The sequence below is a fragment of the Drosophila gunungcola genome, assembly GCF_025200985.1.
Source record: "Drosophila gunungcola strain Sukarami chromosome 2L unlocalized genomic scaffold, Dgunungcola_SK_2 000037F, whole genome shotgun sequence".
NCBI lineage: Eukaryota > Metazoa > Arthropoda > Insecta > Diptera > Drosophilidae > Drosophila > Drosophila gunungcola.
Window position 1 is genome coordinate 18,258 of NW_026453164.1, and position 575,980 is coordinate 594,237.

Sequence of the window (575,980 nt, forward strand, 5' to 3'; positions counted from 1 at the left end):
ATGCAAACTGAACTCGAATTTTTCTGAGTCTCAGCTAGACTGCATGCGAAAAAAGCGAAAAATATATAAATTCCGATCGAAAACATTTTGAAAGCGCACAACTGCGAAAGGCGAACGTTGAAAGTGGACTGATTTAAATTTATTCGCTGGCACCCTTTATAGGTTTAAAAACGCTTCAACGTTTAAATATATATTATTTAATTAGCCAGAGAATTCAAAGGTCACGAAACATGCGTTAAAAGAGGGAACTAGCGCATATTTTGGAAATCAAACAGCAAATTATAACAAACCGATTTGTATACGTTTGTTAAATGCGCTGCAAAATAGCTTTTTTTCTATTTTTCCCTTTTTTATTAAGCAAGCAAAAAAGATTCTATAAATAAAAGATGTTCTGTTAAAAAATTGAAGATGGCAATGTAGGGAATAAAGAAAAATTAAATAATAATCTAAACAACAAATATTTGTATATATTTCTTTTGTTAGCCTAAAAAAATAAAAACTTTTGATAGATGTATCATTAAATATTCATCTAACTAATTAGAACATAATTTCCTTATATAAATACTGTTAGGTATGGTTAAATTATTTTAAATATTTTTGTTTTTGGATCTTAACAAATATACAAAGTTACTTACATATTTATTAATTAAAGAAGTGATTACTTTTGTTGATTTTTTTTTTGTTTAAGTTTTTTTATATTATTAATGTATACACTTTTTTCCCGCTGTGCAGAAGAGTTAGTCCTGGAGATTTCGTGAGGTTAGCGCCATTGACCGGAAATGTAAAATGCACTTAGCACACATTTCCAGCCCCCGAATCCCCGCATCCTCTAAAGAAATATCGCTATCAATAAATTCGCACGTAGCCATGAATTTCGGGTGGCGGTGAGTTTTCCGAGAGGTGGGTGTTTGGGGGATTTTCCGGGCGCATTCGGTGCGCTGGATAATTGCGAAAAGTCAGTGCCAGAGTCAGCTGTAATTCCTTTTCTTTGGCCTTTGGCCTTTGGTCGGGATTTTGTTCCTGGCACTACTCGCAATTTGAGCTTTTTGAAACAAACACGCGCCGAAGTAACTAAAAATGTTGAAAACGAATCCCCACATACTTCTAGTTGGGGTTGGAAAAGTGAAAAGCGAGGGGGGGAAATGAGAAGAAAAGCTGCTGTGGTGACTGCTTTTAACGAAAATTGCTTCATTAGAACTGCGCAACGGCTTGACTTGGAGCACTCGACCACCGACTGATTGAGTTGCACTTATGCCCCGAAATGCAATAGCAACAATGTTTGATAAAACCACCTTGTTATCCTGTAATTTGTTTATTTTTGTTGATCATTTATTTCTAAATTGAAAATTAAGTATAAATTACTCATGCCCTTTTTGTTTAAATTTTAACCATTCCTTATTATCCATAATTTAGTTAGTTTCCTAAAAAAATAATTATTGAAAAGCATTTTGGTCCAATAAATAAAAATTTTTACATATTCCCATCTAGAAAAACCAAATTAATTTTTAAAAATATTTTTAAGATTTCTTTTAACCATAATATAATGTAACTTGAAATTACTTACTATTTAAAATTTAAGAAACTGCTTTAATTAAACATTTTTAAAGCCAACTTATTTAAACCAACTTTACCAATTTCCCATTTTACATTTCCAGGGTATTTTTTCCAGCGAGCTGGGTCGAGTTTTCATTGATTTTTTTTTGTTATTGCCTGGGTCTAATGAAATTAAAGGTAGAACACTTTTAGACTAATTGCTTTAAGTGCGTGTGGCGGCCGAATGATTTCTATTTCAATAGATGGAAATGAATGATTTTTTTGTTCGTTGATTGTGTTGTTTTTATTGGTGTTCTGTAGCTCGTTTGCATTCATAAATCAAAAGAGCATGTGTCTATCATGGTCCCAGGCCCCTTTCCCCTCGCAGGCTCCTTTTTCCCCCCAAAAAGCAAACAATAGAAGACCGTAGAGATTATATAGAAATAGCCACACAATAAATAGGCGAAAAATGTGAAAGTAAAGCAACAAGAGAGGCGGCCAACAAATGGAGCATAAATTACACATGGCCCATAGAAAAATGATACGCCGTGAACATAACGCAGATGCCTGGAATTTTTCGGTAGAGAATATCAGCTAGAGAATGAGGGGCAAGGCATTGTACACCGAAAAAAAAATGTTTTCAAAGGTGTAAAACTAAGTATTAAAAATAGCAACTTCGATTCCCTACTCTTTTTAATACTAAAATATTAACACATATATAAGATAAATAATTTTCTTTTTACATGTTTTAAAAGTGCAGCGAATCTTGATCTCCTCCATCGGTGGACCGTTCCTTTAAAACGTAGCCATATTTAAGGGTCTTTTGGTATTTACTGTCAAATTTTGTTGTGATTACTTTATTTCGACTGTACTCATCATTTATAAAATCCCTGGCGTGGGGATTGCTCTGCTGCTTTTGGCATTTATGGTCATCAGCGTTTTCGGTCCGAAAAATGAAGTTAGCCTCGCGCTGTCTCATATCCGTTTCCAGTCCCCTGCAAACTAATCGCGTTACAATGAAAATTGATGATGCCTTGCTAAAAAAAAAAAGAAAACAGAGCAGCGAACCTAAATCCAAAATACGAGAAATACGAGGCCAAAAGCGTTAGTTGAGTTGGCCAATAACTATGCAACATATTTGAGGACCGCAAAAGTGGCCGGGCGATGTCATTGACTTCGTTGCCGTTGCAGCCACTTAAATTCAATTGACTCGATCCCCCAGCAGCAACAACAAATGTTTTGGCAAATATTGTCAACCGAGTCGAGTGGGTGAACGGGGGGAAAGAGTGGGCGGTGGGTATAGTAGGAGGACCAGACAAATACGGGCGTGGGGGCGGACTCAGTCCAAAGTTAACAAAGTTTTCGCAACGAACCAAACCAGAAAACCAAACAACAACGACGACAGCAGCTGCAATAGTAGAGACACACTGTTAAACACTGGAAAAAACAATTATCATTACTCCTTTCTCGATAAATAAATTAAATTAAATAAACTAAACGAATCAATATTAGTTGAATATTTTGAGTTAATGTATAGTGCCTTATGTAAATATTCGCATTTTATATTATATCAATGAATTTATATATATATACTCCATTGCAGCATGCGATACATGTTCGATGAACTAAGCAACTTATATATTTCGATAAGTCATAAAGTGTCATATTTTCGATGAATTCGATAAGCAATCGAAATCATATCAAGACCATCGATTAATTGAAAAGTTGGAAGAATATGTATAGTCATATGTAAATATTGGCGTAAGATCAATTATATGTATGCTATCGATATATTTCCATAAGTCATTAAGTTTTTTCCTGTGTATTGCCGTTTCGTGTTCATCGCTATGGCTACTTAACTATGCAGTTGACCGGGCCCAAAAGTGTGGGCAACGAAAATGGAACGAGACCCGCGAATTTTCTGTGGCCAGTGTATACAACAATTGAGCCCAAAATGTGGAACGCATTTAATTGAATTGAAAAACTAAACAGACAAATTGAACGAAGCGAATTGAAATGCAGTGCATATACCCTAGAAATTTGGAAGCTTTGGAAAATACAAGCAGATAATTCTTTTTGACATAATGATCTTCTGTATTTTACATCCTTATGGTCATCAAATTTTCATATTATTATATTTTCTATTTATTTAAGTATTTGTGTAAACTTATTTTTAATTAAATTCGTTAATGTAAAATTTTTCTTAAAATGAAAACTTTAATAAGCTATGAGGTAAAAAGAAAACCTTAATTTAATTGTTGTTCCTGTGTTTACTAGCGTTAAAACGCAAATGTGTGTGTGTAGATGGGCGGTTGGGTTTCGTTAATATGATGACGCTTAAACATGGATAAAAAGCATTAAAGCAGGCAAAGTCAATTAGAAAGCAGGCGACAGGACAATGATCCATCCCTCCCCTGCTCAATCCCCGATAATGGAACCCCCTTTTCTAAGCCCCTGGCAGCCAATTTGTGGGTGGGCATTGCCTGTATAGTAAGTGAATCCAATCCATATTTGTTGGAAATTGCGTTTGGCTCTGGTATTTCGCTTCACCTTAAACGCTTTCCCCAAAACACAAGCATTTGATGAAACTGATTTTGGTTGCACTCACAAAAAAAAAGTATGTTAAAATGTGTGTTTAAGAAATTCAATACTTAGCTTACAATAAAATAAAAAAATAAAGCAAGGAATAGGTGACATATATTTAAAATCAATTTTTAACAAGTATGCTTAAGAAGCTCTGATTTCAAGTTTGATTCAAAGATTATTTAACTGTGAAGAAAAATCCACTTTCTGCGAGTTGTTTAGTCATAGGCAGTAAAAATCTTTACATATTTTTTTGTACACGTATTTTCAGTTACATAAAAATTAGTCGATAGATTTTTTGTTGATATAAAACTATGCTTAAACTTTTTAAATTAAAACTATTTGGGTATTCGCCTCAAAATACATGTTTTTTAACATAGACCTGAAGATATTTTTCCTTATATATAAGTGATAAAAATTATATACACATGTGTGACACCATAATTATTTGGTTTAACATTTAAGTTGAATTTATTAAAATGAATATTTTGTTTTTAATTGTTAAAGAACTAGGTATGTTGTTTTTTTTTAACAATTTACACATTTGTGCAAACAACGCGATAATTCAAGTTTAATTTATTATAAACACTTAAATATTATCAAAGGTGTTTTAGAATTAAGTATATATATTTTCCCATGTGCAGTTAAGCGAAGGGTTTTTGTTTGTCAATTTGGTTGAAGTTAAGAACGTGCCTGGCAAGCAATTGGGACGATGCCTACACGGTGATCCCTTCGGCTTTCAATCCTTTACCTCATCCAAAATCCTTCGACTGGGGGAAACGCCCCAGAAGCCAAAGCATAAGTTTATTTCTAAACGGATTTTTCGATGTCACAAAGCTTGAGACGCTTCCCTTTGGGGGTAAGGCTTAAAAAAAATATTTAGAGCGCATTAGAGGAAAGGCTTCAAATACGGATAGAGAGGCATTTATCGTAAACATCAACTGCCAGAGCGGCATGTCAAGGATTTCCTGGTCCCCGGGCATTTAAGCCAACATGACACCTCAAGCAAAACGTGGGGGTTGGGCTTAAATAATACCCATAGACCATATCAATATTGGCCTAATGGCCACGACAACGACCACGTTAGCTAGACATAAAAAGCAACGACAACTCTCTCTTTCCCAAAAGAAACAAAAGAAACCCAGACAGACAACATTGCGAAATGGTAAATGCGAAATTCTAATCCAATTGAGTGGCACAGACTGCAATAATCATAAACAGATATTAGTTATTTACGGTCCTCACTCGAGTATTAATCCCTGCCCCCCGAATACCAAATTTGGTAATTGCCTCAATGGGCCATGACCGAAATTCTGGCCAAGATTTTGGGCCTCACCTAATTGCAGTAGTAACCGCTTGGTCGGATATTCTCGTAATGGCTCGCAACGAGTTCAAAGCCGACTTGGCCCTGGCTCCAATAGTTTTTCATTAGCCCGGGCAAAAGTATAAGCCCCCTTTTAAGTCTAATTAACTGCTAATAGGCAATGAATCATTATTACTCAAATTCGGGGGCGGAACGGCTGACGAGCGACGAAAGTGGAATGGTTAGTCCCTCGAAATTGTCGTGTGCTCACCACCGAAACACATCGGAATAAACTTATAGGCGGGGTGAAAAAGGGTTCAAAGGAAGTACGACAGAAAATACTCTGCACTCGAGCTGAAAAAAATATTCCAAACTGTTACTGACTACTGATTTCAACATTTTGCATTTACGCCTTAATTAATTTTTGAAAAATAGCATCACAGAAATGTGACCAGAAACTTTTCTTTCAAGCATCCAATTTCAAAGCGGTGTATCCTTAAAGTCCTGAATCTTAGCGTTTAAAACTTGGTTTGTAATTTCAGGCCGATTTTTTGAAAAAATGTGTGATGTAACACATCTAATCTCCGAAAAAATCGTCTTTGCAGAAAAGTGACCAAAAACGTGCAGTCCTAAATCCATAACTTTGCTTTTAGTCATTTGATTTCAAAGTGGTAAATCCTTAAAATCTGGTAGCTTAGGTCTCTAAAATTCTGCATTTAAATTTTGTTTTGAAAGTTTGAATTGTTTTTTTTACAATATAACTCCTTAATCAATTTCCCAAAAATAGAATTCCAGAAAAGTGACCAAAACCTACACTGTTAATTCTATAACTTTTCTTTCAAGCATCAGATTTCGAAGTGGCATGTCTTAAAATTCTTGTGGCTTAGTGCTCTAAAAAACTGCATTTAAAACTTGGTTTTTAATTTCGGGTCGATTTTTTGCAATTTTTGTGATGTAACCCCTTTCTTAATTGCCAAAAAAATCGACTTTGCAGAAAAATGACCAAAAACCTGCAGTTCTAAATCCATAACTTTTCTTTCCGGCCTCCGATTTTAAAGTGGTATACCTTTAAAGTCTTGTAGCTTAGGTCTCTAAAGCGTTGTATTTAAATTTAGTTTTGAAATTTTGAGTTGTAATTTTTTACGATATAACTTTTTAATCAATTTCCGAAAAATAGAATTCCTGAAAAGTGATCAAAAACCTACATTGTTAATTCTATAACTTTTCTTTCAAGCATCCGATTTCGAAGTGCTATGACTTTAAAGTCTTGTGGCTTTGTGATCTAAAAATCTGCGTTTAAAACTTGGTTTGTAATTTCGGGTCGATTTTTTGCAATTTTTATGATGAAACCCCTTTCTTAATTTCCGAAAAATTCGTCTTTGCAGAAAAGTGACCAAAAACTTGCAGTTCTAAATCCATAACTTTGCTTTTAGGCCTCCGATATCTAAGTTGTATGTCTTTAAAGTTTTGTGGCTTAAGCCTCTAAAACTGTGCATTTAAGTTTGATAATTTTGGGTTGTTATTTTTTCGCACGTTAATTAGTTTCTGTAAATAATTTCAATTCTAAAAATTGTCAAATGAACAAATTTTAAAATATTTTAATATTTTTAGTATATTTAAATAAAATAAACCGCAATTAATGAAAGCCAAAGAGACAAAAATATCTAAATTGAGAAAAGAAATATTTAAATTTGCTACGTTTTTTTTACCAGTGTAACATAATTTTATTGCTCAAATATTTCCCAGAAAATTTTATAAAGAACTAAACATAGTGTACAATTAAAATGTAATTCATAACATTACAAGTTTTAACAAGTGAATTATTCACACTTAAGAGCATTTAAGGGAAGACGCTTTTGGCCTGATCAGCATTACTGCACGCCTAAGGAAATCTGTATACCATTTAAGTGTTGATGTATTTCGATCGCCATATTTGCCACACAAATTGCTAAAAGGAAACAAACCAATTATATTAAAAATACTTAAAAAGATTTGAGATAAATGAAAATAAATGAGCGGCTTAATGTTTTCATTAGAAGATCGTGCTGGTGTCAATATCCAAAAGTTTCTTAGGACATATTGACATACCTTAACTTTCTTAATACAATATATGTTAATCGGGACAACTATTCTATGATTTTATATTGGTGTCATAGGACTGTTCTGGAAAAATTGGTTTGAAAGAAATTTCTTCAGAATTACATTATTGTGCTAAAAGCTTCCAATGACAGAAATATTTATCTTTCTTTATGCATAATGAAATCAATAATTAATGAAATTGATGATCAAAAAAATTAAAGCTTTAATTACCTATAATAGCATTCATTGTACCACCAAGCACCTTCATGTTTTGTAGCACAGTTTATGTCGGATAAATCATTTTTCCGATCCTTAGTGCTAAACTGCATGCCCAGATGATAAGTGAGACGATCTGTGGCGTTTCCAGAAGCTAAGCCCAAAGATTGCAATGTGTAATTGGTACTCTCGGGGCCAACTTTAAAATCGTCATATAGTTCGTAAGATTGCTTGCTGCCCAAGGGAGTCACGAGTACTAGCAGTTCATGGGGCTCTGATGAGGTCATAGCATGAATTTTATCTAGGCCCAAAAAGAATTCATTGTTTAGCTGGCCAAAGCCGTGTTTGTAGTCCTTCCATTCGCGGTAAAAGTTCTCGCTTCCATCGTTTCGCCTCAGAATAATCGTCCAGCCTCCATCGTAACTCCGTTGATCGCAGGCCACCTGAAAGGGGGTTTCACTGTACTCGGGCACACGGATCCAGAGTTTGGTGCTCTTCAATGACTCGGAACAGCTGGTAGGCAACGAATTGGCCACACAAAAATCTTTTCTTTCTTGTTCACCACTATAAAGACACATTATTAAATAAATTTTGTTATTAGAAAAACATTGCTATTATATATAAATACAAATTTTTTTAAACATAAATACTTACCGCACAGCAGCATCGTTAGTTATTTTTTCAGCCGAATTACTATCTTGGCTGGCCAAAGTTATTGAAAATAAAAGGAAAAATAATATTCCCAAACGCAACATTTTTCTAACAGGGTTCTGACAAGACTGCACTAAATTGTCAACGAAATTCACGCATTTATAGTGTTAACAATTATTACAAATTTCTAAGAAACGTTTCTGTTTATATAAAAAGATAAGATTTATATTTCCCTGGTATATATTGATAATTTAAAATATATTTATTTATTGGCGTTAATCAAAGAAGACTCTTAACTGATAACTTCAATTAGAATTACTTTTTAAGATAGGAACTTTTTAAGATTAAAAAGTGAGGCAGGCGCTTGTCAATTTTTAAACCCATTATTAGTTTATACAGATAGAGAAAAGCCCCATAGTAATATTCAACATTGAAATATTTGAGTGTAACATTTTTTTTCAAAATAAAAGCTTACTTAAAATAAAACTAAAAACATGATAATGTAATTATTAATATATTTAATTTGTTTATCCAATAGAAAAATAAAAGATTTCAATTTATTTAAATTTATAACTCAATTATTTCATACTTAAAAATAAAAAACAAAAGTGTTACGCACCCCCAAAATATGTAAAACAAAGTGAAAATATTTGGATTTACCATCATTTTTCTCTGAGTGTAAAATAAGGAATATTATCGTACCCCGATTTAAAAAAACCCTCTGATGATTATCGTTAATAAACTGTATTTTAATCTTATTTATTTCCTACTAATTTCGAATGACTATGGCCAATCTCTTGAGTAATTCAATATGCCGGCCTCAAGCCGTTTAACCCGAAAAGCGTATCATAATTTATAAATAAAGTGTGACTAATGCCAATGAAAGAGGACCCAGAGTAGAACTTCAACTCCGCCGAGTGTAACTGCAATCCATTAAGCAATAAAATTCATTCATTTATTATTTATTATGATTACAGCCCCATTGTTCTTCCTTATTTTTCTGCTTTTGTGGGTGGCAGACTTTAAGTGGTAATTACAGGGAGCCACGCCCACACATGAAATGGAAATGGAAATGGAAATCATAAACATAAAGCTAAGAGGCGGCTGGCAAATGAGCCAGATCCGAAAGGAGTGTATATAGAAGGGGGCGGAGCCGGTCAGGCTAAGCAGATCATAAGCGTAAAGTGCTCTCAATGGGTGGAGAAAGCAGTAAGGAGAGAGGAGAAAGCCAGGAAAAAGGGGAGGGGGTCTATCCTGCGTAACAAATGCAATAAATGCGAAAAAGGACTCGCCAACAAATGGCGACAAGGAAATCAAAGAAAGGCACCGAGATGAAGAAAACTTGAAGAGCGGGAAATTATAAAAGTGAGGGAAATCAACTCATAAATACCCATTATTAATTATTTATGTACAAATTATTATTATTTAATTTGAGAGCTAAAGAAACAACAAGATTATATGTTGAAAATATACATAGGAATACAAAATATTTAATCCTTAAAAATGTATAGATTAATTTTTGTTCAAGCTGAGTTTAAACTTTGCTTATTTACTTCACTTTAAAAGTCTGGAAGAATAACTACAAAGTATTGGCTTGCATTTTTAAATAACATGTTATATCATTATATATCATATACATGTCTAAATTATATAAATTTGAATTAAATATCATTATTATATATTATATATATATTATATTAAAATCTGTATATATTTATGAAAACTAATAAAATAAAAAAATTGTTAATTAAATAATCATAATCAGCTAAAGGATTCAAGTCCAGTTTAGTTATTAAACCTCCCCAAAAACATCTAACCATTACAAGAAATGGGTATCGAAAAACTTTCCTTGCACTGGACCACAAAGAACTTTCCAAGGCATAATAATAATTCGTAAATTGATTGTGTTTAGTGAAGTTTGAATAAATCCAGCGAATGAATGGGAGGAGAAAGCAGCAGACGGAATCGGCAGGATAATCCACTAAAATTTACAACAAACGGAAACAGCAACAGGAAAAAGTCAAGCTGCCAAGGCATCTAACAAATAAAAATAAATTTCTTACTCGATGAGTGCAAAGGACTGTGGATACCAAAAAAACAAGAAAGGAAAAAAAAGAATTCAGAAAACCGAACATATGCGCGTTGATGAGTTACTGGGTGGGAGTATCTGTAGAATGAAATAAAAATGGGGAAGCAAAGCAAAACTTATGACTGTCAGCAGATAAAGCGAGAAAGCGAGGACGAAGTCTGCGGAAAACCCCTCGATTTTCCTGCCCTCTTTCCCTCCAGCACAAGGACTATCAAAGTGAAATGCTAAAGCAGCCAAAAATCCACGAAATAATGGCAGACACAACACGGAAACAACTGCGACGACAACGCATGAGATGGCGTAGGATCAAGATGGGATATAGCAAGGCAAGAGGAAAAAAACCGGAAAAAAGTGACGACACTGAAAAAATCATAGTTCAATAAATAAATAATTTCCGTTTAAAAAATATAAATTTTAAAAAAGCCAGTTGTTGATTAATTCCTTGAGACTTAAATATGTATTTATAAAATATTTATTTCCCTTAAAACTTTTGTATTAAATTTGTTTGATAGTAATGGACTAAGAAGTTAGTTGCATACTTTTTTTTAGATAAACAAATTTTGTACTCAACTAATTTATTCTTTTGAAAGTTTCGAATGTTAAGGTAACAAGTAAATTAGGTAATAAAATGTATAAGATATATCAAGCATTTTATAAATACAATTTATTTTAATTTTAAACAAAAATTGTTGAGAACCTATTTAATATACTTTTTTATATCAACGACTTGTAGCTGTAAGTTTTATTTAATAAATTTATTAAATACAAATTTTGAGAAAACCATTTTATATATATTTTATGATCAACAACTATTAGCTGTAAGTTTTTTCCGTGCTCGTTGAGTTGGTCACCATGCAAGTGATAGTGAAAATCCTAGCTGGAAGCCACGGTGTCATTGTCTTGCCCACCATTGCCATTTGGTGTCATTTGGCATCATCATCAATATGGCTAAAAGGACAATGCGTTAAATGCCAAGCTGCAAGCTGGAGATGTGCCACGCCCCCGTTTCCTACCCGCCCCCATATCCATAGGTGACATCTGGACAATGAGTGCGCATATTGCGCTGTGTGTGTTCGGTAAGCTCTCGCAATTGCTTTCGGTTTTTTGGACCTCACATGGGGGAAAAAACGAAAGAAAAGATGCTGAAAAAAGAAAGGAGCCATTAAAAGTGCTTCGAAAAATGCCTATGGAATGTTTTCCTATACATTTCCTCCTTGCTCCTTCTGCTTATCATCGTCTTTGATTTATTTTTTGCATAAAATTGATTTGGTGTGGCAGATGATTCCACAGTTCCACAGAACAAAGACCTGTGCATTTAAAATAAAAAATCAGATATCAACCAAACGTTTTTAAAACCGAAATAAATAAACTTCCTTTATATTTTTTTTTTAAATACATTTTTATTAAATTATTAATTAAGGTATTTTCAGGCATATTATCGAAAGAATTGGTAAAGTATAAAGCAGTATCTTAACTTTTATGTATTTTACATTTGATTTACATGGTTCCTTACAGAGCTACACTTAGTCTAGGTTCATATCCCATATGTACCATATATACCCCATCCTCTAAACGACCGGTTATGTTCAGATGGCCCTGAACGATTCCGGCGACAATAATAATAAAAAAAAAAAAAAAAAAAAAACAGAGCTACACGTAAAAAAAACAATGCATACTTTTAAGGGCAAGTAAAAAAAACATTTTTCAGAATAATCCATACTTTGATCTAAAACTAATAAGAAAAAATAATGAGCTTTTCATTTTTAAGTTTTTATTTGTTTTTAAAGAGCGAATTAAGAAAACCTTTTTCGGCGGCTTAGCAATGTATATTTAGCTATCAAGGGGTTACAATTTATCAAGTAACAAAATTAGAAATTGTTTTGTATTTGTAAATTTATTAAGTAATAAAGTTTATAAATGGTGACCATACATTAGGTGAATTCAATTTACGTTTTTTGTGCTACTAAATATCGAGTCAGCTTCAGATTTTTTATGATTATACATAGCTCACTGGCCACTCCTTAACCCCTCACAGCCTTAACCCCTTACATACTTCGCTTTTGGCCAGAAGACTATCTATCGACAGTTTGCACAAATGGGGCCATAAATATGCATTGTGTCACATTAGAGTGTGTGCGTCTGTGATCGAGTGTGAGTGCGTACGGGAGTATCTGTGTGAATATCTGTGTGAGTTGGCTATATGTCACTGGAGGTTAATAGATTTTCCTTTAGCGTGTCAGCGGGGTCATGGCAAACGCCAGGATGGAAATGGGAAAACAGATACAGGGGGAGATGCTCCTAGAATAGGGAAATCTTAAGGGGCAGTAGGGGTAAATGGACAGGCCCTTCCGGCCAGAAAGAAAACACCGCTATGAACGTTAACTTTTTCATTCGCAAATGCTGCTACACGATGGGAGGTAAAGTTATTCCCTGAGACTTATGTTTGGTTTTATGGCTAATAAAGTTATATGTAAAGATCTGAAAAAGGCAAACTAATACTGAAAAATATTTATAACAACAAAGTACAAAGCTAATGTTTTAAAACACCAAAGAAATTTTTGCTTCCAGTTTAAACCTATAAGTCTATCAAAGACGAAAATATATCAAAAACGATTTTGAAAATATGGTATACAAAATGCGTATTAAAATATACAACAAAAGTATATTTGAATATATAATAAACATATTAATAGCAATTGATTTCAATTTCTTAAAATAAATAATAATACAAACAAACCATCTATAAGCTAATAAAAAATAAACTAAGCTAAACGGGCACTTAATCTTAGGCGGAATCCCCACACAAATCACATGATTAAATCCCATAAATTCTATTTCGAGTGGATAACCAAAAGTTGATCAATGGCCAACCGAAATTTAAGCTAAAGGGGGCCAGGTAGTGGGCACAAATCTGATGAAATTTAATTGCCAGACGCCCAAATTCCCAAATTCAACTCCTTTAACAAAGACATTCGAGATTTGGGCATTGCGTGAGCGAAGTTTTTCCCGAGTTTTCTTTTTACGTATTTTTCCCTCTAAGAGGCTGTGTGGAGTTTTTATTACGAAAAAAAAAAAATAAAGGGATGAAGGGGGGCAGCAGCTAATGGATTCTATTTAACTTCCACTGACTGCTAATGGATTTTTCTTGACCCCAAATGAAAACGCGCATCGAAATGCGATTGAAAAATGCTTATAAAAAATAGAAAGAGGAAGTACCATAGAGTGTATAATGGAACAAAAAAAGAAAAATACCAGCAACAAACGAAGCTAAATGAATTGAAAATGGAAGTGAAATGCAATGCAGAACATGGAGGCGGAAATGCTCCACCTGCAAGTAAGCCAAGTTATTCTGTGCTAACTTAACTCGAGCTCTTTTTAAAGTTATCTGGCTATCTAACTTTTAAGTGCAAAGTATCATGGGACCCGCCTAATTATTACAAATAATTCTTAATTTTCATGACCTCAACGAAAGGAGCTGCTGAAACACCTGAAAAGGGGCCCAGAAATAATGTCCAAAATAAAGTTATGCTTCAACAATTTTTACTTTACGACTCTTCTTCTTCTTCTTCTGCGGTGTAGGTGGGAGACAATGCAACACTTTTCTGAAAATTCTCCCACCGAAAAGCCAAACTGAAGAAGCGAACAGTCGGCTGAAATAAATCAACTTCCGCTTGGCTAGCCGCTGGGTCCAAAGAACCCAAAAAAATTTGAAGAAAATGGATACCGTATTTAAATATACCCTCAAACATTTTTGTACATGTCTCATTGATTTGAAAAACCTTTAACAAACTGTTTTGACTAAAAAAATTTAAAAAATAAGTTTATTCTCATAGATAAATAAATTAAAATCTTTTTACAAATAATTCATTGCAAGATTTCATGGGAAATTCAAGTATTTAAAGCTTGAAACTATTTTTTAGCGTTTTCGAACAGAACACTATTAATACTTAGTTTCTTTAATGATAATGATGATAATATAGTGATTAATTTTAATTGTATTTACAATAGTAAGTTTTGATTTGATTATATAATATATATTATTAGATAAACACATTTTATTAAGATGCTATAAAATCAATTTGGTATTCTCAAAATAATAGTTCATACCTTGGTTTATGGTTTTAAATGATTTTAAAAATCATCAACATACCATACAAATTCAGAAAATGGCATTATTCAGAATTAATGTTCGATAAATGCTCATATTTTTAGCAATTTGCAAAATACATGCCAAACCGAGCATACCCGCAAAAGATGGCCCATAAAGGGCGTTTGAAACAAAAGTGAGAAGCCAAGAAGGCCTTTCGGCGACCCTCTGACATAACTCCGAGTCAGTCACTCATCAGTGGCAAGGAACCTGGCCACCTGTGGCCAGCGAAAGAGATGGCACTAGGCCGCGTGATAGAGACGGCAAGCGAAGAGGTGGGAGAGAGAGGTGCATCGGCGTTCCGCTTGAGATGCACTTACAAATGGTATAGGTATAGTATGCTTTGCATATAAGACAGGCATCCGAAAGACAACAAAAACCTGACCTAACCAACGGCAACTTCCGGTTTCTCGAAGCGCGTTGAAAGTCAGTCCGTTTCTCTGTCGCCATCTCTTTCGCCTCTTCTATCGCCCTCTCTTTCACCATTGTTGAGCACTTCACACACATACGATAATCATTTCACATTACGGTAAGATAATGATTTCATTATGTATTTTTCATGTTATTAATTATATATTTTACCCTCGCCTCGCGGAGCGTTGGAAAATAGTGGGAAAATAATTATCGGTCTACAATAATTTTCCTCCTTAAGACAATATCTCATGCTGGTAATTGTATGAGTGCCCCCTTGTGAAAAGGAAGTTGAAGTGGCTCGAAAAGAAAATACATGGCATCTCCTAACGACAGTTGCGTGTCTCTTGATCTTGGACCAAAACTTGTATCATCTTTCAGTTTGCCGGTGTAGGATGCTAAGATGGGTTTTTAATAGCATTAGAAAATGTACTGCGTTGTCTTCGGTTGATGAAGAAAATCGGTGATGCGATCAGTGACCCTGAACTTCAACTGTGTAGTAAATCAAAATTAAAATTGGGGTTAAGTAACAAAGAAATTCATTGCATGTGCTTGGCATAAATGAATTTTATTTTATTATCTTCAAATGAAGAAAAAATATCAAAAAAGGCGATGAATAAATTTTAAATAAACATAAAATATAAATGTTTGACTTTTTACTCTAAATTTGTCTTTTCGCCACAAGTTTTATTGGCAACTCAAATGAAAAATAAAACGGGGGTTACAAATGTCCGGAGTTCATAGTATTTTATCTTACCACATTTTTTATTGACAATCCATTAAAAAAAGAAATTAGGTAAAATAAAACAATTTTATAACTTTAGCTCTAAGCTTTCCAACTAGGTTAAATACTTTTATCTGGTTTTCGATCAATCAAAGATAGAACTTTCCACCTTCAGGCATATTAATCTAAAACAAAGCAAACCTTAATGCCTGAACCCAAATAAAGGCCAGCTCATTTTTATTTCGAACATTTTCTTTGATCTTCAGATGGTATTTTCATTGGCGCCAGATTTAAGTGGATTATGGGCGTGGCAATTTGCCACCAGCATAAGATGATAATCAATCAAAAATAAGATTGAAGGCGTTACAACAAGAATAATTGACGACCAATTACTTTATATTAATTTAATATCTGCTAAACCAAATGTCTATTTAAATATTGCTATTTTTTGTTGTGTACTTATTTTAAGAACCATTCTATTAACACTTCCATCTATTTCAGTAGCCAAATGTCCCGACAAATCGAAATGGTAATTGTGGTCAGTAAACTTCATTTGTTTTCATTGACCGAAATCAAATGTTTCGATTTGTTTGTTGCTCTTCTTGACTTTACTATTGAACCGCAAATGAAGTCACTCCTGCACAAAAGGAAATGCACATGCACATGCACATCGTAATAAGTCACGCACAATTGCACAACCACTCGACCACCCCTCGCCCGCCTTAACCCCCGACTGCCCGACTGCCGGCAATTGTTGTCTGTCCCCGAGGTGAAGAGAAGCCAACAAGAGCAATTATTAACCATAAACAATTGAGAAGTTCCCACAGTTTCGTTTCGAGAGGGTTTCCCTTGAGCAAAGAGCAGCTGAACAAGCGGGAGGGGGTTCCGCCTTTAGGGGGTGGGACCTGTAGCAGGTGCACACGGGGGGTGTTGGAGGGTTAAAGGTTCTGGATGAGGGTGAAATGAAATGAAACCCAAGGAAAACTTGTTGAGCTGGACGACGTTTTCGTACCGCTTCGTTGACTTCTCACAAGCAGTGGTTGTGGGTTAAGGAAAAGGAAAACAAAAAGCATGGGGGGTTAAGGAAGACGATCAGGGTGCGAGGGTCGAAAGACATATTACTTAACCCAGGGGAGTCGCCGGGAATGGTCCTCATCATCATCGCCAGCCATCAACAATGCTGAAACAAAATATCTGTTAACACAACACAAGGTGGAAAACTGATGGGGGCAGCGGTGGGTTAACTACGGGTGACAGGGGGTTAAAGAGGGTGGTTGGCGGACAGCAGGAGGTCGTCACACGGTCACAAATAAATCACATAAAATATCAATTTCACAATGAATGGTGAGAACAACATTCGCCACCTAAAAATAGTTTTGAACAAATGGCAAGAATTTATATTGATATTAATTTTCTAATAGTAAAATAGTTTTCTTCTGTTTTCTAATCACTATTCTCATAAGATATCAATTTCACATTAAATGGAGAGAACTTAATTCGCCACTTAGAAGTGGTATTGAATATAAGACGGAATATCATGTTGATATTAATTTTATATAGTAAGAGGGTTTGTTTTGTTTTATAATCACTAATAACATAACATTTTAATGTTACATTAAATGCTAAGGACTTAATTCGCCACTTATAAACCGTATACAATATATAACAAAAATTTCTAAAAATTAAATTCGATTTCTTTTGTTTTCTAATCACGCGCAATTAATATAAATAATTGTTATGTTAATTTTTAAAACAGTAAAATAGCTTTCGTTTTCTGTTAACAATATTTTATATTAGGTATACAATTTAGTTACCGTAAAAGAAATTTTAAAACTAATATCAATTCAATTATAATTCAAGAAATAGTCACTTTAAAGTCAATTTTAGCTGTCAGAAACGAAAATAATACTTTCCCTTGATCCCAGATAAGTGCTCTAATTATTCGCAGTGCAGCAACTATTTCAATTGAGTTTTCTGTTGGTTTGGCTTCTCCTTCGCCCCCGACAATAAACAAAATCAAATTTCTATAAACAAAAACAGTTGGCTGCAATTGCCAAATGCCAAAAAGGGTCATCAGGTGAGCAAACAGAGGCAAAAATAACACAAAAAGGAAGGGGCTTGGCGTTGGCTCAAGGGGTTGTCCTGGCAACCTGGAGACCAATTAATTGCAACCATGAAAAAACAGTTGACGGTCTTCCTTAAGTAAGCAACTGATGGTTGTGGGTGGCAAGAAAGTGGAAAATGTGGGGTTGGTGAATCGGGTTTTCCACTTCAAAAGGAGTCATTGACTCAAAGAGGGTGCGGTGAAAAAAAAAATATATATATTGAGTGTAGTGGAGTGGATGATGAAGATGATAAGAACGAATGCTACAAAGTAGTATCAAAGGCCTGGGAAGACGAGCACTTTTTAAAAGCCTCTAATGGAACCTACAAGTTAAGCGGTTTAGCCAAAGGCAACATAATGGTAAGAATAAGGAAAAATAATACATAACAATAAACATACTGAGTAATACAAATTTAAAGTTTAAATGGCTTTTAAAAAATGCAAGACTTATTCTCTATTTATAATCAAATGTTTTTTTTCCAACTTCTAAATTACTTTAATTAATTTTTTACTTAAATATTTATATCTATATAACGATAGTATTGAATGGAAAAGTTGGACATAAATGAAATTCTTCTTCCTGAAACTCCTGTTTAAAATTGCACAGCCTTCCCTAAAATGCATTTCTTGCTTTGTTTGCTACTGTTTGGCAGCATTTAGGCATCACTTATCGGCGAAAATACCACTTTTCAGTCCCTTCTACCACTTTCGCGTGCGATCTGCGATATTGCGACTTTTGGCTGGCAATTTGGCGAACTTTTGATGTTTTAATAACCAGTCAACGTATCAGTCTGTAATCCCCGCACTTTTCCAGTTGTCCACATATGAGGTCAGCTAACGGGAACCCGGTTTTCCCCCGATTTCCCCCCACATCTGTTCTGCACCTCAATTGGCTGCATTTTCGTTCGTCTGCGTTGGCCAAAAACGAGTCTTCTTCTTAGTTGCATGCGTCTCATAACGGTAACCGGTGGCATGAATCTGCTCGTACACTTGGAAAAAATATTATCAGACCTTTTATTAAATCATACTTACTTGCTGGGTAATGGAAATAAATGTCGATTGTCAACATGACTATAAAATATTTTTAAAACAATGATATATTAATATAAATAAATTCACAAGTAACTATAGATTTCCTCCTTAATTTCCATATTGGGAAAATATTTCATGGCTGTTTTTTTGTTATTAAACACATTAATATTTTAACATTAATATTTAAAAATGTAATATTATAAATAATATATATTATAACGGAAAAATATTTCATGTCGCTTTTTTGTTAGGAAACACAATATTAAAACCATTAAAGCGGCATAAAAAGAAAGTTGAATAAATGATGACACATTTTGACACAAACTCAGTTGAGCTCTCACACACTGGCTTACAACGGCCTATAGAAGAGTTGGCCAAAAGTTCGACAATGTATGAACAATACGATTATTAGCCAGTGTAAACCTAATATTGCGATTTTCAAAAGTAGAGAAGATAGGTTTTTCGATGAAAATGAATTTCTGTGATTCCCTGTAATTATTTTTTACCATTTGTATTGAAGTCTACTGATACTTTAAGACAATTTTATAATTTATAGCTTATTTCAGTAAACAAAGGTTCACCAGATGTTTTATATTTATTTGTCCCAAGAAAGTATACAAATAAATAAAATAAAATGTGTATTTTAATAAAATATTTCATTTGAAATAAATTACATGTATTTTTAAAAAAACCTGATTGTGAACAATTCATTAGAATATGCCTAAGAACTTCTTAATGTAATTTTAATCGCATACAGTTATTTATTTAATTATTATTGCATGCACCGAGTGAAGTAAATGAATATTGTAGTTCCTGGCGCTTTTGAAAGTGCTAAATAAACCTATTTAGGATTTGTGATGGGTGCAAAATCAACAATCACAAGTTTCCAGGATGCCAGGATGCAGTCATTTGGGTGTGAAGAGCATTTCTCGGGAGAATCCGAGTATACGATGCACAAACTCTTCACAGAAATTAGACGATTTTTGGGGCTTTTGTAGGCTAAATAGGTAGGTACTTTGCGATGGCAAGGGACAGAGGGGAAAATTGGGAAAATCGAGATACACAAAGTTGTTGATACATTGGCCCGAAAATTCTGGGTATTGTGGCACTTGCTCCTAATTGAGCGCCAGTTGCAGTCTGCAGTAGCCAATCCAATTATGCAGGCACACTAAACGGAAAAGCTCTGACCAAGGCATTTTCCTCATCTCCATTTCCCCCCATATCCATTTCCCCATTTCCATTTCATTTGCCTTGAGTTGGACGGCCGCAATTGTTTGCTCAGCTGTTTGGGCATTTCGTACACGTAAAGTGTGCAGAATTAAGCCACCAACGAAAATTATTAATTTCGTGCTTAGCCCATGTTCCTTACCTTGCGGATCACTTACGTTTTCCTTCTTGCAATTAGCAAAATGTTGGGCCGAAAAACTGATATGAACACGCCCCCTTCTGCTGGCCACCAATTTTCCTCCGCCCTCCCCGCCTTTTGGCATTTGGATAATTGTGAACGTCGATTTTGAGGTGGCAGTGTCGGTTTTTGGCCAGCTCACTTCCTTTTTTTTCGGCGGTCGAGGGGCGCAATTAGCAACTCGAAGCGGTCCAATTTGCACAAGGCCAATAGCAGTTGAATCCCACTGACCATCGCCCACTTTTCCTCTGTTTTTCCTCCGCTTTTCAGCTCTGTGTGGCTGTGTGTGTGTGTGTGTGGAAATGAGCAATTTTTGCATGTGAGTGGGCGTTGTGAGAAAGGTTTCCTGTGAAACTTCTTCGGTGTTTTACACTGTAATTCTAAGCGGGCATTTTGGGAAAAGTGAGGTGGGGGCATTTAAAATGCAGTTTAAGTGGTTCGAAAAACACTACTGCCGGTTTGTGGTAAATTTTGTTAAGTAAAAGACCAATCCCCTTTGGTTTAGTTGGGAAAAATCGTAATATTTCTTAATTCTTAGTGCGCCTTGAAGACTTTCCCGAAAATATATTAACTCTATTTATTTACTGAAAAAATATATTTATTTAAATATGTAAAGAGTTAAAAGACAAACAAATTTTATATTAAAAACTGATGTTGTAGAATATCAAGTTTAAAGTGAACTCAGTTATTATTCCTCTTTGAAATGGTTAACTAGTTACACCCCTGAACTTATTTATGTTTTTATTTTAATAAGAAACTCAGATTTTATTTAAAAGTGAGCTTAAACTTTCCATATGACTGTCCCATAACTTTTAATAATATGCTACAAAATTGTGCAACCTTATTGTAAAAGTAATTGATTTTAAGCCATATTCAAAATTAGTTTGCAGAAGTTTCAGCCGACTCTATCCTTGAACTAAGTTTAGCTTCTATCTAATAATACAACTATTTTGTGGCTGCAAATACACACTCCCTTCTAGCCCATTTTCCACCCATTTTTCACCCATTTTCCACCTTCTTCCATCCATTTTCCAAACCCAATGCCTTGGAGCAGCTGACTCCAAGTAGAAATTGCCTGGCAAATTGTGTTTCGCAAATGTCAAATGAAATATGCAATGCATCTAATGGATTAACTGGCTATGAGAGCCATCAATGCATCAAACTCGCTCCAAGGGAAATGTCAGGGGGTTATATATTTGGGGGGGGGGGGAAGGGTGGTTGGGGGTAAGGATGTCTGATATTTGGCCAGTAGCTGAAAAGTTACCAATTACTTTCCAGTACGTCCAGCAAAGTTAGTGGAAGTTTTTATTTAATTTGTACTTTCCCAGTGAACAATGCAACCAAAATCAAGTTAAAAGATGACTAGTAAATGGATTGGAAAATGTTTTAAAAATAATACGATTGGCATTGGTTTTATAAATTATAAAGAACAGTCTTTCGAGAAATTTTTAATAATATAAGACAATTTTGTGGCACAAGTATAGTTATCAAAAACTTGTTTAAAATAAATTAACTTTATTTAGTGCTTTTTTTTTAACTTTTACGGTGCATAAAAAATTATTTTTTTGGTTATATTGATAGTTTAAAAAGTAAATAAAAAAATTTAATTGAAATTACAAGTTTTTTTTTTACAAAAACGTAGTTTCTGTCATTGGCATTTTCTTTTCAAATATTTTCTTTACTTTGCACAGAATTACTTTCTTTGAACAAAGAAATACTGCCTGAAATCTTAGACAATGAAATAGAAAAATTCCATCCCAAGTTCTCTTTATATCCTTTTTTCCCCTGACAATTACAGAATTTTTCCCATTATGTTCTACGTTGTTTTTTTTTTTATTATTTACGCATCAAATTTTACGACAAATGCTAGAAAGGCCCAAAACGGATTATGTGCAATTGGAAATTAAATTAGAGAACTGGTTGGAGCAACAGAAATTCGAGGGGTGACGAGTGGTTGTATTTTTGGATTTGAAGCAAATCAAAGCGAGAACTCAAGTGGCGGTCACAGTGGGCCCCAAAAGAATTCGTGCGCCACTGTATATATGTGTTGTTTGTTATTGTTCCGCCTGCTTCTTTTTCTTCGATTTTCTGCTTGAAAAAGAAAACAAACATTTTAATTCCCATTGAGTTCCTTATGGAGCAATTTTGAATCGTTCCAAGCAGCGGCAGCAGCAAAAGCAAAAAAAATATAAAAGCTGGAGGAGGTAGCAGGAAAATTGCGTTCTAATCGAAGCGAATGAGCAGCCCCTCCCACTTTATCCCCCCGCCCCCGTTCCCTTCCCCAGCAGCCATTAAAATGCATCCCTCAAGTGCTTCTTCTTTTTTTCCTGAATGTTTCACGAATCGAATTACAACAAAAGAAACAAAAGGCAACAGCAACACACACAAAGCAATTATATAGAACTTGATTCCTGGTCGGAGGTCTCTCGTATGTGTTACAGTGAGTACTGCACAGAGGGAACTCTTTGCTATTAGAGTAAAAATAAATTAGCATAGTAGCAGAATATATATCATTATTTAGAGCACAAGAATTATTTCATTTAAAAAAAAATTCTAAATTATTATTATTCCAAAAACTGTTCTATTAAAAAAAATTTATATATTTAATTTTTTTTTAAATATTACTATATAATTTTTATTTTAATTTTATTTTTTTTGTGCCTTTACTGTACTTTTATATGGACAATGGCATATGGTTTCGACCCCCGACCGCAGGCTGAACCAATTTTCTTAGAGATTGCAATTTAGCCTCCAACCTTAACCTCGCTGCCCCTCTCTTTCTACCCCCAAAACTCTCCGTCTCTGTCTTTCGCATTTTCTTCTTCTTTTGGCAGCTGCTGATGGAGTTGGGTTCGAAAACCTCAACCCATAATTAACTTGGCCAAAGAAAAAATGGCCAAGGCAGACGACAGGCTGCACTTCGGAAGACAAAAGACTGGAGAAGATTGCGGACTGGAGACAGCAGACTGGAGACTTAAGAGGGGAGAAGACTGCAGATTGAAGACCAGGTAAAACTCAACAGACTTCAAAACAAGGATGTTCTTCATATATCAAAAACTGATTAAAATATATACTACAAGCGATGGTCAGAAAATTATTTTAATCTAAGCTTTCGGTTTTTGTTTTAAAAAATGTTGTTAACGTTACACCAAAAACCTTGCGTTCATAGATAAACAAATAAACTTTAGAAAGAAATATCAAACGGAAAAATATTGTTTTCTTTTAACACCTTTTTGACCTTGACCATTTGTAGTGTCGGTTTGACCCATCCTACCCTACAATTTACTACAAACCATAATCAAAAAAAAAAATGTTTGATTATAATTGACATTTTTATATCTTTTACAAACCAAAACTCATTTTTTTACATTATCGTTTACAATATTATTTTTAAAATAATTTGTTCCGTTTTTTGCTAGTTATTTTCTAATATTTCTTGTCCTTTGCTGCATCTATGTGTTAATTTGTAACTGTGTGTTTTGAGCCATGTTTGCCTCCACAATTTTTTTTCATTTAACTTCTTGAACTTGACTGACAGGCAAAGTTGTTGTTGCTGACGGGGGTCTTCGGTCTCCCTCGGTCTCCTTATCTGCCACTCTTTCTATCTCACCTGGCACACCTGTACCCCTCACACCCCCTCCCCGTAAATTGTCTTACCAATCTTCGGTTACATTGCGTGAGTAGCAACAAAAAGTGGTTAAAAAAAAGAGGGGAATAAAAAAGGGTAGGAAAGAAGAAGTGGCTTAGGTAGAAGAGTAACTCCTTTTTCTTTCGATCCTCCACTTCATTTCTTTTCCTACATATTCCTATTGTAATTTTTCAGTGGCATTTTCCTACATTTTGATTGTTGTCTCACTTTTGTACCTGTATTTGGTTTTTAGTCAAAAAAAATGGTTAAAAAGCTACCCTTTTCAAGGGCGTGAAAACGAAACTATTTTTGCTGATCAACACACTTTTATTTGAAATACTAATTTTTCACATTTTTCAATTCACAATTATTCTAAAGAAGTGTATATATTAAACAACTCAACAATCTAATGTATTATTTTAATGTTTCAAAACAGATTTATGCAAATTGGCAACAATACAAAACTATCAATTTCCATTTTAGTGTTTTTCTTTGGTATTGGTATATCCTTTTTTTTCTGGCTATACCTCCTAACGCCTACACCTTTTTTTATTTTAAGTTTTTTTGTCATATTAATTTTTTGGTTTCCCTCTTAACTCCTCCAGTTTTTTTTTATTTTTCTGCTTTATGTTTACCTTAATGTACTTGTAATTCAAGTAGTACCCAAAACGGGTACTACGGATCATGTTTTGTTTTCTTAATTTTGCCTTATTCTTGGCCCTTTTCTTTTGATTCTTCAGGTTCTCCACCTTTCAAATCGGGTTCTTCTTCAACCCCAACTCTTTATTCTTGATCTTCTTCTTTTATGTTGCTTTTATTTTCTTTTAGTTTTTGAGTTTGTTGTTATTTTGGTTTACTTTCTGACTGACCTTTTTGGACCGTTAATGTTTGATTTTCAAACAGAAGATCAAGGGATCAAAAGATCAACAAAAGGGGAAAGTAATTGCATATACTAATATTAAAAATAAAGAGTCAAAACCGAAATAGTTTTATAGAAGAAAACAAATAATAAAATAACTACGTCTTCTTAGTTTTTAAGATACTTTATCTTTAAGTTACAAAAAAAGATAAGAAACGTTATTTTATTGTCGGTTTAAGCCCTTCTTTACTTTGTTTTTTTTATTTTTCTTTGACTTCTTTTTTAATATCTAAATAAAATACAACTGATTAAATACGTATACCAACTACAAAATTGTAAAATTAAGGCAATTACTGAGGCCCAGGGAAAATAAACAGCAATAACCAAGGGATCGAGATAATTAAGCTGGATTTCGCGTGTATTTCGGGCGGGAAAAATTAAAAGTCGAGGGAGGCGGGGGGCGTGTCTAGTCGGGTGTTCACCTGAGGGAAATGAAAATCATCCCAGAGGTCATTTGTATGCGTCTTTAGTAGCGGGACATGTCCGGAGTTTTATTATGAGTAGAAATCGCCTCAAGGCCTAAATCAAAAATTCAATAAACATTGAGGAACACGACGAAGAGGCAGAACGAGCAGAAAATCTGTTTTAAAATTATTTACCATTCTTGGGCTGTTGGTAAATTTTATGCATTCATTATGCAAAGCGCGTGGTTTGACTCTTAAGAGAAAAATATTGAAAATGTGAAGGAGGCACCTCGATAATTCAGAACTCTGAAAGCGGCATAAAATAAAACGGAAAATATCAATCATTCGTGACAAAATGCATTTTTTATACTTAAGTTGGTGAAGTTTTATTAAATACACAAGACAGCAAATTCTTAGATTAAGCGTTCTTTATTGTTAAAAAAAATTACGGCATACAAGAATTTAGAATTTCAAAACATAAATATAACTAAATATATGAGGAATTAATAAATGCTTATTTTTCTCTTTAAAATATTTTTTGATAGACATATGTTCTTAATCTTAAATTAATTCGACTCAAATATGTTTGAGCAACAATTTCTGAATTTTTACAAAAATATTAAATATATAATATAAGTTATTTTTTGAGCTCTTTTAAAAATAAAAGGCTTATAAAATATAAATCGAAAATGGATAGGCAACTCCGTTAGAGTTTTAAAAAACTTTAATTAAGACTAATTTTATAAACATTTTTAGATGCCATTTTTAGATGTCATTTATTTGTATACCGTGTTTTGAGTTTATATTTTTATTAAAGAATTTAACAAATTCTACAGTTTTGGTTTTTAAGTCTCTCGTGGGTGTGGTCGAATATAAAAGTCTAAGAAAAGGTTTATGCTGATAAGTTTTATACCAACCAGGTATTTGTCTTGAAAATAACGTGTTTTAGTGAAGAAAAACAAGTTTACATGAGGACAGCGAGAGGACAAGAAGAGGGGAGTGGAGAGGAAGAAAAAGACAAGGAGAAGAGAAGAGACAGCAGGCAAAGCAAACGTGAACTCGGGCGACAAAAAACGCAAAAAGAAAAATAAACTTTGAAAACTTGAACCTCTACACAAACAAAATCTTAGTTTTGTTGTATTTATGTTAAAACTTTTAAAAGGCTAAATTTGTATAAACGTTTTTATTAAGTCAGATATTAAAGTAGTTGGTATTATTATTTTTTGCTGTCCATGGTGCATTAGTGGTATATGTATATTGGTATTGCATTAGAAATTTACGACTTTCAGTTTGATTTTAATTTTACTAAACCTAAACAAAACATTGCATTAACTGCACATTTTTAAGAAATACCATGACTTTTTTCTCTGTGTACAACCTCTTTTTCTCTTTCATATTTTTCTTGAATAAAAAACTGGTTAAAAGTAGATCGTTAACAGCGATCTTCAGGGGGTGCAAAAGGGATGGCCATAGAAGCGAACTCAACGAAGTTTTTTGCCTTCAAACTTGTTGCAAGTCTACTATCTCGTTCTCTTTCACACCTTCTTTGCATCATCTCTTCTCTTTTGCACTTAACTTGTTGCTGGCTTTTCTTATTTTTCTTGGCTAATTTTTCCGACTGGATTTTCTTGTTGGCCATAAAAACAAGTTTTTTGTTTGAAAGATGAAAAAACAAACATGTTGATAAGGCCCAGCGTTGCTTATAGTTATATTTCTCCCATTTGATTTTTATTTAGTAAACTAAAAAATGTTTACTTAACCTATTTGATATATTTCATAAATGTGTATTTCTTACCTTTTACTTTAAACTTTAAATACATATTTTATTGTTTTCAAACACACAACTGTTAACATTGATTTCTCTTTTTCGAAGTCGACAACGAGCCAAGTGGGCTCTCTTATTTTCTGGTTTCTCTTCAGCTGTTGTTAAGCGAATTTTACATTTCGAACATTTGACATAACACAATGTTAATTAAAGTCTGCAAACCCATCAAATTAAACCAAAACTTTTAATTTAAAATTTGAAATTAATATTTATTTATTTGCTAAATTGTATATTATACTTCTGAATTAACATGAGATTTTTTAATTAGTTACACTTTTTACGTAGCTTTTTAAAATGTTTCCGAAATCACGCCTCTAAATATTAAATAAATTTGTAAAATTTCTGTAGTGTGGCTTACAGATTTATTTATATGCAATTTTAAATTATGTTTTTGTTTGTATATTTTAATGTAGTTTGCATATATTATGTATGTTTTGTATATATTAAGCTTTGCTTTTTAAAGATAATGTAGTACCAAATATTTAAATTTACTACGTTTTTTTAACAGTGTTTTTTTTCTTTTTTACTTTTTCACTAATCGTCCAACTGGCAAATGTAGTTTATAGGATATTCACAAGTACTGCCATTTATAAACCCTTCGTAGAGGGAAACGCATTCCGCAGAGCCGACGCTTGTTATTGTCAAATTAAAATATTTTGGTACTTTTCCGGAGGAAATGGATATGTAATCGCCAATTTTGTTTCGGGAAATGCCCAGCCAGCAGGGAAGACGTCCCGTGAGTTTCCCTCCGATGGCTAAAAACTCCTCTTGGCTTTCGAAAGTGGCGAGATGTCCTCCTTTTCCGCGGCAGGCGATTTCCGCGTCCACCCAGTTTTTCCTATTGTTTTCGTTTTGTTCAATGTAAAAATATCTTGATCCAATTTGCTCAAATTCTGGTGGTATCGCTTTTGTTTCTTTACTTTTTTTGCTCTCCCTGAAGTTTTAAAATTACGGACAGAATTTCCGTTGTATTTAATTTTTCCTTTTGAAATTTGCGGAGTGACCTCAGAATTTTGTTTTGATTCGGTTCTATATTTTTTAGACTTTCAGAGGTGCTGTTGATCCATTCCTCGATAGCGCCAATGCCCTTAAATAAAGGCCCAAGTGCCGAAACGCAGAAGGCTCCACATTGTACTGGAGCATCAGTAAGTACACAACTTCTGTGGGTTTGATTTTGGTGCACAACATTTAGCAGCATTTTTTCTATATTTTCCATCTTAGTTTTCACTTGTTGCTCTTCTAAATACTTTTGTCTACAGAAATCGTGATATTCGTAATTATAGGCATTATCCTGGGATCTAACGATCCCGTAATTGATAAAGGCAAAGGCGTAGACTAAATAAATTCCGATCTTAAACATTTTGCGAAAGTAGAACCACGAACCGAGAATGTTGCCAATAAACTAATTTGGGATTTACACGCTGACTTTCGAAGGCAGCTCAAGTGTTTTGTTTAATCTAATATATGAATATGTTTCGCCAAATATACATTTACTAAAGTATTCCGTCATCTATAATGTTTTGATAAGCCACATGAGCCAAAAAACCAAAAGCTTCTATTCTGGGAATTCAAGCAGCTTAAGTTTATGTAGAAATATGCATATACAGCAGCGGTTAAAAAATTGGGTTTTCTAGCTTATCTTAACTAAATTTGAAGCCACTTTTGAAATTGCTTTTATAATTTCATAGAGCGTACTATAAAAATTCACATTGATCAAAAGTCTTTCTAAATATTTTTTAAAAATTTTGACAAAATAAGTCGTTAAGTCGCTATATTGTAAATTAAATCTTTGAATCTTTTTAATCACTGTCAGAAGCTTAATTGAAAGCCAATCGAAAGGTTCCTGACTTTTTCTATCAAATGGCAACTTTTACGCGCCAAAAACCAAACAACAACAAAAAAGGCGTGCCAAGCTTATAATCAAAACAAACCAAGCAAAAACAATAGAATTAGCGCGCAAGTTATCAGTCGATCTATTACTTGCACTGCCAAAAACAACGTCTCTCATAGAAATAGCAAAGGAAAATGACCACAAGTTACACTGCGATTCATAAGAAGAAGTCCACCATAGATCATTAAACAAAACATTCAAAGCAGGTGTCCTAAAAAATGTAATCAACGTTAAAACTCCTTAGTTGATTTCCGAAAATGATCATTCAAGAAATGTGACCAAAACCTACACTCTTAACTCTATAACTTTTCTTTCAAGCATCCGATCTCGAAGTGGTATGTCTTTAAAGACTTGTGGCTTTGTGATCTACAAATCTGCGTTTAAAACTTAGTTTGCAATTTCGGGTCGATTTTTTGCAGTTTTTACGATGTAACCCCTTTCTTAATTTCCGAAAAAATCGACTTTGCAGAAAAGTGACCAGAAACCTGCAGTTCTAAATCCATAACTTTTCATTCCGGAATCCGATTTCAAAGGGGTATATCTTTAAAGTATAGTAGTTTAGGCCTCTAAGAATCTGCATTTAAATTTTGTTTTGAAATATTGAGTTATTTTTAAGAAATTAATTTCCAAAATATATCATTCCAAAAAATCACCAAAAACCTGCAGTTCTAAATCTGTAACTTTTTTTTTAAGAATCCGAGCTCGAAGTGGAATGTCTTAAAATTCTTGTGGCTTAGTGCTCTAAAATTCTGCATTTAAATTTTGTTTTGAAATTTCGGGTCGATTTTTTGCAATTTTTATGATGTAACCCCTTTCTTAATTTTCGAAAAAATTTACTTTGCTGAAAAGTTATTATAAAAATAAAAAATAAAAAAAGATTTTAAGCATGAAATTAAAATTTATGATTTATGGAACGTTATTAATTGTTTTATGTTCTTTGCTCATAAAGAGTTTTTTTGATTTTTACGCGACTAAAGAGATGTTTCTAAGAGAGTTCCTTGAAAGAAAAGACTATTTCTAGTGAAACGGCATTCGAACCTTAAATCGGTTCGAACCTCTGTTAACCGATAAATTGGTTTGCTCGCACATGCTAGCTCCATACAAAGCCACTGTTAACCGATTGACTGCGGTTACAGCCCAGGCTAACATCGCTGTTAACCGCTTTTGTTGCTCAGAAGCATGTTCGAGTCGAACATCCACGTCGAGCCGCGTTTCTCTTTCCGTTGAGTGTTTGAATCGAACATCCACGTCGAACCGCGTGGCTTGTGGCTTGAAACTTCGTTTCTCTTTCCGTTGTCTGTTTGAATCGAACATCCACGTCGAACCGCGTGGTTTGAGGCTTGAAATTTCGTTTCTCTTCCCGTTGAGTTTGAAAAAAACCTCGACGAAAACGGACGTTAAAAAGTGAGTGCGCGTCGTCGCTGCGTTTTTCACCGATTTTCCGCGTTTTCCGCCGATTTTCGTGTGTGTGCGAGCAACAACAACAACAACTACGAAATACTGGCACAAAGCAAACCGAAAATACTAAGTTTAAGGTAAAAATTAAACAAATTTTAATGTGCAAAGTGAGTGTGGCTTAAATTTGCACATAAAACAAAGCAAATCAATCAAGAAAGAAACAAAAACAAATATGTTCAAGAATATAAACTACAAATAAAAAGTTATCTTAAACAAATAACAGTTAAAACTTGATTAAAATACGGAGAAGCTGGAATAAATAAGAAAAAAAAACGCAGCATCTGCGTCATCTCTCTCTCACTCGCTCTTCCTCTCCTCTTCCATCCTCGATCTTTCCTCGATCTTTTGCGATCGCTCTGTCCAGCTCGCACTTGCACACCTCTACCTATTTACCTGGAAAACAGGTTTACTTCCATCTCTGCGTGTGTTAGTGTTAATGTGTGTTCGTGTAGGTTTCTTGGAAACCTTTTAAGTGATTTTCTTACCTGCTCAAAAATACAACAGCAACAATAAAGTCCGTGTTGCAACTCTAAAGTAAAACAACAACTACGAAATAGTGTGAAGTACAAATGCAATTACAGCTGTGAAAAAGGAGAGGTGGAAAAGGTGAAGCAAAGATAAAGATAAACAAGTGGCAAAAAGGAGTTGAAAGAAATCAACAAGAAGTTGTAATTAAAAGTTAAAGAAACAAATTAATATTATCAAGTTTCGAAGGCTTGATATTGACATAAATCTTTACAAACCCAAAATAAAGTGCCAAATAAAACAAAAACCTTTTTTTATTTGCCGAACCATAAGTAACAGTGAAAAAACCAAACACTTTACTAAAGAAAACAAAATCTGTGCTAGATCTAAAAAAAAATTCTAATCATCTACAACATTCTTAACCTTTTTCAGTTATTCTTCTTCGTTTTTGGATACCCGTTAAAAATCTCATGTGCAATAAATAATAAATATTATATTATTATAAATAAAAAACATTTACCAACGCAATGGAGCGTTGCAACAACAACAACTGCAGAAGCTAGAAGAAGCTAGAAGAGGAAGAAACCTATTGTTTTGCTTCAAAACAACGGATAACCAAAAAAATAAAAAGAAAATCAAGCATAAACACATATAAAACTTTAAGATATAAACAATATGAGGCGAAAGACGGCCATGAAAGGGACGGCGATAGTCGGTAGCGGGAGTGCGAGGAAAGCGGCGCTAAATATTTGGCACTTTTTTCTTATCGGTAAGTTTACTTTGTTTTGCTTGTAGTTTTTATAATGTTATCCCGAAATTCTATTTTTAGTTTCGAATAAAAAAAACAAATGTTATAAGCATTTCATCACATATTCATAAAGATACAAATTTTATGGAAATATTTATTTGATTTTTTATTTAAATTGTCAAATAGCAAACACAATTTGTAGTCTTTTATGGACATTTAGGTCTAATAATCTATGTACCCTATCCCTTGTTTCTCCTTTATTTTTGGCACACGCATATCACAAATCAATTAAAACTTTCGCTTCCTCCTTTGACTTTTCCTGCTTATGACAGCTCCCCGCTTTTCCACCCATTTTCCCCAGCACTTTGCTGTTGTCACCTTGCGACGTCACTTTAGTTTTTTGTTGATCTTTGTTGTTGCAGCTTAACGTCAGCATAAAGTTTTTTATCTGGTACTCAAGCCTCCCCAATTTTCCGCCCGATTTTCCACACCCTCTTCTTTGTTTCACTTACTTTGGCTCCTGTCAATGGGCAGCATTTACTGTTAGCAAGAGCCCCCGATATTGAATCAGAACTTAAAGTACAGTCACTATTCCATAAATTGAACTAGGGATTAAAGTTTTTATTACTAAAATATTAACATATATATTTATATATTTATCACAATGAAGCACCAATTATAAATATCAAATTTTGTTGAGATTTTTGCACTGTAACTCTCATAACTAGAATATCTATAAAGGAAGATAAACCTTTGTGTTGTGTTCACTGTCCCCAAGAAAAGTGGCACAAATGAAAGGTGGAAAGCGGGGAGACATCGTTGGATATAAGGAAACTTTAGTTTGGCACGCTTCAACAAAGTTTTTCCCCTCTCACATATAATACTTTGCTTACAAAATGCTTTTTAATACTTAAAGAACCCCAGTGGAGAAAAATTCAGGGGCTGGGGCTAAATTTAAATGTGAATTATATCCACTCAATCGGCTAAATCGGTCAAGGGAACTAAAAAAAAAAAGGGAAGCAACCTTTATTAATTTGTCTGTGATTAGTTGGGGGTAGTTCCTCTGAGTTTTCCACCCCACCCCCTTGAAAGATATATTGCGCCATTAACTTTATGGCGCTTCCCGCATTTTCTGTTTGTGTTCTGTGTGTGTGCGTAATCATTTAATAAATAAAACGTGTTGATTTGACATCTTAATTGGGCCTTTGACACGCGTTCTTTTTACGCTTTTATAGGAACTACTCGTAAAAGTTAAGTTCGCCCGACTCAAAAAAGTCGCCAGAATCAGAAATCAATGAACTCTCTGTGGAGGTTTTTTGGCCTCAAGCTTCTGGGGAATTGCTCAACTCGGGGGCATTATTAGATTTGATGACAGTGGCCGAGAGGGAATACTTACGGGGGTCAGGGGTTAACTGTTGGCAGTGGCATTAAAAAGACATTTAAAGATTAGCAACGAGAAATGATAAAACTGATGAACTTTTGCGGCTTAGGATGCAAAATTGGGGGGTAATGCGAAACAAGGCAAAATATTAATTTCTATTTGTGATTTTGATATCCAAATTAAGCATATTACCACTCTTCAAAAAACCCTCAGCTATTTAAATAATATATTATATATATCTTTATCAAACCGCGTTTTTCAAACCGCCATTTTCCCCTACCCAATTTCAATTCTTTATTTTTGGGCAGCATTTTTGTTTTTCCCCCCCGAGTCCTTGAATTTCTCAACATTTTTCCTGTTGATCCTTGAAGTGCCTTTCAATTTGGCTGAGTTTTCCTTGGAAAATTCAGTGTATGTGTGTGCAATCAAATGCTTAGGGAGAAAGGCAGGATATTGCTTAAGAAGTGCTCGAACGGTTGTTTGCAACAATTTGTGTGCGTTTTCAGGGGTTTTTCATGTTTATTTCCTTTGCCTTTGGTTTTTATTTTCGTTTGTCTACCTGCTAACTGTCGCCCTTTTCGTTTTTCTCTTTGTTCCATGCCGTTTTGCCTTTGAGTTTTTCCACATTCATTTCATTTCCTGGCTTTTCCAAGTGCCTGGCTCCTAAAACTTCTTGTTCCCCGTCCATTTTCCCGCTTTACTGTACTGTTGGTGTTTTTAGCGCATGAATTATGATTGTGGCTTAGTTTTCTCACTTTTCCGGAGTTGTTATTGTCGTTGTTTTATTTTTCACTGTGCTGTATCCTTTGCCACACACACGCTTTTTCTCCTTTTCTGCGCTGCCCAAAAATATCTGCAACTGCTGCAACTTTGAAATTAAAATAAATTAAACAAATATTTTGTTTGTTTCAAACACTTTTTACGTGCAAAATTCAGCGACGTGTGCGGAAGTGTGTTGCCTCAAAAAAAAGGGGGAAAAGGGGTTGTCGACAAAAAAAGAGACAGGTAAAGTGGAGCAGAAAGAGACGGAGGTTTGCAACAGATGCAGTGGAAATGAGAAGCGCTTTTCCTGCAGAGCAAAATTTATATATTCACAATTTGCATTTGCAAAATCAAAGTTGGATTGCACGGAAAACTGGAAAAGAGATGGCCAGAGGCTTTGGATTCAAAGGGGATTTTGTATACAATAAATTAGTTTGGGTGGCTGGAATTTCAGTGTCTTTTGTGGAAATATTGATGAGCAAAATGTGTGAGGTAAAATAAACAAAAGAAAGGGAAGACTAAAGTTGAAAAATGTCAAGCAATGTCAGCAATTATTGGGAATATTCTTCAAAAGCTGCTACAATGTTTTTCAAAAAGGGTAATTTTCAAAAGGCTATTTAAATTGAGACAAAATGTGTAGAGTTTTTGAAACAAATTGTAGAAAAAGAAACAGAATCAAGAAATAATATAAAGGCCTTGTATCATAAAATAAGAAGAGCACCCAACTAAAGATTTTTATATATGTAAGTTCATCACTCGGTTGAGTGACTTTAAAGAGTTCCTAAAACTTCGTATATGTTCCCTGAAATATCTATCTAACCCCTTTAATCAACTGCAGCCCTGCGAAATCCCTCAAAGTTTTATTTTTGTAGAGTAAAACTAACAAAAATGCAGTACGCATTTTTGTTTTGATGCTTTGGCATATGGAATTTATAACTCGCATGCGGAGAATTTATATCTCTCGGTTCTCGTATATTTGTAGTCATGTTTATGCACTCTTTTTTTGTACTTTGAGGTGGGTGGCGGATTTAAACTCGCAGCTGTTTAAACAACTTCCACATACACGGTCGAAATGCAGCCAGAATTCCTCAACATTTAAATGATGTGGCTCAAACGGCTAACGCGCGCGAGTCGAAACACAGTAAAATAACAAATAAAAATAATAAAAATTCAATAACATTTGCTGACTGATGACGAAGCTAGCGCTCTTTTTTGTTTAGCTGCCAAACGACCTCGTCATTGGATTTAGTTACAGAAAAATTTTCGCCAACATTTGCAGAAAATAAAATATTTTTCTATAGTTTTGTTGGGTCTCACTCTTTTTCTTTTGCTTGCCGTTTTTATCGGTGGTATGTCAATGGTTTTTATAGTTTTTTGTCACACCCCAGAACAGAAGCCAATTAATTTCTTTGCTTTGACGACTCGCAGTGTATGTGAAAAATTAATTTTTATAAATTTATGCATGAGTCGTTGAACGAAAATCGCTTTTGAATATCAATAATTGTTGATTAACACTGCATTTGCATTTCATCTACTGCAGGCTTGCTAAGACTGGCTAGAAGCTTCTGACTCAACAGCTTGTGAATATTAATTGACTAGCATATTATTTTGTATTTTCTATTATTTTTTTGCATTCCAAATGCTTTGTGCGCGATTGAAGTAGCTGGAAAAAACGGCAGGGGTTCGCGCTTGACGTGATGGCATTTCTTGACCAACTCGTCGGCGATTGTCACGCCTGAATTGCTGGGCGAACCTCACCTGAAAATCCCCTCCACCTTTTTCACCTTTGGCTAATTGCGTCGGCTACTGGAATTTGGGTTGGACATTTGGAATTTGTCTTGAAGACATTTTGGATCATTAGCATGGATTGTGTTGTGGGTACTTGATGATGCCAATAGTTTTTGCCAAGCTCTGCTGGATTTCTTTTCGAATTTCTTGATTGAAGAGAAGCTTTTTGCATGTTTTATTGCCTTCAAGCCAGGTTTTTAATGCTCTTCTATTATCCACCGAACATTAAACGTTAATTGTTTTGAATAAAATAAATCTGCGGTTTGAAATGAATTTTGGTTGCTGTACATTTATATAAGCTTCTTTTAGAAGCTTAGTATTTGTTTTTGAATAACTAATAAAATAAAATGTCACAAAAATGTAATATTTAAACTAACTTTTTGCTTTTTAATAAATAAATAGAACACACTAAATTATTATTATTATATCAGTTTAGTACATTTTATTCATTATTCTGTGCTACTGTCTTTAAGACACTTTTTTTGATCGTCCAAGTAGTGGGTTCTTTTGTATGTTTATTTTTTTCGTGTTTTGCGTTACTTATGCTCCCCCTTTTCAGCACTTTTTTTCCATTCGGGTCTTTTTTTTGCCCATGCTGTTTTTATTTATATATATAATTCTTTCTTTAACTGCTTCAACTTTTCTTTGGCTTCTGTTTGTCGATTTCTGCTTTCGGTTCTCCTTTTTTGCCTTTTGTTGGCTTCTTTATTGGGGATTGCTTTTTTGCTTTTTCGCTTTCAAATGAGCCAAAGAGGAAAACATGAAGGGGCAGACTGCTCTAATTTGTATGCGTAACATGTCAAAAATCGTTGTGGTCAATACACTGATTGCTTTTGCATGTATCTTTATCTGGATCCGTATCTGTATCTGTTTTGGGTATCGCTATCCGAGTATCTCAGACTGAACAAACGTATCTGTATCTGCATTTGAGTATCTTTTTTTCCACTCCACTCGCACGTTTCATGTTTCGCTGATAAATTTATGGCTGACTGTTTTTCGCCACTGGTTTTTTTCGTTGATTGGAGTTAGCGGGTTAACTGGACATGGGGCTTTAGGGTGTTAAGGAGAGATTAGGGTTCAGGTTGAAGAAGGTTTGGTGGGAGTTTCTATGCACAAGTTGGTCAAGTCTAGATCAACAGAGATGAGTCTGAATTGAAGAGGGTTTATTTAAGACCTTTTTTTTCTTTTGGAGTTGTAAGGAACTTAAGAAATTAGTGGGATTATATTTCAGCACTCTAAAAAACGAATGTATATTACTAAAATGTAGAAAATTTTGTAATTTTTTAGAAGCTATCAGTTTTTATAGTTCAATTATAATTCTCTTCATTTATAATTTATAAAAATGTTCAATTATAGCTCTATTTTCATTGTTAAATGAGATATAATATTCCAAACTCCTTTTCAAATGCACAATTCATCCGCCTAAATAAATAGATTAATTAGACCTCATCCGAACGTTTCAATTTCGCAGTCAAATCCTAAAGGCACAATCCTTAACCCTCTGCAACCCCCAGACTGGTTAAAACCTCATAATGATCGTTTAGCACCCGAATTTGTTCGAATGGCAGTTGAGCAGGGAAAAGAACAACAACGGCGGCGGTGGAAATGTGTAAAGTTTTCCCAGTGGTTCGGTGGTTCAGTGGCTGCCTGCGGCCCAGCCCTTGCTGGAAAATTGAAGACACCGAAATCAGTGCATCCCTTAACCCACTCTACCACCTAAAAAATATAAAAAAGTAAAATGCAATCCCCCTTTGGTACAATCCAATCCAATCCTATGCTTTTGTTACTTTCGCCGTGTTTCTCAAGCATATCAATTCCCCTTTTTAGGGTTGCGCATCTGTGTGAAAGGAGAAGGGGTGGCAGCAGGGGGTTAAGGTGGATTAGGGGGCTAAGGGGGTGTCGCTTTTCTGTTTCTGTCTGAGAGAAATGCAAAGCAACATTGTAGAAATTACACAAAATGAACTGTGAAAACCTTTTTTTTTGTAAAACGCATTTCGTTTTCAACGTTTAAGTCGTCACACGGGGGTTAAAACCCCCCGCCACCCGCCCCCCGTTTGACACGCCCATTACGAACGAGAAAAGGAATATAAAATTTTACGCTATGCAAAACATTTTTCTAATCAAACATTCCATTTCATTTGTTCAATCGAGGCGAAGAGGGGTAGGATTTATCCTAAGGGTGGCTGTGTTTTAAGGGTTTTTGTCTTTGGCCACAGTTGAAGTTTTAATTTCGTCTCAAGTGTAAAAAACTCATTTGCAATCCGCCTGCCGACTGTCATCGAAATACAAAAAAATATAAAAAACACCCCTCGTAATGCTCATTTGCCCGACAGAAATTAAGATACGATGAAAATATTTGAACAAATAATAAATTCTTAAACTGGAAATTAAAAAAAAAAAATCGGGATATAAATTGCAACCCTTACGAATCGATCAGGCAACCCCCAAACGTGTTTTATTAATTTCACTTTGGACTCGGAATATTTTTATTTTTTTACGCATTGCACAAAATTGATTTCACTACGGAATCAAACAGAAAACACAAACGGAAAGCGGCAAATAAAAAACGGGAATGGAGGAAAAAACCTGCGGGTAAAGTGTAAAAAATTGCATTTGCTTATTTCCATTTTTAATCATTTTGCCAATATTTTTTCTATCCATTGTTTGTCGCTTGCATTTATTGTATAACACTCATTGCACTCTCTGAATCGTTCATCCCAAGCCTCTATTTATTTAAACCTTTTTTTTTTATTATTAAACTTTTTCTATGGGCTTTCGGTTTCGTTGGGGGAAAAATGTGTATTTTTATTGAGTTTCATTGAAGCGCATGAAATGGCAATAAAAGTCTATGAATGGTATAAAAACCCAGCCTACCGCCGCACTTTTCACTTGATAATTTTTGAATTATAAATGGAAATAAAGAGCAATGTGCTTTTAATTAAAAACTTTAAAGTTGTCTTAATCGCCGGGAGGGGAGAGTTCAAGTCGAGGGTTAAATTAATCCACAAGATGCGGAAGAACAGTAAGAAGATGAGCATTTTGGGTGGAGAAAAGTTGCTCCCATAAATTAAAAATGAATTATGAATGCGTTTAATAATTGTTGTTAAGCTGGGTTTAAAGATCAAAATGATTAATGTAAATTATGAGCCGGATAAAATATTAATTGATGTTTATAATAGAAAAGGAAAATAAAAGGCAAGCTTAGATGGCAAATAGACAAGCACATAAATCAAAGGGAATTTATTTACCTCATTTACTAAATTCATCACTAATGCGTAAATTATCTATGCTTATTTTGAAATTTCAAAAATAGTAAAGAATGTTCTTAAATGGATTTGTGCATATTTATTAACATTTTATTTTATTTAAATTTTGATCTTTATATATTTATCATACTTTTTTTTTGAGTCCTTTAAATTTAATTTGCAAAATATTTCTCAACTACCTCAACTGAAGGAATAAGCTTTAAGTATTTATTTCTCTTCGCTAATCACCTGCCAAAAGTGGAAAAGACTTTGACAAATGATGGCCAAACACCCCTCTTTATTTTTATTTCCTTACTTTGCTTGAGTGTGAGGTTCTTAAAAAAAATGAATACCAGAAAAATTACAAATACTATAAAGAAAGCAAATAAAACGCCATGAATTAAATTGACAACGCTGAAGAGGGCGAAAAAAATCAATTTCCAGTGAGATTGTATGCGAAACATTTTTCGGCGCCAATTTGACTTGGTTTTTCCCTCCCCAAAAAATGCCCTCTTTCTTTGTCTGGCAATGAAAATGTGCTTGTAATAATAAGCTAAGGGGGAGTTGGCTTTGCGGCTATAGAAAGCTAAATTCAAGGACAAACAAACAAAAAGTGAAGTCAAACAGTTTCGCTTCTTGTTCTTTACTATAACCTCTGTTCTTGGCTGACTTTCTTTTGCTTTTCGGGCTGGCAAACATTTTTCCCTTCAGGCTCGAACGCGGGCATAACTCGGCTTAGATGTTCTAGGTTGTATTTCCATGCCCTCTTGTTTCGTTTAAGTAATTTTCATTACACTTACCTCAAGGCTGAAAGAAAAACACTCAAAATAAAAAAAATTGCTATTAAATACAAATTTTATAAAAAGCTAAAAAAAAATATATATATATATATATTTGAATATATTTGCCTGTCTTTTTTTAATGTGCATAATAATATGGCCTTGGTTTTCCAAGTGTATGGCAACCCAAAACCCTGCAAAATGTTCTAGCAGTCTGAATAAATTTCGTAATGGTTTGGGATAGGGAATTTCAGTTTCTCCAAAGGCAGCAATAAATTTTAAAGACGCCTCCAGGGCAATTTTAAAGCCTAATTTCCATTTTTGAGAGGGGAAAGGTAGGAAAAGAAGGTAAAGGCAGGTGAAATTGCAGGGAAACGAGAGTAGGTGTTGTGCGGCAGGTCTAATCTAAGTTGAAAAACTTTTGCCTACCTTGGGGTAGTCAAAGTCTCAGAAATGGAGAGGAACTACTTTGCGTAATTATGTCAATTGCCATTAGGGAAATGTGTGTGTGGGGGGAAAATACCCTTAAACCACCCATTTAAGCACCCTACTCTGGCAGTCATCGATACATGTTGGCCCCTTTTCATTTTCCCGCCCTTCGGCACTTTCCTGTCTGTGTGTTTGTCCTTTGATTTCCCTCTACCCGAGACATTTGTCTTTGTCCGCTTTTTGGAATGGAAAAGCGGAAGGGGGGTTAAATGTGCCTGCTAACCAGCATAATCCTTAACACTTCAAGGACGAAGAGAGTGAGGCGAAATCGCTGTTGCGTGCCCCAAAGACATTCCAGGCAAAATACGCTTAAATAGTGCCACAAAATCAATCAAAAGTCAGTTTACGATAGCAGAGGGTTAAATGGCAAGAGGGTTGCCTTTGCCGGCTGCCAATGGTGGTGGCTTAAACAGGAGGGAGAAACATGCCACCAAAACGTTTGTCATTAATTTTGCACATAATTGAAAATTGATTACACAAGCGCTCAAAAAATATCAAAAAAGATGGCGCGAAAATATCCACTAAATTAAAAAATTAAATCTACCTTTAAGCATAACACTTTTTTCTGGCCGCAAAAGCTTATTAAATATGAATTAATTTCAATTAATTTGTCATTTGTGAAAGGTGGTGTGGCTTCACTATCTACTTGTATAAGCACCTTAATGGTATAATGATTGTAAAAGGGTATTTAACTTAAAAGTTATAAAATCCTTGTATTTAGCTGTACCAAAACTATTAAATATCTTAAAATCATATTATAAAATTAATATTATTTGTATATTATTGTTGTTACCATGTAAACCCATTTTGAAATATTTCTACGGTATTAAACTTGTCGACTTTGCCCCTAGGGCACATCTTCTGTTAACTTTCATAAATGAAATGCATTTTAATTAATTTTGCAGAATTTGATGTGTTTGTCAGAGTCTGTGAATGTCCTTCAACTCACCCATTCAGCCCACTTTGTTGTGTTTGTCAATGTTTACATAAATATTTAATAGACCAGATAAATTTCAATGAATTGACTTTGCAACAGACACTTTAGCCTTTTTAATGCCAGACATAAGCAAATTAATTTATTTATTTGCCAAGATAAAAGTTTTACCTTGTTTGTTGGCAAATTATTTATAAATTAAACATGTTACAGTGATATTTTGCCTTTTATTTGCGTTCAATGTGTGTTTATCTTGTTTGTTTAATTAGAACTAAAAGTATATTGAAAGTGCGTCCGTTTTTTGCGAGCACAGAGAATAATTTAATTATGCCAGCTGAAAATGGCTAAATGAAAATATTTCGAAATTATTCATACAAATTTCCTTTACGGTGTTTGAATCTTTATTTTTTTGCGCAAATTTAAACTGGCAAAGCCAAAAATTATCCGCACTTTGTATCCACAAAATAATTGGCAAAAGCTTTAAAATTTGTGTGAATAATTAATGAACATTCAATGCACATCCAATAAAAATGGTGAAAGTATTCATAAAATGAAAAATTTAAATGGCAATTGGATTTTTTTTTAACTTTAACTAACAAAACTAATGAATTGTTTCATAATGCTTAAATAATTTGCTTAAAATATTTAGTTCTTAATTAAATTTTGTAAGAATTCAACAGCCATAAAGCCGTCTTCCTCGTAAATTTGCAAGTTCTCAGCCACAAACAAAAAACTGGAAACAATTTGGAGGTTTTATTATTTTTTCATTTGTCCTTTTTACAGCAATGCGTAAAAAAATATTGCAGTAGAATGCTAATTAATTCATTGTTGGTAGATTTTTATGCCCCCAGCGACAAGAGGGACATAAAAAGCGCAAAAACTTTACACTCTTGGCCAGTGAAATAATAAATAAACTGCGATATTTGGTATTCTTTACTATTGTTGATTAGCGGAATGTATAAATGCTTAAACAATTTAGCTCTCCAAGCAATTGCGTTGACGTGCCTCACCTTCTAATTATACATGTGGCCCACATTTCAGCTATTTCAGCCTGTCTTAGTTCGTTACAAATTTCAAATGAACCCGAACTCTGGGAGAGAAAGCAAACAATAAACAAAAGCATAAAATTGTCGGTGTAAATGGGGTTTATTACAGCACACAAGCACGAAGGGGGAGAACCTGTATAGAAGTGCAGCTGTCCAAGCAGAAAAGCGGGAAAAGGTGTGAAAATTAAGGGCAGCACCTGGAGAAAATATTGTAAATGATTAATAAACGAGCACAAAAGTTGATATGATATGATCAAGATTTTGAGTATAATTTAGGATAAAATAACAATAAGAAACGAAAGAAATCGAACATGTTTAGTATTTTTATTGTTTCTTTAATCACTTTTGAGTATAGTTATAAAATCTTGTCACTTTGGCTTGGTCCCTAAACTTACTAAGCTGACTTGGCAACTTGAAAATTTAAGTTTATTTCAATTTTAATGATTTCTTTATAAACTCTGCAAATAATTTAACCAATAAAGTACCAATTCATTGGCCACATGTTGCCCCACTTAAAAAGGCAAGTACAGTCTTAACAGTATTCTTGCTTTAGCAGCAACACACACACTGTAATCTTCAAAGGTAACGAACACTGTACGTGACTTGCGCTTAATTTATAACTGTAAAAAGAATGTCACAAGCAGAGAAATAAATAAAATAAAAGAACATACAAGAAGTGTTGTAAGAAGTGGCTCAGAATCAGTGGGAAAACGGTAGTTGTTGCTGGTTTTGCTTAGTCAGTTTATGTTTATCACCGAAGCATTGCGGGAAGATTGAGAAGAACGAGAAGACTGAAGACTGGAAGACTGGAAGACTCTCTTTTCCGCCCTGTGACACTTAAAAACTCATTAGCAAACGAAAAAATAAGCGCAAGAATTGGGAAAACAGAAAAACAAACAATAATAAGGAAACAGAATTCAGCAAAATTGTCAACTTGTTGCGCCAGCCACGCCCACACAAACACAAATGGGGAAACATATCCAATCAAAACGCCTATAAACCGCAAAAAAGCAACAAAAAAACGAGAAGTGGGAAAAAGAAAACTAAACACAAAGTGGCAAAAAGCCTTCCAGCAGCTGCCTAAAACAGTTGGCCAACAGTTTAGTAAGCTTAGTTCTCTACCTCTTGATTTTAGTACACTTTTTCAGGGGTATATTAGAAAAAAAGGAATTTTAAGTAACAAATCCTTAAAACTAAAACGTCGTTATGTTTTGTTTGCTTTCGTAAATGTCTTTTACCTGATGATATAAATATATAAACAGGGTGTTTTTGTATAATCTTTAAAATCGTAATTCGATATCTAAAATATCGCTATAAATTTGTGACATTCGTAAATGTCTTATTTCTGATAATAAATCTTAAATCATAAAAATCATAAAAACTTACAAAACAGATTTATGATTTAATGCAATCTTAGACTTTAAAGGGTATTAAAAAATTCGCTTATAATTTCCAATGGAATTGTGTGTCAGTCTCTGCTGTTTGAGTGCCACCCATGCTAAATCCACTTGTCAAATGCAGGCGCACAAACAGCGAGGGGAAAATTTGGGGGGTTGGGATGAGGGTGGAAATTCTGTGGGCTCCAGCTGGGAAACTGGACAGAGAAGATCAGAGAATTGAGTGCGGAGAAAGGAGCCGGAGATGGAGATGCGCCGCTGACATCTCCGCCTTAAGAGTGTCAAAACAAAACTATTTATTTCCCTCACTCGCTGCGACAAAGACAAAGAGAGCCGCTGTCCCTTTCCCCCATCCCCCCACCACTTTCTTCCCCTCGTTGCATTTCTTTTTAAATTGCGGCGACATTGAAATTAAATTGTCTGTGTGCAGTCACGAAAAAAAAATGAGGGGGAAGTTGAGCATTAACAAATGGCAGTGCGGCAATGAAGAATTATTTAAAGACTCGGCCAGATCTTATCTAAATTGTCAACTTTGCTATTTTTGTGTACTTTAAAAAATGCGGATTTCGGCAATAAAATGTGTTGCCATGTTGTGAAATTTATTGTGTAATATTTATTTATTAAATTTTTTTGGTAGCCCAAGTCATAAAATAAAGGGTATTCTAATTTTGGTAGTACCTTTTTAAGTCTTTTTTAAGAAGACGTTTTTTTTTCAAATGCAAAAGTAGAAAATCCAGAAAAAAGTCAACCAGCACCAACTTGCAACTAGCAACATGCAACTTGTGTTGCTGCCGCTTACTTTAAGTGGCTTTTCTGCTGCTGTGGCAAAATAACTGGAAAAACCATCTGTGGGCGGTGGCTGGTGGGTGGTTATATTAGCAGGGGGATTCACATGCGAGGGTGAGAGAGAGAAAGAGAGAAAGGGAGAAGAAGCATGAATGAGAAACAGCAAAATTGACAAGCGCAACATTGAAATTGCTACAATGACAAACTGCAATGTGGCACAGGCGGTGCGAAAGAGAGAGGGGCTGTGATGCAAGGGGGGAAAAGAAAGGGGAGATGCACTGCCACTTGACAGAGACGAATGGCGAAAGGGAGAGGGGAATAGTGGGTGCGAGGGAGAGGCAAGAAGTGCTCCACGTGCGTCTCTGCTACACAGACATTTAAATATAAACCGGAGATTGCCGCAGATGCTACTGGTGCACTTCAAAAAAAAATCGAAACATTTCATTTTATACATTTTTCTTAAAACCAAACTTGAATTTTAAGTAATATAAATTATTTTAAATTTATATTTACGTTATATAATCATAGAAAAGTAAAACAGTTAGTGCATATTTTGATATTCAAATGATATTCAATTATAATATTATTTAATTCTTCATAAGTAACAAATTTTAAAATTTTTAAAAATTTGTCCAGTGTTTACAAAGGGAATTGAAAAATCTACACCAAGTTGATGAGTTGGGTGGGGGCGGAAGAAAAGGGCGGGGCATCTCTCTGAGTAGGTGGCAGGGCATGTTTAATTAATGCAATGTAAATAAGAAAAGCGGGGGGAAGACGCCAGAGGAAACCAACTAAATTGATTGAGGAATGTACCGCAGAGCGAAGGGAAAATGCATCCACACCCCCATGCCTTCCTGTTGCATTGTTTTCCTGGCTATTTATAAAGTTCCGCCCGTAGATCGAGCTAAAATTGCTGGTAAATTGTTTTTCGGTGTTTTACGTTCGAAAATTTACGGGGCCTGAAAGACAGTTCCCATAATTGATGTGGGTTCCATACTCAAGATTAAGCTTTAGTCTAAGATACACATACATATCTGGTCTAAACGTGTGTGATTATAATTAATGCAGAAACATCGATTATTTCTAGAGAGATAATTGCGCTGACATCATAATTATTCATTCAGTCTTGGCATTTCGAATAAACTTAATACGAAGTAAGGGAAATAAATCAGAAATTCAATGATGATGTATAGGATAAATTGGCAATAAATACTAGCATACAAATGCCACGTATGCTTATATATTCAAAAGGTCAAACTTAACAAAATGTTTTCAGATGTTTATACCCTTGCAGAGGGTATTATAATTTCAGTCAGAAGTTTGCAACGCAGTGAAGGAGACGTTTCCGACCCTATAAAGTATATATATTCTTGATCAGCATCACTAGGAGAGTCGATCTAGCCATGTCCGTCTGTCCGTCTGTCCGTCTGTCCGTCTGTCCGTCTGTCCGTCTGTCCGTCCGTTTATATGCAAACTAGTCTCTCAGTTTTAAAGCTATCTGCATGAAACTTTCCCAAAAGTTGTCTTTCTATTGCAGGTAGTATATAAGTCGGAACGAGCCGGATCGGACGACTATAGCATATAGCTCCCATAGGAACAATCGGAAAAATAAATGAAAAAAAATTATAACTTTGCTGTTTTTTAATTTTTTGTTTAGTTCTTCGACATATAGTAATGGTAAAATATTTCCGATTTACGGTTTAAATTTCATCAAAATCGGACGACTATAGCATATAGCTCCCATAGGAACAATCGGAAAAATAAATGAAAAAAAATTATAACTTTGCTGATTTTTAATTTTTTGTTTAGTTCTTCGAGATATAGTAATGGTTTAATATTTCAGAATAACGGTTTTAATTTCATCAAAATCGGACGACTATAGCATATAGCTCCAATAGGAACAATCGGAAAAATAAATGAAAAAAAATTATAACTTTTCTGTTTTTTAATTTTTTGTTTAGTTCTTCGACATATAGCAATGTTTAATTATTTCAGAATTATGGTATAAATTTTATCAAAATCGGACGTCTATAGCATATAGCTCCCATAGAAATAATAAAAATATATAAAATAACTATCTAATAATTGAGCTGCAAATCATCATAGTTTCATTGTTTTTTTTTAGCACATACTCAAGTAAATCATAATTTAAATGTTTTCAAAAGTATTTAATTAATGCAATAGCTGCAAGGGTATATGAACTTCGGCTTGCCGAAGTTTGCTTTCCTTCTTGTTTTACTTAATATTGTTTCGTATTTTATATAATAATATACATTTTTAATGACCTTTTTTCAAGCTTCATTTTGTCACCCTTCACTTTCCTTATTTATATAAATATACTTTTTATTCGCAACTAATTAAGGATTAAATAATCGTATTTCTCACATGCATTAACTAATTATTTATTATTTTCTATCTCTTTTTAGGTAAGTTCACTGAATGATGTGAAATGAACATAAAAAGCAAAAAAGACTTTTTCGTTGTAAGTTTTTCCATTTCATTTTGTTTAATTAACAATACTTTTTCAAGATTTATGAATTATTTTCACAAACAAAAAAAAGAAAGTGCCAACTAAAATAACTGAATAGGAGCACAGAAATAACTAAACAACTAAAAATATTTCTCACAAAAGCGAAAAAGTAAAAGTTGTCTCTTTTTCTCTTAGCTAAGTAGCTTTCAGCAGCTGCTCCAAATGTAATTGTAATTGGCAGAAAAAAAAGAGACAGAAAAACATAAATAAATCCTAATCAAGTGTAACCAAAAGAGGAAAAGAGGAGTAAATCAGATTATGGCGTAGCAAAAAAATTAGTTTCTTTTTTTCTCGCTCGCCTGCTTTATAAACGAAGGCAACCAGACATCAATCTCCTCATCTTCGTCACATGCGTAAAGCTCATTTCATTCATGACAAAAAACCCCCCTTTTGCTCTACTTCTCCCTTGAAAACAAGCTATCTTCGAGTTCAAATTTCGAAATTCGAAACGCTGCAAAAGGAGAGCTGTAAAAGAGATAGAGCTGAAGTTTGGTATCGGTTTCATCTCAGTACAGTGGCCATCATTGATATGAGTCTGGACCCCCCTTTGCGACCCCTTTTAACCCTCCTCATCCCTGCCCTCGAATCAATGATGCGCAATAATTAGCGCAGCTATCGTTCGTTTCTGGAAGTTTACACGATCTTCTCTCTGGGTTTTTCCTTTTTGCAACCCCACCACCACTATCCCCCTGAATTTCCCCCTTTGACGTCTTTCAAATCACAAACAGATGCATCCAGTGCGTTTTCCCCCCTGCTGCTGCATTCGGAAAATAAGCAATGATTTTTTCTGCTTTTCTCTGTTTCGTAGAATATTTGCAAATGTGCCAAGCTGGGAAAATTCTTTTAGCTAATTAATTAATGGTTAAAAAAAGAAAATTAGTTTATAAACAAAATAATACAAAGAAAATAACCAAACTAACTGTACGTATTATGTTAATTAAAATAAATTTAAACGCCTTTTCAGTTGGTTGTATTTTTTCGTTAGGCATATTGTTATGACCAAGTAAAATATACATTTTATATAATATAAATAATTCCTTATATTGTAACTTTGCTGTCTTTAAGACTCCAGCGATTTTTATTGTTTGTTTACGTAGTTAAATTTAATGAAACATACTTGATGTGGGTAAACAAATTTATTTTTTAAGTGATATGAACCTATTTTGACAATACGTTTCAACGATTTTGTCTACCCAAAAAAGTCCTTAGAAATCTAATTTAATTTTCCATTCGAATTTCAATCAGAAGTTTAGCCCCCAGAAACTGCTCTGCAAATCACAAAATGGCAATGCACTCTGCTCAATGCCCCATTACCACCCCCATGTTTTCTCTTCTGTTTTGCAACACGCACCAAATTCGCGCATAAACAATTGACCCCCCCACCCTCTATTGGAAAATTCGCCCATCCCCGCCCATGTGTGTTTTCCCTTTTGGGCGACCAACTAACCGCAAATGTACAGGCAATAAAATGGCTCATCTGTCGGCCATCCGGTGCCATGGCTGGCATTTCGCGATGTCCTTGCTGTGCCACGCCCATTGCAGTCCCTCAACCCCCCTTTCTAACGCCCCTTTTTGCGCCTTTCGTTGCATGTTTGCCAAAAGCCAAGCATCATCATAATAATTATGGGAAAAATCGTCGCTGTGAATGGACAGGACACATGTAGATTTTAGGGTGGTGGGTGATAAAAGGAGGGGGTGGTGGTGCGTGGGTGTTAAGTGGGCCAAAAGGATGTCCCTTCAAAATGGCTGCCAAAATTCGATGCTCTCTCGAAGCAAAGTGGGTGGTTTTGTTGGAGGAGCTAGCTGATGAGAGGGCCCCCGCCAACCACATACAAAACCACAATTTCATACGAATTTTCACAAGAACCACGCCCACTCCGCTTCACCACCCACTTTTTAGCCCTTTCACTTTTATTTGTCGGCCCCATTTTTGCATTTTTCGGAATGCGTGTCGCGTAAAATTTTCTTTCTGCTGCTGCACATTTAGTTTTTTTTGGATGTCGTGTTTTCGGTGACTGCCAATTTTGCCTACCACGCCCCCTTTTCCCGCACTTTCCCAAGCAAACACAACAAATGTGACATGCATGCTTTGGCCATCCGAAAATTGAGTGGAAAAAGAGGGTGACGCGCAATAAAAAGTGCATCACGTTTTCTTTTACCTTCCATTTTTTTTAATGGACTTTGTTTTGGTCGTTTATTATTTTTGCAACATATCCTTGATAGTTTACAATTTGTTCAAAAAAATGTTTATACGGTTACATTTTTAAAGGAATGTATTTTTAAAAAAATCTAAACATTCAAATTTACAAGTCTTGACATTTAAAAGTCATTACTTAAATATCGTGTCTTATCATTTTTCTTATCACCTTTTTAGTTGCATTTTTTGCTGCAGTGCATTTGTCAAAAGATTTCACTTCACCTGCATTGTTGGTTTAAGATAAGAAAATGCTTTTAAAATGTTGTTTTCCCACACGCACTAAAAAAAAAGAGGTGAACCCAAAAGACTGTGGAAATAAAGAAGTCGAGCCAAAAGTTGATAGAAATCTTTTGACTGTGTGTTTTTTTCTCTTTCACACGATGTTTCCTCTTATTGTGTACAAATGTCATTTGGTCTTTTCCTCTCTATCTGGATATTTGTCTCTCTTTCTAAATATTTTCCTATCTCTTCTACCTCACAAACAATGCAACAATGCTGAGTAGAATTTTCCTTCTAAGCTGCTAAAGTTTTTCCTACTTTTCTAATCTTGGGGCCAAGTGCATTTTGTGTGACGCCATCTCTTTTATTCCCCATCTACCCGTCTCTTTCGGCGTGTGAGTAACTGCCAGCAGTTTGGCACACAAACACAATTACAACGATCACGACACACAATTTTATAAATAAAAAACCTCAAAAATCCAAGAAAAAAAAAATAAAAAAAAATAAAAATCAAGAGATACGATTTCTGTTTGCAACCAGCAAAAATTGAGTTTTGAGCTCAGTTTATCAAATTGCAACCATAAAGAACTGAATGCAATAAGCACAGATTGTAAGAAAACAACATTAAATAAAGTGGAAATAAAGTGGCGATCAAAATAATCAAACTTGCAATAGCAGCTGCTTTAATTTTGATTTATTTTGTGAATAAATGTATAGTATCTTAAGTGTCTGACTTGTTGGTTTTTTAAAAACATCAACATATCTATATAGTTTTAGAAGATGATTTTTTGATAAATTACATTTATTTTTACAATTGAAAATGTCACACCTTTTTGTTACTACTCAAGTAAGCCCAAAAAACTTTATTTTTAATCATCCATATTCTTTGGCTTAGTCAAGCGTTTCTCTTGACTCCACCCAAGAAACTACTTACAATCTTACGGAAGCTACCGAAAAATAATAAAAATGAAACAAAAAAATATTTGGTGGCTTAGTCAGCCGCCTATTTTGACCAACTTTAGATGGCACACATAATAATATTATAGTTTATAATTATAAAACCAAACGAGCCGACATTTCCGCTTATTGTGAGTCACAAAATTGCGAAATGACCAGAAAGAAACTTTCTGTTTAAACAGTTGGCTTTAAAGACGCTCTTAATGAGTCACGTTTGTTGTGAAACGAAAAAAACCCTTTTGAGTATTATTTAACTTTTGATTAAATCAAAAAAAAAGTGTGTTAAAAATTGCTAGAACTTATTAGAGCTCTTTAAGATGATGGCGCGGGTGCTGGAAAAATCATGTCAAGTCGGAAAATTCGTTCAGGTGGGCGTTCGAAGTGTTCGTCTGCCAAAGAAAAGAAAAAAACTTTTTCACGCTTTTCACGTCGTGCATAATAAGAGGAAAATGGGATGTTGAATTGGGGGAGGTGGTGGGCGTGGAAAATCTGGAAGAGGAAACCCATCTGCGTGTGTGTGCAGGAGAGAATGAGATAGGGAGAGTCGACACGAGTGCATTCAAATATTAAAAAACACCTCAGGATAGCGCATGCTGAAGAGATGGGAGATGGTGGGGTAAATGGGCGGAAAAGCGGGGGGTTTGTCAACTCGAACGCGTGAAAAACAGGCGTGGCACTTAGCCAAAATTAACTAAAGTTAAGTTCGCCACTTTTGTTGCTGAAAAACAGCAACTGATGACAGTTGAAAGGCGGCAAAAGCTACAAAAGCGCTGCTGGACACAGGGAAAATGCGGAGAAAAACCCCTGTAAGCAAACTCTACCTCTACCCTACTCATTTTCCACTATTTTCCCTGGACACTTTTGCCCCCAACACTCTCTGTCACCATTTCCATTTGCCAAAGTGAAAAATAATTAAAAAGGCGTTAAAAATGGCAACAAACTAAGCGGTGGGAAAGCGAAGGAAAATCCGGGCGAGAAAAACGGACCAAGGACCAAGACATCCTGCGAAAGGAAACCCTTTCTGGCCCCAGCCGTTTAGGGATGACACTTTAAATCATTTTGGTGTTGGCCCAGGATATTTTAATTATTAAATGCAAAGGATCCGCAGGATTTGCCAGGATGCCACACGAGAAAATGGTGCAACAAACACAACAACAACCAGAGAGGAAAACGGACGCCACGCGTGGAAACTGCCTGCGGTGCCTCCATCCATCTCATCCAAAGGAAAAGCAAAATTAGAGCAAAGGCAGGTGGAGAAAAGGAAAAGCGTGAGTAGATAGTAGAAAACTCTCCTGCTGCGAAATCACAGGTGCAGAGAGATTGTTTGCCATTCAGACCATTCAGGAAGTATTTAGAGCAGCCAAATGCAAAGCTAGAAGAAGGCAAAAATAAAGCAGCAAAGTTCGGAAAGATATACGAAGATGATGAATAAACCGAATATAAATAGCAAAATATTATTAACTTAATATTTTAACACTTATTAAAAAAGAAAATTAAGGGCTATAATATGTCGTTACAAAAAACAGCAATAATCTTATCATATTGTTGAATTTGGTTTTTAATAGTAACACTCTGTTAGAAAATTAGAAGGTAAAAATAAAGCAGAAAAGGTTAAAAAACTAAAGAATATGAATTAACCAAATTTAACCACAAATTTGTATTTATTTTATATAACGTTGTTGATTTTTATTTTAAATAGTAAAAGGTTACTTTAAAATGTAAATGGTTTGTTTTACGTATAAAAATCTTAAATTAAATTCATTAGCATGGCTTCTTGAGCGTATACCTTTTCTACCATCTCTTCAAAAAGTGTCTATGGATAAAATAGTACCCTTTTCCCCCCCAATTACCGGGAAGAAAAACTGAAAAGCAAGCGTAGTGAAAGCGAGAAAATCTAAGCGCAAATGGAGCGACAAGGATGTTGAGCCAAGGATAAGCAGCAAGATGAAGCCTGGGGCCTCAAAACTGAAGAACAAGATGGGGAAAAGCTGGGGAAAATCGTGGGGGAAAATTCCAGGTAGCCCAAGGATTTGTTGGGTGCCATAACAAAGTGTCTGCCTCTCACTCAAGTATCCCCTTCGCTTTGCCTTGGCTTTTCCTTGTTTTTTTTTTTGTTTTCCTTGTGGGAAACTGATGGACACGAGACAACGGAGGACACAGCCACATCATTTTCTAATTTGTCACTAATTCCCCGGGCAAGTCGCCGCTTCAAAATAAATTCTCCCATAAATTATATATTTATATTTTCATTTCTTTCGGGGGACTTTAAGGCGCAATTAGCATTAGCCTCGCACTGGGAATTCTTGGATATTCTTTTTTGGCCTTTTGTCTCTGTGTGACCCATCAAATGCCTATCAGCAGCAGGTCAGAATCGGAATTGCCTGAATTTACATAATTCTATAAAATTCCCATTAGAGTCAGTCGATGACCAAAAATATCTCGTGGAGCCATAAAATGACTAATTAACTTTAAGCGTCTATGAGCTCTTTTTTTTCCTTTTTCTTTTTCTTTTTCCATTTTTCTCTTTTTGGTTGCCTCGTTCGACTTCTTTTGTTAATGATGATTTCGGTTACACCTGCTCTTTGGTTTGCATATATGAGATGTGAGCCGTAAATATCAAATTTGAGACATTGGCTTATTATCTGGCGGTTTCATAATCGCTGAAAACCCGTCCCCCAAACAAAACAAAAGGCAAGCTTTGTGTCTATAACAGAAATATCAAACACGACGAAGATTTTAATGCCCTAGACAATAAAAACTTCAACACAATATAACAACAGAAAATATGACATAAGAAAATCAAAACAAGATGACACAAGAAGGTATTTTAAACATATACTAAAAAGTTGTTGAACTTAATATTTTTCCAAACAATACATATACATGTTTTTATAAAATCTTGCAACTAAACAGCTGTTCAATGACTTTAAACCTCTTTCAAATTTTATACTACCCCTCGTATTGAAGTACCATTAAAATATAAAATATCATCTTTGAGTTTAAGCCACACACATACGACTACTTCTCATGCATTTTTCCGGTTATTTTTTCGTGTGTGTAAGATGAAACGTCATAAAAAAGACATAGTAAAAAAAATAAAGAAAAAAATACAAAAAGTGGAGAAATAATAACGCTGAGTGAGGCAATGGGTTGCCATGAGTTGTGACGGCTTTCAGACATCTTCTCTGATGGTTTTTGATGGTGGCATACGGAATATCAGGCACCGAGCGACCAAATAAAACCGCACACACATACCCATAAGAAACAAATTAGAAACGGGCTATTAAAAGTGGAGTGGGATGCAGGAGCCTGGGGGCAAAATTATAGAAGATGATTATGATGGATTAATCGATGGATGAATTTTCAATTGAATGGCCAAGTTAAAAGTAGCAAGCATTTGGGCAACATGTGGAAAAATGTCAAGCATTACACTTAAGATTTAAATTTAACTTTATGGAGACTTTTATATAAATCATGAAATCCATAAATTCCTTTTTATTTAAGAATAAATCTAAAATAGTTAGTAAAACTTTTTTACCCCAGTCGGTATTCCTTCCTTTAGAAAGTTTGTATTTACCCTTTTAAGTTTATTTGTTTTTTTATTTTTCTCCAATTTCAACTATCCCAATTTTTGATTAAATTTGATTGTTGCTGGCTTTTGTGTTGCCCGGTTCCTCTGTATTTTTTTAACTTCTAATTTGATTTTCGAAAGGTTATCGTGCTCTTTCGGCCTTCTTTTAGTTATTTTTTTTTGTTTTTTTTTTGATTATTTTTCTTTATTTGTTGTAGGTGTGGAGAGATGCTGGTTCTTCTTCAGCTTCTATATTTTCGTTGCTGTTGTTGTTGAACTATGCAAATGACTTTATCGCTTCCTATCATGCTCTTCTCTTTTTCTCGCTTTTTGGTCGTTCCTTTACCTCTTGGCTTTCAGTTCTATAGTATTCTCCAAGAGATTTATAGACGACCAAAAGACAAAAAGGAGCAATAAAAACAACAACAATGGGTTCAACAACAGATACAACAACAGCAACACACTAAGAAAAAAGTTTTTATGATAATTCCATTTTCCTTTGAAATATGGAACTGATATAAGTTTATACATATGTCAAAGCTTGCATAAATATATATTTAAAATAATTTGTAATTTAATAATCGGTTGTCATATTAATTTTTTCACAATTATTTTACAATTATTTTTGGTACATATAATTTTTCTCTGTGTACCACAAACATGCTTCATGACATGACTTTTTGTTAGGTCTTCCTCTTTTACCTACCTGTTTCCAGCTGCCTCTGCTTCTTGAACCCCAAACTCTCTTTTTTTATTTATGTTTGCTCGCATCGTGATCTTCCTCTTCTCCAGCTGCTGCTTCTGCTGCTGCTGCTGCTTCTTCCTCATCTGTTGGCATTTCGTTGACCTAAAAAACGTTCAAGCCAAAGAAAAAAACGAATACAAACCAACAAATTGTTAAAAAAAATGCCAGCGAAGGAGACAAACATAAATTGTTGTTGCTGCTGTTGCTGCTGCTGCTGCTGCTTGTCGCCGGCGTTTATTAAGATTCGTTGATGATGCAGCACAGCAGCAGCAACACTACAACATTGCAGCCCAGCAGCAATACTAAAAAACTCAGCAGCAACATCTGAGGCAGTTGCATTTTTCGTTGCAGCTTTCTTACCTGTTTTTTTTTTTTTTTTGTTATTTCGTAATTTAACATAAAAAGGAGCAGCTGCTTCCCTTAAAGTTATTTAAAGTGTGGTACGTACCCACTTTTATATATCTCCTTTTTGTTCCCGTTTCGGCCTTCAATCTCAGCTTTAAAGTGCCAATCTTAAGTGTAATTAAGTTTTTTTTTATATATGCTGCTCTGGCAAAAACATCTGCCTGTGGAATTTTTCGCTTCAGTTTTAGGATGGGGCTCATAAGTGGTGAAGTAGGGGAAGACAAGGGGTAATGAAGGAGGGGATAGGTGGTGAAGAAGGGGTGGCGAAGGGTATGAAACCGATGAAGAAGGGCTTAAACAAGAAAAAAACGGGCAGTATAGGATACACCCTTCCAGGAACTCTTTTAATCATCTTCATCGTCAGCATCATTATTTGTTTGTGTTTTTAAAAACTTAGCTGGGTGCTGCCAAATATTTGCGTGCTGCATTGTTATTGGGGCTTTCGCGACTTCCGAGTATCGGTATCTGAGGAAAAAAATATGATAAATAACCATAGAAGACAAGGAAACCAAGAAACTGGAAAGAAAAGTATATCTTAAAGACTTTAAAAGGGTTATAAGAAATGTGAAGGATGTAATGTAAGTTTAATTGGTATTTTAAACTTCGAAATGATATTAAAAATTTAACAATTGATAATCTCATTTAATGTTATGTATATTTTGTTGACTAATTTAATTAATTAATTAATTAATAATAATATGGAATAATACTCTTGTTGACTTATAAATTCCAGGGTATTTAAATCTACTTAGTTGACCAATTATATAGTTGCTCTTGATGGGTTTTAAGTTTTCCGTTTATTTTGGAACCTTTACAACCTATGCCCAATTTACTTTAATTAATTCAACATATCCAAAAACCTGTTCAAACAATTTCCACTGCCCTTCCTCTCTCTTTTTTCTTCTCAGCTGCCTGAAGAAAAAAAACATCTGCCCCTTTTTGTAGTTATTGTTGTTCTTTATTGCCGCTTCTGTTTGGGATTCCTCATTTCGTTTTAGGCTCTCCAAAATTTAGCTAGGCCATCCATCCCATCCCAAACATTTCCCATCCCACCTTTCCCAAAATCTCTCTGTCGTGTTTCTCGAAAACGTGTGCTGCCGCTGCCCTTTTTTCGAAATTTAATTTTGATTTTAATTTGATTTCGGCTCCTCTTTCTTGATTGGGTTTGTTTTGTTCTTTCCTCTATCTGCCGGAAATTGTTTTTTAATTGCCAGGCGAGAGGGGATAGGGTGAAAATCTGAAATGATTTGTGGTCTAGAGTTGCATATAAATATTTATTGCGACTAGGAGGGATAGGATCGTCATCGTTATCAACAATTTGCACTTGCTGTTGCAGTTAGCAGTTTTCTCTGTGGACTCCCTCCTTCTGTTGATTTCTTTGTTCCAGTTTATCAACTTTTGTCATCGCCAAACAGACACCGCAGTCCAAAAGAATATGTGCGCAGATGCTTCTCTTTTTCTTTTTTTTTTATATACTTGAGTCGGTTCCCTATTCTTTTTGTTGAGTTTTCCCTGGGGTTCGCATCGAACATTCTATGGTCTTAGGTGACTGGTAATCTTTTTGTTCTCTATACAGAGAGAGAAAAAGTGAAAAAAAAATTTGAATAATTAAAAAAAAAACCTGAGGTTGTTTAAAATTTAAAAAAAAGAATTTAAATACAAATAATTGTTTTTTAACAACTTAACTTTAATTTTTCTCCAAGTCTCCGGCTTCTTACTTAAAAATATATAACAACTTCTAAACAAAAAAGTTTCAAAAAGTTATGAAAAATTGTGGGCAAGCCATTAAATAAATTATTGAATACAAACAGTAAACTAACAGTAAGTTAACTACTTTAAGTTTTCTCCAAGTGCCTTATTTGCATCGAAAATTTCTTTTGTGGCTTGGGATTTTCTGTTTTGTGTTCTCACTGCATTATGGTGCATATTCATATTTCTTTTGCACTTTTTTCATCCTGTTGCTTGCTTGTCTGTCACAAGTAAATGTTATTATAAGCCCTGGTCTCGTTTCCCGCCGTTTTCTTTGGCCCTCATTCTACCCTAGTTGCCACACCTCCTAATTTTTCATGTAGTCTCCCATTACATTTTTTCTGCTGCTTTCTGCCTGCATCTGGGGTTTTGAAATCCGAGCTTCCTGTTCAATGTCAGCTAAGCAAAATCACACACAGACCTGCTGTATTGCCGTCCCTTTCGTTTGCCCTCGTGCCGTCTTACTCTAAAACCACTAAGCACTTGGGGTATTTTTATGTAATTAAACAACGATGTTGTTCTCCTATTATCCTTATTTTTGGCTGCCCATCTATTTTCAAGGTAATCTTTTAATTAAATGCAAATTTCAAAAAGTAGGAAAAATAACTTTACACTTAATCTGATACAATTTACTTACATACTTTTTATTTTATTTTCTTTGCAGGTAAGCATTGATTCCTTTTTATTGGACACAAGAGGAGTAAAAAGATTAGGGTTACACATTTATATAAGTGGGACGGCTTAAGCGAAATCAATTTTGTTTATTGCTTTGAGTGAAACTTAAATTGAATCAACAATGGAAGGAGGACGCTTAGTGTGCTCTTTTTTCCTTCTTAATATCAAAGCAGCTTGAAGTGCCTCGTCGTGGAGCCTTGACTATCCTTTTTCCCCCTTCTTTTTCCCTCGCCTCCTGTCACGCATCACTTACATGGGGCCCACAACTCACTATACTTCTCTAGCACGTTGCTGCCATTTTCAATTTTGCATTTTAATAATAAAATTTTGTACAGCAGCAGGGCAAAAAAAAAGAAAAAGCACAAGAAAGTTGAAAAAAAAGGAAGAAAAACAAAGGATGGTTCGTTCGGTACGAAAAAAATGGCAGCTGGGCAAACTTTTTTACGCCAGACGACGATGCATGATTACTTTGTTGATGATGACAACCCTGGCACAAGCAGTAGGTCACTGGAAAAATTTCTTAGGAGTTAGAAACCCTTTCTTAAATATTTGAATTTCGAAAAAAATTGTGTTTTCTTATAGAAATTCGAAAATCAGTATTTAACTTAGCTTTTACATAAAATATAAAAGTATGAAAACTAAGAGATCTGAAAACCAAGGGCAAGGCTTAAATATAAAGAGGCTTAATAAAAACAACATGTTTCTTGATAAATAATGTAAATTGTGCTAATTTAGAAAATCGTATTAGTATGCATTTTAGAATTAATTTATGTCCTATACTTGTAAGTTGCACGTCCCTAATAATTTTGTAAGTGCACTTGACGTGCCAGTTCATGAGTGATGGGCGTTGGGGGCGTGGCAACATGCTGTTGTCTGCGCCACAAAGTATGCAATACATTTTGGCACGTGGCTTGCTCTTTGTCTCAACTTTTTCGGGAGTCGAGTCTGGCCTGCAGTTTAGAGTTTTGCACTTTCTCCCTGTTGTTTATCATTTCGCTGCGTGCTGCCTTCAATTTGCTGCAACATTTTCCCCTCACTAAAATGCTCCTCACGTTTCCCGGTTCTCGTGTTTATTTCTTTTTTTCGGGTCTTTTTAATTACGCTTCACTTTGACGTAGACTTTTTTCTAGTTGCTCAGCACAAAATGTTGCTGGCCGACTTCAAACCCGATGTTTACATTCGTTTTACTTATCAAGAGCACGGGACTTTTTGTTTATTTAAAATTTCCGTTCTTATTCAGCGTATTCCGGACTTTGATTGTTGATACAGATACAGCTTCTTGTTTTCTTTGTCGTCTTGCAAAAAACATTTCGGTTGGATAAATTTCATAGCCTTATATGTAATATGCATAAATTTCGCGCTGTTCATTTTATTTTGTATCTTGAAACACATGTTTCAAATTTTTTTTAGGCCATTCTGCAAACAAAAAAAAAAAAACAAACCCGAAGCATTTTAAATTTTACACTAAATTGACTTTTGGGCGCACAAATTTTGCATGCACAATTTCACAACTGCCGTTTCGCGTAGTAATTGTTGAAATATTTCACAAATTAAATTATGCAAGAATGAAATTTTTGAATCATTTTTCATTTTAACTGTCACTTCTCGTGCGAACTGTTTGCGGTCAAATGGTGGTCCTGTTTCAATAGCTAATCGTTTTATTTTATGGTTTTTCAGTTTAAATATAAAAACTTTATGTTAAAGCTCAAATTCTAAGTTGTTTAAATCCTTTTTCACACCTTTTTGCAATGTATTTAGTATTTAAACATGATTAACGTTAGTATTAAATAAACTATATGAATTGGCCAATAATTTGTAAATTTGCGGCAACAACCCATTCTAATTGTTGCTTTTCAAAGCACTCTAGAGCCTAGAGTGCATTTAAAAGGAGTTTCCAAATTATTAGGTAAAATCCCTTATTAGCAGTGCAAATAATTTGTGAAAGTGGCTTAATATTTGACCATTGAAAACAAGATGGTAATTGTAATTTGTTGAGCAAATTATGTGAGCTTAAGTCCGAGGGTTCACTTTCGGTTTTCCAGCTGCTCAGCTGGCCATGAAGATAATTTGCAGAGAAAAGGGGAGTCACATGTGTGGCAAACGCAGGTGAATGGGATGTAAAGCGAATATCGTGTAAACTTCATGCACAATGAGCAGATTTCCATGGTCAGTCGCTTTGCCCCTTCCTCCTCTTTCCCCCTTTTCCACCTCTTTTCCATCACTTTTCTTCACTTGTCTGGTTGTTCATAATGCGCTTAGCAAAGTTTTTGATTGCATTACAACGGATATTTAGATGGAGAGTCTGCCCGTCTCTTACGCAATTTATTTAAACACAAACGCGCACACGTATATAAATTGCTTCGATTATGGGATTACATCTTCACTAAACTCACAAATGCGATATGTTTTGCTGTCTTACACAACCACAAAACAATTTGCTCAATGTGCGTAAAACATTTTTGACTAATTTGTGCAGCAGGACCTTCAGCATTTCCTGCTGGACAAGGACAACAAAAAAGATTAAAGTTTCATAATTCCTGCTTCAGAAGGAAAGATAAAGTTGTCATTCATCTGCAGCAGCAGCAGCAGCAGCAGCACTTTGTTTTAATTTATGCAAATTTTCCAAGATTTTTTGTCTTTGCTTTTGGGTTTTTATCTTATGCATCATTTACAAATTGTTTTGCTTGGGAAAATCCACATAATTGCCGGCTTAAATGTAAATGAATTTCAATTAAAGTTGAGCAAAGCAATATGTAAATTTAAATGTCTGCGTGTGTCGTGTCGTCTCCATTTTATTTCAATTTATTTATGCCCAAAAGTTTCCCAAGCTTTGAGATCCAGATTCACACATAATTCTTTGTCGAATCAGCTGATTAAGCTTCTTCATTTTGTCAACTTGACTCTATAAATATTTTATTTAAATCGCTTTTAACAAAGTTCGAAGCTAGAAGCCTGTGTGAATTTCCTAAATTAACTTAAATATTCAGAATAGTCTAGGAAATGGCAAAATAAATAGTTAAATAAAGGTATGCACGAAAAGTGGAACTTTGCGGGTTTTTGTTTTAAAGCGATAAAGCCATTTAAAAGTTGTACTATATTTTCTCACAAAAAAAGTTGATTTAAAACAACTGCTAGATGTGGAAAAGTGTTTTATCTTTTACTTTGAGATTAAAGCGTAAGCGTTAAATAGTTTAACATTTTAATGACAGGGAGAAGAGTTTTACAGGGGTTGAGGCTTCTGCCACATACTTTTTCGCCTCATTTCGTATTGATTAATTAGAGTGAATCCATCATTGTCAGTCTCATTAGACTTTTTGTCCATTAAAGGGGGTATAAACAGGAGAAAATCAGCAGCATTAAAAACCAGAAGAGGTTTTCCGCCCAGGAAAAAAAACGGGCAACAAAACCATTAGATGCCGCAACCAGATGAAAAAGGACTAGGAAAATGTGGGCAGATGAAGGGGACTTTGACCAGGTGAGAACGTGCGAACAACGGTGGTCAAAAGGGGATCCCCTCTTTGCATAAACTTGACTTAATTAGCTGCACAACTAACTTGGCTATTTAAACAGGTGCAAAAGGGGCCAAGAAATAAAAAAACGAAATAAAAAAAGAAAAGAAACACAGCAGGAGGAGCATGAGTAAGTGCAACAGGAATGGAGAGCAAAAAAAAAGAACAAAATCCGACCCGACAAATGCCATTTCCCCATTTGCTTTTGGGCTTTTAAGAGCCGCAAATGGCTATTAAAATGCAAAAAAAATCCAGTGACTTTAAGCTCCCCATTTGGATTGTGATTGTGAGTGCGAAAAACACAAAGCCAAAAGCTCATATATGCAAGGGCAATGTAAATGGGGCTTAAAAACCGACTTGGTCTTGGCCAAATGATAACCAAATTCAATTCTGGTACCAGCAATTAATAGAAGAGTAAAAGGGTCTTAAATTTAAGAAAAGCGACAGAGATTTTAGACAAAAGTTTTGGTGAATGAAATATTGCTTTCCATTTTTCGTAAACTAAAACTTCAAGTTAAATTTAGATAATGAGATTTAAAGTTAATGCAACAGGAAATATTTTAAAATATTTCATGAGTCATAAAAGTACAATAATTTATCCGTTGTTTCCCTTTTCTAACCTAATAAAATCGATGGAGGTTTTGCTGAATTTATAGAACAATGAGGCTTTAAGGCACACAAAAATGTTGTATTTTTACCTATCTGATTCTTCATAGGAAAAATAAGGAATAAGGATAAAATATTTGTTTTTAATCATAAAAGTATTTTATCCGATTATACACCTTTATGTCGCGCAATATACCTAATCACGTGCTTCACAAAATCATTCGAAATAAAAGCTAGTATAGTCAAAAAAACTTTCTCAAGAGTCCCAACACAATCATCGATAAGCTCTCACCTACTGAATGATAAAAACTTTATTCCCCCACCAGATCCAAGAAATTATCTGGCCAACAAATTGAGCTTAACCCCGGGCCAAGTTGGAATAAAAGAAATAAGTTTCGAAAACAGGAGAATGCAATGTTGGTTGATTTTTGTTACAATTTTGGTCGTGATCTTTTTTATTATACTTGTTGTTGCTGCTGCGGTTGTTGTCATTGTGCTTTAACCCTTGTCAAATCCCTGTCCAGTGCATGGACATACAAATACTGCTAAAAAAAAAAACAAAAAAAAAGAACGAATACGGAGAACCGAAAAATAATGTGGGTCAGTTGACGCACAACAACAAGAAGAACATGACGGGAAAAACAGTTGGAAAATTTATTGTCGCCGGTAGTTTTTTTTTTGTTTGTTTTTTTTTTTGTGTCGGTGGAAAGAGCTGCTGCAAAAGCTGCCAAAAAAGAGCGACACCAACAATTGAAAATGTTGTTATGCATTTGCTCCACTTTTCTCTCCCTATCTCGCTCACTTTAACCCATGGCTATCTCTTTCTATTGAACCCATAGCTATCTCCCTCTACTGGCATGTCTATCGCTGGTTTATTGAGTGTCGCAACAGCGGGACTTCCACAGAAATTGGGGATTTTAGCCCCGGATGGAGGGATTGAATTTTTGTTTTTCATGGCTCGGTTTTTGGGTCTCGTTTTCGAGGAGTTCTAATTTCTCGGCTGGGTATTTTGTTTTTAATTTATTGTGGCACTTTTGGTTTGGCGTGCCGTAGAGATAATATTAATAGCCGGGCCGCCCAAGAGTGGTCAGCCGAGGAAATCCGAAAGGTAAGCGGCTCTTAATGGCTGGGAAAATGGAGATAGCCCTGCCAGCATTTGCGTGAAAAGATGTCACGCCATAAAGTTGCTTTATTGAACCATTTCGGGCCAATAGATGGGTTTTAAGCTCGGCTAGTGAATGTTTTTCCGAGTGGTTTTCGTTGATAAAAGCGACTTGACAAATGTCCGGCAGTAAAAGAAATGTTGCCTTATTTCGAAAAGGGTGTAAAAAAAGTTGGCAGGAATTTGAGACGTTTGCCAAGCAATAAAATGTGTTTTTAAATAATTTATTTTATATATTTTAATTTATTGATAATAAAAAAATATTTTACTTAATAAAAAAAAAAACTACGCAGAAGGCTATATTATAAACATCCTTTCAAACAATATTAGAAACAAGAGCTTGATAATTTCAATGCCTGCCTTTGTAACTTTTTCAATAACACGCTGCTTATGTAAAGTGCATATAATTTAAAACCCACATATACTTGGAAAACTAGTTTTGCCAACTTTTCTATGTAACCACATATTTCAAAAGCAGTTTCCTTACTTATAGTTGTAAACTTGAAGCAGTTTGAATTTATGCCTTTACTATACAGCTTGTTACCTTCGAACCCTTGGTTATGTTTCACCAACTAATTACTTGATGCTCTCAAGGAGAAGTTTTTCCGTTGAAAAAGCTTTGCACATTGCGTATACGCCATGTTGCCATGCTTTGTTTTTCGCTATTCCATCATTTCACCCATTTTTAGCATAGTTTGTTGCTGCATTTTTATGATGATTTTTAGTATTATTGCATTGCAATTTTAAATGGCAAACATTTTGTTGCTGTCAGCGCAACTCTTGAAGTTTTCTTCTGCTGCTGTCTTTTCACTTTTATCTTGCCTTTTTTCTTCTGCATTCTTTGCTCCCTTTGACTTTTATTATATGTATATTTTAATGCTAAATGGGAAAAATTACTTTCATTTTCCTCGGAATTGGTTTTACAAGCAGCAGTAGCAACAGCAAAGCAAAAGTTGAGCAAAACAAGCGGCAAAAACAGCGCGAGCCAAACTTTTGTTGAGTGAAAAATGCACTAGAGAAGGGCACTGGAGCCGGTTTTTCCCCCGATTTCCTTCTCGTTTCCCGCGAGCTTTTCCCAGCTGCATTTCTGGGACTACGACTCTGATCCTCTCGTGCAATATATGTAATGCAAAAGTTTTTAATTTAGCGCCAACTTAACGCCGAGACTCGCAAAACGCAAAGCAACTGGAAGGGAAATGCCAAAAAAAAAGAGCAGGAAAAAAAAACAAAAAAGAAGGAAAACTGAGGAGATTTTTTGAAATATGCTTTAAAAAATAATCAACTTGCCAAGATTGCCAAAGCGAGCATGCAGAGTTGGGAAAAGTGGAGAAAATCTCAGGGAAAAATGGTCTTTGAGCCAAGAAATCTTATTCTGTAGTCTTGCCAGAAGTTTTCCATTTCTCTTCATTTTTTTGTTTCACATTTTTAGCCAATGTTTCTGGTTTATTATGGCTTGGGAATAAAGGATTAGTCTGCCTTTATAACTTTCACTTTAATTGCAAGTTTTGTCTCTGCAAATTGAATTAATTTGGGAAATTAACATTTAAACCGTCAAGTTTTTCAACAATAATAATTTAATTTTAATGAATTGGACTTTGACCACTTTGAAATAAAATTATTAATTACAATTTTAGAAATTTTACAACAATTTCCTGCCTTAAAATACCTTTTCCTAAAATTGAGTTTTTCGGTTATGCAATTTGCAATCCGAAAGGCGCTTGGCCAAATGAACTGCTGTGGTTTTCGCCAGCTGTTGGCTCCGCCCTCGCACCGATTTTTCCGGCTTTTTCTGGCGCAGCTGGGCTGCTCCACAATTCTTTTGTCAGCCAGCAGCAGCAGCATTCGGAATCAAAAACACGAGGTGAATGGCGGGCCGTGGCCAAAAACCAAGTTGCATGAGTAACAAGCGTGGAAAAGCTTGTCGAGTGGTCAGTAACCAAACTACAGGGCAAAAAAATAAAAAAAATGTATATAAAAATAAATGCGGGTTAAAAACAACATAGGGAGTTCAAAAGAGGCGGCGGCGGAGTGTGTGTGTGGGCGTGTCAGCCAGCATGGTTGAAAATTAAATTTGCACCAGGCAAAAAACAGGGAAAGTTGGGGCAGCAAAAATTGAGATACAGATACAGATAGAGAGACAACGCGGAGAACTTAGCACTAAGCTTCAGTCGAGAGCCGCAGGACAAATGAATGAAATGCCATGGAATGGACACAGGACATGGTTTACTTTATAAGGCGAAAGCGAGGTACAATGCAAGGGATGAGCCGAGCTTTACAGACATATTTCCAGTGTCATTTCCCAGGATCCTCCAGGATGCCAACGGGAAAAAGAGGAGAAGATTCAAGAAGAAGGCAGTATAAAACAGCTGTTATGGGTGCACAAATTCCCCCACTTTTTTTTCTAAAGCCAAAGCTGCTAAGTCCTTGTCCCGACCCAAATCAACACGGAATGTTGAGAATTCAAACTGCGACTCAATCTGGTTTTCTATTAAGGATAACAGCTTTTGAAGAAATGGTACAAAAAATAGTTTTTAGAACAATATTTTTTGCATTTAAAATTATTTTTAAATAATGGAAAAGATAAATGTTTTTTAATTATGTAACTAATGTAGTATTTGTTAAATTTATCATTTATAACTTTTATTATTATTTTAAAGTAGAAGCTTATAGTATTTATTTATTTAATACTATAAATTTAAATCTTTGATGAACCCACTTTCAATTTTCCCGTAGCAGTTCTCCATGAAACATTATTTTCGGTTGAGCTTGGTTTTCTGCTCTTGCCTGTGTGGATATATTTTTATGGCATACTTTGCGGCATTTCTTTTGGAGTCTGGCTCCCCTTTTGTGTCTCAACTTCACTTTGGCGGCACAAATTTGAATACAAACATTGTTGTTGTTGTTGATGTTGTTGTTCTTATTCTTGTTGCTCCTCACTTGTTTCCACATGAAATATGATAATTCATTACACGAGCTTTAAGATATTGCAAAAGGCAAGCAGCGGCGGAAAAAAAGGAAGCGGCAGGAAAGGACAAAAAATGGAGAAGGAAAATATAAAGAAACGACACTCACTCAATTGTATCTTATGCAAATTGCCAGTGATTTTTCCTCCACTTTTTTTTTCTTTTCGTTTTCCTTTCCTGCCTTTCCTGTTTCCTGTGTGCTTAGAATGATGCTTCCTTTGTGGGAAAAAGGGAAAATATTTTGCATGTGAGGAGATACGACAGGATTTTGCTTTCACTCATCTCTTGTTGATTTTTACGTGTTTAAGCAGAAGCAAAACATTTAGAAATATTTATGACGTGCAAGGCTGATTTTTAATTGAACCAAAAAGCGTGTGGCATATAACTAAAGGAAAGATAAATATAAATACATTTTTGAATGTAATTTATTTGTTTATGATTAGGCCAATGATAATTAGAATTTTCATTTCCGCTTTTGATGTTTTTTTTTTCCGTTAGCACATGCTCGTGTGGATTTTAAATTAAAATTTGGTATACGTTTCTGTTTTTTTTAATATGAATTACTTTAAATTAATCATGTTGTCTTCTTTTTGCATCTTGCTCAAAATTTCAAGTTGTTAGCAGAAAAGAAGGTAAATAAAATCTCAAATTGCTTTCTTGAGGGCAGCGACATAAACTCTGCTTCGAGAAATCAATCAAAAATAATGGGAAAAAACAGTTGAATTATTTTAATTAGCTTAGGAGGAAAGTGTCCACGTGTTTGAGTGGCAATCAAATGCTGGATTCCCGACGGTAATGAGAAAATCTTGCCACCCTTTAGAAATATTCCCCAATCCCCACTCCACACTCACCAATCCCCACTCGATTGTCAACAACTTGAAGTTGGTCAAGCAATGGGATTTCCTGTCATTCCTTAGCTGACTTTTTATCGTTTTTTTCTCGACTGCCCGGAGATAGAAGCTCTATGATGCACCCACCAACTCTGCGGGTTGTTACCGCCTGCACTTGGGTAAACAAAAGTTTCTGTTGGCCGCTCTGGTGGTTTATTTGTTTGGCCAGCAAACTTTGCTACCTTGTGCACTCTCGTACTCGCAATCGTATTCGTATTCGTGTTCGTATCTATCTAGCCGATACTTTCGGCTGTATTTGTGTGCGGACTGCAATCGATGAAGCGTAAATGTTCAAATATTGCCAGAGATATTTCTACCCGTTCTATACCCTTCGCCGCCCCGGAAAACAAAACGTGCTCTGGTCATTACCAGCGGACAACCGCAATCCCAGTGCACTGGCAAGCACAAAAGATACAAAAGTATCTTGCAGATTGCCTTTGGGTATTTTCCAGTTCAACCGAAACTACTTCTTCGACTTGTTCTATTTCTTCGCCCAGCTGCTGTTCTTTTTTACACTTTGTGTGTGTGGGTCTATCTGGGGAGTGCCAAGTGATAAAGTGGTCACCAAAGCTGGAGGCAATTTATGAAGTCCAGTGAAAGAAAAATAGGGGCCCTTTTTTACTCTAAAAACTGATTTTAAAATTTATATTTAATCGCATTCAAGAAGAACAAGCATTTATAGGTATTTAGCACTCCAAATTCAGGCAATTACCTAAACAAACTCATTCATTGACAAATTATTTTGCGGTAAAGAAATAAAAACTAAAAGTGCAAATGTTTGGCAAAACTTTTTATTTAAAGTTTTGGCTATTTAAATACAACAAAATTTAAAAAAAAATAAAGAAAACAAAGTATTATATTTTCTTTATCTGTACCCTTTGCCACCATCTCTTTTTTTCCCTGCCAGTTTTTCCCTTCATTTTCGAATGCATTTTTAATGAACTCCACCTGCTAAAGTGTTGAACTTTGCAATGCCAAAAGTTTGCGCGAATATGATAAGTGCCACTCCCCCGGGGGATCCGCCGCCGCCTGCATATGGGCAAGTGAAATTGAATTTTCGCCAGTGTTGATAAAGTGATACGCAGAGCGGAGAGGGTAAAACTCTGACCCAAAAGTCAACAGCAAAAAAGGAAAATTCTTGGTGTACTTTTCCCTGTACTCCTTTTGCTTTTTTCCCCATTTCTTCGGCTTCGTTTCTGGGCTTTTTCGAGTGCAAAAGTTTGGCGCACTTGGCCCGCTTTTGATTTGGTCGGCAGCAGTGAAGATGAAGGGTGTTTTCCATGCATGTGCAACTTTTTGTGGCAGCAAGAAAAAATTCGGCTGCTTTTGGCCCGGGGTTTTGGCTGCGTGCGGCTTGTCAAGTGGGGGTGGCAACCCTAGAGCTAGCTGGCGAAAATTGCCAAAGTTGCCTGGCTTATTTATTAATATTTCAACACCAGTTCGGCATTCAGCACCCCCCTTTGGCTGCAAATCAACAAGTGTTTGCTTTGCTTTTAAAAATTGCATTTTCATTCGACTTTTTCTTGCACAAATGTATGCCAAAAAAAAAAAAAAGGAAAAAGTGGAGGAGGAGCAGGTCACTTGTAAACAAGAAAAAAGGCAACAAGGAATAAAGAGCTACGAAAACATTTCAGTTCTTGTGGAACTTTCGAAAGTTGCAACTTATCTGTTGTTGCTTATATTTCTTTTTTGGGGGCACAAAAGTTTCTTAAGCCATGTTAACCGCACACTCACATTCGCACCAGAGGGTTAAGAGCGGGGGTTAAGGGGTTTTTACACTCTCATGTGTGGGTATCTTGCAGCCAAAGTTGCAACTCGAACTGGTTTTTCCACTTTGGCCAAAGCAATTTGGGCCCGCTGCACGAAAACGCATAAATGCCGCCGCAGCCGCTGCAAAAGAAAAAAAGTATACACACATATATAAATATATATATACATACATATAATATTCTTTCTGTGAAATACAACTTGTATATCTCCTCGACTTTGGATGCGAATCTTGTGCCCCTTTTTTTCTCCATAGAGAGTTTCTCGTTTGCAGCTTCTTATAGTTTGTTCTCCCACTTTTCCGCATTGTCATGCAAAAGTTGAAATGAAATAACAGTAGGTAGATATATGGTGTCCCCATCTGCCGATGTCTTAACCCCTGCTGCCCCCTTTTCCCCTTTTGCCACCTTTCGATATTTGCCTTGGAACAGCTGCGACATGCGATTTTCTCTTTGCTTCACCCCATTGCCGACTTAATTTATTCTTGTGCATTTTTTGTGGTACAACTTTACCTGTCGTGAGGGAAAAAATGTAATTCTTAAATGATATATTGGAGGTGGTTTTTCTATTGACCAAATCTTGCTAATTATCTAGCAATTAGTATCATAGAAAGACTTTAGCTACTTTATTTGTAATTTAAAATCATACTAAGAAAAACTTAAAAATGATTTAAAAAAAATGTTTTGAAATGGCACTGAACTTTTTTCATTTGGTTTAAATTTGTATTTAAGCTAAAGAATTTGCGTTTGACATAAAGGAAAACCTAAATTATGTTTTGAAATGGTACTTAACTTATTTCTGTGATTTAAATCTTTGGTAATGCTTAAAACAAAAACTAAAGTATGCTTATAAAAACAGTTATGAAGTGGTACTAAACTTATTCGGCTTAATTATTTTGCAAATTTTATATGTCTTTGGGTATTAACCTTTAAAAGGGTTAAGTGTGCCACTTAAATGTTGTCACGTTTCTCCAGCCATTACCTTTAAACATTTCTGAATTTATGCAACTTTTGGCTTCTTCTTTTTGTATTTTTTGTTATTATTCTTGGCCCAAGAAGCCTGCAACTTGGCCATCAATATTTCTCTGTATTCCCCATGCAGACACAGAAAAAACCAGTTTGCCGCACCTTAACCCACCAAAGCCCCCGACACAACCCGTTTTGCGCCGCCTTTAAATTGCAATCTTCTTCCGTTTCGTTGACTTTTGCTGTCTCAGACTTTTGGCTTTTGCTTTTATTTTGGGCTTGTGTTTTTCCTTTTTGGTAGCCAGGATAAGCGGGAGTGCCGTTTAAAACAGATAACATTCATTGTAGCAGTGGCGAATTCAAAGCCCTCTACCCCCTTAACACCTTTAGCCCCCTCTCACTTTTTTGTTGCAATCGTTTGGTTTGATTTTTTGCTTGCAGCTATTTTTTCTGCTTTTTGTCTATCTGTGTGAGTCATAAGAAAATTATGTTGCATTTTATGGGCCAGAAGCGCAGGAGCATTTGCAGTTTTTATCGACTCTACTTTTGGCCAAAAGGATTCAGAAGTTGGCAAGGTCCAAAGAAAAGAACAAGGATTCTATTGCAGAGAAAGAAATATTCAAGATTTTATGCAATCAAAAATTTTCAATTTTTCTTTTTGCTATTTGTTTTATTCAATTTAGCCTTAAATACAATCCAAAAAAATGTCCTTGTTATTTTTGTACCACAATCTACTCATTAAGGACACATTTTAAAGATAATTTTTTTCTGTGTAAGGAATTCACTAGACCAGCCAACATTTGGCTTAAGCATAAAGACATTAAAGACAATTCAGGGAGTGGGTCAGAGGGAATAAAAGGCGTTGAGATTGCGACTTTGGTGCAGTGCCAGCACAACAACCGAGAGTCCTCCTTTTCGTCCTGGCTCTGTGATTTGCCATTGTTCTTGGCCTCGTCCACAGGCTACAGGCAAAATCATAAGACATAATTCCTATGCTTCTGTTAGTCCTGGTCCTGGGTCTGGTACTGGTCTTGGCTCTTCATCCTTTGGCATCTCCTCGCTGTGCTGTGTCCACATTATGCATAACTTTACAGCACTCTCTGTGTCTATTTATCCCTGTGGTTGCAATCAGGGTATTACTAACCTTAAAAATACTCAGCCCATGGGGAATATAAAGAAAGGATGCAAAAAATAATGGAATATATTGATATTGATTGGATTTTAAGAAACTTGTTGACTTTAAAAACTACAAATGTACAATTCATTACCTAAAAAAATTGATTTTATAATTCTTTTTTATCAAAGTACTAAAATTATGTTATCTTTTATACAGCTTAAACTCCAGTTGAAATTTGATTAATAACCACAACAAAACACGTAAACAAATCTGTATATCCAATTTCCAACTATAGCATACCCTACCTCGAAGCAAAATGTTCCACCAACTTTTGTTTCCAATTAAAATCAAAAATCTATGCCAACTTACATTGTAATTAAGTGTGTGAGAGAGATGGTTAGAGGAGCTATAGAAAGAGACAGGGAGAGAGAGCGTAGGTATTTCTTACATTTTATGGCCAAATTCAATGCTGGTAATTAACTCTGAAAATCCAATTATGGCAAACTTTTCCCAAACTCTGCGTAGCTTCCATCCATATAGCCATCTCTCTCGTTTGCCATTTTGCCGTCTCTTTCTTCTTCTGGCATGTAAGGTGTCTGTGTAAGTGCGAAGTTGACTGTCTGTGATTGTGTGTGTGTGTGTGTGTGTGTGTGTGTGGGTGCATTTATAAGTGATATGCAGAACATGCAATTAACAAGGGCAAAATTCACTGCCGTAGTCTTGGTCTTCTACACAGTAAAAACAAATTGATAAAGAATTCTTTCAATAGTTTTTATATCAATTCGATTCAGATAGCTTTCAATTTATGTTGCAGAATCTCACTATGTGCTTGTAAAATATAAATTATTTTTGTAATGTAATATTAATCAAATTAATATCCAGCTGTTTTTTTATCTGTGTAGATTCTCGGCACTACGTTCTCTGGGTTCTCGAGTTTCCTCAAAGGCAGCCACAAAAGAGCTCACAGCTTGGTGTGTGTCCACCCCCCCGCTTCGGTCCCTTTGCCTTCGTCATTGTTTCCATTTTAATATAATTCCCACGTCATAATTGCGTATTGTAGCAGCAGCAGCAGCAACAGAAGCTTCACTGTACAGAAAGGTGTTGGCCTGAGAATTCTCGGCCCGAAGAGACAACAATGCCCAATGCAAAGGCCGTTGACCAAATGTTCTAGAAAATTTTCCAGCTCTTGCCGTTCAGGTGGAATCGAATTATTTCTTTTGAATTGCTTTATAAATTTCTTGGAAAATGTTTATACCTTTTTCAGTTTAGAAGAAAATTCATGAAAATACGAATTAACTAAATTATGCGAAAAGCTGTTGTACTAGAAAATTTTCTAGACCAATTGTTTTTCAACATGTAAGAAGCTTGTGTGCGAGGATTTTACAAGACTTAAAGAGCAAATTAAACTTCTAGTCTAGAAAAGCATAGAAAGTAATGTAGTTATAATTTTACAAGTTTTCTTAAACTTACAGTTTCGTATTCTTATTTGTTCAATTTATTTAAGTCTTCTTTACTTAAGCATATTTAAATATCAGTAAATTTTCCTTTAACAATGCAGCGTGTTATTTCTTATTTAGTAATGGTATAAATATGCAACCTTTGCTGTTTAACATTTAAAAACTTGGCTCTTTGGTTCTTAGAGCAAAGTTCTTCAATCTCTGAGTTAATGTCCACATTTTCATTAATACATAAATAAAAACTTGGGTGCTTCTGTTGCGTTAGTCCTTTTGGCTCCTTTAGCTCTTAGTTGGGATAGAAATGTAAAGTCTTGACCATGCCCTGAGCGGAAATTGAATTTTTTAGCCTTTCACTGTGCTGCCTTTGCACTCGCCGCTCCTTTTGCATATTATTTTTAATTTCCAACAATTATAAGAAATTTTTCTTTCAGCTTTTCCTCCGTGTGCCTTCTTTAACGATAATTTAATTAGTTGCAAGTTGCTGCCGTCGGTTGGCCGTTTCGCCTTTTTACCACTTTTGCGTTCGCCCCATTAATTGCACTTAACATTTCGTGAATTCTTAATGTCCTACAATAAAAAAGGCGAAATCGGAAATATAAGAAACCGTGGACATTCCTTTTTTAAACGTCCCGATTAATCAGTAATTGATAGGATCAAAATGGCGCCGCTTCGTTTTCTATTAAGTATATTACTATATTTACAACAAGTATTTGATCCAGTTTAGCTAAAACGACAAAAAGCAAAACATAACTATTTCAACGATCCACAATTGCATTGCAACTAATAAAGTACAACAAAGGAGTTTTTTTTTGACAATAACAAAGTTAATATTCAAGCTGGCTTGTGTTAAGTGTTGCAATCAATCTGCTTTTGATTGGTTCAAGTAATCATTTTTTTGTATTCCCCATGGAAATGCACATTTCATACCTATTTAAATGTTAACTTTAAGTATTCAGCAGGATAATTCAGTGGAACAGGACAACATCTGGCAATTTGCCTAAGTGCAGAAGGCTGAACTTCTTCGTCCTTTACACTGTCGCTCTCTCTATGCAAAGTTTTTAATTAGAAACGCATCCTGCGAAAATGGACAGCGCTAACTCTGCCCCTTTCTCTTACCACTGATTTTCCCTTGATTTTCCCCTGGCTTCCCCATATTTTCCTCCCGTTAAGCAGTCAAGTGAAATGAGCAAAGAAATGCGTTGACAACCAGGCCAAAAGCTCCACAAAAGTAACTTTAATGGCAGGCAGAAAGAGGCGGACAGAATAAATGAATGAAATGGGCACAGCGCCCAGGACTTGGAATAAAAATAACAAGAAACGAAACTTTTGACATAAATTCCTGGGCCAAAAAAGATAGAAAACTCGGTTGCGTAAAATGAGAAGTGAAGGCTTTTTTGGCCGCTAGAGTTGCCACCTTGACGTGTGATGCCATTATCCGGCGGATTAGATGCGGATATTTAAGGGCTTTCAGACGAGTGCCAAATTAATTTTAATGCGATTTTCATGGCCTGTGCGTAACTTGAGCATTTTAACGACTATATTGGCCCTAATGCAAATGCAAATGCGAATTCTGGGGCAGACAGAGCGAAACAATCTTTAAATTTAGCACAGACTAAAAACAGTCTGGAGCTGCAGCTTCAAAATACAAAAATTTATTGCCCCTTGAACACTCTTTTTTGCGACTTAAACGCTGCCTCATGCATATTTGATGCCAAATATAAAGCGGCTATAAATTCCACTTGAAATTTACGCACCAAAGTAAGAGTAATGCGCCAGGGGTCCACAGACAAAAAGCAAAAGAAAAAGAGGCAGAACAAATCCTTGGGATACGCATGTGTTCGAGGTGCGCTTAAAGGTAGGCAATGTATCTCAAACTTTGTCGTCTAAGCATATGAAAAAGTTTCTCAAAATTGTTTTCATTTTTTTTACCAAGCAATCCCTTTTTATTTTCTTCTCCTCCTTTTTTGTGGCCCGACAAGTTTTAAGTTGAGTTGTTGAGGTATAATGCATTATTAAGAATTAAACAAAAATTGTTGTCCTTTGTTTTTCTTATGGGTTCTTTAATTTTAAACCGATTTTTCTCTTTTGTTTCGACGAAGAATGAGCAACAGCTGATAAAAATTTCATGAACACTGAAAAGGTTCTTATGTAGTCGGTTTTTTTTTTGGGGCTGGTGTGGGATTGGAGCGAAAAGTTATGATTCTTTTTGGTTTAGGCCTTATGAAAATAAGATAAAGTTGTTTCGTGTGGTGGTCAAAAATGTAAATTATTTATGGCAGTGGGAAACCAAATATTTTTTGGGTCAGGGTGAGATGTTTTCTTTAGCAAAAGCGTTTTAACCATAATTCCCTAATTCGATTTTTAAAGTACTTTATGCAAATGTAATCGATTTAGAAATATTAATTAAAGCTATGAATCATTATTAATCATAATAATAATTATATTTTATTTATACTTTTTTCAGTTCTTGTAGCGCTGAGCTCCACGATATTGGCCGACGAATCGATTGACACACGTGAGAATGCCGACTTAACTCTGAAGTGCCGGTTTAACGACAAATATGAGGCGAATGACTTTTCGTTTTTCTGGACCCGCTGGACAGCGAATCCTGCCCAATTCGATAATGTGGCTATCGGCGACGTGCAGTTAAGTTCCGGTTATAGGTGAGTAATCGATAGTATTATTGTGGCTCATCAATAAATTTAATATAAAATTACCGATAATGCAATAATAATACATTATATAAATATTAGATTTAGGTTAGATTTTATTTAGATTGCCATTTTATATTTCTTGATTTTGAATACTTTTCGATGGTATCGATACTATCGTTGCTGATAATCGATGTTTTTGCGTGCCTAGGGCATAATGGACATTAAATCGCGACCTAGCAACGAGGATGATAATTGCGAGAATGGCTGGCTTTGAGGGATGTTAAATGCTGTCCATAAAGCTGATGTCCATTATGGATGTGTGTGTGTGTGTGCGAGGGGTCGTAAAGTGAAATGGGGAGGCGAAAAACAGAAGCCTCTGTCCTTCTGGAGCATTAACGGTTATCCTTTCGCCGTCCGAGAAGTACAGTTTATCCTCGCAGCAGCAGTTGGCAGCCATTTGTTAAGTTAATTAAATGTTTCACACTCCCCTTTCTGCCCGTGTCCGACCTGGATAATGCGATTTATGCATGTGAATGACTGGGCTGGCAACTTAATTAAAATCAAGTTCTTGGCAATTTAAACAAATGCCGGCTGACTGAAACAGTTAAGTCCGAACTTGGCCACAACCCTGGATTTTACAAGTGGCTTAAAGTGGATGCCAAAAAGGGTTTATGAATATTTATGAATTTAAGTAGTTTTCCAATGAAATGTGATTATTTTTGATTGAAAAAGCCAAAGCGATTTTAAACCAGCAGTGATTTTTTCGGTATTATTATGTTATTTATGTAAATCATTATTAACATAAGATTTTATTTAAATCATTCAGCAAAAACCCTATAGCTTGTTTTTATCTGGAATTTAAGTTTTGGCTTTAGTTGTTATTAGAACTATAATGCACAGTTGGTAAGTGTTATGTTTGTCAATAATCACTTTTATTGAATAGGCAATACTAGTTTTAAAATGTTTTAAATATATTTTACGATTAATTACCAGCCGTGAGTCACGACTTCCGTAGGGTCTTCCATCGCTGGTGTCCATGTCCTAACCTAATCCTTAATGCCAACGCCGCGTGTTGCATGTTGCGACATTCATACTCACCCACATGGCCTTCCGCCTATTGGTGCTTCTGTTTGTGTTTATGTTTCATTTTCATTGCCTCTTTTCCACCCAACCCCCAGATTTCAATTGTATTTTTATTTGCCTGGTGCCTGCGACTTCCGTTTCCTGTTAGCCGCCTGCTTTTTAATGTTCGGTTTGGTTTCTTTATGTGGCAACGCATAAATTTTAAGTGCCAACTGCGCCGCACGGACCTCCATCTTCTCTTGTTCTTCTTGCGGGGAAATGCAATCCTCCGTCCGTTCCATTCCTTTCCGTGTCGTTGCGTTTCCGGACCATCCCGTTCCGTTTCATTCCGCTCACAGCTTGCCAAATAAAATGGCCACAAGCCAGATTTTGTATTACACCATGTACATTTTATGGATGCACTGCGGAAAACGGAAAAGCAAACTTAACACACAGTCTAAAAAAGAGTTTAGTTCAACAACTGTAATACTTAAATAAAATTTATTGAATTATTAGATATTATTTTAAAAAATAAATAAAATAATTATAATAATAAAAAATAATTCTTTAGACAAAAAATTCATTAGGAAATTAAATATTATCGACAATCAAACCACAGAGGAAAATTTAGAGGACAATTTTAATAAACATTTATTAAAAAATAGCAAAATTATATATTGTTTTGCTTGCAATTTGTATTTTCTATACCACACAAAAAATAAACACAACTTTTTTTCTTTAACTTCATGAGCATTACTGTGAGCGTAATAAAAGAAAATCAACAAATAGAAAAGCAGCATAAAGAGGCGTTGAGGGGCCAAAGAAATCGCGCTCCGGGCCCAAGCAAATTGTAAAATATATTTTTACTGCAATTTGTGCCGAAAGCTAACAAGGGCCCCAAAAACAAGCAGGCAACAAGGACAAATATCAGGACACGAGTACACGGCTCAAGGAGACTAAAACTGGCCACATAATGAAGGCTAAGTAGTAACCAAACCCAAAAACCCCCCTGAAAAATTCCTATCTGTGCAAAAGTGAAATTACTGCAAATTTGCTGTCAATGCCAAACAACACACACACAACACACAAAAAGAAAAAATACCGAAAAAAAGAAATTACAGCATTTTCTTCGCTGGGCCAAAATGTCGCGACAGGTCGAAGGGAAAAAGTAAAAGCTCTGGGCTAATATTTCGCTGAACATTTAATTTAACGAGACATCAGGGGAATGCTCTTCTCACAGAGATTGAGAAACAATGAATGCGGCATTTAGGAGTCAACGCAATTGCGCCAGGAGACAAAGGGAAAACGTTCTTTCGAATGCGAAATTTCACTTGTAGAGGGATTTTGGCGAACACAAAATTGCCATTGTATACTTGGGCAGGGAAATCTGGGTAAAATCTGTGAGGTTATCTGAAATCTGAATAAATTGCTGGAAATAAACTGGATTCCTGCAATATGTTTTCGATTTTATGTATCAATTTACAAATTGGATACCGCAATCAGTGATAGATTTACAAATAAAGACGTTAAAGTTAAGTAAATGAAAATAAATGATTATTATTAAAAGGAAACTCTTAATTAGATTTTTGAACAAATGTAAATCAAGGGTCTTTAAAAATAAATACATTTTTTCACTTCTTCATTAAAAAAAAAAACAACATTAAAAGAATCGTTTGTAAATCATAATTTTTCAATGTTGATACTTTTTATTCACTAACTTAAAGAACTTTTCTATAATTTTGTGAGCATTCCTTATTTTTTCCTTCTCAGCCAAATAATTGGCGGACGTTTAAGGACACCCGCTGTCCTTGCATAATAATAATAATAAAAAAATAAAAACTTTTTGCTTTTGCCCAGAGGGAACGACAAAAGTACAAAAAAAATTGTGAATCGAGGACAAAACTGCGGTAGCAACAAGAAATCACAAATTGCAATACGGGAATATAAATAAAACTAGGACTTGCTGGGAATAAACTTGAAAATTGCAACAAGAACAAGGTAGCCGGGAGCCTTTCGCTTATCTCCCTGGAGTCTTTTTTTTTTTTTTTTTTATGCTCAAGGACGTGCGTCCTTTTCCCTATTTTCGCTGGTCGCTTAAAGCGCTTTTCATTTGTCGATAGGAGGTTGTTATATCAAGGGGATTCCCCAGAGCGACGATGACGATGACTGCGCTTTGCCAGCAGTTTTTATAATTTGCACTTTTTTTATTTTCACCGAGCACGTGTCCTGAGAATTCTCTCTATCCCAGCTGCAAATGAGCAAGTCGCCAGAGACTCGGCCCCAAAAAGTATAGCTAAATGAGAGGGGGAAAGGGGAGGAGAAAGTGGAGAAGGGCAGGAGCAGCAGCTGCAAATAGAAAAATTCTGGTAGTAATAAAAAAAAACTCAACTAGGCAAGGACACGCGGTTTTTGGGCGCAAAAATGAGATGAGCGGCTCAGTCTGTGGAGAATTCAGTCTATTTGCTGTCTGCTGCAGGCGGAAAAATGTAGATATATAGACTAAAAATTAGTCAAAGGAAAGTCTATAATTTAAGATTTAACAAATTGTAAAAAATTGAATTTTCTTTTCAAAAAAATCTAAAAGTTTTGTTTTAATAAGTGTATCATAAAAATAAACTACAGGCAGTATTAAAGTAAAAGTATTTATTCAATACTAAATAATATAACCCCAATACTTGGTAGTTTCATTTATAAACCAATTCTAAAATTGTAGTCTAAGGTCTTATTTTTAAACAACTTAAGATATTTATTTGTATGCTTTCGTGGTGTTCACTAAATATTCATCTTATAAAAAAATGTATGTAAAAGTAATTTAGATTGTATGACAATTTTTTTTGGTAGTATATAATTACAAACTTTACTCGTCATTAAATTTTTTTTCGAGTACATTTTATGCACTCCCTTAGATTCTCTTTGCGAGTACTTGTCCCTTTTCCCCTACATTTTTTGGCTCGTCTGCGCATTCTATTTAGGGATTTCAAGAGCAAGGGTCCAGGGCAGTTTCAGCTGTTTTTTTTTTCGTCCTGCTGCGGTTTGCTGCTTGGCAAATTAAATTTTCACACAGACGCGTGTTTCATTTTCCTTTTTTTATTTTCCGTAGTGCCACTGCGGTTTTTGCCAGCAATTAGCACACGAGTAAAATGAGTGAGTAAATAAAATGAGCATTTGACCAGGCGGCTAATCAGTCTTAGCCCTAAGCCTGTCCAATTAGAAACGCAAAAGTGTCTAGACTAAAAGTGCACAAAGTGCTGAAATCTCGAAGATGTCTCGGAAAAGCTGAAAATTCTCACAGAAAACTCTCAAGATGAGAACCAATTTTAGTGTCAGTCAAAAGTCCACTTGCAGCTTGACAAATGAACTCGGAAATGTCTCGGGGAAATGGAAAATGAAAATCGTATCTGCTGGGGGATGGGAGTGGGACCATGAGCATCTTGTTTGCCAATCTAATAAACTGCTGACTGACCAGCGAGTAAAAGCCAAGTGTTCAGCGAAGCGAAATCGGGCGGCATCAATTTTCAGTAGTTGCCCAGGAAACAACGAGGATGACGACCAAATAATCATCATCAGCAGCATCATCATCTCATCTTCTATTGAAAAATTGTGAAAAATCCCAGCGCCAAATAAAAAAAAAATCTGGCAAAGAGAACACTGAAGTGGCCTTGAAATATTAAGACATTGACAAAATGAAAACAGGAAAACTGAAGGAGGGGAAAATGAATGTTTGACAAGAACCGAAAACAGAAAATTGACAAACTTGTCTCATTCCTTTCTCTTTTTTTTTCCATTTTGATAGATGAAAGAGGAATGAAATTTCGATGTATTGGAAATCAAACTACAGACATAATTGGACTTTGAGATTGAGGAGAACAAATGGGGCAAATGAAAAGAATTAAATTAAAAACTTTTAATAAAAATAATAATTTTAAAAAATTTAATTTAAACGAAATTTTTTTGAGAGCTTATAAATTGTAAAATCAACAACAATTTATCGATATTGTCACATACGAATTATGTATAAATAATACAAATGTACTGTTTCCCTTGTTTAAATAAACTGCACTTGATTGCATGCGTTGCCTTCTATATTTATTTATTTGAGCGGCAAACAAAATTTCCTTGAACTACAATTTTTCACACAATCTTTCGATTTTCCAATTTTACAATTTTTGCTATTAATTTGGTTTACGGCGCTACAAAGCAATTACGCTATAAGAACCCCTCAGAGCTTAATAGTCCGGCACATAACAATAACAATAATGTAAACATCAGGAAAATTTCAAAAGCTGTGTGAAAATTATTTTACGTTTTTTGCTTGTTTACCTTTCACTTGGGTTGCCAAGCGTCTGAGAGACTTAGGCTCTTATTGGAAATTGTCTAGGAAAAATATGCAAACATTTATTCGAACGTTGATTTTATTTATGTTGGCTCTTGGTTCCTTTCCCTTCGTCCTCCGCAGAAATTCCTCGTCCTGTCGCCTCCTTCGTCAAATATTACCATTTCGTATTTATTTATATTACGAGCGTTTAAAGTTTGGCCACCTGCGGGCAGAAAACAGGAAGCGAATCAAGGACAAGAGTGAGAAAATCCAATATTAGCACAATTAGTGATGGGCTACTGAAGAGCGGAAAGCGAGCGGAAGGGGGGTCGAGGGTCCTGGAAGTTTTCAAATAAAAATAAATTGATTTTGAGGCAAATGGAAATTGATTGACTGGATTTTGGCATTTAAGCTTTGAAGTTTGTTTCTTTTTTTACTTTATAGGAAGTTGCACAAAGTAAGTGGCTTATAGGTTAAATTTTTATGAGCTTAAGGTTGAAATATTTTTAGCAAACACAATAACATAAATAAATAGAACATTTTGAGCAAAAAAGGAATGATTTTTAATGTAAATGTAAAAATAGGTTAAACCTATACATTCTATTTATTTACAAAACTATTTTATATTTAATTTTCCAGACTCGACTTCCAACCGGAGCGTGGCATTTACGATCTGCAGATCAAGAATGTGTCCTACAATCGGGATAATGGACGCTTCGAGTGCCGAATTAAGGCAAAGGGAACGGGTGCGGATGTCCATCAGGAGTTCCACAATCTCACTGTCCTCACACCACCTCATCCACCTGTGATCTCGCCCGGAAATATAGCTGTGGCCACCGAGGATAAACCCATGGAGCTCACATGCAGCAGCATCGGCGGTTCCCCCGATCCCACCATAACGTATGTTTTGCATATTAATTAATTACATTTATTTTTACTCACATTTAACCGTTCAGTTGGTATCGCGAGGGTTCCAATTCTCCCCTGCCAGCGACTGTTTTAAAGGGCGGCACCAAGGATCAGCCCACCAATGCAACACTATCCATTATCCCAAGACGGGAAGATGATGGTGCCAAGTATAAGTGTGTAGTGAGAAATCGTGCCATGAACGAGGGAAAACGATTGGAGGCGATTGCCACTTTGAATGTTAACTGTGAGTAGTCCTTTGTTTATACTTTTTTTTTTAAAGCATTATGACATAATCAGGCCTATATAAACACATATAGCTTGAAGTAAACCCCGTACACTTAACTTATTAAATCTTTAATAACAGGATTGCGTTGAACGATTAACCACTCTGGTTAAAAAATGTAGTAAATCTAATTATTTTGTACTTCATTTAAAATTTTCCGCTTTCAATTTTAGTTCAGTTCGGTTTTTAGATATTTTAAATAAGAATAATTTTAATTTTGTAAAATTTTGTTTTTGATTAATCTTGAAATTTATTTTAATATCTGAAAATTTAATTTAAATTAAAAAAAATTATAAATTTGTTGAAAGGCATTTTAATAAAAACAGGAAATATTTCAAATCTAATATTTTCCACATTAATTAAATCATGCTATTATTAAATATGCATTGATTTAATATTTAATTTATATAACATTTTGAATTCAAGAGTCAGATATTTATTTTTTACTGTTCAATTTTTTTTTATCGTTGGAGAGTTCATAAAGCGTTAACTCTCATATTTCCATTCCCCTGATAATCTTTGCTATTACTCACACCCAAGCCACTTGAGCATCATTAATAATTTCCACACTCTGACATGGAAAATATTTCCCATAAATTGCGACGCTTGACCATTGCTAATTAGAAACTTTGGGGAGAGTCTTCTCGGCTATTAATATTTTTTGTAAAGCGATTCCAGGCGGAGTCATCCATCCGCCAAGTCGACCTTCTCTTAATTTGCATGCTATGCGGCAATTACAATTACCAGCTTGCTTGTATGTGTAACACCATCTGAATTTTATGTACATTAGCATAATGAAGGAAGGAGACAATGAAGAGCCAGCCCCAGACGTTTAACCCTATGTTTTTCGCATTTTCCCTCCGAATGCACATGACACATTTCGTTTAAAGTATTTAGATGCAACCAGCAATGCCACAAAACGCAAAACACACACCAGCAACTAGCAACACGACCGACCAGCAATCGCATAATCGCATATATCTTTTTTAAAAGGCCAACAAAGCCAGGCACATAAATTACCAATGCTGACCTGAACCGACGACCTGCTGCTGACTGAACGCAAGTAATTAGAATACAAATTTATGTGCCACTCGTCGCAGTTGTTGTTAAATTGTTGTTCCTACTGTTGTTGATGTTGTTGTTATTGCAACAAGTGGCGGTGTATTAGTTGATGTGCAAGAGTGTGTGTTGTGTGTGTGTGTGACCTGCTGGCTGTTAACGCTGGCTATTAGGGCTAATCAAAAGGCAAATAAAGTGAAATATTGCCCCGGCCGCCATGGCGTGGCAATCGAGTGTTTGGGCCTACACCTGTGCACTGAAACTTAATAATGTGGGCATTAAAATTAGGAGTTTATTTGGAGTTCCAAAATCCCTAAGGTTTTTAAATCATATATGTATCAATATTGTATTTTATATATATTTTTATAATTGATTAAAGATTGTGCATAAGTAAAGTACATTTGTTTTCAAAGAGTTTATTTTTTTCATCACTAATACAAATGAAATATGTTTTGGTCAATTTCACGACTCTAAACTGACATTCTATGCATATACTCTATACACTGCTGTAAAGCAATTTTGAGCACCCCTTTTAATATATTTAAATTAGCAACTTTATTTTTCTTTCTCTGTACCATTGGTTTTATAGCCGTACTCTTACCTATAGCCATGGCTATCAACTGTGTAATTAATTCAAAAACAACACACACATGCAAAAGCGGCTGTAATGGCCCTAGAATCAGTGTTAGTGTTCGTATTAGTAAGAGTGGTAGAGGGAGGACAAAACACAAGTGGGCAGGAGACTGCGCTAATTGCGGAAAAAGATAACGATAAATTCCAAAGTTAAATAGTAAGAAGAAGTAGGATATTTAATATACAATTAGTGATTATGTTTAAGGACTAACAGCATGAATTCATGGAAAATATATAAAGAAATTTTTAGTAAATTCTCCACTCTATTGCATAAAAATAGAACTAAGACATCTCTATATCCAAATTTCCATTTCTCTTATTATCTAAATTAATTTTCACATTTAAAATTTGTAAAACCGCATTCTCTAAACAGATTAAAGCACACACAACTCCACAAAACTAATAATTGTGTTTTTTACACAACAAACAGCGGCTGGAATTGCATTAAAGCCAACCGCCAACGTCGTCACACATGTCGTATGAGTAATGCCCACCTGATTGAGCCATAGCAACGCCTTTATATATATATATATACATACATTTTGACCATAGCAACGCTAATTAACCGCCTCTTCAAACGGCCACGCCCACTTAATATAGATTGCAACCAATCGAGAGGGATTTATAAAACTAAAAAAATAGCTACACATATAAGAATGTGCGTGGAATATACAGGTCGCTTGCGGTTTAATTAGTTTGCCTCAGGGCCACGCCCACATCCACCCACATTTGCATAAGCCACGTTAAATAAATGCCCATAGATACAGGCATCAATTTCATTATGTTTATCTAAAATGTTTAGTCAATCGGCGCAAACAAAATGGTTTAATTACGAAAATATTTAAAAAGGGCAATGAGAAAAACCATAGAACCGCAAAGTAAATTTCGATGGATATGCAATTGTAAATGTTTATAAATTGCCAGCGTTTAGATTAATTGCTTACACCAGTTTTTTAATACAATTTTAGAAACAACAGGACGTTCAGTAATTGCAGAAAAAATAAGGAATAAAAAAGGAAGCACAAACAAATCGAGACGGTAAAGGATATATGTGAACTCTGATTGTGGCTAAGGATTTTCCACTTGCGGTCACCTCCGGTTTTCACTGGAATTTCCTTTGTCATTTTCCCCACTTTCCCTTCCAGTAATGCGTTTTTAAGCAAGCAGAGAACAGGACCCGAAGTAGATCAAACAGGGAAATGATGTCCTGTCTGTGTCCTGTCCTTCTCTTCCTTTTTTGCCAACCCTCAGGCATTTTGCGGTTGCTGCGGGCCAGAAATCCAAAGGGAGTAGATTCAGAGAAAAAAGTTGGGGACTTGAAAATGTTAGATGTAGGCTGTATACTGAGAAAATGTATTCAAATTTTTAGTGCAAAATAATAGTAATTTAAGATTATCTAATTTAATGTTTTTTAATCAAAACACATTTTATGATTTTAAGATCGTTTATAATCTATACCTGAAAATTTTACTTTATTCATTAAACATTCGTTTACAAAAAAAAACACTTCAAACATTTCATAATCAGAGACTTTTTAACAAACTATTTCTAAGACTTCAATATTTCTTTTAACTAAATCATGAATTTTCAGTGATAACTCTTTTTCCTCGGTGCACAAAATTTAAACCCAAACATTTAGACTCTCTGGTTTTGTTTGCTTAGCCAACAGTTTGAGCTTTGAAATTAAATCAAAAGCAATTTAATTGAAATCAACAGGGGGAAAGGGCAGAATAAAGGCTGTTATCCTTTTTCACTGTGTTTTACGCTGGGCAATAAAAATTCACTTTTCTCTGGTTTTCTGTCTGTGGCCCATTGACACCTACAAATTAATCAGAAAATGAGCCACGTTCTTCTTGGCCTAATCTCCGGTAATAACTCATTGCCAAATGGCCGGCCATAAATCGCAGAAAAGCAGTGGAAATTGTCGCGCTAATAACCGCAAAATGACAAAATTGCCACGAAAAATCAACGATGGCAATAATTTCAAATTTCAGAGAGTGTCCTGGCCGGGATAAAATGGAAGTGAAGCAAAAGTCAAGTTTAATCTGGCCGGCGGGGCTCAAATGTATTGCCTATTGCCCAAAGGGTCGCTTCTCCCTTTGCCTCTTCCATTCCTGATGATGAAGCCAATCGGATCTGAAGTGAGAGATGTTTCCCATTTTCCACCTGCAAAAAGTAGGCAAGCAACAGACAGCTGCTTTACACAGGGATATATGGAAGTATGGGGCTTTTGTTTTTGATTCTAAGCTGACAAGGCAGGGGGCTTTATATTCCGTTTTTTTTTTGTGTTTTTTTTTAGCCGCTGTCAAATCTTTGTCCTCAGCATGAAAACCGCTTAAGTTTGTTGGCGACTTAGCGCCAGCTAAAAAAAAACCACTAAAATCCGTAAATAGAGCGGAATTTTTAGAAAATTTTCACAGAAAGGGGTAAATGGTTTGGAAAAAAGAAGCCTATTAGATGTGCAAGTCCATCGGAATATCTATCTCATAGAACTGAATTAAGTCAATTTAAATTCCCAAAAAAGGAGTTTAAGGGTAAGGAAAAAGGAAGACTGTTAGATGTTAGCACCTAGCATAAAATCAAGGCAATTTAAAGTTTGCAAAATTAGTTTAAATATGTTTTTAGCATTTTATTTTAACAGTTTTATAGTAGAATGAAGTAAATTTAAGTTGGAAAAACAGATTGTTGCCAAACTTTGTCATCAATGTAATTTTATTTGAGACAGCTGTTACAGTTCGTAAAGCGTTTAAAGTAACTTGAGTAGGAAATTATTTTTAAAATTCATAATTAAGAGATACTTGCTGTAGGCTTTTGCAACCTCAGGAAACTCAATTTTCCCAACGCCAACTCCTTTCCCAGGGGTCCATCATTTACCATAGTTTAATGTCAGGCAATTAACTTTTGTCTGGCCCCCCGAGATGAAAGAAAAGCGAGAAAAGCGAGAAAAGCGAGAAAAGTGGGAAAAGCGGGGTTCAAAGAGGAGTGTAGGCCTGTCACATGACCTGCCAGTCAGCGATGAGATCATGCATAAAAAAGCCAAAAGGAAAAGCCGGGAGGAAAACTGAACGGAACCGAGCCCAAGCCAAAACCAAAACCAAAAGCAAAGCGAACCGAACCGAACCGAAGCACGTCCTCAAATGGAAATGGAAATGTTAAATGTAAATGCGGCATATGGAAAAACGGGAAACGACCTTGCTCTGTGTTTGGGCCTTAACACCCCGATTGCGGGGTGGTGCCGGGTGGAAAATTGGGGGGCAGATTGGTAGATTGTCACAGGCAAATAGGCGGGACAACATGAAAATCAACCAAGCAAATGCCAATACACATGCAACGCCGGAAAGAAGCTGGCACGCACTCAGAAAAATAATTATAGACAGGAAGGAATATTTTCTTATTTAAAAAAAAACGTAGAAACCTTTCGGACCTACCGAAAAATATACATTTCAATGTAATTTACTAATATAATAGGTATAAAACTAAAGCATTTAAAATAACTGACAATCAGAGTGGACTGCTCTAATTATCAACCAAAATGTTTTTTATATGTTGTTTGCATGTAAAGAAAAGTTTAAATAAGTTCAGAATTGAGTTTTAATTACATTTATGTCACGAAAATAATTTAAGCCACTTGTATGGCCCTCTGATTTCCAATTAAAATGTTTATTTTTATATATTGATCTAGATTAGAGAGTGCTCAACTATTTAGCACTAAATTAAATTAGTTTGGAGAAACAATTTTTATCTGCGTGTAAAAATAGAAATGGTCGAGGTTGTTGCGGCTGTGGCATTCAAGGATTCGAGGCTTAACATGGCGTAAACACAAAAGCCTCTAAAGGCATCAACTGCGGCATATAAAGTGGCATTACATTAGAGTACGGACCAGAAAAAAGAGCGAACCGGAAAAAAACCATACCCAGAAAATAAACGCAAACATGTCCTTTGGCAGGAAGTGCCGCAAAGACAAAAAGAGATTGTCGAGTGGCATCGTCGACGCATTAAGTTGAAGATGATGATGATAATGCGGCAGATAAGTCCGTAGTCTGGAGTCTGGAGAATCTAAGGTCTGAGGTCCATGGGGTCATAGGTAACAGCCAACTTAACGTCAATAAACGGGAGTTGAGGGGCGGAAAGGTCGCCCTTCAGTCCGCAACAACCCATGAAAAGGAGGAAAAGCTCGGAAAACTCGGAAAAACACAGCCACAGGATAGCATCTGCCATTTGCGGCCGGGGCGAAAGATGAAACAATGCGGCAGGAAAGTGCGGGGATAACGAGAGGACATGTGGATGTTGGGTACTATTTACTTGGCATTAAGCAAACTTCAAATAAAAAGGATAACGAGCGCATTGCGAGACACGCAGGCAACTCAAAATGCCACTGGAACTGGCTCAACAATAATAACGCAACGAAAAAAAAAAGAAAGCAATCAGGGGGTGGGGTGAAAGAAAACGAGGGGGGAAAAACAAAAGCTGAGTGACATTCCCCAAGTTGAGGAAATTGTGGATACTTCGAGGGACACGAAAACAAAAGAAAAATACTGCCATGAAAGGCACGACAATTGCACACAATTTTCATTTATTGTTTGGCTACACATTTGGCCACATAATGTCAGACTTTTTGCCCCTCCCCCCTTTTGCCACCACCACCACCCCTTCAATGAGCAGAAACAAAAAAGGCGTCTCCACAAAATAATCGTGCATTGCTCTGCCCCTTAAAAAAAAAAATAAAAAGGGAAATGTCTAAGAAGGATATGTGCGTATGCGAGTTTTCGAAGAAATATATATATCTTTAACCAGACAACCCCCCGAAAAGGAAACCAAAAATGCCGCCTCACATTTTGACGCTTCATTTCCATTTCCCTCGATTTTGCGTGTTGAGGTCACTTTGGGTATTTGGGCAAGGTTAGGGTTCTGAAATCGGTTTCGGTTTCAAATTTTGGGCGTTGGGGGTTAGGATTTGGGGTTGGCTTAGGCCTAAAAAGTTGGCTAAGGTTGCATGAAATGTTTTCTTTGTTTAACATTTGAAGCGATTGAAATTAGAGGCTCAAAAATGTTAAAGAGAAATCGAGGTATTTTTGGTAAGGTATTTTCAAATGGTTAAAGCATATTTAACTACTTGGTATACAAATTCCGAAAAGTATAAATTTAATTGAATGAATGATACCTGCCTTAATAAATTACCATATCGTAACTCCCCCATGAAAACATATATGACCATATAGCTCTGACAACAACTGAACAAATAGCAAAACGCATGAAGTCCCTTTATGGAATGGGGAAAACATTTGCTGCGGGCCTCTGTTTTATTTCTCCACTCGCTTCTGTTCTTCTGTTCGATGATATGCCATACGACCAAAACAAACTTTGCATTGTTAGTCATGATGATGGCGATATATATCCCCCGTATCAGGTCCTATTGTTGATATGATGATGATGATGATGATGATGAACATGATGATGATGAGGATATGTGTGTATGATGTCAACAGTGCAAACAGCACGCGTCGCTTGTCGCAGATTCTAGGGTTTAGAGGGGTTTTTCAGAGTTTCAGGGGTTTTCAGTGGGTTAATGGCAGTAGGGGTTAAAGGGTGAACAATGAGTCGGCATTGTTTTGGATAGACTGCAAAACAAACGCCACTGCCAAAATGATGATGACAGGAGTGACAATGATCATTACATATCTGCTGCTAATTAAAGTAAATTTTGCGATTCAATAAAAGCGGTTGAGAGAACTACGGAAATATGGCATCACCGACCAGCAAACCACCCACTCTCAAAAACACTACTCTATATCCCCAAAACACACACACACACACACAGACACACGCACACTCATGGCCGCCCACTCGTAAACATGTCAATAATATTCAAAATTGAAATGTCAAAATGCTAATTTTGCACATTTGTTTGACTTTTGCAGAACAGACAGGCACACACAGAAAAAGTTATGTAGCTTTTTTTTAATAGTTTAAGTATGGACTAAAATTAAAGAATTTTTTAGACCAAAAAAATGAAAAAATTAAACTCAAAATCTTATATAGACAATAATATTAAAGCTAGTTTCAGATATTTTTCTTTAGAGTTTAATGTTTTTTTTATTCATTTGTTTCTATTCTAGTCATACTAAAACTTGTGTCCATCATACTTCGATTTATTCTGAAAAGTTGAGTAAACTGAGACATTTATAATTTCAACTTTGTTTTATTGTTGTTAACATTTTTTTATGTGTCTCCACCTCATTGCCCCACCCATATTTTCTCTGCCACCCAGCTCATCTCCTTTTTGAAAGAGAGAATGCAATGCAATTTGCGCAATGTGTGCAAATTTGCACAAGCCGCACCAAAAATTTTGTTTACAAAATTTTCGTGCCAAATTTGACTTTTGCTTACGCACTAGAGCAGCTCCACAGAATGATGGTAAAATTCGGTGAGCAAAAAAAAAAATGGAATAGGAATGCGAATGCCTGGTATTTCTGCCCATCTCCAGCTGCAGCTACCGTCCAAAATATTTTTCCACTGACTGACTAATGAATTGAGCAGTGGGACCCCAAAAACCGAATGCAACTGATGATCAGCTTGCGCTGAAAAAATGTTGAATTTGATCACCTTTTTTTCGGTGGTCCTTTAACGAACCTAGAAAAATGGAATATTCGAAGAGGAGCCTCATTTGGGGACATGTGAACTCTCATTCTTGTACACAAATCATTAGGTTGACTAGCTAAGCTCTTAATGCAGTTTTGGTCAGAATAACAAAGAAAAATCAGAAAAGGGAAGCGTAACATCTTTATAATGAAGCAGAAAGGGCAATAATAAACATTATATATGTTGAAAAGTAATTTTATTTAATTTATAACTGACACAAAAAAAATAAATAAGAATTCAACAAGACCAACTCACTAAAAAGCACAAATCAGCAGCAAAACCTTCATTTTTGATTAACCTCTATAAAGTGAGATTTTTCTTTATGACGATTACAATCCCGATAGCTTAGGCTGACAAATTTAAAGCTCATTTTTATAAAAGTCTTTTCACCGCGAGCACCTATCAACGGGACATTGAAAAACCCTTTTTAAGCCGCCTTCTATAGGATTTCCACTGGCTGGGAAAAGTTTCCAGTGAAAATGTCAGCACAAAACCAAAAATAAATCAGAGATATTTCCGTTTTCAATTGAAAACTATGCAGATTTAGTTGTTCGGTGACTCCATTGTGTACTTTTGCCAGTTTCCGTCCACAGAAACTTGATTTCCATCAATTGCATGGCGCACTTTGTCTAAAACTGGCCCCGGGATTTGTCCATTTTTCGTGTAAATTAAATTGTAAATCTAACCAGAAATATGAATTGCATTGGTTTTACGAAATGAATTGCGTTATTATTACATTTTTGCACATATTCAGTCTCTCCATTCGCCTCAAACATTTTGTTAGCTAATTAAAAGTTTTTTTTGCGGTTTTTTTCCACTGTTTCTACATATAAAACTATTTAGTCAAACAGTAAATTCTTTATATTCCCTGCAGACTGAAATCCAATTTTAAATTAAATACATTTTTTACATTGTTTTGGGTTTTTTTGGTAGCTGCAAAATATTTACAACCATATCAAGGCGCACATATAAATTTATTATGCCTGTAAAAGAGTTGCAAACAAGGAATTTTCGATGAGGCGGGAGAAGCTGCAGAATGTGGCATAACATAGGAGCAGTAAAGTTTTTAGGGCACACATGTTGCTTTGGGGCATGTGGTATGAATATTCGGAAGAATATTGTTCAAAGTTTTAGTACTCTGTTGTTACCAGAATTTTTGCATTAAAATTGAAAATAAATATAGTTAATTTTGAATTTTTTAATTTGTTTTGTTTGCTTAAAATCGTTTATGGAAACCTTTTAATTTATATGTTTAACTGTAAAAACTTCCATATAATGATCAGAAAAATATTTACAATAGTTCGGAAAGAGTTCAGCTTAAGTAGGTCTGCAAATATCCGTAATATATTCTTCTTTTCTGACATTTGCTGCCAATTTTCTAAGCTTCCCAATCGAATTACGGAAAAAAAACATAAAAATGTGCACTCCTACAAGTTCCCTCAAAGATCCCTTGAGTTAGAAAGGTCATAAATCATCATTATCATGTGTGGTAACTCCAAGGATAATACCCCGCTAAAGTTAGTAGAATGCATAACAATTGACAGCCAACTGGCTGGAGGTTTCTCTACTCTAGTTCAGTGGTCGCGTGTGTTTCGCACATATAAGACATTTCAGTGGGGGGCAAATGGAGCCAAAGTAGTAAGCGAAAGTATGAAAAATCTGCAGGCAAATAAAGCCGGCAAATGTGGCAGAACGAACTGCAAAACTATCGAGGTTGCAGGGTGGAGAAAAGCCAAAAAGAAAAAGTATATGGAATACAAAAACAAAAAAATAGAAAATGAAAAAACGCACAAGAAGAAAACTACGCAGAGTGCTGAACAAATGGTACAACTTACAAAAGCTAAAATGGCAAACAACCAACAGCAGCAGTTGAACAACAACAACAACGACAACTGGCAGCAATATGAACAACAATCTTGAATATTGCACGTTTACATATGTAGATACATTTCCTGCAGCAAATGCGGCAGTTGCAGATGCTTCTGAACCAGAGTTCAACTCAACTGAAGCTGAAACTGAACTGAACGGAAAGAAATTGCTGGAAAAATGCGAAAGAGGTGCACTGGAAAAAAAGGGGAATAAAATTTATTAAATTGTTATTGTACATAAAATAAATGGAATGTGAAAAAATTTACCTATACATGTTTAAAAATGAATTTATTAATAAAAAGTCAGCAAACGAAAAATATAACATGGTGAAATGGTGATAAACTATTAAAGAAACGTATAATTTATACATTTTGCAACTATATTCCACAATTAACTTAGCAATTCAAAATCAGCCATACATGTATTTGTATAATAATTTAGCTTTGCTTGAATAAAATATTTTAGTCTAACAATTTTTTTCAGTTTGATAATGCTTTAATGCCCTTGCAAAGGTTATTATAATTTTAAAAGGATCCCTTGGCTATGCAAAAACTGCCAAACAAATAATATAACATTTACAATTCACACATGAATTAAAGTTGGCTTTGTTTACCAAAACCATTCAGTCTTCAACAATTTCGTTTGTATATATTTATTGAGCTTAGCACCAATTTTAAAATTTTTGGTACTGAAAAAATAAATATATATAATTTATAATTTACACATTAAGTAATTTTGACTTTGTTGACCTTAACTATTCAAGTCTAAAAATAATTTCGTTTGTATATTTTTATTGAGCTAAGCACTTTTTTTTTTATATTCTTTCAATGCATGCACACGTGGCTGCCACTGCTAGTTAATTTAAAAATTTTATTTACATTTCGCCTGCTGTTGCTGCAGCCGGAGGAGAAATAGAAGGCTTTTGGGCGGGGGGTAACCGAAGCTTTGTTTACATTTAGTGCAGCTTCTACTTGACTTGCAGCAACAAATACGGTCGAGCAAGAACTATAGAACCCTCCCTTCTTGAAAAGGGAGGCAAATGGCAGCTGACGCTGCCGGGGGGCATCCGAAAGGCAGAAACGGTGGCGACTTTGGCTCCGACTTTGCCCGCTGGCCTCTGATAACAAAAACAGTGCAACGGCAACATCGGCAACAGCAACATCAGGAATAGAGGAGCAACGCAATACAACACACACCAACTGAAACAGCACAATAACATTCTGTGCTGTGTGTGTTTTTTGTAGCCAGCCGGCATTTTGTCCCCACAGGGTTAAGTTCTTGCCAACACACACACACTCACCGATGATGAAGAGCCCCCAGCTATGCAACAGCTGCTGTTGCAATCATGACTGACTGAAAACCCAAAAAAAGCAATGGCAAAATAAGAAAGGAATTCAGCAAATACGTGTGTAACAAAACATAGATGCTCTTTTTGGAAAAAAAAAGTGTGGGACAGGCAAGGAAATTGCAAATATCGTACAGTGGTTTTTGATATGCTGTTCCTGGCATTTGCTGAAAAATGGTCAAAAGTTATAGAACTTGTCAACTGAACATATAAAAATCTATATTTAAAAGAAAACATTTGTTATGATATGCGTTTTAAACTTGTGCTTTTATTTTATATTAATTGTTGCCTTTTAAAGATTTAATTGAAAATAATATTTTCCATTACATAAATCTTATTAACTAATCATACAAAAATCTGTATGGTTTTTAAAGGGGATTGAAAAATGTTTTAAATAAATATATATTTTATATGTTATGACATGCTTTTTAAACTTATGTAGATATGTTTTTAATTGTTGCCCATTTAAGGTTTATATAAAAATAATATTTTCCATTGTATAAAAGCAGTAAAACATTCCTTTTTTTGCATTTGAAAATCATAGTTTGGTGATCATACAAAAATCGTTATGATTTTTGAAAGGCTTAAAAGTGTTTTAAATAAATTTATATTTTGTAAATATTTATATGATTTTAATTTATTGCCTATTAAATGGTTTATAATGTTTATAAGTCCTTAACGTTCATAGGCTCCAACGGTTGGATAATCGTTTTACGGATGCCAAAATCCAAAAACAATAGAACACACGCATTTTCCATGCTAGCCAACCCACGTGCCCCAATTAAGCCATAATCTCTTCTTTGTTTTCAGTCCGTAGTCCAAGCAAAAGCCCTACTTATATACATATACCCTCGTTTAGTGACTAGAAGAGCAAAATCCATTCAGGATTGTCCTGGCAACCAGACGACGGTAACCTCTTATATCTCAATCTGCAGACACCAAACCATCCTTCCTGTCAGACGAAAACTTTTCCATCAGTGGGCGTGCACCCACACCTTTCAGATACCTCTCAAGAAAATTAAAGTAAATGTGTCACTGGCAGATACAGATACAGTTTCGCACTGCAGATTTCCATTTCCGCCCTAATGCAATTTGCTGCGCTGGACTGACAAAAGAACCAGAAATCTCTTCAAATTAACTAAATATTTACAAAAGCGATGAAATTCTGTCTGGAGTTGCTTGCAGCAAATTAATTTAACATAAAATTAAATGAAACGAAATGAAATGAAATGAATAAAATGCAAGGCGGCTACTTGCAGCAAAAGGCAATAAAAGCTAAGTTTTTCTCACCCATTTTCTTGGAGTTTTCCTTGTCTTCGCTTTTTTGTCGCCCCCAAATGAATTTAATTATTTAGGTCAAAAGACAGGACAATGCCACTTTGCCTTCCCCATTTTTGCATTAGCAAATAAAAAAGAAGCAAGGGAATTGAGTTTATTACAGGGCAAGGTTATCATTTGATGGGGTACCCTGAATTTTCTTTTTCGTTTCCTGCACGATTTGCTGGAAAACTTTTGCTTTCCTTTTCCCATTTCCCATTTCCCCATCCCTTATTTGCTTTACTTTTCGCAAATAATTCCGTCTTGCGCCCAATTCTCGGCTACAATTTTCCGCAGTCTTTTCATGTTGGCCGAACAACAATTTCACTCGAAAGTTAAACAAAGCAGCCTGCTGCAATTGCTCAACTGTTTTATCACTGAGATCATGATCATCATTATCTTCATCATCGCCCTCTTCTTTTAGCTGTAAAATTACGCTATTCAAAAATTTGCTCTTCCTTTTTTATTTCCACGGGTTGTGCCAATCGCTTGCCCCATTTAATTGAAATACTCCAAAGGGATAAAGAGTAAAAGTTGCTAGGCATAGAGATTAAAGCAGATAAAATTAAATATAAATATATAATAGTACACCATAAACTACTCTTCATTTGCTCATAAAATATTTAGAGTTTTAAATGAAATATTTAATTAGGTTTGTGGTCAAAGTTGAACCAAATTGAATTTGTGTATGTAGTCTTTGAAATAAATTTCCCTCCCCCAAGGGTATATAACATTCTCTACTCCCCTTATAGCATCTAAATTTTTTCACCAGCCTATCCAGAACTTTTGTTTACCTACTTTTTTTCGCCCTCGTTACAGAACCTATTTTTTTTTTTGAGTCTGTGTTTCGTTGCGCGTCAAGTAAATAAATAAAAGCAAAAGTTTTTGGCCCACGACTCTAACTGTTACTTTTTGGCCCGGCTACTCACATTTTCCCCCCAGTTTCCCTCAGCAATTTTCCCAACACTAATGACATCGTTTGCGGACTCTCCTATTCCCTTTCCCTTCGTTTTTTTCCAACCAGATCTCCATGTGTGCGCCTGGAAAAACTTTGTCAATAATTTTGCTGCCTATTTAAAGCAGCCTCCCGGATTTTCCCATTTTCCATTTGCCAGCTCCCTTTTTTGTTGTTGTTTACCATTAAAATTCCAACCAGACAATTTACAAAAATTTGTGTTGTTTAAATAGCAAGGCAGAAACTTTTTTTTGTATTTTTTTTTTTTTTTGCCTTTTAAATTAATTTGGGGCAGCTTTGATTGCGTCTGTTTTTCTCTCAGAGGTGAAGATTCGAAATTGTTTACGCCTAAAAACATGTGGAGGCCCATAAAATTAGAGGAACTTTTCATTGATTTGCCACAAATTGTGTGCCATAAAAATAAACTGGACAGATGGGAATGTGTGTGAGTTTGCTGGACTGCCTCCCAATTATGTGTTGTGTTGTATTGTACAGTGTTGTGTTGTTTGCTCATTTGATTCTCGCCGATGCACAGAAGATACAAATGTTTGTTTACACGTTCATTTGCAGCAGCTTCTATTTGTCTGTAGTTTATCAATATGTTTTTTGCTCCGGGGAAATTGAGGAGGAGTCCATAAAGTCGTACAACATTTAATAAATCTTTGGCCGGATTTTTCTCCGGTCTCTGTGTTTTTTTTTTTGACCAAACATTTGCTTTGGTCGGCACAATTTGATTCCATTTTATGGCCAGCCATTGTTAGATATATATACTATATATGAATCTTTTGAGCTGCTGTATCCGTATTTGGCATCTGCATATGTGTAGCCAATAAAATTTTTAGTACAATAAACATTTCTCCGTTTATCAGTTGGTTTTGCTGCTGCTCTCTTATTGCTTTTCACCAAAAGCTTTTTGCACATTTCATCGCTAAGAGGAGAGGAGGAGAGTCGAAGAATTTTGAAGATATTTTCCATAGAAAATGACACAGAAACCTGAAACAACAAAAGCCTTAAATTTTGCCCGGAAAATGAATGTATTTTTGTATCTTTATATCTTCAGTATGCTGTGTGCTTCTCTTTGATCCGTTTCGTGATCGCTTTAGAAGTAAAAACACTTTGGTCAAAATCATGAGAGTATTTTTTATGTGTTCTGCTTTTTCAAGCACGTTTTTCCGTTTGTGGTTTATGTGCTGAAATATATATGTTTGGTTTGGGCACGTTCGCATGGATTAGATCCATTTTGTACTTTTAAAGATACATGTTGAGGCTTTGAAAGCCTAAAATTTGTATATAATTACCAAAGTCTTTACTTAAATCTTTCTTCTCAACAATAATACGTTTTTTGCCCTGTTGTACCTTGAATTTCTTATAAAATTACCAACTTATATCCTTTTATAGCCATCTCTCCCCACTTAATCAATATTCTGTACTAATTGTCATTGGCTTTAACGACGGCTAAAGCGTTTTGCCATGTATATTCACAGCTTCTGAGTATCTCCGCCTGTTTCCTCTGAAACTCTTTATCGCCAACTGGTTTGAGCTGTTCAATTAAATGATTTTCTTGTTACCCGACTTAATGTGCTGGCTAAATACTGTCCACCAACTGGGGATGTTGTTTATTTGTCTCCGTTGAATATGTCTTCCTGTAATTTATGAGCATTGGCCAACGAGTTTCCTTCTGCCATTGCTACTGCTATTTGCTATTCTTGTTGCTGGGCTCTCTGTGTGTTTTTTTGTTTTTTTTTTTTGTGCCCGTCCCTCAGTTGTTTTAGTTTATGCGCTCAATTTAGTAACTAGTTAGCCAGAAATGGCAGTGCCGGTCACTCTGCTGCTCACACACGAGGCCCAAAAACCACTCGCAGGGAGGGGAAAAGGTGGAAAACCAAACAAGAAACTAATAAAAAGCCAAAGAAGAAACCACAAGAGCTCATAGCTCAAATGCGCTGACAGCAGGCACGAGTTATGCGTACGTATCTCAAGTTGAAGAAGGCGGCGCGGGGGAAAATGGGGAAAGGGGCCCCATATGGATACGGAGTAGGTAGAAGTATGTGCAGCTTTCCAACTAAATGCTATAAAAATTCTTGACTTAATAGCAAAACAAGACAGGGAACAAGCGGTTTCCATGCGAGTGCGAGAAGTGTGTTTGCGAAGCTACATATGCGGTTGAAATAATAGGATTTTAGGGAGTTAAATATGAATTTAATCGTTAAAAAACTAAAATTTAATATTTAATTATGGTAAAAAAACTAACAATATCTAGATAAATATATTAAAAACGATTGAAACAGAAATTTTCATTTTTAAAAAATACAATTTAATTTCAAGAGATGGTTATTAAACACACGAGGTATATTTATTTAAAAAGATTAAAGAATATGCCTTATTTGCTATAGAAATTTAGTTTGGTTTTTACAGAAAGAATAAACCAAGATTTAAAAACTAATTTTATATATTAAGATATGGTATATAAACAGACGAGGAAAATGTGTGTACAAAATATTTAAGAAAATCCCCGAAACCGAAATATTTTGTGGTTTTAATAAATCACTTTCTTATTAATTGACTATAATTTCACAAAAAAAGGTTCAAAAACTATATTATTGTTATAAAATTTAGTTAAAATAAGTTAAAATCGAGGTTGTACTATTAGTTCACCCTGCGCTTGTATTTTGACCGCAGCTGTTTGGCTTGTCTGTGTCTCTGATGGAGCAACCCGTGTAGGGCCACTAAAGAAAACTAACAAGTTACAAAAGCAAACCATCTGGTAGAGATGGCAAAGATGCGAATGGCAAGAGTCCAAGTCCAGCAGGGGAATCGGCAGCTGGAGAAGAAGATGCTGAAAGAAGTTGGAGGAGCTGCTCGTGGATCCACATCCATATGTAGCAGCGGCAGCTTGGAAACAAGAAAAACTTGAAAGGCCAAAGAAAAACATTTAGTAGATGATGAAAATCATGGCAACATCAACTTGAAGATGCCACACAACTGGCCACCAAGCGATGGAGAATGTATGTGGATGTGTGGATGTGGATGGAATAAAGGAGAATGGTAGAGAGATTCTTGTTGATAAGACTGTGATTGGAAGAGGAAGCTCTGCCAGCTCTCGATGGGTCAATAACATTTTAAGACACTTGTCTACTTCAATTTAAGCGTTAATTGTTTGTCTAGGTGGCCAGGTTTTAAGGCAGAGTAAAAGCAAAAGAATATAGTTTACAGAAGAAGCTTAAGCATTTAATAATCTTTTCTCTTCAATGCACTGTTTTTAATAAATTAAAGTCATAAATCAAGAAAAACTTAAAAGTAATTGAACATTTTTAACTATATTTAAGCTCATTATAATCTTTTCTCATTAAATTGAAAAACATTTTTTAAATATACGAAAGTCATAAATTTTAGTTTGCACGATGAAAGCGAAACAACTTCTTGACTTGCACTCATTTCGCAACTTAAATTCAAGTAGTAATTGTTGCTGTGGGGAGTTTTAAAATACATTGCCCATGGCTCGGCTCTTCTTAAATTTATGGTATTGGTCGGAAAATTTGTGTATCTTTTAAAACTTAACATTCATTAGTTTACGAATAGAAAGGCCCGAGGAGAAAGCAAGAAAAAGAGAGGAGGAAAAACTGGGGGATAAGTCGTAGTCGCCTTATCATTTATCTTGGACCTCGGGCCAAATGTTTTCTGGCCTGCCAATTTCGCGTGTCTTGAATGGATTGTGGATGGGAAATTGTGGGTTAAAAGGGGGCGGGATTTTGGGTGATTTGGCGGAGCAAGGACGAGTTTGGTTTGGTTTTGCGCTTGTTGGTCATATCAAATCGCTTTTGCCTTGGCTGTCTTGGCTTTTGTGGCCTGTGGCTCAGCGCGTGCCTTCCTCAATTTTCCCGCTTTTCCTCCCGCTTTTCCTCTCGCCTTTTCCCCGTCATTCCACCCGCAGCCCACACATCAAAATTGGATTTGGCCAAGTTAAGCAACGGCCATTGAGGGAGTTAAAGCTTTGTCGATTATTTTTAATGGAACCATTCTCTTTTTTTCCTTTCCTCTTGGTAATTAAAATTAATATTAGCTGGCTGCTGTTTGCTCTAATTTTACTGCTCTTTTAATGGCTATTTTCAAAGCTTTATTTGCCATATAATATATATTTGTAAATTTCAACTGTGCTGTAAAAAATATGTGAAGTTTAAAACTTTTAAGCACTTTAATCTAATATTTCAAGCCTATCTTGCCTTAATTTATTTGTCCACTTAATTCTTTCAGTAGGCCAAGTTAACCTTATAACTAATTGCTAATTCCTAAGAAGAGCCCTAGATAAATTGCATTAGGCCCTGTCGCATTGCGAAATCGAGTTAGGTGAATGTGAAAATTCTCAATTCAATTAGTTTATATTTCTTTTCCCTTTTAGGATTAGTCATATAAATTGTTGTACGTTTTTAGATCTAAACTAATTGTTGCTGTTGTTGTTATTTTTGCTACGTGGGCTGTCGGCTTAAAAGATGGTTTTCCTTTTTCTCTTCATCTGTTATTTTGGCGAGGGACCTTTGTGTTTGTTAATAGTATTTTCCAACTGAATGGTTGGGTCGCTCGGTACTTGGGGAAAAAAGGCAGAAACCTGGCAACAATTTGGCAATTGATTGGAAAAATATTTCTAACACGATTTTCAGGGGTCCTCTCATTTTTTTCGCTTCTTTCTTTTTTTTTTTTACATTTTTTTGAGTCTGTAAACTAATTCAATTATTTGCGTACATAATTTAAGGACCATGTCCGAGAGCGTTGAGCAAGAAATTTATATGCAAAACACGCATAAAATTGCTTGCCCCCGTCTCTTTCATTTCCCTTCTGCCCGTCTCTTTCACTGTGGTTGATTATTTATGAACACGAAGCGCTGGCTATGGAAATAATTGAAGGAACTTCACTTCACTCGACGACTGTGTTTGCCGGGGTCCATTTTAAAGTAATCAAGGGAATGAAAGGCCTATTTTCAGGTCACTACCCCGCCATTTTCCCCTCCCGGAAAAGGGTCCGGAAAATCCGGGGAATGCAGTGCAGAAAACGACCTGGTCTCTGGCCCAAATGTGTAAAACATGTTCGCAAAGTGACAATTAAGCCAATTTGAAGCCATTTAGCGGGCAAGAATGCAAACAAAAACAGCGGCAAACTCTGAAACTGAAACCAGACCAAACAGAACTGGAGTGTTCGTTCTATATAAATATATATATATATATATATATATATACCCTTTATATAAAGAACAGAGTGGTACAAAATGGAACAGAAACAGAAGCAGGTCTTGATTTCTAACAAAACAATGCTTTAATGGTCGGCAGGCGGGCGAACAAAGCCAGACAATCAAACGTAATTACACGCACATAAACACGCAAAAGACGCTGAGACTTAAGCTTGGTTTAAATGTGCACTGGGAGAAAACGGTAATTGATTGCTTGAAAAATAAATGAAAATAAACGAAAGCCAACAATCCTCATTTTTAAATCGAAATGATTAAATGACAACAGAAAAATAAATTTCCTAAGTAATTTTTTTTTTAACTAAACAAAGAAATCTCCTAAGTAATTTTATTTGAACTTAACAAAGTTAAAAAAAAAATCAAAGAATTCTTAAACATATCTTAATTGGTTTTAAAATTTCTTTATATAAACCACAAAGGAAGCAACTACATGTTGTAAGTACAACTTAATTTGGTTTTTTCTCTGTGAGGCTGAGACACCTGAACCCGCTTTTCAGACCTTTCATAAAAGGTAGCCAAGATGGAATCACGCAATTTACTATAATTTGCCGGAGGAGATTGCGCATGGATGGACGGATGAAAAGGGGGAAAGGGTTTTGTGTCCAAGACCGTGAGTCGCCTGCTCCAGTTTCTCGAGATTGCGGCAAACTAAAGTTCTCCAGACTGCCGCCACTTTTTGCCAACTGTCAATTGGATGCGGAGTGCTGAGAGTGCGGAGTGCGAAGTGCGGGTTTATGGGCAAAGTCATTAGGCAGCTGGCGACACTTATCCAGGGGGCAGTTAATTACAAAGTGGTTGCGCTGGTCCTGGTCCCCCCACATAATTTCACGCCATTTGCGGTGCATAAGAGGCCGCTAATGTTGGACTATGACTTGCAGTAGTCCGCTCCGCGAACTTAGACTTGGGCCAACTCTTAGACGGATTCCTCCAAGTGCAGGGACGGAGTTTTTCGAGGGAGCCAGGAAAACGGGAAAGTAAATTACCTGCAGAAGAGTTAAATTCCTTTGGTTGAGTGCTTATAAACTTGTTTTTTTTTTCACTCTTAAAACAAAAGAAAATGTTGGGAAATTATTTTACGACAGAAAGAATTGAGTTCATCAAAGTTGAATAACTTGTTATAATAAGAAAATTATTTACCATTTTTGCATTCAACATTTTAAGGACAAAAAGAGTGTAAAAACATTTAAATTTCTAAAACCAATTATATAAGTAACAATAAGCAAAATAGATTTGTTGGAGTTTAAATGTTTAGTATAATTTAAAATGATTTGACCCTGTTTTTGCACCCAAAACTTTGGCTCGTTGTCTCTGCCCATTCTTCAGTCTGTAAAAAAGGGGGAAAATCTTTGAAATTAGCTTACGGAGAAAAAAAAACGAAATTTTACTCCAAACTAATAACACAATTTCCAAAAATATCAATTAAACTCATAAAATGACCCCTTCCAACTCAGTTACTACTTCTTTTAAGAACAAATTATCTCAATATACCTTCATCACTTCTCTTTGGAACTCTGCTAATGACCCTCTGCCAGTATTTTTGGCATTGGCCGACCTTCAGACACTTCATTAGTTGAATTAATAATTGACAAATTTCGTGTCTAATCAGCAGACTAATCATGACTAGAGCTCCCGCTCGCTCTCATTACCCCTGATTAATTCAATTAGAAGTTTTGGATTATGGCGCCTGATTATGCCAAAAATGCTGCGTGTTTATTAATTTTCATCCAGCTTCGGTTTGCTTTGATTTGCTGGATTTTGCCTGTGTGACTTGACTAATTTTCGCTGTTTTTCCTTTTTTTTCTCCCCCATTCAGATTACCCCAGAGTTGAGGTTGGACCCGACAATCCTTTGCAGGTCGAACGTGACCGGACTGCCAAACTGGAGTGTAACGTGGATGCCAAGCCAAAGGTTCCCAATGTCCGTTGGAATCGCAATGGACGCTTCATCAGCTCCTCATTAGTTCACACGATCCATCGCGTGAGTGTTCAAGACGCTGGCAAATACACCTGCATTGCGGACAATGGTCTGGGTAAAACTGGAGAACAGGAGCTAATACTGGATATTCTATATCCCCCCATGGTGGTCATCGAATCCAAAACCCGGGAAGCTGAAGAGGGTGATACGGTGACAATTCGTTGCAATGTCACCGCCAATCCAGCTCCAGTGACCATTGAATGGCTGAAGGAAAATAGTCCCGATTTCCGCTATAATGGTGACGTACTAACCCTGACTTCGGTGCGAGCCGATCATGCTGGCAACTATATCTGTCGAGCTGTGAACATAATGCAAAGTCAAGGGATGGAGCGTAGCGAAAGAGTGGGCAATTCCACGGTAGCCCTGCTGGTGCGTCATCGACCAGGACAGGCCTATATAACGCCCAATAAACCGGTGGTTCATGTGGGCAATGGAGTGACCCTGACCTGCTCGGCAAATCCACCGGGATGGCCTGTGCCCCAGTACAGATGGTTCCGCGACATGGACGGCGAGTTCTCCAGCACGCAGAAAATCCTGGCTCAAGGTCCCCAATATTCCATACCGAAGGCACATTTGGGCAATGAGGGAAAGTATCATTGTCATGCGGTGAATGAGTTGGGCATAGGAATGATGGCCACCATATCGCTGGAGATTCATCAGCCACCGCAGTTTTTGGCCAAGCTTCAGCAGCACATGACAAGAAGAGTGGCCGACACTGACTATACGGTGACGTGCAGTGCCAAGGGTAAGCCAGCGCCCAGTGTTAAGTGGCTCAAGGATGCCGTGGAAATACTGCCCGAAGAGAATCTATATGAAGTCCAAACCAATCCCGATCAGGGCCTCAATGGCATGGTCACGGTGCAAAGTCAGCTGAAATTCAGGGGCAAGGCCAGGCCGAATGGAAATGCTTTGGTGCCGGGGGATCGTGGTTTGTACACCTGTTTGTATCAAAACGAAGTAAACTCTGCCAACTCTTCCATGCAATTGAGAATAGAACATGAACCCATAGTCTTGCATCAGTACAACAAAGTGGCCTTTGATATAAGAGAAACCGCTGAGGTTGTGTGCAAAGTACAGGCCTATCCCAAACCCGAATTTCAATGGCAATTTGGCAATAATCCCTCGCCCTTGACCATGTCATCAGATGGTCATTACGAAATAAGCACAACCACCGATAACAATGATATCTATACTTCGGTGTTGAAGATCAATTCGCTTACTCATTCGGATTATGGAGAGTATACCTGTCGTGTGGCCAATACTTTGGACACAATTCGTGCACCCATTCGATTGCAGCAGAAAGGACCGCCGGAGAAGCCCACCAATTTGAGGGCCAACGATGTAGGTCACAATTATGTTTCCCTCAGCTGGGATCCCGGATTCGATGGTGGCTTGAGCAAAACGAAATTCTTTGTGAGCTATCGCCGTGTGGCCATGCCCAGGGAAGAGCAACTGATACCGGATTGTGCCAATTTGGCCAACTTGAATTCAGATTGGGTAGAAGTTGACTGCCAGCGGGATATTCCCTGCAAAGTGACGTCGCTGGAGCAGCATCAGAGTTATGCCTTCAAGGTGAAGGCGCTGAATCCCAAGAGTAACTCACCCTACTCGAGTGAAATCCTGGTGACGACAAAGGTCAGCAGAATACCGCCACCGTTGCAGGTGACCTATGAACCCAGCACTCGAACTCTGGGCATCGATGTGGGTGCCACCTGTTTGTCCCTGGTGGCCGTTGTCGAGTCCATGGTCAATGGCGATACCGCAATGGCCGCCTGGGAGGTGGTGGCCACTGTGGATAATCTCCAGTTGTCCGGCAATGGACCCACCCACAAGGAAAAGATCATCGACCGCATAATCGGAGGCCGAAGAATTGGAGGAGGTCGTGCCCTGGGTCACACCATCAGCGAGGACGAGGATGACAATAGCCTGAACTCACTGGCCCTCGAGGATGACAATAGTCCCACTGTCCGAGTCAAATTGTGCCTGAGGACCAATCCACAGCACTGCGGCGATTACACGGATGCTGAAAGTAAGTACAAATTACCATTTAAATAAATATTTTATACCCGTAAAGTGGATGGTAAATGTATGGTGTACTTTGAAGGAAAATAGAAAAGATTGCCTGGCTGGCTACGCCTGCCAATGCTGATGATTTCCATTATATGCAAAGCCATTACGAGCAATTGCAGTATTTGAATGACCGGCAGCCGGCGGACAATCAATCACTCATCCCGCAGTGGTCTCCTCCCCTCTCCACCCTCCTTCTTGCCACCCATCTTTCAAACTGCGAACAATCTATCCAACCATCCACCAACCAACCAACCATCCATCCATCCATCCATCCATCCATCCATCCATCCATCCGACCATTCAGCAAGCCATTCATCCATCCACTTCAACTCCTTGCGTTGCATTTTTCATGGCTTCATTTCATCTCGTTCTCGGTTACAGAGTCAAAAACAAGAATTAAATTAAGATCCTCGATTGGAAAAGATTCGAGAAGACCGAGTTTTAATTTAATAAATTGTAAAAGGTGTCGAAAAGTATTCTATACGTTTAAATCATTATTTCGTTAAATTCATTCGGAAGATGAAGTTGCTATTTTTATTGCATATTCTTAGACACTTTTATAAATTATTTTAAATTATTTAGACAGAAATTTAAATTAGTAAATGTTAAAATATTAATTAATAAACAAACCTAGTAAGGTAAATCGCTGGCTTTTTAAAATCAATTAAAAAGGTTTTGAAAAGTATGCAGTTGTAAATTTTTTTAAATCCCTAATTTCAATATATTAATTGGAAAGCCGACGTTTCTATTTATCATTGCATACTTAAAGAGACTTTAATATTTTAATTTTAAAAGGGAGAATTATACTATACTATTTATACTATTAAAATCGGATAGCTACTTAGTTAGTCCCCAAAGTTGAACTAATAATTCAAGAAAGAAATTTTTTTTCGTGGTCAAGAGAATTATAGCTGTTATAAATACATGATTTAATATAAGCTTTTATATTATTATATCATTAATCTTTTTTTTTCTCTCCCTGTGCGAATAGTTGGCAGACCGTATATCGCGGAGGCTAGTGCCCTGGCCACGCCCACTCTGATTGCGATAATTGTGTCCTGCGTGGTCTTCGCCCTCTTCGCTGGCTTGATCCTGATGTTCTGTCGCTGCAAGCGGAATCAATCGAAGAAAAGCGCCGCTGCCAAGGATTACGAGATGGACTCGGTGCGACCTTCGATTGTGGCCGCCCAGCAGAATCAGGCCCCGCCCCCATATTATCCCGCCTCCGGGCTGGACAACAAGGCCTTGGAGCATTCGATGGATCTGGCGTTGAGCATGGAGGATCAGAAAACAGCCCTGTATGCCACCCAAAACGGATATAGCTACCACCCCGGAAGTGGGGTGGTGGGCGTTGGCCTTGGGGGCGGCGTCGTGGGCGTGGGCGTAGGCGGCAGCGTGGTCAGCGGCATGGGCGGCGGAGTGGTGGGCGTGGGCGGAATGGGAGGCGGCGGCGTCGGCGTGAATGGCATACCTGGTCTCAACGCACACACCATGTCCGGAAATGAATGTAAGTATTAGAAAAATAAATATAGCTATATTTCAATTTTAGGCGAAAGAATAGCTTTACATGTAAAAAAATGGGATAGCTACTTTATAGCAAATCTAACGTTAATTGTTTGTTTGGAGGATGTAAATTCTTTTAAAAAACGTTTTGTTTGGAATTGCGCATTTGAAGTAGCGTTAAAATTGTTTTATTTAAAAAAACAATCATTTTATTTTTTAAAAAATTAATTCATAGAATTTTTTATAGAAACTACATATAACTATATAGAATTTATTTCTGTGAATTGTCAATTTTTTTAAGAGTATTAGTATTTTGTTTTAATGTTATGTAATGCAGTATCGTGTTACAAGATATTTGTCATTATAGATTTAGCCATGTACAAACATTTTATACCTTTTTGTAACTTTAAGTGTTACCCACCTAAAGGTGCTAAAAGGAAAACTAAAAGATCGAAAACCAAAGTGAGAAATACTTCCGGTTGGGACATGTCCTTACAGTCCCTTTTTTTTGTGCCCAGAAAATACAAAAGTTTTCGGGGTGCTCACCTCAGTTTGGGTCGCGGTGATTTTTCATTGTCCACACAAAATACGTACACTTCCGCACAAAATGAAATCCGTGCTGACGTTTAAAAGGAAAATATGTGTTTTTTTTTTAGTCCGAAATTATGCTGCCCCTGAAAATGGGAAAAGTGCAAAATGGAGTTGAGTGCAAATCGATGGCGTCGAGAGCATTCATCAAGCGCGCGGTTTGTGCTCTGACACATCGCCCCCCTTCCCTCCCCCTCTACGCACCTGGAAAAAGCACTTTCCACTTCCGTTGTAAATTTGTTGAAACAGCAATTTTTTCTAAACGTTCCAACATTTGCTGCTACGGTTTTTTTCCCCTCTTACTGTTTGTTGTTGGTCTGTAGCGTTTTGTAATACACTTTCCATTTTGCAATTGTTGCTGTCGTCCATTCATCGTTACGTCCACTCCGCCCACTTGTCCTCCCATTTTTCTGGAGTCCCTTCAAGTGGGGGATTCCCCCCGTTTTCTTTACACCATGACTCTTGTTCTCTGTTTGAATGCGTAAAACTGGACTGAAGTTTGCTCTTCAAACCTACCCAGTTGTTCCTCAGCGGTTTTACACAATTCATTATTAATTGTTCAGGGTTTCGTTTATTTTTTTGCCCACTCAACCACACACATTTGTTTCTTTTGGAAGGTTTTAACCTTTCAACAACTTGGGTAGGAAAATAAGAAAGGTTGCGCAAATTAGAAATGCCTTTTTTTTAACCACGACAAGATATGAGAAATTATCCTATAATTGGACATTTTACAATTAAATTTAGTTTTTGAAGTTGTTAAGCCTCTAAATAGAAGCAATTTGCTTTGCCAATTTCGTGTTTCAATTGTTTTCGAAGGCCAATTAAAATTTTAAGGCGCTTAGTCTGGCAAGGACCACGTTGCATTAAGGGGTTAAGAGAAGAGGGGAGCCGGGTGGGGTGGTTTTGCCACTTAATTGCATTTAAAAACGATTGTGGAAGGAGAAAAAGAAGGAGTTGCAGTAACAGCTAATTTGCCAAGTGAAAGTGGCATGAATAATAAAGGGTTGCAAGTGCACGAAACGTAAAAGGAAGCAGAGTGTTGGGAAAACTCCCTTTTCCCCATTTTCCTGCCCCTCCTCGGTTGCATTGTGAGCGCTAATTGCCGCTTAAGGAGCAGAGCAGCCACAGGCGAAGAGCCCAAACACACGGCGCCCAAACAAAATGTCCTTTGGCAGATGCTCTACCAAAAGCCCAAACTCCCCACTTATTTGGCACTGAGAAAAATGTATGTGTCTAATTTATTTTTATCGGTTTTTATATCCAATTGCTTGATATTAACTGCAGCTTAAACATATATTTCCATTGTTCATAACACTTTCACGAAGGAATTTATTCAAAAGATTCATATTTTTTACTTATTCTTCTTATTAGAACAAAATACATATTATTAACTTTAAATTACTAATTTACTATTACTAGTCCAAATTTTGAAATTAATTGACCTATGTATATTTGCAATATTTTTTCTGTGTAAAAACCACTTCATTTTATACTTTGTCTGCGACTGAGAGTTCTGGTGGTTCGTTTTCGTAGTTGCCTGCACTTTTCGGGCTCGTTAACGGCCACCCAATTCAGGTCCTTTGGCGTGCCACCCCTTGAGTTTGCCCCCCTGTGATACCCCTTCTCCCACTGAGCCATAGCCACAATTGCTTTCGACCTAGGCCAAAAACATAATGAACTTTGCATGTAAACCGGCAACGACAATAAAAATAATCAAGTGAAAGTGCAGCCAATAAAAGGAGTGAGGACAGGAGTGTGGCGTTTGGAAAAGCACTAAAAAATTAAGCTAATTGTGTGCAGAGTTATAAAAAGGAATTTTTAAAATAATATGTCAAAAGTATTAGTACATAAATGGATTAGGTTTTTCAAACCGAAATAACTAAAATCACATATCTAAATAAAAATATTTCTTAAATATTATTGAATAGTAGACCAGCACTTTAAAAGCCTCAACCTTAAAGTTATCCTGCTCTGACTTGTTGAAAAGTTTCTTGCACTCTCCTGGCGCAGAATCAAAAGTAGGGTTCTGGTGCTCATGGAATACATATAGAATTCGCCCACGGCTAGACGACGACTAGGACATGTTCCCGCAAATAAATGCACAGCAAAACAAGCAGCTGGAATTTGGAAAACCAAATAAATGCAAACAAATGTCGTCGTCGCACACACACAGCAGAGGCAACCAACCATCGAATACGGAGTGGAAAAAAAATAAAAATATAGAAATAAAATAGCTGGGGCCAAAAAAAAAAAGAAGAAAAAAAAGAACAGAAGGAATCTCGCGCTTGGTAAATTTATGCGCTAAATAAATAAAGCCATGAACCGACGCGTCGGGCCAACAAATGTCTGCCATGTTTTAGTTGGCTTTGGTTTAGTTCGGTTTTGGTTTGTTTGGGATTCCTCTGGTCGCGGGTGCTTTCAATGCGATTCTGAGGGTACTGTGTGCCATTCAGTTCAGTTTCAGTACAGTTCTGTTCTGGGCTTAAAATGCAGCCCCGCAAAGCAAATAGCCGCAAAATAGTTTGGCGTGCCCCTAAAAACGAAGCCCAAAAGAGGGTTGGCAAAGCAATATGTAAAAGTGGGCGAAAAATCGAAAAAAAAAATATTTTTTTTTCCAAACATATATGAAAACTGTAGAATTTTATCAAAAAATATGGTTTTAAACAGTTTTAAATAATAAATTTTATTAAATACCAATTACTTCTTACTCTTGTAATAATGTATTTATCATGTTTACCTTTTAGCATTGTTTGGTTTAAAAGCCAATATAAATTTTGCAAGAATTTTTCTAAGAAATTTCAGGCAAAAAAATGAACTATAAATTAATAGGAATCTTAAGTTCAATAATTCAAACCAGAACATAATTAGATATTTGGGACAAGAAATAAAACTATCTGAGAAATCCTTTTTATTGTTTTTAAAAGTTTTTCCATTTTTTTTATTTTAAACTATTTTCAAAATCTAGTTACTAATTTTGTTTAGTGTTTTGGTTCTTTGTTCGACTCAATTATCTTTTTTTTTGCAGTGATTGCCTCTCGAACATGTTTGTCTTGTATTCAGTTGTAAGTGAAAGGGGGGTGGGGGCTAACACGATGGGTTCAAGGGGGTCATCGGCAGCCTTGGCACAGCTGACTGAGTGGCCAACCAACTGACCCAAACTAAACCAAAAACAAACCAAAACCCCACAGCGCACACAAACAACATTTTGAAGACACCATCTCTGAGTTCCAATTTGCGGGCTTTTGTTTTTTGCAGCTGGCCCAACTAATTGGCTTAAATGTAGAAATAGCAGGGAAAAAATGGCGAATCGCTGGTAAATTCTACTCGTAGAGGCAGGTGCCTTGAGTTATTATTCTAAAAACCATCAATACCCTTGACCTGTCGCTGCATTTTGCCCAACACACTTTCTTGGGCCAAAAATTCAGTCATGCCCAGCTGATCAGGAACAACAAAGCAAAATTCCGGAGAGAGTTTCGCTAACAAAGTTACTTCACTTTCCCTGCCACGCCCCCACAGGCTTTTCATTCATTACCCCCTCCAAAAAAAAAAAAAAAACAAAAAAAGAAGAAAAATCTGAGAACCTGAAGCTGTTGCAGCGCGCGAGTCAAAGTTTTGGGCCAACTTGGACGCACACAAAAGAAGCTGGATGCAGGCAAAGCGGATGGAGCGGCGGAAAAGTGCAACACGGCAAGTGCAGGAACTCGGCACTAGTGCGTCTATCCCATTTTCACCATTTCCCACCCCCCGCTTTTCCCATGCTACCATTTCCTGCAAAATACAGGCCGTGTTGTGCCTGCTAAATTTAAGCGCATTTAGGGCAAATGCCAAGCAGCCTCCGACTCTCAACTCTCGAAGTCTCTGAGTCGCGTCGCTAATTAAAAGTGCAACAAGGAAAAGGTCATCCGGGAAAGGGGAAAATCGTAAAGAAAATCCAAGGGAAAATCCTAGGGCAAATCATTGCTACATGGCTAGAAAAAAAAGAATAACATTGGCCAACATATGGTTCATAGATATTAATTTTTTCATTTTTTGAGTTTTAAAGAAGTTGCAAAAACTTCTTTTAGCTTGAAGTGAAAACTAAATTAAATGTATCTGCAATAATATCATTTTTTCTGACTAAAGTTAATGGAACCAAAAAAAAATGTTGCCAAATATTAAAGACATTTAAATATCTCAGCAAATGTTAAACATTTAAATGCTAGCTTTAAAATGTATTAAACAAAACCATTTTACGATATCTTAAATAGATATAATTAGTATTTTTTACCAAGTACAATTGTAATATTTATATAAACTAAAAGAAAGTACATAAAATAATAATTATGACAAACAAAGGGCTACACTAATGTAATTGATTTAGTAACGGATCTTTAAATTTAGTTAGCGTTTATTTAAAAAGCTAAAGAAGCATTTTGGCATTTTAATTTAACAATCTGCTGTTTTTAATGTAAAGCTCACTGACTAATTTTCTCTGTGTGCAGTAAGAAACCCAGATAGGGAGCGAACTGCTGCCATTAACACCCCGAACACCCTGAAAATCCCGAACTGGGCTTGAGTTCAGTTCGGATGAGTTCAGTTGGAGAAGCCGGGTAACTGGCAGCAAAAGTTGGCCACCATCCTTAACCCTTTGGTGCCAGAGCCACGGCCTGCTATTTAGTTAACCGTTAATGGCATTTGAAACTGTTTTTATTGTGCGTCTTCTGCTGCTGCTGTTGCTGTTGCTGTGTTGCTGCTGCACAAAAATGTTGCATAATTGTAAGCGCTTCCGGTTGAAAAGTTTGTCGAGTGAATTAGAGGGAGAACTTTCCTCCAGCCCAAGCACTTTTACATGAAAAGATTTTCCAAGTGGAGAGAGAGGGGGCAGGGCTTAATAATAAGCTGTTGGGGCTTGGGGGCGAAAAACTGGGGAAAATGGAGGCGTGACTGGGCCAGAACTATGCCGCAACTGTTGTTGTTATTTGCTCAAATCAATGCACAAAACTTTGACAAACTTTAATTGCTAAGAAAATAAAAAATAAGGAGTATGCAAAATGTTGTTTCCCTCCAGACAATGGAAATGCATTAAAATATTTTCATCAGCCAGAGGGAGAGGGAAATTTTGTTATTTCGGTCAAATATTTTTGGCAAACTTGAGCAATCAAAAGTTGCGCGCCGACAAAAGATTTGATGCTTATCAAATTGAAAAGTTTTGGTCCTTGTTTTTTTTTTCCCCTGCCCCTCCCCCTAATTGCAATTGGAAAATGTATATGAAGCAGAATGTTGAGGCATAAAATTACCCAAGCAAATATGCAAATTGGCTGAGCAAATAAAGAGCCAAGAACAAAAGTTGGCCGCATGAAATGTAAATGAAGTTAATATTATTACTGTTTTAGTTTTATGGCTAATCATAAAAATTATCACGCCCACCAAAACGAGGCATAAAATCGGGAGCCCTAAAACCGAGTCGCAGTTCCAGCTGAGGACACGCGAAAAGAGCGCAAACTTGCCATAAAAACGGTCGCCGAAAAAAGGCACACGCAACGTGCCCGGGTTAAGGATATTTTCCAAATCACTAGCTATTTTAGACCCTCAAAAATATGACACTTAATCTGTGGAAAATCAGTGAAGTCAAACGTTTTTATTGCAGACTTTTTGAGCCCACTCAAAAAGAAAATGCATCTTGGGACGCAATGAAGAAATTTTGAAAATAATAAAGTCCTTAAATAAATTTCAAAATAGGTAAAATGAAGTAAATTAGTATGCTCACAAAGAAAAATTGATAGAAGACCCAAAAACTGATTCTCTAAAAACTCAAGAACAAACAAAAATGAAAAGCCCTGCGAATCCGTTCAACTGTGACAAATCCCCTAAAATTCCAAGGATTGTATACTTTTGGGAACACACACTATGTTTTCGCAGCCACCTAAAAATTCAAAAAAGTTTTTGTTTGTCGGCAAGCGTGCGTTTAATATTTATGAGTGATTTATCACGATATAAAAATAATAATAAATGCGCCCAGGCAGCAAGCACGCACCAGCAAGCATAGGGAACAATGAATGAAAATGGAAAAGTCTTCATTGGCAGGAGTGGGAAAGTGGAAAAGTGGGAAAATGGAAACACCAGCTGCTCCTTGTCGAAGGACACAAAGGCTCCTCCATCCGGTTACCCCATAAAAATTTGTCAAACTGGGAAAATTTCGGGGCTCTTCAAGGGTTTACGATGCTCGAATAGATTTTAAGTGGCGCACGCGGCGTATGCGCAATGTGATGAACTATTAATTACGCCTTGTCTGCAAGTCGAAGTTAATAAATTTTATGCCCCTGTCATTTTTATGTGTTAATCAATAAAAATCCAGCCCAAAAGTTTTCCCCCCAAAAAGAGAACTTTAACTTTGTTTTGGCGACCAAACTTTTGCTTAATTTTAATTAAATTTTATTTTACTGCCAACGTGCAAAAGTTTTTCTTGGCACAGAGCCAAATAGTAAAATCTTTTACATGCGTGTACGATTGAGATTAAAATAATAGGATCTCAATGGTGAATTACTAACTAATTAATTTGATTATGTATGTTTTTGGAAGAAAAAACTACTTGGTTGGTGCCTTTTTTTTTTAAATGATAAAAATTATAATTAAAATTTAATTATAAGATAAATCATAACAAAATAGTAAAACATTAAAATACTAAATAATGAGGTTTCAGTTAAAGGAATTCAATGGCAAATTATTCATTATTTGTATTGTTTATGTATGTTTTTGAGTAAATAAATAATGAAATGTTTTTAAATGAATTTATAAAAAATTCCTAAATTAAATGGTTCAAAACTGAAAAACCTTTAAATTTCTTTAAAATTTTACTTAATTGGAAGATGATGCATTGCAATTTTATATCAAATTTTTATTTGTCACCTAAAAGTTTTCCTTATTTTTTAACTAACTCTGTGAAAGGATAGCCAACATGCTGCATCTCATTCATCATTTTTTTCCGATTTTTTCCAGGGGTGAACATGGGCTACATGGAGAACAACTACTCCAATTCGAACAACGGCGGCAGTGTCAACTCGCAGGATTCGCTGTGGCAGGTGAAGATGTCGGCTGCGGCGGTGGGCAACCAACAGGGTTTGGTCCAGGCCCCCCTCAATCAGTATGTGGAGCAGCAGCCCGCCTATGGATACGATCCGTTGACCCACGGAGGTTACGGGGCGGTCGATGATTACGCCCCCTATCCGCACCTGACGGCCACGCCCAGCCAAGTGGGCGATGAGTACCACAATTTGCGCAATAGCCAAAATCCGTCCCGGCAGGACTACTGCAGCGATCCCTACGCATCCGTGCAGAAGCCCAAGAAGCGAGTCGATCAGCATTTAGGTGAGTAAACTTGAATATATATTAATTAAATATATAAAAATGGGGTATTCTAAATGTAAATTAATTGAAACAATTGTCAGTGTTTGTTTAAAGCGACAAATAAATCAAACTGTCAGCAAATCGGTACATGAGAAATATTAAGAGATATTACTAGACTAAATGATAGCCTACTTTAAAGGACACTGAACATCTGAATGTCAGAACGAACGTTCAGTCGAAAAGCATATACAATTGGAGAAGTCGGCCCAAAAAATCAAAATAAATGGGGTATTCTTAATGTAAATTACATGAAAGTCATTATGAAAATATTTTGTATAAATATCGGATCGAAAGACTTGAGATGAAATTACTTTTGAAAATAGACATGGGATAACGAAACTTATTAGTAGAAATTTCACTCATTCATCAAAACTAAGTGAACAAGAAGTGAATAAATTCCGATGAAATAATGAGAGCAAAGCAAACAGCAGAAAATTACACATAGATTGCGAAGAGATTTGTTGGAGCAACTTTTCCCCAATTTTGATTGATAAACTTTGCCGAGCCAAAGCTAAGAACCTAACCACCTAACCACCCAACGAGCCAAAGTTTCTATTTTCTGACACATTAAGCTGCTAGCATTTTAGGCAGTCCTAGTCCGAAAAGAGTAAGGTCCTGGCTTCCACATTCTGTCAGTTGGTTTGTTTGGCCTATGTCAAAAAGTGTGGACCCAAGAAAGTGAAAGGGGCAAACATTTCTGTTGGCATTTTGGGCTTTGGCTCGCTTTCAGTTATGACAAGTTAAGCACTGGCAGTCTAAAATGTTTTGCGCCCCTTTTCCATGCTAATTATGAAAGGTCAAAGGGGGCGGGACATCGAGACATCGGGACATGTTTGCAAATAAGTAATATTCGGCAATATGCTGTTCGAACATTTGGACTTGGCTTAAAGTCTTTGCCAAGTTTACTTTAAGTTCAGTCGGGCACAGAACACCAACCGCAGCAAAAGCATCAAAATCAACAAGGGCCAGAACTGGGCGGCAGGATGTTGGGGGGCGTGGTTGGGGTTGGGGCTGGCGATGCCCTTTGGCTCCCACACAGCTTGTTTTTTGGGATTGTCTATGGGTGTGCGAGTGTGTATGTGCTCAAATTTTTGCGGAATCCATTTCGGCCGCATGGCCCATGTTGTTATGCGTGTTTTATTACTTGTATACTCTACAAGAAAGTTACAATCTTATTGAGAAAGCATCCTTTTGTAACTCAGGCTATGAAATTAGTGTTCCACAAATTGTTTGATAACATTACTTAAAAAAAATAAAATAAAAACTGCATCTTAAAAAATAATAAAAACTGTGGGCATAATTTGAGGTAGTAAATTTAGCTCAAAAATGTTGGTTTATCATTTTGAAAAATAATATGTTTAAAAAATAAGTTGTTTTTATATTCTACAAGAAAGTTGATTTTTTTGACAACACAGGATTTTTTTACTAACACAGACTAAGAAAAAAATAAACACCCTATTTTAAAAGTCAATAAAACCTGAGGGTTTTGTTTTCGGTCGAAAACTAATTCAGAAACGTTGGTTTTTCTTGGAAAACAATATATAATATTCTTTAAAACTCCTAATAAATATCCAACAAGTTGACATTTAAATCTAAATAAGTTTTGTTTTTGTTCCCTAAGCAAAATAACACAAGGGTATGCAAAAATTGTCCTTTTCAACACGTTTTATTTAATTTTGTTTTTGTTTTTGTTGTTTGTGGTTTGTGTTATTGTGATGCCAATAACACCGCAAGTGTTTTAAAATATTAAATAATAAAAAGCGAACCGAACCGAAACGAACCAAACCGAATGAAAGCCCAAGATGAACAGCCATAGTGGGAGTTTTTGAGTTGGATCAGCAGAGCAGCGGTGACTGTAAAGCGCCAGCGGGTCGTATGCGTAATATTCCCCCACATTTTTGTTGTGCTGGATTGTGAGTATGTGTGTGAGTGTGTGTGTTGGCCACAACTATGAGCGGAGTGTTTGTGTGTTATCTTTACGCTTTATGAGCACCAAAGCCCGAAAGAAAAAAATACATTTTTTGGTAGCAGCTTCTTGTTGTTCTTGGGCGGTTTTTATTGCCCAAAACTCACAGGACGTTATTATTGCTGTTGTTGTTTCTGGTTGCTGTTGAATATTGTTAGTCTTTTTTTTCTGTCCTTCTTTCACTCACTCTTTGCACATAAAATGCAATAAAAAAAGAAGGCGAAAAGAAAGCACTGGAGGCTTCTCTCCTCTATGTCCTCTTTATTCATTTTTTTTTGTTTACTGAGGTTAAACGCAAGGCAACAAACACGAAAAAATGCAAGTTCACACAGGGAAAACTGGTGCTGTTTTTTGTCGACCAAGAAATGCACAACGCAGAGAAACAATAAAACAAAATATAAAACAAAAAAATAAATGTAAAGAAAGCCAAACTATTCGTGCATGTCAATAAAATGCAACAGCACTATCGAAGAAAGAGGAAAATATCAGAAGCAAGATACTAGCTACCAGATAGTGGATATATCCCCCATAAGAGCCATCAAAAGCAAAGCAAACTTAGGGGGGAAATGACTTTGAAGAGGGTTAATGTAGAAGGTTAAGAGCACAAGAGGCACGAGGAGGGTTAAAGGCAGCCAGCAGATTGACAGTGCTACAATATGCAAATACATCTTCATTACATTGATGTCAGCTTATGCACAGCTTGCAAATGCAGCTGAATGTCGCCCTGTATGTGTAAGTGTGTGTGTGTTTGTGTGTGAGTGTGTGGCTCTGTCTGTGTTTGTATGTTTAAAAGCTTTTACACTTGCCAAACTCACATTTGAGACCCCTCATCGCTCATTCTACCACCAGCTTTCCCTTCCTCAGGCATCTGACTTTTGTGCCATCCAAATGCAGTCATGTGCACTGAAAAATAATATATTGCTTAATAAATATATTCTGATTTATGATTGAAAAAGAAAATTAACAACCCTTTACTCAGTATAATTTAATTTGTTAAGTGAGCTTAGCAAACTTCAAGTAAAAATGAACTTGCAATATTGTTTAAAAAATATATTCAGAATTGGAATTTACAAATAAAATAATATATAAAAAGTTCCAAATTTTGTATGTTTTAAGACTTAAAAAAAAATAATTCTCAATAAATTTTTTAATCTCTATCTCTATCTTTGGAGAGCCACAATCTTAGTCGTCTACAAATATTAAGGTTGTTTGCTTAAAGATATTGAGTTCCAGTGATTTTGCCAAAGCTTAAATAAACATACATGTTGGTTGCAAGTAAATAAAGACATGCTATATATATTATTTGTTCAGAGAGTTAAGCAAACTTCAAGGAAAATTCAAATAGCAATATTTTCTTGCTGTGTAAGTGAGTGATCAGAGGATGCATGTGATGTGGTGGAGGGGAAAGGGAAGGGGAAGGGCAAAGAGGTGCTGGCCATGGCCGGAAGGAAGTCTGCGGCAGGCGCCAAAAAGCTGCGTAAGCAAATTTTTTGCTCATCTGTTAACATGCAAAGAAGGCTGAGCAGAGAATAAAGATTGGGACATATATGAGCACACATAGGAGGAGGAGAGGGGGGGAAATATTCGGGGGACAGACGGACACAACGACTGACTGACTGATTGATTATGCAGACTTTTGTGTCAGTTGGTTGAGCGCCTTTGTTTGGGCTTTTGTCAAACAGACGCTCGCACACACAGTGACACACACAGCAACACACAGTTACCCACAGGAAATGGCTTTAATTCATCATTAGGGAAAGGAGGAGTGAAACCACAAGATGAAGAACAAGACGATGATTATTCCGAGCTTTTAGCAGATTATTCAAATTGCTACTTCATGAATATACATAAACGATTTTGATTAATATCGGAATACTTTTGGGCAAATATGTATTGTACAATGCATATGTTTGACATATTTTTTTGGCTAATGTAATTAGGGGGAAGTCTATGATAAGGATAATTATTAATTTGATTTAATAATGTATACAAAAATTTGATTTTGAAATCAACACTTGGAAATGCAAGAGAGTGGATAGGCAAATGAAATAATAATCGAAATCGAAAACAAATAATCCCCATTATATTTGTCGTAGATTTGTCTTTGCCAACTGTCTGATGATTTAAATCCGAACAAATCTGTTTTCGCCATTTTGAAGAAGTATCCTCTTTTGCCTTCTTATCTCTTTCGCTGAAAAGCCCATAATGCAGTTTGCTTTTGGGCTGAGAAATAAATGCCAGGAAAACTTATTCAAAGTGCCATAAGAATCTTGTCCTGGCCTTGCTTTTTCACTTTTTCTCCATTCTTCTGGATGGCTTCCAAAATAGTAGAAGTAGTTGCAAGGATGTGGGAAAAGGGAATCACATAAATCACATGAGTCAGGATTTAAGCAACAAAAGTGGAAAAAACATGAAACACAACTCCACAGCACTAAACACACACTAAGTGGATTTGTGAGATGAGAAGAGGGGCCACAATATTTCAGGGGAGAGAGGGGGAGAGGGGGAGAGGGGTGGAAGACAGGAAAAAGCTACTGGGCAAAAGGCAACAAATGATAAGCGTTTTAGCCCCTTGTTTCTATGCATGAGAACGTGTTGCCGGCCAGCCAGTTTGTTTGTGTGTCGGTGGGATGAACTCATCTGCAATTTGTTTACTTTCGACGTTTCTGAAAATTTACTAAAAACGAATGGGTTATTACGAGCTTAGCATAGCAAAAAACTTGGCCAAAAGAGAAAGAGTCTAGAAACAACATACATAGAGATGCACACACACACATTTGCATGCAAAGACAGCTGGGCAAAAAAGGCAACAGTGCGTATGCTTAACGCAGAAACGATTAAGTTGTTGAGCGAGAGAATGGAAAGGACTGAATGGAAATTGAAAAACAGCAGGAAAAACCACTAGTCAGAAGGTGGGCGTTTTTGGGCTACATGGGCGTGGCACAATAAAGTTATGCGCATAATATCCACAGCTCACGTATTGGCCATAAAAATGTGTGGACGCTAGAGAAGGAAAGGAGAACCCACTACAGGAGCCAAATCTTCGAACAGTTGAAAATCTACGAAAAGGAAATAGTTGGGCAAAAAGGATTCGCTCGCTCGCTGGCTTTCCCTTTTTTCCCTTCACGTTTTTGGGTCAAGTTTATGCAGATGCCAAAGTGGAGTGCAAAAAAAAAAAATGGAGAAAAATCCTAGGCGATGGGGCGATGGCGACAAACGCGCTTAGGAATTTTCACACGACCAAGAAGCCAGGGAAAACGGGGAGGGGTGGTGCGGTTGGTTGTTGGGCAAAAAGCCAGTCGGACGAGACGGAATATGTTAAAGAGCAGTTGTTAGAAAGGATTTACGTTTTACATTCGCAAGCACAGAGAGAAAAATGCAGCGTTTACGCCTAAAAACATAGGCAGTAGATTATGGAACAAATATAATTAGGAAAAGGGCTTCTTGAAATTCTGCTTATTGGTCTACAATCTTGAGATACATCAACTGAATTTGGACCTCTATCTTGGCCAAAACACTTTCTGTTGTCCTTGAACTCCTTTCCATTTCGCCTACGAACTTCTGAGTTATTCCATTTGCTGAAATATTGAAAGATTCCGTAAAAAATTACAACAAATCATCGGGTTTGAACATATTGACAATTGAATTTTTAAAAAATATTTTTAACAAAATATCGTAGTTCGCTTTGTGTTTAATTCCTTTCCAATTAACTTTGCTAAAAATAAATCTAGTACAATGAATATAACTCAGCAAACATATCTTTACTATATATGAAATTTATTTCAACAGACAAGCATTCCAAACTGTAAAATTTGTTTTTTTCCTGTGCAGAAACGGGTGAACAGAAAAAAGAGCCCAGGAGTGAGACATTCACACATTGGTATTTGGCCAAAAAAGCATTTCGATGCGGCGATTTCGTTCTCGCTCCTCTTTTTTCTTTTTTCCTTATTTTGAAATTCAAATTCCAATAAATTTTCCAGCGATTTGGCACACAAAGCAATCCAAAGCAGAGCAGCCAGCAAAAGCAAAAGCAAAAGCAAAAAAATATATAAAAGGGGGCTTAAGTGTGGGAATGCGTGGTGGGGGTTGTTAGTGCTGAACCCTTTGCCGGATTTGCATGGCCAAAAGAGCTGCGGATGCGCTTAAATATGCAACAATTTGTAGCAGACAAAGATGTTTGCCAAAGCGTTTCGGCAGCCAAGTCCTTTGATTATAAATTAATGTCCTGTTTACCGGGGACAGAGAGCCAGAGAGCCATAGACCACCCCCATCGAATGCCTCTAATTCGTTTGCAATTTCGATGGGGGCGACAAATGCTGCAATCTGTGCTGCAATTAAATGTCGTTAGTGGGGGCAATCAGCTGGTAAATTAAAACAATTGCTTTTTTGGTGGACCGAAAAGTTGCTGACAATTTAAAGCTTCGATAAAGTAAACTAGGCATTTAAACTTTATTTATATATATAGGTTTTCGTTCATTTTAAGCTAGACCTAAGCATTAGTGTTTATTGATTTATCCCTAACATGGCTATTTTTATCTACTACTCTCACACATGTCTTGCCCACTCATAAATCAAACAAAAAACAAATCAAACCAAAAAACATAAATACCGAAATCAAATCTATAGCGGACATTATACAGGATGTTACGCTCTAACGGAGCGCGCAGGCTGAAGTAAGTTAAACTCGGCAAGGACATCATATGAAAACAGCAAAAAAAAGAAGAACAAATTTAATTTCCATTACTGTGATGATGCGGAATTTTTAAGTTGCCTGGACTTCATTTTATGTTTGCTATGATTTTGTCGAGCCTATGCCAGCACAGAGTGTTTGTTTTGATTAGCATTTTGTTTTTAATTGTTTGAGCATGACTTTGTTGCTTTTCCGCCCGTTTTGGTAAACTAATTTAAACAATTTTCCCTTTCTCCACTCCTCCATTCTCTTCCCCCAGATTCACCATATCACGACGTAAGCGGCCTGCCCAATCCCTACAACATGGAGCATTTGGAACAGGACGAGGTCCTGCCGCCGCAGCAGCACATGTCCCTCAGCTACGACGACAGCTTCGAGGGCGAATATTCGACAACGCCGAATGCCAGAAATCGTCGCGTCATACGCGAGATTATTGTCTAGGAAATTCTAGTTCGAAGCTTCGAAGAAATCAAATCAGCACTTCAAATATTCTCTAAACACCACACTTACACACACACACACACACACACACACACGCGCTAAATTCCATTATCATCCAAACTCCAAACCAATCATTTTTTTTTGTATGCTCATTTTAACTTCCTGCTCGACTGCCAGCAGCAGATCTTTTGAAAAGTGGCCATTTTGAATACTTCTTTTTAATAATATTACTTCGATGTAAGCTTAGTTTTTGAGAGGGAAACGATACGACGACGAACGTGTGTTGAGTTTTATTGGCAACGAAAAACATATATACCATAGCCTAGGCATTAGAGTTCCGGTCTATCATTGCTCTAGTTCAGCACTTTGTTGTCACAACACTGAAAACACTGAGAGAAATACAACCCAAAATACACACACACACACGGATTAAAAAAAACCATCACTGGACAAGCACTAAATGTTACGATTTACCAGGTAACGTAGAGCTAAGTAGTAGTTAATATTAATATGGTCATCTAGGTCCCAGTTGCAACAAACGAACTTTAAACAGTAAGGCGGAATTTCGGAATTTCGAAGGGCAGGCGATCGATCGAAAACAAAATCTCACTTTTCACCTAGGCTTAGGCTAATTAACTCGTAAGTGATTCTTGTTGGTTCTGTGCAATATTCGCGAGCACAGATCCACGAAAAAAAACGTAATATAAATACATTAACAGTACGACCTGCCACAAAATCAGAAAAAAATACAAGAAAAAAATAAGAAAAAAATCGAAACAAAAGGAAACAAAACTTACCTTAAAATAATTTTAAATTTTTAAATAAATCTGAGAAAAACGAAAAACGTTGCTTTAAGTAAGTTATATGATACAAACAAAAAAAAAAAAAAAACATACGAAAGTACAGAGAACTTTAAAAAAATTATTGAAAATAATTGAAAAAGAGTAAGGTAAAAACGAAAAACAACAAAAATAATCCAAATCCTCCAATCATAAAACTTTAATTTAATTTACAATATGTAGCAATTAGCAAAACCCATCTGTTCTGTTTTCCATTTGTTCAAGCTTTGTGTTGAAATTCAAAATTTTAATTGTAATTATCGTTAAGCCAACTAGAAAACGATTAATTAAGTTATGTTAACCACGCAGACCTATTGAGTTAAATATGAATGTTTTGTTTGTGCATTTCGTTGCGTTGCGTTGTGTTTTTAATCCCCCTTAACATGTGTTTTTGCAACTTTTTGACAATGGCACACACACACACACAAAATGAGACGCGAGAGGAAAACATTTTTTGTAGCTAAGACTTAAATGTAAATACATATGTAATTTGTATATATTTACTTGACTTGCAAAGTAAATAAGCAGCAGCGGCAACTTAAATTAAATTGTAGTTAATTTTAAACAATTTCGAAATGAATTTAACTAGTAAGCAAGTGTTTAAGAGCAAATGCCACAAAATAAAGCGAATAAAACGAATTAAGAAACTTCAAACAAACAAGAAAGAAGGAAAAATCTCGTTTATTGAACAAAACAAAACAAACTATAAACAATGCGAGCAAAAACGAGAATCTTTATTATATAAATTATACACTCTAAAACAGATAAGCGGATATACATTATATATATATATATACATATACACGTACATTTACATATACTTATTATTTGTAAATAAGTAAAGCATAATTTTTCATTTAAAAGCCCCAAAAGAACCGGAATCCATTAAAAATATATTTCCAAACACTACAAAAAAGCGAGAACAAAAATCAAACCAGATTTTTTTGTTTTTGTTTAGCAAAAATATTTATAAATATATATATATTTTGCGATTTGACTGACAGCAGTGAATGGTGGTGGCACACGTAAACACAAGCGATAAAAACATAAACGAAAAAGTAGAGACAGAATTGGCAGTCCTCGGGCTGTTCAAACAATAAAACACTTTGTTAACTATTTTGTATGCATTTCTGATTTCATTCAATTCAACAAATTGCCACCCCACAAAACGGAAAAGAAAACATTACCTAAAATATTTATGCATACACACAAACACTCTCATGCAGTCACACACGTAAAAACAAAACATATAATATTTTTTTATTCAGTTTTAAAACGAAAGGTAAAAATAAAGCAAAACATCAAAAAACGAAGAATTTAAATTAAATGCTCTGCGTTTTGATTGGTTGGTTTTCCGAATCTTTTCAGCTGCAGATATTCGTTTTAATTGGCAATAGATTCGAAATGGCTTATGTAATTTGGAAAGAAATATAACTGTACGCTAGTGTAATCCATTCTGAGGGCCGGGAAAATTTGGTAGCACCCCCAAAAATGGGAGCTGCAGACATCAGCATTAATAACAAAGAAGCGGCACCAGCTGCAGCTGCAGGCGTTGCATAATGTGCCATGTTTAAGTTGATTGGCACCAAATTTATAGCATGCAATTTGACTTAAGTGGCTGTGCAGCACTCCCGGCACTCTGGCAATCCTGGCGGGCAATCCTGGCGCCGGAAGTAACACGACACTGACATTTTAATTTAGTGCCAAGCGCAGGACCTTCAAAACCTCCTCCCTTTCTTCGTTTTCCCTTCCTGGTCGTGTCACTTCGGCAGTTTTGCGTAGGAACTGTAAGTCAGCCCACATCGACCACCGCTGACAGCCGAAAAAAACTGAGGGAAATTACCAGCTATTAGCTCGAAATATAATGTTGGCGATGCGGAATATTATAGGTATATAACTTTATTAATAATCGCTTTATTTTCTTCCTTTTCATTCATCAGTTCAATCATCATCGTTTTCTACTGCATGTTCCTGCTGTATATCATCTGCAACAAGGCGCACTACGCTTCCAGGAAGGTCGGCGTAGATTTCCAGACGAAGCTGTTCAACATCAACCGGACCGCCGTGGCTGCAAATCATCATGTTGCAGTTCCAGATCACCGAGCAGGGGCAGATCAACCAGCAATTGTATTAGACAAAGCGAATTATGAAATATAATAAGTTATCGCAATTAAGAAACTTAAATAAAAATGTAATTAAGTTCCCAATTTTGGGTAAAATGTGGACTTTTCTTCAGGCTTGTGGGTTATCCGGATTATTAAAATTTTTCTCAAATCAAAGCATTTTTGTGGCTCCAAAAATATGGCATACTTTTAGGCAGCAAGCAATTATTGCAAATAATTAATTCAAAAAATATATTTTTTATTTTGTAGCATACCTTTAGGGTATGAAAAGGTAGTTGGCAACGCGACTTTTGCGACGATCATCTGATGGTTGGCAACGCGGAAAATATCCGCTTTAAAGATCAACATTATCGCATGCGATTTTTAGCTATTTTTTTTCTCGCATTTTAGCTATTTTTTCCCTCGCAATTTTAGCTATTTTTTCCTCGCAATTTTAGCTATTTTTTTCTCGCAATTTTAGCAATTTTTTTTCTCGCAATTTTAGTTTTTTTTTTTTCTCGCAATTCTAGCTATTTTTTTTCTCACAATGCTAGCTATTTTTTGACTATTTTTAGCTATTTTTTTTCGCAATTTCAGCTATTTTATAGTAAAAATTAAATTGCTATTCTTGGTTATTTTTAGCTAATTTTTTTCTCGCAATGCTAGCTATTTTTTCTTACAATTCTTGTTATTTTGTAGTCTATTTTAGCTATTTTTAAGCAAAATTATAAATATTTATCGAATGCGATTTTTAGCTTATACATTTGTATAAGGCGGTCATTTGCATTTTCCCCCAGATTAAAAAACGACTATACAAGCAACTTCAATCTTTTATAAGTCAATCAAACAAATGTATAAAAGTAACTTATTTAAATTAAAGCCTCATTCGACGTCGCACTTCTTGAAGTTTCCCTCAATCACGAAAGGATTTAAGACGGGTTGGAGTTTCTCGTTCACCGGTCGCGTAACAAACTGAATTTTCCTTCAATTGCCGAGCAACATTTTATAGAAAATCTGTGCGAAAGAAATTAAGATACTTTATTTAATATGATTTTTAATAAATTAAGTTCCATACCCTACCATTTGCCAAACGCGTCACATCCACTTGACCGCCCTTTTTCCCTGGAAAGCATGTCCTTGGCCACAAACTTGTAGAATTCATACAAATGGTCATTTCCATTTCGGAGTCGTCATCGCCAGAATCGTGTCCATTAAAGGCCTGATGGCAGCAGCATCCTGAAAAATTTAATTTTTTGTATTATCTTTCTTAGTTATAAGTTATAATTCATTTACCTTCAAATAAATATAAACCCCTTCAAGTGTTCGTACACTTACAAGTACCATGCATTATCTGCAAGTAAAGGAACAAGAGAGAAATATTTAAAAATGTAATGCATGTACTTAAAATTGAGCAATAAAAGTTGTACAAACGAAATTAATTATTTTCCTTACAAATATGTTGATGGTTATGTTTTAGTTTATTTGTTTAAAAGTGAGTGTCTAAAAATAGTAACTGATAACTTCGTTGCAATTATCTGTATAGGACCCAATCGAAGAGTGAAACATTTTTCTATTAATTAGTTAATTTCTATAAAATGAATGAATTTATAAAACAAAAATTACAATAATAGTTGTACCTAAAGTTTTTTTGCAGTGCGTGCGAGCTTTAGAAATGGAACATAAACTAATTCCATCTATTTCTCGCTGTGTAGATCACTGCAATTCGTAAAATGTGGGCCAAAGAACAGGAACAGCTGTCCTATATAAGCCCACGCAGAGCCAGGGAACCACACTGAACTGAACTGAAGCGAACCGCAGTCATTCATTCATTCATTCATATCTCGGTGGCTAAAACAAAAGCGGCATATGGAAATTCATTTACTCTGCTCCACTCGGCTCCAACCTTAACTCCTGTCCCCCTTAACCGCCCGTGACCAAGGGTGGCTCATCCAGCACGTAGGCGGCAACCGCCGTCAATTAAAGCGCTGCCGGTGGCGCCTAATTGGATTTATGCCACATTTATGTGTGTAGGCACCTACAAGTTCGCGGACTTGCGGGGCTGTCGGAAAAGTCGAGCTAAAAATCAGCGGCATAATGAGGGAGCAACTGCTGCCATTAGGAGCGAGAAAAACAGTCAGTCTGTCAGTCAGAACCACAAACTTAATGCCCCTTCCGCCTCGTCCGCAGCAACAATTGCAACTTTCGAGGACTTTAAATGAAATTACGCGAAAACTTTCGGACTGCCATCAGAAATGGCAACTTTTTCAAGAGATTGCCGGTCGGCGTAGAAACCGAATCCCACGATTGCAGCCAAAAGCACGCCCGCGAACATAATGAGTTTCATAAATTACCGCAAATTAAAGACCCGATGAGTAGTCATCCTGGTACATAAGTGGATGCTACCTGGAGTCCTCACGAAGAGCAGTGTTAAAATGGAATATTCGAATTATACTTTAAAATAGTTAAACAATCATATTTTTCTAGTTTTTATATTATTTTAAGCTTAACCCTTTTTTATTGAGCTAGATAAAATGCACAATATCAATTTTTTTTTTGTTTTGATGTGTTATGATACTCTAATGCCTCTACTGCAAATATATTTTTGTTTAATATAGCATAGCAGTCGCACTATGATGTTTTATAATTTACCAATCAATTGTTGTTTTTTTTTTTTTAATTTTTACGGTTTAGTTTAAGCTACAAAGCATTTATTAAATTTTGTAGGACTATGCTATTACCTTATAAGTAGACTTCTTTTTAAATACCAAGCTCCACCTCTGTAATTCGGAAGTGTATCCCAGAAGGTAATACCCCATTCCCCCATCTGCCATTCTGTTTGTGTGTGTTCTGCGGTCATTGGTTTGTAATTAATGCGACCAGAAGCTGACCAAAGAGCGACTTGGCACGCCTGCGGCAGCGTAATGTTGCACGGCTCTAAAAGCCGGACCCAAATCGCCCGAGTCGAAGGCAAAACGCCCGAATCTGCGGTCGCACTTCCAGGATAAGTAGGGCTTGGAGGGCACAGACAGCTCGTTGAGTGCTTTTGTGTTTAATTTTATTAATTATCGACGTAATCTTTCAAGTTTGCCATCCCAACTCATGGGGAACTTTCACTTTTGGGGCCTTGCATCAAAAACAAGGCGCCTCCATTAATCGCGTTAACTCGAACGTGTGTGCCAGTTTTTGGCGCGAAATTCGCCTACACAACTTGGGGCAAAAGTTCCGATGAAACACAATTACGTTTTCGCATATGTTAAAGGGGATGAGCAAGTTCAAATCTGCTTTAACTTAATAACTCATTTACTTATTTAGAGCCGTAAACTGACAAATTTCAGATTTTTTAAACTAAAAGTTAACTTGTTAAATATTTTAAAAATGCACTTGTAACAGTTAAACTCTTTTTAAATTTCCGAAAAAATCGTCTTTGCAGATATATAATATAATATAAAATATAATTCCAGAAAAGTGACCAAAACCTACACTCTTAATTCTATAACTTTTCCTTTAAGCATCCGATCTCGAAGTGGTATGTCTTTAAAGTCTTGTGGCATAGTGCTCTAAAAATCTGCGTTTAAAACTTAGTTTGTAATTTCGGGTCGATTTTTTGCAGTTTTTACGATGTAACCCCTTTCTTAATTTCCGAAAAAATCGACTTTGCAGAAAAGTGACCAAAAACCTGCAGTTCTAAATCCATAACTTTTCCTTCCGGTATCCGATTTCAAAGTGGTATATCTTTAAAGTTTTGTGGCTTTGGTCTCTTAAACTCTGCATTTAAATTTTGTTTTGAAATTTTGAATTGTTATTTTTACAATATAACTCCTTAATCAATTTCCCAAAAATAGAATTCCAGAAAAGTGACCAAAACCTACACTCTTAATTCTATAACTTTTCTTTTAAGCATCCGATCTCGAAGTGGTATGTCTTTAAAGTCTTGTGGCTAAGTGCTCTAAGAATCTGCGTTTAAAACTTAGTTTGTAATTTCGGGTCGATTTTTTGCAGTTTTTACGATGTAACCCCTTTCTTAATTTCCGAAAAAATCGACTTTGCAGAAAAGTGACCAAAAACCTGCAGTTCTAAATCCATACCTTTTCATTCCGGTATCCGATTTCAAAGTGGTATATCTTAAAAGTTTTGTGGCTTAGGTCTCTAAAACTCTGCATTTAAATTTTGTTTTGAAATTTTAATTGTTATTTTTACAATATAACTCCTTATTCAATTTCCCAAAAATAGAATTCCAGAAAAGTGACCAAAACCTACAGTGTTAATTCTATAACTTTTCTTTTAAGCATCCGATCTCGAAGTGGTATGTCTTTAAAGTCTTGTGGCTTAGTGCTCTAAAAATCTGCGTTTAAAACTTAGTTTGTAATTTCGGGTCGATTTTTTGCAGTTTTTACGATGTAACCCCTTTCTTAATTTCCGAAAAAATGGACTTTGCAGAAAAGTGACCAAAAACCTGCAGTTCTAAATCCATACCTTTTCATTCCGGTATCCGATTTCAAAGTGGTATATCTTAAAAGTTTTGTGGCTTAGGTCTCTAAAACTCTGCATTTAAATTTTGTTTTGAAATTTAGAATTGTTATTTTTACAATATAACTCCTTAATCAATTTCCCAAAAATAGAATTCCAGAAAAGTGACCAAGACCTACACTCTTAATTCTATAACTTTTCTTTTAAGCAGCCGATCTCGAAGTGGGATGTCTTTAAGTCTTGTGGCTTAGTGCTCTAAAAATCTGCGTTTAAATCTTAGTTTGTAATTTCGGGTCGATTTTTTGCAGTTTTTACGATGTAACCCCTTTCTTAATTTCCGAAAAAATCGACTTTGCAGAAAAGTGACCAAAAACCTGCAGTTCTAAATCCATAACTTTTCCTTCCGGTATCCGATTTCAAAGTGGTATATCTTTAAAGTTTTGTGGCTTTGGTCTCTTAAACTCTGCATTTAAATTTTGTTTTGAAATTTTGAATTGTTATTTTTACAATATAACTCCTTAATCAATTTCCCAAAAATAGAATTCCAGAAAAGTGACCAAAACCTACACTCTTAATTCTATAACTTTTCTTTTAAGCATCCGATCTCGAAGTGGTATGTCTTTAAAGTCTTGTGGCTTAGTGCTCTAAAAATCTGCGTTTAAAACTTAGTTTGTAATTTCGGGTCGATTTTTTGCAATTTTTACGATGTAACCCCTTTCTTAATTTCCGAAAAAATCGACTTTGCAGAAAAGTGACCAAAAACCTGCAGTTCTAAATCCATAACTTTTCATTCCGGTATCCGATTTAAAAGTGGTATATCTTTAAAGTTTTGTGGCTTAGGTCTCTAAAACTCTGCATTTAAATTTTGTTTTGAAATTTAGAATTGTTATTTTTACAATATAACTCCTTAATCAATTTCCCAAAAATAGAATTCCAGAAAAGTGACCAAGACCTACACTCTTAATTCTATAACTTTTCTTTTAAGCAGCCGATCTCGAAGTGGGATGTCTTTAAAGTCTTGTGGCTTAGTGCTCTAAAAATCTGCGTTTAAATCTTAGTTTGTAATTTCGGGTCGATTTTTTGCAGTTTTTACGATGTAACCCCTTTCTTAATTTCCGAAAAAATCGACTTTGCAGAAAAGTGACCAAAAACCTGCAGTTTTAAATCCATAACTTTTCCTTCCGGTATCCGATTTCAAAGTGGTATATCTTTAAAGTTTTGTGGCTTTGGTCTCTTAAACTCTGCATTTAAATTTTGTTTTGAAATTTTGAATTGTTATTTTTACAATATAACTCCTTAATCAATTTCCCAAAAATAGAATTCCAGAAAAGTGACCAAAACCTACACTCTTAATTCTATAACTTTTCTTTTAAGAATCCGATCTCGAAGTGGTATGTCTTTAAAGTCTTGTGGCTAAGTGCTCTAAAAATCTGCGTTCAAAACTTAGTTTGTAATTTCGGGTCGATTTTTTGCAGTTTTTACGATGTAACCCCTTTCTTAATTTCCGAAAAAATGGACTTTGCAGAAAAGTGACCAAAAACCTGCAGTTCTAAATCCATAACTTTTCATTCCGGTATCCGATTTCAAAGTGGTATATCTTAAAAGTTTTGTGGCTTAGGTCTCTAAAACTCTGCATTTAAATTTTGTTTTGAAATTTAGAATTGTTATTTTTACAATATAACTCCCTAATCAATTTCCCGAAAATAGAATTCCAGAAAAGTGACCAAAACCTACACTCTTAATTCTATAACTTTTCTTTTAAGCATCCGATCTCGAAGTGGTATGTCTTTAAAGTCTTGTGGCTTAGTGCTCTAAAAATCTGCGTTTAAAACTTAGTTTGTAATTTCGGGTCGATTTTTTGCAGTTTTTACGATGTAACCCCTTTCTTAATTTCCGAAAAAATGGACTTTGCAGAAAAGTGACCAAAAACCTGCAGTTCTAAATCCATAACTTTTCCTTCAGGTATCCGATTTCAAAGTGGTATATCTTTAAAGTTTTGTGGCTTAGGTCTCTAAAACTCTGCATTTAAATTTTGTTTTGAAATTTAAAATTGTTATTTTTACAATATAACTCCTTAATCAATTTCCCAAAAATAGAATTCCAGAAAAGTGACCAAGACCTACACTCTTAATTCTATAACTTTTCTTTTAAGCATCCGATCTCGAAGTGGGATGTCTTTAAAGTCTTGTGGCTTAGTGCTCTAAAAATCTGCGTTTAAAACTTAGTTTGTAATTTCGGGTCGATTTTTTGCAATTTTTACGATGTAACCCCTTTCTTAATTTCCGAAAAAATCGACTTTGCAGAAAAGTGACCAAAAACCTGCAGTTCTAAATCCATAACTTTTCATTCCGGTATCCGATTTAAAAGTGGTATATCTTTAAAGTTTTGTGGCTTAGGTCTCTAAAACTCTGCATATTAATTTTGTTTTGAAATTTAGAATTGTTATTTTTACAATATAACTCCCTAATCAATTTCCCGAAAATAGAGTTCCAGAAAAGTGACCAAAACCTACACTCTTAATTCTATAACTTTTCTTTTAAGCATCCGATCTCGAAGTGGTATGTCTTTAAAGTCTTGTGGCTTAGTGCTCTAAAAATCTGCGTTTAAAACTTAGTTTGTAATTTCGGGTCGATTTTTTGCAGTTTTTACGATGTAACCCCTTTCTTAATTTCCGAAAAAATGGACTTTGCAGAAAAGTGACCAAAAACCTGCAGTTCTAAATCCATAACTTTTCCTTCAGGTATCCGATTTCAAAGTGGTATATCTTTAAAGTTTTGTGGCTTAGGTCTCTAAAACTCTGCATTTAAATTTTGTTTTGAAATTTAAAATTGTTATTTTTACAATATAACTCCTTAATCAATTTCCCAAAAATAGAATTCCAGAAAAGTGACCAAGACCTACACTCTTAATTCTATAACTTTTCTTTTAAGCAGCCGATCTCGAAGTGGGATGTCTTTAAAGTATTGTGGCTTAGTGCTCTAAAAATCTGCGTTTAAAACTTAGTTTGTAATTTCGGGTCGATTTTTTGCAGTTTTTACGATGTAACCCCTTTCTTAATTTCCGAAAAAATCGACTTTGCAGAAAAGTGACCAAAAACCTGCAGTTCTAAATCCATAACTTTTCCTTCCGGTATCCGATTTCAAAGTGGTATATCTTTAAAGTTTTGTGGCTTTGGTCTCTTAAACTCTGCATTTAAATTTTGTTTTGGAATTTTGAATTGTTATTTTTACAATATAACTCCTTAATCAATTTACCGAAAATAGAATTCCAGAAAATTGACCAAAACCTTCACTCTTAATTCTATAACTTTTCTTTTAAGCATCCGATCTCGAAGTGGTATGTCTTTAAAGTCTTGTGGCTAAGTGCTCTAAAAATCTGCGTTCAAAACTTAGTTTGTAATTTCGGGTCGATTTTTTGCAGTTTTTACGATGTAACCCCTTTCTTAATTTCCGAAAAAATGGACTTTGCAGAAAAGTGACCAAAAACCTGCAGTTCTAAATCCATAACTCTTCATTCCGGTATCCGATTTAAAAGTGGTATATCTTTAAAGTTTTGTGGCTTAGGTCTCTAAAACTCTGCATTTAAATTTTGTTTTGAAATTTAGAATTGTTATTTTTACAATATAACTCCCTAATCAATTTCCCGAAAATAGAATTCCAGAAAAGTGACCAAAACCTACACTCTTAATTCTATAACTTTTCTTTTAAGCATCCGATCTCGAAGTGGTATGTCTTTAAAGTCTTGTGGCTTAGTGCTCTAAAAATCTGCGTTTAAAACTTAGTTTGTAATTTCGGGTCGATTTTTTGCAGTTTTTACGATGTAACCCCTTTCTTAATTTCCGAAAAAATGGACTTTGCAGAAAAGTGACCAAAAACCTGCAGTTCTAAATCCATAACTTTTCCTTCAGGTATCCGATTTCAAAGTGGTATATCTTTAAAGTTTTGTGGCTTAGGTCTCTAAAACTCTGCATTTAAATTTTGTTTTGAAATTTAAATTGTTATTTTTACAATATAACTCCTTAATCAATTTCCCAAAAATAGAATTCCAGAAAAGTGACCAAGACCTACACTCTTAATTCTATAACTTTTCTTTTAAGCAGCCGATCTCGAAGTGGGATGTCTTTAAAGTCTTGTGGCTTAGTGCTCTAAAAATCTGCGTTTAAACTTAGTTTGTAATTTCGGGTCGATTTTTTGCAGTTTTTACGATGTAACCCCTTTCTTAATTTCCGAAAAAATCGACTTTGCAGAAAAGTGACCAAAAACCTGCAGTTCTAAATCCATAACTTTTCCTTCCGGTATCCGATTTCAAAGTGGTATATCTTTAAAGTTTTGTGGCTTTGGTCTCTTAAACTCTGCATTTAAATTTTGTTTTGAAATTTTGAATTGTTATTTTTACAATATAACTCCTTAATCAATTTACCGAAAATAGAATTCCAGAAAATTGACCAAAACCTTCACTCTTAATTCTATAACTTTTCTTTTAAGCATCCGATCTCGAAGTGGTATGTCTTTAAAGTCTTGTGGCTAAGTGCTCTAAAAATCTGCGTTTAAAACTTAGTTTGTAATTTCGGGTCGATTTTTTGCAGTTTTTACGATGTAACCCCTTTCTTAATTTCCGAAAAAATGGACTTTGCAGAAAAGTGACCAAAAACCTGCAGTTCTAAATCCATAACTTTTCATTCCGGTATCCGATTTAAAAGTGGTATATCTTTAAAGTTTTGTGGCTTAGGTCTCTAAACTTCTGCATTTAAATTTTGTTTTGAAATTTAGAATTGTTATTTTTACAATATAACTCCTTAATCAATTTCCCAAAAATAGAATTCCAGAAAAGTGACCAAGACCTACACTCTTAATTCTATAACTTTTCTTTTAAGCAGCCGATCTCGAAGTGGGATGTCTTTAAAGTCTTGTGGCTTAGTGCTCTAAAAATCTGCGTTTAAAACTTAGTTTGTAATTTCGGGTCGATTTTTTGCAGTTTTTACGATGTAACCCCTTTCTTAATTTCCGAAAAAATGGACTTTGCAGAAAAGTGACCAAAAACCTGCAGTTCTAAATCCATAACTTTTCCTTCCGGTATCCGATTTCAAAGTGGTATATCTTTAAAGTTTTGTGGCTTTGGTCTCTTAAAGCTCTGCATTTAAATTTTGTTTTGGAATTTTGAATTGTTATTTTTACAATATAACTCCTTAATCAATTGCCCGAAAATAGAATTCCAGAAAAGTGACCAAAACCTACACTCTTAATTCTATAACTTTTCTTTTAAGCAGCCGATCTCGAAGTGGGATGTCTTTAAAGTCTTGTGGCTAAGTGCTCTAAAAATCTGCGTTTAAAACTTAGTTTGTAATTTCGGGTCGATTTTTTGCAGTTTTTACGATGTAACCCCTTTCTTAATTTCCGAAAAAATGGACTTTGCAGAAAAGTGACCAAAAACCTGCAGTTCTAAATCCATAACTTTTCATTCCGGTATCCGATTTCAAAGTGGTATATCTTAAAAGTTTTGTGGCTTAGGTCTCTAAAACTCTGCATTTAAATTTTGTTTTGAAATTTAGAATTGTTATTTTTACAATATAACTCCCTAATCAATTTCCCGAAAATAGAATTCCAGAAAAGTGACCAAAACCTACACTCTTAATTCTATAACTTTTCTTTTAAGCATCCGATCTCGAAGTGGTATGTCTTTAAAGTCTTGTGGCTTAGTGCTCTAAAAATCTGCGTTTAAAACTTAGTTTGTAATTTCGGGTCGATTTTTTGCAATTTTTACGATGTAACCCCTTTCTTAATTTCCGAAAAAATCGACTTTGCAGAAAAGTGACCAAAAACCTGCAGTTCTAAATCCATAACTTTTCATTCCGGTATCCGATTTAAAAGTGGTATATCTTTAAAGTTTTGTGGCTTAGGTCTCTAAAACTCTGCATTTAAATTTTGTTTTGAAATTTAGAATTGTTATTTTTACAATATAACTCCTTAATCAATTTCCCAAAAATAGAATTCCAGAAAAGTGACCAAGACCTACACTCTTAATTCTATAACTTTTCTTTTAAGCAGCCGATCTCGAAGTGGGATGTCTTTAAAGTCTTGTGGCTTAGTGCTCTAAAAATCTGCGTTTAAATCTTAGTTTGTAATTTCGGGTCGATTTTTTGCAGTTTTTACGATGTAACCCCTTTCTTAATTTCCGAAAAAATCGACTTTGCAGAAAAGTGACCAAAAACCTGCAGTTCTAAATCCATAACTTTTCCTTCCGGTATCCGATTTCAAAGTGGTATATCTTTAAAGTTTTGTGGCTTTGGTCTCTTAAACTCTGCATTTAAATTTTGTTTTGAAATTTTGAATTGTTATTTTTACAATATAACTCCTTAATCAATTTCCCAAAAATAGAATTCCAGAAAAGTGACCAAAACCTACACTCTTAATTCTATAACTTTTCTTTTAAGCATCCGATCTCGAAGTGGTATGTCTCTAAAGTCTTGTGGCTAAGTGCTCTAAAAATCTGCGTTTAAAACTTAGTTTGTAATTTCGGGTCGATTTTTTGCAGTTTTTACGATGTAACCCCTTTCTTAATTTCCGAAAAAATCGACTTTGCAGAAAAGTGACCAAAAACCTGCAGTTCTAAATCCATAACTTTTCATTCCGGTATCCGATTTAAAAGTGGTATATCTTTAAAGTTTTGTGGCTTAGGTCTCTAAAACTCTGCATTTAAATTTTGTTTTGAAATTTAGAATTGTTATTTTTACAATATAACTCCCTAATCAATTTCCCGAAAATAGAATTCCAGAAAAGTGACCAAAACCTACACTCTTAATTCTATAACTTTTCTTTTAAGCATCCGATCTCGAAGTGGTATGTCTTTAAAGTCTTGTGGCTAGTGCTCTAAAAATCTGCGTTTAAAACTTAGTTTGTAATTTCGGGTCGATTTTTTGCAGTTTTTACGATGTAACCCCTTTCTTAATTTCCGAAAAAATCGACTTTGCAGAAAAGTGACCAAAAACCTGCAGTTCTAAATCCATAACTTTTCATTCCGGTATCCGATTTCAAAGTGGTATATCTTTAAAGTTTTGTGGCTTAGGTCTCTAAACTCTGCATTTAAATTTTGTTTTGAAATTTTGAATTGTTATTTTTACAATATAACTCCTTAATCAATTTCCCAAAAATAGAATTCCAGAAAAGTGACCAAAACCTACACTCTTAATTCTATAACTTTTCTTTTAAGCATCCGATCTCGAAGTGGTATGTCTTTAAAGTCTTGTGGCTTAGTGCTCTAAAAATCTGCGTTTAAATCTTAGTTTGTAATTTCGGGTCGATTTTTTGCAGTTTTTACGATGTAACCCCTTTCTTAATTTCCGAAAAAATCGACTTTGCAGAAAAGTGACCAAAAACCTGCAGTTCTAAATCCATAACTTTTCCTTCCGGTATCCGATTTCAAAGTGGTATATCTTTAAAGTTTTGTGGCTTAGGTCTCTAAAACTCTGCATTTAAATTTTGTTTTGAAATTTGAATTGTTATTTTTACAATATAACTCCTTAATCAATTTCCCAAAAATAGAATTCCAGAAAAGTGACCAAAACCTACACTCTTAATTCTATAACTTTTCTTTTAAGCATCCGATCTCGAAGTGGTATGTCTTAAAGTCTTGTGGCTAAGTGCTCTAAAAATCTGCGTTTAAAACTTAGTTTGTAATTTCGGGTCGATTTTTTGCAGTTTTTACGATGTAACCCCTTTCTTAATTTCCGAAAAAATCGACTTTGCAGAAAAGTGACCAAAAACCTGCAGTTCTAAATCCATAACTTTTCATTCCGGTATCCGATTTAAAGTGGTATATCTTTAAAGTTTTGTGGCTTAGGTCTCTAAAACTCTGCATTTAAATTTTGTTTTGAAATTTAGAATTGTTATTTTTACAATATAACTCCCTAATCAATTTCCCGAAAATAGAATTCCAGAAAAGTGACCAAAACCTACACTCTTAATTCTATAACTTTTCTTTTAAGCATCCGATCTCGAAGTGGTATGTCTCTAAAGTCTTGTGGCTAAGTGCTCTAAAAATCTGCGTTTAAAACTTAGTTTGTAATTTCGGGTCGATTTTTTGCAGTTTTTACGATGTAACCCCTTTCTTAATTTCCGAAAAAATCGACTTTGCAGAAAAGTGACCAAAAACCTGCAGTTCTAAATCCATAACTTTTCATTCCGGTATCCGATTTAAAAGTGGTATATCTTTAAAGTTTTGTGGCTTAGGTCTCTAAAACTTTGCATTTAAATTTTGTTTTGAAATATTGATTTGTTATTTTTACAATATAACTCCTTAATCAATTTCCCAAAAATAGAATTCCAGTAAAGTGACCAAAACCTACACTCTTAATTCTATAACTTTGCTTTTAAGCATCCGATCTCGAAGTGGTATGTCTTTAAAGTCTTGTGGCTTAGTGCTCTAAAAATCTGCGTTTAAAACTTAGTTTGTAATTTCGGGTCGATTTTTTGCAATTTTTACGATGTAACCCCTTTCTTAATTTCCGAAAAAATCGACTGTGCAGAAAATTGACCAAAAACCTGCAGTTCTAAATCCATAACTTTTCATTCCGGTATCCGATTTAAAAGTGGTATATCTTAAAAGTTTTGTGGATTAGGTCTCTAAAACTTTGCATTTAAATTTTGTTTTGAAATTTTGATTTGTTATTTTTACAATATAACTCCTTAATCAATTTCCCAAAAATAGAATTCCAGTAAAGTGACCAAAACCTACACTCTTAATTCTATAACTTTTCTTTTAAGCATCCGATCTCGAAGTGGTATGTCTTTAAAGTCTTGTGGCTTAGTGCTCTAAAAATCTGCGTTTAAAACTTAGTTTGTAATTTCGGGTCGATTTTTTGCAATTTTTACGATGTAACCCCTTTCTTAATTTCCGAAAAAATCGACTTTGCAGAAAAGTGACCAAAAACCTGCAGTTCTAAATCCATAACTTTTCATTCCGGTATCCGATTTCAAAGTGGTATATCTTTAAAGTTTTGTGGCTTAGGTCTCTAAAACTCTGCATTTAAATTTTGTTTTGAAATTTTTAATTGTTATTTTTACAATATAACTCCTTAATCAATTTCCCAAAAATAGAATTCCAGTAAAGTGACCAAAACCTACACTCTTAATTCTATAACTTTTCTTTTAAACATCCGATCTCGAAGTGATATGTCTTTAAAGTCTTGTGGCTTAGTGCTCTAAAAATCTGCGTTTAAAACTTAGTTTGTAATTTCGGGTCGATTTTTTGCAGTTTTTACGATGTAACCCCTTTCTTAATTTCCGAAAAAATCGACTTTGCAGAAAAGTGACCAAAAACCTGCAGTTCTAAATCCATAACTTTTCCTTCCGGTATCCGATTTAAAAGTGGTATATCTTAAAAGTTTTGTGGCTTAGGTCTCTAAAACTCTGCATTTAAATTTTGTTTTGAAATTTGAATTGTTATTTTTACAATATAACTCCCTAATCAATTTCCCGAAAATAGAATTCCAGAAAAGTGACCAAGACCTACACTCTTAATTCTATAACTTTTCTTTTAAGCAGCCGATCTCGAAGTGGTATATCTTTAAAGTCTTGTGGCTAAGTGCTCTAAAAATCTGCGTTTAAAACTTAGTTTGTAATTTCGGGTCGATTTTTTGCAGTTTTTACGATGTAACCCCTTTCTTAATTTCCGAAAAAATCGACTTTGCAGAAAAGTGACCAAAAACCTGCAGTTCTAAATCCATAACTTTTCCTTCCGGTATCCGATTTCAAAGTGGTATATCTTGTGGCTTAGGTCTCTAAAACTCTGCATTTAAATTTTGTTTTGAAATTTTTAATTGTTATTTTTATAATATAACTCCTTATTCAATTTCCCAAAAATAGAATTCCAGAAAAGTGACCAAAACCTACACTCTTAATTCTATAACTTTTCTTTTAAGCATCCGATCTCGAAGTGGTATATCTTTAAAGTCTTGTGGCTTAGTGCTCTAAAAATCTGCGTTTAAAACTTAGTTTGTAATTTCGGGTCGATTTTTTGCAGTTTTTACGATGTAACCCCTTTCTTAATTTCCGAAAAAATCGACTTTGCAGAAAAGTGACCAAAAACCTGCAGTTCTAAATCCATAACTTTTCATTCCGGTATCCGATTTCATAGTGGTATATCTTGTGGCTTAGGTCTCTAAAACTCTGCATTTAAATTTTGTTTTGAAATTTTTAATTGTTATTTTTATAATATAACTCCTTATTCAATTTCCCAAAAATAGAATTCCAGAAAAGTGACCAAAACCTACACTCTTAATTCTATAACTTTTCTTTTAAGCATCCGATCTCGAAGTGGTATGTCTTTAAAGTCTTGTGGCTTAGTGCTCTAAAAATCTGCGTTTAAAACTTAGTTTGTAATTTCGGGTCGACTTTTTGCAATTTTTATGATGTAACCCCTTTCTTAATTTCCGAAAAAATCGACTTTGCAGAAAAGTGACCAAAAACCTGCAGTTCTAAATCCATAACTTTTCATTCCGGTATCCGATTTCATAGTGGTATATCTTGTGGCTTAGGTCTCTAAAACTCTGCATTTAAATTTTGTTTAGAAATTTTTAATTGTTATTTTTATAATATAACTCCTTATTCAATTTCCCAAAAATAGAATTCCAGAAAAGTGACCAAAACCTACACTCTTAATTCTATAACTTTTCTTTTAAGCATCCGATCTCGAAGTGGTATGTCTTTAAAGTCTTGTGGCTTAGTGCTCTAAAAATCTGCGTTTAAAATTTAGTTTGTAATTTCGGGTCGACTTTTTGCAATTTTTATGATGTAACCCCTTTCTTAATTTCCGAAAAAATCGTATTTGCGGAAAAGTGACTAAAAACTGCAGTCCCAAGTCCCTAACATTATTATGTTAAAGCATATTCTGCTTACTCTAATAGCATACCAGAAACACCCAATATATGAAACAGTTCTACTCTTAAAAAATAATAAAAAAATGAATGTTTTAATTAATTCATTTATTAATAACCGAAGAACACAACTTTTTTACAAAATCAACAGGAACAAGAACTAGTAAAACAGACGAGAGCCCCGTTTTATGTCGCCTAAGTACCTGGATTTCTATAAGATATAAAATAACACCCGAAATTCATTTAGAATAAAAAATCGTTAGCTGTGGCTTGGATAAGCCATTAATTCGTTAGCTAAAAATATCCCAATGTGATTTGATTATCTGTATTGCCATGGCATAACTTAACCATTTGTAGACTGCTTCTTGGACCCAACGACCTTTCCTGGCAACAGCTGCTCATTTGCTGCCAGTTCTGGTCACCGAGTTTGCTCCTTGGACTTCTGAAAGGGATTCCCATTTCATTGCCTGGCAACTAGACAGCCAACTGGTCGGTCGCTGGCTGGGTTCCGTAATTTGAGCGCAAATATTGGAGTTTTAAAACCACCGGCAAGGCAACAGTGGCTAAATCCGCAAATAAGAGAATAATAATAATAATGAGCAAATATTTAAGCAGCCGGGAACTTATCAGAGGAACAACAAACACTAAGAGGGCTGAAACTCACGATCTAGCTACATGGAGAAAAATTAATAATACTTATTTTAACTAAAACAAAATATTAATAAATTAATAAATTAAATTCATATGAAGTTATATAAATATTGTATAAATAAATGCCGATATTTATAAATTCAAGTTTAAAATTATTTTAATTTTAAATAAATTAATTTTATTTTGCTTGATACATTTTGGCTTTAAGAATTTGAAATTGACCAGTTGACAACTTTATTAAAATTATAAATGTTGATAAAATTTAAAAATAATTCTAAAATACTTTATTTATTTGTGACAGCTAAAATTTGTCATCACATTTTCGACCTGTTACATTATACTAAAGAAAGGGAAGCATTAAGAAGTACAGCTACGCTAATTATTTAGATATTAAATTAATTATGTTGAAAAACAATATTAAGTAAACACATTCCCTGCTTTTTGTGTGGCAATTTTGTCTCACTATAATCTAGGTGATATTTTCTCCATGTGTCCCGGAGTTACCCTTCGATGATAAGAGTCGGATGGCTTGAAACCTCCCTTAGATTCCACCACCCTCCACCACATTCCCGTTTCGCTGATTGTAATTATGAATGAAATTTGAATTGCTGATGGAGTGCGGAGAATCGGGGAAACGGAGAACGGGAATTCAGTACACTTTCCGTTGCATTTTGCCGGACACGTGGCCGTTCAGTTCCTGATCCCCGGTCACGTGGCCTTCGCCACCCCATTCCGCCCCATTCCGCGCTCATCGGAAGTGCCAATAAGTAGTTGTCAATATTGACTGATTATCTCGACACGGCGAAAGTGGGGGAGATTTTGGAGAGAGATGCGGAGAAAGCGAGCGTCGTGATTGCGAGTTGTTTGAGACTTAAGCGGAAGTAAACATAAATCACAGCAAAGATCCCATCCCCCTGGCAATTATTTTCCAGGAGATGGCCATAATTTAGACTGCCAGGCGACAGGAAGAAGCTGCTACCATTTAGTTCCATCTCCCTGCAATACGTTCCGTTCCGACAGGAGATGCGCATAATTGCATTTGAATGGCGACCCAAGATGAAACTGCAATCGCAGTTTAGTGGTGTAATATGGAGATAAGCTAAACGATGATTTTATCAGTCTGACTTGGATTTCACCAAGTCCAAAGATCGTTAAACAAGGGAGATCCAAATTTACACATCTAAAAAGTGAATTTCGGAATTTCATTTTGTTCTACTTAAATATCCAAATCAGCATAAGAAAATTCTAGAATTTGTTGCTCTTTTTTGACAAACTATTGACACATACTAATCAGAACTTTTTTTAAAAACATCAAAAACCTAAGGCGGTGAAGATAAATCATAGTTACTAGAATGTTTCAATATTTCTTGACCAATTTGAGATAAAAGATACAAAAGCAACACATTATGCAAATATTTTATAATTTAAAAAAATATTTGTATACATTAGCGTTAGGAAGATTAAATTAAATAAATACAAATATGAATATAACAATGAGAATAAGAAACAAAAATATAAAATTCTTTGACAATTATTATAGCAGGCAAAATGAAGTAATACTGAGAATAATGAATAAACGATAAAGTGGTTATCTGCGGTTGCTGTTATCACAGTTCAGGCGTTGAGTGGCGACTGCAATTGTTCCTCGAGTCGGGATTTCGAAGTCTCGAAGATATAGCTTAGTGAATCGAAAGGCAGTCGAGCATTGAACGCCGCTCAGTCATCAGTCAACTTTTTGGATATAAACATCAACTGCAGAACTAATGGAATTTCTCAGGACTCTTTCACTGCTTTTGATTTTGAGTATAGACCAGTCATATGGCCGATGTGAAAGATCTGTATCATTGGAAAATGGCCTGGTCATGTTTCGAGGCAGAAGTCTTGTGAGATTTCGGTGCAATCGCGGCTATTCTCTGCAAGGAAGTATGTTGCAAAATTGCGAACGAGATGGCCGCCTTCGGGGAGAAAAGCCTTTTTGTGCCAGTGAGTGAAAAAAAATTTATTTACAAAATTGGCCCATTGACCAAATAAAAAAAAACAAGGTATAAGAACACTTTCCAATTGTTAAAGTTTTTTAAGAAAAATTAAAACTGTTCATTTGGTAATCCAAAAGCGTATTTTAAATTTCAATTTAATGTAGTTATCAATTTTGTAATAGTTAATAGCCAAAAATGAATAAATCCATTAATCATATTTTTAGAAAGTTTCTACTTTCTTAAGCTATTATAAAAATGCTCATAAATTAAGGTTTTTCTAAGCTTTCAAAAAAAAAAATCCCTAAGTTTGAAAAAAATACAATAAATTTCTATTGAACTCTTTTTACACTTGCTCGTGGCACCTATCAATATTTTTGAGAAACATGATTAAAATAAGTATTTCAAAAGCAATGGTGAATTGATTGGCCAAATGCGAATAGAGTAGTTTCTTGTTTACTGACATCCCTCTTTTGTTCCAACTTTTAGGGAGGGGTTGCGAGGAGAATAAGGATCCTGAGAATGGACGTGTTCTGAGTGATCCTTTGAAGGCGGAAATCGTGTGCCTGGATGGCTTTGTGTTGGTGGGCAGTCGCACTGCCTACTGCAATGGCGAAGAGTGGAACACCCAGTTGGGTACCTGCCGCAGGAGCAATCACACTGACGACCATTCCTGTGACTTTGAGAGCGAGGATCAGTGCGGTTGGGAGGCGGAGGTCACCTACCGGCAACCTTGGAGACGCGTCAGTGCGGTCTATGACCATCACTCGCTGCGAACAGGACCCCATCACGATCACACCTTCCAGAGCCACGCCGGCGGACACTATATGCGCATGGAGACCCAGATGGGCGCCTATGGCAGCTACCACTTAATGTCGCCAATCTATCCCAGATCCCTGAGTCTGAAGACGGCCTGCTGCTTCCGGTTTCACTATTTCATGTTCGGAGTGGGCGTGGATAGTCTGGTGGTGTCCGTGAAACCCGTCTCCATGCGAATGGCCGACATGTGGAACCTTTTCAGGGCCAAGTAAGTTCATTCGCAGCGGAAGCCCAGTTCGATAAGGCAAAGGCAAAGCATTCAAAATGATAAAAAGGGGAATCTTATTTACGTAACAGTTTGTAGCAAGAAAAAGTTTAGCTGGAAAGTTCTTAGATATGACATGTTTTCGAATTTTTAATTTGAACTTTTTCTTAGTCAGCAAGACGGGGAGATAAAACATTTTGGACCACAAAACTTAGATAATGTATTTATTTTTTAATACATACATTTCAAGATAACGCAAACTGTAAATTTAAGAACTTTATGTCAACGGAATGGGTTTACTTTAAAAACAAGAATATTTTCTCACATTTAAAACGTAAATTTTTGTATAAAAAATTTACTATCTGGTCCCCCAGTTCCAGCAAATTCGAGATGTCAGGCCAACAGGGACCACGCTGGCTAGAGCACACTATAACCATAGATGAGATGCAGGAGGACTTTCAGGTGATCTTCACGGCCACCGATGCGAGATCGGAATTCGGGGACATCGCCATCGATGACGTCAAGCTGATGACGGGCAGTGAGTGCGGAGTGGATGGATACACCACCACCACCGAACCACCACCACCACCGACGGCCAGCAGCGAAATGCCTTTGGTTTCGGATATGATGAGCTGTAGGGGTCGTTGCGGTTCCGAAAATCCCGGTCCCTCCTTCACCAAAGGGGGTTTCATTTTGGGTTGTGGGTGTGATGATTCTTGTCTCATATTTGACAACTGTTGCCTAAACTATATCGACGAGTGTGCTAAGGGGCTCGATACAACGACCGAAGAAGAAACGAGCTCTACAACAACCACTAGCACTACAAAGAAACCTACAACAACCACAAGAAGAGCAACAACATCGACAAAAAGAGCAACTACAACGACATCTACGACAACAACAACAACCAGAAGGACAACAACACCAACTACTACTTCAACCACTACAACACCAAGGCCCACAACAACAACAACGAAGGTAGCTACCACAAGAAGGACAACAACCACCAAAAAGCCGACAACAACAACGCGGAAAACATCAACAACAACTAAAACTTCTGCGACACCAAAGACAACAACAACAACTACTTCAACCACTCCAAAGACAACAACTACAAAAAAAGTGTTGACAACACAGAAAACCACAACAACAACAACGACAGGAAAAACTACCACAGCTAAAAAGATTGATGCAACAACAACAAAAGCGCCTTCAACATCCAGTACCCAAAAAATTGCAGGAAAGAATATTTATTTTTCTTCTTACACTTTTATAACAATATTTCGGTCTGGTATTAATAACTCGGACAAAAAGACAACTACTCAGATCCAATACAAAGAATTTACTTTTGTGAGATGTAAACAAACTATAAAAATTGGTTTTTATAGACATATTTAACCACTATAAAATTTTTCAATACTAACAATCTATATACTAAGGAAGATAAGGCAACAACAAAGCTAAACTTCAAATACAATGTTAAACAATTTATAAAGATAAAATAGGGACACCATAAAAGTTTTTAATATAAAACATTTGCATTGGTGGATTAAATGTCTATGTCCTTCTTTAGAAATTGTGTTGTTTTTGCATGTTTTTAATCAGTAGCTAATTAAAAAAAAAACATCATAAAGTCAATTAAAAATAATATTTTTGAAATCCAACAGGACTCGGCACAACTGAACAGACGAGAAAGCGTATCACTTGGAAGATTGATCCGCAGGACATCGCAGGACACATGGGCACTGACGAAAGTACATCCAACCCAGCCTTAATAGTGTTGTATATGCTTGTCGGCCTTGTGCTTGTGGTTGTTCTGGCCAATATCACACATCGCTGGATATTCCCAGTCAGTGGTTCCAGAACCAACAACGAGAAGGCCGTAACTTTCAGAAAGGCTTTTGAAAGTCTGAAGAAACCAATAAGATTTCTGCGGAGACGGGGAACATCAAGCATGGATCAGCCGTTGTGCGATACAGATAACGAGGACGGAGATTATTTCGAGGAAATGGGAGTGGACATACGCAATGGGTCCGGTCTATGAGGGTGCGGATCTACAAATAATCCATAGGCCCCTATATAAATTACTTATGCCTATTGTATAGGAAGTTAAAAATGTATGAAATTCAAAGAAATCAGCTTGAACGTACAGTCTATGAGGGTGCGGACTTCAAAATAAGCCAAAAGTATGAGGATTGATGTGCCCTATCTAATAATTGCTTATGCCTATTGTGTAGGATGATATAAATAAAAGAAAATCTTAAACAAATATATTTGTAAAACGTTGATAATTATTTGTTTAATTGTATACAAATTTAGTGATTTTATAATGGAATATATTAACTCTATAAAAATAAATTAAAAGCAGGGGAGTCAGTCTGTTGTTCATTTTTGACAATCAAAAATAACACAATTATTATGAGTTTCGAAAGTAGAGACAAACAAGTGGGCAAGTGCCAAGAGCGCAGACTGTTATCATTATTTTCCAAGAAAATTAGGATAAGGATCTTTCAAGATAGTATTGAACATTACCTTTTACATTTCTTGGTAAGTGCAAATAACAATCCCCCAAAGGGTTGCACCCCTTTTATCAGACACCCCTCCAAAAATAACTGTGAATAACCCAATCAAATTAGGTTATATTGTATTTATGAAAGGGGCAGGAAAATTGAATTGGCAAAACGCAGGTGGGAAGTAGCTGAAGCTGAGTATATATTATGGACTCGAAAAGTTAACCCTCGGGAATAAAACATTTTTGGTCGCATTTAACGAGATTCGAAGAAGCAGAGCAGCATAATCAAATCTTGTGGGGAGTGTCAGTTGCTAAGGAATAGCCCCCGGTTGTGAATTCCATCCGGTTCCTGTTCTCCTGAAGATTCTGATGCTGCCGTCAGTCAGTCAGTCAACCCCATAACCTCTATGTTCACTGCCCTCTCTTCATGGAATCTGGGTGTTGCACGTGTCCTGCCAGCGGCTGTTGCAACCACCGACTGCTGCCAAACGATAGAAAAAAGAAGAACCCAATAACCTAACCCAAAAACCCAAGCCAAAGCAACCACCAACCGAGTTTTCCGAGTTTTTCGGGGGCAGGCTCGTGTTTTAACAGCGGCTTTCGGTTGTGATTTAGTGGCAGCTTAGCGTCTGGCACGGGACCAGTTACCAGTAACCAGACAACCAGTATTCCCCTTCCTCTACACAGTAAGAAATGAAATACCTTTAAGACGAATCCATAAAGTTTTACAGAGGCAACCTTAATTAGTTTTAAGCAAACTAAACATTTTGTTAGGAATTGGAAAAGGTGATACAAATTTTTAATTCTGATTATTCAGACAACCTCCAACACCTATATTTCCCTACACAGTAAGAAATAAATTAAATTAAAGTCACAATTTTAAAGTTTTACAAGAAAAAGCTTAAATACTTTTAAACAAACTAAACATTTCGTTAGGAATTGGAGAAAGATGTCACAAAAAATCAAAAGTAATATCATTTATTTTTTTTCAATATTTAAATTTTAAATTCAGAACTTTCAGACAACCACCATCGCTCACAGTAAGATATAAATTAATTTTAAAATTTAATTTTCAACATTTGAATTTCCAATTCCGAATTTAAATTAATTAAACTTTTCCAAAGTGTATCAACCTTTTGTGCCGCCCTCAGCTGAAATATTTTCTGGGCATTTCATGCAATTATTGCCCCTCAACCAGACGAATCCCAGACCGAGAAGCCCATCGCAAACCAACAAAATACCAAGTTTGCACGCTCAACAAATTTTCACACAAGATTTTCCAGCCTTGAGTTTTCCGCAGCGTTTTGCATGCACCACCCTTGCCGGTTTTCGGGAGTTCTCGTTCTCGTTCTTTTTTATTTTTATTTTTTTGTTTTTTCCTGACTTCCTGTTTGCCATTGTGATTTAACGCCTGCCGTCGCTCTCTATCGACTTCTCACACATCATTTGGCGGCTAGAATTTTACTGGGTTTTTTTTCTCTTTGGGTTTTTGGTTTTAATTAAAAAGGCATTTTGATGGGCCAGACAGGAGGCGTGCCTTAAGTTGCTTCTGGCGCATTTTTAGCCTAATGCTCATTCAGGCTCTAATTAAATGGTAAGTAAGTCGGCTTATCAGCGAACTGGAGGGGTTAAAGATGGTTTAGGCATCGAGGGGTTGGGCTCTATGGATGTATATATACAATTTTATTTGACTGCATCGCATGTGGAGCATCGTAAATTTCCAGGGGACAAATTTTGCATGGAAAATTGCGTGGGGCGGGTTAAGGGGTGTCCCTTATCTATCGCATTCCGGACAAGCCCACACACGGTGCTGAAAAACAAGGGACGCACCCTTGACACCCTGTTGTACTCCCTTCCAAGTCCCTAGGCCTCTTACTGTCCCCTTCTTATCGCGGCAATAAATCGCATTAATTTATTGTTGTCGCCGCATATTTGGCGGCACGGTGGAAAACCCACACTCACTCAAAATGGGGGCTATTTTCCTTTAATGGGCTTGTCCACTAAGTGGTGAAAACGAGGGGGTTAAAGGACAAAAAGCGACAGCAACTGCACTTTTAAGCTAGCAATTTTTGTTGGTATATGAATAACCCACCTGAAAATATTCTACAAGCTTGGGGTTCTAAAATATAGAAAACCATAGTTTCTTTAAGACATTCTAAAACACTTAAATTAATAAAAAAAAACATTTTTGTTTCTTTTAAATTTAAAACAAACGCATTTGAGCCTTATGAACATTTAATAATATTAATTAATTTTCTCTTTCCCAAACCCATACATATACTCTTTTATAAAAAAAAAAAAAAAATTTAATTGACACTTTAAAATATATTTTGAAAAATTTAAACGTATTCTTACATTTGTAATAAATAAATTAGAAGTCTCAAAAAAATATATATATTTAAAGAGCATTTAGAAATTTATAACGCAATTTATGTTTTATTTTTAAAAGGTTAAATAATTCTAGAAACTAATATTTTATTAATATTTACAGCAACAAGGAAGTTACAATGCACTTTTAGTGTAGGTGTTTTCCTCAATGGTAGAGTATATATCATTCCTCAATATCCCCCTCGACATAAAAATGTCTCTGCATTACGTTTTTATTGTTTTCTTATTTCTATCAGCTGCGTCAGCATTTCAGTTTTGTCCTTTTAATCTCCATGTGCAAAATGCCTTCCTAAGATCCCAATCGAGAATCGAGGGGGGAATATGGGAGCCGGGACTCGAGGGCCTCCGAATATTTATAACACTACGGCTGCAATTTATTATGCAGTGTCTGGACATTGGTCAGTGGTCAGTGGAAATGGAAGTAGAAGTAGAAGTAAAAGTGGAGTGGAGTTGAGATTTGGCTACTTTAATGTGCCAGTCACCAAAGATGTCACCTTGTGCTGGGCTTCAGGGGGTCAAAAGTGGGGGTTGAACTGGTCTGCAGGGGTGCGTCAGGCCATACACAAAACCTGGCCAAGATTTATGCACTCAAGTTATGGCGGACCAGACTGCAACTTTATCGTTGGCACTGGGATTTTACACGCTGAGAAAAAAAATCAAAACTCGTATGAAAATAAAACAGATTCGCCAGATTTTTTCTTAACAAAAATCAAAATCAATTTTCCGATTCTCAAATATTTTTTATATAAAAAGAGTATCCTAAAATAACTTGATTAATTGGTAAATTTTTAATTTAATTCTTTTTTACACAAGTTCTATCTAAGGCTACAACTGTAAATTAATATTTATTAAAGAAAAGATTATTGTTTTGAGACTAAAGTAAATAAATGCAGACATTTTAACAAAAGCAAAATATATAAAAAATCGTTTCTTTCGCTGTATATTGCTGGATTTCCTTTTGCCAGCTTGACCAGAGTTTCTACTTTTCTCCCCCTCCCACCTCCCCCGATTTCCCACTTCCCCTTTTAACTGCAGTTGTTGTTGCCTGGTCTCGACATTTCCTGTTGCCGTCCGTTATCAGTTTTCTAAAGTTGTTGTCGACTGCAGATCTTTTTGCACTTCTTGTGTGTGTCAGGCAGTATTTTTGCCCAAGACTGTGACTACATTTAAATAAACACACAAAGGGAAAACTAGAAAAAAGATGCCCTTTTTAAGTTGTTAAAAGAATCTATGGAAAAGCTTAACTATATACTGGTTAAAGTTATTTTTATTCATATGCATGACACAACTTATTAAAGCAAATTATTTAATAGTTAATATAACCAGTGCAGTGGGTATTAAAAATTCTGTTAAAATTTGTCTTGAAATGATTAAGTAGTTATTTCCTAAAACAATTCATAACCAATTCAATTTCCAGGGCAAATAAACTTCGAGTTTCTTTTTGTTTTCTTGTTATATGATGTGTTCTCCGCCGTTTTGTTAAATTATATATAAAGCTTTATGGCATGACTCGCCCTACAAATAATAATAGTTCGCTGATTGTTTTTAATTGCTTCTTATATTTGATTTCTGATAGCGATAAGAGTTAAATTATTTTGTAGATAAGCATTTACTATTAAAAGGCGGTCTAGGTAAAGAAAATTCACATTTCGCACAATAAGATGATCAAAGTTAGTTGTTTGACTGTGGCTCTAGCTGCCATTTTTCTGTTGGCTTTTGCCAATTCGGAGGAGTTTGGTAAGTTAAAATGACCTCTTTTTCAATTTGGTATAAATGTACATGTCCATGTACCCACAGACACCGAGCACACTTGGGTAGCTGGACATCTATCGCTGCCATTTCCCAGAAACGCTGTACTGGGAGGCGTCTCAACCGAAGGCCATTACGTATACGTAGGACGCGTAAAATATTTTGGAGCTTTTCCAGTTCAGGTGAAGGCAGAAACGGGAGAGATCACTTGGAACAACGGCACGTATGCCTATGTAGGCACGAAAAACTATGAGATATTGGTGTCGTCGGATCACTACTCCTTCGAGTGGGTAAGCAGCCATGATGGCAAATACGAGCGGGGCTTAGTGGCCTCTGGAACCTCTAGTATCAATGAGCGGATCTTCGTTTGTCGCGCAATTACGCCTAGTGGTCAGCTTCCTGGAACCCTCATTCTCAGCCTGAAGGGGTGCCGCGTTGCTGGAAGTACTGTCAAGTATGACAAATACGAGGTTCTAGTGGCCCGATAAATTTATAAAATTAATTATGCAAAAACTAACAAATAAAAAACACCAAATAAAAAAAAATATAAGTAGAGTAGAGTTAAATGTACAAATACTTTATTAAATTGTGAAGTAAATTTCAAGGAATCGTGTAAAGTTTTAACCTTAAAACAATAAGTGTATGCTTTTGGACACGTAACAATTACTTAACTCTTTTCACCGCAGCTGTTTTCTGGTTCCTCAAAAATCCGTCAAAATTTTTTACCCATTTTCACAGAGTTGGTTTTGAAATCCTCCAAGCTGATGTAAAAGAAATTAGATAATTTTAAGGGCCATGAAAGAAATTGTTCTGAATAAAGAGGTACATTTAAAATCAATCAAAATTCTTTACTGATTTTCATACAATTTGTTTGAAATCCGCTTACAGGCCAAGGCAAATGAAACAAACTCGGGAAAACTAAGCTTCTCTTTACCGCCTTCCTCCTCGACTTCCCATTTTCATCGCCGTCATTACTGGGGTCAGGATCATCATCGTAATCACCAGCAAGCAGCATAAAAACTAATTAAGCATCACATTTCACATCCAATTCGACCTCTTCGACTCCCCTGAGTATCCGCAAATGGCAGCAAAAATAATATTGCAAAAAAAGATGTAAGCAGAGGAAAAAAGAAAATCCAAATCGAAATATAAGCCAAATAAATTTCCCGTTCACCAAATGCGCTTTCATAATTAATATGAAAAACAAGAGGAGAAACGAGGGAAAGCAAAGTCATAGCTGCCATGACAACAACTGGAAATGAAAGAGGAAAATTAACGGCAATAGGGGAGAAGGCAGAAGAAAACTTCAATATTTTCAGGGTCTGGCTTCTGGATTGATGTGCATTACACAAGGACTAATCCGCAGCCGAATTAAAAGTGCAGTCAAGGCAGAATTTCTGAAAATTTCCCCTACACCAAAAGAAATACTTATTTGAGCTTAAAAACAATTTTTTTTATGGAAAGTATTAATTCAAATTTAGGTACGAATATTTTAATATACTAAAAACTATGCATGAGTTTATTAAAGTGATTGTAAAATTTAAAATATGAATAGGTATTGTGGGTGTTTGTAAGCTTTGCTTGCTTTTAAGAATAATATATATAGTTTTTAAGACACTTTAGTTAGTACTGAAAACGTTTTAGCACAAATGTAGAATTATAAAAAGTATTTCACCAGAATTCTTAAATTTGTTAATCTTTTTAAAGCAATATAATGCTGGTACTCTTATTTGCTCAGTGCAACTTGTTAAAAACATATCGCAAATCAAACAATTGTCTTGCCTGCAATGGCCCACCACATTCATTGATGTGTTGTTCTTCCACCAACCACCAGCTGCTGCTGGAGAAGTTGGAAAAGCCGAAGGAAAATCTGACGCAAGGGAAAGGCGAAGCCAAAAGAAGCTGCAGCATTGCATGGTTTAATCAGCAGCTTACAAGGGTAAACAAAAAGAAAGGAAAAGCCAAAAAGTGCACCATGAAAAGTGGGTGGATCGAATGCCATCCATCAAAATGAAATTGAAATCTTTTGCTCATTTTTGAGCTTTGCAAATGTGGAGTGTGGCGGGGTGGAGGGGGATAGGGTAGCCAGATACAAAAATTGGAATTGAAACTCACATTTGGCATTGCAGTTTGTCTTTGGCTTGACTTGGCTACCAGCTTCCTTGATTCAGATCCTGCAGGATGCTGCCTGCTCCGCTGCACAACCTCCTTTAACCATTTTTACCTCCCCACCCCACTCCCTGCCATGTCAATCAATGTCAATAAAACAATTACTGTCACTTGCAGCTGGGCAAAAGGCAAGGCAAAGTGGGAGTGGCAGCGGGATGAAAAGGATGAACAGCCAACGACTTTGGACTTGGTGTCATGTTCGAGTAGCTGGAAAAGGGAGTCAAAAGAAGAGGCAAAGGACGAAGGACGCAGGAAGAAGGACTCCCCTGCAGTTGTCGCAGCTGGAGTTTTGAAATCGAAGCGGGCTGGCCACTCAACAAAAACCCGCCCACTTGCTGTGCAGGGTACACTAATAAAAAATGGCAGAGGAGGGAATTTTAAAATGAAACTATAATACACAGAAACAACTAGCAAAGGTTTAAAGTGCAAAGGCAGGATCCAAACATTGTAAAAAGTACATTTATTTATACAAACTTATTTCTACTTATTGTTACTAAAATGTTTTGATTTTTTTAATATTTGTTCCACTTTTCAAGCCAAAACTTCGAATTTTAGAGCTCTTTTTTCTCTGTTTAATGTTAAAAATTAAATTGCTTAGTTTTACTGGCAATATGCTGTTTGTCTGAATTCCAAAAAGGAGTTTTAGAACTTTTAACTTTTTGTCTTGATGATACAAGTTTGTTGGTCTGTCAACATAAAATCCTCAAGCTTTATGTTAGAAAATCATTATCAGCACTTTAAAAAAATTATTTAAAGAAATTATATTTTAATAAATTTATCGTTTAGGCATCAGCTTTGTTTTTAGTGATTACTGGGAAAAATATTTTATGTTAATATAAAGAAATAAAATGTAGTAATAAGGATTTGCCTAAGTTAAAAGGCAAAACAAATAATGGGTACAGAATTGGGCCAAGTGGCAGTGCTTTAATACGAAGATTAACTATAAATCGTGTATAAAATGATACAAAATTTTGGATTTTTCTGATTTTAAAATTTAGTCGTTCTCCCCAAGTGTAAGCTCCCTTCGCTGCCATTCAGGGCATAAGAAGAAACATCTCCCTCTACCGCATTTTGGGGTAAAGTGTTTGCGGTTCTGCTTGCCCCCCACTTTACGCCCCACATCAACCCCTGTTATTGGCAATAAAGCCGGCCGCCCCTCAACTCCCAATTTCCCCCCGAAAAACGGAACTGAACTGCGCCGGAGAACTCGACTCAACTCCATTGGCACTGTGACAAATCGTTTGCTTTAGACATGGCCTGCCATTGGCATAATCGTTCAGTCATTGCAGTTTCTGTTGCACAACTCGACGGATTGGGTGTGTTGTTGTTACAGGACCTCCACCCCCCTTTACCCACCTTTTACCCGCCCCTGGAGCTCGGCAACATTGTGTCTAGCTTCGAGTTACATTGTCTCCGCATCGAAGTTGCGTTGCGTTCCGTTGACAGCCATCGACAATTGCTGGAGGTTTTTGGTCCTTCTGCAGCCACATGCATTATACATGAGCCTCAAAAACCCCCCCAAAAGAACCCTGGAAGTTCAGATGATGCGGAGGTGGCAAAGGAAGGAGGAGGTTCAGGAAGATGAAGCCTTTCGGCAAGCCATGACAAACTTTGTGTTTAGCCAACATTCGAAATTAAAAGTAAGAGCGGCAACTTTGGCAAAACCAAGGCGACACAGTGAAATGATGTGTACACCTAAAAAAATAGGGTTTTAGTTGGTAGGGTAGTAGTTGAATTTTTTATAACTTTAAAATAAATTATATTTTAAAATTCAGTTTGTTGTTTGCAAAAATTGAAAAGGAGGTAATATAATTTCTATTTTTATTTTCATAAAGTTATTATTTGATCAAATATGTTTTTATGTTCTACATTTTGGTATTAAATAAATTTGTAGTAAATGCAAAAAAACAAGGTTTTAATAAAAAATATATGTTTATTTTATAACTTTAAACTTATTGATATATTTAAAAACTGCTTGTTTTTTGTGATATTAAATACATTTGTTCTTAATCTTATATCTGCAAAAATTGTCAAATAAGTCTATAAGTATAATGTATATCATCTTTTTAACCCAATTTTCTTTAACTTTTTTTTAGTGTTAAATATTAGTAGCAAGATGGAAAGGTTTTGGGAGAAGGCTATTGAAGGCAGGATGCAAATCTGCAAAGGGGCTTTTTTCGGTTCGTTCCGATTTTAAGAGTCTGGGATTGTGCATCTGCCACTGTGATTGGCTCAGAAATCACAGATGTGTATTGCACTATGCAATAATCCGAGCCTTATTGAATGATGCTGTTTCTTCCTTAATATTGTAGAAAGGTCTAAAAAAGGCCTAAGCACGGCTTTTTTTTTGTGGCCATGCTCGTCTAATGGATTGAACTGGTTTTTGCTATTGCTCAATGACTGAATAAAGAAGCCGAAAAAGCGAAGCACTACAACTTTGTTAATTAAGTTATCACCTAAAGAATATAACGAGATTTTGGAATATTTCAAACGTGTTTGACTATTTTAGTAACTTATGTAAATGTGAATAAAACTAATCTCTACTCTACTTTATATTGTTAATGGTTAAGTCCCCTAAAAACCCGAACTTATTTCTTTTTATACGAAAGTTAACTATCTTTAAATATTTTACTTCAAAAACAATTCTCAACTAATTAACGCACGGTCAAACCCTATCAGAAATTTAGCACTATAGATTCTCCATTCTTCAATCAATGAATTCAATCTTAATTAATTGATAGATTATGAATGGCTAATACCTGACCCCCGACCCCCCAACCCCCTCCCCATCGACCCTAATGAATACAATTACAATTAGTCAATTAGCTAATCGTCTTTGCTTCTTGCCGGTGAATAAACCGAGTCAATTCAAATGTATCTGACGGATGCATAAGTATGCATATGTTCGGAGTTCAGTGGGCGAGAATCTGGGAGTATCTGTGACAGATTCCGCCCACAGATCGGATCACTGCATTATTCATGCAGTGCTGCATGCGGACCTCAGGCGGGAGAAAGGGCGGGAAAACGGGGAAAATGGGGAAAAGTGGGAGATACGAGGTGGGAAAGTGACAAACGAGCTGTAAAAATTGTTCCACACGAAACCAAATGAAATATTCACGAAATTGTTGAAGGAACTGCAAATGAATTATAAAACGAGCACGCTTACTGAAGGCGACAGATGAATAGAGATGGATTTGGGGACGGGGATCTACGGAATAGATGTCAATAATGATGGTGATGATGATGACATTCAACGGTGATGGATTTTGGCATGTGTTCGAGCAGAGAAAACGCGCTGATGTCAATAGAAACGGAAATACATCGAAAAATGGGACATCAAGTGCAAATGGGGAAGCCATATTTTAAGAGTTGGCAGTATCTAAAACGTAAAAAATGTAACAATTTATTCAATCGATAACAATAAAACTAAGCAAAACAAAAATGCGCACAGGTTTTCAGTTCATTGTCCTTCATAAACCTTCATCTCGGTCGTTTTCTTTTAAACTTTGGTGTTTTTACCTTCAGTTTGGTGATAAATTTGTCTACAATAAAAACGCAGGTTCTCCGCAGACACACTGCCTGACCCTGCGATCCAGATTTTTCAGAAGGTTAATCAATTCCTGGCACAGATTCTCCCGATTCGGGCATCCTGCGCAGGCTTCACCACCGGGACCACATGGCTTGCATCCACCCGAAGGTTTCTTAGTGGTTGTTGCCGGTTTCTTTGTGGTTGTTTTGGGTTTCTTGGTTGTTGTTGCCGGTTTCTTGGTGGTTGTGGCTGGTTTTTTAGTGGTGGTGGCTTTCTTCGTTGTGGTTGTTGTTGGCTTCTTTGTTGTGGTTGTTGTTGGCTTCTTGGTTGTGGTTGTTGTTGGCTTCTTTGTTGTGGTTGTTGTTGGCTTCTTGGTTGTGGTTGTTGTTGGCTTCCTGGTTGTGGTTGTTGTTGGCTTCTTGGTTGTGGTTGTTGTTGGCTTCTTGGTTGTGGTTGTTGTTGGCTTCTTGGTTGTGGTTGTTGTTGGCTTCTTGGTTGTGGTTGTTGTTGGCTTCTTGGTTGTTGTTGTTGTTGTTGTTGTGGCGCATGAGGTTGTTGTTGGCTTAGGAGTTGTTGTTGTCGTGGTTGTTGTTGGCTTACAAGTGGTTGTTGTTGTTGTGGTTGTTGTTGGCTTACAAGTGGTTGTTGTTGTTGTGGTTGTTGTTGGTCTAGGAGTTGTTGTTGTTGTTGTCGTGGTTGTTGTTGGCTTCTTGGTTGTGGTTGTTGTTGGCTTCTTGGTTGTTGTCCTGGTTGTTGGCGGGGTTGTACAAGGGGGTGTTGTGGTCTCCGTGCATTCACAAGTTGGAACTGCCGAGCCCGAACAGCCGATCAGTAGAGCGCTCGCTTTTTTTTGTAAAAAAAAATATATTAAGTTTTCTTATGTTTGGGTAAAAGTGGTTCCCAATTAAATATTACCAATCAAAATGCAAAGAGTTAGCTTCATGATGATTCCTTTTTTCCGTTGGTAATGTAATCTTTACTTGAGAATGCTGAGCCGCTGACTGATGCCTTTCTTTGGCTCTTCAATCCCATTTTATAGTCGGTTTCATTCCCCTAAATTGTAGTTAAAAATAAATAGGCACTGTTGGTTCCGATCGCATTCACCTGCGCTGTTTATAAATAGCGTCCAGAGTTTGCTCAAGTTCAAGGTTGAGTATACGCCCCGTGTTTGTTTTGGTGTAGCGTTCACAGCACTTACTTTTGTGATGGGTTTTTGTTTGAAGAGTTGTTCGCAGGCGGTCGTATTTTAAATATTGTAAACTATTTTTAAATTACCAAAATTGGCTATGTTGGCTAAATTTGTTATATCAATATAAGAAAAGTTCTTGGATTTACAATTCACTTTCATTCAATATAAAAAGAACCATTCTTAAACAGAATTATTTTAAGCTACATTAAAGTAGCCACAAAAGTAGACAAAGTATTATCAATCCCTTCGATAAAACTTTGTCTGCCAAAGACAAATGCCGCATAAAGTAAAACTAATCAAATAATCATAAGCTGCCATTTCAGTTCAACAACTGTGCAACAAAGTGCCTTACGCCTTCGATTTTGTGGACACAACAAAGTCGGGCCCTAAAGAGTTTTCGATCTGGGCGTTCGAGTACTTGGCATTCGAACTTGCATTTGCATGCTGGGTGGAGGGAAAATTGCCGTGTGGACACAATGCCGAGATGACTAGAAACGGGCAACAAAATGCCATAAAGTAGTGGGATTGCGATTGGGATGCATCTGCCACGGGCAGAGCGAGCCGCAATGACACAACATCGCGATGCACCACCAGAAATTTCTAAATCGCCAGGCCACCAAACCACCCAAACCACCGAAGCCAACCCATCGAGAACTCTTGTCGCCACTGACACGTAAACTATTTGGCACGCAATGCACTTGGCGACTTGCTGATGTTGACGCACATAAAATGCCAAATGCTGTGAAGGATGTCGATGGCGTTGGTGGCGGTGCTCCACCTACTTTAGATACTGCCCCTCGTTGCCAGACGAGCATTTCCCCAGAATGCTCCCCGCACCACTGTCCCTACCACCGCCTGAAAAGCCAGCAAGCAATTTTCCTCAGGACGCTCCCTTCTGGCAGCGGCATAATGCGATTTGGGAATTGATTGCGCCAGGCACTCGACAAATGCGTGCAGGGAAGTGCACCGCAAAAAAGCGAAATAAAGGGCAACTGGTTGCATTCAAAGATTAAAAGACTGATTTAAGCACATGCAGTAAAAAAGCAATTTAATAAATAAATAAATAAATAAAAGTTTCAAGAAGCACAGTCGCATAAACATAGCTAAAACCCAAGGCCAAAATAAATAATAGATTGTTAAAAAATTGTGTATAATAAAATATCATTTTTATTATATCAAAATTGAAGTCTTTTTTATTTTTAAATGATTAACTAGTGGAGGTTCTTCATTCATTATAAACTGAAATATTTTAAAATCGGGGTCTGTAAGATGATTATTTTCTAGCAGTGTATAGCACTCGGTTGGAACGAGAAAGCTACTCCTTCACCTCAAACACTACACATCAACTAGCTAAGCTCGCTCCCACAGAATTCCATACTCATTTTACGCAAATTACATTTTGCGTTTCGCTGGTCGGTCAACCCCGAAAAAACCCTTGCGGTGAAAACCACAAAAGGCAGTAAACCATTTGCTCTAGAGTTTTTAATATGCCATTCATCAAGGAATGTGATTTGGGACGGAGATGAGGGATGCGGAACGAGGGGAGTGGCCACTTGTAGACTGTTTGTAGGCCTGTCATTCACTCCGATTTTATTGACGGGGCGTCCGCCCGGTCACGTGTTGGTAACAATTCAATTTGAAACTCGTAACCCACTTGCACACCACACACACACCCACACACACACCCACACACACACCCACACACACACCCACACACACACCCACACACACACACGTAGCCATATTCGGTCAGCATGACGCAATCGTTCATCTACTACGTACAGAGCTCCAGAGCTCCTCCTTCGATGAGGAATACTATCCTCTGTCCACTTGTGCCCATTCTGTTCCGTTCTGTTCTGTTCAGTTCTGTTCTGCAACAACTAACACAAGGGGCGAACAACATGATTAGCAACAACTGTGCGGGCTGCTGATTGCGTTGACAACATTGTGCCATTGTGTGACAGCTCATAACGCAAATAGAGATGGGCCAATCACATCGCACAGGACCCATTAGAACCAGCCGGTTTTCAAATATAATCATATTTATGCTAAATATAATTAAGCAATGATTCTAGCTGTATTTTATATCAAACCAAAACACATCTTAACTAGGTAAAAAGTCTTGATAGTCTTCTGATATTAAATAAAACAATAAAACTACACTTTTAAAATGTTCCCATTCGGACCGCTACAACCAGATAATTAAACCTTTTGCCTACGCAGGCATTTGCTTTCGTTTTTCGTGCTGTTCTACCCAAACTTTGAAGCATTCTTTTCAAACACAAGCTTCAAAGGTGGTTTATTATTATAAGATGAATATGAATTGCTTAAAGCCATTACAGATGACTGATAACACTCCTTTATTTCAAAGTACTTTCCCTTTTTAATCAGCTCATGTCACGTCGTATGTTCCATTCGATTTGGTCAGCTTTCTTTGATCCCGGAGTTTGGTCAGAGTCATTGCCGTCGTCATCGTCATCGTCATCGTCATCTCCAACCGATCCGTCGGCCTATATGAGACAGCTCGTAAATCACGCAAATGTATGCACCCCTTGGCACGCCCCTCCTCCTCCCACAATTCAGGGGGTGTGGGGGTTTGCGACCCCCTCATATTTACCGTAGCAACAACTGGCAGCGAACGGCACTTTTATGCCATTGCCAGTGGTTCTACAAACACACAGCACAAAAATCTTTAGCAATAGCAGTTTCATTTAAAAATTCACATACATATTGGAACTAATAGCATTCGAACTTGGTAAGTAAGATAAGAAAACAATTTAATTGACAAATTCAATAGTTACCATTTAAATTTTGGTTCAACATTATTTAATTTCAAGCAGTTAATATATATTTCACTTTTATAAAACATTCAAACTAGAGAAGTAAGATAAGATAACGTCTTAATCTTAATTAAAGTATTTTTACTTTAAATAACATTCAGACTCATTAATTAATTCTAAAGTAGGTAAAATGTATAAGCTCCTTAATGAAAACTTACTAATAGATTGTTGAGTTCCAACTAGCACCTTTGGCATTTTAAGTAAAAATATTGATAGTTTTTTTTCGAGTGCAGAGAGACTCTTTGACAAGAGTGCTTCTTTCGAACCCCTGGGCGATTCCAATTTGAATGGTCGGAGGGCATCATTTTGGCATTGTGTTTATGGAAATTCCGGGCAGCTTCTCTTTTTCCCTCGGCTGTCATGTTTTCCCTTACGCTTTTCATTTTCGTTTTCCACTCATTGTTGGTTGCTTACTACGACGTAATTGCAACAATTTTCAGTTGACGCAGTCTGTCTGTGCGTGTGTGTGCGTCTGTCGGTTCCGCCCCCTTTTCCATAGAACCGCCCCCTTTTGGGGCTTTGGATTTGCTTGATTTACTTGTTTGGGTTTTGATTTCCGTTTGATTTGTTCGCAGAGTTTTGCAGCTCTTTGCCGGAGGAGGAATGCCGTCTTTCGTTAATCGCCTCCATTTCGGCCGGAGACTGGCTAATGGTTTAATGAATTCACTCTGTCTGGCCTCCCATTCCCGATTCGCAGGAATTCTCCATTTCGGATCCCCATTTTGAAGCTTTTACGACCGAAACACTTAAATGCAATGGCCAAGTATATTTCACAATGGAGTGCGATTCCCGCTTAATTATGCGCAGGCAGAAGCCAGACCAAGGCCCAAACTCAAGCCCCAAAACAGGGATCAAAAAAGGGGAGTACCCTTCCCCAAACAGACACACCAAATATGGAGTGAAGGACACGATTCGGCGTTTCAAAAATGTTATGCACGAGAGCTCAAAGACAAGTTAATGCCCTAACTAGCAACAAACATTAATTAGTGGAAAAAGGATTGTGAGCGAACTATTAACATACCCTTGAAAAAATTAATGTCAACAAACAAAATATCAACAAACTTGTAGCATGCTGTATACGATACTATATACGTACAGGCAAACTAAAAATAAACTATAGCTGTTTTCTTCTCCAACAGTATGAATACATGCTGTATAACTTATATATGGATAAAAAAAAACATATTTTCATTGATCATTACGAGCTGTTTTTCTCTCCATAAACTCGAATACCTTTTGTTTAACTGCAATTATGTTTACTGGGTATCAAAGTGAAGGGTTGGATGTCCGTTCGACATCACTCCCCAGATATTTATCATTGACGTCTGTTGCTTTCCTCTCATCTATTCAATGTTTGTAGCCATGGCAGAAACAGAAGCAGCAACAGAAGCAGCAACAGAAACAAAAGGGGAACTCGATGGCAAAGCCAAGGCAATAACAGAAACAGAAGTGAAAAAGTGGAAAAGGCAGTGGAAACAGAAGTGAAAGCTTAAACAGAAGCTTTGACCATCTTGGCTGGCATTTTCCATAAGGACTTTATTACTTTTTCATCTCGTTTCATTTCGTTTTAATTTTATTATGAGCAAAAATGGCAATGGCACTCGACTCGACTCGACTGGACTGGACAAACTTCATCGTTCTGTGTGGCAAACAAAAACCAAGGGGGAAAAACAAGTGTAAGGAAGTGTCCAAAAACAAAGGGAATTATGCCAATGAAAATGGAGATGGGAGATGGTAGATGGTAGATGATTCCCCTTTCGGTTGAGGCAAAACAATTTTTAATTAAATTCTGTTTGTATTTTATACAAATATGAATAATTATTTATGGCAGACACAGACAGCAAAAACAGATACTGCTGGCTTACGAATATGCGTAGGCAGTTAATGCTAACAGGCGGCCATATATATTATCTGTCTTAAAATAGAAAATGAACATAAGGCGCACATTTGGCATATTTTATGAAGAGATATAATGGGGCAAGTGGTCGAGGGGTGGAGGGGGGTGGAGTTTTAACGATTAATTGTCGGGGCTAGGCACAAAGTGTTGTTGTGCATTTAAATTGCAGATGATTATTTAAATTTCGCATACAATTTACATAATGAAGGTCGCTCCCCAACTCCCTTGGCCCGTTGTTCAAATTAATCAAACAAATTGCTTCTGCCATGGATCTCTGACTCTTCTATTTTGCCAGTTTGCCAGCCAAATGAGAATTTGGTTATTGGAGCCGCCGCGTCTTTTCCGGTTCAGCCTTCAAAATGTAATTTGCAAAAATATTTGCTTTCAATAAAATCTAAAGGCGAACGGGGATGTTTGCAAAATAGCGCTGGCTGAAAGAAAATGGCTTTCTTTTCCTGCTGAGCTTTGCTCGATTCATGCCATACATGTTTTTTCCACACGGGGAGTTCCCTTAATCATTTTTCTAGGTAATTCGCCAATATTTTGAAGATTTTGACCATTATTCGAACTTCACTTTAAAACTTTAATAACATTATTTTTAAAAGTACTTATTTTGTTATTAGTACAATTTCTTAAAACAAAGTTGACTTAGAGTACATGAATATAAAACTTTTTAAAGAATCATATATACATTAATTTAGTGCATTTCCTTATCACTTTCTTTTACACACAATCTTTAAAATATATGAACCTCTATTTAATTTATAGACAGTTTTTAAGGGGAATTTCTTTGCAGAACAGCTTCTTCGACCCATAAATATGGCAAAATTTGGCCATTACCGAATTTCAATCAGTTTTCAATCAGTTTGCCCATTTCATTTGATTCATTCGCATTGGCATTTTGTGCTTCGGCCCGGGGCAAGCGGCTTTTCTATGGCAATTAGCTTAATTCTATTAAAATTCGATGCGGCCGAAAGTGGCCAACGTTGGAAAAGCTTTGGCTTTGAATGGAAAATGTAGCTGTTGTAGCTCGATGCTTTTGTAATATGCTTTTGAGCGTATTATATTCATCGGTACCATTGTCCTGACTGGTGCATAATACTGCATTATGGACCACATAATGGTAATGATTAAAAAACAAGCACAAACAAGTGTAATCATTGCCATGCTGAATATCAATTTACATTTAGCATATTAATTGCATTTTTGCTTTTGTCATATTGTCTATTTTGGATGATGATTTGTGTACACTTCGCATGTGCCCTTTTGTGTAATTTCGAACCGTAATTGAAATATTTATATTTCATCCCGTGTTTTGCAATCGGCAAACCGCAGTGAGAAAACCAGCATTTCCAATCCAAACCCCTTTGCCCACGTTTATTGCCATCGGCAATCGCACAAAGGTAATTGTCATTCATTTGGCTTGTCTGTCTTCGACAGCCGAAATGTCCTTGCTGTCCTGTTTGCCAATTTGTCCAAGTTCTGTGTTAATTATGAGCCAAAATCAACGCGCGGCAAAAATCTTTTGTCTCCGCAAATGCATCATGCATAAACAGATGCGGTCAGAATAATAGCAGAGCTAGCAATTATTTGCAAAACAATTTGAAACCATTTAAAAAGAGGAAAAATGTTTGATTTTATGATAGCAATAGCTATTTGTGACTGCTTAAAAAAACAATTGTTTATGTGTTTAATTTATAAAATAAAACTGCAGCTATGTAATAGAATTTAAACATTTTTTTGAACTAAAGAATTAATTCCATTTTAAACTACCCTTACTTGTGTTGTCACGATTAGCTGCAAGCGACAAAGTCAACAAATCAATGCAACTCAAATAGTGACAGGAAAATGGATGCCACTGAGCTATTTTTGAAGGGGTAAAAGTGTGGAATCGGGATATCCATCTACATGTGCATCCACAAACGCCCAGAGGGCCCTTACATTGGGTGCTCTAAATTTCATTTACTTTGTTACTGAGAACCGAAAATATCAGTCGGAAAATGCAACCTATCATCAACAGCAATTTTACCCCCTCAATTTCCATTTCCACCCCTTCTTGGGCACGCCCCTGTGGGCATAATGGATACAAAGTTGCAATTAGCGTTGCAAATCGAACGTTTTGCAATTAATTATAAAGCATGGCAAAGAAATCATTTTCAGTTTAAACAAAGGATGAATAATCTATGAGAGCAGCAAAATAAATGGAGTCAGAAAGGGATAGAAAGATGCAAGGGCAGTAAATTATGGGAAAATGCTTTACATTTGAATATAGAATAATTTAATTTGGCACAGGTTAAAGTTGGTGAAGAAAATACAATCTATGTAAATTTAATTTCTCTTTTTTCTGAGCTTCAATGAGCAAATAGCTTTATTTTAAATTAAACTTTATAGTAACAAAGTTTTTGTAAAATTTTCTTTGGGATTTTAAAATTTAATTCTAGCTTTAAAAAATATTTAATTAAATACTATTAGTAGCAGAGTAAATGAAAGTGAAGTTTTTAAAGAGCTCTATTTATTTTTTCCTCTCTATACCACAAGCTTAAATTACTTTTGATTTTACTTTTGTTTAACTATTTTCGATCCATAAACACCTTATTCAAGGATTATCTTAACTCATTATCCCACTGAATGCATTCGTAAAGACTCGAGATATTATCCGTGAATTCCCAGAGAGCCATTTTCCATTTAAGCCAACCTCGGGCATGTTCTCGAAATGATTTCCCCAGATGGCACTTAAGACACTTAAGCGGGGGAAAAGCAGAGAAAAGAAATCTGGCACATAAATAAGGGGAACCACGCAAACACACACAGCTAACGTATAAATAAAAATGTCATCAAAAGCATTTAAAATTTGCAAAATGCGAAATACAAAATGGGCGAATAATTCAATTTTGGTCCGGACCGCAAGTCATATAAGTAGGCTAAGGCCACTCCCCCTTATCTCCCAGGAAAACATATACACATATATATTCGCATTTTCTTGCAGAGATTTTCCGGCAAAATAGGAATTACGACGATTAGATTATTACGCATACTTGACGATTTATGCGATTAAGAATACGAGTAATATGAGAAATAAAAGCAGAGGGTTGCAGAATGCATTTCAGGGGGGTTGAAACTTAAGCCAGACCAGAAACTGTTATTGTTGAACATCAAATGGGGGACGAACGAAAAGCGGGAAAAACCCAAGAAAGAGATGAGCTCAGCTGTCGTCGTCTGATTTTTTATATACCCGAACCCAGCAGCTGAAATACCAGCAGAATCATATTAAAAAATGCCAAATGCCGAGGCAGCCGTCAAATCATCTGCGGAATTGTCATCAAATTTGAAAGCTCTAGTTCCCATCTTATTTTTTTTTTGTAGCCAGCTTAGCTGCAACGCGTGGCTGCCTGGTATATTTTCCTTTTTATTGTCATCATTTATGGCTTTTCAAGGGGGTTGAGGGGTGAGGACTTTAAATAACCCCTTTTCCCCTTGCCTAAAAACTGAAAAATCAATCGCTGCGGCTTCAACATTTGGGTCAAGTCCTGGTAGCTGCTCTCTTGTAATTAGCACAGATAAGAGCCAAGCCATTAAGGCTTTAAACTCGAATTCAATTCCAACAGCTGCTTGGATATTTTTGATCCCTTATTGTGGCCTTCGGGTTCTTTAATGCCCCAGTAAGCCAGAATAAGTGACCGTGGAAAGGAGGAATTTATCAAAACAGAATTGTGAACAGGTCTCGCTTCAAGTTTCAGCTTTTTTTTCTGGTACAAATCCTTTTATGCGATTCATTCAAAGAGATTTTAAGCCAAGGGATAGGAATGGTTTTTTGTTGGTTTCTGTTTCTTTAGAAAAACTGTCTGATAAATCAGAAAACCTTCGATGATTATTATAACAAGAAGTCAAAAATTTTTCTGCGATCAGTTTTCTATTCAAATTCCCTACTTATTTTAAGCTATTCAAGTGGCACAAAAGGACATTGCACTTATTGTCGGCTGATGTTTGGCCACATCTTTTATTTTTTAGCATTTTGCGAGCACTTCTTTGGCCGCATTTACGTCGCGACAGTTTTTGTCTGGCCTGTGGCTGTTAAATGATTGTAAAATGGACTGCAGAGGGCTTCTTGTGATCCCTGACCTCTGAGCCAACACTTTGCAAACACCATCTTTTGTGGCTTTTGTTTATTGGGCTTTTAAATTGAACAAGTTGGCAATCGATTGGCGTTGTTGCTGTTGTTGTTAGTGTTGTTGTTGGAGCAGCACGTTGCTCGGGGCGTGTTAATAAATTGAGTGACTCTCATGTGTCGATAATTATGCCATTGATTGCTTAATTGCAATGCATATGCATTTCCCGCACTTTGCCTCCTTCGAAAGTCCCCGTGCGACTCGTCCTGCAATTTAATTGCAAGCTTAAAGTACACACTCAGGACCCTCGACTACAAGGAAAAAAAATGCATATACTAGCAAAAAAAACGTAGTAAATCCAAGTACTTCTTGAACAATTTTAACATTTTTCGCTTTGATTTTTATTCCACTTTTCAGTTTTTTTAAGTTTGGAAATATGAAATAAAATCACTGATATAAGAACATATATACTTAAGTCATTCACAACTATCACATACTCCTGTTTTGTAGAGTAAACATGGTTTTTCTCAGTGTATACAAAAACGACAAACGCCACACAGCTGCTTTCATTTCTCATCCCTTTTTTTGTCGCTGTCGCCGTGGCACTTTGCATGCATTTCATTTTAATTTAATTTCAGCCGCCTTTTGCTTTCATCTTGCGTCTGCCAAAGGACACTTGGCATCCTGGCAGCGCAGGACTCGAAACTGGAAGCTCGGGACTCTCGAGTGTCCCGCGTGTGTGGCATGTGCAACAACTTGAATTATGCACATGAGACTTGGCTGCCAGCCCACAGCCCACAGGACACTCCCGCCACTTTTCGCCACGCCTCATGCGACCTTCAACGATTTACCCAAAACGCAACACTCGTTGTACTCAGGCCTCAGGAATGAGAATAATGAAGGATCCCACTGCAATCGAAAAGCTCGAGGAGATGCAGATAATGGAATGCCAATCAGGGGATGCATTTCCGAAATCGGAGAAAGAGGAATCGAAATTACATTATCCTTTGGAGGAAAAAGATGTTCACTCGCATCAAAATACATTCAATATATTTACTTTTAATTGCAAGTACAAGGATATGACGAGAGCTTTAAAATATTTAAATTACCTCGTTGTTGGAAAATATGCCTTCTTCATGTATTTATTATAATTATTGTAAGCACCTTTAATCAAAATAAAAGTACAGTTGTTAGGCAATTTTTTTAAAAACTGCTTGTGAACTAAGCAATATACCTGTTTTATAATCCTTTCAACAATTAAACAAAACTTAAAGTAATTCCTTTGTAATCAAAGTATTTATTTGAGTCTTAAGAAAGGGAAAGCACGAATGCTTTAAAGTAAATAATTTTAATTTTTTTATTCAACATTTGGTTATGAAAAAGATGCCATTAACACCAATTTATATAATTGGTTTTTTTACCAACTGAAATCATATTAAAGTACAGAAGTTAAAACTTTTTTTAACATGTGTCATACAATTTTGTTATCCTCTCAAATATTTAACATAATTTCAAACTAATTAACACAGCTAAAGTGTGATTGAAATGCAAAAATGTTTTACATATGAAAAGCTGGGAATGAACATATATATTTTTCTGGCTGGTTTCCATGTGAAGGACGAAGTCTAACCTACTTAATACAGGCACACAAGCTTTCAATCCAAATGAGAGCCATTTCCGGAGCTTCGTAGACAGGATATTTTGTCATTTAGTCACACATTAGGACGCATTCAGTCACATTTACCGATTTGCCAAGTGCTCCTCACATCCCATTCAAACTATTCGACCGAAATGCTTGCAGTTCGATTCATTGAATAGCCAACACTCGACAAAAGCCACATGCACACACATTTGGTTTATTAAATAATTACGCTCTAATTGCAAAAGTGACTGCGGTTGGGTGAGTTCTGGGCTCTCCAAAAAATAATGCCAAAATCTTGTAAAGCCGAATGTGTGAATAGTGTGGGATCTGAAATTCGAATCCGGGTTTTAAAATGAAGGGTTTTAGAATTAAGTTCCTCATTTATGGCGAAAATGGGAAATATTCAACCGCTTAGCTAAATCAAGTTTTTTTTTTCAATAGCCTTATTGACCACAAACAGTGCTAGCGTATACACAGCATAAAAATTTATATAAAGAAACTGAGTTGCGTAGTTTCTACGATATATTCAATGTTCAATGTCAATATCCGACTGCAGCATAGCATAAAGAATTTTCACGTGTATTTACACATCTGCTCGGCTCTATATTTTTCGTATTTTTTTCATGTTTTTTGCCCCAGCGGAAAAGCAAATTTTAGGCAAGCGAAACATTGTTAATTGAATATAAAACTGCAATTTGTTGAGCAGCGAAGTATGTAGAAGCATTCCGCTGGGGATTTATGATTGAATATCAAAATGAAATAAATGAAATTTATTTTAGACGAGCTCGTTTGTTTTTGGTTGGGAAAAGCTTAAATACTGTTTGGAATAAAAGATTTTTCAAATGAATTTTATAGAAGCGATTCCTTTAGTTAAGAATAAACAAAGGAAATATACCAGCAAGCTATTAATAATTTTATTACTTTTATGAGCTTTTAATTTTAAGTAATTTGGTTTAATTACAATTTATATATTTTATAACACATAATAAAGTTCAAAACAAAATTATAAAATAAATGGGTTTTACCTATTGTTTAATATTTAACTTTCAAATATTTGATATGAAAATTTCTAATTCAAAATAGCAATTTGGTTTCATTTAAATTTTAGCAAAACAAAAATAATGCATAAGATGATAGAAATTAATAACATAAAAAAAGGGTTTTAGCAAATCGTTTATTTCTTAACTTTTAAGAATTGTAAGACTGTGGCAAAATTGGTCAAAAATAACCTAATTATTTTTGTAATTTTACACGCATTGGTGTCCTATACTCAATTAAAATAAAATTAGAAAAAATGTTAAAAGATGATTTTATTCAACGTTTAAAAATATTGCGAAGTAATAACTACTTATTGGCTTAATTAATTAATTAATTTTCTTCGCTTTCTTTAAATCCTTTTAAATATTTTAAAGTCATCCATAAGCATACTCCTCATAAGTTCACATTATATTCAATCCCTTAAATTGATATTTCTAATATAGCCAGTTCCTACTGTACTTGCCACAGACCCCCTGTGTGTGTGCGTGCCCTTGCCCTGGTTGTGTGGGTAATGTGTACGTGAACGTGTGTGCAGCGTTTGCAACACTCCGCGGACAGTACGTGGCCATAATTAAATGTCGACATGCAACGCAGCGCTGGAAAGTATACTATATAATATGTAGCACGGATTTCTTTTCGGTGGAAAGTGAGGAATGCATGGAAAAGAGAACTAGGACAGCTAGAAAAAAGGGGTTCCAAAAGGGAAATGGGCAGGAGATTTCCAAGCCATGGCTCTCCCTGCACGTAATGATGTAATAAAATCATTTCACACCTCATGAAATGCCTGCAATTTCCGTTGAAATTCGATTGAACTTCCTGCCTTCTATCAAAAAACGGGGCGGGAAAAGAGGAAAGGGGGGGCGGGGCTGGGCAATAGTGGACTAGGCACGACCCTCGATTGCATACGTGGCATGTATATCATTATACACCGCTCACTGACTCACACAGAGGAAATACATTCCCAATCTCGAACGAACGCCGCTGACGTTTTAATTTTATTCAATTCCCTCAACTGTTCCGGATCGAGAGAGCTGCGAAAAAGAAATTCTTGACTCAAAATTGATTGAAATGATATGGCAAAGGCGTGATATGGCCATGCCCGAGGCATGACGTCTGAACACATTGAAAGAAACTTAATTATTGTACATAAAAATGTTGTTTCCTTATATAAATTGCTTAAAAAAATACGCTATGCACCTTAAGTCCCTGCCTGATATTTTTGAAAAAAAACTATACTTTAAAATATACTATATTATATTATCAAAATGTTGGTATATTCGAATATTTTGCTAAATACAATTATGTTATATATAAGGAAGTAGCTATAAAAAAATCATTTTAAATTTATGTTATGTTTATGAAACTTTGTTTATGAAAAAAGTTTTTACATTTTGTTATTTTTAATTTTATTATTCTTCAGGGCTTATTTAATCATAAAATACATTAAAATGTAAATTTTTTGAATGTAAAACTATTTGTCTGTCATTTATATTGCTCTCTGTAAAAGCGTTGGCGTTTTGAGGCTGAGCGATTTCTTTCATTCAGCTCTTTGCCATGCCATTCCAGTTCTATTACGCCCTGCTGGAATCGTAAAAAACACAGGAAATCATTTCGTCATTCCATAAATTGTTATGTCGTAAATCTCCGCAATCAAATGGGCTGCACACGTACGCACACATACGCAGCTGATTTGGCCTTATCAATGTGTGGGTGTGAATGTCCTTGGGGCTGTCTTATGTCTCCAGTCTCATGTGTCGTGTTTCATGTTGTTTCTTTCCGTTGTCTGTGGCCAAATTGTTGCCTTGGTTTTTGCCTGTGGTTGTGTGAGTTTTGGCCAGAAGTGATTTGGCCAACTAGGCCAAAAACCTGTGGGCTACCCAGAATGAGCTTTAGCCCTAGAACTCCTTGTCCATAATTTTAGCCAAACAAACACATTTTAATTAATAACTCGAGTTTTGCAATAATAATCAAAATTTAACAAGCAAAAAATAATATATTTTTTAAGACATGAATTTAGGGAATATAACTTTTAAATATACTGTATTAAATTATTTAAGAATTATTTAGGAGAACAACTATAAATTCTCGGTCATCTAGACATCTATCAATCTATTTCTTATGTTATTTATATTTTAAAATATTATACATATGATAATTGTGTATTTTAATATTACTCACATTTCGTTTAATTGGTTAAAAAAAGTACAACAAAAATTAAAAACTTTGAATGCTATTTTCATAAGTTGACAAACTACTATTGTTTTGACCGCAGCTGTGTATAACATTCATTTATTCAGGTGTCGGGATATGCCTCGTTTACCATTTGTCGCACGTGCTTAGTTTCCCTAAAAAAAACTAGTAACACAAAAAAAAAACACTGAGAAGACCAAGCTAAAGTCGAAGTTAAGGCCACAACGGATATTGTAGCCAAGTAAACAGAAAAAGGAACAGCAAAACGGATGTGTAGTTCATAAATTTCGTCAACTGCCATAATAACAAAGTGGGGAGTCACCAGAAATTGACTTGTCGCCTGCTCACAGATTACACAACACTGCAGAAAAACCGTTTCCATACCAAAACTCAGAAGTTGGAGACTTCTAATGGCTAACCAGAAAAATCAATGAATTCCAAGGAGCAGCCAAACAAAGTAGAGTCATCTTGTGGCTAAAATCATAAATATCAGAGGGATTGGCAGGTGAATTTGTCAGGTTGGCCCCAAACCCCCTATTCCTGGGCCATATGTGCACATCCACTTGCTTGGTCATTAGTCAAAAGAGTGATGAACGAGGTTGTAATACAAAAATCCAGAGCAGACAGACGATAAAAGAAATGCATTGGGAGAAAGTAGACAAGTGTTATATATGGCCTAATATCTATAGATTTTAAATTTAAAGAGTCAAAAGATGTTTTTTACTAATAATCGAATAATTGAAATATTGTTTACCACAGTTTACAATTCCAAATACCCACACCTCCTTCTTAGCAGTCCCTGATCTGGAAGATTCTCAATATATCGGAACTATTAGGGCAGTTAAATGATAAATTATGCGCCACAATAAGCAGTTGGCGCAATTCAGGAGCCGTGAAAGCTCTTTATGATGACGCACTTCCGTCCGGTCGGTCGCTTTCCTCATCCCTTCTCTTCGGATACAGTTGCCAATCCCTGTCTGTCTACGGCTCTGTCCCCCCTTGTCTCTTCGTCGGACTTCCCTGACTTTCGCCCACTTTTCCAGCTGATGGTCAACCGAAGCCGTTCACTGCGGGCGTGCGACTCAATTGCGACTTTTATGGCACATCAATCGTAGTCATCGTCCGGCGACGTCCGGAGCCGTTAAGTTTTATTGATTTCAATGGCCGGGATTTGTTCAGTGATTGTCCACAGTCCACAGTCCATAGTCCGAGGTCCACGAAGTCCATGGCAACTGACCAGGATTCGGCTTTCAGGATGTGGCAGCCAGGACTCCAGACTGCCGGCTCATAAAGTGCCTTCAACGCCTTTTGACTTAACCACTCGCTTTGTCTTCCCTTTTCTCCCCCTTTTTTTCTTATTTTCCCTGCACTATCGACCCTTTCTTTTCCCTCAGTGAAGGTCATTAAGTCAAGCTGTGGACATAAATAACCCGGAGGACATGGCAAAAGTTTCAGGGATCGCTTTAAGGATTGCCAGCTAAAGACTCCTCAGCAGGTGTTGAGCCTTCGGCTTTCGCAGCTGGTTTGCGATAATGTTCCTGCCCCTGTTCCGAGTTCATCCAAATGTGGTTAAAACTCCCATAAACGAGCCAATAAACTTGGCAATCAAAGCAGGGGATTGCCATTGATAACAGGGATTTTGAAGTATCAAAAAATCGGGAAGATAGAATATACTATAGGTATAAAAAAGGCATTGTAGGATGCCGGAAAAAAAAATTATGGATTTAGAACTGCAGGTTTTTGGTCACTTTTCTGCAAAGTTTTAAACGCAGATTTTTAGAGCACTAAGCCACAAGACTTTAAAGACATACCACTTCGAGATCGGATGCTTAAAAGAAAAGTTATAGAGTTAAGAGTGTAGGTTTTGGTCACTTTTCTGGAATTTTATTTTTGGGAAATTGATTAAGGAGTTATATTGTAAAAATAAGAATTCAAAATTTCAAAACAAAATTTAAATGCAGAGTTTTAGAGACCTAAGCCACAAAACTTTTAAGATATACCACTTTGAAATCGGATACCGGAAAGAAAAGTTATGGATTTAGAACTGCAGGTTTTTGGTCACTTTTCTGCAAAGTCGATTTTTTCGGAAATTAAGAAAGGGGTTACATCGTAAAAACTGCAAAAAATCGACCCGAAATTACAAACTAAGATTTAAACGCAGATTTTTAGAGCACTAAGCCACAAGACTTTAAAGACATCCCACTTCGAGATCGGATGCTTAAAAGAAAAGTTATAGAATTAAGAGTGTAGGTTTTGGTCACTTTTCTGGAATTTTATTTTTGGGAAATTGATTAAGGAGTTATATTGTAAAAATAAGAATTCAAAATTTCAAAACAAAATTTAAATGCAGAGTTTTAGAGACCTAAGCCACAAAACTTTTAAGATATACCACTTTGAAATCGGATACCGGAAAGAAAGTTATGGATTTAGAACTGCAGGTTATTGGTCACTTTTCTGCAAAGTCGATTTTTCGGAAATTAAGAAAGGGGTTACATCGTAAAAACTGCAAAAAATCGACCCGAAATTACAAACTAAGATTTAAACGCAGATTTTTAGAGCACTAAGCCACAAGACTTTAAAGACATACCACTTCGAGATCGGATGCTTAAAAGAAAAGTTATAGAATTAAGAGTGTAGGTTTTGGTCACTTTTCTGGAATTTTATTTTTGGGAAATTGATTAAGGAGTTATATTGTAAAAATAAGAATTCAAAATTTCAAAACAAAATTTAAATGCAGAGTTTTAGAGACCTGAGCCACAAAACTTTTAAGATATACCACTTTGAAATCGGATACCGGAAAGAAAAGTTATGGATTTAGAACTGCAGGTTATTGGTCACTTTTCTGCAAAGTCGATTTTTTCGGAAATTAAGAAAGGGGTTACATCGTAAAAACTGCAAAAAATCGACCCGAAATTACAAACTAAGATTTAAACGCAGATTTTTAGAGCACTAAGCCACAAGACTTTAAAGACATACCACTTCGAGATCGGATGCTTAAAAGAAAAGTTATAGAATTAAGAGTGTAGGTTTTGGTCACTTTTCTGGAATTTATTTTTGGGAAATTGATTAAGGAGTTATATTGTAAAAATAAGAATTCAAAATTTCAAAACAAAATTTAAATGCAGAGTTTTAGAGACCTGAGCCACAAAACTTTTAAGATATACCACTTTGAAATCGGATACCGGAAAGAAAAGTTATGGATTTAGAACTGCAGGTTTTTGGTCACTTTTCTGCAAAGTCGATTTTTTCGGAAATTAAGAAAGGGGTTACATCGTAAAAACTGCAAAAAATCGACCCGAAATTACAAACTAAGATTTAAACGCAGATTTTTAGAGCACTAAGCCACAAGACTTTAAAGACATACCACTTCGAGATCGGATGCTTAAAAGAAAAGTTATAGAATTAAGAGTGTAGGTTTTGGTCACTTTTCTGGAATTTTATTTTTGGGAAATTGATTAAGGAGTTATATTGTAAAAATAAGAATTCAAAATTTCAAAACAAAATTTAAATGCAGAGTTTTAGAGACCTAAGCCACAAAACTTTTAAGATATACCACTTTGAAATCGGATACCGGAAAGAAAAGTTATGGATTTAGAACTGCAGGTTTTTGGTCACTTTTCTGCAAAGTCGATTTTTTCGGAAATTAAGAAAGGGGTTACATCGTAAAAACTGCAAAAAATCGACCCGAAATTACAAACTAAGTTTAAACGCAGATTTTTAGAGCACTAAGCCACAAGACTTTAAAGACATGCCACTTCGAGATCGGATGCTTAAAAGAAAAGTTATAGAATTAAGAGTGTAGGTTTTGGTCACTTTTCTGGAATTTTATTTTTGGGAAATTGATTAAGGAGTTATATTGTAAAAATAAGAATTCAAAATTTCAAAACAAAATTTAAATGCAGAGTTTTAGAGACCTGAGCCACAAAACTTTTAAGATATACCACTTTGAAATCGGATACCGGAAAGAAAAGTTATGGATTTAGAACTGCAGGTTTTTGGTCACTTTTCTGCAAAGTCGATTTTTTCGGAAATTAAGAAAGGGGTTACATCGTAAAAACTGCAAAAAATCGACCCGAAATTACAAACTTAGATTTAAACGCAGATTTTTAGAGCACTAAGCCACAAGACTTTAGAGACATACCACTTCGAGATCGGATGCTTAAAAGAAAAGTTATAGAATTAAGAGTGTATGTTTTGGTCACTTTTCTGGAATTCTATTTTTGGGAAATTGATTAAGGAGTTATATTGTAAAAATAACAATTCAAAATTTCAAAACAAAATTTAAATGCAGAGTTTTAGAGACCTAAGCCACAAAACTTTAAAGATATACCACTTTGAAATCGGATACCGGAATGAAAAGTTATGGATTTAGAACTGCAGGTTTTTGGTCACTTTTCTGCAAAGTCGATTTTTTCGGAAATTAAGAAAGGGGTTACATCGTAAAAACTGCAAAAAATCGACCCGAAATTACAAACTAAGTTTTAAACGCAGATTTTTAGAGCACTTAGCCACAAGACTTTAAAGATATACCACTTCGAGATCGGATGCTTAAAAGAAAAGTTATAGAATTAAGAGTGTAGGTTTTGGTCACTTTTCTGGAATTTTATTTTTGGGAAATTGATTAAGGAGTTATATTGTAAAAATAAGAATTCAAAATTTCAAAACAAAATTTAAATGCAGAGTTTTAGAGACCTGAGCCACAAAACTTTTAAGATATACCACTTTGAAATCGGATACCGGAAAGAAAAGTTATGGATTTAGAACTGCAGGTTTTTGGTCACTTTTCTGCAAAGTCGATTTTTTCGGAAATTAAGAAAGGGGTTACATCGTAAAAACTGCAAAAAATCGACCCGAAATTACAAACTAAGATTTAAACGCAGATTTTTAGAGCACTAAGCCACAAGACTTTAAAGACATACCACTTCGAGATCGGATGCTTAAAAGAAAAGTTATAGAATTAAGAGTGTAGGTTTTGGTCACTTTTCTGGAATTTTATTTTTGGGAAATTGATTAAGGAGTTATATTGTAAAAATAAGAATTCAAAATTTCAAAACAAAATTTAAATGCAGAGCTTTAGAGACCTAAGCCACAAAACTTTTAAGATATACCACTTTGAAATCGGATACCGGAAAGAAAAGTTATGGATTTAGAACTGCAGGTTTTTGGTCACTTTTCGGCAAAGTCGATTTTTTCGGAAATTAAGAAAGGGGTTACATCGTAAAAACTGCAAAAAATCGACCCGAAATTACAAACTAAGTTTTAAACGCAGATTTTTAGAGCACTAAGCCACAAGACTTTAAAGACATACCACTCCGAGATCGGATGCTTAAAAGAAAAGTTATAGAATTAAGAGTGTAATTAATTAGCTAATTAAATAGCCCCGATTAAATTTGTTCCAAAACATAAACTCACAAGTGTTCCCTTGAACTTTCATTTAATCTAAGGTAAACCAAAGAAAGCTTGGTAACTAAACATGTTGGCCTTGCCCCTTATCCTCAGACTTTCCCCGAAAGTACTTGAATTGTAACCCATGTTGTTGGGAGTGTTTAAGAAGCTCCGAACATTATTGCGAGTGCTGGCTTCGCAATTCTCGGTTCTCAGTTCTCGGATATGTTAGAACTGTCTGTGGATATGTGGTCAAGTGCATTGTGTTTCCGCTTAGTGGTAGACTAATGCAGAAGCTTAAACTCCAGACCCAAGTTGTATTGCAACTCGAACGCTCAACTGGTATCCACTAAGCGAAAAAATAGTGTATATTAACAAAGCAAAGTTATAAGAAATTATATATATAAATATCAAATAGCTCAATTTAAGTAAAGATATTCAAAAAAAATAACTTAACATTTGTGTTTTAAAATGTATGATTTTTGCTTTTTCATTTATTGTTTTTCTAAAATACTTATCACTACATACTTTCTCCAGTGTCAAGCTCAACCTTTTGCCCGAGTTCAGTTGCCTAGTGTTTTGTAATTAACATGGCATTCAAAGCCAAATTCCTACACTCCCCCTTCTCCTTCGATGTGTCTGTGGTTGCCAAACAGATTTGAAATTGAAATGCTAAGAAATGTTTAAATACATTTACGAGTCTCGCCATTCGACGCCTTTTCACTACTTTTCACTTGGAGTTACGGAATGCATGCAACATGTCAATTAGTCAGGGTTTTGCAGCAGCTGCCAAATTTAATTTTCCCAGAGCCCATACCCATACCTCTGGCTTTTCCGCTCTTTCCTGTCTGTCCTGTCTGTCTGTCTGTCTGCCTGCTGCTGAATGGATTCAAAGCATTTTCATGTCGCACACACAAATAAAATGGAAAAATGGGAAAACGAAGCTAAAACTTTTCAACATGTGTTGGCAGCTTTTTGGTCGAAAGGCGAGAGAAAAATGTCGAAGAAAACTCCTTCAAAGTTGTAGAAAAAAAAAAAAGGTGCCAAGTGGCAAGTGGCAGGTAATAATCTATGCATGTGTGGGTGGTCCAGGGCCGTTAAAGGGGGGTAAAAAGGGTGGACAAGGGGGGAAAAGGGGACTGTGGACTCTGCCGACACTTGGCAGCACTTTACATTTATTGTGGCAGTCGAGGATGCGAGATCTGAAGGCGGAGGAATGCATCCGAAAGTGCCTGTCACGGGCGAAGGCAAAAAAAGCCAAAGTAGAACCAAAAGCATTTGAACAGCAGAGGGCAAGCATATACAACCAAAAATTAACAGCACTTATAAATAAGTGGAATAATACAAATTAAAAAATGGCTTTTGTATGCACAATATTACATTCTTATTTAGTTAAAAGATTAAATCAGAATATTAAATACAATACATGTTACATTTTTTTAAAACAACGATAAATCTCTTTATATATATATACTAAATTTTTAGATACTAAAATCAACTTCTAAAACAGTAAATTAAATGTTAAAAAACTTAATTCGATTTATTAAACAGTTAAATATAAAGTTAAGCTAAAAAAATGTAATATAGTCATAATTAAAGACCGCAACCAATGAAAATCAATTTGTTATTTAGGATTTGTGATGTGACTTCTTTTTGCATACATAAGCAAATTAAAGAATTAAATCTTTCGTTTTTTAGTTGATATTATAAACAACATTTTTTATCAGCAAGACATTATGAACATAAAAGAGAAATTACTTTTCTTTTCGTTTCATAATACCTGTTGACACAACTACAAGTTTGGCCCTATCTGTTATAAGTCAAGGGGGTCGCATTGGGCTGTATGCTGTGTGATGTAAGAGCAGGACATGGCCACAGTTCTAAGCTGTCTTAGTTGCTTATTATGCAACCCCCTCATCTCAGCTTTCCAGTGCCTAGTCATCGTTGCTGAGCGTGCGGAAATGAGCAGCTGTCTTGGCCTGCTTTCTCGCCTTTCTCCGCTTTCTCCCCCTGACTTTCTACCAATGTCTATCCTCGATGGCATGGAGAAAAACCCTGTTTAAGTTTAAGCCAGGTCCACAACCCTATACCCTATACCCCCCTTCAAAATTCCAGATGCCTTCGGGGGCTCACTTGTGCTAAGTAGTCACAGCAGTCGAGTGCAATGAAATTTTAGCTGGTGCCTCAGCTGGCATTTCGAGCACAGCTACTAAGTCAAACCCTTTAGAACACTTAGAAAAATAGCATTCAGAATCATAGTTTTATATAAAAAAATATTTAATATCATAGTTATATAATTTAAATAGATAAATTAGCATAATATTATTATTATTTTAAAGATAGTAATATTTGATTATCTTTCTATATAATGTGATATAATTACTTAAATTATGTTAGTTAAATACAGAACCAAATATATATTTTTTTAAAGGTTAAGTAAAACCTGTTTGAGTCTGGACATTCTCTGAATACCTAAACAATTTCATGACTAATTTTCGCAATATTTTTTTCTCTGCATACACAATGACACCTTACACACACACACACACAAGTCATAAACACACTTGGAGTAAGAGAGAGAAAAATAGAGAGTGCTGAACAGCAGATGCAGCTGCAGCAACCATTTTTTATCATCATTTCCGAAACTCGTTGACAAACGGAAGCGACGAGCCGAGTGAAAAGGGGTCGACGATTGTACAGGGGCGGGGTTGGTGGTGTTTTGGCCCAAAAGGGGGGCCAGAAACACATTAAGCGAGGGATGGTGAGCGGGGGGAGGAAGCGGATATGACCGAAATGGCAGAGCCATTGCTTATAATTTTACATTTCAAAAACTACACTTTGAACTACTTTCCCATGTAAGTATGTGCTTACTTATACGACCATCGAACGAGCGATTATCCCCCAGAAATACCCTTCTGAGACTGTTCAGTGGCTTTTCAGCTGGTGCACTTGGCACTAAGTTTAACGCGGAACTGAAGTAAAATTTACCAAATTAAAGTGTCCTTGAAAGATTTTTAGAAAGCCCAGCTTAATGTTAGAAATTTAACAGTATTAAATATTTTTCTAAATAATAATAAACATTAAATATAGAATACCATTGGAGCAGCTAGTCGCAAAAAAGTAATTTGGCAAAATAAATGTTTATAAGTTGTACCAGCGATAATAATAGCTTATGCTTGTTATTACATACTTTAATGATACATAATACTATGTTATTTATGTTTACTATTAATGGTAAGAAAATATATATATTTATATTCAATTCCTTGGCAAATACCGCACCCACATCATTTCGATAGTGACAACTTTTTATGCCCCTCTACTGGCCATAAAAAAGTCATAAAACATCGATATCAATGAGCACATATTTGCCCATCCCTTCGAAGCACTCGAGTCGAAATCTCCGGCTAATTTCTTGGCCCAAGCAGCGCATTCGCATGGTCAACCATGGGTGCGCTCAACACTTGGCCAAATCCCGTCCCCCATTCTCTTTGTACCCCCTTTTTGGGGTCCCATTTCTTTTGGCTACTTTCAGCAGTAACTGCCATTTACTCCATATCAGCAAATCCAAGCCCATACCACTCCGAAAACCACGCCCTGCTCGTTGGGCTCGTTCGACAGAATTCACTCTTTATGTATGTATGTACACCGCGAATAACGAGGGATGTTAAACAAAAATGTTCTATTTAAAATATAATTTTGTTGGTATTCCAAACAATATAGAGCCATTTACAAAGATTATGAGTTAGGAATTTTAAATAATAATAGTTATGAACAAGATATTTTCATAAAAAATTTTTATAACAAATTTATAGCTCCTTTTTATAAATTTTTAAAATAAATGGTATTATTAAATATTTATATTTTAATTTTTTTTTAGTTAAATCGTCTAACGATTTAATTAGAATTTAATCAATCAAAATACTATATATAGCACAAAAATTGTAATCTCTTAAATATAAAAAAATGGTTTTGAAGTTTGAACTAAATCGAATAAAATCCTCTTATTTTCTGGCAGTGCATAAGATGTATGTGTGTACTTTTGTAGAGTGTTTTTTTCGCATTGACAGCAAATTCGAAATATATTTGCCCACTGGCCGACTGGTTTCCTTTCCAGCCACGTTATACACCACATTTTCGGGGCTTTCAACGGGCCGAGCTTCAGTTTGGAATGTTTTTACTGCTGAATGGGTAATTTAGTATTTGGCAATTAGCTCTTGCTTTCGGCTCTTACTTCTTTCTTTCCCTAGCCGACTTCATTTTCTATTTTCGTCTATTTTCCTCGGCTTTTTTCCGAGCATTTTTCTTCTACTCATTGGCACATGCATTCTGCCGAGTCGTCGCTTCGTTTGCCTGCTTGTTTATCTGTTAAATTATGCAGTCGTCTATTAAGTGGCTGAGATTTATGTGACCGCCGCCAGCAGGAGTGAAAATATGGCCACGAGTCAGGAAAATCCTTTTAATTTCCATGAGCCAGTATACGAAAACGAGTTCTTCCGATTGTTCGAGTGTTTTCATTTCAGATTTTCATTTAATTTTAATTTTCTGTATTTGTGGAATTAATTTCTGTCTCAAGATTAAAAGCCAAGCAAAAAGCATTCCATTTCACGTACAGCTATAGCTGTGATTTGCAGATAACATTAATTTGTATTTAAACACAAAGATCTTAATAAACATTGTTAAGATTCTTTCAATTGGACATATTCAAAACTAATTTAATATTTAAGCTGAACAATTATTAGATAATAATATATACAAAGTAATATCTAAGGCCGCTTAGATTAAAAATCATTTAAATATTTATAATACATAATCAACGAAATTTTAAAACTTTCCAAAATCCTGAAAATAAAGTTAATCCCACAAAATCCACGTATAAGCTGAGCATTTAATAGGCATTTAATTGTATAATTTAAAGATTCTCTTCGCATACAAATTTTACGCTCTGAGCATATAATAATTTTGCAGATGATATAATAAGCAAAATACATAAATTCTAGGCTCCATTTAAATAATTGTGTATACAAAATATTACGCACGTTCGCCTATCTATGGTATACATAAAGTAATATGTGAAATTTGTTTTCCACTTTTGTCATTTGCAATTATTTTGCCATGTAGTCCCTGACTTTGTACCGCTGTCATTTAATTTTGTTTACGCTTCATTAAATATTATTGAAATGCTGCAATTAATTGCGTAATTGTTATTTTATGTCGCAGCGCAACTGTTTCGGGCACTTTAAGCACTTGACACAACAGCCAACGGCCAGTAACTGTTGCCCTTTGGCTTAATTCTTCCTTTTCCCAACTCATTGCCACCCCTTTCCATCCATTTCCACCCATTTTCCTCTCAAATTTCACTCTCATTTTCCTCCGCCTTCTTTTCCTGTGAGAGCCCCGAGCGCCATTTGCCCGCCAACAAATTGCACATTAAATTAAACACAAATAACTCGTAAAATTATAAAATTGTTGAATGTAAAAAACGTAAAGTGCAACAACTATGTAATTAGCTGCCAAATCAACAAGCGCGCAAATTATCAGTGAAAATAGTGCAAAAAAAAATATAATATAACTGCCGGGAAATGCAACAAAAAAATTAAAAAAAAAAAATAAACACGCAAGGAAAGCAAATTGAGCAATCATGCAAATACCCTTCATGAATTTTTAAAAAGTACATATTATAGAGACGATATGTATGTTTAAGTATTCAATAGTGGAAAACAAAGCGATCTTAAAAATTTATTTAGAAAGCGATCTGTGTAAATATAATTTGCATTAAAATGAGAGGTTTATCTATTAAATTAAAGCATAAGCCAAAATAACTAAAGTTAAACGAAATTTTAGTATAAATTAATTTATTACAATAGTTTTGAGCAAGATAGAGGGTATATATTGTTATAAAATGTAGACTATAGCAAAAATAACAGGCGGTAATAACACACATAACTCGTCCATCGCATGCAATTTTGGAACAGTTTGAGGTTTTCGTTTGGACGTTGAACAATTGCCTGACATTTCACTTAGCCAACCTCAACACATTTCACTTTTTTACATCCATTTCGCTCTGAATTAGTCTAATTTCGCTCACGCTGCTTTGCAAACAAAGGGAAAAAATATATGTGTATACAAAATGTGGCAGTAAATCAAAAGAAGAAATAAGGGGCAAAATCCCCACCCAAAGCCATTTGTCAAGCGTCAACAAGAGCGCTGACAAGTGAGAAGCGGATGGGGTTAGCTTCCCTTCGGATTGGGGTTCAGTTTCTAGCCTTCAAACCCATTCACAGGAAAAAAAACACAGGACAAGGGTGCTATTCTTATATTAATGTTCTCCAAATTTTAAATTTTAAAATGTACTTTGTTCTTAAATGTTAAATTATTGATGCAGTTTTCCAAAGTATGCAAAAAGCAAATCCAAATTGTACAAAATCAAATAAATAACGAGCTCTGAAAGAAATGGCAATGGCTTTCAAAATAGTATTATAGTGAATATGCACAAATATACAGAATTTGGAATAAAATTACATTTTAGATTCACATATTTCATAGTAAATAAGGTAATTATAATTCAAACATTTCACTAACAATATCCATTTCTTCTAATTTCTTTCAGTACTAATTCATTTATTTTGCTCAGTTTACTATTATTTTTTATGTGTAGAATTTGTCGGCCAAAACGATTTAATTTCATTATTAAACAATGGGCGACAAAGTGGCAGCAGATTTCATTTATGGCCCGTCTGCTCACAACACGCGATGTAATGTGCCCCAACCAACCAACCTCAACCCCAATCTTATGTGAAGAGACTGAGGTTGAAGTGACCTGCCGCAACTAATTTTACATTGGAGCTTGCCATCTAGCACGCAAGTACAAGGGGGCGGTAAAATCTAGTGGGCGGGGGGCGTGTCAGCGGTCAGGTCAACGTTGACGCATTGCACAGGAACCAGATAATTAACCATAATGACAGAAATATTATACAGCACTTGCAGCACTTGCTTGATAGATGACCCCACACGAACTGGGGCGAAGTGAAGTGAACTGAAGGCTGCCTGAAATATGGCCAGATGACACAGGAACAACCAATTTGGTGCCAGCACTAATCAGATCTAAAACGTTGGCCAGAGGGGCTTGAGATGTGGATTAGGGGTGGTAACTTGATATATTGGCTACACCCAAAAAAAAATGTAATAGACTAGATAAGAAAATTAAATTGTTTTACATGATTTAAATACTATTGGGTGTGCAAAATTTCACATCAAGATGAGTATTAAATAAATATCACAAAAGTATCAAAATAAAACTAATGTGGTTTAAAAATAAGGTTAAGCTATAGTTTTAGACTGTTAGGAATGAAACTAAACAGTGTAGGGCTTATATTATTTAGTCTTGAATTAATCGAAAATAAAACTATATTATTTTAACTTTGAAATGGAAATGTATACATATTTAAAATGACAAAAAAATTGTATTTAAGTTAATAGGCCATTCAAAAATAAGAAATAATTTAACTTTAAGATACAATCACGATAGTATATTCTTTATTGAGATAGTGTGTTTAATCTAATGGAAGTTATCTTAAAGACGTGATTTGTAATCAAGATCAGACCTTAAGAACTGAAATAAATAAATAAGACAAAAACTTTAAACAAAATTTTACATCAGAGCGGCCAAGGAATCCTAAAAGTCAAGCTTTTTTTTGAAAAATATTTCATTTAGCCAGATACTTTCTACACATCCCAAAAACCAAAACTATTTTTTAAGTCATCATGATCCGAATGCAAAACTTATGTCACACGGGAAACGGAAAAAAACTCGCGAAAAATTTCTTCAGATAGCGAGATCCTTGTTTGGGTGAATAAAAGCCTTGATGTGAATATCAAACAGTTGGAGGACCTCTGCTCCGGTGCGGAATACTGCAAGCTGTTGCACAAGCTCTGTCCTTGGGCCATTAATCTTAAAAAAGTTCTAATGACCTCGAAGACTCAGGCTGGCATCATCCACAATATGAAATTGCTGCAAAAGTGCCTTAAGAATCAAGGCGTTGAAAAGCAAATACCCATTCATCGAATGGTTGATAATGGCTATCGCGAAAATCTGGAGTTTGCTCAGTGGTTCAAAACCTTCTATGAACACAACCATATGGTGCGGAAGGATGAATTTGCCCAAGAAAATGGGAAAAGTGCTATAGTCTTGGTCAAGCCACGTAACATTTCTTTCACTAGTAATTCCTCAAAGGATGGAGAATGACAGGGAAAGAAGCATTCATCTAAAGATATGAATGTGTCTATTTCCTCCACTAGTATTTCCTCTAATGATGAATGATTAAGTGCTAAAAAAGATGTGAATTACAATAGTTTCAAAAACGCAGTACAACCCACGCAAGATACCAAGGCGATTTTAGGAATTATGTTCAAGAATATCAATAAACACTTCTTAGGGAATCAAGATTTTACTGAAAACTCCGTGAAAACCGAAACCATGATCAGTGGGATTTTGAATATACCGAGGGACCAGTTCTATCGCAACAAGTTCAAGCGTTTTTAGATTTATGTGTGTTTCAGTCCTCAAAACAAACATTTTGCGAGAAGGGATGAAAATCTTGCCTTAGTTCGAGTTAAACACATATGTTTTCCCTTAGTTCACAAGGAACCAAAAAAATCAAATCTGTTCAGTTCTTAAATTAAGCTTAAAAAGCTCACCAAAAAATAAATTTAAAAGTCCACCCCCAATGGCTCTGCTGAACTAAAATAATATTTGACCAACTAAAGATTTCCCCAGTTGTTGTTTTAGCCGCAGCAGTCAAATTGAGTTGAGTTGAGTTGAGTCGAGTTCAAATTTGCCTACACTTGTTGGGTAATTGCTGTGAAGTGGAGTGTCTGGTTTTGGTTTCGTTGCTTCCTTCTGTCCCTCGGCCATTCAGTCGGTCAGTCAGTCAGCCATTCAGTCAGTCAGTCAAACAACCAACGGAACCGCATTCATTTGCCAAATTAATGGCATTTCATTTGGGGCTGCTGGCTGCCGCCTCAGCTCGATTTCATTCATGCAAGGATGTCGTCCTTCCTCATCGTTGTCTTTTTCGTTGTTCCTGTCGTTGTCGTTGTCGTCGTTTTCTGTCCCGAATTTACGTGTCTGGTTTGGCTGCTTCTGGCGAAAAGACACCGCTCCTAAACCAACTCCTACACACATTACAAAATTTCTCAAGAAATATGGCAAACAAATTTTTGATTAGGAATATAAATAAAACATATCTTAAAACTTATTTACAATTTATTTTTGTTTCTTTATTACATTTACATCTAAAGAAGCTATTGCTTCGTCTAATATAAAATGTTTTTATTTAATTTATTAAGGTTCAAAGTCCAAATATTTTAAACTTTACTATATTTTAACTCTTTTCACGTAAACTATAACTTTTATACTAAATACACAGATGCTTGTTTCTGGATAATTTTATTTTATAAAATAAAACTAGAAAGTTTTTTCTAACTTATTTATGTCACAAGCAATATTTTCTTTATTCTGATAGCAGTATGTAAGAATGATTTTTTTTCTAGTGTACTAACTCCTTTCTTTCAAAAGCGGCTTCATTTTGCCAACTGGCGGATGGCCAGGAAAGTTCCTCTCTTTGGATTGTCCCCTAGGGGGCTAAGGGACTTAGGGGTTAAGGGATCAGATTGAGGGGAGCATATTTCCAAGCGAACGATTTTGGCAACCAGTTGTTTGTCAACGGCGTGTGATTATTCAAAAGTGCAACATGCAAATTTATTTTGTGCATAAAATGTTATGAGCTCGCATGAAAATGTCTGACAACAATTGGGACTGGCAATCGCTGTCACCCCGCCGAAAAACTGGTTGGCAAAACAATTTGAGGGGTTTTGAGATTAACCCTTTGCGAAGCAAGTCCGGATTTGATACCATTCAGCGGTAAAGCTGTTGAAAACTTTATTAGAACGCGGTGCATTAAATGAAACAATTAAAAATAAGACTATAAGCTATAACGTAAGATAAGTTAATCCGAAGAAGAACTCACTTTTGATCTACAGGCGGGTTTTGAAGTAGACGATTGTACAAATTAATATTAATAATTGATAATTTTCTTGAAATTATGGTTTTACAAATAAAAAAAATTATATCACCAACATTTAAAAACAAACTTTGATTAAATTTACCTAAAAGTTTGTGACTTCCCAAGTTACAAACTGACTTTCTGTGTGTTATTCTGGCCTTCTCTCTTGTTTTACTTTGTGGCTCAGTTGTTGTGTCTTAATTGGACGGTGGAGTGTTGAATGGGTTTACCACTTCTTCTTCCATCCAATATGCACTCCACACTCTGTGACATTGAATTGATTTCAACCGCTGCCGCATTTCAATTAATATGTATATATTGTACATGAGGCTTTATATATATTGCCACCATATTCATTTCCCCCAACTTGCGGGAAAAGCCGCCAGTGATTTGCACTTTTCCAGCTCATTAAAATCGCATAATTTGTTAAATATTTACGAGTTTGTTAAGCGCGTCCCGGCCGCTGGATCCGCTTTATATTTTCACAGCGGCTTCATTTACCTAATAAAATTACTGTCAATTAACGCCTGGTATCGCGCTCACCTACATTTCCCAGTCATCCCAGTCGGTTTTGTACCCTCGAGTTTCTCGAAACCTTCCTCGGGCGGGATTATTATTTACTTTGAGGGGTTCAGGTACAACATCAGCAACACGGTCAATAAATTATGTAAACGGCTTAAGCTGCTGGGCATTTTTCTAAGCCCTGCGCATAAATTAGCAACTGGCAGTTAAGAGCGCTACAAATTATAAATGTCTAGAAATTAGATTAAAAAGTTGGTAGTGAACAAAATTTGTGAGCATTTTTTTTATATTTTATGTTAATTTCGGCATTGCTTGATATTATCAGCATAATCAATGATTTTATAACGAAACAATACATTTCCTGTGTTTTTAAAGATCTTTAATGTAAGACCAACTATCAAGTAGCTTATTAGCTATACCTGTTTATACAAAGGTAGAAAACTTTTAGAAAGTTGCCTTATCATTTTCAAAGCACATTAAATAACACATTAAATGTTCCCATAAAATTTTTAGATCTAGCCACGAGCAAAAAAACAGATTTATTATAACTTGTCAATTTATTTAAGTAAATAAGCCCCACCGTAATATTATAGTTTTAAAAATAAATGTATTTTGTTAGGGAACCAATGTTATAAGTAGAAAATCTTCAGAATAGTTATCTAATCATACGTTTATGACGACCATAAGTACAATGAAAACTCTTACATAGATTTAGTATCAACTTCAATGTTGTTGCTATTATTTAAAAATTTTTAAATGATAATTTATTTTTACCAAAACACGATCAAAGCGTTCTTGTCTACTGCCCTAGACTTATTGTTATTTATTAAACCTTTAATAGACTTTTCATAATGCATTTTTAAAGATGCAAATTCGTAAACCTTTTTTATAGCTGGTTAAAATACACCCATTACTCAAGGCTCTTCCCTAAAAGTTTACGACTTTTCATTGATCCCAACCGAAATTCCGATGGACTCAAAAAGTGAAATTAATTTTTCCGCTGACGCAGAGAAGAAAGCTGAAAAATAAGTAAAAGAAAAAATTGCAGCATAGTCAAAGAAAGCTGAAATCCAGAAATAAAATAAAAAAAAGCCAAAACCAGGAAGCGAGCGGCAAACTTTCGGCACACATAAAATGTTAAACGAAAGAAAAAACATTAAGCTTATGGAACTGCGAACAGAACACAATCCGTTTTAAAGGGGTTGAAAGTAGGAAAGTGGAAAACTCGGTGGTTTGGTGGCTGTCTAAGAGCATGCCACCAAATAATAATAGTTTTTCACTTGTTCAGTTTGACCGCTAGCAGCCAAGCGCCGAGTTTATGTGACAAACGTGACTCAAGCGACAATTGCTCGGCTTTCACCCGAGAAAATCCGGGAAATTGTGGGTGGCGGGAATGTGGAAATTCGGAGAGGCATGTGAAGGGGGACTGCCTTTTTATGGCCACACAATAAAGCGAGCAATTGAGCGCCTTAAAGTGTCGCACAAGTGCATTTAAATCACACACTTTGCGACCATTTGCCGTAATTTGACTTTAAATGTTATGGCCAAGAGTTGATTCGCCTTCATCGTCACGCCCACTTTCGCCCAAACGCCTCTTCTCTGGTTAGTTTTCTAGCTGGAGGACATTTTATGGCCAATGTCTGGTGCCCACAAAATATAAGAAAAACATAAATTTTACGTACATGTCGATTATGTGCCAAAAATGAGCAAGAACCAGAAATTTTCAAGTTAACGCCACTACCATGGCCAAATGAGGTCATCAGATGAAATGACAAAATTTAAAATGAGTCACAAAATTTACTACTATCTTGTTTATTAATTAGATTTCGTAAGAATTACTAATTTTTTAAGAATTTATTTTTAGGATTAACGTTTAAAATGAACATGTATAATGTTAAATACTCTTTAAGAACTTAACGTATACTATTATTTAAAAAATTGATTTCCGATTGCAAACAAAAGCGAAAAACTGAGGCAAAAATTTGCTGACATTTTTGTTTACCGATTTCACTATCCAGATGAATTACATATTGCAATCGCGGGCTTAATATGCTAGTTATAAACTCTCACAGTACCACCAAGTTGATCCAAAAAACGTTTAATTCCAGCGAAATCTGGCAAAAATTAAAATTCAAGCTTGGATAAATACAAATAATTTACAAAAATTAAAACGGATAAAAAAATGTACATGTTGTGCATGGATGGTAAATGAATTTAATGGAAATGAATAAAAACAAGTGAGAGCTGAGAGGTGCTAAATATTATTTTCGAAGATCCTTGCTGCGTTTTTTACCCCTCATGATTGAAACCCATTTTTTGTGGTTTTTTTTTTAACGATGCAAAGCGCTAGCGGCGCAATCAAGTTGCTTAATTGGCAAGTTCCCAATAATGGAAGCGGATTAAAAAAGCAAAAAATATTTATTTTTGTGTATTTCAGTTTTATAAAATGAACTTATATTTTGGTAATGGGGACAACTGGATATTTTTGGGCTGTTTTATTTTAATGAAAAATGTTTTCTATAATTTAGTTTTTTATATATTTTCTTTCATGCTTTTCATAAGCCAAAAGAAGTTATATCAAAAAAAAATCTTCAAATCATTATAACTATTTGTCTTTATATTTGAATAGTTGTGACATCTGAATTTTTTGCCCTGCTTTATTTGAATGAAAATAAATAAATATTTTTTTCGGTGTACTTAGGACGTTTCTTTCATGCTTTATACAGTATAAATGAAGTTATTTCGAAAGCAAATCTTCCAACCATTAAAAATCATTTAATTTTCCTTAAAAATCGCTAGAACAAAAATGCCGAAAGATTCATTTCCATAGCACAGAAGTTCCCTTATAGTTCAATTAATTTTTAACTGCCAATAAAATAATGTTTACTTTCATAGACGACCATCAAGATAATGTGGCGCTCTCTATCTATGGCTAATTTGAGTGCCTTTTAAAGGCGGTAGACAGTCGGTGGTCGGTAGAAAAGCGGAAAAGTCTCGCGGAGAAAAGCGCTGGACTCTCGATTGCAGCATGCGACCGCTTAAGTGCCTCTGCCAGAGTCATAACAATACACTATATAGCAACAAAAGCCGCCGCTGACATGCCGCTTATTATTTATGTATTTTAATAACAGGCAGACGACGACGTCGCGACAGAGCTGAAAAGAGATGGTCAGAGCAGCAGCGAAAGAGATGGCTAGAGCTAAAGAGGAAGAGAGGGGAGATGGGTCTACTGGAAAATGAAGTACAATGGCCGACGGGGCTACAAAATGGACATTGGTTAATGCGACAGCTGTTGGTGAGATCGAAAAAACCAGCACAGCGAAAAAAATGGAGAGGGAAAATTGCGGCTGTTAAAAACAATCAACATGCTTAAATATATATACATATATATATATATATATATATATATACATGCCGAAGCCCTCTTGGCGTATACTTTATGCCAAACGAGACTTGAACTTTAAACCACACTTTCAACTTAATTGAAAGGTTATCCTCAGATTCTATGACCATTTGTATATAATATTTAATTAATAAAATGTGCACAGCGAGAAAGGTTTAGAAATGATTAGAAAGGAAATAGGTAAGGTTTTATTCAAATTAAAAAAATAAAGTCTTTAAAATTTCTTAAAGTGAATGAATAATTCAGGAATGTAGATAGTAGAAATAGTAATATAGAACAACAGTAATCTTTTTAAATTTGTTTACAAACTAGAACTTTAATATATTAAAATGAGATCCCTGATTACCTTTTGGGTACCTAATTTAAGACATTACACACCAACTACTCTATAATTTTCCTCCATGTGGACTCATTCATTGCATAATTAATGCTCTGTGTTTTAAATAACATACACAATGCCCTTACAACGCTGCTCTCTGATGCTGATGCGCATTAAGCGTGTGCGTGTGTATCTGTGTGTGGCAAAAGGCAGGTGAAACCACAATCAGTCGCACATAAATACCAGTCACATTAATACTTACATGCATCCACATATGAAAGAAAGGCCGCATTTCTGCAAAGTTTTTAACATATCCCAGCGTACTCAAAACGAAAGCTGAAGGCTTAATGAAATTATCGTTTTCATTTCATTCCAGCTTCTTTGTCTTGCGGCCAAGTGAAATTGCCAGAAAATTGCCAACAATTTTAAGCCGAATAAGAACATATCTGAAAAGAGAACAAAGTTATACTTGAATTGGTTGTTATAAGAATATGAGAGTTACTTATTAATTTTAATTTAGGAATATATTTTAATATTAATATATGTATTTTTTTAAAATTAAAAACTTATCACAGCTACAAAATAACATGATTGGTTATAAATACTTAATTTTACTTAAGTAAATGAACAGCAACATAATCTTCACTTCCAAGGTTATGCAACCCAGTTTCATAAAAAAAAAGATAAGAAATTAAGCCTTTGCCGTATAAGGTTCCAGAAATGCTTTTGTTTTTTTTTCAAGGACTCATTTTGATATCATTTGCACAAACTCATTAAATGCGCCAAGAAAAGTACACAAGAAAATTTATTTATGAGCATTACAAATATTCTAATATAAGTCAGATCGACTTAGATATGCTTATAAATGTTCTTACTAGAAAAAATAACGTATTTATTCACAAATATTAAAGATTGCTTAAAGAGTTGTAGCTTAAACCTATTTTTTAATTCTTGCAGATGTATAATATCGTACAAAAGCACCTCTTAACGTGGTAATAAAGTCGTGACGATCACACCTTCAACGTAAAAAAAAATTATATTTAATTTTGTGCCGTATTTATATTCCCAATATTTGGTTTTTCAGTGTATGCAACGATTTTTCTCTTTTCTCGTCCCTATTGTATTTTCTTTTTTTTAGCATCCATCTCAGTGTCAGCAGATGTTGAGAAAAATAAATGAGCAACATACGCACAATATTCAGTTGGTTATTGTGTGCCACGCCCCCTTTAGCACCCAACCACCGCCTCTCTCATTAACATCCCGCAGATGCAGCAGCTGAGCAACGAACAAAAAAAAAACGGAAAAAGCATAGAAATTACGCATACGCAGCGTGTGACGACGTTGAAGTTGTTCGCTGCTGTTGCAGTTGTATTTTTGTTGTTGTTGTATTTTAAGTTGTTTTTGCTGTTGCTTTTGGGCGTTTTTAATGAGCATAGGCAACAAGCAGGATCTCGCAAATTTCTTTCGCCATAGTCGATATTCATGCATAAACATTCGCAGCTGCCTAACAGTGTGAGTTTTTGCATAGTATATTCATGTTTTGGTTACCATTGCTGCTGAAGGTGGATTTTGAACGTATACACAGGAAACAATATTTGATATTCACCAATGTTAGTTAATTTAAAAAATATTGCCGTAATTAAAATTCAAATTATCTTTGTATAAGATTTTAGGAAGAAGAAGGTTTGTTATTAAATCAACTTACTAAAACCAGCTATGTCATTGGCAAACTATTTCTTTCAGTGCTTTTTCTTGCGTTGCCATAACATTAATTTTGTTAATTAAAAGTTTCTCACAGCTTTAAAGTTTACTGCCAGCTGCTGGTTGTTGTTGTGGCTGATGTTACTGTCAGTCAGCGGCCTTGTAACACTATTCTATGCATGTGTGCCACACACACACACCCCCACACACAAGCACAAACTGACACATTCATTCACAGAAACCTGTCCTAGAATCCAGACTTTGATTTGTTTGCCCAGGCCAAAGAGACTTTTACTTGAAAACGTGTCATATTTCACCTTGACTCAATTGTTTCTTTTATTGTGATCATTAGGTAGAAATTTAAAGTAATGTAAAGTAATTTTATGCGACGTGCATTGGTCTTAAAATTAAATATTGCGGAAAAACAAGTAAGTTTTGCAAGAAAAACATCTAAGCTTTTATGCCTCGGAGCATTAAAAATGCCCAAATTAAATTTACGGAATTTTACGAAGAACAACAAAAGGTTAATTGCCTTAGGGAACAATTCGGTGATACTTTGTGGGTGGTTTAAAGAGTGTACGTATAGATTTCCGTGAAGTTGGGATTGCAAATTGGCGTAGCTTAACAGATTACTAAAATATTAATTTCTAGAAATGTCCTGCGGCATTTTACGGCATGTTGTTAAAGATAAGGTAACGTAACAACGTAAGATAAATTCTAAAATTAGACACAAGAAATTAATAGAACATCTTTTTTGATTTAAGTAAATGTCAACTCATAAAATTTTAACATAACCAAGTAGTTCTTAACTTATATTTAAATTAAACATTTCTTGCTTTTGTCTGAAATGTCACGTTTGTCACGTTACATAAAACTCATTTGTCGCTCTAAATGGTTTCACTTCATTGTCATGTAATTTGATATTTTTATAAACGTAAGGTCATCAATAAAATTTTGAATTAACTAGAATTTTATTAAAACAATTTAATGGCTTGAATTAATTTAATTTCGTATTTATTTTTATCTTTGCTCGAGTTTATTTATATATTATACTCTGTACAATAAAAGGCTTTGGCCAGTTTCTAAGGAAACAATTTATAAATATCCTAATTGCTTCAAATTTGTTGTCATTAAATGTAATCCGTTGATTATCAAAAGGGGACCATCTAATTCTGACGTAGAATCTTTTTTTTTTTATGTTCATACTTTACCAGAAATATAATCTTTAGAAAATTAAGGTCTTTAAAGAAAATGTGTGGCGTTTTTTGGGCCATCTTATCCATGGTTGCGATTACTGTTTCTAGATGCGTTATTGCCTTTGACAATGTCACAATGGCATCGACAACGACAGCTTCCGCAATAATTTTTTGCTCGCTTTTGGCAGCCGACTGAAATAATTTCTTGTTTTTTTTTTTTTTGTTGCGCGCTTTTGGCGACACTTTGTTGTCAAATTGAAAGTGCTGGGAGTCGTATGACGGGGATATTTTATGAGCTCCTTTGGCACTCTCTGATGGCCCAGTCATTTGCACAAGTCGTGACATACTAACACGCTTCGAATGAAGGCTAAAAATGGTCCGGGGAGGGGGGGGCGTGGCAGTCGCCAGCTTGCCGCTTTGCCGCCTGAGTTTTTTTTTTTTTTTGCTTTTATTTTTATATGTGTATATGCAAAGCGGCCATAAAATTTGCAAAAAACTTTTAATGGTTCATAAAATATTTAACGTAATGGCGGCGGCAATGGCGGCAACGGCAGCAAACCGGTTAAAGAGGCAAAAGACCAAGAGGTCACCCGGCAGCAGGCCCAGAAAGTGAAGGAGCCACAGGCCAAGGGTTCAGGGAAAAGGGCAGGATCAGGAGAACCCAGAACCGAGAGCCGAGGACCAAAGACCACGCCAAAAAAGATTTGTTGGCTGCCAACAGGCCGCAAACGATGCAACAAGAACAACAAAACACTGCACATGCTTGCCACAAAAGACACCGGGAGAAAAAAGGGTCATATCAGCATTAAAAATGAGCAAATTATTTAAGTCCCTAAGCAATTTCAATAGTTCATTAAAAGAACAAGGGCTTCCCCATAAAAACATTATATTTGAAATCCTTACTTATATATTGGAATTTAAAATTTGTATCACATGCATTTGGATGTTACACATTTATTTTAAAAATATTTATAAATACCTTTAAAAATGTTGTATTGAATTATATGAAACTTTAGTAATCCTTTAAAACCAACACGCAGATCCTTTTTTTAATATAAATTAATACTCTGAAAAATGATGTATATGAAAAATAAAGGACAATGTGTATGCCTTTCAAAATTAATCGCTTTTGAATAAAATATTAAGGTAAATAGTCCTATTAAACAGTTAATAATAACTAATGTTAGAGTGATAAACTTTAAAATCAACAGCCAGCTCATATTTTAATTTTCCCTTAATATTTTTTGTTATAAAGAATTTGTTTAAATTAATTTTTCCAAGTGCATGTGCACTGCTCCTTTTTTTAACCACCCACTACTGCTGTGATCTCTGCTCTGCTGCAATTTATTTAAACCACTTTTCCACTTGTTGTTTTTCCTCTCCTTCCAGCTTCATCTTTTTTTTTTGGGGGTAACCTCCCCACATAATTGCAAATTATCGCTTCAGCCATCGTGTCGTGGCCATTTTTGGTTAGCTGACCGCTCGTCTTTTTCCCCTCCACCGATTCTCTGGGGGATTTATGTTCGAGTGAGCTGCCCTCAGGTGTCGCATCCTCTAAATTAATGCCATGTGCATGTTTTAATTGCAATTGCTGAGCTGCTTTTCCACCCAAGCCCCTGGAATTTCCCTCCATTTCGGGGCCAATAAATTGCTCGCTTTCATTTTCCCCATCTCCCACGCATTTTCCCCTGTGGGCTTCATAACTCGCTGGGGTGTTGAAAAGTCGAATTCGATTATCAGCTGTGTATATGACAGGATATGGCGGAATAGGAAAGCAATTGTCGAGGGTAAGAGAAGGGAGAATTTATGATATGCCAATGGATTTACTGAGCGTTGATAGCACAGATTTGCTAGTGCTACATTTGCTACATTTTATTAACGGTAAACATAATTTAAATAGACTTTAACTGATTACAAAGTGTTATCTAATATAAAGCATAAAGGAAACAAGTCAACTAATTTACCAGGTAATCTGTTTAGTCAGATTTTTAGCTTAAAATTGTAGATGTATATTATTTTAATTTGTTTAAGTTATATTTTTAATCAATTTATTTATTTTACAAGATTTTTAATTTATAAATGCGCTTTTTTAAAAACTGGAACAAAATCTAGCTACATACCTAAGTAATGTTCCTTTCAATCTTAAGCAGAACCTGTTTGAATTTCAAATATTTTCTCCGATATTCACCTTCTCAATCACCGCCATAATCGGCGCTCCATCCGCAAATTTATCATTCCCGCCCACATTTGTAAAACAGTAATTACCGCCTCGAGTCGCAGCCATAATTTTGTGGCTGCAACAAATTCGAGAACTACCTGGATTTGAGCCTTGCGGCGGAAGTAAGCGAACCAGTGGCCGGAAACGGAAATGCGCAAATGCCAAGGCAGCAAATGAAAATGGCTCCCCGAGCGGCATTTATCAAGAAAAGACAGAAAGCGCAGACAAAGAGTTTCCCCCAAACAGTTGCGAAAATATGACACAAATTGTAAGGCTTACGTGTTTTAGTTGACAATTGATTTTGACATTTTGACAAAAAAAAGATACAACAAAAATTACCACTCCTCCCGTTTTTTGATGCGGTCGTGATGCTCCAAAGAAGAAAGTGAAAATGCCAATAAAAAAACATTTGCATGCAAATGCAAAACATAGTCAACCCCCTCGGACGAATTTTCCGGACTTACCATCACGTACGAAGCCAAAGTGGAAATTGGGGCGGGCAAATGGAGGCGTGCCCGCCTCGCTTTTAATTTTAATGCGTGCAACACGCTCGCGCTTTCCAAAAATTAAACGTCGGTTTACTTGCCTCGCCCGTTCTTTGCCGCTCATTTTCTTGGGAAAACTTTAGCCTTCCCGAATATTCAGAGTTTTTTCATTGCGTTTTGTTTTCTTTTTCTGTTTTTTGGTACAAACAAATAGGCGTCGATTAGGCAAATCAACGCATTTGTATGCAGATTATGTGCTGCTGTAAGGGAAAACAGCAAGAAACGGAGAGACTTGTCGAAAGAGATGGGGATAGAGGAGCAGATAGAGAGGGGTAGAGAGCCGCTTGTTGTCTCTAATTGTGCCTCAGTCTCTTAGGCGCTCAACTAGGCGTATGCGTGATAAAAACTGTGAGCAAAACATTTTAGACTACTAATATAGGTAGATAACAAGAAAACTCAGGAAAGTAGAATGATAGGAAAAAATTATTGTTGTGACAAATTAAAAATATAACAACCAAAACTAAATAAATCTAAAATGTGGTGTAAAATGTAAAATGTAATTTTGTATTCAAAGCAATAAAAAAGAAATTACAATAAATATATTAAGGTTCTTTTCTTAACGCGCTTTGAAGAAAATTACTATGATATATATGGACATTTGATAAATTTCTACTTCCTAAACAAAATGTGTCTTAAATCCCAAATTCAACTTATCTAAAAGGCAAAATTTCGGGAGAAATAAAAATAACCACGAAAATGTTTCACATTTAAGGCAATTTCATTGACACTTTTCCAAGAGCACCCCGAACATCAAAAGCGAAAGATTACCAGTCCTCCCATTTTCATTCATGTCCCTATCTGCAAAACATTGTCATGTATCATTACCATTTCAATTCACTTGACTTGCCACCCCCCAACTTATTCCACTTTACAGCATCTGTAATTTCCTGATGTCTCCTCGCACGCTTCCAGCTTTAAACAGCAAGGATCTGGTGCTAATTTCGAGCGTGTCGGAATACCACACGCCTAAAATCATCAAACCCCCCAACGAAACCCCCCTCAAAACATTTTGTCCTACCCCTCTTTAGCCACCAACCAACGTTTTTTGGTGTCCCTTGCCGCGTGTTGAATTTCAATGCATACTTTTAGGCCGTGCATCAAAAAAATATTTGTTTGCCATTTCACATATCACACAAGGACGAAGCCACGATGTTGTATATGTGCATGAGTGCACTGCGAAAAATATTTAATGTTAAAAAAAAAAACTGAAAATTAAAACGTCAAACGTAAAAAAGCAGCATCCAATTTTTTTTGGAAAACAAGCTAATAATATTTTTTTTATAAATTGAAGTAAATTATAAAATACAATCATTTTATGTTTTAATCATTTAAATATTTATGTTTTTGATAATACATTTTTCTATAATGCTGAAGTATATTTTTCCCCAAGTTCCAAAGTGTTGGAAAAACCTGTTGTTTTTGTTGTTTTGTATATTCTAGGGTTGCAGGAATCACATGCGTTTGGCATTTGATGCCGATGAAGAAAAAAACGCTGACGATGACGAGTTTTATGCCTCTTATTTTTGCCTTTCACAACGGCGATTTCTTCGCCTTCTCGACTGAGTGCTGCTGTTGTTGTTGTGTTTTATACCACTTGCAAGTGGATTTATTTTGCAATGCCCCAACGGAATTTTAATGGATCCCTCCTCACTCGCGATTTTTTTTTGTTCCCCCCAACGAACGTGTCTTGTCCTCTTCGTACAGAGAAAATGGCCCAACGACTTTTGCGCCTGCTTAAAATTTTACTCATGTGGCAATGCTGGCGCATTCCTTCATAGTCCCAATGCTTTTCTCCCCGGATTTTCCATCTCTTCGCGCCCCGGAAAATTTTGCGATTGCGTTGGGGTCACCAGTTTACAGTTGGTCGTGTTTGTTTTTGTTAATTCGCTGCCTTGCTCCTTGTTTTATGTACATTTCACTTGGGCTGTCGAGCACATAAAATTCGAAATTTAATTAGTCGTGTAGGTAAAAATGACATTTAAAATTATTGCGCCCTCGTTGACAACAATAACAAAAAGATTAAATGTTATAGGTTTAAAAAGATCCAATACATATCTAAATATATTTCAAAATAAAAATAAATTTAAGTATAAATTAAATACTCAAAATTTACTTTAAAATCAAATTACATTTAAGAATACATTTTGTTGGAGAACTCTTCACCTTGATTAAGCTATAATTTAACATTATAAGACTATTTTGAGATTTTCAATATATTTTATGTGAATTGACTATTATAAAAAGCTTGCGAACAATGAAATTTTAATGAAAAAATGATTACATTTTTTAAATTCGAGATCAAACTGTATTCAATAAATAGTACTAAATTGAATTCAATTATATTAAAACGGTTAAGATAGAAAGTCTAAAGCATGAAACATTTAATAGTTTAAATCAAGTCAAATCTGGACTCTTTCAATAGGTAATAACAACTTAAATTAAATGTGTTTTATGTCCGAACAGTCGTATTTTTAAGAGCATTTATATGCTTTAATTGAAATTTATGTGGACGCGGTTTTTTTTTTATTATTTTTACTTGTCGCTGAATTATACATATTTGCCACATTTAATTATGCACATATGTATATATCCTCATTTGTTGGCCCCAGTGTCCGTATGTATATTAATGTATTTATAATATGGCTTACATGCCTGCCATAACGAACTATTTGGCTTCCTTAATCCGCGTGTGCACATTTTTGCCTGCGATATAATTGTTGAAGGCCAAAAGCAATGTATTTGCAATAATCCACAGAGAACGAGCTGAAGTATTTATTTAACTTTCTCCTTTTTGGAGTAACGATGAGGATGTGACCCCCAGTCACCCACTGGTGACCTTAGCCACCCCATTTCCATTTCCCTAACCATTTCCCAAACCATTTCCATCGCTCACACACATCCACATGTAGTTAAGCTCACCTAAATACATTTTTGCTAGAATAAACAAGCAACCTTGGGTGTTTACCATAAAAAGTAGGTAAACTTGAGTGCAAAAATTGCGTACCAAATGCGGATGTATGAGTTGAGTTCACCACACACACTCACACACACGAAATGCACATAAAAATGTGAAAACGAACAACATTAACAAGCGACAGAATGGGTGGGTGGAGAAGGTCGAAGGGTTTGGGGTTGTGGTTTGGGCGAAAACAAGTTGTGAGCTCTGACTGAATGGAACCGAAATAAAAATAACAAGCAGCAAACCAGCTACCAAATATCATGCAGAATACAAGAAAAGGCAAAATTAACTCAGTGCAGAAGAACCTCAAAAATTCGCAAAGTTTCGGTCAAAGAACGCAACTAAAAAGTTATGTCTAGTTTCACTTTAACAAAAAAATATTAGAAAATAAAACTTACTTTACCATACGGAATTTTGAGTTCTAAAATATCAAAATTGCCAAATACCAATATCTTACGGTTAAAAATTTTGGTTTTGTTTTTTTTTTTTATTTTGATTTTTATAATATACTGCGTTTATACACTCAGTTTTTTATTTTCTATTTTCTATTTTAAAATTAATATATTTATTCCATTCCAGTTTTAAAACGAAAGTTGTGATATTAAAAGCGCATTAAATATTTTTTTTGTAAATCGAATACCTTGTAAAAACCAAAGGGCTGGCGCTGGCGACAAAGAAAGGCTTAAGAATCTGAGGTTATAGTGGTAAGAACTGGTACAAAAAAAAAAAGAACGAAGAAGAAAGGGGTTTCATTTCTGACGTCGAACACATTACAAGCAAAAGCACTTTTGACAAAAAGAGGCGCCAGCGAAAATAAACAAACAAATGGCAAAAGAAACAAAGACGACCAGACAGACATTCAGAGGGAGAGGGTGAGAGACGGCTAGAGAGGTGAGAAAGGGACAGCAGATAGGCCCGCTCATGTGCGTGTAAAGGATTTCAAGGACCATACAACATTAAGGGGGAAAAGTATGGAAAGAATTTGTGCATGAACAATGGCGAGATACAAAAAAAAACAGACAGAAAAAAAAACACAAAAAGCAGCCGAGAGGAACACCAAAAAAAACGCACACACACAACATCCACTCATTGAAGACGTTGTCTTCAAAGGGGGAAAGGGGGGAAATCAACAACTGCGGCTCGGATATGAAGTACCCAATCCACACACAAACGCAGACCGGATGTCATTAAGGTGCGCGTGGGTGTGGGCACTGGAAAAACTATTACTTATAACTTTCATTAATTTAATTTTAAGAAAAATACAAGCAATGCAAAATCAATATAGTCGAAAAATTAATTGGTAAAACTTATATTAGTTTTTAATTATTAGTTTTTATTTTTATATAGTTTTTTTTATATTAGTTTTTAATTTTTAAAACACTTCAATTCAAATCAGATCAATAGACATAAACATTGCATTCATGTGTTTTTTGATTTTTCACAAGTCACAAAAAATTTCAGAGTTCCTAAGGATTTCCTATTGTAAAATACTAAACAAAAAAATATAACTAACAAATTATATCAAGTCTTTCCAACTAAAATGAAAGCATAAATATTGGTTTTCCCATCTTAGCATACAGAACTAAAATTTGTTTTCTGTGCACGTGGTATGGAAATGAACTGCAGTTGGCAGAGTGTGCAACTGAAAATGGCCAAGTGGAATGGCCAAGAGAAAAGTGCCAAACAGGAAGGTCGTTGAAGAAGAAGGGTGGGGCTGTGGTGAAGGGGGAACATGATGAGCAACGCAAAGAAAGCAATTTGCAGAAGCAGCTGAAAAGCAGAAGGATAGTCAAGAAAATGTTTAACAACAGTGCAGCTTTAATTTGACAACAACTATCGGGGGTCAATGGAAAAGGAAAATTAAAATGAAAATGTAAAGAAACCCGAAATTGGTGTAAAAGATATTCGAATTAATGCACACACGGCCAGAAAGACTACGGATAAACATTAAGCCAGGAAATGGAATTCAGGAGCAGCAAAGGTTGCCAATTAAGGAAGGAAATGTATATTGCACCTTTGATGAAATATTACATTAAACAGGCGTTTAAGTAATACCATTTAAGAAAGGGAACAAAAATCTATGAAATCATTTATATAACTGACTTTGCCAAAGCTATAAGTGATCCCGTAAAGCGTAAGATCTGCAAGATAAAGCCAAAAAAAGGTTAGGTTTTATAATCAAACAAATTAAAATACAAAAACTAACCGAAGTCAGTGTCTCCAAAGAAGGAGAAAAGAATGGAATTTTTATGGTGAGAACTTTCTGAGCACGAGCCACCATCAATAGAGCCATCTTTTGAACTCGAACACTATGTCCATACCAGTGACTGGAAAATGTAGAACTCGCTAGATCAGAGCACTACAAAAATTACGAACAATTAATGCATTATTTTTAGTGATTCTTACAATAATTACCGCTTCCATGATATAAGAGCCGCCTAGGCAATATAACAATATTTCCGTGCCCACGGCACACGTGTAGACCACGTAAACAATAATTCCCAGGCCAGAAAACTAAGAGATACAAATATTTTTAAGAATTTTATATTAGAGAATTTTGACCACCCACCAATAAAATATCAACCACACTAGTGCCAATAATCAAACTCGAAGTGACAAAATGGGCCAGTGTTATTTCCACCATAACACCCGACAATCTCTGTGTTAGTTCGGCCACCTCATTATGTCGATCCACCAGTTTTTCCATTTCCCGAACTATCCGAGCTTCCTGCTGCTCCGAGGGACTCACTTCGATATTTTGAACCTCTAATAAATCACCAACATCGTCCCGCAGGCAGAGCAACAAAACAGTGAAGTATAAACAGAAGCCCAGGAAGAAACCATCTGCACCCACAAAGCAAACCACTGTGATGTAGCCATGCCAATGCACTAGGATATAAGTGATGGGATATAGCGGCAGCCGTAACAAAATATCGGGGAATCTACGAAAAGGATTATTAAATACACATTTAGAAAACTTCATTTAAAGTTCATTTTCTGTAAGGTAATATTAGTTACGGCAACTTTGATCAAAAACTTTTAGACTAGATACATAATTAAGAATTATGAATTAACAAATGTACTAAGTTATTGAATTATTCTTAGTAAAAAGTTAAGTATTTAATACTTAAATTAAATACTTTTCGCTTTCATTTTCATCCATTGCGGGTTATTAATATTTGCAAAATAAAACATCTGATTTGTTTGCAATATTTTATTTGAGTACTTTTCAAAACGAATAACAATACGAAAATTGATTTTAAATTGAAAATAAAGAATGCTTTTAGACGAAAATCACCCTTTTCAAATGTATCAATACTAATTAATTATTTATTATTAATTTACTTTCACTATGCCATTTTTTATCAGTGCACTTACATCATTTTAAATGGGGTCTCGTAGATCCACTCCTTTCCATGGGCTCGCCTCAGAATATTTTCCAACAAATGTCTAACAGAATAGGAAGTGCTGGTGCAAAATCCACAGCATAATAGCAAAAAGGTCAATCGAGTGGCCAGTGTGTAAAATCGTTTCTTATAGCCAAGTTTTCGCTTCGACCTTTGTTGCTCTGTTAAAAATCTCACGCGCTGAATCAAACTCTTCAGTTCATCCTGGTACCACCAAATCGAGACCATTTTAACCAGGGACAAAATACTTGAGGCCACTGGACAAAGGGCATCCAATGCAGTGGCTATGTTAATCGTTACATAGTGGATGCCATAATAAGCTTCTGCATAGCAGCCGTAAGTCAGGATGAAAAAGTTGAAGAAACTCCAGAGTTTCATTAATAAAGTTCGCTTCTGTTCCGGATAAAAACCAATCAGCGATAATGCAAACTTTGGCACCACAAAATAATGGCGCTCCATGGGATACGACGTAGTCAAGAATCGAGGTAACATCTTTCTCCCATAGGACACTAAACACTTTTCAGCTCATAATCCTTTGACCCTCGGCCTTTTATACCCTTAGAAACTGTATGTGTGTATATACTATACATAAAGAGAAACACACAAGGCACTTGAGCAGCATAATTGATGAGCTGTGTGGGCGTTATCCTTGCTCATAGTTCGATAAGTTTTACAATTTGGTAACCCCCAATTAGGCAAGGTTTTTGGAAAAAGAGGGCGTTAGTTAGTTGGTTTTCGTTAAACGATTTTTAATGACCTATCCATGAATTTTATGTGCGTTTACCAGGGGCGTTTGGCAGGGGCGTAGGCACGAAAGGGTTTAAATGTAAACTTATATTTAATTTATTTATTGATACTTTTGTATGTTGATTTCAATTAAAATCAACTTAAGCTTTAAATCAATTATTTTAAATCAATAAGCTATTTAAATAAAATTATATATATTTTTAATATTTCAAATTTTAAATAAAATTAGCTCTAGAGATTTACCTTTTTCTAAAAATCAAACCCTATGTTCGCTGTCCAAAAAACAAATCGGTGGTTAAACCAATTGACTCTCCATCCAAAGGATCTGCAGTTCAGACTTTAGCAAGTGTTGCCTGCCAACTTGCAGTTTGAATAAATATTTTATAAGCTGTCGAACTCCATGCGAGAGTGTGTGCGATGATTATGCAAACTGCAGCTATTTGGTCTATGCGAGGAAGGCCAATAAATTAATTTAGCTAGATGGCCGACTGGCTGACTTGCTGGTTGAATGGTTGAATGAAAATTTGGGTCGGGGCAAAGAGGCTATACAAACGATGGCGTTGAAAGTCCCGCCTACCTGACGGCTAAATGCACAAAGAGAAAATATTGGTACTACGTGTAGGAAGTATTTGAAAGTAAGACAAACTTTATAAAACTTATAATGGTCAAAAAATTATATTAAAATTAGCACAAGGTTAAAAATATAAATATTATACAAAAAAAAATAACATACTTAAAACATGAGTTATTTGCTGCGGACTATTTAAGATTTAAGATCAATCTTAAAATTGCAGTTCAAGTTATTATTAGCTTTCACTCATATTCTTCTTTTTAGTTAGTTCTTTGTGGAAAACATATTTAGTAAATTTTTTCAGTGTGTAAATCTTCATCTGGATGGCCCCAAGCCAATATCCAAAGCCGAAGCCGTAGACCAGGCCGTAAACGTAGCTGGAGACGCCTCTGACGATTCTGACCTGGCAACGGATGGACGGAATGGAGAGCTGGACGGACCGAGGGAACTGGCTCTTTGCATAATTGATGGCTGCAGGTGTATTTACGCTCAAATGAGGCATGCTAAACACATGCCTTTGACACTTATAGACACGCCCTGGCCGGGAACACACACGATATCCTGCCGGGCAGCAAAAATCAAGACTAAAACTTAAGCCCTCGGTTGGCGAGGACACAAACAAAATTAAAACAAAGGAATTTGCAAAATTTTAATAAAGAGTGTATTTTAAATATTTAAAAGCTGATGGCTTTTTATTGTTTTGAATATGTAAATAATACATATTAATTTTATACCTTCAATTATAAAATTACAATTAAGTGTTGAACGTATGTTTTCTTTCTATGGTGTATATAATTTAATCGAATTTGAAAAGTGAATAGTGCCTTGATGCCCTTCAATAATTAGAACTAAAATCATAAATGGAGTACAAAGCCATTTAACAATCAATTTAAATAGGAAAACATGATCTTAACTGTATTATTTTTTGTTTAATTCATAATGCCTCCATTTAATTGATTAGCATTTATACTTGACAGGCTCTTGCTTTGTTAATATTATAAATTCATAAATCTGAGCCCAGAATCTCCTTGTATAGCTTTAACTTAGTGTTCAGTATCCAACGACACCTAAGGCACGTTTAAATGTTAACCCTTTTAGACCGATACGATACGATCTGCCACACGGTGATAACTTTATTCAGCTTTAAATTTTGTTTAACATCTCCCAACAATATCCCACCTAACACAAAAGGCCTATGGACAGGACCCTCGACCAAAAGGATCGAAAGCGTCCATTGAAATTGAAAAATTTACGTGAAAAACATGCAAATTTATGCCATAAACACAATGAGTGTAATGTGCGAGCAGGAGGACACCGAAAAAAAAAAAAAAGAAAACGAGAAAGAGAAAGAGAAAGCACACCTCAACCTGTGTAAACTTATGGCCTGACAGTTTTAACCGCATTCAGGGGACGATTTGTAGGCCGCACTACCAGGCCCGAAAAAAAGTACGCAAAAGAGAAATATACATAAAACAGTCCATTTTTTGCGGCAAACACAGTGGCCACCTACTTTTTTTCGTGCCTGCTCTGACATTTTATTGACAAAATTATTGAACACGTTTTGACCGTGGCACACAAATCTAGCCATACACAGGAAAAAATAATAATCATTTGATAATTTTTGTGATGGCTTTTCATAACATTTTGGACTAGATAAATTTATATGCTTTTGGAATTATCATTATAATTATATACATATTTTAAGAAATTTGACATTGTCCTCGAATTGCGATACAGACTATTTTTTAGGTTTGCGTTTATCAATTTGAATTCTAGTTGCTATTTTTCTGTGTGGCAGCTGTGGCAACATAATGGCGATACCTCTATTACGGCGTCCATTGTCAAACGCCCCAGGTCATGGGTCACGGCGGCAGAAAGGCGGAGGGGCGTGGCTGAGTGGTATAATGGCCACGGAGAGTTGAGGCGCCGCGCGTCGACCATTGAATTTATATGAATTTATAATTGAAAATTAAACAACTTGCCAAACATGTTTGTTAATTACCGGATGTTTAAATGCTCTTTTTTTAAACTTAAATTTAAATTTCACTTTAAAAAATATTAAAACGCAGGCTTACTTAAAATAAAATAATGTTGTTGAGCCAAATATGGTCAAAAAATATTTTCAAGAGGAAATGTTTTTTTATTTAATTATATAAATTATATTATTTATTCAACATAATTTTTATTTACAAAAATTTTATTTTTCCAATAAGATTTTTAATATTTTGAATTGTTTAATGAGGATAAAATTAATAGGCTTCAAACTAATTTCTTAGGCTGCAAGCCAGCACTTACTCAGCCTCCAGATTAATATATTTTTGTTTCAATTATTAGCACCTGTCCATAATTTGCTTAATAATGAATGGCCAATTTAATTTACCCCGAAATGAGAGTAAGAGTGAGTCAAGCACGTTGAGTGCAGGTCGGCCACGTTGCATTTATAATGACAAATGCATTTTTGATAAAACCTGCTGAGCGTCAAAATTCGCATTTGTGTGTGTGCTCTGGCAAGTGTGTGCGTGTATTCCGGCTAATTTGTTTGCTCGCATTCAAAATGGAGTGTATGGTGAGTATGTGTTTGTGTGAAAGCGATATGTCAATTTGGAACACACCCGCGCGACATACCTATCAAATTTATTATACAACACATCCACGCTCCCGTTGAGCAGGATAAGCCACCCGACCACTCAACATTTCATTTCATCGGAGCCACCCACCGTGAGCTGCTGCCTTTTGTTCGCCGATAAACTTAATTTGAATAATAAATTACGTTGATATTTAATCAGCGTTGTCCTGCGATAAAATCCAATGGCCCCCGAGAAAAGCAGGAGCCAATGTACAAACGGGTTGGGGGTCAAAGTGACTGTCGTGCAGCTGATAATGGTTAAGCCGAGGGTCCTGCCCGCGAATCCTTTGCACGCACTGGCCATAAACTGCATGAAGCCATTATCGTTAAGCGGAATTTGTGTTAATCTGATAACAAAATTATGAACAATTAAGTCATTGCATGCGAATTGAAAATTTAAACAGCCACAGTTCAACAAAAAGTGCGATCTGAAGTGAATTCAAAGCGACATTAATGCGCACACTTTAAAAATAATTGACAACTTGATATAGAAACCAATGAAAACATACAAAGCAACAAATAAACATTGGTTTACTAAGAAACCATTACAAAAACTACAAAGACCATATTATGTTTGCAAAGCAAAATCCGATGAACTTAAGGATGTAGGAAACAAATTTTTCAGTGCACACTTACACGGTTGACAAAAAATGTTCATGTATAAATGTGTGTTTATGTTATGTACACAAATATGGGTGTAATAATCATGGACCGTGGGGCCAATGCACTCGGGAAAAACCCAGACATCGCACAATGAGAGACAAATGCAAATTAAGCCAGTAAACAATGCCGCATATTCATATGCCACTGGCGGCGGCACAAATAAATTGGCCTAAAATATAAAAAGACTAAAGCCAACAACGCCACTACAACAATAAAAGTTGTACATTTCGCTTACATGGCAATTATGTTAAAATATTCAGACAGAAATGCGATGCGAGAAATGTGAACAGGTGAGACATAATGACTGCCAGATGACCTTTATGGGAGGAACAGGATGATGGCTTTGTTATGAATATTATACGTATGTATCAAGAAGTCTTTAAATGTTTCCTGTTTTCTAGATAAAAATGTTTAAAGCGTTTTAAGCCCTATAACCCTAATTATATAAAGGTGATGTCTAAAATATTTATGTCACATTCATAATTGCCGTTTTTATACATTTGGCTTATTTACAAATTTTTATAGTATTCTTGAAGTAAGAAATAAATAAAAAGATTTAATCAATATATTTTATAAGATCACAAAGACTTATGAACATTTGTTTTTAAATAAATGCTTCTAGCTTAGTTTTTTTTCTGATGAATAAATTAAGATTTTGGGAATTTTAAATAAAAAGCTTAATAATATTATCATAGTAAATGAAGTAGTCTTTATTATCTTTTAAAAAATAAAATAAGCTTACTGATTAAAAAAACCCAGCAGCTTTATCAAATGTTTGAACAATTCTTACGACACCATATTGTTAATATACAACACAAAAATCCTCAACACGGAACCCAAACCATAGCCAAGGGCTAGCAGCCAACAGAAATAGCTGAAATTGGCAAACAAATGCGCAATAGAGTCATTAGAAGTCAAGTGCAGCTCACAGCTGGAAAGTATGCTACGATGTATAGCATTGCCCCTGTTTTTGAATTCGTGTGCGTGTGTGGGTGTGCAACATATGTTTCGCATGCAATTTCATTAAATAAATACAAAACAAAATGGCAACACATTCATTGCATCCCCTTCAATTATGGCAGATGCTGGGGGACGGGGGTTATTTTGCGGCTTTCCGCCGGAAATGGCACACTAAAAATGGGAGCAAGCGCAAAGTTGTCAGTTTCAGAACAAACAACCAAAACAGGCAACAAAAAAAAAAACAAAAAACCTAGAGGACCTGAAACCATTAAAAACTAATGAGATTTAAATGCAAATTCTAGTTTCTAGAGTTAGCCCAGGAGGCGTGGCCACTGGCCACTTGTGTGTGTGTGAATGTTGTGGCAAATGACTAAATTTACATAAAACCATTGCGCCGGAAAACGGCGTGAGAAGCGGTTTATCCACCAAACTCTCACCTGTCCGCAAAATTAAGGGGTATTACTTTAATTTTTAAATCAGTTAAACCAAATGGTTGACTGTTAAAAGGGTAATAAATTTTGAAACTAAGCGAGTCAGTGATTTAAAAATGGTATGTTTTCTTTATTGTTTATACATGTGTATTTTGTATTAATTTTAGTTGTAAGTTATGTAAATTGTCAATTTTAAGATTACAATTAAACCCTTTTGAATTTTGTTATATTTTTTCCATTGTTATTTAGTTTTTATTTAGTCGGTACAATCTGCAATCCGGTTGTCTGTCTCGTTTTAAATAAAAGACATTTTAATTTTTTTTGTTTGGTTTCGCCTTCATTTTGCGGTCATTTCGACAAATGTTTGCCAACGACAAGTGGTCATTGTCATTGTTGGTTAAACCCCCCTCCTCATCCCTCTTCACCAACACGCTGCTGGAAATTTAATTCAGCCAAAATGAAAAGTGCGAAAATTGCTGAAAGTGGCTATCAAATTTGCATTGCTGTAAATATGTATTTTATTTAAATGACAATGGGCACTAACTTCTTCTACCCACTTTCCGTTTCGTTTTTTATGTAACCCAGCTAATTGCTTCTAATGAGCAATCTTAAAAAGATGACAAACAAAATAAAAACAACTTTTTCTCGTTTGCTGTTTGTCATGTGTCGGCAAAATGTTGACAATGAAAATGATTATGACTGACTGCATGCTGGGGTTGTAAGTTGTATCAAAGCGGAGGAAAGCTATAGGGGTTTTCGGGGGAGTGGGGGAAAGGGAATGAGCCCTGACGGCTGCTGTTTGAAATTGCTGCGACGTGTAAATGTCGCTAATGTGCCGAGGACACCTACAACGACAACGACAATGTAGCTGTGGAAATAGCAATGGAATGCACAGAGAGAAATTTATGAAAAACCTATTTTTTAGGCCAAAATATAAGGTCTAGACTTAAATAGTAAGTCTGTTTATTAGCTGCTATTCATTCTAATTATATAAGGAAAATGAAACATAAATAAGTCGACTTATTTTTATTGATTTTAAGCGGTTATTTCAAATTTAATAATTAAATGCCCAATTCCGATAAATGTTCGAAACATTGAATAATAATCATGAATAACATTGTTTATTAAACACATTTAAAGTTCCACTCTGTCACAAATACATTTCAAATGCAATCCAAAACACATTTGTTAAGCCCCAAATTTCTTAATAGATAAGCATAAGCCATCTTAGGAAATTTGGTTTGATTGAAAACGCTTTATTTGAAAATTATGCACACAGACTCAGAAAACGTTGAAAATAATCCGGTTTAAGTTGAATAATCTATTTTTCAGACAATATTATTATTGATACAAAAAAGTTCATTATTTTTTGCAGTGTCTGGATGAGGATATGCCGCAGTTCCGAGGATGTGAGGAACGTTGGCCATCATGACCAGCTGCAGGTAGGTGTTTTGGTAAGCTTTTGGCCTTGTCTAAGCCAATGTCAGAAAGCGCTGCCGCTGACAGAGAATCAGAGAATCGGGGAAACGGAGAACGGGAGAATGGGAGAAAGGGAGAGTGAGAGGGAGGGGGAGGGGGCGGGGAGAATAGGGCTAGAGGGGAAAACATTATGGCACACATCGTTGGCCATAAGGTTAAGCTGTTTTCATCACACTCCCACTGAATGAAGCGGCAGCTGTCGCCATCAAAGTCAAAGTGCTGCAAATTAGATTTTTATGTTAATTAAAAAGGTACGCACACATTCTACAAAACATTTTCCCAGGCACCCATATACCATATACCCACATGCCCTACAAGCTCTTGGGCAAATCAATTGGTTGGAAATGATCTTAATTCGCTTAAGAAAATTCGCCAAGCAGCAAACAAATCGATGATTGAGTGAGTGATGCAATGAATGATTGAGCCATTGACGGAACGAATGAGCTGAGCTCGAGAGCAAGTCATCGAAAGGTGAAAGGTGAGCGATTAAATGACAGAGATACCCAACAGCTTATTGAGAAATTAACCCTTGAGTAAACCTGAAAAGGTTGGCGCAAAATTAATAGTTTGCAAAGGAATAAGGGGAGCACTTATTTCGTTTAATTACCCAAGTCAGTTAGTCTTATACAGTTGAAGACAAATAGATACTGCTCTTCTGCGAAAAATATGTAAAAAATTAAAGTTTCTTTTATAATAATTAAAAGCGAATATATAGTCTTCTAAATGCTTAAAAATATGAACTATTTTTAATGGAGAATACTCAAAAGAAGAAAAATGTGTTGTGATGATTGCTTTCAATCACTGCATGTTTCCTCATATATATTACCATTGTAAAAAACTTTAAGCCGCTAAAAAATTAATTTATTATTTCAAATTTAAGAGTTTAAGGCAAACTAATATTGAGGAAATAATATATTTTCAGTCGATTTAAAATGAATGACCATAATTGCAAGTGTTTATTTGGGCACTCTGTCGAACTTTTGCAAGGTTAGCTTAAATGGTGTATCTCATCACCCAGTTTTCCATTTAAATTGGTTTCTTGAAAATGCAATGCAATTATTAATTGGATAAATTTTTGCTTGCATTGAATTGAAGCACTCTTCAGAATATAATCTGACTCTATATTGCCCTGGGACTAAAATATTTTATTCAGGCTGCAGGCAAAAATAACACATACAAAAAATAGGTTTGAATTATAAGAGCCTAAAACCACAAAAGGCGAATATTAACACTGAATTTTTTTTAAATATAAAAGTTAGTTCGATATATTTATATAAATATAAAATTATCTAAATGTTTTTCTAAAGTTTCTCTTATTAGAAAAAACTCAAATTACTCTCTGACTAAAATAAAATTAAATTTCGAAATTCAAAATCCAAACTCAAACGCACTTTAGGCAAGAACATGCAGTAGACAGTAGACAGTAGACAGTAGACAGTCAGACACATACATCTAGCCCCCACCCAAAACCGAATCAAAGAGTTGTCAACTTGCAATTCAAACCTGCCCCTAAGACCGAGCCACTTGTAAAGTCAAAGTCATTCAAAATATATGCATACTTCATTTCATAAATTACGCTGGCATTAAAAGCGCAGATAGACATTACCCGGTAAGCACTCGCCATCACCATCACCATCCCACCCACATTTCCAACCCAAAACGAAGTTCTCAAAGCAATTGATGCGCAACATAAATCTTCAAGTATGTGAAGAGTGTGCCCCTCAGTTCCACAAAGTCAACCTGAGAAGTGGGGATGTGAAATGGCAGGGAGTTTCGGATTTCAGTATTTCAGAAGAGGGAAGGACCTATCAGTCGCTGCTATTTATCATTTGGCTACTCTCCTCCGCCGGTTAGTCATTTTTTTCTGCGGCACTTTCCATTCGGTGTGAGTTATTGCAATTCTGCAACAATTTTTCTTTTAGCTGCCGTTGGCCACTTCAAGACTTTCATATCAAGTTCAGTTCCGTGGGAAAAGGATTTGAAAAGCGGAACGACGGCAGGTGGTCCATCTACTATATATTTCCCTGCCTCGTGCACTGCGGTGAAAAATGGATCTCATTGATATGGAAATTTAGTTACCTACGGCCTCAGACTTAATCAATTTTAATAAATAGGTGCGCCAGTTTTTGATGGTTTTAAGGGGGGTGTCTTTAATGTCAATTTCTTGGATGTTTATATTTGGTTTAGGATGTTCTTAGTTAAAACCTTTGCTTGGCTTATAATTCTTTTAATATTTTCACTGTACCTTAAAAATATATCTTTGCCATTTTGTGTTTTTTAAATCCTTCACTTATTTAAAAATTTAGTAATTTCTAAATATATTGAAATATATTTATATATATATATATATATTAAAATATATATTTACTAATTTAATATTGTATTTGGGATGTTCCCAGCTACTGGAATTTTGGCCTTAAAATAATTTCCATTAATATTTAATAGCTAGCAACTAATATAATTTGGAAAGGTCGCCAAAAACTAACTACATAATTTTCATTTCTTATTATCATCTTTGGTGCTTCTAAAAACCTTTTTATATTTATTCGCTTTAATTACTTTTAAAACCCAAAATCGAATATTAGTACTCTTTATTTACCGTGTAGCCTGTCACCTCTTCACACGGCTGTTTTGTGATTTTAATGCCGATTGACAAGGAGTAGAAAACGGGGGCAAGGACCCATGGAACGGAAACTGAGACTGAGGACTTGGTTAAGTCAGTGTCAGGCTGTGTTATCCTCGCTGTCCGTCCGTTTGTCAGCTCTCTCCGGACGGACAAACGGACGGACGGACGGACAGTGTCTTGGTAATGGACTTGGCACTTTGCAACTTGCCCATTCAAAATGTGTGTGTAAGAAGTTTAAATCTCAACCAGCGGCTGTGCTGTGGAGGAGCAGAGAAGGGTCTGCTGCGATGCTCACACTTGAGTAAATACCAGGACGAGCCGGATGACGATGGCGCGCTGTCATTGCAATTGCAAATAAATAAGAAGGATCCAGAAGGAATTCAGCAGGATGGGCGACAAAGTTGCCCAGGAGCAAAATGTGGGGGGGTGGCAAAAAACTGATGAGAATGGGATGGCAAAGTAGTAGTAGTAGGAAGGACCAGGGTTTTAAGTTGCTTGTAATAAAATTGCTGCAAGGACTTGAGAAAAGTGCAAAAATGAAGTGCACAGATGCTTATCAACTCGCTGCTGCCACACCCTCTTATCTGCCCACATTGCTCGGCTCTGCTTTTCTCCAACTGCAATCGCTGCTTTTCCTCAGTCAAGTTGCAGATACTTTTGCTATGATTTAACCGACACCTTCACTGGGGAAAAATTGAGGAGGGAAGGCTGTGAGGCATCGAGATAGAGCCGCCGACTGTGTGGGTGCCAGAAATGAGAAATAGCTTCGGACCCAAGGCGGAGATGCACTGCAAGAAAACTAACAAATATGTTTAGAATGACAAATTTCAGAAAAAAGTACTAGCAATACAAATATTGCAACTTCTTCGGAGTTTTTTTTACTACTTTTTGAACAGGTCTATTTTTACTCCTTTATTTAAAATAAAAAACTTTTAAACTCTAAAACTGATCAGTTTTTCGCTCAGTATTCTCACCTGATTTCATTTCGGGTATAAAGAAATGCTAAGTAGTCTGTCCGTAAGTCATATGCCCAGCAGAATAGAGCGATGGAGATAGGAGGAGTTTTTCTTTTTCGAGAAGCAACAGGGATGAGGGCGTGTCAAAGCTCATTACTTGTTGTCATGTTGCGATTACGTTGGCAAAGCTTACGTTACGTAAATGTAATTCATAGCCATGTGGGATGTGACAGAGGGCGGTGAGGTGGCACGGGTACAGACAGATATATATTCAAGGACTTGTCGGGAAATCGCACTGAGGAAAGAGACAAGAACTCAGGTATCCAACAACTTCGGTGTCATTATGAAGTGTCTGCTGTTCCTGTTCCATGGCAGAGTACAGGATACTCGTCCCTCCATTCCATTCCATTCCATGCACTGTGATGTATGGCTGTCATTTCACACATGCGAGCAGGAGAAAGATTGTCTGACTGATTGTGTATGGGTTTGTATCTGTGTGTGTGTATGTGTGTGTGTTTTCTGAGTCTGTGTGATAAGCCTTTGCTAACTAGCTGCCTGCTCGCAGATTTGTAGCAGTTACTAAAAGTTCACTTACGCCAAGAAGTCTCAGCCGGGATAAAGCCAAGAAAAAAAATCCAAGAGAAAAATCCAATGCAGTTAATAGAAGAAGGGGGAGAAAAACAGGAGTCAATCCATAAGGCAGCCAACAATGTGACTTTCACCTAACAAGCTCGCTTGTAATTTCTGTTTACCCATTGGTAAGCGATGGAAATTATTTGCCCCTCTCTATTTTTCCATTTGTAAGCCAATAAGTATACTACATGTGGGCGGAGGACTCGCTCTCCCATTTCCACAATTATCGGTTAATTAAAATGAGCTTTCCGACGGAAATAAAAAGGGAAGTTTTGCACTCAGCTTTGATACCCAGCAAATAGGATTTAATCGAATTTTAAGATGTGGTTAAAATATAAATATTAAAGTATTACCAAAAAATTGATAAATGTTTAGAATTTTGAAAAGACAATCTTTTAGTGACCAAAAATGTTGTTATAAATGTTGTTAAATAAAAAATAAAGCCAAAACTGTAAAGAAGGTTTCAACTATATATTTTATGATAATATAACTTCCATGCAAATAAACTACAATAAATATTCATTATATTTTAAACTACATTTTTAAGCAACTAATTGAGTTTCTATTCAAACATTTATAAAATGTAAGCATTAATTTTATTTATAAGAAAAATTAAGATTTATATGCATGATGCGTTTATCTATAATTATTAAAAAATAAAATAATGTTATATTTGTAAATAATTCATAATGAGTGCCTTTAGTTTTTTTTACAACTTTTTAATATTATAGTCTTGATATTAAGCATGTTCAAATTCTAAAATAAATAGGAAATTACACAACCAAAACTAAAACTTTTTAAACAACCCATAAAAAGCACTCCAAATACAAAGTTAATTAAGCGCATGCTGCTAAACTCTAGCTAGTGAAGCCCCGATCTGATCGCAAGTTTTGTGAGTTTAATATCCTCCAGACAGTATCTCTATGGTTTATCAATTTCCCAGTTTTTCCCCCTCACCCAAGGCATTACCATATACCGAGAAAAAAAAAACTTTGCCAAAGCGAAAATTGTTACTAAATGGTTTATGCACACATGGAAGCCGGCTGGAAGCAAAAAAAAAAAAACGACGAATAAATAACAGAAATGAGCGGAGAAAAACAACAAGTTAGAGGAGAGGAACACTGAGCTGCTGGAAAGAGAAAATAAATGCAACATGTAATGATTGCAAAAGTTATAAAACGTAAATTAAGTTGAACGAATGAAGAGTTACCGACCGAGCGTCAGCATAATGAATGAAAATGGGAAAAAATGCCACGATGGAAATTCTGTACAGCCAAACACAGAAGCCAACATGTTGGCCATGTTGTTTTTCCCAACTTTTAATGCGGGAAAGCTGCCGGCGAGAAAAACTGTTGGGCAAAACTATGAAATTAACTGCTTATTAAGGCCAGCCGGAGAAGCCTGTGATGAATTCCGCTTTCTGTGCCAACTACTTCAAGTTTGTCAAGTGAAACTTTCTGCCAAATGGCATGGAAAATGTTACCACAAGCAGGAAAAACATACGCCGACGACGACGACGACGGAGGAACATCATTAATTATTCTGCTCATTAGCGTGTGTAAGAGACATTACTAACCAAGCAAAATTCAACCAAAATAACATCCAAGCGCAACACAAATGCCGCGTGCATAAGAAAATTCTTGAAATTTCTTGAAATTTTCTTAGTTAAGATTTCGGTTTCCTTTGCGCATCAGAGACTTCCTTTTCCTTTTCGTCCTGCGTATCTGTGTCATGTCAAATGCAGCAAATGCTGCAAAAAATTGCAATTGAAAATGGCACACAGAATATAGATGAAACGATGAATACGTAAAGTGTGCTTACGATGGTTAAGTTTTTGGAGTTCGAATGACCTGTATCGATTGTTTAGAAAGGGTATATTGGGTTTTGTGAAAGTTTAAAGCTTAAAGTTGACTTAGTAAGTAATAAGAGTTATTTAATTATAACTTCATTTCGAACTAGTAAATAAATTGAAATAAAATCTGGCTCAAAAACTTTAAAATCTTTTAAGGTATGGACTATTCGAGTTTCAAGAGATCTTTCGAGTTTGGAAAAGCGATTGCAGAAGGGGCAACAACTAAAACTGAAGCAGTTGCAGTGGCAGCATCAAGATGTCTTTGCTGTCGTCATCGTTGTCTGTTGCGTCACGTAAAAGGGAAAGGGGGGAAAAAGAGGGGAAAAGGGGTTAAGAGGGCCAAAAAGCTAGAGCAGAGCATTCAAAGTCAAATCTACACAATGGATTCAAAATGTGTGCTTAAACATTTTATTTATCACGCCAAATGTATGCATATGTGAGCAGGAAATGGACGAACGTGTGCGAGCAAGAAAAATATGCGAACTTTCTGCATCACGTTGCGGGAATTCAATGATTTTTCAAACACTTTTCCCCCCATCGCATTTATCGCAATTGTCTGCTTTTCACATTGTGTTTTTTTTTTAGAGAACGAAAGCGTTGCTCTTTTTATCTATACATATATGGTCTTTGTTTTTCTTGGGAAAAAGCTGAATCAAGTTTTGAAAGGGGTTCGTTGGTATCTCTTAATGCTGCGATAATACTTTCTCAAACTTTTACTCTTCGGTTACGTGAGAGATTATATGAAGCCATCAAAACAGTTTGAAAATTTGAGCGTTTTGTCAGAAATGCCAAGCATGAAAGCAAATTAATTTTGTTTGTAAGGATAAGAAGGTTAAGAATAATACCTTGACTTGAATATTTGAATAAAATAGTTTTAAAATTTTAAAATGACATGTTTCCATTTTTAAATTCATGTAATTATTATTGTTTAAAACAAAATATTAAAATATATATTAAACCTATTTTAAGTTTTCCCCTTTTGGAAACGAAGGTTTTAGTGCCCTAAAACAAAAAATTATAATTTGGTCAACCTTTTTCGATCCAATTAAATTCTTTCTTTTTATTATCTTTTGGACTTTCGGCTACCCAAACCTTTTATTTCACATAACGACCTGTGAAAATCTCAACTAAAATTAAAAGCACAAAAAAATTAAATGAAATGCAGCGAACCATTAAACAGGCACATAATCATTGATCTTTTAATCAATTTGGGCGGGCCAATAAAACGGAGGAGAAAGCGAAACGAGCCAAAAGTCATAAAACACTGTCTATATACCTATATAGTATAGAAGTTAACCTTTCGCTGCTCAGATTAGGGAAACTTTTAAATGGCTTTAATGGGTTTTTTTTTATGGACAGAGGCGCCAGATCCCAACCTTCACGGCATATGAGTAATGAGAGTTTTAGTGGCCTGCATTGATTTTCAATTTTTCCCATTTTTGCTTAAAACTCTACCCTAATTACAGGAGCAGGTTGTATAGCAGCTTTTGGCCTGTCACAAGATTAGAGGAGGGCAAAGTTTCCACTTCTCGGATTTTTCGTTGCTTTTTTTGGGAAGCAAAAACTTCCTTTACTCTGGAGGCTGTGTTATGACATTGTAAGCGTCCGATAAGCAAATGTCACAGAGGGCGAGTCCAAAACGGAGGTCAAAAAATGGGGCCAGGGAAAGGGTCAAAGTTGCAGTCGCCTTCTGCCATTTGTCATTTTAATTTCTGTGAAAGGACAAGAAAAATAAAAGTGGTTGTTCAACCAAAAATGAAATAGATTTTACACTGACCAAAAAGCTAAAAGAAAGCATTAAAAATCAATGTAGTTTATGATTAAAAAACAAAATTAATTAAAACATCTTAATTTGAACAAACAGAAAGTACTACTAGTTTACTACACTTCAAAGGAAAAATAACTACATGGAAACATCAAAAAATATATAATATATTTATCAGCATTTACTGAATGCTTCAATGCTAATGCTTCAATGCTAAAATTGAACTTCATGCTAAATTTTTACCTTAAAATAAGCGAACTCTTTATAAATCTGGAGGAGTTTGCTTTAAACGACTACCAACTTTCGCAATTTTTTTCTTTTTTTTCGATATAAAAAGCGAGAAGCGTAATATTTTTAAAATCTTTTTCAGAGTGCAGCCCAATTTGCATCTCTTTTTGTAACTTCACCAGCACCCTTGCAACCTCTCCTTCAGTTCAGTTTTGGTTTTATCTTCGCGACTCGTTTCAGCTCCTTGAAACGAATAAAAAAAGTTGAAGTGAAAAAGTTAAGCAATTAACAAGCTGATAACTTTTTCGGGCCGACTTGCAGCTTTCGCTTCTCGTCTCATCTCAGTTTTTACCGAAATTCCCTTGACTTTTCTGGCGTATAACCCACAAAAAGTACATATAGCCTCCCTATTTTCACGACTTTTCATTTACTGTTTGCATACGATTCGGTGTCATTTTCGAGGTCAACCCTAAAGTCTGGGGACCCCAAAGCCACGATGATAACCCCTAAGGGCTAAGAGTTTTATGGCCCAAGGGTCGGCGACTCCGGCATAAAACGGCGTAGCCAGCGTATCCGGTTTTTATGTGCTCATACGGCATAATTGCGGCCCGTAATTGGCCTGACAATTGCGCCGAATGCCAACGAAAAAGGCAAATGCCTCGCTGCCCGCTTAAGTAGGATATCAGAAGTCCTTTGTGCGAGTTTGTTAATATATGCGCAAAGATATTGCTTTATCGGGCTTTATGCAGCGAGATGTCAGACAATGAACGTGCAAATGGTTCTGCAGCTCTTAAAAAGGGCAATTAAAACGCAAACCAATTAAATGCCTTAAAAACTTTTAAAGGTCAGATTTAAAGCAGAGAAAATTGATATAAGCAAATGTAATTTAACTAACTAAAATTGTTTTTATACTTTAGAAAAGTGATATAAGTTTTGGTCATATTGTTTTACTGCTGATAATGATATACTGTTTTACAGAGTATAAATATTATTGATACAAATCTGAACTTATCAGAACTACTATATTTTATATTTTTTTAGAAAGTCTGCAATAACAAAAACAAAAGTAAAGTAACTGCTCCTTCTTAAAAATTAAATCTTATTATTACTTATAATAAAATGCTTATTTTATGTTTTTCCTCAATAAAAAAGACACAAATATGCACTTAATTTTTATAGAGAATCAATCGAGTCAAAAGATAAGTTACGAGTAATAACTATTTAACTGTTTGCCAAATATTTCCTTCAAAATAACAAACTTTTTAACAAAATTTTGAATACCATCTGAAATGGAATTTCAATTGAATTCGTAATCTATATCCAAATGCAAACATTAAATAAAGCATTTCAAATCGCTTTATAGAATACCAAAACCTTTTTTTTGGGTATATGCTTTTAAGGAATATACACGCCATTTGACACATTCCCCAGCAAATGCTAATGCACAATTCTTGGGAGTTTATAAACCAGATATAAAACAGCAGAACGGCAAGATAGCGAAAAAGACAGTGGCAAAGAGATGGCCATCTTTATGCTGGGCCAAAAACTGACAGAAATAAAGTGAAGTTGGTCATAAATTTGCTTTTACGCCAAGATGACTTCATAAAGCGACAAATACGCAAAGCATAATGCCGAGTGCAGCCAACCCAAAAGTGAGGATAAAAAGGGGTTTGGATGGTCGGGGTACTACTATATATACGAAAATTCTGGAGGCGCCGCAATGCAGGCAACAAAAATTGTTGTGTTTTGTGTCTGGCCTGGCATTGTGAAAGAAAATGGGTGGAAAATGGGAGCTGAATAGGGGGCTGAACAATTGGGCAAGGAAGAAAAACGCCTGTCGCCTTTCCCAGACGTCGCTGATTTATAAGCATGGCTCAGACTTTACCAAAGAAAGCGATCACAGAAAAAAAAATTCAGGAAATTAAAAACCTTTTTTTTTTAATTTTTTACAAAAAAAAATGTTTGACTAATTTTACAATTTATAATACAACATTTTGCAAACCCTTTTTCATCATATCATAAATATTTTTTAAAATATTTAGGTAAAATGGTTTTTAGAAACAAAGTCAAATAAAATTATTTCTGGAATGAAAAAAGGGCAAAAATATCATTCTATATTTAGCTTCTTCTGCAACTAAACATTTTCTTTCAGTGCACAGTGGGGCAAGGAAAACAGGGGAATGTAGGGGATCCTGGCAGATAAGAGAGATGCAGCCTGGGCTGGGGGCTTGATGCTAAAGCCGAAAGTTGAAAGCTGAAAGCTGAGGTGCTGCCACGCGCATTTTTCCGATTTTGCATTGCATACATTTGGCTGAACGCGTCGGAGAAAGTGGGGAAATAGCGGAAAGACCAGGCAACGTCTCGATTTTTTACTTTGAACACAAATATTGAACGTTCACATTACTCCCTCCCCAACTCCCCTGCTTTTACCCCCTTTACCCCCTCTACTCCATTGAATGCTACGCATGAAAGCGTTGCAAGTCAGCAATGCGAACGAAGAGAAATGGCCAAAACGAGCAAAGCACAACGAAAATGGCAACAAAAATAATAAAAGACTGGAGTAAGGGTGCCAACCGAAAGATAGCAATGCACTGAGCGAAAACATTGAAATACCAAAACAAACCTAAATAATTAATATATATTTCTTATGAAATATGGTAACTTAAAAGAAAGACGTTAATGAAGGAGGTACACCTCTATAAATTTAATATTTTAAGTAAAACATGATTTTGTTTTTTTGGTTATCATTAAAAAGTTGTTAAATTATATATATATATTTTATTTTGGAGATAAAATTTTAGTTTCTTACTTCAGTTTATTTGTATTTGAAAAAAACATTTTTCAAGTGTAGAATTGGAGTGCGGAAAGCAAGAACGAAATTGCAAGAGAAAGCGGGAAGGGAAAAGAGAAAGCGAAAAAGACAGGAACAGGGACAGCGAGAGAGACAACAACAGAGCAGCTTACAAGCGCATTTCGATTATTGTTGATGTAATCATAATTTTTCATTTCCAAAGTAAACGATACCATACCACGCCCCCACGCCTTCTCGTCTTCTTTCTCCAGCCCGCTTCACCATTTCCTTGTTCAACGCATAAAGAATCGACGAGAATTAAACGAACTTTTCATTTATTTACACGAAAAGCATGAGAAACGCGTTTTAAACGCGCACCGCGTCGATGATTTAAGTAAACAAACAGCAGGCGAAATTGCAAAAGCATACTTGAACGAAGATGGAAATGCTCTAAGTTAATCAAACAATAGGGTATAGCTCTTTGAAATATTTAAAAAAGGCATCACAAAAAATCTACGATCACAAACAAGATCAGTGCCTAACTGGCTTACTAGACTGGCTTCATACTAAGAATGTGATTTAAATACCTTAGTTCTTTGTATAGCACTGGTAAATATATTTATTTTTGAAGTATTGACTATGAATCAAATAGAAGGGATCGCAAAGATGAAAACCCCCCTATTTACAGGGTAGAATAAAACCAACAGCCAGGGGAGGCGGAAGCCACACAGTGGGCGGGGCAGGATGACAAGGCCAGGCAGAGATTTTCGGTTTGGATCCGACTGCGGCCGCAAGGGGGAATTTGTGGGGGATCTGGGTGTGAAAGGGGACGAGGCTGCCGGCTGTCTTGCATCATTAATTACAATTTGAGCTGCACACGCAGAGCGGAGATTCGCGAAGCGAGGGAATTCGCAACGGGAGTGGAGAAAGAAAAAAACCGAGACAAGCTGCGAATAAAAAAAAAGGACAGTAGAGAGCGTTACATAACCCAATCCTGGACAGTTTGCCCAGGAGCCTATATATATATTGCTATATATATCTCCGACACTCTGTGGCTGCGCTGACATTTTAATTGCACTGCATGACTCCCGTAATTCGCTTAATTAATCAACATTTTTGCGCTTATCAATATCGGAAAGAGTTTCCGTTGAGAAATTGTTGTGGAAAATTGGCAGCATACACTCCATAATTAATCCTCTAAGAGCAGTAAGTTGTTAGCTCTTTGCTGCTAAAATCTGATAAATACTTTGAAAGAAATTTATTTTAGTTAACTAGAAAAACACACGATTTAACCTGGCATACGGTGCGTATGAGTGATATTTTCTCGAATGTCTGTATTTTGACTTAAATTTTGGTTTTAAAAAAGCAAAATAAGTATAAAGTGTATCAAATAAAATCCAAATCTTTATTAACCTACACGTCGTATAAGTAATATTTTTTTGAAGATATTAGCGAAAGTATTTTTGAATGAGAATTTAGATTTTTATTTAAGTATATAACAAAAATATATCTTAAAACCCTGATGTAAGAAGAATTCGTAATTTTTGGTAGTTTAGGAACTTCCCTTACCTAATATCGTCTTTAAAATATGAATCGATTTTACCAGGATTACTTGGCTTATGGGTTTCATTCTTCGATTTTCCATTGTTTGACTTTTATTTTCTTGATATTACACTACGAAATTAAGCTTGATTTTGGGCCATTGTGATGGTGCTGGTTAACTAAATGCGTAAATTAGCATCGTTGCATCAGCTGAGCCATAAAATCCGCACACAAAGGCATTTGTGGATTGGATGTGGGTCAAAGTTGGGAAGGCGAAGGCGGTGAAGACGAAGGTGACGCGGGTCGGTAATTTTGCAGTAATTGAAACCATCAAAGCATGGGCACTGCCATTTCGTGGGAGTGTGAGAGGGACGGGCAATTACAGGCACTACGATAATATTAATGTGGAGGCGGTCACCATTGTTAGGGGTCTCGGTCTTATCGCAAATGCGGCGAATATTATCTGCGATAATGAGAAAACTAATTGTGAGCTATGCAAATGTGGCAGCACCAGATGCACATGCTCGTGTGAGTGTGAGTGTGCCTATGTGTGTGTGTGTGTGTCACAGGTGGGTGTGTGGCTGGAATTACCAACACTGTTCAAGAGTAAAACCAATTAGATTTAATGGTTTATCGGGATTCATTTGAATAATCGGAAATTGAAACCGCACCAAACATAAAAGACTTAATTTACAAAAAACTATGTAGTTTTTTTTAAGATTTTTTATTATAAGGCTTAAAATTCTTGGATATTTCTAAAACTTAAAAATAGAAAGCGCAGAAATAATTTAATACGTTTTAAAGACCGGCAAGCTTATAATAAGCAAATTGTCCAAAGACATACATACATGTGCTAAACATAGTTTGAATTTTCCGAATTTGAATTTTCATCGCGATGCTGAAATGGCGACCGATAATGAGAAGGATGCAACTCGAACTTTTAATTGTCCTGTCTCTCTAACAATCCGCCGTCTTTTCTACACTTCACTACATTTCACTCATTTTAACTTTAAACGATCAATATATTTTTATAAAATTAAAAAAACACTAGCACTTTTTCATTCTTTTAAAAAATAAATTTTGGTTTGGTAGATTAAGTATTAAAAAAATATAATGAACTGGGGTAGTCAAAAGTATTTACTCACTTTACAACCATATTTTCATGTGATTAGGGTACATTACTGTATATCTGTAAAAAAAAATGCAATTCTTAAAATAGGGATCTGAAATAAAAATTTATAGGTACGCTTTCTCTACATATTTTTCTTAGTGTTTCTTCTCAAATTGCATTCGTGCTGCAAGCTGCATGAGTTTTGAGTTTTCGTGTCAACTGATTTTGCTTCCCCATGAAACTTTAAGACTACTCCCCACTTTATCTTTCTGCCACCAAATTACTCCTCAAATTTAAAATTCAAATTGTTAGCTGTTGTTCTTATTGTTTAATTCTTTATCGATTTTTTAGTCTGCTATCCATCAAATGGAAATTTCTGGGTTGGGTTAACCATAGATTAAATATATTCATAGATATATATATTCAACAATGTCTTAAAATATTTCAATGGTTAAAGGGCTATTTTACGACCAACTAATTGTATTTTTGGTTGGCTTTAATAAAATATTAATAACAAATAAAGTTTGCTTACCCTTTTTGGATGCTTGAACTTAATAGAGCTCCACTAAATACACAAAAATCACTCATATTAATTTTTTTCACGTTGCTTAGCTCTTTTAACCAACAAAAACTGCTGCCATTTACCGTATTAAATTAAGTGACGTTGTTGCTTTGTCTGAAAAAAACTGCAATTTTGATTAAATCTTGGAGAGCAAGCAATAATAAAATCGGAACTGCCCTAGTTGCCATGACTTTTCTTGGATTTTCAGCTTCAGCTTTTCTTGGTTGGCACCTCCGTATTTTTTTATCTTGCATTCACGTTTTATTGAACCATTTTCTTTCGGAGACGTAATTTTGACAGCTTATTACCTGACGCTCAATCTCCCTTTATCTATTTTTTTCACCTCTCTATCACTCTCTCGCAGAATCTCCGTTTTTTGTGTAATTTGCAGTTCAATTACCTCTCTTATATTAGATGTCGATATTGTCGCACTTCTCTCCTTCTCTCTCCTCTCTGTTCTCAAGCCATGTATATATGTATGTACCCCTCCATTTACAGCTTGTAACTCGAATTCGTTAATTATTTTGACAGTCGAACAACTTGACACACGCAAAGCCAAAGGAATGAGTGAAATGGAGAGAGAGAGAGTGAGAGATTAACCGTTTAAGAAAGTCGAAGAGCGATTACACTAACAGTAAAATATACAAAACACAGTGAGCGGTCAATAAATTGGAAACATGTACAATATAAGTATTAAATGTCGCTTCATATTTTTAAAGTTAAATTAAATATAAATATTAATATTGTATTCCTTTTCTAAACATTGAGTGTTATTGTTAGAGTATAGCGAAGATAAAAAATGGAATACGCTTTAAATGTAAGGAAAGTAAATAACAATGTTATAGGGTACCTAATTAAGAAATACGACACAAAGTAAGGCTTACAAAATCTTAACTTTAAAAAATATAAATAAATAATTAAGAATGGCTTTCTAAAGCCAAATTGTTTTCAAATTCTTCGCATCTATACTTTCTTTTGGTAAACTAAGATTTTTCGGTACGTACCTGTTGGGTAAGTTGAGTGCCCCTCGTCAACATGAAGAACACAGAGGTAACGACTTGAGAGGTCCTGTTGTGGCAACATGAAACTTGCATGAGTCCTGTCTGTGCTTGCGTCATCGTCCTTCGTCCTCTCATTCCGTTATTTGTATGGCAGCCACATCCATTTTGGTCAACCGCTGATTATGCCACATCCGAAATGGACATGTCAATTTAGCCTGGACATACACATAAACAAGAAGATATGCAGTCAAACATATCAGCTTTAGTTTTTCCAAGACGAATTCTCAACTATACGAATACGTCCTAAGAATGAATAAAAATAAAAATATTAAACCTATTGTAAATAACTAAAAACGTCTTTAATAAATGTGAAATTCAAAACCTCAACTGTACTATTTAGTATTGGCTATAACACTTTCTTTTTATGAAATTCGTGGTAAATTGCAAAAATTTAGAACGTGATCTGTAACATTTCAAACTAATAATCATTTTAAGTATTTTGTAAGAAATTATAGTAAATTCATGTGAAACTGAAAATGAAAAACAAACCAAGAACAAATTCATTTGAAACAGGAAATGAAAAAGGCAAACAATTTAAATAAAGGCCTTTGTAGCAATAAAATGTGACATTTGCTTGGTTCTTCGATACAATGGTTATTTATTCAACACGCTTAAAGCTATTTACACAGATCGCCGATTATTAGTGCCATTAGCAGCATTTTCCAGAGCCACTAAATGATGGAGGCATCCTTGACCACATTATCACCCTGCTTATGTCCAATATTGTGGTTATTGGCGATGAAATCCCGCCGCCAGGCATTCCAGTTCGGATCGGGATGGTCTTTAATGAGACTCCAGTTGGGCGAATGGACATCGGGCGACAGCCAGTTGAAGTCTGCCACATCCGTGTAGTTGTTCTGTGACTTATTGAGTCCCGAGGCTAGGTAATCGGCCTCCAGTTCCGGATAATCGTAGTTAAACTCCCCGATCTCGATGTCCTTGCAATCCTCGATGATGGCGCGACAGGTGACATGCAGATAGATACGAATAGCCCCGGATGAATGCAATCTCAGCTGCTGGCAAGCAATGGACAGGGTGCACTCATCCAGATTCTCGGCGAAGAAGGATCTGGAGATGGGACCACACAGCAAAGTGCAATGCGAGGCTTTGGAAACCTGCACAGAACCGGGATGTCCCTGCAGTTCCACCAGACAGTGGCTTATATTCGAAATGGTGATATCCTGACCATTAACTTGACTGGAATCTAGGACTACATGCTCGTTGTTGCGATTCTCAATGGTCCAGCTAAAGTTGGAGCCCAGTTTTTCGGCGGTTTTACTGAGCTTTGAATCAACAATATCCTTATTTGCAATTGATTTCTGTTTGGTAGCTGTTTTTTTGCCACTAAAACCGAACTTTTTCTTGGGCATCAGACGCTGGCGGGTTTCATCGCTGACTGCAGTTAGGGTATTCAGAATGTTTTGACAGGATTTGATCTTAAAGTCCGACAGAAACATGGTGGATGTGGTGAGGTATCGCTGCAAATCCTGAATCTCTAACGTTATATCCGCAAAATTCCTGGCCAAATCCGGGGACGGGGCATCGCCACATTGCAGATCCTTCAATCGCTGCTCTATATCGATCGTTCTCTGCCGGAAAGTCTGCGAAAAGTAATCAACGCCCTCGTTTTGCACCGATTCCTTGGAACGCTGCTCGGATTGCACATCCAAATAGTTTTGCCTGTCCTTGTTCCGTTTGTTCAGTCGCTCAAGGACTTGATCCTTGCGATTTTCCGCATCGCCCTCCATGTTCAGGTGTATCGATAAATCAATCTATAAATATAAATCTGGTTAAAAATCAATTTAGCAAGAGGAAACTTCAATTGTTTTTTTTTTTTTTTTTTGGGTTGGGGGCTCTCTGAATCACAGTTGTTGTTGTTTTTGCTTGGCAAGTTGCGCAGCTGCAGGAAAATTAAGGGAAACTGTCGCCTTTCCTCTTGGCAAATCTCTTTTGCCTGTTGGTCAAGTTGTCTGCTAAGCGAAAATCTGTTAATTTTTATTTGTTTATTAACCTTTTTATTTAATTTTGTATTTATTTATCAAATCAACACAACGGTTTGCAGGAAACAGTGTGACCGCGCAGCTATTGAGAATTTATACCGTCCGGTAAATCAACAATCACAACGAAACGTAGGTTTGGGTTGAATTCTGTGTGAATGCCACCTCATTGAACAATTTAAAACAGTCTGGCAGCGCCAAAGTTAAAAAAAGGGCGCGAAAATTAAAAATTCAAATTGTTAACCTTTTAGTTTTGTTAAACAAAAACAGTTTTCTCCTTTCGGTTGCATGTTGCAAATGTTTGTGCCCTAAAATATACGTCTGCAATTGTTTATAAGAATCCATATTGAGCATTTCTAATAATTTATTTATAAGCTCTATAAGAATATACATATATTGTGTTGTTTTCTTAATATTTCCATTTATTAGGGCAGTTCTGTAGATAAATACTCTTATGTTATTATTACTTTTAATCTATATTAATGCTTTTATTATATAAGACGGGGGTTTTAAGAGTCATAAACATTTTCTCAACAAAGATACGGTCTAAAAGTAATGTCATTCAGCATTCCTGATTATTATACATATGCGACTTTTATATTATGAATACTGGGTTCTTATCAACTACAGAGCTCTTCGAAATTCAGAAAATAAGTCCAGAATCAGTACGTTTAAAACTCTCTCGTCTCGTGGTTGTCGAATTCGCAATGCTTCGGATCCAAACCTATTTTCTTTGTGCATTGCTTGCCTTTCATTTGCATGGATGCCAATCGGATGGCCAGGATAAAGCCCGATCTGTATGCCTACTGCAAGATCCGCCGAATCAGTGCGGAGATTTCTGCCTTTCGGTACTGGAACCCCTCCTCAATCACATTGCCAAGCACCAGGAGCAATGGAACACCTCCGATGCCCTTAAACTACAGGACACCCAAGCTAAGCTGGACAAAATACAAACCACGTTAGTAGGTCAAACCACATCCTTCGACGACTTGAAGGGAAGACTGGAGAGAACGGAAACAAATCAAAAAGACTTGCACAACGAGAGTCAGATAAAAATTGAAGGTTTGCAAAGTTCACTACAAGAAATGGGCAAGAATTTTGAAGAGAGACTCCTCAAGATAGAAGTCCAGCAGAATGCCATCCAGACAAAGATGGAAACCGAAAGAGCCGCACTGCAGACAACACTGACCAGAATTTATCACACAATTGAATTTCCCAAATTCAAGCTCATTGGTTCCAGATACTTCTACATTGATGATACGGAGAACAGTTGGCCTGAAGCCAAGGAAAGCTGTCGCGAAATGGGTGCCCATTTGGCCGCCATCAAAGATGCAGAGGAGCTGGCTGCCATTAAAGTTAAGCTGACAAAAAAACGATACTGGCTGGGTATCAACGATCGGGAATTTAGTGGAGTATACATGTCCGTGGCTTCCGGCAAACGAGCTCCATTCTTGAAATGGGGATCTGGAGAGCCAAACCACGCGGGAAACGCAGAGCGCTGCGTTGAACTACTTGGTGGAATCGAAATGAACGACAACAAGTGCTCCGATAAATATGGTTTCATTTGCCAGTCGGACACTGAATTTTAGCTAATGGAAAACTACGAAACTATTTTAAATACTTGACTTTGCAAGTAAATAAATTAATTTTATATTAAACTTAAAAATACGAGAAAAAACTTTCCTGTTTTCTTTCACTTTTTATTTTCGATCAAAACTACAGGCAAACATTGTTAAGAAGCGGTATTTCAGTGGTGGCGGTGTGTGTTTGTTGTGTTGGTTGTGTGTTTGTATTGCTTAGTTGGCTTACAATTATCCACTTAAACATATTTACAATTGAATTTAGTTAAATACATAAACGTAGTATGTAAAGTATATATATAGTTAAGTGTGTGATTGATGTGTGCCCTATTGCGTGCAAATGTCCTAAAAAGCATTTGTACTTCTTACTTTTATCCTCCGTTAGAAACATTTCAACACTTAAGTACTAGAAAAATATTAAAGACATCTTTATCTGTTTGGTTTTTTCGCTCCGATTTTTGGTTGATCTAAGTTACTTTTTTTTTTTTTGGGGCTCTGCATCCTGATTCTCTTTTCGTTTTCCGTTTCCGCTTCTCGTTTAAGGCACATGACACATTCCTGAATATGATGTGCGTTTTATATAGCAGCTATTATTAGATATATGTATATATAACACGTTAAAACTATTGACTACACAATGTTTTGAAATTCACTCGCAAGTTCGCGTTGGAATTTGTGCTCCATATTCGGGGGAAATCTTCGTGGGTTCGAACAAATTCCAATTCTACAATGCATATGACCAGCAAATGACTAAAATTCAAACCACAAGCCACAAGTAGATCGTGGCCAACAATAAATTGTACACCAAATAAAAGTAAATTTCTCGGAAATGTTTTCGCGCATCTTGAAAATAGATCGTTAGATCCTACTTATATAGATCATGAGAGCTCGCCGATGGGAGCATTCTGCAGCCACAGATCGTGAATAAAGTTGTACAGATTATCGCTGACGGCCACCTGGAAAAGGATTATGGGATTTAAGATTTCATTTACGAAAAATCCTCTCATTTTTAGCAATGTTTCGTTTCTTTTTTATGATGCTGATAAGAATGAGGCAAGCCAAACAACAATAACATTCAATTTGTTTTTCATCTCCAATTTGGTTTTGCCCTTTGTGTTAAGTAAGTTTTTCTCCATAGCTAATGTGTTTGTGTTGGTAAATGCAGTCTAATCCTGATCTAAGCAATTTTCAACTATTAACAACTATGGTACCATGGCACTCACCTTATAGGGCGTTGGGTTGAGCGTACGCTTGTGATCATTCCGCAGCGTCTTCAGTGAGATTTGTACCTTCTCGCGCACCTGCTCCAAGGTGGGCAACTGCTGGCAGATCTTGCCCGACTTCCAGTACACCTTGTACAGCGATTCCACGTGCGAGGGTATCACGTAGGCGCGTTTCGACTCCTGGAAAGGATGGCGGCACAGGACCTTCTGGCCCACTGCCGGCGGTGGCTCCGATACCTTCTGCAGCAGATCGATCAATGCATGGCCATCGGCACTATATAGCCGGTAGGCATTCTTGTTGCCCGGCATCGTCACCTTCTCCACGTCCTGGCTCAGTTTAATTCGCGGCTGGCCGTTGATCTCCACCAATTTGTACACACATCCCAGGGCTGGCTGACGCTGGCAGGTTACTGGAGATTTAATTCGGAAATCGATATCAGTAAGTTTCAAATGTACGTAGTTATATCGCATAATTCAAGCAGAATGCTGCTAAAGAAGTTTATAGCGCAGTAAGTAAGACATTTGGGACTCTTTAAAGTCAATATATATTTGATCACCATTTGTCCGTTTGTCTTGTCCGTTTGTTGTCCGTTTCTTCGTAAGCTAGTCTCTCTGTTTTAAAACTATATTTAATATATCGGAATGAACCGTATACGACGATTATATCATATAGCTCTCATTGAAACATACTAGTTTAATATTCTATTGTAGAAATTCTAGAACGATATGAAATAGCTACAAAATGCTTCGTTAAATCGGCACAGTTACGTTTTACTTAAACATATATGTACTCAAATCGAATTACAGGTATTTAATTCTTTGTAATACAAGGTTTTATAAACTTCTTGCTAAATTTCTTATTAAATTAGTCACTATTTATGTTGCTCACCCAAATGCGTGCCAATGCCAAAGCAATCGATCTTATGTCCCTGTTCGTTAAGGCTCAGAATTGTGTCCTCGTTGATGTCATTAGATGCCACAATGGTCAGCTTGTTGAACCACGGAACCTTGAATCGCTCAGCCACCTTCTCGAAGGTTTCCCGCGCCAAGCACGATAAATAGGCCAGATCCCCGGAATCGATCCTTATGCCTAGAGCATGATAGCCCAAGTCGTTTAGGGCCAAAGCCACGGCACTGAAATTCAGCAGACCACTCCTAAAGTAAACAAAAATAGCAACAAATAGTCAGTAATCATATCTACACTACCCATCAAGTGCTGCTCAGTTTTTGGTTTTCAATTTAACAAACATATTTCTCTCATTTTGCTATTTTGCAATAGTTTTGCCACTAAATTTAAAGCGAGAATTACACAAAAACAAATGTTTTGAAAGTGGGGTGGAGCAAAAAACGTGTTTGAGGACCCAAATTGGTTCCTTTCGATTTGCAAGTGCGGCTCTTGGTGTTGAAATATTCAGCCTGGTTAAATTTTATCATTTATTGTAATAGGGAGCAGCACAAAATGTCGAAGATTTTCGGTTTTTGTTTTAAAGCCATGCAGTGTGCTCTCTCGGACGCTTTTTTTTAACTATTTACAGGTTATAGAACTAACAAAAAATATATTTTGAAAATTTTTCAAAGAGGATTTGTTGGTTACAAAAAATTTTTAAGAAATCTATTCCAAAATAATCTATTTTGGAAAAAAGATATACCAATTCAGAAAGGGGGACATTCAAACAAGGAAATTGAAAAAAATAATAAAACTTTAACCAAATCGCTTTTGAACTGGAGACAAGGACAATTGAAACGGGGTTAAGACTATGACATTAGGGTGAATCAGTGCGTGTTTCGGTTTTTAGTTTTTAGTTTTTGGTTTCATTTGTTTGCTTAAAACAATGTTGAACAATTTAAACATTTAGAAACGAATGGGTAAAGTTAATATTGTACTTTACTTTACTAGAAGTTTATCGAAAAAATTTGATGAGTTTTGTAGTTTATGAGTATATAACATTTTCTTTAAGTCTGTAGACTAAATAATGTTGAAAATAAGTTGTAAGTAATAAATAACAGTAATAAAAACTTTCTTTGTCTTTAGATTGTAATATTTTTTTGTAAATTCTCTAAATAATTTGCAATAAGTTGTAAGTAATATTTTCAATCATTTAAATTTTCATAGCACTTTCAAGTCAACTATTTTAATTGTTTTATGCACCTTGTTATGTGTGAGACATAGGATCGTTTATCATTTATGCAGGAACTTTTGCTTTTTGTTGTCGTAATTTTTGCTTTCGAGTGTGTGAGTATATGCCATATGATATTTTAGTGTTTGTTTTTATCATGTTGTTGATTGTTCGAATTGTTTTGGGATTGTTGTAACTTGAATACGTGTGTTGTTTTACATACCTCTGCCAAAATAGTGCCGGAAGTCATTTGTTTACTATGTTAGATTCGTAAATTCTTTTCATTTTCGGTTTTTCATGGGTTTCTGATTCGGTTTCGATTAATGATTTCTGTTTTATTTGTTTCACATTCACATTTAAGACGAGAAAATAAAAAAGCATAATAAACAAAATTGAGTTAGAAGAGAGTAAATGCCAAACGAAAAAATGTAATATGATAAACGAGCGTGTTAGTAGGAAAAGTGATGGACAAAAATAACCAGAAGAAAGTTAGAAAAGCAAGAGGGAGAAAGCAAATAAATAAATTCACTTCACCTTTCTTTTTTTTTTTGCCAGAATTCTTCCTATTTATAAGGACTGACTTGGGGACCAATTTCATAACACTAAAGCAGAGGACACATACATAGACATATAGTCATATATTAGCTTAAATATACACATATATATGCATGTATATGATGGTTATAATTTTAAATTTGGTTGCTAAATTTTAGTTATATATATTTTTACGATAACATGCAGGCTTACATTAAGAAAACTTAAAAATTTGGTAGTAGAGCTAGCATAAAATTCTATTATTTTGTTCATTTTATTATCACATAAAATTAAACAGTTATTAAAGTTTTTGCCAGCTCTAATTAGTAATATTTGAGATAAAATTATAGCTTAAATGAGCGGTAAGGTTAGAGGAAAAGCTTCCAAGTAGCCAAAGAAAAATGTTAATAAAAATGCGAATGTAGAAAATGATGAGAATAGTTAAGATGAAAATGGAAAGGAAAACTCTATTTAATTTATTTTTCTCCTATTTTAGTTTTTGGTTTTTCTATGACTCATTAGTTTGGTCTTTTTTGCGATAACGACATTTACCTGAATGACTTCTCGACATATTTTGGTAGGTATGCCGTCCCATTGGACACTGTTGTTGCTGTTGTTGTCTTTAAAGCGGTTGTTGCTGTTGTTGTTGCAGCTGTTGTTGTCGTAGTTGTTGTTGTTGTGCTGGTTTTAGTATCTTGTATCTTAGTATCTTTCGGCGATCTACTGCCACCATTCTGAGCAATGCCATTCTGATGGCCATTGGTCTTATGCCCATTTATATGACCATTACTTTGACCATTTTTATGGCCATTGGTCGATGGCTTTTGCTTTGGCGGACTGCTCTCAGTTTTTAGTTCATTGATAAGCTTGGGTTCTGTGTTGGCCTGTTCTGTTTCTCGGCTGTTGGATAATACTTTGGATTATTACTCAAACGAAAAACAAAACAAAAAATAAAAGCTCACAGTTAAAAAATGGAAGGAACCAAAATTAAACTTAAAAAACATATAATCAATGTATGGGTTGGTTTTTCTATGGGTAAAGTTGACTGGTTAGCTTGTTAAATAGTTACTCTGGTTTTTTGTTATGTTTTATATCTGGCTGGTGCACGTCTCGAGAGTCTCAAATACAATACAAAAACAGATCAATTAAAATCCATACTCAAAAAATAACAAGGGGTAAAATATGGGTCGAGTTACGACGGGATAATACAACACAAACAAAAGGAAAAACCGAAAACTAAAACTGTTCCGAGAGAATCTGCCTAGAAGCGAAATACCTCTTAACATCGTACGTATCGACAAGGGCCATGAATCCGTCAGGGAATGCGATGGCATAGGACACCATTGCGGCCAGTTCACCCTCACTGGACTCCTCGGTGGACACGTCCAACAGATGGGACAACATTGCCCGATGTCTAACCGCATGCTCCAGTAGATCCTCCATGATGCCTGCAATATATTCGAATATCAAACTGGTTTTCCATTGCTTTAATTTATAATATTTACTTACCGGTTTGCTTGTGCTTTAGCAGACGTGTCTTAAGTTCTCCAATGCTGCTGAAACTAGTGATATAGGCATGTGCATGGGTTCCCTTCACGGGGATATTGAAAAGCTTTCCAGCCAACACATTGGAGGTGCCATCAAAACCGCCTAAAAATAAGAGTTAAATATATTGTAATAGTTGTAAGATAATTTAAAAGAAAAGAGAGAATGGGAAGAATCAAATTGGAGAATCAAATATTGAGTTCGTGTATGTACCTTTTACCAGCAGACAGAAAAATATTTTTTTTTAATTTTGGTAAGGGTCTAGCTATAGTTTTTGTTATAACAAGATCCAAAAATTTAAGTATTCCATATAACAAATTTAAGTCATAATTTATTTTTTTTCGCTATCTAGAAAACTAGGTATAAAAAACAATTTCCATTTTTAAAATCCTTTCCAAACTTTCAAGCTAAAAAAATACCAAATCTAAAGTATTCCTTAAACAAATTTTCGTAAGTCATTATTTTTCCTTTTTGTCAGAACCCTAGGCTTAAATTACAATTTCCACGAAATCGTTTAAAAGCACAGCAAAGCAACCTTTTTAAATAACCCTTTAATGGTCCCATATCATTATATTCTCCCATTAAGCAAGGAAATTCCTACTATAAACATATCAATTCAGCAGCCTTTCCTTTCAGTTCTTCAGCCTGCCCAAAAATTGAAGCCTTGGTAAAAACCTTGACGCGAAATGGACGGCGTGAGTCACGCGCACGCGAAGTTATCCATTGATTTGGGGGTGATACTATATAGGGGATATATGTATATCCCAAACCCAACGCATTCAAAACTTTGAGCGTTGAGTTTGCCAAAACAAACGGAACCGAAAAAAGTTACGATGTGTGAGCGCCAATTGAAAGGCAGCGATTCCTGGCTGGGAATTCGGATTCGGTTGGCACCTGGCACCGATTGATATTCCATATACATGGACACCCTACGTGGGCGTTGCGTGTGCCACCCACTTTAGGGATTTTTACTGCTTTTACTGCCATCGGGGCGCATTTAGTTTAACACATAGACAAGAGTTCTTGAACTTTGCCGCAGCAAGGGGCAAAAGGTGGAGAAACACAAAGGAGAAACGGAAGCCTTGATGAAGGCGGAGAATTAGTCATGGTTCGAGGGGGCGGGAGGGCCTTGAGAAATGGGAAAAATCGGAAATCGGAGTCAGCGAAGCCTCAGCTCCTGACAGTGACACGTGCTTTGCATGCATGCACATCATAAAAAGTCAGTCACAAAACAATATGAAAAGCTCCTATTTACTGCCTTCATGCCTAACCCCCTTTCGGAACGATCAATGCATAAGATGATAAGGTGACGAATAAGCTACTTAAATGCCCTGTAAAATAATTAGTATAGTAATAATGATAGCACTTAAAATTTACCTACAAGCTATGAAACTGATTTTTTTGCTTTTAGTCAATTTAATCTTTTAAATTTCTTACAAACTTTAAAACTTATTTAGATGCTTTGTTTTTATTATAAAATTGCATTTTTTATTCAATCTTATCTTACAAAGGTTTTTAAATGAAGTCTTGGGAAAAGCCCCAAATGCTTTGTAGATCAATAACAATGATAGTAATTATAATAATAATTACCTACAGGTTTATAACAAACATGCAATACATTTTCTTTTGTATACTATGGAACTGATTTACATTTTAATAATTTAACATTTACATTGCTATTCTAGTCAATCTAATCTACCACAAATTCTAATATCTAGTTCTAGGAAATTTGCTTTAAATTATAGTCTAATGCAAATCAATTGTGTTGCCTATAGTACAAAATTATTGGCAACGATTTCTTCGTTGCAAATATTTTATATATCTCACTTCCCAAAAAAAAGCGTGTCAAAAAAGGTGACTGTGATTAAGCATTGCCCAAATCCGGCCTACTCTATCCCCTATTATTTTTAATTGATAATGAGCTGTCTGCATGCAATTTGGCAATAGCGAAAAAATGTTTATATCGCGCACACGGTTGACCTTACTTGTCAGGTCTTTTTTTTTACAGAGCTCCATGTTTCTAAGAGTGTGGGGCGTGTGAAAGTTCATTTTTTATGGTGGTGCTCAGTACCTGTGTAGGAATATTTCGATGCGGATAGACCGCCATCTGGTCCCTGGGCACGACGCAGTCCAAATTCCAATAGTTTGACATGTTTGCCAGCTACCATGCGATAGCGGGCTGCATTGGTGGCCATTAAACTGTTTTTTTGGGTGGCAAAAAGAAGGAACTATTAGGAAATTTCCATGTAACAGGGAAAAATATATGCAATACATACCTGGCATAATTCACCAGGGTGAGAAGAGTCGTTTCCAACAGCTGCACTATGATCAAAGGTCCCTCGATCTTAATAATGGGAACTCTGAAAATAAAAGGTATTTATAAAAAAAGGTATAAACAGGCTTAACTTATCTAAGTTGTTCAACAGTTACAATGAAAGCATAATAATAGCATTTATGATAAGCATGAACATCTTTCAACTTATCAGCTGCCATACAGACATTAATTATAGAAGTCTACACATTGTAACCATTACAGAATTCAGAGATAAAATACGTGCTGACTGTTGTGATGACTGCTCTAAATATATCTTCCAGAATTAATAATACATTTTAAAATAGATTGCGTTTAAAGTGCATGTACATATATTCCTGACACATAAATATTTATTAAATATAAATAGCATAATTACTAAGCATTTTTAAATGAGTAATCGATAAGAAAACAAATTACTTGCTTAAAAATAATAAACATACGATCATGCTTTTCATAGCGACACAAAAATGTAATTTTAGCTTAGACTTGGTTTACTTTAATGTAAAAACTAACTAGCACTGGTCAATATAGCAGATTCCTAGGGATTCCATGAAAATTGATTACATTTATACCTTTAAAAAACATAAACATTAAGCATTTTAGAATGAACATAAGTAATAGAACTGTGTAACTCAATCTTAATATACATCTATGAAAAAACAATGGCTCCCATGCAAACCCACCGTGGAAATGCTACCGTGCCCTCATCAATGGCATACAAGGTGACATCCCGCGCCGTCAGATTACCGAGGTACTCAAAAAACTCGTGCTCAATGCCCTCGGGCAATGTTTGCTTAAGGTATTCGATATCTGAAATAGGTCCAATCAAATTGATTAACTAATTTGTATCAAAATATACATAGATGTTTAACTTACCGCTCTGGGAATAGTGAAAGCTATCCAGGAATTTGAGGCACTCCTCTAGACCGGCGAAAATTGTGAATTCACCGTGGAATGGATTGTTGCGAAAGAACAGATCGAACACAGCCGTATCGTCGGTCTTATCGGACTTCCAATATGCATAGGCCATCGTAATTTGATACAAATCTGTAATATTATGGGTAAGTCCAAACCATATTAATAAATGGTAATAACACGAATCTAAACAGGTACAGTAAATCAAATTCTAACTGGCTAAATACATACTTCGATTTACCCACAAACTGTGAAACATAATTTTCTAAAAAATAAAATTGTATAAATTCTAATAAAATTATGGTTATGATGGTAACCTATCATATTATATATTATGAATTTTAAATAATATTTGTAAGAACTTGATATAAGTTCAGGTTAATTGAGTTCCCCTGTACACAGTAGCAACCATTTCAGCCTAGAATCGTGGCAGATAAGATAACCTGGAAAGTCTATAGCTGATGGGGGCAATTAACGCTACCCAAATACAAAAACACGAGCCCGCAAATGAAATGCAAATTCTTATCTAAGTGCAAAGACCTAAAGATCGTTTTTTTTTTTTTATTTATTTGCGCTCGTGTCTGCATTGCAATGCCTAAAAATATGCTGGGTATATATAGAAAGGTATACAAAAGCATCGCATAGCGCGCCAAATTGTCTCTGCCTAAATGTCAGCCGGTTTGAGAGCTTTGGAAAACGAAATAAAAACCACTTTTTTATTGAAGGGATTTAAATAAATTTAAAGGAATTGAAATTTTCAAATTTAAAGAGCAAATAGAAAGAAAAGAAATTGCTTTTTGAATTGAATGTTACTGTTATTGTAAGGATACAATTCGATCCATTAATTGAGTCCAATTCAATATAACCTACTCTCTTAAATTCTACAAATCCCAGAAAATTGCCTACACGCAGCTTTTTCTCTCCATTTTCTTAAGTAATTATTACAACCATGTGTTGGCAATATACATTTTTGTTAATTACCAGTTAGCAAAGGCTGGACAACTCCATTCTGGTTCATCCGTCCGCGATCCATAAACTGGCCGCCCGCACTGCAGCTCAATTCACGGTGGTTCATTTTGTCGCCGATCTGTGGAATCTTGCGCTATATGTATGTCTTTAGATTTTCAATGTGCCAGTCAGGGAGCAATTTTATTTAACTCGTTCACACGCGACTCGTTTTGAAGCAATTAATGTGCCAAATAAACAAATTAATTTATTGTTTTTGCTTGGCTGGGCTTATTTATAATCGAGCGAAAGGCGTTGAACTTTTGTGTCTGTAATCTGTAAAGGCAGAAAATTGTTTTGCAATTGATGCTTAACAACAATTGTTAATTGTTTCAGCCCAAATGACGTAAGAAACGCGAAACGTGAGCTCGTGTTCAAATAGTTTAGCATAAGAATGCAATAGAAACAATTAGGAATATTTGACTTATTTGTACACACTGTAAGATACCCAGTAGTTTTGTACGTTGATTTCTACATTGAGTGGCTTGATATTGGTAGTTTTAAGTTATTAATCTTTTTTTTGCTTGTGTTTTACCACATTTTACTAAAATAATAACACAGCAAATGCCTATATACTATTTAAACAGCATTTAAATATTTATATGATTTAATTATTAATTGTTATTTGCTTTGAATTTTATTCATATGCAAGAAATTGCAATCTCATGATTATAATTATATTAATCAAGGGGGAGTTTTGTAGTTTTAGTTAAAATTTGTAAAAAGTTATGTGATAAGTTAAAATTATGTTTAAAGGGTAAAGTCAACTAAAAAGTACACTTTTTATAGGGTAATCACATGTTTATTTAAATTTTCGTGAGTTTAAAAACCTTAACTATTTATTTCACAATCACCGGGTAACCGAAACTGAAACGCAAATTAACCCAAAACTGAGGCAAGTTTTGAAATGTTAATGAAATTCGAGTCAAATTAGCATAGGGTAATATAAAACTGACTTTAATGTAGGCTACGTTATCAATTAAAATAACACGATTTTAGGTGCTGTTTTGATAACGCGACTTTAGTTATTTGTTTTACTCATATGAAGATCACTTTTTGCGGGGCGAACTTTTCCGCTCAGCTTTTGAAGTTGAATTGAATTCGAAAATCGCAAAAAGGAACGGGTTAAACGAAAGAGAGCTAACATATCAGAGAGAGAGAGAGAGTGTGAGAGAGTGAGAGCGAGAGCTTTGTTTTTTGTTTGCTGGGAGAATTTGTTGATTTTTGTTTTTGTGTTGCCATTGGCAGCCGGTTGGTTTGATTTTTTTGTTTTTGCATTTTTTTACTAGCTTTTTTTTTCTATTCAAAGTTTGTTGTTTTAGATTATTGGCAAAAATGTAAGATTACACACAACGTGTTGCTGCATGTTGAAGGTTGCGTGAAGGTCGCGCAACACAGGCGCACACCACGCACACACACACAAACACACATAAAAAAGTGAGAAAGGGGCGTTACTGCCACCCCCCAAGAAAGGAGGCGTGGACGTTGACGTGGGCGGGAGAATTCTGTATGCACTTTCACTTTTTTTGCGCACACTTCAATTCATCATTTTTAATTACACGGCTGGGCAGTTGTTTTTTTGGTTTTGCCACATTCAATTTATTATATTGCATTGATCCTTACAGGTTTACATTGGGTTTTTCTATAATCACCGGCTAATCACTTTGTTTGGTACATTTATTTGCTTTTTTTTTAATAACTGTCCGCCAAATACACGAAAAAAGTGAATTACTTTCAATTCATTCAGCGAACGCTCGCGCACGTTCTTCTTCTTCTGTTGCGAACAGCTGATTGCGCTGTTATGTCGGCTGCTGTGCTGCGAAATCAGCCATTTACCGTCATTTTTAGCTTTTTTATCCCAACTCATGGAAAAAGCTAAAATCGGAAAAGCTTTTTTTATTTTATCTTGCTTCAAATACAAAACGCCCGAATATTATAGCTCTAACATTTATTAAGAACAAAATTTAACTAAGTAATAAAGAATTGGAAAATTCCATTCACTCTTCACATTCATAATAGAAATACCGAGAAAATCAATTTATGTTTTTATTTTTTTAATTTTAAAAGTAACAAGAAGCCTCTTGGTTTTTTTCAATCCACAATAAAAAAACATTGTTTTATATTCATAAATTTAGATAGTTTTCTAGCAATGACACGTTTTGAAAAACATCGCAAAGAACTTTATGGGTTTTTACTGAGCGCCCTTTGGTAACTCTAAAAATAATTATTTGGCGCCAATGGGTTCCACAAAAAAAAATTTAAATTAATAAGATTTGGGTGGTATAAGTGATTTAAAACCCAACGTAGAACACAATTTATTTATATTAATAAAATATAATACATATTTGGAAAGCCAAAGTTTATATAACTTTTCAGCTATAATACAATTTTAATATTCTACAAAACGACTATATATTATATATAATCTTTTTTGGCGTATTTTAATGAGCTCAAAATGTTACCAAGTTTCGAAAATGTATAAATCGACATAGTGATTTTTTTATCGAGTCGATACATAATTGTTTTTGTATTTTAGAGACAAAAATTTGTTTTTGCTTTTGTTTTATTTATCAAAGAATATATTCCGCGAACAAATGGAACAATTAATGAGATGATGAATCATCATCAGAAAGATAACAATTTAAAGCCATTTTAAAATCGTGCTTGGGATTATTTTGAAACGTCTTTATTATATTTCAGATGGTGATGCGCTTTTTTATTTGGAAACTTTCAAATAAATTTAAATTAAATTTCAAATGATTTTAAATCTAAATCGACATTTTGACAGATCAAAAGTAGCAGGTTTTACCAGGTTTTTTTTTCGTTCGTATTTATTGTCTGGAATTTATATGGATCGCAGGCAAACATCATGGACGCTGAAGATGTTGAACGTGAATTGCAGGATACGTCGAATCCATTTTTAACCAAAATTTTGCAGTTGCAAAGTAAGATTAAAATCTAGTATTCAACCTTGCAATTTTTTTTGTAAATAAATCTCTTTTCAGAAAACAACGAGAAAAGAATAAGCAGGCTTGAGACCCAGGTAAAGGCACAGGAAGCTCTTATTATTGGAATGTCTGGGATACCTTTTCGGCGATCCAATCAACATTATTCCGAATATTTTCAAAAAGAAACACGAAAGTTCGAGCAAATCGGCGCTAGACGTTTCTATATATCTGACAAACACTTTCCAGATTCTTTGCCAGTGGCCGAAGGAATATGTCGCCAAATGGGTGGCTCATTAGTCGCCATTAAAGACCAAGACGAACTGGACGCCATTAATGCAAAAGTCAATAATAATACCCGTTTCTGGCTGGGCATCAACGATCGTAAGAATAATGGAACTTACGTATCGCAGGCCACCGGAAAGGTAGCTCCATTCTTGAAGTGGCGATCGGGCGAACCCAACAACAAGGGAGGCGATGAGCACTGCGTCGAACTTCTTGACGGCGAAATGAATGATGTTCCGTGTTCCATGCATCTTTTTACAATTTGCCAAGAGGGCAATGGTGTTTAGCTTCACAGAAACACAAAAACAATTCTTCAAAATAAAAATTCTGAGAATATTCGTTTATGTTGTTTCGAAGCATTTGCTTATAGAAAAAAAAAGAATTAGGTTATTGTTCCAATAAAAAATAATCTCTCTCTCAAATGAAGTAAGAAAAATAAATGTAACATTTTTCAAAGAAAAACTAATAAAAAAGTCAAAAGATGTGTCATGGTTAATATGTATTTAATAACATTTTACTACGAATTAAAAATACAAACTTACATACATATACACGGTTTTTTTATTAGGCTACATCTAAAGGAATGCGAAGTATCTCTGAAATTAATTGTCTATGACTACAACTAAGGCATTTAGGGGATGTTGGCGAGATTGTCAATAAATTAGAACAATGTTAAAATGTACTTAAATGGCGATCAAAATTCAATACATAGGCGTTGCTGAAGTTATCTTAATATAGCACTCGGGGAAATCATTTACACAAGTACAGAAATCAGATCAGCAATTAATGGGTTTGTTAATGTACGGAAGTATCAGTCGTTACAGTTTCGCTATCGAACCCTTTAACGGAAGTGCACTTAGGATGGTTCGTACCTTGATACAAGGCGTTTAGTTAAGATTAAAGGCTTATTATCCTAAAAAATGCTTGATTCTACGCTTTCTTTAACTTACTAGCTATTCTCGTTACGTTTTCGTTGTACATTGCGAAATAAAATGGCATTACTTAACATCTACTATGAAAGGATGCAACTTTACACAAAATTTACATATATGTTTTATCCGGAATATCCCTTGTTTTTTTCACCAAAACGGAAATACTTGTAGGAAATAGGCGCAATCGAATGTGATATATTATTATATATACTACACATACTCCTCTGGAGCCGCCGGTCCATTTGATGATGGCATTCTTAGCGTGGACACCACTTGTGTTTGCTGCTGTTGTTGCTGCTGTGCGGCAGGTCCATTTGTGTCGGGAAGTTCGGCGATATCCTTAAAGACACCCATCAGGTTTTCGTAGCTGGGACCCCAGTTGAGTAGATATTCCCAACCAAGTGTGGTGGCCGATGGCGATGCGGCACCATTGGCCTTGCGATAGATTCCACTCAGATGATTGGCTATATCATCATCGCTGGCCACCAGAGTACTCAGTGATCCGCGAAACGATGACTCAAATCCATCGTAGGCATGCGGCGGAATGGGCGGGGTCTTGACCACACTCGTCGGTGGATTCCTACTAGCATCACCTCCACTGAGGGCTCTTGAAACCGGACTACGTCCATCCAGCAGACTCTTACTGGTCGAATACTTGCCATCGCCACTCAGGCTGTTATTATCATACTCAATCTCTGAGCAGGTGAAGCTATCGTTGCCACTCTCATCGGTGGAAGTGGAACTGTGAGCATCCACGTCCATGTGGAGGGCACTACTCGACACTCGAGGTGCCTCACTACTCGAGGAGACGGCATCCAGGGTGGATATTAAACTACAAGTTCTTGGTCTGCCATTCAATCGCTCAATCTCCTCGGCAGTCAAACCCATGGAAGTTTGTTGCGTTGGCTGCTGTGGAACCCCGGGCTTCTGCCTGCTGGCACTGGAACTTTGACCCGACAGTTGCGACATCACCGGACTGTTTAGGCTGCGTTCACTGTTGCTGTGGACATCCTTGCCCACACCACCGGAACTTGATGTGGTGGCCAGTAAAGCACTCTGCAGTGGCTTTCCAGATATATCGTGTAGGGTTAGGATACGCGGCTGTTGGGAACTCAACTCGGAACTGGGTGAAAGCCTGGCCAGCGGAGTGCTCTGATGAGTTCGCGATGCACTGGTGGGCGGTGGCGGTGGTTGTCCACCTTGATTCCGGCTCACAAATGGCGCAGCATGACGGTGCTGCGGCTGCTGCTGCTGCTGGGGACCAGAACTCTGGTGTTTGTGATGCGTATAGGCAGAAACTGGTGGAGCAGTGGCCTTGTATTTGCGCAAACCACCCGCTTCCCTATAGCCCTTGTAGTGATACACAATGTCAATGTCCGAGGGCGCAATGGAGCTGGCATTCTCCAGGTCATAGTGCTCGGGGTACTCGGAACCCATGTCCACAGAGCCGGGGTGCTCAAGCGGCAGAGGATGGAGTGGAGGAATGGCCAAATGGTGATCCTCCCGTATCAATGGACTCTCCCGTTCGATGATATCTGGACGCTGAGGACGTTGCTGTTGTTGTGGTTGAGGTAATTCCGCCGTGGGCTCCTTAAATTTCTTGGTGAGCAGTTCGGGACCCACCAAGTGATGACCACCAACAACTGGTGGTCGCATATGATCGCCAGCTCCCACGGGCGGCGTCGGTGCCTCACTGGCATGGAGGTTACGCACCAAGACATGATCCACTTGACTCTGCGCCACTGGACCACCGGGATGTTTGATCTTAAAACCGGGCACACCGCAACTCAAACTGCCGATCTTCTCCTGCTTGCCACGGAAACGATAGATCACATAGGAGCCGAGTATGGCCACCACTAGGATGACGAAAAAGACAATCACCAAAGTGATGCCAATGCTTAGGGGATCGGCCACTTGGGCGGCATCTTGACCCATGTCGCCACTGCAGCCCGACTCGATTTTTCCATGATGTCGAACTTCGGCAAAGATGCTGCCTGAACCATTCAGCGGTTGCAGTTCGTTGTTAACGGTGACATTTGCCAGGCAGCCAACGAAGGCTTCTCCACCCACATTGAAGGTGGTCAAATAGGGATCCAAAAAGTCATGTACTCCGGCTATGTCCAGCTCATCGCCCACTTGACGGCCATCGATCAGTAGCCTCAGACTTCGACTTTCGCTAAACAAACTAACATTGTGCCATTTGCCATCGTTGAGCGCAGAAGGTTCCTGCACTGTCATGTTGATGGAAAGATGCTGCCTGGAGTAGTAAACCAAACGGCCTTCTTGTAGCGATAGCGAGGTGAACATTTGATTGGTGGCCATGTAAAGGATTTGTCCGTTATCCTTAAAAGTGCGGAAGAGTAAGCTCAGCATTTTGGGGGCCTCGTAGATCTGGGAAGCGGTACTTAGGTTGCCTGCAGCACTCACTTGACGACGCTCCCTTACTGACGACTGACTATTATCCAGCCAGGCACTTTTGCTACTATAAAGATTGTCCAGCAGCTGCATCCGGCGATAAATCTCAGAGATCCTAAACTCCACGTAGGCCCCACCACTCAGGGTAATGGGTTCCAGCGAGTCCGAGCAATCGGGCGACTGCAAATAGCCGCCACACTGACATAGCGAACTGGACCATCGATCTATGCATTGTCCCGCAAATCCTCCACATCGTTCGGCGGCCAAAGCTGGTTGACACGCCTGTCGATTGCAACCCGGCAAAATGCCCCTCTGCTGAAGCGGTGAGCTCAGGTTCAGAGCACGTCCTCCAATGTGCACACTGTGCAGACAGCCAACAAGATCATCACTGTGGACTTGGCCAGGACGTTCCAGAATTGGGTCAGCCGATGACAAGCCGCCAATCATCAGTGGCTGCTTATTGAAGTTGAGAGTTCTGTGGGAGATGTACAAATTAGTAAAACAAAATTTTTTTTCTTAACTAGCTAAAAAAAAATTTTTTTAAACAAAAGTATTTCTTTTAAAGGAGTTTCCGTGCCGAAAATTTTATATGGAATTTATTGTACACCACAAAAAAAAAAAATTGTATTTAACTACATTTTTTAATTTTTTTTAACAAAATCTCTCCCAAACCAAAAGTTTTCCTTATAAAAATTTCCGTTTGTCCATATTTTATGCGGAAATTCTTGTTTGAAAAGCCATTTTGGTATCTTGAATAGTACTCCTCAAATAAGACACTTACCCCACGGGTCCCACTTCATCCGCATAGCAGCTGGAATCTCCGGGTGTGCATTCCGTGCACAATTCCCCGGAATCCGCACATTTGGCCACACTGAGCGACATAACACGGCCATTTCGAGTGGCCGTGACCTTGTGCCATCCGCCATCGGCCAAATTCCGTCCGGCAATCACTGTGCTAATGGCAGTACGTGCTCCTCCAGAAGAGAAGTAAGCTTTGCCGTGCACCAGTTCAATGGCCAGAAAGTCGGATCTTCCGCCGCTCTGCATTCCGTAGTTGTAGAGCAACAAGGAGTTGGGTTTGGTGGTGGCGAAAACAATCGATATGTCATTGGTGGTGACATCCAGGGCCGGAAAAGTCATATAGGACAGCGGTTGGAATCCATAGCTAAAGCGCTCACAATGCCTTCCATAACGTCCTGGCGTGCAGTTGCACTTGTATCCCGGCTTGAAACTGACACACAATCCGCCATGTAAACAGGGATTGGGACGACACGAGTCGGCAATATTCTCGCACTGATTGCCGCGGAATCCAGAGCGACAAATGCAGAAGTAGGACGATCCATCCGAGCTTCGTTGACAACTTCCCCCATTGCGACATGGCTTGCTGTAGCACACATCACTGCGCTCCTTTTCGCACTGTTTGCCATCCCGATTGGCAGGACACATGCACTGGAAGTCGGCACCTAAGCGACGGCATTGGACTTGCAAATGGCAAGGATTCGGCAGGCAAGGATCTTGTCTACGGCTGCATTGATCTCCGGAGAATCCGCTGGTGCACTGGCAACTATAATCGTGAACGATTCGGGGTCCACTTAGCACCAAAGAAGGACTGTCCTGGATAACAAAGTTGTGGCCATCCAGAAGTCGAATGGTGGCACTGCAGACTCCTCCATTTTCGCACACATCCGGTTCGCTACATGGTTCGTAGCCGACAATCACCTCCTTTTGAAGGAGTTCCGAGAATGCAGATCGCTTCTCCCGCATGCGTTCAATCAAATGCTTGGGCGGTTCGTACATACTCTTTGCCGACTTAACGGCCAATATCACTTGAAGACTTGTGGAGTTGCCTTCTCCACTCTCGAGCAGACTGTACAAAAGGATTTCATCGTCGTTGCCCATTCTGGACTTGATCATCTCCAGCATTGGTTTAAAGTGATTGGCCAAGAAATGGTTGGCTGTCATGTTGCGCACCATTATGGACACTGAATTGGCCATGGTCTCGTTGTTGAAACTCTGGAAAGCCACACTCACTTTAGAGCTAACATCTCCGTGCTTTCCATCGTTACCCGTATAGCTGAAGACCGAAGCTATTGGTGTGGTGTGCGATGTGGTAACCAGATCACAGGCTCGTGGAATGGCCAACTGCAACTGTGGATTCTGGGCTGGATTCTTCTGAAGGCGACAACGGTAGTCACCCACAATGTCAATGTCGTTGGGACGGACATCAGCCAGCTTACATTCGGTGGTAGATCGCCATTAAATAGACTGACTGCCAAAGTGCATACTCCTTGCTGTTGAAGGATTATCGTTTTGATCCAAAACTGTGATTGTGAGTAGGTGCTGCGATTTCTGTTTTGGCTTTCCGCTGTCCTCCACCTCGATAATGGCCTCCAGCACGGGTGTGATCTCCCGATCGAAACTGGTTGTGGACTTGACCAGACCAGTGTTTCTATCCACACTCAGCCAGGATTTATGTTTACCAGCAACCAATTGATAAGTAAAGGGTCCACCATTTCGGGGTAGATCCGGATCACTAGCCATTAGAGTCATGATGGAAGTTCCAGCTGGTTCGTTCTCCGTAATGTATCCACTTAAGGCTTCGGGTGTGAAGGTCGGACCATTGTCATTCACATCTTCGAGTTCTATGTGAACCGTGGCACTTCCCGTTTGCGGTGGCAAGCCAGTGTCTATAGCTCCAATCACCAAATTAAGGTGGCAATCTCCTCGCGGTCTAAGTGACTTGACGTACTAATCTCACCCGTCTGCACATCGATCTTAAAGCTCTGCTTGAGATTGCCATTGATGATTGAATAGCTAAACTGATTGTTTTGCGGCCTCACATCCTTGTCAATAGCCTTGACAGTCGTAACCTTTGTGCCGATCGGAGCTGCTTCGGAAATGGTCGAGGTGTAGTAGTGTTTAATGAACTCCGGAGGATCATTGCCATCTTGAATCGAGATGATAACCTGAGCCTCATCCGTGTCGTTGCCTCGAATGCTGCCGTAGTTCTTGGCCATCACCGTGAGCACCACACGGTTTTGGGTTTCACGATCCAAGTGCCGAGCTACATAAATCAAGCCAGTGTTTGTATCGATTCCGAATCCCTTGTCGTTACTGGAACCCACTAACAAGTAGTAGACGCGTCCATCTTCTCCGCTATCTTTGTCCGTGGCCTGAACAGCACCCACTCGGGTGCCAACGGCGGATGTTTCCGAGACATCAAAGTGAAAAACTGGCTGTAGGAATTGCGGGTAAAACTCATTTACGCCTAGCACATGCACATACAGATTGGCATAGCTCTCCATACTGGAATCCGGATTCTTTGCCTTAAGTTGGAGTGTGTAGACGCGACGTTCCTCGTAATCGAAAGAAACTGCCGACGAAATGCTGCCATTGCTTTGGTTCATCATAAAGAAGTGACGATCCGTTCCGCTGGGCAGGAATGAATAATGGATAATGGCATTCTTAGGCGAGTCCTTATCCGTGGCATGAGCCTGGAACACAAAAGTGCCCGCTGGCTTGTTTTCGGGTATATAGCCATGGTATTCCTTCTGATTGAACACAGGTGGATTGTCGTTAACATCCGTCAAGATAATGGTAAGCATTGCAACGGCGGATAGTGGTTGATAGCCCAGATCCTGAACCGTAATGTTCAAATGGTATTCCTGTATCACATCGTAATCCAGTTGCTGTTGTATCACAATTCCGCCCGTGCGTTCGTCCACACTGAAGTCATGACGCTCGTTGCCACCAGAAATCGCATATCGTAGCATGCCATTTGGACCGACATCATTGTCCGTGGCACCCACTGTTAGGATGGTGGAACCAACGGGTTCGTTCTCGGGCACAATCACTTGATAGCTGTTTACCGAGAATCTCGGAGTGTCTAGATTGTCTCCGGTTACTACGATAATGACGCGAGTCTCGTCAGACTGTGGAGGAACACCTCGATCTGTTGCCCTTACAAACAGTTCATATCGAGTGTTGGGTGGCACTTGTAATGGCCTGACCAGAGTGATCCAACCATCATGGCGACCAATCATGAAGACGGCACTTAGATCTGAGGACACCAGGGAGTAGTCCATCTCGTTATTGCCCGCATCTTGTTTGTCATTTGCATGGACACGAACAATTCGCTGGCCACGAACAGCATTCTCTGGCAATGGTGCGAGGTACTCCTCCTGTTCGAACTTTGGAGGATTATTGTGGGCATCGACGATGTTGATATTCACCAGGCACTCGGAGTACAGCGGTGGCTTTCCATTATCCGTTGCCAAAACGGTGAGGGCGTACATGTTCTCCGGGGACCGAACGTACTGAGAGTGCTTGAAGCGAACAGCCTGTTGAGTAAAAGCAATTAAATATTAAATAATTTAACAATTTAATAATATATATAATATTTACCTTTTTGCTAAAGACCTCTCCGGTGGCTGGATCAATGCTGAACATTGGAGATGGCTGCTGCAGTGAGTAGGAGATCACCGAGTTGGGACCTTGCTTGTCGCGATCCGTGGCAATGATCTGGCCAACCAATGCAATCGATTGCTGAAGCTCCGGAAAGCTAAAGCTGTAGAAACTGTGCTCGAATTCCGGTGCATTGTCGTTCTGATCCTGGATCGTGATGGTTATGGGTGTTTCGGCACGCCAAGCTCCATCGGAGGCCACCACTTTCAGGACGTACTCATCCTGCTGTTCGCGATCAAGATGCCCGGCAACGGTGATATTACCACTCTGTGGCTCAATGCGGAACTTTTCGCCGGGATTCTCACTAAAGGAGTAAGAGGCATTTGCATTAGCACCCAGATCCAAATCGGAAGAGGTCACACGGATCACAAAGCTGCCGATCTCCGCATTCTCGGTAACGTTCAGGGAGAAGAGGCGTGTAAACTTGGGCGGATTGTCGTTCTTATCGAGTAGATGCAACAGCACACTGGCTGTCCCCGTCAAATGGGGCACACCCTGATCCACGGCTTCCACCACGAAAGCGTAGTCACCGATTTCCTCACGATCCAGTCGCATCTTCGTGTAAATCTCGCCCGATTCCATGATCTCAAAGGTGCCATCGAAATCATTCTGTAAGCGATAGATTACCTTGCCATTGTCGCCGGAATCGCGATCGCTGGCTTTGATTGTGGCAATCAACTGAGGCGGTGACTCCTCTTCCAAAACTTCTGCATTATAAATGAGTTGCTCCAAAACGGGTGCATTATCATTGGCATCCGTTATGTTGACAGTTATGAGAGTTACGCTACGCAGACTCGGGGTATCGCCATCGGCTGCCTCTACCCAAATCTCGTAGAGATGTGTCAACTCATAGTCCAGGCCATCCTGTCCCACGGACAAAATTCCGCTATTGGCATCTACCCTTAAGGAATCTCCGATATTTCCGCCAGCTATGGCATATCGCATTTTACCCGCCAATCCCTTCTTTGGCGATGTGGCACTAACTTTGGTTATCATTTTGCCCGGTTGTACATCCTCCGACATTGTGAAGTGACTATTGGTCAAGTAGGCGAAAGTGGGAAAGAGCTCCGGAGGTCGAAGAATTACAGTAAGCTCTGCTTTGGAACTCAATGGGGTATCACCATGATCGGTGGCAGATATGACAATTGTGTAGGTCAAGTCACCAGGAGATTTACTCTTACTCTTGAGCTCCAGCTTTGTGCTCACCACTCCCGTCTTGGTGTTTATGTCGAAGTATTGCTGATCTCTACCACTGATGCTGTACTGCACCACAGCATTCTCTCCTTCATCCAAATCCAAGGCACGGGCTCCAAACACAAACTCACCCGTACTGATTCTATCCGGAACTGCCACGTTGTAATGGCTAGCGTCGAATTTAGGAACATTGTCATTAACATCGGACACACTTATCGTCAGATTTACGGAAGTGGCTCGCGGTTCGGTAATGGAACTGTCCTGGGCCATTAGTGTTAGATAGTAAACGGATGTCCATTCACGATCCAACGAAGTTGCCGTGGTAATCTCCCCTGTTTCCGAGTCAATGTGAAAGCGATCCATGTACTCGCCAAGTAAGTTAAAGCGGAGCTTGGCATTTAGTCCTTCGTCTTTATCCGTGGCCTTTGGTCGCAGGACATGAGTGCCCGGTGGTAGATTCTCGCGCACAGTGGCATGATAGGATTGAAGATCAAAGACGGGATCATTGTCATTGATGTCCTTTACCTCCACTCGCACAATTCCCGTGCCCGTGAGTGGTGGCGAACCCGTGTCCATGGCCACCAATGTCAGGGTATACTCGTTCTGTTGCTCACGATCCAATGGCTTTAGCAATGCAATGTCACCCGATGAGGCATTAATGCGGAATAGATCACTATCGCCTTCCTTTAGGAAATAACGCACTTGAGAATTCAGGGGTGGTGTGTCGGCATCGTAGGCGTTTACCGTGAGCACATATCCACCATTCGGCGGTAATGTGTTCTCCATGACGCGCGCCAAATACGGGGAGTCCAAAAATGTTGGCCTATTATCGTTTATATCAAGTATATTGATGGTCAACTCGGCCGTGTCACCTGCTGGATTATCCAGCGCACAATCTTCGGCATGAACTGTAAGTGAGTAGCGCGAAAGTCGTTCGTAGTTTAAATTCTTGGCCACCCGCACCACACCCGTATCCTCACTGATGCTAAAGTCATGGTTTTGATCACCCATTACAATGGAGTAGCGAATGCGACCATTAGCACCTTCGTCCACATCAGTGGCGGATACTTGAAGGACCATCGCTCCAATGCTGGCATTTTCCGCCACCGAGGCAGAGTATTGCTTCGGATCGAAGACGGGACTATTGTCGTTCTCATCCAGAATTCGGATGAGCAGTTGCGACACCGTCGACTGAGGTGGCTCCCCCTTGTCACGGGCAGTGATATTGAGCAGATAAGTGGAACGCAACTCGCGATCCAGTGCATCCACCACGTGCAACTGTCCATCGGTGGGGTTCAGGGAGAAGGGCAGCGGTTGCGGTTCCGATTGACCCATGTCCTCCATGACTTTGGCCTCCTCCATGAGATAGGCGATGAAACCGTTTTTGCCCTCGTCATTGTCGACAGCTTTGACAGCGATAACGACCGTGTTGATGGCCACATTCTCCATGATCGTCGTTTCGTTTGCGGAAACGAAGACGGGTACTTCGTCGTTGACATCTTTGATATTTATCGTCACCTAGGAAGAAAGTGGGGATCAGTATTTGGCTAATTGTGTTTCATGGCATTTAAGATTAGGCTGGGTGAATGTGTTGTGAGTTGCCAAACGAGCGATAAAGTCTAAGAACGGGTTTTGCTGTGCCTAAAACTAGTCTTCTAATTAATTAGGGTGCTACGATCTAAGCATTTTAGTCCAATCGAAAGGCCTAGATAATTGCTATTAATGTCCCACCACATAGACATTAGAGCTGTGACAAGAAATGTGGGTAAGCAAATCAATTTTTACAGCACACAAACAGCACAAGAACTTCTTTTTAGGGTTTAGTTTTGTTGTAGCGAAACCTACCTTCGCAGTCGACGACAATCTCTGCTGCTTTTGATGGGCCAGAAACTGTTGCTGATTCTGCTGGTATCTTCTCGGCGATCGGTACTTGAGCTTCAACTGCGTCTCCTCCAGTTCGCTGAAGGATGCGAACTCATCGGCGCAATCGCGGGCCGTCACAGTAAGTGTGTACAGAGCTCGGTGTTCTCTGTCTAATTGGCGGCGAGTTCGAATTGTGCCATTACTATCAATCCCAAACTCCAAGTCCGCATCCCCTGCTGTGATACTGTACTCAATGAGTCCATTGTTGCCTGCAATAAATGGAGTAGGGTGTTGTTTATAAGGAGGTGACATTGCATATCTTTAACTAGCTTACCCGAATCAATGTCCTTCGCTGAAACAGTGACCACCTCCTTGCCGATAGGCACATTTTCAAAGACCTCACTCGAATAGCTCATGGGATCGAAAATGGGAGCATTGTCGTTCAGATCGAGCACATTGCAGTAGACCGTAATGGTGGTGGACAGACTGGGATGTCCATTATCCTGGGCCTGAACGATTAAGATGTAGTGCTGAACCTGTTGAATGGTACAATATGAAACGTCAAGTATTTTCCCTTATGAGATTCAATTGTTTTTCATTCTCACCTCTTCGTAGTCCAGTCGAGCCGTGAGGGTCAGCATTCCTGTTTGCGGATTCAGACTAAACACATCGTTGGCCCAATCCGATACCACTCCGTAGGACAGCTGGGCATTCTGTCCCAGATCTGCATCCCTGGCCACAATCTGACCCACTTGATAGCCTCGCTGTGCATTTTCCGGTATGTCAAAGGAGTACACGGTATCCTCGAACATGGGCGGATTGTCATTGGTATCGCTCACCTGGGAAGAATTTTTTGGAATTAAAGTGAAAAAAATTTTTTTTTTTTTTATTTACTTTTTTGTTTTAATTAATATTTTTTGTTAATGTTATTTGCAATTTTCTAGCATTGTTTTTGTAAAAATCAAGTTTAAATTTGTATGTTTTTTTGTTTTTTTTTTTTTTACCTGGATAGTAGCATACGCCTCTGTGTACTGCACTCCATCGGAAACGCGGATCCGTAGCTCATACTTGCTCTTTGTCTCCCGATCGAGTGTGTCGTTGAGAAGAAGTTTTCCCGTTGTGGGCTCCAGCAGGAACTTGCCATCGTGTCCATCCATCAGGAGGAAAGTCACCGAACCAAGGGTATCCGGATCGTTGGCCCGCAGTGTGGCGATAGTGTGTCCAATCTCCAAGTCCTCGCTGACATTAAAGACGAACGGAGTGTCGAGGAACTGCGGGGGACTATCGTTCTTGTCCAGAACTGTTACTCTGACCTGCCGGGGGAATATATATAAAGCGTATTCATTGCGTCAATAACACTGACCCACTTGAACGAAGGAGAGGAGGAGATGGTGCAATACACAAGCTGGCATCAGCGATATGGCTTAGAGCGGAAACTAGTTCCATATTTGGCACTAAATGCCCAGAATATTCTGTGTACGAGCATCCACTTATGTGCCCGCCGAACTTCTGTCGCAATGTCAATCGCATTCTTCATCTCTCCAGGTTAAACCTGGCCCCAAAATGACCCGCTTATGGGATATGGTATATGGGATATGGTATATGGTATATGCGAAGCCAGTTGCCACAGCTTGAACTTTCTGTTTATGACCGAGCGAATTATAGTTTAGGCCGTTTCTCTTCCAGTTCGTTACGATTAAAACCGGCTACTTAAACATTTACATTTACCATGGCCATTGTCACCGAAAAACCTTCATTTCAATTTCATGTATTTTGCAATTTAGACAAATTAATTGGACAATTGGACATAAACGTGAAAATATTTAATTAATAATTAAATTTACTGTGACCATTGTCACCGATTTATCTTTATTTCAATTTAATGTATTTGTCACTTGTTCCAAGTAATTTTAAATTATTAAAGTCTGATCATAAATCAACCGAAATATAATGAGTATAAATTTATGAGACATTAACGTAAAAACAAGCACTTACGAAAAAGGAAAGCATATTTTAGGCCTTTCTAAAGCCATTAAATCCGAAAATTCTTGTATTAAGAGTCGGCAAAAGATAGAGAATCGATTGAAAACCCGAGTTAGTCTAGCTGGCGGTCTACTTCGACCATCTCGTAAGTCTCACATGCAGGACAAAGAGCCTAGAAGGCAATAAACACTCGAGAGTCGGGGATCCAGGCTCGTGAAATATAGCGTCGTGTGATAGGATGATGGTGTTAAGTCGGTGCTGGGCGAGTAAATACTGCATTTGTAATAAAATTTATGCAAATTTGTAACATCAGACGGCTGGCACAAGGATCACATGAGTTGAGGTGCTAAGGAAGGGATCCACTTCCACTTCCACTCACGAATGCATTAGTGGGCACACAGTCTTTGGAGCAACATCCAACTATATGTAGGATGCCCGAGGCCCAGGTGAAATGTGTGCGGCTAATTGAACTAATTTGAGGCAGTGGAAAGCGGGTGCAGCTGCAGAAAATGTAACCATTTGTCAATCCGCTTAATGGCCAAGAAAAGAGAGCCCAAGCGCAAGCAAAAAAACACGACGACTCAGAAACTAGCGTTTGGGATGGCCATAAATTTGCGTGAAATTCCAAACCCAGGGAATCGGATCAGGGGACATTTTGATGGAAGGCCAAATGACATTCACTCGCTTGCTTGCCCACATTTAATTGCAATTATTTCCTAAGCAGGTCGAGAATCGCAGACTAGAAAGCGCAGCATAATTGGGTTCTGAGATAATTTAGTTTCATTTCAGTTTACTCTTAAAGCTTATTAGCAAAAAAGAAAAAAAAACCTATCGTAACTAAATTCAGACTATTCACCGAATATTTATATTATTTACCGATTGGAAAGAACATAATTAAATGTCTAAAAATTATGTACTTTGAATAAAGTGTCTTTTTCAATTCTAACATCGCAAATATTTTAAAGGAACTAAATTCAGACTATTACCTTTCTGAATTGCCATATTGAATGCAGCAAATTTTAAACTAAAATCAATTAACTAATCCCAAAATTCCGTATTTGAATGGGCGACCGGATAAGTGTCTTTTCCAATTCCCAACATCGCAAATATTTAAAATTAACGCGAAAAAAAATTGAAAACATGACAATCGTTTTAAATCAATGCAACAATGAGTTGATTGAAACGCTCTTCGCACGCGAGGACCAGCGATCGAAACATCCACTAAACCATAGTTGCTTGTACTAACCCAAGGCTGTGTTTTTTTTAACTTTTTTCTTTTAATTTTTTTTTCTTTTTTGCAGCTTCTTGCACGAAACTGGAACTGGAACTACACACATTTGCATGCGTGCATTGTTGGAATACCTACGCATACGACGTGTTGGCCATGAACACGCGGATCGGCAAGAAGGCAAACAAAAAAGCTTCAGGATTTTCGATGGCTGCCTGTGAGGAAAAGAATCTGGCCCCAAAGAAAAGACTGTGAAGGGGAGACTCGAAAAGAGTCTACACAGAAAGAAAATGGTTGCTATATTAGGATTAATTAGATCTTAATTGTCTTAGGCACGTCCTATGAACATAAATTAATTTATTAAACTAAATGTTTCAATAGCGAAAATAGTTTACATAGAAGGATTAGATCTTAGGCATCTTTAAGATATTCGCTCCCATACTACTTTCAAAATTTTCTAAGATACAAAAAAAAAACAAATTAAAATTTATACCTAATTTTTTAGAGCTGGCTAGGCAACCAGAAGATCAATTAGGTCTTAATTATCCTTACAAAAAGTGTTTCCTTAGGCTGCTTTAATAAAAAAATTAAATTCACAAATAAAAAAAAAATTTTTTTTAGAAGTATCAAATTGGTAGTAGCTTATACACTACATTTTTTAAGATATGCCTAGGTAATCACTATATTATTAAAATAGCAATTTGTTCATTTTAAAATGAAAACCTCTTTATTGACACATTCTATAAGGACTTAAATTTTAAATCGTTTTAAATTTTTTGTATGTGTACTTGAGCCGGGTTCCTTTTGCCTTTGTTCTCAGTTCTGGTCGTTTTTCTCGCTTGAAAACCAGTCCAAGGAGGTCTGCAGAGGTCTGCGAAATACCCTCCAAACGAAGAGGGGCGGGACACAAGCGATCGGGAGACCGCGACTCGGGTGAGTAGGGTACTGGGCATAATTAAAGGCATCTGCCAATGAAGCAACTTATTATAATTCTATCCCTGCGGCCCATTTATGCAGCGCTGCGATGTAAAATATTTTCTCGATACACAGGTCTGTCTGGTTGCGTTGCCCCCTGCTGCAACCCTTCCCCGAATCAAATTCATTCAGCAGATAGCTGGAGCTGGAGCTGAAGATGGAGCCTCTCCTCGTCGGCCTGTTAATTTGCATCTGAAGGCATAACCGTATGTGCATGTGCATGTGCAGCAAAAGGATGACTGAGGGACTCGGCAGCTCTCTTTGTGGAGTGGTTGGCGTGTAATCAACATTTCGTATCAGCACAAGACATTAAAAGCGCATTAGTGCGGTCTCGACTTGCACTGATAAGCCCTTGAAACTGCCCCAGAAATGGCCGACACAGCCAGCAAAAAAGAAACCATTTTCCCTATATCCCCCATATCCCCCATATCCATATCGCCATTCGCCAGTCGTACCTTTGGCTACAAAGTAAAAGAAAGGTATGTTCGAAGAGCCCTTGGTGCAAGTAATCGCAATCTGATAAAAGCCTTTTTTGAATACCGAACGTTATGATCAAAGAGAGGTTGTTACATTGCTACATTTGGACAAGCACGAAATACGAAGATTTATTTTTATTTAAAATTTACTAAACTAAATTTGTTTTTGTAAGTTTGAGCAAATTTAGTAAGAAACAAATTATAGAAAGATGCATTTATAAATGCATTTAAACAAAACAAAATATTTAGAAAAAAAACTTCCCAAAATTAAAAAGTGCCATTAATATTAAATATAACAAGATTTTACAAAATAGTAGCAATAGCAAACATAGTAAAACCATAAAAACTTCCAAAAAACTTTGATCTTTGACCTTTCGAAGGAAGAGAATGGTACTCTTTTGATATTATTTATTAACAAAGCAACGTTAATATATATTTTACGAAGTTTTTCAATATCTCTGACCACTTACCTTGGTGCTCGATGTGCGTGGCTGACCTCCAAGAGCAATGGCGTAGACCTCCACCTCGTAGTCGTCGGGTCCAGCCTCTCGGTCCAATTCAGCGGCTGTGGACAGGATTCCCAACTTGGCATCGATGTCGAATAAGCGGTCCACTTGCCCGTGCGATCCACCTGCCGTGACATTGGTCACAAAGTATTCTATTTCCGAGGCACCCAGATGAGCTGTGACTGTCAGAATACTCGTGCCAATGGGTTCGTTCTCATATACGGAACCGGAAAGCATATTCCGTTGCTCGAATTGCGGCACGGATGACTCAGTTCCGCCGGAACCCGGAGTTATAATTGTGATGTACACCTCACTGCTGCGACGCTCACTTTGAACCGCCTCATCGGTGGCTTTTAAAGTGAGCTGATAGCGCACCTCTTGTTTGAACTGAGGTCCCGGGTTAAAGGTGATAATACCCGTGTTCCTTTGAAGCCGGAATAGCTCCTGTTGGCCACTAACGATCTCGTAGGTCACCAAGCCATTGCTCGATGAGTCCGCATCCTTGGCATGAACTTGCATTACAGCCGAAGTCTGAATTTTAGGTGGCAGTATAGCCGCATTCATGGACACAAAAACAGGGGCATTATCGTTGATGTCCTCCACGATCACGGTGACCAACTTTTCCGTGGACAATTGTCGTTCCGAGGGCTGAGCTCGATCTGTGGCCACCACTGTTAGCCTAAAGGTGTCAATGGACTCACGATCTATCTCCCTCAGAGTGTGAATCACACCCGTTTCCGTGTTGATGCCGAAGTGCCGACCTTGCGGAAGTTGAGGCTCCTGTCTGCTAATGGCATAGCTCACCTTGCCATTAAGTCCCGAATCTGGATCATCGGCAGTCACGGTCACAATGGGTGTCTTCAGAGGAATACCCTCCTTGATCTGACGAACTATAGCAGTGCTGGGAAAGATCGGTGGATTGTCGTTATCATCCACAACCAGTACATTGTATAAAACAGTGGTGGACAGCGATGGAGTACCACAATCGGAGGCAGTGATATTAAGAGTATAGCTTGTAATGTCCTCGTAGTCCAAAAGCTTGTGCAGATAAAGGCTGCCTGTAATGCTGTCGATGTGAAAAGTGTCACGACGATTGCCAGCTGATATACTGAAGACCACCTGGCTATTGACACCCTGATCCGCATCGCTGGCTCTGAAGCGCATCAGTTCCGTGCCAGTTGGACTTGTCTCCAGAACGGAAACCTCACTGCTCGACTGTGTAAACTCCGGGGCATTATCGTTCTCGTCCAGAACTGTTATGGTGATGCTGGCATTTGAGCTCAGTGGATGTTTGAGGGCAGCATCACGGGCCACAACCGTCAAGTGATGAATCTCCTGTGATTCGCGATCCAAACGGCGTGCCAGGGAAAGCTGACCTGTGGCACTGTCCAGACTAAACAGACCCGCCTCATTTCCCTTGGCCAATGTGTAGTACACATCGCCATTCAAACCTTCGTCGGCATCTTGGGTAAAGACATGTGTGATGTGCGTTCCCTCGGAGGCACCCTCGGAAATGGTCACGTAATAGGGAGCACGTAGGAATTCCGGTGCATTGTCATTAACATCGGTGACAATCACCTTCACTTTGACTTTGTCCTGCAGCCGAGGATTGCCATTGTCCGAAACTGTGGCCTCCAGCAGCATATAGTTTCCAGCCATGGAGCCCCTAAGGTTTCCCTCTTCGCTGCCAGTATCCAAGTTCCTGCTCATTTTAACCAGAGCCTCACGATCAAAAGGTCGCAGAGTCTTTATAAAACCATTTCTTGTATCTATGGTAAAGTCCTGCGTTTGACTGGACAAAGTAAAACTTAGTTCCGCATTTCGTCCAATGTCTCGATCCACAGCCGTTAGTTTACCCACAAAAGTGTCGGCAGGTGCATTCTCCGGAATACTAAACGTAAATGTGCTATTGGTAAACTGCGGGGCATTGTCGTTTTCATCGATGACATGAATCACCACTGGCACAACCGAAGATCTGGATGGTTGACCCGCATCCCGGCAAGAAACTGTTAGGGCATAGTAATCCCTTTCCTCACGATCGAGTGGAGCTCTTACGAAGAGGAAACCATCGGGGAATACCCCAAACATGCGTTCATTATTGCCCTCGATGATTTCATAGGAGATTCTACCATTTTCGCCCAAATCAATATCCGTAGCTGCCAAAGCAAAAAAGCGGGTATTTACTTTTGTGGTCTCTGGCAATGAAGTTTCATACGAGGTGTGATCGAAGACAGGCGTATGATCATTAACATCGGCTATGAAAACCGAAAGACTCAATTTACTGGAGAGTGGCGGATTTCCTGCATCCGTGGCCATTAGTTCCACATGAATCATTGAACCCGGATCCGCTCTTATAGGCCTTTGAAGGTACAAAACTCCAGTGACTGATCCTATGCGGAACTGCTCTTCAGGATTAACGGTAAGACTATAGCTTATCCTACTATTTACACCTGCATCTCGATCTCTTACTCTAGATAAATAGATCTCCTGACCAACGGCCGCATTTTCGGGCAACCAAATTGTGGGTTCTGAGTCGTGATCCAAGGAGAAAACTGGAGCATTATCATTTAAATCGATTATGGCTATATTCACCATGCATTGGCCATATAAAACGATGGAGGAACTGGCTGTAGAGCTGGCCAAGATGGTCAGACGATAGTGTGTCTGCTCTTCGCGATCTAAAGTGCGGGCGGTGGTGATGCGACCACTTCGCGTATCAATTTGGAAATTCTGTGCCTTGTCTCCCTGGATAATATCATATTCGATGGGTAGATTTTTGGGTGACTTCACCTGCACGACGCCCACTTCGCGATGGAGTTGCTTTTGCCGCTGCTGCTCGTGATCCTCGACCATTTGGAACTCATAACCACCTTGCCCTCCGTGACCACATTCTAGCAACTCCGATTTGGATTTCAGCACAATCTCTACGACGGCATCCTTTTGGCTTCTCCGCTGCCCAGCATCACGTGCCGAGATTTGAAGTTTGTAGTGGGGTTTCAGGTGCATCGTGGTTACAACGCCACGCAGGCTAATGGCACCAGATCGCGAGTCCAGCTGGAAGAGATTCTCGCCACCTGACTCCAGTCTGTACTCAATTAAGGCATTATCACCATCGTCCAGATCTGAGGCCGTGACATGGAGCAGCGTCTTCTCCTCCTTTTCGATCTCCTTCTCCTTCTCCCCAACTTTGATATCATCTTCGCTTAAAGTGTAGATGTAGTGTCTGGGATAAAATTCGGGATCGTTATCGTTCACATCGGCCACTTGCAGGTAAACCGTGGCCGTTGCGGACTGGGGTGTGGGTGCTCCCTGATCGCGGGCAATCACAGGAATCTCGTAGCGCGACATTTTCTCACGATCGAGGGGCAGGCGCATTGTTAATTGGCCCGTTAACGCATCGAGGGCGAACTGTCGCGGGTACAGGCGTTCAACGCTGGGCGCCAGGGCAAAGGTCACCGAACCGTTGGTGCCCTGATCATGATCGGTGGCCGACATCAAAGCCACAATCGTCTGTGGTGGCGAGTCCTCGGCCAAAGTCACATTCTGCTCACTCTGGCTAAACTGCGGTGCCTCATCGTTCTCATCCAGAATAATTACCTTCAACTGGGTATAGGCAAATTTTGGATTGGGACCTCCATCCCTTGCAGAAATACTCAGTTCGATGGTGTCACGTATCTCTCTGTCTAGAGGACCAGCACTCACAATCAAACCTGTCAGAGGATCCATGGAGAACCATTTCAGTTCATTGCCCGATAAAATTTCATAGTGAACCTGTGCATTAACGCCTGTATCCTCATCCGTGGCTGTTATTGAGGCCACAAAACTTCCAGTCGGTGATAGTTCACTTAGTACGGCCGCATATTCGGATTTTTCAAAGACAGGTTCATGATCATTAACATCGTTGACGTTTATAATAAGATGGGCTGTTGTTATCCTCGCTGGCGAACCCTGATCCATGGCCACCACAGTCAGGTTGTATTTGCCAATCTCCTCACGATCCAGGACTGCATTTACCCTTACAATATGCAAATCGGCAGCTTCTTCGAGGCGAAAGTGCCTCAGTTCATTGCCAGAAACGATACGCACCGTTGTCTTGCCATTCAGACCGGAATCGGAATCCTTAACAGCCACGGCGGCCACCACAGTACCATTTACAGCATTCTCATCCACGGTGGCCACTTTGCCGCCATCCGGAAAGTAGCGAAAACTAATGATGGGATCGTGATCGTTGGTGTCCAGGAGATTGACAGTCACATAGGTGCGACCATCCTGTCTGGGAGAGCCATGATCTCTGGCAAATACCGTAAAGACACAGCTTTTCTGGTTGGAAGAGCTCTTCGAGTTCGTTTGCGGTGGACAGTTAACACGCTCTGTGGTGGAAATCACTCCGGTCTCCGGATTCACTGTGAACTGGTGCTCCGTTTCGGCCAGATAGTAGGTGATCTTGCTGTTGTCGCCCAAATCATTGTCCGATGCCATGACAGTCACAACTGGAGTTCCCGGCAAAGCAGTTTCATTTAGGGAAACATTATAATCACTGTGATCGAATATTGGGGGATTGTCATTGACATCCAGGATGGTGACATTCACTTGCAGATAGCCAAATCGCGGTGGCGAACCTCCATCTCGGGCGGAGATATTCAGTTGATAGCTGCCACGTGATTCCCGGTCGAGATTACCAGTGGTTTCCAAATGCAAATAAGAGTTATCGCCACTGGGATTGGCCGTGGTAGCCAGCCGGAATTTATTGTCCACATTTCCGGCCACAATCTCGTACTGATCCGTCACACCATTCTCTTCGAAATCCGCATCAGTGGCGGCATCGAGCAGTAACCGAGTGCCGGATGTGGCACTTTCCGAGAAGGATATGGCAATGCTGGGTTCGGGAAACTCCGGTGAATTGTCATTCACGTCCAGCACTTTGATCCTCACTTCAATCGGGTAAGTGGGCTGTGAGGAGAGCACCACCAGATCGTAGTGATCGCGCATTCCCTCCCGATCGAGCACCACATTGGTCTTCACCTCACCCGTCACCGGATCCAGCGTGAATTCCCGTGGCGGTTCGTTGAAGCGATACGAGAACTTTGGCTTGGTGGGTATGAAACCAACTGAGGTTCCTCTCGGTTGACCCTCGAGCACCTCGAAGTCGGCACTGGTGTCCACGGCCCGGGATTGCATCTCACCCGATGACGGCGACGAGCTCCTGCGTCTGGGAAAGGCGGCATATTGTTCATAGGTTGTGGCATAACTGCGGCCACGCGGTGCCAGTAGCTCAAGTTTGGTGTCACCACCGCCTGTTTGGCACAGGGATTCCCTGGCCAGCAGCAGGAATAACAGGAGCAGGAACCTCTCCATCTTTGGATGGAGACAATAATGTCTATTCTACTATTTATTTTGCACTTATTTTGTTCGTTGCACTTTTCTTGGATGTCTTGTCTTGTTGCGCACACTCAGAAGGCATCTTAGAATGATTTCTTGATTTGTCGCCTGTCGCCTGCAAACAAAAAGAAAGGAAATTAAAAATTAGCAATGTGTACATATATGGTAAATTATATTTAGTGCTAATTAGGTAATGACGTTCATTGTGCCACTTGCTGGAGTAACGCTTTCAATTAACAAACCACTTTCATGAAACGCGCTTACCAAGCATATCAGCTATTTCATACTTCGTCGAGCATAAAATTAGTTAAGCTCAATTCAGTGCGATATGAGGCGCCAAAGCGGAAAATCGACTAACGCTTTTATGGTTTGCTTTGCCAAAGGCTCAATAGTTGGAATGTTCAAAATTTTAAACTTACAAAAAACTAAATTATTTTTTTATACAATTTGAACATTTAGTTTATATTTTAAAATATTTTTTAGATTAAGATTAAGAGGATAAAGAACAATTTTATTTGTATTATTATTTTAAATTCCTCATCCTCTGTTGTTTGAAACAAATTTTCAGCTAGCAGAAAGATTTATGAAATTAAAAACGAACTTGAACTTTAAAGCTTTAAGCTTCTAAAAAAAAAAAAAAAAAAAAAAGAAAAGCAAAGGAAAGAAAACGGAGGACTGAGGACACGAACTTGAATATTATAACTGAAATATTTGAATAAAACAAGTCCTTAGATATCAGTCAATTTTCTTTTAAACCTCTATACTTTTCGTTGACCTTACCAATCTCATTATAAATCCCTCTTTCAACCCACGCCCTTTTTTCTGTCTGAAATATATAGGGGCGAATGGAAAAGAAACGAAAGAATTGATTGAAATCCAGAGAGACCCCAACTGGAGCTGCTGGTCCTAGGCTTTTAGGAAAATCTAATCAAGATTTAGGCGGCGTCTATTAATCAAACGAAATTCCTAAGCACACATATACTGAGAGGAGCGACAGTAACGGCGATGGAGACAACGACCGAAAGAAGGGAAAATTTCCATTAATAGCATGCGTGTCAGCTTTGGACCAAATTAATGCTTTGTGGGCAATCTCTTGTTAACCTGAGACTCTAAGAATATCAATACAAAGACGAAAAGACCCCTGCCTACCTCCACCTCCACTTCCATCTCCAATTCCTTTAAACAATGTAGCAGCGCTCTAAAACCAGCTAACTGATTCGTATACGTATTAACACCCGAACAGCGTAAACGCCGCAGCATCCCAAATTTCTAAGTGATAGATAGCGAAATACCCTGTTTATAGAACAAAAGTAACAATATTTTTATTTGTTAACATCAGTTTATAGCCTAATTGGCTTTAGGTGCTCCTATAAAAATCAAAATTGATATGCTTGATAAATAAATAATATATTTTCATATATTATTTACTAGAATTTTTAAGACAAAAGTACATATTTAAATGTATTATTCAGTTTATATATTAAATAAATAATTTAGTCTAATACAGCATTTTAAAAATAACTATATTGCACATTAATAAAATATTGCTCAATAAATAATATCAGTTCATATATTATTGACTATATTTAGTTGTTAATATTACTATTTAAATATTTAAGTCTTTGAATTTAAGTTGATCCTAAAATGATTAAAATCTAAAGTAATAATAATATAATTATTTAAAATACATGTTCAATCTATATATCGCATGCTAATACCCTTGAATGGTTTTAAAAATCAGTAGATGGACTAACTAGACATATCTCATGGCAGTGGACCCGCAGAATCTGTCAGAATTTGGACTGGGGTTCGAATCGAAACGAATTGAATCGGATCTCTCTGTCTTCTCGGATACGTAACCTAAAATACGTCGTAAATTTCGTTTTTGTTGTCTGAACTGAAGCTTTTGAAGCCGAACCCGTTCATTAATCTTAAAAATCTACCTGCTCTAATGGTATTGTTAGCTGTCGGTGTTGTTTTTTTTGCCGGAGCTGAAGCTGTTCCTTTGCAATCTTCTCATTTCGTTTTTGGTCTCTATAAAAGATATTTTTTATGTCTTGGTGTTTTGTCTTTTTTATTGTTTCCCAACACACACATGCTAAAATCTATAGGAAGGTATGTATCCATCTCCGGGATTTTCGGTTCTCTGTTTCTATCGAATACCGATTGCATTAGTAATCCTCGTTCCAATTTTTCTAAGAATTTTAAAAGCCTTACCCCTTTTTAGTAATAAGAGTGTCAAAATTAAAATCTTAAAACGGCAATAAAAAAAGGTATATTTAAGAAGGAATATTCATTCATACATTAAAATCCCCATGGCTTTATAAAAAGAGTATTATTTATATAAGCATATCAAAAAGGAAAAAAAATTGTGTTTAACCTTAAACCTCAATCCTCTTGAAATTAATAAATATATATTTATAAATTTTCATTAAATTATTAAAATAGTAATTAACACTGGCAACAATCTAAATGTAAGATATTTATCTTCAAATTGAAACCAACATGAAAATTAAAACAATTAAACCGCCTTCTTGTGCGTTTAAGACCCGAAGCACGTTTGTGGCTTATGAGAAATTTTAGATTTTTGAATAAACGGAAATAAGTTTTTCCTCCTCTCTAAAATATTACTTTCATTGGTGATGCATGAGCTGTCCGACTCAAAACCTCTAGTGCTCATTTGGAGTTCACTATTCACAGTTCACGACGAATGGCAGAAAAATTTAAATATATTGTCTCGAAGAAAAGAATGAAAAGCAAAGCCCATTTGTTTGATTGATTTATGCATATTACTTTATCCGTCTCCTTTACACTTTCCCACACGCATTCGATTGGCTTATGGCATATCTGGTTTCCACGCCATTAATATCGATATTGGGGCTGTGCGGGCTATTTTTAAGAGCTCATAAAATACCATAGCTGTGCATGACCCGGCTAGTTTATGCGGCGAACGATATTTGCAATGCTAATTTAAGTCCAAGTCCAAAAACACACAAAAAAGGGCAGACTATTTCAGCTAGAACCACCGAAAAAGAACACAACAAAAAACCCAACGAAATTTCGTGATGATGCCCCAAGCACACCCGATACCGATCCCGATCCCGATACCGATTCCTTTCCTTATTATTATGAATTTTTATTTTATTTGAGCTTTTCACTTTACATCTCACTACCAAAGTTGCAGCCCGCAGCCGACGAGCCAAGTTGGAAACGTGTTTTTCATATTTCCATATTCATTTACATTTCGCTCTCCAGCGAGATTCCAGCTCTATGGTCTTCTGAAGAGAGTGGGGACTTACAGGAATATTTTCTTTTTTCATTCTCCCGTTCGTCGATATTTTTTCTGACAATAACAAAACAAACCCAAAACCAAAAACCCAAAAAAAAACGACAATTTTTCAGCCATTACGTGGCAGCGAGGCGTTTCATGCTCAAACTCAAAGCCAGAGATCTCGAGACTTTGCTTTTCGTTGAGCCCCAGCATCCGACAACGAAAACAACATCAACTTCAGAGGCCAACCTTTACAACCACAACTGCCTACGTTACCTTTGTTGGCTTATAATAATTCCACAATTAATTTTGTATGCTTTTTACACTGCGTTCACTGTGCATTTGTGTTTGCGTGTTAACTACAAATGTTTTTTTATAAGAAAAGTGGTATGAAAATATAAATAAAACTAAAAATAAAAAACATATTATTTAAAAGATAACTTTTTTGATTTGTAAATAATTGCAATTGAATTTTATTATTTATTATTATTTGTCTTATTTATCTTTTCTTTAGAAAAATATATAAGTATCCTAAAAAATTTGATATAAAGTGGTGCACACATTTTGAACGTATTTAGTTTTTGTAATTTGTTTTTTTACTATAGATATATTTCCTGCTGTTTATATTTAAAGTAGTCTGGTTGTTTACTTCATAAAATAATAAGAAAATTTAGACTTCATATTCTGTTTCAACAGTATAGATATATAGATATACTTTTTAATAACACAGAAAAACATTTAGGATACTAAATAATTTGATATAAAGTGTTGCACACATTCTGAGAATATAAAGCAGTATATTTATACTTTTAAATTCTCACAAAAAGCACTAACAAAATCCAGTGTAAAATCGCATTGTTTGTGTTGGTCGCATCAGGTCTTATGGGATGTATATTTGAGTATCGCCTGTCTGTTTGCATACCAGACTCCTATTCCTATTCGGATTTGCTTATGAATGCATTAGCTTTAAACTACCTTTCTTGAGCGGCGCGTGGGCAGGGAAAAAGTGATTTGAGTTCCGCGCTGGCTTATTGATTTTATGCAAATAACCTGGCTAGAGATTGTCAATATTCTGCGATTCTCAATGGGGCTTACACGTTGATGTATGCAGGGGAAAAACAAAAAACAAAAAAATTCTGAAAAGGAACTGGCAAATATCTATCCTGTATGGAGTATGAATGTTTATGAGTACCTACCATTTTTCTTCACATTTTTACATGCATTTTGGTGTTGGTGGGCTAACACACACATACACACACGAATACGGCGGTGCACACACACAGTTACACGCACGGGGGCACACACACACATGTACGCAACATATTTTTTTTTTGTTGTATTTTTTTTCCTTCAGCAAAACGTGTTTTGCCTCATTTTTCGCTCTTGTATATATGGCTTGTAGCTGGTTGTTGCTCTTGGTTGCAACGTTGTTGGAATTTTTCACTTATAAAAATTTGCAACGGCGACACACACAAACACACATACACACACGCAGAAAAAACGGAGGTAAACTTGGGTATCCAGCTGCTCGAGATTCGAATAAGCTTTATTTTGAAGGATGGTATACCATCAAATTCGGTTTAACTTGGATATTATTATTACAGAAATATCCTGGAATATCCACAATCGCACCTTCACTTTTTTGTTAACCGTTTTTGAAGACACGCGCGTTTATTTAATCCGTCACGATGCGAAGATATCTTGGCCTAAACCACTCGCTCAGTGGTCGCAACCGAACTGAGTGGCTTTAACTTTGAATCCAGCAGAGATTCGGCTGAGAGCTCAATACTCAAGACTGGGAAAAGCCGTCAGGCGGGTTTTGAGACCTACCCGAGGAGTACCATGGTATACTTCTCTTGAGAGAAACGTATCTCTCAGATATTCTCTCCCTACCTACTCTACCTGTTGTATCTGCAACACATTTTTCACTTGTTGCAGTTTCGTTTTTCATTTTCTTGTTCGGCGGGGAACAGCGCTCTCAGAGTCTTCGGTTTTCATCTTGGTCTTTGGTCCAGTCCAGTCCAACGAGATTCAATAGCCACCGGCGACCCATACACAGTAAAAATAAAAATTACAAGAGGGTACTTCAGTTGACTCTGCTACACTGACACAATGTTTTGGTACCCACTGATAATAGTTGATCTAATTTGCAGGGCTTTAAAATACCCATTACAATCTTATTTGGCTTTATACAAATTTTAAGTTGCACATAAAATAAAATTGATAAATATTAAGTAATGATATCAACTATATTTGTTTTTAGGGGCTTGGTTAGAAAAAGGCTATCTACACATTATGCACATTCATCAATTATATTACCATTATGTTATTTATATAATTATATTACAAAGGTATTTGTTATTTAAAATAGCCATAATCAACCTTTATATAGATAATTTATATATCATTTAAAATAGCCATAACCAACTTTTTTGGTCTTTAAACAAATGATTGTTATAAATATTTAGTTGGTAAATATAAAACATTTATTTCAAATGTAATGGTTTTGCATTAATTAAAGTTATGTAAACATCACTTTGTCCTCGCTCATCAGTCCCGACTTATAAATTTATATTGATGATATAATCTTTTATTAGAATTTAATTGCAAGTTTTAAATTAGCCCCATTTTATTTTTTTAATAAACATTATCCAAATTAAGCAATTAAATCACAAACCGACTTATTGATTTTATATTTCGTTAATAGAATTTAATTGCAAGTGCAAAACCATCCCATGCAGACACAGTTTTATTAATAAAGTTTTATATGTGATTTGTACTAAAATTTTAACGAGTACTTACCATTTTCCACACTCATAAATCCGATCCTAAGTCAATATACCCATTGTTCTCCGTGGAGTAGTTGTTTTCATTCGTTGGTTGTGCTCAGCCGTGCTCACTCGGTTCTACTACTACTAGAATCTAGAATCCAGGGATCTCTGAAGGAGGTTGGGGTTGAGTTCGAATACGAGTACGAGTAGTACTCCTCACTGCCGTGACACAGGTTCGAAATAAAAAGAAATTCTTTAGTGGCTCTCTTCGATTCGCTCTCTACAATCGCCGAGAATCCGAGAATTTGAGTATCCCGCTCTCTGGGGACTCTTTTATTTGGTTTTCTTCCCTGGATTGCTCCCCGATCAAGACCGTTTTTTTTCTTGGCCAGCGCCGTAGAATTTTGTTTAGCATAGAAACTGGTTTCAAATTAAAATTATCGCTGGTCATTTTTCTTATGGTTAGTTGTCGTTTACTTTGCCGTTGTTGTTGTTGTTGTTCTTGTTGTTGTTGTTGTTGTTATTGCTGCTGCTGCTGCTGGTGGTGCCTCATTTTTTTGGTTTTTTTATTTTTTTTTGGCTTTCTGGAATTTCGGTGTTTGGTGTTTTGTGTTTGGGACCTGCGTTTTACTTCCCTTCGTTGCCTCTGATTTTTGTTGTTCCTGGCCGATGGTGATGGTGATGTTGCTGGTGTGAATGTGAACCTAGCTCTCGGTCTCCATCTCGGCTTCAATCTCACTCCTCCAATGCGTGCCCTAAACGTGTACACTGGGGGAAACGGGAGTATCAATCATAGCAATGTTAATCAAGATGTTTTGTAGCATACCTTTTTCAGGGATTTTAAACCTCTATAGTTTTATGTGGAACCATGTTTATTAGAAAGTATAGATTTTTATAGCACACAATTTAAAACATTTTTATAATTATTTTAGTAATTGATGTTTTCATATCTATAAATTTTACAAAAAAAAATATGAAACTCCTAATGGAGTCAAACCTACAGAATTACCTTATAAATTAATTTTAACATTGAAATAACATTTAAAAGTAAAATACCTATAAAGGGTCACACAACTAAAAATGTTTGTGAAATTATAAAAGTCATTGATGTTTTTTTTGCCTATACAATTTTCAAACGAAAAATCAAACATGACACTTAAAAATTTAAATTAAAAAGAAAAGTATGCTTTTTAGTGTGACTTGTAATTACCAAATATTTTGTAATTAAGAAAATAATTAAACTTAGTATTTTAAGCCCCACAATTTCTGTATTGTTCATTTTTTGGTGTTAAGCACTATTTTATTACTCATACCGTAAGCGTTAGTTAAACATTAGTGGTCCTTTAGCAATATTGTTGGTTTTCGCCCACTTTTCTCACTGCAGTAAGAACAGGGAATGAGTTTTGTGTCTGGGCGCTCAATTTTGGCCTGCAGACGATTGTTGGATGCTGCCTGTCGGACGTCGCTAGCTGGCTGGCCATCTTTATTCTTATTAGGCTGGAAATTCGAATCTGGGACTGAAGGAATTCCACGAATTCCTGACGGCACTCTACAAAAAAAATAAAAAAAAAAATAAAACAATCTATCGATCGTAATCTGTGTGAATATTCAGGGGTTTCTGTACAGAGCCCAGGGAATAGAAATAGAAATAGGGTCGGGTAATGTGCTCTCCAATGCTCTAGACCACATGGAATGGCATGGGAGTTGGGAAAACAAACAGCCAGCGGGGCATGGAATCGAGGGGGAATTGGCAAGGCAACCTCAACAGAGTTTCGCGACTCGCTGGCTGCCTCGTAAAACTGTCACTTAGTGCAGTAAAAAGAGCATAACAAGAGTTTTGTCCGATTTTATTTCTTTATGAATGTCGTCGTCGTCGTCGTCGTCGCAGTCGTCGACTTGGTCGTGGTCGCTGCCTAAATGCCAGGCCAAGTGCCTCGGCAACAGTAACAGCAGCAGCAGCAGCGGCAACAGCGGCAACAGCAGCAGCAGCCCGGTCCGGTCGCATTCTTATCTTTTGAGAAATATTACAAAAACACGCAAAGCCCAGAGTTGCGAGCTTCAAGTCGTCCTGGCTTTGGCTTTAACGTTCTGCGGCTGCGATTGGAGCAAAAGTCCAAGAAGACCGAAAGCCACAAAGGCAAACCAATAAAAATAGCTGAGCCTACGACGACGCAACATGCTGTTGTGTTATTGCAGTTATTGTGGCTCTTTCGATTCCAGCACCAGCACCAGCACTCTAGCACTCAAGCTCTGCACCACATCACCACTCCTGCCCCCCATCCAATCCAGTCGGCATCGTTCCATTTCCGACTTTTTGTGGGCGATGCCTGGGATCCGACCCCTTACGATGCCCAAATCGCTTTCAAGTCCAGTGGCTAGTCTTAGGTGTGACTCCATCCCATTTTCACTTCCGAAAAATTCTGTTCCAAATTACACTTCCGAAAAATGTATATGGATTGTGTATGTTACCCCTGGGAATTCACTAAATGAGTCATAACTGTTCTAATTAACAAAAACATAAGCATGACAGTATTTGATAAAATGGTACATAATTAAAAAAAAAATTGTTTCCTTTTTGTGCATTTTTTGCCTCAGTAATATTGCAATAAACACCACTTTGTTTTAACATTTACAATGAATAACTTCTTTTGTCAAAAATTTTTAATGAATGATTTTTAAATTCAAATTTTGGGCGCGGTTTATTTTCAGTGCTGTAAAACTGTCCAAAAGTAGTGCTGTAAAATTTCTAAATAATACTTATATGCACACCTATTTCTGTTATCATTTTCAACCAAAATATTTCTTCTGTTCAAGTTTAAAACAAATAAACTTGACAATACATGGCAAAATTATACATAATTTAAAAAATCATTTTTCCCTTATGTGAAATTAATGTCACAGAAACAATAATTTTTGGTAAAAACATCATTTCGTTTTATATTTTTTTAATTTCATGATTTGGCGCGTTTTATTTACAATGTTGCAAAATGAACCAATCGTAGTGCTGTAAAATGTCTAAATATTTTATTTATGGTACCCCTTATTTCGTACCTGTACCTATATTCAATTTGTCTTTTGAAATTACAACATGATGGGAGACACTTTTAATTGGCAGGAAGAACCAATTCAAACGACTCAAATTGGAAACAGAAGTTTTGATGAAGGGAGAATCCAAATTTGCTTAAATTGCGAGTTTTTCCCCTCTCAAAAAGTAATTGAAAAACAATTGGGCCCTAAATTGAAATGTATTCAATTAATTTACTGCCGCTTAATCAAAATGTCTGTTTAACTATCAGAAATGATGTGATTTTTATCTCAGTCATTTGGACATTTTGCTCAAATGGAAATATCAATATCAAATCAAATTTATTTAATTAAAATATTTTTCCTCACTCAAAATGTCTGCTGAAAGCCTGATGGTCTTAAAATTATTTCTCATTTTAATCATAATACGTTCTACAATTCTCAAAAACGATGCCATTTTTATCTGGCGTATGTCCACGTCCCTTAAACCTCTCAGATAAGCAAGCTTATCACTAATTTTGTCAGCCCATCATGATCACCCCATTTTCAAGTTGTTTCGAAGATTAGATAATACCACGCACATGGCTCATCTCACACTTAATTTATTTGATCTTCCAACGCTGCGGAGAGAAGCGCGGAGGGCACGAAAAACAAAACACAAACATACGTACATACAATTAGCCCTAAAAATGATGCTATTTGGGTTACTTGACTATGTATACTGGATAGTGATTACATACATATTGGGGAGTGGAGTATATGGGTACATAGCATTGTCTTCTAACGCTAATGCCTAAAAATGTGGCTACTAGACCTATATGCTGCTGCTCCTCATTTCTTTTAGTCCTGTTTCTTTTGTGCAGCTGTCTTTTTGGTCGCTGGCGCTGTTGCTGTTGCAGATTTAGGAGCTTCGATGGCGCCATTTGGAGTCTGTCCCTCCAATTTCTTGGTCGCACTTTGCTGCTCCATCTCGCCGGAGAAGCCAAACTCGTTGACACGCTTGAGATCAACGCGATATTGCCAACGCTGGTAGAGGAACACAAAGAAGATGATGTCGTCGCGGAAGCATCCCAGCCGATACATTGTAGGCATCTTGATGACAAACGCAAAGATGTCATCGATGAAGGTGTTGAGGAACTTGTAGGTCATCATACGCCACGGCATGTGGGCCACCGACTTCAGCTTGTAGTTGATAAACAGCTGCGGCGTCATCAGGATGAAGCCGAAGGTGAGCAGGTAGCCGTAGAGCATGTTGAGCACAAACGAGTACCAGCCCTTGTGCTCGTTGTAGATCAGGGAGTAGACAAAGTAGGCCACCAGCAGCGGGAAGCAGGCCCAGCCCAGGTACTTGAAGGCCAGCTTGTCATAGTCTTTGGTGGAGCTCTCCGAATAGGAGCCCTTATCCTGGAAACTGATGCGCGGCAGCACGCCCAGGATCTTCTGATCGTGGTCATAGTTAATGTCCACCACTTTGTGTATCTTCCACACTTCAATGCCAAGGCCCACAACGCAGGAAATGCGTATCATAAAGTTGGTCTCGTTGTCCAGCACGTAAAGCAGAATAATCAGCGATTGGAAGACGCCAAAGAAGACGGATCTAACTGACAATCCCTCCAGGGATTTGCGATTGTTCCAGAACTGAATGTCATTCTTGAAAGCCAGCAGCTCGAAGACCGAATGGAGTATGGAAACAGCCACTGTAATGCCCAGCAAATAGATATTGGTATCCAGCAGAGTTTCCTTAAGCGAATCCTGATCCTCGTCACTCTCCTCCGGTTGACTGGCGGCCATCAGTTCACCCAGCATATTGCCAGCCCACTTGTTCTTCATCTGCTTGGCGGCATACAGCTGCCACTTGAACATGCCCAGTGGTTGGAAAGTCAAATGCAGCTCCAGTTCGGGAGTGGTTTCATTAATGGGCTGATATTCCCTTTGCAAGTTCCAATAGTCGTTGACAAAGACAATGGGCAGATAAGTCTTGCCACCGTCCACAAACTTGACGTACTCATCGAGTGGAGGCGGCACTGAACCCTGTGCCCAGTTGGTTTGGTCTACAACCAGATTGACAGTGAGATTGGGATGCCAGTGGGAGACAATGGTGTCTTTGAGATTCGCATGTTTCAGCTCATGCTCCAGCTTTTCCTTTTCGCTGGCCAGCAGATTGTAGTTGCGATTGACCCGCAGTTTCTTGAACTTGTTCAACTGATGCTGCTGATGGCCCATGTGTCCATTGGTCGCATAATTGGGTGACTGAGGATCAGGACTCATTCCCGTGCGGGTGACGAACGCATGAAGGTACACACTGCCATTGTTCATCAAATGCTGGCTGGTTTTAAGTTTCAAACTGTGGGTAAAGATGCCATCGCCATTGAGACCCGATGTCCAATCGCCATAGGTGAGATCCTCCTGCAGCCAAAGGAGATTCGCCTTCTGCTGGAAGTTGACCACATCGGGATGCTCCGATAGCCAAACGTGGAGGTCAAAGTCCGTGCCGTTTTCAAAGTAATTCCAGGCGGTGATTTTGGGACCGGCATTTGCCACACTTTTGGAATCTTGAGTGGCGGCATCGGGAGCTGGCCGCCGGAAAAAGGAGCTCACAAAGTAGATAATTAGGGCGCGCAGGATTAGGGATTTGGTCATCGCAAAGAAGGATTCCATGCGGGTGGGTTGATTTTGGGGTGGCTGCTGCTGCTGTTCCTGATTTTGACCTTCATTTTGGGCCAGCTCAGCGTTCCCGTTGCCAGCGATTACCTAGCAGAAAAAAAAAACCGAGCATTTATTTGGTTTTGGGGCAAAGGTCAATGTCCCCAATTGCTTACCGCTCCCTCAGCCGCGGGCTGATCCTCGCCTGCTTTCGACATGCTCTGCTTTTATTGGCAATCCACGTTTTTCCCTTTTTTATCCCGTTTTCCGCACAACTTGTGCTCCAGTTTGCCCAAATGTTGAAAACAGTGTGACCACGCGGCGGTAGAATGGATTTACCATCCGGCTAATTGAAATGCACTTTTTACACTTGGCCATGCTTACACATGTTTTCCACTAAAAGTATTAAGACCTCGATTAGAACTAATACTTGTTTTTAGTTTATATTAAGTATTCCAAATAATTTATTAAGGAATTGTTATTTTTACAATAATCCAATATAAAAAGCCGTATAAATCAATTAAGTAGCTTAAAGTCTTTTCAAACTATATAAAAAAAATTAAAACAAGACTTACAACTTATTTAAAAGGATTTCTATATCTGAAGGAATATAAATTATATAATTCTTGTTAAAATTGTTGCCCAAACTAAAGGACGTAATTTAATTCACTTTTTGTATAATCATGTCAATTTAAAATTATTTGAGGGATTTGACTTTTTGTTTTACCAATAGGGCTATTTGACAGGTTGAACAATCAAATATTTTTTAGAAATTTACTCGTTATTAAATATTGTGATTAAACTAATTTTGATTTTTTATATGCAGGGCCTTTTTAAAATATTTAGGTTTAAACTACTACAATTATATATATAAAATTAATATGATTTACATTTTAAAAACCACACATTGTCTAGTAATGTAAATGTACTTCTTTTTTTTTTTTGTTTTTTATATATATTTCTAAGAAAATACTTAAAAATAATACAAAAATAAAAGTTGGTATTTATTTTAATAGCAGTTCGGTATATTCACAGTGCCAAGCGGCGGTCACACTTTCTTTTCTCTTGTGAATAGCATTTGGTTGCACGTTTCTTCTGGTGAGTTGTTAAAAATATTGCAAAAATAAGCGAAAAAACCCAAAAGCGTGGCAGAAAGTCAAGTGTTTTACGTTCAGTGAAATGTTTGTGCAATGGGAAATGTGAAATATATGGTTAAATCACTTGTGGAGCAGTTTCTTTTAGGAGAAGCTGGCCAACAGGTCGGACCTAACCTCCAAGTTCCGCCCGCTTTTTGGAAGCACCAAGTTTTCTTGGTAAAACCCACTTGATTTAGGATTAATTTTGATCTTATACCTTTACAGTGAAGCCGCCACCATGCAAATCTTTGTGAAAACCCTCACCGGCAAGACCATCACCTTGGAGGTGGAGCCTTCCGACACCATCGAGAATGTGAAGGCTAAGATCCAGGACAAGGAGGGCATTCCCCCAGATCAGCAGCGTCTGATCTTCGCCGGCAAGCAGCTGGAGGATGGCCGCACCCTGTCGGACTACAACATCCAGAAGGAGTCGACCCTCCATCTGGTGCTCCGCCTGCGTGGTGGCATCATCGAGCCCTCACTGAGGATTCTGGCCCAGAAGTACAACTGCGACAAGATGATCTGCCGCAAGTGCTACGCTCGTCTGCATCCTCGTGCCACCAATTGCCGCAAGAAGAAGTGCGGACACACCAACAACCTGCGCCCCAAGAAGAAGTTGAAGTAGATGATCAATCTACTCATCTATCCAAGCTGGTCTATCTATCGACAAGAAATCCATGGTTAACCATCTAAGTAAATATATGTACATTTTGTGAAACCAACCACACACATTATCTCCTTTAAAATGTATATTGCATTTGCTACACCAAGGCTTCAAACAGCTTATTTATACCGTGTATGTTTTCTGTTTCCCCCTAATGAATATCGGTTTTTGTTGTGGTCAGAACGAGTTTCTGCAGCTCTTATACTCTGCAATTAGTTGGTTTCTCTTCAAGATTCCAGCTCTATTTCTGGTTCTGTTTTGCTACCAGGAAGCGGGTCGGCCACCGCAGGTAATTGATATTCCATCTGCCAGCGACGATATATAAAGTAGACCCTTGCGGTTTTGGTCTTTCCCAGGGCAACGCTCCAGATGGAACTGGAGTACATTCGATGTGCCACGGATGGATGCGTGGAGCAGACCTACTTGGCCAAGTCCACTTCGAGTACAGTTAATTGGTTTCATTGACCGCCTCGAAAGGCGCGCACTTTTCCAGTGAAACGGCTTCCGTTGGCATTTGCCATTTGCAAAAAACAGGTTGTTGTTCTTCTGGCACTTGGTCGTTGGCCCCTTTGCAGCTCTGTTTTTATGAATCTCTTAATAACCAAAGGGCCAGGGCTACCAGGTGACGACGACCCAAAGGGTTCCTCCTGATAGACAAAACCTGATAGCAAGTGGGAAATCGGAGAAGAGCAGCTGCCGGAGGACAAGGCCCACAAATTGCGGTCAACATTAATTAAAAATACGGTTTGGAATGACCCAAGGCAAGTGGGTGGTGGATGGGTTTTTTTTTTTTGGAAGAGACAGCAAATGATGAGACAGCGGATAGAGTACAATGCGAAAAAAAAGTTGATGGCTGGCCCCAAGCAAAGTCAACTTAAAAGACGACAGCAAAGGTGGCTACTGAGCTGCCCAGAGGAGCGGAATGCAGTGGCTCTAAAACTTCACAATGATAGCCAAAAAGCTGATTAGTACGGTATTACCCTCGAAAACGTAAGTAACATAAAAGTTTTTGTAAGTATTTTAAGCTCTGATATGAAATCAATTTATTTTATGCTAGAAAAACCACTAAATTAAATAGTGATTTGGCTACGGTATTACCATGGAAATAAAATATAATATTATAATATATATTTATATAATATAATATAATACAAAACTATGTTTGAGTAAATATAAAAGTGCTATTTATGAGGCTAAGCCAAGGAAATATTTTATTTTATGCCAATAACTTAACTCAACATTTTGTGAAGTTTGGCTAAGGGTCGTATGTCTCATTCAATTTAATAGTATTATCCATCGCAATATTAATAAAACAATAAATTTAAATCTTCAGTTAAAAAAATAAAAAAATAATACGAAATTGCATAAGGTTCTTGATATCTAGTAAGGGCAATCTTGCTTTGGGTTTGGAATACTTACCTGTATTTGTTGAGATAAGGTAGTGATTTGTAACATTATTAGTTATTTTTAATGTTTCCCAATTTCTGAAGCCCTAAAACGAAACAAAAATAAAATGTTTACTTTTTTTAAACGAAGAATGATTTTATTTATTTGTATTATGACGTTTGACATATGCATTAGTTAATAACGTCTGAAAAGTATTTAATTACGAAATAATGTTTTTTATATATCTTTAAAAAAATTGTAGTTTATTATTACAAAGGCATTTCATTCTGCCGAAAATGTATCCACTGTGGCCATCTACTCGTACACTATAAAAAGGTGTTATTTCGGGCAACTGAGGGCGAAGTGTTTTAAAAGTTTAAAAATTAAGGCTCTGCCTTTTGCAGCTCCAGGACAAGCGCCTGCTTATTTATGGGTCCCGAGTCCTCTGCCTTTAGGCCTCGGACTTGGAAAAACCCAAACAGGTTCCGGCTCCGCCCTCCGTTTCCATTTCTACTGCCCAAAACACTGATAAAAAATGAAATTGAGTAAATAAGTATCTAACTACAAAATCCAAACAAAAATATATATTTCATCTTGAAATTATACATAAAATCATATTGCTAAATATAAGCCTATTAAATTGTTTAATTAATTTGGAAACTTTATTTAGGTTTTATATGTTATATCAAAATAAAAATCAAGTTTAATAAAATCAAATTAATAAATAGTCATTATTAATTTTTATTTTAATAGATGTTTAACAAGACCTAAAGAAAATCAGGTTTTATTAAAGTTATTTTGATACTTAATACTTAAGCTTACAGCGTTATTTTCTTTTACCAGTGTACAAGTGCGTGGCTTTTGTTTTTAATTTTTCGCAAGGCACGAGGGTTTCCAAGTTTCGGGCTTTGTCTTTTGGGGCGCCGCCTTCGCCATTCTTCGAAAGGCGACTTTTATGGCCCGGTCGCAGTTTACATAACAGATGTGACCAGAATAATTAAGAGTGCGATTCGAGAGTGACCCCCAAGTCACTCCCATTCCCATCCGTGATGTCTCCTCTGGTCAGTCGCTGGTTTGACACTCTTAACGTTCTGGGCGTTGCTCCTGGCGAGCATTAATATTGCAGGGCAGTACAGTAACTCCCCCTTCGAAAAGCCTTGTCGCCACCCATCACCCAGCACCCATCTCTCACCCATCTTTCTCCATCCCTAACCACTTTGCAGCGAAAAGTGCTCATTGAAAATTGAACGTTTTCCGAGTCTCCCTCTGCGGCTTCCTCGTTTTTCCATATGCTGGCGGGGATTGCGTGAGTTATGACCGCCGCTTATGCTACAAAGTCAACTTCTGATTGCCTGGATAGTTTCCCTTCCCGTATCCCTCGCTCCGTGGAGGAAAGTAAGTCCGCCTGTAAGTTCCACTAAAATATGCACTTCGCGGCATGAAATTCGCATTGAGATCGGGACGAAAGGGGTATACACAGAAAAAATATAGGTTATATAAACACATAAATATTTAAAACTGGTCCAGAAATAGGTAACTGCCATGAAAATAGATGTCTAATCATTAAAACTCTAAGAAAGGATTTATAAGAAGAACATTTTTGGACTAAAAGTCAACATTTACTGAATGTTAAAAAAGATTACTAGCCAAAGAGATACAAATTTGAGAAATGTCTTTTAAAATAGTTAATCCACAACTTGGAATATTATTTTTTTTTTACAGAAAAATAAATTAAATAATGTAGATATTGTAATCCCAAAAATAACTGAAAAAAATATAGTTTTTCTACTATTTTAATTGCTAAAATACTATTCAAAGGCGCATCAAAGAAAACCATAATATAAATAGTTTTGATACTTTTTTAATGGATACAACACTATTCAATGGCCCAACAAATTAGACAATTTCTTGTTAAATGACATTTTGTAAACAGTAAATGTAAATATGTTTCAATGTTGATTTTTAAGTATTTTTTTTTTTGAGTGTAGAATTTGGCTTAAGATGGGACGGTGGGCAAAGCGCATAAATGGATTTTTCCGAGTCGAGAAGAAGAATTTTCAATTTGAAATAAATTTCTAGCTGGGCCGGGGCAATCCTTGTCCTTATCCTCGCCGTCGCACCTCCAGCCCTGCGTTTTTTCTCCAAGTGTCCTGCCAGTGGAAACGAAGAAGGACAAGCTCGAGATAAGGCAAACAGCCAAACGTTTATAAATTGGGCGCTAGTGTGGAATCCCAATGGTAATGATGGCGCAAAAAAAAAAAAGGGGGGACGAGGCCAAGGCGATTCAACTGAGATGTCAGAAATACACACGCACAGGCCAATAAGGAAATAGAAATTGCTCCGCCGGAGCACCGGGCGGCTACGTAATACACGGAAAACTATTAAGAAGAAATATCCATTTAATATAGCTCACTTAAAAAACCAAACAGAAAATGTAAAAATTTGACTAGTTGTATTTTATGACGATTGTGTCTTAACATTTGTTAACGTAACAACTATTTTTTCTCAGACTACAAAGCAAGACGGACATATGATAATTCAAATGAGCAATAAATAAAGAAATTTACAGATCCGATTGCAATCGGTATAAATACTCGTTTCGGTATAAATTACCAACACAATTAAAAAAGTTACGCACACTTGTAACAGTTTTCGGTGTAGAGTAAAAAAAATTTCTTTTGCTTTACCGATGAAAAAAAAAATCATTTTACTCTTGTAATAATTCATTAATGTTAACTAAAATATGAAGTTAAATATGAAGTTATACTAATTCAAATAAACTTGGTGATGAGTTCATATATTTCCTGTAGTGACACAACTTAACCAACATTTGCTTTCAGTGTAAGTATACGAACTCCAGCGAGAATTGTAAAGGCAGTGCGTGTAATTTAATATGCATAAATCGATACTTGACGGCAGCCTTCTTTTACTCACTACCCCGTTTGGACAAAAACCTGCTCCAAAATACTATATGTGAATAGAATTGGCTATGGAGGCTCCTCCGAGAACCCACCTCCGGAAAAATGCCATCCCTTTAGCCTTTTGTGTTTGTGTGTGTGTGTGTGTTGTTTGTGTTCTATTTTGAGCGCAAAATTGTTATTTGTTTTTACGTATTCTCAGCCTTCTTCCGATGGAATGGCGGCAGCTTTGCATATCTACAGTTTATGGCCTTCCTACAGTTAACATTTTCCCATAGATAAGCACTTCTGGCACCACCATGTGCCTGCCTCCCTGCCTCCCTGCCTGCCTGCCGTTTCTGTATATCGCAAATAATTTGAAAACTCATTTTATTCAATTTCAATTGTGTCCATGTGGGGGGAGTAACATATAAATGGGTGGTGGTGTGGGGGAGGGGCGTTTAAATGGGCGGAAGTGAATGCTCTCGATTTCATATGCCCGATATGAGCGGAAGCTCCGAGAAGTAGGCAGATATACAGATATATATATATACACACATGGATGGTTGGACGGATGGATGGACGGGATGGGCAATCGGTTAGGCGACATATTGATTTCCTTGATAAATACTTAATAAAAATACACTCATGTGCCGGGGCACTTGTCTCATCCCAACCGGAAACGATAGCTCCAAGTGAATGGAATGGAATGAATCTAATCGCAATGCAGAGACGTTCTATATAAAGATCTGACTTTTGCGCATAAAGTTGTATTGGCGCTTTTTAAAGGCGACATCTTCGGGGAGTTGAACTCTTCGGCCCCCTGAGCTCAAGTCTATTTGCATTGCGCACAATAACATTTCTATAACTATTCGAGAGTAAACAGAGCCCCAACCAAACTACATAAAATCCAGCACAAGTCGCCTCCGCCTCTGCCCTTTGCCCGCATTATCGACAGCCACAACTATTTTTCTTTCAGCTGAACTTTTCCCTTCTTCTGCTCGCCATTCCCCAGTTGCATCCTGCATCCTGCATTCTGCATCCTAAATCCCCTGAAACCCCTCCCCTTTCGTCCTCGTTCCGTGACATGCAGTGTGCTGTGCGATTAACCAGACATCAATGGCCACGGCCAAAACTGTAGCTACACTAAAAAAAAAAATGTTTAAATCAATTTTATCTGTTTCATAACTTTTTGATGAGTGCGTCATATAGAAACTTTATGCAGATATGCAAATGAATTTGGAAGCTTGCCAACAGCATATCCCATGTGACATAAACAAAATCAGTTGTCAGGTGCATATTATATTGTTTCTTTGCTCAAAAACGCTCGTTAAATTATAACCTTTAGCCTCAATCTCTTAAATCATAATAATCTTTCTTTAAACGCCTTTTGATATTCTGGTATTTGTTCCATTTTTTATATGGATAATCAAATACACAGAAAAATAGTTTAGTAAACCCTAGGTTATAAATCACCTAAGAAATCGAAAATAAACTACAGTTACAATATTGGTTTACTCGTTACCTTAAAATATAAAATATGGACTATTTTCCATATTTTTAAAAAATGCGTAGACGTAAAAATATATATTTCAGAAAATTTGTACACTAAACTTTAAATATTCATTCCCAAAATTTAGTCATTTAGGGAAATAATTAAATATATATTAAAATAATTGTTAGGACAAATTTTTGGACATTCATACTCTAAATTAAGTCTTTCTGCGAAACATAAAATTACGGACTTTTAAGCATAGGTAATATGTAGAACAAATTCAGTTTGGTAGGCTATATTTTTTATGCCATGTTTTAGACGATTTTGAGGTAAGTTTTTTTCTCCGTGTAGCTCAACTGGTAGCTGTGGCCGTCCCATCCTCACCTCCTTCTCCACCGACCTCCATCTCCATTTCCCTGGAGCAGCTCGGCGTACCACAAAGTTGGAAATTAGTTTGTTTTTCTGTCAAGGTGGCGGCGGAGCTACTTGGATTTTTGGCTTTGTTGGCTTACATTGCCATTACGCCCGTTGCCTGGTGGTCATGGAAATAGAGACCAGAGCAAGGCAACTAAAACAGCAGGCCACAGGATGCAGCACGCAGCCCGGATGAGGTTCTACTTCTAATTAATTTGTTCGCTTGCTATTTATCTTAAATCAAAATTTGAAGAATTAATTGACCATTTTTTAGTACCTTTAAATGCAATTAAAATTCAAATTAATTGGAAAAGCACTTAAATCTGTTCGTTCCTTAATTAATTCTAACAAAAAGAAGAAGAGGGAGACTAGCAGATTTAGATTGCGTAATCTAAACATTAAAATATTTCTATTGAAATATATATATTCCTCAAATTGTTTGTTAATATATATAGTAAATTTCAAAAAGTAGACACTGATAAATTAGACTTACTCTTTTCTATAATTTATACAGACAAAATATATATAATAAATTTAAGAACAATAATTTAAATAATACTGATAAAATATTTTAAAAAGTGTCATAACAATAAGATAGGATAGTCGGTTATTAAACATTTAACTAAGATAGCATTATAATCCAAGTATTAACACATCTGCTAAATAAGAAAACTTCAACACCTCAAGTGGTTTGTGAGGCTATTAAATTTCAAATAAACTGAGTCTATTCCAGAGAGTAAAAGTGATGAATCCAATCGGTCGACATTCAAATCGCCTGGGAATTGTTCTTCTGGTCAGTTGCATGCAAATTAAGTCTTTCAATCCTCAATTGGACGCGTTTAAGTTGTCAAAACTAGACACTCACATTTCTACGAAACTCAAATAAGGGGTCATGGGTGCGAGAGCGATAAGAGCATAACACAAATCAAATATTCTCGATTTTCTCTATGGCTAGTTATTGTGCTTCCTGCTTTCACTTCAGTCCTTTCGAATCGAGCTGAGGCACTTTGCACAATTTCGAGTCATTAAAAATGCAAACGTCTTATTGGCCAGACAGACTCGACTTTGACCAGTCCATCTTTCCAGTTCCCTACCCATTGCCACCCCGCCCTTTGAGTGGGCGTGTCCTTGTCCACTCCCACAGGACGACCAATAGCCGGAGAAGAGCCCAGCTGTGTGTTTATTTGTGTGTGCTCGCAAAGTTGGGCCAACTTTGCTGTTTTTCAAAAATATTGACACGCAAAGTTTGTGCAATCACCAAACAAATTACTTCATCAATTTTACAAAACAACAGAAATTTAAGATCTTTTAAAAGTTTTGTGCCAAGCCAGCAAACGCAAACGGACCCAAAAACACGGAAGTGGATGTGCGCCTTAGTCTGCAGGTTTAAAAATATGGGTATGGGTTCAAAAATAAATAAGGAAATCAACCCAAAATTCTATTGAACCTTTATTTATTTATGAAGACTTTAATTCAAAATTGTAAAACTGTTTCATTTTGTTTAATATATATCATTAGCGCCATGATTTATCAATTTCCTTCGTATTTGTAATATACATAGATTTTATATTTATATTGCCATGAAAAGGCCAAATTATACATAAATCGAATTAAAATCAAATTGAATTTAAGCTTTGTTTTATATATGCAGATAATAATTCCATATTGTATATTTTGTAAATTTATGTAAATTAAAATATTAGGATTAGGTAGTCTTTTTTAATACACATTTTATATTTATAGGACAGGCATATGTAACTCAAGAATGTTATATTTTACCTTCTCTTCTTTTAAAGGTATAATGATAAGCGTCACAAAATATTTTTTACATGCATTTGAGTTATAAAAGTAAGACTAAGGAGAAGTTGTCATTTCCCTTAGATAAACATTTGTTAGCTTACATATATTTTTTAATTTAAAAAAAATTGTTTCACATATGCAATTTGTAAAAGTGTAGCTACCCTCAGAGGCTCTTTACCGAGCCGAAGGACCAGGGAAAGGATCAGTGAGTGGGGCACCAACAAAAGCCTGCAACAGAAAAGTTTGCAACAAATTGCTTATGCTCCCAAACATACACAAATACAGGGGATGGGGGGGGCCAGAGAAATGGAGAAGTCAGGGACATGCGCTGGAACTTGTTAATTTTGACCAGCTGTCCCGGCAGTAAACTGCCTTATCCGTGCCCTTATTTTTGGCCCAACCTTTTGGACCAGACCAGTCCACATCCTTTCGACCAGTGGATAGGTAGGGGATGTAAAAATGCTACTTTTGCATAAATGAAATCAGACAGATAGATGGGCTATAGATGTACCGGCAGGTAGATGAATGTAAAGTACATAGAGAAAGGATCTCTCATGTGGTTTATTGCACATCGGAACTTCCTTTTGCGGCTCTATAGAACTTCACCATTTTAAATCGCATTCCCAATTTACATCCCACTTGGTCGGGGTACGAATACGAAATAAAATAACCCCCAACCTCCAACCTCCTTTAAAGTTTTTAGTTGTGAAGCTTTGTTTTGGGTTAGCCAGGAGCTTGTTCGGCCGGAGACAGTTTTGACAGTACATTTCGTAACTCGTAACATGCTCTGCATATTGAAATGAACGGGGGGACAAACAAACCAGTGATACACATCCCGACCCTTCTGCTCTGTGTGTGTTTATATTGTTGGGTACGAGTGGCGGTGGACGAAGGGGAAATTTTGCGGAATTCGATTTTGACAAGTTGACTTCACTTATTTGCAAATTACTTGTGTACAGCTCTTCGGCACACACACCTACATACAAACCGCACCGAGGTCTTGTAGGTTTATGGCAATATGTCCTGTTGGACATAATTGCGTGATACTTGGGAGCAGCCCCCGCCTTCATGTGGAAAATGCCTTCGCACAGATAAAAAAAAACAGTACAAATGGATTTTTACAGTATTCATATAATTTTGAAAGAAAAATGTGTCAAAAGGCTGGACTATAGAGCATCTTTCTATGCTTAATATAACTAGGTAGAAGTTTTTTCTATCCCTGTTAATAAACTTATGGTTATTGGTTATTGGTCAAAATATATTGTATATTAAATCAAACTGCAATGTTATAATATCAAAAATATATTACCATCTATATTGTTTTGATATGCTATATTTCATAATAAGTCTGAAGAAGTTTTTTTATATTGTATCATATTGTTATGATCTTTACTTTCCATACTTTAAGAAATTTAACAATATTTTGCTTTTTTATAAGTTAAAAAATTGTAGACATAAAACTGTAATGACATAATATCAAAAAGATATTACCATAAATATTGTTTTGATATTTTTAAAATGCTTTTTTGGCATAGTAGTATCTGCTCCAACGTTTTAATGTAAAAAATAACCTTATTAATTTCTTTCCGTGCACTCCAATCGATGTCGCGCACGTGCTCATTGCCCTGTCCCAGAACGTTGTCAACTGGCTCGCCGATGTCCGTGACAAGTGGCTCATTGATTTTTAGCACTTTGTGCCCAGCTCCTCCGACACTTACAGGATCCCGGGAAAACTGAAAAGGGGAATGGGAAATGGGGGCAGTCTGATGGGCAATTGACGGTCAAGCGAACGGGTAATACGTGTCGACCGTGTCGCTGTTTACGGCCATGCACGCTGAATTATTCATGCAATTATGCGCGCTGTCCGCCGTCCATCGATTTCCATATGGGAGATGGTGATGGGAGATGGCAGATGGAGATGCCAGTTTTCTCATCGAGGTGACGGCCTCCAACATATCCTGCTTCGGTGGCCAATACTCCCCCGAGGAGTGCCGTTCCGGTGCAAGTTTAGCAATTTCATGCATTTCTGAATAATGTCCACAGTTGGCAGAGGCAAACATTTGCCCAAAGTTTCCGCAAACCAAACTCCTTCGCTCCTTGGCTCGCTGCATTGTTTTAGTTTTGTGCAAACGCTCGAGGCTTAAACATCGAGCAGCTGCGTCCTCGTGTGAGCCAACTTTGTGTGGCACTAATTAGTTGGGTCTCCGTGGGCAGCCTTTCATCCAGGTTGATGGAATAAGTGCATACACATATCCCCAACATTCGTGGCCATATGGAAACAATAGTGTTTTTTAGAACAATAACCGGCTGGATTCCATAGAGCTTCATAATTGTCTTTTTTTTAATTTTCAGTATCATCCAATCGTATATAGGTACTACATTTGAAGATGTCTGAAATCAAATGAAAAAGTATTAAAAAGTATGCTATGAATAATAGATCGTCATTACTTACTTTCATAAAACCCATTTAATAAGTTTAAAAGTTTTTGTCACAACATGTATTTCCTTTAACCATTAGTATCATTAAAATTTTCTAGAAACAGAAGACTTTTAAACATTATTTTGGAATATTTAATTTTAACAGGTTTAAAATCATTTAAAAAAGTGTTTAAAAGTATGCTGTAAAAAGTAAAAATTCATCGCTTACAAATTGTTTTTTTATTTTTCAATATCACTTTTACATTTTAAAGGAACACAAGTTTTAAGAAGTTCAAATTCATTAAAAAACTGTTTTTTTGAAGTATAAAAAAGGTACTTCCTAGCATTCATATTTCAAACTACTGCATCCCAAAAATATTGTGGCATACTTTTACACACTTTTGCTAGAAAAATGAAATCTTTAAAGATTTCTGTAGCAAAAAAATTTTTTAAAACATAAATTGTAATACCGTTGACATGGCTTTTTGCTTATCTTTGTCTTTAATAAGAAAATAGTATTTGTTTAATTTTTGAGAGTAGGGAATTTGCATATTGCGGAGAGCACAATGGTGCAAATTGAGTTATCAATGACACTGCACACGACCACATGAACTTCACCCTCCGATCCCTTAGTCATGTACTTAGCAAGCTTGTCAGGCAACACATAATTCCATTGCACACATTTGAGCGATAACCTAATCCTAAACTGCAACTGGGGCTTAATCGCATTTGACTTTAAAGTTATGCAAAATTTCAATAAAAATAGAAAGAGAGAGACGAACCCTAACTCCCGCAACTCGCTAATAGTTTCAATTAGGAAAGTTAATGAGTGTGGCTATATGGAGCGTAAAGGACAAAGTTTCCGACTGCGCGAACTTTGGGGAAAATGTGGCAGGAATTCGGCTGGAGACAGGATCGATCCGAACTAGGCGTGAATTTTTACACAATAACTTGCAGAGCCAAAGAGGTGGTTAATTTGCAGCATTTTTTTTTTTGTTTTCCCCTGTGTTTCTGCCACTTTTAATGACTCAAGTGTCAACGAGGCATCCTAGCACTACCCAAAAGCCACTCCACACCACTCCACTCCACACATGGCGGACAAGTTCATTTAAATCTGAGACGTTAATTGCTGCTGAACATTTATCTTAATTAAGTCGACTCAGACTGCGACAAGGCTCCTATTTAAGCAGTAGTTTGTGGCTGGCAATGAGAGCGAGTTGGCCACAAGAAAACAGGATGGCAGCGACCAGGTCTCGACTACCACTAAGCCAGCCAAGTTGAAAGGACGAATTAATGGGCCGACTTCTGGCCCTCAAGATTATTCTGCTCACTTAAATTACGGGCTTCTTCTATAGAATCAATTCACAAACATACATGTTATTTAAAAGGTTAACACAACTGATTTCTCGACATAAAGTTTAAATTATTATGGTAAGCAATATGAACCAATATATTTTCCTGTAATACATGGATTTACCACATTTTTCTTTTACCAGTGAGTAAAATGCTAATTTGTACAGTTTCTAGTTTAATATAATTTAGAATTTCTAACCAAGTCTTGGTTTGGTAATCATTATAAATCATTACTGGTTGCACCATACACAATCCGAATCGGTATCGTCGGAGGAACAGTAAAAACTTCTCAAATCTCCTGCAACTTTTTGTGCTGATGCTGTTGTTTGCGGCGAGTACAAAAATTACATATAACTAATTTACAGAAATGCCACTTTGTTGCCAACAGCAGCAGCAGCAGCACAAGCTCACGGGGCCGCAAAAAAAAAAGTTTTCAATTACCACGCAATGGCAATTTCCGGTCGTAGTCCTCTCGGCGGTTTCCTCCGCCTCCGCCTCATTTTCCCCGCCCCTTCCCTGGCTGAACTTAACAGGTGGACGACAGTTTGGATAAACGAGCTCGTAAAAAACGCATTTAATGTGTTTTTGATGACATGTCAAGTTGGAACCCACCCACCAGCTAAGTGAGGCACCTGCGGCAGCATCCAAAAGGGAAGGGACATCCATTTTTGTACAGTTCAAATTTGTTTTGTTTTGTCCTTGTGCTACCATACACTTAGAAAAATTAAAAACGGGTTTGTTCTGGTTTTTCGATAAGTTTATGAAAGAAAGAAAGAAAGTTTATGAAAGAATGGGTCTTAATCGCGTCGTAAAAGGAATATATTAAAAGTATTGTTCATAAAATTAAGAATACCGAAGAGCGCAATACAATTTTAAACATAAATTTGATTTGCTGCACACAAATAAAAAATTGTAATAAAGAAATATTCAAACACAGACAACCTAGTTTAACTTACAAACAATTTTTTTAAATATTTTCAAAAACAACTTTAACATGTTCCTGATCAACCATAAATTTGTATTATTATTTATTTTTATTTAATCAACCATATAATTTTAAGTGTATTTTGTTTGTTTTTTAATATTAAAATAAAGTATATTGAAGCCTATTAGGCCTTATTAAATGCAATAAAGTCTATAGGCATTATAGTGCAGTAGGCATTGTAGTGCAGTAACCTATTTTTCTGAAATTGACAATTCTTAAACAATGGTTATTAAACTGTGGAATTCTTTTGGAATTCTAAAAAGGTGAAACCGATTTTCCAAAGCTACTGGAGCATTTCTCCATCAAGGAGCCAAGCACATTTGCGGTCGTATTGTGTCGGGGACACTGCAAATAACATCCTTACCGTTAACAATGCTTGTTTGTTTGAGCCTCCGCACACACATGCGAACACGGAAGTGCGTGCATAACAGAGCATAGCACTTAGGAGGAGAAAAACACGTATACGTATTGCGTATACGACTAGTTTCCCATGCTCAACAGTAGACAGTGGCCAGGAGGCAAAAGCAAAAGCAAAAAAAAAAAAAAAGCGAAACACTGGCAACGAACAAAAAATCATCTCGAGAGTTGGCGAAAATGTGAAAAATTCAAACCTCGAAGGGTCCTCTAAGTGCAGATTGTGCACGTGAGCTGAAATTTTAATGAGCAGCCTCCGTAGTCCTGATAGAGGCATATCCTCGGACACGGACACTGGCACTTGTGGGGGTCGAGTCGAGTCCATCCCCAAGGATCAAGCCTGCCGTCATTGTATGGTAAATAGTGGGGCTGTGGGCTGTGAAGGTGAATGCGCGTTCGTTAGACTGCTAAATACATGGAAGGTTGACGCTTTTTTTTTGGTACATTTTACACGCACACACAGAGAAAGAATCGTTAAAATACTATTTTTCAAGCTATTTAAGATTTTACTTTGCTCGCCTTTTGTTTGACAAACTAGTACTTGCACTTTAAGTGCATTGAAACTGACTTAACGACTCGTAAGTTGCAAGCAATTAAAATGTGTATCTCTATTTAATTTCAAGAACAGTCAAACGTTTAAATTTTGCTTGCACTCAATAGAAGAAGAGTACTTATAGAAATTGCTGACCGTATAGTAAATATTTGAATGTTTATGAGATTCTGAAAATTTAAGTTTGTTTGCCAATTTTATTTAAAGATAAACCTCACATTTAACAAATACAGTTTTCCAGTGCATTGAGGTTGGCCCACGTGTGTATGAAAACCTGATGGCACTTTGTTAAGCATACGCAACGTGTGCCGCACCGAACGTAAGTGATTTTTAACTTATGCCCGTGGGTGTGGAAAGCATAAGTGTTGTTAGCGGTGGATGTTATCCAATCCGCCCCAACTGTTAACTCAGACTTAGCCCCGAAAGTTTCAATGCCCCCATGATAGGATAAATTTATTTTGCAAATAAGAAAAGGAAAAGAGAAGCTAGGGGAAGCCGACTAGAACAAGGTCGATTAGACTCGGGACAAGATGAAAGTTTTGCTTTGCCTTTACGCTCAATAATAATGCCCACCGAAAATGCCCCCACGGAGGTGTTGGTGGAAAGAGTTCGGATCGGATCGAGTGGCTGCCAAAAAACTGAAGCAAAGTTTCTTCAACCGGAAATTAATTGTCCTGACCGCAATTTCCAATGTCCTTAAAGACCAGTCAGCAAACTTCAAAGCAGAACAAAGCGGCCAACTAAAACAAAAGACGGCCAAGAAAAATGGCCCAAAGAACAGGGAACAAGGAACAAGGAAGAGTACAAGGGTAATATGTTTGAGTTCTTAAAGCGAAAGTCGACGGGGCCCCAAAAATTTCGACAAGCACGAGCAGATAAGCTGCCAGAGAAATGTCCCTTCAACTTTTTCTCCCTTCTACTTTTCTCTTGCCAGATGAAGACGATAGACGATGTCTTCGTCGGGGACAACAAAATGTGCTGCTAAGCATATTAACTCAAAAATGCACAAAAGCAAAACATAAAGTGGCCAAGACGTCCAGAACTCGTCCAGACAGCCGTCCCAACCAAACCAAGCGCCCAGATAAGATGGTAGCCGACTGAAACATGTAAATGACTTCAGAGGGCGGAAGAGGAATATCTTGTCGCTGTCACGCGGCCAGATGATGGAGGACTGAGAAGGCGACAAAGAAAGGTAGCGATGCACTGGGAGAAAATGTATCATTTTATTCAACTAGGAGCTGAAAGAGAAGAAAATAAATATTTATATTTGTACATATATATATTTGTATATATCTATATAGTCTGGAATTTATCGGACTTCACAGATAGTATATATTTTATGATTATTATTATGATTTAATTAGCACCTTTTCTTTTATAGATCAATTTTAGTGACCTCATTACTTGTTTATAGTTTTTGTATATTTTGATAAGCTGAAATTCATAGTTTTTAATTATATAACATTTTTGTAAATTTGTATCTGCCGTGTAGAGAAAAGGGCACTGCAGCTAAGTGTAACGACGAGGATGGACCAACAGAACTACGGTGCTGTGCTGGCATTTACACAGCCGAGTAATAAAACCCAAAAGCTATGCAAACATTATTATGCGCCGTCCCCCTTTTTCGTCCCGCTGAATGTTCATGAAGAGTTTATGAGATGGCAGCAGTTGACCAGATCCGTAGAATGACGTCGAGGCCAGCACCTTGCCGTCAGAGAGAGAAACTTGCAGGACTTCGTCGAGGGAGCCGGAATGCTTTCTGCCAAAGGCTCCCGGACTCTAGACTTTGGCCACTGCCCGCAGGCCTAAGCAGCTTACCAAGATACACGGCCTCGTAAGTAGCAGATTATTTAAGAGCCAGTCTTTAGTAGAAGCCAAAGCATTTATTGATAAGCATACCTGGCGTCATCATAAATTTCGTACTCGATTTAACTTAATGCCCCTTTTCAAGACGCCAATGCCAAATATCAATTGCATTAATTACTGTGAAATATTAATTTGTCCAACAACAGGAAGATTTAATTTCACTAACCCTTCACTTGAAAAAATATGTATTAAATCAAAAAATTCAAATATATTAAAATTAAATCATACTATTTAAAAAGATACGTATATAAGATTTAAAGAAATCACACCCATTTTAAGTCTAATAATTTTTACATTTATTCAAATATTTAAATATTACATTAAATCATATTACATTTAAATCATATTTTAAAAGAACTGTATTTCATAGTATGAAGTTTTATTAAATTGAAATATAAATTATCCATATGATGATGTTATATTATGATGTTATATTTTATTTAGTTATGAAATATAACATTTTAAATTAAATATTCAGATATTTATTCATTATGGATTCAAAATGCAGATTTTTATTTAAACTATGCCATTTTTATATCAGTGTTATCATCTCCTTTACCGATTCCCATAAGGATTGAAATCCTAATAACCCTTGAACGAGGATTACTCAGTTGTCCTTTCGTTTGTATAGTATTTTCTGCTGTTTATATTGTTTAAACTCTAGTAGCTTATGTGAGTGAAATTGCTGACGAGGGGTTTCCAGGGGAAACTGGCACATTGCGCCATCTCCTTGGCATCCGGTTTGGTTCCTCTTTTCGCCTGGTTTGGTTGCAATCATGCAATTTTAGCTCCAATTGAATTGAAACAATATTTTTCTTTTCCGTTTCCGCTCTGCCGCTTGTGCTATTTTCCTCATGTTGCCATCTTCTCTGCTCTGGGATGCCCCCCAAAATGTATAGTAGTATATATCTATTTTCGTTGGCCGTCGGCTGCTGGGTTGCTGAGTTTATATCGCGTGCCTTTCGCTTCAGTCAGTCGAAAAGAAGGCAAACCCTTCTCTCACCTGCACACAGCGGTCGGTCGGTGCTTTTACCTTTCAACAGAGGAATGCACCAAAAGGGGATTCTTGCAGAAAACTGGGCGGCAGACCACAAACAAGGCAAAGATACGTAGCAACCAAAAAACGAAGAAATTTATAAAATGTGAAAAGAAAGCGGGCTTACTGTATTTTTCATGGCTTTTCGCTGGTGCTCTGTTCTTGGTTCTTGGTTCCTCTGTTCGTTGGCTCTTCCTTTTCGAGACCAGAGGAAAATACCAGACGAAAGCGGATGAATCCAGGCCAGAGAAGATGTGCACATTGAGGAGTCCAATTGCAGCAATTCAATAAGGACAGCCCTGCAAAAAAAAAAAACAGCACGAGTGGCCCCTTCGCAGGACCCTTCTTTACTGCCTTCTGCTCAACATTTGCCAGGCTCTGGGAAACAAATAAAGAATTTGTGATTTGGAAAATTAAATTTTTCGCTGAAAGCACACTGATGCCCCGTAATAAAATTAGGTATTTTGAATTCGTTCGCGATTTTCGCGTGCTCCTTTTAGTTGGGCGTTTTGTTAAAAGAGTTTCGTTTGGGTTCTTTCGGATGATGCCACAATAATTGGATCTTAACTTGGTTGGTTTATGAAGGAGAAAAAAATGAGGTATGGAAATAAATAAAGTTCAATACAAATGGAAATTTCTTTAAATTCTTAGAAATCAAAGAATTGTTATTGAAGTTTTGATTGATATAATCCCATTTTGATGATTTATATATTTTTATGTAAAGTTTTCATCTCTGAAATGCCCTTTTTTAAACTAAACTTCAATTATTTACCGATCTTAACAGTTCAATTGAAATTTAATTGAGAAGATTTGGAATTATTCAGGATGATAACGCAAGGGGAGTAATCAATCGGCTAATCACGCCCGCGGCTGGCAGTTATTCCGCATTGAAATCGGGTTCATCTGACAGAATGGCCAGGTTGTCCTTTTTGGGAATATGAACGTTTGTAGCAAACAACAAAATTAGTCAGCACAACGTGGCCACTCTGCAATTAGCATCATGAGCACTATGCAATTTTGATGAGCAAATTGCCATAAACCGGTCACTGACACATTGTGCGGCACGGAGTCCAAAAGTCCGGACAGAGGACACTGTACTCAACTGGGCGATAATCACGGAACGCTGCACCGCACGCTGATGCCAATCAAAATTCAAAATTTCGACAGTTCGCCCATAGCCCCGGCCACGCCCCTTTTGGGCCCGCTTTCCAAAAATGAAGGCGGGGCGCAGTGAAGCGTGGCTACGTCGATAAGTCCCGGACAAAATGGTGGAATGTAGGAGAGAGCGGGTCAGATCATCGGGCTAACCAATGTGGCGCTTTCTACACTGAAAAAACAAAGCCTGTATCAATTTAATATAGAGCAATAGAATAAGTCATGCTGCTAAAAAAATTCTTTAGTTATATAATTTGTGATTATTTTATGAGCTTTTTTTAAATTTTTTACGCATTGATAAGCGACTTCTGCTTTTAACGAAACGAGCAGTAGGCTGGAGCATGAAGAATATATATATAATATTTTTTTACATTGTCAAACAAATAAGTTTTTGAGTTTTAATATGCTGCCAGCTAGCCTAAAACCAAATATTGATCATCATTAAAATTAATTTTTTTCTGTGCACTGTCAAATGTCAGGTCACTCGCAGTGTTAAGCAGATAACACATGCAAATAGGCGGCTGGGAAAATGCAGCAGTCTGTGCGTGGTTAAAGTGCAGTTTCGGTGACTTGAAAACCGCGTAAGAATCCACACACATATCCGGTGGAGTGGGGAGTTCGAGAGGAGATGGTGCATAAAACTCCATTAGAGCCATAAAAGTTAAAAGCATTTCGCCTGGCAACTGCCAACTGCAGGTTCTACCGACTTGGTGGTGCTTCGGGCACCAGACTCCGGGCTCCAGACTCCAGAATTCAGACTCCAGAATCCAGACTGTCGACTGCCAAGAGCCGGGAGCGTTCGATTGTTGTTGCTCAGTGATTGGAAATGGAAAAATGGACCGGTGGAGGAGGGGGGGGGGGGGGGGCTTTTGGGATGGCATTCTACGGGTAATGGCAAACGCAAACGAAATACAATAAAAATAAAACGAGTAAGCGAAAAGAAAATGTTTGCCGGCGGAGTGGGGTTTGCGAGGAAGGCGACGACGCATTAACCAAACACCGTGAGTGCCAGAGGCAACAATAACCGTGCTGTGCTCCTCCACTCCATCCGCCAGTTTTTCCTGCCCCTGTGACATGTGCATATGTGCGAGAAGTATCCTTGAGTCTGCACAAAAGCTGTCGTCTACGGACTTCAAAAGTCACCTAAAACTATCTACACTAATATTCTTTAATGGGAACTAATGTTTTTCAACCTAGTTCCAATCAAATTCCATTCCGAAAACGCTTTTCCGCTTAAACTATATTGTCTATTACACAAATACAGAACTATTAAAGTTATATATTTTATTATTATGTATGCTGTCCGCCTTTGGAATAAACTTCTGAAATACTCAAAAGAACTGCATGTTTATAAAACTTTAATGGCACACCTATTAAACTATTAACAATATATATATTAAAATTGTATAATTTATAATATCTAATGGCATTAACTTCAAACATCTAACACAACAAAAAATTTTTATTTAAAATGGTTGGTGCTTAAACTATCCTATAGTTCGATTACACGATACAGGGGTAGATTGAAAACAGCAAAGCTGGCAGCACTGGATGGTGCGCGATTCCGAATTCAAACTGGCTGGAAAATTGCCACTGGCAGCAGCTGCATCCTCGAGATATCCAGAGCAGCGGAACTGGACACTTAATGTGGTGCCGTGCCGTAATTAGCAAAGCAGGCCAAGCCGGGTCAAACAAATGTGAACTTTTAATGAAACGAGACTGTCCCTCAGAAGCAAGCTGCGTTTCAGATTGCTTATGTATCGATCTGACTCCGACGATGACGATGCTGTCAATGAGGGTAGGTAAGCCAAACAAAAGGGGGGCAGACCCATAGCACGTGATTTTTCCACATCTAGTCTGGGAGAATTGGGAGTCTGGGAGCTGCGTAGAGCTTTTAATCCAACCCACATAATAAACGAATCCGACACGTCCCTGCAGTTGCTGGTTTGCTGGTCGCCTGCCATCGCGTTGTCAAAATAATTAAAGACGACAGCCGAAGGAAAATGATTCTTTTTTCGTTACAAGCCCGTATCCACATGCGACCCCAGGGCGGTTGACCTCAGTAATGCTGATCAAGGGGGTAGAGTTTAACGATCACAGGCAAAAAATTGCTCAACCTTTTAACAAATGAAAAAATAGAATAGAATAATAGTTAAACAAACCATATTTTTAATTAGGCCATGGCTTATGAAGCTGTTCTCTTACTTTTTTAAATGATTACGTAGTCGATATAAACAAAAACCAAATATTTTGATTATTTTTGGGAATAATAATAATAATCAAGTGAATCTTCAAAAATTTAACTGAAATTTTCTTAAATTTCTTTGTTAATGATAAAAACTGCAAATAGGTCAAATATTGCTCCCTGGTTTTATTTAACAGAACTTTTAAAGTTTCTTACAGTCGATATTTGTAATTTATCATTTAAAATAAGTTTTGGATAATAATTTTTATAGTAAAAACGTACTTTTTTTAATGAATACAAAGTGTTAACAAAATAGTCAAATTATTATTGCTTTCTATTTTTTCTGTTCTTAAAATTTTCAGAACGATTCCATTTTACCTTTGACGAATTTATCCAAATTTTTGCTAGTGTTTATGTGGCAATGTTTTATTTTCTGCATGTGTGCGGTGCCTCGGAGGTGTTCACCTCGCTCGCAGCTCTACCTTTGACCCGACCCGGCCAAAACAATTCCAGGCATCCAGGCATTCGGGCCATCCATCAATAACCACATCACGTTTTTGTTATAAATTTGTTTTATATATTTTTCCATGGCAAAGAAGCTCGAATGCCTGCCGTTGAACACTTTATGTGCAAATTTATATGGCAATTCGGGCTGCGAGCAGACACACACTCACACTCACACACACACACACACACACACACATGTGGTGTAAATCCTATTGCAGAATGTGTGTGCGTGTATGCTTTTAATCAAAGTTCTTGATGCGTCAAATCCTTGCCGCGATGCCTACAAATTAACTTTTTTGCCAGCCAGAGTCCCAAAGTCAAGCCGAAAGTTTCAAAAAAGAAATTAGCCCGATTTGAGCGGCTGTTCATTGTGCGAATGTTTATTACACAGAATGGGGATGTGGAATGTGAGCTCCTCAATGAGCTCTTTCCTTAAAAAAGCAAAAAAAAAAAAAAAAGAAAAAGGGGAGGTGGGATCTCCGAGCAGCACTCAAACTGCAATTATGGAACTTGAAGTAAACTTGCTGTGAAACTCAAGCTGCAGTCACAAAAGCTTCAAGAGGGGGCGGTATAAAACTGCACATTGCATACATGGTAGTAACCGTTAATGCAACATCACGGGGGGAAAATACATTTGTAAGCAAACTTCTTCTTACGACGCATAAAAACAGTGCACTGGAAAAAATTCAAAAGGAATACGAACAAGCGTTCTAAAAATTACATATGCGACACGTGATGTCAGTTAGAATTTATTTTTATAGCAAATGCAACAGTACGTATGAGTGATATAAAGATTTTATACACCACTATGTATATTTCGAATTTTCTCACATATTTGCCTAACTTTTTAATCTCATTTATTTATAAATGTTATAAAATTTTATAGTAACAATATTTAAATAAAATCGAACTGATTTTCTATCTGTGTAGCACACTTTAAGCCACGTCCTCTCATTGAGTACCTTCTTTAAGCTCACGTTCATTTGGGTAATGACATTTTATTCACATCGCCAGCATAATGAAAAATCTAGCGAGTAAGAAAGAAAACATTTCCTGTTTACTTTCTCAAAATTGCCAAGTTGCAATTTATGGCGCGATTTGTTTATTTTCATTTTTTGCTTTGTTTCTTTTATCAAATGTGTGTGTACACATGCTGCTGTGCCAAATGCATCTGTGTTTGTTTGGGTGTGTGTGGGGGGTGTCCTGTATGCCCTGCTTTTGTTGCTGTGGGCGTTGTGTACGTGTGTGTTTGTGTGTGTGTATGAGTGGGGGCGTGCCAGTCTGCTACATATTTTACAGCTTTGTGCGCTTAAAACGTGCCTGCTGGACATTAGTCGCCATTCGCATTGAGCCCGGACCACTTGTCGAACGGAGGCGAGGGGTCAAGAGGTCAAGGGGTCAGAGAGTGAGGGGGCCACACACATTGAGCAGAAGAATGCAATAATACATGAAACGCAGCAGGGAAAACCAACCGACCGACCGGTCGGTCAGACAGGCATTTCTTCTCAAGAGGAGCGAACAATAACAAGTTAGAAATAACACACAAATGGTCTTTTGGCGACTAAAGGATACTTAGTATTAAGTGCTCTTGCCAAAAACACTTTTAAGTCACAAAGCCTTGAAAGTTATCTACATTTTGTCGATCAGTCAGTGAAAAATCATGTCAATACATTAGTAGTACATATAAAAGCTTAAACATAATACAAACATGGCTATCAATAAATTGACTATTTATAGCTGGCTGACAGTATTAATAACTGATGGCAGTGGCTTTCATTATTTGATTATGTATTGCATTATATTAACTAAACTAAAGTAGGTGTTTTTGATTTAAAATAAATGACCGAAGTAAACTCGACAAAATACTCAAAAATAGACAAAAAAAATAAACACTTAGAACTTTCAAGTGGCTTAACGTCTTTTAGTAAGTATTCCTTCTTCAAATTGTGATATATTTGTGTTTACTATTAAAAGTAACATTAAACCATCAAGTGCAAGGTGATGAAGTTTAGCTGGGAATCTTGACAGCTATCTACGAACTGACCACGCAGGTGGTGTAAATAATTGGCGCCCAACTCAGGCCGTATTAGGTATACGCCCCATGGAGTCCATACTACAACCATCACTCATTATCCCACGTTTTGTGGAAGGCATATATGCAATTGTGCCTGCAGCACCACCCACATCGCACCATCCCAAACCAAACTAAACCAAACCACCGGCCATTTTCTACACTCTTAGATAACTTTTTCACGCTGCGCTCTCTCTGCTGGGCACATCTTTTTGTTCTGAATACAAAAACGCGCACAATGTGCAAAAGTGTAATGAATTTTTCCGCTGTTGGTGCACATAAAAGAAATGGACAACAACAGGACAAGAGCAAGAAAATGAGGGAGAAGGACCAAGGACCAAGCGCAGCTGCATAGAAATTTACTTTTTGTTCAGCACTTACAAAGAGCGGCTAATTAATGTCATTGTTTTTTGACAGCGCAGCGTCCGTTGCATTATTAAAAATGCATTTGTGCAGACGACAAGGAAAGTGGGGGCAGGATGTGTGGGTGGGCTGTGCTTGTGCTTGTGAAGCTCCTTGGAAACCCTTTTATAGATGCGTGTGTCCTTTTGCCTTCGGTTTCCTTTTCGCCTGCTTTGTCTGGCCAAACACATAACATCACATCCCATCACTTTCCTGGGCAAATAAGCGGAGACTGGCATACAAAGGACTAAAAGGCTGTTTGCATAACAATTTCTATTGATTATTTTTGTTTGTATTGAACTCGTTACGCCGCTCGTCCCTTCGTGGCAAACAATGCAGCAGCAGAGTATGCCGGGATTTTCTATTATAACCGCAAAACAAAGGACAGGACATACACAACATAGTTTCAATAAAAACGGGGTATGGGATGCCTGTCAACCGTTAATGCGTAAACGGGCGTGGGCGTGAGCGTGGGCGTGGCTGAAAGTTTGCAAATACTATCACTCCGAATAGTTCCCGCCGCAGGCTCCCTAATGTGAAGCCAATTTTCAGTGCCCAGGACTTGGCTAATTGAATTAGTTAACTTGGCCGCCATCTTCTCCATCCGGACGTGCAACAAATTCATTTTGCAACTCCAGTCCTCTGCTGACTGTCTGCTGACTCGACTGCTGGTAATTATAATAAACAACAACTGTGTCCTGTTTACTTCATCATAATTAACATAATGGGACTTCAAGTACAAAGATGTTGACAGTAAACAAGAAAAATATGACAAGATTTTCATGTTGCCGTCGCCGCTTTACGATGCTCCTCTCATCCAGGACTAAAAGTGAAGAAGGAGCCGCAGCAGCAACTCTTTGACGGGCTCATCCTTGTGCCGTTTCGGCCATTTTTCCCCGTTATTCAATGTTTGTACTGTCATTGTCTTCGCCGAAGCCGCCGCGTGTGAGTTTGTCAAATGCACGGCGAGAAAATGCGGCCTCAAGGGCAATTCAATGGGTAGAACTATGGCTTTCAAACTATATAACCGATTGACCATTTTGTTGTTGAGAAGTTTTAAATTAAATTTATAAAAGTGTTTCACAAGATTCACAATATCTGACTTCATCAGATAATGAAGTAGTTTTCAGGGGCCTTTAATGCTGGTATTTTTTATTTTGCGATTTAAGAGCATACTTTGGTGTGATTTAGAATAATGAAGTAAAATAATGTTCTATTATATGTAAATATGTAAAATAGTTTCTGTTTTTGTCGTGAACTTATAAAATTTTAATTTAATATACTAACTAAAAGCTGGTATTTTTAATTTATTAAGTATTATTTACAACACTTTTTTTGAGAGTTGAAAACTTCGAATGCTAGTTGCTAAGAAAGTATATTCGGTAGAGTTTTAGACTTTGAGAAATAACTATTTTAACAGTTGCATTATTTTTCTCACTGCAACCCCTTTTCTGTGTAAGTGTGTAAAGGAGTTGCTGTTGGTCTTTCTGGATCTGCGCCTTCGTCGGTCCTTCTTCTGCTCCTTGGACTTCATCTGTGACGGCTTTGTTGCGTTCCGACGTCCTGTGTAACGCACTCAAATTAATGCGACTTCATTAACACTGTTTACCCGTAAATGTGTCGTGGTCAGAGGAAGGTTGTTGGCGGCACCAGTCCGGCGAAGGAGAAGATCCAAGCATGCAAATGCTTTCACTTTAAGGCGCGCATATTCAAATTTATACCGCAAGCGAACGGCACGAGGCAGTCAAAAAACCAACAAAGCACTTTAAAACAATTTAACCACCCATCTCCAGGTCTTTTTTATTCCATTGCAGAAGGAGCCTGAGGCTGACGTTGACGTTGACGCAACTTTAAAATGCGACATGTCATTTCTTGCTTTTCAGTATTTTCCCACCGAGCTGACGGTAATTTGGTTTGGGGCCACGCCCCCACCATTTTGACTCCCTGTCCCGTGGGAGTAATTTTGCGTTTTGTATTTTGCGGTTTTTGTGTGCTCAGATCCTGTTCAGCAGCTCCTTTTTCGCGCTGCCTCCGCCCGGGTTTTTTATATCACAATTTTACAAATTTGCTGAGGTCCTCATGTACCCATATGCCAGTCCGGATGTGCACAGAAAAGTAAAATGATTTTCTTAAAATATTGTCAATGCTGTAAAAACAAAAGCTTCAAAATTACATGATAGTATTATCAAACCAGAACACATAAATAGGATAAAATATCAAGATAGTAAGAATATTCCTCTATGTTTTTATAGATAAAAATAACAAAAAAAAAATCATGTTTTCTTAAATATCAAAACAATATTATAAACTATAACAATATATCATAGTTCAATAAGTGAAATAAGTAAATCAATCTTTTAAAAATGCTAGTATATTAATCAAGGTCTTTTTTAAAAATTTCCTTTGATATTACATCATTCAGATATGAATAAATTAAATATATATTTAATCGGCGAATCTCAAACTAAAATCGATGCTTTTTTTAACTGTGTGCACTGAGCGAAAAGCGGGCGACCGCACTATGAATGGGTATCTGTTAACCGCGGCGCTGGCAGATAGGCTTTAGTCAGTCGCACTAATCAAACTTTATCTGAGCAAGTTTATGCTTGACTTTGTCTTACCCCCAGCCACCCACTTTCACTCGCTCAGTCTCATTTTCCCGGCTCCCAAAGCCGTAGTCAAACACAAAACACACACAAAATTTTGGCCATGTAATCAAACACATGCGGAAAAGGACCAGAACCAGAACCAGAACCAGGACGAAAACGGAAACGGAAACGAGGATGCTCCACTCTTATGTAAGAGCGTTTGTGTGTGTGTGCACAGTACACAAAAACACACAGATATACACAAAACTGGCGCGCTTGCATGTATTTGTTTTAAGATGAGTTAGAAATATTCGTGCTTGGTTTGTTTTATGGCACCATAAATGCTTGTTTCATTGCAAAGTCGCACATTTATTTCCTTTTGGCGTTTTGCGGTTACAGTTTGCGCCAGGCGCATCTTTTCCTTACAGGCCCACCCCACCCCATCCCACCCCAAACATTCATGCGCACATTAAAGTCACAGCGGATTGCTTTAAAGCCGCGTATGCAAGAAATCGAATAACCTTACTTTATGCCCGATACGAGTCGGTATATTGAAGTTTATGTGCCGAGGAGCCGGAGGATGGGAAAGTCAACGCGTTGTGATAATAAACGCAAATGACTGCTACGGGAATTCGGGAACAAGCGACGCCTTTGCCCCTGGACAGAAAACGGAAACAGAACAGGGAGTTGGCAGGAGCAACAAAAGCAAGGGTGTCCTGACGCAGAAGCGAGAAAAAAAATACGGCACCGCAATGGTAGCCCCAAGTTAAATACAGTCAAAAAAGAGTATCTCTGTAGGATTGTGTCATTTAAAATATCCCATTACGTTTCTTAACAGTGCATGTTGTCTACTAAATTAAATATTTCCGAATTATACTTTTCGAAATTGCCATATATTACATACTGTCATTAAAAAACGTTCTTAATTACTTTGCAAAAATCATAAATTGGTCCTTCGATATCCGTCCTAAACAATGATTTCTTCCAAACCTATATATTTTAAAACTGCATTTTAAAACTATTATCTTGTGAATCTTGCTTTTGTTCTGAGCAGTGTTATTCGCATTCTCGTATTTGGACCGCGCGGTAAAATGATTTTGAAATTACAAAACAAGAAGAAAGCGAAGGAGAAACCCGAGCCGAGGCTCATTACGCATGCCAGCGTTTTGGGAATACGGCAAGTTTAAAACACGGACACGGACAACTCTCGCACAAGATGATGCCGCCGAGGGTCGTGGGTTGAGGGTCGAGAGGAGGGTGACAAAGCAGGAAGCAGCAGCACCGCAAAAGGACAAGGGCTCCGAGGAGGGCTTCTTGAGAGGCGTTTCCCTGTCCGTCCCAGTCGTTTGGCCGTAATGAGCTAAAAATAAGTTGCCTAGACCACGGCAGAAGCCCCGGACTAAGACTAAAAACCCGGACCACGACGACACCGATGTGATGTGAGCTGCCTGCTGATGTCTGTGCATGGTTTATGCATTAGCAGCAGCAGCAGCAAAGTAAACCTCAATCAAGCGCGAGGGAAGATAGGACAGGGGTAGCACTAGCACTCGTTGGGCGCCATTAACGTCTTCAACTTCCTGTTAGTGAATATTTCAATTATTAATGCTGCCGCTCACAGCCACCCACCTTTAGCACCAAGAGCGCACATATAAAAATGTAAAGCAGCGTCGACTACCTGAGTCCTGTGTCCTATAGTATGTCCTTTATCCTTCTGCGTCTTCGCCTTTTCTGTGTGCCTAGAAACTTAAAGCTGATGACTACGAGGGCGTTTCGAGACGACCGAGAGCACTGATGACGTCGTTACAGTTGTCGTTGGGATTCCCCCCTTTCCCATTGCCCTATTCACCAGTCTCCGTCTAAGCTTCGTGTGTTGATGGCACATTGTGCATTTTTCATAATACGCCTGCAATCGTAAGTGGGAAATGTCGCCGTCGCCCGTGCCCATTAATGCAGCAGGGTTTGAATGGGCAGCACAGGAAAGGGAGCGTCTTCGGTGCGTCCGTGGACCACACAAAAGTGGCTTAGCGCAAAGCTGGAAGAATGCGCGCTTTCCGTAGACCCAGCTGAACACTCCACCTTCGTTTCTCCACTATTTCTGACTCCCGGGCACTGTGTGCTCAGAGCTTTGCGGTCGGAGCGCTTTGTTAACTTATCCGTCGGGATTGAAAACAAGCTGGGCTTCTGGTTATAGCTGAATGACTCACTGAATGACTCACTGACTGACTGAGTGACTGACTGACTGGTCTGGCAGACTGACTAGCTGACAGATAGACAACGTAGCAATCCGCAGCCGGCTGGCATCTTGACTGCCGTTGACATTTGAGGCATGGCCACTGGAGGAAAGAGTGCTACACTAAAAGGAAAAATAGACAACTAAGGTCAAGAGGCTTGATTTGTTAAAGCGGTTTTCTAAGTGCCCAAAACAATGACCTGCCAGCTTAAGCTCTTCGTGTTTGAAATGAGTTTATATTTTGGATTATACACATTTGTATGTTTTAATTAGTATTTAGCTATTTATCCCTACATTTTATGACACCTGAAGCCCCTTTTTTTTCTCAATGTAACTGAGCAATTTCTTAGGATCGAAGAACTGGGAAACGCCTGGGGATGCAGCTCTTTGAATTATGCAGATGGGCAGAACCGAGCCGCCGGTTGAGAATTAAGGGGAGTGCGGCCAAGGAGATTGATGCCCTCTCTCTATGGATGGACTATTGAAAGTCCTGCAGACGGCAGAAAAGGCAGTCCAGGCAGAGCAGGCAGACCACGTGCTCGGCATCCAGCCGTGGCCTCATCAGTCATTGATACGCCTTCGTAATCGTTGTCATTGCCGCAATCTACGCCCAGTTCGGCAGCTCCGGTCAATTCCGGTCGACTTTGGCATATCCCCGGACTTCATTACGGCGCAGTGTGCACGGCGAATTCATTTACATTGGTCCTCAGGTTAATTTTGACAAATGGCTTCGATCTCCCTAATGTATTGGAGTAATTTAGCAAAATTAATGCCCTAATTAATCAGACGGCGTCTTCGTTGCCATACTAAAACCCATAGCAAACCCATCCAATTCCCCGCCCAAAGACAATCTGTCCGTTATCTCGGCCTTATCGATGTGTATTGGCTGCCTGTCTATTTAGCAATCAGTTGCGCAGCTTGTCTATGTCTTACCGGTATCGGGGGTACTGCGGTACTACGGTACTGGGAATGGGAATGGAGGTCGTATAATGAGGCTTAGTTTGTAGCTTAACTCGGGTGCATGAGGAGAAGCAAGGAACACGGGACAAGGAACACGGGACTACGTGAGAAGCGTGAAAGGAAATGTGCGGCCGGAGTGAGCACAATACGCCAATCAGTGTGGCAAATAAATTGGTATAGTTCGAGCCACCGTCCTCCTGATGAGCAACGTATGCTTGTTTGCTTGTGTGTTTGGCCTGATCTAATACGCAAAGTTTCTGATTTAATGCCACCACCGTTGGCGGACAGCTGGTTTTGGATTGCTGGCCGTAATTTGAGAAACCCCAGCTTCGCGGCTTAGAGTGCCGAATGCCAAATGAGGTGGGGTAACACTAAGGAACCCCAAACAATAAGTTGAAATAAATACAAAGTTATTAAAAAAATTGGGTATGTAATATTTAGTTCAGGAAATTGCAAGTAATGTATATGTACTATTGCATTATTTTGTGACTAGATCCTGGAATATATGAACATGTGGTAGCCTTAGATAAGCACATATATGTTATCTTTAAGGCTTAAGGCTTCATACACTGAGTTCTGAAATTGTATTTTAGAATTTCTTAGGATCTAAGCAATGTGCAATTAATTATATTTTGACATTTGAAATTTAATCTGGAATTTGGGGAAATATGTCTTGTAGCGGAAACCGGATTCCATGCCTAAACATTAGATTGAATTCAAACAGCGATAGGCCCGGTGTTTTATTGCATAATTATGCCATTAATGTTGGAATCATAACAGACAGACAGACAGCGAGGGGCTGCGTGGCTTCCTCTTCGAGGAGGAAGAAAAAACTCAATTGGTAACAAAGATATTTAGCAATTTCCGGGTGCTCCCCTGCTCCGTTCATGTTGATAAATTCGCCTGAAAATAATTTAATTTTGTAATTTTGCCGTTATGACGACGATGCCGACGACGACGACGACGACGACAACAACAACGAGCTGAAAGACTTTGCCTCCTCAGCCGCGTAATTTTTCCACTTTCGCTATCGACTTTTCCGATGTCGCGCCGCCGTCGTCGCTGAGAGTTGTCAGCTCGCCAAAACGCAAATTGGCATAAATGTTTGCAGCATTGACAAAACGGTTTTGGCATAAACACGAAGCCCTATCGGTATCCTTGATCTAAATTGTGCACAACCGCAAGCGATCAATAAGGACCTGGACTTGGATGAGTGTATTACACAGGTCTAGGCGCCATCGACGAGGTCAAGGATGAGTTGGCTTCGTCGTGGGTCGTGGTTCGTGAGAATTTGCATAAACAACAGAACTGGAAGGTTGAAACCTCTTAACTTTGGCGCCGATAAAGTTCCGCCTCTGGGCCACTTTCATCTCTTTCTACCACCTATAAAAAAAAAAACTGTATTATGAAATTAACAACTTGTAAAAGCAATTTTAATAAGCATTTGTGATAATAATTGCCGTTGTCTCCCACTTTTAGCTGCAACTGCACATTCGGGGTGACAAGATAGCAGTAGAGTGCTCTCCGTGGTCGTGCACGTTTTCTGCCGAGCTGGCATATTCTTTTAATTTCGCAATTAAATATTTAATGAGCTGCGCCGGGCGACAGCAGACTCAGCAATGCGGCATTGGTCTCATTAGGAGCAGAGAGTTGAGGGGGTGGCAGCTGCACAGATACGAATAATTGTGGCCGGTGACGGGGCATTTCTGCATTTCGGGTCTAGTCTAATTGCCTACATTTAGCATTTAAGCCAACTTAGACAAAGTTCCTCTCGAATGTGCAGGCGCAGGCACAATTCACTTCATTGCAGCAGATCTGATCCGTATCGAAGATTCACCTCGAATTTAATTCGAGAAGTGACTATTTCAGAGCAGCTCTCTCATTCGATATGCTAATGAGTAGACTGGAGTTCAACGGCAAGTGCAAGGTGATTACCCGGGCTCTGTATCGATTGTACACAGTCAAAAAATAGGATATCATATTGTTAACATCTTTGTTATAAGTGTATAATATCTTACAAGAATAAGTTTTTTTATACAAGGCTTCTTTAACCTCTAGAATAGTCCTAAAAATGAAAAGAATGGATTCTTTCGTATACAACTTAACTTCATTAACGTATACAACTTAAAAGCATCGACATTAAACAGTTAAAAAAATTATATCATATTGTTTATAATATCATACAAAAATTCGTTTTTTAACATCTGACTTCTATTACCCTCCAAAAAAGTCCAATTTATAAGGATCCAACAAATACAATTTATTATGATCTATCAAATCTATATTTAAATACATTTCCTTTCTGTGTATTGAGGCGAGTTTCGTGGAACTTTCAACTTAGGCCTGGTCAGGTGCCTAATTGTTCCCCTGTGAATATGGAATGTTACTGCGAATTCAGTAGCCATCGTTTTATGTGCACTTCACATGCAATTGCAAAATTAATTGCATACTCCTTTGCTGACTTTAAGGCTCTGTTCGTGCCGGATCCTGACCGCAGAACCCGGCTTTAATCGTTGTATGACCACGCCCCCACTACGCCACGACGCCACAACGCCCATCACGCCCACCACCGACATTCGCGTTTGGCGAACGGCGACTGGCGACAGCCAGTGCTATGTGCAATGGTCTTGCAAATCGAATGTCAATTTTCGACTCATTTCACGGAACACTTGAATTGGTTTGCAGGAACCGCCGAACAGCAGGAGCAATAGCAAAGGCAAAGGCAAAAGCGAGTGGAAGTGGATGTGGAAGTGGACCAACCAGCCAACCAACCAAACACTCGTGGAGGACTTGTGTTTGTGCTCTTTTCGTTTGGCTTAATCGTAAAACTTCTGTTTTCGATGGCATCGACGACAAGCCCAGTACTCCAGGGTCCTTCGCACTGACCCGCACATCCAGTATTGTTTTCTCTGGCCTTATTATAGCTGCCTAGCTCAGATCGTTATATGTGCGAGTGTATGGTTATATAATGGCGAGGGCGGTTCCCAAATATCCAGTTAAAATTTAATAATCACTTAAATTGTAGTTATAACATATAATTGTGACATGAAAAAAGCCGAAAGGCAGAAAGTAAACTCAACATAATATGGTTATCATTTGGGAAAGAGTTTAGTAGGTATTTGTAGGAGATTTTGAAAGCTTAACGAATTTAAGTTGTTGGAGTTCCATTTAGTGTTGGTACACTTGTTGGTAGATAATATTTTAAGTTTTTTAATGTTGAACAAACAATCCGAACTTTAGTTATGGCTTCAAACATATTATGGAATTGAGCAAGTATATTGATAACAATACAAACTAATATTTTCATTTTAATTTTTTATATATTTTTCGGAGATCTTGATAGTTTTGTAAATTTAACTGGAATGATCAAACCTATATCCTGATACAATCATTTGGCCTCTCCTCGCATTTAACACGACTTTGGAATCCACCGTAATTGTGCCGCGGTTCGTTTTGGTTTTAGCTAGTCCAAAGTCCGCCGTCCGTCGTTCGCAGTTCGCTTAATGCTTTCAAGTTTCAATATATCGTCAATGGGCGCCCACATACTTTAGCTGCAGATAGCGCAGTTCAAGGCTCGACGAATGGCCAGTGGTTAAGCCCCCTAATTGCGTGGCCCGTGACGCCAGAATCTCATCCTCGGTGCCCTCTGCTGTCCTGTGTGTGTGTGTGTCGAGTGTGTGTGTAAGTGTCCCAAAAGTGTGTCAGATGTGGAGGAATCGGGAAATCAAGGGGCCGGCGTGTGTTGCAATTTCTGAATCGCTTAAGCTGTTGCTGTTTCTGCGGTCGATTTTCCATTAAATCGAATCGTCCTGGCACTCGTATTGGTTTTGCGGTCATATCACCGCCGTCCGGTGGTCATCTGCACTCCCCATCCAATTGAGAAAACCCCACCCCGTTTCCATTCCCATTCCCAATCGCATTCCCAATGCCCCCACATCATCGGCTGTTGTAATGGCCGTGGTCTTCAGCTATCGAGTGTTTTTCGGTAGCCAGGGAAATGGACTGACTGACCATATTCCGCTTGGGCATTCTGTCCCTCAGTTTTTCGAAAGATATCGAAGCACACAACAAAGTTGCAGGGTAATTCCGTTCGCTGTGCATATTTTCCTTTACGCATTTTCATGGCGGTTCAATATAAGTGCCAAAGTTCAGAAATAATTCCGCGGAAATGGAAATGAAGTTATGCAACAATGTTTCCTCGTTCATGGCACATAAACTGTGGAGGGTTGGAGGTTTGCCATAGTTGTAGTATGATGTTTAGTGTTTAGTTTTTGTGCCAGACATCCGACAGAAGGGGGAATTACGAATAAGGCACCCATCCAACCGACAACCCAACCCACTCTCAACCCGTTTTGTTGGCCTTGATGTTTTTGCGGCTGAAGGTTCGCCTCCGCCATGTCCTTTGTGCAGCGAAGTGCAAAACTTTTCAATGGGCAGCCGAGTGGAATTGACTGCACACGTAACCGAACCGAGCCGAAATGCAGGAAAAGTGCTCTTGGCGATGCCAGCAGCTTTTCCCATTCTCACCCCCTATTTTCCCCAATCCACCATGCTGGCAAGACTTTTAACGAATTTCATTTAACAAACTGTGGCTCCCCGGACACATAAAAGGTGTCGCACCAGAAAAGGCGAAACAACGACCACAAATGCGCCAATTGTGTGTGTTATTTATGGCTTTAGGCGAGTGTGTGTATGTGTGTAACTACAGAGAAAAAATGGAAAGGACCAAGTCAAAAGGATAACACATTTCACAAATACGAGTGTGCCCTCAAAGTAAGTGAAAGACAAAAATTAAATGTAATATTTTTAAATATTATTAACAATATAACATGATTTTCGCACAGTGCTTCTGTTTCCGTAGAATGCTCGTTGATTATTTATGGGCCACCGAAAACGAGAACATTCATTAAATTTGTATACATTCAACGAGTATGAGGATGTAGGATGTTTGTGCTGCGCTTGTGCTGGTAAATTGGTACATTCTATTAAGGTTCGGTCTTACCAAAGAATGGGTTATGAGCGTGCCCTGTTTTTCCCCCATCATCCGGTGTACATACTGGTATACTCATTAGCGCGCGTTGCCCGTTATCATCAATTTGCATTAAATAACGAAACGCTAAAAAAGTTTAACGACTAAACAAATTGCCAACTCCCCAGCACAGTGAAACAACAGCAACAGAAGAAGCGTTTGGGGAGGGGATTTCCCCATTTGCCGTTGATTAACAGTTTGTGTGCTGTTGTTCCTCTTTGCCCTATGCCCTCTGAACTCTCTGCCTTTCCTTCCCTTCCCTTTCCCCCGCAAAAAGGGTGTGCGTGGATGGTGCCTCTTGATGTATTTATTTATGCGACACGCGAAATGATAGATTTCTGCCATCCACATATTTATCAAAATGAAAAGCAGAAAGAAAAGTAGAGAAACGAAAACAAAGCTCAAGGGAACTGGCATATCCGAATTTGGAATGTCGCTGAAACACTGAGGAGCAACTAATTTAAAAAGTTTCTTCAAATATTGAATTAGTAATTATCAATCTTAAAAAAACATAACTATTCTTTGAATAATAATTGTTAAAAAATATAAACACTCAATAGTAATGTAAAAAAGGAGGAAAGAATGTAATGAATAAGTATCCGGCTTGAAGGACTATGGAAAACTAGGCTTATACTTATTAACTACGCCAAAAAAGAGCCTTACTATTAGTATACTTACAAACAGTACACATGTCTTTGAAAACTTAAGTCGCTGTGCATTTTCTCATATTTGGTTTTTGACTGAGTTGGGGCAGGCCATGTGGCACTTTGGTGGCACTGCAGGGCAGCGAGAGCAGAAATTTTTTGTTGGCCTTTCAGAGCAATGTCGGGACGCGAGCTGAATGCCAAAAATGCGCTGATAAATTATATGACATGGCATCATGTGTCACACGTGGAGCGGGAGATGCTGGCAAGTAGGCAACGAATCGGGATTCGGGAATCGAGAATCGGGAGGGCAAACACAAATAGACGTGCCAGGTTGTTTTTTTTTGGAGGACACGAGAGGTGACTGTGACGTGCTGTCAGATTCAAGAAGTGGGAAATTATTTGAATAATCCCCATTGTTGGGGGAATTTGTCTAGCTTCGGATTCGGTGCGGATCGCACCTGATTGCTGGCGGGGAATGCGCCGAAATATTTCATCTTTATGACTTTAATATCCTGTGTGGCTGCAAGCAGCTGCCAATATCCTGTCTGCACTTTGCTAAATTTCAAGGGATCAAAGTGGAGTTTTCCAACCCCCCACCCTAGATCAAACATATTAACTTAATATTTCGCTGCCCTCCCCGATGTTGCCAACAAAAGGGAGCGTTATATGAGCTTGTTTGTATGAGTATGAAATGACATTTTAATGCCACGTTATATTTTCATTGTTGTTGCTGTTTGTCACCGTCTTCTTTGTCGTTGCCGTTGTCGTTGCTGTTACCGTTGTTATTGTTGTTGTTGTCGCCATCATTGTCCTGACGCTGCGCCCTCACGTCCTGTGACGCAAGGATTCAGTCGGCGAGCGAGCATGGAACGCTTTGTGGCAACATGTAAAATCCATTTATTTTGACATGAAGCACATAAATCTATATTTGATCCATTTCTTTCTCTCTCCATTTTTGTGGATGTGGGTGGAAGGTGTGAAGTCATTTCCTTGGCTATAGAAATTCCCATCTCGTCTTTGTCTGCTTTAAAAAAATCAAATTTGACGTTTGTTGTAGAAAATGACATTTATGCTTTTCAATTTCACGTTGCGTACACCCGTCCCTAATTGAACTTAGCCGGGGATAAGTCCTGAGTGCTTTGAATCGAACCGAACGGAATGGAATGGTATGGAATCTAGTTCACCTGCCATTGATGATGGGCTTCCGACTACTGGCAGCTGCACACACAGTGCATGATTGTGGGTGAGCGTCTGGTATCGGTGGAGCCCATCCAGCATAATTGATTGCACTCAGTGTTGCAGTTGCAGATACTGGTGCTAGATCAGTAGTGCATCTAGCGTTGCAACACTGCCGAGTGCCACGCCCTTTTGGGCCACGCCCCCGTGCCAAAAACAAGGGCTTATCATTTATACTCTTCAAATTGGTCGAGATGCGCTTGTGTAAGAATTCGTTTTCGGTTTGTTATAAAATAAAACCGCTACTATTTGAAACATTTTTTGATAATCATCCGGCTCGAAGGACCATAATTAATGTTTTATTAGATCTATGCAAATTTCTGTTTTATCTGTAATTCTGGTAGCATGCGCCTATTATACCATTTCCCTAACAGCTGTAATACCTGCAATAGAGCATCACATACGCGACTCTGCGAACTGTTAATATGAATTATGTTGTTATGAATGTTGCATTATTTGCTTCGCAAATGTCATTTCGAGGCTTGCCACGCGGGAGGACTCTAATTCTAGATGTGATCCTGATGCCGGGATGCTGTTCCTCTTGCTCTACTGTTGTTGCTTTAACAGCATGCTGTTTCTGCTTGGCCTGCTCTTCGATGATTAATTATATTGCTTTTGTTCTATTTCTGCTGCGTCTTTTGCAATCCAACTGAGTGTGTGCCACTATTTGTTATTGTACGCGTTTGTGTGGGCATATGGGTGTTACAACTTTGTAAGCCGAACCGAACCGCCCGCCCGTAACTCGTATAATTCATACGTATCTGCGTACTTGTGTATGTTATATCCCTGTGCTCGCATTTACAATTTACATTGTTCACCAGCGCTGCATTCAAACAATGCGGTTTAACACTCCACACTCACACGTTTATTGCATTTGACATTGTTTCAAAAGTTAAGTTGGGCTGTGGCCACATCAGCTCACAACTTATATAAGTCTGGAACACCCGTGTGTGTGTGTGTGAGTAATGAAATCATAAATCTGGCACGGCAATTGTAATCATGTTCTCCACAACAAGCGGGGGATAGCGTAAGCAGTTAAATAGTTGTTGCATCTGCCAAAGGCATCAGATCTTCCCAATAAATATTTTACACAGGCAGAAACATTAAAATCAATTCAGCTAAAAAATTGTTAGTCTCTTTAAACCAGAAATTTAATGTGAACTTTTAGGTTTAATTGTAAGTTAGACCTTTGTTTGATCCTATATTAATATTTTGCAATTTAAACATACAGAAGCCCTTGTGTAAACATTCATTATCTAGCAACACAAAATTTAACCTATCGTTGGGAGCCAAACCAAATTGTACAGTCATTGAAAAATAATTTTAAAAACTAAAAAAGACCATAATGCTTTCCGTAAGGCGAGTTAAGGCCAAAACAATTGGCAAAAATAAGAGAATGAAAGTGCCCAAAACGGATCCACAGCAGCAACGTTTTTTGAAGACCTGCTTTAAAAAAAAATCCTCTGTGCCACAAAATCAAAAAGTTTGGAGGCGAACTGTGGTGCAGACCAAACCTAAGAAAAAATTCAAGATACCCAAGCTATTTCGCATAGATCGGGTTACGGGTCTACCGGTGGACTACGAAATGACGGTTCATCGAGTGATGCACTACGTGAATCCCCATTTGAGCAACCAACAAAGTGCCGAGGAAGTTCTAGAGGAGCTGCTGACCAAAATGTTTGCCAAGGGAATGATCCAGTGTTGCCAAGTTCATCAGCAGGTCAACAAACTTCATTCATTGCTCAAAAACAATTGCAAATGCCAACAGATAAGCAAGATCGACAAAGACAGTCGGGAAGCAAACGAGAATTTGAGTAATTTTCATAGTGCTTGGTAAGCTTCACGACTAAGTTCTGAAATAAAAACCTTATTAATCGTATTTCCTCAGCAAACTAGGACCTCGCCGAATCTTAAGCCCCAAACTTGGTCCCACGTACATGAGTAGGTTTAATTTCAACCAGCTGAGGATTAAAAGCACCTAATGTGTCAATAATGTCAAAGCAGGTAATGTTTTGGTTAGAGAAAATTCAATAATGTGAATAAGTTAATAAATATTTTGTAATTTTAGTTATTTTCACTAGTGTAATTTTAATTAATGACTATAAAAAACCCCTGACGAACTTTAATTAAATGTTATATTAAAGCTTCGCTTGAGCGTCTGAGTAATCTAGTTATAAAGTTGAAGGCTGCTTAATGGGGAAATTTCTTCGTGCTCCAGAGCTTTCTTCCTCTTAAGGAAGCAGTATTTTACCTTCCACATTTAAATGGTCTCAAAGGCAAACATAAGATTTCCGAGCTGTGCCTTAAATTAAATTTGAAAATTGCATTGGAGAACTGTATTCAAGTTTGTGTGTGTGCATGCTACACACTTTGTGTAGAGACTCTCGTAAAAATAACAACTGGCCGTATATAAATTCGTTCAAAGTGCAATGCCGAATGGTCAGTTAGGGTCATTCCAGCTCATATCTATGAATTTATTTGCGCTCGCAGTGCAAAAATGAAATGAGATTTATGGCTAGTCTGTGTGGGTGGATGTGGATGGTGGGCGGTAATCCGTCGGGTTCACCAACTATTGGCGGCAGTTCATCCGGCCAGCCAACCAATCGATGACCACAGTTTCAGCTCTGGCAATTATCGCCGCCGACAATGGCACTCGAATGCATTTAACAAATTGAATATAAATTCCTACGTAGCCCTTTTCCTTCGCACCTTTTAACTTGGCAAACAACCAATCAGTGGCCAAATCTTTTAATTAAGAAGTTTGCTCGCTCGAGGCGTCTGCTACGTGAGCTTTTCTCCGACCTCTGGTATAATAAAATTCACGCTAAACTTAACTAATTTCGCGAGAACTCGATTGAACGTAAATAAAACCCAAATGAAAATTTCACAGCAAGACGCCTTCATCGTTTTTCCAGGTCTCTTTTCCTTGTTGCCTTTGGCTGAACGCGAATCAATGCGTTTGCGAATAATTCATAAAGGAGCAAAAAAAAAAAAAATAATATCAGTCGAGCGTGCTAACAACTTGGCTGCCACGCCCACGCCCACCTCCTGCTCCTCCGCCCACTTTCCACCTTCATTTCGAATATGAGTAAGTGGAAGGAGAGAATCTGTCGGCTTTAGTTATTGATGAGGCTGCTGCTGCTGCTGTGCGTGTGCCGGCAGCAAATGGCAATGGAGCTTTTGTGGCATTACGTATACGTAATATGCAATCAATTTTCGCACAAAGAAATCTGTTCGGTTGTATGCAGATTGCATAAAGGGTTTTTGGCCTTCTGCTCGGACAGTAAAAGCTGCTTTCAATATGACACGGCATGAATGCTTCCTGCAGAGAAATAAAAATTGTTAAGCTTACGCGTCTTCTGTTCCATTAAAAATATATTTGTTGGGTTTTTCTGTTTTTTTTTTCGCTTTTGTTAAGAAATGGTAAATATCATCAGATAAGCTCTTAATGCACAATACTTTAAAACACCTGGAAGATAAGAACACAGACTTAGTGAAGATGGAAATCATATCTTTGTAAATAAGATGAACTATTATATAAATAAACTAGAACACTTTAAAGGACTTTAGAACTTTGTATTGCATTTAGGTTTTATAATATTAAAAATTAGTATTATATGATTAAGAAATTGTCATTACTGCATTCATTGTAAGTAATCATTAAGTAAACTATTTTGTGAGCTCTTTCCATATCAATATATCAAGGTAAAACAAATCTGCTAGGAAATACTATGAAGTTTACAGGACGTTATCGCAATTTTACTAGTGCAATAACGCCAGCAGTTCTTCTTGAAACAGTGCTCTAGATGAAAAGGCTATCGATGGCGGGGAGTGGTGCCAAATGTGCGGTAGCCACGCCCATTAGTTATTCGCTGGAAATTATGCCAAAGTGTTTGGCCAACACCACCACCCACTTCACCTCCATTTTTCGCCCTTCTTCGCTACTCATTGCTCCTCATTGGGCGCGACAGCTAAAAAGCCAGCTGCGATGCATTGATGTCAATGATGGCGACAAGTGCACTCCGCTTCCTCATCCGGATCCGCGTTCGCGTCCGCACATCCGCATCCGCATTGTGCCGCTGTCAGAGGCGGGAGTCGATCGAGTGGTTTGACTGGAGGAGGAGTAGCTATTGGCCAGAGAGATTGGGGTTTGGGGATTGGGGACTGGGAACTGGGGCCACTTGAGCCAAGTTGACAGACAGCACACAACGAGCGCGCATTTAACATTGTCTGAACGAGTGCCATTGTGGAGCACTTTTGCCAGCGGAGTGGAGTGAAGCAACCGGCACTGCCAATATATTTTTGCCACCCGGAACCAGGAAAGTCCCGTGCGTGCGGAAAGTCGGTTAAGCGCCTGGTAAATACGCCAAGTAGCCAACTCTAGACCTCCCATTCGCCATTCGCCATCCTCCATCCGCCATTTTCCATCCTCTTTGTGTGCACTAATTTGAAGGGGCAGCTACGTTTCGAAGTGGCTGCCTCTTCTCTAGCATAATTTGATGCGTTTTTAAAGGCAATTGCACGCCGTTTTGCGCAATACATTTGCCGGAACATTGCCAGCTAGCAACTGTTGACCCGAGGAAATGTACTCTTCAACAGCTTTGGCTAAAGGCTTGGCCAGCATAGGCAGCTTGGCCAAGTTGGCCAGAAGGCCATCATAATCGGGAGCAGAACCAAAGCAAAGACGTCAGGGTAAATATTCGAGTGGATAATTATGATGACCCTTTGCCTACACTTGGTGAAAAATTGCCCCTTAATAATATGGACTACTGTAAAAAAAAAACATAAAAATGTTATTCAGTTGACTAGAACAATCATATTTTAAACATATATTAAAAACTATTTTTAACCCAAAGAAAGTGCACTAACTTAAGCCACTATTAAAAACTATTCGTAACAATCTGCGGGCTTGCCTAAGCTAGTAAAAAATAAAGAAAGTTCAGTTTCTTTACAATGTATATTTTAAACCCAAGGTAAATGCAACTTAATTTCAGATTCTTGGTCAGATTACTTTTTTTCAAGTGCAGACACTTCAGCTTTCGGTTTTTTTTTTGCACTGGGGCGGCCAACTTAAAAATGTATAATTTAATTTTGCGGAAAATAATGTTGCGCGTGGCCGCTGAATATTCATGGCTAATTTATCAGCTGTCCTGTGACTCTTGCTCCGGCTCCTAATTAGCATTTACAAGAGCTAATTGGCATAAATACCCAAGGAGCTGGACAGCAAAAGCATCCTCGAGAGGTTGCTCCATTTGGCGCTGGATTGCCAAAGTTTTTTCGTCCTCAGATGACCAGATGGATGGCTCAATCTCCCTGGGCCGCCTTGCTTTTCCATCCACTCAAAGTGTGTTTATTTTGGGGCGAATGCGTGTCCACTTAAAGCTTAGCAGGAATGTCGAAAAGGAATTCTGTTTGCCCAGCGAATGAGTCCTGCTCATTGAGCAGGGCTTACATTCCCGTTCCAATCCAATCCAATTCTTATCCCCCAGCGATACGCGCTATTTGTTCAAGTCTTTGTAAGGGGCGTTTTCTGACCCTTGAGAGCTGAAATCTTGTTGCACTGTCTTTCGAGTTTTATTTAAGCTTCAAAGTTTATTCCTTTTCTTTTTCCTTTAAAGAATGTGCAATTGTTGTAATCGAAATAGAACAAACTACATATCTTGCTCTTATACACTTTTTGTTTACACATTGATTATTAAATCAAAATTTAAAAAAGAAACCCATTAATCAGCTAAGAAATTACATGACGAATGTACCCTCCTCTTCTGTCCTTTTGCTCGACTTGTTCACCTTGATTTTTAAGACCTTTCTTGGGAATGGGAACTATGAACTGGACATAGAGCTGACTAAACGGCGACAGTTGGCGAGTTCTCCTGGCTTGCCGGCTAAATAAACAAACTAGATGACCCCCATCGCTTCAGTTAGCGATAACATTGTGTCCTGTTGCTCTCGAAATCCCACCATTCGCCTGATTGCTTTTGTTGCCCTGTTGCTGGCGTGCAACAATATTGAGATATCGTCTCAAGTGTAAATTGTTATTGACACTTTGCGTGATGCTGTGGCCCTATGTTCAGCAGAAATATCATCACCACTCGTCCAGTTATTTCTCCATGGCTGGCTGTTGCTGTTGTTTACTTCCTGGCATTTGTTAGCTTTATGCATTTGATCAGCATCAGCTACAAACAACAGAGCAGATGTCTTGCTGGAAATTTTAATCAAACTGCAAAATTTATTTGATTCTCTTTATGAGAGCATGCAGTTAATTAAAGACGAGACATAAGAAAAGTATCTCTTTAAGCCTTTTGCCGTCAGTTGAATCAGAATGTTGGCTTGTCAATGAGTGTCTTTGTCTCAATCTCAGAACCTTTATTCATGACGACCTTCATAAGTCAATTCTATATTCAAGAGACGGAAGACGAAAATGATTGAATGGAAAATCATCTGCGGACGCTCTCCTTTCATTCACAAAAGCTGGGAAATTCGCAATAAAGTGAATCGTTTCCTTGAGCTCATTTCAATATTCTGTTTAAGCATTTTATAATATTATCATTGTGCCTTTTATATTAAATTCCGAGCAGCGAATGACGACGCACGACCAGCAGATTTATTTTTTATGTGCCTTTCTTGGCACGACGACACTCCTCCGCCTTTCGGTTGAGGAGTATGTACCATATATGTTAATAAAGTGCGTAAACTCGACCAAAATATGTACATTGGAGGCTTGGGAAATATGCATGATTGTGTTACGCCCATAAAGCAAACACACGTACGGCCGGGCCGGGAAATACTCGCATGCATGCGAAAAGCGACATAAACAAGGCCGAATGACAAGAAAATCGCATAAAACCCGTCCGTTAGTGCCCGCTGGCAGCCGTAAAGTGCAACGCAGTCGCAAAATAAAGAAATATGGAGTCAATAAAGGCAAATTTTGCGCCTCCGATCCGATAAGAGAGCAGGCAAATTGCAATTTTCTTAAGATTCCAGAAGGAAGTCGTCGGTGGATGAATTAAAGCGATCCTTTAGTTGGAAATTTCCTTAAAACATACAAATAAAATGTTTTATATGAGAATTTCAGATTAATAAAAACCACATTTAGTCTAAAGAAGTTCATTTTTTTTCAGTGGTAACCAAATTTAAAAGCTGGTAACTTCGCTAATCCCTTCATTCGCCCAAAAAGCCTAACAGGCCCTACATTGTGAACTAAACCCTAAAACCTTTGCCAATCCAGCAACTTTCTATTAAGCATAATTTGTTTTCATTACACAAAAGTTGTGCTGGCGGCAGCTTTCACTCCATTCCCGTGCCCACCAGAAAATTTAATTGGACCTATGTAGAGGAGTAGAATGAAATGTATTTACATGGGGGCAACATCACCCAACATCAACAGCACAAAGGCTAAAATCAAAAAATTGCCTCGGGGTCTGTTATTTGTTCTACTAGAGAAAGCGATGGTCTCAACAACCACAACAAACTTGCAATCAAAGTTTAATGTAAAACTTCTACAGTCCGAGGTCGAAATGGAAGTCATTTTCATTACTGTCGCGGCGATTACTCAGCGACTGATTTGTGTTTGATCTCTGGACCACTTTTTGGGGGGCGGCGTTGTTAAACAAATGATTTGGCATCGAGATGGGAGTGATGGTAACAGTTCATTTGCCTCGCCCAAGAGTCAACTTCTAGTGCCCTAATGAACGATATCCTGCCAGATATCCTGTCCGGTATCCATCTGGCAACTGGCAACTGGTTTTGGCCCCAAAAGCGGGGCTAATATGCAAAGGCTCTTATCTGAAGTGTGACGTGGGTAGGCGACGCTCGACGCTCAATGGTGTTGGTATCAGTATCAGTATTGGTGATGGTGATGGTTCGGTCCAGTCAAAAGCAAACCCGCACAAAGCCGGAAAACGTGGCAATTGTGTGCCGGGCCCAGCATCTCCAAAGCTCTGACGTCCTACTCCTCTGCACTTAGAGAAAATTTGTTCTGAAACTATTTTTGCGTATTTTCATTTGATTTGTTCCTAAATTTATATTTAGACGTTTTTTTTTTCGTATGTCAAAAAATTATTATTATTAAAAAAATAAGTTTGATTTAAATACTTATTTCGGGCTTAGAGTGAAAAGAAGTAATAAAACATATTAAAATATGATATATTTATTTTGATAAACAATTATAATAATTTAGGTTTTAAATACATACATTTTTTAAGTTGTTTGGGTAATTTGTATGCTTTCTATTACAATGCACATACATTTTTGAAGGGTTGTTTGAGTTTTTCTAATTGCAATTTTAAGCTATGTATTCTGTATATTTTTTTCGCCATGTAGTTTTACCAGGGGCAAGACGAAAATTGCCATTGTCTTCAAATCGTTGTTAGTGTCGTTGCCAAAATACAAATATTCATTTGTGTATAAGCTGTGAAGGTCGTTTTATAAGACCACCCAAACCGCAAGAAGCCACTCCATCGCTTCATCGTTTCATTCCCATTCCCGTTCCCGAATTTAGCGAAGCGTATAGTCCTATAGTCCTGTAGTCCTGTGGCCCAAAAACCCAGACTCAAACTCAGGACCCAGGCATTCATTTGGTTCGTTGTGCTTCATTCATTAGCTTGCTTTCCGTTTCCGCTTCATTCAATTCGCCCGATGCCTTCGCCAATGCCTTTTCCACTGACTTAATGCCTTCGAAATCTACTCCGACATCGGCTTGGACTCGTACCGTAACCATAGCCGTAGCCGTGGTGGTCTATATCCTGCGTTAAATGTTGGCTGATGTTTATTTCTATGCGGCAATTTTCGGCTGACTCCTCGCAGTTTGCCCCTCGTTTCAGTTTCAGCTTCAGCGTTTTCCACTCCCTTCTACTTCGCAACTCATTTTCAATTTATCTTGCCTAATATCGACATGCTTTTAGGTATATCGCCCTGCCAGGATGCTTGGCTTTGCCCCAAGAAAGGAGGCAAACGGAGTACTGTGTTGTGTGTTAGCTTAGCTGCCATTTCACTTCTTGGCTTATCGACTTTTATTCAAGCATTATTTCAGAATTAATAATTCAATTTCAAGTCGCTGAAAGTGGAGCAGTTTGCTAGGGGGAACCAACTTGAAAACTTTTCAATTTGGGCGTTCCTTTGGTTCTGACCCGCATTTCGGCAGCAGCAGCCGAGTCTCAAATTCCGATTGATTCATTTGTGTGTCAACTGCACTACACAACAACGACGACCATTTGCTTGTTCCCATTGTGGACGCTGTAAATCTTTTGTTGCACTGGCGGCGTCGCCATCGAAACCCCCACTTTCTGTATTAACAATTCGGGCGAAGTGCTCTTCCAGTCAGCTCAGCCGGCTCTGCCCACTTTCATCTATTTTAATAAAGTTAAAAGCCACCCGAAAATGGCTTGAGCTCTGCTACACGAATAAAAAAAAATAGTTAGTATCGTTTTAACAAGTGAATAAAATTTAAAATATGTGCATTCTTTATTTCACTCTCAAATTCCTGTTTTTAGTTTTTATGTTTATTTTAGGAGGGTGCTAAAAATATCATTACGATTTTAAAATCACTTAATAAAGGTGTCTAAAAGTATGCAGTATGCAATTTATCATTTGGATTTAGTACAAAAGAATAAGAGCCTATTTTTTATTGTATATTTTTAGGTTATTCCTGCTTTAAAACTTTAGTAATTTCTGGGTGTTTTAAAATACCATTATTAAATTGTTTGTTATTATTTTTTTTTTATTATTTTTTCATTGCATACTTTTGAACACTCTTTTTTAATGTTTTAAATCTAATGTGGGTGTTTTAAAATGTAAATACTAATTTATATATTATTTTTAGTATACATATATTAAGAAATTACATTTTCATATTATTATACTTGGTACTTTCGCAAATTAAAAGTTTGTTCAAAATAGTTTGGTATGCACTAAATTTTTTTCCAGTCCTTTGGTCTTCTCGGATGCTTGACACATTGCCAGACTCTCCATGCAGCGGAGAATTCAAAAATTTAAAACAGTTTTTTGGTTATGTTTACCGGTTTAGTAGATTAGAGAGTGCTCTGCTCTGCTCGGCAGAATCCTTGCCACAGGGTGAGGAACCCGGACGTAAGCAGAGAAAGCAAAAGGGAAAACAGCACATACTCATCCATAAACATGGAGTTTTCTGCTCCTGGTTTCTCCCGCCTTCTGCCAAGTCAGCCAGTTGAGTTTTTCCAGTTGCACTTTTTACTGCTCCTAGTTCACACTGTTTCCTAAACCCATTCCATCTCTTCGTCCTGGTAGCAAGTGGAAAGTGCTTACATTTTTCTGGCAGCGGAAATGCATATTGCTTCCGGCCTTTTATTCATTTCCCCTTTGCATTTTTTGCGCATTTGCCTCTCTGCCTTTGCTACTGCTTTCGGGCCAACTATTCCAAAAGCCTTGCTAGCGATTCTAGTTTTGTTTTTTTGTGGGGGTTTTTGAGGGGTTTCAGGTTTTGGGAGCCCCGTCGAGGGGCTCTTTACAAATTTTTATGCTGCGGTCATGCCAAAATGCATTGTAAATGGAAGGAGCAAATGTATGCGTATGTGTATGTCGGTATGTCTGCCCTTCAGTGTAAATAAGTTTTGAGTTTGTCTTTCGCTGATGTCGACCGCACTCGGTCCTCCCTTTCACTCTCTCCTCTTTTTGGGGGCAGTGTGAAGAAACAGCGGCAAAAAACTGCAGATTGTTATGGCTGTCAGGACCCGGACCACACTGAACGAAATATTCTGGGATTTTTCTTATTTTCATACGTTTAAAGTTAATCTATTAAACTTAGTGAAACTTACGACAAATGAATTTTAAGAAAATCTGTCTAAAAGTATGCAACAAACGCATAAGCTCAAACAAAAAAGGGAAATAATCCTGCATAACTTCAAAGACATTCCACTGCTTTTGGATTTCTTTGAACGCCCGTTTTAAAATTCCAGCTCTTACATTACCAACGCCATATCCAGTTCTTAAACAACATGACCCATACATTACGTTTTATGGTGGTCTAATTTAAATTTTTCCAGTGCTACACGGTTTCAGTGCCAAATTTCACACACAGATACTGAGCGGTTTTCCTTTGCTGTTTTTTTTTTTCGTTTTGCCTCCTTTGCTTTTTTGCGACTCGATTTGCTCCTGACTGCTGATGATGTTTTTGTCGTTACGCTTTGTGTGGCGTCGTTGGCTGGAGCTGATGTGTTTCTGCGGGTCAAGGGTCAGGGGTCAGCTCCTCAGCAGTCGAGAGCTGTGAGTATGAGAGGGTATCGTCACGAAGCGAGACTGCAGGCCATCATTCGAGAGTGCTACACTAGAATTAATCTTTGTCAAACGGCGTGGCTTTCGTGTCCAGATGAGAGCCCCCGCCGCACATGGCAATTGAGATACATTGACTGGTTCTGGTGCTGGTTCTAGTGCTGGTCTGGCTTGTACAAATCGAAGAACCAATGCCAGGACCAGCTACGTGCACTATCTGTCGATCGAGTTGGACAGGCCTAAGCCGGCAATTCCGCATGCCTCTTACATGGCCGAAAAGCAACCCTTTTAGCCCGAGCCTGTTTCAATCCCATTCTCTAGTCAGTCAGCTCATATGCATAACGTTGACTGAATTTTGCCCTTGCCGGGGAGGCCCAGCAAACAAATTTGCAACCAAAGTGCTTCGCTCCGTGCACATTGGCACATTTTTAATACACTCCAGTCCGGCAGGGTCTGCTTCTCTCATTTCTGAGTGGGCGTGAGCTTGAAAAATAAATGCACAGGGAAAATTTTGGAACCTTAAGAGGTATAGAAAGCCAGATATATATTTTAAAATTAAAAGTAAAGTAAAGAAAGCATTGAAATTTAATTAATACAATATATATATTATATTTCAATATATATATATTTTCCTTTCTGTTGTTTTTAAGGTGTCAAATTAAGACTGGAGATTTATCTAAGCTTATGAAAATGTGACTAAGGTTAATAAGCAAATAAAATAATTTACAATTTGTATGTCAAGTATTGTTTTTATGCTATGGCTCAATGCGGTAAAATCAAAGGACATAAGTAATAATTTTACAAATTAATCAAGACTTATTTTAAATTAAAATACTACTTAAAGTGTATAAAAAAATAAAACATTTTAACATTTTTATCACAAGTATTGACTCTGAACTGAGAATTTAATTAATATATTTCCGAAATATACCAAGTCTTATTCAGTAATCATTAAGGGATTTCAATTGTGTCTATGCCAAAACTTTAAAGTGTGCTGCCCTCGGTAAGTAAGTCTAATCTCGTTCCCCACACAGACTCGCCTTTGCCTTCTGGTAACACGTGTCTGGTAGTTTTCAAGTGCTTGCAGCTTGATTTGATGTAATTTATTGAAAATTTATACAAATTTGTGCTTGTCTTTGCACAATAGCCCTCGTGCCCGAGTCGCAGACTCCCAGACTCCTTCCATCCTCCAGCCACCATCTGAACTCGTTTGTACTCTGTTATTGGCAAAAACTTGAACAGAGACGAAGAGTCTTTTGCATGTGGGTCACGTAGCCATGTGACTTATACGAAATGCAAATGAAATAGTATATTCGGTTGTGGGTGTATGTGTATCACGGGTGTGCAAGTGGCAAACTGCCCACATTCGCCGAGCCCAGGCGCAAGCCCAAGCCCAAAAAGAGTCCAAGTTGCCGTGTCCGTGGACACTTTGTGTGCCATGGCCATAGAATTCCAAATCCATGCCAGCAGCTGTAATAGAATTGCTTTTCTGCTCTCTTTCCCGGGAACTGGTGCTTTTTTCTCTGGCTTGCATAAGATAAATGTGCGAATTTGTGCCAAGTGAAAGTGTTTTTGATAAATGTGCGAGGGACTACTATATATGTATATACCCAGCTCCAATCGTAAATCGTGGCATCGAAGCGCCTTTGATTATTTAACAACAACAACAACAGCAGCAGACCCTTTAAAGAACTCGAAGCGAGTGTTTTGCTGCCGATTTCTCAGCTTTGCATTGTCCATCCGCTGTTTGATATTTGTGCCATCCAAACTTGTCCAGTTTAGTGTTCCATGGTCCTTCGTCCTGCGTCCTCCCACATTCGCCTCCTTTATGATTTCGTTTGATTGTTTGGTTGTTGGCGCTACTTTGTTGCTACTCTGCGTTGCCAGCTGACTGTCTGCAACTTTGCTGATTTCATTGCTTGCTTTCTTTCGTTTGTACACTAGCAAGGGATCCATAAATCCTTTAAATCCTTTCAAAAATATATATATTCTTTGAGAGTCATGCTTTAATTTTTAGCCAACATTTGTGTTTTTATTATTGTATATTAGCATTAAATAATAAACTATATTTCTTTTAACGTTTTACAATATGTTATTGATTAAATAGCTTTAATTTAAACAAAAAGGTCAAAAAACAAAGTAAGAACATAAAAGTATATTAATTAATAAATATGTAGAGCAGTAAGAGTATATTCTTTCCCAATAGCAACCAAATTCCGCTCTTAGTTTCCTGCGTTATTTTCCTTTTATTTTCCATTTCAATTTCGTTGAGCTTGGCGCTTCTGGTGTCTCTCTTGGCTTTTCCTTGGCAGATACGTGTGGGTTTACGCTCGGACTCCATAATAGAATTATTTGTATCAAATTGAGGCAACCGAAAAAAATGAAATGAAATGAAAGTGGAGCAGGCAGCCGCAGAAAGAAGACCAGAAAGAAGGCAACACCGGCAGCGGTAGCAACACCAACGCACTCTAACACAATTGAAAACTTGCACAAAGGCATTTTTATTCGCCTATGCCCAAGAAAGAGCAGCGCCCGGAATTGAATTAAAAGTTGCCATTTTTTTTTTTAGTCCATTCCTTCCTGGCTGGCTGCTGTGGCTGTTCTGCCTGTTCAAGCTTATCTGGGCCGCAAACATTCTGGGCTCCCCTTTTGGCTTTTATTGGCAAAAAGTGTTGAGCTGTGAAAGTTGGCGTTGGCTTGCTTTCGCAGGGCGAAAGTAATTCTGTAGATTTTCAGGGAACTGCTGCTGCCACTGCTGCTGCTGCTGCCGCTGCAGTGACAAATGAACTCGGGTCGGGGTCACCAGTGGTGAATCTGTAGCATATCTGGAGCATAACTATTCGATTTTGGCATGCGAATGCAATCAGCACCTGGCCGCATTCCCTTGCCGCTCCAGTGTTGCTGTTGCTGTCGTCGATATGACACGAGCAGCTTTTGTGATCAATATGTTTTCGAGAGGGAGCTCCACCTGCCTCGCCCTGCAATTTGTTGGCATCTATCTGGGGGGATAGATAGCAACTGCTGACAGGAGTCTCTCTTTGTCCCTCTGCTCCTACACTTTTTTTCCCACACTTCGCATCCTTTTTTTCCAGCTGCTGACAAAGACGAATGGCAAGTGCGACGTTCGCGCAATCAGCAGCGGAATAATCAAAAATGAAAATAAGCATTGCATACTTCTGTGCGCTCCGCACCAGCAAAACGGCAAAAGAAAAGGTGAAACGAGAAGGTAAATCATTGCCAAGGAAAAAAAAAGGAGCTCTAACGCTCACAATATTTGTTCAGGGATTTTAAATAAAGTATGTATTTTTAAACCTTTTTTGCTATTAAAATTGCATGTGTTTTGTAAGCACACAAATAAAACCTTTCGTGAACATCTTGTTTAGTCAACTATTGCTGTTTTAATATCGATTTTTGTTTTGAGAACAAACTATAATTAATTGCAAATTCTGGTGCACTGCTCAAAGCGCTTTCTGCTAATTCACTTATTTGCATTAGTTTTTTAATTTAGAAGAGTACATTTAATGAGTGAACTATTTTTATCAAAATGGTTCATGAAATATTATTTTCTGGTTACGCTAAGGACCCTATAAAAATTTTTTGAAACATAATACAAGAGAACTCCAAATGTAACTATGCATTTTTAGTTTTTTATTTAGTTACTTAATGTTATTTATGTTTATATTATATACAGATCAGTATTAAATTTGAATATGTAATTACACTTTATGCACTTTAATGGCCATACATTTTTAAATCCAAATATATTGGGGTTGTTAATAGCGCCCTGTTTTCCGCTAAGCATCATACTCAGCAATTCGCTTAAGTTTTCCCCCAACCCACAAGCATCCACAAATGACATTTTGCCCCCATTCGCAGCCGATTGATTTATTGAGAGATTAATGCCAACGATTTCCTTTACTGCTGGCGCGTTAGTTTTTTTGCACTTTGCCATATTGGGGCCATGAAAGCGCTGCCTGTCACTTCAATGTGCGGCTTTCTCGCAGTCCCTGTGAGTCTGGAATCGCTGCTCCCTGGAAATCCTCGGTTTGCCGGCAGCGTACACATGAGTTATTGGCTCGATAGTGCAAACACTTGCAAATGCGGGTGAATGCGGCGGTTGGGGGCAAACGCACATATAGTATATATGCATTCCATGCTAAAACACGACTTTGTATTGCACTGAAACATTCATAAGTTTCAGCGAGCGAGCGCTACCTCCTAATCAGCTCCGCGAAACGTCTAACGAAGTTATGCAAATTTTAGCCCACTGTGTCGGCATGAATCTAAATTTTAGGGGCCCGCCAGCAAAACTTGGGCAGCAGCATCCTTTGATGTTTGCTCAATTAACATAGGCGAGAGAACCTCACAACCGCCGGGCCTGCAACACTTAAGCGGATTATGAATGCGACGGGCGAGGAGCAGCAAGGTCTGTTCTGCCAGCAGCCGTAAGTCGTGATTTTTTAATAGCTGAACTTCGACAGCGACGCGAAATTTTGCTGCGAAACGTGACTGATTCGCTGAGGAAACTCTCCGAACAATGGCTCTAACACAATGAGTCTATCTTGGCGGTGCAGCAAAACACTGCTCTATCTTCAGAAGTGCAGAGAAAACAAATAAATGACTTTAAAAACGCGTAAGTATAAAATTAATATAAAATTTAGCAATAAAATCAGGTTCTCAGTTATAGTTATACATATTTATAATTCGCTATTATACTGTAAGTAAAAAAAAAAGCAATACAGTTTTATCTATGGAGCCAAAACCAAGAACTTATTTTAAGAGCGTGTAAATGTAAATTTTAAAAATGTAAGCAATAAAGTAAACCCTGCTCAGTTATAGTTATAGTTCCTTTTAATTTTCATTTATAACCTGGAAGTTAAAACAAAAGCTTACTAATTGTATTCATTTTGAATTGGATTAATTGTAATTCCCTAAAATCCAAAAGTTTATCTATTTTTATGCAATCTATTTTTCCCGGTGGCGTTTGGCACACATCACAAACTTTTGTAGCTAGTGCTTTTCAAAAGTTTACCAGCTATAGCCGCAAAAAGAGACTCTTCCCGCCTCCTGCAGAAATGTGGATTACGCATACATTGAAGTGGTGGGCGCACCGCATCTTGAGCCTAGCCACACCTAACCGCGCACTTGGAAATGCTTAATTTGCTGCCAAATATACATATTCGGCTGACGTGCTACGTTCCTGCCGCTTTCTGCCGCCTTCCACAGCTAACCAGAAATGAGCTTCGATGAGCCAAAATAGTTTCGTATTTCAGACGAATCTGACGCTGCTAAGTGCTTGTCGCTCCAGGTTCCGTTCCTCCTGAATCTGTCGGCTCTGCTCCGCAAACCGGCGCAACTATGCCACGTAACTACATTAACGCTCCTGCCTACACAGTAAAAAATAAGTCTATTTAATGGTTTTTCATATAATTTTAGTCCAGAATTAAGCCTACCCATTAGACGTTTAAATACAATTTGAAACAGTATTTTTTACCTCATAATTGTTTGATATCAATATTTTGCAATCAAAATTACATGAACAAAGAACATATACTCAAAAACGATGGGTTTTTTGATGGCGCCATCTGCCGAGCAAAGCGGCATCTGCCAAAACGTGGTATGATTTGGATTATATTTGTTGTGCAGATATAAATATATATATATGTTTTAGAGCGACATGATAGATTTGTTGGTGATATATGGGCAACATAGAGAATTTTCATTTTGCAGCAATAACAAACAAATTAGATATATATTTTTTTGCTTATCTTATTGATATTATTCACCCAACAAAGACAAGAAAATGGTTGCTAACTTTTTAGTATTAAGAGCTTTTTACCTGTGTATCTGCTCGTTGCGGGTGTTGCATTTCAGCGTTTCAGGCGCTAAATGCATTTTGGGTGCTTGAGTTCAAGTAGTGAGTGGAGTAGAGTGGGTGGTGTTGGCGGCCTATGGGTAATTTCCTACGCGGCGCCGCCAGCCAAAGCAAAGTTTAATTAATTTTCCTGCGGCTTTTGGCATCGGCGGCGTAGTCGTCGTCGTCGACGACGATGGCTCTTAAGTGGTTCTCCTTCTCCTCCGCCAGATGCTCCCTTTTTTGGCCGCAGGTTTTATGTCTTTGTCAAAATACTTGGGGGGTTCTCGTATTTTCCAATTTTCGCTGCTCTTTATTGCCTGCCTGCGGCCTTTGAGGGAATGGCAGTTTTAATTTAGTCAGGAGCATTGGCAGTTCATTATCTCCAAACAGTTACGTAAATTGACCGCGTTTGCCATACTATAGTTGCATAAATACATTTACCACAAAATTACACAAATCAAATGCATAATTCTGCTCTAATGCCCGACCGATAAACCTGCACAAAAAGATCAAATGTAGTGACAGCATTTGTTTTTAGATTTTCTCACCACAACGCAATCAATTGCATCTAGACATTGGGATTGGGATACGCGATGGGTTGAGCAGACAGCCAGCCAACCATCCAACCATCCATCCATACATCCATCCATCCATCCATTCCATTTGTCATGTAGAATCGACCACAATAAAGCATGTAAGTGGATTAAACTCAACAACTCATTAAATTACGAATGCGTTGCTATGAAGTGGGGACCACAGCAACCGCAAAAACATCCTTTGACTGGGAACCCCGTATTGATATGTCCTAATAACATAAATTGTCAAACAGCTAAAAGATTAGAGCCAGGGAATTCACGCGATGTGATGGTCTTTTATTTGCTGGCACACCATTAGCAAGTCAAAGGCAAAAATATTCCATAAACTCAATGGATTTCCTGGCCATTAATGCGATTGTAGCGCTGCCTGCCTAGAAAAAAAAAGAGAAAAAAACCGCACCGTCAAGCAGCTTAAAGAACTGTCAGCTTTCCTCAAAGGCAATAACGCAGGAGAATCTGAAGAAGGAGCCACTGACGATGCGATTCAGTTATATAGTATGTGGCTTTTTCGAGTCAAGTGAATGTGGCAAAGGGCCCGAGTCATCCTAGATGTCAATGGACATATCAGTTAACGGCGCACCGCAAGAAAGTATCGGGCAAAAGAAAAAAAAAAAATGTATATATATACCCATAAAGGCACATCGGACTGCCAGCTGCCACAAATGGGGAAAAGTGGGTTTGTGATAGAAGGTTTTGCCCCCTAAAGTTAGAGCTGCACCACTACTGCCCAGCTTGGTATATTGATTTTCCTTCTTTTTTTTCGTTTTGTTTGCTCGAATGGCTCCCTCGAGCGTGTTTACCTTAACTATTTGCGTTGACCTGTTGTGCTTGGACGCTCGTTATGAATACATTGTTTGCATATCGGAGACGGTGTATTGAGCAAGGGCCAACTGAGTTTCTCACTTCAATTAAAAGTGGAAAGCCATTTCCGGACACACTCCAGGGCTTTGGTTTTCACCAAACCAGGTGTATTAACTCAGAAAGTAAGACAATTAAAAATAGCACGTTCAGAATTTACTTGAAAGTTGATCGGAATTTTAACCCACTATAAAATGTTTTAGAAATGTTTAGGTGTTAATCTATTCTAATCAAATCCTAAAGTTTCCTTTAAGTTTCCCTCATATATTATAATATAATTTATATTATTAGACAAATAATTTGTATGCCTAAGCAATATATCAAAAACATTGTTTTAAATACATTATCTTTTGGAACAAATAACAATACATTGTGACTAGCATAGCAATGTATAAGTTCAATGAACAAACATTTATTTTTGCATTTTCATAAATATCGACTGTCACCTTGGTTTAGTTTTCTTACTTGAAATCTATTTTTTGACAATTTTTACAACTAGCAATATATTATTATTTCCCTCAAAAAAATGTGCTTCACCGTTCTGTCCACATCGATGTGAAATGCTGCATGCAAAGTGGCCAAACAAAAGGCGAGCAACATTAATTGTCAGCTGCCTTAATTGCCCGTTTTCGCTGCACCAAAATCCGCAGCAGTTGCAGCAGCATAATAAAAAGTATCTACGGCACACGAACGAACGAACGAACGAGAACCCATGGCTAAGTAGGAATCGCGCTGCAGATTGCTGGGTCAGGTCAGGTCAGGTTGGGGATCTGGGATGGATCTGGGAGTGGGATAGTGCGATAGTCGGGTTAAGGCCGTCCGCTTGCCCAGATGAGCAGGCCTCGGAGCTCTGTTCTGTTCGGTGTACTGGTGCTGCAGCGGAGCTGACACGGTGACCTAAAGGCGACAACAGCCGCATGCGGAATGGAGCTTGGAGCAGGGGAGTGTAATACAGGTAGAGAAACATAATATTATTTAAAATTTAAGTTATAGTTATTAGTTATTGGACAGTATATGTTATATCGGTCAATATCTTTGCTCACATCAAAAATGTTCCAAATCGAACTATTGGTTTAGAAGTTATTAAAAAAGTTTCAATTATGACGTCACTGCATATTTAATTATATACAAAAACGTACAATTTATTATAATATTGTTATTTTAAAACCTTTTTTCTGTGTACTCACAGAAGCGTCACAATGGAAGCCCACAAACAACACACTGATATTGTTTGCTTTGTGCCTTTGGCTGGCTGTGGGGAAAAGCCAGCAGTGCTAATAAACAATGGGCCTTGGCTCGGAAAAATGGGTCCACAAACAGGGACAAGAGGGGAGGGGTCCGTGGGCAAACGCATCTGAGACTTCCTGGGCGCTGTCGCTACTAGATGTTTTTAGCTGTTTTACGCTTTTATGGCAATTTGGGGACAACGTGGCGTATGCGTGTCGTGTCTACGATGCCTTTGCAGGTGTCAAGTGCCAAGTGTGTAGTTTACCGCAAAGTGCTGCCCTCTCTCTAGCTTCATACCATACATGTATATGTATGCATGTTTTAGTTTTCATAACCCGGAGAGCTAAAAAAAATAACAACAAAGGACATTTTCCATTCGGAAGCCACTGCGGCAGCTATAATGGCCACCGCATAACAGGCACACACACAGCCGAGACAGGGCCTTAAATTGTTCAATTCAAAGGCTTCTCCGGAGCATTTACGAGCGACAACAAGAGCACACAACTCAACACAACACAAGGAAAACGTAAACGAAAACGAATCCTGGGTTAGCACCAAAGGGAAACTCGTTAAATGCCATGGCTGCCTGCCTGCATATATTGTTTGTGGCAGCATGTAAAGATGGGCCTCCTTTCGCCGCCGACTTCGACGGCGACTTCAAAAGGGAGTGAAAGTTTTCTTTGTCATCTATTAAGGCATTTCCTACGAATGATTTATCCATGCTGAAAACCTTTACTCTGACTTCAAAGCAAGTTGTTGCATCAAAAATATGTATACGTTTTTGTTAAGAACGGATAGGAAGTAACCAATCCTTTAATGGAGACTATAATCTTACAAACACTACAAAATTTAACAAATTGATTTAGTAAATTGTTTTAACAGAAATATGATTGAGGTACCCTTCAAATAGACACACTATTTATTTTAAGCTTTAAGCTTTAAACTTCAGTTGAAGTTTTTCTTAATAAATTTAAATTTATAAGCTTTTATATTCGTTTTTTATGGACACAAGTCTTCAATTTTAAGAAATAAACCAGACCGTGATTATTTTTAAATTACAAATTTTTTTCTGAAAGTTTTCGTACACCCAGGCAACTTTAAGCAAAAATAAAAAGGAAGTTTAGTTAAGTTCCCTTAATGAAACTTTAACAGCAAGACTGTAATCTTGGCAAACATCGGAACGCTTGGATTTTCTGTACCCAAGCCAACAAATTAATTAGTTTTCAACACTCGAGTTACTTTAAATGGCAATTCGTATAATTAATTTCGCACACATTGGCACGAGAAGTGCAAAGCAAATCGAAATCAGCAGAGTGGTCGGAAGTGTTTTCACTAGGCTAGGGCTGAAGTAAAAGGACCTGCTGTTGGCCAGGTCAGGGGTCACATTCAGAGAGAGAAAGAGAGAGAGAGAGATAGAGACACACATATCCAGATTTCGATCCATCGAGAGCCATCGAAAGGGCCAAAGGAAGCAATTTTCCTGCCGAATGCGTTTCCACAAAAGCGAAGATATTGCAGAATACACAAATACACAAATACTAGTGGGTGTGGGTGTGCATCATGCAGTGGTTATATTGTGGCTAGTCGACCAGGACAGGACTCCTCTTCTCAGCCACCCACCCTGTGTGAAATCACTCAAACGGCCAAGAAATCAACTGCCAAAGTCATAAATTTTCGGTTTGCAAGCTGCAAATTATTTCACCATCATCCTTTTGGCTCCTTCGCATTCTATCCCTTTTGCTGGTAAAAGTTAAATAATGCAAGGACTACAAGTACAACATGTGTGTGTGTGTGTGTGTGTGTGTGTGGGCGAGAGAGACTGAAGGCCAGTGAAAAATTGTGCAGAAATATTTAAACTGCAATTCCAAAGCGATTTGCTTTATGGCCCAAGCTCGCTCGAGCATTGTTTCGTTGGCATCCAGGAATAGGACTAGCAGCTCCGGATCCGGATCCGGATACGGATGGGGATACGGATTTGCTTCCGGCTGCGCGGAAAACTTAACTCGGATTTGATGTGGCCAAGCATCTGTTAATGCTGCATGATTTATACCCCGTACCTCATTATATCCCACTAAATCATGGCTGGTAGGAACAGCTTTGTGGAGTACGTCAATGTTGCTCCGAATTTTTGGCACAGGGAGAGAGAGAGTGTCCTTCGAGAAGGATGTGTGGTCAATGCACTGCCGTTTCCGGTGGTTCCGCCGCTTCCGCTCAGCGGTCGTAAATTTCAGCATGCATTGCAGTGCCGCTTTGCATGTCCTCCATCCAGCAGCCTTCCCGTTTATTATTTTATCGGAGGCGAGTCTTCTGCACTCCGTTGGAGCTGCCAATTGTCATCGCCAGACTTCCAAGTCCGCGCTCGCATCCTGGCCATCCTGATAGACCGACCTCCCTTTGCTTTGTCAGCCCTTGTATCCTTTCAGAAATGATTTGTTTGGCCGCCTGCAGTTGGCTTTCTTTTTTCTTTCTGGCCAAAGCGCGATAAATCAACACTTGCAGCGGACACACCCTTGTTTGGGTGACCCCACCAACCGGCCTGAGCTTGCGGATTACTATGCATTAGTACGAAATTAGAACTATTATATTTATAGCGCAAATAGTCAGCACATCATTTCCACAGTGCCCAGGTAAAACGCAAAAAGCAAAAGGGGTACAGAAGAAAATAAAGAGGCAAAAAACCTAAGCTTTTATGTACATCTAAAAAAAAATCATAATTTCCTAAAATAAATATCTTAAAAAATATAAGAGTAAGTTAATCAAGAATTTATGTTTTACTTTAATTACTCACAGTTTGTAATGCGGCTTTTTGTCGAAATTTCGATCTTTTGTTATTTTAGACACATTTACTTTTCATGGCCTTCAATTTTTAACATTAGGGAAATTATAATAGGGATATTTACGATTTTAACTAAATTTTCAGTTCTAATAACTTTCTATTGGAATAGATATTATGGGGATAAAAATAAGATTGCTAAACATTAAGGAATTCAGACCTTAACACTTTTCTGTTTGAGAATCAACTACAGACAGTTATTAACTATAAAGATTATTGACAAATTTTAATAGTTTGGTTTCTTTGAAATTATGTGTGTCTACCTACTGATTTAAAGCTTATTTTATGATACATCTTCTTCGTTTTTCTCGAGGTGTATCCACCGAGCCATTAGACACGCCTAGCAGTCACTGTCTGGCGTTGGGCTGTAATAAAAACATAAAATGCTGCACATTATGCAAACAAACTCACATGCACAGTGGTCCGCACCCACACACTAACACACATTCACAAACACAAATTTTAGCTTTGGCGATGGCGCCGCATGTCTAACGGTTTCGTTCGCCATTTACAAACACACACATGCACACGCACACTTGCACACACGAAGGACGAAGGACGAGGACACGCACACAGATACGGATGGATACCTTGTGCTAAGCAAACTTTAGGCCCTGCAGCCTGGGAGTAAAGTGTGTGTATGTGTGTGTGTGTTGGTGTGTGTGTGGGGAGAACATTAAATTTATTTGAAATTATTATTATGCGCATTTACCTAACATTTGCATAACCGTCAACGTTTTACTGGAGGAGCTCAGGTCTCCTCCTCTGCGGGCCAATTTGCGAGTGAAATGTTGACGGGAAACTGGGAAACTGGCAAACTGGGGAACTGGGCCAAAGCAAAAGCCAAACAGCTTATAATGTGATTGAAAAGTCCGCGTGGAGTGATCTGGTGCAAAATTATTTAGCCGATTTTAAAGAGCATTAATCACGCCGCAGGACCTGGAATGTTTTGTCAACTGTTTTATGGCAAACAATATTATGCATTCGCTTAATGCGCTAGTTTATGGCTTCAACTGACCGGCATAAATAAGCAGCGGTGAAAAAATAAAAAATGGAGGCCAGCCAGCCAGCAAAAAATAAAGATGGGATATATAAAAATATAAAACATGGCGCATAAATTAAAAGCACTGCCGCACTAGATTCGCCCATATCGTGCACACAAAGCTGCACACACATCGGAAAATTGTTTTAAATAATTAAATGCTGGCTCTGCACTTATTTACACCATTTACCAAACTGTGTGCACTAGGTGTGCATGGAAAACAAGCTCAATTTAGCAGTGGATTTTAAACTAGGAGATGCCCTATAAACCTCAAAATATATAATATCTATAACTAATAAATTCTAGGAAAAATAATAGTGAAAATTCTTATAGTATATTTGATATTTTTCTATGTTAAGAATGGATAAAAAATCACCTAGACACTTTCCTAGTTTCAGGGTAATGGTTAGTTGCCCAATTCAAAGCCCAACTCTTTTGCACATGTTTGCGACTGAATGCTAGCATAGAGATGTTTTTATGTACGCCTTCACACAATAAAATTATATAAATATTGCACAGGGGCAATGTGGCTCGCTTTTACTTTATTTTACTGGTCGTTTATTTTATTGTGATCCGTTGATACTTTGTGTGCCATATACATATACGGTGAGTTCTCTCCCTTCTAGATTTCGCCCAGTGTAAGTGGGTTGGAGAGGACAAAGGATTGTTGGCTGGTCACCGCATTTTCCCTGCCCTCGAAATCCACAAAGATGTCGAACGTCAAGTCGAAGATGCTTTCCTCGCTGGGTTTCATGCTGAACATGCCCTTGATTGACTCGCCCGCTTTCACAAAAAGTGGAGTTTCCAGATAGAAAACAGTTTGATTCCAGTGAGTCCAAGGTGCACAAGGTGATGTACTAAAGCTGATCCCTTGTGGACTCCAGCTAAATCCCACATCGAAGTAGGCAACCAGGGCGTGAACCCAGCCATTTCGGGTGACCTTCAGTTCGTAGAAGGACTGAAAGTTGGCGGCATTTCGGGGCACACTGTAAAGGTCCAGCGATTTGATCAGGCACACCTTGCTCATCACCTGATCGCCGGTTACGTGCTCCACGACAGCCTTGGATTCGCATCTTCGCCGAATGGCGGACAGGTCAAAACCGTGCAAATCGTTCCAGAAACCGAGGTCCTGATCCCGCCCCTTAATGGCCGCCAAATAAAGCTGCGCCGAGTCCGGAAATATGTGACCACCGGCCACCATCCACTTGTCCCGCGCAAATACCAGCGAGTCCAGCATATTTTCCGAGAAAAGGCAATAACTGTGGCAAAATGGTCTAAGGTTATCGGTGGGTTTAAGTAAATTACCAGAAAGAAAAATAAAATAATGGATTGATTGCGGAAAAAAGCGAGAGTCTTTGAAATTAAAGCATGAATTGTGTGCAGGTAGTAGAAGTAAATAAAGATTACTTAAATAATAAGATTATAGAGTTAAATTTTGACCAACAAAATTTGACCCAAAACTGTAAAACTAACAATCACTATTCAAATGCAAGCTGTTAAAAAAAACAGAAGAAATCAAAATATTTCAAACTAAATAGTTTTTAAATGTCCATTGCGGTGTTTAGTTATTTTGAAGGAAATATTAAATTTATTTTCTGGATATAATTTTTTTTTATTTAAAAATAATAATAAAAATGTAAATGGATAAATGCCTGCCAAAAGTGTAACTGCGACTATAAATATGGATTTATTTCACATACCCCATCCAGTCGCAAATAATGATGTCCACCTTGTGTATATCGGCAGGCAGCTCTATGTCCTCCACTTTTCCCCGCATCACTGTTACAACATCGGCATATCCATTGTCCTGGACAATCCGTTCGGCAAAGTCCGTAATACTGGCCGCATCCACAGCCAGGACCCTTTCAGCGTCCGCCTTGGCGGCAAACATCGAAAAAAGTCCCATTCCGCAACCCACCTCCAGCACAGTCTATTTTTTTAGGGTTTAAGGATAGCTTTAAAGAAGCTCTCTGTTTTTGGTAATCCTACTCTACTCACCTTATTTTTGAATGACTCGTTGCAAATGATAGCCTCACGATATGCCTTATTTCGGACAGAATCCTTTAAGAGCCACTCCTGCACTTCAAGGCGGCCATAAAGCGTGAAATACAGAGCTTCCTGTTGGCAATGATCCTTGATGCGTTTCAGCGTCAAATCAAGAGTACGATCTGCACTGTCATACTCCCCATAATCCTTTTCTGCCTGGTACTCAAACATTTTTTCACAGACAAATTATACAAAATTATACTATACGGAAATCGCACAGGTAAATAGATATCTAAGATACGGGCTAAATGGCTTATTTCGCCAGAGCTGGTTTTTCATAATTAATTCCTTAAATTACCGCCCTTCTATCTTTCCGCACGTGCATTAACTAATTAAAAAGCTCATTAGCGTACATAAATCAGCGTTATGCAGACATAAATTTCATTATTACATCCAGCCAGCTCCGCTGACCCACTACTGCGAGGACAATGGACCATGATGAGCTGTACTGGCATGGGATGGCAAACAAGTTTGGTGGAGGATGCTGAAGCTGAAGCCAAAGCCAAAGCCAAAGCCACCGGACAAGGGATATCATTCACTTCGTCTTGGGCATCTTCTTTATCCGTCCGACACTCAGAAAACAATGTCTTCGTCTAGTCGGGTTCGCAATTATGGCCACACTGCTTCCGGACATTCCCAATTCCAATTGTGGGAATGGGAATGGGAATGAGAATGGAAATGGGAGTTGTGGACCGAGAAAGTGAAAAGTGAAAGATACCCACCCCATGCACCCCATGCCCCCCTTGCCATATTTTTTTTCTTTGTCCGCCTTCGGCAGTCAGAATTCTTGACTTAAGCAGGGCACAGCGGAGCGTGAAAACATCATAAAGATGAGAAATTATTATCTGCTTCATGTCTAGGGGAGCATTTAGCTGCTCTGTTAGCGGCCCTGAATGAAATATCACATCCTGCAGAGGAATAAAAATCAGCGTCGGTAAAAAATAAACACATAAGAGAAAGAAGTAAGCAGGAAGCATCCGGAGCTCGAACAGGAAGACAAAAGTCCACATCCACACCCGCAGACGAACGATATAAGTCGCTCGCAGCGTCAAAAAGACAATGATGCTACCGGAATGGGTTCACAGAAAGAAATATGTTTCCCATATACATTTCAAATTGTCCACCAAGTGTGTCAAATGTCAATCGAGGTACGGCCAGAAAAAGTAAATATCCCTTAAAAAATACCCATTGGTTTTAAAGTTTTTAGGTAAACCAACTTGCTAAGAAAAGTCTGGCCCCAAAATTTAGCATGGCTCTTATTGACCATTGACAGCATTCCTCCTTAAAGTTTTTTTCAGTGTATTATGTCTCTTTCCTGAAGCCTAAATCGGTTGAGAAATATGGAAGCTGGCAGCAAGTACAGAAAATAAAGACAGCCTCTGGTCGGCATCAAAAGTGACGAAAAATTGTAAAAATAAAATATAATGGCAACGCAGGACCACACTGACTCGTCCTGGACTTGGGCGATAATTTTTTATTTGTATGCCAGCCCCGTAAGCCAAAAGTGGGGGGTTCTCGTTCCACCCAAAATATAAAAAAAAGGGGTGATGGTGATGGGAAAGTGGGTTGATCCACACAAACAGGAGATACAGGAGCAAATACAAATACAAACACAAACACAAGCACAAACACTTTGCGGCCATCGCCGTCAAGCTGCGCGTTATCCTTTGTGTAATTTCTGGTTTAATGAGGCGGCATTGGGATGGACCCGCTCCCCTCGACGCCCTCCTTCTGCCATCCTGCAAGGCCATAGGTAAGCATTTTTACACTCATACATTTTTACGAGCCAAGCATTAAGTTAAAATTTGTGTTAAATATTTTATTGTTTTTATGGCCGCATGAACACCTTACAGCGACACGAGCCGGGCAAATTATGAGATTCAAGGGGAGAAAACGAAGACAATATTTCCAGAACTTTGCTGTCCCTGGCTACACTGAAAAATAAGTTGTTAAGAAATGATAGGTACTCGTCTTGAGAAAATTTCGAATTAATTTGGTCTTGATACTTGAATGCAAGAGAGAGAGAGATCAATCAGTTACCGTTTAATAAAATCAAATTTACATTATTCAATGGTAAAAACGAAAGTATTTGTTGGAAGTATTTATTGAATGTCAAATTGACACCACATTTGCACCTGTAACTCTAGTACTCTATTTTTCAACATTTCTATTCTATATTAGTCAATATTGTTCAATCTAAAGAAAAGTGTATTATTTGTTCAGACAAAACACGTTCCGGTGTGTCTCTAGAGAACCAGAACTCGACTCGTGCGGTCATTAATAGTTGCCAACTGTCAACGATTGTTTCACTTATACTCGATTATCTGCGCACTTCCTGCTGACCCTCTCAGTTCAAACAAATCCAGATTTTGCCCATTATGAAATTGGCAATTAGTTGACTGGGTTGTGACAGCTGCTGAGGGCATGGCTCAGGTAGAATCGACTTCGGGCCAACATATGGCAGCTCAACGCCCTCAATCCTCAACCCTTGAGCGAATCGCACTTGACAGCCGTGAAGCGTCGACTTGTAGACGAATAAAACATTTTGCAAGGCATTCACCTGACGTCTGAAGTCACAAATTAGTGATTGCATTGGCTCTCTGGCATAGGTGTAGGTATATATACACCTATTAAAGGACCAAAGTGAATTATGATTACGGGATAGCATGCATGAGTTTATGGCATGTAGTAGTATAGTAGCCCCCGAGTATTTGCAGATTTATTGCAGCTAAAAATCAACGCTAATATAATGCATAAATCAGAGTGCTTAAGTGAACGTATTTTAGGTATTTGCCAGTGCACTAGAAGGAGGTCCTCTAGTAATGGTCCTGTGAACCAAGTGAAATTCAGCGAAAAACGAAACATTTTGGCAAAGTCGTTGGGTGGCAAAAAGTGGGTGTTTAAGTGGGTGGTTTTGGGTGGATTTGGGTGGCAATACAGCGAGAGAGAGGTTAGCATATTGAGGGCGTCTCTCTGAAGTTTCTCCCTAAATCTCTTTTGCAGATAAGCGCAGGCGCTTTAATTTTCCACCTTCCAGTCGCGGAGTTTTCCGCTCTCGCACACAGACCGTCTGCAAAAAGGGAAATATTTGGCAGTCAAACACGGGGAAACTGGGTTTTCTCGGCCACCGCAGCAGATGTTGGCTAATTAAAGCATTACAAAACGTAGGTCAGGCTCGCGAGAACCGTGAGAACTTTATGACTGTCTACAAAGTGACGATGCAAATCGCACATCATGATGCATTCTTCAAAATGCAGGTAGAACCTCAACTCAGAGATCACAAATAATGGACCAAAGCATTCCCAGGCATAATTAAAAACCCATTTAAGAAGGGGGTTCGGTTCGGTTTGGTTTGCTCAAATTATCCAATTATCTGGCCCATGGCAGAGGTTACGGTTCTATGGCTACTCAAACAGAAATGTTTCGGGTGTTTGGCACTTAACACATTTCCACATGGCTTCAGTTCTGCTTTTTAAGCTGGCCGCGCAGGCCCATTTCGCCCTTTTGCTGAGCGCCAAGCGAGTGTTGAGTTGGGAGTTTGCGGAGAAACTGGTTTTTGGGTCACTAGCGAAGGGCTCGACAGTGTCGAGAACAGGTAAACTCGAGATAATTATTCAATGAAGCCGAGAAGCCGAGGGCGGCCCACACACAAAAAAAACGGTTTGTCAGCCAATAAGATGCATTAAAATGTAGTTTTAAACTAGCATTTAGTTTTGTTAAAATAAGTGTCAAAGAAATGAATATTTAGAGGTGTCATAAAGTATTGAACGAAAGATAGCAACATGGAATTTTTTGAAATGGATAAACTTTACTTTCAAACTTAAAATATCTTGTACATTGTATATTGCCTTTACCTTTATAAACTATTTTAAAACATTAGAGATTTCTGTAAGCTTTAAAAAGCTTATAGATAAAGTAAAACTTAAGTGCAACTACTTCTGCAGAAGTTAAAATGTTATTTTTGGGGACAAATATTATTGTTTTTTGTGTTTTTTAGTAAATGTTTTTTTTATAATGATTTAAGCAGTTTGTACATAAATTAAAGCTTGAAAGCTCCTACTTCCCTGATAGTTAGACAGATTATTTAATTGTAATATGTATTTCATTAAATATTAATATTGTTAAACAAATATTTTTTGTAACAATTTTTTTTTTGTGCACTCCGCGCTGAGTTCTCGGGCTCTCGGTTCTCTGTGGTCCGGCTAAAAGCGATGTCAAAGGGTTAGGACAGGTTCGCTGGCATATTCCCTCTCGGCACGAAAACCGAAACCGAATCGGAAACCGAACCCGATTTGGCCAGCATCAGAGGAATATAAGAGAAATATGCTGCGCACATGCCCTCTCTTTCGCCCCGAAACAGCTCTCTCTATCTCTCTCGCACTCACTCTCTCTCTCTCTCTGTTTCTGGTAAGAGTGCCTCTGTTTTACTGACGCAGATTCAGTACTCAATTGTTGTTCTACCACGGCGTACGTGAACGCGGACGAAATCCGTAAACTCCATATAGGCAATCTAGAAAATCTCATTTCAAATCGCAGCGTTTAGTGGCTGTAAGTGCTGTCTCGCTCTCGCCTTTATACCGCTGTGTGGGTGTGTTTGTGTTTGTGTGCTTAGGAAAATTGTACAAATTATGGATAAGAAATTTAATGCAAAATCATAAGTGAAAACAAGAAAGAAAAACAAAAAACGGGCGGCAATCAAGCGGAACATCAAATCACCACCCAGAAAAAAAGGGGTGATGCTGGTGGCAATGGGAAAAACGCTCTCCCATTTGTGCGTGTGTGTGTGTGTGGTGTATTTGTATACAAGTGGAAATTCGCTCGCGTTTTCGGCACTTTTCACGTTCCTTTTGGGCCAGAATCGAAAAACAGGACCACACCCGCGCGGGTGCAAAACTTGAAAATGGGGGAAAAAAAAGCAGAAAAGCCAAAGAAAAACAGCGCTGCAAGAAAAATTCCAGTTTCCCAAAGGATCGCAAAAAGAGAGAGGCGGCAGGGATTTATAAGAGTGGCTCTGAAAACTTGTACTGGCTGAAAATTCTCAAAGAAGGGGGGTTTTTTTTTGGGGCCAGGACAGTTGCGCAAGTGAGCAGTTCCCGTTATTGGGGACTTTTGGCCAACGAGATAACCGTTACGCATCAGCTGTTAACTTAAAAGGGCAAAAAAGAAAATGTCAATTTTAATTAAAATAGGCTCTAAGGAATCAATTATTTTCAGTATTAATCCCTAAATTATTGCCTATTAAGAACACTGCTATCTTTAAAAAAAATTTTAATGCACTAAAAAGCTAAAAAAAATATGAGAAGTCCTGTATGAATTTTTCGGTTGTTAAATTTTATTTAAATGCCAGAAAAACCAAACCCATTAAATCTTAAAACTTCATGAAATCAATTAGAAACTGTCAAGTATGAAACCCTTAATTACAATTAAGAATTTATTTCATTAAAATTGAGTGTCCTTTTCCTATAAAACATCAATAATATATGATTAATAAGGTTTATTTTACTTTACTTAAATACAAGCTTTACAAACTTTTTGACCTCAATGAGAAACTGCCAAATATTAAAACCCCTTATTTTCCTGCTCAGCAGTTTTTCCCTGCCGCCTTGGAAAACTGGTTCTCTCTCTCTGTTTTTCTCTGTTTTTTGGCTCTGTGCAGCCGCCACGATTTTCCAGCGAGCTGTTCGACAGACCCGTCAGTCGGAGTTTTCAAAAAACGGCAATTGGTGTGGCGGTGACGGCAACGCACAGCTGTGAGCTTCAGTTTCGACCTGTGATTTTGGTTGCCCGAACAAAGAAATGAGAAAACAGTAGGAGGATGCTAATATAAAGCACCTCGTCAAGTGACAATTATATAATGTATGGCAGAGAAACAAAGGCGTAACCTCCTTTTTTGTGAACCAGCGTATATGACTCACGTGTTTCAGTGTGTGTTTGTGTGTGTGTGTGTGTGTGTGTGTGTGTGTTTGAGTGTGCCAGTGAATTCATAAAAGCCAAAGGTCCTTCTCCTTTTGTTGACCAGACGCGACAATTAACACATCAAAAGCGAAATACCCATACAATATTCCTATTTTTATGCCGTATTGATTTTATTTGTTGTGCATAAAAGCCGCGCCCGTGTGTTTATGTTCGGTCCTCATATTATTTTCATATTCATTTTACGCCTTATGTCTTATGTTTTTTCCTTCGTTCTGTGCCTCATTCCATTCACCATACACCATTTCCCTCAATCAAATAGGAATAACATAAAAATCCTTTGTGCAGACCCACGTAAAAAGTCAACGGTTTCAAAGTCCTCCGTCAAAAGGCGTCCATACGCCCAGTGTACTCGAAAGAAAGTGTCATAAAGTATGCGATTATCCTGTAAACAAAGTGTAAAACGCGCCCAGCTCCAATAAACGCCGAAAAAGAAAGGCAAACAACAAACAACTCCCGGATTTTACGACTTGAGCAATCAATTCCGTTGGTCACTTGAGGATTTGAGGACTCGCAGGACTTGCAGGACTCTAGGATTCCCAAGTACACAACTATAGAATCGAATCCTGAGCACGTCGTATAATGATTGCGCAAGTAAGGTGAGTCACCCATCAAGGCAAACATCGATATTCTGAAATGGGCGTTCAGAAAGCACTCCTAGGGGAAAACTAAAACGTAACTAAAACATAGGCAGGCACACTATACAATATTCAAGGGAAAAGCCATCATAAACAGCACATGCACCACACACATCGAACAAAACAATCAAATACTCCAAAGTCCGCAGGCTAGAATTTAATTAAAATTTATGAAATTTTCAATTACATTGGCAAGTGTAAATAAGTGCGAGTGCGGGCCCAATTCAATTACGAAATATCTGAAAGGCCAGAAAAAACACTCTCTCTCTCGGCCGAAAAACAAACAACTAAACTGGGCCAGAAAGCACAGAAAACAAACGGCAAATGCCAAACGGGAATTGAAGGGATCGGGATCGGTTTTTGGCGAGAGGGGATTGCGATTGCAGTTTGCAGTTTTCAGTTTGCAGTGGTGGTGGAACAAGGCAGCTTGATTGGTTTTGTGGCTTGGTATCATCCACATCTTCCCCAGACTTTCAGACATTCAGGCTTCAATGGCGACAGAATGGAGGGACAGATGGTCAGTGCGTTTCGAAATAACGAAGCAGCAAACATGTGTAACCGATGACGACCAAGACAAAGGCAAAGATAAGAGCAGAAGGGTTATTAGAGGTTCGGGGGTATCAGGAAATTGCAATTCCCATACAGGGAACTGCGTTTTGCGCTTCACTTCATCCGCTTCTTGGCAATCATTTATACGAATTTCCCCTTCGATTTTTCCTTCTTTTTTTTTTTGATATTGATAAATGAAGTCGTTGTTGGGCTAACGCCATTGAAAAAAGGCCCCCATAAAATTTCGGGCCTCTGTGTCTGTCTTTTCGAGTCCCTGAAATGCCAGCAATCATCTTTGGATCGATTGCCCATTATATCGTAGTGCATGGCAGATATTTACATGTACGCAAAGGCTGGAAGTGGGTGCTTGCGTGACTGCCGACTAAGGTCATTCTGTAACCTATTCAAACGAGTTACGACCTCGCTTAGCGGCGATAACGATAACAATAACGATAACGACGATTACTATGCTCTCGCACGAATTCAGTCAAAAAACTGACGCGCATTAAGTGTAAACATAAACAAGAAATTGGGGCCAATAGCTTTGATGATCGAATGTATATATACTCTGTTGCTGAAGATTTAACTGTGCAAGCATATAAATATGTTTTTACTTTTTTAAAAAGGCACATGTATATTTTTAAATACAAAAATGTACTTAACAATGGTAAGCGATTTTAGTTGACTTTAAAATTTCTCAAACCTTATGCCATAACTACTAATTTTGATGGTTTAGTTTTTTAAAATTTAAATTTATAAAAGCAAGATTTAAGGTTTCAATATGCCAATATAGGCTTCAATATGCCACAAAACTTTCTATGAATTAATTTAATGCCACAACTTATACCAATACTGAAGTAATCATTTTGTTAAAGTTAATCTTACACAAATATTAATTCAGTTCGAGTAAAGCAAATTATTGTAGTTGAGTTAAATTTCAATCTAAGTAAACCAAAATTAATGTTAAGTTATGAAAAGTTAGAATAACAATAACAAATGAAAAGTACCCTTCATTTTGGGTTCCAAAGTAAGGCACCTAATACAAAACAAAAGCAATGATGCGGGGAACGGAAGCTGTGGTCAGTCAGTCAGTGAGTCTGCTTATAGTTTTTTTTTTTTTTTGTAGTTCAGTTCGCTGGAATTTCTTAGCTTCGGGGTCCGAGTCACAGAGATTATTCAACAAAATGTGAACCAACGTGAGGCGGCCTGAGAACTTTATCAGCGTGTTTTGTGTTTTGGGTATACACACTACACACAACACACAGCACACTCAACATCAAATTCTCTCGATCTCGGACAACTCCAGAGTTGGCGCCCAAAAAAACTGGCGCACATAATGAGACCGAGCGAAACTCGAGCCCAAAACACAAGTCCGAGATGAAGGCGTAGAAGTTTGGGTTTGGGACGGACGACGGGGAACTTGAGATCGGCTTACACTTGGAGTTGTACATACGGGTTATGTTATGTACATCATCGAACTTCAGTTGTATAAGAGAGGAGCTGACTCTGAATCTGACTCTGGCTCGAACTTGTTTTTCTTTTGCTGCGATAGATACACAGAATTTCCTGCAGCAGCCGTTTGTTTGGTTCCTGTATTGACGTCAGATGAAAACACGAAATGCAATTTGCAGTCGACGATCTTGGTGCAATGGCAGCACAACTGCAGACAGGTAGAAAAACACAGGAAAAAAGATTGGTGTGCTATAAAATATTGGAATTTTTTCAAGCAATATTATATTTGCTACTATTTTGTCTTTTTTGCGTTCTTTGGGAAATGAGAGGTTAATTCCGACTAAGAGCTATGTACATCATAATTTAAAAAAATTTTATTATCAAAACATATTTATTAACCTGAAGAACTATACAAATTCAAACCCCTATTATTTGTAAACAATTTTTTTTTATTATATAATTAAAATGATACACATATGATATTGAAATAAAAAAATGTAGAAAATAATAAATTTTGAATATTTATACAAAATACAAAAAAATTACTGAGTAGTGATTTATTTTTAGGCAATTTAGACATTTTTGCGCTCCAAATAAATGAAATAAATTGATGATATTGATGATGATATCAAAATTGGTAGCGAGCAGAGGAACTATACAAATTCATTGGGCAGCAGAGGCATTTGAATCTTTTTTCCCAACTTTTGTAACAAATTTGTAGTAAATTTCGATTTTTAATTGATTTTTAATGGATAAAACATAACAATCTACTTCAGGGTAGCCTTTTTTTACTGTGCAGGGAAACCAACTCATAAACATTCCCACACATTACGCTCAGGAGAAATGGAGTTGGGCGGGCGGGATAGTGAGTGGTGGTTCATGGTGGAAGCACCACATGCAGGGCTTCGCCAGAAGGTGCACCACTCATCACACCTCTTTGCACCACTCACCCACATCCTGGTGACGCTTTGTTCTTGCCTCTTGTTTTTGGTTTTGTTTTTGTTTTTCTGTAGGGTTTTTACACTCCATTGGCAGTGAAGCGTTAAAATTGACCCAGTTGCTGATTTATTTTTACAGCTCTTTGGGTTTGGGCAGTGCGAGGTGGAGTCGTGGGCACTTCTTCTGAAATTGGATGGCCCGGCAAAAATAATTCAAATTGAAAAGGAGAAAAAAAAACAGAAACGCAAAAACAATGCGAATTTGCGTTTCCATTTAAATGCATGAAAAATACGTATTTCTGAATATTCGAGCAGAGCAGTCGGCACGATCTGAACTCCACATTGCATCGAATCGAATCGAATTGCTTTAAAGTCTTCAAGCTCCGTGCACGAATGCATTTTCAATTTGCTTGCTTAAAATTCCCGAGTCGAGATGGCTGAGAGCAACAACGAAATAGCAAGCTCTTGCAGTTAAAGTTGAAAATTGTTTGCATTTTTGCGCTTGCGATAAAAAATAAGTACTATACTGGTGGTATATGGAAGGGCCCTCCTTTTCCCAAGCAAAAACTAGGGGAACAAAAAAAAACAAAGCAGAGACAACTTTTTGCCGTCCCTCTTTCTGTCTCGTTGTTACTTCTCTTTTAATAACTATGCGGGCTGCTTTTTGTTTTCTTACGGCCAAACTTCTGGCCTAGAAAAAGGGGGTTGTGGAATTGCCAAGCGGAAAGAAGCTAAAAGTTTAAGTGCAAAGCCGGAGAAATTAAAATATTTCCATACTGCAAGTGGGCAGGGGACTTAACTTAAAGTTTCACATTTGAATAAAATGTAACGAAATTGTGTAAAGGGTCATAAAATGGTTAACCAATTCGAAGGCCTCCAAAAAGGCAGAACAGAACAGAGCAGAGCCCTAAACAATTTTCCCAGAAGTGCTGGGTGGTGTTCATTATTTCGTAGCGGCCATTTAAGTAATTTGCCACACTTGTCGCCGGCCATTAGGCCCCATTAAAGCGCAATCAGAAATCTTGTTTCCCCTCTGCCATTTTACCATTTCACTACCATCACCATACCACTCCTTGACCAGCACTCGAGTATCAACGAAAAAGTTGCCAAAGTGTTGCCAATGCACGAACCCTTTTTATTAGTTTTGAGATATCGACAAGCAGAGCAGCAGGAGGGCCCAGGCCCAGCTTTTAATAAGGACATTCAGGCCACAGCGGCAAATAGTTCAATGGACTCGTCAAATCGACCGTTTCGATGGTATTGGTGGGTATGTTCCAGCGAATGTTCCTTTTCGCGTTTGTGTTGGGCATAAGACGCAGCTTAGCCAGAAAAATCAATATCCTTTGTAAGGACCTGGCTACGATGGCTGAAAAATGTTTGAGTTTAAGAAAAATAAGTGTCCACCCACCCGCTTTTTTACCGTGCACGGTGCAAAGAAATTGAATATTTAATACAAATGCCAAGGATTTATATTACCAAAGCCAGCAAGCAGACAACCAAGGACGAATCATCTCCCACTTCTGAATTTATTTAAAGCATTTGTGAGTGCTTTTAGAACCATGTTTTCTTTTCAAGTGTTTATAAATTATTTGGATTTCAATTAAAAATATGAATTGTTTTTTAAACATTTTCTGGAATTTAGGTTTTCTATTACCAAAGTAAAGATTCGGCACTTGATAGCATATATTTCTGTAACATTAATAGATAAATGTGGTTCCTATTGGTTTGTTTAAATGATTTAAAATTAATGCATCTATGACACTAAAACTAAATATTTAAAACAGCCTAGCACTGAATGAAAAATAAACATAATAAAAGAATGGATCAGACATCTGAGTTATACAAGATCTTTACATTTAAATTTAATACATCTATTGTTTTGACATATTTTACAAAAGAGTTATTCAAGTTTTATATTAACAAAGTAAAATAATCGATAGTTGATAGACTATTTTTTAAGAAATACAGAAGATTTCTGAGATTTCTTAGACTTGAAATAACACGATTCTTAGATATTTTATTCTCAAAAAAATACTTTTATTAAACCTGCTCAAATGATTTAAAATAAATGTTTCTATACAAAGTTAGTTAAACATTGTAAATGTTTTTAGGGGCTAATACCAGAGTACCAGAGTAAAGGTACCAGCTTGGCGATCTTAGTTTATTTTCAAGCTTATTATTTTTTGTTGACTCTTTTCGAGTTTAAGACCTCCTTAGTTGGCTCTCTGTAGAAAACAAACATCTGCATCTGGTCAGGGAAGGAGGTCCCTGGCGCTGTTGTTTACTTATTCAATTTTGCGCTGTTTGAACTGCGCTGATATGCCTATTACATGGTGCCCTGCTTATGCTTCATTCGCTATCGAGTATACGACCTGCTCCATGACGTATACGTAATTACGTTTGTCGCTCGTTGGCCGGCCCCCCCTGCGATTGCCACTTTAAAGCATGGAAATTTATTTATTGCATAATGGGAAAAGTTTTGCACTTCAGTCATGATTTGCCCCCTTGTCTCCCCATTCATCTCCATCTTGTGCTATTCAACTCGCAGCAGCATTTCATTTGATGCAGAGACCAAAAGACGTGCGTAAACAGGGTGGCCAGGATCCTGGGATCCTGGGTGCCTGGTATCCTGCTCCTTTAGCCAAGGAGCTGGGCGTCGAGTGCTAAACTTTTTTGCCCGAATCGCGTTTGGCTTTTTTTTCTCCCCCAAACTCGAAATCAACTTTATGCGAGGCAAAGGCAGCAAAGTTTATGGTCATGTCCGATGGTTGGGGGTCGAGAAAAAAGGGGGGGTTGCACCGATAAAAAAAGATGCTTAAAGATGTTAAAATAGTAAAAACAAATAAATATCTATCTATAATAATGCATAATTTAATATTAAAATTTTACACTTTTGAGGAAAAAATAGATTTAAAATGGGTTGCTTTAAAACATTATAAAAAAAAATTAAATTGTTTTTTTTTTGTTTTTATATTTATATTTATATCCAAAAATAGTCGATGGTGAAATATTACGAAAATGTAATAACTTAAATCTGCAATGAAAGCCACAAATATTTAAATTTAGTATTACTACCTTTTTTTATCAGTGCTGGCAAAAGAGGAGTTTCGTGGGGTGGCCGTTCATTAGCGTTGCCATTACATTTATTTATTTTTCTTCATTCCGTTCTGTTTGGCTCTGCGCAGGATGTCTGATACACTGCTGGCATATCAGCAGCAAGGGGAAAACTTCCTTCCTCCCTTTACAGTGAGTCCGAAAAGTCTAGAGCGGAGAGAAGCTGACTAAAGTCCTCTTTAGTTAGTGTGAGAGCTTTAGTTTCAACAAGTTTTTAAAAAGTTAAATGAGACAGACACAAACTTCACGTTATAGTGAAGAGGGATTCCAGCAGCTAGGACAGTAATCAGTAAGAAAATTCTATGGCACGCATGTCTGCAGCTATTAGACGACAGCCCGCACATCTTCACTCGAATTTGCGGTGGAAAAGTTCAAGATTTTTTCTCAAGCACTTTGGCAGCAGGATTTATGTGAAAACAGACAGACAGAAAGGAAAACGAATACAAAGCGAAGGGCAGATGCAGAGGCAGAGGCAGACCAAACCGAGATGGAAAAGTTGGCTAAATTTTCACTTCCGCCTCCGCTTTTCCTTTGCGCCGCCTTTGATATTCCACTTGTCCATTCCATCCGCCGCCGCCGACTGCATAAATAATAACACAAACTTTTATTATTAATTTTGCTTAATCGAAATGCCGCAATTAAGCATGAAGCACAAAACTTTTCCCCCCCCATACTTTGTCCTCGGCCTTTCCCTTCTCCATTTTTGCATTGACGCGCAGCTGACCTCCCCCGTCCCCGCTATTTTAAGTTTTGCGGAATAATTTTGCACTTTTACTCCACCGAATATATTTTGCAGGAAAAAGTTGGACGGGCGCTGCTGCGTTTCCTTGCCACAAAAACAGAGAGCGCGCAAAAGTTTTGTGCACGTTCAGAAATATTATTAAGAATTTAATTGCTTCAAAAAGCAAAGTTTTCTGAGCAGCGCCACGCCCGTTCAGGATAATTTCTGAAAATTGTAAAACGAATAAAGCGATAATCATTGCGGCCGAGAAGAAATTGCCGAGTCATATGGCCAAATACAATGACCAATAATAAATAAGCCTCACACTAGTGAAACAATCCATTACGAAATTGTTATGGTCACAAAAGGCTGTTGCTGTTGCTGCTGTGTGAATGAAAATGTGTTGCGTAATAGGTGTCCGCCCGGTGCCCCCGATAAGAAAGTGAAAACTAAATGGGAGGCACAAATACAAATAAATTGTAAAAAGTATAAAGCGAACGATACACACAAAACCAATGCTCGTCGTCTCATTTCCAGCCCGTTTTCATCGCACAGAGCACACGTCTGCCGGAGTCGGGTGAAATTAAATTTCAAAGGCCCGGGACCATTAGAAGGCCCATTACAGCTGCCCCCCCCGCCTTTTTGTTCAACTCCTGTCTGTCTGTCCAGTCCAGTCCAGTCGTGTCCTGCCCTTAGGAACCCAAGGAACCCATGAACCCAAACCCCAAAACCCGCCCACTTTTAGGGCTGGACACAGGAACCCGCAAACATCCTGTTGATGTCAGCAAATTTTATTTATTTGTGGTTCGTGTTGTATTACAGCATTTTAGAGCAATTAAAATTGTACAATGGCCGGGGCATTTTGCATGGAAGAGTCTCCCCAAAAAAAAAAAAAAACAAAAAAAAACGACTTGGCTACAGTCTATTTGGCCGCATTTTTTAGATCATTTAGCGGCCAAAAGTGCCTAATGATATATTGACTTTGCCTGCCCACGCCTCCCGTTTATGTTTCAAACTTTAATGGCTGTTCTTGGTCTAATTGCCAGCGGCGGGAAGGTAAAACTCATTAGATTAAGTGATAGCATTTCTTTTTATGGCCCTATATCTCGCGCGAATTAGCTGGCCACTGAAAAGTGGCCAAGGATGCTGGTTGCCCAGAAAAAAAAAAAAAAGTGAGTGGAAAGGACCAAGTGGAAGTGGTTTTCCCCCATAATATCTCTAATCCAAATGGCCAAGGATTGTCAATGCAAAAGCTGCTATGAAATTGCAACTGGTTACCATTGTTATGTCGTTCTTGGCCTACATATTCAGAGCCCCTTTTGGCGTTTCTGCTTCGTTAACAAGCTTACGGACGGATGGCCTACGGGCTCATTTCCCAAATGTAAGCCAAAAGGGGGGCGTCTTTCCATTTTATTAAATATTTCAAGGCGTATGAGTGATACTAAAAACGAAGCAACAGCAATTCAACGGCAGAAGGGACACATTCTAAGCACTCGTCGGACTTTGGGACTTACACAGAAAATATTAATTCTGTAACTATTTCTAAAACCGTATTTAATTTTTTAAAAATTAATTGAAACGATTGTGAAATCGAGAAAACGTATCAGTAAAGATATGTACCTTATTGGCTTGCAAATGTTTATTTCTAGATCAAATCAATAAATTTATATATATTTATTGAAATGTCAGAGTTTTTGACCATATTGGTAATATTAATCATTGGTGATTGTATAAAACACGAAAATTTTAAATAAAAGAAATAGGATTAGAACAATTACTATAAGAATATTTATTTATAAACCTAAATCAGATATATATGAAATTAAAATATAATGTTTGTTTTAGTAAGCTGATATATATTGAAGTGGTTGTCACAGTTTTTGTTACTTGTTTTTTTTTCTCTGCAATAGTAAAAAACACGCATATGGAATGGGATTCTCTTTGCAGTTTTCACCGCACAGTGTGCAAAAGTTGTAAAATTTGTTGTTTTGCGCCAAGGGGCGCACACCCAAGATACATACACAACCCTCAGACTCAGGGGCGAAAAACGAAACGAAAAACTCGAGGGCCTGTCGAAATGTCTTGGGGTGTGGCAGCGACAAGTCCGTGAAGAAGTCCGGAGTCCAGAGTCCAGAGTCCGGAGTCCTTAGTCCAGAGTAGGCACTCGCCTTTATTGGAGTGCAATGAGCTGTGGCCTGAGTCTCTCGTCGTCCTGTGTTCCCCAAGTTGTTGCGCACAACATGCTTAATTAGTTTCTGAAACCAAAAGGGGCCTGTGGTCCTGGGGGTTAGAGGTCATGCCGGCATATCCTGGCCATGTGTGAGCACACCAAGTGAAAATAATTTGCGGCTTCCAGTTTCGGTTGGCCAGCGAGGGTTTTTAATTAAAAGTGCCTGTGCTACCATCCGCCATCCGCAATCCGCCAACCTCCATCGTCCCATCCATCATCAGCAATCCCCAGAACGTAATGCAAATGAGCGCCAAGTAGCCGCTGCCGCTTCCATGGACGCAGGAAGATCCGCATTGGAGATGCGGTGGCTGTGTTTACGGCAGAGTCCAGGGTCCAGAACCCTGAATCCTGTGCCGTGTGTGCAGCCAACCAGAAAGCACCAGCAAACGGCGGCGGAAGCGGATGCCATAAACTGCTGCCACCGCATGGGTCGAAAATAAAATGGCCGCTGTGCGAGAAAGCAGCTTTCAGTGAGCTATACACTTACAAAAAAAAAACCCATAACTCATAAACACACTATCTTTAAAACTGGGAAATATTGTGCAAAATTCAACATGTGAGTTTTTGGGTGGTTTTTCTATTGATGCCATTAATATCTCTATAGTTTTGAAATCACTTATAAATTTTATATGGTTAATGCTATACAACAAATTATTTATCTCACCAGACATTGGATTACATAATGAAAAAGGAAAAAAGACAAATTGAAAAATGCTACAGAAAAGTGTACCCCATTCTTCAGTTAAGAATTCAAGTAATTATATATTTTTGAAAATTTTAAAATAATTTTTTTTTTGTGTATGGAAATGTGCAGCGGGCCCCATGACGAATGCTGGTCCACGGAAAAGGGCTCAAAGTGGAGCACACACACATTTTAATGACAACGACGTGGCCGACAATTCAGTTATGGGTCTCATGGCACACCCAGCACAACTCACAAAAACAAAATTGGGCTAGAGGGGCGAACCAATCAACTGATTTAGTGCACGATGGGCGATGGGTGATGGGCTGTCCTCATGCTCATCCGGTTCGTCCTGGGGTATCAGCAAATGCAATTCGTTTGCTGATTTGTCATTGTTTGGTATGCCGGTATGTCCCCACAGCTCAACTTGAGCTGATTTACAAATGAAATCATACGCCATGGCGGGCATTTCGGTAATGAAAATTCAGCCATAGGGGAAATCATTTTTCCGGCTTTTGTTCTATTTTGGTTGTGTTTGGCTGTATGCCTGTACCTCCGCCCATGCATCCTTTTTTGGCAAACAGGACGAGCGAGCAGGCACCGCACACTTAATGCGATTTTTGCTGCTTGCTTGTTGCCTGGGCTTTTAGTTCTGTTGTGGTTGGAACGGAGAAGGATGAGGACGAGGATGTGGATGAGGATGTGGAGCCCAGTAGCGTTGTGGGATTCGAGTGCGCTCTATAAATAAATTTCGTTTTAATAAACTTGTCATAATGGCGCTCTGCGCTGGCAGCGCAAAAAGTTTTAATAACGCTCCACAAACCTTGACGTTATTAAAATTTTACATGTCATGCCAGAAAGGATTAAATTCAACGCACAAGCACAAGGGCTCCCTGTGCGTGTGTGAACTGTTCTCGTCTCTCCACTCTCCACTTTCACCGGATGTATTAAGTTATGCATTAAAATGGCACTAATGACGTTTATACAGCTCTGTCAGCCACGAAAAACTTTCCACGCACACAACACATCCTGAGGGAAGCTTTGCTCGAGTTACTTAATTGCAGTGACAACATTGAATGAGGAAAAAGCAAAGGCTTTTCACCCCTTTTTCTTCGCTGGCATCCCTCCGGGAATGAAAATTGCTACAAAAATGCTTTGCCTGCAATTTAAAATGTCTGTGTGGGTGGCACTGTGGCTTTTTACGGCAGCTGCTTATGTTTACGTGGCCATGTAATGACAGAGAAAACGGAAAGTCGGGGACACAGAGTTTCATTTTGTACAAATTGAGCAAATTCCGTTTAAGGCATTCCAAATAATTTAATTAAAAACACATTTCTGGCTTTGTTCTCGCCAGAAAGACAGAGAATGACAAGGTATTTCCTGGCTCCTTCCCCTCTCTCCACCTTTCACCTCTTTTCACTGCATACTTGTGGGTTTGTCATAAAAAACACGCTCGGATGCCATTTCAATTAACTGCAGCGGTCCCAAAAACTGGTCCCTCCGATCACGATCCTTAGATAAATTACCGTGTGGAAAACTATCAAACAATGGCATACAAAATACCCAATGTCTATGCTCCTTTTTGCCTTGGCTTCGACATCCAACACGAGTTTTACATTAAAACGCAAAGTTTTATTGCCAAACACAGCCAGGAAAAGTTTGCTCTATTTGTATAGGAGCCTTGTAAGTTTCAGGGCCTTATTCTCTTTTGTCGCACCACCCCACCCCATCCCCATCTCAATCTGCTAAGTGGTGTCCTTATCAGTTGTAGCTACAACATATTAGCTGCTTAATTTCACGGACGTGTGTGTGTGCGCGCCCAAGCAGTGTTGAAATGGAAAACTTTTGTTTATTAATTTGTCAATGGTGGTGGTCCAAGATTGTGTCTTGTCGATAAGGCTTACCTGTCTGTCTACTAAAAAACTTTTCTGTTAATATGAAATAAGATTTTGGGGGTGTTGCCTTTGCCTTTGATTGTGGAGAAAGGTTATTTTTAGAAAAGGTCTGAAGTTTGGAGGTCTTAAATAGTAAATAACTTTAAAAAGACAAAGAACAAAGCAAATCAAAAGTTCTTAAGAATCTTAGTTAATTCACACATTGTCATAAGTTTCTGTGTTAAACTATAAATAAATATCTGCATTCAGAGTGGGGTGGATTCCCTTGAGGATAAAGAAGAAAGATTCCTAAGCAATGAGTTGGGAATCTTAAATTGTAAAGATCTTTAAAAAGTCCAACAGGCGATAAAGCAAAACAAAAGCTCTCAAGAATCTTAGTTAATTCACACATTGTCATAAGCTTCTGGGTTAAAAAATAAATAAATATCTGCATTGGTAGATAGGAGGGTTGACCCAGAAGAGATTTTCCAGCCACTAGGGAGTTGGGTGGTTTTGAAAGGATCTCTCTGTTGACACTTGACGTCTGACACTGACGGCTGTGATGGATGACGACTGAGGGACGTGACAGTTTCATCAAGTGCAGCCAGGTGGTGCGACTGCAAGGCGTTCATTGATGACAACATTTACCGCACCGCAACAATGCATTTTCAATCCCTCTGACAAGCTCTTTTCTCTTCTTTTTTTAAACCCCTTTCCAGATGACGCCACTGCCGGTGAGAAGGATACGTTAGGGGCGGCGTTGAACTATGGGAAGAGAGGCATGGGCATGTGCGCGGACCTTGGGTCTCATCGATGGTGTCGGGCATTGAGCACCCAGCACAGCAACACCCAGAAATCGAAGGAGCAGCAGCAAATCCAGCAGAGACCCTCCAGGAGTCCTTCAGGATCAGGAGCTATTGACACCACAACGAAAACGATTCCCGCTAGTGAAACGCTGACGGCCTCGCCAGCGAAAACGGCTGCTTTCACAGTGAAAACAACGAGGAGAAGACGCCGACGAAGGGCAGGCAGCAGCTCCATCTGCGTTCCCATTTCCAGCAGCAGCAGCAGCAGCAGCCAAAGGTCAACGATACAGGTGCTCCACTTTCTGTTGGTCTCGTTGCTGGCAGCCCTTCTAGCGAAAAATGCCCAGGCGCACAACATTCCAGGTGAGTAGTGCAATAAGTTGCTTGATTAAATTGCCGCGGCAAATCGCTGAAAAGCCTCGACCATTCGCGGCCAAAAAAAATTAATTTGAAAACTTTGATAATCGACTGTGTTGCATTTCTTTGCTCTTTTTTTTTGCCTAGCGAATCGGCTGAAAATATCCGCTGATTGCTGCTGAAAACAGTTAAAAGGGCGCATGTGTGGAACTTGATTTTTATGCGGTGCTCGGGAAAATTTAATGGCGCACAATAAGCGGCTTACGTGCGCCCAAAGCTGATTACATTTGGCAATTAGTTGACAGTTGGGCGCAGCATTGAGCACCGACCAGAAAACCACTGGCCAGAAAAGAGAGAGTGGAGCTTTTATTTAGGCCTCTTGATTTTTTCATTCTCTGCTCTCGGCGAACACAAAAGGTGGCCCTAAAAAGAATGAATTTATTTGAATGTTTGATAAAATCGTTGAAGTGGATTTTTCTGTATTTAAAGTTTTTATGGCCGATTTAGATTCAAGCTTATAAAACTCATATTCCAATTTTAATGTGGCGTTTAATTCTCCAATTACTTTTAAAGATTTTGCAAATATTTTTATGCTTTACCCATTTAAAATGTTATTCAATTCTAAGTTCCGCCCATCTAAGAATCTTTAATCAATTTCAGACTCCTGCTGAATTCAATGAGTTGACCTTCATTCAATTTTCCGTCCTAGTTCTTGACAGTCTTTCCTGCCTTTCCGAAAGACTTTAAAAGTGGCCACTGTCTTCGCTCAATGTACCGAGGCGTTTTTCGTTTTGCGCCTGTCGAGTAAATTAATTCAATTTAATTTAGCCGAAAATTTGAAAAACCGCTTGAGATTCCTTTGCGCCAATGGCCACTTTGCAGCACGGTCGAAAGGTCAACGTCAAGTTTAAGGCGTTGCAGGGGCGTGGCCCGGAAATGGGAGGTTTTTTTGGGGGCTAGATAGGAAATGACAAAATGAATTCCTTGAAAACAACTCAACTTGGCTTTAATCAATGAAAACAAAGTGCGACTCGCTGAATAACTCAAGCCAAAACTCGTGTCAAGTGCTTGGTGGTGGGTGGTTAGTAACATGAGGGTGGGGTGGTGTTCGGTGCGGGGTTAAAACGTCTGCCTTTGGCTGAAGGACATTCTAAATGGAATAATGAAACCACTTTTGCATGTTAACGCCATCAAAAGGCGCGACAGAAGCGAAACACACGCGGGTACTTTGACATCCTGGCTTCCTGACTTCCTGCTACCCTCGAGTACTTTACTTGGCTCTCGGCGACATGTCTGCAACATTATCAAAGGGCAATAGACGAACAAGTGCCTTGACTGTGTACAGAGAGAAATTTTGATATAGAACAAATATGTATTCCTAGCACATATCAGCTTTCCTACTGTCCCTATCTACTCTGTTTTTACCATACTACACTTTTTAACAAAAAGAATTAAAGTCATAGTTTCATAATAATTTAAATGGCTAGTTTAGGAAGCAGTGAGGTTGGGTTAGAATTTGTTTACCCAGCAAATATCAGCTACTGTCCTTTCTACTCAGTTCGGTCAGATGTTTACAAAGAATATATTATTGTTCTTTTAGACACATGAACTAAAATCATAATTTCGTAATATTTTATCTCAGTGCTTGCTGCTCAGCATATTCACCATTACCCAGCCCGTCTAAGTCGTTGTCGTCATTGTTTTTGTGTCGCTCCTGATGTTGTTTTCTGTATTTTTTCGGTAGCAGTAAGCGGAGGCTGAGTGGCGATGCAAATAGTCTGCCAAAGCTGGGCCGAGTTAACATAAATTTATGCAAATGCCAAAGTCAACAAGCGAAGAGTGCATAAAGCGAGCTGGTCGACTGGTGAATGAGTGAGTCAGTGGATGAGTGAGTGAGTGAGTGACTGACTGGCTGAGTGCCTAGTGGAGAGCGGCTAACAAAGACGTCATATAGTCGGAGCTCAAGTCCTTGTCAGGTTTTCTTTTTTCCTCGCTTCCGTTCCCTGTGCTTTTCCTGCTCTAGAGAACTGGTGGGGAATTAATGCAAAACGCATTAAGTTCATTTTTTTCTGCCGGACAACGCCCCAATCAAGAGCGTTGTGCCTAGCCGAACACAATTGCCATCGGACATTGGTAGTTTGCTTAATGCCATTACCGACACAGATACAGTTGGATCTGGTACGAGATTCAATGGAAGGCGAAGGACGAGGGGTTGGCATGTGCAGGCAGGTCAGAAGTTGTTTGTTAACAAGTTTAGGGTCATCATGACAGGGCCAGAGAGTCCTATTTTGATTCCGACTCTCGGCAGCAGCAGCTGCAGCAGCTCCATCGCCATCTTCAAGTGGCATACACCCTTCCTTGCACACATGTGTTTGTAACAGGATATGCTCCCTTATTGGATTGCCCCCCAGTTTGCTGTTTGCTGTTGTCCTGCTGTTTCCGACAATTCATTTGCATTTCCGTTGCCGCTTGCCGAGCTTTGAGCTCTGCTTCAATTGTAAACGAAATTTTCAGCTTGGTTGACCATGTCAACGGCTTAGGAAAGCTCCCTCTCTCCCGTACAATGGTGGCTGTTTTCGCACCTCGGTCCAGGCAGTCCTGCACTGCACAGCACAGAAACGAAGCGTCCGTCAAAGCCAGCCAACAAGGAGCCTAATCAGCGCCTGTCAAGTGCCCACCGCAGTCCATCCTGCCATTCTGCACCTGCCTCTTGGCCGCAGACAGGTGACAAACGCTAATGAAATGTCACGACTCGTTGTCAAGCAGGAACCTCAGTTGGTAGAAAGGAAGAAAGCTAGTTTTTGTCAACCAGAAAGCTCTCTCTGATTTCTCACTCTGTGTGTGCAAGTGGTCAATAACTTTTATTCCAGTGGTCAACACCTTGCAGAGAAGAAAATTAAAAATGTTTAGAACATTGCCATAAATATGTAAATCAAATGAACAAACGTTTGATTAAATGAGTTAAGAATATGTAACGTAATTTAACAATTTACCTAAAACACTATCCGAATTGACCCTCTTCCTACTGTCCCTATCTACGCAGGTCAAGTAAATTGCTTTTCTGCAAAGAACTTATACATATACTCTTTCTGCTATGGACTTTTTTAAACAGCATTTAATGTAAAAGTCAACTATTACAATTTTGCTCAGTGACTCATGAGTGCATTCCTCTGCATATGCTGGCCATAGTTTCAGAACAACACACACACACACACACTCACCGACTTTCAACGGGATAACTGATTTGAAAACCAAAATGGAAGCCGGGCCAGCTATTGGTCTCCTGGGAGAAGAGATGGGAGAGCAGCAAAAACATCAGTCAATGACCAGCACTTGACATGTGACCGACATAGCCATCAACAAATCCATTTAAAAGTAACCCCTGGCATGCTGGTTTTCCCATTCTTTCCGCCATCAAGGACTGTCAGCGGAGAATGGCGAGTTGGAATGGGAATGGGAATGGCAGACACAGGACATTTGTCGGGCCACGTAAATCGTGCTGAATGTCACGTCTAAATAGAAAGCAATAACGAGAACGGGGCTGCGGCTGCGGAATTGGCCGTATTATGGGCGCATCACGTTGGGGAATCCTTGCTGCGGTTGTATTGCTCGGTCGCCGATCCTTTTGCACATGTGTAACACAAGTAATATGCCTGTTTCCTGTCCTGACTCTCCGTTTTCTCTTTTTTATTTTGCAGAAGACGCCGTGCACATCACGGCCATTCTCGGCGAGGGCGTCATCTTCAACTGCCATGTGGAGTTCCCCAACGACCATCCCGTGCCATATGTCCTGCAGTGGGACAAGAAGGTGAGCGAAACGGTACGATATCACAGTTAACATTTCTTCTCTAAACTCTCTTTTTTACATTGTTGTTCCGATACGCAAAAACAAAGCAAGAAAAAGTAAGAAACAGTCAGTCAGAACAGACAGACCCCACGCAGTAAACGAATAATTAACTACCAACTACTACCGTACTCCTATATTCAGTGTTTTCTCAACTTATACGTACAAATCTACCATCCAAAAAAAAAAATCGTATGAGCCTTGTCCCCTTGATCAGTTACTCAGCCTGAGTTTGTTTAATTTTTGAGTTTGTTTAAAGTGCTGCAGTAACCAAATTATATACAAGTTGATCCGATAACCGAACTAACCGAACTATTGCCATAATGCTCGTGTTGTTTGTTGATGTCCATGCGATATACAGATAAACTATAACTTAAAGCTTGATATTGAGATTAAGATTAAGATTGATCGTACTCGTGTATGTGTTTATGTGTTTCCATATTGGTAATTTGAATTTGATTTTCCTTGGTTTTCATTGCCATTATTAACCTATATCCTCCGGCCTGAAATCGGTGGACTATCCCGCCAAAACTAAAACCTGACCTCTGACCTGCCCCCAAAAATCACCATCTAAACACATCATTTATAATAGGCAGGCTTTTGGCTTTTCAAGCGGCTGCGCTACTGATCAGTTTTATGGATCGGATTTTTTGCGCCTCCTTTGAGTTCGCCCACAAAACACAGACAAAAACACACACAAAATACTTCAACACTTTGAATCGAATTATTTTTGCGGCATTTGAAAATACGAAAGATGAAATTAATCAAATTATTTGTCAATTGAAGGAACGGGCTTCACAGCACCCGGACCAAAGAGAGCGAAAGAGAAGAAAGCAGTCAAAAATTCACATTCCACAATTCAAAAAAAAAAAAAAAAACCGAAAAAAAAAATAGAAAATGAAATTCCATTTGCAAATCAAATCGAAATTCGTTCGCAATCGAAAGCATACACAAAAATCTGGCTTAGCTGCTCACTGCAAAACCAAATGAAAACGATTTCCACTTTCCTGTTATTATTCCTCAACCATGCAAACCCCAAACAATTAGCCACACAACCATTCATAGACGAGCAAAAATATTGAAAGCAAATTAGTCACATTGCCAAGACTTTAGTTGCGAGTGTTTGAAAAACTCTTTCATGAAATTCTGCACCACCCAAAAACCCAAAACTCAGTGGCAGTCAGAGTTTGCAGAAATATGCTAATTTTTGGCAAAGTTGAGCCGCAGATAAACAGAGCAAAGATTCGTTTTGGAATTCCATGACGATAACTGCGCAAACTTTTCAACTCTGCAAATGCCACTCGGACAACCGATTGATGGCAGTGTGTGTGGCATATTTTTGGCATTTTCAACAACTGGCACTGCACATTCCCCCGTAGGATAAGCAAATTTTATTCCAATCGAATAAGCAAAAGTCGCAAATAAAACACCCATTACATAAATACTTTATATAGAGCACCACCAGCCACCCACCCAGTCACGTTTTTCTCTTCATTCATCTTTTTCATTTGGCGTTTTTGTAATGTAATCCAATTATTTTGCCAACCTTTACTGCATGCTTAGTGTGTAGCACAAACTATTTTCACTCCACTTATTCTGCAGCAAAGTTTGATGAAGCCAACTAACGTGGGCAACCTCTCAGCACACCGACTTGAACTTATAGTAAAGCCCCGACCTCAAACAGCTTACTTTCCATAATTTCGAGCAGAGGCGGCGACTAACTTTCTTTGGGGCTTCGTCCGTAGCTGCAGCTTGCTGGCAAAAACTAAGAATAACCGCAAGGATAATAAAGTGGAAAATGCCAACGAAGGCTGGATAAAAAGGACGCGGGCGTCGTGGGCGTCAAAGTCACGACTGTCCTTCGCTAAGCGAATTGCAGTCAAAGTTGAGCGAGTGTGTGTGTGTATGTGTTCAGTTGCGTTGTGTTGCTGGCCGAAGATAACGTCTCCTGTGTTTTTTGTGCCAACTTAAAAGTTTTACAAGCAATTTTAATGCCAAACAAAGTTATAAGTACGGCAAAAAAAAGTATGTTTATGTTTTGTTGCGATAAAAATACAGCGCACACCGCAACGCATGTGGAAAGGGGGCAGCGCACAGCAGTCGGTAAATGGCCGAATTAAAGGGATTAACATGGCTTTAGCTTTTAATTTATGCGCTCGTATTTCTCTTACTCTCGTATATCTGCCGCTTTCCCTGTAATTACGTTCATTGCTGGCCCATAAAAGCAAAAGAATTTCATCCAGTATTTACTACATTAAAGATTGCCCGCCCTTTAAAAGGGAAAAGTCCCCCCAAGGACGAAAAAACCGAAGGCGTGAGAGTCTGGCGTTGCCTTAGTTGCAATCTAAATTAATTGCTACTGAATAAATTAAGCGGAAAAATGTTTGCCAAGCCAACTTATGACGCTTCTGTGAGTGCGAATATTAATTTTGGCCCAGACCAAGGGACCTCCTGCCCTGAATGTCTGCCCTTTTTTGGGCGTCCCTGTGTGCCCTGCCAACCCAAATTATTTCATACGTCAGCCGAGGAAATGATTAAAACGTCTATAAGTTTTAATAAGCGACACAGGCACAGGCACAGGCACTGACACAGACACTGGCACACAGAGCCCATCTCCCAGTGCTCTCTCGTCTAATTAGGGAAATAAATCGATTAGCTCGGCCTGGGATAACATGGCGTATGAGCAATTTGCTTACCAATTATTTATGTATTCGCAATTATGCCGCTATCTAACACACACACACACACATACATTTCAGTTAGATAGGGGACAAAATCTCTGTGCTCCCCAAGTGTTAATGCCTGGCCAGGTCCTGCTGTTGGTCATGCGAAAGAATTCGAATTCAAAATGCACTCGGTTCAATGCATACAACGGGGGTTCACTCTCTCTCCGAATAAAATAAACAAAAGGCCAAGCTGCACATGGATGAGAGGACGAGACTTTTGGGGGCGAGTGCAGGTTAACCCCAATTTTTGTTCCCTGCCTCGAAATATATATTTTACATGCACATTTTTTATCTGCACAAGCTAGAATTTCAAATGTATCTCTTTGGCCCTCGTTGTTTTAGTTGCTGCCACACACACACACTAAGACAGATGATTTATTGTTGGCAGCGTGTCCCTGGCACACTACAAAAATACCATACAGTTGCGGACAAAATAAGAGAAGTTCGTTTTAAAAACTTTTTATATTCGAAGGCAGCTAACAATGTAAAATAAATGGAACAAGTAAAGAAATGCGGACATGAATGGGTATAACGTTTTAAAATATTTATAATATGAATTGAAAATTTTTTTTTTACATTTTTAATTTACTAAACAACTGGATTCTAAAAACCTTTTTATTCCAATAGAAACTGCAGATGAACGAGGACTTGTGGTTGTTTACTTAAATTAATATACAATATTTAGTACAGTATAGTGAAAAGGAATTTATTAAAGGAATTATGAACAGTTTTTATTTTCTTTGAAAAACTAAAACAATATGACAATTTTTTTTTTTGCCAGTTTTTATATTGTTAAGTAAGCAATAAAATAAATTAGGTGAAGAGTTGTCCTATGCCTTGAAGGTATCTATTTATCCAGACTTTACAGTTTCTCCCTACTATTATTTTGACCGCAACTGTATGTTTGAGTGGGTGGTATGATGGTATTCCCCCTTTTTCCTCCTCTCCACTTTTCCTCCGGCTGTTGATGAGCATGCAAAAAGGACGAGGAAGGGCGGGGTTGGACCAAGTGGTGAGCCCAGGATCTGGGGAGTTCGTGTTGACAGTGAAAATGTGTGACCATGTCTGTATATACATATAGTTTGTGTATCTGCGAGAGAAGCGCTTGTTTGTTTGCTGGCATGTTTACCATGCGGCAGCGCAATTTCTCCACGTTAACGTGATGAGTTTTTGTTTTGACTGTTTGTAGATTTTACTTTTCACAGACAGAACGCAGTTATGTTCCCCCGTCGCTATGTCGCAACTCAATTTATTTGCGACAGTTGTTAGTTGTTTGCGTTTTCTCAGCGGGTGGGAGTTGTGGTGGTCGTGGGAGTGGGAAATCGTCGGAAAACTTTCGAGAATTTCCCGATAAGTTAATCCCGTTTTGCACCTGCATGTCACAGCGTAGATTTAAGTGTTCAAAATGTAGCGATTGCATGATCCAAGCACACTGTTCTATGTACATATCCCTCAACAAAATCGCGTCTCATAAATCAAATCATAACCTTAGGTTAGATACTGTCTGTACCTGTAAATGTACCTGTTCCAATGTTGAAGCGTACCAGAAATCAGACTCTCTCGTTTGTCGTATGTACAAATGCCATGGCACATTCCATGCATATAACGCATTCCAGACAGACCAAAAAAAATCAAAGAATCAACTCTGATCCCACTGGCAAGTTCAGACCAATGACTAATGACCCAATATCATCCTCCTTCTCAAGGGCTCCGATCTGCCCATATACATCTGGTATGAGAGCTATCCGGAGCACATCGAGGAGGGCTACAAAGGACGCGTGTCCCGCGTGTCGCAGGACTCTCCCTTCGGCTCCGCCTCGCTCAACCTGACCAACATCCGGGAATCGGACCAAGGATGGTACGAGTGCAAGGTCGTCTTCCTCAATCGGGACCCCAAGCAGCATAAGAACGGTACATGGTTCCACTTAGACGTACATGCACCGCCGCGCTTTAGTGTTACGCCAGAGGATATTATATACGTTAATTTAGGTGAGTACGCATATATATATATATATATCCATATAATAAGATTTGTTTAGAAATTATATCGAAACTAAAAGAGCGAAGTGAAAATATCCTGTTTATCAACAAAATATCGATAAATCATCGGAACAAATTTCCACATTTGCATTACTAGATTGTAGACGTGAATATGTTCCATGTATCTTTAAAAACAAACTTTTAAGTATCGATTATACTATCGAACGAACCAAAAATTGTGGATAAGATGCCTATTTATTACTTGTTAAGTTTATAATCGTAAATATGTTCAGATAAATCATAAAAAATATGAAATATAGGTATATCGATATAACCTTAACGCTACGATTCCTATGCATCAAGACTTTTTGTCGTCGCCAACTTAAGTGCAGAAACCCACCCGTTTTGCTTTCTGACAAATAGCAAGGCCATAAATAAGAGCATATTCGGCTGGCCAACTTATTTGGGGGCTGTCATCTCACAAAATTAAGTGGAGTGCGACCCCCGCTTGCTTTTTGGCCCACTTTCGAGTGTGTCAAATGGCCGGCCATTTGTTGCAGCGCCCGAATGAGTTTGTCACCTTGAGAACTTATATTCCCAGGAGTCGTAAAAAGTCGTTCCACACCAGCACCAGCCCCCCTAAAACGAGTTATGGCCGTCCATTTGTCATCTTCCGATTCCAAAAGTTGAAGAGGTTCACGAAAATCGATAAGCTCTTTATGCTCTCACAATCGTATCAAATCAAATTTCCGTCGCTTAATCAATGTTAAAATGTTTACAAGTCCAAGTGGGCGGTGGCAAAACAAAAGGCGGTTGCCGGAAATGCGTTGAGCGAAAATGGCGCTGCAGCGCATAAATCAGACAAACTCAACGGCCGAAGGAGAACAAAACCGTAGGATACTGCAACAAAGGACCCTCTGCCATTGTCTGCCGCAAATGTGGGTGGTACTGGTGGTGATGGTGGTGGTGTGGCAAAAGGACGAAGGACTAGAGACAAAAGACAGCAGTCGAGCCGGAAGGAGCCGCCTCTCTGAAACCAAAAAGCGTAACAATTGCCACCACTTACCTTATTAATTCCACGCTCTCGTCGTTCTGTGGCTCGTTCTTTTACTCATTTTGTTCTTGCACCACATTTCCTTGCAGGTGATTCAATTATACTCAATTGCCAGGCCGATGGCACACCCACGCCGGAAATACTCTGGTACAAGGATGCCAATCCCGTCGATCCCTCGCCCACGGTGGGCATCTTCAACGACGGCACCGAGCTGCGGATCTCCACCATTCGGCACGAGGACATCGGAGAGTACACTTGCATTGCACGCAATGGTGAGGGACAAGTCTCCCATACGGCCCGTGTTATAATCGCGGGCGGCGCTGTAATCATGGTAAAAACCTAAATACAAATCACTTAATTTTCGAGATATACGCCGGGGTGTCTCAGAAATCTCTTCAAAAAACCAAAATTCCCAAAAAAAATTAAAAAAAAAAATCAACAAATAAAATTCTGGAGTGTAGTATATTTTTTGTTGAATTTTAAAGCTGCCGCCCCAAAAATCATCCGCGATTTCTGGGACACCCTTGAATAGTACACAAAAACCGATCAAAAAGTGGTGTTTAGGGGGGAAGGTCTGTCCTGGGTGTTCAGGTGGGTGGTTTCAAAAGCTTTGGTCTCGAAAAAAATCCAGGGGTCGATCAGGTTACTAATACGTAGTTTTATTTTTTACCCCTTCGTTAACTGCCCAATTCCAAAATCCACAAAAAAAAAAACAATAATCGTAGGATAAAGCGGCGCCCGACAAACACACACGCACCAAGTCCAAGTCGAATGCCGTGAATGAGAGGCTGACCATACGAGTAAGTCCCAACTGAAAATCGCTCCTTGAATTTTGCATTCGGCATCCTGGCATTCCGCATACTGCATAATCTGTTCAACGCTTTACCATTAACTAAGCCCAAAAAGCTGGCTACCGACTCGCCCATTCACAGCAAACCCAATCACTCTGAATGCTCTGGGCTGTTGGATTTTGGAGAGCAGCCGACAAACGGCTTCAGAAATCACCAGACTAAACCATGTCCATATTCCGATTCCGGGGGACGCTGGCTGGCATCCCGAAAAACGAGGAAAAAAAAAATGCCGTAACAAGCGTGAAACTTTTTGTGCCTCCATGGTGGCCTGCATATGGCCCGTATTTACATGCCCCCCACTGCAAAACAGCAAAACAGAACAGAACAGAACCAGCAGAAGGAGCAAAAGGAACACTCGGTACACTTGACATGGTCATTCGCCTAGTCTCAGGCAGAATCCCCCTATTTACAACCTGCATACAAGCATGCTCACACAGCCCCCCACTCACACCCAACCACGCCCACTTTTCCGACCACCCAACAACCGTCCACTTTTCCGTCCATAATGGGAAACCTTCGTGCATGTGTGGGTGGAACATGGCCGTCGTCGTCGTCGTATGTATAGCATACTTTTGTGCGCGCACGCTAATGCATTTGCATTTTGGTTATTTACAGTTAGCTGCAACTGCACGAGAAAAAGAAGGGGGTGCACAGGTTCGGCTAAGTCTGCACAGTGAGAAAAATATACAGAATGGGTAAAAAATATGTAAGCATTCAAATGTGTTAAATGGAAATATAACTAAAGGTGGTCATATCTACATCAATCTGCATATTTATTTATTTATGTTAACGTACAATAATCGTTTGTCAAACTATAATTATTGATACTACTTAAAACAATCTCTACTCTACTTTCTTTTGCCCTTTGAATTCAAGACCATCAAAGTAAATGTTTACTTTTTTCAATTTTAAAACTAAGTTGTCTAGTTATTATTGAACCAGTCACCGGCGTTTCCACAAAATTCCACTAAAAATCCAAAGCTTAAAATACTTCTACACATATTTCTTACTGCTTAATATCCAGATTAAGTATATAAGAATCGTCTAGGTTGTCTACACAAACTTATTCCTTATAACAACAGCTTAAAAAACAACTTAAAATAGAAAAAAATTAAATAAATATATTAACTTTGCCCAAATTAAATACTAACATAAGTAACTTCAAAGGACTTACAAAAAAATCATTTATTTACCTATAATTTCTCTGTACCTCACAAACAATTCTGGCTTTTTAGTCTATATACAAGCTGGCTTAGGGTTTTCCGGCTAGGCGTCTTGAACTTTGACCTTTCGTTGGCTTTTCAGGCAAGCCAAGAAAATTATGCAAAAGCCAAAGTGGGAAATTCACATACCTCGTGTGCTTCAATTACTGCTCAACCATTTTGCAGCAATCTTCACATAAATATTGCAATAACATTTATCTGGCCACAGGCAAAGTGGACATTTTATAGATGACCCTAGGGACATCGAAGGCAGGCAGGCAGGCAGATCAAGCCAATTCAATTTACGAGCCCATTTTAGGGCACCAGCAGTCAACCCACATCAATTTTGGCCATAACTAAAACTAATTCAAATGAAACAGAACAGACTGCCAGCAAATTGCCCGAAAGCAAAGCGGCGGCAAATGTGCCCATTAAATAAACCAAACCAAACCCCACACAAAACAGGCGAGATGCACTCATGCAATTACGAGGATGAAGAGAAGGGGTTTCGTAATGTTTGGCTCCTGACAGTTGACTGACAAGTTGTCAATGGCAGCGAGAGCAGGCAATTTTGAGGAGAACACGGAGCACATTTCATAGCTGTGACAGCAGAAATGTTATTTCTCGGGAGCGAGTGCACACAAAGGATATCGATGACGGCGACAGCCAAAAATTAGCTGTCAAGCTCCAGGCTCCAAAAGGGACCGACGACCAGGGGCTTGGTTGTTCCTTCCGTGGCTCATGATTTGAATTAGTGAACAGTCAACAGTCCACAGTCAACCGTCATAAATTTGCAGTTCGTTACACACTTCGTTACATGCGCTACTTTTCTAAAGGTATTTTTTTAATCCCTCTGTCTGAACACAGGTGCCACCGACAAACCAAACGAAGAACGAGGGCGAAAAAGTGATATTCTCCTGCGAGGCTAAGGCCATGCCCGGCAACGTCACGGTGCGCTGGTACCGCGAGGGATCGCCCGTCCGGGAGGTGGCCGCTCTGGAGACGCGCGTCACCATCCGCAAGGACGGCTCGCTCATCATCAATCCCATCAAGCCGGACGACTCGGGCCAGTACCTATGCGAGGTGACCAACGGCATCGGAGATCCTCAGAGCGCATCCGCTTACCTCAGCGTCGAATGTAAGTATTAAGCCCCCTAAGAAAGAAGTAAACAGCAAGAAGGAGCTCTATAATCAATTGAACCGACTATTTGATACCCGGTACTCAGCTTACCAATTTCAAACCGACCAAAAGGGCCAGCACTACAAGTTTAAAGCAATACTTTCGCTCTCATTCCGTTTTTTTTTTAAATGACGTCATAATTAAAACTTTCCTAATAACTTCTAAAATTATAACTCGATTTGGACAATTTTTGGTGCACGGATAGATATTGACCGAATAAACGTCAGGGTAGATTTTCCTCACGATCAAATCGGGTCTCTAAAATTATTTTTTACCCCACTTCCCACAGATCAAGCCAAGGTGACCTTCACGCCCACGGTGCAGTATCTGCCTTTCCGGCTGGCCGGTGTGGTCCAGTGCTACATCAAGTCGAGCCCCCAGCTGCAGTACGTGACCTGGACGAAGGACAAACGCCTGCTGGAGCCATACCAAATGAAAGACATCGTGGTGATGGCAAATGGATCCCTGCTGTTCACGCGCGTGAGCGAGGAGCATCAGGGTCAGTATTCCTGCACGCCGTATAACGTTTTGGGCACAGCTGGAGCCTCCGGCATAATGGACGTACTCGTGCGGAAGCCTCCAGCTTTCACGGTGGAACCGGAGACCCTGTATCAACGCAAAGTGGGCGACAGCGTGGAAATGCATTGCGATGCCATGGAGGCGGAGGGCACCGAACGGCCTTCTATCAAATGGCAACGGCAGGAGGGCGAACAGCTGGCCGAGTCGCAACGCAATCGTATAAAGATCTCCGGCGGCAACATCACCATTGAGAATTTGAGGAGAGAGGACTTCGGTTACTATCAGTGTGTGGTTTCCAACGAAGTGGCCACTCTGATGGCCGTCACGCAACTGGTGATCGAGGGCACACAGCCACATGCTCCCTACAATATCACAGGCAAGGCCACCGAATCGTCAATCACTCTACAATGGCTGCCAGGATATAGCGGTGGATCGGAATACAAGCAGGACTATACGATCTGGTTTCGCGAAGCGGGCGTCAACGACTGGCAAACGATATCCGTAACGCCCTCAGGCAGCACACAGGTTACCATCAATGGCTTGGCCTCGGGAACAACCTATGAATTCCAGGTGGTGGGACGCAATGTCCTTGGCGACGGAATGATGAGCAAAGTGATGACCGTTCGCACACTGGGTAAGTCTTTTCGGTCCAACATTCCTCAAAATCTATCTTTCGTTCGCTTGCTCCTTCTTTATTTTTGGGTTCTTGCTGCAGTCGCTACCCAGCATATAGTCCTGCACATATAGTCTCTCATGCAAAAAAAAAAACCTCTGCACAACAAAACTGAATCTGGATTGGCTCTAACATAACGCTCTTGTTTTTCTCTCGTTTTCTTCTCTTTTTTCCTCACCGACCTCCATCGAAACAAAAAACCGCTACTCGATCTAACTTTCTCATTACTAATCATGCGCGCAATCAATGCAAACTGTCAAATGCCAACCGCGACCACGAATTTTTCCTGGGAACCACGGAAAATTCGGGTTCAAATAGAAGACGCTCCGGCAGCGCCACGTAATGTCAAGGCTGCAACACAACCGCCCGACTCATTCTTTCAGCTAATGCCAGACGAAGCTGGTAAGAGAATAAAAACTACAAAAAACCCTAGTATGCGTAGTTGTAAATAAGAATCGGAAATATAACGTCGGCCAGCAAGCAACTTAAGCCGCAAATGCAGCCATCGGCTTACAAGGATCAAATATTTTTTATTTTAAATAACAAAAGTTGTTGCGCCAGCATTCTTCGCCCTTTTATTACGTAAACTAAGACTGAGTAAAATAATTAAATAAAGGGGTCTTAAGCTATGAGCATTTTTTAATCAATAACAAAAACGAAATGCATGATTGTGTAGCTGCTATTTCCTTAAGAAATTTAAATTGAGTCATAACTTAGACTTGGAATTTGGAAAATTTATTTTTATGAGGATTTAGACTTTATAGTATAGGTAGCATGAGGTTTAGGCTTGTAGAAACCCTAAATTCGAAGAGGATTGGCGGCTAACTCAATTAAAACTAAAGTAGGAGGATGAATATATAACTAAAATGAAACCATAAGCACATTACAGCCCCTGCTGGTTAGTTTCTTCAATCCCTTCCCTAGTTTGCATGAGGCTTGAATGTAACCCGAACCTAAAAAAAAAAAACTGTAAATATCCACTTTTGTTTTTTTTTTTCAACATTTTCACCAAGTTCTTGAAAGTTTGAGCTCCAAGTGCTCAAACCATTTTTCAGGCGACCGCAGCCCAATATAGCAACCCCCTCTTCCATGAATTCAATATTCATTTTCGGCTTTCGGGGCCAGAGCATGAAAAAAGCAACAATTAAATATTCAAACCAATTAAACAGGGCTCGCTCCCCATTTATTGGCTGCCAAAGCACGCCCCGAATTCGCGCCATTTCCCACGGGGCATAATTTGCCACATGTGCTGGGGATTCTGGCCTGGATGCGAATATTACATTTCTGGCTCTCACGCGCGCACACACACACAGACACCGACGAATATCTGGGGCTGATCTCCGTTCGCGTGTGTGCGTAATTAAAACAGTTTGGCCCCACATTTAATTATTTAAATTAATTGAACTGTTTTTACAACTGCTGTTGGTTGTTCTTGTTTTTTGTCCGTGTCTTGCAGGTTGCGTGCGGTCGATATGACAACGCCCACGACCAAAAAAGGGAGCATAGGGTGGTGGCGTAATTTAAACAACCATATTACCAAATGCCGAGGCACATTTAACGGGCACACGCCCCCTTTAGAACCTTCCCCCGCCCCCTTTTTTGCTGGGCTCCGTAGGTGCGGCAATTTGAATGCCTTTGTCGACGTTGCCGCCGCGTGTTTTTCCAACCGCTTTGCGATAATAGTTAATTTTATCCTTGCTCTCTCTCTCTGTCTCTTTTGCTCCCCCACCCGTTGTGTAGTTTTACCCCCTCCCCCTTGTATATATGTGTACGTATACCCCCTTCCCCTCTCTCCAACACCCACACACACACAAATGAATGTTTTCCCCCATTTAGCGCATTTAATTTACTTGCATTAGTCTGTGTGTGTGCGTGTATCACAGTGCGTATACGTGTTGGCGCACGCGTAGGTTAAAAAATAAGGAAAAACGTTACAAAATATAAAAAAAACAACAACAACAAAAAACAACGAGGAAAACAACAAAAAAGGCGGCAACTCTGGCGGCAAATGTGCGCCGTGTTGTGTAATGCAACCCTGGATTTCGTGTACGTGTGTACCTTTTTTTGGCGCTTGTAACGTAACACCTACCAACAACAACAACAAACCATCCAATGCCACCGCCCATCCAACCACCCACAGACACCACCCACCACCGCCTCATTTCACTCTCAGCAGCCCAGCAACAACAACCACAACAACTACAGCAACAAGAACAACAACAGTAACTAAAACAATAAAGGCAGCTAAAGCAAAAACGCCTCGCAGAAAATTGTATTTCCTTTGGCACTCTTATTTTGCTGCTTTATTTTTCTTATAATATTTCCTTCTTTTTTTTAAGTCCTGCATAAAACATCAACGGTAAACCATTTGCCACTGCCCCCGCAACCCATCAACCCACTTCCCTCCACACGTGCGCTTGTGCATCTGTGTGTGTATGTCCGTGCCGCATTTGTTTATGTCAAGCAATTTTCATACGCCATGTTGTACCGCTGACGCTGGCATTTACTCACATTCACTACAGCACCACCCAACCACCCAATCAGCCAACTAAATGGGTGGTGCAGAGCGGTGCGTGCTGCTTTCCTTGCTGTTTTATCCATACGGCGCAGCGCTTAAAAATTAATAACAACAATGCGAACAGCAGCCAGTGCGCTTCTTCAACATTTGCAATATTTTTCTTGCTCTGACATTCGGGAAAATATAAAATTTAAAGCTCGAAAGAGGGATACCCTATAATAATAATAATTGTTTTTTCTTTGAGATGATGACAACAATTATATTTTTATACTATATTTTTTTATCGCTTATCCAAATGAGATTTGCTTTTCCAATTTACTCGACTGATCACTGACATTCGTTACATGATTTTTTTTCTGTTAGTAAATGCACCTTAATAAGGCAGATTTGAGCACCCCTTGCCGTAAAGCGTTCAAAATGTTTATATTCCTGCCTTGACAATCTTTTAAAGCTGTTATCCACTTAAGCAGGTTTTTAGTTAACCTATGAAAAATATAACGATACACGGAATTCAAATATATTAGTTATTAGTTTCCGCAAGACATTACAACCTCTTGTAATTAGTAAAATAAATACAAATTAGTTCTTAAAAAATATTTAATTTGCTCGGACTTTAAATAAAACTCAAGAGTGGTAAAAAAAACCCCAAAAGACAGTTGGTTCCTCAGTTCTAGCGCTGAAATCCTATATATACAACTTAACATAAAAAGATTTCTTACAACTAAAAAGCTCTATTCAGACCTTCAAATTTCCGAGTCGTAGTCTTGATTTCTTAATCTTTCTGATCAATCTAGTATCCACCCTCTTGGCATACCCACATCAGAAGGAGTAAAATCTAACCATGGAAAATGCATGTCAAGGTTGATTACAAGCGAAAGCCCACCACATGTGCACTTATGAATATTCAATGCATTTTACTGTCATAATTACAGCACGGGTTTTGTTGCCGTGACGGGTGTTTTTCCCTTCTTGGGGCAGCAGAATTTGCATTCGATCAAGGTAAACTAATTGAGGACTCGATGCCCGATTGAGCTTGAGTTTCCCACTGAGAAAGCGGCTTTGACTTTTGCCAACTGTGACCTCTGTAGTTAGCACAACTTTTGGTACTTGGATTGCACTTTCTTTCTTTGAATTTTCCAACATGCACCACCACATTTCCCTCTGCGCACTTTAGCTTTAATTATATACTCGATTTGATATGATTTGAATTTTGTGTTTCGTGTTTTCTGTGTTTCTGATTTATTTGCAGACCTTTTAGCCTATTTTGACATTTACTTTCACACCGACTCGCGTGGCAAGCTTGTTTACTCGCCGCCCAAATTGAGAGTCAAAGGTACTCGTATTAAACATCATTATATTACAATTTCAGGATGTTCAGAAAAGTTTCAATCGCATAGTTTGTTAGTTTGTAAAACGTAAAATAAGAAAGTAAATTTGTTATTCTACTGTTCAGAAGTATATGGTATTTATTTACTTAGACAATTATTACCATTAAATTGATAATTTTTTTTGTGTAGCAGAACTGAATTTATGGAATTTATTTAAAAATTGTAATACCAATGCTCTTAGCTAAGCAAAAAAAATATTATACCATAACGTCGATGGTGTTTTTGATGTCATAATCATAGATTCCAACCCTTTTTCATAGGGTAATTTGTAGTAATTTTTCTAAACCATTTTAGAATATAGAGAATAGAAGCATTTGCAACCTAACTGAACAACCTATTTAATACCGACCTTGCATTATTTTTTCCCCATTTTTTCCGCTTACAAGTGGCGCTTAAGTAATGTCTCTGTCTTGTGAAACAGCTAGTAATTCCTGCAAGCAAACTGCAGATTTACTGCGGGTCACCCTGAACCCTACCCCTCCCGAAATCCCCATTGCTGCAGTCATAAATAACATTTAACCGTGCGACGGCCGACGCCTTGTGCCTTTTTGTACCCCCCTACCCCAGTCTACCCTTGACATTTTTACAGTCCGTCCGTCTGTGTCTACCCATCTCATTTAAGCCTTTTTCCCAGCCGCTTTTCCCGGGCCATTTTGCTTTTTATGTTTGTCACTTGTCTCGTTTATGTTATGTCAAATCTGCGCACATTTTTTATGCAGGACGAGAATTAAAGGGTTGCCGTTGCTACTGCTACTGCTACTGCTACTGCTTCTCTTGCTCATTTCTGCCCCATTCGCATAATCAACTTTTGATATATGCGACGAGTTTGCGTTTGCGTTTGCGCTTTCAAATCCCGCGAGTGCTCTTTAAAAGCATTTTTAATTAACATACATACATATATAATGAGCGTGGCATTTTTCGTTAGCGCCATCGTCATAATAAATGGCTTGCACTTATTGCCGCACGTGGGGAATCCCCCTAAAATATCCTCGCATTCGCACCGTCGCACTCATCTAAACTCCACACACACACACACACTTCAGATACACACAACATACCATACACTTGCCAGCCATACGCATCTCACATATATATATGTATATCGTTTAATGCTGTTCAAAATTTCATAAGCGCCATTGGGAGCTACGAATTGGGCGCCATTTACATGACATATTGTGTATTTCTCCAAGCAGTTTTAATTTGCATTTGCATGTGCGACAAGCTGAATCCAAAATACAGAATACAGAATACCAAGCGGCCTGAAATCCCAAGGAGACCGGCAGTTAATTGCATTGAGCACGAGTTCTCCAATCAGGAGGTCCTGACAAGCGTACCGAGAATTCAGGTTATCTATGCCTATAATTCGTTTGCATACACTCAGGAGTATCCTTCTCCGTCTCCTGTTTGTCAGTCCTCAGTCCTGTCGTTTTTTTTTTTTTTTTTGTAGCACTCTTTCCATTTGCAAACACCAACGGAAGTTGAAGGGGCCCACAAGAATTCAAATGCGAAATACGAAAATGGAAAGTTTTATGTGTGTATGCTAATTAAAATGTGTTTTTGTCAATCCTCTCACATCCAGTTCTCGTTGTCATGAATAAATGCATGGGTGCCAAAAAGGAAAAGGTTGCAAAGAGTTGCAAAAAGCCAAATGGAATTTTCATAAAGCTTTTAAGCGTAGCGAAAAAATGAAATAAGTGAAATAAACCTAAAACAATGAAGGGCGAAACTCACACTGGGAAATAGAAATCATTAAACATATACATTTTTATTTTATTTGTTGTTTAACTGAATTGGTAAACAAATTCAAATTTAAAATAGGACCCATTTTGTTTTTTAAGGATTTGAGAGAAGGTTAACGACAAAAGGTAATAAAAGGGCAGAGGAAAATCCCTCGCGCAAATAAACAAAGCATAAAATGAAATGCAAATAAATCAAAATAATGCAAACGATTTACCCATTATACACTAAACAAAAAATTTCTTCGAAATTGCAAAAAAAAATATTTAAAACTTGGAAGTTAATTTATTGATCCCATTACGGTGAATAAAACAGTGGCACTCTTGAAAGAGATTCAATGATTTATGAAAATTTAATAATGCTTCATTGTAACCCATTGAAATTTTTGCTTCAATTGTTTTCAATGTATGTACATTTCGATGTCGGATTTCACCTTTGTACATCGTTAGCAATTGAAATTGGCTTGCTACGGGTTTAAATTGCTGACTGGAAAACAAGGCAGGACAAACAGTACCCAAGGCTGCAAAACAAAGATTCTTTTCAATAGGGTTGTGTAAGGAAGGGGAAATATCGCGTTCAATAAAATATCGAAATTTTCGAATGGCCACAAATGTCGAAATATTAATAATCTTGAAATATTGTACTTAAATTTAATTTCTTTTACAAAAGGTCTCTTTTAAAAACCTCGGAAAGTGAAAAATGACATTACAATACATCATACATATCGATAGTGATATCGTTTTAAATATCGATACGATATCGATTTATTTATTTTTGTAATAAATACAGTAACAAAAGGACGTTAGAGTATACCAATGATTTGTCTTTTCTTCGGTCTGAAAAGTAATAAATAGTAAATCATATAAAAAAATCAAATTTATTTTGTATCGATGTTGACATCGAACAAAGTCTTAAGTATCGATACGATATTTTGGCCAACCCTAAGATAATAACCTTTTAAATTACTGTAGTTCAATTTTATGTACATACTAATGATTCATTTTTTCTCTACCACCCTTTCTGGCACCGTTTAAAACAGGTCCCAAGCCCGGACCCCCCAGAAATGTGTCCGTGACAGAGGTTTCCAATGGATTCCTCATCACGTGGCAATCGCCGCTGGAGCGGGCGCACATCGTCAAGTTCTACACCATCAAGTACCGGACAGATGCGCAGTGGAAGACCCTCAACCGGGGACAAATCCGGCCGGAGGAGACGCAATATCTGGTGAAGAACCTGGTGGGCGGAAGGACCTACTACTTCCGGGTGCTGGCCAACTCGGAGAAGTCGTACGAGTCCAGCGACGAGGTGAAATTCCCGGTGCCGGCGCGTGTCAAGCACAAGGCGATTACCGCCGGCGTCGTTGGGGGCATCCTGTTTTTTATTGTTGCGATCATTTTATCGGTTTGTGCCGTAAAAATTTGCAATAAACGTAAACGACGAAAACAGGAAAAAGGTAACACTGAGGCAAAAGCTAACACACACACTTGAAATGGTTTTTGATGACAAAATCACAACAAATGATAACGCCACAAAATGCTAATGATAATGCTAACGATATATATGTATCGATGATCCGTGCAATACTAATATCAAAATAACTCGTAATAGTAATAATCGATGACGATGTTCTTGTTGTTGGCGAACCCCAAAACCATTAACCCCATTTTTAAAGGCGTAAAACTAACAAACCTATTCAAGCAGCCACTAATTACTTATAACATTTCGATATATTGACCTTCCGACGGCACAGGCCACCCAATTATCGATAACTTTTAACTGATTACCGATTACAATTACTTGCTGTCCTTTTTATGAGTTTTGCTTGGGCCTTGCAGGCCTTTTCAGTTTAAATTTTCCTCTTTTCCTGCCTCTGGCAATGGAAACCTTCTTCCGTTTGCCATTCAGTCTCGAAACATTGGTTTGTTCGACAACAACAGCACATTGGAATTTGCATTTGAAACCGTTTGTTTGCCCAAAGTAAAATATTTGACAAAATTTCTGAGCCGTCGAGGCGTTTGATATGAAATTCTCCATAAATTATGCCTGTCTGAGAGTATGATTTGTACGTTTTTGTTGTAGTTGTGCAAGTAAAATTGAGTTAAAATTTGGCAAAAGTTGCTGCAAAATCTCTGTATATAAATATATTTACATACTAATTGGATTTCGGTTTGCTTTTCTTTATTTAGTTATCCTTCTTTTCGGTTTATGATTTCATTAGTTATGAGTTCTTATTTTGAGAGTATGTCCCCCCAGCTCGTCCCCCCAACCCCCCCCCCTGGTCCCACAATCCACATTTCCGTAGACAAAATAAAAGTGACTCCCCAAGATCTTAGTTAAAAATCGGCCTTAATCAGACCTTATCAAATTTGTGTTTTGCATTCCATTAATAAAACTTCTGTTCGTAGAATTGGGCGTTTTTTTTTTTTCAATCAACCTGGCTTCAAAGCGCTTTGCAGCCTGTTTGTTTTTTTTTTTTTTTGGAATTCAACGCATGAACATATTAATAGTTGTTGCCACTTTAGTGAAGCATTAAGCGAAGATGGAAAAAAGCAATTGATTAAGCTCTAATTACGCCTGTCCCCGTCTCCCGGGGAAACTCCTTTCGAAAGCAGTACACAAAAAATACCCGGCTGAAGTTGAGCGGAAATTGAAAATGCCAGGGCCAGAGGACCATTATTCGATGCCTGCTGGCTTTAATGCAATCGAATCAAACCCGGACCGAAACCAAACCGAACAAAACCGACCTGAACCGTGTGCATATGGAACCTCTCCGTCTCTCTGCCTTTTGTTATGGTTTTTGCTTTAAACTGTATTTTAAGTGGATTAATTAATGTTGCGTTGTTTAAATCTATTAATTATGTATTCTTTCCAAGACCCCCTACCCCCACACACTTACACAACACAGAAAAATAAGAAAAAAAAACAATGGAACAGGGTAATTGCGAATTTTAAAACCAATGCAGCCCATTAACTATGAAATACACATAATCTATACAGAACACATTGTTTTATACATTTTCCCCAACAAGTCTTTTTTTTTTTGTTTTTTTTTTCATTGCTGCGGTTAGCACATTACGATAAATTAACGTAAAAAACCAGTAATGATATAAATGTGACAAGCTGATAGCGCTGATGATCGAAATACCTTTATCTTCGAACCATTGACAAGCATGTTCTTGGCCAAATCGTCGTTGTTTCTGCCCAGGGCTGAGTTCATGACAGATAAAGGTATTTGCATCGCAGAGGATAAAGAACTGTAGATACGATAATCTATATACATGGCGAGTAATGACCATTTATATAGCACAATACTGGGCAGACGTTTTTTGTAAACAATTCACGCACAAAGATGGTAAAATAAAGCCCACAAACAATGTCGATAGAGCAGAAAACCAAAACCGAATCCGAAGTATAAAATGATCGCGTCGTAAATTGATCGGTAATATCCAGTGCAATAAGCTGTCCATCGCCCTTGTCCGCCCAACTTCTGGAACTTCAAATTGGTAGTATTTCTATCATGTTTTGTGTCTCTATTGAAGTCCGAGTTGGGCAGTCAATAGGTGAAGCGACCGCGCACGCAAGTAAAGCATATAGTAAGACCCCACTAATTAACTAAAAAAAAAACCCCAACATCGATGCAAGCAAGGGTAAGTTTTTGCAATCATTTTAAGTCGATGTCGTGTGCCACAGATCCTGAGTACTGACAACAAACTAAAGGTTATTTTCAGACGAGTTCCTACCACCAACCCCAACAACCAACCAACCAACAAACCAACCAACTAAACAACTAACCAACACTGACATCACCACAACCAACCACTCGTCTGTGTTTCATCGATTAAGCATCCGCATTCCACTAACAATCCGCAATCCGTCGGTTATAGGTTGTCAGATCGATCAGATTCTGCCCGCCGCAGCCGCACTTTCTCGAGTATCTCAAGAGCACCCCACACTTCACACACTTCACAGATTCCATAATTACCCAAAAAACATGAGCACATATCAAGGCGAAACAAAAAACCAAATACTTCTCAACACTTTTCGTTTTTGTTTCGTGAGAATCACTTGTTCTTCTGCCGGCAAAAGTTTTGTCGCACAATCTTTGGTTTTTCCGCTTCCCACCTCTCAGTTTTGGTTTTTGCATACCCCACCCATAATACCCATATAATCAACAATATTTGGTTTTCGATTTGCATTAAACTTGAGTTCCATTCGTTCGCTCTCTTTTCCGTTGGCACAATTCGTATTCGTAACTTGACCATTCAAAAGCCATTTCACGTGTCATTGTTTTTTTCCAACCATTCGAAGCCAGATCCTAAATAAAATACTGCGAAGAGCACACGGCTGTGTATATATGCACCTCGGAGCGTTTGTGTATGTTGTATATATCATACACACACCAAGTTTTCGCATATAGCCGTATATATGTGGGATTTCCAGTCGGTGAATTAGTTTGTCATCCGACAACGCATTAACCGTCAATCGCAGAGCTGGCCGGAGGGAGAATTAAGTTTCGATTTAGTTGGCATTGTTTAACTCCACGTTTCCTGTAGCCATCCGCCGTTCAATTATCCAAACTCTCGGCGATATTAGCCTCCTGGCTTACTAATTGGCGACTCCCATCTTGCTCCACATGTAATTGCAACCCCAATCAACTGAAACTAACTAACAACATAGTTTAGTCGTAGTCAACTAACTGCTAACTGGTAAATGGCAACTGTTATCTGCTAACTGGCGACTGTTTAATGCTAACTGTCCTTTAGTAATAGCCTAGTTACAGCTAAAATTTAAACAATCTAAGCTTATTAGCGACAACAAGAGTGCGTAATCTGACGATACTGGCATGCAAATTGGCATAGTAAACGTGGGTCCGGTTGCACAGCGAGAAAGTGTCTACAACTAAACTAGTTTTTGAAGCAATTACAAATTTAATGAAGTAAACACCTTTCTCCCTGTGCCTGGGTCCTCTGTTTTGCCACGCCCAAAAAAAAAACATCAACAAAGATTAAACTGCCGTATAATGCCAGTTTTTGTCCTTAATCTAAGCAGAATTTCGAAAGAGAGTAATCGCATTTGATATACGTCTATATGTAGAGAGCACCGTAGTAGATATGCCATATATGCATATGCATAAACATATATCCGTGAACGTGTGTGTATATATAGAGTGTGTGTGCTTGGTAGCTATACGTACGGTGTACGGTGTACGGGTATTTTATTTACCGGATAGGACGGCTCACGCTGCACGCCAAATTAATTTTAGAAATTATACGTTTGCAGAGTTCAACATGGTAGCTTGCAGGATAACGGACGCTCGTAACATTGCCGCCAATAATCATCATTTGCACAATCGCAGTACGGGCTCAATTTCCTCTGGTCAAGTGCCTTTAAAAAAGTAAGTACGCTTTCTATAGGTTACCGTCTCTCCATCTAATCTGATACGAAATTCTCCCCGCCAAACTGCAAAAACCTTGTAAATGTATCTATATCTGTAACGTTGTCATCTATCTGTCTACCCATTTCACTCTGATTGGCATCCGCCATATGCACGTTCCACACCGATCTACTATCGCTTCATAGCAATACTGAACATTACCGTGATTATGAAAGCGTTTTTATAGTTCCAGGTCCATCCTGTCATAATCAAAATCGTAAGCAAACTTTTCTCAAACTTTAACAAAAAGTTTTCTTTAGTTTGTTTGGCTTCAGTTAAGTGATTTTCTTAGTTTTGCTCCCCTTTTTCGTTTAGTTTTGTTTCCCTTTTTATTTAAGGGATTTACGTAATACTCTTTAACAAATGTTTGAGTTTTAATTTATTTTCTAGTTGTGAACTATGTTTTCTTGAGTAGGAGTCTAGGATTGCCTTTGTTACTTACTATTCTAATTACTGTCTACTTTACTTTTACATGAATAGTATGGCTTTAGTCAAGTGAATTTCTTAGTTACACCTATTTCTTTAGTTTGGCATTCCTTCTTTTTGTTTTGTAACAAATGTTTAAGCTTTGAGTAAGAATGTTTTTCTTGTTTTAAATTTATTTCCTTTGATTTCCCAGTTCTGTATGATGTTTTCGTAGATGCATATACTTATCACAGCCTCGTTTCTTTCCGCATTTAGGTACAAACAAACCCGAATATCAAGTCTAACAGCCATTCTCATTGCCATACTCCACTGGATCTGGCCGCCTGATCGCTGCACCAACTGCCACTCCATTTATAGTTCACCGAATCTCGAGGATGGCGATGAGGACGGCGCAGGACGAAGGCGTTCCGTAAGTCGCATTCAACGAAGTCTCGATGGGCGATTCGTATTGGATGTGGAGGGGGGAGTCTCGAAACTGGGTTACGCCCAGCAAACCATGGACTCGGCGGCCAATGTGGTGGATGTGGTGGACGGTGGTCTCTTCGAGCGTAGAAACAGCAATGTTTCCCAGAAATCCTCCAGCGATGATGGTGGATTCCTATCGCGTCGTAACTTTATCACGGCTCGTGCTTCATGGCGTCGTCCATTGGTGGCCTCCTCCAGTCAATTGAGTCTTCAGTCAGCGGCAGATTCGGCCAGGGGTTTTCTACAGGGTCTGCTAAAGATCGGAGGAAAGCAGCAGCAGCAGCAGCAGATCCCACTCAATCAACAATCGTATTTCGATGAAGCTGTGAGTGGAGCCCGCTATCAGAATGTTCTGCGACCTTTCACCAGCCAAAGCAGCAGTAATTTGTATGGCCATGCGGACCGGAGTAGACCGCTGCATATAAACACAATCAGTGGAAGTCTCAGCCAGCAGCAGCAGCAGCAGCAGCTTTACACACCTTCGAGAATCTCCAGGATATTCTCCAGTTCACCGCAGCAATTGCAGCCAAATCATCAGCAACTCTTGCTGACCAGTGGCTCCTATCCCACACACTTCAGCGATCTGAGCACTGTGTATCCTCCAAATTCCGCTGAACGTTCATCGTACAATCTGAGCAGTAGATATAGATACTACTCACAGGAGCTGCCTTCCCTGCGAACCATTCAAGAGGAAACTCGCCGACAGCAGCAGCAGCAGCAGCAACAGCAAAAGCCACATCCTCTGGAAGATCACTTTGTGCCACTCCAGCTGCCATCGCCTCCTTCTTGGCGGAGTTACTACCAATCGCAGGCCAGCTATCGTCCCAGAACTCGCTGGTATCCTCGTCATCATTCGCGACTATTTAGCAATCGGCAGCAGCAACATGAGATGCTGTCACCTTTGCCTCAGCTGAATCTCAATTTGCGCAACTCCATGAATCCTGGAGGTTTGGAGGCCTCACCCGAATCGCGTTCCAGTTCGAGTGGTTTTGGTTCAAAGAATACCTCCAATCATCCGGGAAGTACCAGTGAATGGAGATTATTGCCGCCATATCGAGCTCCACCGTCGCCGCCAAAACATTCGGGTTATTTTGGTGGACAACAGGCGCAGGGACAAACGCCACATGGTTCGTATTCGTATAACAGGGCCACAACACCGCCTTATACGATGGCCCATTGGCTGGAGATGATCTCAAGACTGAATGCGGCCACGGATAGTAATTTGCCCAAATCCTCGTGTCCCGTGGATGTGGGCAGTGTGGATGGACACTATGAATTCGATCCGGCCACGCCCACTCCCAGTGCATCCAGCATGCTGCGCGAAGATCTCAATTTGCATATAGATACGCATCATCATCATCCATATCATCATCATACGTTGGGTCCTTTAAGTGGCAGTCTGTTGCACAGCCACGCCCCTTACGGAGGCGGAGGAGGAGGCGGGAGTAGAAAGCCAAGATCTCTACCAATTCACCTGCCTCGTTACGATAATGTTGAGGTTAGACTTCAAGCCATGAGGGAGGAATTCTATGCCTACCGCAAACGACAAGCAATGCATCAAATGGAGAGCGTTTGCTGAGCCAATGAAGCATTTAATTGAGCCACACCCGCACCTACGACCACGACCACGACCACGCCCACAAATAGGCCCGATTTGTAGAGATACCCCGAACAAAGTTGGACAGCAGCGAATTTCGAGGCAATCAGACGCTATGACGATATGATATTGGATCAGGCCCCCACAATTCAGAGATGAACTTTAAAAGTTTGGCCCCCCTGCAAACTCAAAAATAAACAAAACAAAAACAAAAAATTATAAGAAAAACACTTAGAAGCCAGAAACAATTAGTAGGTTTAAACGAGAAGAAAGCTGTGTAAATATATATGGGGAGCCCCCAGAAGTTTAAGTATAATATTTAACAACTATAGCAATTATAGCAACATATTATTACAAAAATCGATAAAAGTAAAATTGACATTTAAAAGAAAAGGAGAGTAAATGAAGCAAACATTGTTTGACGACATATGCAAAGAACAAATTACAATTACAATTAACTATTATTTACGAGTATATTAGATATTACTACTTAACGTAACACACAGATCGAGATATGTTAAACATTGAGCATTAAACATTAATTAACAATCCACAAGCGTAAGCCTACATTATGTTACATTACAACTAAACTAAATTAATACGGAATATACTAGCTGTTAAGCATTTAGTTGTTAACAACTAGAACCAGAGATGATGAACGATGAACGATGACGAGATGACGTGAAATAAAAGCGCTAAAAACGTAATTAAAACGACATATAGAGAAATTGTTTCATAATTAAATTATTTAACGACAAGAAACCTACAAAGCAAAAATAAATGCGAAATGTAAAACAAAACCAGTTTAACAAAAATTAAATGAAATATAACTGCTGCATATATGTTTACTGTTGACCTACACACGATAATTAACTCGAACAAATATTTATTAACCCCAAAAGTAAGAAACAAACACACACAAAAAACAAACAAATTAAATGAAAACAAAAGGAAAACGATAAAAACGATGCTAATGGGAAACTATTCTTCCTGGTTTAACTCACACAGCCCAAGACTACGTTGATGCAACAAAAAGCTAGGAATGTAGGGCAGAAAATGGGTCCTTAAATCCAATTAGAGATCCCAACAGTTTCCTAGATTCCACAGAGAGCGATCGATGGATGATTTGGTCTTAGGTTATAGGTCAGTTGTGTAAAGGACAGCTCCCCGGATGATGCAGCTTAGTTGAAAGTTGAGACGAGGCGTTTTCTGTTTCTTAAGTAATTGTTAACGATAAACGATAATTGATTAACGATAATCTTGTCTAAAGATCAAATTGTACGGAATGATAGTTTGACACAACTTGACGCCAAAACACTGCCAGAGCGAGAGATGCGAAAAGACCGCGAGTGTGTGTATAACGTATGTAAATTACAGAGCATATAAAAACACATAATACTTTTACGATTAATGATAACGATAATAACGATTAACGATAACACTATTCAGGGGACGGTTGGAGCGCGAAACAAATCAAGAAATCAACTACGAATCAACCGACTAATATGATCTCAAGCATTTCTTTTTGCCTTCGACTGCAATCAAACTGCAGTTTAGCGAACCGATTTCCCTGGTTTCTCTATTTTCCACCCTAAATATGAGCCCACTGTCTGTCTGTCCGTCTGTCACTTCTTCTAGCAAGCGCTGCCTATAAGTCTTACCCAAAATCTGATAGGTTTATCACAATTTAGTAAGACTTACAGCCACGCGCTTGTTACATTCTTAGGCCACAGAGAATATTGTATTTAAATTGATTAACTAGGATAAAAGTTCAGAGAAGGGAGGAGGGAAACTCGAGTTGTGTTGCATGTATTTTGTAAATGTTGATGGTATTCAAGTGAATAAGATGATTTTTGTATTGCATTGGACACCCACACTCTGACACACACACACACACACATTAAACGATTAACTAGAATGAAATAAATTAATTAATTAACTGAGCATTAACGGAAAGCGAACGACGTGAGAAAAGCGCAAGCGAATAATTGCGAAATAACAGCATAAATTGAATTTTAATTGAGCGATGGAGCTAAGAGATATGTTAGGCGCAGGACTTTAAGGCAAATAGATACAAATATGATTATTTATACGAGAACATGTATATGCGGTACGTATATATGCATATAGATACTGGATTACATGGCATGTACATTAAGTAAGACGAATACATTAAAAACTAAGTTAAGTAAATCTAACGCTTTAGTCTGCCACTTTGATTTTTGGACAAGGTGCGCCACTTAACTTTTCGAATCGACTCGACTCAAATGAAATGAAATGAAATAGGAACTATCAAAGGAAAACAAAATAAGAAATATAAGAAAGGGAAATCTATATTCTTTTGCACCTCCTATCACTTCCTATACCATTTCGAAGACATTTCCCCGCTCCATACACACCTTACCGACTTTCGCCACACTTTTCCCTGCCATTTTCCACCTTTTCACACCTTTTTCCCACTGCAATTCCAATTCAGCATATATATAAATCGTACAAGGATAAATCAGTTTAGAACGAAATATATTGTAATTAATACAGACACACAATTATAAAGAGAAATTAGCAAAATGAACAAAATTTTTAAACAAATAAAACTTACAAAACAAAGCAAAAAAAAAAAAAAAAACAAACAAACAAACAAAAAAAAAAACAAACAAAAAACGAATAAAAATACAAAACTTGAAATTGATCAAATAAAACCATAAACCTGTTTTTTCGTTTTTCCGGAAGCTTGTCTTAATTGGATGCCCCTTTGCTTCCACAAAAATATCACTCATGCGCCAGCGTGGACAACCTGGAGATGACGCTCTGACATTGGGGCAATTAAAGTAATGAAATTCACATATTCTTCTCTATGAATAACCTACGATATATATATTGGATACAGACGACTTAAAGGAACAGTGTTTTCCAATGAATGAATTCCCCTAAATGGGAATCTATTGAGAAAATTGCTTAATCTTGTGCTGGAATAGTTCAAACTTAAGGCCAAATGCTATCTGCAACACTTTGGCGATCGCCTAATTATTTAAGTGGATAATCGTCTACGAAAGCGAAATGTGGGGGAGACGTTGACGTTGGCCAGACAATGAAGATGGCGTGGGCGTGTGTCAAATGTCAAATGCAGTCAAACGTTTGACAGGCGAGAGAAATGAGTGGATCTTTTTGCTCAGCAGAATAGGAAAAGTGATCGGCTGGGATCGGGGTTGGTCGGCATTGCGGTGGACTACACAGTAAATAAATTATTATTCTTTTCAAAAGTATTTAGATGTTTTGACAAGCACTGAACATATTTATATTTTTTTAATGGTAAAACATGGGCTTTAGTATGATTTTGCTCTAATCTTCTAAATTTTGATAGCATTCAATTTATGTTCTCAAACATAAAGTAAGCCTTATCATCCTATTCAGTAAATATTCATCATATTCTTTCTGTGTAACATTCATCGCCACAAAAGCTCGGCCTCATCTGTCACTCGTTCTGCAGTCTGATCGCGATTCGGTCTCGGTTTTCAGTAGCGCTTCTCCAGCCGCTCTGTTCAGTTCGCGACCCTCGAAAGACCGCCACAGCATAATATACCCGTCATATACTTCGTACAATATATACCTGAACGGAACTGCGCACAAAGATATACTAGTAGTACACAACGGATCGGGTTTCGTGCGCCTTAGAAAATCCGAATTCCGCAAGAGAGCTCCGCCGCTTCGTTTGAGGCCAATTGACCTGATTTCAGGTTGGGGGTTTTAATTTGATTTTGCGCATTCTGGGCAACGCGGAAACATTATGCAAGAACACCGCGCGTGAGTGACCGAGTGCACAAGTGCAGCAGATTCATAATCGTAAGAGCATAAATATATCTATTAAAATGCCAACGAAACGCAGCAGAACATTCAGGCAATGCAGATCAACGCTGCTGCTGCTGGCTCTTTTGCTGACGACTTTCTTAATGAGTATATCCTGTACGAGCGGTGCCCGCGATCACCGAAGGCAGACCAACTTGGAGGCCAAAGTTGGCTCCCACGTGGTCTTCAACTGCTACATCGACTTCCCTTTCGATGCCCCCATACCGTACTTGGTGCACTGGAGCAAGGATGTAAGTCGCAGTTTAATCAGAAAGAAAATTAATATGATATGGTAGTGTTTTTGATTGTTAAATATTCATTTCATTTGTTAGAACTATTTCTTTAAACAATATCAACGAAAATTCAAAGAATAAAAAGAATAACCACAATATTGGGCAATGATTTGAGACAGCAAGCTGATTTTCTTTATCTGTGCAGGCTCACTCACTTATTTATGGCTCACGCCGACGCGCACGCAGTTCTTAAATGAAATTGTTGAAATTATTAATTTATCAGACACGTAGGTGGCCTGGACTTCGACTGACTGACTGACTGAATGGCTGGTCGACAGACTGTGGGAGGCCAGTTACAGGTCCAGTCCGGAATGCTTGGTTAGCCTTAATTGCGTCTGCTGGCCGTTGAGTCTGCTGGTGCAGCGCAGCATGGAACGCGGCTCTCACATTCATTAAAAGGGTCGGATTTTACGACCGCACTGGGAAAACAGCGGTGATCAAAACATATGTTGCAGACTAATAAAGGATATTATAAAACAAACTGTTCGGTGATCAGATCAAAAGTGATACAAATAAGATAAGACAAACAAATTTTTGGTTTTAAACAATTGTTGTAATAAGAAATTGAGATAGGTTAACTTTTTTATTGAAACAGATAATCATGGGTAATGCTAACTCATTAAATTAATTAAATTTCAATAAAATCCTTCTTAAGTCTTTAAAATTATTGCCACCCACTGTTTAAAACAGAAAATATAAGGGGATTAAAAATAAAATACTTAAATCTTTTCTGCAATAATTTAAACTGCCAAATCAAGCATTCTTTTATTTATTTCTATGAAATGGAAAGTTTCTCTGTGTTTTAGTTACTCGCTTTCTAAAAATAACAATGCTAAACCAGAGTAAAATAAAAAAGGACTTTTTAAAAATATACCTGTCTCTTATATTTATTTCAATTTAATGCGTTTTTAAATTCTGTACATATTTTTTAAATTATTAATTTTTTAAGTTGCCAACTCTAAACCTCAGAAAAAAATTTAAAACGATTTTTTAAAATCCGGTGTTACGGTTTAAGTTGTCATCAATCATGTTAGCGGCTTAATTTAATCTTTTAAAAAGTCCTTTTTTTAATTTGTTATTCATAGTGCCAATTTTATTGGAGCTTAGTACATTTTTTGTCAAGTGCAGTCCGCCATTGCATCGCAGTAAATGCAATCGTCGTGCCAGTGGGGGTGGCTCCCCATGCGGCGAGGGGTGGTTGAGGTGGTGTTGGTTGTGTGTTGTTGGTTGGTGGGTCCCCGCCCTTGGCTACTAATTAAAGCGCAACCACATGCAGTCGATGCAGTCGGGGGGCATCGCATCCTGGCTGCCTTCTGCCTGCATTCCAGCCATCCTTCTGCTTTTGCTTCTGCTTTCGCTTCCGCTATGGCATTTAAATTTAATTTGACGCGACGCGACGAGAACTGAACTGAACTGATTTCAGTATCACAAACACTTCAAATTACCAACACATTGCGCGGCGGCAAAAACAAAACGCAAAAAAAAAAAAAATAGCAAACGCCGAAGAGTGTCAGTGTGAAGTGTGACATCAAAGACAGCGGGGTAAGTGAACCAGTTGAAATCAATTTGAATTGGATTCAATCGAATTGAATGGCTGGCATTTTGTTGACAACTGTGAGTAATGCAATTTAATTCAATTGCAAATTCATTGCAATCCTCGCAACAGACAATCAGAATCAGCACCAGCATCAGAATCAGAATCGACGGACAGCAAATATGCGCGCAGTTTGTATTTAAATCAAGTGAATTACTATTCATCGCACATGCTCGTCATCAGTCATCAGTGGATCCCCTTAACCCTTACTTCCATTCACATTTTCACATCGGTAATTTATGTTTTTTAACTATTTAGATGCTTGCCTAATTTACTTGTGCCACTCTGCTCTTGTTCTGATTTTGTTCCGCTTTTTCTCGGTGGTCACTCCCCTTTTCTAATTGTGTTTTCATGCTTTTTGTCCACTCGGTCAGCGGGTCATGATGTCATTTTGATGGATACACTTTAATTGCGCTTGAAATCGGTTTAGTTTTTCTCTCCGCTATGGAATGGCGGATAATTAAACAAATTCGTAGTCTGCATAATCTGCCTGATTTATGGCATTTCAGTTCATTTCCATATATATATACACATACATTTTTTAATGTATGTCTGCAAGCGAATTCTATATTGTAGAGCAGCGACTGACTTTCACGGCCATTCCGAGGCTGGGTTGCAAATTTTCGCGCCGCAACGATGGCAAAATTACCGGATAAATCAAGTTACGTTTGTAATTTGTTAGATAATGCTGATAAATGTGTGTACGGCGGCAGACGACACTTGACACACAGTTGGGTGTAGTGTACGTGTACGTGTACGTGAACGTGTGCACATAATCATAGTGTTATGGGTTCTCGGATAGGCGGATCTTGAGTGCATCATAATCTACTCAAGGCGGTTGGTTTTGCTTTTCTGCCCTGCCATGCCATAAAACGGCAATGCGATGTGCGATGTGCGATATGCGATGTGGGTGACATTGATGCCAGACGGTGCATCTTGATGACTGTTTCCCGATCTCAATTAAAACACAAACCTAATGTCAATAGATCAACTGACACCCACACTGCATCCGATGCAGAAAAAGCAGCACACAATTAAACGTATCCCATGGCACACAGCTGCTTTTGCGGTCAGAGGCTATCAATAACCGGGAAAACTGAATCCCTAGCATGCGGTTTATGGGGTGTGACAGTCCTAACCCAGCCAATAGGCAAATAGGCAAATAAAATAACATGAGTGTAGTGTGTATAGTGTATAGTAGACGAAAGTCAAGTGCGCAAACAAAGCGAGCATAAAAATGTGTGTGCCAAAGCAATTAGAGCAACGGCCACCGACCGCAGCCGATTCGATTGCATTTAAATAATTTAAGCCTAACGCAGTTTTTTGCGCCTTCTTGCCATATGTGATGCAGCGCAAACACATTCTGTTTACTCGCATTTCATTATTATTATTATTGCAATTTTTACGCTCCCTGCATAGATGTATAATTGTCAGGCCATATATTAAACAAATATTGACAAATATATTCACTATTAATTAAAACAAAAATAATTTAATATGCCAGCAGGCAAAAAACCACAAAAAAAACAGCAAATAAGATAAAAAAAAGGCAACGAATTGAATTATTATCCACCCATAAACAGATAATAAATGGCCCAGGTTCCAAACTTTCTGTACGAAATGAAAAATGTATTTTTTTAGAAAGCTTATGACTGAAAGCCACAAGCAATTTTTAAAATAATATAATGTAGATATTAATTAGAAAAAAATTAACTTATTTTTCATATCAACAAAATGTTTATTTAGAACCTCTTCATGATCTAAAACACAAAAATGTTCAGAGTACCGAATAAACTTTTGCCCTCTATCATTGCATAAAGATAACTAGGCCACTTATCAAAATAGACAGTTTAATGCATTTAAAAGCCGTCACATTGACATACAAATCCAAAATTCCAGCTGTGTCAAAATAATAAATTGAGTCAATATGACGCTATCAACCTAATTATTTAAGTCACCTTTCAAAATAGACAGACTATAATGACATTTTAAGTTCAGTTTAGTAGTTGATAATAAATTTTTCTTTTATTTGAGATATATGAATGTAGTTCACTGCCTTTTAAAACTTTATGTTGCGGTACGTATTGTTGTACTAGAAAAGTTTTGAAACAAGGCTTTATATATTTAATAACTTAAGTACGGTCTTTTAAGGCTGAAAGTATGACATGCAAATCAAAAACCCTGCACTGTCAAAATATATCAATATGTGACAATGTAAACCATTTTATAATGACATTTAAAGTTAAGTTTCTGAAATAATTTAATATATCATTTCATTTAAAAAATGTCTAACTTAAGTCACAAGATATTTTGTGTCTCGTTCTTTATTTTGGGAATACAAAATCTTTGGTTTTTCCTAGTACGGTGCTTTTGAATTATATTCAAATCATATTTCAGGGGCGAGCTAGCATTGAGCACTTCAAGTGCGCCGCGCCACGTGAGCCCATTTAAATTTGTCAACAAAGTAGCGGCGTGGGTCTCACACCCCGTCCTTCCCTTCCCATCACCCTGATTATTGTTATTCTTGTGGGGTTTTTGGGGGGCCTTTCAAAGCCGTTGGCCACCGCTGCGCCACGTCACAATCATGGTTTTTGGGAGGGGAGTGAGGGGTTGAGTGTTGTACTACGGGCTCAGCAGGAGTTTGCGAAAATTATAATGGCGCATGGGGAGAAATGGGCTGAAATCGGGGGGCATAAACAATCGCACACACGTCTGACATTAACTGTTACAGAGTGTGTGTGAGTGTGGGCGTGTTCTGTATAGATTCCGCATTGCTCGTGATTTACAACTGCAATTGCAGCCGAGATGGCGGAGCCAAAATCATAACCATGCATACTAAATTAGTATCTAGGTATTTCGTACTCAAGAGTTGCAATTCTCATTGTCATTTTATGGTTCAGCTGGCATTTACAACAAATACTCATCTTAATATATTCTTTCGATAAGAGAATCATGTTTCCTTCTAAAATTAATATGACAGAATCTATTTTAATTAGGAGTTTAGAAATGTTTTAATATTATATATAGCTTAAAACTAAAACTAAAGTTGTATTATTTTTTTGGGGCCAACAGAGCAAGAAAATCTTCACCTGGTACGAACAGGAGACCTCAACCAATGAGCTTTTCAATGGCCGACTGCATTTAGTGGAAAACCATCCGGAATTTGGAAGGGCCTCCGTCAATCTGACCGCCATCCGGGAATCGGACCAGGGCTGGTACCACTGCCAAGTTAGCTTCCCCAATCGCTCGCCCTCGGTCCGCAACAATGGCACGGCGTACCATTTGGCGGTCCAGGGTGGCTCCCTCATCCGCATCCCGCCCGTGAATCAGACCATCCAGGAGGGCCAGACCGCCTTCTTCCACTGCGTTATGAAGTATCCGGATAACTCGCTGGCCTCCTGGTACAAGGACGGAGTGCTGCTGCAGGAGGTTCAGGATTTGGTCAGGAGATCCTACATGGGTCCCGATGGCAGCCTCAGCATCGATCCCACTATGATGAGCGATCTGGGCGAGTACGAGTGCAAGGTGCGCAACAGCGAGGGCGAACTGCAGACGGCCAAGGCCTTTCTCAACATACAATGTGAGTGGTAGCTGGCCTACTCGATAACTATGTAACCATTCGTTAAAGTAAACGTTAAATACAATTTAAACGAGCTATAGTGCTTTAACTTTTTATGCCCCTTACAAAGCAATCGAGCAGGGGGAACACAACTTCCGCTCTCTCAAATATCTGAACTCCATTTTTCATATATGACGTCATAGTTGATACTTTCGTTGTGAAAAAATGGTTCAAGTTAAAATAATGTTGGTGTGTCTTTAAATATTTCGTAAACACGTGTTACATAAATATCAAGGAACACAATTTACCCCTTTTTTACTTTAAAAGTAATGGGTATAAGAATTTTACCAGATGCATTGGTTAATTAAATTGAACCTCAAAATTAAATTAATTATATATTATTTTCAGATAAGGCCAAGGTGATTTACGCCCCGCCGGAGGTTTACCTGCCGTACGGCCAGCCCGCCGTGCTCGACTGCCACTTCCGGGCAAATCCGCCGCTGAAGAATCTGCGCTGGGAGAAGGACGGCCTTCTCTTCGACTCGTACAACGTGCCCGGGGTATTCTACAAGATGAACGGCAGCCTGTTCTTCGCCAAGGTGGACGAAAACCATGCCGGCAGCTATACGTGCACGCCCTACAACGACCTCGGCACGGACGGACCATCGCCGGTCATCAGCGTGATTGTGCTCCGTCCGCCCATCTTCAGCGTCACGCCCAAGGCCATCTACATCCAGAAACTGGGCGAGGCGGCCGAGCTGCCCTGCGAAGCCATCGACCGGGACGGAAACAATCGGCCCTCCATTGTCTGGAGCAGGGTGAGTCCGTATTGTCATTTTGCACTCCCTAAAAATGGCCAAAAGGCCGAGGGAAAATGGTAATGGCAAACGGGGAGCGAGCGTGCAGTTTCACTTGATTGCATTTTTAATTATGCATATTGCCACTACTACCTGCCCGTGCACAGAAAAGAAAATCAGTTCGATATTATGTTGATACGTGGAAGTTTATTGTTGACTTAATTTTTATATAGATTTTTTTTAATGCTTATTATTGTAGTTTATTTATAATACTACCAATAGCAAATTAGATAATTTATTTTTTAAATATAATGTGAATTAGAAATTAAGTAAATTTTTATTTTATAATTTCAAAACAAACATTTTATTTTAGTGCTGAGTTTTGGTTTAATTATAATGAGTATTTATTAAATTTTTTTGATTTTGACGTTATGTTATTAAATTGTTTCTTTTTGTGGTATCTGACATACCAAATACTATTAACCACAATGATTGGAACAAATTTCATATCGTCATTTACATTTGCTTTTCTGTGTGGCTGTGATTTTGGCCCCGGATATCTGACACTCGTTCCGCATTCGACTAATTTGCAGAAAGACGGCCAGCCACTGCCGGCGGACAGGTTCAGTCTCAGCGGCGGCAACCTGACCATCACGGGTCTGGTGGAGGGGGACCGTGGAATGTACGAGTGCTCCGCCACCAATGAGGCGGCCACCATCACGGCGGAGGCCGAGCTCATGATTGAGAACATCGCACCGCGGGCGCCGTACAATCTCACGGCCAACAGCACGGAGACCTGCATCACCATACGCTGGCAGCCAGGTGAGAAAATGTGTGTAATTGGGCGGGGAAATAGGCAGAGGCCTTATGCCACCAGGTGAATTCGAAATTGAGTCGATGGGAATTTGGGTGAAAGGATCCGAGGTGCACGAATTAAAAGTTTAATGGGAAGACCTATAGAATTTTATATCTTCTGAACAGGTGGAAAAAGGTCCATATTTCATATGGCAAACAGGGCAACAACAACATTATTCTTTCTACTTAAAACATGAAGCTGATCGATTTAAAAATAAATATGCCTTTAGAAAACAACATGGTTTTAAGTGGCGCCATCTGCCGAACTGCAGGGTCAACACTACGAGCGAAGAGCGGGCTATTTCAGATAGTGACGTCATTATCGAAACTTTTTCAATAACTTCTAAAATAATGGTTCGATTTGAAAAATTATTTTCAAGAAATAAAATTAAAGAGTTTGACTAATTTCTCCATTATTGCAAGCTTCAGGTTACCTTCGCCCAAACCTGGAGTACACAGTGTGGTATCGACTCATGGAAGCTCCCGAATGGCGCACTCTCCGTGTAATGGATAAAAAAGTGATGGAGGCCACTGTACAGCATCTGCAGCCAGGCAAGGAATACGAATTCATGGTGCTCAGCCAAGACAAGCACGGCGACGGAATGTTTAGCAAACAGTTTCGTTTCCAAACGCAGCGTAAGATTTTTTTCTATCTTCATTATTTGAATATAAACTAAGAAGGTCTATTCTTAAAGCCTCTCCAATACGAGCTGAGGACTTCGACGCCCAGCAATTGCAACATGATCTGGGTCAAGTGACTGCTCCTGCCGGGGGGTTGGGAGCACCTTGGAACCTCACTGCCATAAGCAACCAGCAGGGCTGGCTACTTCACTGGGAACATCCCGTCCAGGGATTGGAAGGATTAAGGCTGTATGCCGTTCGCTGGTGGAAGGAGCCCGAGCACTTTCTCATTGGCCATGCGGAGACCTTTGATAACTTTTATCAATTGCGTCACCTCAAGGAGGATACTCTGTTCAAGGTGCAAGTCATGGCCGTGGGAACCAACACCCAACTATCGGTGCCCAGCCATGAACTCTTAATAGATGTTCCTTCGCAAAGGAAAGTTCGAGCCTTGATTATCGGCAGTTCGGTGGGTGTGATCTTTCTGCTCTGCGCCCTGTGCGCTTTTTTATACGTGAAGCGGAGCTGCCTAAGGCATCTGTTCGCCAAGGATAGCTCCGCTGGCGAGGATGAGGACACTGCGGAGAGCGGCGATTGCGACAGCGACGAACAGGAGCGGGATCGAGACAGCATTAAGATACGCCAGTCCACCTGAGGATTGCTCCAGATCCGCTGGCAATTTGGCAGCGAACAGGTTGGCCAGTGAAAATTAGGGAGAAGGATGTTATTCATCGTGCACCAGTCCGTGGGAATCTGACTTTTAATATACGTCTAGCTGCTATCTGTACCATAAACTCTTCTAATTAAAAAGTTTAACTAACCGAATTCGAGAACAAAATAAATAAAACAGAAACATGTCGAATGTGAGATTTAAAGTGGTTATATTTTATTTGAGCTTAAATTGGCGATAGTCTTACATTAAACACTTTGCACAGGAATGGTCTAAGGGTGTTCTAGCTGTTTTATTCTCTGGAAGTTTGCTTGAAAATATTTAGCTCATAATAAGATAAGGAGTTTTTAAATTTTAGAGCTGTATACTCACTTAAAAATTACAAAAACAAATGTATTTACAATTCTTAGTGAAGTTTTATATGGTATTTTGAATCTTTTGTTTAAGCACCCTAATCTTGAATTGTTAAGCTTATTTATTTTGAAAAAAAAATTTTTAAAAGTTGCTTCAAATCAAATAACCCGCTTTATGGGCATCACTTTTCAAAATAAGCTTTTTCGCATTCATGAAATAGACATCTCTTTCTGCCAAGCCGCAAAGCTTGTTTCCGGAAAAGCTTTTGAATAAGCTTTTTCCGTTGCGGCTGGCCGCATTTAAATGTTAGTCACCAATTGGTTTCTGAAACCGAATTCTTAAGCAACCCCTGACCACTTTGTCTGGCGAGTATTCCACCCACTAGCGTCGTTCCATTCGTTAAAAACCCATTAACAATTACGTACTCGGGGCAACCCGTTATGCACAATTGTTTTGGGAACTGATCAGAAGCCAATGTTCATTCTTATTCCAGACTTTAATAGCTGAAAACACCTGAAAGTACTTTGAATGCACTCAAAATGGTTTGATTGCCAATCGTACTTGGTAGGTTTCGCATTAAAGAAAAGTGCAGCTGCACCTGCACCTGAAGCGAAATGAAAGGCAATCCCGCGAACTGATAACACCCGATGACACTCCAGCCTAATAGGGCATTCCCATTGAAATGGAATTAAATTTCAAGTCTGGCATTTCCATTTTCCAACTTGAGTTAAATTTGTCTTCCACAAATTAATATTACTTAGCTGGCGGTCAATGCTGGCACACAATTTAAATTAGTAGCTAAAAACAATCTGCGGCTGATATGAAAATAAACTATTATTAAGGTCGCTGCGATTAGACGTCCCCCGGACTGCGCATTTTCCCTGAGTATTACAAATGGAGATGGGGTTGGGGTTGGGGAATCGAGGAGTAAAAGGCGGCAGCTCACGTTTTGGCTTTGTTTTCGGATATGCGGTCAATAAGCGGACAAGTGTGGACACTGGGGGGAGGATTACTCATGGCAATATCAGCTCCCCGGCTTCATTACCCCCCCCAACACAGTTCTTCGAAGAAATCGCAATTGTTTTTGTTTGGTTTCAATGCTTTGTTCTGCGATCGTGCGGTTCAAAGTTCGCTATCATTCAGACTGCTAATACTGTAAGTGTAGTAGCACAGAATGCTGATTCTCTTCAGGGATATCCACTCATTACAGAGCGAGAAATGATGCTGATAAGAATATAAGGTATATGGAATCATATGTAATTTAATGAAACAATAGTTTTTCTGCCGATCATTTTATTCTTTGTTATATAGTTAAAAAACCCATGAGTTGCAACAGTACCTTAGCTAAATATAACCCGGGGAATCCCTATATCTTAAATGATTTTAGTCATTATCTTTATCGTTTTACTATAGAGTTTAGACTTCCCAATCTGGCCTTAGGTAATAGCAATTTTAACTCCTATAAACAAACAAAAAACCTGTTTTATTGAATCTCTCTTTTTTTACTGTGTACCTTTTCTTTGTCTCATTTTTTTCTCTGGGGAGTTTTGCTCCATCAAATCCAAGTGCAGCTGAACTTAAATCGCACTAGATTTCCCACTGGGCCCCCGCTCTTTGTGTGTGTTTACAGTCAGCTGTTTTTAGAGCAGCAGAACGCCAACGCACACATTAACGCCATGCGCACTACCGCTCACACACACTTTGGCTTAATTTAAGTGTATGCCAGCGTTTGAATTGAACGTTGGACAAAGCGTGAGAGCCGCACTTCCCCATTGACGAAACCCAAATAGTATCCGAGTGCTGCGAAAGGTATACGTTATTTGTACCTAACTAAGGTAATAACAAAAATAATTAACTAAATAGTGTTACGTGTTGAAAATAATTATATTCAAGTACAAATCAAATAAAAAATTAGTAATAGGTATTACAATATATTTTTTTTTTCAAATCACTAAATTAAAATAAGGGAAGAGGAAAATTGGTTGCTGGTTAATCATTTGTAACCTTTTCATTGACAAAACTAAATGAATATCGTAAGTAAATAAAAAAAAATATTACGCCTTTAGGTACATTTACTTAGGTACTTCCCCAATACCGATAGTATTTGTGTATTGAAAAATATTTGTTTGCTATTTACAAAAATTAAACAAACCATTTTGCTAAATAATATAATATAATATAAAATAATAATAATAATGCAAAAGTCAGTCCCTCAACAAGTTTTCATTTATGTATTTGCAAAACTGAACAATAATTTTTAGGTACAATAATTTGGGAACTCCCCCAGCACTGATAGTATCTGCGGGTCTGCTCTGGCTTACACAGATATAGGTACGAGCGGGAGCGGAAAGCGCTCTCAGCTGGCAGCTGGTAGCTTAGCAGCCGCCGCAGCAGCTCCGCAGTTTCATTTTCAGTTCTTCGTCGTTCGCGCTGCCTGAATGTTGTTGTTCTCCTCCTGCGTTCGAGCGGTATTTTTGGGCAGGAATCGAGTCCAATCGGAACGGATCGCAACGCGCTGAATTAAAAACACGTTTCGTCTCAAAAAAAATATACATCTTTGGGTATTCCTGGAGCGCGCACATTACCATCTGGTAATTCGTTCTCTTCCGTAAAATCGTAGAATCGCCATCGCCCTCGCCCTTGTGGCGCATGATTTGAATAGCTGGCGTTGTTTGTTTGTTTGTTGGCTGTTTGCTGCCTCAACCACAACAAAGAAGGCACAAAAGCACGAGCACGCGTATCTCTGTATCTCTAAATATCTAAAAACGCTCCGAGCGGTCCAAGTGTTTATAAAAGTATATAAAAATGTGCGAGGGAGCGGTACTATGAACTATCTCATCTGGCAGTGGCCAAAAAAGATATAATGCTAATAGACCAAAAACACGTTTTATGCCATTTGTGTTTTGCTTTTCTCGGAAAAAACCCTCATCCCAACCGAAATTCAAAGGTGAGCACAAGTTTGGGAAATTTGATTCGTAGTAATTGCGTCGTTTTTGGAGGTTCTCTTTGCTTTTCCTGCAGTCTGCAGTCGCAGTTTTAACACACAACCCACCACCCTGATAAACTTTGCAGCCAGAGTTTACCTCCCTATCATATGTATCTTTAATGTTTTCCTGCCTTTTGTATCTGACAAGAGCGCCTGCGCCCTCTCTTGAGTAAGAATTATTTGCAAATATTATCCGGTGGTGGCTGCTGGCTGATGTGTTTTCAAATGTTTATTCCCCGCTCGCTATTTGTTAATAGCATATGACACACATCTAAAGCGCAACCGTCCGAAATATGAAAACTAGATCAGGCCAGAGACAGAGTGAACAATGAACAGAGTTCATAGATTCGGCGGGGGAACATACAAACTGACCTACTTTGATTTTGCAGTTAGGGTAGGACCTCTCATCTCGGGTCATCCACCCACAAAATCCACGACGCGAGAGGTGTGCGAAGTCTTAGTTCTGAGGAACCCCAATTTCGAAACTTCCCATCGTCCGACTGCTCAGATTCTTGAGATTAGACCATCCGCAGCTGTGCGTGGCCAGTTTTGAGTGCCGGCATTGAGATAACAAGTCGATGGCCGACAACAGCTGGCAGTCGAATAGCCGGGCCATATAAACCGTAGTGTGTGCGATTCCGCGCCTTACATCTCCGGCGTTTAGCGTAAGGAAACCCGCCGTCCAGTAGCAGGAAGCCTATCGGATCGCCCATCTAATCGTGAATCGAACTGCAAGCGAATCTGTAATAAAAACTCGTGTACACTAAGAAAATCCATAGGCCTAAATACAAAGCACGCATACGATAAACATAAACCGCAAAATGTATTTATCACAAAAATAAACAAGAAGCTGAGCAAAACTTTAAAATAATAAACACTAAGTTTATAAAAGTGTGGGGAAACCATTTCCTTTTCCAAAAGTTTCTAAAATTGTGGCTTGATAACAAGTTTATTTAAAATGTAGTTAATGATTGAAATATGTTATACAATTTGGTGGACCTTTAAACAGACTTTAGTTTCATATAGAATAAGGGTGTACAAATTAAATAAAACACTTCTATAGAATCATTTGCAAACATATCTTGGAGATACAATTTTTTCACAATGTAGTAAATTGTAAACTTGTTATAGAATTTTTTGAACTTTTGGGACATCTTGTAGTGCGAATTTCCTTGCAGTGTAGGAGCAAGTGGGAATTCTCATCGCTATACGGTAAACGAACAAATCTTATCAGACGGCCACCTGCAAAATTGGTTGCCAGTGCAGGCAAACCCAGCCTCATTTCTCAACTTCCCATTACAGTGGACTTTGCTAGTCTTGCGATGAGCGCTCTTCCAACCACAATTTCTGCGATTCATGTGTATAGGTATAGGGTACAAGTGCACTGAACCAGCAGTTCTTGGCCCGTAAAGCTGTTTATGAAGCCGATTCTGTGAGCCCTCAAGTGTCTGGCATTGAATTCAGTGGTGTACAACGTTTATCGGGTGCTCTTGATGGGTGTCGTCGTCGTTTCTCAACTGGGTCTGGGTCTCTGTGTCGTCTGGGTCTCTGGGCATTGTTCAGTAATTAGAAATTCATGCTGCTAGCTGCCATTGAGCAAGCTACAAGCTGACGCTTTGCGAGACCTTTAGAAACTGGGGGCGGTGGGCTGTACTTCCTGCCCTGTGTGATGTAATATATACCCGTAGCGTGTGGAAAGAGTGTTTAAGAGCACTTAAATATGTGTGCGAGAATGCCAAATCAATAGACAAATGCCTGTGGCGGGATGCCTCCATTTAAATTATGCTTGATTTGCATCGTTTTCCCATTTCCCTTTCATTACAGAGCTGAACTGAGAGGGAGTCAACCTACATTATTCATGTACTTCCAATGCAGATGCCAATCTTCAGTGTATTCAATTAAATAGAAGCATTCTTCGAGAGTCACAAGTTACTACGCATCACAAAACAAGCTGAATAACCAAGCATAAATCAATTGAGCCAAATGCTGATGCCATATGCCAATAGCAATTGCACGAAACAAAACTAAACGGATTCTCAAACCAAACCCCACAAATAAAAGCCATGAATGAGCTACAGGCCTCCAGTGTCCCGCTGGTGGACAAGTGCTCTTCCCACGCCGTCATAGTGCCGGCGACCAAAAGCCCCAACAAAGTGTCCGATTCGGCGGCCACAACAGCACCCAATGCCGTCTTATACACAAGCGGTAACATGTCCCTAACAACGCTCTCCACAGGCAGCAGCATCCCAATTGCGAATCCGAATCCCAAACAGGAGCCAGCGCCGCTCCTCAGCCAGCTCAAGTTGACCAACGACCTGAAGCAGAACACTCACGGGTGAGTCTATACAGATGAGAAAATTTCAAGTTTAACCTAACGCCCACGAATAGCGTTCTATATTAATTCGGTCAATATCTATGAACACACCAAAAATTTACCAAATCAAACCATAGTTTTAAAGTTATTAAGAAATTATATATAAGAGCTTTCATTTTGTTTCAAAACCAAAACTGTTCATAATAAGATTATTATGTCCAGTCTTTATTCTTTTCTTATAATTTTATTACTATTGTCTAGTATCTAGTCTTAAAACTGTTCAACATATTAAACCAGTTTGTTTCTGTGTAATTCGTGAGTAATTGCATTAGGCGGGATTAGACCCGAGCAGAACTGGGTTTTTGGTTACCCAGGGAACTGCCACACTCCAGCTGTGGGGATTATAAGCGGGAAAGAATTGAATTATGTCCCTCTGACCCTGAACTGCTGTATAATGTTGCATTCGTTGGTGCGGCCACTCGGCAATTTCCGCTTGTGCAAGCCACCTTCTGGCTTTCCTGTGGGTGAAATGGGTGGGTGGCAAGGTTACCAAGTATCAGCTAACTTATCACACTGTCACAAGTCACTTTTTCGCTGAGGTGGCACTTCTATTTTTAGCACATCCTGCGTAAAATCATTAAAAAAGAATCAAAGCAGCGAATGGGAGTGTGGGAGTAGGAGCTATTAATAAGACTGTCGAGTCAAAATTAGCACGCATCTGTAATGTTCGTATCTTTCTTCCGTTTGGAACATGCCACCTGCCACGACATTATTGTGTGTCGGAAAATGGAAACGGAAAAGAAGGAGCTAAAGACCTGGAAAATCGATGACTCCGTCTCACAAATCGCGTGTTGGCATGGAAATGGTACCAACCACGCCCTCTCCAGAAATATGCACAGTTGTAAAAATAATTTTAAAGTAAGGCAACTGAAACTGTGAAAACTTTGGGTCTAAAGTTGCATTAGAGTTGAAAAACTTTAAGCTTTAAACTTTAAATGGTATCCCATTCAACCTTGAACTGTTTTTCCTAGTTGCTTGATTAAAATGCAAATGGAAAATCTATGGGTAAATGAACACACCCACGAACAAATCAATGCAGGTCGCAATGTAATTAAAATTTTGCTGGGCTGTCGGGGCCTTTTAAAGGACATCCTCTGAATGCTGTACAGCAATCAGGTTGTTTGGTCCCCAGGACCAAGGTTTCGATGGGAAACAGGACAGGAAAGCAGCCTTAAATGCCACACTATCCTACATGTCCTTTCGACCCAGTCTGCCTCCCCTTTTCACCCGCTGTCGGCACAGCCATAAATAATAAGCCACAATCAAACGCACATGTATGCGGAGAGGGACACAAGGGGGAAAAAAAACATGTAACAGTGAATGAAACGCCGCCAAACGGCAAAAGCCGTAAAAGCCATAAGACCAAGCAAAACAATACAAAGGAAGGCAGACAAAAGGGGTCCTGGGGCTCAGAAAATTATAAACGCCGAATGGAGGGTACCCTCGTTGTATGGAAATATAAAACCTATTGAAATGAATTGGGTTTTGAAATCCTTTATAAGACTTAGGCAGACACAAGGAATGTAATATACTGTAGTTGTATAAGGTTACAATATATTTGCAGTCCAGAATTCTTTTGTTGTTTTAGGGTACCTCCGAATAATTTATTTAGCAAAGACTTATTAAATTATTGCTCAAAAAATATTAGCTACAGATATCAATAAGTTTTTGAAATCACTTTTAAAAGTGTCTAAGAGTATGCAATATATATTCATTGCTTATACTAACAATATATTTTTAGACCGTAAGTTTTTTGTATTGCATACTTTTGAACACATTTTGAAATAATTCCAAAACCGTAGTGTAGCACCCTTGATTACAATTTTTAATTAAAAATATCGGTAGTGCCATTTTCCAAAGTTCCTGGTTAAGTCAAAGGACTTCTTTCCTAACAGGGTAGCAGGACAGTCGGGGACCTCGCGGCGCCGCGTGCCTGGAAAAATCGAACAAGCCGCCAAGCTGTCCAAAGTCGTGCCGCAGTCAGCAGTTGGACTCCGTTCGACTTTTTAGTCCGGCGGCAACATCGCGTCCCTGTGTGCGGCACTCCGTCAGCTCTCGGTTTCTCAGCCTTAAATATTTATGTGCCTATTAGAAAAATGCTCCCACAATAGAGGGAGGTAGTTGAAAACTACCCGTGCTCATCCACGTGGTCGCTGTTTTGCGTGTGATTTTTTTTTTTTTTTTTTTGGCAAGTGGACAAGACTACTCTACGTGTACGCCGGTCGGTTATGTAATGTGAAGTTTGCAGCAAACTTAAAAACGCTGAAAGGGCAGAGACTTCGTGGCGCCTTCCTCAAATTTTCCCTTCTGTCGAATGACAACCTGTGCATACTTGAGGCGACTGGGCGACCGCAAAAGTCAGCCAGCCAACACTCGAGGCATGTTGACCTTCTGCCCCCGCTTCGAGGGCAAAAGAAAAGCAGCAGCAGTTCTAGACAGGACCTGCTTCCACGCTCAATGTGGCAGCAATAGTCCACCCACAACCACTCCCACTCCCACGCCCACACATCCGTTTCCATATTTGATTGGCGGCCTTGCGCGTTTATTTAATAGCTTGAATTGGCCAGGAATCAAAGCCACATGATTGTTCCCATACATAGGGCTTGAATTGCAGTGGATTTTTTATTCAAAATGACTGAGACGTAAAAATAAAGTGTTCTTTTTAAAATAAATTATAAACAATAATAAATTTATAAACTATTATTGCTCAATTAAAGCCATATAAAGGCCCACAAATGGGGCATTTGATGTGCAGAACATTAAAATACTTATATATATATATATATATTTTTTTTTAAGGCATCTAGTTCAAGTAGACATATTAATTTTAAAACTAATTGATACATGTTTGTGTAATTAAAAACACATGATGGTTCCCAAACAATTACCATGGTGGCATATTTAATTGAGGTCTCTCTTATTACCATACACACTTTTTACTTTACTCTCCTATGTTGAAATTCATCATTTAATTGACTCGCCTATGAATAAAGCTATGAATAAAGCTTTCTGGAAGGCGAAAGATACCATCGTTTGGCACACTTGCTTTTATTAATACTTTTATTAATCGCAATGAACTGCCGCCTGGCATTTTTAAACCGCTTAATTGTTGTTAAGCGGGATGATCTAACGCCAGCTGATATTTCCGGTTGTGTCTAATCAGTGCGAACACAACAATGTAACTGGCCCCGCGACCTCAAGGTTCGGAAATTTAGAAATTCTGAACTAGAAACAGTAGTTTTAGCTACCCAGATATAAAGTTACTACAGCAGCAGCACCAGCTGTTTTATGGCCGGCTATCAATCAATTAATGCCTTCGAACCTGGCAACAATTACCACGCATTAAGATTGATAAACAATCAAGAAAGAAAAGAAGAGAAGAGAAGAGAAGAGAACCCGAAGGGATTGCGTGACTGACTCCATTTGAATCCAATTGAATGGGTAAATTTAAAAAGACAAAAGCAAGGAGTTGCGCAGAATATCATTTGCAGTCTTTATTTTTCCTGTTGTTCTGAGTGCAATTCGACAAAGACAAAGTGTAAGTGCAAACTTCGTCGAGTCTTCGTTGAGTTGGGTTCGTTAACATGCACTCTGGGTGCATGCGCACTTGAAATGTACTCGCTCTCGGTGCTCGTGTACCGAGATATTCGCGGGAAATGATTCGCAATACACAAACACAAACACACACACACACACACAGCGGCGATATTTATCGTAACCGAAAGAGGCCAAAGCGAAAGGCAAAAAATCAAAACAAAGCAAAACAAAACAAATCAAATCAAATCCAAGCGAAGCAAAGCTGAAATTGTTTATTATAGTGTGTTCGTATCCGTACACTAGTCTCTCAATTGTATCTGTATTCACTTAGCATGGCCCGCAGCCAAACAGCTGACTCTTCCCTCTCCACCAATTTTATTTTAATATCTGGCCATTACGCCTCGAGTTGCGGCACGAAATTATAGAAACATATTTGAGCGGAATTCAGACAGTAATTGGCCACTCTATATAAGGAGAATTATACATTAGCTGACCACAATATCCGGACTTCAAAGTGCGTGCAAAGCCTAGTGAATCAAAACTATTTTTATAAATTTATATGCAACTATATCTTTAAGTAAAATGACTAACTCCCACTTAACTGCTGTTAAGAAAACGTTGAGTATAGTAGTTTTATGAATTATCAACCAGCTTTATCTTTAAATGCACTTTACCCTGAATGTTATGTTTTCAAAATAAATTGCTTAGATTGCGTCTTTGATCAAAAGCCAACAATTGATACAAGTTTTGATAGCTAAATCTTTAAATAAAGTATGACATTTTCAAAATAAACTGCTTAGCATGCGCCTATGAACCAAAAGCCAACAATTGATACATTTTTTTATTGCCATGTGGTATTTTAAATAGTCATTCTCCAATTTCCGAGTGTCAAGCTTAACTGTTTTTTATTTTTTGTACTGTCACTCCCGAGTTCGCAGCAAACCAGTGATAAGTAGTACAGCTAGTTACGCTGACCTTTAATCCCCACCTACTTATTACTTGCTCTGTGCACATCGAGGGCTTCCCAATCAATCAATTTCGACCAACAACTAGCTCAACAAATTTGCACCCAAAAAGCTGTAATGTTAATTGGCATTGGTCCGCTGCACTCGTCGGCGTCGGCGGACTTATCAATCGAAGTCCGGTCCGGCATGCAACCAACCGACCAACTGACCACTAATGAAAACGCACTCGGCACTTTGGCCCAAGGTATGTGTGTGTTCAGACGACACAATTCATGAATGAAACAAAAAGCAGAGCGAACTCTGGCCTTTTCAATGTGGGAGTGGGAGGTGGGTGATTGGCTGAATCATTCATTGAGTGCTGGAAGCACGAAAGGGGAAATAAACGTTGCTGATTGATCCATTGATTGACAATTCAGGGCGTTATCATGAGGAGCTAACCCGGGGAATAAGGATTAATTATGGAGCTAAAGTTGAACCGCTGTCTCAGCGCCGATAGTGAGGGCATTCAGAACTCCAGCTTCGAAATATCTGCATCTGCATCATCATCCCAGTTGGATGTCAATCGCAGGAGATCCGAGTATGTCTCGGCCTATGCCGAAATGGAACAGCAGCGCTCCAGGTCCTTGGTGCAGACCAAGTTGACCAAGAACGGCTGCTGTGTCAGTGCACTGCAAAAGAGGCCCAAGTAGGAATCAACAAAAACCCTCTAGAGATATTCTACAAATGGCACACAATTAAAAATTCTTCTTTGATTATTTTCAGGTCCCAGAACAACCTATGCAATGGCGGCTTGGGCAACAGCAATCACGCCTTGGCGCCCAAGGTGGCCAACAATAGTGGCAGTAGTGCCAATGGCCAGAAGAAGGGCACCATCGCCCTGTCACATCTGCCCCAACGACCGCCGGTGGACATCGAGTTCTGTGATATCTCCTACTCGGTCGCCGACGGCCATCGGCGGGGATTCAAGACCATCCTCAAGAGCGTCTCGGGCAAGTTCCGAAATGGCGAGATCACAGCCATTATGGGACCCTCCGGTGCCGGAAAAAGCACGCTGATGAACATCCTGGCGGGATACAAGTGAGTTCAACATTTAATCTTATTCAGTTTGTTTTTCTTTCGTCATACATTTTCGGAATGTTTTTCAAATTAAATTTATATCAGGACTTCATTAGTTTGATCTGTTAATTTTTAAATCAGTTTTAAATTGTAGGAATAAAGGCTATGCAAAACATTTATTTAATAATGCCCATTTTTTTGTTTTTAAATTTTTAATGGAAAGCCTTCAGCCGTTATCAGTTTTACATTTTGGTCCTTTGAGCCGGATACAAAAATGTTAAGATAGATCAGATTAAGTAAGATAATTGAAAAGAAAGTACACATAAGTAAATACTTTTATTTTAAAAATAGTGATCATTCCAATAGCTCAAAAAGGGAACACACAAACCGACTTTCCCAATTTTTTAGTCTACTTTGACTGACAAACTCATTTTTTTGTCCCTAGGACTGCCCAACTTAGTGGTTCTGTGCTGATCAACAGCAAGGAGCGAAATCTGCGGCGCTTTCGGAAGCTCTCCTGTTACATCATGCAGGACGATGTGCTGATCGGCAATCTAACCGTTCGCGAGGCCATGATGGTGGCTGCCAACCTCAAGCTGGGCAAGAATATGATCAGTTACGCCAAAGTGGTGGTTGTTGAGGAGATCCTCGAGACGATTGGCCTAAAGGAGTCGGTAAACACCCTGACATGCAACCTGTCCGGTGGGCAAAGGAAACGACTATCGATCGCCCTCGAACTGGTCAACAATCCACCCGTGATGTTCTTCGACGAACCCACCTCCGGACTGGACAGTTCAACCTGCTTCCAGCTCATTTCGCTGCTGAGATCACTGGCCCGCGGAGGACGCACCATAGTCTGTACAATTCACCAGCCATCGGCGCGGCTTTTCGAGAAGTTCGATCATCTGTATTTGCTGGCTCAGGGACAATGTGTCTACGAGGGCAGAGTGAAGGGTCTGGTGTCGTATCTCTCTTCGTTGGGCTACGAATGCCCTTCGTATCACAATCCTGCCGATTACGTTTTGGAGGTGGCATCTGGCGAGTACGGAGATGCTGTACCGAAACTGGTGCAGGCAGTGAAAAGTGGAGCTTGCAAAAAGTATGCGCAAAAGGATTATGTACAAACCTTGGCCCAAAAGAGCTGCAACAATGATATCGTCAAGGGCAGGGGAAGTGGGGCGGAGAATACGACAGCTACGTTAACCCTACAGGATGAGAAGCCGCCACTGGAACGCTCCAGTGCCGAAGACCCCGCGGAGCTAAAGCCACCGAAGCTGGAGTCTCAACAGTCTCAAAACTCCGACTGCAGCGTTGTGAATATGCCAACAACTGGTGTGGACGACAGCTGCAGCTTTAGCTCTTCGAAAGGCACCCAAAATGCGGTGGGTTCGGGCTCGGGCGGACCCAGTGCCGTTGTGGGCTGCATGACCTCGCTGCTGGATTCGCACGAGAGCGTCGTCACACTTCCCAACAAGACGGGTTTCCCCACCAGCGGATGGACACAATTCTGGATCCTGCTCCAGCGCTCATTTCGCACCATTCTTCGCGACAAAATGCTGACCCACATGCGGCTCTTCTCGCACATCATTGTGGGAGCAATCATCGGAATGATCTACTATGATGTGGGCAACGAGGCCAGCAAAATCATGAGCAATGCCGGTTGCATCTTCTTCGTCTCACTGTTCACAACCTTTACGGCAATGATGCCCACCATTTTGACCTGTGAGTTTATGGATTTCCAAGTTTTTTTGACCTTTTACAATAATCTGGAATCTTTAATTCGCAGTTCCCACTGAAATGTCAGTGTTCGTGAGGGAGCATCTCAACTACTGGTACTCACTGAAGGCTTTTTACTTTGCCAAGACCATAGCGGACCTGCCGTTTCAGGTGAGTAAAATTATTTCATTTCAATAAATTCCTTGAAAAATGTTTATCTTTGTATGGTTGCTGAGTTTGTTCAAATTTGTTTCTTAGAATCTTCTTTAAGTCACAACTGTTAATCCTGTATATTCTCTTACAGATCGTCTTCTCCAGCGTCTACGTTCTGGTGGTGTACTACCTAACCTCGCAGCCGATGGAATTGGAGCGGGTGTCAATGTTTGTGCTCATCTGCGTGCTTAACTCACTGGTGGCACAATCGCTGGGACTGCTGATCGGGGCGGGGATGAATATCGAAACGGGCGTATTCCTCGGCCCCGTGACGACTATACCCACGATATTGTTCTCCGGGTTCTTTGTTACCTTTGACACCATACCTGGCTATCTGCAATGGGTGACGTACGTCAGTTATGTGCGTTATGGGTTCGAAGGTGAGTTTGAAAGCCTTTGCACTGTATTATCATAAACTCATAAAAACGATTTCGTTTTCTTAAGGTGCCATGGTGGCCATCTATGGAATGGATCGGGCCAAGATGGAGTGCAACCAAATATATTGCCACTATCGTGTGCCAAAGAAGTTCCTCGAGCAGATGTCCATGGAAAATGCTCTGTTTTGGGTGGATGCCGTTGCCCTGATTGGAATCTTCTTTGCCCTGCGCATCGTAGCATATTTTGTGCTGCGATGGAAACTGCACATGATCCGCTAAACGGACGATTCGCGGGATTTGTTCATAGTCTAGGGTTATTATTATTATCATACGTTAGAGATCACCTGTACATAGAAAACAAAAAATGGGCAAGGAATGTGGGGATAGTAGTTGGAAGGTAGGATGGATATGGATTGTAACTAGGCGTAGCTTTACCGCATTCTTCAACTTTCGCCCCTCGGGCTTTGTACGTTTATACAGACAAGAGACATACATACACACTTACAAAATCAAAAGTGTCGAAGAGACGATTCTAAATATATTTCCATGGATACACATATTCATATACCCATACAGTAGCTGTTCTGCATACCAAAACAAATGGAATTTACATAGATCTATATATATATAAATAGGATTACCCACGTAGAACCCCACTTACACATACTCACTAAACTTGAGGTATAATTCTTGTGACCAAGCAGAAAAGAGTCTGAACTTAAGTAGGTTGAAAACATAACAAACTGTAGAGAAGATCCAGATCCTTCAGTGTGGAATTCAAAAGAAGACGATGGCGACAACGACGACTTTCTCCCAACGTTCTTCACTCCGTCCCCATGTTTTACTCTCTCAAATTCTCTTTCTGCAAGAGATGAAACCACCTTTTTCTACTTTTTCGGTATCCTATTTTGAACCCAGAAAGGAACCAGTGTGCAATCGAGCGGAAGTTAAGGCGAATGTGGAAATGCGGAAACGGAAACCATTCCCTTGTGATAGAAATAGCGGAGCAGTTCGGGTTGGGAAATCCGTTTCCCGGACAGGGGAGGTAGAAAATATAAAAGTGAGGGGGAACCTGGCCAACTGGTGATATCAAGCAATTACTATTATTACGAGCACGTTTGAAGGCGATGGGGATACAACCGGATTTGTGTTAGCTACGCGTATTTGTGATTATAACCTTTTTAATTTAGTACATGTTTAGTTTAATTTTATACGTCTACATTTATCATGCCAAAATAAATGCAATTTTCATTTAAACAGCACACTCTCTCTTTGCCCAATAAGTTTTTTAATTTTCTCTTTGTTATGCCAAAGTTAAAGACAAAGTAAATCTGAGTTAGGTATTACGGGAGGGATTCTGAGTGATACGCAAAACAAAATGAACTCTTTTTGAACAGAAATCGTTGGCAAACATATTCGGGATACTTTGAGGAGCATATTGTAGCATTACTGTCTATTAAGCAATCTATTGACGACGCCCCCGAATATATCTGTCGTATTTGGTGTATTGTATTGTATATTTCGGTAGTTTGTAGCGCATGTTACCCCTGAACACAAAAGTTAAAGAATGGTCATTATTGTACACAAAGACATATTACAGATTACTGTCAAAACCTGGTAGAGTATTTTTAATAAAGAATCCAAAGCATCATCAAGTCAAGAAGAGAATTTGACTATTTCATTTCGCAAGTTAAAAAATTTGCTTTAATATGTTGTATGAATCTTCACAACACGCCACCTATTGAGTAAATTGCTTATGCTAGCGTGGACAATAACCACATTCACTAGCCGATGCAACAACCATCAAAATCACCCTCTTTTGGTCATTTTTGTCGAATGTCTTCTACACCCGTCCTGGTTGGGTTCCATGCTTATAGATAATATCACTGTTGACGTCCGTCCACGTAGTGACAATTAGCTGGAAGCATCCATTATTGTTTTAATCAAACATAAACACGATGATATACAATTTTTACCAAAAAAAATTAAATTAAAATAAATTTTGGTAAAACTCATAGTTATCGTTACAAAATTTAATATCAGAAATTTTTGAAGTTAAAAGTGCGAATGTCACTTTATGCTTACCTCGTCAAGATGTGCTTTTTTTAAATATTTAATATAAGAAAAGAATAAGTTTATTTTATAAAACAAGAAAATGAGTAATAAAATATAAATATAAAAAAAATGGTGAGGATCTAATTTTGGTCGTCTTGAAATTTTTTCGTCTTACTCAAACCACTTAAATTCGAAAGCTGCACCATTTTAAGTTTTTTTGAAGTGTTTAATAATTTACATATTCATTATATAATTTTAAATTGTTTTACTAAATAAAAACGGGTGTTTCAGCCTTGTATTTCTAATATAAATTGCACTGTCATTTTGGTTTTTGACAGCCATGGGGGGCGTAGGCCAAAAAATCACCCCTCCTTGGGAAGGATCAAAGAGCCAGATGAGTCGGTTGCAATGGGAATGTCACCGGTCAAACGGAGTGATTTTTATTGGCTTGTTGCTTTTTCGATTCTCTGATAAATTGTTAATGTCCCCATACACAGGCACACACACATGCAGGTCTAGCACATGTGATGCTAAAATGCAAACGTTGCAAATTTATTATTTATGTCCCGCTAAGCTTTGTGCGCATAAAGGAAGGGCGCAGGGGGAAAAATAGTATGTGCAGGGGATACAGGACTAACATCCTGCGACAATTTCAGCGCTGCAGATGCGCCAGAACGGAAAAACACCCAGAAAAAGGAATTAATTGTTAACACTAATACCAATTAATGTGGGTTTTCAAATTAAAATAAATATTTATTTTGTACTGTTGATATGTTTTCCTGCAATAGCAATCTTCTACCAAAAACGTTAAAAAATAGTAAACTATTATTGATGATAAAAAACGAGGTTTTTCTTAAAGCAGATAATTTGCAGGTATGTATTTATTTTAAGATTAAATATAATAATTTTCCCCAATTAATAATTCCGTTATATTAAGTATCCTAGAAATTTTCCCAGTACAGGCCCCGCAGGAAAATGATTTTATTTTGGGCTACAATTTTCGGGCCCGCCGTATAAAATTGCATTTTATGTGTGTGCATACGAAATTTGACTATTTCTGAGGGGAAGGGCGGAGAAACCTGACCCTGCAGCAATTTCAATACATCAAACAAATCATTTGAGTGTTTGTAGGTTGGTATGTAAAGGAAGAGAAAAGCGTATCAAGGACAGACGCTAAACATGTTTACTTAGGGTTGGTAAAACATCGATAATGTGCACTATCGGTAGTTTTTTCTATATATGATAGTCACTATCGATATTATCGATAGTATTGAGAGCAAATTACAAAATTTCAATAAAACAAATCCAAGTTTTTAATTTCATTTAAAAAACAGAATTTTCATGAAACGCTGCCCTATGGTCTGAAAATTTCAGCAAGATTCTAGAAATATACTGCAATATACTTTAAATATTCTTCTAATAACCATAATAAAAAAATATTTTTAAATAACGCTAGTATCGATGGCGAGCCAAACCATCGATTTTTACTAAAGTGTTTGACTATCGATAGTATCGATAGTGCTATCGATTGTTTTACCAACCCTATGTTTACTGCTGTGTGGCCGGAAATTAATGACCGCTGCCAAATCGAGCCCAACAACGAGCAAAGTGCAGTTCGCACTTTAATTAATTAGACATTCATTTGCAGCATTCCCCCAGGCCTCTATATCTGACTCCCCCCCTCTGTCTTCTGTCGTTTCAGTCGTTATCCCAAGCTGTGCTGTGTGTCTCTGTTTGCCGATTTGTAATGTGGCAGCGGCAGCAGCATCCCATCGGCACCGAATTTCAGGTGCATTATGCTTCGCAGGCGTAATAAATTAGCACAAACATGCCACTAAAATGGCACCACGCCCACCTGCTGGCCCGAAGGCACTGGCGAGTGACCCACTCTAAAATGCTGTCAATGCAGTTCGCATGCCTATCTAATCTACACACTTACAAAAAATTAAATGTCATTAACATCGATATTAAACTTTTTATTCTGATAAAATATCAAAATAACAAGATAGTTATTAATTTCTAGTCCTGATTGCTTGAATAATAAAAAAAAAATCTTTATATCAGCCTGGTCCTATTTGGCGGAAAAGAGATTCACTATCATTTTAAGAGTATAAACAAAAAAACAAAAAAGTAAATTAATAAAAATAACAAGTATCTAAGCATCTTTTAATAAACATGTTTCTTTTTTATAAATTTTTCTAATTTTTCTAGAAAATTCTAGAAAAATTTAAGATACAAATGTAAATTAGTTTTTTATTTGCGCTGCCATTAAAGACAAAAATATTTCGAATTTCTTGTTGTTAGGGCTAACTTTGTTTTGAGTTCAAGGAGCGATACATCTTTCTGATAATGTTTTATAACAACAAATTTTCATTAACCAGCAATGCAAGATCAAACTATTTTGGTGATGCTTTTTTATCTGTGCATTCTCATCCTCATTCGCATCACTCGCATCCATTCCAATTCAGCCCAGCAGGCACAACAGCACGCCTGGGATTTGGCTTGGGATTTGCGCACAATGTGTTTAGTGGCAGCAACACCAGCTTGATGGTTCCAGGATGCAGATGCAGCACCTGGAGGAGGAGGAGGGGAAGGTGACACTCCATCGGTGACGAGGACAACTAAATCAAATGAAATGTATGCAATGCATAGCCAAGTAACCGGGGCTAGTTGCTTTTGTTGCTCGGGGACCAGGGCATTAATTGCAAATGTAACTTTAAATTTGCCCCATTGCATTTGTTCAGGTAACTGCCGCATGAAGTTTGTTGACACTTAAAGGGTCTTAGGATTGCCAGAAACTGTAGCAAAGACTGCCAACAAAATGGATATTTATAACAAATATAAATAATATTTCAAGGAATAAAGAGCAATAAAACAAACAAAATTACAAATACTTGTATAGCCCAATAAAGTAGGCAAAACATAAAGTATTATGAGACTTTAACTTGTACCATATTTATTTCATTAGTTCTTTAGTTTTGTCCTAATATTTTGTAATAAAGTACATTTTATTTCCATTTCATCTTTAATCCATTAATGATTTATCCCAGCAATATTTAAAAGTAATGGCAAGTCTTAAACTTGGCCTGGAATTTTTTATAGGAACTTTCGAATGATCAGCATTGGAAAATAGTTGGAAATTTCTTTGTGCTGCCTTGTCCTCTGAGATGCAGTTTGGACTCAAGTTTTGCCCGCTCCCCCTTCTGACTTCACGCTGCATTCGAAATTTATGGGTTTTATTGTGTGATTTATGCATCGTTCGCCCAATGTCCGAATGGCGAAATGGCGAAATGGCGAAATGGCCATTCGGCCAGCGCACGCAACTTGGCAAAAGAGAAAAGCGTGAAGATTTTTACGCCGGAAATGCGCCCATCGACTGCGTGTTAAGTCTCGCACACACACACGCACTGTCAGTCATGGGGTGAAAAAGAGGGGGGAGAAAGTTTTTTATTGCCGTCAGTTTTTATTGCCGGCCAGTGCACTGCCGCTCGTGTTTTACTTATTTAATTTCTCAGCTCAGTGTTCAGTGTTCAGCCCGCCGTGTCCATGTCCGTGTCCATGTCGCGGGGTGTTTGGCCAGGAGAAGGGACGACCACGACGGCGACGACCCAGCCCGGTAATTGACAGCGGAAGGAGCACGTGTGAGGTCATTGATATGGCGCTCTGGCCCGCTAATGTGTCTGCAAAACCCTCGACCCTCAACCCTCAACCCACGATCCCCGACCCGGCCCGCATTATGCCCAACACACAATGGCAATGCCAGGGAGACGAGAACGTGCCATAAATCCCAATCTGGAAGGTGGCAGTGCAGGCACTGCCATTCCAGTCAACAATCAGGCACATTACGCATACGCCCCGTTTGCAAGTCACAGATCACAATTCATCACTACAAACTGCTGAGCTCGCGAAAGGGCACTTTTTAACTAAGAATTTGAAAATATGTGTTTCTAAAGCACTTTCCTTCCTGCATTCATCATTACTAACAAACAAATTGGATTTTTTTTGTTAGTTAAAAAAAAACAATATATATAATAAGAGTGTGTTTTTTACGTACAATTTATTTTTCTAATGGTTACTTTATAATTTTTGGCAAAAGTTTTAAAACTTTAAATGCCCATAGTTTGTAAGCTTTTTGACGAATTTTACGATAAAATTTGGTGAAAACACTAAATCTTCGTTTTTTTCAACTTTAGGAAATAGAATAACATTTTCCAATATATTGTATTATTAAAATAGGAAAAAAAAAATTTCTTTTATATTTAAAAAAAAAAAAATTTCAACTTAGTAGAAAGGCAGTCCTTGATAAATTTTTGGTCCTTTGGAATAACAAATTTCTTTAATGATTACAAAATTGGGTTATTCACAGATGGTAAATATTTAATTTAATATATTTAATTTACTGCCTTATGGCTCATTAAAATCGACCCAGGTGCAGGGAGATGGGTGATTGGTTGGTGAAATACAATACACTTGACCCAGGCCCACGGCCTAGTCGCATTTTACTGCCTCCAACTTTGAGTTTAAAGCGAGAAATAAAAGAAAATTTATTGCACTCGTGCAATTATTGCAAACCAAAGCAATAACCTCAGTCCCATGTGCTTGACATTGCCTCCGGGCAAGCGTTTCACGCCTCGCCAACTTGTTGGCCTGCCTCTTTGGGCCTCGAGCCTGACTGAAATTCCATTTTTATTGAGCTCGACACTTAACTTTATTAATTTTCCAACCAATGACGATTGCGGGGTGCGTATGGTGCGGAGCCCGTGCTTTGGTAATCCATTACCGCAGGTGCCGTAAAAATGCTTAGTTTACGATTTGCGATTAACGAGAAACAAGTGCGCCATAAAACTCACGGAGTCACAGGACTTTCTTCCCTTCTTTTGTTTAGACCTCCTCTTCGATTCTCTGGCTGGCATCTGGCCATTGTTCGATTAATTTCAATAAAACAAATCGAAATTTTAACAGCCAGACACACAGTTGACAGTCCTCTGCAGCTTAGCAGCGGACATAAAAATCCTTGTAGCAGCAACAAATTCCAGCTCCGAAATTGACACTAAATCTCGTCGAGTTTCGTTCGTTTAATTAAAACTTGCGACTCTTGAGTCAACTTTTACGAGTTTCCGCTCAGGTTCTGTCGCCGCCAGGGAAATTCTACCACTTCCCTCTAACCAAAATTAGGCTGACAAATTATGCAAAAAGCATAAGTGCAAAAACGCGGCCCACTTAATCACTCAACTTCCACTTCCTGGGCCATCTTTTCGTGTTCCTGCAAAGCGTCAGCCAAAAGAAATTAAAGTGAAGTATGCCCAAAAACTTTGGCTGCCTTTCAAATGGCTCTCGGTTGGTGTCTCCAGTTCAGTTGCTCCACCGGATGGCGGCCAAGAACTAGACGGCATCGTTGAATGCCTATGCCAGCTTCGAAAGCACATAAATTTTAATAATTTATCCCATATTATTCCACTTAAGTCGTTTAGATTTTCATAATAAATTAATAACGACAAGCGTTGTGACCTTGCCGGAACCCCAAGTTTCGCCCCTGATTTATACAGGGTAAGAAAATTGAGTTTGAGTTGGTAACCAACACAAAGTTCTTAAAAAACATATCTTTGAGGCATAGGACCATTTTTACTTTCCCATAAACAAAATAACATTGAAATAAACTATTGATATTATTTTAGTTTTACGAGAAAACTTTAAACTGGTAATATTATTTTGACCCCAAGTAGAGATTGATTCATGAAAACAAACACCTCCTTGATTTAAAATAAAAATTTGTGCTTGTCTTATTTTAAAAACGTCTAATTATTTCTCGCAGTGCCCTCCAGGGGTCCATTTCTATGCCCATTTGAGTCCCATCAATGGCCAAAGCACAAAGTTCCAAGATTTCGACGGGGCGGAGCGACTATTAAAATGCCATGGCAACAACGGCGGCGGTGCAGACCAAAAAACAGAAATGATGCCGATGATGAGCGAAAGGCCTTGTCGCAGGAAATCCTGGGATTCAGGGCAACCACTGGGCCGCCGGATGTGCGTCTTCCCCTTCCGTTGCCACGCCCCCGCCCACACTCTATGACCACGTGCGTTGGGCGATGTTCGTGGCTTATTTATACGCTTAATTTGCGCCACAATTTTATTTACAAATTGTTGTTGTGGGCCGCACCCAGCGAGCGGCAAGGCCAAAAGTTGTCTTGTGGTCTTGGTCTCTGGGCTGTTGGTTGTTGGATTGTTGCCTGTGTTGGCTGTGTTGGCCCGACTGAGATTTGCGGCATTTCGGTTTATGAGACAAAGGCGAAAATTTATTGTTGCGAGGGGGTTGCGGCTAGAATTTATTGGCCACCACCGCCCCAGCGACAATAACACCCGGCTCAAGTGGTTCCCGTTTGGAGGTGCAACGCCTCGTTGATTAGCCTAAAGATTTCTTACTTAAAGAAGAAACAAAAATTGCGAGGCTTCACCGGAAAAGTCGACTATTAACAGCTCGTCAAAGGTGTTTACTTCCCACTAATCTTTTATACCCTTTCAGAGGGTATTATAATTTCACTCAAAAAATGGCAACGCAGTGAAGGATATATATTTTTGATGAATCGATATAGCCTTATCCGTCTGTCCGTCTGAATGTCTGTATCTCCCAGTTTTAAAGCAGTCTGAATTTTTCAAACGTATTTGTATTTTTTATTATTTTTGCCCAAGTCTATATTTTTTTATTGCCACTATCATTTCTCTTTATCAAATTCCGGCTGTTACAGCTAAAATTGAAGTCGAAATTGAGGAACTGGGAAAACACACACGGCAATCACCAAACGTTTTAATATAAAAGATGTGTGTGTGTTGGCCACTCGAATTGGATCTTCCTGGCCCATTCTCCGCTTGCATATTTACAACATTTATCAGGTTGCCTCCAGCTTCGGACTTGACTCAAGTGGTCAACTGGCTGCTTGACATGCCTCCCACTTTCACCGCCCTCCTTTCCCCTGTGGTGTTTTTCCAGTAGGATAAAGCCATCGAAGCTGTCATTATAGATTTTGCTATGATGGAAGGCCCGAACAAAAGTTGTTGATGTGCGTCTGTCTGGTTCTGTCTGTTCTGATGGCTGAGGAATACTATTTTATAGCATACCTTGTGCTGCAGTGCTAGACATGAAAACAGAGCGCTCAGATCAGGTATGTGTGTGTGTGTGGTTTCCACCTGGCATCTCTCCACCTTTCTCTACCCCGTTCTGTCATGCACTAAATATTGTGGTTGCCTGTGTGTCTTCCCCTTTTCATTACGTGCTCTTCTTGTATGTGTTCATTTGGCATCTCTTAAATTTGAATGGCTGCAAGTTGCCTGGCATGTTGCTGCCACTGTGTGTCGCTATCTTGGTATCTGTATCTTCCAGCAACACATCAGCATGCATCTGTGTCTGCGGAGCGTGTGTGTGAGTGTGAGTGTGTGTGTATGTGTGTGTGTGCCTGGTTTCAAGTACCATTGAATTGATTGATGTTTGATGCACTCAACCACAACGATATGCAGCAAACCGCAACGCAGCTGCGGCAGCTTCTTGCACAGCCTCCCCTGAAAGTCCCCCTCCGCCCCTTGTCACTGCGCATTTGAGTTGCATACTTTTTGGAGTGCCGCTGGCTGACAAGAGCACCGATAAAAAACCAGATCATATCTTGGCGATGTGTAAATAAAATCAAACGCATATTTGTTTTAATTATTTATGCTACCTTTATGTGGAATACTATTGTTATTACCATTATATTATTATAAACTGTAAGTTACATAAATACTCTCGAAAATTTGGTCCAAAATTTGGAAATATATATGCCGTAATAAGCTGAAATAAAAAAGGTCCATGTTCGAATTCTACTGCCTTTTTAAGTTATTTTGATTTTTTCCGCTACAAAGATCTGAATATAGCCATTGAAGAATATTAAATTAATCCCCATGAAAGTACGTTTCACAATATATAAAAATCATTAAAATTGATTAGATATGATCTAAATTTCTTTCTGTGTAGGGCCTGCTCTTACTGCAAATGCAAATGCGAATGAATTTTTGAAGTTGTTCGCCGTCGTCGAAGTTGAGCACATTTATGAGTAACACAGCGGTCCTGTGAACCGATATTCCGAGTGCAGTAATCTGACCGCACATAAATTCTCGCCCAGTTTCCTATACACAATTCGCACATAATACTTTATATTTTGCAGAAGGGAAGAGGGAGAAATTGGGGATTGTCCGAGAACTGTATCGAATAATAAATGTGCAAAAACGTTTTGATTTACACCACGACTACGCTTTTTTAATCATATTTAAATAAATTAAACATTTATTATAGAAATGCAGCCATAAATAAATTGAGTAAATACACGGAAAAGCGAGAAAAACATAAAGCTGGAGCAGTGTTCTGCGTTCTCTGGGCAAGTTGTTTGTTATGGATATAAAATTGCCCATCAGTGGCCGCTTAGCCGCAGATGCCATGAAATTGAATTGGCGGCAAACAAAAGCGCAGTACAACCACATGCGGAATACTCTACAACAGGCCCAATTTATCATTAAATATTTGAAAGTGTGGCACACAGATTTAAACCGAGGGCTCATACTTTTTAGCTCCCTTTCTAGGGTATTCACTAACGGGCTGCTTTTTATACACTTTTTTAGTTCGTTTCATTCAAATGACATTTGGTTAAGCATTAAATTGATTTCCATGACTTGTTTACTCAAGGCTTAACCAGGACGTTTCCCAACCACCCATTTCATTTACATAATTGCCACCTAGCTGTTGAAATTAACCGCATTTATCACAAATCGCAATGGAGCGTTGGGGAAAAAAATATGCCAATGTCGCTGGGCACTCAGCGATGCCACTTTCAAGTTGGCAACTTTTTGCCGCCTTTCTGCCGAGTGCAATGTGCACAACTATTTTCACATTTTGCACTTCCGCTATAAATTCAGGAATTTATGGTGCGTATCACTCGCTTGAATGTTTTACATGCAGTTCTTGGCCTGCTCCGTAACGACTTAGCTTACAAGAAGGCAGACATGGAACACTCTACAAAAGTAAGACCTTAGTGACGAAAAAAAACTTGAGAAAATTTAAAGGGCGATCACCATTTCTCAAAGAGAACAATATTGTCTTAGTTCAACTAAATAAACTGATACAAAAAATAATTTAAATGTTTTTGTATTGAATTCGAACTTATATGAATATCATCAAATCATCTAATATTTTCATTAGATTTACATAATGTTATATGAGCATTTGATATTATTTTCTTGTTTAATCTTATACGAATTTTATAATAAATCAAAATATAAATTTTAAACAATCGTTTAAAAATTGTAAATCTAATAATTACTATTTTTGCAGTTTTCAAGCCCTTAGAGTGGTAAAAATCCCTTTAGATTTGGGTTAGGGCAGCTCAAGAGTTATGCGTCTCCAACTGAAGCTGAAAAACTTCACAACTTGAAGTTTTTGGCCACAAGTAGAGAGAAAAATCGCAAGAAAAAGGACTCAGAACCGTCTGCCTCTCATTGGCGCGTAGTTTTGCCTGGATAAAATATGAAAGCCTTGCCTGGCATGTTGGCTCCGTTTAATGAGCTCTACGCAGTAGAAGTTGCTTTAGAAACGGGGCAAGTCCCGCCCGAATCGCAGTTGGGACAAGTTTAAGCCACAGATGGCTTGGCGACGCGTCGCTGCAGCTGACTGCTCCTCAATTCGCTGCCGCATTGCGATTTGCGCTAATTCACGTGTTTCCGCTTGCTCGACTTCGGGTTGCACTGCCCTTCAAAGTCTGGATCCTTTTGGCCTTTTCCTATTCTTTATTGCCACATTATTACACAGACAAAAACTAGGCTAGAATAATCCAGTCAAAAGAAACTAATTAATCAAGTCATTTTTTTTAATGGCAACTGTAACCCAATATCAAAAGTTAAAAAATCGTATTTACTGTTTTCATGTAGCTATTTAAGAAATATTTATTAAAGAATTACAGACTTAAAAAGTTTTAGCCTTTTTACAATGTTTTAAATTTAATTTAGAAATATTTATACACCACTTTTTAAAAGTGTTTCTCATTTGATGTCCCGGAAGAAAATCGTGCAGTTCAAGGGTATTTCTAAGTCTTGAAAACAATTTTATATATATTTGGGAAATATTTATTAAATACTTTTTCAAAATCTTGTTCATTTAAAGTTTCTAGGCCGTGTCTTGGGCTCATTAATATTGTAACTATTTGGATTTTTTTACAACTTTTTACTTAAAGTTCAGGAGCAAAATTGTATCTAAGAAGTACTTATTAAACCATTGAATAAATCCAAGTTCAGAAATAAAATAGGTAAGCTCAAGAAAGATTTCTAATAAATATCAAAAGCTTTTCTCCCAGTGTAAAGGTTCTTTCGCAGGTTTTGTGGCTGGTCAAGGACTCACTTGCAGAGATGCTGCGACATACGCTGAAATTGTAGCAGCGGTCGCGGCTTAGCGCTTCGTAACTCCCCTTCAGTTACTGCATTTCCCCTTCTCTGTTCACTGTTCACCTGGGCAGGTGGAAAAGTTTAGAGCTGTTGCCACGGTTGTGATTTCAGCCAAGTTGCAATGAATTACACCAACTTGCCAGCGGATTGAAGTACGCAATGCAGCAGAAGAAGATGGAACAACAGTTGTCGGCCCTGAATCCCCAGTTTATTATTCCCAACATTTCAAACACAATTGCGAAAACTTTGTGGATTTGCACTGGCTCTATGCGAAAGACATTTAACGAGCTGTCTCTAGATTTTGAGTAGCGTATCAATGGCTGTCCAAGTTGCAAAACTTTTCCAGCAGATCGAATTTGCCTCAACTGTTTGACCCTTATTTTCACAAAAGGCCATTCAGCTCCTTCCACATCATTTCCAACTGCATCTGCATTTGCATCTTCTTCGGCATCATTATTTATCCGAAATTTGCTTACAAGGTGCTTACAATTTTTCCAAATATGCCAGCCAGAACAGACAGAAATAGCCACACTCAAAGTGTTATTAGTTGGCCAGAAGGATGGCAACGGGAGGGGAACTCTGACAGCCAATGCATCGATAACAACACAAAAAAGTGGATAAGATGCACTGAGATGAAATTTTCACGTCTTGCTATTTACTGTTTCTAATGCAATTTCAGCATAAGCTTACTAACGATTAAAGAGTAACCTTTTTGTATTCTAAAACTACATTTAATTAAAGTTTAAATAATCAAAAATATACAAATAATATGGCGAAGCAGTTAAAAAATGTACTATAAAGGTTTTCTACTTCGTTGTTATAAGTAAAAAAGGTTTAAACTCAAAATAAAGTTCTAAATAGTGATTATTTCATATTATACTTTCAAGATGATATAAGCTATGTTTTTCGGAATTTAAGATAACAAATATCAAAAAGCAAATAAACAAAGCGATGTTTTTTAATATTTTTGGCCCCCACTAAAGTTTTGAATTACCTATATTCTATACATATATATTTTATATTTTTTTCAGTGCACCCAAGCAAAAGCATTTGCATGGCAGCATTTGAATCATATAAAAAATGAATTGCCATTGCCTTGGCGGGTCGAGCAGTATCCATTTGATTTCATTTGCTTGCGGTTCTGGCACCTGGATGGCCATCGATTTGAGTGCTTCCTGCTGCTCCCCGATCCCCAATCGTCTCACCGATTTTATTCACCCGCCAAGTGGACGCTAGACACTTTAAAGTGGCTTAAAGTCTCCGAGGTATTAGCAATCAACTCCTGATGAATTGCCAGGCGATTGCGATGTGGGAAACGTCGATACAGCTGCAGCTGCGAATACAGATGCGCAATCGGATGTCGATGCAGCGATATATTGAAATTCCGGCGCGGTTGGAGCTGTCGAGTCCTGCGGTTCAACAACACTGAAGGATGCGCACATCCACTTTGCCAAAAAAAAAAAGGAAAGAAAAATAAACAAAATTAACGGCGTTTGCCGCTGCTCCTTTTCCTGCGCCAGCATGCCAGTGCGTTTTTGGTCCCGGCCGGGGCTTTTGGTCATTAGAAGTGACAGTGCCGCAAAGCCACGCATTGGGCCCCTCCTATTTCCACTCCAGCCATGTCACAGTGAATGGTCAGCGGCCCGTTGTCCCCCATCGGTCATTTGTCGTGCCTCAGTTTTTGGCCTGAGTTCAATTTTCTGGTCATGCACATGGCAGCCGTTGCACAGGCTACGTCGAAATTTGTTCATTAGGCACGCACACACACATGGCTGCCTGCCTTTCCGCCCCTCTGCCACGCCCCCTTGCAGCAGGCTGACCTGGCGATGGTGACTAGAATTGTTCCACAGAGAGGCAGACGCGCACAGCCGGGATCCGCAATGTAATCAACGAAATCGCTCGAATCGCCAGAAATCGGCGTTTTGTCTAGGACGCAGCCACAGCAGCGGCAGCAGAAACAATAGAAAAACAACGAGCAGACAGCGGATCCGGAATCCGGAATCCGGGACCAGGTCCGGACCTGAATCCGTACCCGCCTGAGGCAACACGAGTGGAAAAACAAGAGAGGAGGGCTAAGATCGTGGAAGCGACTCGCGGAATACCCTTAATTGTTTTTAAAGTTGTTTATAAACGATGCCACGGCCACTGTTCTTAATGTCTATTTAGGATAATACTTATTTAAAAATTTTAAAGATTTTTAAAAGGAGTAAAGTTAGTTACAAACAAAAAGTATATTTGGGATAATGCTTTATTAAATATTTTAAAGATTTTTTAAGGCATAAAGCTGGCTATAAACGATGCAGCCGCCACTTCGAAACTTTTTTAGCATAATACTTTGTTAAACGATGAAGCGGTCAGTATGCGTCTTCTTTACGGGTGCAACGTAAGCACTTAATGTCCAATTAATATTAATAAATATGTATTATTATTTATTAATCTTTGTAGACATTCAATGGCAAGACTGCCAATTCAGAAATATATTTCCCTAAATTAAAATCATAATACCTTGAACAAGGGTATAAACAATCAGGGCGGCTGCTACTGTTGCTCTTGCAACTGCAACTGCGGCCATTAACGGTAATTCCGGCAGCGCTTTTAATTGCGCATACAAAGAGGCAATAGCATGGAAAATGAGTTGCGGCCCAGGATTTTGAACCAGCGATTTTGCACCAGGACCCGAAATCAACAGATTATGATTTCCGGCCAAAGATGGAGGTTCTGCAGCTTCAATTGCTGACATGGCAAAGTAGGAAATACTTTTAAACGAATGCTTAACAATATCCACAAGCCATATAATAGATTTTATTTAAATCAACTGTAATAATTTTTCAATAAAACACAAATTAATTTGGGTTGTCAAAAAATTGTTTAGAACGATTGATTTTGTTATGACGCAAACTTAAAACCAAATAATACGAATGCATTAGAACCACTAAATATGTATGTATGTTAAAATTGAAATTTGTAGTCCCATTAAAGCTAATCACGTTTGCAATACATCATGCTAAATTAAAACAAACATTATTGACTTGATAATTTCCTTTTAATCTTCCATATATCATATGCAACAGTCTGAGCACGAATTGTTCAGTCTGTTCATCAAGGCAGACACTTTCAATAAACTGCAGACTAATTCGTGCAATTACGATTTTGGTGGCCTGCCAAGGGACCCAGAACTAAACAAAAGTCGCATAAAAAGAAATGTGAGATTGTACGGTTCGAGGGGTGTGTGTGTGTGTGTGTGTGTGTGCATGGCAATGTAATGAAAAACTCATAACCTGTGGCTTTTTGTCATGCGGTCACACGCACAGACAGACAGAAATCCATGGCAGGACACGCAATCCTGCCAAGGATGTGCGGAGTGTGGATGGTGGATAAGAAGCCAAAGCATACGGAGAACTTTTCCTTTGGCCTTTTGCCTTCGGCTTCAGTTCATGTTTCCCCGCCCCGCCGTTCGTTACTGTTTCTGTTTCACATTTCATTGCCAACTTTGAGAGGTCCCCAAACGAGTTCAGTCGAAATTGAAACCCAAAACCCAACCAAACCCAACCAAACCAAGCAAGCCACCCACCACGATTCCACTTTGACATACTGAAAACGCAACGAAAACTTCTGTGCGGCGCTGACAACTAAATTCGATATCGATTTGATTTAGTTAAACGCTGAAACATCTCCTCAACGGCCCGTCGACGGGAAAAGGAGCACACACTTTCCCCCAAATCGCCTTGGGCAATGAAATTCCGCATGATTGTCGCCTTATGCTGTGAAAATAAACAAACAAAACGGACTCAGGCCTAAAGCAAATAGTAGGACACTCCGATAAGCAACTGCGATTGAAATTGAAACAGGGTTTCGGCTGTGGAAACACTGGCGGGAAAAAAGTGTTGGAACTTACATTGTACATTAATATTCTTATATAATATATTAATATTTTTCTCATTATTTATTTTATTTAAATAATGTTTATGTTAAAGAAAATTATTAAAAATAGCAAATGGTGATAGACTTTGCTTTGGTACAGTTTTAGGAAAGCACCTCCTTAACTTTAAATTGTAAAAGATATATATGGAAACAAACAGATCAATGATTTCATAGATATAAATATTCAACAAGCATTGAGTATTTTCATACCAACAATTTTATTATTTTAGTTATTTAATTAAAATCGATTTTTCCCAAACCCAAGCTTAAAATATTTTTGCTGAGTAATTATTAGTAATATTTTAAACAGTTTTATGGAAGCTTCAAATTCATTATTATCTTCAAAGAACTACAAGTACCTATTATTGCTATTTTGTCTAACAAGTTAAATGCTTATGATAGGCAATTATTACTCTCAAGACTAAAATATAACAAATTCAATATGTTTTTGAGTCAATATAAACCTACTGAGAAGTTTGACCGAATTTTCTTGTTTTGTCATTGTAAATCGGACTTTCAAGACGTTTTCCAAGTGTAGCATTGATAACTGACATTGGTTTTGGGGTGTTGGACTAGTAGACCATCAGCTTAGGCGCGCGAAAATGACTCGAGGGTTAATGGAGTGGAGTGAAAGAGAAGCTGAAGCTCCTTTGATGACCCGCCCGATAGCCGCACAGTTGAGATGGCAGGCGTGGCCGCAGAAGAGGCGTGTTTCTGATTCTGAAGCTGTCTGCCAACACACTCTGCCGGTGTGTCTGTGTCTGTGTGTGTGCGTGTGTGGCAGTGGTCGTATGCAAATTAGTGCAGCTCCTGCATGTGGCCACAGGCATTACCCCGTTGGCTCATGTGAATTTCAAATGTGCGCCATGTTCCCACCCGAGACAGCTTCTACTACATACTACTTCTTGGACTGGCTTCTGCCTTTACTTCTGAGGCAGAATGGATTAAGTTGCTGGCCGCAAAAGATGCGGGGAATATGGGGTCAACTCCTGGACTAGAGAGAGATCCCTTTATCTGGCATTTTTATCTACATTTCTTTCACATTTTCAACGACTGCATCATAAACAAGGAGTGTGCGGCAACAAAGCGAACATGAGAACAGAGCCAAAAATTAACATAGAACAGTTGCACACATGGGCAGTACTCCCACAGGACGACCATGTGGCCGCAAACGTTTTGGCCAGAAAACAGCAGGAGGAGAAAGCAAAAGGGAGAAAGCCAACAGACGCCATCAAGCGAATTAAAACCAAATCACTTACAAGCGGCCAAAAGTGTTAACGTGTAAATTTCCATTTACCAAGATCGAAGCACTCTGATAGCAGGCAGACACTATAAACATGCTGAGGGCGGGGCAGGTAGCAAAACAGTGGAGGGGAAGGGGAAGGGAAAGGGGAAGGGGCTTACCCTCTGAGTGGGAGTTAAAAATAAAACTAGTGGCCAGGCTCAGAGCGCTTGGCCAAATGGATATTTAGAGGTGGAAGTAATCTTGATGGACAGAGAACAAAAATTATATGATGATTAATTTAATTTATTGTAATATCATTTCGAATATATAAAATCTATTAGATATGATATAGATTCGTAGTCATAAATGTATTGAATTTAAATAATAAAATTATATGTTCAAGGATAAAATATCAATAAGATATGATTATAATCATAATCAATTCGTTTTGGTTTTAAATATAATGTCAACATCGATTAGACATGTTTGTATGTTCCAAAATATAAAACTGATTTTTTTCGAGGATTTAATATCAATAAGAAATGATTGGTTTTATTCTTTATATTCTTATTAAATACCAAAAAAATATGTGAGATTTGCCTTAAGCTCTTATGGTTTTGTAGCTTTTCGATATGGAAAGTCTTTTAAACCTCACAGAAATGTTGATATTATTATCTTATTAATATGTAAATATTTAACCTGTGAATATTAAATAGTATTTTTGTTTTCTGTGTATTTGTGTTTCTTAGAAGGGCAAAGGCAAAGGGGGCGGGGCAGGATAGGGGGAACAGTTAAGGCGCACACATACATTTACATGCATAAATAAGTACGGAGCCCAGGACTTCTTAACTCAATGAATTCTCCTGCAATTTCGTAAATTAACACTTTGGACGTGGGCGAAGGATTCGAGCTGTGAAAATCACACAGGTCGGTTGCAAAAAGGGGGAGGGGGGGAAGAATTGGGTAGCATAGACATTCTCGCACTTACTTCCGAGTCATTGGAGCTATATCGCTCCCTCTCTTTCTCTGTGTGTGTGTGTGTGTGAGTTGCTCAGTTGCCAAAAAGTCTACAACAGCGGAAACAATCTGTTCACTGCGCGTCGAGGCAGCAGCCATAAACAGTAAACCACCCCCTTGGAAAATCCCCCAAACTCACCCACTTCCACCCTCTTTGGCAATTCTTTCCGTTTTGAATTTGCATTTTCTGTGAAATTGATATTTTTATACTAGCTTTCATGCCACTGTATATATATCGGGTACCCAAAAGGGCGACTAGAAAAATCGTGGGGCGAAAAGAGTGGCTATATGGACTAGTTCTCGATCAGATATATTTTAAGCATTCATTTTTACTGTTTGATATTTAAGCAGCAGAAAATTCAATACATGTAATAACTCGTCATTTTACTTCTCGCCAAAAACTTAGCTCATTATCATTAGTTTTAAGAAAATTTTCTGAGTTCAAGGACTAGTGGACTACACATGTCCTTAAGATTAAGCAAACCATGTGTATTTAGAAAAAATAAACGTTAAATGCGTTTAAAAGTGAGCTGCGAACATACAGAGGCGGTTTCCCGTTTAAAAGTGACGAATCCTGCTCATATTGGCACTTCGATGCGGCCCCACCTCCTTCTCCTCTGCCCCTGGCATCTGCAGGGATTCGCATTGAATCGCATCAATGTCCTGGCCGAGAACCCCCTTTTTCCTCCACTACGCCCCTGTCGCCTGATATCGAAATCTGTTTTATCAGCCCGTCGTTATTGCTTTTGTTGCTGTGTGACTGCTGTGAATCGGGGGCATACCACGCCTCTTCACTCGTACATAAATTTATTCGCGATTTTGTAATTCCCTTTTTGGTTATAAATTTCGCTACTGTTTCGGTTTCGGTTGAATGCATTGCATGCCCCACCACCCCTTAAACCCATCTACCCCTGTCACATCCCCGTGTGGTTGCAATCAGTTTATCACTTTATTTGTACACTGGTGTGGGTGAGTGTGTGTCTGCGTGTGTGTTTATTTGTTATATGCAAATAGGGGCAGGCGTAAAAGGGGGTTCTGGCTGCATATCGGCGGCACCTCTGACAGGGTTGCCCCAAAATAGGAAGGGGTTGGGAAAGCATCCCCGGCCATTGTGTGCGCCAAAAATTACGCCAGTCCAAGTCAATTTCGATTTTGAGATGTAACTTGCAGTGGCACATTCAAAGTCAATAAAGATGCGGTAAAGGATATAATATTTTGTATTATTCCTATCAAATTTCACTAATTAGAAACTGGTTTAAAAGTGTAGGTATCATAAATATGAGTTCATGAGTGCCTTGGTTAGGTTTTAGGTAATTTTAAAATATTTTTGGTTTATCTTTTCAATACCAAAGAATCATTGGTTCAAACATCGATTACAGCACTGACTGTACTAAAAATATTTTATTCTAACTCTTATTATTTAAAAAAAAAAAAGTCTGAAAAATCCAGATATGCAATGCATATAAAGCCGCTGGCCGGAGACCAATTTTCAGCGACAATTTATTAAGGTCCTCCACCTTCCGGTTTTCTTTTTCCTTAAGCGACCTCCCGCCCACTACCCCACTGCCCTCTTTCACTTTCGCTCAACTCACTCGAGAAATCTCGACGGGCTCCAAGATATTGTGTTAATTTGCTGCAGTCATGAGCCTTTGAGGTCGCGACTAGCAGCAACACAAATTTGTTGCCGTTTTAATTTTTCTGTCAGCTTGCGCTCGAGCGATTTCTTCGCACCGACGCCCCGCCACCACCCTTCTGACCCCTGACCTCCTCAACTTTGCATGCCACATGCGAGGACTTTTAATTGTTGCCGAGCTGCAAAGTGAAGGCAGCGGGCACAACTTAACAAGAACGCGTCCAGTTGAGGAGTCAGTGCATAAATTAGAAATTGGCGACCTGCACGGGCGCCCCTAAAGAGTTTTCCCCAACATCCTTCCCCTTACCCCCAGTTTTCCGCTCAACCCTTTTCGAGTGCCTCTTCACATGTGTTGTTGCGTTTTGCCACTTGGCGGGTTTTGTGTACACACAAATTACTGAAAACACAGCAACAAACACAGAAGGCTCCTCCCCCAAAATTTTCCACCCGTTTGCATGTCCTGCGCTGGGTTAACCGAAGAGTAAGCATTGTTAACAGGACTAGGCATAAATGGCACACCGGAAAAATAATAAAATACAATTATAGATGCAATTTATGGGAAAGAAGTGTTGGTAAATTCTCTATAAACTGTATCTTATTGAGAGAATGGTTCAGAAAAAAATTAATAATTATTATTAATAAGTTTTTTACTGTACTTTAAATTAAAAACATAATAAGGAAGTTTCTGGTACTAATAAAATTGTTTAATTTGTAGCAACTGATTGCTTGAATTTTTGTGCAGTGTAAGGCTGAACTTAATCACCCATCTCCCATTTTCGCTCTTTAGGGAACGGTTTACCTAGTTGGTTTAATTAATAAACACATTTTGATTAGCGTGTCAGCACCCGCCCTCTTCCGACCAAGCTTCATCCTCCCCATTTTCGCTTGCTTTTCCATCCCCCCATTTTGACCCATTCCAATCAGACATGACTTGACCTTCGACCTGACTTACTAACCCGATTCGCTATCCCCTATTATTTTGTTCCGTTTTATTTGCCATCATCATTAGTCACTCTCTTTTCTTCTCCTCTTCTCACTCATTCACTCACACTTGTGCGTATCCGTCTCCTCTTCCAATAGGAATCCCCGTTATTTGTTTTGCTGTCAGATTAAAGTCACTTGTTGATGTGCCCTCTTATTTATACATGAATGTACTTATTTGTATATGTACATTCCAATAGAAATCACTTTTAGTCTTTTTATTTTTTCGCAGTTGCTTTGCACTCACCTTCTTTTTCTTCATTTTCATCTCAGACGTCAGCGGTCATTTTAATATTGCCTGACATAATGTATTACATACACACATACATACATGTACAGTAGTGAATAAGCGTCATTGATAGTTTTTCTCCGATTAAAAGACAAATTATTACATCAAATTGGCAGATAATACCTTTAGGCAATGTTTGAAACTACGCGTTGTGTTTTTTAATTATTTTTGGGTCAGTAAATCACAATTATTTGCCTTTTTCACGGAGCTTAAATTTTTGCGTCTGAAATAAAGTACGCGTCGTAGCAGAATAGAAATAAGAAGAGACAACCGGTAAAGCGAAGCGAGAGATCAAGACATGTTGCTGAAGTTCTAGCAACATTCGAACTCGAAAATAATGGAGGCATTAAAAATGTCGTTAGAATTAAAAAAAATGGCTGAAATGTAAGGATCTATTGCATATTGGTTGCCTTAGTCCTAGTTCACACGGAAGAATTTCTAATTAGTGGCGCTTGTTTCGCTCCATAAACAAGCCTCATTTTGCACTCCTGATTTTGCAAAATTCTTTGCCTGCACCACATGTGCGAGCGAACTATTGTAATTGAAATTCCTGGTGAATTTTTGGCTTGTAATTTGATTTTAATGTGGGTCAAAGGGTTGCAAAAACACGCCTTAATACAAAGAAAAAAAAACATTAAAAAAATAGAGGCACACAAATGCACCGTAAATAAAATGTATCAAATAAGTTTTTTGATAGTAAATTCAATATGATATTTATTTTTTAGTTTAAAATTTTCTTCATTAATTTTTGGAGTAGTATTCAAAATTTTAATTTTAAACTCCAACTTAATTTATTTTAAAACCTTATAAAATGTTAATATATAAAATCGTTTTTAGAGCTTAACAAAGAGAATCAAATTAAAATATCTATTTTACTTAAACTCAAAATAGTTTGACTTCTGCATTAAAATAATGCTAATGACAACATTATCTACTACTGTTCTATTCAAAATAGTAAGAAAGTTGTATCGAACAAAATTTTTAAAAGGAACACCTCTACCCAAAAAAAAATGTATTAATAATAATAAATATTTTTAATTAATAAAAAAAAGAACTATTAAGAATAACATTAAAAACAAATTGATAAGCAGTCTTCAAAACACATTTAATTGATTGGTAATGCTGAACCATAAAAAAGAAAGGTTAAATTCTAAATCTTGGGAACTTTGAATTTAATTATGTGGAAATCTTTTAAGAATTCATCAAATAACATAGCTTTTAATGGTTTTTTTTATCCTTATCTTCCAGTGTCACCCCTGTGAAAAGCCGTAACATGTGCCAAACTAGCTAATGGTCCTACAAGCCGCATCCAGTTGATTGCAGGGGCGTAGAGGTAGGGGAGCACAAAGGGGGGTGGCCCAAACACTTTGTGCAATTTAGCTTTTGGCCAAAGTCATTAAGTCTGTGATGTTAAAGCCATTGCTTTGCCGAATCCAATGCTGCTATGCTCCTAATTCTTTTCCTGCATCCTGCATCCTGGATCCTGGATCCTGGATCCTTCTTTTCGAGTCTGAGTCCTTCGTCTCTCCACCGGTTGGCATGTCAACTGTGCTGCTCTGCTTCAGGCAGATTTACAGTCAGTTGCTTTTCCACTCCGTCCGTCAGTTATTCCGTTGAACAGTCCGTCCGTCTTTTCGTCCGTTTGTCCATCCGTCGGTCTACCGAAAGCGGATGCATTACAAAGGACATCAAGTCGGGATATTGAGTTTTGTGTGCAACAAAGAAAAGAGCATACAAAGCCGGGCGCAAAATAAATGCTTCTTTGTTGGATTGTTTCGGCGGAGGCGAAGGCGGCGGTGGCAGAGGAGGGCGTGGCAGCAGCGGGAAAAAAAAATTGAATTACATGCGAGCCAGCAGCTTCTATGCCCCCTTATTCCACCGCCTTTGAATCCGTATCCGTTCGAGTCTACCGCAGGCGCAAAACTACTGTGATTGCGTGGCGAGCACTGGAAAAAAAATCATCAACAAAACGAAATTTACGCACTTAATTTCAAAACAAATTTAAATATAAGCTTGTCATAATAAACTTTATTTTTAAATCACAATTTGGACTTTGTTAATTTTGAGACACCAAAAAAAAAGTGAAGTTTTGCGTTTAATTTTAATCACATTTAATAAAAAAATAAATATAAAATTAAATAAATATAAACTCGTTTCAAAAAAAACAGTTAACAATACAAATTTCGCATTTTATTTTAAACATAATTATTTAACAATAATTACTGTCAAGAAGCTGAAAAACTCACTTTATAATTTTTATAAATAAAGTTTTAAACGTTTTACTGCAAGCTATATACAAAATATATTCTTTAGTATTTTTATAATTGATTATTAAACAAACGAAATACATTTTTACAGCCATTTGATTTAAGTTTACAAATTGAATAGTTTAATTTAATTAATTTTTTGGCAGTGCGTAGTCGCGGGGCTTGGGGGCGTGGTCGCAAGCTGAGGCGGATATGATGAAGCAGCGGCATAAAAATAAGTACAAAAGCAACGCAACGCCAGGCAAGCAAAAGGAAAATGCTTTCTCCTCGACTGCCACTCCTCCCACTTTTCCTCCGCCCGCTGCTTTTGTGTAGCTTCATAAAAAATTTCCCAAGCGGAAATGCAATTTAATTAAAAATGTCCTGCTGCTGGCGGAGTCTCCTGCAGTCCTGAAGTCCTGAAGTCCAGTAGTCCCTACTCCTTTTTTCGCTTGGCCCCTTTGGAACTGAAAATCCACGATTTTTGCCCCATTTTGCGTTTGTCTACGGAGCAACTAAACTTGGATACGGATACTGAGTTGTAGTAGGCAAACATGATGAATCTCTTACACAGATTTCCCGCTGGACTCGTTTTTCTTTAGTTTTTTTGTTTGTTATTTTTTGCCCAAGCCAACAAAATCGTTTAAGATTAACAGCTAGCGATAAACAGGCGGCCGCCCAGCAAAATGCAGCAAAACTAAATAGTCCAGTCAACCCAAGAGCCCCGAGCCCCGAGAACCGGGATTTTCCCTGCACTGGCTTTGGTTAAGTGAATTACCACACTCAATTAACGTTATGCTTATTACGCCCCAGCTTCTAATCCAATTCGGTTCTGAATGCAATGGTAATGCTATAGTTGGGGCTGAAATGGACTCCATGGAGGATGAGAGACGACGGCATTCACCAGCGAATGCGAAAGCTCAGCTGGAGGCCATTTTCCGAATGCCAAACAAAATTAGCTCGCCATTTATGGCGACAGAACAATGCACGAATGAATGGAATGGCCGGCGACTCAAACCTCAGCTAATCTTTGAAAATTCCTATTTGAATTGTGCCAAATCACGCAGAAAGGCTGTTTTTGAAATTAAATTCCTTTATACTTCATTTGGTTTTTAAATAATTCCGTCTATCCTCAAAAAGCCAGAAAAACTTTATTGAATTAGGCTTTGATTTCTTTTTCACTACCTTGAAATAACATTTTAACAAATAATAGCTTAAGTTTTCTTCTGTATTATGAATTTTACATATAGGTTTAGGCTGTAACAGTATTTTTTATCTTGGAACTCAATAAAAATGTTTTTAAAAATATGAATATATTATTTATATAAGTATTTTATTTTTAAATAAAGAATATTGAAATATGAACCCGATATCAACAAATACTTTAAGGAAAAGCTTAAATTTCTATAGCTTTCTTACTCTTTAAAAAGCTTACAAAATTTTTGATTTTTTTTGATTATTATTATTTTTTTCAATATTTTATAGGCCTGGCATAATTTTTTAATCACCCCAGTGTTTGTCTCTGATTTAGTGGCAGTTTTTCAACTATCACCTGTGGCATTCATGTAAAATTGCATGTTAACAATGGAGTTTTACACGCTGGTTGTGCCAACACCATTTTGAATTTATTTTTTAGCTGCACCAGCTGCTGCTGGTGCTACTGTGGGGAAACAACAATAACTACAACAACAGCATTTGCAAGTGCCACGCCCACAACGGCTGCGGTTGCGCCCAAAAACCGAGACTTCTCCGCAGAATGTGAATTTATCTTTTTCATTGCGAAAACACGACCTCCGGAGAGCTAGTTGTTTGCTGTCAATTAAATTATGCCATTACTTTGGGGTCAAAAGTGGCCAGCCGCCGTCTGCCTTGCCCCCTACAGGATACGCCTCCATTCGAAGTTTATTTGTTTGCACAGTTTTCCGTTGATTGTTAATCGAATTAAGACGCGGAACTCGCAGAAGGACACCTCGTTCGATCTCTGCTGCAAGTCCGCCAGACTTTAATTAAATTTAGGCATCCCCTATCGTTACAGCACTCTCTTCTTTTCACAGAGAAAAAAATTATTATGATTTAACAAACAAAGAGGATTTTAAAACAGCAAAAATGTCGAAGAATATCTCAATATTTAATCTGATGTAAGATAACAAACATATGTTTAGAAAACATTTTATTTTAAATTATAATTTTTCAGGGCTTTTATAAAAAATTCTTAAACAAAATTGAAGATGAAAAATAAAGACTACTTAAACAAGAAATTTAAAAAAAGTTCGTACATATTGGCTATAATAAATGAAATGAATATATAAACAAAATTATAAAAATAAAAAATTATTATAATTTTTTATAAAAAAGAAAAACTTTTCTGCCAGTGTACCGTATCTGTGTGTGTTTGTTGTACCGTGTCCGTGTGGGTGCGATAAAAACCGTCCGCGATGGCATATGGCGCTCATTATGCAGCTGGATCGTGTAAATGAGCCAACTGGCCCCGCCTACCTTACAGCTTCCGCCTCAATAGCCCCTCGCCCCCCTTCCCCTCTCCCCCTTCATTTCTGTGGCAGCCGCAAGCGCACTTTCGTTAATTACGCAACAACAACAGCGGCCAAGAACAAGGGCATCGGAAAGAGGCAACTTACAAATCCTCCGCGCCATGCTCCACCAGCGGATGCGTTGCATCACTTTATTGAACTTAATTGCATGCAATAAACCCGACGCGGAGGGTTCGAGGAATCCGGGAGGATCTAGAGATGGCAGCGTGACGGCGGTGATACATTCTAGAAATCTGCATAGGTAGAAAAGTCCTGAAGAAATTTAGGAACCCGAATTCTTTGGATTAAAAAGAACCATCATTCTTTTTTACGCGAATTCTTTAGAAACAGGTGAACCAATTGTTCCAAGTAAGAAAAAGCCCTAAATAAATGAATTTACAAACGAAAGTGTTTTAAATTCAAAGAAATTGTCCACGAATTTTATTAAAATCTTAAGAATCTTAAAAAACCATTGTTTGGAACGTTGCTAAATGTAAATTTTGAAAACAAATAATTTTAAATATTTAATTAAGATTGTCTTGTCCCAGTACTACTTGTAATGCATTTCTTTAGAAATTATCAGAACTTATTATATTACGGACTAAAATAAAAGTTAAATTTAACAAGAAATATAAATTTTAAAATTGAAATTTTAAGACGAAGCTCACGCTGGCGTCCCTATTCGGTTGGTGTACATTCAATTACTTGGCTATTTCGGCTGCATTTCATTTGCATTCAAAGGCTCTTTACGTGACTTTTGAGCGAAATGCATCTGCCCACTGCAAATTGAATTACCACCCATGCTTTTCTTTTTCCCCCCATTAATAGATACATACATATGTGGAGTTGCAATTGTAAATTAAGTGGGTGGCATGGGGATATGGCTATCATCATTCATCGGCCATTCATGGATGATCACCGTAGGGTGGCGATAGGGGAAAAGTATCGGGAATGGAGACACTCATTTGTTGCGCTGCTTTGTGCTCGACTTTTGTGCGTTGGCAGTGCGACGTTTCTGTTTCCGTTTCCGGCCTTTGTCCGGACCCCATTGTTGTCTGTCCGGAAGAACGGGTGGCCAGCACGTGCCCGTCTCGGGTGGCTTTTTGTCGTCACGGGCCATATTTTATTATCGCATTTATGATATATACTATACATGTATATATTTAAATTATCGCATTAAATGCACTTTGATTCGCAGGCGTGCTGCATTATTAAAACTTTTGTGTTAAAGTTAAATTTAATCAACTTGGGAGTTTGGCGTTCTGCTCTCTGCCATTTTCTCTGCCTGCAGCTAGTAACTAAATTATGGACTATTTTTGTTGCATTATTAAATACAATTTTCGACTATAAATGCAATTTGCAATATTCACTGTTTTTTTTTGTTTTTTTTTTTTTTTTGCTCTCTCTACAGCCATTGTTTTTGTTTTAATTACATTAAAAATGCGCCATCGTTGCGGAACAAAATCAACAATAACAATCGCGATAACGATGACGTCCACGAAATCAAATCAACGCAGTTTATTGGGGAAGTACATCATTTAATGGTTGCGAGAACTATAATTCTGTTTTTGGATTTAAATATTGATGGTGCTAGACGTTTTAAAACTAAGTAGAACTAAACTACAAAATCAAAATAAGTTTATATATTAAGTCATTTAGAAATCTGTTTACAATGATGTATTTTTTTGAACATCCGGCTCGAAGGACCATGATAAGATTTTAGATATAAGTTGAAGTTGAACTTCTTAAATTTTAAAAGCAATACAAAGTAAGTTTTTTATGTAGCTATGTTTTCTTACAGATTTGATTAGTGTTCGGACTCCTTTAAAGTTTTATAAAGATCACTTCCAACTTCTTGGGTGTACTCATTGCAATACCAAAATGACCCCTCGTTGTTTCACAGATCTCAATTCTGGTTACCCCCGCAAAAGTCACCTTATATAACTACTGTCGCTGGCCGTGACAGAATTAATTGCCATTCGATATGCCGGACAATCGAATGGCAGACAAATGCAGCCAAGGGTGCGGAGCCCATCAATTTATATGAAAATTACGTCAGCACACATGGCCCAGAAGTCAAGTGCTGGGCGCAGAGGACCAAATATCAAAGGGAAATGAGGACAACAACATGAGGTCGAAGGAGGCCTTTATGGATATACGGCAAGCTCCAATGCAATTTCCGTAATATGGAGGCACAAGGATCACGGCTGGAGATGAGATTGAATGAGATGCACAAGCGGCAGCGCATGAATTTAATTACCAGGCGCAAGTCAGCGAACTGTTGCTATCCCGCTTTTCCCCGTCTGTCTGTCTCTGTTCTGGCGTCATGTTCGTGTTGTTGTTGTCACTCCTGGCTGCAATGTTAATCAACTTCATTACCACAAATTGCTATTAGCATATGTTAGTGTTCCCTCGCAAGAGCGAACAGGAAGAGCAGTTTAAACACTGGGAAACGCGACAGTCATAGGTAACAAACACACAATTTCAAATTTATGTTTAGAAGGTTATTTTTATTTTAATGGATTTTCTTAAAAGTCAACGATCAAAAAACACTTGAAAATTTAATTTTTAGTTTTATTATATAAAGAACAGCATAACTTATATTTGTATTCTTTAAAACAAAAATATATATACCTATATTTAGACCTTTGAAGTTCTGTCTACTATGAATTATCCTTATGAACATCCGGCTCGAAGGACCACAAACAGCTTTTTAGGTTCGGAAAACAATATACAAATCAGAAAAGGCTTTTCTTTCTTCGAGGCACAATTCGAAAGCCATCTTAGGTTTAAAAACTATGAAAAAGGAATTTTAACAATTTCAAAAATTAAATTTTCCTATCCCCAGTTTTAAGTTAAGCCCTCATTTTGCTGTGATATTTTTCTCTCACTGAAATTCTGCGGACGCGCACACGTGGACAAATGCAGTTGTCAAGGCGGCTGCACAGCAAACAACGTCAAATGATGCAATTATTACGACAGGCAGATGGCACGGGAAGGATGTTGATGTTGTGTGGAACAGTGTGAGACCAAAAAGCCATTGCAAGTCACGCGCTGGCTCATTGCCCTCAATTTTCGTCATCTTCGGACGCACAAAATCGAAATCGACCGCCGCTAATATAATTAAAAAGCCATTAAGCACAAAACAGACAACCTTGAGACGGAAGAGGGGACTCGACTTAATACCCTAACCAAAGAAATCAATCATGGCATCGTACAGTTTGAGATGATCGAATTAAAATTAAAGTCACTTTTTTATTTTGGCTTATATAATGTGGGTGTTGATTTCTTTAAATTTTGTTTAGTTTGAACGGCGAGGGTGTTCGCAATTCCTAGGAAGCTTTTTTTATATTTTTTCCTTAGAAAAATACGGGAATGAGGATAAGAGAAAACTTCAGACATCGCCTGCCATCGCCATAAATTATAAGTCATTGGCTGGACTCGTCTGAAAATGGGGATAAGGATGGATGCGGGCATTTGCGGATGTGGACGCGCATTAATATCCCCAACATGACTATGACTTTGAGTGAATGCCTCAAATTAAAAAGAAATTTACCATTTACCGCAGTCTTGAGACTTGGATTAAAGGCAGCCCAGGCGTATTCGTAATGTATCAAAAGTTGAGCGCGTATGTTGAGGGACCTTTTACTAAGGACAGCATTGGTCCTTTTGGAGCAGCAACAAAATGATTACGGCCAACTAATGACGCTGTCTAAAATGATTTATCTCGTTATGGCCAAGAGGGAGGGTGGTTCGAGTGGTTCTGGTTCAGTGGGGGAGGCATCTCAGCAAAAGTCACATAAAAAAGCGGCCATAACTCAAACGTGTTTATGATGTACACAGCCGATTTTTGATGCTGCGCAGGAATTGCGACACAAATCCCAAAAAAGAACAAGCTGTAGGAATAAACAGAGAAGGTGCAGAAGGCATACGTTAATGCTATTGAAGCACTATTTAATGGGAAACATGGAGAATTCTCTGCTGGCCAGGCAAACTGGGCTTACATGCTGGCCAAATAATGGCCAATTGCTTGCCATCTACAAATTGATGGCAAGGGTATGTCCCAATCAACATCAATTTTGATACAATTTTAAAGAAAGGAACTCTTAACTTATGGTCTGTAAGTCTATACAATTATTTAATTAATAATTTAATACTTAACTGATGAGAAGAAAATATCATTGGACACTATTTAATCATATCATAATAAAAATGTTCATCTTTTTTATTCTAAAATTCGCCAGATTTAGGATAAAATGAGTTTACTAAAAATAAACTCCCTTTGAAGAGATGCACATAAAGAGATTTAAGAAATTATCTCCCCTTCTTAAAAAACAAATAATAATAATAATTTAATATTTAAAAATATTTATTTATTTGTTTCTACTTGTAATTCCTATTTCAAATTGTTTTGTTTATTGATTGCACTATCTTAGGGAAAGCTGAACATATGATAGAGTAGGTCCAGAGAGCTCGAATATGTAATATATGGTCAGCTCCTAACAACTAACTTTTCTTAGTTAGTACATGATAGAAGTCAGTTCTTGCCGAGTTCAAGTTCCAAATTTCCTCACATGCATGGGTATTTGTTGTGCGCAAATCGTACATATAAAACGATGGCATCGTGCATAGATATAGATGTGCCATTTGAATGTGGATCTGCAAATGGGGCCCAGACTCAAACTCTGAGACTCTGGTAGTGGCAGTAGCATCTGTTAGTAATGGATAGTAGCTGAAAACAAATGGACAAGCGCACAGATTCGCATACACACTCTGGATACTCTGGATACTCTGAATACACACCCACATACACTTAGATGGACGTCAACAGCTCGTGCAAACATCTTTGTAGATTTTATTTCTAAATCTCATTACCAAATGGTGTCCCTTTGGGTGGGAAAAGTGGGAAAAGTGGGTAAGGGGGGTTCTACGTGCGTGGGTGACTGTATGTATGTGTGAAGGACTTACTTACCCACACAGACGAACGGCTATAAATGCAATAAACTGTAAGTGTGTTACGGCTTTTCCGCCCTGCGAATTGTTCTTGGACTTTGGGACAACTTTCTGAACTAAATTTCCTTGCTTTGTGTGTGAGCAGCCGGCACACTCATCAATTTCAGCAGATATCAGCTGTTGCAAATGTTTTTATAATCGCAACAAAAGCGAGAAGATATAAATTGTCTCAAAGTTTTGTGAGAAAACGGAAAAATGCTCGAAAACAATTCTAAAACTTTCAAAAAACCTTAAGATTTGACTTAGTTTACAAAAAATAGTATTAGCTGAAGCTAGAAATTGGTGACCCCAAATCATAATTTCAGTTTAGTTTTTAATTGACTTAAGGTTTTGTGAGAATATGGAAAATGCTTAAAATTTATTAATAATAAGATTAGCTAAAGCTAGATTTTTGTGGCCTCAATTCTTTTTTCTGTTCAGATTTTTTATTTGACAGGGATGGTTAACAATTTTCCTAGCTTTCTTCTCTAATTAAAAAATGTTCACTTTAACAGAACATTAGTTTTAATTTTCGACTCCAGGAAACAAGCAGAAACGACCACAACATCTAGAAATTGTAGCAGAAAAAAAAAAACTGAAAAACAGAAACCGAAAAATTGTTTCGAAAACACACGACAAAAACTTAATCGCTTGTGTAATGACTACATTCGACTTTTGTAATTAGCAGCCCGTCGCTGGGCAGAGCCACTTTTCGCTATTTTCCTGCATCCACCCCGTTTCACCCCTTTTGCCAGAGAATAAATATTAATTTGCCAAGGCCCCCCATTTCGCCCATTTTGCCCATCTGCCCCTTTCTTCCCTGCCAATGCAGCACGAAATTTATGTGCAACATACAACAAATTTTCACTTATTGCCACACAGAGAAAAAGCAATCAAAACTAAATGATGTTTAAATATGACTTTTTGAAAAAATTGGCCAGAAATATTTTATTTTTTATAAATGTTGATTGGTTTTTGTAACAAATAGATTAAGAATTATAATGACCTGTGTTTTTTTTTAATATAGTATTTATATATTTGTTTATTAATTTCCTAGCATGACAAGTTCTGTATTTTATTTCTTTTACTGTTTTTTTTTTACCAATTATTGAATTTATTTGCGATTGTTTATTCCTGCTTTTTTAATCAAGAAGTGTAATTTTTGAACACTAATTCAAATCAAGAATATTTAATGAATTAACACCCAAAATCCATTTAATTCACTTAACTTATTTCTTGGGCACATAATTACTCCCAATTAAAAAAAAAAAAGTTCTTTCTTGAAAACTTATTTAAATTGTTATTATTATTTTTAAGTTTGACTACCTATTTTTCGCTCAGTGTGGAATTTAGAGGGACGAAAGGGATCGGAATGGAATGTGTCGTGGCACGGATCCGGAAGCGGGTCTAACTGTACTTTGCAGTGGGTTGTTTGTCCGACGCTGCTGCTCCGTGACAAGAACCCGCGCGAATGCAATAAATTGTGTATTTAATTTTCAATTCGTTTTGCTTTCATTTGGAGTCCTAGTACCCGGAGTCCTCTGTTGGCCGGACGCCAACTCTCACGGAGCGTGGCTGTAACTTCCGGACGGAGGAGTAGCAGCTACCCAGAGTCCCAGGGTGCTATCGTTTTTAATGGTGCACGTCCAATTTGATTACAACTGTCATCTGTTCAGGGCGAGTGCGAAGCAGGGCCAACAATTGGCCAAAAAAAAAAGAAGGCAAAAACACAAACGAAGCCACTGTCTAATGAAGTAATATCAATTAGAGGCTGTCGAGGGGTTGGTTGTGGGTGTGAGTGTGGCTGTGGGCTGGGCCAGGTGGCCCCAAGTCCGAAAATAAGAACCACTTAAGGAGCTCCCTGTAAGCACTAGAAAGTCAATTAGATATTCCCTAGTGTTTTGGTCAACAAATTTATTCAACAATACTAAACAAACAAATATTTTTTTTTAACTGCAAAGGGGGTTTAAATTGTTTGATATTTGAATTTTCATTCAATTGTTGTCTTTGAAAAAGTGAAAATTTTTTGCCATATAAGAAATTTAATTATGAACTTGTGCTTTAAAAAATGAACATATTCAAGATACCACTAAAAAACCATTTAATAATTTATATAACAAGACTTTTGTTAAACAAATTTTTAATTGTTTTTTTTTCATTTCTTTTCTTTTTTTTTTTGTTTGTTTTTATAATTTATCTTGTATTTTTATTATGTTTTGTTGTTTTTTTCATAATTTACAATCTCTAAAAATTTATTAATTTTTTTTTGAAGGTATGTTATTGAGTTCTTCAATGCAACTCTGGTCATGAACTTAATTGTCGAATATTGACCCGACATCCCCTTTTGCAGGTGCCTAATTATGCAAAATCTGTACCAGAATTAGAACTCGTTAGGCACACAATTCAATCCTTCTTTTGGTTTATTTCGACAGCTAATTATTCTAAACCCCTTCGATTAACCCCTGGTTCAACCAACCGCCTGCCTTCCTCTCGTTATAAACAGTTGAATGCATTTATCAGCACTTATCCTTCTGACTTCCAGCCAAAGCCAAAGCCAAAGCCAAAGCCAGAGTCAGAGTTGGAAAAAGCCAGCCAGCGAAAGCCAAAAGTGAAAATTTGCTTTTATCACGCAAACAGCAGCCATTCCGCAGCAAGCAGCAACAGTTTGTGAGTTTGAGTGTGGAAAATATATATTTGCCAGTTTTGAAAAATGAAATGCGATGGGTGAACAAACAGCAACGGGGGTAAAACGACAAAACGCAGTCAACTTCATTAAAGACGGATGAGCGACAAAAGTCCAAGTATCGACTGCAAAACAGAGCAAAAGAGACCTAAAAACTGAGAACTGAGAACTGAGCAGAGAAATGAAGAACAAGGAAAAGCCAGCGGTGGGTGAAAAGTTTACATAAGGGATTTAAAGAGCTTAGCGACTCAAAGACGAGCTCAAAATTCTGCACACAAAAAAATATGGAAGATACTAAATAACATTTAAGAAAACTATCTATGAAAAGCCATTTATATTTAAAGCCAATAAATCCATTTGAAAATAAAAATGTACTTAAAACAGCTCATAATAATATCTAGAATATTTTTAGTATTTTCTACCATTTATGTGAAAGTTTCAAAACGAAACTAAGGAATTGCATTTCTTAAAGATCTATGAATAAAATGACAAATCTATCAAATCTAAAATATCTTTCTGAAAATTATGAATCCTATCAAAGCATAAATATTTTTAGTAATATTAACTCTTTATTTTGGAGCTACAAAATAAAATTAAAGGCATGGAATAACTGTGAATATATCTAATTTAAATTCTTTAAATGTATCTGAATGTTGAGAATCTAAGTGAAGCAGCTTATAATAATTTTAGATTTTTTGTTGTTATCACAATAAACCCACGCTTGCATTATTATTTTCAATCATTTTCCCTCAGTGTTGCATTCCCAAGCTCTATTTCTCCCATTCTCCAGCTACTTTTCTACGGCTTTCTCCGACAGCAATCGAGGTAAAAGTTTTGTCGCTGGCTTAAAAACGTTTTCTCCGAAAGTACTTGGGAACATATTTGCTATCAGTTGGCGTCCAGTTGCTGCCTCAGAATCCCCATCCCCCAACTTTTTTTCGCGACTCCCTCTGTTTGTCTCCCTCTCTATCTGCCTGCTTGTCTGTTTGTTTGTTTGTTTGTTTGTTTGTTGCCACTTTCGGCAAGTTTTCCCAGCAATTTTTCAGCCACGTCGTGTCTGGCTATAATGGCTGCCTAGTTTACAGTGAGGCGAATGGTTCTATTGATTAAAAATCAAAAACAAAATTTGATCAATACAATATTTTTTTAGTTTTATTAACATCCCACCTAAGTTAAAAAAAAAGCAAAGATCGTTGATTTTTCTACTGGATAATCAACCATTTTATAAACAATAAACATTAAGAACTCAAGAATTCGCGGTTAAAACTGGTGCTGTAATTACCAATAACATTCTTTTATTTTGTTAAAGATTTTTCTAGTGAGCAAACGACATTTTATAAGCGTTAACCATTTATAACGGAAGAATTCGCGTTTTAAACTTGTGTTATATTTAACATATAAACCCAAAAACGGTTCAATTTTTTGCACATTTTCCGTATATTTGGAGATCTTAGAATAAAACTATTTATTGAATTACCTTGATCTACTTAGCTTAAGATTTAATTGTGGGGAATGAGACATCTCATTAGCGAAGTACCTTTAATTTAAGACTGAAGAATTCGCGTTTTAAACTTAAATTAAAAGTATACCAAAAAACGATGTGTTTGTGGTAACTTTTTCTTTACTTTGGTGTAGTAAATACATAAACTATCTTAAAAAAGAGGTCCTACAGCCAGTGTGCCGAGTTTTTGGTTTCGTGGTGCGGTCGGGCAGCACTGCCAAGTGTTGCATCCGTTTCCTGTTGATAGTCAGTGGCGTGTAAATAGAATGTTCTCGTACTTGAATTTATTTGCCTCACATCTGGGTCCCTTTTTGTCCTCCTCCTTCACTTTGGCTCTCCCACTCGATCTTTCTGTTTAACAAAGTCAAACAATTTCATGCAATTAAAACCGTTTTTCATTAAAAATGCAAATTTCAAATGCAAAACGAACTCGAGTCACGTCAAGCATCAACATTCAGCCCCTCGAAAGTCCGACCCCATCCCCATCCCCATCCATTGCAAATTCCCCTCCACCCAGCAAGTGTTTGTACTCATGCAAGTTGGCTGTGGATCCTGGGCCCAGGTACTTAACTTGATGTCACCAAACAAAAGCACTTTGTTTAAACATGTGCCTGACACTCCCCCTCCCTTTTAGCCACCCCTCTTTGGGGTTAGAGGTCGCAATGCAGCGTGCTTAAGAGCCGCTTGTCTTGTAAACAATCATAAAAAATAATAAAATGCCATAAAGTCGAGAATGTGTGTGTGTGTGTGGGTGTGTGGGTGTCCAAGGCCCCTGTCTCTAGACATGTGACGATTAAATTTAAACACGTCCCAATACCTATTTTCCTCCTGCACGCAGGAAAATATAATCACACCTTAAACTTATCAATTTGTGATTAAATTGGATTATTGTAAGCAATTTAATAATTTTTTGAATTAAAATTAACAAATTTCTGATCTAGATAATTCATGTAATGTTTTCTATTAATTACAATAGCGGTAAGCGATTATTATATAATATCCACAACAAAACTTAATGCATTCAAATAATAAATTTATTAAAAATAAAATTTTGTTGAAATTGGAGTTAGTAAATAATGCTAAATTCAATAGAAGCTAAATAATTTGTATTATCATATAACTATATTTATGCATACCAAATAATTATAACTCAAAGTTTTCTTTTTCTAAATCAATTTTAAAGTCAAAAAGTGGTTAGGTCTATAGAGTTTTGACTACCATACTAATTTAATACGCATAACAAATTATTTAGCATTTTTTTCAAAGTGCAATCCTCCTTCTCCTTATTTCTGGACCTGTGATTCTTTGTCTTTTTGTTCTTTGGTTGAATCTGGAGTAAAAGGGAAGTTGCTTTGTTTTCGGCGAGTGCTTTGAATTTCTATACTCCCCCGCATCCACATGTCTACTGCAGATGACAGTGTCATGCTTTTGGATTCCTGCATTGTTGTTCGCTAATGTCCTCCTCAAACCCCATTTCAAAGGACATTGTTACATTTGACAATTTTAAGCGGAATTTAAAGGGATGGAATGAATGTCTGGTCAATTTACAAAGGGGTTTTAGTCACTAATAAGTATTAAAGAATAAGGCTTTATATAAGTATACACATTTATGTGTTTTCTTTTTCCATAGGCTTGATTTAAATTGTAATATAACTTTAATAAAACATTTATGGTTATAGCCTAAATAAATAAAATCACTTTAAATTAATTCTAATTTTACGCAGTCAAAAATTTATTTAAGTTTAAATAGTTGCCTAACAATTTAAATCAGCCAGCATATTCAAATTTAAAATCTAACGACATTTCAATGTTGCAATTCGAGATCGAATGTTGCTGCAACCTTAGCAACATATTGACAGTTGATCAAGTTCCTGTTCTCTCTCTCTTCGCTCTCTTCGCTCTCCCCGTTTCTTCTTTTTCTTTTCGAACCGACGCCACTTTCATTTTGGACGCAAAAACTTCGAGCTCTGTGAAAAATGATAATAATTATGGATTTTTGTCGCAAAAATAGTTAAAAATACATTACGCACGCCGCTTACAATTGCCCGGAGTGATTTTCTACGATTGCAGAGTGCTAATTGGTGTTTTAAACGGCGAAAAACAATTAAGTAAGTTCCTTCACATATATTTATGCATGTGTTTGTGTATAATTGAATGCCATTTAAGTGTTTTTTAATAATGGCGTCTTTTTATATTGCTTAAACAATGTATTTGGCACAATTTGGCTTATATTTAATGCAAATTTTAATCATAAAAGAGCAACGAAGGTTTTAAAAATATGTTTGCGTACCTGTGCTTCACATATACGTATACATACGTATACAGTTGGCGTATACATATGTGTGTGCTATGTGATACACAAATTTTTACTGTTCTTTCGGTGTTTTTTAAATGTATTTAAAATATGTGGTAAACATTTTTTTTGTGTTGGTTTTATGCTTCTAAAACATTAATATCACTTTTAATTTAGTTTATGAAAATTGATTTATAATTTTTTATAGGACAAAATCGAGCTTGGAAGGTTTGCTAATTAATTCATTCACAAAAGCTAAATTGAGGGTTCAGCACAAAATAATTAATATGTTACACCCTTGTAGGATCTTTATAAATCGCTTTTCTGTACCGAAAAATTCTTTTTGCCAACGATTGTCTTAACAATTAACTTTGTTCCTTTTAATTGCATCAACAACATATTTCTTAAAAACGAAAAGCATTGATACTCGTTTTTCATCTTTCTTCATATATTTTTGTGGCGTTAACTTATTTTTAGCCATTTGAGCTTGTTTGTAAAGTGGCTTATGAACTGTGTGTGCCTTGTGCCTTTTCCTCTGTGCTTAAGCTTCACTTGCCATTTAGCCAGCTTACAAGGACGAGAGCCAAAGTTTCTCAGTCAAGGTAAGTCGAGGAGGTTTTGGCCAATTCTAGGTGATTCCCCTCCGGGAAAGTTCACCTGGCCCCCACGCTTCATTGGAAAGCGTTTAGCAAAAGTTTTTCAATGCGGCAACTTTAATAAACGCCTCGCCGAGGATGCGTTGTGAATTTAATTTTCAACTTGTCTGACATTCCGTAATTGAAAGCACAGACATTGACACTTGACACAAACACCCGGAGCAGTCAGGCGATGGGAAGGGCGAAAAGGTGTGGGCTTTTGGTCTGCTGCGAGCGCTGCGTATGGCGCATTACTAATACGCAGTGTGTGACAACCACAAGAGACAATTTGGCAGCTGCCAAAGGGTTGGCGGCAGAAACACAGGCTGCCACACACAGGCACACGAGGGGTGGTAAAAGAGGTGGCAGGGGGGTGGCAGAAAGGGTGAAAGGTGGGTGGCGAAAGGGAAAGCCGAACGTAGGCGGCAAGCGGAAAGGCTGCTGCCGTTGCAGTTAAACATTCTGCAGTGTCATGCACACGCACACACTATGGGGTCAACAGACCCTTCCTTTTCCAAAATCTCATTTATTAATGGTCTCTTAAACAAAGAATTTGTTAAGAAAAGACCCTGATAAAGAAATAAGACCTTTTGGCAGTTGTAGATTTTTTAAATCTACTTAGATTTCACAATTACTACTTTTGTTTAAATTTCTTTTGATTATTTATTTTGGCCGAAAATATAGCCATTATACCCATAGTACAAAAGCTGCGCTGAAACAGCCAAAGTCACGCATACATGGATACGAGATGAGGGCGTGACGGGATCTGGTGTCCATATCTTTTCCCAAGGGATTTACCAATACTAACGCTTTCTACCCAAAACTACACCAAAATAACGAGGCGATAAAATATTGGTTTTACAACAACAAAAAAAGCATTAAAATATATATTCAGTGTTTTGAGCAAGACACTTAAATACCAAACATACAAAAATTTTGAGAGCTGATTTTCAATCGGGTCTTTAGGAAACTGATATTTTTGTGAAAATGGGCACCCTTTTGGGAGCTCTGATATTTAATTGTCTTTCACAGATATTTATATATCAACAATAAATATTTCTAAAATTATTATTATTATAATTTTTTAGAATTATTCTTAACTGAACGTATGAATTCAATTAAGTTTTGAATCTATAATCCCTTGGAACATATAATCTTGATTAAATTTCGAGTCTATAATCCTTTCAAATATCCAATGCATGTAATGTAATGTGAAAATTCACACTCACGATGGCATCGCTTGGGTAGATCCAAAGGCATCTACAGGCGGCCAGGCATTGTGGCTGTCTCGAAAAACCAAAAATCGTGAGCGCAGTCGGCAGGATTTGGCTGAAGTGGGCGGCTTGGGCGGCTGTGGGCGGTGGGATGGGATGGGATGGCCTTCCTTTCCTGGCCGTCCATTCGTTCGCCCGATGCTCGAGTGGCCGCAGGGCAATTGGATATAATTTCTAATTACACGCTTGGACGGACTTTTTACTGTCAGCTTAGTTTACTGATGTCTCTATATTTTGTTCCTTGTGCTTTCCTACACACACACACACACACACACACACACACACACATGTATAGTGTGTGTGCTGTGTAATTTGGTGAATGTACAAGTGTAATTTGGCATTTTGATTTTTAATTGTTTGCCCATACAGCTGGCAGGCATGGAAAAATAATTTTCTCAACAAGTTTTCGGGCACTTTAATTAAGACAGGGACAGTTGCAATTGCTGCGCATGGTAATTGTGGAAATTACAAAAACCTACACATGAAATTTGCATATTTTAATTCCGGCTGTAGTTGCAAATGTAGTTGCAGTTGGAATACGAGTGTATAGTACAACATCCAGTGACAGACGCCGACCCTCATCTTGTCCTGTTTCTTGGCCATAAATTGCTGCTGCACTTGCAACTGTCGTTGCTTTTCTCTTCTTTTCTGCTGGCGATGTCAACACTTGAACACGCGCGCCAGCCAGCCAGCAACACAGCACAAAAAAGCCACCCAGAATTATGCAACAGATTTCGAAATTTTTGGCTCTGAAACTGAGGGAGTTTATTTTTGCGCAATTACAAAAAGCGGCAAAAAGAGTGGAAAAAACTGACATCATCGCCAGCTTCAACTGTCAACTGTCGCAGACATTTTCCATTCCTGCGAGTGGCATCCTTTTTGTTGCTCTTGCTGCTGTGTGTATCTCAGATGTTGCTGTTTCACGCCATTATATTGCAATATGATTATTATGCGAGCGCCAGAGTGTTGACGTTGTCACGTTTTTCCCAGCATGTCAAGTGCAACTTTTTCGCGGTGCGGGGGCCGCAGTTTTGAGCCTTTCAAAAGTGCTGCGTACTTTCGCTAATTAGCCCATTTCCCTTTGCATAGGCTGCATCAAAAGTTACAATTGTTATTTATTTCAAAGCAAGCACAGATTATAGGGACTAAAAGAACTACTTTGAAAAAGTAATGTTATTAGTAAGAATTGTATCCTAATTTAGATATATTTATATAAACACGTTTAAAAGAAACATAGACTTAGTCAAATTATTTTAGGTCAAATTGCCACGTTGCTGCATTTTCTTTATCAACTTTACCTTAAGTAATTTTTTTGTAGATTAAAATATTAAGTGTAATTCCTTAACTTGGAACACACATGGCGTATGCGCAACGACTAAATCTCTGTTTTCGAGCTGCGCCAGCATAGTAAAACTTTTGGAGTTGACCGAAGTGGTCAGGCGGGAGCATTTGTCGGTCCGTCCCGACTTTTTACCCCTGACCGTCCTGGCTACATTCTCGCATGGCGACCCTCATCAAAAAAGATTTAGAAGCACGGCCGGCCGGCAAAGTTTTTCCTACTTTTGACAAATGTGCAAATAACAAATGATTTCGGATCTGCCATCACCCACTTGTAAATAAAAGTTTCTCCACCACCATCACCACCCGTATGTTTGTTTGCCTTTGTTTTCTGCGCCTGTCATGGACGCCGTTGTGTTCAAGCATTTGCCCTTTGGCCAAATCAAACGTAAGCCACAATTAAAACATAAAAATACCAAAGTGGTTTTGCTTTTTTTGTCCAGCAAGAGTTTGTGTGTGCTTTACACATATCAAACATTGTGTAAGCTTTTTTGTCGGCTGTCGTCTTCAGTTCACACAGCTCCGGGCCATAATTAGCTCGAATTAGCTGCGTCTGGCGCTGCACTTGGCAGGTGGGGTCCTTCGGTCCTTTTCCCTATTATCAGCCCACATCCATGATACCGAAACGAACCTCCTCTCTCCGTAAATCAGATCCAGGCCATTGTCCGACAAAGCCTTTAAGTACCCTGTAGCCATATTAATGAGCGGACTTTTAGGACAGCCATCTTAAGCAAAAATATAATGATTGTTCAATTCCGGAACCACTAAAGACAAAGCTTATAAATCAGCTCCATTTTATAATATAGACTTACCACTTATGGTTATATACTTTAGTAGACAGTATATAACATAGCTTATAGGAACAATAAACATTTTTATAAAAGTTTTTGTCGAGTTACCATGACCAGGGTAACTTACTGTCGAGCACTGTTCCCTGCTAACTGGTCTTCTCGGTGCCCACTCAGACGTAACCCAACCGACGATGCCGAGATCTGGTTTATTCTTTGGCCTGAGTGGCCAGTGGAGCCATCGACGCTGACGATGTCTTGTCATAAATCCGAGCACTCGCCGCCGAGGCTGTCAGTAATTAGCGCACTGAACGCCAGTTCTTGCCACCCAGTTGGTTGGCTGAGCTGAGCTGAGCTGGGCTGGCCCACAAAGCTAACGAGTCACTTTGTAAGAAAGCCAGATGATAGGTGGCGACTGGGAGAAGGAGGAGTAGTCAGTCAGAGGCGTCTGCAATTAGTGAGCAGCTCTCAGGAACGAGCGCATTTAGCGGCGTCGTCGTCATCTCCCCCCTCTTGCACCAAAGTGGCTCCGGCAACATGACACTGTTTTGGAGAGGAGGCTGCTTTCCAAGAGTGACGGGTAGACGGGTTGACGGTTTGACGGGGAACTGACTGGCTGACGGACAGAGTGACTACACGACTGTCTGATACATTCATTTATACGCTCTTGGGCACGTTCTGCGCGCCTGCCAGCGGCCAACAAGCCGCCACTCGACTTGCCAAACCAATTGGTGGTGCTCTCTGAAGTGCACTTGCTCTGCTGCCGGATGTCAAAAGTCATCACCTTTATCGGTCGCCAGCATATCTTTCAGGAGGCCTGGAGGAAAGGAATCCGGAATGCTTGCCAAGAGCCGGCCATTTAGACGTGGCATTAGCTGTGGCAATATTATGACTGCAGCAGCAAGGAGCTGGAGCTGGAGCTGGGGCAGTCGGGTATATTGTAATTCATAATCCTGCGATTTGGTTGGCAGAAGACAGAGCCAGCGCCTTACTTCCTGTTGTGGTTGCCCACGGCTTAAGTGGCGCCCCTTTGCCGTCTTCGTCTTCGACTTGGGTCGAAAATTCTGACATTGATTGTATTTGTACTTGGGCTCAGCTGGATGAGAAGATGGCTGGTAGATAGGGACAGTAGGAAGCCGGGTAGATAGGGACAGTAGGAAGCCGGGTAGATAGGGACAGTAGGAAAGGGGGATCTAAGCCGTTGAGCACTGAAAATATTTCCCTTGGCTGCTTAAATGTCCTACAAGTGCAGCTTAGGTTGATTGCAGTGGCCAAAGCGGTTGTAATTATGGAAGGAATGTGCCACTGAGCAGGCTCACGGGTTTTGAGTTGGGATAAGTTTATCCTTCCATCCAGTAAAACCAAACACTTCACCCAATTTTATTTCAATTCAGTTTGTTTTATTATATATATGTTCTCCTTGCCATATCTTTATACAATCCATACATTTCTTTATTGGTATCTTTATTTGCTTAACTAAAATGTACACACAACGGACAAAATAATCTCGAGAAGCCAAGTCAAATCGTATATATATAGTCAATAATATGACACAAACAAATACCTTGTGGGTGTCTCATATTTACAGTAATTTACACGGATATTTAAGCACATTACGAGTAGTTACCCAATCATCGTTCCCACAGATCCCTTCTGCTTTCTATAGCTGTACAGTAACTCGGTTCCTTAACAGTTAGATATTTTAATTATTGTTCTCTCTGTCGCTTCTTCACTGATTCTATCTGTATCTGTAGCTCTCAATCTTTGTCTGCTCTATCGGTATCTCTATCTTTCTATCTATTTTGTGACATTCTTTGGTCGCTGCTTGGATATTTACACGGCTGCCAGCTGCTAAATGATATACATATGTATCGTAGTCCTTTGTATAAATTCTGTAGAGTTATCTAACGCTTTCTCTAGTCCTTCCTTACACTTTTTTTTATTTTCCTATATAAAAATATCTCTGCTCTGTGGCTAATTAACTTTATCATTAGCTGGTTTGTGGCTATAGTTACCACTACAATTGCTAGACATTCGTAACACCCAGCTTGGCCAGGTTGCCCAGCGTGATGGCATCTCCGGGCTCAAGTCGCAGGGCCGCCTTATAACTGGCAGCCGCATGATTCGTGCGTCCCAACAGATGCAATATGGCCCCCAAATTAGTGTGAGCATGGGCATCGTCCGGTCGCAAAACGACAGCCTGAAAGAAAGATTTTTTGTGACTTAAGAAACAACTAGTTATTTTATCGGTAGCTTCTCACCTTTCTGTACCACGTCTCTGCCTCTACTTTCCTGTCCAGCAGTCGCATTGCAGTGGCAGCCGCCACCACCAGGGCATAATCGTTGGGCGCCAATTCAGCGGCCCTCCGATGATAGATAGCGGACTCATGATGTCGCGACTGCAGCGAGAGAAATTCGGCTAAAAGAAAAATAGGGAAACAAATTAGGGTTTCGGTTTCATGGAAACAAACATTTCAAAAACGAAACGCGAATTCTTCAGCATAAGTGTATTCATTTTATATTAAATTTTATAATCATAGAGTAGTCTTTAAGATTATTTTATTTTTTTTTTTCAATTAAAATTTAAGTTTTTTATTTTTGTAGACCTGGAGGAACCCTTTCAAGAAAACAAACGCGAGTTCTTTAGTATAAGGGTTTTCTTTTTATATATTTTTCGAATTTATTCAATTCCCTGTTAAACAAAACTGTTATGGCCAGTAAGGTACAAAATATCCGCGAATTCTTGAGCATAAAATGACTTAAGTACTCACCATAATGATGATATACGCTGGCCTGATCGGGCGCCAGGTGCAAGGCTCGCTTGAACCACATTTCCGCTTCCGAAGCACGACTGCTCTGCAAGGAAAAATCAAATTGATTATAAATACCATAGGAGGTATAGATCTACACTTACATTTCTGGCCAGCGTGATGCCATAGGAGAGATGAGCGGCCACCTGGTTGGGCTGCAGTTCAAGTGCTGCCCGATGGTGCCGCTCCGCTTCGTCCCACTGCTGAAGGCGACCCAGGACATCCCCGATTCGCTGGTACAGCACTTCCCGTTGCTGCGGCAATCCTGGCAGCGAAGACAGTGCCTCTCGATAGATGGCCAGAGCTCGCTGAAGTTTTCCCTGCTCCACATAGAGGGCACCCAGCTGCAAGTAGGCCGAGCTGCGTGCCTGATCATGAGCACCTCGATCTCGCACAGCGGCCCCATCCAAATTGGAGCCCAACTGCAGGATCTCGATTGCCTGCTGTCGCTTGCCCAGCGCTATAAATGATATGCCCAGATTGAGGTAAGCCACTGTAGGGGATAATGTCGTTAGTAAGTTTTGCCACACTGCAAAAGGGAGAACAGGCTGCACAACTCACCCGCCAGGTTTGGTCGAAACTTGATGGCGCGCTGAAAGCACTCGACAGCTGCTGGATAAACCTGCTGATTCTGGTGCAGGATGCCCCTGAAGCGAGAGTGAAAGTGTTGACATTAATAGACTGAACTTGTCCACCTCTTGTGATCTAATTAGAGCGACTAAATCGGAGAGACTGGGTCTCTTTTGGATTCCCTAGAGCCTGACAAGTTGAGTGCCTTTGGGGGGTTAGAGGGTGGCTACCTAGATGAGCAACTACTCGTTCACTAAAGAAAATACTATTCTGGCTTAAAAATACACTACACATTGATTATCTATTTCGTAGTTTAGCTGACATCGAATTAAAGAGAAATATATATTATATTTTGAAGTTAATGGGAAACATATATTTTGCTAAAATAATTTAGGAACACTTGAGTTTAAAAAAGAGTGTAGACTATGTTTTTATAAAATGTTTTTTTAATCTACAAACCAATGTATGAAAAACTGTAGTATATTCTAAGCATGTTTTTCTTTTTTATTTATAAACTTAAATAGAGTGTCAACTCTAGTTGTGTTCTTATATAATGTGAATTTCACCCACAATTTTCTTTGTATTTTTTCGACTTATGTAATTAGTTTGCTACTGCCAAGCTGACTCTTAAAGTGACGACTGCCTTGCAATTTCCCAAAGCCATTTTCTGTGGAAAAAGGAAATAGAGGGTCCTTTTCACGTTTTCCATTCGAAATGCGAGCTCTAACAAGTGCAGCAGCAGCAGCAGCAAGACCGACAATAAAATCACGAATGTTTGACGTTAGGTAAAGTAAAAAATCAAATTATACAGCTCAGTGATTTGCTGGTTTCGGTGTTTGGCTGCTTCTGCTGCTCCTGCTGCTCCTGCTGGTGGTCCTGCCAAACAGCAAGGACATGTGGGAATGTGTATGGATTTGAGACTTGAGGGAAATGGCAATCAGTCAAGCAAGCGACAGCGCCGCGAGCATTGCTATTGATGATTTGATCGCAGTAAATAATGTATGTACAAGGATGTGTATCCGCAGGATTGCTGGGAACACTGGCTGCTGCGGTTGGGGGCCAACATTGATTTTCGATTAGCGCTCGCTTTGCTTTTGTAGGCAGCCTGTTGAAGGGTTTCCACAGCACGACACACACATAATGGCTGCCCCAGCAGCAGTTGTGACCTGGTTCTGCTGAACCATTGACTTGAGGACTGTGGCATTAGCCTGGTGGCACTGGCGAAAAAGAGTTGGGTTCGGGTAATCGGGGTTAGTACAAGCAATAATCTGGCTTGCGACAAGCCGCCTGACGTTGACAGACAGGCGGTAAAAAGGAAAACCCAAAATGACGCACTGAATATTCAAAGCGCAACTCCGCGCTCACTTTTCTTTCGCATTTTCCCTGCTTTGTATTTCCGTTCCGTCGCTGCTGGTTTTTCTCCGTTGCCACGTTTTTATGTCGCATCGCGTCGCTGCTGTGAAATATGCGCAATGAGCAAAAATGCAATGCGAACAGACAACAGACAGCAGACAAAACACAGACCCAGCAGAGTACTACTATGCCATAACTATACAGAAGGACCAGAGAAGAACAGAACAGAACAGGACGGAGCTGAACAGAAAGCGGTGAACAGAGCACGCTTACAGACTTTGTCAGACGTTGACAGAGGGACAGACGAACGGACGGAGAGAGTGTGAAAGCTAAGGACTTTTGTCGAGCATCCTGGTTAGCACATGAAAAAAATAGTGCCTTTATTTCCGTAGAAAACCTCATAGAAAGAAACTTGTATGTAAAGATACCCGAGTTTAGAAGATCAAGGATGGAGTAATTACCTAATTCTTATAAAGAATTTAAATAAATCTCGTAAGTAAGTGGAATCCAAAACAAAAAACTTGAAAACTTATATTGTAGTAAGAAGATCATGGATGGAGCTGTAACTTAGTTCTTATCAAAATCTAAAAACGCATTGATTTCATTAAATAGGAACATTTGTAGAGGTAAATGGAAGAATCTCAAATGGTTTACGATGCGGGAATACTTAATCTGGCAATACAATCGCAAGATTAAGTATTCCCGCATGATTACACATATCCCCGACTTTCTTAAGTCTTTACCTTTATTTCTGCCAGTGTGTGCATCACGAAATGCGCATAGTTTCTGCAGCGGCACGCAAATGCCCTGAGCGGGATACAAATGGGAAAACGAGAAGAAGGATGCAGTTCGCATGGCGACTTGGAGGATTGGTGCGTGTCTCGGGTAGCGTGAAAAAAGGGAAATGGGCTTCATTTGACAGCTTGTTCGGCATTGTATTGCCATCTCTTTGGGGGGACGGAGTCTCATAAATGGGATGCTACGCTGCATAAAATGGCCGCGCTAAATGCGCACCCGACCGAAGGGTTTTTCAAGGGGTGGAGATCGGAGATATAGTGCCTGATGTGGGTGGGGGGAAAGTGGGCATGAAAAGCACATGAAAAGATAATGAAAATGGCTGCCATTTATCGCATCGCTTTTGCCTGTCACATGTGGGTAGGCAACATAATGAGGCCAGTTCCGGTTTCCACTTTTGCAAAATAAAAACTCTAACTTTTTATGGGAATCAAGCAGGGATTAAAGCGTTACCTGACCTTAATAAGTTTGTATGATACCATTTTTAAAGTGTAATTTACAATTTAAACCTGTTTTCATGGCTATTTAGTTTTGTATATATTTAGTTTTTAAATTTAGACCTATTATAATATCTTATCAATCAACTCAAAAAGGACTTTTTTCTGAAAGAAAATACTACTTATCTTTTCTTTCTTCGTCTCGCCTAAATCAGGCTCTCTAACTGTTTGTTAAAATTCCATAGAAGGTGCTAAATGCTTTAGTTATTGGTACTTACAAATTAAAGTGCACATCCGCCATGTTTGGCCTGTATCTTATGGCCTCCTGAAGCACTTGTTTCGCCTCGTCGTAACGCCCCTGCGAACTGAGTACGCTGCCCAGATTGCCCAACGCTAAAAAAAGAGGAGATTTAAATAAGCGGGTTTTTCGGGCTGTGATATTCGGATATATGAGGACCACTTACCCTTTGGCGGATTGATGGCAATGGCGCTGCGGTACAGGCTCTCCTCGTCCCGCCAGTCGGCGTTCCTCCTCAAGGTTCGCAGGCTCATGGCGGCCAAAAGGACACTGAAGCTCAGTATTAGGGCACAGCGGGTTCTCTGATTGCACTCCATCAGTTTGGAGACGCCATAGCCAACCAGTAGACAGAAACCCACGCTGGGCAGGTATAATAGTCGTTCGGCCACCACAAATCCCACGTAGAAGAGCAGATTACTAGCGGGCAGGAAGGGCAGAGCCAGAAAGCTAAAGGACATTAGCAAAATGCAGGCATGCCGATTTCGAGGCGACATTCCCTCCAGCGCATAATCCTTAACGGAGCAATGATAGCCACTGCCACTCGAGCTCGAACTGGAGCTACTGGAGCTACTAGAACTCGAACTTGAGGAGCTGGAAGTGGAGCTATTGGTGCTGTTGCTACAACTGCTGCTGCTTCGGGAGCCGCGAAAGGCGGAAGACACAAGGTGTGGGTTCTGGGTTTGGGCACTACTACTCCCCTCATAGACATAGCCACTGCTACTATTGTTGTTATTGCAATCGCGGCATGGAAGCGCTTCCTGCTGGTGATGATAGGCTGCCTCAAAGGCTTGGTACTTGCTATTATTGTTGGCCATTCGCTTGCGCTTGGAGCGTGATTTGCGACTGGTGCTGGCCACCTTTTGGATGTGGTACTGCGGAAAGGTTGAATCCCCCTTTGCAGTCACCTCCTTTATCCCGCTCAACAGCTGCCGACAGCTGAGCCACGCCACGCCCACCAGTACTGAATAGAAGCAGGCGGACTGGGCATTCCGGCGATCCCACAGAGTAGTTACTCTGGGCAGAGCATCCATGCCCCAGTCAAAACTCAGAACGTTCGGTTGGAGCAACAGCCTCAAGTTGAATACGGGCAGGTAGAGGAAGGTCAGCAATCTCGTCCAGGTGGACGGTGTCCTCGCAATGGGGTTGTCCGCGCTGGAGAAGGCTGTCTGCGGACCGGGCACTATAACCAGCCGGCAATAAGCTCCGCAGAAGAGGGCACCAACAACTATGCAAACTGAACGAAGACGTTGCTACGGAAAGAACACAAAATACGAAATCTTGTTAGTATTTGTTTAAACTTTACAAACCAAATAGTCAAAAATTTTTAAAAATTTAAACCTAATACAAAATTCTAAAATTCAATTTAAAAATACTTTTTAAATAATAAAAGTATTAAAAAATTGTATATTTCCATATTTTTGATTAAACTAAGACCCACTACGAGGAAAATCAAAGCGAAAAATGTAGAAATTGAGTATGTAACCCATCAATCTATTAAGTTATTTTGATCGTTTTTAAAACAGCTTTAAAATATTCATTAAACTATCAAAAGTTTTCATTAGCGAGCAAAAGAAGTGGTTTTAAGGGAAAGAAACTGAGTATGAATCGTTTGGTTACCCACCTTGTCCACTTGTCCGCTCAGGCCGCGCATGACGTCGAAGAGGGCGCAGACCAGAAGCGCCGTGATGGCCGTCTCCTTGCAGAGCAGCCCGGCCAAGGCCAGGAGCAGGGTGGCGCCCAGGGCCAGCCACTGGCGGGGATCCCCCGATTCGCGCCACCTCATGTGCCGCAGGTAGCTGAGGTACGTGAGCAGGTAGCAGACGCAGGCGGCCACGTCCGCCCGACCCACTACACCGGCCACCGCCTCCGTGTGAATCGGATGGGCGGCAAAGAGGGCGCCGGCGGCCAGAACCGCCCACACGGAGGCCAAGAGGGTGCGAGCCACTCGCACCACCAAAGCTGTGGCCACACAGTGCAGCAGATTGTTGACCAGGTGGAAGCCCCACGGCGCAAATCCCCCTCCCAGCAGATAGTTCAGCCGGAAGCTGAGCACGCACAGCGGTCGCCACGAGCCGTGGGATCCGCTGTCCGTCAGCGGAGTGCCCCAGAAGTCGTTGGCGAAGCTTCGCTGCCACGGTGTTCCGCCCGAGACATCCGCATTGGCCAGGATTGCGCGTCTGCAAAAAAAGGAACGAGATGGACAGCTTTTAGTAGGGATATTCACATATACATAAAGCAATTTCCGGTCATTGATGGACTATCTAAGTTCATTTTGGCAAAAGCCCTTCCATAGCTTCCCAATTTATTATTAGGATTGACAAAATTTACTAAATATTGCTGAACCTAAAAGTTTGTATAATTACGTTCATAAAGTGCAGGGATTTTATCGCCTAAAAAATTAAGATTATTGTTTTTTTTTTTTTTTAATTTTACGTAGGGATATGGTCATGTTTTTAAGTTTATTTATGTTGTTGTACTGCTGAACAATGTTTAGATAAATGACATTTTACCCAGGACCTTGGGAATCTTAATTGAAGTGACTCAAGATAAAAGCAACTCACTTTGCTTCAACCCCCTTTCACATTTTTTTTGCAAGTATAAAAACGCTAGGGCCCGGGTTTTTTTCCCTAGCAACTTTTGCCCTGTCATTAAGACTCCCACACACATCTATCCATGCATTTATTGTGCACATTTTGTGCCGAGGCTAAGCCAAAACTGCCAGCGTCTCAATGCTGTCATTGATGGCATCATCGGCATCCGGACACACAGTATCTGAGAGTGCACTAAACAACTCATAAAAAATATGTAACCTTTGCAAGCTTTAAAATTTTTTTAAAATTTCATTTTTAACTAACATTTATTGTCTATAATATGAATTCTTGTTCCTAATTGTTTACAAAATCTTATATATGAACCGTAAATCTATGATAATCTCTGAGGAGGTTTAAATCTACAAAAGGGCAGTTCGAATTGTGCAAAGTAATTGAAATTCGGAAAAAAAAATATATATACTTTGTAAAATCGGGCTTCCGCGAACTATTTATTCCATTCTTTTTCACTGTGCACAAACTACCATTCTGAGGACGGCTTCCACTACATTGCCACAATCATCGACTGGTATCCTGTTGGCTTTTACCACACAAACACACCAATGCCTCGTACCAGGACTTGCATTTTGGTCTTTGGCGGGAGTCCTGCTTTGTCGAAGTCCCTGGTTCCTCGACTTTCTGCTCCGGCATTTCTACTCTACCACCTGTGCACCACTCTCTGCACGCACGGCAGGCGGAGTTTTGTAGGATTTTGGCAGGGTGTTCGTGACAACGACGACGGCGACGGTGCCAGCAGCTCGTATATCATGGCAAAGGCCGATGGGGCTTGGCCCACCTGTCCCACCTGTCCCACCGCCACTGGTTCACATAAACAAATGCCACTCTAATGCCGCATAAAGTCGGTGGAGCAGCCTGTTATGTGTGTGTGTGTGGGATGGTGGTGGTGGTGGTGGTGGGTGAGTTGAAATTCGATTTTAAGCACCACTGGAATTCCATTGCAGCATCAAGGCATGCCGCAGGCGACTTTACTTCCCCACCCTATTTTTTTTTTTATTTTTGTAACGCCGTAACGCAATTCAGGATGTGCTATCGCAACTTTAATAAATTTGCCTGGAAGCTTGAACAGTTTGCTACTCGCATTTCTTAGGCATAATGACTCTTACCTGTCGTCGTAGACGAAGCCAGCGTTCAGGGTGTTCAGATACAGGACGAAGGCCAGGCTGCAGCAGAACAGACACGTAAGGTCCATGCTGAAATGGGAAGAGGGTGGTGAAATCGATTAGTTTTAGGTTTAAGCATGAGATAGCATAGAAACTATCTTAAAATAAAGTGCTTTTCGGATTTATCGTTTAGGTTCTTAAACATATTTATGCCAAAACAAGTTCATAACATTAAATATGTAAATATTTCAAGAGTTGTTAACCTCTATCAACAGTTTTCATTTGAAATTGTAAGTAATAGGATCAGGAATTCGATAAGTTTTACGTTATCAATAAGCTTAGAACTTGTTGACCTTATCGTTGAGATTCTAAAATAAATTTATGCCAAACTTAGTCCAGAAAAAGATTACTTTTATAGAATTCATTATTTTATATTTATAAAATTATTTGGTTAAATGGGTAGTAAAAAATATTCAAAGTTTAAAGATTCCTTTTTTATTGCAACCTTTTAAAAGTGTATGTCTTATATAATGAGCCCGGGAAGCAGCAAAAATTTGTGACATTCATCCGAGATCCTTTCGCAGCCATGTTTTGCAACTCTGGATCATATTTCCCCATTACAGGTATTCGTTGCTCGGCTTTTGTTGTTGTTGTTGTTGCTGCTGATTCTGCCAGCGGCAGTAAGTAACTGCTGGCAGCAGCTTTTCCTCTACTTTTCCCTTGCTTTCCGCTGGCTTTTCATTCCTTTCGAAATCGGGCGGCAATGTGCAGGTAGATTGCATTCATGACTTCCTCCTTTTTGGCGCATTGTTGTCATTTTGGACTCCCTGACAGCGGTTGTTGTTGTTGTTGTTGTTTTTGCAGTTGTTGCTGTACCCGTTGCTGGCGCCCTTTTGTTGTTGTTTACTGGCCGTTGATGATGTTGCTACAGCCATTACACATAATGAGAGCCAGCAGTCTGTTGCTGTTGCATTTGCTTATCCCATCCCGCCCAGTTTTCAACATCCCCCCAGCTGCTGACTCTATGCACATTTGTTGCTGCGGTTGCCAACGTCAACAAGCCGGACTGACTACCTCCCCCCCCCCCAAAAAACCAAACCACGGTACACCATGCCATGCAAATGCCATTCTACTCCTGAGATGCAACCCCATTTGCCAACATCGCATCCCAGCATCGTTGACATTAAGAGTCGCAGCAACAGCAGCAGTTGCAGACAATAAAGGCTATCAACAAGCCTCGACGGCAAGCGCTGTTTGTCTGTAAGCCAGCCAGCCAGCCAGTCAGTGTGTGCATGTGTAGGTGGTATTTTTGGTTCCTCCATCGAATAATGGACACACATGAGATCTTGGGCCACCGCAACCACATTACGATGGCCGCTGAATGCAAAATAGCATCCTAACGAGGAAACTAGGAAAACTAGCTTAAAATATTATTGATAATATAAATATATACATGAATAGAGTGATTGAATTGATCCTTATTAGCTTCAAGAGGTTGTAGACTTAAATTCAAAAGCAAACTACCATCATAACGAGAGAGTACTCAAACAACATCATAATTTACATTCTCAGCTTAAAAAATTCTTAATAAGCTTGTATATATTCTAAAATCATTAACACAATCATACGTTATAGACGAAAATGATTGAGATTAAACGCAAAATGGCATCCTCACTAAATAAATGAAGATTAAAATACCAAAGGCAAAATATATTCAAAGGCCCAAAAGGATGCTTAAGAAGTTGCGATATATGTTCATAGGTATATATAAAGCAGAAAAAAAATTGTAATGTTTCATTTAAATTAAAATATATCGAGTTAGTCTTAATAGGTCCTAGTTTATTTTTATTCTTTCACTTTCAGAACGAACTAGTTCCCTAGTCGAACCAAATTGCGCAACTTCAGCGGTTTTTCCCTTGGTTTACTTTTTTTTCGGCACACAAGCTTGTACATGCGAGTAATAAGCAGTTGGCTTAGGCTTCGCTAAGTCTTATAAAGGAGATTGGCTAGTGGGTGGGTGGCATAGTTTTGTCGACGTTGACACACTAAGAGATTTGGCATTATGCACGAAGGCCTTGAGCGGCTTATGACCAAATTAGCAGCATTCAATATGAGCGTAAGCCCAGCAAAAGGAAAATGGGAAAAGCGTAGTAGGGAGGGAGGGACGCACATTTACTACACACCCGCTAAAATTGCTTTGCTAATGAGCCATAATGATGAGCTTGGCTCTCCGAGTTCTTTTCCTTTTCGTGTTTGTGGGTGTTTGCCTGATTGATTTGCCTGCAGTTTGTTTCCGAGCCATTTGACTTGGGGGCTATTTCATTTCAGGACTATCATTCGCAACTTGTCAACTCATCTGGCGAACGACTCGCATACCAATTATCCACAAATAATAGCCCACAACTTGGGCACCACATATGGGGAGGAAGAAGGTCCTTTGTTTGTTGTCTCGTACACTTCCTTGCCTTCCTTCCGCTCAATCTAGCTTTTCGCAACTTCTCAACCATCTATTTGAGCCTCTCTTTGGCCATAAATCATGTTTTATTTTCGTAATTAGCCCGGCCACCGCATAAATAAGGGGCTTTTCATTGTCTCAATTTTCGTGGACCCACCCATTCTTGTTTGCCTATTTAACAGTTTCAGGTTTATTGTTGATTAAATTTCCACTTTGTCTTATTATTATTACTTGCCACCATCGTCGTCGTCGTCGCACTTTAAACTGTTTGCACACAAGTTCGAGAGTCTATGGCACTTGCCATTTTCCTTGCCTTTCCACTTGGCTCATGCCAGTTGGCACTTTTGTTTTTATTACCCTGCCACCTGCCATCCTTTGCTGCTGACCTAGTAAATTGTGTCGTCTAATGGTTTTTTTTTCTGTTTTTTTTTTTTTTTTTTGTTTTGTTTTTTGCCCGCTGTCACTCCCCCCAATGTTATAGGTGTTTTTTCATCGCTGCGTTTGTTTGTTGTATGCCTTTGACAGTTTCCGCTTCCGTTCGGGCAGGTGTTTCTCTGGCCACGCCAAAGTTCCCACCTAATGTTCATCCACCGAAGGTCGCTTAACCCTTGGTTTCGTTTCCCCCGGATGCAGCTGGAATTTGAGCTGCCCCAGTTTTGCTTTAAAGTACGAAATCGATCTCTATGACGTGTGTACACAATGAAAAAATATGTATGAGATAAGTAACACAGGTTCACTGGCCACAAAATCCATGAGCCATTTGTACTTTTTTATGGTAATTGTTTTTAATATATATATTATTATAACACTACCACACTAAACAAAATCGCCCAGACTGAACCTTGTCCTTGAAATATGCCCCCAACGATACATTCTTTAATATTAGTTTCTCTTGAAATCAAAAGTATTCTATATGTTTTAATATCTTCTTAAACAACATTCATAAAATATAAATATCTGTAAGAAAAACAAACCTGACACTTTTTCTTCTGTATCTTTTGGCTTAAGTATATATATATTTGACCTGAGAATATACAAATTAAATCGATCTCTTTTTTGAGTAGTGTAGTCGAGGGTTTCACCAGGCCAGGGTCACTCTGCAGGCCACAATTAGCTAGCAGCAGCGACTTTGGGTATTAAAATTCCAAATTAATTGCCCGGCAAGTGGCGTTGGATGGCACAAATGCCCAAACGCCAAACACAGGAGCAGCGCAGTATGGAAATTAGAAACTGGCGTTGGACTCCGGAGACTAATAGACGTGAAATTTAAGCGCATTGAATTAATTTCCTTCCACACACACACACACACACATAGGAACCATCAGGAATAAAGTTATTTAGGGCTGGCAGCAAAAAACTATAATTAATAGGCGTTTTTATTTCACTTTGCTTGATTATGCATAAAATTAATTATATGCCGACACCTGCGGCCGGCATTGGCCCCCTCTTGGGTCAAAGGGGTTAAAATCACCCACAACACCCCCAGATATTTGCCAACCCCCAATTTTTTGTTATCCCCCAGCGCTAAGCCATCATTTGCCGCTTAAATTGCTGTCGAGTAAAGCTGAAAAAGGCAGACTACAGTTGAGTAAACCTGCCAAAAGTGAAAGTTTATTATTATGCGGTATGCAGCGTTGCCCTGCGAGCCCCCACACGTTGCATTTTAAATAGGCAGTTGGTTTAGTTTTTGGGCTAGTCGTGGCCTCTGTTCGCTGCTTTCTCCAACCGGACATCAAAATAATGAACGGAAAGGCAACCATTTTGGGAAAGTACCGTAAAAATGCCGAAAACGTTTTAAAAATGAAACGATTACACCATTGCGGCTTGCAAACGACCAAGTTATGATAATGTTTGGCCAACTAAACTCGTTTAGCTTGCCAAATACGAATGCTCCACCCTTCTGTACTCTCACCAACAAAAAAGTACACCACACACACACACCCCCGTGTGTGAGTGCGGATGTGCAAGGTAAGCCTCACAGCAAGTGCGCAACACATGCAAACAAGTCAAAATCCGAGTGGAGAGGATCGGTGTACGGAGTTCGTAGTCCATAGTCCATAGTCCATAGTCCATAGTACATAGTCCATTGGGCACATTGTGGATGCAGTCCGGCCTGACTTTCCGTTCAGCTTTCGTTACGAACGGACTCGGACACGGACACGGACTGCCCTTGCTGCTGCCAATATTTTCTGAGGTATTTAGAAGCCGAGCTGAGCTCTGTGGGAGTCTTGGAGAGCAGAGCACAAGCATAAATGTTTATTGACTTCAAATGCACTTGCAGAAAAAAGAATTTCGATTTGCCACAACTCAGCCTGTGTGACGAAGCCAAAATAGGATACAAATAAAAATAAAAAAAATGATTTATATAAAATACACAAAAATCTTAAGAAAAAACACAGTTTTTAAGTGATTTATTATCTAAAAACTTAGTTTAATAAAGTAAATTTGTGAAGTTGGTTTTAAATTAGACATAGTTTTTAATTTCCCAGCATTGTAAATACATATTGTTTTAAATTTAATATTGGCTTTGAATGCCCTTTAAGATTTGTATTTCCCATTGTATCTAATGGAATACACAGTTAAGTAAACAATGCCTATTAAAGTTGTTTACTCTCTTCTTAAGAGAAGTTTTTAAGCTTGATATAAAAAATAATCATAAACATTTGAGCTTTTTTAGCTAAAAAAAAATTTATATACAAAGCTATTTAAAGTAGAAACACTTTTTTGTTGACTTGTTTTTTTTTTTAAACTTGTTCTCTTAAGTAAATGCATGATATTGAGTAGCCACAAATATTTATGCACGTTTTGACGTTGCACGTTTCCTAAAATTGGAAATAAATATTTTTTTAATTTAATATCACATTTCTCATAGTGTTAGAGTCAGACTCAACCAAAGCCAGTAACAGACTCAGACTTTTGGCAGCTTTATGCTAATCACAAAAAAGGCAGTTTTACCGCCCCATACAGACACACATACACACACGTGCATAGCATGCACACATATTCACCTTTCGGGGGCGTGTTTTTCAGGCAAAACTTTTCATATTTTAGCCCTGCAGTAAAGTTTTCGTTCGCTTTTGGGGGTTTTCCTCCAGTTTTGGTTTTATAACTCGTTGAACATTTACCCAACAGTTCGTACAATTGTAGTAGGAACGCTTGATTTTCCCGTGAAAACCTGTCTGAGCGGCTTTTGACGAATTATGAAAGTGGCGCAGTTCCGCTTCGGGGCTTCAACTGCGACGAAATTTGAATACGAAGGTGGTTTCGATAAAATGTATATAAAGGCATTTCGAAAAAGGAAAATATATAATCAAAATGTTTTTGTTAAATGCCTTTTAATCGTTGCTTTGAATGTTTTATTTAATTTTATTTTGATATTTAGTCTCTTCTTTATGAAGGAACATCTATTTTACTTTATTTTTCCCTTTGTTTAATGCCTACCCAACAGACAGCTCCTTCACTTGCACATAAATATTAATTAGGTAATAATTAGCATCTGTCAATTAACAGAGCTCGATACGCTCTCGAGTTTCGCTCCGCACTTTCCCCATACTCCGCTCAACACTTCACAGCCATAATTTAATTTAAATGCCCAAAACTGTGAATCGTTTAATTATGTATTCGCCGGCACACACGCACATACACACACACACACACAAACACACACACAGCGAATGGGTGGGAAAACACTTAACGGCGGGTTTTTGGGGAGGAAGGATGCTGCGGATTTACTATGCCAAAATGTTTTGGCGCCCCGAAAAACAACGCTAAAAACCCTAAAAGCGGAATCCAAAGAGTCTCGATAATCGCGTTGGAGGTCGGAAAATTTTCGGTGGGGAAAAAGAGAAGCTGCGGCCTAGTTACGAAATGTATTATAGTGTGCGTAAGTGAGCGTGTGTGTTTTAGCTAGCTGCGTTAATTGAATGCGCAACTGTCGTGTGTTGTCCCTCTAACCACCCCGATTTACCACCCCATTTTGCCACCCATTTGCGTAAGCCTGTTGAACAATTATAACTGGAATGTCCAAATGCCAAGTGCCTTGAAATGGAGTCCGACGACCAACGTGGCGTATGCGTGTTGCTCTATATGCTAATTAAAATGACATGTGTCTATGTGTGTACGTGTGTATGTGTGTGTGTCTCTTCTGTTGTCTGCCTATAAGTGTGTATGTTTGGTGTGTGTGTGTGTGTGCGCGCTTTGTGCTGTTTGCATTACATAATTATAATTACGCATACGCCATGTTGGCATTTGATTTGAACACTTTACTCCACTCAAGAAAATGTTGAAAACCTTCAAACAATTAAGAAAATAGTTTGTTCCAAAATTAAATCGAATCAGTGTATGCGTTTCTACTTTACAAGAGATACTTAGTTTAATACTATAATTACTTGATCATAAACTATAAATACCACTCTTCTTTACATGATTAAACGATTTATAAAGTCGAAAGGAGATAATATTAGGGCACTTAAAAATAGTACAGCATTCATAGAAAAATATATAATATGTATTTTCAGTGTACGAGTGCTATATTTTTGCATTTGTTTCTACTGTACGTGGCAAATATTTACGATTCTGTTGCATTTGCACCACCAGTATTCACCCATACTCCTTCATTTTTTTGTTGCGTTTGAATAGTTGGCATGGAATATTTAACGTTTTGACGCGTTGCTCAAATAACCCAGAGTAAGCTCCTTTGAGTGGTATGCGAATAAAAAGCCGTACAAATCGAAACATTAACTGGCAGCAGGCTGATGCCAGGGCTTGTATGAAATAATTAAATGGCATCCATGTTTGTGCCCGTCAGGTGTCCTGCGTCCCATGGATTTCCGTACGCGGATGCGTCGCAGGAAATAAATCCAATTGCTAACCGCAAACATAATTAAAAACTTTGCGCAACCACAATCGATAGGTAACGCGATTGGGTTCCAGTTTCTCGACATTACACAAGTCACGTGGGAGAGTGGGTGCAGAAAAAAGAAAGAGTTGCAGTTGCAATAAAATTGACAGGAAATGCTCACGAACAGCAATTTTCCTCTTCTTTCCCTCGGAGCGTACGTGGGCATAAATCCAATTAAATCACAAGTTACGCAATGTGATAAGTCACGTTGTTTATTGTTTCGCCGCACACGGCACAAGAGCATCGCATCTGCAGCAGAGAGTTGTTGGGTGGCGAATGTGGAAAATGGGGCCCTCGCACACCGCAATTTATGCACAACCGACAGGCAAACAACACAACGAAACAAACAAGCAACTCACGCGCCGTGAAAAATAAAATGAAATCCAATAAAATAAAAAACCAATGCCGTGCGAAAGCTCCGAAAACAAAACAGCAGCAGCCACCACACGCTCAAATGGAGCCCCATAAAATACTGCACAACTAAACGCAGTCTGGCTGTGGATTTTCTAAATGTATATCAGCAGGGAACACGCAGCAACCGCTTCGGATGCAGCGGTTTCCATAAATAGATAATCCTTTAAAATAAATGATCCCAAGCTGGGTAATGTCTGAGATATTGACTCCTTTTAAGTTTATAGTGCCCTAGGGACTTTAAATCGCTGTGTCCTTAAAACATTATTAATGTTACATGGTTAAAAATACACTGACTTAGATCAATTTCTCAATTTCCAGAGAAACCCAAAAATGAATACTAATAACATTGTTTAATAAAGTTAAACTGCCTGTAATAAAATTCACATTTTAATACACGAATTATATATTTCTAAATTCTCATGACAGTATAACTTAAAACATATGATCGAAAAGAAAAATAATGAATAACAAATAAATGTCTTTTATAAGGAAAACAACTCAAACCCTTAAACCGAATAAAATCCACGCCACTCATAAAGGTAAATGTAAAGCACATCTTAAATGAACTTTCTTCGATTTTTGGTTGGCTTCCGGTGAATGTCTTCTTTAAGTGCTCCCAAAATCGACGACCCAGTTTGCAGCTTGACCGAAAACTTCCCATTCCCTTTCCAAATCGCAAAACCTTTTGCGGTTTTGTCTCTTACTCATTATTTACTTTTGGACAACTCGCAACTCTCGTTCAAGTTTGAGGAGCGGGCAGAAAAAAGGCACAAACTAGGGTGAAATATGAGTGGAAAAGATGAGGGGAACTGCAAAACAATTTTTGAAGTGCGTTTGGCGCACACTGAAGTTTGTGTGGCTTTCAGCGCTGTGCAAACTTGATTATTTCTGGTGCCGAGGACTGAGAGTCCCAAAAGGTAAGTCGCTGGCCCGAGGTTTATTGAAGCATCAATTTTTTTGCTGGCCAAATTATTTATTAAGTCCCCCCAAAAAGGGCCAGCCCAGTGACTGAAGATTTGCCGCAGCCCACGAGGACCGCAAGAAAAGGGTTTTTCCCCAAGCAAACTTTTAATGCCCTGTGCAAGTAAAGTAGGGAGTGGAGGAAAAGCAGCTTAAAGGCAGCAGCCCCACATCAAAGTCGCGATTCCTTTTATGGTTTTTTAATGCTGCAGCATTATTAGGTGGCTTTCTATGCTGCGCCATTCGCCTCTCGCCATTCGCCTGCCGGCGGCATAAAACCCCAGACGCGTTGGAGCGTTAAAATTTGTCACGCGCTCGCCCGCACATGAGGCGTATGTGTAATTTTTTTGCACTTCTCCCGAGGCGAAGTTTCACATCGATCGATGTGTGCCAGCTGGTAAATATATATCGCAAACATTTCTATCAATCATTCAAAACGATTGATTCGCAATGCAAGGCGACTGACTGGGCTTCTGACCTAAGCACACTCCAAAAAAATACTGTTTAAATTTTGAAATATCAACCGTAACGAATTAGGAAAATATGTCTTGTTTTAAGAAATATATTTCCAAAAATCATTATGAATAAAAATAAAGGCAATGTATAGTTTCGAATTTTTTAAAATAGATAGAAAATATAACTTCTTATTTTTAAAAGCTTAAATGTGTCCTTGTTTTGAGTTTAGAGGATAGAGCACCTGCAGCTGTCTGCTTCCAATGCCAAAATAATGCACATTGCAATATCGTTCTAACTCACACACTCGCAAACAGACAACTGACAGATTTTTTCCCGTTGTGCAAAAATGCTCGTCATGTGCGGGCTAAACCAGGACCAGGACCAGAGAGATACAGATGCAGATTCAGATTCACAGATACACAGATTCAGATATTGAGCACAGAACCAGCCAACAACAATCAAATTAACAGGAGCGGTAAAGGGGAGAAACGGATGCCAAATGCTGGTAGCCAGGTAGCCAGCAGTTTGCTGTTGCAAATTTGTATCTGCTATGAAATGTAAGAATGTAATTGATGTGCCATTTGCGGCAAAGTGGTGATCGAGGAGGCAGCGTTCACCAAAAACCTTTCCAAAGCATTGCAGGTGGTGACCCCGACGTTTTGCCAGATATAAAAGGCATGCAGAGTTGCAAGTGCACAGAGAAAAAATACAATGCAAACAATTTAGACCTGTTTATAAAGCAGTTTAACACGTAAACATTTTTGGCTATACAAAAATAAACAGCGAATTACATTTGGCTAAGGGGTACATATTTGCCAATATAAGAAAATAATTTAAAGGTATTTCAAAAAATAAATTAATTTTTGGAACAAGTACATAATTGCATCCAGATTCAGAATTTTAAGTTACAGCATAATTTTTTCTTATTTTTTTTTTGCTAGAAATTGAGAGCATAAACTTGGGATATTTTCTGATATTTCCTCTGAGTGAGATTTCTTTCGTTTGCAGTATGCCAAACACAGCATTTTAAGTGAATGAAATGAAAACAAATATTGCAAATTTACACAATATAGAGCGCACACACGCACACCAGTGTAGTGGTGCTTGCAATTGTTGTGTGCGAGTGTTGTGTGGATGGATTGGCATATCTGTGGTGGTCCTGCGGTTGCGGCCAACTGTCCATTATGCGGCTGCATCATTCGCGAATCCTCGGTTCTTGTTTGAGTTGCATTTACTCCAACGTTATTCAATCGATGATTTAACCAGTCGAAAGCGATAGTAAACGAGGAGTTTTCAAAGGCTTTTCAAACCCAAAGTAAAGATCTCAAAGTATTTAAAGTCCACAAATGTAGGGTGTTTGTACGTTGTTTTCCTAAGACTTAAAATGATTACTTCAATGAAAACCATTATAAAAATCTTCTGAGATTAAATTTCCATCCTCCAACTAATCCTAGGTTGACCAACCAGTCCAACCGATATTTTCTATCTTTTTTTAGCCTTCTCTGAGTCTTGATTTTCCTGGCCATGTTTGAACTGGACAAATACAACTTACTGATTTTATTGCAAATTGATTTTATGTGCACCTGCCACGCCCACACGCCCATACGGCCACCTATAGCCATCCTTTTACTGACTGACTGCCAGCAGTTTAATTCAAACAAATTTTTCATGTTTACATTGTAGGGCGATAGTGGAAACTTTTTAATCAAAGTTAATTGGAAAGTTTTGCTTTGTCATTGCACACACACGTTCATGCAGGCACACGCAGACAGAGACAGATGGCTCTATAGTCTGGCCAACACACACACCCACACACCGACACACACTCACGTGCATAAAAAGGCAAACTAAAAACTGAAAAGTAAAATGTAGGTTATCCTTCAGCGCACACAAAATGGTTCTCGATTCTCTGTGGGTTACTCCTCACTCGCTCTATCTATCTGTATCTGTCTCTGTCTCTATCCCTGTCCCTGTCTCTATCCCCATCTCTTTCCCCTCTTCTATACCTATCTCTATCTCTGGCTGTTGTTGGCCCACCTTTGATGATAAAATGTCATTTTGCTCGTTTACGTGTTCGTCCTATGTTCGGCCTTCTCTGCTTCTTTCTAACTGCCAGGGCCAGGGCTGACATTCAACGCTCTTGATTAAATTTTATGCAGTTTAACTATTTCTTTTTCGGCCCAGGGCCAGAGGGAGATAGATAGAGCAGTCTCCTCTGCACCGCTCTTTTTATTACGTTTGAAGGCTGACGGACGCATTCAACACTTGAGCGTACAGAGAAATAAAAAACTATATGATATTCAGTCATAACATGATTGAATACAACAGACAAAAGACAACAGCAAATCAAAAATTTAATAAATTCTTCTAAGGGACTTAAACCTTAACTTTTGTACTGAAAAAAAAAATGATGATTTGTAATTAATGATTAATTTTCTTTCCAAATAAGAGAAGAAAAGATCATGTATTTTTGTTATTATTCCTACACACATATATAAAATGTACTTTTTCAGCAAATTTTAAATTTTCTTTCTGTGTATGCCTTCCGTATCCTTCTGTGTCTTCTCTGTAAGCTTCAGTTTATGCTGCAACCGGAAAATTAATCCTAATGAGTGCTGACACACACACACACACGCAAGCAGAGCGGGAGAGAGAGGAAAAGCCAGTGGAAAAGCGTTGGAAGAGGGCAAGGGAAAACGGTGCAGGCAGTTTGTTTGCGCATGTGAAGCGATTTATGCTTTTTATGCCCTTTCATTCCTAAAAGGGTATATTCATGGCTCCTGGATGGATCTTAAATTATCTGTTTCTAAAGATGGGCACAATCTATTATTGCCTGCATTAAATTTAAAAATATTAGTGAAGCAAAAAGTGTTTTGATTTCCTATTTTTGAAAATTTAATCATAGAATATACAACAAACTATGGGTAAAAACCCAAAATAGAAAACTCAATTTAATTTATTCATATTTAAAAATTAAATATTTTTAGAACACTACACATTTTTGAAATTTAAATGATTCGTTGCTCAATTTAAAGCAATATTTTGTTCAATTGGTCAATTGCTGAGTTATGCAGCCACAAATGTTAGGCGTTTTCGATATATTTATTTTAAGAAAAGAGTATTTTCGCCGTCGTTTTCCCGCATATCTGTCGACTGTTTTCTCAGTACCGGATTTCTCTACCTCTGTTGCTTCGGGCAGCTTTTTGGTTTTTGTTGGCTCTGTTGTTGCACACGTGCGTCACATGTAAAATGCAATTCCCACTCACACACACACATACAGCCATTCAACTGCAGTGCCTTTGTATGACGAGATGTGCATATATGTGAAGGGGATTCTCATATAAAACAACATTTTGTAAGCATTTTATAGGGCCATAGTGTGGCTGACTCAGAGTGAATGGCTGGCTGGTCAGGTGGGTAGAGGTAAAAGTAAAGGTTTAAGGGGGCTAGGGCAAAAAAATGTATATATACATATATATATATATATATATATATATATATACGAGCATTGGGTAAGGGGAACTCGGTTTGCCCGCGCCGCTTCCTTTCAAAAGTGTTAAATGCCGCGTTTTGCATTAACTTGCATTGCTCGCGCTTTCCGCTTTTCCCCCAGCCTTTTGCCCCAAAGTCCCTCATTTTAAGCCCTTGGGTGGTGTCTTTTATGGTGCTGCCATTGAAACGCGTCCGTTTGCCACTGGCTGAAATGAAATCAGTGTCAATGTAAGGACAGGAAATTCATTTTGCGATGCGTCAGGTTTAAACTTGGAAAAAGGGGAAATTAGCTTGGGTCCAGGAGAAGTCTTTACCGGAAAAAGGTTTATATAGAATCGGGAATTTTTTAATAAAACAATTGGATCCCTTACCTAAATTAAGGCTTGAGAAATATTTCTTCTTCTTCTATTGAATGTAGTTGGAAATTAATTTATTGTCTCCATTTTTTGCCAATTTAAGCTTTACTCTAACAAATCTTTCTTGGGCGCTTAAGTTCAATAAAATATTTGAATTACTCTGTCAAACGAGTTTGCTTCGATTTCGGGACATTTGAGTCCATAACTTGCGCCACCCGTGGTTTTTGCCCCTTATATACGTCCCATAAATACCGCACGCTGATGTCGTCGAGTCACGTAAAAGTGTATTTAGCCAGGCCATGTGTGGGTGTCCGTGCCTGGCACCTAGGCTAAAATCCACCTATCCTCCCACCATCGACAACAATGGGCACAGAGTAAACAAATTAAAATGTATGCACAAGCACTGGCATATGCGCTGGGGTGTCGTCAATTAGGCAAAGAAAACAAAAAAAAAATAACAGAAAAGAGCCCACAAAAAAGATGATTGCATAGCTCCAGGCAGTTTCGCAGGGGTTTGCAGCAGCAGGGTAACGTGGACAAATCATTTTGCCAGCGATTTCAGCGATTTTCGAGAGCGCAAATTGTTCCCCATGTGTGTGTCCTCGATTTTGGCCCACTTGCTCACTTTGCCAGCCAACCGGGCCATCAACAATTGTGGCAGGCCGACCCCCCTCGTTTTTCCCTTTTGGCCAACACAGTTCGCATCACATATTTGGTTCATGGCAGATTACGTATACGCCCAGTTTGAAAATCGCTTGCATTGCTTGGGAAAAGAGGTTGGGCACTGACTGCTACCATGCACAGCCTCTCCTCTGCTGCTGCGCTCCAGTTTCAGTTATTTGGGCGGCTTTTGTGTCGACGATGTTTTGGTAACAAAAGAGCAGCACGTTTCAACTTTTTGTGCCCATTACCTGTGCACCCAAGGCTGCCAATAATTGCTAAACGAAAACTGGATCCATTCACAAATTTATTTTAGTACTTATTTTTATCAGAAATTTTTACCACAAGCGTAAAGATAAATTTGATTTAAAACATAACGTCTTTAATAATTAAGATATTATGAAAAAAACTATGTTCAAAAATATTTTTTAATACGGTATACCAATAACTATTGCTATGTATCTGATAAAACTTAAAAAGCCCAATTTTGGCCGCCAAAAACTAAAACCGTCATGCAAAAAAATTTAATTCAACTTTAACTACATTCTAAATTATTTATAAATGTATTGCCAAAGTATATTTCAACCAAAACTGGATATCATTAAATTCGAGCATATCCCAGACCTTTTAGAATACTTGAGTGTTATTTTTTCGGGTTTTGTTTCTGTTCCTTTTTGCGCATGTTTGACATCAATATAACTTTATTCCATATAGCAACCCCTGAAAAGCCCCACCACCCCGCTCAATTCACTTGTTCCAAATATGCAAGAGTTGCATTTTTCGTAGGTTCTCTGTACGATTCGTTTGCGTTCTATGTGCTGTTTGCTTTTGTTTGCCTATAGTGCTTTGTTGAAATTGTCATTTGTTACTATTGCTCTTGTTGTTGCAAGCACATATGGTAATGCGTTCTGTTTGTTTCGTTGCTTGTGGCTGGCAAAACATTTTCATGGTTTATTCGATGCTGGTGCTGCTGCTGTTGACTGCTGGCAAAGATTTGCACTTTAGGGGATGGGCAGTCACACAACCAACCAACCCACCCACCCAAAAGCCTTCGAATCGCTGAAAATCCAATTGATTCATTCCTTTTTCCTCTGCATTTGCAATTTAAACCGCAGCCAAAGTTCGCCTGGAGTTGCATTTAATTATTTATCGTGTTTGAAGTGTGCAAAAAACAATAATCAACAAATTTACTTTTATCTGTCACGCCCATTACCTACCCCTCTATCCCCTTTTCCCCCCATCTTACTTTCAACCGACTCGTGACATTTGCAAATAAATAGGCAACAGTAACAGCAACAATAACAAACCAAAAATAAATAAACCCGTAAAAATGGGAGCAACGGCAACAACAATAACAGCAGCAACTTTTCACATGCGCGCAATTTATGGTCGAAAATGAAATTGCATTGTGTACACATATGTGTGTGTGTATTTGCGTTTGCAGTTTAATTTAAATATTTTACACTCGCACATCGCACCCTCTCTCACATTTTTTGCATGCGTTAAATTTGTGTTTTCCTTTCCCCCGTTCTTTGTTTTCGAGTCTTTAAAGTTTGCCAGTGGCTTTGGCCCCCACTTCCTTTCTCCAATATTTAAAATATGAAGACCATTAGCTAAATATTGGCTTTGGCACGCTCACGCTCACGCACAAAAAAAAAAAAACACAGGCGGGGGAAAAGTCGGGTAAGAACATCCCAGGAAAGCAGTCAATAATATTAACGTGAAATCGGGAGTGGGAGCGGTAGAAGCAGTGGAATTGGAGTCTGCCCCGTGCTGTGCATACTTATTTGGAGCTCAAGGCGCCCAGTGGTGCTGGGTATTCATTCGGAGAGGGGGTGTGTTTTGTGGGGGTGTGAGTGCATAAAATAAAAATAAATGTTAACAATGGCAGAAAGGCGCTCGGACTGGATGTTGGAGTTGCTTTCGTTGGCGGTGTCAGACAGTTTCATGCGGCGCAGCACGGAATGCCAGCAACAAAAGTACTGTTTGCGAAAAGACAGTGGCGTAGTCATTCTTCCAGAAGGATAAGCCTGCTTAAAAGACTACCTTAAACTCAAAGAAAATGTATTGTCATGCAGTAGCGGGGGCAATGCTTTGGATTACTATTTGCGCGAATTCTTGAGATCCAATATAAAACTTTATTGCAGAGGATTTTCGGTTTTCCAAGTACATTTTCTTCAAGCTACTCAAAGGTCTAAAAATTTCTATGTAATAATCTGGGAAAACCCCTTAAACAAATTTGGGTCTACGCACCTGAGGGAAGAGGCATTTTCAGGGGGCGGCAATTTGTTGTTGTTTCTGGCTGTACTTATGCTAAGTAAAGCGATGATGTAAAAGACAATAACTGAGGAATTAGGGGAGAGGTAAACCGGCAGAGACCACAAATTCAGCCTCCGTCCGCCTTTCGGGTTCGGTTTGGCATTTCATAAAGTGCGTAACAATTTGTTTACATACATTTCTGTGTGTACATCCTACAATGGCGGTTAAGTTAATAGCCTTGCTGACGGTCAAAGTTAAAAGTATAAATTATATAGTTGTGCTTTAAATGTATGCATATTTGTCTTTAAATTGTTAATAATCCAAATAGAATGGAGTATTTCTGGCTACTCATGAACAGGGTTATAAAAGTTAAAATTTTTTGGTCCTGACTTGTATTTGCATACCGAAATTTGGCCTACATTTTTTACCTTTGCTGTCCCGTGTATCCATTTGTATCCTTATGCATGCAAATTTATATATGTATTTGGCCTACACTTTTGCGGTTCATCCGTTTTGATATTGTTGGCATTTATGTTTTAATACTTTGTTGTCTGACGGTTTGGGGCAATTTGTTCCTGCCCTGCCGGAGATAACTCGCCCGGATCCCCTCAGAATATTGAGGTTGGCTCTTCTTCAGCCCTGACACTTGGTGAAAGCTGCTATCCCAGCCCACTCCCACAAACGCCCATCCGCCGCCTATTTTGTTTTTGGCTTCTGCTTTTGCCAGAATACCTGACCACAGACGCAGTCCCTCCACAATGTCATTAGGCAGCTGTGCGAAAGTTTTTGCTCACCTGTGCGACCACATAGAGCACTGAGATTTAAGGGGAGTGAAAGTGGAGCCGGGGGGTGGAAAAGCGAGTTAGCAGAGGAAGCTCACCCAGAAGTGGAAGCAGGTTTGGTCGCTCAGCCTGCAGGCTTTAAAATTAAATAAACTAACGCACAGCCGCACACCGCACTTAAAAAAAAACGTTCGAGAATATTAAGAACAAACAGATTTTCCCTATTGCATATTCAAATCCTCCTTCAGTTTTGTTATTTTCTTTTAAAATTTCTTTTAAAAATAAACATGCTACATTTTAGTTTCTTATCACTTCAGTTTGCTCATAAAATGGGATAAAAAAATAAATCATAACGAATAATAAAAACTAATGTTCACATCATATCAGTTTTCTTCCTGTGTATATATATATATAAACTAAAAGAGCGGAGGAGAATCACAGACACAAGGACATCAACGGAAATGTAACTAACACACACAGAAGACACACCAACTCGGAGAAGGAATCTCTCGCACACACATATATTTTAATGCAAATTGAGCAGAATTAATTTAGTGCTGTCTGTGTTTATCTCTGGTGCGCTTAATATCAAGCCGTCGTCGGGCTTCGTTTGCTCTTTCTACTTTTACTGTTGCCATCCCTTTCTGTTTCCCTGCCTCCGTCCCTGTCGCCCGCCCTAGCGCCCTCTCCCTCTCTTAGCTGGCTGGGGCATATGTTAAACGCTTGCCAGACCCTGGGCTTTATTTTATTAAAAAGTGGGCTTCTTCTGCCTTGCTCCGCTTTCTTGGAAGCAGCTTGAGGCTGTCTGTCATTGCTCTATTCCTGTCTCCCTTCCCTATTTCCATCCCTGTCTCTACAGTATCTATAGTCATCACAGTCCCTCCGTCTCTTAAGGCGAAATATGTTGCCTACATTCAGGCATCGCTCATACATTTACTGCAAAAGAACGCAAAGCAGACAATTTGACAATTTTGTGGCACACCCAAAGAAATATTTAGGTTAGAGCTGGGATTCCTAAAATAGATTGTTTGAGGATAACAAGAAGAAATCTTAAGAGAGTCGAAATGACTTAAAATGTTCTATGAAAGTATTGTACAACATCTTCTTAAGTTTCGTTTCGTGACTGATTTTTCTTTAAGACTGGGTGCTACCCCAACAATAATGACGGTTTGCATTGAACAAAAATGTTTTTTTATTTGTTTTTCATTTTGGGGTATAATAAAAATATGTAGATGTATAATATAAAAAAGCTGTACAAAAAGGGGTTGAGAAAATTGTAACAATGAAAATATCTGCCCTCAAAACTTTTAATGTTGGATTTTCCTGGACTTCCCGAATACTTCTGTATAATATTATGTTTAGATAAATATACCGTACTTTTATAAACAATTTTTAGTCTTTAGTATTTTTATATTTGTTTTTTTTTTAGCAGTGTACATTCATATGTAAAAATTCTTTCTTGTAAGACTCAATTCCAGAACCCCTACCTCGTGTGGTTAGTCGGACGCCTTTGTTTGAGGCTTCCGTTGGCCTGCGTTCGCATTAGACACGCATCATTTGCGCGTTTGTAATCAGGCGAAAGTGTTTCGACTTTCGACTCACCACCCCCGCCCCTCCCCCTTTCTCTTTCCCGCCCTTTGTCTGAATTGTTGGGAGAAGCACACGCAAACACAACAATGCGTACGTTTCTAGTTTAAAGTAAAAGTTTTTCAATTTCAAGTTTTATGGGCGACAAGTTCGAAGCGTCCGTTCATCTTAAGCCTAAGTGTTCACACCCGGCTAAAAGCAAAAAAAAAAAAAATATAAGAGGAGGAGTTGAAAGATGGGAATTTGCCTTATTTCGTTTTATTTCCCAGCCGTACGTGCCCACAATTTCTGATGCAGCGCGAGGTCTTTAAGACAGACTTCCTTCGACCCTCCGTCAAAAGTACCACGGAAAAAGCCACGTGTAAAATGGGGAGCAACAAGTTGCCTTGGCCAACGTTTTTGGGTTCCGCTCAACTGGGCCAGGATTCGGACCCTGATTTTAGTTGGCCATCGTTTAATTTTACGCTTCAGGTGCTGGCCAAAATCGCAGCAGACAATTAAATTCCATTTGAGAGCTTTTGCTGCAACAAATTCGCGCCTCATTCGTGGCCATTTTTGCTGTTTCCTGCTGCTTCTGCAGTTATTGCTGAATTTTAGTATCTTTCGTTTTTGTTGCTTTCCTTTTTTGGCCCAGTGTCCATACTGTGTGGCAAATCTTTTGGAAATTTTCAGAAACTTTGAAGGTGCTACAAATTTGCACTTTATTCGTGACATTTACATTTGTTCTTTAACTACTTTTATTGTAGCTTCCTTGCCTAAAGTTGCTTACTTAAATGCCAAAAAGTTTACAGTACTTGTAAATAAAACTATAATACCGTACCGAGACCGATTCAAAATATAAATTGTTAAAAGAAATTGACTACCTCCCAAAATTTGATATTTAAATAAAAGTATTAGCATTGGCTAACCCGAAGTATCTCTTTTTCTCTTATGGTTTTAAAATAAAACCCTTTTCTATAATTTCTCTAACTTATTGGCAAGCTAAAATAGCAAATGCAGCCATGGATACAAAAAATGCACATGTAAATATGCAAATTTTGATATTATGTGAATTATTAAGTAGGAGAAAAGGAACTATGCAATAGTGGAATGCATTGTTCTGCTGCTTCCTCAAAATCGGGCACAGTGCTTGGCATAAGTTTCCACCTCCTCCTTAGTTTTTCGAACTTTTACCGGCTTTTGCTGGAAGGAAGGAGAAATGCCGAAGCGAAGGATTTTATGAAAATAGCTGAAATAATTTTCCATTAAATTCTTGCGCATGAAATTATCGCATTAAAACGAAACAAAAGCCGCTTTTTTCGCACTCGAGTGAAACACCATTGCCAGTCCCCTCCCCCCTCTTTAGTTACACTACGTCCATTGTTTGCTTAAATTTTGTACAGTTCCTCGGCGTCCTCATCACCATCATCATACCCTTTCTTCTCTTTAGAACTCTTCTGCTATTTGCCTGGTGTTTTACTGTTTGCATTCATCTTCATTATTTGTTTGCTCTGGCCCAAGTGGGCGTGGCAGTCTCAGTTCCACGAGAGAAAGGCGGCGGCGAGAAGAAGAAGAAAGTTGCCTCTACCGTTGAGCACTTGGCAGCGAAAGTTTTTGACACAGTTGATTTGCATTTGAAATCCTTGCCTTGCTCTCTGCGAAAGCCCCCTTTCCCCGCCAAACAATTCCATTTCAACTCCGCCGAGGACCGCCCCCACAATGATTTATGGATTTTCATCATATTCTGTTGATTCAGGGAATATTTATGATTTGCCCAGTACTCCATTTTCTCCTCTTCGTCGTTGTCGTCGTCGGGCGTCCTTGGGAAATCTGAATCTGCCCTGCTCTCTCTCTCTCTCTCTCTCTCTCTCTCGCATGGTTTTAATATTTTTTGGTAGCGTTTTTTGTTATAAATTTTTTTCAAAAAAATTTGTACTTGCTGCGGCAATAGAACAACCAGGACAACAAATAAAAACAAAAACAGAAACCGAAAGAGAAAGAGAAACAAAAGGACAACGGAAAAATGCTGAATATGCGCAAATTGAATTTGATTTTTAAGCACTGATTGCTTTTATTGTTCTGCTCGCCGGGTACGGTGCGGAGAATCCGGTTTGGACTACGGCGGAATTTAAATAAAATATTCTAAATAAGATAACCGAAACGAGTAAGAAAGTCAAAATGGAAGCTAGGATGACCAGTAGCGAGCTAGAACTATTTAAATAAGTTAGCTTGGGACACTGATAATAAGAGGTTGGCAACCCTGGAAAAAAGCTGAGCATAAAAGTGGTGATACAATCGATCAAACATCTCTTGACATTCTGATAGTTTCTGTACCTTATTATAATATGTAATACTAACAACGTTATTTAAATTTTGAGTAATAATAGTGTAAGCAACGAAAATTGTATTTGATAGTTTGATAGTTTTATATTTCTATAAATATTTCAAAGCAAGCATTATGGTCTGGAGTTTATAAAGATTTAATTTTACAACGATTTTTTCTCGGTTTGCCAATGTTTTGTAAATAATTCACTGACTTGATTCATTTCTTGTTAAAGGCTATACAACAGTAAATATCAATACTTGTCTAATCGTTTCTGGCAGTTACAGGGTATCGAAAAACTGTAAAGGGTGGACAATAAAAGGCCCGTGACAGTACATCAATATTAATTTATTGATATTAAGCTTTTGTGTTGTGCGAATTTGCATTTTTTGCAACGGAAACTGGGAATAGTTTTTTGTCCCGCTCAGCGATATGAAATTGAAATAACCCAGTTGCAGGAACAATTAGCTGAACATTTCGGGCTTAAATTGATTTTCGCCGCATGTTCGCCCCGGCCCAGAAAAGTTGCCCAGACGAAATTGCATTTTCATCGCCGCGCCGCAAAAAACACATTAGCACCGGAATGTGCGCAAATAAATACTTAATAACCCCGCACCAAATACCCCATGCACAAATGCAAGTCAGGGAGGCAGGCAGGCAGGCAGTCACATTAGCATGAGAATAAAACGAAATTACAGTCTTTAAAATAAATGTATGCGGAATTTCGAAAGCAGCCGAATGCCAGAAAGTATTCAACTAAATGCGAAATAAATTTGCGAGAAGACAAAGCCACGGGTGGGTGGCTTTTTTCATGCGGGTGAGTGGGAGTCGGAGTGGGAATGTCAATTCCCAGGGCGTTTAGAATGTACCGCCGCGCCACCAGGAGACGCAGAAAATCAATTTCGGCTACAAGTTTTCAATAAAGTGAAAATAATGTCGCCAGCCAAGGCGCTGCGCCATTATCCTGGGCAGATAAGTATATATAGGGGGAATGGTATTCCATGGCCTCGATATCGAAGATATGGCGGAGCAGAACGCCGGGCGAAAATCAACGCCGAGTGTCAAACAATGAGGGTCGTTAGAGGCAGCAAATCGAAGCCAGCGAAGGAGACTCCCGAAGTCAAGTGCACAAAGCGTCAAATGAAAAGGAAACTAGGAGGTTGGAGGATGAAGGTCCCCGACTGGGGACCCTGGATAAGTCTAGTGATGCGTAAAGCAACGCACTGTCAAAAATACACCCGATGGAGAGGCAGAAAGAGCCGAAGAAAAGTATCGGCAAATCCGACTCCATCTCCGTTGGCTGCTGGTGTTTATTTATGTGCGCTGTGCCTTGTGATAAATCACTGACATTGATGCCCGCAGACAGAAAAGGCGGAGGAAAAGGTTTCCCCCTTAACCACCCTTAACCCATTTGGTCCCACACCTAGATCCAGCCAGTTAAGCCTTATCCAATTTGGTGCATATATGTATTCAACTCTGCTTCCTTAAAAATGTGTATTATTTGGGAAATTTAAGTAAGGTATTTAAAAATATTCAAAGATTTCTATTTTTTATTAAGTCTTTTTAATATGTACAATAATAAACAAACCATATGAGTTTATATTATTATTTCGAAATATTATTATTGTTATATTATTATTATTAGTATTATATTAGTATTATATTATTATTATTATTATTATTATTATTATTATTATTATTATATAAGTATTATTAATAGTATTTCAAAACTCAACCTGAGTGTGCTTAAAAATCCCATGCTATTTACGAAACCGATGTTATGTTAGTTAAGCAAATCATCAATGCCTAAATGGGTTAACCAACCCCTTATTTTTGGTCCCCATTAGTATCTCAACCTAAACTTTAAATAGGCAAGCCTAACCAGTGAAAGGGGAGGGCTTTCGCCTTACCCCAGAAACATGCCTTTAAAGAGTGTATAATAAGTTTATCAGAAGTCAAACAGGCGCTGGCAGGCAGGAGGACTAGAAGTGTCCTTGCGGTCCTCGATGGCGCCGCCCCGCAGGAAATAAAGCGGCGCTCAATCACGGCGCACGCCGGAAATCGGAAGTTAGCAGGCTCACGATATCGGAGCACAGCAGCAGCAGCACAACAAAAAATCAAAAATGGAACGCTTCAGTCGAGTAACCCGACTATTAAACACCCGTTAGCTAACTTAGCTAATATATTTTAAAATACATATATTCCCAGAAAATAATGGAGGTTTAAGTGGCGCCATCTGCCGAAATGCAGGGTTAGCTACAAGAGTTCCTTTGCTCTATTACACTCTTTCAAATAGTGACGTCATAATTACAACTTTTCTTATAAATTCTAAAATAATTGTTCGGTTTGAAAAATTTTTGGTGTGACGAGAGCTATTAACCTATTAAACTTAAAAAACCCTCTACCATGTCTCTTAGTACTAAAAACTTTTTACTGAATACAATATACCCTTTCACTCTTCGAGTAATGGGTATAAAAACCGACTCAAGTGAAGGCAAGCGAAACCACGAAACTGAGACACAAAACTCTGCCGAAAAAGTTGGAAACTGTTTGGCAGCGCCAGATAAAATGTTGTTGATTGCGACGCAGTTGAGCGTTAATAATTATTATTTTTGTGCTATAGCAACCCCTCCTATTTGGCGTGCAACGTGGAACGTGATTTTTGATGGCTAACAATTTGTGGCAGATTTATTTGTGCATTAACCTCGAATTTGCACTGCGTCCATTTCGATTTCTTCGGATTTCTCTTAGCACGTTGCCGCAGCAGTGATTATCGATGGGTTTGTGTGTGTGGGTGTCAATAAATTCAGTAATTCTAGGAACAGTAGTAGGAGCAGCTGTTTGACCCAAAGTTTTGGTGTGTGTGTGTGTGTGTGTGTGCAAGCCCAACTTATTGATGCTGGTCATGTACGCTTGGCTTAGAAAAAAGCCGGGACGGAAGAGGGTAACAGCTGTGGCAGCATTGATTTTTTGGGTCGGTCGCACTTTTATGGCTTTTCATTTATGAAATTTTTGACAGCCACTTTCCCCGGCAGTCGCATGTGCCCCGTAAAACATTCCTAATTATAGCATTCAGCCGAGAGGGCTTTCCATTAAAGCGTTCTCTCTAAAGCACTCGGCGCAAATCGATGGCAATAAAAGTGCCTCAAACCAGAGCCGGGGATTTATATTTTCGGGAATCCCAAATAGACCTTTCGGCGTAGTCGTTTTTAATTCCATTTTCGAAATGGGAACCCTCGTCAGGTTTGAGGAAATGCTGCTTTTGAGGGGATCCCTCTTCTGGAGAAATTATAAATAGCTGCGCCGCAAAAATAACTTTGCCAATGGAGACTTTTATTATGCCCAGTTTGTGAGTGTGTGTGTGTGTGTGTGCCAATTTATTGAAAAACTTGCGCTAAATTTAACAAGAGAGCAGAGTGCAGAACCGAACGAAAGTTTATAACAAGTTTGAAATTAATTTGATTTCACACAGACCAAAGCAAAGCAAACCGAAACGAGAACGAGAACCAAAACCGAAGAGCAAATAACAAGATAGGGGCAGTGCAACTCACTTTGATTTATGCAGCCGGAGCCGCAACATCCCCAGCCAGGAATCGCCCCCCAGCCAGGGTTCCATTGACGGCATCTCTCCAGGATCCGGTGCGAAGGACCAAGACAACCAGGACTTATCAGACTTTCCTTATGAGTTGCCGGACTTGTGCAAGTCCACTTAGTTTGAATATTGTATGTTTGCCAGCTCGTCGTTGTTTAATGCATGCTGCAGATTTCGTCGCATTTTATGTGATTTTATTTCGTACACACACAGCACATATGTGTGTGTGTGTGTGGTGTGTGTGTTGTGTGGCTTTTGTTTGCTTTGGCCAAATATATTTCAAGTTTTATTTGCCTTCTCTTTGGACCAAAACTGCCGGCTGCAAATAGGAATAAATCAATAACCAAGTTAGCCAAAGGATATCTTTAATTGTGGTCCATAAATGTGGGTATAATAAATATAAGCGAATGTCGGAAAAATTGTACAATTTATAGTATACACGATGACAGCCAGCGATTTTAGGCCAATTACAAAACCCACAGCAGACAGGATGTGTAGGTCCTGGTGTCATAGCAAATAATTCCCATTTAGTTTTTCCCTAATTAATTTCTGTTTTTTTTGTTGGTGTATAGCGACGACTAAAACGTGATTATTTGATCTACATTCGTCGATAATTACGGATTATTGAAAGTTTTGTTTGAATTAATATCGAAATAATTTCCTGAGCCGGATCGCGCTGGCCAGAGGGTGGCATAAATAATTACCGAAAAAACGGGAAATACACAATAATCAACATAAAAATAAATGGCCTCATTGGTTTCCATTTGTGTGTCGGTTGACTCTGGTCGGTGGTTTATCCAGCCATCTGTCCAACATAACCGTGTATTCAATATCGAAGTATTGGATTGGATTGGATTGAATTCGATTGAAGCCCACCTTCATTCCCTTTTTTCCCGTGTGATTGTTGGGCTAGAAATTAGGTTAATTAGTGGTCAGTTGTTGTGTAACTGCCGTGTCCTTTGATTGCTGTCGTTTTGTTATTATTTTTCCCCTGTTTTTGCGGTGGTTCGGGTAAATAGATAAGGTGGGTTTTTGTAATGGCCTGGGCTATGTATTATAGTATATGTATATCTGAAAGTGTCTGATTCGGCGGGATTCCCCATTGTCCCATCTTTGCAATGCACAATTGCGGCATATCTTGCCCCATGCCATGTCCTTTGAATTACCCGTTGTTTGTGTGTCTGGCAGTAATGAACTTTTATGCATTGTCATTAACTTTTATTGTATATATCTGCCATTCATCCTGACGCATACAGATATATGTATGTACGTATATGTAGAGTCCACACACAAACACCTTCTGTGTTTTGTTATTGGGTTGCAGAGTGTTTTTGCTGGCATTATAATACATTTAAATCATTTGTTGCATTTATTTTAATTATGCGCAATTTAAAATGCATTATGGCTGCAACTTTAAAGGGCCTTTAAGTGGCATGGTGCTTAGGGCAGTGGCAGGCGTAATTTAATTTCGTTGACAGAAATTCAATTATTTGCGTTTTCCCGAGCTACATCCACCACCAGGACGGACGACTAACATACAAAAATGTTTTGTCAAAATGCCTCACGCATGCAAAAGCCGGGCGCATGCTGCGTATACGTGCTTTCATTAAATTTTTATTTATTCGCCCCGCTCATATTTCCATTTCCCCAGGCAAATATGTCTGGCCGCCGACGACGTCGACAAATTCTTCTGGTGTAATTTCATTACTTCAATGTTTTACTTTGCTGAATTATAAATGAGCCCTTCACTTGTTGTGTGTGTGTGTGTGTGTGTGTGACGCGGCGCCTCCCGTTTTATAGCTAGTCATGTGTACCCGGTGTGGCCCAGATGTTCGACTATAAAATTCGTTGGGGGTATCGTATTCTACAGCTACAGCTGATTTCCCATGACTTTGAGGGGGCGTTGGTGTCAAAGTTCGCCGGAAGCCACCCATTCAAGTTCCCTTTTTCCACGGGGGACAAACGGTTCCAATGAGCCCGCCATTCCATTAATATTTGATAATGTGTGGCTGTCAGTTAGCCGTCCAATTGAGTGATTTTCATGGCTCCTATGCCGTGCCCACCTGCCCTGCTATTCTATTATCGTATTCGATTCGTTTTCCGCCCGTAATTTTTCACGTTTCACGGCAACCAGCTGCACTTTTTCCCACAATGCAACTGGCCACGTTGTGAAGTGCTAGCCATTGACACACGACCCTTTGGAGTACCACAACCTCCTCCCCTATTTCGCTTTTGGCCCTCTGACGATTCGTCGTCGTCTGGCCCTGTGACAGTTTGACATCTGTTATTGTTTGGTTGCTGCTGGTTGACATTTCGACAAAATGCTGAGCGCAGGCAGCCCAGCCCCGTTGAAATTGAATATTATTAGCTCATTTCACTATAATTGCTTTGCGGCGCTACTCTATTCGTAAGTACATGGCTCCAAATTACACATATCACACACACGCCGCGTGCCACAATCCATCGAGCGATCTATTTGCGTGGGCGGTGCCAGCACTATACTCGCTACCTGCCCCTCCATCGAAGTCATTAGATCCTTTTTAGTGTCGCAACGCGTATGGCAAATAAAAATCGTGGATAAGGTGGGAAATAAAAGTTCAATAAAACAAATTTCCCTATTAGATTCCGAAATTTTAATTGATTTCTTTATACTAAATAGTCCGTATTTTATTAAATTTGGATTTGAACTACATTTTGTTTTATTTCTATTTGGTTATTTGAATTGTCTTCTCAGCTTGCAACCTATAGTACAGAAATTTTGAATTTTGAATATTACGAGTTGGTCTAAAGCGGTTTTACATGAGTATAAATATGTATTCTAAAGAATTCGCGGTTTTACTAAATTGTTGGTCACGATGAGACTAAAATCGCAAGTTCTTAGAAAGATAATACATATTATACCAGTTTAATAAATTGCCATAATTTATTATACTCAAATATATTTATTTTTTTGACTTATCACAAAAACTGGAGCTTATTATGAGCTCTGAGATTTTTAAAACATAAAGAGAAAAGTTTTTTTCTGCATGTGTAAAAGTCAACTTAATACCCAGTCTATGATTTATTTTTAAGGCTGTCAAACTGCAGGCGTAGCTTGTCTTCATATAAGTCCCAGCGCTTTTACTTTTACGTAACAACACGGGATTCGAAGGCGGGCCAACGACGCGTATACGCAATCTGAGGAAACCTGCCAACAGCTGCACACTGATTAGACAAAGTTGGCCCAGCAAATTAAGGAGCAGCAGGCAGCGGCACACACAAAATCACAGAGTGCAAACTGCAGACTACAGCTGCTGGCCAAGGAGACTGCCACAATGGCCAGTATTCGTCGTCGTCGGCAAAGTTTCTCGAGCAGCAGCAAACAAAGAAGGGAAAGGAAAGGACTCTTCGGCATCAAGGACTTCAATTTTGCGGCGGCTGGGCAAACTTTGCGACAAACAGCAACAAATGCTGGTAACTGCTTGCGCTTAACACTTTCTACTCGTATTCCGGAAGCAGTTTTAATATATTTTTAATAACTCATGGCGGGATAGGTTGTCGGGGCCACCAGTAGCCAATTTAATTAGAAAGTTTAACTTTCGCCGCGTCAATGCGCCAGATGGATATTCAATTTAAATTTCTCGTTTCTAAACCAGTGATGTTTTCTACGTTGCTCATATATTTTTTCTGATTTTTTAATATACTTATTGTACGAATTACAATTCTATAAGATTAGATAGATAGATATTAGAGTTTCAAATACAATACAAAAATCGTTGTCTATTTATTTTACCAGAAAGTATGAATCTGTTCTTGGTCAGGTTTGTTTCTAAATTTCTCTGATTTCAGAGAGAGATGTTTTTCATTAGTTACAAAAGTTAGTTAGTTTTCCTAGCTTTTATGACCTTAAAGGAGTGCCCCGCTTGTGTCGAATAGAAATATTTTGATTTGGATCTAGTTCCCAGTGAGGTTCTGTGTGTGCTTTACTCGTTCGATTGCATTTCTGTGTTGTGGGTTGTGGAATTTACCCATTTTTGTTTGTTTGCCCCCAACAGAAAAGTTTGCCAAAATAACATTTATCAATGTCGTCTGCGTTCCACATTTTCCCATTCTATTAAGGCCTTTTGCAATTCCAGGATTTGTCTCTGGCAACGAATTGAAGTGCATCAAATAAGTTGTGTGCATGCGAGTTGGACATTTGTTTGCCCAAATGTATGCTAAAAGTGTCTGCGGGGGGAAATTGGGGGAAGCTCACACACATGCTGTCTAAGTATTTTATCAATAATTCAAAGTTGCTTCCAAAAACTTTCTGTGAATTTCGCAGCCGCATTTAGACAGAGATTTTCAAGGAGTGCATTCCCAGGAAATCCGAAAAATTAGCTGCACTCGAAGCCGCGATTTTCCAGCTTCCGTTTTCCCCCCTTTTCCTTGTCACTTGATTAGCGCTCGGCTTGAAAACTTTCGCCAACATTTTACATGCCTTGTTGTGCAGTTTTAGTATGCTTTTTCGCCTGTGTGTTCCAGTGTCTGTTCCGCGGCAATTTGTTCGCTGTCACTTTGCACGCGGCTGCGACATAAATTTCGCTTTTGCCGACCCAATTTTCGGAGGCGGCTTCGGCTGCTGCTTCTGCTGCTGCTGCTGCTGCACAACCGAGAGAAGCGTTGTCAAAACTTTGCAGTTGGCTTTTATTTACATGGCGAGGTTTGGGGTAACTAACCGAAAAAAAAAGAAATGAAAACAAAAATAGACCATAAATAAAAACCACAAGCAGCACTAGAAGCAGCAGCAGCAGCAGCAGCGGCGGCGGCAACACACAGAAAATAATGGAAAAAGTTAGTTTTGCATAACGCGCAGATCCAGAGCACACTTGAAAGTCGGGGCGATGCGGGTGCCTGATGGTCAGGAAAGGGTTAAAGTGGGCGGCAGGGCGTGTGTGAACTGGAAGTTGGGCAAGAACAACAGCTGCTGTGTCCTGCACTGAGAAGAAAAAGTAATTTAAGGTCTAGCCTTAGAAAACAACGAAAATTTAATATTATATATTTAATGTCTTAATTTGGCCAATGATTTTTAGTAGTTTAAAACCCTAATCTAAAATATTTAACAAAACTTTTTTCAACTGAACTGAATAATATACTAAGCTTTAACTTTAATACAAAATCTGAAGTAAATTAAATGTTTTAAAACAGTGGTTAAGAATGTTTACAAAAAGTATAATTAAACTTAGTTCGACTGAATTTTATTAAAAAGAACAAATAGCAAGTAGTGACTTTATTGTAAAGTCTTTGAACTAAATTCAAAGTTTAAAATTAAAGAAGCTCGTTTATTATTATTCTGGTCAGTTTGCCCTTTGTTTTTTTAAGGGATAATTAAAGCTTCTGGTTTGAAGCTACAAATTGTATTTTTTACTTCACGTTGTAATTTTTCCTTCAGTGTGCAAGTAAAAAGGACTAACCAATGGTATGGTTCAGAGTAAAACCACATACACACAGTTGTACTTTTGAAACTGCCAAGGTTAGAGGGAAACGGGAGAAACATAGAGGAGCTAAGGCTGGAGCTTGCATATTTACTGCAGCTCTGCAGACAAAGTTGCACTTTTACTACCAGCCAAGCAACTTCGAATGAGCTAACGATGCTCACCGAGCTTCCTATTCCTGTTCCTACTACCCCTTAACACCATAGACCAAAGTCCAAAATCGAAAGTTCCATTGAACTTGCCGCCTGCGTATTTACCAATCTCAGCCGTATTTTCGTGTGCAAATTGAAACGCGAGTAGGAATCGATGCAAAACCACCCCAGTAAATGTTGCACTTAAATGCGAAATTATTCTACTAATTGAGACACATTAGCTGCTTGAGCTGATATTGGGAAACTCGAGTAAGTTCAATGAAAGCATTTTCAATTTTGCCCAACGCAAAAAACAGAGCTTGAAATTTCGAATATTTTTGGCCCAAAAGCAAGGAGCTTACACATGGATTAGGGCTTAGGAACAATTAAAGTTACTTTAATTTTCTTTGGAAATACAAGAAGATTTGCCCTTAGGATTTTAATTCAAAAAATTTTTGTGTCAGAAACAAATTTATAAGATGTTTTCATATCTTAACCTCCTAGTTTACTCCTACTACGGCGAATTCAAGTTTATATGTGTTTTTCAATTCACAAAATCTTTAAATTCTCATGCCAATACATTAATTAATGAGCTAAGCTAATGGCCCAAAATTGCTGCAAACACGGATTTGTTTTCACTTTTTCCGCAAAGCTTTCACGCAAATTTATTTAAATCTCTTATTTGCAGGCGGCATTTCCAACTTGCTTAATTATTTCCAAAGCGAATTACACAAAAATAATTTATTTATGGGATTTTCCAGACAAAAAAGTTTTCCGGGAATTTCTAAGGAACAACTTTGCACTTTACTGTGAGCTAATTGAATTCCACATTTCACACAATAATTCTGATATTGCCGCACTTATTCACTTCACTTTATTCATTACCAGCAAACTAATTTGCATATCGCCAGTGTCCGCACTCACATAATGGCTTAAATCAGTGGATGCTAGGGAATTTGGAAACTTTCTCGGGTTACAGAATTATTTAAAAAGCTAGCTTTTGGCATAAAATATGTTTTTTTTTTTTAATTTTAGCACTTTATCGGCACTTGTAGGGAAATTCAAAGTTGTAAACTGCGAACATTTTACCTTATATTTTTGGTACGTTATGTACATTTTAATTTTATCAAAAGTAAAGTCAAGCCTCTTTAGTTAGGAATTACTTCTTGGTTATTTAAATTTATAACTTCGAAAAATACAAAATAAGAAAATCCTCGTTTTGTAGCAAAATGCTCTGAGCTAAAATATCTTTTCAAATTTTAATTTGAGTTAAATTTTAAGATTTTGCTATGGTCCTCCTTTCCAGTTAAAGATTTTATGTAAGCCGCTTTAACAAACATTTTGCTGCCTTTCAATTAGATTAAACTATAACTTTTATCTACTTGAAACTAAGTCAAACATAACAAAATCTTTTAAATCCTTTTGTATAGCGAAATCATCGGTGCTTGTTAAAGCTTGCCTGTTTTAATCTCGGTTAGATAGCAGGCTTTCATTTAATTTTTTTGGTGCCGAATTAAAAATTAAATAAATACCACTGACTGGGGCAAATGGCATGGCCTTAGTAAAAAGTTATGTCTACATTTTGCTGCCTTTCTGGCTGACTTTGAGGGCAGGAAGCGCGGCTACACGAATTGCCACTTAAAAATTCAAAAGTTTTGCGGTTGGCGCATATGGCAGCCAGTTCGCTTTGCCTCAATGCCTGGCAAAAGCATAAGCAGGCAAAACGGAAGTGGCAGAGGATCTCGCCTAGAACGCCTGGGAAAACAATAACAAAATCCCGCCCAATCCGCGGTTTTTTGTTAACCTTAAACCCGGTTCGGGGATTCACCCAGCACAGGCTGGCATCAAATCTAATTTCAATTGTTAAGGCATTTGCATGGTAAATTCCCTAAACTGGCACGCACTTGAAGCGTGATGGAAATATTTTTGCGGTGGAGCGAATTGTAGGTGATGTGCAAACATGAAAAATGAATAGGTTTAAAAAAAAGCGAGTGGAGAGCGGGTAAAATTTCACAAACAGAGAGGATTTCATACATAAATGTTATGTTTACTAAAATTGACTATTAGGCGACGGCCAACGATTTAAATGAATTTTGTTTGATAGAGCATTATGTGGTTTGGTTGTCAATAAAAAAACTCTTGCAAAATTTAAATGCTTGGAAAAAGCCAGCTGGGAAATTCTGTTTAAATCACTAATTATTTGATTTTTAAAACTCTGTTGTTTAATTTAAGTAGCATAGATAAATATAAATTGTTATCTGTAGTCTTCAAATAAATCTAATCAAATGTGGGTTCAACTATATTTTTAACTCCCCACGCAGTATATCTCAGGTTCCATCCGGCTTGAAGGACCAAATACCAAAATTTGCAATGTTTACAGCATTAAACATTACAGATGCGGACAAATTTCCGAGGCATATAAACTCGAAATGTGGAAGGCTACCAAGCATGTAATGCAGCGTCAGCTGACTAAGGAAAAACATGAAAAGTCAAGGGGAAAGTTGCAAACAAGTGGGAGCCGCAAATTGACTCGGAAACAGGGAGACAGTGCACGAAATGCACTCAATGCCGCAGAAAGTCAAAAGCTGCGACCGCAGAAATTGTCTGCTCGCCCGCGCCTCTCCTTTTTCTCATCATCTTGGCATTTTCTTGGTTTTCCTCTGGGTTTTCCTTTGGGTTTTACTCTGAATTCTACGGGTTTTCCACTTGCCTGCTGTGTGTCACTTGAGTTGCTGTATTCTACAGCAGTACGGCTACGGAAATGTATCCCGATATCGCCCGGAGAGCAGCGACAATGCCACGCACACAGCGGCACACTCACCCACACACTGGCACATACACACACACGCGACGACACGAAAACAAAAACGGAAACGAGCGCACGAAAATTCCGTAGCTTTAAGAGCCCTACTTTAAAACTGACTCCGGCCGGATTCGAACCATGACCCACCTATCCTTCGGCGATGTATATTTTTTCTGGTATTCTACTGAAACGGAATCGTCGTAATCGGAATCAGAATCGAAAGGATTGGTGCCACATCGCGGCCGAGGCAGCAATTGCCATTCTTTTTTATTTTGGCCAGGCTTAGTTTCCGGTTTTAGTAGCTGACCGCACGACTCGGAGGCAAAACGAAGACTGAAATCAGCCAGTTGGCGCACTCGTTGTTATATACGCGAAGTCCCACCGACCGCCGAGTGGTGAGTTTTCCGCAGGACGCTGCAGGACTTCAGCAGGACTTCGGGCCCAGTGCGATTGAGTTGTTGCCAGTCACAGTTAATGGTTACTTTTCGAGTGGCTGGCACGCGAATGCAACAGTTTTATGTTAGCCAGCCGGAGTTCGATTACTCGGGAATTATTAGGGACAAATCAAAGCCATAAATTGACTTGAAATGTATTTGAGTTTGGGGTGTTTTTTGACTTCGAAATCCAATTATTTTTTTACCAGATTTATCTAGATTTGATATTACCGGAAGTATTTGTTTTTAGTTTTGTATATCCAAAACTTTTTGTAATGGTTTAAAAACCCTCTAGAGAATTACATTTGCAAGAACCCTAATACTTTAATTAAAAAACATTTATTTTTCTTTGAAAACAACGTATACACAAATTAGAAAAACAGTACTATTATAATAAATGTAAGCATAAATTTAAATATATTAAGAGCATCGTTTTGAAACAAGTCAAAAAGTCTTTATGCTGCACAAATTCTAAACAAAAAAAGAAAACATTCAAATGTTAAGTTTATCCGCTTTTTTTTCTTTACCACAACATCGGGTGTTAAATAAAACGAGGGGTGATATTGCTATACAAAGATGGTATAACAGTGCTATAAATATTTATCCGTTTACTGTTTTAGCAATGTTATGTTAGCTCTCTGTTTTTCACCCCCTTTCAATGTTTCACCCTTAAACATACAGCTCGTAACAGACTTATGTTAACCGTCAACAGTATGCTTAAAAGTGTACTATGCCTGCCTTTTACATTGAGGGGCTGAAAATAACAGTAGAACACTTTAAATGTGGAAACGGTTAAAATAGTTAATGGTAACATGCTGCTAACTTAAATCTGTTAAGTCTGCAGAGCGTGGGAGCTGGTTTTACATTGATGTTATCACAACAAATGGGCTTTAAAAATGTCATGTTTTGACACATTGCTCTTAAATACTTACAAATATCTACATTATACAAAGAAACTCAGACATTTTTAGAATCACAATACATTTTTTAAAATTTATCGTTTAGGTAAACCATTCTGAAATCAAAGCCCAGTGAGTGAAGAAAATGACCCCTAAAAATGTTCAAACAATTAAACAAAAATTGACTCTTTAAAATTATACAACAATTTTTATATTTAAGGCCATGGTGCCTGAAGTACATGTCTTCCAAAACAAGATATCACGTCATTACAACATTTGCCATTTCGCAGCAGCTGAGACAGGTGATTTAAAAACACAATCAAATGTAGCCGAGTATTTCGAAAACTATTTTAAACCGCATAAATATTGAATCGAAGACATAGTACCAGTGGAAAAGGAAAAACAACTGCAGCGAGGGGGAAAAATGCTGAGAGAAGCGCATAAATAACACTAGGGGTCATGGGTGGAGTGGCAAAAAAGGGATTTTTAGAAGGAGGGGGTCTGGCACGTATAAAATACACGGGTCACCAGCGACGACGAGAAATAAATTGTATTTAGTTGTACAATTTATGGTCCCTATGCAGTGGGCGGAAAAGTAGGCGGGGAAAGGGAGGTGGTGGTGGTCACATACTTACACACATGCATAATTCAATGCAAGATGCGAAAGGGGCGTGGGAAAAAGGGGGTTGGGTTCGGTCTATCGATGGCTGCATCGCCCGGGGCGACGTTGATTTTGCCATAGCGCACTTTGGCGGCGTGTCCTTTGTTTCACTTTGTTATTTTGTTATTTTCAAATTATTTATTGGCCAACGAGCGGCGGCGGTGATGCAGCCAAAGCATCAGAAGCTTCAGAAGCTTAGAGTCTGCACGAAAAAAATTAAATGTCTTAAAAAGGGTCAAGTTTTAAGAGACATTTTTTTTACTATTTTGTACATACAAAAATACACCAAACAATTCTTAGACACTTTCACACAAACAACAAAAACTTTCAGACAATAAAACTTAAAACTTAGTTATAATAAGTGTGTCTTGAAAATAAACTATAGACAGTTTGAAAGTTAAAGTATTAATTTAATACTAAATAATATAACCCCCTTACTTTTAAGTTTCATTTCTATAATCATGCCCCATTTTTAACTCACATCCGCGATTAATTTTAAATCCTTTCAAAATATATAATCATACCCAATAGTTTAAAATTTATGAACCAATAGTTAAGTTTCTATGAACATTTGTTTGGGTGTAATTAAAAGTGACATAAAAGCTCTAATTTCAGTATTTTGTATATTTTTTTTCGGTGCATTTCCAGCTGCTTTCGCAGTTGAGTCGGGGCTAATGTGTAATTCAATAGAGTAAGTAATGTGCATCAATTTTCAGCTCAATAACGCATGGAATACAAATGCGAAACATGTGCAAATATGTGCGCGCTTTCCACACAGACAGCGACACAGCAAACATCCGCAGGAATAAATATCTAATAGCGGATAAGGGGGCGGTAGATTGAGGGGTTTTTGGGAGGGGAGGTCCTGCAAGGACGAGTGCGAGTTCGACATTGTGTGACGCGTTTCTGTTTCTGCTTCCGTCTTGCGGTTCGCTGCTATTTGTTCTTTGCTCTTCACTCCTCACTCTCAACTCCCTAGTTTCAGGCATCCGCTTTTGTCTGCGTTTATTTGTTTTACGGTATTGTCTTTGCCCCTTTAGACGAAAAATTGCAATGGTTTTTGGCAATTGTTTTTCTTTTTAAATGTGTGCAACCAGCGATCGTGCGCGAACTTCGCCCTGAGTAATGTGAGACCTTCAATTGTGCGGAAAATTGAATTCGGCGGCAAATGCCTGAATTTATGTGCACGAATAGTATGTAGTGGTGGGAGGGATTCCGTCATTTGCATAACTGCGTTTTATTTGTCCACCAAACACCAAACAGCAAAAGCCAAGAGACACACAACTGCTGGCCACTTGGCGCACAAACAAACAAACAAACAAACAAACAGGGGAAAACAGGCAAAGCAGAGGCTTCCGGATGCCAAGATGCCAGCTTGCAGTCAACTGCATTGTGGAAAGGCAAATAAACAAACAAACAAAGCTACGGCTAACTGCAGACAGGACCTCACAGGACACGCAACTAACTGGACAGTCACTGCGCACTCAGTCTTGAAAGGAGGTGGTGAAATCGAGGGAAGCTCTGACCTATAAGCTTAACTTTCTTCTTTCTTTTGAGAGCCCTGCCTGGACAGGCTCGTCTTTTCGTGTTAACCGGTTTTTGCGGTTTCACCTTCTTCAAAGGAGTAGGCCGTTATTCTTGTTTAACACGAAAACTCGCGTTTGTTGCCAGTTATTAACTTCAATTTAACGCAATAACTACCAAAATATTGAACGCAAATGATGGTGCTGAATCCGAATCCAACAATTTTAAAAATCACATAATAATATTTTTGTAATAATTATAATAAATTCAATTTAATAAAAATAAGTGCATATTTTTCTGTATTAGTTATTATAATAACAGCTTTTACTGAACATTTTGACGACCAAGGTAGTGTTCTCACTACTTTTAAAAAGTTGTTTTAACTACATGTTGAGGTGACTTGAATCCACACAAAAACATATAGTGTGTATAAAGTCTCTTGCCAAGACGTGTAAATTGCGATTGCCACAATAAATCCAGCGGGATTCGTTGCCCTCGCTGCTTTCTTCGCAAGCTGTTAATTAAAAATGTTGCCAGCAATTTCCCATACAAGTTAGAGCCCTGCATACAGGGATTGCCCAGATAGCAGGGATAATTTATACCGGCTAATAGAGGTCGTCCCCGGGAAACGGAAACGGCCACAAGAATTTCAATTTGCTCAAGAAATTGTGGCCGCAAACGGAGTGCCGAAGTGCAGTGAAGCCCATGAAGTCCATACGTGTGTCTATCCGATCCGCCCGTCCGTCCGTCCGTCCGTCGGGATTGCCTGACAGAGAGCCAAAGAGTCGAACGATTGCCCTATGGACTTGGCAGCTTATCCGACTTCGTTCTGGCCACAATTTACACCACGGCTGCAGCTCATAAATTTTCCCAAGTGGAAAATTGCTCAATTTATAACTGTGGCGAGGTGTTGATTGCACTTCGTTGGGCGCCAATTTCTGTTAACGCTGTATCACACACTTGAAATTTGCCACCTGATTGGATTTTCCCCCCTTTTAAAATCCGGTGAACTCTCTCGCCCACTTATTAATTTGTTTATGCGACTCTAATCACTCACACCCAATGCCAAAAACCGCAGATCAACTGTGGCCGCAACTTAAGATTCAGTTCATGAACGTGTGTGTGTGTGTCTCTGTCTCCCCCTTTTTTGCCCTCAGTCAACAACAAATGTTCGAAAAATTTGTTAACATCAAAAAGTACATTAAAGGCTCAAGGAATGCGCTTTCGTGCGGAAATTGCTTACGTGCGTGGCATTAACAAATGACATCCCGCCGTCCGTATAAGACTCGTCCCTCGTCCTTTGTCCTTCGTCCTTGGGGGTGCGTCCTTCCCCCGTTTTGGGAGGCTGTGGAACTTGTCGCTTTGTAGCCCAGCTCTCAACCATTGGCCATCGGTGGTGGATTTGAGCCGCCAGAACGCTACTGCGCATGCTGCTAAATACTTGTGGCCTCAACAAGTGTGTTGGATTTTTCACTCAGCCCGCGAAATTCAGCGGATCTGTGTAGACTTTTGTTTTGCGGTGTTTGGCCTCCTACTCCTCCTCCGCCTCCCTTTTCCAGTTGTCAACTACTCGAACGGCTCACGTAGCCCGGCAGTCGAAGCTGAAGCCACTTCACTACAAAATAATTAAAAATTGAACAAACAGAACTGCGGAGCAGACAAACAAACGGCTAGCAAATGACACTCGCCACGAAATGGAATGGAATGCAATGCGATCTGCCCGGGAAGCGGCCCTCCAGATACAAATGCACTGCGCGAAATGGGATAAATAATAAGGTTTATCATATTGTTGCATTTTTCATGAATTTTTAGAAAAAATGCCTAAAATTTAAACTCAGCACCTACAAAAGTTGAAAAGAAAAGAATACATATTTTATTTTTAAATGCAGATTAATGGTAAATAATTTAAAAGAATACCTTAGTTTTGTAGCACCCAAAGATTTTCAGTGCATAGCACTCTATATTGTCAGTTGACATCTTCTTGTTGTTTTATTTTTTTTTTTCTGGGATTGTCGCTGCTGTTGTCACTGTTGCTCATTTTACACAAACCAACAAAGGCCAAAGGCTACCCAACACGAACACGACAATCTCCCCAGCAGGAGCTCCTTGGAGCTTGGTCCATTCTCCCTCCTGCTGTTGCTGTTGCTGTTGCTCCGGTTTCTCGCTCATCTCGCCTGCAGCTGCTTAAATAATTTTCGCGATGGGGAGCGAGGTTCGTCAGTTGCCGGATATAAAATGTCAATAAGCTCCAATAACGCAATTGACAAGCTGAGACAGCCTCCGTCGCCAGAAGCTGAACTCCGGCAACAATAAACGGAAATGGTGCTCAAGGACGAGGAGCAAGGGTTAATGCAGTTGGCCAACGAGGCGTGCACTAACTTCCAGCGTCGACATCTCGTGTTGCGCCCGCAGGACCAGAAAAGAACCCCCGCCAAGTAATTTCAAGCTTAAAGAAGCTCCAAATTGATTACGGTTCATATTGATGGGCGTAGCTGTCATTGAAAGCAACTCTTCGTGGACTAAACTGAAATGTTCTGCAGCAGCAGCACTTAATCCAAACTGTTTAGTTAAGCAAAAGTCAAGGTTAAGTAAATTACATTGACAATTCATATATTAATAAAGACGATGAAATCTAATCATAATTAAAACAGTTTATTAACAACGCGCCTCCTGTTGTTCCACCTTCGTGTTATTTGTGATTGATGAGGACTTGGAACCAGATCCTTGCGGCATTTCTCGCATTTCTTCTGAAGACCGACCGATGACAATTCGACGGCTTGATTTCGGAGTTCGCTCTAATGACTTGTCCAAGGATCTTCGTGGCGTAGTCCTCAGACTAGACACTGGGGTGCCAGCCACAATGGGCTTTTTGTTGTTCCACACGCAAAGAACGAACCGTATCTCTTTGTTGAAAGCGGCCTTAAAAGTGAGCTATGAATATAACAATACCAAATCATTTTAGGTGTTTGTTATTTGTTTTTTAAGACTTGTAATGAAAGAGAACGCTTACCTTCTCTTCCAATGCCACTTGCTGGACGTAGACCAGAAACTCTGTGATGCCGATGAGAAAGGCGATCAGGATGCCCATGTAGAGCGTGTAGAATATGCCACGCAGTTCCTCGAAGGTCATGTCGGGAGTGGCGTCCGGATCGGGCTCCTCAAAACAACTGGCATTGGGGTTCTTCCACCACTTTTGCTTCAGGTCGTAAAGGGCACCTCGTTCACTTAACCGCAGGATGGCCACACTCAAATTGGACCTGTATTCCGCACCAAATGGCACAGCAATCGCATAGTGCTTTTCCCCAAACTTTTCGCCGACGGATCGAAGGTCGCAGTTTTGCTCGCGATGATATTCCAATGTGGTGGTCTCCATGAGAAACATATAGCCCCCCTCATTCTTTTTCACGCGATCGACACCCTCGACATTGTCCTTTGTGTATGCAGATGGATCATCGTTGTTCATGAGATTAAAAGCCAGTCGATAGACAGTCTCGTTGGAATCAGCCAGAAGATTATACGTACTGCCGCCATAGATAGTGCCGAACTTAACCTTTTTCTGGCCACTCAGATCCTTTAAGTTGGCAATGCTGCCCTCCATTTTGGAACTGGTCAAAAAGGCAGCTAAATTGGCTGTATAAGAGTTGGCGATAATGATGGCAAAAATCCACCAGGTGGCCTCAAACATGCGCACCTGAAAATAAAGTTGGTTATATAAAATATAGGTAATGGTTTTCATTTCTCTTCTCTCACCTGTGGACTCCTTGGTAGGATATCACATCCAGCTGTCATAATGGAGGCTACCGTCAGCCAGCCAGTGTTGTGGATGTGCCACTGATTTTCCAGCACTTCGGGATCGCGATCACACGGATGTGGATTCTCCCAGTCCATTTTGGAGATCCTCGCTACTATTGTCTTCAGAAAAGTGACCACAAACACCGATATCAAAATCCAGATCCAGACTTCTCCCCCGAAGGGTGCCAGATATGCATCGAGTTTCTTCTCCACGTGCGGACTTTTGTAGGCTAGGATACTAACTCCCAATTGCATGAAGGGCACGGTAAAGTCCACTGCTGTTCTGCGAGCTTGGGTGATGGTCAAGTCACAAATTCCCATGTGAGCATCCTGAAAAAACAATGAAATAATTATGAAAGATTTATGTACCATCTTCTATTTATTTGGATATAAAGGGACCAATGCGAATTCTTTAGAATCAGAGTACTCCATTGTTAAATTTAAATGAGAGCACTCTAAAGTTTTAAATAGTTTAATTATTATCTATTTGGCACAAGAGAGACCAAACGCGAATTCTTAAGCACCAAAGAACTTAACAAGGTCTGAATTCGTTTGTACTCACATTGTTAACGATTTCGCCAATAATTCCGTTCCACTGCTTCGTGTCCTTGTCCTGCTTTCCATACTGCTGATCGGCAACTGGAACAAAGACATACTCGAAACCAACTTCCTGGGAAATAGCGTCTATAAGGTCGACGGCATATCCTATATACAAAGCGTTGCCTGTTAGATTTAGTTCAACCGCAGTCTCGTTCTTTAAGAAATACGGCGGTCCTATTCTGGTGGCCACGCGATAGATTATCTTTTTCTGCACCTTGGCGTCTACATTGAGCTGTGTTATCTGACCCCTTGGATCCCAGATGGCTATGCCAATGCCGTCCAATGGGTCGTACACCTCGATGTTGAACGTTATACGCTGTCCATCCTTGTCGAACTGCAGGCTACTTGTCCGGAAGTTCGTGCTGTTCACGCCGGAAGTCTGTAACACACCTCAGGGAGATTAACGGCTGTTTTCTTTGGGGGGATACACTTCTTACCGCTTTCATGAGGCGTGTTAGATAGCGACCCATGGCCCAGGTGCGACCTCCGGATGCAGCAAAATCGCAGGTTATCCTCGGCACTGCCATCCTGTCCGGGTAAAAGAAGCTGGCATTCCGCCAGGATTGCGCAAAAAGCTGCAGTGCATCATGTATCAGGTCGTGGAGGAGAGTGCGTGGCGATTCATTGCTTTCGTAGACGATATTTTCCTTTTGAATGACGTATCCATAGGGCTGGGAGTACTATGTACAGATAATTGGGATTATAAAAGAATAACTTTTTACACAAAACCGCTGGTTTACTTACTGCTGGTGGTTCAGGGTTGAGCAACAGACGAGCAGCGGTAATATTCACAGCAAAAGTTTCATTATCCGCTGAGAGTTCCTCCAAATGATCGGTGTAGGTTTCCAAGTTCGTCAAAAATATGTGCTGTTTGTTAAGTAAAACTTAGTATTGAAGAAAAACGACGCAATAATAGCTCACATTAAACTGTCCAGTCAGTCCAAATTCCGAGGAGGAGTTCAATAGCTCCACCAACATGCCAGGAGCACAGTCCAAAACCACTCGTCGTTCACCTTTGATGCTTTTCCACATGACCCTGTAGTCATCGTCCTTTTGGAACTTTCTTACCCGCACTACATCGTTGTGGACCTCTCTTAACTGCAAAAGGTCCTGCAAACGAGCCGCAGCCTTGGCTGTAAAAGTTAAGATATTTATCAGTATTTTTAGAAATAAATATATTTTATAATATGCAACAACGCTTGCGGTCATATCATTATAGTGCAACAATGGAGTTATCTATTAATCTATTAATTTTCCTCACCATCATCCGCATCATAGACAATAGTAAACTTGCGCCACCCAAAATTCTGCACAATATCCGCATAGGCTTTGGATAATATAACCTGGGATGGGTAGAGATTTAGGGTTAATTGATGGTTGGGCTTCTCCTCCTGATGTTCCTCGTCAGAGACATCGAATTCTATATGCGGTATACCGGTATTATTGCACACCAAGGCTACAATGTCTGAAAAGAGAGCGAAAAACTAATGTAATACATATACTATACCCAAAGAAATGTCATCACTCATCCGCTCTGTTGACAAACAGATGCGGTAATTTGTTGGGAAAGTTCTCCGTCATTTTCTTCTGGTCTAAAATTCGTTGTCAAGCTTTTTGCTTGTTCTATTTTGCTTTCGTCTTCTACACAAGATTTCTCGAACACTCGTCTTACCGCTTGCCGCCTTTGAACTTGGTCCGAAAATAGCCGCGACACCATTATCTATGAGATCGCAGGCTGAAAGCGAAAATTCATTCAGAGTTTTACGGTAAGAGTGGGAAAACGATGGACTCACCCTGCTCCTGCAACATAACACTACCATCTTCGGGTTTTAAACGCTTTATAAGGGGATTAAAACGAAGGGTTTGCTCTGATTCTGGTCCATTAATAGCGTTGACCACTTCCATGAACTCCTTTTCCAGTTCCAGCTCATCGTCGTAGAAAAAGGCACCTGCGGATTGGAAAAAAAAGAGGACATGAGGTTGTCGCCTCTCTCAGTGGCTAACCACATCTCACCGATGTTTATTTGTTGCCCTCGGCTGTGGCACACGAAAAATGCACTGCAAATGCAGCTGAGCCAAATCACGCGATGCCACATGCCTGCTGCTCTGGAAATTCCACTGAACATTTTTGGCCAGATGGCTGAGCTATTTCCGAAATATTTCGTTTTTCATGCGAACACACACCGGCTGGCGATTCCACGGCAACTGACGAAGCTTTTCTGGCCATTGAAGATCGAATACGACGAATGGAGAACGGAGATCAGCTGGTTGGAAAAGCTCAGTCAGCTGATTTTGCTTCGTATCACAAAAAACTATGTGATTAAAATAAAAAGTAAATTGTTATTACATATTCTTCTTATTGGTTAAGAGAACTTGTAAAATAAAAAAAATAAGAACAACACAAATTTGTAAACTATAACTTTACAATTAAAAAGTTTATATATATATATTTCATTTTGCTACATATTTGTATATCAATAATTATAAAAAAGCATTTATTGATATTTAAGTTAATAGTAACATAGAAAAGTTCCTGATAATTTGACATGTAGCAGTCATTTTTTTGCTGGACTTAGAAGAAGAATATAACGATAATCAATACCATTATCTGAGGCATCTGTCAAAGGAACAGTGATTAGCTCCCCGAGGAGCACAACCCATCAAACTTGGACACGGTTCAATCAGCCGCAGAGTCTGTCACCCACGAGCAAAGCTTCTGGTTCCAGGTGCTTCATTGAAAAGCGATGAGGTGTCACTTTTTCATGGCAACAACGACAAAGGGGACAAAAAAGGCGCCTTCCAGTCATCATAGGTTCCTGGATTTGCATAAAAGGTAGCATTCAGCATTCAGCCAAGCATACTTTTTAATGGCTGTGGAGTACAACATGGAAGCAACAATATTGCCGCTGGTGTCACTTTAACCTTTGCCACTGTGTTTGCTCAAAGGATTTTGTGAATGCCGAACACGTTTCGTGTTTTAGCCTGGCCACCTTTTGTCGAAATTTGAATAATTCCCACCCAATTCCGGAAGGAGGTTAAAACCCCGCCCCGCCTAACCGTTAATATTCATTTGAAGTTAGGCAAAATCCAAATATTCAATATGCCTCCAGTCAAGCTCCGCCTGATGATGATAAATGTTCACCATAGCCATAGCAACTATTCCGAATTGAATACCCCACACTGCATACCCATTAGCGTGGAATTTCCCGAGCTATTTTCTTCTTTTTTTTCGATTAAAACTTCGCCGGGTATTCGCTGCCGTAATCAAGCCAAAGCCAAGAAGTGAGCACAACAAAACGAAAAAAAATAAATAAAATGAGCCAGGGCCAAGCACTTGCAAAACATTTTCTATTACACGAAATATTTATGGTTATCATGCGGAGGCAACAGCGGCCAAAAAGGGGGCCACCTATGGAATGGAATGGAATGGAATGCCCTGCAGCTGGCCAAAGGAACCAAAGAGCCACCAGAACAACTAGACCAACAGAAACCCACACCAAATCCCTACTTCAGGCAGGTCCCCAGCAAAGCTCACCGAACAGAAAACACACAGCGACACACACAGCAACACACAGCACAACAAATCCAAATCCTGGCCACAACAGCAGAAGAATCTGCAAAACTTTTGCAAGGTAATAGAACTCACTGCTAGGCTATGGCTATGGCTATGGGGTAAAAACTGAGAGGGATGATGATGCTACACGGCTAGTACAAAAAAGTTTTAATACTTGCCATAATGTTGCCGAAAGGATTATCCGAAAGAATGACTTTTAATGGAGACAGGAAGTAAGCGCATAACAGACAGAAGTATTAACTGTTTCCTTCCGCTTGCCGGTTAGTTCCTCCCTCCGAAGGCGAACCTCTGCACACATATTTACAAAACTGTCAGTTCCTAAGCGCTCCTTGCTAGCAATCCTTTAGTGCGTCTCCTTATGTGTGTTTGTTTGGCTGGGTTGGGTTTTGTGGCATGTAAGCTGTGCGGAAATATTGCAGCATTCTCATAACGGACGACAAGGAGTCTGAGTTTCAGTCGGCGTCTAAGGCTGAAAGGCTTACGACAATTTATTCTACATTCCATGGGTATTACGATTTCCTCCAAGAGTTTGACATTATCTCAAGAATTTTAAAACTCCAAAAAGGTGTTTCAATTAACCTTAGAACTTTTTAAAGCAACGTTTCTTTTTTGGACCTTTTATTTAATTGGACCACTTAATTTTTAATTTAATTAAATTAGCAGGAAATTTTCGTAGCAACAAGTTCCTTCTGCATTCTACGGGTATTTTTTGTATTATCTTAAGAAAGATTTTAAAAAACGTTCCTGTTTTTGGCGACATTGACAAATTACTTTATTATTAAACTACATAAATAATGTTTACACAAAAGCGAATTGTTGTACCAAAAAGTTCATCAAACATTCTTTGCAATAGCATTTAGCAAATATTTGTAAGGCTTAAACCAACAGAATGTGTTTACGTGTACTTCTGTGTAAAGAAAAAACAACTAATAATAAAAAACAAAAACATATATATATTTGAATTAAATTTAAAGTTAATAATTGTTCTAAAACAACTATTCTGCTTTGTGCAAGTTTTACAAAACGAAATAAGAAGACAACTTATTAAACCTCGAAATTTGTACACAAAAAGTAAAATACATTTTCAAAACTCAACAGAATGTGTTTACATGTACTTTTGTGTAAAAAATCAAAAAATTTCATACTTTCTATAAAATTATATTTAATTTAAATTTTGTCAAAAAAATAAGTATTGCCATAACCATTTTGTATCAAAAGTGTTGTTTGCAAGAGTATACTAAACCCCAATTTCGCCTGGCATTTATTTTCCTACCAACTGTCGACTGTCGAGTGTTTTGAGTACATTTCTTAGCCGGGATTTGTGATTGGCGGTTGCCTTGGTCAATGATTGGCACTCGGTGCCCTAAGACTCAAGCTAGAGCTACTTTAACCGCTGCTTTAACCTTTACTGCGTGAGTTTTCCAATATACTTGTACTTTATTCTCATTTTGCATTTTAATGAGCGTTCGTTCCTGAAATATGAGACGCCAACGTGGGCGAGAAAAAGAAGGGGCGGCTGTGATGACAACAGCGGGCGCCATAATTTTGCATCCTTCTTCGCTTTGCTTGTTTTTTCTCCGCCGCACTCCTTTCCTTGGCCGCATTTTTCTTCGAAAGTGTCCTAAGTCGGCTTCATCGTCGTGTCCTGGCTGCAGGATATTGCTTTAATTGAAATTTATGCTAAATAGATTGACACTAATGAGCAATGGCTCCTGCTCCGGCTGCTTTTTCAGCTGCCGGCCGGCCAGGTAATTCCCGGCAAGACTATCTGCATAATTAAATTGCTTCTCGACAGCGCCTTCTTCTTCGCCCGTCTAATGTCAACCGAATTATTATTATTATTTTTAGCATTTTTATATGAGCCGATCTCCCACCATTTGCATAGCAGATCCAAAGCCAAGTGCCACCAGCTGACAAATGGCTCAAGTTGTGGCTCTTCCGCTGCTGCTGAGTGCTCCACTTCCGTTCCGGATGCGACTTCTGCGACATATGTAGCTGAGAGCCAAAAGTCCCCACCTAGATTCATTGCACAATTGACGCCCCACAGGCGGAGAAAAATAAGGCCTCTACTTCGACACTCGAGCCGAGATTATAATTAGACTTTAAAAACATGTTATTTAATAGTTCAGTTAGTGTAATATTTAAATTTAAAAAAATCGACACTAGAAAAGACATTATGATAAAACTTTAAGAAACATATTATTGAATAGATCAAGTTAAATATTAGAATTTAAAAAGAAACTGTCGTTGGTTATAAATTTCCGCGAATTCTTCAGCTCAAAATTTGGTTCTTGTTGGTTTTCGGTGCAGATTTTCCTTACATTTATTTTAATTTAAAATCAAATTGAGCCCAGCTCTTCGTTATGTAAATATAATTATTTTTCTGTTATTGGTTGCAAAATTTCAAAACGCGAATTCTTTAGCTTTCAAAATTTAAGGAAATGGCTTTAAAGATGTATTTTCCAAAACTCTAATATAATATTACATATAACACAATAAATCTTATATCCTGAAATTTTGTAGTGTGAATAACATAATAATTATTTAATATTCTTTCAAAGTCTAGATTATATTATATATATTGTATATACACTTTTTTCCGTGGATTTCGCTGTGGATTTCCCCGTCACATTTATCGCTTTGCTTTGGTGACGGAAATGAGTTTTTGTCGTTAAGTTTTATGGCAATAAACGTCGCTTGTTAGTCCGGGGTTTTGCCAGCCCTCCCTTGGCACTTACGCACTTGGCACAGAAATCATAGTCAGGGCTCGAAAGGAGAATAAACATATAAATAGCTCTAGAGCCAAGAATGGTGTCGTTGTTTTCTACGGCGCGTTACACATTGCCTGTCAGGCTGCATAAAAATAGTTGCTGGCCAACAACAGCAGGACAGCAGGAGCAGGATGAGGTGGATCTGGATCCTGTGACCATTTTCCATTACATTTGCCACGACGTCACGGCACATTTCTCTCGCATGTTCCACTCTAACCGGAGTCTATGGCAGCTCCCTTCCGTTTCCGGTCCTGGTCCTCTGGCTGTTATCATATCTGGCTTTTGTTTTACCCTGTCTCTCCCTCCTTTTAATTCTTTTAACAATTGCGCTAAAAGTTGTGCATTGAACACTTGGCTGCCTTTCAGCCAACAATAAAAATGGGCACGGAAACGAAGCTGTAAAGTATACCACCCTGGTGCCCAGATAACAGAAATATTGTTTACCGCAATGCAATTGTTGCCAAAGAAAAGCAAGTGGGAAAATGGGGGGTAGGGGTGTATGGGAAAAGCCTTTTCATTTGTTTTACTTTATTCACACCAAGCCGAGGAAAAGTTGGCCAGGCCAGGAGTATCTGCAATTGGAGGCGACGGAGGAAAATCGGAGGACGTGTACAGCTTCCGTTTCCGCTGAAAAGTTTCATTTCCCACAAGCCGTTGACTGAGCTGAGCGGCTGCTCCGTCGATGATAAAGTGCGAAATTAACTTTTGAAATAAAACAACAACGGCTTGGTTCCCGCAGGCAAATGATATACGGTTCTACGGCTACGGCTACTGCCTTTTCCTTACTCATGTGTTTTTCCCTCCTGCATGTAAAACAGACCGCAGAGAATATGATTAAGGTGGCGCAAGAACATCGAATATCATTCACCTAATACGGCGGCAATCGAAGTCCGTGCTCTGCTCCATTCGGTTGTTAGGCACGTAAAAAATATGAAAAATTTCGCATAATCAGGCAGGAAGTTCATAACTCGGCAGAAATCTCGACCCATCGCATAGGCATGCATATTTAATATGTGGGCGGGCCCACAGCACAGTGCGCTTGTTGCCACGCCCCCTGTTCCAGTGTATCCTTGGGGTACAGTAAAACAAAAAACTCAATAAAAGAACAAAAATTAATTTGTGAAATAAAAGAATGAATATAAAAAACAAATCTGTACAGTCAAACTTTTAACTATGAATTTTCCTATAAATCGAAAGAGTGTTGAAACAAAAATGTGTGAACAAGAATTTGTTTAGGTTTGTAAAAATAACAATTGGCTGTTATTATTATGTAAAACTGTATACCTTTAGTAGTGTAAAAGCTATAAATATATCAGAAATGATATAAATCTAAATACATTTTTTATGACTCATTATCTCTATTATTTTACCGCATTTCTCTCAGTGTCTGGTGCTCATGCCATCAACACGAAAAGCAATCAAATTGCAAAAATTTGTTTCATTTTCTGCGATAACATGACTTGAATTTGATGAATGCCTTGGCAAGAGCAAGCCATGAACCAAATGGAATGGAGAATGGTGAATGGAGGGGGCCAGAAAAGGGGCGGAAAGGATGGAAAGGACGCGAAGGATATTGGCAACGAAAGCCAAATGCCAATCTCGGCGCGCTTTTTACGAGGCCACTGCTTCAGTGGGCGGTGGGCATGGGTATGGGTATGGCTACAGCTACAGCATGGATCGAGATGGGTTGCTCAGCATGGAAAAAATGTGCAGATATGGCCAAATGAAAGAGTTATGAATCCGCAACTTTGTTGCTCCCCAGGCGCTTCTGGCTCCAGCACAAAACGCCCCACCTCCACCCTGCTCCGATTACTAATGCGCCCCGTGGTCCCACGACCATCGCATCCTGTTCGCCGAGAGCTAGTCCTTCCTGGCCAAGGATTAAAATAAATGCGCCACATTTGTATGTGTTGCACGAATCGAGGGGGGAGGAAAAAAAAAATGGGAGAGGGGAGGGGGGTCTTGGCCCGGAATCCCTATTTCCGATAACCGCTATTTATGGTTAGCTGCATTGGCTGGCCCTCCACATCCACATCATCATAATCCATGCCCGCGGATAGCAAGCATCAAATGCAAATAATTCCATGGCTCCTCCTCGCCTTTTCACATTTTTCTGGGGAGAAAACCCCCGAGGTTCTGAGGTCCGGGGCGTGTCAGCATTTTGACGGAGTCCGCTCAGGGAAACGTACCGAAATTTTTGTAATTACGACCACGTCAAAAGCACTCGCCGCACAAACAAAAGCCTCCGACCAAGAAATAAATGACCAGAAAAAGCTTACTGCGCGGTTCTTGCTTAAACTGAGAACTAAAATACACTTTAAGCATTCGGTTTTTTAATGTCGCAGAGGAAATTAAAATTTCAAGGGTGCTTAATTTTTTTTTAAATTTTTTCCGAAGGGGCTTACAAGCCTTCAAACTTTAACATTTTATTCACAATTTAAGAACTTTAAAATTATAAATTTGAGTATTTAAACCTTATTAATTTTATAAAAAAAGGGCCTAAAGTTTAAATATTTTAAAGCTTATTTACTATAGTTTTCCAATGAATCAGTGTCTTAATTAACCGGCCATCTAGTCATTTAAAAGAAAGAAAATATTGCACTACTTAGGTAATATTTGTTAAATATCTTTACTATATAGTATACTTTTACAGGCTTAGTTGACTACCCCAGCTGTTTATACCTATTTATTTGCAACGCATCTGGCTTTGGATGCCAATGAGCTGTTCGTTAGTTTGATGTAAGCTGCTTTCCATTCACGTCTCCTCCCATCATCGATGCCCCACATATATTCTAAGCATATGCAGGTGTATCGCGTTGTCAACGTTACCAATCCTCAGTTCGCCTCCTCAATTCACCGACATAAAAGTCAATTTATGGCATATAAACCGCTTTGTTGTCAGGGGAACTCAATTACGGGAAACCCCCCATTTCCCCATCGCCCCATTCCATTTTGTGCTCTCAGTCAAAGGAACATTGCATAAATCGCCCATCCATCGCATTACCGAAATATTTTAATGAATCAAAGTTGAGTTTCCTTTGTGTGTGCGACTCTTGGCTCGTTTTCGTCTAGTATTTCAATCGTGCGATATGACACATCATCAAAGTTGGCATATTTCATTATATACGCCGCCCCACCATCAATACAGTATCGTTTGCATGTTGCGTGTCAGAGTTCAATATGGAAAATGGCTGGTTGGCTGGCTGGCTGGCAAAAAAAAAAAAAAGGAAGCAGAAAAAGAAAACAACAGAAATCGAAACACAAACAACAATTCAAGTGTTACACTTTAGTTTTCTAGTCTGTGGGGCTGGGAAAATGGGGGAAATTTTCATTTCATTTCGCGCGTCATTTGAGGCGGCGCCTCTTCGAATTGTTGCAACCTTTCCATATTAGAATGGTTCCTCGAGTTTCTTGATTGAAATCGCATAAAAACAAAGCTAAAGTGGGTGGGAATATTTCCTAAGGGCGGCCGGGGGCAACAAAATATTTACGATTGTGTGCGTCGCCCTGTTCGATTTTGTTCGTTTCATTCGTTCTCCATCGACGGTTTTTCCCTGGGCTTTCTTTTATTAAAAGTTTTGATTGTTTTTCGCGTTTCAATTCGTAGCTTTCGCGCCTAATGACAGCCGAGCATGCCATGAAATATGAGTTGATTGCCAGCAAAGGGCGGGGTATTGAAGGGTTATAAATCCACTCGAAGTCGTTGCAAATTGCCTGGCCAAGGAATAGCAAACCAACCAACAAACAAGCTCATTAGGCCGCACCAATTACTTCTAATTAATGTCTTTGAGACGCATAAAATTTTGTCAAGTTTCTCGCTGCCGCCTGGCCATTTGCCTTTTTTTTTTTTTCGTTGTGCACAAGCCCACCCGCTTTCTTGCACGCCAATTAACTCTGAACGCTCATTACAGGTCGCGATGGAAAAGCTGACAGTTTGAGCCAGGCATTCTAGTTGGTGGGTCCAGGTCCAGGGCCACTACTACCGTGTCACTGCCACATTCCTTCCTCTTTTCTGTGGTGCAGCGGCGCGTATTAATTAGCTGCTCGAAGCCACCGCCCAACGCCCATCACCTGTCTGGGGTTCAAGTGCACTTATAAAAACACGCTTATGATCTTGTTTATTTGAAGAAAATATAGGAGGGATAATTTTTTTAATTTTTCATCGCTGTTTACGCCAGTCCACATAGTGACGAATCAAACTTGCAACTTTTTCCTTTAAAAATAAATCTTTTATTAAATTGTAGTTTAATATTTTACGTATCGAACTAAGAATTTGTTTCTTTTCTTTTATAAAAGCAGCACCAACATTATAATAGCAAACTACGTAGTGACGAATCGCACTGATTATTTGCTACTTTTTTATAGAAAAGCAATCCCAAGCTCTTATTCAATCAATAATCCATTTTTAATTATTTATCACTACAGACACAAGTCCACATAGTGACGAACCGCACTGAGACTGATTCTACTATAAAGTTTTTCACTTTAATAAACAAAATCCGTCCATTTAAAACGTAAGATATGTGACATTACCTCTTGTTTTATGCAAATGGTAATAATTTTAGACACTTCTTTTTTGAGTCTCTTTTTTTTCTGTGCAATTCGTCGTCATGGCGCAGCTTCGAATGTTTCCATTTGCAGGCAGTTCAAAAAGTGACTCCTCCTCGTGCCCCAAACTCTAGCAGCATCTGCACTTGGGCCTCACCATCATCGTGATTGTCGTTAACATTACGTCAACTAATTGGCTTCATTTGGGGTTGTCGTGTGGCTGCTACGTGGCGTTTTTCGCTGCCGCTCGTATTCAGGACCTTCTAATTGGCAATGAAAGGAGCATAATTTATGAATATGTCGCGCACTCATTTCATGCTACACTTGTCAAGTAAAGCGGGGCAGGTTCCTCTCCCACTTCCGTTTCCTCATCAATGGAAAACTGCTCTTTGAAGCATTAATTATGGGCTCAGAAAACAAAAAAAGATAACGCCGATTGATTAAAGAGTACGGTTTTATAGTTTCAAACACAAATTTCTGCATGGGAAAAGGGCGAAAGAACTGCGACAACGGAAGCTTACACGCTTCTGCACTCCGCCGTCGAGCTGGAAAGACAACCCATTAGACCGCAATTCACTTGGCTCCGCACCAATGTTTCATGTTTCGTCTTTTTATGCATCGCCCACATTTTGGACATGGACCTGGGTAAAGTGAAAAGTGAACAGCATAACGTCAGAAATTGCATTTCCCCATCTGCGGGATAGTCCACCAACACAAACTGAAGGACTGTATGCAAGGTAACAGTGCGTATTATGCGTATAAAATCCTTTCCGAATTAAAATTTTAATAAATTAGAAATCAACAAATCCAGAAATGGAAATGTTTATATTTAAAATTATTATTTTTTAAAGCTGTGTGATCTATTATTGTTTCAAAAGTTTGTTAAGGAAAGATGGGCGTAAACTAAACTGGTGGGGTAAATCCGACATCCCCGACTGGTGGGGTAAATCCGACATCCTCGACTGGTGGGGTAAATCCGACAACCCTTTGTACGACAATCGAATTGGTCTTTTTTGATTTAATTATGGCATTTTCTAGACTACTTTTTAAAATATTGGGGAACTTGAATTGAAATTCTGCCTCAAATAAAAATTAAATTTTTTAATAAAATATTATTTTAACCTCTATATTGTCACTCCTATGCTTTTGTATATCACATTTCAATAGCTATTGCCATATTTTTATGTCCTCAACTGTGACATATTGAAGCTCATATAGTTGTAGTGGCATTTGCTATAGTTTGTTTGTTTGTGTGTTGCCTTTTATTTTAATTTCCCTCGACGGCACACGCTCTGTATTTGTATCTGTATCTGTAGCAAAGCACTTTACACATTAATGTAAAAAAATTGTGCACTGATGTAAGTGCGTCTTCCTCACTTCAGTGCCTCTCCCACTCCCCGGTTAACCCCCTACAACCCGCCCACCATTAGCCACCACCCACTTTTCAACCCACTAACGAGACTGACAGGCAGCCAAGCCGCAAACCAAACAGACAGACAGCTCCCATTTTCCCCATTTCCCATTTACCCCGACCGACTGCTCCGCGCGCATTTTAATAAAAACGAATTAAAATGTGCACTAATATGTTTTTATTATTTATGCTTATACATATATTTGTATTTATTTACATGCACGTAGCAAATAAATTGCACTCGAAACTCGAGTGGCTCGTCTCTCTCTCGTCTCCGTGTGGCTGGGAAATGTGTCACTGTGGAAATTGCTTTGTCAGGTTCCAAGAGAGTTTTGCATCCCAAAAGTTCCATTAAACTGCCCCTGCCCTCGATATTTTCTTGGTCCCGAGACTTGCTCTCATGTATATTATATCATTTGCCATATGCGGATTAGCCATAAGCTGCTTTTGGCAGAGGCAGCATGGAAAGTTTACAACGAAACGCAACCAACAGCCAGGATGAGGTTGGAAATGAGCATTGAGATTGAGCCGGGAGGACGATGAACACAAGTGGGCAAACCGCTTTCGTTGAGGCACTTGAGTTGAGTCAGTGGCTTATAATTTGTTTGACAAGCATCAACACAGCCACAACCGGATCCCCTAATATCATCTACATTAAATTCTGTTCGTCTTATGATAAGGAGACAGTTTACAATTTTGAAACTATGGAATACTCGGAATTGATTTAAGGATTCTGTACAGTGACTCTGTGAGATTCACAAAATGCGGCAAAGATTTGCATTATTTTAAAAGCACGAAACAGCACACTGATGGAACGTTGCTGAGCGCATAGTGGTTGCTTGCCAACTGATACCCCTTATCAGTAGCTCAACTGGAGGTCAAAGTAAACATAGATAGTCTGTATTGAGTAGATTTATTTAATCTATTTTTTAACCAGTGGAACGTTTTTAAAATATATGTTAAATTTTAGTTCTAATTAAACCATTTTACAGAACGGTAATTTACAAATAGAACCTCGTTTCAAGAGGTTATTCGTTATTCTTTTAGTGCATTTGTAAGTCCAGCTAATCACGTGCCACCTAAATCAACCGAAAGGGCAGACTTGGCGTCTGGCCAGCGACTTAATGATGCATACGTGTCGCCACTATTTCTCTTCGAAGACCGGACATTGTATCAAAGTGGATCTGCTGCATCCGGGGCAACCAATTAGGAACAGCGCCAAAGAGGCTCCCAGCGGGACTTCTTTTTCAATTAAACTGGCGACACAAAAACGGCTCAAAGCGGCATTTGTCAGCGGGCAAAACAATTTGCCGCTGTCAGAGGATAAGAGACTTTGCCGTTGTCCAACATTTCCGCACGCTCAATTTAATAAGGCAGCTCATTAGCCGACGTCGGGGATGCTTCAACTAGCACCCTTATCCCTTATCATCCCCATGCACTTCAAGCGGCCTCATGTAGGGCTGCACTGGAAAAAAAACCAAACGGGATAGACAAAAGATAGACCCATTTCCCTAAATGTAGACCTTGAAATTCAGTTACTTATGTGTAATCTTCTCTTTTTTATATTAGTTGTTCATCAATTTCACATACAATTTACTTTGGGGACCAATCGATATTATTATCGATACTATCGATGATCAAAGAATTTAGCAAACATCGATGATTTGAACTCACCATCTATGCTAACGCTCTAGAAAAATAACTTTGTATTTGAATATTTGAATATTTGAATTATATTTGCTTTGTTAATCAGCGTTTTTAGTTTTTATAGCTATTTTGTTCTATAGGCAAAACTATCGATTTTTTAAAAACCCTAATTGAAGATCAAGATACATTCCCAATTATTTCAAGTGTAGCCGCCACGTGGGTTTCAGGGGTCATAAACCCAAATTGAAAAATGTTAAATTATCATCAAATTTCATGCACTATCAAAGTCAATTTCCTGTGGCAGCGACCTCAAGGACTCGTGTCCTGAATTCCGCCGACTCCCGCAGCTTTTTCCCCCATCCAGATTCTAGATTCCAGCCTGCCCGCCAGACACAAAAATAATTTATTCAACTTGATGCCGTGGTCGCTGGTCGGTGGAAACCCGAAGTTTTCAAGGGGGGAGGGCGGGACGACGACCGCTGCCCTGCGGTTCATTGTCAGTTAAGCTTTTTAAAAGAAAACCACTTAGAATGTTGACATTATCCTTCACTTTCTATTTATTTTGTCATTTAATCAACTTCCTGCTCGACGTCGACGTCGTCGTCGTCCCTGATTTGCATACCAACCCAATGGAGTCGGTTGATGAAGAGGGGATGAGTTTTATATTGGGGTGGTCGCATCTTCAGATGGACGCCTCGTTTGTCTCCGGTCGCCGGTCTAAGTCTTAGTAAACCAGTATTTGCGCTCTGGCGCCGTCTCGCCAATCAGTCAACCCAACGGAGTCAGCGGAACGGGCGGAGCCCTCTGGTAAATAAAAATTGCTTTTTGCCGCATAACCTGTGGCCTACAACCCCCCCTCCCTCCATCAGTCCATATGCCATCCGCCTTCGATAGAGATAGACAATTGGATAGTAAACTGAATTCTACATTGATAAAAAAATATAGTATGGTAAAAATGAGTAAATGTATTGAAATAAATGTATTGTATATACGTATTTAAATTTAATTAAAGTCAATTGTGTAGCAAACTGAATTCTACATTGATAAAAAAATGGAATAGTAAACATAAATTTTATATTTAATAATATGAAATACAATGCATATTAAATTGACTAATAAAATATTTATATATTTAAGTTAATGCAAAAAATATTAGATTAGATATTGGGTTCTATTTGTATTCCCTAAAATAGCAATCCTTAAAAGTATCTTTTTTTTTTTGACTGTGCATAGCCAACCCAAGATGTCATTTTGGGGCTGACTGGATCGTTTTGGCTTGCTCATTTGCCGTTATTAAAGCAATTCTATGAATATTTTAAAAGCTTCGTTTGTGAGTGAAGCAGTGCATACGACGACGACCACTCCGCCCCCATAAAAGGTTTAGAATTTCACTGAGAATAGAGGAAACGAAGAAAAGGCGACTTTGGACGAGCAAATATACTGAGAGGAGGGCAAGCATGTAAATAATGCGAGAGTGCTAACTGTGGATGTCCTGGCCAAAGGAAACCTCCTTCTCCCCCGCCTGCAAGGTGGGTGGAAAACGAAAAGGGAGGAGAAGGAGGCACTAACTTAAGCCGCATTTGGGCAGCCAGTCCCATAAAGGCAAAATCCTATTGAATGGCCTTTTGTTTTAGCATGGAAATGCTTTTAAACACACCGCCGCCCGAACGGAACAAAAAGCAAAAGTCCGTTGTCCGCAAAGGAAAATAAGTCGAATTTCTTGCGCAGCGATTGCCATTGCTTCTTGTTTATTATGCGCTCAGTCAGCTCTAATGAAGGCCGGCGCACAATGAGTCCTGTCCACTCAGGAGCACTTATCCCTGCTTATGCTGCCCACTCTCGTATCCTTCGCTTCCTGGCCAGAAAAACTGGGTTCGCCGGAGAACTAGGCCAGTCACAAAGGACACGACACGGCACCTAGAAAATATGATGGCAAAGTTTCGCTGCTTGCTCGGCGAAAAAGTTTCCATCTGCGGGGGCAGCAAGCAGCCTGATGCTGTAATAATTACGCAGATAACGCACTCGGACGCCCTCCGAGAGGATGCTTCAAATGCCCCGGCCACCCACTTTAATCCTTGCCGAACTAAAATTTGAAGTAATTTCCAAGTTATAGTTAAACAAATATATATATTTTTACCATCTCAAAAACTTATATATTTATATATTTTAAGAACTCTTTGCATTAAAAGGTAAAAATAGTAGTAGTGGGACAATGTAAAGTGCTTAAAAAAAGCAAGTGCTATATTTAATAATAGCAAAATGTTTACAATGTTTCCCTACATTTTGTATGGAAGACTCATATTTAAGACAATTTTCCTAATGTAAAGGCAACTTTGTCCTAAAATTAAGGCAATTTCATTTTCTGAGTGTTAAATTCACTTATTAAAAGTATTAAAAGTTTAACATCTACCCATTTATAAAAATAACCATAAATAATTGTTCATCTTTTTACAAAAACAAATAAGTTTTTAACACTTAACTTAGAACTTTAGAAAGTGCCATACAAAAAAAATCGACTTTTATTTTGACCACTACTGTGTGTTTGCTTATTGTCTTTCTCTTATTTTTTCGAGTGTACTGAATCCTCCAATATGTATTCCCGGCGGGTATAAGCGCCGAATTACGTGACGCACTGAGTAGATAAAAGGACATTACATAACTTTCCCGTAGCGCTGCGTTTGAATTGATTAAACATGAAAACACGAAAACTAGATCAGCAAACTCATCAGAAAACAGCAGTTGTTGTGGGTAGAGTTCTTTGGGGCGAACTGTGTCCAAAAGTTTTGCCCATGTGCCGAGCCGAGTTAATTAGAAGCCTATTGATAAAGTTGAATTGCAGCTAATGTGGCAAAGTTCGTTGGTCGCGCAATGGCGGTTGGCCCGGCGGCAAACTGGATGCACATTTATTAATTAAAATGCCGCAAAAACACAAACACGCAGCAGCCACCGTGCGTCGCTCCACTTGTCTCTTTCATTAGCGTTTTGTCAAGTGCTTATCAAAAGCAGAGCGACAGAGGCTAAATTGATGGCCCATGTTTGTTAGTTTAATTATGCATTTCCAGCGAGTCCTTCAGCGCGAGTCCACTCTCTTCTGTTATCATTCACAATATGTTTTGGAATAATGCAAAGGTCACACAAGTGGTCCGCAATCAAACAAACATCCCGATGTGCAAACAGCAAACAATTCAGGCACATACACACACACACACAACACACAGAATGCGGCTTATGTCAACAATAATTTTTGCTTTTGCTTTTTCAGGCCTTTTTCCTGGTTCATTTCCCATTTGATTTTTAATTTACCTGCGGTTGTGTGCACTCGTTGACCGCAAATTTCTAGTAACAATTTGTAATTGCCATAAATTAAAGCACTTTTTCGTAGTGCCATGTCCCGTTGATCTACTTTTACCATCGAATTTCCCAGGTTCTGAATCTATTTCGATTATTAGTTTTTTGCGGCTTGTGAAATTGTGAAAAACCATTTAATATTCCCATAAATATTCGGGTTTAGCCGATTGCTCGGCTTCTTTTCCAGGTTGACCAAATCCCGCTGATTTATTCTCCCCATCTGAAATGTTTTTTAATTCTCGACATTTTTGCGGCTTGTAAAATTGTTGTGAATCATTGTGATTGTTTTGTTTTTCAATGCAAATTAAATTTGAATTTGGTTTTTCGTTTCAAATGATTCGCCTTAAAAAAAAGTGTATCAAAGTCTAGATTGACCTTTAGATAAAAACTTTTACATTTTAACATTAACATTTCTAATCAGTATTTCCCTTAAACATATTTGTTAAGAATTAAACATTAGATAACAATTATAATCATAATTGTAATCTAAACATGCTGTTTTTAACAAGTATACTTTGTTAACAGTTTAGTGGTAAGAAAGGCATAAAGACGATTTAAAAACCGATAAGGGGTACACATAAATGCATGCTAAAGTCGAAATCTGTTTTATTTAGCGCAGAGTTATAAAACAAACTACAACTTTAGAGCGGCATACTTTCGGGGGTGAGTGTTTTTCCACAGCAACCTAAATGAAATTCCCAACTGGTTCTAGCACTCTCCGCATGGAAAGCCAACCCCAGAGCGGAAGAAAGCATACTTACCTGGCGTAGAGGTTAACCGTGATCACGAAGGCGGTTCCTCCGGAGTGAGGCTTGGCCATTGCACCTCGGCTGAGTTGACCTCTGCGATTATTCCTAATGTGAATAACTCGTGCGTGTAATTTTTGGTAGCCGGGAATGGCGTTCGCGCCGTCCCGACATGAAAAATGCATTTTAATTTTAAACAATAAAACAAGTTCTTAAATGCTCAGTAACGGCAGCTGTCTGAATAAATTGCTCTCCATTCTGATACTGCGCGATTCTTGTTACCCCTTGACTCAGCTGCTTAAAATATTTATTTATTGGGCTGAAGAATTTGTAATATTTATTACCAGCAAAAGGCATATTTGACAAATTTAATAAATTAAATGGAAAATTTTCCAGTTTCAAATTTCAAATTATATTGTTTCAACATTGAAAAACGGAGTTCTTGTAAACTCTCACCCAAAAAGGTATTTCCTTATCAATTATTTTACATAAATCAATAAGTATTAAATCAAAGAAGAACTTGCTAGCTACCGAACAAAAACAAATTTTATAGGTTCAAGTGCCAACAAATTTTCTGAAATGTTTATTTTTTATATATGTATGTATATGCAATACACCCTTTTCAACACCATATGTTCTTCATAGTTAAATTATACAATAAATGCTGCATGATTTAAAATTAAAATAATGCGAAAGATTTCAGATAAAAATCGGTTCCTGTTTATTTTAAATATTTATTTTATTTTAAATTAAATTTTTAGATGTTTAAACAATTCCAAAAACCCAAAAATTAAAAATCTAAAGAAAAATAATATTTTCACATTAAAAATAACAAACACAGCAAAGAATAAAAATCAATGCGAATAATTGTGAAATTTGGATTTACGTTTTCTCACAAAAGCCATTACTTTCAATTACTTCGTATAATTTGAAGTGTTTTTTTTTTTGCATATTGAAATCTATTTTAACTTAAATATAGTAAACCTAATAGTTGTATATAGTGTCTAATAAACAAATTAAAATGCATTTTTCATGTCGGGACGGCGCGAACGCCATTCCCGGCTACCAAAAATTACACGCACGAGTTATTCACATTAGGAATAATCGCAGAGGTCAACTCAGCCGAGGTGCAATGGCCAAGCCTCACTCCGGAGGAACCGCCTTCGTGATCACGGTTAACCTCTACGCCAGGTAAGTATGCTTTCTTCCGCTCTGGGGTTGGCTTTCCTTGCGGAAAGTGCTAGAACCAGTTAGGAATTGTATTTAGGTTGCTGCGAGAAACACTCACCCCCGAAAGTATGTTAGTGACACTGAATGATATATATATAACTAGTTCTAAAGAAAAAGTATATTTTGCCAGTGTTGCGAGTATTTCAAAATGGTTATACTTTATGTTAGTTTTTATCTGTACCAATTTGCTTTTTATTTCAAAAGGCTTTTTGTTTCTATAAACTGTTAATAACCCAGATTAAACAAAACCATTAAATTTAAAAACATTAAAATTCCTAAAAGTAAAAGTAAAAAAGTTTTCCTAAAAGTAAAAGTATATACAAACACCACTACATATTCTTGGTTTTTCGAAAGTTTATTAGACTTTTTGCGCAACTTATATACTAAACATCAGACATAAATACATCCGCTCAATGGTTGGTTCGTTCGTTTGATGGTCATATTTCACATTCCAAATCAGTGGTCGCACACACAACGACGACAACGCTTAGAACTTGAAGTACTTGGTGTAGTAATCGTTGAAGAAGGTGTAGTCGAAGTGGCCGTAGTTCGAGTAGCTCTTGTACTGGTAGTACTTCTCGGTGGTGTCGGCATGGTAGATCGCCACATCCTTGAAGTACATGTTGGGCACGAAGAACTCGTACTCGTCGATCTCGCGATCGAAGGGATAGCCGAATGGCATGCTGTCCACGAAGCGGGCGCCAGATCCAATGCCGCACGAGTAGGTGTAGTCGAAGGTGGAGAACTGCTCGTACTTGGGGGCGACATAGGGAACCACCATGAAGAACATCTGCATGGGCATGCCCTTCTTCCAGCCCATGGGCAGAACAAGGCGATCGGGGAAGCCGCAGTGGGGCTCGCTGATGTCCAGAGGGAAGTCGTACTTGCCGTCGAAGGCCATCATCGTGTAGTAGTACAGCTCGGTGTAGGTGGTGCGATCCTTGGCGGTCCAGTAGAATTCGCTGGATTTGCGGGTGATCATGTTGCTGCCGGCCTTCAGTTCGTAGAAGAACTCATCGATTTCCATGAAGTTCATGCGGTTCTCCGCCAGCGAAATGGTCTTGCCGAACTCATCGAACTTGGGTCCCAGGAAAGCGCGGATCACAACCTTCTCAATCTTGTCGGACTCGATGGTGTACGTGTAGGTGAAGGGCTTGTGGTTCAGACGCATTTGGCGGGCAAACAGAGACTTGTCCCACACAAACTTGCCATCGTGGAAGATCATCTTGTCGTTCAGCATGTTGGTCACATCGAAGTCAACCAGATCGAAGTAGGTGGTCAGATCGCTGACCTCCACATGTTTCAACGTCACGCCGGGCATCAGTAGCTGCTCCTTGGTGTATTTGGGCAGGTAGTGCATGAACTGGAAGTAGACCTGGGCAATCGACTTGTAGAACATGTAGTACATGGGATCGCGCATCATGGTCTCGAAGTTCAGCATCACATTCGGGTAGACGTCCATCTGGTGGTAGTCGGTGTCGGCAAAGTACATATGGGCGAGCAGGTACCAGAACTGGTAGAACATCTTGTCCATGGCATCGACATTGCCCTGCATCATGTTGCCAATGAACTCGATGGACTCGGGCTTGCGCAGATCGATCATGTGACCATCGGCCGTCTTGTAGTAGCCCATCTCGATGATGTTGTGCACGCGCTTCACGAACCCAGTGATCTTGTCGAGCATGTCAAAGTTGCCATAGGTCTCCATCTCGTAGTAGTTCTTGCGGTAGCTGTAGCCAATGCCGTTGTAGTAGATCATCTGGGGATCGTAGCCCATCTCGATTTGGTGGTACCAGGAGAACTCGGGGATCTCACCGAATCCGTGCGACAGACGCTCCATGTAGTACCTGCTGAGCAGTTGGTGCACATTGTACAACCACCATTCACCGCGACGATCGCTCTTCAGATCAAAGGTGCTTCCGTCCAAGAAGAAGGAGTAGTCCATGTTCAGGTAGTACCAGTAGGCATTCCATCCCAGATCCTCGGTGAAGTAGGACAGCTTGGACTCCTCGTTGTAGATGTTCAGGTCGCGCGTGTAGTCCACTGGCATGTAGAACTTCTTCACATCCTTCATCATCGACAGCCACTTGCTCTCCTGGTTGAACTCGTAGATGTTTTCGCGCAGAATGTACTTGTCCTCGCTGTACCAGTGCTCGCCCAGACCCATCAGTTTCCACCACTGCCAGGTCTTGAAGTCCTTCATGTACATGTAGTCGGTGGTCTGGTACATGTTACCATAACCATAGCCATGGGCATGCGTCTTGTAGTACACATCCATATACTCCTTCTCGTACATGGTCATCTTCATCCACATCTCGTAGTCGAACTTCTCGGCCTCGTACACGAACTTGCTGTTGAAGAAGAACTGAGGGAAGATCTCGTAGATGGAGGGCAGCATCAGTCCGTGGAAGTCCTCGCGATGGATGACAGCCAGAGTCAGGGCGTAGACGAACATGCCCTCGTTCACATGCATGCGGGCCCAGGCCACATTGGTCATGAAGGTCTCCCAGTCCTTGGCGTAGTAGAAGAAGTTGAACAGACCGCGGGCCTGTTTGGCATGCGACATGGCCAGAGCGCCGAAGAACTCGCCCTTGGGCAACAGGGCGTGAGCCTTGTACGCCTCGAAGAACTTCTTCATGTACAGGTCGTAGTGCTGTCATGGGAGGAAAAGCAAAACGGAATTTTTAGGGGCTATGAAACCCTTTTTAAGTTTTTAAACTTATGACCACTCACCGTGTAGTAGGACTCCTCGAAGTAGAACTTATCGCCCTTCTTGATGTACTCCTCGAACATCAGGGGATCCTCCACGCGGTAGACGATCTCGAAGAGGAACTTCTGCTTCTCCAAGAAGACCTTGTCGGCGATCTTGACCTCGTGGGTCTGGTGGAAACTGGCCGCAGCGACCAGGCCCACACAGGCCAGCAATGCGATGGCGATCTTCATGTTGACGGACTCCTGCAACCTCTACTGCTACTACACTCGACTGCTCGACTGCTCAACTGTTCAACTGCTCCGGATCAGATGCACCCAGTGGATCCAATGCCTAAAGACTGTTGCCTTAGTGCCGCCGATGGGGCTGCTTTTATACCCAAATGGGATACTTGGGGCTTGGAGCTTCGAATCTAAGACGAGATATTGCGGTGCAGTTCAGGTACAGTTCAGGGGTCATCGGGTGTATCTCAGGTGCTCCGATCGCGCCATCTGTCGCCAATTTCGCCGCGCAGCTGTTGTCGGCTATATGTTCTTATCACCTGAACTTGCGTTTGGTACCCACTTATCGATTCTGGTTGCCAAGAGCCATATGCAAATGCAATCAAAATACTATTACGTCAAGCTAAATTAAATCCGTGTCCCGCAATCTCAAATTCCATTCCATGCATTTGTTTATTTTAGGAATATTTGAGACTTTGTCTTGGATGGATATATATTCTGATCAAATTGGTTTTGTTGTTCAAGATAAATAATTTTGTTTATATATTACAAATAAAGCAATTAATATATTTTTGCTGCCAAGAGCCTTGCATATGCAATGAAAATAATAGTATTTTCAGAAAAATTAAGTCCGTGTCTTGCAATCTTTAAGTCTGTATTTATTTTAGATATTTTTGTTTCGTTTTCTTGAATGAAAAAAAGCTGAATAGCTGATTTTATTGTTAAAAATAAATATTTTTTATAAGCTACTTGTTTGATACTCTATAGTTAATAAATTTGTATATTTTATATGTTTCTAGTTATCAGCAAACTATAAATTGTAATAAGGCATAATTTAAAGGCTATCAAAAAACTATTAATAACCGAATATCTGGGTATCCTATTGGCAACTATAATTGACTTGGGCCAGACGAAGGAGTCTGGTGACTCAAGTTCCAGTCTGGAGCTGTCTCGACATATGGGACTGCGTGAAATCCAATCAACTTTTTCTAATCAGGCAAAGTATAAAGTAAATTCAATTACGCGGCTACTTTGTAAATCCCCCAGGATCACACGCCTAGGAAGAGTTCTTCTTCCTTTCTGCGTGTGTGACATTCATGTGGGTTTCAACACACTGCGTGGTGGTGTGGGAAATTTGTCCCAAAAGAAATTTTGAAAATAAATAGAATTCCGCCAAAGTCAAAGCAGGGTAAACAAGTGCAAAGTGTTGGGCGCGGCAGGCAGATGATGAAGAAGGGGAATCCATGGCAACTAATCAGAAATTCCGTCTCATGCGCTGATGTGAAGTGTGCCAGTGCCACCGTGCCGAAAAAAAAAATAAAGGACGACAGACAGGACAGACAGGACAGGACGAAGACGGACCCAGGATAGGGAAATCCAGAAAACCCAGCCCAAGTGGCATCGCTACAGCGCCTGGGATTATGCAAAATTCAATTTGCAACTTAAATGTGTTTATTTTGCGTTACGCTGCTGGGGCAATTTTTATTTTCACTGAAAATGAGGGATTTACTTACTTACCAAGTGGGTGGAGTAGCTGCCGGAGAATCCTGCCGAGCGATAAGCGAACGGGTAGCCGGAAAAGCGAAAAACCAGATGAGGGGAAAGCGTTACCAAACCAATGAGCAATACCGCCATCAATTTTCCAATCTTATTGGGCGTTTAAAAATGTGAGTGTGTGCACGGGGAGAAAAGCCGGGATATATCTCAAGCTGCTTTAAAGTATATATTTAAAAGTGCTGTCTTATATCTCTTTACTCTCAACTTTACAGAAAAATTAATCTTCATGAGAACTGAGAAAAAGCATTATTGCCAAACAAGCCTTTTATTGTTTTTAAAATATACAAATTATTAAGAATTACCCTATCTTTGAATCAAGTAAGATCTCCAAAAATAATACGATTTTTATGCCCTGTGTAGCGTCGTTTGGGTGTGTCCCCATAGTGTGGGTGTTGGTGAGGCGACAACGACATCGAGAACGTCCTGTGCCCGGCTGCAAATTGCTGATTTACAAACAAAATGAGATTTCCGGCGGAGAACCGCAGCAGTCCGCCTTCTTTTTATGGGCCAAAAGCAGGCAACATAAACAGTTTGCTCTCCATCCAAGATCCTTTGCATAATAAACGGAGCTGCAGAGTGCAGAGACAAATTGCCGAATTCAATTTGATAGTGGAATTTAGTCAGCCGTTTACTTAATTTTATGGCCCAATCAAAGCCATCAAATGATGGCTCCCTCACGCCGCGTTTTTGTAATGATGAAGATGGAGTTTTACCCGCAACGTCCAAAATGACTTATCGCAGCGTTTTTAATTACTTGTCAGTCAATTTGCTTATGACAGCGGCAGAATTAAAATTCAGTTGGGGATGGCATAATATGGCCCCCCACACAAATGACAGTTGAATGGAAATTTAGTTTCAAACAAGGCGTTAACGGGAAGCCACACAAAGCGCCACCGAAACCGCCTACAAGGAAAATGTTTTAGTTGCCGCACGCAAATTAGCCGAAAGTTTTAACTGGAAGCACGGGGCCAGTCTTGAACTCTGATAGACCCCAAAAACCACCCCAGAAATGAATATTTGATGGCCATAGTGCCGGGGAACAAATTAAAAGCGCTTGCAAAAGCTTGTTGCATACTTTATGGCGCTAATTTGGTAGAGCGGGGCTGGCCTTCATCTATGTAACAGGCCAAGTTGCCAAAGTTAAGCTCCAACCCCCTGACTCCTTGTTTATGCACGCACATTAATTTCAAAGGGTAGCAGGGCCACTCCCTTTTTTGGTCCTCGAGGCAACCGCATTTCAGTGCTACAAATATTGTTGCTACAACTAAATGCTTTTAAGTGCACTTCATTGTTCCCAGATTTTTGGGGCTGTGAAAGTTGGAAGCCCCAAAACATTTCTGCGCCATTTCGAAAAACCTAAACTTAAGGTAAGTTCACAAAAACAAAAAATTAAAATAAAATGAAGAACTTAAATGTTTATTTTTACATTTTTATTCGACTCGAAGGACCAAAATTGTCTTTACAAGTTTCGATTCTGGTTTTTCCAGCATTTTCCCTAATAAACAGTGAACGCTCGAAGCCTCTTATAAATATTCATTCGCAATTTATTTAAATGCCACCCCAGTCGCACACTTTTGATAATGTGTCGCGTTTTAATTATGAATTAATTGCGAATGATTTCAACATCATGCATTTTAATTGACATGCCATTGTGCGGGGCTATGGGATCTATGTGCGCATATCTGCAAGGTGTCATCCACTCAAGCACACACGCATCATTTATCACGCGACAGGGAATGACGATGTCCAGGGGCCCGGTAATATACTATATGTAGCTCCTATATAAACCATGGGATGTCGCATCCATTGTGTGGTCACCACTCGTTTCAATCAATTTCATTTCGTTATCGTTATTGACATTTTGTAATTTAATCGTGTGCTTTGTCGCATGTGGACCGTCATGCTCCACACAATCACACACACGCACTGCAAGAATTCTGTTGCACAATATTGTAAAAGTGTAATAAAATGAAAGGGGGAATGAATAAAATAAAATATAATTACGATTTTAAATGTGCTTTTAAATGTTCATCCTTACATTTTTATTCGGCTCGAAGGACCAAAAAGTAAATTTGAATTTATTTATTGCTTATGATTTTTTAACAAATGATGTATGTTTTTACCCACATTAACTTTGGGTTAAAGAAAATAATTTGTGGCATATTTAATGATTATTATTTTATTTTAAAATTACTTTATTTCCGGTGTATACACACTTACTCATGTGGCTGCTTTTAACTTTATCAGCTTGTATGGCTTGGGGTTTTGCGCTGTTCGGGGCGGGTTGAAAAAAATGAAAAGGCGAGCAGATGACACGGAAGAAGAAGATGAGGGGCAACCCGCGATATCCGATGACGTGGCCAGCAGAGATGGCCAAAATGGCAGCAATAGCATTAATAATGGCCCGAACCGAAGGGACCAAAGGGCGAAATGATGAGCAGGTGCAGGATCAGGAGCAACGACAGCCACTAATTAGTTGCAGCAACACAAAAATATCTGAAAATGGGCGAAATGAACTTTAAACCCTTATGAAAGAGCACTTTATTGAAGTTTCTGGTGTTGAATGGATAAGGAAATTAGAAGGCTTGAACGAAAAAGGTTTTATCCAAAACCACATGTTGCCCTTTGTCTTGATTTTTGTGGTTTTGTGGTTGAGATCCAAACACAACATATGGGTATGAGAAGCGCTTAAAAACTCATTTAGCCCCGAGCAAAAACAGAAATGACAGCTGCGTCCTCGTCGCGCGTCACTTTAATATAAAATGTAAATTTACACAAAACTACTTTTTGCTCTGTGTGTGTGTGTATTTCCGACGTATTTTCCAAGTCAGGAAATGCTGGTCTTGCCCTTTTTCCCATCCGATTTTCCCTTTGGGGTCAACCGCAAGAAAACATTTCCAGCGAGAACCGCATGAAATATTCGATTTGGCAACAAAATGAAATCCCAAGCCCAAGCATAAATATACCGTAATATTTTAATCAAATTATGCAACTCAGTGGACTTCTTTTTCTGTTTCAGCTGTTTCTGTTTCCCTACCCCTGCGGGTTTCAATTACGAACAACATATGACTTTTGAATTAAATGACCTGAAAATTGTATTGGCAGGAGCGGCAGCAGCAGAAAAAAAGGACACACATCCACCAACACTTTACGATCTCATCAACCTTGGTAATGGCCAAATTAGGGCAACTGCGAGTGGGTTCGAGTGGTGGCAGTTGTCGAAGCATTCGGTACCCTGGCAAATTCATTGTCCCTTTGCCAGTAATTTTGTGGAGAATTTCTTTATTCGTGCTTCAATTTTCTTGGGATGGGAAGCGGGGTGCTCGAAATGACCACAAAGATGGCAACAAGGACGACAATGTACAAAGGGAAGGGCAGGACACAAATGAGGCGAGACAACAACACAATAATGCACAATACTCGTTGTAACTGGCAGCATGTAAGCAACATGGAAAAAAATATAAATGATTCGGTCAGAGGACATTTCAATGAAGCTGCAGAGAACTCAAATAAAATTTTCAAAAATAAAATACACATTTTGTAACTAGAGATTAAGAAATAATCTATAACATATACCTCAAAATATAATACCTAAGATATTGCTTAAGAAATAATTTATTTTGCATATTCCATCAGAATAATTATCGACGAACTTTAAATTGCTGCTATCCAGAATTCCTCCAGTTTATTTTTTGTCACCATGAAGAAATAAATTCAATGTCATCTAGTTTTACAAGCTCCAGAAATCACCATGGAAAATTCAATTAAACTGCTTTATGGCAAGCAACCTGTAGGTCATCAATTCTGAGCATATTGCCGGATCTCTTCAGATATTTTATAGTTTCTTTGTTGTCCCCGAACACACTCATATTTGTGGCCAGTGAGAAATGCAGGAGACAAGATGACCGAACGGCAAAAGAAACTACACCTAAAACGGAGACATGCGGACACGTGTGTGTACAATGTTGGTGGCACAAGGACATGAACATGGACAGGACATGCGAGGGGGGTTTATAACTGCGGCCAAGGATCAAATGAAGCACTCCAATGGCACCCAAGTGGGCTAATCAGCAGCACACACAAACACATCCTTGAAAAAGAAAAAAAAAAGGAGCTTGTAACGACGCGAGGCGAGTGAGTCAGGGAGTCAGTCAACATTCGAAATAAAAGAGAAATGAGCAAAATGAAAAAAAGCTCACCAAATTGCCATTTTTCCTACGCTTCCTGCTTTTCTAGAAGAAAAGCGAGGGTGGAGGTATAAAATGAAGTGGAAAAAAAGTAAACTATGAATGCGACCATATGTACACACAAGCATACCAGATCATGCATATGTATTTGTATATATCCTGTGTGCCTGCTCTGTTGGTCTGTTCTTTTTTATTTGTTTTCTGTTGTTATTACGACTCCATTGCGTTTAGATGGAGATTAAGTCGCTACCCCCTCGTAACCCCACTGCCGGCTTTCCAGCCAGAAAACCTCTTGAAACCCACAGATTCAGCGACTCATGCCTTTTATTAGTCGGTAGTTTTTGAGCTTAAGAGTATGTTATATTTCTGCAAATGTCAGAAACATGGGATATATATCGTATTGGATCTTATGAAACAAACCCATATCTTATTCACCTGACAAATTACAGGTTTGTTCTCCAAAACTAATGCTAAATGCTATTAATGGTCCTTCAAGACGGATTTCTTAACAATTTTCAACAATTAGGAACAATATCAATGACGAAAGCACTATAATGTATTAGAAATCCAAATGCCGGGTACCACTTTGTCGAATCCCTCGACCTCAAAGTTTTTACTTGTTTTTCGTTACATTTGGTTTTTCTCTTTGCTCCCCATCCTGTTGTTATTTTTTGCTACTTTTTTTGTTTGTGCTTTATGAGCAGTTTATTTGCTTCCCGAGTATGTGCGTGTGTGCGAGTTTTATGCCATATGCGAGATAGCGGGCAACTCTGCACCAACATTTGTTTATGATTTTTAGTAACAAATGAAAACGGTGCAAAAAGAAAGCGGAAAATATTGTATATTACCAGAGAGAGAGAGGGCTTGACTATTATATTGCTTTTGTGGGAATGCCAGGATCTACTGCCAGCGTGTGTGTGTGCTTTTATTAGTCACTGTCACTGCGAACGCGCTGCATAGTTGCTCCCCAAAGTGCCATCTAGCAAAACGATGCTCATGCCGATGTGAGTGTGTTGATAAGCGGCATGGTAATTTCTCGACTCCGCTCCTGTCTGTTATTGTGAAAATGCTGAAGCGAAAATGTATTAAAAATACAAGCCTCACACTCGTCCTTACCTAGCAAAGGGTTGCCAGGTTTTAGTAGCCCTTAAAGGTATCAGTTGAACCACTTTTACATCAGTCTTTGCTATAAGCCTAGTTGAGAAATTAAGTTCACTATTTTGGCATTTAAAATTTAATAAAGGAAATTTTGTTTGAAATTTTACTTTTATAAAAAATAGTACACAAATAAGGTAAAGGAAACGAACCTGACAACCCTGGCCAAAAAACACACGCCTCAAAGCATGCAAAACCAAAAACGAAAAATATGTTTTGTCCTATGAAAACAGCAGAACACAAACATATTCAGATGGGGAGTAAAAGTAAAATGAGTGCGACAAAAACACATAAAAGAAAATTGACTGCGAAAATGCGAAACTCTTCATTTGACATAACCTTTACATACCATTGAGTGTCCTGCCATAACAGAAATTCCGAATTTTATTTTCTGCCTGGCTTATGCTGTATTCATTTGAGCTATTATTTTAGATTAGAAAAATACTACAAAAGAAAAATGTCGTTAGGAAATTTCATTTAGATGTTTTAATAAACCTTAGGTTTAGATACGGATATGAATTGCGTTGTTCTTTTAAACAGTTAACAAGTTAAAATATTTTACAAATATGTATGTACTTGAGTTATGCAAGGGCACCTTTAATCACAGAATAATTAAACTTTTCTCAACAAATCTGGACGGTGTTTCAGTTTAAGCCTTGTCACGCCTCTTACTGCTACGCACACACATCAAAAGTGGCATTCATTAGCTTTATGCCCGTGCCGTCGAGGTTTATGGCTCGTCGTGTATGTTTGTATGATTTTTAAGCCTCATTGCAAAAGCCCAAAGGTGTTGTGTGTTGGCCATTATACGTATACTTGTCTTCGCACAGCACCACAGCTCGAGCATAATTTCTAATTAACTTTTTGCTCGCAGGCTTGGCTTGAATGGTGAGCTACAGATCCCGGTGTTCCCTTTAGCACGTCATCATAAAAATGTTTTGCCAACACATTTATGCGACGCCTCTCGGGTCCACAACACGATGAAAATTCGAAGCGGGGGAAGTGAGGGAAGCTGGGGAATAATGCGTAACAAATGAAGCTGAGAAATATGTAACGAACACACCAGAACGAAAACAACAGAATGTGCTCAGCACAAAAATGCGTTGTAAAAACCAGAAACAAGGATGAACAACAACAGCACACCTGTAACACCCTGCATTCTTCATCATATTTTTTTATGGCTCTGTTGCTGTTGTTGTTTTTGTTTTTATGCGTTAAGTCATTAAAATGAAAATTTATTATGCGCACCCCCTTAAAGAAATAAGACGAAGGACAGGACACCACGCAGCAACAAGCGACGACCGCCTATGAGGCGTATACGTAACGCCGTGCAGCTTACATTTCTCATTAAGCCCCGAAACGGAATGCCGTTGCCATAATGAAGCCAATAAAGCTTTTTATCTGGCAGACAACGTGATTTATTTATATGCCTGAGAAATTATACCAAAAGCCGTCTTTGATTCCAAATCCATATGAAGTTGTTGGTTTAACAGGATAAAACACAAAGGCGATGAGAAACCACATGACTTTAAGCGTTCATTAAGGATGCTGGGGACATATTAACGAAAATTCTTTTGCTTTGGGTTTCATTTTATGTAAGATTTATCTATTGGTACCTAATGATATTTGAAAGCCAGCCACCTTTAAGTGTAATATAAAAATGGATGAAATGGTTTTGCTGGAAGCAACTTCTACGCTCCAATCTCATTAAACTTGGCTGGGGTATAACTAATAGCAATTACATGTCGCCCCTGCGGAAGTCCTTAATTTGTCAATTTGAGTGTGGGAGTTTGGGCTAAGGTTGCCAACTATCACGAGCAAGTTTGTCAAGTGAAATTTATGCGAGAGCAACGGCCGTAATTGAAGCGGAAATCCACAAGCAAGTAGAAGAAGAATCTAGTAATTTACTTTATTTGCACCTTTGAAGAGTCGTCCTTGTGGCAGGAGGCAGTGGCATCTCTACGTTTCCCCTCAGCTGTGGGCAAAACTTTTACACGTACACATGCCATCAGCAAAATGGAAAAAGTTTCGTTTTCTCACTAGCAAACTTCCCCTCATCTCATTTTGCCCAGCATTTCCCTTGGTTTTCTCTGCTCATCAAGGCGCGCAAATTAAGAAAATTATCATGCATCGTACCTAGGCGACGCACATCTCTCCGCCCTCTGCAGTAAACTTTCTCTTCAGCAAAATCCAATTAAACATAAAAATGAAATAAATTGTGACATTTTCCAATTAGCGGAGCGAATAGAAGCTGCAGCCAAATACACATATGAAAAACCTTTCTACTTAGTCTTAATTTAACTAACATTAATAGAAAGAAGTTACTTATACTCATCTCTTGAACTTTCTGTTTTGATAAGTATTATAACCATATTTGGTATAAAATGATCATCAAGTCATGTACATTTTTTTTCAGTGCATAAAGAAAGATGAGCCTGCTGACAACATGTGTCATGCAGTCTCCTTCCATTTCGAATCCAATCCCCTGCTTTCCACGCCTTCGAAGACAAATGCCGGCACCGAGATGTCTATCGCTGGCTGAGAATCCCAGTTGGATTTAGGGAATAGGCGTCTCATTGGTAGGGGAACTCGAAGCTTTGGAGGTGGGGCCTAATTAATGGCGTCACAGTCACAGCAACAGCAACAAATGGAAATTATTCGGCGTGGTACTCGAATGGAATATACCCAGAAAAAGGTATTCAAATAAATAAAAACGCGAATTCTTTAGGAAAATATATACTAAGTACTCACACTTTTGTGTAATGAAATTTTTAATAATTTTTAACAAGTTAACAAAGTTTATATTTAAGATTTTATTTTTATCATTTGAAATATAAATATCTTAAGAAATTAGAAAATTGTTAGTTAAAGTATATTCAAAACATGGTTATTAGGAATGATCAATTTTATGTAAACTAGTTCTTAAAATCAAGATAAAATTGTAATGGTTCACTTACTCGAGTAGAATACTTAAATCCAAAGAATACTATTATTTTTTTTTGTAATTTAGCCTTGAGCAGCGTTGTATTCCCAAGTTTTCAGAGAAACGACAAGCATTTCTCATTCCAAACTAGCTGCAAATTACAAATGAGTTCGACACAAGAGACACAAAAACATATATTTGGAGGGTTGAGGAGGAGATGTAGTCGAATGTGAAAATAATTGCCAAAAATAACACAGAATTTATTTATGCTCCACTACTCAGCTGGGCAAAAAAAAAATAAGAAGAAAGGAAGGAAGGGAGGGCAATTGGCAGTGGGTTTTTATGATTTTGCTCGGCATGGCCATGGACAGCTCTCTAAATGAGCAAAAACACATAAAAATGTTGAGCCATTTCTCTGGACAGAAGCGCCTGGGCTGCTCTTATCCTTTGCTTTTGGCCGCCTTGCTTTCTAGCAATTTGCAACTAATTGCTACAAATTAATTTTAGTATGCTTTTAATGGCATTTTGAATGTGGCTGTGGACGTCGAGCAGCACAATGAAGCTCTTTGTGCCGAGTGCAAAGGGATTTTTGTGGCTTGCCTTTTGCTGTCTTGCCTTGGATTTAATGAGCTGCGACACAATCGTCATGGAAGGAGAAAAGGAAGGACGGAGTCGTCCTGCTGCCAACAATGGAGCGCATTTAGTTGACAGGGTCGAGCAGAGACACGCCCCTAAACCTTTTTATTTCCACTCCCCCCACCCCATTTCAAAGCCGACAAACTAAGCGAAAGTTTTGCAAGAAAATGCTGCTTCTGCTGCTGTCGCTGCTGAAAAAAAAAAAATAAAATAAATTCCGTGCCCAACAACTCAAAGGCAGAAGAGGCAGTGCGTGCTCATTAGATCACCATTGTGCTGCATCCGGAACGGCGTATTAAGGATTCTAGATTCCAGATTACGGATTCCGGCTTCCGGAGTCGCTGGCACTTGTGTTTCCCTCCTCCATCTCCACCTCCACCCACATCAATTTGTCGTGTCAAGAGCAAAACTAATTTATTTACGAGCTCGCTTTAAACCCTGATTATTCATACGCACTTGCGGGCCCCCCTTTAAACGTCCTTGCATCCTGCATTGTGCATCCTGCGCCTCTGTTGACTTTCATTAGCTCAAATTACGCAAAAGTACTCGAGCGTCACACGCATAAATCAGACGGCAAATCAAATTCACTTGCAGATGCAGTCCGCAGCCTCCATTCTGCTCGGTTTGCAATGGACTGGCAGCCCATAAACGGCAACCCCGATACGGACCATTGGCTCTTCCTATTACCTATCTGTACACTGAGAGAATTTGTTGGGGGCGTATACCAAATGTCATATAAATGAATATATTAAAAATCTTAATTTAAAAAAGTACGCAAGTACTGTAGGAAAGACCGCGAATTCTTTAGTGTATAAGGAAACATGATAGCAATCATTTCTCATTGTTATTAAATAAGTAAATGTATTAATTCAGTTAGCTAAAACCCTTAAACTCAATAAGCCCGCGAATTCTTTAGAAAATAAATAGTTACTTCATTGCTCATATATTTAACATTAAAAGAAAACAAATTTTTTAGTAGTCTACTTTGTTTCGATTTAAGGGTAATATCGGGACTTGCTGCCTTGACAACTTTTCTGTAGCATTTTCTAAAACTTTTTTAAGTGACTTAACTAGTAATACTCGATTATTTTCCGAGTGTACTCCTCTATCTGTCACTGGCTGTGCAGTGACCACGCCCTGGTCATGTCGATGCCACCGCCTGTGTTTGGTTTACGTGCTTAAATTGGCAATTAGCAGATTAATTGTCACTGCCAATATATGCGTCAATATTTTGTGCAACCGACAGATGCAGTTCAGTTGCTCTGAACGGGCCCTTGCACGTAGTAGTAGTATATAGTTTGCTTTACAGCCCTGTTGTTTACACAATTGTTGCCCTGTGTTGCTGTTTGATTTCACTAACGAGCATTAGCATAAATTGCTCCAGTTGAAGGGGCGTTTGCTATGACGATGGCCATATGCCATTCGATGCGTTTCGTGTGCCTCATTTAGCCATGGTCACTACGAACCGAAATTAACGAGGACTGTCAAAATTTTTGGCACAGGAAAAGCCACCCGTTTGCTGAACATTTTGCAGTCAATCAATTGTAAATTTTTAATGAGTTTTCATTCTGCAGTGGACCCTAAAGTTCGACATCGACTGACAGAGCTGGATGTGGCCAACAGGGATGTGGTTTTTGCCCCCCGCATTCTCCCTTTTCTCTGACTAAGCTATTTGTCACACTAATTAGCTGCTGCTGCTGCTGCTGCTGCTGCTGCGGTTGCCCGCTAGATGGCGTCGGGCCATGGTCACAAATATTGCGCATACGTTACCGCTCCCTTGCAGCGAATAAGCGATGCAAATTGGTTTGTAAATGAGCTGTGGCAAGGCAATCGGTCTTCCATTAATGCTTTTTGCTCGACATTATGTTGGAGATTTCTCAGATATTTATTAAAATGTCACAAGTAATTTAGAGCATTTAAATGCATTTAAAACAATTCCAGGTACATCCTAAAAATCCTAAACTCAAAATGGATTAAATATTTTATTTTTAGACCAATTGCTTATGCTTGAATTAAAACATTCTGAATAGACTAGAAGATTTATTTAGGTTACTTGTAAACGACTTTTTTAATGCCAATTCATTAACCTTAGTCTATCAAAGAAATACCAAGATATGGACTTTATTCCAAATTCGTAGGCAACTTGTTGACCAAATTTTTAGGACATTCTCTTCTTTAACTAATTTCATTGTAGAGTTCTTAAAATATTAGACTCTATGTCTGTTCAGGGTTTTATTAATAGGTTTACAGCTCATTTTTTCCCCTTTTAGGTAATTTTTTTAACTGTAACATACATGAACTAAATAAATAATAATAAAAAGTACGTTTTAAGGGACTCATTCAATTTTGTTTTGTATTTAATTTGTTACTTAGTTTAGGGTATCCTTCGTGGCTAGCATCCCTTTCCGTCTGCTTGTGCTGTCTTGTCTCCGCTCCGGCCGCAATAATTTCCCACAAAATATTTCCGCAACACATCGTCGATGGCAGGTCCTTTGCTACTTTCGCCCCTTGCAGCCCAAGGATGTCCTGCCATGCTCCAGCTGCATTTTACTTGACTTCACGTCCTCATCCAGCTGCAACTTATCATTTTATAAGCATTTGTTTTTCCTCTTGTTTCTGTTTTTGTTTGCCTGCTCCTCCGGAGAACCCGTCTTGTTTTTTTCTGTGTGCAGCATAACAAAATATTTTGTTGCATTTTGTTTTCTCTGGCCCCCAGTGAGCACTTTATGTGACAGACACTTTAAAATGTGGCAAAGTGGTCTTTTTCGGCCAGCCATATCCTCGGAGCTCTGGTCACAACACGCTCCTCTTCCTTGAGAGTGTCATTACAGGGCGGAATTAATGCAAAATTATGTGCCACGTAAACTAATTTTTATAAGGGGCACACTGGCCTACGATTTACGAGCCCTCGCACTTGGCCACAATCCTTTCATAACATTCGGCGACCATTTTATTGCCCCGTTTGCTGCCACTTAGAATTGGGGCGAGAAAAAACCGAAAAATACCGCGTGGCGCATTAAAATGTTGCCCTAGCCTCCAACTCCATGACCCCCCATTCTCTTTACACTTAGAAATAAAAACTAAGGCTTACATTGGATGACAAAAGTACTAGCTTTTTCCTGAATCTTGATTCATTATATTAATTTCAATTCTTTAAATCTTTTGATTTATTTTTTAGAATATATTATACCTTTTTTTATTTTTAAGTTCTTTGAATTTATTTTTGATTTTTTCAAAAGTGTGCTTTTACTTTGATTTAAAAAAGTAAGAGTATCTTAAAGAAAGTATTTTATTGTTTTAGCTTGTAGCAATAAAGTTCTTATTCTTAAGCCATTTGTTGGCATGAGTACTGACTTGGTAATATATACTGAGTTATATCATTTTTTCGAGTGCATCTGTTGTTGTTCGAGTTGAAATTTATATTAGGCCAACAAAGTCGCCCTCGGAGAAAACTAAGGAGGGGGAAATAGGGCTGCCTTTGGCAATGGCGCCTGCTCTCAAGTGCTCATAAATTCACGAAAATTTCACAGCCGCCGACGGACCAACAAAATAAAAAGCGTCGACAAGGGCAAACGGTTCGGGGGAGTGGCGTCAGCTGTTGCAGCCTTTGGCCACAAAACCCCAACACCACCCCACCACCACCACCGCCCCCGAAAAATCCATTTTCAGAGGCAATGGCACACACTCGACTTTGGTTTGGCAACATAAATTGTTAAAGAATTGCCACTTTACAGTCGTAAGGAGCACATAAGCCGGACAAATAAAACCCCTTTTTTCCCACGGCCAGCAGATCCTTGAGGTTGGTCCTTGGGCATCCTGCCCATCGGGGATGCAGTGGCGCAGCAATCAGTCGCAGACCTCGGATTGGATGTCATAAAAATGCCATCTACGAAAGGCAGCACTTAAAGCTGCGTTTGTTAGCGGTTCTTTGTCATCATTATGGCATCCAATTTGTACTCAATAAAAGCGCCAATTCAACCATGATGAGAGCGATGGCCGAAGTCCCGGCAATTGTTTTCCATCAAAAAGTAACATGTCCTGGGAATGAGCTATGGACTACGGACTGGACTGCCTGCCAATCCATTGAAGGATGCTGCAATTTTCGGCCATCCCAATGGTCATGTGTTATCTGTGTGTGTCCGTGTTTGAAGTCCGAGGTCCGAGGTTCGAGGTCCTTGCATGTGAAGTGCCGTGATTTATGAGCGCTTTGCTGGCGATAACAAAAGTGGGCTGTGCCCAACAAACAATGGGTGAAGATGGGATGCAGCAGGAACACATGCAAATTCCACATATACATAGTACCACAGATAGACGACAGGACCTTCTTTCAATTTTCTTTGTACGGTTTTGTGGTCGCTTGGCTTTCCGGCAAATTTTTATCTCAAGTTTCGGGTACCCCGTTGACAATAAAAATGGCAATAGGATGGCAGAGCGAGGCATAGCGAGGCAGGCGAGGCCATCGCAACCGCACAAAGTCCTTTTGCTCCTGGCCCATATCATTAATTTTGCACAAAAGGACGAAATGTCCTTTTGCCAAGTGCAGAATTGGCCAGTCGGCGGTGTCCTCCGAGCGGACCAGCAAATAAATAAGGCAAGTAGACTTTGTTGTGCATTGGCAGCTCTGCGGTTGGGATTGCTTTGGTTTTACACCGCAAAAAAAAGGTTTTAAATTGGTTAGATACAAATTTTAAATTTCTCAAATACTCTCATAAAGCATTTGTATCTATAAACTCTTATGTTTTACATTGTAAAAAAAACAGTTAAAAATAATGATTTAAATCATTTTATTTTTCTTCAATAACTTTATTTAAGTTAATATTTGTTAGCTACCGCATTTTTTTTCTGTGTATATGGGTTCCAGAACGAAACTGTGGTTGAGGTCAAGCTAAAAGAAGAGGCTGCAACACGTTCGACATTTTGTGGTGTTCATGCTGCGTTGGGTTTTGCCAAATTGAAATTGTTCTGCCAAAACAACGGCCCTTGAAAAGCAACTAAAAGCAAAAGACCACTGATTGGAAAGAAGATATAATAAATAAATAGAAACAATACAAAGAAAAGAAAATTAGGTATTTTACCCTTATTTATCATAAGCAAATACAAATTTCAATTGAATTAAAATAGCGATTTTAGCTCTGTCTGAATGCCTTTTGAATTAAAATCACATAGGCTTACGAAAACATTTTAGGGACACAACACATTTGAAAATGTCCAAGCAGCAGCAAAATGCCACGGGTTCGAACGCGGAATCAGCCGCGAGTGTTGAAAAAAGGCAAAAGGATCGTTTTTATAACCCGCCCAACCACAGTAGCAAAACAAGACGTCAATTTCAGTGCTGCATCGCCAAGGAATGTAAGATTACTGGGTATATTACTTATCTTTCGACCTCCTTGACCTCCTTGTAGACTACAGTGAGTATTCGAACTTGGTTGATTCACTGCATATCACGCCTCGGATGATGGTCCACCAAAAGTGCTTTAAGGTCAACAACACTTACGGTCTGACTCTCAGCATTAAAAACACCGGATTGGTAAGTCGGCAACTACAACAGCGTCCGCAAAGGTAGAACCAATTTTAAATTATTTTAAAAACAACTTCTTCTAAACTTAACTTAATTTTTAAAATAATCATCATCAACTTAAAATATATATGGCTTTTCATTAAAAATGTTGAAATTAGTTAATAAACATTTTTTATTGCGTCTTTGATGTTTAATTTTTTTTTATTTAAAAAGATAATGTAAAAGTATATTTTTTAAAGCACAAACATGTTATTTTAATACTAGAAAACTTATTGAAATATTATAATTATGAATGTCATTTTACTCGCAGTTCCCACGTCGAATCAATATAACCTCTGACAGTCCAGAAGACACGTCTATTTCGATACCGGAACTGGACCTTCACCGCTACTTGGACACCGATGAGACTTTGGAGGTGAAGATCTGGATACGGTCCGCTGTAAAACGCGACATAAATCGCCGGCGCCACATCCTTGTTGAGTGCTTCCACCCGAATATTATATTCCAAGTGCCCATCATTGGTAATCGCGATGGCTTTACAGTGATTTCCAGTTCTTATGGTACTTCTCCGCAGTACTGGACAAACTACACTATCCGTCGATCAGTGACACCATCACCTTTCCCAGCTGCGTTCCCGGCAACAAAACCCACTACGAAATGATAATCTACAACCCCACCAAAGAGCGCGTTCGAGTGCGGTACAGAAAGTGAGTTATGTATGTCTATGCCTAAATTTAAATTCGAAAGGTATAAACTAGTTTTATAACTAAGTTAATTACTCCTTCAGGTTTAATTGGCTGCTTAACAGCCCAACATCAAGTATACCTCAAAATTACTTCCATTTTATAAACAATAGGTCCTAAAGTAAAAGTTTCAAAATGACCATCAATTTTATAAAAATATATTTTTTTTATTTCTTTTTTTTTAGCACAAATCGCGGCCTGGAGATCAATGACAACAACAAGGACATCCTGCCGCCACAGGATTACGCCAGGCTTCTGTTAGTCATCCAACCAAAAAAACTAAACGTGTACAGGGGTTTTTTCAACATCAAGTTTGGAGTGTGTAGGTATCCTCTTCCGGTAGATAAACCTATATCTCCTCAACGTTATCCATTCCCAGTGCCTCCAAAGCCAGTGATGTTTGTCTTCACGCCCAAATCAATGAGTGTGCATCTGAATATGGGCAGTGTGGTCTTCGGCTCGACCAAATTCTCTGGCGACGAAACTCGCATGGTGATCATGTGTAACGAGAGTCCGCATGAGGTATTCGTCACCGGGAGATTTCACACGGAACCGGCTGCCAAGGAGCCGAGTACCGGTGAGGATGAGGATGATCAGATCTCCAACAAACTGATCGACGATGCCATCAGCATGCACAGTGCACTGATCTTTGACTTCGAGGAACGTGCGAGTGTACAGGATGTGTTGATTGATGCGAAAGCGGTCAAGCACTTTGACTTCTCCATGCCAAATAGAATCGGAACCGGAAGTTCGGCAGAAATAATGCTGATTTTCAGACCGACCTACGATGCTGAAAATCCATTACCGGATGATCAGGAGCCACCGTATTTTCAGCGCACTCGGGCCACATTTTGCTTCACCGATGCCGAGGAGTGCATCGAATCGCATTATGTGATCATGGCTGGATTAATCGAGGGCATCGAAATGGAGTTTCACCCAAAAGTGATTGACTTCCGGAAAATCTACTTGGGCGAAGAGCACTGCGCCCAGATAAAAGTTCTCAATTCTGATGGTAAGCCAGCCATTTACCTTTTAGTTAATTACCGCTTTTATCCACGCAGCTGTGCCCGCCAAGGTGGAGTACAAGGACTGTACGGATCCTGATGTGGCCGGCATACGCATCACGCCCGCCGAAGGATTCCTGCTGGAGCCTTGCACACGTGGTATATTCAATGTGTCCTTCTACTCACTGTATCCCGCTCGCTTCACAATAACTCTGCGTTTTAAAGTGCAAAATGGGGCGCACTACAAGGTTCCGATAAAGTATGTATCTGAGTGATAAGCATTATAAACTCCCTGCTCTAAAATGGTTGATTTTTTTTTTATCCAGGGGCACAGGACAACCGGTGCAGCTGCGCACCTTTCCCCAATTGGTGGAGTTCGGGAGCATTCCAATGGCCGTGCCCCAGAAACGATATATGCTTCTAATGAATCCACTGGCCGTGCCAATAACGCTCCAGGTGAAACCCACCGATGATGGGGAGGAAACGCCATTGGTCCTCAATATACGCAACTCCACGGATATGCTGCCCATAACAGTGCGAGATCCCATACGTCATCTGCAGCAGGTGCACGAGGAACTGCAAAGCCACGAAACGGAGGAGCCCAGGGAAATCCGTCTCACAAATTCCATGTCGGAGGTTCTTTCCATAAAGTCCGTCCAAACGACTGAATCAAACTATAGTTTGGAATTTGAGGAGGAAGTGATGGGTGAGCATGCTCAGAAAAAGTTACTTACTTAAGTTTAAAAAGATTTTGTTTTAAGCATGTTGGTGCAGTTTGAACTTCAATCAAAAAGAAATGTTTACTTTAACCTATCTTAAAAAGTTAAACTCTTAAAATAATAGTTAAGCTCGAAAAAAAAACAAGAACAAATAGTTCCTAGAGATACTAAAAAAATTCGTAAATGAAATACGTTTTGTGCTTAAAACTAGAAGAAATGTACCATAAACCCAAAATTGACTATAATTTAATAATAATTTTCGCTTGGTTTAAGTTTTAATTATACTTAATTTGAGAAGAATTCTTATATAATTTTGTTAAAAAAAACATTCCTAAATCAAGAAAAACTATACTATACATAAGAATAAAAAGGGTTTGAAACAAGAAAATGAGCACATTTCGAACTTCACTTATGAGTGCACTTTCTTTATTTCTATAAATATTTATTAATTTTCAACCTCCAAATTAGAGCCCATTCCACAGATGGCCGCCCATCTGCTGACCAACCTAAAGAAACAAAAGATCTTTGACAAGTCGGAGACGGACCGCCGGGTCATTCAAGAGGCACTTATGGGTCTGCTTAACACTAAGTACTTTTCTGTTTTCACCAAGCACAACAACTACATATTCATGGACTGGAACGCACTGCCCAGTGATCCACGTGAAGTTTTTTGCGACAATGAGATAATCTATCTGCGTCCAAACACAGGACGAAGCATTACTATTCTTTTGGTGCCCAACAAAGCTGGCTACTTCCATCGATCGCTGTCCGTGAGGATTTGTCCCGCCGTTGCAACACCATCTTTGGATTCCAGCGATGATCATCCCATTATGAAGACCCTCATCAAGTCGGAATTTCTCTGCTCGAAGCTCTGGTTTGAGTACAACTGCGTGGTCCCCGAAATCGTATGGTCCAATATGGTGGACCTTTCGCACCGAACAATCTACGCTGGCGAGGACTATGACTTCGAGATGACCTTCTCCAACCACTCTATCATAGGCGTCTTTCTTCACTATGATGTCGTTGTGAGTGGTTTAAAATTTTAGCTTTGACTGCCTTTGCTGTGAGCATTTTGAAAGCGGAAAGCAAAGCAATAGCAATATCAACAAGACCAGAAGCAATGCTATTAATTTTGCTGTGAGAACTACAGAAGCAACAGCCGACTGTAGACCTTAACGGTCTACTAGTTTGAACAATCTTGTTCCAAGATATTCTTTTTATAAATATAAAATTTGCTTTCAATTTGCTGACAGCAAAAAGAGGCAATTTCTGGCTTTGCTTTTAAAAATTTGAAATCTTAAACTTATAAGCAAAAGCAAAGTCGAATAATGGCTTTCACAGCAAAGCAAATATTTTATAGGTTATGCTTTGCTTTTGCATTCGCATTTCAAGCAAAAGCAACTTTGTCCAGCTCACAGCAAAGCAAAGCTTTAAGTGTTTTTGCTTCCTTGTTAATACATAGTGGTTCTAAACTTGCTTTGTAATCATAATTCATCTCTTTAATTTCACAAATCCAGCCCATTGACATGACCTTTCGGGACGGCACGTGGAAATTCTTCATTGACGGTGGATCGGAGATCACCGCCAAGTGTGCTGTGACCTTTCGATCGCTGGGCAGCACACGGCTATCTGGTCTTGTCAAGATGGTGGGCGCTAACACGCCGTACGCCTTTCATCTTTTCGCCAATGTACTGCCCACAGAGATCAGAGTAAAGCCGATGTTTGTGCACCAGCGATTGCAGGTCTACGAGAAGAGCCTGGTGCACTTCTATATCGACAACTATACGCCCACGCACACGAAGCTGAGCATGAGACTGGTAAGAATAATTCAAGTCGAAAACAGTCATAAATCAAAAAAGCCAGTTTCGCATTTCAATGTTTTTACAATTGCTTATAGATATTATTTTTGAACCTTATAATGTGGGGGTGCTACAAAAATCACTAGGAATCTGGGTGTCTAAAAGTATGCAATAAATATTTGTTATGAGTCTATACAAATTCGCGATTAAAGAATATTTTATATTGCATACTTTTAGACACATTTAAAGGTGATTTCAAAAACCTAGTGATTTAAAGATATAATTTGTAAACAAAATTAAATTTTTAACGATACATTCGTAAATAGCTTATTAGCTGCAGAAAAATAACTAGCGGCTTTAAATATTTTATATATAATATTTAAATTTATTTTTAATAATATTTTGTATTTATTATACATTATATATTCTTCAAGTGTTCCCCAAACTAATTTCGATTTACACTCCTCTTCAGAAAGATATAGAGTTCCAGTATTTGACACTGAGAGGTGGATGTTTAGCTCCCACAGGCCAAAGCATGTACACCACCTTGGTGTCGCTGTTCACCGATCCGGATTTGTACCAGAACACCATGTTTATTGACCTGCAGTTCGACAATGTGATGACGATTCCCATCACTTTTTTGGTGGAGGGAGTGCCACTCTACTTCGAGCCGGATATTCGGCAGGGTTTCGATGCCGGACTGCTCTACACCGATACCAAGGAGCAGTTCCAGGAGAGCTGCTACCAGCACCGTTTTCCCATTCGGGTAATCAACAAAGGTCGTCGTTCCTACCGCATTTTGATTATCCGCCTTAATACTTATGGACCGGGGGCCAATGTGTCTTCGGCCTGTGCCAACAACGCTTTAACATCCCGTTTTGACATGGAACCAAAGAATCTTTACATGTCGCCCAGTGGCGAAAATCAGCTGAACATCTTGGCCAGCTCTTATGTGGAAGGCCACGCCACCGGTGACTTTCTGCTGCAGGTCATCGACCAAAAGTACCCGCAGCGTAAACACATCATTAGGATCAGGACCTCGGCAGATTTCGTGGATGTCCAGCTGCATTGGAGCCCCAAGCAGGTAAACATGTGATCGTTTATTTAATGGAATTTACCATTTAACTCACCTTTATAATAATCATAATCGATATGATTGATTTTAATTTTTTGATTTTTTTCAAAGTAACCTTATATTTAAGTTCAACTCAAACTAAAATTAGAGTAAAACATATTTAATATATTACAAAAATTGTATTTTTAACACAATAATAATACTTTTTTTTTTTTTTTGCATCCTAGTTTGTAATTTAAAGCTATATAGTGTATGTGTCTTTATTAATTTCCTAACAATGTGTTTCAAATACATTATACTCAATATTTACTTTATAATATATAAAACTTTTAAATTTCCGAAGGTGATTTTCAACTACAAGCGCTGTGAACCTCTAAAAGAGCGTTCGTATGTGGATACGCCTTTCCTGGTGAATTCCTGTTCGGTGCCCATCGAAAAGGTAATCCTCCAGGTGACTGGCCCCTTCAAAATCAAGGAATATTACGAGGATACTTACGAGAAGGAGATACAGATCGGTTTGGGTGGCTTAGAGCGAAAAGAAATCTTTGTGATGCTCAAGGGAGGAGCTTCGAAACAGCTCTTCTGTCGCCAAATCGAGGGAAGAATCAATGTGATGGCGCTGGGAAAGCAGTTGAAGTCTCTACCACTGCGGGTATCAATAAAGGTTCCAGATGTTGTGATATTGCAGCCAGACCTTGTGCTTTTCGATCGGGGCAAACCTTATGACACTATGATCAATCTAGTTAATCAAGGCTGCATGCCAGCTGAGTTTAAGTGGAAAAGGCTGCAGACCACGGAGATTTTCATTGGCGACGAGGATGATCCGGAGGGCATTGCAGCGGATCTCCTCTCGGAAATTCTTCGCATGCTGGACTACGATTTCAGTTGCGAGGATCAGCCAAATATGACACTGAGATACCAAGAGTGCCGCTGCCAATTTCGTCGTTTCGAAAAGGATGGCGATTTGATACTGGAGATCTTAGACGAGGTCATCAACGAACTGGACTTAGCACATAAACCACTACTCTATCCTCCGAAAATTCCCCCTGCCGACCAAGAAGAGGAGGACAGAGATCAGAGTTCGTCGAGTGTTGTGCGGGAAACCATTTCGGATATACTAAATCGCCTTCACCTTGAGTCCAGCGATAAATGGTCTGAGGCATCCACCGAATACTGCTTTGCCAGTCGGTATATCTACTTTTATGAAAAACGGGGCACTGTGGACACGGATCTGGAGTGTAAACTATATTTGCCGCACATTCGACGAAGCCGCGAGATGCGGGCCGTATTCGAGTTGGCCTTAATAGGCGGACGAAGTCAGCGCTTCACAGTCACTTTGATCAATCTGCCGCAGAAGATCAAGTTCCACAAGGACAGCATTTACATGGGAATCAAGGTGGGTATATATTTTAGAAAAATTAACGAGTCGATAAAAAATAAATTCAGTAATATAAAAACAGTAGATGCCTAGTTGAATGATATACGCGAATTCTTTAGAACACAGGCTAATAATTAACAAAAATTTTGAAAAATTGGGATTTATTATCTGCTAATTTATTGACAAAGCCACAATCAACACTTTTACTGACATAATCGTGGAGTTCTTTCGTACATATATCTCTTTAATTATTATAATGTTTACCGATACTTTCATTTTCAGCCCTGGTACGAATCCTTCGGTACCGTGGTGCGTGTGAGCAATCTAACCAAATATCCGCTCCAGTTGGTTGTGGTCGAGGTGAAGAAGCCACCTCCCAAGTCGCCCATGGAGCAACCATTGGAAAAACGTCTGGTAGATGGATACTGCAAGATGATGACAAGCGATATGATGCATTTGGAACCTTTGGGATCGGATCAGATCCGTGTGAAAGGCATCCTGGGTTTCAGCGAAAGCTTTAGGCACTCTTTTGGAGCCATGATCAACAACAGTGACACCAAGCACTTTTGTCTACGAGGACAGGGCGTGATGCCCATGCTGGATATGGCATCCCCACTGTCCAGCACTCCCTTAACTACTCTAGAGATCGAGGAGGAATACCGGTTGCTGCAAAAGATCTACCACTATGAGATCTTTCGCAGCATCACAGAAGTGGATGAAGAGCCAAATGGTGAAAGATGTGAAGAGGAGGAGCTCCAAGTGGAAGAAATAGCCTCGGTCACCGAGGATTTTACTTTGCTATCGTCAAGCGAGGAGGAGATGAGCTCGGAGCGTCAAAACCAACACGACTTGCAACTCTTCAGAATGGTTCACACTTACGTGATGGTGAATAACAACCAGGAATTGCCCCATGGCACAGTACTAAGGCAACTGATCTTGGCCGAGAGATATTTAAGGCGCCTTCGACTGAAACCGGAGTTGTATTCGGTGCATCAGCAGGTCTACCAATCTTATCAGAAGATTCACAAGGCGCCGGGCTTCAAACAGCCAGCGATGGTCAAACACTTCACAGTCCAACCCATTCCCTGCGAGCAACACGGCTTTGTCCTCGACTTGGGTCCTTTGACCAGGAACACATTGCGGCGATTCGAACTTAAACTACACTTCTTTGGCCCCGGCAAACTTATTGCCGCAGCACGTACGGCAGTCAGAATTCCTGGTTTATATGTGGACTTCAGTGTCACGGACGCCCAACAGTAAGTAATGGTGGTAAAATTAACATAGTCATTCAAAATTTCAAATAAAACTTACATCTTAAATCATATTTATACTAGAGAATGAAAGATTAGGTACAAAAATATCTGCCGACTAACTGTCAAATTGGCATCGTTATAAAGACGCATCGTTTTTAATTTTCTCGAAAAAAACGCGAGTTCTTTAGAACCTATGTAATTAATTAATAAAAATTAGTAAATTCTTTAGGCCAAAAGTCTTCAATAAATGCACTCTTAAACAATCTACCAAATCTTTGAGTATTAAAATATTTTGTCAATTTTTTTATTAATTTTAACAAAACAAATTCAATATTAGTTTACTCAGGCAGTTCTAAATCTGCTTATTTTAGTAATCCTCAAAATTTCAAAAGATTGTAAAACTATTTATTATATAACATTGATTAATTATTTTCCCAAGTGCGGATAAAAAATTCTCCTTCTGGGCTGAAAAGTGCACCACGTTGGAGTACTTTAAGGACAAGTACAGGAATATGTTTGAGCGCCTGATGGATGCGGAACAGGATCCCAAGCTGAAACATGCCCACTCCTTTGACCTGGACAGAATGGTTAAGCACCAGCGAGATTTGACGCCAAAGGATCGTCGACTGATCGTGGAGTACTACAACAGCCTGAATCCATCTGTTTATCCCGATCACAAGCACCATTTTACACTGGCCAAAATTTTCTCCGGCTGCTTGTCCAACTATTCTGGAGTGGATGTGACCATGGTGGGACTTTTTAAGCCAGAGTCACGTTTCTACGAAAAGGATCAGCTTGTGGAAGACTACCTATATATTGATGTGAGTAATTTCGGATTTAAACTGATATAACCTTTGACCTCTAACATCCTACTCACAGTTGCACATGGGACCAACACTTCCGGTTCTATTGAAAGGCTTGATTGTGTCCTAGTTTTATATGCATTTATTGTGGTTTCTCCTTGGGTTTCTTAATTTTATGTGCAGTAATAAAGCTTTTACTTTTGGGGGAGCCTTAGCAATACATGTTGAGCTGGCGGAAAAAGTAGTGGAAGATAAGCAAGACACAGAAGGAACTGGTCACGGGCAGGCCGGCTGCTTTTATCCATCCCAGAATGTTGAAATCGTCCGGGTAGAATTCAAACTGTTCGGTGGGAATCTCGCCGCAATTGGAGATCACCACCGGCTCCACTGGGAAATCATCCGTGTCTGTTTTCACCTGGAATATAAAACATTCAGTATGAAAACAAAATGTTTGGGTAGAATTCATTTGAGAGAATTCAATTTTAAAAAAACTACTGTGATTTTTGCCCTACAACATAACACAAGGTATATAAAATTCATCGAATTTGAACAATAAAACTGCTTTAAGTCTTGTTAACAAAATTGCAAGAAAATCAGCCAAATTGTTAAGCAAAAAAAAAATAACAGTTGGTTTTCTAACATAAAAGTCTCAAATAATTTAATTTGGGGCCCCAGATATTTTGGATTAGAAGGAACCCAATCGCACACCTTGTTTTTAATATCTATTCGAAATTGGGAAACATTGAAATGTAATTCCATATTTTAAAAAATGTTTACAATGCTTTCATTCTTTTTATATATTTGTTAATCCTTATAATTTTTCCTATTTTTAATTTGAAGGTAAGCTAATATCAGGATATTTTTATTATTTTCGTGACAAAAATTTTGATCAAACCCTGTGCACATTACTAATTAATACCAACAAAATAAATTGTTAAAATAAAAGAATAATTTTAATGCTCATTTTTAAGGACCACCTTAGTCAATCTATCCACTTCAAGTCCTTTCACCCAAAAATTTTTTTTAATTTCCAGTGATTTTTAAATTAAGTGTTAAAATGAAGTGTTTGAAATAAATTTCAAACCTATTTTTATATATTGATGGCAATTAAACTCACATCCTCAATGGCGTAAATGGTTTCCATTCCCTCGAGTACCTTGCCAAATACGGTGTGCTTTCCATCCAGCCACTTTGCGGCCACGGTGGTCACGTAGAACTGACAGCCATTGGAATCCGGACCGCGATTGGCCATTCCCAAGTAACCTGGTCTGTTGTGCTCCACCTCCAAGGCCTTGTCTTCGTCCGGAAAGTACTCGCCATAGATGCTAGTTGACCCGGTTCCATCACCATTTAGGATATCGCCGCCCTGGACAAGGAATCGATCGACCACGCGATGAAAACGAGAGCCCACGTAGCTGGTTCCATTGATTCCACGCAGGCAGATGTGTCGGAAATTGGCCACTGTCTTGGGAGCCAGCTTCCCGAACAATCCAAAGGTTATCCGGCCCACTGGTTTCTTATTGTGCTTCACATCCATGTAGATTCTGGATGTCACCATGAAACTTAAGCCACTAACAGCGACCGAAAAAGAGCTAAAATAGATTATCAAATTGAGGAACTTCATAGTTTCGGTTATTCCGGTCCTAACGCGCTGATGAAATACACAAAACTGAAACAAGACTAGATTGTGGAAATTAGAGAATTGAATTTCTGGGCCGGAATCCATAGAAATTCCAGGTTAAGTGCAAGCACAGCATGATGATGGCATACCACGCAAAAACAAATCGATATCTAACACCCTGCTAAAGAATATGCATCTTTTCGAAATTAATTTGTACTTGATTTGTGCTTAACATTTTAATTTAAATACAAATTTTAATTTTTAAGTAGGTATTTTGGCATTTGAAAGAAAGTTATAAGTTGTAAATGTTTGCTTTAAATTAATAGTGGGTTTAAATAAAATATATTTAATTTTGAAAAAATACCCATTGATCTAATATTTGGATACGTATTTACTTTAGTCTACTTCATATATAATAAAGCATTATATATTTTAACGTTTTTCTTTAAATTAGTAATAGGTTTTAAAAAATAACCATTTATCTAATATTTTTATGCATTTTTGTCTTTTTAGTGTGTCATCAATTTTCAATTATCCATTTACGATGCCTAGGTAAGCAACATTTTAATCTATTTCAATAAAACAATCGAAAATATGCCAGGGTATTCATATACTCGGTTCCTTACATTCCTATTCAAAAAATTAAAGAAATACACATATTTTTTTCATCATATGACTTGGTCTTTAATTGTATGAACTTATAAATACGTAACTGTATGAATAATCTGCATAATATATAGAAGCTAGCGAGCGGGTATACAAAAATTCGGGAGGAGAGTCTTCGGTTTAAGTACTCGGCAACAATATGTTGCCTAAACGTATATCTTAGACTAAACAACTTAGGGATAATAAACTGCCGCTCTACACAAAACTATATCAGATACATATATACACTTAGAGATAAACTAACGAACTAACAGCGGCGGCGTCTAACCTGGCTACAGTCTTGCATTGTGTGGGGATTTGATTCCAGAATCAGTGCCTCCGTTTGATGTTGTGCGTCGCCTGAGATCTATACAGCTGAATCTTCCGAAGAAGATTCGGGCAAGTCCTACATGCGCTTCTTCTGCGGATGCACATACTTGCAGTTCTTGCCCATGTTGCAGTGGCCGCGCATGAATTGCTTGCAGATGCCCGTGTTGCCACCACTGCCACCGCCTCGATTGGAGCCAGTTCCCGCTGACCGCCAGTTGCCGCCGCCGCCGCCGCCGGAGTTGTCCTGGAAGTTGTTGCCACCGCTGCGCCAGTTGCCACCATTGTTGTTCTTATTCCGATTGTTGTTGTTGTTGTTCCTGGGACCTCCATTCTGCATGGGTCCAGGTCCAGGTCCCATCCCGTTCATCATGGGTCCATTGGGTGGCCCGTTCATCATGGGAGGACCATTGGGTGGCCCGTTCATCATGGGCGGACCATTGGGTGGACCGTTCATCATGGGAGGACCATTGGGTCCCACCATTCCCGGAGGTCCAGGTCCCGGACCATTCATCATCATGGGCGGGTACTGATTGAATCCCGGTGGCGGTGGTCCACCGAATGGCGGCATGCCCATAAAGTTCTGCGGCGGCATATTGTTCATGTTGTTCATGTCCATGCCGGGACCACCAACCGGTGGACCATTCATCATGGGCGGCACACCAGGTGGCATACCCACACCTCCTCCGGGACCCATTTGATTCTGCCAGATCTGCGGCGGTCCATTCGGCATGAGATTGGGTGAGTGCGACATGGGCGCTGGAGCCGGCATGCGACCCATGAACGGATCAAAGGGATTGGCCATCATATTGGGTCCGGCGCCACCCAGCACCGGCATCATATTCTCGCTGAAACCCATATCCGATCCGCTGTTGCTCGCTCCCATCCCGGAACTGCTCGCATAGCCCTTGGGCTCCGGCCACGCTAAGGCACTGTAGTCATTGACAGCATCCGGATTGCCAGTCAAATCGTCCATGGGTATCACGGGAATGTCATGGGCAAAATGTGGCTCCAGTTCCGCCTCGGCAGCACTATCGGGAATCATGTCGGGGGAGAAGTAGAGGGCTCGCAGCGTGGTTGCCTCCCTGTCCATTTGCACTTGTCGCTGCTTGGAGAGATTGCCATTGGGGTGATCGGGCACATTGTCCACTTCGATCAGCGGACGCCACTCCATTTGCGGCTCCATGGTGTCATCGAATCCACGGCGCGCAATCGTCATCGCATCCCGCTCGCTGAATCGCTCCAGATTCTTCATCTCCAGGAAGGTCTGCTTCATCACATTCACGCGCTCCGATCGATCCACCTCGAAGTATTTGATTTGGGTGAGCTTGTCCTCGGGCTGCCAGGTGAGCTTCTTTTTGGGGCCCTTGCGACGGTGCAGCATGAGGACACCAGGTGGTCCGTTGGGACCACAGCCAGGACCTGGTTTTCTCGGCTCCTCGGGCAGATCGTCCGCCGTATCAGAGGTGTTGCCCGCTTCGCCTCCTCCTTCTCCTCCTGCTGCCGCCTTTTCCTTCTGCACCTTCTGTTCGATGTCCTCCTTGACTCGTTTCAAGGGAATATCATCATCATCGGCATCCGTATCCTTGCTGGGTGATCCAGAGCCTCGAGCATCGTCGTTCTCTTTGCTGCTATCGTCCGACTTCTCTTCACTCTTCGAATCGTCTAGCGTGTCCTGATAGAATTTCAATGGTGCCACCGGCGAGTCCTTGTCCGTGGGCGAATTGGCAAAGTTTCGCTTACGCTTCACCACCTTTTTGGGCTCAATTGAGGCGGCCAATGCATCCGAAAACAGATTGGTCTCCACCAGGGTTTGAACTGAAAAAAAAACAAAGGAATAGTTAGTAATTTGTTTGTTTAAATAATTGGTTAAGGGGTTTTTGCTTGGAGTTGCTCAATTTGGTGGTATTTGCTTTTGCTGGAAATCAAGAAAAGTAAAGTAAAAATAACAGACTGCTGCCCACCCACTTAACTTGAGTAATTAGGGCGTTAATGTAAATTGTAAGTACTAAACAAGCTAATCCAACCTAAAAACATGAAAAATTATTAACAAGTTTTTATTATACAATTTGTAAAAAGGTATAAGATAGTTCATCTTTTGAAAATAAGTAAGTCTTTGTAATAAACAACTATCTTCCTAATGATAGTTATTGCGTTTTTATCTGAAGTTGATCGGAAACTAATAAAACTCTATATTATAGTATTTGTATTAAAGTAAAAGAATTGATTTTTGCCTATTCTGCTGCGCGGAAGGGTTATTTAAGAGCGCTTAAACTGACATTTGTTTAAGGTTAAGATTTTTGACATTTTACGTTAGTTTTTTTTTTTATTTTTAAAGATTGTGAATTTTTTTTTTTGTTTTACCATCAAATTTTTTAACTTAAAGGATGTTGATCCCAAATATACAAAATTTATTAGAAGCCTATAAACTAATATAGACTTAAATAGACAATTTCTTAAAAAAAAAAAAAAAAAAATGTGTACTACTCGTTTACTACTCAGGAGTTAGTGGAATTTGTTACGAACAGTGTTTAATTAAAAACTTTAATATAAATAGTTTTTGGTCTTAATTATCTTTGAGGCTTTAAAATATTTATTAGGATCCTATAAACTTTTTCAATAAATATGAGACTAACTTAATTGAAATAGATTACTAAAAACTTTGCTTTATAATCGACCAAACATAACAATACACAGCGATCAGATTAGGTTCATCGAGCAGCTCTGCCGACAAAGTGACGCATCCGTGCTACTGATGATGATGCACTGAATATGTGGAGTGGGTGAACTCAGGGGGATTCCCTTATCTAACCGAGCAAACAATCATGGCGACCCTCGGTGACGCACGACGCACGGCAATCATCGAGGCCAAAGCGAAGCAGCTGGGATTCATGCCCAAGGGGGTGGTGATCCACCTACCAAACGTCTAGAACCGCCAGCTCAAGTCAATAGTTTTTCGTTTTAGTTTTTCTTTTGCGCTCAATGCATTTTTTTATTCAATAGAAAAATCGTATTTTTCTAGAGGAAATCGTATTTTTATTTGTAAGTTTTTAAAGTGGGCTTCGAGCCAATGGAATCTACATACCTTATAGCTAAGCTAAGCAAAATACGTTCAAGATTTGAGAGTTTGGATACTTAACACCAAGCGGCAGTCGCGGCGGCAACATCGTCTGTGCCTCAGAGATTTCTTTTGGGTTTGGGTTTCGGTTTCAGCGCATGCGCAGTGTGCCCCAAACTCGAACTCGAACTCGGACCTCCGGACATCATCCTTCGTCAGCCGGTTGAAAACAACGTCGTTAGACTCACACATTTTGGTAATTTACAATTCAATCTCGATCCAGGGGATTTGCCCCCACAATACATAACAAATGCAAAGTAGCTACTCAAAAACCCCACACACTTCTAGAGTTTAAGACCCAATCCCAAGCAAAATTAAACACCTTGAGGAGAAAAATAATACGGCGGAGTACGAGACTTTCGAGACTCCGATCGAACACAAAAGCAAAAACCACCAAAGACTCCGAGCGCTGTGAAATGGAATGGAAAAGAAGGAGAGCATTAGTAGGGTTTCTCGAAATCGGATGCTTACTCTTTTTGGCCGCAATCAGTTTAGCGGCTCCGGGCCGCTCCACATGTCCGGCGATGGTGTTCATGTCGATCTTGGCCTTCTTCTCGGTGGGCGAATCCCTGGGCGGCGGCGAAGGGCGCTTCAGTGGCGGCGGTACAGCCAGTAGAGTAGCAGCTGGTGTCGGTGGAACCACCGATGAAGTGGGTTTCTTCAAACCCTTTCGCGAGGGAGGAGGCGGTGCCTCTTCTGTCAGACCGTGTGATCTGAATTTGGACTGGTACGTCTTCACCGTGGCCGTTTTCTCCGTATCCCGGCGTATCTCTATCGAAATCGAGGCCTTTCTGGACATGATCGGTATGGATCTGGGCTTCTGTGTCTCGCTCTCCTTGGCCAAAGCAGTGGGAGATGCACTAGCAGATGGTGCTGGTGCCACTGCCGGCGGAGGCATTAGCTTGTTATCTTTGTCCTTCTCCTGCTTCGACGACGAAGAGGATGATGACGAGGACTTGTCCTTGCGATCTTTAGACGAACTAGAACCAGAGCTCGACGACGACGACGACGATGAGGAGGACTTTGAGGACTTGTGTTTATTCGAGGAAGAGGATGAGGACGAACCGCTGCGTTCTCGGTCCTTGCTTGAACTGGATGAACCAGAACTGGAGCGAGCCTTGTCCTTATCGCGATGCTTATCGCTCGAACTGCGATGGGAGGAGGAGGAGGAGGAGGAAGATGAGGAGGAGCTCTTGGAGGAACTACTCTTCGAAGAGGAAGATGAATAGGAAGACGACGACGACGACGACTTATGGCTAGATGAGGAGGACCTGTGGCTCGAGGAACTACTCTCCTTCTTTCTATCCTTCTCGCGCTCCTTCTCGGACCGTTTACTCTTGTCGCTGCTTTTGGCGCTCTTATGCTTCTTATTATCAACGTCCTCCCCAGACTTAACCTCTGAAGCCGCTGAAGCTGAACTACTATCATCTAAACTGGACGACTTTTTCCCCAGACTGGTGTCAGCAGATACTGCATGGGCCTGCTCATCCTGGTGATCATCCTCCTCCTGGTTGTCTTTGTGGGATGATGAGGATACTGCTAGGGGATCAGCTTCATCTTCAACGCCATCATCTGGCTTATCGAGCAGCGGCTTCCACTTGATGGTTATGCTGTTGGAATTACTGCTATTGGCCGCCGAGGTGATGGTGTATGTGACGGGGGCGCCGGCACTGTCCGTGCTGTCCGAGGACGAGGCAGAGTCCGCCGGAAGTCCTGGAGCAACCAACGGGGCGGCAAGTGGAGCTGCTGCCGCGATTTGTGGAGGAGGCTGCTGCTGGATCATCACGCTTGTGTTCTCCGTCACAATCTTCAGCCATTGCTCCACCAAACGCTTGGCCAGAATGCGTACACCTGGAAAATGGGGTCGAAGAAAGGCAATTAGTAATCCCCAGGCAGAAAAATGGATAGAAGGATGCTCCAAATAGGCGCGAAAACCAGATTCTGAACAGTATTGAACAGGATAAAAACACGACTGAACAACAGGACCAAAAAGAACACGGAACTCACCTTCATTGCCGCCATCCTTGCACAGACCCTTGACCAAAATGGGTGCCGAATTGATCTTCAGCCGATTCACATCCACTGGAGAAAGTAGCAATAATTCCAGGATTTCCTGAACCAGGGGCCAATTCATCGCCCTAATGGCATCATTTAACCAAGTGTAGACCAACGACCAACCGCCCACGGCCATAAAGTCACCCAACAACTCGGTCTTCGTGGACTTTAGTATTTGTACGTAAACACATTTCGAAACCAATTTTTTTGAATATTTCGCCATCAAACTGTGGGGGAAAGAAAACATATTAATAGAGGCCACCAGGGGGCGCTGCTGTGTAGTGTGGTGAACTTACCCCGAAATGCGTTTCACCTCCGAAGCACTTAAAATTCCACCATTGTTGTCCAACAGCACCCGAAGGCACCGCAACAATTGCAATGGCACTATGCGAGGCTATTTAAATATTTCAAAATAAATCACTTTAATTAGACACGGTGGTTCATTGTTATATTCATTTTCAAACTCACCATTTTCCTTTGTTTGTCGCAAGAGAAACAAGGTCTGGCAACACTATAGGCCCTATTGCCGTCTCTCTCCCACGCGTGCTGGTATGACCATATGCGTGAGAGTTTGTGTGTATTGGTGCGTGCGTGCGTCGACGCTCGTTTGTTGGTGTGCGTAACTAATGGATACAAAATTTCCACTGATTACGTAATTCCATCAAAATCAGCTTTCGCAAGCCTTCCAAATTGATCTAAAATAGCAAAAAACAAAAGTCTGAGAACCGATTTCGTAAGGAATAACTATGCAGAAGCCCTACAATTCACTTTTAAAACGAAGTAAAAACAAATTCCAGCTGCTGGCGCCAGCAGTTGAGTCGTTTTTTTCATTTATTGTAATAGCTGCTAGTAAACCAATAATTCCTTGGCAGATTTTTGTTTTTTTTTTGTGTTTTGCTAAGCTGCAGGAAAACGTGTTCTTCGCGTCGCAATTTTTTTTAGGCACTTGGGAACATGCGAACGTGTGCTCCGCGGTTATCGATAATCGATATGCGAGTGCAACCCTGCGTGCTGTCCACTCTCCAAAAATCCACAAAAATTAAAAACTAGCGTACTATAAAAAAAAACATGCGATTGCTTTAACCTTTGTAGCACGAATGACTGTCAGCTTTTCTTTTTGTACAACCCAAGATTGACATTTGGGAAAACAGAAAGTGAAAGCTACTCAGTTTCGCTTAATTTTAAGCAAGTTGGCAGTGCCCTGCCACGCACACAAAAAAGACGCCATTTTGATTTTCACAATTTTTTCACAATGCGTAATTTAATCCGCAACCAAATGAAATGCTAGAAAATTTGCGTTTTTATAGCAATTACAGTATTTACAATATCGGCCACTTTGTATTGTTTATCTTTGTTTAATGCTAATTAATTGTCTTTACGCTAATCTTGCTCACGTCCACGCCCCAAAATTGACTTTTTGGCGACTTTGTCCGCTGACACTTTGGTCGAGTAAGAACTTAATGAGTCTACCAGAAAATATATGTATAGACAATATTTTATCGGCCTTACAATTTTTTAATATTTTATTTGCGACGACTTTTCTTTCTCCGAAAATTCCAGCGTGCGCTCGGCTTAGTTTTACAAAATCGTGTGACCGTTAGCTGAGCGTTGAACAATACCATGAAAAATAGAGGTTGCTTTTCTGAAAAATACCAACAAGTGTAAAAATTTTTTGTTTTCCTTCTAGTATAATTCTTTAAAACTTATTTAAAAAATTGTGAACCACATCAAAGGGCTTATAAGTTTTGTTGGTTTAGTTACCATATATTTTGTATACATAATACACCAGAATTCTTGCCCAATCTGTAATAGCTCCAGTCCAGCGACCACTCGCCCTTTCAACTCCCAATAATATGTAAAAAACTTTATTTTCCGACAACCCAGCTAACACCAAACGCTACCAACGACAATATAACAGAAATCATCTTTTTCCTTCAAAAACTCAACCCATCCATAGAATTGTAATATGTTTCTCTTATTTTAATATTAAAAAAATATTATTATCCTAGAGGAGTTGGAAGCCAATTGCAAATGCTCTTAGTTGCCGATAAGCTTTAAGGTTTAACCTTGAACTAGCATTATATAAATAAATAAACCAAATAGATATAAAATAGTTATGCTTCAAAATTTATTTAAATAAATAACAAAATTAATTTTAATAATAAAATAAAATGAATACTAAACTTAAAAAATACTGTTAAACTGAAAATGTGATTAGGTCTCATACCTTTATCCGCTGATCTGGCAGCTCTGTCAAATCAAGCGTGCAAGAAATTATACCTGTTCAGGAATAATCATATAAAAATACATAAATATGAGCGACAGCGAAGCGGAGGGGACCAAAATCAGCACGGAGCCGGTGGATAATGCGTGGTCCATGAAGATTCCGACTTTTAAGCAGGAGGACAATCCGCACGGAATGGTGGAGGAGAGTTCCTTTGCCACGCTGTTTCCAAAATACAGGGAGCGCTATCTCAAAGAAGTTTGGCCGCTGGTGGAACAGTGCCTGGAGGAGCACCATCTGAAGGCGGAACTGGACCTAATGGAGGGTAGCATGGTTGTGAAGACCAGCCGGAAGACTTGGGACCCCTATATCATCATCAAGGCGCGGGACATGATCAAACTGATGGCCCGAAGTGTACCCTTCGAACAGGCAAAGCGGGTTTTGCAGGATGACATTGGCTGTGATATCATTAAGATTGGCAATCTGGTGCACAAAAAGGAGAAATTTGTGAAGCGTCGCCAGCGTTTAATAGGACCCAATGGAGCCACTCTGAAGTCCATCGAACTGCTCACCGATTGTTATGTTTTGGTGCAAGGCAACACTGTATCTGCCTTGGGTCCCTACAAAGGCCTGCAGCAGGTTAGGGATATTGTCCTGGAGACCATGAACAATGTGCATCCCATATACAACATTAAGGCTTTGATGATCAAGCGCGAGCTGATGAAGGACCCGCGTTTGGCCAACGAGGATTGGTCCAGGTTCCTGCCCAAATTCAAGAACAAGAACATTAGCAAACGCAAGCAGCCAAAGGTCAAGAAGCAGAAGAAGGAGTACACCCCATTCCCGCCCAGCCAGCCGGAGAGCAAGGTGGACAAGCAGTTGGCCAGCGGCGAGTACTTCCTCAACCAGGAGCAAAAGCAGGCCAAGCGAAACCAGGAGCGCAGCGAGAAGCAAAAGGAGGCAGCCAAGCGGCAGGACGAGCGCCGCAACAAGGACTTTGTGCCGCCCACGGAGGAGCCTTCATCCTCCAAGCGGAAGAACGTGGAGGACTCTGCCTCCTCCTCCAGCAAGGTGGATGTGAAGGCCCTCAAGGCCAAGCTAATCAAGGCCAACAAGAAGGCGAGAAGCTGATCTGGATGCTTTTCTATTTGATAGTTTTTTAATTAGCCTTAGATGTATTCAATAAAAAAGATTGTGAGCTGAGATGAAGCAATGAAAATCAAAGTTATTGTTGATTTGATTAATTTTTAAATCGTAACTAGCTCATGTTAGTTCTAAATTTATTAATACTTTTCGTGTGGCTAATATGCAGTTTTAAAAACCAAATGATTTTATTTACATAATTTTTCTTGTGGGATTCGTAATTTTCTTTAATATTTGAAATCATGGAATTTCTAGATTGCTGAAATGGTTTTGTTTTTAGCTTCGTAGTTTTGCATATGTTAAATCACTTTTGTTTTAAACTTATGGTATACATTTTTGTGTAGTTAGTATGTCATTTTAAAAGCCTAAGGATTATGAATTACGTGTTGCCCTAATTTACTTTTACAAATTTTAATTTTGTCAAAAAAAAAACTCTACAGATTGATCTCGCTCAAATCGTAGAAATCAACGCTACCTAATAAGAATAAATTATGAAAGCCAACAGTGCGTATGAGTGATCGACTTCAAGGACAACGCGCAGTAGGACCCTAAAAAATTTCATTCAAACGAGGCACACATAAGGTTTGCGGAATAATTTCTTTGGGTTCACGGCCTTAAAGAAGAAGTATTAGCATATATAAATAATAATATCGATAATCCAATGATTAGCTAAAAAAAAAAATCGTGATAAAAAACTTAATATTTTTCAAAAACTATCGATATCTTTGATAAATTTTCCCAGCCCTGCTACGAGTCAGCCAAGTTAGTACGATTTTTTCGTACCAACTGAACTGACATGTACTAAACGCGCTTAAGAAGCGGACGAACGCTCGCGTGCGTTTGACAAAAACAACAAATACGGCGACTGAAAAGCCACAACAAAAACAACTACGTTCCGGGGTTATTGTTATTCGTACGTTTGTTTTCCACAAGCGACAGCAAAAAAGAAGAAAACGGTTTGTGAGAACCAAAAAGAACGGAGCAAAAGAAAGCCGACTTAAAAATAAAAATCGACGAGGAGCGAGAAGGCACAACACCAAAGGCGGAGGCCAGAAAAAGACAGAAAGAAACGGCGAAGACAGGTAAAGAAGGAGTAGGAAGAAGAAGAGAGGATTAAGTGCTGAACAACAGTTACTTTTAATGTTTGAATTAAAAAATAAAACAATGCTCCAGTGATCGCAGTTAAAAAACTAAAGCCAAAAATAAAACGAAAACCAGTTAAAATACCAGGTGAACGTGACAGAGATTCGGATTCGTGCTAATTAGAAAAAGAATGTGCCAGGTGAGAGGATGATATCGAAATGCTAACGAGATATCCATACCTGTAGTGCGAGTGAGTGTGAAGGGAATGCACATACGTATGTATATACGGTTTTATCACACATATCACCGGAAAATGCGGTCAATTAGAATATTGTACATAGCGAAATTAAGCCTGTATGTGTGAATTAGTGAATGAATTGAACAAAAGCGTTGAAAATCAATACGAAACCTGCCGCCGCTCCCACTTTTGTACATACAGTGATACCTTTAAATAGTGAACCTTCGATTACGTGAGACCTTTAACATTTAATAACTCTAAAAAGTGAGCGGCTTAAAAATATGCCTTATGAAATTATGAACTGATCGGTAAAAATTGCTATAGATTACATAAAGTTGTCGAGACTGGTAAGCTTTCTAATTTATTTAAACCCATTGCAATGCAAGTTATATGCAGGCTTGTCAGTACCGGCTAAAAACATCCTGATTAAAGTTTTTGGCAACAAGGGTTTACTTCTATACAGTATTGATGAATGCTTAAAATTGTTTTTCATTACTCGATACGGGACTTTTGTTTAATAACTTTATTATTTCAAGTAACCACTGTATGTTTACGCACGCATATTGCTGTAAAGCCTCACCTGTGTGAGTGCGGCTTGGAGGTGGCTTTGTGTGTGTGCATGTGAGAGACTCGTAAAATATCAACTGCGCAAAGTGAGAGAGGAAATCGGAAAACAGGTGGAAAAGAAAGCTTAAAAAATGCGGTCGGTCAAAAACTTAAGTTGCAGCAACATGAGAGGGGGGTGGTTGGTGGCGGGCGTAGGAAAAGAGACACGGAGACAAATACCTTTTCAAGCCGCACACACTGATACTCAGACGTCAGTCAACCTGCCACGCATGCGCGAGAGGGGGACGGCAATAGTGTAGATCAGGGTGTCGATGTCTCGCCTTTCCCCTCCCCTCCCAGCCCCCTGCCTTCTCAAGCTGGTTTTCACCCAAAGAACAGCAAAAACAACTATTGTTGTTTGTTGTTTTTCCTTTGCTACCAAAAAGTATGCGCGATAATAAAAGTAAAATAAGTAAACGAACCACCGCCTTTTTATCTAAATCCGTGCTGTCTGAATTATTTGAGACATTAATTCCCATCTCATGGTTATCAGGCCTCAATTAATTATCTTCACCTGAATGAAGTTAGTAGTAGTATTCCACTACGGGTAAAGGTGTTTTAAATTTCTTTGCGAATATCTAAGATATTTATACTGAGAACATTTTAAGTTGTTTCTTGTAAAATTTCGATTTTTTAAAGCACTGTGTATTTTTATATACCCTAGAAATATGGTGCATTGAATTTGGGAACAATTGTATTTTAACAGTTAATTAAACTAGGTGCACACCTTCTTCTAAAAATAATTTTTTTTGCCAAATTTTTTTTAACTTAAAAGAGAACGAGATTAACAAGGCTAAGTTTCTGGTTCTTATTTTGATACCAAAACTAGTTAAAAAACTAAATAAACTTAAGCCTTACACATTCGCCTTCATTCAAGTGCGATAATGTTTATCGCGTTTCGTCACTGCCTCCTAAGCTGCTGAAAATAAAAAGAGCGAAAACACAAAGCTGTCAAATTCCACGAGTATGATGCAATTTGGGGCTTGTACAAAAAATAAAACACCGAGATAATATAACACAGCTCTGCATCGTAACAAAAATAAAGACTTTCCAGGGGTGTAGTGGGTCAATGTTTTCTGTTTATATGCATTTGGATTAGTTTGTTTACTGCGATTTCCTTTTGGGCAACATCGTTTGCAAGATAGTGTACTATAGCTGACCCCCCAAACAGTTTTCTCTTTCACCTGTTGCAAGTACTCATCCCCCTCCCCTTGACCCTGCGCCCCTGGCATATAGGTACACAGGAAGAAAGATTTTTAATTTTTTAACTTGATGAATTTACTTATTAGTTTGTTAAATTTTAAAACTATATTTGCTGGAACCTTTAATCAGATTGTTTCTAATGTAAAGTTATAAGTAATAACTAATTATAAAAGTATAAAAGACTTTTCTTTCGATTTAGATCTTATATTTTTTTGTGTGTGCTGAATATCAAATATTTCAACTATTTTCGTTCAATTTGACCTATGAATTTGTTTATGTGTAGATTGGAATGTCTCTGCCGCCGTTGACTGCGCAGTTGGCGTCGCAGTCGGCGCCTGAGCCCAGCCTAAAACAGGGGAACAGTTGTTGCTTGAGTCGAGGGAGCGGCTGAGCTATAGTGTCTGTTCGTTAGTGAGATAGAGAGAGAGCGAGGGAGAGTGTGTTTGCAAATCTCAGTTTCACATGTGTGTGTTTTTGCAGGTGTGTTTATCTGCTGCACAGAAAAATATTAAGATCAGTTCAAGCCCGATTTCGATTTTTTTAATTATTTTTAAATAAGAAAACAGCTAAGAGCATTTGAAGCTTAATGCAAGAAGGATTGAAAAATGTTAAGATCACTTTAAGCCCGATTTTGATTTTATTATAAATTTGGTTTTAGGAACTTGTGTTAAAGCTGAAAGGATTCATTATTAAGGATCAAATAAATCCTCCATTTTACCTGTTTTATAAATATAAATTTCTTAATAAGGAAGTCTTCAAATGTCAAATCTTAAGACCCTAAATTGTTAGGATTATTTAAAATGATAAACTGGCTTAATTTGTTAAATTATGGAAACATTTTAATTGTATTGCTTATTATTTGCTGTCCAAATGTAAAATGTCACCTTAGCTTTGGTTTTTCAGCGGCCTTGAGAACTAGCCAAATATTATTTTCTGTGTAGCCAAAGTGGAGACAATCAGTTAAGAGGCAAACCCGGGGAACTCGCGCGATTTTTGAATTCCAATGCTGATCCAAGCCAACAACGAAATGTTAAAGTTTGAGAATAATTGCGGCCATGTGCGGATCGCTTTCAAGTGTATGTGCTTTAACGTTAGTGGCTGTGTGGAATGCGGTCTGAGTCAGAGTCTCATTGGCTGCGCAATATCAGAGGATTTAGGGGGTTTTAGGGGGGAGCTGAGAGAAAATCTTAAAACACTGAGGGATTATCTAAATTTTAGCTGCACGGTAGAAATACAAAATATGATTTTATACATTTCCAAAGCTCAATTGTTGTTGGTCCATGCAAATTTTAAGATCTTGAGAAAACCAAATTGGGAACGCAGACCACACCCTTTAAAAACTCATGTGTCAATGTGAAACTCTTATTTGGCAGCCTCCCAATGCACACAGAATATCTGCGATCTAAAAAAAAACAAAAGCCGGATTTTTGGCTGTGTTCTTTATTAAGGAATTAATTCAAGTTAAACATGTTTTTGAAGTCCACTTAGAATTCTGACACCCAAAAATAAATACAAACATTTAAAATTTATATTTCGTAATTTATAACTGAAAATTCTATTCCAATGAAGCAGAATTCATTAAAGTAGTAGCTACGTTACTTGTAAACCAAAGAGACATTTAAGTGATGTTCAAACGACTTTCTAAACGGTAATACAAATTTACTTCTTGTTTTGGTATTGAAAATATTTAAGCCCAACATAATTATTTATGAATAGCTTAACTTTAGCTGGCATATAAGTATCCTAAGCATAATTTTTCCTATTTTGCAGACTGAGTTTCAGGCGTGGAAGCAAGCCTGAAACAGGATTGGGAGACACTATGGTGAACCATCATTCGAATGGAGGAGGCAGTGCCGGAAATAGCAGTGGAAGCTTGAGAGCAGGCGGTGCCCATGGAGGTGGTGGCGGAGGAGGAGGTGGAGACTACTCCGGAGATGATCGCAGTGGCGGTGGCGAGGAGCGGGAGCGGATGGAAAGCGATCTGCACGACAAGCCCACCTACCTGCTGGAGCACCTGGCCACCTTTACGGTGAACAAGGAGTCGGGCATTGTGTATCCCGCAGACGGAATGCGACGACTCCTTCAGCTGGAGAAGACCACTGGGATTTGGTCGCAGAAGATGCAGCTCTGTCTGGACTACCAGTGGGTGCTCATCATGGACTACGAAACGGGGGTAAGTCCGGGGTATAGTCTTTTTAGGCCTTTAGCAAATCGAAATCCCTCTTTTCCAGAACATCATCGAAAGATTTCCAGCCTCCCTGGTCCAGGAGCCCACCGCCTTCACCTCCAACGACGCCATGGAGCTGTACAACAACATTCTGGTCTTTATCGTGTCCGGAGGCGGTGGTTCCCGCTCCGAGATGCACATTTTCCAGGTGAGCATTGCAATTCTTATTTTAAGATTGTACAATAATCCAAAATTTATTAAACAGCAAAGCTATTCTAGATTGAAATAACGAAATTAATAAAGCTGTTTTAGAATTCCAAAATTTACTGTAGCTTATTTTCAGTAAATGTAATCTTAAACTTTGATGTTGTTTAAATTGCGCAAAAAAAAAAAAAAAAACTTGACATAAGATTGTCACTGGTCGGTTGACACATAATATGTACAGTGTACATATTTAATCCAGTTAAATTTAAAAATGGTCACTGCACTTATCGCAAAAAAATAAATTTTACTTTTACATATGTTATCAGTGTGAGGTTGTTACTCATTTCAGTACAAACCATTTTGTTGATAAAGCTCTTTAAATTTTAATGCATTTTATTGTCAACAATTTTTAAACGTTCTTTTATTTGTTTACATCAGAGGTATTCACGCCTTACATTGAGTTTTTTTTTCATCGCTAATCCAAATGAATAATCGACTTTAAACTGATGTTCGTTAAAATTGTGCTTGTTTTTTTATTAATTATGTTGGTAGGGGCACCGAAATATGCCAATTTTGAGAACCGCTGCTCTGTAAACCCAAGTTAATTTCAAAAGGTTTTGATACCCTGTATTAAGATCCCATAATCCTCTTTATTTTACATGTAATAACCCTTTGATTGCACCTTTTTTTCTTACAGTCACAAAGCGTGTCCGCTGTTCATCTGGTTGAGGACCTTAAGCAGCTGAGAAGTGGCAAGATGATCACGCAGCAGCGCGGTGCCACGCCCACGCATTCGGGAGGCGGGGCGTCCAGCATGGCCATGATGATGAGCAAGACCTCCTCGTCGTCGTCGCACAGTCGCGTGGAGTTGCACCAGCACAGGGAGCAGCGGATGGAGCGCGAACGGGAAAGGGAGCGGGATCGGGATCGAGATCGCGAGCGTGAGCGTGAGAGCCACCATCACCATCAAATGCACCAAAGGAACAGCAGCGTGGAGCAGTACGGAATGAGGGCCGGCGTGGTTGGAGTTTCTGGCGAGGATGTAGCCCACATCGGTGGCGAGACGGACTCGGAACATGGTGGTATAGGAGGAGGATTAGGCGGAGGAGCGGAACGCGATGAAACCAGCTCCACATCCAGCGAGAAATACGAACGCGATGTGGCCGTACTAAATCACTGTTTCGATGACATTGAGAAGTTCATAGCGCGACTTCAACATGCGGCTGCAGCTTCGCGGGAACTCGAGCGGCGTCGTCGCAATCGCAAGTCCAAGAAAAGGGATCCGGGCGAGGGTTTGCTCACCCTGAGAACCCGGCCGCCGCACGAGAAGGAATTCGTGGACATATTCGCCAAATTTAAGCTGTCGTTTAACCTTCTGGCCAAGCTGAAGGCGCACATCCACGACCCGAATGCCCCCGAGCTGGTGCACTTTCTGTTCACACCGCTGGCCCTGATCGTGGAGGCCTCTAGTGACACCTACTATGAGTCGCAGCTGCCGGCACGCGTGGTGAATCCCCTGCTCACGAGGGAGGCCATCAACCTGCTCATCAACTGTGTGACCAGCAAGGAGACGGAGCTGTGGCGTTCGTTGGGCGATGCCTGGGTCATACCGCGCGATCAGTGGAAGGACGATGTGGGCTCCTATCATCCGGTCTTCCTCGATGGCTGGTCACCCGATTACCTGATCAACGATGAGCTGGAGCCGCCACCAAATTCCCCGCCCGCTCATGTCAGCAAGCGCCGACTGGAGGTTCAAGCGGGATCTGGACTAAATGGTCGTGGAGGTGGTGGAGGAGGAGGAGGAGGCGGCGGTGGGTACGATGACTACGACTCGGGGAACGGGATGAACATGGCCATGGGCATTGAAAAGTATACCATCCACCATGGCAATGATGTGATGAGAGAAAGGGAACGCGAGAGAGATCGAGCGGGAGCCATCAGCGCCTCTGAATTCAACACCCGCAGCGAGCTTTCCTTCGACTCGATTGAGGGAAGGGGCGGAGCACATGGTCATGGCGGTCATGGAGGACCAGGAGGACCGGGTCCCACCCTCAGCGCCATCACAGCTGGTCTGCAGAATCTGCATACGCGGGAATCTCGTTCCGGGGGCAATGGATACGGTGGCTCTGGTCCAGGACCCTCTTCTGAATTGGGCGGCGGCGGCGGAGGAGGAAGGGGTGGTCCACCGAATGTCAGCGACGATCAGATGCTCGAGTCCTGGCTGGAGGATTTGCAGGCGGCGGGTGCCAAGATTGTGCTGGTCACCTATCCACGCACCGCCAACAACGACAAGGAGCTCAGCGTGATGCGGGGAGAATATCTAGAGGTTCGTAATGCTTTCTTAAATTTATACGTATGTAAAACTGTACACTGAAATCTAATAATCAATGCTTTGCATAAACCAATAAGGCTGTGTTTTAGCATTTGAGTTTAATGTTTTTATGAATTATTCTATTAACAAACCGCTCAACCAATCTAATTATTAATATTTTTTTATTTTCTATTTTCAATGCATTATTAAGACATAAATTTCGATTTACCGTCAAAAAATGATACTTATAAAAGGCTTAAGACCAGATTTTATTCCATTGCATAAATATTGCACAAATAAATAAATAAAACTGTATTATTTCCCCTTAACTTTAGATCCTTGACGACACCCGAAAGTGGTGGAAGGCGCGCAACATGCGGGGACAGGTGGCCCATGTGCCCCACACGATCGTTACCCCTTTCAATTTCGGCGATGGCGATGGAGCCCAGTTCTACGGGCAACAACAGCAGCCAGGACAGGCGGGTCCTCCAGGCTCGGGCAACAAACTGCGATCCGGGGTGGGTATTCCTTTCAATTGTATTTGTTAAATGGCTTACTAAATGACATATTTACAAACCAGGACAACGCAGTCATGGAGCAAAGATCACCGGATCCCACCGACATGATGCGTAGCAAGCATTTGGGCAAGAAGGGCGAGTTCCGCTACTTCTAGGATCGATCGATATACGATTACCACATACATATACACATATAATCCGTAGTGAGAATCCGTAGCATTAGAGAGAGAGACCAGACATCAGCAGTCCCGTCTAGGAAGCTAGTCCTGATCCCCAACCGATTGGATTAGCTCCGATGCTTTGCACTTGCTCGCAGGAGAGTGTGCAAACTATAACTAACCTTAAGACTAACCTAAGTGGAGCTCCAGATTGGAACTGTTGACTTGAAGCTGATGCTGATCAAGATGATGATGAAAAAGGGAGGCGACGGCAATAATTTGTTTTAATAAAATTATATCCAAAGGATCCCTCTGATTGTTGTAATCAATGATAAGGTCGATTGCGATAAAAGGACATCGTTTCATAGGAAACCATGTCTAAAGCATAGCAAAATTATTTGACACTGAACAATTTGGCTACTCACCATCATAAGGAATATATATAAAATGTTAGATCATGATGAAGTCGATAAAATAATAATTATGTTATAAGAGGGCTTAATAATTCCAATGATCTTTACTATTAGCTAAGTTAACAAAAACACAAAGATATGGAGAGCTGCTTTGCTTTATTTGGATGCTCACAAGAAGAAGTTAACTGGTGCTGTAGGGTGATCAAAGCCAACGATTGAACAAAGAGCCTTCTACGAAAATTCGAAACAATCTTGTTAGATTCCAGGAAATCCCTTCGATTAGATGATGGATAGTTTCTCCACGCGGGCCAAAAGTGGCGAATCGGAGTGGTATTCCATGCTCCTCACGGCAAAATCGCCCACCTCGTTGGTAAAGCACTTCAGCGTGGAAATGGAGAAGGGGCGTCCCGGGAAATTGTAGTAGGTGAAGTACTGACCATTAACGGCGATCAGGAAGGCACGATCCCCGAGGCCAAAGGCGATCTTGAACAGCTTTCCTCGCACAAATGGAAATTCGCCCTCGGTCTCCTCGTCACTAATAGCGAAGCTGAAATAAAGAAAAAGGAATTTCGTTAAAACAGGTAAGGAGTGCATTCATGTCAGTAAGGCTAGGTTTAGGACAAATATCAAGTCGTTCTAATAATTTAATAAATTGAATTGAAGACTTTTAAAAATAAGAAAATAACTTTAATTTAAAAAATACCTAAAAACTGAAATCCATTTAATAAGTGCAAGGCATTTTTAGAGGATTTAAAAATTCTATTTTTCTGACTTTCACTAAAAGCGTAGCTGAACTAAATAAAAAAAATGTTGACTAATAAGGTAAAGAGCATATAAAACTTGTATTGGCTATGAATGTTTATGCTGGTTGTAAACGATGCATCGGCTGCATTCATGTCAGTAAGACAAGGAATAAACTTAACAGCATCAACATCATTTTTATTTTTTAAACATCACTAGATTTTAAATTGAATGTGATGCTTCTATTAATAAGAAAATGAATTATGTCTTAAAATATTTACAAGTGTCAGTAATAACTTTTAAAATGCATAGGGTTCTTAGAGGATGTGAGTAAGAAAGCACTGGGCTGATTTAAAAAGAATACAAGAATATAAAAGTAGTGTTTCTGTGAGTTCACTGTACCTGTTGTCTTCGCGTTGATAACTTCGTGAAACCGTTGTCCTGTCAAAGTTCACATGAAAACGGAGTACTGTCCTTCCGGTGTCGTTGCACTGGAAACAAATGGAGAACTCCGTGGTCGGTGGCCCTTTGGCGATGCATTCCATCGCAACCACGGTTCCGGTTTCATATCGCCGGGGCACATCGCTCTGGAAGGCCACCTTATCCGGGCACATGAGAGTTCTCGGGAAAACCAGCGGAAAGAGCATGCGGTGATGGAACTGGGTGATCTTTTCAAAGTCGCCGTAAGCCCGCACGTAGTTTATCTGCTTGGGAAACTTGACAAACTCAAATGATCCGTACAACTGATCGTTTACGTAGATCTCGAAGCACCGCTGCAGTACGGCCACTCGGAAAGTGAAACTCTGACCCGGTTGCAGTGGATTCTTCGGTCCGTCACACTTCCAATTCTTTGAAATCTCCTCCTGCTGCCATCCCTCGCCCGGCTGGAACATGCTCCGGATGATCTGACCCTCGCGGAAATTGGCCTCGATCTTAAGGAAGACCGTTTCGCTCTCGTTCTGCGCATTCACATTGTCCGTGAGGTCCAGAGATATTCTGTCCGTAAATCGAAAGGAGATTTGTATGAAGTGTTGTGGTTGAGGTACAAATTGTAAACTTTAAGGTTCTCGGTACCCGTTTTTTTTTTGTTTTATTGATTTTAAAATTTATGTAGTTAGCTAATTTTTAGTTACTTTTAATTTATAGTCCAAATTGTCGACCAGGATCTGATTAGACATACAAATATCAATTCAAATTAAAAAAACATTTTTTTCTATTTGCAGTAATTTTTTGAAATTCAATAACTAAACCCAATATTAAAATCTATTAACACTTATTTTTTATTGGTTTGTCATTAAACATTTATATTTGCAAACAAATTGTATTGCTTTTATCAATAATCGCTTATATAGGTATGTTTGCATCAAAACTTTATTGGTTGGTTTATCAATAACCACTTTTATTTGCATAAAAAAATATAATTATTTTGAATAAGCTTGTTAAATAGTCCAGTAATTATCAAAGACTTGAGACACCTTCTTGTTTTCATTATTTTTTTGGTCCAAATCATATTTAACCATTTCGTTTGGATATAAATTTAATCCCAAACCAAACTGTATATAACTGAATATGCAGATCGGTTTGATATTAAATCCATTCCACGTTACTTAGCGAGTACCGAAAATACCCAAAATAAGAATGTTTTTCGTACTTATTTGGATGGGGCTTGACGCGTCCACTGACTATGAGGACATGACCGAACGGCACCTCCGTTAGGACCTTTGCCTTCCACACGTTCATCGCGGCTCGCGGTTCCACTGCAACTGACTCAACGAATCCGTATCCGTACCCTTGTTGGATATTGGATTCCAGCTAGGATCCAGCTACGGCGCCGTTTTATGCGCCCTTATGCTAATAGATTCGCCATCCGTCGCCTTTCCTCGTTCATTTGTTGTGATTATGTAAAGCGGGTGAAATGAGGAATTACCTGCAGCCGCATGCAAACTTGACATGGACGTGGACGTGGTAAGGTTATCCCCATTCCCCATTCTCCATTCTCCATTCCCATTTCCCATCTAGAAGCCATCAACCCGTTCAATCGAATCATATAAACTGTATAAATCGCCAGGCAACCCCCAAATATCAGACCCAGTGAGCTGCGCTTCATGACGAGAACCTTGCGCGTTTATTTATTTGATTCAATCCTTGCCTTTGTAACCCATAACTGTCATCCTCGAGTTCTTTTCACGGTTGCTGTCACGCCCCCATCTGCTGACTGCCCATTTGTTGCTAGTTACTCGCGGCACTGAGAGAAAAACTAAACTCAAATTTGTAGAAAAAAGAAAATAATTTTGAAACAATACTTCGAAAACATCTTTACATTTTTGCAGTTATAATGAATACTATTCCAACTCAATTTACCCCGAACACTAGTAAAATAAAACTACATTTAATATAATATTAAGGCAATATTACGGATATAACAAAAACTTTTATGATTCCAACTTAAAATCTTTTAACAACCACAAAATAATTTTAGGATCGTAAAAATTATTACTCGTAATAATAAATATTACTGATACATATTATATATATTGGCAAGTCATAAAGTTCGAAAAGTTAGTTGAAAATATTTTGAAAGTTTTCAAGTTGACAGACTTGGCTTATTTAAACTATAGTCAACTATTTTAAAGATAGGAAAGTATTACTTATAAAAATCGAATAATCCAGGTCAAGTCAAGAGATTATAAAAATTTCCTTTTCTTCTCGACGTGTTCTCCATCTTAACCTTTCCCTTTTGACGGTTCCATTGTTGTTGCGTGTCTTGGGCGAAATAAAACAAGGCAACAACAATTGATTCCCTGTCTAAAGTTTTTGCATTTGCAGTAAAGTGCGACTTGGGGGCCGGCCCTCGGCCTGGAGCACTTCTCTACTAGCCCTTCATTCCTCCCGTGACTTCAGTCCGGGTAATTCATTTCTTTTGACGTACCTTGGCATATTCGCTGAAGTTCTGTCTCCGTCTCTGTCTGCGTCTACACCTTTTGCTTTCGCTTTCGTCTACGTCCAAACCAATGACATCTCCTCAGGGTTCCACACTTATCCTTATACAGCAAAAGGTCCTCTGGATGGTCAGGTATTTTCTATAAATATAAAAACTGTTCACTCAAATTTAAATAATCAACTTTCGCACAACAATTTTGAGTAATTTGCTTATTTTTTAAATTATTTTTTTTTCTTTCTAATAAAAAATTTACCTCTAAGACTTAATGTTAATTTCTACTGAGTTCCATTCAAAATTCAGGCACACAAAAATTAAGAGCTTTGCTGATATAAAAACCAATAACATTTTTAACCAAAGCAGTTTACCATTAAATTCAGGCAAAACCTAATTTACAACCCAGAATACCAATATGTTGTAGTAAGCGCAAACATTGATTTATCCAATTTTAGGATTGTCATTAAACAAGAATTTGTCTTAAAATAGGACCGTGTTGTCCAGTTTTTATGGTTTTACTGTACTCCCGCGCCGAATACGTGGCCTCTGTTTGTCTATGTTTCCTTCGCTGTTTCTGTCGCTTGCACCTGATCGAATTGGGTCCAAGTCTTCAAGCTTAACTCGACTTGGCTCGGCTCACTTATTTCTGATTGCGTTTCACCTTGGTGCACCCACACCCTGAGTTGCCTCCCACCCAAACCAACCACCCACCACCCACCAGATCCAACCTTTCAATGATGTGCCTGGCTTTGCCTGCTACGAATGGCAAATTGCTAATTGGTTAGTTATGGCCACTGACAATCCAATCCATCAATCGGCTCCGACAGCCGAATGTATAAACATCCCGCGATGACCTTGTCAACTCCTTTCTGACCTCTGATCCCCCGCCCACTTGTTTGGTAGTCTTTTCCAAACACAACTAATGAAGTAATCGTGTCGATTTCAACTTTAATTTCCGCTTGTCACTCCAACTGATAACCCGAAAGCAAGTGGAGCAACGCGAGCAAGGTTTGTATACGTTGCACAATTATCAGTTTCGGTTACCTTTTTACCTTACAAAGGTGCCACGTTGTCTCCCAAGAATTCTTTTTAAACCCTACCGCAGGGATCAAATTTCTATTTTAATTTTTTATATCTTGACAGGCCAAAAAGAAATATAGTTCATATTTTATTGTTGAGTGAGTGATATAATTAATAAATATATTTTACTCTTCAATCTAATCTCACTTTTATTTTTATTACAAAAAAAAGAAACCAAAAAGGTACAGGTTCGATTCCTGCTGCTGTTCTGCTGGCGTTTCTTGTTTTTTCTATGCATCAGGAAAACTTTGATTTTATTTATGATATTACTATTATATTCAACTGGTATAATATTTATTTATATCATTGTCATTTAATTCTGATATTTAAAAGTCAAAATAATTACGAAAAATTAAAAAAAATTTTAAGTTAATATTATATTTATATCATTTTGATATTATAATATCAAATTTATATTTTTGTTATTCGCTAGACAGTTTGGACAAGTTTTAATCGATATTTGGGAATACGGTGCACAACCTATTAAATTGACAACCTTATCATATCCTCTTTTCTTTCTGTGCACTTCTCCAGGGTTCTTATCTCGCTCCCAAGTCATTTTTCCCAGCCGTATCGAATCGGTTCGGGGTGAGCGACGACACGTCTACAGAAATCAGATTTTACGGTCGCGGGACTGCCGACGGAACCGCAAGTCGTACAACCAATACAGGTGATAATGGCTTTATGGCCACCGAGAGTCCATGCCAGCGCACCAATACCCAACCCGAACCCGAACCCGATTTCGAATCCCCGAATTCGAATCGAAGAAGCAAACAGAAGCCGAATGTGGCGGCAATCGCTAATCGACCGGCTTCACCCCTTTGGTGGCGTCTGCTTTTTTGGGTATCAGTAGTACCAGTATCAGTATCAGTACCAGTTTAATTATCAAACCCCGATCAATGAAAGAACCATTTCTGTTTGATAGGGCTTTCGAGGAATTGCCTTTCAGGTGTTCTGATTCCAATTTAAAGCCGATTTTCACCTGATGACGTATTCACTTCAAATCGCCAAGTGTAAAACAAACCCGCCGTTGCCAACTCGTTAGTAGACTTTAGATATCCATTGATAACCGCATTAGTTCCAGGTTCTAAAACACTTCCTTGAGTATGCATATTATATAGAACTAGAACTACAACCGATCTCCACCACGTGGCGTTTAAATCAGACATGAAAATAACTTAAGCCAAACGAACAAACTTTTAGCATTGCAATTACAGTTTGCATTCCCTTGGCCCAAGTAATTCGCTGCCCCTTTTTTGAAGGAGTTTGTTACACGTAGGCACTGAACACTATATTGAAACCATATCTTTTTCTCAACAAGAACGGAGATCGATGGTGGCACTATATGCACTTGTCGCGATTCAAAACGTAACTGAATCGTCGGATTTGACGGTGAAGTTTAAAACGCCAGCTCCCGATGGCGGCGGCCCACGAAGTATCGTCGATCGCTGGCGATATCTCACCTGTACAGGTGCGAATGCGAAGGAGAACTAGAAAGGAAGCAAACTTCGGTTGGTCGATGATTGTATACCCTTGCAGCTATTACAAATTTTCAAAATTTTATAAAACGACTATATTTATTTTTCTAATCTTATACGTTTTAGGTTTACGTTTCGATCGTTCTTATCGTTGTCTGATTTTTGAAACCATTACTATATCTGAAGTATATTCAAATAAATTAAAAAACAAATTTTTATATTTTGTTTTTTTTTTTTAGCTATTTGATATAGTTCCGACTTATACACCACCAGCGAAAAGACAACTTTTGGGAAATTTTCATTCAGGTAGCTAGTTTGCTGAGAAACGGACGGACAGACAAACGGACAAACGTGATCAAGAATATATATACTTTAGAGGGCATTGCAAATGTTTGACTAAAATTAAAATACCCTATGAAAGGGTATAGCCAGAGCGAGAGGGAGAGTCCAAAAACAGAAACGGAAAACAAATAAATATGAAATATTGAACTGGAGCAGAAAGTGGGTGATATTTTGTAGATAGCAGAACACACACAGACACACACACACACTCACACACACACACACACCGGAGCATGCGTGCTGTCTTTGTATTGGCCATTAAACGCTGCTGTCAACGTAGCCACACGGGCTGAAAAGAAAATGAAATGGAAATGCCAGTAGAAATGCCAGTGGAAATGTCGCCCCACAATTTGTCTCAATAGATTCTGTCGTGGCTGGCGTTATCAGTGAAGCTAGTGTGCGAACAGGTGAGGGCTCTCGACGACAGCTCCCTTTTCACCTGCGACCCGGTCAGGCGCATCCATCAAAAAAGCACCCTACAATGACAGTCAATTCTATAGTGTTTTCTACTGTTGTTAGATTTAGGTTCTTATAG

At 38.5% G+C, this 575,980-nt stretch overlaps 27 protein-coding genes, 3 long non-coding RNA genes and 2 other non-coding genes across 81 annotated transcripts; 14 read left to right on the forward strand and 18 right to left on the reverse strand.

Moving 5' to 3' along the window:
* Positions 1 to 7,123: 7,123 nt before the first annotated feature.
* Positions 7,124 to 8,523, reverse strand: LOC128253521 (ryncolin-4-like). Its single transcript, XM_052981978.1, has 3 exons — positions 8,369 to 8,523; positions 7,730 to 8,278; positions 7,124 to 7,367 (listed from the first exon to the last, which is right to left on the reverse strand). Exons 1-3 carry the CDS (start codon positions 8,467 to 8,469, stop codon positions 7,250 to 7,252), a joined length of 768 nt encoding a protein of 255 aa, XP_052837938.1. The 5' UTR covers positions 8,470 to 8,523; the 3' UTR covers positions 7,124 to 7,249.
* Positions 8,524 to 30,299: 21,776 nt separating this feature from the next.
* On the forward strand, positions 30,300 to 122,763 carry LOC128253520 (hemicentin-1). 2 transcript variants are annotated; one of them, XM_052981977.1, is made up of 10 exons: positions 30,300 to 30,479; positions 31,300 to 31,636; positions 74,171 to 74,369; positions 80,377 to 80,637; positions 80,694 to 80,890; positions 101,796 to 103,985; positions 105,018 to 105,533; positions 113,093 to 113,461; positions 120,093 to 120,139; positions 120,416 to 120,556. In XM_052981977.1, exons 2-9 carry the CDS (start codon positions 31,543 to 31,545, stop codon positions 120,119 to 120,121), a joined length of 3,855 nt encoding a protein of 1,284 aa, XP_052837937.1. In that variant the 5' UTR covers positions 30,300 to 30,479; positions 31,300 to 31,542; the 3' UTR covers positions 120,122 to 120,139; positions 120,416 to 120,556. The 2 variants fall into 2 exon arrangements, with proteins under 2 accessions (XP_052837937.1, XP_052837936.1); XM_052981976.1 differs by lacking the exon at positions 120,093 to 120,139 and having other exon boundaries at positions 120,416 to 122,763.
* Positions 68,360 to 73,426, reverse strand: LOC128253523 (uncharacterized). 2 transcript variants are annotated; one of them, XR_008267467.1, is made up of 4 exons: positions 72,823 to 73,426; positions 72,634 to 72,751; positions 71,720 to 72,273; positions 68,360 to 68,679 (listed from the first exon to the last, which is right to left on the reverse strand). It is a non-coding gene; the product is annotated as an uncharacterized LOC128253523 (long non-coding RNA). The 2 variants fall into 2 exon arrangements; XR_008267466.1 differs by having other exon boundaries at positions 71,720 to 72,430.
* Positions 122,764 to 124,418: 1,655 nt separating the features above from the next.
* LOC128253502 (uncharacterized) lies at positions 124,419 to 223,457 on the reverse strand. 3 transcript variants are annotated; one of them, XR_008267459.1, is made up of 6 exons: positions 223,005 to 223,457; positions 222,507 to 222,550; positions 189,728 to 189,911; positions 124,832 to 124,889; positions 124,619 to 124,774; positions 124,419 to 124,552 (listed from the first exon to the last, which is right to left on the reverse strand). It is a non-coding gene; the product is annotated as an uncharacterized LOC128253502 (long non-coding RNA). The 3 variants fall into 3 exon arrangements; XR_008267458.1 differs by lacking the exon at positions 222,507 to 222,550; XR_008267460.1 differs by lacking the exons at positions 124,419 to 124,552; positions 124,619 to 124,774; positions 124,832 to 124,889; positions 222,507 to 222,550 and adding an exon at positions 189,246 to 189,658.
* Positions 141,210 to 144,805, forward strand: LOC128253500 (uncharacterized). The gene is made up of 4 exons (XM_052981934.1): positions 141,210 to 141,509; positions 141,989 to 142,526; positions 142,898 to 143,691; positions 144,185 to 144,805. The coding sequence occupies exons 1-4, from the start codon at positions 141,290 to 141,292 to the stop codon at positions 144,565 to 144,567; spliced, it is 1,935 nt and encodes a 644-aa protein (XP_052837894.1). The 5' UTR covers positions 141,210 to 141,289; the 3' UTR covers positions 144,568 to 144,805.
* LOC128253498 (uncharacterized) lies at positions 149,069 to 149,981 on the forward strand. Its single transcript, XM_052981932.1, has 2 exons — positions 149,069 to 149,160; positions 149,221 to 149,981. Exons 1-2 carry the CDS (start codon positions 149,085 to 149,087, stop codon positions 149,658 to 149,660), a joined length of 516 nt encoding a protein of 171 aa, XP_052837892.1. The 5' UTR covers positions 149,069 to 149,084; the 3' UTR covers positions 149,661 to 149,981.
* LOC128253497 (salivary glue protein Sgs-3-like) lies at positions 154,722 to 155,935 on the reverse strand. The gene is made up of 2 exons (XM_052981931.1): positions 155,786 to 155,935; positions 154,722 to 155,713 (listed from the first exon to the last, which is right to left on the reverse strand). The coding sequence occupies exons 1-2, from the start codon at positions 155,811 to 155,813 to the stop codon at positions 154,884 to 154,886; spliced, it is 858 nt and encodes a 285-aa protein (XP_052837891.1). The 5' UTR covers positions 155,814 to 155,935; the 3' UTR covers positions 154,722 to 154,883.
* LOC128253501 (odorant receptor 24a) lies at positions 200,095 to 201,983 on the reverse strand. Its single transcript, XM_052981935.1, has 5 exons — positions 201,463 to 201,983; positions 200,654 to 201,026; positions 200,500 to 200,598; positions 200,291 to 200,443; positions 200,095 to 200,225 (listed from the first exon to the last, which is right to left on the reverse strand). Exons 1-5 carry the CDS (start codon positions 201,981 to 201,983, stop codon positions 200,175 to 200,177), a joined length of 1,197 nt encoding a protein of 398 aa, XP_052837895.1. The 3' UTR covers positions 200,095 to 200,174.
* A 1,207-nt stretch (positions 223,458 to 224,664) lies between the features above and the next one.
* On the reverse strand, positions 224,665 to 226,210 carry LOC128253511 (tubulin-specific chaperone C). The gene is made up of 2 exons (XM_052981949.1): positions 226,107 to 226,210; positions 224,665 to 225,867 (listed from the first exon to the last, which is right to left on the reverse strand). The coding sequence occupies exon 2, from the start codon at positions 225,841 to 225,843 to the stop codon at positions 224,767 to 224,769; it is 1,077 nt and encodes a 358-aa protein (XP_052837909.1). The 5' UTR covers positions 225,844 to 225,867; positions 226,107 to 226,210; the 3' UTR covers positions 224,665 to 224,766.
* Positions 226,211 to 226,799: 589 nt separating this feature from the next.
* LOC128253524 (CD209 antigen) lies at positions 226,800 to 227,681 on the forward strand. Its single transcript, XM_052981981.1, has one exon. The coding sequence runs from the start codon at positions 226,800 to 226,802 to the stop codon at positions 227,679 to 227,681; it is 882 nt and encodes a 293-aa protein (XP_052837941.1).
* Positions 227,682 to 227,771: 90 nt separating this feature from the next.
* Positions 227,772 to 239,106, reverse strand: LOC128253495 (nicotinate phosphoribosyltransferase). Of its 8 annotated transcripts, none has more exons than XM_052981928.1 (12): positions 239,058 to 239,106; positions 237,302 to 237,601; positions 236,282 to 236,452; positions 236,089 to 236,215; positions 235,368 to 235,451; positions 235,163 to 235,290; positions 233,056 to 233,196; positions 232,823 to 232,994; positions 232,099 to 232,446; positions 229,785 to 230,050; positions 228,896 to 229,305; positions 227,772 to 228,628 (listed from the first exon to the last, which is right to left on the reverse strand). In XM_052981928.1, the coding sequence occupies exons 2-12, from the start codon at positions 237,393 to 237,395 to the stop codon at positions 228,551 to 228,553; spliced, it is 2,019 nt and encodes a 672-aa protein (XP_052837888.1). In that variant the 5' UTR covers positions 237,396 to 237,601; positions 239,058 to 239,106; the 3' UTR covers positions 227,772 to 228,550. The 8 variants fall into 8 exon arrangements, 7 of the variants coding, with proteins under 7 accessions (XP_052837888.1, XP_052837883.1, XP_052837886.1 ...); XM_052981923.1 differs by having other exon boundaries at positions 238,949 to 239,106; XM_052981926.1 differs by having other exon boundaries at positions 238,978 to 239,102.
* A 1,015-nt stretch (positions 239,107 to 240,121) lies between these two features.
* Positions 240,122 to 240,889, forward strand: LOC128253526 (C-type lectin 37Db-like). Its single transcript, XM_052981983.1, has 2 exons — positions 240,122 to 240,270; positions 240,331 to 240,889. The coding sequence occupies exons 1-2, from the start codon at positions 240,195 to 240,197 to the stop codon at positions 240,840 to 240,842; spliced, it is 588 nt and encodes a 195-aa protein (XP_052837943.1). The 5' UTR covers positions 240,122 to 240,194; the 3' UTR covers positions 240,843 to 240,889.
* A 153-nt stretch (positions 240,890 to 241,042) lies between these two features.
* On the reverse strand, positions 241,043 to 266,971 carry LOC128253525 (cadherin-related tumor suppressor). The gene is given in 12 exon segments (XM_052981982.1): positions 241,043 to 244,377; positions 244,684 to 246,139; positions 246,142 to 246,178; positions 246,180 to 246,613; positions 246,616 to 248,242; positions 248,307 to 251,078; positions 251,406 to 251,692; positions 251,758 to 251,959; positions 252,029 to 252,262; positions 252,428 to 252,736; positions 256,556 to 262,085; positions 266,438 to 266,971. Coding segments are annotated over 11 exon segments (15,429 nt in total). The 5' UTR covers positions 261,947 to 262,085; positions 266,438 to 266,971; the 3' UTR covers positions 241,043 to 241,697.
* A 4,651-nt stretch (positions 266,972 to 271,622) lies between these two features.
* LOC128253504 (putative lipid scramblase CLPTM1) lies at positions 271,623 to 274,007 on the reverse strand. Its single transcript, XM_052981938.1, has 2 exons — positions 273,856 to 274,007; positions 271,623 to 273,787 (listed from the first exon to the last, which is right to left on the reverse strand). The coding sequence occupies exons 1-2, from the start codon at positions 273,895 to 273,897 to the stop codon at positions 271,877 to 271,879; spliced, it is 1,953 nt and encodes a 650-aa protein (XP_052837898.1). The 5' UTR covers positions 273,898 to 274,007; the 3' UTR covers positions 271,623 to 271,876.
* A 697-nt stretch (positions 274,008 to 274,704) lies between these two features.
* Positions 274,705 to 275,601, forward strand: LOC128253506 (ubiquitin-60S ribosomal protein L40). Its single transcript, XM_052981943.1, has 2 exons — positions 274,705 to 274,777; positions 275,041 to 275,601. Exon 2 carries the CDS (start codon positions 275,054 to 275,056, stop codon positions 275,438 to 275,440), a length of 387 nt encoding a protein of 128 aa, XP_052837903.1. The 5' UTR covers positions 274,705 to 274,777; positions 275,041 to 275,053; the 3' UTR covers positions 275,441 to 275,601.
* Positions 275,602 to 285,083: 9,482 nt separating this feature from the next.
* Positions 285,084 to 431,349, reverse strand: LOC128253519 (uncharacterized). Its single transcript, XR_008267465.1, has 3 exons — positions 431,076 to 431,349; positions 285,924 to 286,004; positions 285,084 to 285,862 (listed from the first exon to the last, which is right to left on the reverse strand). It is a non-coding gene; the product is annotated as an uncharacterized LOC128253519 (long non-coding RNA).
* On the forward strand, positions 312,340 to 313,151 carry LOC128253517 (uncharacterized). The gene is made up of 2 exons (XM_052981975.1): positions 312,340 to 312,936; positions 312,992 to 313,151. Exons 1-2 carry the CDS (start codon positions 312,449 to 312,451, stop codon positions 313,083 to 313,085), a joined length of 582 nt encoding a protein of 193 aa, XP_052837935.1. The 5' UTR covers positions 312,340 to 312,448; the 3' UTR covers positions 313,086 to 313,151.
* Positions 335,367 to 351,531, reverse strand: LOC128253516 (protein arginine N-methyltransferase 8). Of its 3 annotated transcripts, XM_052981973.1 has the most exons (4): positions 351,470 to 351,531; positions 336,759 to 337,007; positions 336,461 to 336,690; positions 335,367 to 336,034 (listed from the first exon to the last, which is right to left on the reverse strand). In XM_052981973.1, the coding sequence occupies exons 2-4, from the start codon at positions 336,975 to 336,977 to the stop codon at positions 335,383 to 335,385; spliced, it is 1,101 nt and encodes a 366-aa protein (XP_052837933.1). In that variant the 5' UTR covers positions 336,978 to 337,007; positions 351,470 to 351,531; the 3' UTR covers positions 335,367 to 335,382. The 3 variants fall into 3 exon arrangements, with proteins under 3 accessions (XP_052837933.1, XP_052837932.1, XP_052837934.1); XM_052981972.1 differs by lacking the exon at positions 351,470 to 351,531 and having other exon boundaries at positions 336,759 to 337,443; XM_052981974.1 differs by lacking the exon at positions 351,470 to 351,531 and having other exon boundaries at positions 335,367 to 336,019; positions 336,759 to 337,441.
* Positions 341,247 to 384,411, forward strand: LOC128253512 (protein turtle). Of its 20 annotated transcripts, none has more exons than XM_052981963.1 (14): positions 341,263 to 341,354; positions 343,068 to 343,378; positions 355,697 to 356,146; positions 359,839 to 359,960; positions 364,417 to 364,699; positions 365,834 to 366,075; positions 366,470 to 366,544; positions 368,665 to 368,935; positions 369,267 to 370,130; positions 370,488 to 370,571; positions 376,852 to 377,265; positions 381,093 to 381,207; positions 381,393 to 381,463; positions 381,928 to 382,097. In XM_052981963.1, exons 3-14 carry the CDS (start codon positions 355,759 to 355,761, stop codon positions 381,954 to 381,956), a joined length of 2,958 nt encoding a protein of 985 aa, XP_052837923.1. In that variant the 5' UTR covers positions 341,263 to 341,354; positions 343,068 to 343,378; positions 355,697 to 355,758; the 3' UTR covers positions 381,957 to 382,097. The 20 variants fall into 20 exon arrangements, 16 of the variants coding, with proteins under 16 accessions (XP_052837918.1, XP_052837923.1, XP_052837924.1 ...); XM_052981964.1 differs by lacking the exon at positions 370,488 to 370,571 and adding an exon at positions 373,937 to 374,020; XM_052981966.1 differs by having other exon boundaries at positions 381,434 to 381,463; positions 381,928 to 382,067.
* Positions 387,227 to 396,163, forward strand: LOC128253515 (protein borderless). 2 transcript variants are annotated; one of them, XM_052981970.1, is made up of 6 exons: positions 387,227 to 387,828; positions 392,537 to 393,044; positions 393,432 to 393,841; positions 394,414 to 394,642; positions 395,099 to 395,311; positions 395,371 to 396,163. In XM_052981970.1, exons 1-6 carry the CDS (start codon positions 387,601 to 387,603, stop codon positions 395,949 to 395,951), a joined length of 2,169 nt encoding a protein of 722 aa, XP_052837930.1. In that variant the 5' UTR covers positions 387,227 to 387,600; the 3' UTR covers positions 395,952 to 396,163. The 2 variants fall into 2 exon arrangements, with proteins under 2 accessions (XP_052837930.1, XP_052837931.1); XM_052981971.1 differs by having other exon boundaries at positions 395,105 to 395,311.
* On the forward strand, positions 398,717 to 410,801 carry LOC128253514 (ATP-binding cassette sub-family G member 4). 2 transcript variants are annotated; one of them, XM_052981968.1, is made up of 7 exons: positions 398,717 to 399,267; positions 401,131 to 401,641; positions 406,945 to 407,259; positions 407,684 to 408,960; positions 409,025 to 409,125; positions 409,259 to 409,547; positions 409,612 to 410,801. In XM_052981968.1, the coding sequence occupies exons 2-7, from the start codon at positions 401,370 to 401,372 to the stop codon at positions 409,821 to 409,823; spliced, it is 2,466 nt and encodes an 821-aa protein (XP_052837928.1). In that variant the 5' UTR covers positions 398,717 to 399,267; positions 401,131 to 401,369; the 3' UTR covers positions 409,824 to 410,801. The 2 variants fall into 2 exon arrangements, with proteins under 2 accessions (XP_052837928.1, XP_052837929.1); XM_052981969.1 differs by lacking the exons at positions 398,717 to 399,267; positions 401,131 to 401,641 and adding an exon at positions 406,615 to 406,867.
* Positions 431,350 to 452,779: 21,430 nt separating the features above from the next.
* Positions 452,780 to 494,298, reverse strand: LOC128253470 (protein O-mannosyl-transferase TMTC2). Of its 3 annotated transcripts, none has more exons than XM_052981878.1 (10): positions 493,877 to 494,298; positions 461,371 to 461,457; positions 459,280 to 459,835; positions 457,825 to 458,908; positions 457,639 to 457,753; positions 454,767 to 454,852; positions 454,310 to 454,698; positions 454,167 to 454,251; positions 453,657 to 453,814; positions 452,780 to 453,595 (listed from the first exon to the last, which is right to left on the reverse strand). In XM_052981878.1, exons 2-10 carry the CDS (start codon positions 461,454 to 461,456, stop codon positions 453,422 to 453,424), a joined length of 2,733 nt encoding a protein of 910 aa, XP_052837838.1. In that variant the 5' UTR covers position 461,457; positions 493,877 to 494,298; the 3' UTR covers positions 452,780 to 453,421. The 3 variants fall into 3 exon arrangements, 2 of the variants coding, with proteins under 2 accessions (XP_052837838.1, XP_052837837.1); XM_052981877.1 differs by lacking the exon at positions 493,877 to 494,298 and adding an exon at positions 485,542 to 485,899; XR_008267456.1 differs by lacking the exon at positions 493,877 to 494,298 and adding an exon at positions 485,542 to 485,899 and having other exon boundaries at positions 453,456 to 453,595; positions 454,167 to 454,246.
* A 5,787-nt stretch (positions 494,299 to 500,085) lies between these two features.
* Positions 500,086 to 504,073, reverse strand: LOC128253469 (glutamate receptor ionotropic, kainate 3). The gene is made up of 11 exons (XM_052981876.1): positions 503,894 to 504,073; positions 503,673 to 503,828; positions 503,552 to 503,614; positions 503,141 to 503,344; positions 502,801 to 503,012; positions 502,624 to 502,746; positions 502,317 to 502,559; positions 501,842 to 502,258; positions 501,238 to 501,609; positions 500,498 to 501,178; positions 500,086 to 500,418 (listed from the first exon to the last, which is right to left on the reverse strand). Exons 1-11 carry the CDS (start codon positions 504,003 to 504,005, stop codon positions 500,143 to 500,145), a joined length of 2,859 nt encoding a protein of 952 aa, XP_052837836.1. The 5' UTR covers positions 504,006 to 504,073; the 3' UTR covers positions 500,086 to 500,142.
* Positions 504,074 to 519,931: 15,858 nt separating this feature from the next.
* On the forward strand, positions 519,932 to 520,096 carry LOC128253527 (U1 spliceosomal RNA). Its single transcript, XR_008267468.1, has one exon. It is a non-coding gene; the product is annotated as a U1 spliceosomal RNA (small nuclear RNA).
* An 862-nt stretch (positions 520,097 to 520,958) lies between these two features.
* On the reverse strand, positions 520,959 to 521,123 carry LOC128253528 (U1 spliceosomal RNA). Its single transcript, XR_008267469.1, has one exon. It is a non-coding gene; the product is annotated as a U1 spliceosomal RNA (small nuclear RNA).
* Positions 521,124 to 521,490: 367 nt separating this feature from the next.
* LOC128253472 (larval serum protein 1 beta chain) lies at positions 521,491 to 524,215 on the reverse strand. Its single transcript, XM_052981885.1, has 2 exons — positions 523,888 to 524,215; positions 521,491 to 523,807 (listed from the first exon to the last, which is right to left on the reverse strand). The coding sequence occupies exons 1-2, from the start codon at positions 524,095 to 524,097 to the stop codon at positions 521,642 to 521,644; spliced, it is 2,376 nt and encodes a 791-aa protein (XP_052837845.1). The 5' UTR covers positions 524,098 to 524,215; the 3' UTR covers positions 521,491 to 521,641.
* A 15,477-nt stretch (positions 524,216 to 539,692) lies between these two features.
* Positions 539,693 to 549,038, forward strand: LOC128253467 (uncharacterized). Of its 2 annotated transcripts, none has more exons than XM_052981871.1 (15): positions 539,693 to 539,892; positions 539,946 to 540,070; positions 540,372 to 540,582; positions 540,636 to 540,768; positions 540,990 to 541,126; positions 541,184 to 541,816; positions 541,866 to 542,067; positions 542,135 to 542,514; positions 542,996 to 543,552; positions 544,045 to 544,344; positions 544,799 to 545,410; positions 545,745 to 546,797; positions 547,062 to 548,035; positions 548,472 to 548,853; positions 548,912 to 549,038. In XM_052981871.1, exons 1-15 carry the CDS (start codon positions 539,748 to 539,750, stop codon positions 548,963 to 548,965), a joined length of 5,898 nt encoding a protein of 1,965 aa, XP_052837831.1. In that variant the 5' UTR covers positions 539,693 to 539,747; the 3' UTR covers positions 548,966 to 549,038. The 2 variants fall into 2 exon arrangements, with proteins under 2 accessions (XP_052837831.1, XP_052837833.1); XM_052981873.1 differs by having other exon boundaries at positions 539,750 to 539,892; positions 539,953 to 540,070.
* LOC128253491 (peptidyl-prolyl cis-trans isomerase, rhodopsin-specific isozyme) lies at positions 548,961 to 550,507 on the reverse strand. Its single transcript, XM_052981918.1, has 2 exons — positions 549,953 to 550,507; positions 548,961 to 549,250 (listed from the first exon to the last, which is right to left on the reverse strand). The coding sequence occupies exons 1-2, from the start codon at positions 550,457 to 550,459 to the stop codon at positions 549,047 to 549,049; spliced, it is 711 nt and encodes a 236-aa protein (XP_052837878.1). The 5' UTR covers positions 550,460 to 550,507; the 3' UTR covers positions 548,961 to 549,046.
* A 608-nt stretch (positions 550,508 to 551,115) lies between these two features.
* On the reverse strand, positions 551,116 to 558,208 carry LOC128253468 (serine/threonine-protein phosphatase 1 regulatory subunit 10). 2 transcript variants are annotated; one of them, XM_052981874.1, is made up of 6 exons: positions 558,111 to 558,208; positions 557,070 to 557,296; positions 556,898 to 556,995; positions 556,554 to 556,828; positions 555,018 to 556,397; positions 551,116 to 553,246 (listed from the first exon to the last, which is right to left on the reverse strand). In XM_052981874.1, the coding sequence occupies exons 2-6, from the start codon at positions 557,070 to 557,072 to the stop codon at positions 551,508 to 551,510; spliced, it is 3,495 nt and encodes a 1,164-aa protein (XP_052837834.1). In that variant the 5' UTR covers positions 557,073 to 557,296; positions 558,111 to 558,208; the 3' UTR covers positions 551,116 to 551,507. The 2 variants fall into 2 exon arrangements, with proteins under 2 accessions (XP_052837834.1, XP_052837835.1); XM_052981875.1 differs by having other exon boundaries at positions 557,363 to 558,205.
* Positions 558,209 to 558,835: 627 nt separating this feature from the next.
* LOC128253482 (KRR1 small subunit processome component homolog) lies at positions 558,836 to 560,049 on the forward strand. The gene has a single exon (XM_052981899.1). It carries the CDS (start codon positions 558,916 to 558,918, stop codon positions 559,954 to 559,956), a length of 1,041 nt encoding a protein of 346 aa, XP_052837859.1. The 5' UTR covers positions 558,836 to 558,915; the 3' UTR covers positions 559,957 to 560,049.
* Positions 560,050 to 560,767: 718 nt separating this feature from the next.
* Positions 560,768 to 568,763, forward strand: LOC128253471 (epidermal growth factor receptor kinase substrate 8-like protein 1). 5 transcript variants are annotated; one of them, XM_052981884.1, is made up of 6 exons: positions 560,768 to 561,050; positions 564,869 to 565,271; positions 565,330 to 565,473; positions 566,167 to 567,795; positions 568,116 to 568,298; positions 568,361 to 568,763. In XM_052981884.1, exons 2-6 carry the CDS (start codon positions 564,918 to 564,920, stop codon positions 568,451 to 568,453), a joined length of 2,403 nt encoding a protein of 800 aa, XP_052837844.1. In that variant the 5' UTR covers positions 560,768 to 561,050; positions 564,869 to 564,917; the 3' UTR covers positions 568,454 to 568,763. The 5 variants fall into 5 exon arrangements, with proteins under 5 accessions (XP_052837844.1, XP_052837842.1, XP_052837843.1 ...); XM_052981882.1 differs by lacking the exon at positions 560,768 to 561,050 and adding an exon at positions 561,091 to 561,250; XM_052981883.1 differs by lacking the exon at positions 560,768 to 561,050 and adding an exon at positions 561,612 to 561,636.
* Positions 568,764 to 569,006: 243 nt separating this feature from the next.
* LOC128253486 (uncharacterized) lies at positions 569,007 to 575,141 on the reverse strand. 8 transcript variants are annotated; one of them, XM_052981911.1, is made up of 5 exons: positions 574,841 to 575,141; positions 572,540 to 572,671; positions 571,262 to 571,537; positions 570,013 to 570,606; positions 569,007 to 569,416 (listed from the first exon to the last, which is right to left on the reverse strand). In XM_052981911.1, the coding sequence occupies exons 3-5, from the start codon at positions 571,348 to 571,350 to the stop codon at positions 569,149 to 569,151; spliced, it is 951 nt and encodes a 316-aa protein (XP_052837871.1). In that variant the 5' UTR covers positions 571,351 to 571,537; positions 572,540 to 572,671; positions 574,841 to 575,141; the 3' UTR covers positions 569,007 to 569,148. The 8 variants fall into 8 exon arrangements, with proteins under 8 accessions (XP_052837871.1, XP_052837866.1, XP_052837867.1 ...); XM_052981906.1 differs by having other exon boundaries at positions 572,540 to 572,690; XM_052981907.1 differs by having other exon boundaries at positions 572,540 to 572,690; positions 574,608 to 575,141.
* Between the last annotated feature and the right edge of the window lie 839 nt (positions 575,142 to 575,980).

Bases quoted from the DNA above. Each gene is read 5' to 3' on its own strand.
- LOC128253511 (XM_052981949.1), bottom strand. From the start codon at position 225,843: ATGGAGGGCGATGCGGAAAATCGCAAGGATCAAGTCCTTGAGCGACTG.
- LOC128253471 (XM_052981879.1), top strand. From the start codon at position 564,724: ATGTTCAAACGACTTTCTAAACG. The intron at 564,747-564,868 runs GTAATACAAATT...CCTATTTTGCAG, and splicing joins TTCAAACGACTTTCTAAACG to ACTGAGTTTCAGGCGTGGAA. The intron at 565,474-566,166 runs GTGAGCATTGCA...TTTTTCTTACAG, and splicing joins CCGAGATGCACATTTTCCAG to TCACAAAGCGTGTCCGCTGT.
- LOC128253469 (XM_052981876.1), bottom strand. From the start codon at position 504,005: ATGTTCAGTGGAATTTCCAGAGCAGCAGGCATGTGGCATCGCGTGATT. The intron at 501,610-501,841 runs GTGAGTACAAAC...TTGTTTTTTCAG, and splicing joins TTGGCGAAATCGTTAACAAT to GATGCTCACATGGGAATTTG. The intron at 501,179-501,237 runs GTGAGAGAAGAG...CTTTATTTTCAG, and splicing joins TCCTACCAAGGAGTCCACAG to GTGCGCATGTTTGAGGCCAC.
- LOC128253472 (XM_052981885.1), bottom strand. From the start codon at position 524,097: ATGAAGATCGCCATCGCATTGCTGGCCTGTGTGGGCCTGGTCGCTGCG. The intron at 523,808-523,887 runs GTGAGTGGTCAT...CTCCCATGACAG, and splicing joins TCGAGGAGTCCTACTACACG to CACTACGACCTGTACATGAA.
- LOC128253500 (XM_052981934.1), top strand. From the start codon at position 141,290: ATGGAATTTCTCAGGACTCTTTCACTGCTTTTGATTTTGAGTATAGAC. The intron at 142,527-142,897 runs GTAAGTTCATTC...CTGGTCCCCCAG, and splicing joins TGGAACCTTTTCAGGGCCAA to TTCCAGCAAATTCGAGATGT. The intron at 143,692-144,184 runs CTACCACAGCTA...ATTTTTGAAATC, and splicing joins AACAACAACGACAGGAAAAA to CAACAGGACTCGGCACAACT.
- LOC128253495 (XM_052981928.1), bottom strand. From the start codon at position 237,395: ATGAACCACCGTGAATTGAGCTGCAGTGCGGGCGGCCAGTTTATGGAT. The intron at 236,453-237,301 runs GTAATTAACAAA...ATAATATTACAG, and splicing joins TGTCCAGCCTTTGCTAACTG to ATTTGTATCAAATTACGATG. The intron at 235,452-236,088 runs GTGGGTTTGCAT...TTTTATTTTCAG, and splicing joins GGCACGGTAGCATTTCCACG to AGTTCCCATTATTAAGATCG.
- LOC128253515 (XM_052981970.1), top strand. From the start codon at position 387,601: ATGCCAACGAAACGCAGCAGAACATTCAGGCAATGCAGATCAACGCTG. The intron at 387,829-392,536 runs GTAAGTCGCAGT...TGGGGCCAACAG, and splicing joins TGGTGCACTGGAGCAAGGAT to AGCAAGAAAATCTTCACCTG. The intron at 393,045-393,431 runs GTGAGTGGTAGC...TATTATTTTCAG, and splicing joins GGCCTTTCTCAACATACAAT to ATAAGGCCAAGGTGATTTAC.
- LOC128253470 (XM_052981877.1), bottom strand. From the start codon at position 485,615: ATGCCGTCAATGGAACCCTGGCTGGGGGGCGATTCCTGGCTGGGGATG. The intron at 459,836-461,370 runs GTAAGAGTCATT...CTTTTTTTGCAG, and splicing joins GGCTTCGTCTACGACGACAG to ACGCGCAATCCTGGCCAATG. The intron at 454,699-454,766 runs GTGAGTTGTGCA...TATCCCCTACAG, and splicing joins GTTTCGACCAAACCTGGCGG to TGGCTTACCTCAATCTGGGC.
- LOC128253521 (XM_052981978.1), bottom strand. From the start codon at position 8,469: ATGTTGCGTTTGGGAATATTATTTTTCCTTTTATTTTCAATAACTTTG. The intron at 8,279-8,368 runs GTAAGTATTTAT...GTGTCTTTATAG, and splicing joins ACTAACGATGCTGCTGTGCG to TGGTGAACAAGAAAGAAAAG. The intron at 7,368-7,729 runs GTAATTAAAGCT...GTTTCCTTTTAG, and splicing joins TACAATGAATGCTATTATAG to CAATTTGTGTGGCAAATATG.
- LOC128253468 (XM_052981874.1), bottom strand. The intron at 556,398-556,553 runs GTGAGTTCCGTG...CCCATTTTCCAG, and splicing joins CAAGGATGGCGGCAATGAAG to GTGTACGCATTCTGGCCAAG. The intron at 553,247-555,017 runs GTAAGCATCCGA...TTTTTTTTTCAG, and splicing joins ACTGATTGCGGCCAAAAAGA to TTCAAACCCTGGTGGAGACC.
- LOC128253491 (XM_052981918.1), bottom strand. From the start codon at position 550,459: ATGAAGTTCCTCAATTTGATAATCTATTTTAGCTCTTTTTCGGTCGCT. The intron at 549,251-549,952 runs GTGAGTTTAATT...TTTATATTCCAG, and splicing joins CCATTTACGCCATTGAGGAT to GTGAAAACAGACACGGATGA.
- LOC128253517 (XM_052981975.1), top strand. From the start codon at position 312,449: ATGCTTTCCGTAAGGCGAGTTAAGGCCAAAACAATTGGCAAAAATAAG. The intron at 312,937-312,991 runs GTAAGCTTCACG...GTATTTCCTCAG, and splicing joins AGTAATTTTCATAGTGCTTG to CAAACTAGGACCTCGCCGAA.
- LOC128253524 (XM_052981981.1), top strand. From the start codon at position 226,800: ATGCTTCGGATCCAAACCTATTTTCTTTGTGCATTGCTTGCCTTTCAT.
- LOC128253516 (XM_052981973.1), bottom strand. From the start codon at position 336,977: ATGTTTGAGTACCAGGCAGAAAAGGATTATGGGGAGTATGACAGTGCA. The intron at 336,691-336,758 runs GTGAGTAGAGTA...CTAAAAAAATAG, and splicing joins ACGAGTCATTCAAAAATAAG to ACTGTGCTGGAGGTGGGTTG. The intron at 336,035-336,460 runs GTATGTGAAATA...CGATAACCTTAG, and splicing joins ATTATTTGCGACTGGATGGG to ACCATTTTGCCACAGTTATT.
- LOC128253504 (XM_052981938.1), bottom strand. From the start codon at position 273,897: ATGTCGAAAGCAGGCGAGGATCAGCCCGCGGCTGAGGGAGCG. The intron at 273,788-273,855 runs GTAAGCAATTGG...TTTTTCTGCTAG, and splicing joins AGCCCGCGGCTGAGGGAGCG to GTAATCGCTGGCAACGGGAA.
- LOC128253486 (XM_052981911.1), bottom strand. From the start codon at position 571,350: ATGAACGTGTGGAAGGCAAAGGTCCTAACGGAGGTGCCGTTCGGTCAT. The intron at 570,607-571,261 runs GTACGAAAAACA...ATTTACGGACAG, and splicing joins GTCAAGCCCCATCCAAATAA to AATATCTCTGGACCTCACGG. The intron at 569,417-570,012 runs GTACAGTGAACT...TCTTTATTTCAG, and splicing joins TATCAACGCGAAGACAACAG to CTTCGCTATTAGTGACGAGG.
- LOC128253501 (XM_052981935.1), bottom strand. From the start codon at position 201,983: ATGTTACCTCGATTCTTGACTACGTCGTATCCCATGGAGCGCCATTAT. The intron at 200,599-200,653 runs GTGGGTGGTCAA...TGTATCTCTTAG, and splicing joins GTGTGGTTGATATTTTATTG to TTTTCTGGCCTGGGAATTAT. The intron at 200,226-200,290 runs GTTAGTTTTTGT...TTTATCTTGCAG, and splicing joins CTTTGGAGACACTGACTTCG to ATCTTACGCTTTACGGGATC.
- LOC128253512 (XM_052981958.1), top strand. From the start codon at position 355,759: ATGGGCATGTGCGCGGACCTTGGGTCTCATCGATGGTGTCGGGCATTG. The intron at 370,131-370,487 runs GTAAGTCTTTTC...GGGTTCAAATAG, and splicing joins GATGACCGTTCGCACACTGG to AAGACGCTCCGGCAGCGCCA. The intron at 370,572-376,851 runs GTAAGAGAATAA...CGTTTAAAACAG, and splicing joins GCTAATGCCAGACGAAGCTG to GTCCCAAGCCCGGACCCCCC.
- LOC128253514 (XM_052981968.1), top strand. From the start codon at position 401,370: ATGAATGAGCTACAGGCCTCCAGTGTCCCGCTGGTGGACAAGTGCTCT. The intron at 401,642-406,944 runs GTGAGTCTATAC...GATTATTTTCAG, and splicing joins CTGAAGCAGAACACTCACGG to GTCCCAGAACAACCTATGCA. The intron at 408,961-409,024 runs GTGAGTTTATGG...TTTAATTCGCAG, and splicing joins GATGCCCACCATTTTGACCT to TTCCCACTGAAATGTCAGTG.
- LOC128253482 (XM_052981899.1), top strand. From the start codon at position 558,916: ATGAGCGACAGCGAAGCGGAGGGGACCAAAATCAGCACGGAGCCGGTG.
- LOC128253520 (XM_052981976.1), top strand. From the start codon at position 31,543: ATGAGGCGAAAGACGGCCATGAAAGGGACGGCGATAGTCGGTAGCGGG. The intron at 105,534-113,092 runs GTAAGTATTAGA...GATTTTTTCCAG, and splicing joins CACCATGTCCGGAAATGAAT to GGGTGAACATGGGCTACATG. The intron at 113,462-120,415 runs GTGAGTAAACTT...CTCTTCCCCCAG, and splicing joins GCGAGTCGATCAGCATTTAG to ATTCACCATATCACGACGTA.
- LOC128253526 (XM_052981983.1), top strand. From the start codon at position 240,195: ATGGACGCTGAAGATGTTGAACGTGAATTGCAGGATACGTCGAATCCA. The intron at 240,271-240,330 runs GTAAGATTAAAA...ATCTCTTTTCAG, and splicing joins CAAAATTTTGCAGTTGCAAA to AAAACAACGAGAAAAGAATA.
- LOC128253467 (XM_052981871.1), top strand. From the start codon at position 539,748: ATGTCCAAGCAGCAGCAAAATGCCACGGGTTCGAACGCGGAATCAGCC. The intron at 539,893-539,945 runs GTAAGATTACTG...ACCTCCTTGTAG, and splicing joins GTGCTGCATCGCCAAGGAAT to ACTACAGTGAGTATTCGAAC. The intron at 548,854-548,911 runs GTGAGTAATTTC...TCCTACTCACAG, and splicing joins AAGACTACCTATATATTGAT to TTGCACATGGGACCAACACT.
- LOC128253497 (XM_052981931.1), bottom strand. From the start codon at position 155,813: ATGAAGCTAACTCTTTGCATTTTGATTG. The intron at 155,714-155,785 runs GTAATATTTAAT...TACAAAAAAAAG, and splicing joins AACTCTTTGCATTTTGATTG to CGAGCGCTCTACTGATCGGC.
- LOC128253506 (XM_052981943.1), top strand. From the start codon at position 275,054: ATGCAAATCTTTGTGAAAACCCTCACCGGCAAGACCATCACCTTGGAG.
- LOC128253498 (XM_052981932.1), top strand. From the start codon at position 149,085: ATGATCAAAGTTAGTTGTTTGACTGTGGCTCTAGCTGCCATTTTTCTG. The intron at 149,161-149,220 runs GTAAGTTAAAAT...ATGTACCCACAG, and splicing joins TGCCAATTCGGAGGAGTTTG to ACACCGAGCACACTTGGGTA.